Raw genomic sequence first — 564,627 nt, 5'->3', positions numbered from 1 at the left:
AAAACACATCTTTTACAGGCATCAGTGAGCAGATCAGGTGGACTACAGGTCTATAATCTCCTCCTAGAAAGCACAGACGAAGAGCAACCCACATGATGCTTTGAAGACAGCTCCGCAATCACCAAAAACGCCCTATTTCTAACAACACTGTAGCCATTAGTTAATCAGACTAAATTTAGACCCCTACGGAGACAAAAGAGGGGTAACAAGACGACAGGGATAAACCTAAGAATAGGTCAAGGGCACTTATTTAAAAAGCCTCCTTGAACACAGTTGGCACATTCAACAAAAATAACTAGTCCCACTTCCTTTCATCCTCCAAAGCTCGGGCAGATCACAAAAGCCTGGTGGGGGGTGCAACATGGAAACAGAAGGACCTATAGATTTACAGACCAAGCGGGTGTGACCACTCCTGTGGATTAATCCAAATCAAGAATGGCTTTAAAACAACAGCAATTTGATCAACTCTGATCCGGCTTATCGTCAGGCCGCCCGGATTTGTACTCCTGCATAGCGAGCGAGAGCAGCACTTAACTCTTCACTGTGGAGTCTTAATGCAACTTGAGTATGTGACAATACATTATGCGTGCAATAGGTTGATTGCACATTGCGGCTTTGTCGATAACCAATACAGCCATGATAAAGATAATTACCATGGAGCTGCCAAAATGAGGGCCACATACGGCTGAACGCTACACAGCCTTGATATTCAGAATCAATACCGTCTGTCATGTTTAGCATGCTCTTATACAAGTCTATCTGATCCTCCATTTCCCTTACTGACCTCTATCACGTCCATATTCTCACGCACATGCACTTTCCTGGTTGGGACAATGGTCACAGCCTCCTGAGTCCAGTCGTATAGAAAAAGGGGCTCCTGCTCAGGGAGCCTGCACTGCTGACCTTCTGACAGCCAGGGCTGAGGAGAAAGCTACATTCATGAGCAGATCTGGGGGTCAAATCACCGCACAAGCACTCAGAGGAGAGCTGAGTGAAAATTAATTAAAAACGCTCGTGTGCGGTGAATGACAGACCGCTTTTGTTGGTCGTCTGCATTGACGGAGGAGGCAGGACGGTCCCGTGTCCCTGGTGCTGGCGAGCCCCTGGTGGCCTCAGCCATTGTCTCGCTGCCAAGCTCTTGCCTTATCAGCGGCAGCATATCAATGAGGCTGCTGTCTTGTTTGTGCAAATGGTAATTACAACATCCACATTTTTGTGCATTAAAACAATCACATCTTAGTCAAGAGTAAGGAGGCCTGGCGGAGAATGGTGGACATTTAAACAGACCTGTGGGAGACGTGCCGAGGTAAACAAAGAAATCTCATCTTTGTGTTTCCACCCATGCATTCGATAAAATAAATAGACACACGAGCTGGCGACGAGTGTTAACCCACATTTCATCCAAACACACAGTTCAAATGACAATCCAACAATCTCATGGATAAATCTTCTCCGGTCTGCGCTCTTCCGACAGTGAAAAGATTTAGAGTCTAAAAGCATTTAAGCAGGATGAAGCTCAGAGTTTAATGTGGTCCATCAATCCCATTCGCACAGGGTTGCAGCCTCTACATGTGTCCTGCGAGACCATCAGAGTAGTTTAGTGGCATGTTGCAGTTTAAAGGTGCAACAGAAGAGTCAGGTAACAAGGGACAAAATAGTCTCGCCAACTCTCAGTTTTAACTACCCAGGTTCCCTTTGGCCCACACTCATTAAATGCAGAATGCATTTGTCCTTGTAGCTTTTCACACACGCACACACACACACACACACACACACATACGAACGCTGTTGTTCACAACTCACCACATTCAAAGGCAACGGCCATTAGGTGTAAATGGATGGTGTTCTGCCCAAGTCTCAGCTGAGCCCATGTTTCAGGAGAAAAGCAAATGCAAAGGCCAACAGATCCATTAAACCCCATCCAATAACACAAGGCTCCGTCTGCACCACAAAGACACTACTTAGGCTAAAATAACACAGAAAGGAGGTTCAGTCAAAATATCTCAACAGAAGAAGCTAAAAATGATTGTTACAGATTATTCCGGTGATTACGAACAGAAGAAGATAATATTTATGGTGTATAGACTGTAATCAAAGCAGATTTTTAGCTGTCTCTGGTCGTTTGTTCGCTGGTTACACAAAAACTATCAAACACATTTCCATGAACCTTGAATGGAGGATGAGTCTCGGGCCAGAAAAGTACCCATATAACTATTGCTGCTGATCCGGATAAAGGGACAGATCCAGGAATGTTATTTCACTTTCTTTAACATCGCAAATGACAGCACTTTTCAACATTTCTCGTATTTTTTTTAAGGAATTTTTCGAACAAAAATGCCCGAGTGTGGTTCCAGCCTCTCCAGTGCAAGTATTTGCTGCTTTTCTTTGCTTTATGTCGTTGAAAATTGAATGTCTTTGGGTTTTAGACTGTTGGTTGGAGAAAACAGGACCTAAGAGGACAACATGGCGGCAACATTTGTTGTATAAAGAACTATTTTACCGTGAGACCAGTGTGTTTTGGCTTTTGGCCTCCATCAGGGTCATCGGTCTCACAATACAGTTTTATGTAGTTTAAAAAAATAATAATACAATTGTTGCTGGAATTTTTTCACCTTGCCTCGTTCCTTGAAAGTACAGTAGGTGAAGCTGTGCCAGTAATCTCTTTATTATTAGAGGAAAATATAGGCACATTATTTGAGAATGAAAATAATCATCGCTTACTAAACCGATTTTTAAAGTTTACAATTTTTGGTAGTACAGTATATGCAACTGAACAATGGTGAACTTCTCTACATTTTCCCTGCAACCAACACCCCAAACTGCACACTGCACTCAAACTGTCAACACTGGGCAGTGCTGATAAACTATATACAAATAATATGTTACTACACTGCTTATTTCTCACCTGTTGGGCTGCAATAGAGAAAGATTGTGAACTGGAGGTGGCGGACATATTTTTCTCGTATTGTGAAAACAGAGGCTCAAAAAACTTAGATCAAACTGTGCTGAACAAATATGAACCACAATCCTGTTTATTGTCCATTCCTCACCTAAAATGTTTTCATAAATATATTTCAGTGTAATTTTCAGCTGCAATACGATAAGGTTTGTTACCAGGTGTTACCTCACTGTTTCCCATTTCAAAGCAGACGATGGGCCAAAACCAAGCACCAGCCAGCTCGCAGTACGTCACACATCATTGCGGTAGTCTTATCTCAATCTTTCTACTGCATGGACAGCCCAGTTTTATGCAAGCATGTGATGAACTTCTGTGCATCCTATATTTCTATTGACGAGACAGATAAGGTAATAGGGGAACAACAGAACTGGACTGATTAATAATTCATCCAGACACTTAATAGGGCGATCAGGCCGCAGTGCCAAAGGGAACATTAATACATTAAGATGTACAAACAGAGCTGATTTAGACATATTGCGGCGCATGTGCAAGATTTCCACACCTGTGTAGTCACACAAACTTGCAGCACTTGCAGCAAAACAAATGGGTATCACTTTGCAGATCTACGGACCTAAGAACTGTGCCAAAAGGACTAGCGAACAAGAGATGACTGTTTTCTGGATGGCACAATAAAAACAGGGGCAGGAGAGTGCTCTGCTGTCGACTCCAGGGTCAAAAGAGCCGCGGAAAGCTCTATAGGCACAGTCAAGTGACTCAATTACCACATCTGCTCTTTGCGTTGACCCCTCAATTAGTGTGGAACTGTAACAATCTGCCCACCAAATACAGTCATTCATCACCGACTGCCCAAACCACCATCCCGCTTCTCTGAGCCACCTCGCTACAGAAGAGGGCAGGCAGAGGTCAAATTAAAGTCTGGCCTTTGTAACTACCCCCCTTAATATCCTCTGTTCAACAGGATAAGCTCTGGTAGGTCCACAGTCATTACACAAGCGGTGCAACAAGCCACTAGGCATTAGGGTAACACGGAGGAGACACGACTGCATGGCTGTAGGAGCGGCGCTGCATCTCGGAGGTTGGGGATTTAAGATCCTTCACTATCTGTCGGCGATATAAAAGCTCATACAGGTTTAAGGATGTGAAGGTAATCTGCAGGTTAATAACTATATTTGCACCCTCCCCCTCAAAGGTAATGAACAATGTTTAAAAGGAGTGCGGTAAGTAAGGGTAATGTAGGAGTAACTAAGAGAGCGATAGCACAGATATCCAGATAAGGTCTAGGCGGGTGTTAGGTGGGTGGTGGTGTTGCCCCACCAGCTCCTGCCATGCAAGACCATTCAGAGCAGCTCTCAGACTCTTGGTTTCACTGTCATCACTGGCCAGCAGAGCCATGCTCCTCTTACCCCTCTCCCGCTGTGGTTAGGGTTGCAGGCACAGTAAAAGCGAAGCGCTGATGATTTAATTATGATACTGGTTCATTCAGTCACAGAGGTTAGGTTTCCAGTCAAGGGTGAACTGATATGAGCTAAGTTTGGTTTACGTTTACAGAAGCGCATGTTGGATCCAGAGCAGTCAACATTTAATCTCCCTGGAAGGCCAGCCAGAGGGTGTGGGGTCTCCGGGGGGAAATGTCCCAGCCCGACGTCCCGCTCAGCTCTGCGTAGCTCAGCCTGTCGCTCTGCTCTCAGAGGCCTAGTTTATTCATGATATATAACTATCCACTGTCTTGCTACCTGCACCGGTTCATCTCCTGCCTGGCAAAGTGTGTGAGTGACGCACCTCACTCTGGGGGATTCAGTTACTCCGAAAAATGCTTGACAGACTGCTTTGATTAATGGCCGGCGTTCTCACCTCACTGCTAACTATCATAATTGATAATCAACTCATCCCTGACGGCTACAGCGCTTACTTAACCTCTAACTTCATCTTCTGTGAGACACAGCAATGCAGCCGACCGTTTAGTGGCCGCCTCTCTTTTGTTTCTCAGAGCAAATAATCCCTCCTCACACAACTGTTCAGTCTGTTATGACTCCAGGGTCCTCTCTTCACTATTTAGTTTGATGGCTCGCTCTCCCTTTAAACTACAATCAATACCTTTTAAGCAAAAATTGCATTTCTTAATTAAAGCAAGAGCGAGATATCAATCTGGAGCCGTTATGCACCAGGCCTTATGGTGTCTGACATTTAGTTGTGATTACACCAGTGCCTGTATACTGTCATGGAAGTCATTAGACTGCTGTCATCTCAACATGTTTTCCTGGCCTCATTAACACTGCGTTCATATTGCAACGTGACTCTTACCTATAAGATAAAACTTGTTATCTTTCGCTATTAGCATTTTTACTGAGGAGTTTTTAACCCTGCTAGCCATGTAGCTCTGGGGTTGGTCTGTCCAGACTGAGATATCCCAGCAACTGTCGGATGTACTGCGATTAAATTTCAACTCATCGCCCCGAGAATGAATGCTACAGACCTTGGTGATCCCCTGATTTATACTATGTCATCAGGTCAAAATGTCCAATAAGATTTTGAGCCTTTCAGCCTCAGCTGTACTTTGTGTTTAGCGCTAACTAGCAAATACTAACATGCTAAAATGTCATGAAGAACAAACACTACATGCTAAACATCACCATGTTAACATAGCCCAAAGCACCGCTGAGTGTAGCCTCTAATAGCTACTAGCATAGTTGTAGACACTTAACAGGCATTTGGGCTAAACATGTTTATTTTTGCTGTAAAGTAGGACATTTTAAAGGTGGTAAAACAATTTACTAAAATTATTAACAGAATGTGAATAACAGTCCTGCTGCTATGATGTCTATATATTGTGTTGCAGAGATATCTACTGAAGTTAACAGCTCGAAGTCTGGAGCGCTAGCTGCATAACTAACTGAGCAAACTAGCTAACAGCAGATACAGCTAGTAGGTAGTAGTAATTAGTGGCTACTGTAATGATATGCAGCCCCCCCGTTTGTTTTGAATTGGACAGGTGGTCAATTCTTACATACAGCACCTTTAATAAGGGGGTCTAAGGGAATTGACTCGTTTTTGGAGCCAGCCTGAAGTGGCCCTTAGAGGAACTATAGTTTCTGGCACTTCAACGCTGCATCGACATACAGGCTTCATTCAGCAGTATAAGAGGGCTTTATGTTTTCACGCAGGGCCACTGTTAGTTTAAACATGCCTTTTTTTTCCTCTGTGCAGGAGATGTGCAAACAGCAAAGCCACGTGAAACGAAGCTGCAGGGAGCCTGACCCTTGAAACGATGTCCCAGTCACCTGCATCTTATTTACATTCAAGTCTGGGCTGCAGTGAACAACATCAACTATTCATGGTGTTTTCTAAAGCAGCCATCAGATGACAGGTGTGACCCCAGTGAGAACAAGGAGCTGTGTTACAAATACTGACATCCCAGCTCAACGGCATCAAGAACAGAATCCAACTTTTTAGTTTGCTTATGTCACTTTTTTCCTATTTTTCTTTTGGGGAGCCCTCTGAGGCATGCTTTGAAATTTCCAGCTGTAAATAAATAAACCTTGTCTTATATTCCTTTCAACACCACCTACCTAAAAGCTGTAGTGTCACACCTGCGAAAGAGGCAGCAGACAACACACATCAAGAGTCCGACTCTAAGTACTGATATGGTTCCTGAACAATTTAATCTATGTTAACAGAGATAAAATACTCAGCTAGAAACATATTTTAAAATAAAGCAACATATTTCTTTCATCATCTACTCCGCAGCCCGCAACGGTACATATTCTTCTGCAAGCGTTAGTGCTCCCTTAGCTGTTTTGGGTTGTTGTTTTAATTAAAAAGACAGATGGGTGAGTGGAAAAACGGGGTGTATTTGTGTGTATTCAAACTGTTCTCTTTCTCTGTGTAACTGCATGCGATCCCACCTGACAGATACACAGAGAAAAGCCCAATAGACCACATGGCAGAATTATTTTCCGGGAAAGCAATCTAATGTAATATCCCCCATGACCTGCTCCACACAAATAACCCAGGCATAGCGGTCAGCCTGGTTGGGTTTTTACAGGAGTCGCTGCATGTACATGAGGTGGAGCACAAAACAAATTATAAAGCAGGTAAATGGCCACAAGGCTCGGCCTCACACGGTGTCGCACATCGGCTGCACGCGGAGGAAACATCCCACACAACATCTATTCTGTAGAGGCTGAGGGAAGCTAAATGATATCGCTGGCATTAATAATCAATTCTGTGGGATTAGTTAAAAGTGGAGGACAAAACACTAACAAATCAGGTGGCTTCTTCTAAAACAGCACCATAAAGATATAGAGCAGCAGAGCATATAGATTTTCCACGGGGCTCAATTGTGTGAGAAGTTGTTGGGCTTGCATTATTGACTTTCTCAGTATGGTGGAACCGCGGTAGTTAGGTGCCTTTCCTCAGCTCTAATTATGGTGTCATAAACAGGAGAGACCATTAATGAAACCCACTCATGGCTTTAAAACCCGCAGATAGGATTTGGAGAGGCGGAGAGGAGGGGGGCTAAGAGAGGTCTTAGAGTAGTCGCGGTATCAATCACAGCAAACTACTCCTCTGTTGAGTAACGAGCATGAGAGCTGGTCAATAAGTCAGCCAAAGAGCCAACTGACTGTAATAGAGACACAGCTGAGGATGGGAGACAGAGGTATTTGACCTGAGACTGCCTGTCATGTTCACGAGGCCAGAGCCGTGCATCATCAAGAAGAAAAAGTCAGTGTGCCATGTGCTCGTCTGCAAAAATCAATATCATACAATAACACTGCCTGACATGTGTTTCCTACAACATAGGATGAAAACATAGATGGATTTTCTGCTTTTCAGTTTGGTTTTGCCTTACGAAATACTGACCCCATAACTTTTACAGAAAAAGATGCAACAACAAGGAAAATTTGCAAAGGTGTAACGTGATTGAAATGTCAGGGACATATCTCAAAAACTCTAAACAGCAAAGCAGGTCACCTCAAGTTCAGCTCAACCAGAGAGATCAATATAACATTCACTCTACAATAAAACCATAATACCAGAGAGAAGAAGCTGATGGACAATCTACTGACAAATTGTTTGGTTGAGTTGTTGTTGAGTTGAGAACAGAACAGCTCAGAAAAAAATGTTGGCACTCTATCATCATCATATCAACACTTCTGCAATATTTGTCACAGAACGTTTACATTACGGGAGGACGAGGAGATGGTGATGGCGAGACGGCTGCCAAGTGACAGACCAATGTAGCTCAAAACCGCTGGAAATGTTTCACAATTTGTTCCAACAATTTCCAGATGTGTTTGTGGCAACAAAACAGAGCAAGCCAAAACACGGTCTTTTCCTAAACCTAACCAGACCACACAATCTGATATAGTCACGTTGCTGTTGTTCTTGGAGAAATCTAATTAACGTCATCATTTGACTCACCAATCACGTTTTTTGTGATGTCATGGCTTAGCGGAAAAATACGCACATGGAACAAAGTTATCCTTTCCAACACGTGTATATTGTTGTGAAAGGGTTTCCCTTGACCTTAGCAAGTATTTTTGTTGCCTAAACCTAACCAAACAGTGACCGATGCTTGTAGACACGGAAAATAACGAGTGAACTCTTTTATAAAAGTATAAAGAAACATAAAGCTGAGAGAATATTTACACCCTCAATGCGCAGTCAAGCTAACACTATTAGCTTAGCATCTACAGTAAATATTTCATTTTCACAAATGGTGTAAATAACGTTTTTTCAAATCAATTTGGGACTTATTCTTTTCCCCCCCATCTATCTCATTTTTTAGGAGAATGCTGTAACGCTGTTTTGCCGTGAAGCTCAAGAAATGTTTTGTTGACTACCAAACTTCACATGACTTTCCATCAGCATGAAAGCGAGTAGACAATGACTGATTTTTCATTTTTGAGTGAAGTCTTTATGCTTTGTGCTTCGTGATATCCTGCAGAAATAAACTACAATACTGGTAAAGATATTTCCCTATGCACAGGTCATCACACGGCGCTTTAAGTAAAAACTGAACTACGTTTATTTACTGTGTTTACATTTCACCAAAGTATTTCTAGCTTTGCTCATGTGAAGTGTTGAATACCTCCTCCACTGATGGTGTGACACCTGGCACGTCTACGTGCATTTACAATATGATGGCCGCAGTAAAGCCATTTTGATTTTCTAGAGTGAGAGGCAATAAAATGTAATTACAACATGTTTTACTATTGACTTCGAGACAGAGTCGCAACAGCCGAAGCAATTTCATGCTGCCTGTAAAACAGTATACAACGAGAAGAAAAGGCAGAGTCATGGTTGAGTGGCAGAGAAGGGAGTGCGAGGCATTGATAGCCCTCCGTGGGCTAACCATAGACCAGACCAGACACACGCACTGTATACCTAAACTAGACAAATCTATTTCAGACACATATTAGATAAATATTTATATACCATAAACTGTATCAATAAATCCCTTAGGGAGGGGAAGCTATTCCACAACGTGTCAATAACTGATTTCACCAGCAGGTAATCATTTTTCTCTCAATGGCGGGGCTTGATATGACGTCGATACATGCTGTCAGAGTTCATTTCGGCTGGAGCGTTTAGAGAGAGCGTCGCTGAGAGGATATGGCACCCTTCTATTCAGGTCCATTGATTTGGAGGTAGCGTGTTAGTGGGGGGAGAGGAGCTGGCTGTCATGTCTTATGTCTTATGTTGTGTGTGGTATTAAAGCTGGAGGGCTGTGCGGAAGGTCTGCACCTCCATCTGACCACAGTGTTACGGGGGGACACAAGGGAGTCAGGCCTTTTAATTGTCTCATTGAGACTTGGCCGCGTACAAGTAGCCAGGATACATAGGAGGGGGCGAGCTGGAGAGGGTTCATGGGTCTGAAATGGCAATTGCACAACAGTACTCTGATACGATGAACATATACAATCAGTCAGGATAAAGATCTCACCCTTGGCGGCATGAAAAGGGGGAAGTGAGCAGCTCTCAGGAAAAATCAATACGGAACCGCTCATTTTGGAGGGACATGTGTGTCACAGTCAATAGGAGTTAATAGGCTGGGTTGTTCAGTGAAGACAGGCGGCTTGGGAGAGCAGCCCACTCTGACAGCTTAATACATACTGAATGGCAAGCTGGTTGCGTGTAACAGTCACTATGGACACATCAAGTGTGGAATGGAACCTGATGGGCGCAGGCAAAAGTTAATTATAGAATAGAGCTGAAGGTCTTACACACAGAAGTACAGCGTTACCCATCCAGTAATCAGAACAGACACATGCAGCTGACCCACTCTGCAGACACACACACACGCACACGTTTATTCTCCTTTAAAGGGACACTTTACCCCAAAATTAAAGATACATATTGTTCCTCTCAGTGCTGTTTATCCATTAAGATTGTTTTGGTGTGAGATATTAGCCTCCTCTTGAATATAATGAAACTACAGTGAAAAGCACTGGCTCGTGCTGCTCAAACTCAATAGCAATATTGTCTCACTAATTCTTACAATGTCAAAAATTGCAAATCTTTCGAGGTAATTCATTTGATTTTTTGAATTGAAGCAGCTAACATTTAACATGTGGCTGAAGGAATTAGGAAATGTATCGTATCTAGGAAAATCTGGCAACATGTCATTAGTTTGATTGAAAAGTTAAGGTGAATGGTTGATGGTCCAGGGGTTGACTGTTTTACTGTCCAGTAGTTATATTTGAAAGAAGGCAGACATCTCTAAAACTCAGCAACTCACACAAAACAATCTTAATAGTACTACAGATCAGTCCTTCCTCATAAGAAAAAACTACCATAAGTTGATCGCGAAAGCAGCTTGTTACGACCCGTATTCACATTTCTTATTAGGCAGCGACCTCTAGTGGCTTTAGTAATTATTACGGCAGCAAAGGAGGAAGTCTATAAAGGGACGAAGCTGGGATGGAAGGGGCAAACAAGCACAGGACTTTCATCCGGGAGGCCGCTGTATCTGTCCCGTTTGTAAGTGAAGTTGGTGAGTTATTTTAACCAAGCAACGTAGTTAAGTTACCTAATGTCGGTACGTTTGTAACTGAAGTCACAAAAGTAACAATGTAGTCCTAAATGTTTTCCCAAACCGAGTTTTCTTGCTGAAGCTTAATCAAACGCTCCAAGGGTCGTGGTGTCATAACAGTAGTTACTGGCAATCGGCCTATTCAATCGAACGAGGAAGTGCTGTACAGGTAGAGGAAAAATATGTATTTACGATTCTGGGGTGACCTTTCCCTTTAACTGTGCCTTTAATATACACAGTGGAAGACAGTTTGTTTAAAGCTGGTGGTCTGAATACTTTTCAAAACCATGACCGGCACCATACTGGGTGGGTGACAGAGATGACTCTACACGGACAAGTCACTGTGTGGGTCCTTGTGCTTCGCTGCAGGCATTGGGGAACAAAGGCAACAGATAACAGTTAAAACGCGAGGACTCCTCGACAGCATCATGTGTAGATCCCTTCCCTGCTCTAATTAATCAGCGTTGCACCAACAGGCTCATCACAGGTTAATTGGCTCAGAGGATGGGTGAGGGACCTTGTGGCAAAAACAAACAGAAGCACATTTTTCCAGAGTTTTGCTGCAATATTTTTCCTTCGACTGAACAAGATCCTGTCAGCCAAACACAGGGAGATGGCTAATAATAACTTAATTAATTGGGGTCTGCGGGTCACGCTGTTTGGCTCCATAAAGAAGGATTCTCCTCTTAATTAGTACCCATTAAGACCTAATTTAGATTATTATCATCTCTTAATTTTTATCCAGCTAATTAATAATTAATTACAACTTCAGTATACAGCAGAGTTCAAATTGCCTGCTACATTTTTATTTCACGAATGACAGGAAAAACTGCAAGTCATGGATTAATTCAGAGAAACATTAAGAAGCTATCGTCTAAACCATTACTATTCTGATGAGTTCCTGGTAAATAATGTCTGCGAGAACAATCACCAGAAGAATTAATACAGCAATCGATTAAATATTATTTAATATCAAACTCAGGTTTATTCTTTCAGTAATGGTTAGGACTCAGACAGGGAGGGAAAGTCAAGCAGTCGTACTGTACTGAGAAAGAGTGAGAAGAGAAGTAAAAGGGTCTTGGCTCCAATTGACATTTCAATAAGTGGAACAGAGCGTTAGCAATCCATTCCCAACTTTTCTGAAACAATTATTGAGATGGTACCTCCAGGCGATGTGTGTTCCTGCTCCCCAGAGTCCTGCTGGCTGAAACAGTAATTGACTAAATTGTAGAACACATCGGGGCCATTTACAAATTTGCCAAAAATGAATCGTTTAAAATGAAATGAGGGTGACTCTCAAATTAGCAAGGAGTATGATTGAGATGTGGCTCTGGGAATTAAGAAGCATGATTTAGAGCTCTGCAGAAAGGAGCATCTGTGAATAGTCCAGTGTTACTCACCACCACCGCTCTGACTCGTATTTAAATATCACTGTGGTTTAACAGATGTTCACTAAAACACTGCAATTCATATTTAAATGATTGACAATTCATATTTAAATGTTTAATAGTGTGAGATAGATGACTAGATAGATAAATAGATAGATAGACAGAGAGACAGACAGAAGATAGATAGATAGATACTGTAGATAGATAGATAGATAGATAGATAGATAGATAGTTTATTTTTCAAACAATTGAGGTTTTCATAATTTCTCGTTGCAAGTGATTTAAATGGAGAAAAACGTGTATTTGTACTTTTATTCCTGTTTACAATCATTTACATAATGGGTCAAGAAATTCCATTAAAATGCATTATTGGGTGCACCTAAATTATGTGCTGGTGCGCCTAAATGACAAAGTTAGGTGCACCAGTATTTGACGATCGTCATATCATACATGGTTAAACAACAGTAGCATGCTTGTATAGTTACGTAGGTTAAAATGATCAGTAAAGTATTATAAAGGCCTGTGAAGGCTGATGATTTGCTGTCGTACTCAACGTATCCTCCAGTAGTGGAAAATTAAAAAAAATCTGAAAGAAAAAGAAAAGTGAGGCGCACCAGTGCAACCAGGGTGAAAATTAGTCTGGAGCCCTGGAATTGCAATTGCGCTTTTCAGCTACAAAGTTTTTTTTAATCAGAGCTTTGAACCCTCCAGTTTATGTACCGGTATACATAAATAAACTCACAAACACTTTTCATTTCCTCTGAATGTGTTTTATATATTTTACTGTTTCTTGAGCTACCAAAATGTAAACTCATACCATCAAATGCATGACTGACAAGACGTTAAAGTGAAAAACAAAGCAAAACAAATACAGGAACTGCTGAGCTGTAACACTGAGACAAGAAACTGTAAAGAAATGTTAACATTCAACACAGCACATCGTATCGTAAGAGGAAGAGACTTCAGGCCCGAGTGGAGTAATTTGAGCTCATGAAACAGTTTCTTAGCTAAAAATAATAATTTCTCTGAGAGCAGTGTGATAAATCATACCACACAAATCTCATTGGTTTAAAAATATTGTGCTTCAAGGTGTTTGGGGAAGTGATCTTAGCTACATTTTACAAGGTGTACTCATTTCTGAGAAACACCAGCAAATTACTGTGACTGTTTAGGGCCTGACAGCTTTGATTGATTGTTGTGCAGACACTGTGTTGATTGTTGCCTGTTGTGCCGTTCCTGTGGCTCCCAGCAGCCACTGCTTTCATCTCACCCCGGCTAAACTCTTCCAACCAGTGATGAGTAATTACTAAGTTCATTAGCCACGCCAGTGGCCTAGAGATTTAATAAAACAAGATTTGTCATCAAGTCTCTCCACTGCTTTTGAATACCCTGACTGTATTTAGTATTCTCTTTATTATATATATACTTTTTACAGGTGAAATAGCCAAGATAACCAATTTGGGAAGATGGGGAGATAATTGTTAAACTAAAAATACTCAGAGTCCAGTGTTAGAGGCCATTCATGAATAAACTTCTCTGAAATCCGTTGTTTGGACAACTAATCTATAGGTCGTTACGATGAACCTTGAGATGCATCCAAATGTGCTGTGTTGGTCAGCTCAAGGTCTAATATTAACATGGACAGGGCATGTTTAGGGTGGTTTAGGTCATTTTCTCTCCTGCTGTATTTTTATTATCAATCAAGTAGTTGAATTTTCTTTTTTTAAATACATAATTTAGTCTGTGAGAAATTAAGGAAGTGTCTTAAGTCACGGTGAAGTCTACAAATGTCTTGTTTTGCCGAACAAACAGTACAAAAGTCAAAGAGATCTCATTCATAAAACATGTAAAAGCAACAAATCCTTACAATTGAGAAAGTGGAACCAGTGCAAATCTGGCATGTTTATTTATTGATATTTGGTTGTTGCTAAATAATATTTCTATCACTAATCAATTAATCAATTAATAAATTAGTTGTTTCAGCTCTAATAATAACAAAACTGTTATTCATAAAGAGGAAGTTTTCTCACCAGCTGCAGCCTGCTGGACAAGACTTAAGTAAAAAAGTACAACCAGTTACAATATTTGATGATGACACTTTTGTTTTGTCATAAAATAATGTACAGAAAAACAATTCATTTGAATAAATACCAACAGAGATCCAAGTTCAAGTTTCTCTCTCCCATCAGGATCAGTGGTGGGGGTTCAGAGTCCCAGCGTCAGAAAAGAAAATAACACCTCAGTAAAGACAAACCGTCCCTCAACGAGAGACCTTTAATAGCTGGTGTGAAGTGAAAGAGCCACGAGCTATCTTAGCGCAATGTCCAAGTAATTTTTCTTTAATAGGAAAATTGTTACTTATTGATCTGCACTTTGTAAAGCCTTCCAGCAATGCTCCAATCACCACAGCTGTCAAAACCATGGAAATACACTCTGTTCCTTTGCGATTTGATGGCACACTGATTCCCATTACTGGCACATTTCCAACGTTAATTACCTTCAACATAACATCATCTCCCTCAAAAGAGTCTCATGCAGGCCACTCGTGTCCCACCAGAGGACAGCGGGAGGTAAGAGTGATAGGGCGAGTGTGGAGATATCGTGCTTTGCCTGTCTAGAGCTCGTGTTGAATCTGTGCACCACTGAGTCTGGCCATTAGGCAGCATGATGGGCTTTTCTTTTCCAGACCATTTCCCATGGTCAAAATAGCATAAAAACACCATTTTGGTTCAATAGCAAAGACTTCAACTGAATAATCACAAGGGTGAAACTGTAACTATTACAGAAGCACCTCTGGGATAACCATACATAACAGGGGTGTCAAAAACACTGTAGGTTTTCTGGAGGGCAAAGTGTTTAAAGTGTATGCTGTTGGCTCTTGCTCCAACATCTGCTTTTAATTACTCAATTAGCGCAATCATTTAGTCTCCTTGACATTCATCCAAATGGCAAATCATAGCCGGAAGTTGTTCTGTTTAAACAGAGCGTTAAGAAGAGTCATGAAAAATGCATACACGATAATGTATATGGATACTTAACTAATTGAACCAATTAAAGGGAGGGAACTAGTTTGAGTGGGAACAGCGCCGGCGTCGCCCTCCGGGAAGAAGCTTTGACACTTGTGATCTACAGCCTCCCCTCTCCCTATTCACAGACCTGGGCCTGAGGTCATATTTCAGCAGACAAAAGGTTTTTGACTTCAGTCATACAGCAACAATGAAGGAAGAAATTAAAAGCCATGCAGATTGAACACTGTAAGAACGTCAGACAAGCCATTATTGCACAAAGAAGTAGCATATTCAGATTCTTAAGAAAATGTAGTTCAGAACATTTAATCTGTTCTCAGAAACTGGAGGAAAAACATTTGCAGGATTTGTTTATGCATGTACAAATGATGTGTGTCTTCTACAGCCCGACCCGTTGGCCTATCACAGATATGTCGGTATCGGCGTGTGTGTTTCCAATTTGCACCGATAGTAAAACTTTTTTTAAATTTTTTTTATGAAAATGCAAAACGTGCTGATATCTGCCGATGATATATCAATATTGAAAGGTTTTTCTCCCCAGTATGAGTTGGTATAAATTAAAGACTTAATATATATGAACATAGTTTAAAGATGTTAGTTAAAGAGTAATCAGGCTTGGGGTGTAGTGGAATACATGTAACAGGATTATGTAATTAGTAGACAAATACAAACTGTACTCCAGTAAAGTTACAGGAAAGATGTACTTAGATTACAGATACATTCAGGAAAAAAGAGGATTACTAACAGGGTTTGAATTTTAAAATAAAGAATGATATACTGGTCTGTAACCGTGCACATGTGCACACGTGACAACACTTCACGAGTCTCACACAAAATCACTCTAATCTTGAGTCAAACCAAATACGCATGTGTGCATTATTACAGATTACACACTCATTATAGGTTAAATAAAAGTAATCTTATTGATATTTCTTTTCTCTTGTCTTTATTTGCATATGTTTGGGACTGAGGTAATCCATAAGTACTGGAAAGTAATCAAGTTACATTACTTTAATATTGTGATACATGGATTAGGTTACTGATTACATTTTTTAAAAAGGTAATTAGTAAATGTATCAGAAAACATTTTTAAAGTTACCCTTCTGATCCTGAGAGTCATATATATGTACATAAAATAAAGATAATTAGTTAATGAGTTGATATATGTATATAAGAAAGACCAAGAGTACTAGTGTATGTATGGATGTGTATATGTGTGGCTGTAATATATGTATATATATGTGTGTGTATAAGATTATGAGGTAGATGAGACACTAATATTTTTGTATACAGATTATGAGGTAACTAATGATGCAGTGGAGAGAGGGTGGGATTAAATAAGTATATGCTTCTTCCTACTCCTATTCGGTCACGTAAACTGTGTTGTCTTTCTTTCCCTGACTTTGTTGTACTTGTTAACTTTTATTTTCATCTTCATTTTGTTGTTATTGACTTGTTTTTTTTTTCCTCTAAGCTTTAATTTCACAGTTTGTCTGTACCAAACTTGTTTTCTTAAACCTAAAACACAGCATTTGTAGGCCAGGGCATCTCTGCAGCACTCCAGTACACTGTTATTTCCATTAATTGTGCAGCCCTAGCTGTAAGTATCAGTACCAGTAGTGAAACTCCCCTCTCAGACATGAATATATCTCAGCAGAGACATACCAACAGATCAACGTGAGGGTTAAATGCATATCTGCTAGTTTTAAGACGAGCTAGCTCCCAAAGTTAAACCAATGCAATCCCCCCACCACACACAAAAAAAGAATGATTGTACCCCTGCGGTGGTGATTTCCTGCATGCTATGGATGCATAAATAAACATAGGCATAAATACACAGAGGACACTGACTGGGACTAGCTGGCCAAGTGGGGCAGCTGTTATTAAAAGGGCTATTTATCACTGTCACCCCTCTCAGGTTCCATCCCTCTCTGCCCTCCAGCGCTGTCACTAGGCCGCACAGGAACAATGTGGCTCATCCAACCAAACCTACCCCCTCTATCATACATACACAAACACATGCAAACACACATGGTCACAGCTACACGTACACAAAGTAAACAGCTTTATCTGCTTTCATATGTCTTGTGTGCATAAAAGCGGAATCGACTTGTTCGTTTGATGACTTTGCTGAAACAAACACAAAAACGAGAACCTCGCGCCTTTCGATTGCCGTCAAATATCCACAACACACGGCTACACTGCACACGCCGTTCATTTTCCGCTCTGTTACTTTATTGATTGTGGCCACAATTATCCACTTTTCTGAAGCACTGCATTAAGTGAATTCCCCCTTTGTTGGACAATAAGTACAGAAGGTTGGCTAAGTCATGCTATTCCTCAGCCTAAGGGGACAGTCTACTTCTCCTGCACCCTCATCATCATTAGCAAGCCCAGATAAAAACACACCTCAATTAGTCCACCTCTGCTGGGGGAGCTGCATCAAGTGAGGCAGACGCTTCCAACTGACCCGAGACGTAACTTCACTCACAGCAGCTCACGCCACGTCCGCACTGAGGAGCAGAGATTACATTATCGAACAATCACTGAATGCTTAAAGGTGTCAGCATTCAAAGGGAGCCTTTAATTTAATTTAATCCCTAAGTTGTAAGTCTGTGTCTGGCATAGGGCTGCAGATAGTGATTGTTTGCACTGTTGGTTAAACTGTAAATTATTTTCTTGATTAATTGGTTAATTGTTTGGTCTGTAAAATGTCAGAAAATGTCGATCAGTGATTCCCAAAGCCAAAGATGACGGCCTCAAAAGTCTTGTTTTGTCCACAACTCAAAGATCTTCAGTTTGCTGTCACAGAGGAACAAAGAAACCAGGAAATATTCATGTTTAAGAACCTGTAATCTGAGAATTTTAAAATAAACAAAAATTACTCAAAGAAGCCATTAATTGATAATCAAAATAGTTGGTGATTAATTTCATAGAGAGTAACAGTTGCAGCTTTAGTCTTGGTGTCAAATAACACATAACCTGTCAGGACAGTACGTACAGCACACAATCATCACGCAGATATGCAGTCAGCGAGGCTCTCAAGAACTCTCATATGTTTTACTTTTACATTGGCTTTAATACATAAGGTTACACTTTATTTGGTGTTCAACAAATGATATACAAATCAGGGTTGGGACTCAATATGTTGCCAGTGATAACAGTAGTATCACGATGCGGCGATTCTGCGATACATCACAATATCTGTCTGTGAAAAAGGGCATGAATTATGTATTTATTCACAGCATTGTGGTGTCAGTTTCACAGAGTTTGTCACAAACCAAGATGAAATAATATTCAAAAAGTGCACAAGAGTCTTAGCTTAGTGCCTCTTTATCACACACTCTCTCTGTGACTTGTCCACGTTCACGTGTGCCGTCGTTCCAATGTGCCGCATGCTTTAATAAAAATATTGATATTTGGCGCCAGCGAATCGATAATCATATCTCAAGAAATGTATTGCTGTATCGATATGTTGTGCCACCCCAATACAAATATTCAGCAAACAATTAGGAAACCAATCCGTGTGCCCAACTAATGTTCAAAATAATATATACAAATGTTCAACAAACGTTTTACCACGTCTATGCGTCATTTCTTGTACCGATGTCGACCATCTGTAAGCTTTCCCTTGCATGTTGCTACACTGACAAGTTCTTTCATTCATATAATTGTCGTTAAAAATGTTCTCACACGTTGAACCGGTGGAGTTATAAGTTAACCTTCTTTGTATATACAGTATTAAGTTGAACATTAGTTGAGCATACGAAACTCTCTGTAGGTGGACTATCCAAATAAAACGTTACAATAAATAATATGCATATCTAAGTTACGTTAGAAAATGGATACACTCATAACATCTGCAACAACATGTACAGGACATTATATCAGAGCTGCAGCTAACACTTATTAACCTCAATCAATTATTTGGTCTGTGAGATGTGGATAAAATAGACCCGCTTTGTCCAACAGATATTCAGTTGACTGAGGCTGGAGCCTAAGAAACTGCTTCTTTTTCTCACTATTATTGCTTAATGAATGCCTGAAATGATTGATCGCTCATCAGAATACTTGAAGATCATTTCCTGTTGATCTACTAATCGATGAATCCACTAAACGTTACATACTTTATGTAGGATTTCTCGTCTACACCTATTGAGCATGAACCAGCTTTTTAATTCACAACTCCCTCCTTTTCTTTCATCCAAGCACTCCTGCTCTGCACCACCTATAAACCTCTCACACGCAGCAATCCACTCACGATTAATGAAGTGCTTACTTAACCAATTTAAACCCTTAATTCCTATTAATTCAACATAATAGCCAGCCTCTCTGCCAGAATTAACAACACTGGAGCAGAAAGTCTCTGCAGGCCGGAAAGAGTCAACCCAGCAAATTCCATATTCTTTGATAAATATGTAACAGTATGTATATCACTGTTAAAATGCATAACCCTCGTGTAAGACCCCTATCAAGTCTGCTTTACACCTGTATTACATTTCCCCCTCAATCAGCAGCTTTTCTGAGACACCGGCCTCCCACGAGGAGCAGAAACCATTACAAGGGACTGCAGCTCATTTGCAGAGAGATTGGAGATCACGCTGCATCAAAAAGTATGTGAAGCATTTCTGAGAACAAAATTGATTTATTCCATTTCTATGTTTGTATGCAGCAGTGGTATCAGTGTATTTAATGTAAATCCCCAGTCTAGCATTGAGTTGCTGTGTAGGTTGCTGCTTATTGTGCAAGTAAGAAGCAGGGCAATCTGACGACACCAGGGGCCTGTGGTGGTGCAAAATTAAGGCACATGCAGTATTTTTTATATATGATATTTTCTCGTGAACTGAACGATAAAAGATATACGCAACGTGACAAATTACATCAATCAAACAAAAGCATGCATTGTGCCCTTTTTCAGATCCACTGATGCTGCTTGTTTAAGCTACAAAGACATTAGGCTGTTCGTCGGCGAAATAAAAAAGGCATAAGCAAATAAATAAATATTTCTGAATATTTCAATTTTGACTTCGGAAAAACAGATCAAGCAGAGCCCGTGGCTAGAGGAGCCTGACTGCATGCTGGTGGGGGGTAAAAGACAGCCCGGGGGGGTGTGGAGGGCGTCTGTTTTTTAATGAGCTGAAACTTTAAATACTGCATAATATATAATAAAAACGGATAGTTCATTTAACTCTCCCGATAAGTCGTGGAAAAACTATTAAAATTCATTACTCTCTTAATGTCAACAGAGTAAGCATTAAGTATGAATGAAGTGAACATGACACCACATCATCGAAAGGAAAAGAAAAACAAAACAATCATCAAATGAAAGAAAAACAGGATTTGCGCGTAAAGTTAAGTGCACAAGCTTTAGGGCATCGACTAAACACAGCAAAAGCAATGAAAATGATATATTAAACTATAGAAATCCAGATCCACTCAAAGAAATAAAAATAGCATGTTTGTCATAAAGTAGAATATAAAGAATCTTTATAAAATTGTCCAGATTGTATTTACAGTCAGCTGGGAGTGGTCTTAAACCAGAAAAGGCAGCATAGATGACTGACAGACATTTCAGCCACCCACTGACAGTAGCTTTGGCAACACTGATTGGCACAGCAGGCGTGGAGTTTCAATACTTCCCCTTCCCCCTACACACTCACACACATATACAACACGTCATAAAGATAAAGAAGGAAGGGGGGATGTAAAGAAAAGAATTATGGTGCCCCTCGTCATCCCTAGGGTGAAGATATACACCATAATAGATTTTTAATGGCTTCCCCCCCTCCAAAAGAAAAAGAAAAAGTAGTGATTCAAGTGTCGATGACAAGAGGTCAGCGCTTATTAACTACTGAGAAAAATCTGTTAAAGGTGCGCTCCGTAGTTTTTTTGTGAAGAAATCTTAATCAAGAGAAAAATCTTCATTAATTGATTTTCATGCTTAAACAAGCTAAATAACCTTTTCCTCATGACTGAATAAACTGAATAAAGACACTGACCTTAAACACATTTTCATATTATTAAACATTTTTTCTGGGGACCTTATTTTTCTCTGAGTAAGGCTTATTTATTCAGTAAGGGGAAAAAAACATGATAAAAACCACCACAATAAGTTGCTCTTGGTGAATTTTGATTAACTTGATAATTGTGAATATCCTCACATGAATGATATGAAAAAGCTGTCTACCTCTCTGATGTAAAGCCCTATATTGGTTCCCTGATTTATTTTGAATTGCCTAAGATTGAACCATGGCTGAAGGCATGGCTTGCAAATTGTGTCCCCAACAAAAACAGGTTAAATAGGATGTGTGTAGATACTACATACGCCAAACTAAAGAGCAACAGGGAGATGAGGTCACCACCATTTATTTATCCTTGTACTTTATTTGTGCAGGAGGACCTTGTGTTTTATGATCATGTATTTAAAGCTACTACAAGGACTTTTTTAACTGGTTATGAAAGAGTCTCAATTTAATAGTGATGCCTGTATATGACCTACATGAGCAAATGAGACCATCAGTGAGGAGATTAACTATTTCTGTTTTGCTTTTCTTAACGCCGGCCACCAGGTCTGCGTGCAGACTGGAAGAGCCTGTTTTTATATTTTCCCCGGCACACTTACGGTGAGTAGTACGTTTGTCAGTTAAAAAGAAGCAGGAGGAGATTTATATTTCGTGGTTTTGACGGTGGAAACACTACCACTTACCACTTTTGACCAGAGGGGCCTCCAAAGTCAACAAAATATCGAAGTTACTTGTAGAAGCTTTAAGGTTCTTTGTTTGTCACTAAAAAAAAAGATGCGTGTCCTTTCTCTGACACAATAAAAACATTTGTTTCCCAATAAAATGTTAAGAATATTTAGATGCTCTGGATAATATTGTGAATAGAAATAATGTTGGGCAGAATCACAACATGAAATTTTCATATCGTCTCCTGTTGAAATGAACAAAACAGTATTTCTGATATGTCTCACTCTTACTTACTCTGATCAAAATGTGCATATATCTGCAGCTGGAGATAAAAAAAAATAATGAGCTTCATGTTTCAGCCTTCACATTATAATTCAAGAAGTGCCATTTCACGGTGGATATTGTGACAATGTTGGCTGACACCTCTACATTAAGATGTAATTCCAGTTTGATCCTTAAAGTGATCTGAGTGATGGCTCTGGTACCCCGCTGCTCGTGGAGAAAGCTCGGAGACGGTGCTGGTGGCCGATCCAGAGGCTTAATAATGATAACCTCGCCGGTGTTAGCTGCAGGGGTTGTTCGCACAATAATTGTTTCTGCCAAGCCATATATCTATATGACAGAGAAAAAACTGGTGTGACTTTACCTCCTAAATAATTGATTGAAAAATCGGCTGCATCAACTATTTCAAGGAGATGAACGCGGTTTGTACAGGTTTTTTTTTTTGCACTGAGAACTTATTAGCTAATTAGAAGATAATTACAAGTCTCTGCAAGTTGATTAGCAATTTCACTGTTGAACATTGACAATTTACAGCAACACTACACTCAATTTCAGCACTTGTTTTGCTTTACTTACCTAAATTCTAAACAGCACAAGTATTTAAAGATTTCACCTTGACAAAACTTATTACCAGCTTCAGCATGCAATTAAACTTGCCAAACAGGCATTCATTCTTTGTTCATTACCACATTAGAAGTGTGTTGGGGTAATTTAGACTCTTCAATATAGGACAAGACTACCGCACCTATTAAAAGGCATCAATCGTGCAGCAAATGCTGATATATTTTGTTAATTTACAGCGGCTCATTTGCAGTACGGCTACTCGAGACCTGCACTGGCGGTGACAGAGGTGATGTGTAATGCTAAGCCTCTGCCCGAGCTGGACGGGGTGCCCTCCCCTGCAGTTTAGAGTGACTCAAAGGTGAAGCCCTGAAAATGAATACAATGTACTCACACGCTCCACAGTTTAGATTTCACTGACTCGCATCATCCTGTAATAGCCACACACAAAGCTGCAGTCAGTCGCAGCCCCGTGCAATTGTGCACGGCTGTACGGCGGTATCAATGCAGCCCGTGGGTCAAAGGGTCAATGAGTAATTAAGACATGGTTGCCTGAGCATTCCCCATGCACACTTTCAGTCCTGATGAAAGGTTGGGGATGAAAGGAGGGGGATTTAAGTGCAGCCTGATACTATGGATCAGATTTCCATAAGTGTGTCTAAATGTTCCTTGTTCAAGGCAATTAGCATGATTAACAGGCAGTGTGGTGTCAGCACACTGTTTAGGAGGGTTTGGCACGTGGATTCTGCAACAGGTTGAGAACTTTTGCACACGACAAAGGCTACACTTCTTAAATGAAACACATATTGACGACAGTATTACTTTAAATGTGGTTAAAGGGTTGTGTAAATTACTTGTTAAATATCAATTTAATATCTCATAGCATGCTTGCCTCGGTAAAGGCAATTTTCTCTTAATTAAAGCAACAAAGCTGCTGCTAATGTAAGTGCTGTTTGGGTCTACAAAACATTTTTTGATAGTCGTTAATTCCAACTACCCAGTTAAATGTTCTTACATAGGACGAGGCTTTAAAAAACCGGCTGCACATCATGAACAGCATGTCGGCCGATGTCGTGGCCCGCAAGTGCAAAGAAGGTCAAAAGGTGCATTGATTTACATGTACAACAAGAAATTAATCGTTCGCTTTCATTGTTGCCAAAAATGAAGGGGCCAAGGCCAGAAAATTGAGGTCGCTGATAAATGCTATTAGTAGGAGATGCTGAGGGGTGAAGAAATCAATATGGCAGTTTGTCAACCTGCCTCTCAGTGGGAGCAGGACTCTGTAGCCGAGGTAAGTGTGCCCTGTCAGCAAAGCACATTACCAGAAATCAAAGGCCGGAGAGGGCCTGAAGGAATGGATGTAGATGTCTCTATTCAAAGGCCACACTTTGGTAATTAAAACCTATTTTATCAGACCTGTCTTGTCACTGGTTTTTCTCTAACACTATTGACTATCTGTTGCATGGAGAGTGATCACTAATTTACTTTTAAATAAATGAGCCAAGGTTATTTAAATTCCTGCATTTGTCACACGAAATGAAGCAAAAGACATGGTAGCATCACATAAATTATCCCACTTGGTATCAGTTACATGAATTATTTATATTTTCTAATACTTGGGCATTGAAGACAAGGTTGTCTGTCTTATTCACCATCACATCCTTTCAGGAGTTCATCTTAAGGAGCCGGCTGGCCCTGATGAAGCACACAGATGTTAAAGAAGTAAGTCACGGCTGGAAAAATGCTATTGCATAAAACTGGGCTGTCTATGCAGTAGAAAAAGTAAAACCTGACCAATAGACCAAAGACCCATCACATATATATTGGTATTTGTGTATATATTGTAACAGGAGATTAGATGTGTTTTTGAAAACATTTTAGGTGAGAAGTAGACCATGAACAGGACTGTGGTTCATATCTGATCAGCACTGACTTAAGTTTTTTCAGCCTCCGTTTTCACAATGGATCCGGTTACTGAGCTCTCTCTCTTGCAGCTAAACAGTATGCTAAAATATGTTTCTGAAAACATTTTAGGAGAGAAATAGGAAATGTAGTTACAGAATCTCTGTCTAGGTGTCAGCACTGCCGGTTTAATACAGTTAAATCAGATATTGGTGAGACGCCTGACTCAATCTGACTGTACTCTTTGTTGACATCACTGAAACAGTTAACTTCACCGGAAATGTAATAATCATAAATCAACCCAAGTATTGTTTTCTGCACTGTGTCCTTCAAAACCAAAAAGTTTTCATGTCGGTCACGAACGACAACATATACACCAGTCCCGATATATCTGTGACAGGCCAATATCGGCTGATAATATTGTCCAGCCGATATATCAGTTGGGCTCTGTAGATGATACAACAGCCCTTAAATCCAAAAAATGACAAGTTTTGCGTCATTTGAAGGATTTTTGCAGGCAAAAGAGAAGAGGGCACAACAAACAGAAGTTAATCATTGTTCATTTGCATATACTTCTAACATTGTAGCAAAACAAAACTGGTTGAAAATCTGCAAAATTCCTCTTTAAGTCCATGTGGCATGAACACCATATAACCCGTTGCAGTGTGATTTCGTATACTTTAATATTTCTTGCAAAAATATACTTTCACATTGTATTTACTTTGAAGACATATGCACTGGAGGCTGACGCGACGTTCAAAGACACCGCTGTGAAGACATCCAGGAAAAGGCGCAGTGTCAAATAGTCTTTGAGAAATCCAAAACTTTCCATGAAACTTTAATGGAAAGTTAGCTTTCTGAGTAAACACAGTCAGTATTGTGTGTCAGTGTAATAACATGCATAACTGACTCCACCACTGCAACTTTTAAATCTTAAATAATTAAACACAAAGGAACCGTGTGTGTGCAGTCAGACAATAGGAGCACTAATTACACAGGATTGCACTTTTGCCAAGAGGTCCACCTCAGGAGCTGCTGCAAATACAGCAGGGTGACAGCTTAAAAACATTCAAAACAGTGTTTTTGTCATGGTTTAGTACTGTGCGCCTTCGTCTTCTTTGTAGGCGAAATAGACTGTGACGGGTCCAACGCTGGTCTGCACTGTTTCTGCAGCCCCCACCACCATCCAGCAACCGATGCCATAAGCCAAACAAGGGATGCCTGCAATAGGAGGACACAGTGATTATGTGATGTTTGCAGGGTTTAAAAATTATATAGTAATCTGTGTCTGAGAGGAATTATAGAGCATTAAAATGCCTTTACTGACCCAGATTAATAACTTTCAGCATGGAGAAAAACTTGTCCTCAAAGTCCAGGTTCTGTGGAGGAGCTTTGCTGCAGTGATACTTTATGAAGGGGAAGCAGCCTGTTCTCAGTATTTGGTAGTTGGACCCCTGCACCGTCCAGTTAAAGTTGGACAGTCCAAACTGGTCATTGTGGACGGAGCTGTAGCGGACACAGAAGGATGTCCACGGTGGGAGTTGACGCTGCAGCAGGTGGCAGGTCAGCACCTCAGAGGCAGCTGGCCGCGGGGCTGTCCGGCCAAATGTGCTCGGAAACAGGGCGACCTTTACAAAGATGCTGTGTATCTTCCTCAAAAACTCCTTCATGACTTAAGCAAAAAGCAGCTGTTCGTATTTTCTCATCTGGACCGCATGTAAGTCACTCACACAGACAGAGCTCTGCCTGGATGAGACTTAAAACATGCTACACGTCCTTCAAAGCAGAGAAATGCTGCACACAGGACAGTTTACGTGAGGAGCTAACGTCAGCTAATGTTAGCAAACATTACCATAACACTTCCTGTTTATTGAGCTAAAGATATTCGACACACACTCACGTTGAACACACTCATAAAATTAGTCTTAACCAGCTGAGAGACCAGTGAGAAGTGCAGCTCTGTGTGGGCTTACGTGCTGTGGAGTTTGCGCTGACCTGGTGCTCCTGCTAAAGAAGTCCGATCGGAAACGCAGCAGCGCCGCGCCGTGTGTTCCACTTCTACAGAATGAGCGACTACCAGCCTGTCTTCATTTATTTTATATATTCACACTGGACCACCTTGTAAAACAACAGATGTTTTAATCCAAGTTAGCTTCTGTCGTTAATACATTTAGAAATGATTCACAAGTCGCTTCACTGTGTGAATGTAATTACACTAACATTAGTTAATAGGGATATTGTGATATTTTAGTTTCACTTGATTGCTTATTCTGTGACATATCTGAATTTTAATTTTGTGTTTTGTGAACATGTTTGGTCCCCAAAAATAATGCAACACATTTAATTTGACTTTTTTTTTTATAGCATATCCATGCACATGTATATATGCATCTGTATCCTAATATCCCTAACTAATTTTGAGTAGTGTGTGACCTTCTGAAAATATTCCTCTTTTCCATGTTGTTGTTGGAGATTTCCATCTGCTTTTTATATTAGCATATTTATCAAGATAGCTCAGACACCAGAACCCTTGCTACAAATAAACGCTTTGCAACTTTTCCCACCACTGATCTGGTGGTAATAAATGTTTTTGTTTGGTTTGAACACCACCAGCACATCCTACTTTAAGTACAAACCAGATCCACTCAAAAACATTGTAGCATTTGCTGAAACACTGCCAATCAACATTCAGTGGTCTGTTCTAGGCTAGATCAGCACCATGGACAGCAGTCCACAAAAGCCAGGCAAACTTTCCGCCTATATGTTTTGTCAAGCTACTATGCACACACACATTTTCAGATTAACATATATACGCTCTGTATTTAACATATACTCTGTATGTAGAGAAACTCTCTGAAACCAATCCACAGAATAGTAACTCTGCAGCAAATTATGTGTTAATGCAAACATGTTTAAAATGAACAAATCTTAAAAATACAATACAATTGACATCTTTACTGTTCTGCTTTAAGACCCTGGATTAAATAAACCACACAAACACTGCAATCTTGACGTCTGTGGTCTATTAGTCATATGTAAAGCATTGAATCAGAAAAAAAAAATTACAAATCACAATAAAGAATAATTATGAACAGCCAAAAACACTGACGAGTTAGCAACAAAATACTGTTTTTCTGAAAACATTATATTTTGTAATATACCCTATGATAATAGGGTGTGAAATAAATAATATCAACTTACATTAGGAGTCCGTTGACAGTCCATATACTCAGTATACTTCTCAAGATATTATGGAGTTTATGTTACACTAGTAGTTTACTACAAGCAGAAATAATCTGCAGTTTCCAGCACAAAATAAAACTGTTATAGTGAATGCATGCATTATACTGAATGCCTTTAATAGCAGTCGTTTTCCAGTATTTTATTATATTAAAGCAGTTAAAACAGATCCCCAATCATTTCTTATAAAGGTTCATGACACATTCTGAGCATGTTTTGCAGATTATTTTGCTCTCCATGTTTAATCAACAACGATACATCTCCAGGGTTCATGTGCTAATTTGACATCAGAGCTGTCAAAGACATGATAATTCAACTTGCCGTGAATAAGGCAAGTTTATCAGTGAAGCTGCTGTCTAAGCAGCAGGTCTATCCTCCACTGCTCGCATCTTGTTCTGAGCGATCATCTGCAGTACTTCCTCTACCTCCTTGATCAGCTCCTCCAAGGAACAAAAGATAAAAGAAGTGAAATTAAATTACTACTCATTCAGCAAAAAGCATTCCACCTGACCAGGGCTTCATTGAATATACAGGTTTCTTTATATAGATGAGGAGAGATCGTTAAGTCATTATCATGGTACCTTAAAATTGGTTTCTCCTTGCATCTTAGGGGCTGAGACTTCCTGATGAATGACTGACAGATTCCGAGCAAAGGTCACTAGAGCTCCCTGGAGATCTTCGGAGACTGCTCTATTAACGACACCCCAAACAAACGAGTTTACTAATGTTCCCCATGTTGCCAGCTAAGAAACAATCCCCTTGGTCATTTGATGGTGGCGGTTAAATGAAACTTTCAGCAGTCAACATCTTCAGTCTTTAGGGGGATGAGCACAGCTTGATTTAACTGTTACAGCACTGTGTAAGCTCTAGGATTTGAGTGATAAATATGTTAAATAACCCTCTGCTTAAGATTGTAACAACATTTATAAAGCCAGAGGTGGCATCTTAATCCTCTGAAAGAACTGACTTTACTCTCAGTCTGGAGAAGTCTTTCATCCTCCTAATCCTTTACTGTTTTCTCATGTGCTTTTCTATTTTAACACAAAGAGAGAAGTGATGCAAACATAAATGTGCTCAATATTCTTTCACCTGGCAATTAACGCCAAGTTTCATTAACTAACGCTGGGTGTATATGAATTTGACGTGATAAGAATCACTCACATCAATCCAAGACTGCATCGCTCACTGCTGTCGTAAAGAGCAAAAACTGTGCCTTGCTTCCTCTGAAATGTAAAACATACAGTCAAAGGAAGAACTCTATCATCACATAATGTAGATGCACCTGCAACCCATGTACAATTAAAACAACGCAATTGATGCAGCAGCACCAGAGATATCATCCTCTTTGTCAAAACATGGTGCCAACATTACCCACAATGCAATGGAACCGCTGACAGTTTGGTAGGAAATTCACGTGTGTTATGCTTAATTTTCAAATTTGTAGCATTTAACCCCAACGGTTGCTGACTCAAATGACAACAATCAAGGCAATTTATCAGACTTTTTGCCCTGGAAACAGACCTTATGAAACATTTCTCCCCATAGACCTTTAAATCGATCATATCTTAAAGGGGCACTCCACTACATTTACATGTAAGGATCTGTTCACTTGCCTGTGGCTCTGGAGGGAACTGTCTACAGTTTGAGAAAACAATTGTTTGAAATGATTATCTCAGCTTGATGAGCTTGAGCTTGTTTATCAGGCAGAGAAGGTCTATTGAAAGATACTGTTGCATGATGGGAATTGTAGGATCTAGTATTTTTGGAGCCTCACCCAAACTAGGTTGTAAACATCAAAATATCTCTGTTTCTGTTGCACCGATGACCATTAACATTTTTTTTATGCCTTTTCTCCAACTTTACAGAAAAGCTGCCAAAATGAACAAGATGAAAGTGAGTTATAAAGACAAACAAGTGACTTTTGAGTTTTTACCTTCATGTTAAACCCTAAGCCATGAGCCTTGCAAATCTTTAAGAACACATTATGGTATAACATGGAGAGATTGGAGTGAAACAAGCGGCTCCCAAGGACTGCATAGCGATTAACCACAGGAGGCTGTAAATAAACAAAGAAAGCAAGAAGAAGAACGTGTATGATTGTTGGCACAAGTCTTTGTATTATTATAAAACAGGACAAAATCATTCTACGCACTTCAACATTTGGAGCTAAGGCATGGTAGGTGGTGGTGTGTTTAGAACGAGTCGAGTAGAGATGGCTGAACCCCATACACATGTCCTTAGGGTCACTGTTGAGTTTGGGGAGTGTGTGTGATTAGTAAACATGATGAGTGTGGGGCACATGTGGTAAACTGTTGGGCCTTTCTTAATTAACTGCGGGGAGGAACAATTAATGTTTAGAAGACATGCCAAATACAAGACGAGCTTAATTGTACCACGCCAATCAAAGAAACTACAGTTTTGGGACTGAAAATGTTTGCATTCATTTTGAGACAAAAGCGCTACCAAATGCACAAAAGGACCACTCAGCGCATAATACACACAACCATAATAGAGGCGTTCTGAGCATGTGAGTGTCATAAGTAACACTAGAGAGGTTGATTACTTAAAAGTGGCAGGGCTCAAGAGGATAAAAATGCTCCTGGTTCTCAGGCGCCGTTGGGAGACAAAAAGAGGAGGCCTAAGCTCCTGTGAGCTCAGGAGATAGCCCATAACTCGCTTTGATGGCTGTGTGTTTGCAGTTGTCAAACACAGGACCCTCACAAAACAATAAAAGTGTCCAACCGGGATTTAATTGTGTTTGTAATATGCAGCCCCCTAATGATGGCCACTGCTAAAGCCATTAACCACTGCGGTGGCTCAACTGCTGCACTGAAGCGCCAGGCCACCAACTAAATGAATGTTTGATAAAATAATACAAGTCGCAGATTAACAAGCGTAAACTCAGGCATACTGCTAATAAAAGAACTCTATTGTTTAAGGCCTGGCACCAGGTTGATGAGGTGCTCAAGCATGCATACACATGCATAATGAAAATGGTATGAATTATTAATGTGTTGATTATTTAGGCTCATCTATCAAAATGATAATGAATTCAGCACCTAAACACCAATTGAGCTCAGTGCGTAATTACAGTATTTAGTTGTATTTAACAAAAATGAAGAGCAAAACATTGATCTATTTTTGTGATTACTGCAGTGGTGTAATAATATCCTCTAAAGTCTCAGCTTGCCTTGGAACTGGTGGTTCCTTTGTTGTTGAGGGAAATGATTAACAACATAATGTGGAGAGAAATAAACGTAGTATGTAACTTGAAAAATATAGCTTTATAAACTGACCTTCTCCTCAGGAAAATCTAAGATTGCCAAAACTGTTATTCTAAGCAAATATAAAAAGGTACCTTGGCTGCAATCTGGTGTTCACAGCATTTCTCTCTGACTGGCATTGGCACTTCTAAACAGCCTGCGTGCCAATTCAGCGTTCCTCCAGTCATCATCAGAAGCATCTGGGTCATGGCCAGCTGGTCACTGTATGTGAGGTCCAGATCAATAGCCCACACCTGCAAACAAGACATGCATGAACCCTATGTCAGAGCAGAGAAAAACACACACTATAAACTTTAAAAATTCCAATTTAATCACAAAAATGGAACATCAAAGTATTTCACCCAACAATCCTTATAAAGAGACGGGTCAGTACCTTTTAATCTTTACAATGTTATCCATGTTGAGAGGCAGGGGGAAAGGAAAAACACGGTTAATGGTGTGTGCTCGACAGATTGAGGTAATTCAGTTGTGGACTGACACGTGCACAAAGTAGATCCTTCCCTGCGTGTTCGGAGTCAGTCTGCCCTGGGCTAGTTTGTTTGGCTCAGGTCTGATGAGAGGCTAAGTTCAGATATGTATGGTAAATGGCGTCATTATAAGTATATTAAGGGGTCAGGTATGGTCATAGCCTTCTGCTTAAACAGGGCTAATTTTCCCAATAATATCCTAATAGCTATGCCCTCTCTTCAAAAGTGGCAAATAAATCACCAGTGAAGGAGTTGTTAATAACTAAGTAGCAGTTGGCTGCCTCCTTTAGCTGTTCCTATTTGTCAAAGTAAACGCTCCTGCCAGTGAATGCAAATCGCTGCCTGTCTGAACCCCTGCAGTCTGAGTAACCTGAGCACTTTATCTCCACTAAAACATTTCTTGTAGGCCACATTTCATTTTTAATAAATTCAAATATATAGTGAAACAAAGGTCATCATCTCAGGCTGCAATAATTATCTTCACTATCAATTAATCTGACAATTACTTTCTCCATTATTACATTTTTTAATTAAATGTCCAAAAAAAAAAGAAGGTGAAAAAAATGTCGATCTCATTTTCAGAGGTGACGTCTTCAAATGTCTTATGTCCATCGAGGAAAATATTCAGTCTACAACTCAAGTGGCACTCAGTAGAGCATGTGCCTCCGCACTTCGACAGTCCCCTTTAATTCAATTAATCCTTATTCAATATCAAACAATATAACATATTTTAATCTGAATTTATATTTGGATCCGCACCAAACTGAACTCTGATTTTTTTCTATTCTAGGCCAGGACCAATCCTCCATCAGTTTCTTAAAAATCCACTCCAATCTTGCTGACAAACCAACCAAACAACAAATGAGCAAAACAGAACCTCTTTTGCTGAAAAGACAAAGAAAATTGGCAAATCTTCACATGTTAGAAGCTGTACTCAGAGAAAGGTTTTGTTTTAAAGATTATCAAAACAATTAATGAATTATCAAAATTGTTGGGGATCATTTTTTCTAACATGTTTAAAATACAATTTATTAATTTTATAGGGGCTGTCATACAAAACTTCACACCTCCTCCAATTAACTACTTGAAGAAATAACCCCAAAAAAGTATTAAAATATTACAGAGACAAAAATGTTGTTTTGTGAATAATTTTAGGCAAAATGTGATCTGATATGTTAACCAGCATTTATATATTGAACTGCAGTGTTGTAGTTGTTAATCTAGAACAATAATTGGATTTGCATTTGCAGTACATTTTGTTATTTAAACATTCTGACTGAGCTTTAAGTGTTATAATATTGTTACAGGTGAAAACAATCTAAACAGTTGCAACTTGTGTATGTGTTTAGCAACAGTTCAGTAATATGTCCTGCACTCAGCCACCTTTATTGCCAGTAGCTACCACTGGGCTTGTCTCGTTGCATCAGGTTGGTACCTGGGCCCGGGTGATGGACACACTCCACCGCGCCATTCACAGGACTCACTAAAAATCATACTCCAATGTCTCATTGTCGCTCTTAACAAAGCCGTGGGAAATGTAAGCCTGGATTGTACCTGTTTTCTATTGCCTTGCATTTTCATTAAAAACCCTGATGCTGCAGCTGGGGCCCCCTCCGTTCCACAATGTGAGGAAAGACTGCAAGGGCAAACATATGTGACCCACTTCTTCCCATCAAATAAAGTAGGCAGCTTTTAGCAACAGGTTTGAATCTAAATTGATGTTTAAATCCAGACAGGTTTGCCCATGTGGCTCTGCTCTGTCTGAGCTCTGTGTGTGTGGGGAGATGGTTAAGAATCTGTCTTTAATGTTCCTGCTTCTATTCAAGCACATGCTGTTTAAAGTCGTCTCTTAATTATGCTGTCAGTGAATCCCATTCAATTTTGGGTCAACATTGAAAGTGAAAATTAATTCTAAGGCTGTCATTATATCATTCTAAACAGTGAAAGGGAAAGGGCTGCTCCCCATGATGAATTTGAGAAATAGCACATTCTCTGATTTGAGTGTCATTAAATTACAATTTAGTTTGACTAAATGAAACAATGAAATGTAAGAATTTAATGAAATGAATGTAGTGTTTTTACCTTAAAATGAATACAATGCGCTAAAATTCACAGTCTGCTGACAAAAAAATATTAGTGTATTTCAAGGAACCGAGAATACTCATGCAATAAATTCAAATTCACTTAAACATAGAAAAACATATCTAAAATATTATATTTAAAGTTTTCAGACACAAGCAGCATTGTCTAAAGAGTGCTTTGCTCACACTGTGGTAACATCTAATCCATAACATACTACCCTCTAGTGGCAGCCATGCCCTGAGCTCATGTCTACTCTAAGAACCCATTGTGAATGCAAGGATAAATACAGCTTCATCTTTTGCAGTTTGATGGATTTTTACTGGACAAAAAAAATAAGAAAAAAAATCCATCTAAACCCATTCTGTGTCCTTTTGTAAAACTGTAAACTAGCTCTTGTGCTTTTTCCACCGTTTTGCTGGTTTGGTATTTTATAGACCATATTATAAACAGAGCATTTCATTTTACAGCACTGGATCAATAACCAGTCAATGTAGCCACATGTTAGGAGCAGAGGTTAAACCATCATAAACCAGTCCATTTCCAATATCATAAATCAAGAAGGTTTCAACAAAACCTAATCCAGACAAATGAGATGAGGCTTCGATGACTCCTCGCTTTAATAGCATGAGAAATTTCAGCAGACCGGTGCAGGTAACCGTCTTGGGGTTAAACACTGACAGGGTATCCCCGTGAAGCTGCCAAATCACTTTAGAATGACCTATTGTCTGAAAGATAGGAGCCTCTGAATTTCTCGGCAGTGTAAGGTTAAAGGGCAAGGCTTAAATGGTGGAATCAGTGTATCGACACAATAAGACCTGACAGTTTATTAGATGGCCTTGTGACACATTTGGTCCCTGCGCCCACTGTTTGCCTTGCCTGTTTCCCTAATCCCAGGGGAGCAGTAAGGGAGTCACCTATCTGCTCATATGGATCCCTGATCCAGCCTAAAAATTGATCTCTTTCACCAATATGGTGAAATAAAAAGCTTTGACACCATGTGTTGCAACAGCTCTGGCCATAATTATCATGGTCACATGAGCTTCTCTTGCCCTGCATGTCTCACCTTCTGCTCCATGGTGTTGTGGTCCAGAAAGGTAGCCAGGTCCACGGAGACATAACCTACGATAAGGCGCTGTAGACAGGCCTGTCCCACACGCATGCAGATGGAGCGCAAGGTCTCTGGGTTAACGGAGGTCTGAGGAACAGTGGAGCCTATAGTTTCCAGATGACAGGAGCCGTGAAGCTGGTCTCCACAGGACAACATGGTCACCTCACCCCCGGGCTCCAGCAGCAGATCTACTGTCAGACAGGTGACACTGTCTGAAGGCGGGTAGGCTTCCACCACGCCACCTGGACACACAGAAAGAGCAGAGGAAGGACTACAGTGCAGACAACCAAAATGTACCACTGACACATCATCTGAAACTGTCCTTGCAGCTGTTTAAGAGTAACATAAAAAATATTTAATTTGTCACTTCACATAGGCAACATCTGAGAGCTAGGACAGACATAGAAAATGTCTGTATTTGCAGGTGAATAGCATTCAGCACTTGACAAAAGGAATCTGACCTTGCCTGAGGAAGGTCTTCAGGAAGCAGGCCCAGTTGGGATAGCAGGAGGGTTTAGCAGGCTGGGCGTAACGGGTGAGCCACTCGGGAATCTCATCTAAATATCTGAGCAGTACAGACTCCTGCAGACAGAAAGTCAAGGTGCATACAATAGGGATCTGAGGACATTATGTATGTTTGTTAATTCAAACACAAGTCAATAACAAGTCCTGGCTACTTTATTTTGTCCCATTATCAAAGCCTTCTAGGTGTCGACTACATTATTGGAAATGCCCTTGTGTTATCCGGATGACTCCAGTGACTGCTTGTTATCCTTGAGACCTTTGGTGGCTGCTTCAATTTCTGTGCGAGTGTCTGATGGGTACTGCAGGAGGGTCTGTCTGTGAGTGACAGCCTATTATCAGAAGGCCTCAGGAGTCTAATGGCCTTAACTCACAGCCACAGAGACAGCACCTGCCCTCAATAACAACTCTCTCCGCTGGGCAGCTGATGAATGCCTAAGCTGGCCCCATCTATCTGGGGATCAATCAGGGCTTGACTGGGATCGATATCACTCTTGTTTCTGTAACTAGGAAACGCCATAATGGTTTCACCACTTAATTATGCTGTTAATTTCTAACTTTTGTTTTAGGTGTCTTGTAAACAGTTTAGCAACTCGTGTACACTGTGTCCTCTGCTGTGATATAGTTAAAGTAACAACAATGACACATTTTATACCAAATAAATGATGTTATAAAACCACGACTGAATGCTTATGTTGACTACATGAAGAGTCCAAGTGCTTCTTTTAAATACAGGGTTCTGTGTGTGATAATGTCTACGACCATTAGACAGGGATTTAAATTGCTCATACACAATAAAAAATGAGAAACCTGTCTGAAAGATGTGTAAATTCTGAATGGGAATAATGTCTTTGTTCTCTCATCGTTCTATCCAGAGCGTTACTTTGTTGTGAGTGTATGCTGTCTGGCTTCACTGGAGACAGGACTGGAGATTATGCTGTTGATATTCCAGTCATGTAACAGCCATCATCATATTCAAGTACTGTAAGAGGCGAGGTCAAATGCTACACAGTGATTCCCCCTATACAAACCATAAAGCACACAATGGTGCGGCAAAAAGTGTAAAGGAACGGTTGTCATTTTCAACGGAAGAGCAAGCTCACCCCAGGACTTTGCCTATGCAGTTCACAGAAACAGCAGGACAGCGGGGAAAGAAAGAGAGGTATTTTGCAATAAATTATTTGGACTTAAACTGCGTACAGTACCCTGTGATAGGATTCGAGCTTTGCTTGGTGTCCACATAAAGCCAAGCAATCTGGTCATAAATAAAATAGATGTGGCCCTGCCTCTTTGATTGCCATTTCATCTCTCCATTACATAGTGAAACGACTGAGAAGCTACAGTACGTCTGGGGAATAGGAGGGTGTAATCGGACTAGTCACAGATTTTGTATGAATGTTCATTTTCTGTCCCACCAAAGCTTCAACCTCAATCTACCGCAGCCCATGACTAATTTCTTGTGTAATATCAAATTAAACATCGCTACTCACATTACGCTATTCTCATCCCTGGTGGAATTTAACATTAATACACTGACGGCAACATTTCCTTAAAGATTGCACGAAAAAGCACTCGTGACCTTCAGTGAAGCCAAAGAAAACACAAAACAAACTCTAATCAAATGTGAGCCACAGAAAACCTTTAAATGTCCTGTTATACTAATGAAGGTTAATTATTGTATATTTAAACCCCCTAATGCAACCACAGACTGCACAATATTTAGACAGAAAACATCTGTATAAAATGTCCCTGTACCTCTTCAGTGGTGGTGATTATCAAATGACCCATTTCGTTGACAAACTTAACCTAAATAAGGTGTTGCTCAAGATCTGTTTGTACACAGCGTGACGAAAAGAAATACTCCATCTGTTGACGCTATTAGGTGTAATTTTTACCCTCTTGTGCCTAATGATCCATATGCAAGCTGTGTGAGCGCTTAAGTGTGTGTGTGGCCCCCTTCAGGCATTGCATGGGTGCAGATCTACATGTCTTTAACCTCTCTCTGTGTAAATGCTAAAATATGCCTGGGGGGCTTTTCTGAAGGCTGAAACATTGTGCCGGAGGCTGTGGGCCTCACAATATTCAGAGAAACACACTATCTCCTACGCCTCTGTGGAAGCTCCTCTAGCGCTGACTTGATCCCTCCTCCTTCATTTTGTACCCTTTCCTCTGCATAGCCAGAAGGGATCTGATTGTTGGTATTATTCTGAAAGACCACATGGCATTCTTGTGAGTCAGGCTTCTTCACGCTGAGCCCCTTAGAACAAGCAATAATTAAAAAAATATGCACACAGTCTGTGTAAACTAAGGCCAAGTATACTATCTAACCCCCTCTCTACTTTTACGGTGATTATAAAGAGACATTCCGCTGATTTTTAAAACACATTTGTATAATATACACTTCAATCATCACTTATGTTCTATTTTTTGGTAAACAACACTGTATGGATATTAATATTTAAAATGCTTCGTTTGATAATTTGTGCTTCATAAATAATTAACTAAGTTGCGACTATTTTCATAAACAAAGCTTTAAACATATATTGCTTAAATGCTTGCAAATATCCAGCAATGTGAGTATATATCCTATTCACCAGCTGTCATTGCAGTTGCAATTAGGTCTACTTCTTCTCAGCAAAGTGCTACGTTAATGAGTGTTATATCTCAAAATATACTGCCATGTTTGAACATCCATCTACAGTTTCTGCTGTGAGGAGAGGAAAAAGCGAGGAGATGTGCTAATATAAAATATTCATATGTTTCTATCTAATCAACAACCTTGTTCTCTAATCTTTCAGCATGTAGAGCCAAATTGCTATCTTCAATATAAACAACTACAACAGCATAAGGACGATGTAATACATTCTGGGGGCGAATACATTTTAGGGGGAAACAATGTCATAACAAAAAAAAACATGCAATGAGGAGCGCAGGATGTGGGCTTTGCTTTGATTAAAAGAGCAAGGTGTAGAATAAAGGCCAGTTAAAGTGTTGTGTCCATATGGCCCAGAAGCCCCGAGGCTGTCGGCCTACACTGGGGGCCTCGGCACTCTTCCCTCTCCATGGGACCCCAGCTGGTGAAACAAACCCCATTTACTTTCCTGCGCTGCCTCAGCCACCATAATGGACCTTGGCTGTGGCTCAGCCATTCTCTGCCATAATTAACAGCACCAATGCCACAACAATTACAGCCCCGCACTGCACATACACTATGAATCAAAGAACGAGCTAATAGGAACAAAACAGAGTGAGCCGTAAGAAGCTTGAGATGACTGCTGTTCTTTCGAATGGAATAAAAAGTAAAATCGTTGTGCTCCAAGCCCACAATCATTAGCCAGTAATTAGTTTACACAAAGCTCCCAGTTAAATGGCAAAATACGGTAATTAACACATGACAGAAAATCAAAGGCTACTTTGTAAGCATATGAGAAATAAGAGCCAGGGGCTCAGAAGCTGTGTACAGATTGCATCTGCACTAAATGAATGGTTTACCATTGATTAAGTACACTATGTTTGTCCTAAATAGGTCTGAGACAAAATCTGAATTTATTTAATGTTTATATGCAAAATAATAACAGTGTCACTCTTTTTACCCTACACAAGGCTATTTGCACTAAAATGTTCTCTTTACAAATGGCTCAGACCTCATACAACGAGTGACATTGACAGAAACAGACAGAAAACTCAATGTTGCAATGCTTGAGCAGCAGATCCGAGAATCAACATCAGCTGCAATTAGAGATTAAAGTGTTAAGTGTCATTTGTAGTTGTATTTACTTTCAAAACACTTGATACAAACTGAATACCAGAATACTGTCTGTATCACGATTTAACTGTCGCTGTCAGGTGAGTTAGGACATTACGACCATTAGACACACCGGCGCTAGTTGATGTGTGCGCCTCAGAGAATAGGTAATGGCTGTGTGTATAAACAGATCTCTTATGTATTGATTCAATGTTCTGTGGCTCTGGGGACGATGCTCAAAATACTGTACTACTGGGACAAGCACTGTGACTGTTATGTTACGACACTCTTCTCTAGGCTTAATGATGGCATGCCTCTGACCCCACTGTGACCTCGGCTTCTGTTCCATCAGTGACAGAAGTGAATCTAACCCTTTTTGTAGCTGTCTCATCTCAACAAGGAGCCCAATCTCCGTTCTAATATCTAGCTGTTACTGTAATGTTATCTGTTAAGTATCTAGTTGTTACCATGTTAACTTTAAATGGCCGATTCCTCATTGGTATGAGTGTAATAATAATAGCAATAAACTTCACTTGCATCGCACTTTTCTAAAACCAGTGCTTTGCAGGGAGCCATAAAGACAAGACATAATAGTAAAAAAACATCAATTTAGGGAGAAGTAATAAGGGAAAGAAATAAAAAAATAAAAGTACAAACCTAAAATTCGAGCAAATTCAATAAAACATTGCATTAAAGTAAGTGTAGGAAAAGTGCTTTAAGAAGTGGTCCTATGGTTTATGACAAGGAGGGGATGACGTAACCCTTTAAGTCACATCTTTACCTGAATCCATTCGGTTTTCCATAGCTCAGGACCATAACGATGGTACTCCTGCAGGGCCCAGTTATAGCAGCTAAGATGGCATAAATCACAGTATGCTGTGCCACGGCCACCGTGATCAGAGTCCATCTTGAAGAGCCAGCGCTGCACATCCATGTTTTGGGTCATGAGCTCAGCCAGTGCTTCATGAAGCTGAACCAAGAGTGAGACATGCGACTTACAAGCTGAACATTAAAATGCATTGCAAGTTGAAGTTGTGTTTTTGATCTCTGACCTGGTTCAGAGAATAGATGTCTCCTTGACCAGGAGATACATCAACCTCTGCCCCCACGAAGATCCTCCTCCCTCCAGACTTGGTGCTGTAGAGCTGTGCAACAGCCGGTTCTGGACCCAGGATTGGCACTCCGAGCTCATCAGCCACTGCCAGGTCATCAACATGGGCCACTCCACCCACAATATAGGCCCGCTTCCCCTGGATCAGGTGCCTGATGCGCTTCAGGGCGCGTGGACTGTACTTCAGCAGCGTGGACAGGCACATGTTGTGGGTCTGGAAGACAAGAGGGGATAAAGATTATTGCTGGAGCTTGGAGTTCTAAGTGTGTCTTCCAAGGGTTGCTCCTTGACCTGATTTATCACTGTGTACACACAACAGATCTATTATTGTAATAGCCAGCAGGGTTTTGACCTCTTCTGTATTCCAGCAGGTTGAATTGATAAAAGCTGCCTGTGGGAGGCCTCCCCTATCCTTCACATCTTTAATGTGTGCTAGCAATGAGCTCCTTGGGAATATAACTAATTACTTCACATCTGTATTTATTTGATCCACATGGAATTATCCCTTCTGTCACTGGCAGAATGCGCTGCCAGCCACGGGTAGCAGTGATTCATCTCAGCAACACGTCTGGCACAGTTTAACAACAAAACAGCAGGAAAATCAATAGAAAGAAATGAAGAAGGCCATGTCATGTTACACATTCAATCTAGTGCAAAAGGATGTAAAAAGATGGATAGAATGGCGGGATGTAAAAAGACAATATAAAAACACCTTTACTTTATTGTGCTGAGGTAATCAAAACAATCCAGAATTACTGAAAGTGCTGCAGTTAGACAGAATGAACAGATAATTAAAGCAACTAATATGGAATTGAATTATTCACTGAACACCAGCTAGAGACCAGCTATTTTAATTAAGTATAACTTGCTGTAGCTTTAGTGTGTTTACTTCGGAATAACACAGATGTTTAATTTCAAAAGTAGTAAAAAGGGAATGAAAAATAATATAACAAACAGAGATTAGCTCTCACAAGGCATTGTAACAATCTCCTCTAGCACCCTCTAGAGGAGATTACATAAACCACAGATGCTTGGAGCAACTCTGCAGAACAATACAATCAATTTCTCAACAGTAAATTCTAAGATTCTGCAGGAAAAAAAACATGCACTGTCAAGTTTAAAGCAATTAAAGTAAATTTATTAAATAAATGTGATTGACCTTACCGGGAAATAGTCTACAGCCTCGGGTGTGAGGATGACAAAGCGTCGAATGCAGGATGAGGCCTGAGTTGTTCTGGTATCAGCCCCGTCTGTGGCTCCATCACACTTCAGGAGGTTGGTGTAATAGTGCAAGATGTCGTCCCCCAGATGCCGCGGACACACATAGATCACTTCCACATTATGATCTAAAAATATACAAAGCAGACTTCACAAATTACTTGTTGACAATAAAGCATACAGAGAAAGTTAATGTGTGTGTGTGTATATATGGTGATATACCTCTTATATCACATAGTCTGCTTATTTGGGTGTTCTGTAGAGTGTCAAATCCCCTCAAGCTCAGTCGCTGGCTCTGAGAGTATCCTGTCAAAACAAGGTCACAAATATTGAAGAGATTCACATCTTCTCTAATTGGCTTGATTCAAAATCTGTAGCTTTGTTCAACTTCCATCAGCTATACTAGACCTGGGGGTGGGGTCGTTCAGTCTAATCACACAGCAGTGCATTCTGATGATTAATTTAGCTTAATAATTAGCAGGTGCAGTGTCTGTCGTGTGCTGGGAGCCCTGTTGCCACCATGTCCAGCCACCACTGAGCTACATCCAGTGGTACCTCCAGGATTTTACTCAATGTCTGTCTGGATTTCTGCCTGAGAGAGAATCCTCAACTGAATCAAGGTAATTAAATGATTGGATTCATGCTAATTAACAACAATGGGGTTCAACTTTCTAATTATCCTTGCTCACACAGCACTCTCTGTAGCCACCCCAAGTGCAAATAAAGCATTCCATCTGCTAGTAATTAGGCTTAATAATTTTAGACAATCGCTCAATGATTTACAATGCACATGCCTGATTACAGTCTAAATGTGAGTGCCACGGTGAAATTAGAGCAAGAACGGATCATAGCTCGCTCTCTGTGTCGAGTGCAAAAACACAGCAGCTTCTTTCTCTTTTGAGTGTTTTTTTTTTTTTTTCTTCACAGCAATAAAATAAGACCTTTGTGCCTCTTGCAAATATTCAACATAATGGCTTTTCATTTGCTTAATCTGCAAATTAAATGGCGATTGAGACTAAATTGTTCAGTTCCCTGGCATGGGGACTGTCATCATCCTGTGAGTGCTTTCCTGCAGAGAGTCATTTGAACGAGACAGAGTGCCTCCACCAGGGCCTCAGACTGGGGCAGCAGAGTGGTGAGACAGGGGATGACTGCTGCTAGATCAGATGTGTGTGTGTGTGTGTGTGTGTGTGTGTGTGTGTGTGTGTGCAGCAGGCAGAGAAAGCTACCTAATGAAGGGATGTGGATAATGGTCCTCTTGGAGGACTGGATGTGTTTCCAGTTGGCTGCCAGATGCTGGGGATGGAGAAAAGGGAGTGATCAGAGAGGGGACCGCTTGAGCGTGTACACACACACACACACACACACCGTACACACACACACAAATCATCACTTCAGTGCATAGCTAAAACACATCAAGGCAATATCTCTCTGGGCTAACAGAAGCAAACCAAGCATAAAATACCACCTTAATTAAATTAAGCGTTTACTTTAGAAACATCTTCTCACAATTAATTCAATCAGCAAGGTACATGACGCTACTGCCAGGGGAAGATTAGCAGGCTTAATTAACAGGGTATGAATGTTTAAAGAGTGAGAACATACATTTTGTGCATGTATACACACACAGCGCTGTTAAAACTAAATGAACTTGTAGCCACTAATTAATATTGTGTCAGCGCTTCTAAAGATGTTCAGCCCAGATGACAGCACAGACATGACATCTACGCTGAATGGGGAAAAAAAGGGAACAGAACTCTGCGCATCAAGGAAAATTGTGCTGTCACAAGAGCTAAATAGAAGCACATTTTCTTTTTTTTTTATTAAACTTAAGATTGTAAGGAGCCTGCTACGGCAAAAAGAAAATATTTGCAGGTATCGAGCACAAAAACTGTGACACCCAAGAAAACCAGTAATATAGAAAATTGGTCTTCGCAACCTCACAAAGTATAAACCCACAGGAAATCTAGAAGTGATTTATCCAGACAATTTAAACTGCGCCAAATTAAATTAGTTTTGGCACATTTATATTTTGTTAATTCCCCACTCAAACCAATAGACCCAAAACCAATATAGCTAAAATCACCAGAGCACATTTTCATATTTATTAAATATTTACCAATCTATAATATTTATAGCATGTCATTATATTTTTAGCTTCTGTTACATGTACTGTAATTGAGCATCAGACTGGATGCGGTACCTTCTTAATCTCTCTTTCTCCCTTCATCTTCTCCTGCTATCAGTGTGGCTGCAGTTTTATTTTGTTCATCCGTCTCACTCTGACTCTTTCTTTCTGCTGCTCCCCTCTGTTCATCTAATTCTTCCGACGTTTTATGTGTTTCTTGCCTCTTTCTGCTGTTCTACTATGTCTCACTGCTCCCCTCTGCTGTTCTGTTAATCTCAAACTAGAAATACTAAAGCAGCACTATTTGGTTATAGTTGCGTAAAATTATTGATGACCCCGTGTTATTATTGGCATGGCAGTGCCCCATTTCTGTCCTTGGTTTTAAAGTCATTTACTCTTGGCACCTGTGAAAGGATCTCGCTCGAGCACAGATTTGACTGGCCCTTTCCTTTCCTGAGTCTTTATGGCTTTAAATTTTAAAACATACAAGCAGAGATTAACATTTAAAGATGAAGCAGATAATTTAATTTTGATAATACAAAACACAGACTGAACCATCCAAATTTTGGATTTGCTTTAATTGATTTAATTTAATAAATAACTAGAACTCTAATTTTGAGAAATTAGGGAAAAAAGAGAAACAAAGGCAATCTTTGAAAAGGTCTGTCACCTATCAAGTAATAGCAATATCAAGTAAGAGAGAGGGAGAAAGAGAGAGAAAGCACATGCTGGATATAAGTAACATCACCTGGGCCCTGCTGCGGTAATTCTCCAGTTGTCTGAAACGCCGTGCCTGCAGGGCCTTCCTGACACGAGGCATCTGAGTGTGCATCAACCATGAGATGGCGATGGTCCCTGCCGCCCACTTGCGCCGACAATGGCGCAGGTAGGCTGTCCGGGCTAAGTAGCGTCTCCAGCAGGACTGGATGCAGATGGCAGCCACATTGATGCCTCCCTCTCCCTTGTAGCGCTGACCTGGGCGTAAGACCACACTCAGTGCCTCCTCCCAGTTTTCAGGCACTGAGAGGAGGCTGATCCCTGGAGTAGCCTTTTTCCAACCATTATCCCAAACATGTCCAAAGTCCACTAGCCGTTCCCCACTCACTTTGGCTAGCGGCACAGCAAAGTCCCTGAGCAGCTTTTCCAGAGCCTCCAGAGCATTGACCACACTGCTCCAGCACAAGATGAAGCTCTGCTTGAAATGACAGAAATCTGTCGCCATTGGGTTGATCCGTCCCTTTATGATGGTAAAGGGATATCTGCTGATGTTTTCAGGAACAGGTAGATTCTACAGAACAAATGGAAACAAGTGAGAGGCACCCAACCAAGACTTTAACAATGCACTTCAAGGAATTGAAATATTGTTTTCGATGACCTTATCTTGATTTAATTCAACGTGTATTTAACACTATCACAATCATCTTACCTGAGGGCTTTTAGGGATAAGACTGTTGGTGCTTTGCATCACACTCCTGTCGTCCATATTCTTAGAGGTTGTAGAGGGAGGAGGTGTGTGGGTGGTCCAGCGCGGTGAGCATTCTCTGCTTGTTCTTTCACAGGTGGATCCCGGTTCTGTTTCCCATTTTAGCTGCTTTTGTTTCCTGGACTTCGAACCTAACTGACCTAAAGTCACAAACAGACAGACTCAACTATACTCTTTCCGTTATTAATCAAGTGGCTGCTGTCTCTGCTACAACAGTTACTCAGGGGTTTAAACCAAAAGACAATTTAAAAAATGGCAGAGAAATGGCAAGAGAGCAAAACAGAAAATAGACTTTTGTTGTCAGGTTTTAGTATTTCCAGAACTTTTCTTTGTGCATATGGACCAGTCATCTATATCATCATATTTTTTCCATTTGAGACACATTAAAATATTTATATTAATACTTTGTTTAGTGAAATCAAAACACATAATGTCGTCATCTGTTTTAGGTTTATTGTCAGTTTTTGTTTTGCTCTTTGAAGGGCTGTCATGATATACCAATACTGATGATAGTCAGTGATAATAAATCTTCTCCAGTAAATCTTCACTGACCTATTTTAGAAGAATCCTCTCTCAGGTGAAGACAAGCAACCTTGTGCTGGATCGACACATGAAGCAAACTTTTATCTGGCACCGACGAACAAAAAAAACCAACAATAATAGGGAGAAAAATGGAAAGTTAATATAAAGAATCTGCATAACTTAATGTAGCAATGCACATTACAGTTAGTAGTTGACAGAAGAATCACTGGAGTATAACAACAGTGAGGTGTTGGTGAAGAGGTGGTGAACTGTCTGTTTACCTGTCCCCATCTCTTCTTCAGGGACTGCCAGACTATGACGGCCCTTTGGTTCAGTGGCCTGAAGACTCACCACAGGGCCAACGGTCTTTCTGGGATGTTTTGCCTGAACAGAACATGTTTATAAGATCAGAGGTTGAACATCCAATATAAATAAAGTCAAAGCAGCGTTTCTGGATCCTGGTCAGACCATAGTTAAACAAGCCAGCCCGAGCTCCATCAAACAAAATGCAACAATTACAGTTTGAGTGCTTGAGCATTTTTTCTAGAGAGAGAGAGAGAGAAAGTAGAAGTAAGTATAAGAGGTTACCAACCATCAGTAAAACTCTTGGTCTCACTTGATGATGACAAACAATACATGTTCTGTATTCATTAAGAATTCAGGAGAGCCATGAAACTGCCATTGCCAAAGTAGTACACTGTCCTGTCATCTGTCTCCTGCAGCAATGTAATACTTCAAGAGCAATTGTGTTCTGCTAAACTTTTTGAATATGCACAACTGAATCGTAATACACTTAAAAGTAGATTTAATGGCCTAGTTTAATATAAACATATTCAAACTTCTCATTACTCAGAAAACATAAAGTTTGTGCTGCTGATCCTCCAGACGTGTCACCTGATGTCCTCTCCTTCGTTCTCCTCAGACCACTGAGCTCTCTGACAGACCACAGGTAGCAGCCAGGTGCTGGGAGATTCTCCCCTCAAAGGCACACATCTGTTTCAGGTGAGGTTGGGGAAAAGGTGGCACCTTTCTGTAAAATTGCTAAAATGCAAAAGCTCATTGCCTGGCATGGGTACGGAGTGGAGAAGAGCTGGCCTGAGTTTCAGGAGGAGGCAGCAGGCAGAGAGCCAGTGGTTAGCAGTTGGGGAAGCTACGGCTGTCTTATTGGCATGCTGGACCAGGTACCCACTTCTGTCCTGAGACAGCTGTAAACCAGTAGCCCATAGCACAGCAATCAGGCGCCTGTTTCTTTAGAAGAATGCTGATGTGCTGCAATCTGCTGCTTTCCGCTTTCTGCAGCCAGCACTTCCATCTCTCCTATATCAGAGTGACAGTCTTGGCCGCTATTTCTCATGTCAGGTATAGATTCCCAAAAACATATTGGAAATGAAAGTGAGTAAAATATATCTAAAACTAATACCGACCTTTGCGAAGATTAATTTGTTTTGCTGTGATAAGTGCTGGCTGTCAACACTAAGCCAAGTGACCTTTATGTCACTGTCTCTCCGAGCATGAGACTTGAAGTTTCTATTAATGCAGGCCTGAACCATCACTCTTCACTCCAGCATAAAGTGTCTATTCTGGGGATTAAGGGAGTAAGCATCAGGGAAAGAAACAATGATATCCAATTCATCTTAGTTGTAGCAGAAACTCTTGCAATGCTTCCTGATCAAATCTTTCCCGGGGCATGTGCTGTATGTTACAATTATTATCAACAAAGACTCGAGACATGGGAATCAATTTCTCACTGCATGAAGCAAACAACTGGAAGACATGACATTATTCTGATTATAGTTTATTATTATAGTTGATTATAGTCTTTTCCAGCAGTAAGAATAAAGTGTGGTGAGAAAATCTGCTACATAACTAAGAAAGCCAAAATACCAGATGCAGCCTGATTTCTGCAAGATCTCCTGGGTGTTCAGTTTTACAAAGCCACAACTAAATTAACTGTCATCCTCTCCATGACTGTAGACTTCTCAATCTGACAACAAATTGCAGTATGTAATTATGTTATAAAAATCAACAATCATCTCAATTCCATAAAGAGCCTGAGAGGCTCCAGGGCTGACCTGAGTCAAGTAGCATTTTTGAGTTCATAGTGTTTACTTACTCCCGCCTGGAGTACACAGCACATCACAATGAGGTTCTGTGTTTGTCACAGATGTGTGATATAAATAAGAATATACTTTTATCATTATTTCCAACATTAATACATTTAACAATACTTATCATGATTCTGATGGACTAAAAACCAAACTGTATTTTTAACATACTTAATCAAACCTCTCTGTAAAGTGCAATTTTTTATTTACAAAATGCATGATATAAAAATGTAATACCAAAGTCAAATAATTTTTTTAAGATTACTTACTGCATTTATGCTCCTTTTGTGGACATCAGGGAGTGATATCCCAAATTTCTCGTGCATAACGGCTCTGTTGTTTGGGTGCGTGGGATTACACAGCAAGCGCATGGTTAACACTGACTTGTGCTGAATGAGACACAGAAGAAAAGTTTCAAGTATTTATTTTCAAAACTAATACAATAGTAGTAGTAGAATTGATTTTGTAGCTTGCACCCTACAATACTATTACTCAATAAAAAATGTGTATCTGTCTATCTGAATAATAATCTACCTTTTCTCCAGGTGACGCCCCTAGAAGGTCTCCTCTTTGTGGACGCACATCTGGGATACTCTCCAGAGCAGGTTTCCTGTATAATGTGTCACTTTTGTTCTCACAATACCATAATCAGAATTTGTGTAATTTCCAAACATATTTATTATTACAGTAAGATAATGAAGTGTACTTACTCTAGACAGTTTTCTAGTAACAACACATGTGACCTCCTGCTTACTTACCATTTGGGAATCTGCATTTTCTTTTTTTGGAAGTCTTCAATGCTTGGAAGAACCAGAAGCTGCTTATTCACTGTCTTATGATAATCCTCTGCATGTTTCTATTTTCAATTAAAGAACATAGAAGCTGTCTGTTTGTTATTCAGCCACATTTGTCTGATTTATATTTCATATTTTTGTTAATAATCTGCATGAGGCATCCTCACCCTGATGCTACTCTCCGTCTGACGAATGGCATCGTCCAAGGCTTGAACATCCAGTGTTGCTCCTCTCTCATTGATGGTGATTTTCTCAAGACTACACCTGAGTTGTGTCAGATCATCTTGAACCTGTAATATACAGTTATGTGATGAACATAGCCTACTATAATTGGCCTAAATACAAAAGTTATTTTTCAGCCTGTTGTCAGCCGGCAGTTTGCATCTTCTAATCAATAAAGCCTACTCAATTTTCTGTTTCAACCATTACTCTTAAAGGCATAACCTTTTAACAAACACACTTTTTGGGAGGAAAAAAATGTTTCAATGTACAGTATGTTGCACAAGCTGCAGTTATCAGTTAAAGGGTAACGCCACCAAATTTTTTTTTTTTTTTAAGTGTGTTTACAGGTCTCGGGGAGTACTACTGCAAACGTGAAAAAAAGTTGTATAAAGCCTTTTGTGGCTGTAGTTGAAAGCTGCATGTACAGTAATCTGACAAATTTCCTCCAGTGATGTCATTCAGCAGCTATGTTGCATTGTGGATAATGTAGGCGGCAGGTTTTGAAAAGTAGCCCACTAGTCTAGCATTGCAATCCAAAAACACTATTGGAAAGCGATCACAAATCTCAAAAACTAGTTCGCTCTTTTGCTAAAACCAGATAGATTAACTAACTAGGTTAACTAGTTGGCTTAAGCTTTTATCATTCTCTAGCAAAGCGAGTAATCAGTTTTAACTTTGCGAAGCTAAGGTAGCCAGACAGCATTACCTGAATTAAGACTTTTCCCAATTTATCTTCACTTTTGAGCGTGTCAGACATTTTTCTGAGTATCAGTATAATAATATAAGTAGAAAATATGACAGGTCATAATACCAGACCCATTAGCTTGCTAGCTAGCTAACTAGTTATCGATGACAATTCTTCAGACTGTATAGGTAACCACGACAACGAGACGACACCCAGACGCCGATGTATGGGGGTTTTATTGCCCCGAGTACGCACTGTCAGACAGTTTCTCAAAACACACAGGGCAACTGTTGTTACAATTGGCAGATAATAAAATCCAAATATAACTCTACATTAAGCTTACTATTAACGTAATCATACATTATGAATGTATTGGGGGAGATTGTGGAGGTGGCGCTTTGCCTGAAAGGCAAATTCAGGGCATTAAAAGCTATCCCTCAAGACGCTTCAGTACAGGACGTTTCCATACAGGAAGTGCATTCAACGTAAACAAAAAATACCTTTTTTTAGTACTTTTCTTATTTAAATAAACAGTGTAATTGTAACGCACATCAGTGTATCGTTAGGTGTTATTAAAATTACGTTCGCCCCGTTTCTTTGAGATAATGTTGCACCGGAAGTGACCGTTCAGTCAGAGTTGAAAGGTTACTAAAGTTGGTTAACGGCAGGTTAAGCTAGCAGCTGCACAACAAGCCTCTCACAGATATTATAAAAAATGTCAGAAGAAAACGTAGAGATTACCATTCCATGTGTGGTTGTCACTAGCTGTGATAGTGGTTTTAAAGAAGAAGAGCTGATAAAACGTAAGTTTCGCATAGCTTAACGTGCATGACTTGGCTAACAGGCTAACGCTAAACAAAGCTAACTTACTCTTAGCCCATTATGTAGCACCTGTATGATGCTAATACGGGTTGATAATCCGTTTGTCTCAGGTTGTCAATCCAGTTAAGTGTTATATTAAGGGGTAGATTTTGTGGGGCTGTCATAAAAACAGAAATGTAGTAGTAGTAGTAGCAGCAGTAGTAATAGTTTCATACGTCTCATTTCTGCAAATCGACAGCTGTCACAATGAAAGGAAGCTGAGCAACGTAGCCTAACATAATGTGTTTGGTTCTTTTTGCCTCAGAGATCATCAGCTCGAGCACTTTGCCTGAGCCGACTAAGAGAGAAGAATCAGTGGCCTGGTATCCATGGACCATCAACAACAAATATTATACAGCAGATGTCAGGCTATGTGTTGTACCAAGCACTTTTCAAATGTCATCGGAGATTGCCCAGTCCATGCAGGCTTTCATCGCTTATTTTGACAGTTCAGTGGTACGTAATTTAACTATGAGTCTGAAAATCTCAACTGTATACACTGTCATGCATGTGTAACGTTCATCGTGTGTGCATGCTGTTTGCAGAAGGATGGTCTGGAAAAGCTACATCCTTGGATATCAGTGGTGGAAGATCTTGCTCCAGAGGTTCTCATTCTGGTGTGTGACAGAGTCTGTGAAAATGGTAAGTCCTCCACCTCTGTGTGAAAGCAGAAAGCACTGGTGTACAAATGTTCAGGGTACTGTACATCATCTGAAATGTACTTTGTATTCTAGGGGTCACCAGGCATGAAGCACAACAGTGGTGTTTGTCTCATGCCTTTGAGCTGGTGGAGCTCAATCCACAGGATTTACCAGATGAGGATGGTGAGTTTTACATACAGCAGGAATATTAATGGCACTGTACACTAATATATTTCTATTGCTCATATTTTGCTGGGTTTCTCTAATCTCACTCACTGTCCTTGATCAGATGACTTTCCAGAATCCACAGGAGTAAAGAGAATTGTCCAGGCTCTCAATGCCAATGTGTGGACCAGTGTGGAGATGAAAGATGGTGAGATGACAGCCATTCAATTACCTATCACAATTCCCCCTGATGATCTATTTTATCTCTGTGCATGTATGTGACTGTTTATATTTCTGTTTGATAGGGCACAATCAGGGATTTGGTCTGATGAGCAGTTTGGTGGCCTCTAGACACAACAACCCACACTCACACAGCCGTCAAGATCCTCCGGTCAGTGGCAATTTTGTGTAACCATTTTCATTATGATATTTGCAAATGTCCTTCAATGTGTTCATCTTAATGTGAGGTTCAGTCTGTTAGTTTTGGAAGAGGCTTGCTAACACTAGCTCCTTTTCTGTTGCAGTCTGCCAGCCTGCCAGTAGAGGGCTCACCTGTTAGTGAGGAGGAGGCTGTGCTTACAGAAAGTAGCACGAACACAGCCACACAGGGAGAGACAGTAGTTGGTAAGTGAACCACTCCTGATGAAATCTATTTTTGCTCATAATGGTCATCCTACTGGCACATTTCATCAACAGGCTCACCCAAAACATGGATTAATTGGTGACTGAAGATGATATGGGGCATTACATGTGAAGTTATTAATGCTCACTTGTGTTGATTCTGTCAGATGCAATGACTGATTTGGACATTCAGGAACTTGCTAATCTCACGGCTGGAGATGCAGATGTGGATAACTTTGAACGCCTCTTTACCAAATTAAAAGAGATGAAAGGTAATTGAGAAATGAAAAGCAAACGCACAACTTTGTCTGCAAAAACACAACTTTTGTTGGCAATTTTTAAACTTGTACCGAGCCTTGCTCTCTTTTTTGGTTTGGAGTTGATATATTTGGACTACTGATGTCACTTATGTTTTGCTTTTCTCTGATTTACAACCTGCAGACAAAGCTTCTTCAATGCCTCATGAGCAGAGAAAAGTTCATGCAGAGAAGGTAAGCATCTGTATGTTGATGTTGATGAAGGCTCTCTGTATTCACCCCTGGTTACAAGACTAGGACTAGTTCATGCTCATAGTCTGTGTATCCTGGATTTGTAAAAGATTAATAATCTATCATTAAATTGTTTCGACAAGTGTATCACAAACTGGTAGCATCTTCACAATCTCACACTATTGTCAGACTAGTCAGTCCACTCCTAGTTTTTGTTTAAATCACATTTTTAGGACATATTTCAGTAGATATGTTTCAGTGTGAATCCTCAATTGGCTCAAATACATTTAGGTAAACATGTTTATGTAAGCTCCATATCAAGCATTTTACGCTAAATCTGTTTTCCAGGTAGCAAAAGCATTTTGGATGGCTATCGGTGGCGATGATGATGAGATAGACGGGTTGTCATCGGGCGAAGAAAGCTAAAAGAAGCTCCCTGCGACTCTTTCTCCTGATCCTTCTCCTTTCCTGGAGCTCCCACAAGATCCAGCGCCCTTTGACTTGTTTTTTGCACCTGGAAGGTGGAGATGGCTTACAGATGGTACTGTAAGCAAAGTCATGTGTAGAAACTTTTGATTCTTAAAATGAAATGATTGCAATACTGATGTATAGTGAGAAACAGTTGATTTTCTTGGTTAGGGAGAGAAGAGAGCCAATGGACGGACCTGACCCCCCAGTCTTCTCCCCTGGGTCCCTCGCTATGCTTAAAGCCCTGTGTGAACCTCATTATATAATGTTGTTACAGGTGAAATATCAAAATTAAATCATGTGGGCTTTGATTTATCTATACGTCCTTTAGGTACAGTTGTCACATATATTTGCAAGTGACATAATGTGCCTTATCCTTAGTAAAGTTGTAAGACATTTAATGCACATTCTGTTGAATCAACATAAAGACTTGTGATTTTAAATGTTCTGGTCTTTGTGTTGTGAGTGTGGTGTACTTATTGTGAACAGTGTTGCACTACATGGTTACATTCATTGCTCCTTCATTTTTACTGAAGGGTGTTTTTTCTTTGTATGCGCCACTTCCAACAAAAAACCACCAGAAACTACAACGTCCGAAGTTGCCCCAGGGTGAAATCGTCCCCTCTGGATTAATTACAGGGCGGTAATATTGGAGTGCATTCATGAATAGGGGTTTCTATATTTCTAGTGTGTATTAACAAGCCATGAAAAAACATTCAGAATTCTTTTTACTCAGTTGCAATTTATTAAATTTCACAGATAACAAAACAATGGTCATTTGAGAACAAATATTACGTTACATGAAAAAACATGTACATAAGACTTGGAACAGAAAACCACCAACTAAGAATATCAAGGAACACAAGTACTGATACAGATCTACAAACTACCTAATGCACTGTAGTACATAGGACTTCAGTTTAGCTCCATGTAACTGTTTTAAATGTTACATGGTGTTAGACTTATGTACTGTAAGTAAGTGCATGATAAACATGGTGGCTCCATAGAAAATGACCAAAGACAGCAAGCATATAACACATGCTTTATATTGTAGCAATGTACATGTGATATACAGTATTTACTGGACAGGCAAACTACCACTAGAACTAAAGCTTTACACTGATCAACACAGTAGGTTGTAAGTGCATCATCTACCCACGAGGAGCATAGTGTACTATTGGCTAACAGTTGGTAATATGTGAAAAGACCTGCATTTCTATTTTCACTCTACATGCCATCGATGGTCACACGGTGCCTAAATTCAACCAGTCCACTGCTCATACGGTATTTGATACTCAATGTTCCTATGATGAACTAACAGTAATAGCTGGTACAGTAATCCTAAGTGTCACACTTAAGAACCAGTTGACCTGGATTTGAAAAGCCCACCAAGTTTTGGGTCATTAAAGCGAAGTCCTTCTTTGAATCTACTCATGCCGGAGGTCAGTCAGGTCCATGGTTTCAAGCAATACATGACTACAAGAAATCACAAGCTATAAATATTTATGTACAATCATATTGAGGCATTTAAAAAAAATATATTCCCATGCAGGACAGTATGCAAAAATAACTTATAAAATGTCTCTTTCACTGAGCAAAATAGTTTTCATACAAGGGTTCTTTTCAAGAAACAATGGTGCTAATGTCTATATTTTGTTTAAAATAGATAAAATACCAATCACATGATCAATCAGATAATTGACACTTTCATTGATGCAGATAAATCAATATGGGCAAAGTACCTTGTACTTAAAATATTCATTAAATATATTCTATTAAATCACTACTCAGATTTACATTTTTCAAGTTAATTAATGATTCAATTGATAAATTATGACTCAATTCAGCGATTACAAAGAGTGGTACCAGGACACTGAAACTCCAGTGATGATAGCGTATTCATACCTTTAGCTAATTCATAGAATCAAAAATGTTTTGAAACATGTAAAAGGTGACAAAGCTGAAAGTGTACCACAACTTCAACTTGGGAGACACATTTCAATCTCCTTAATAAAAACAATTACAACACTAAGCATAGACATGGTGTCTGAATGAATAATGAACAAAATGTGGTAAGTCTCTTGAAACCTGTTGCAAATACCCTGTGGCTGCCCATTGAACACATGAAAACAAAACATGTCCTAAAAGTCCTTAAATAACCATCAAATGGAGACACTAAATGGTACTGAGGAAAGTGCTATAGATGTGAGGTGAAATGTTAGAGACAGCGAGGGAGGAGAGTGATTTGTTGATTTGCTGAATGGCATCTCTTCCCTCATCATCACTGAGAGACACTTGAGTTTTCCTATGTGGTTTGTGTATAAGTGTTGGGATGGGAAAGAGGGTTTCTGAAAGCATGTGCTACTCCTATGACACACTGGAGCAGTGGATGCTGGGAGAGCCCATCTGTGTGAGGACCTTGTCCAGCCACTGCAAAGGGCCGTTGAGATGCAGCTCTATCCAGCAGGGGGTGCTGGTCACTGTCTGACGTCTGCAGGGTACAGAGAAGATGAGGGGAAAAAACAGTTAGTCATTACTGATAGTTTTCATACCACATCATAGTACCATACATTAAAATCACTGACATGTCAATGTTGATGTAACTTCATTATAGTCAATGCAAAGAGACAGTCTGTTCAGTGTTTCTTAAATTAGCTCCAACACTGAAGCCAACTGTACAGGCTATTTCTGAAGTCATTCAGCTTTTTATCAGAGATGTTTTTCTCCGAGGTGTTTGGTGCCAGAAATCTAACACGCGTCACTCAAAGTCCAGTGGGAATCCCCCTCGCCAAGGGTGTCTGAAATGGGTTCACCTCCCACTCCATGTCCTCTACATTCTTCATCCGTTACTCAACCCTCTCTTGCCGACCCAAAGCTGCACCCTCCCCCATTGCCCTGTTTTTCCTTTCCAAGTCTGCTACCGTCTGTGCACGGCACTTCTTGATCTGAAAACTGAATTTGATTATCCCGACCATAAACATCAAGGATTTCCTTTTAAGTTTGGGGCTTAATGAAACATTTGTGTGAGTTATGAACCCTAAAACAGAGTGAATACATTTAGAACTTAATGTTTACTGATAACTTTGACAAAGACAACAACATATGGCCTGTGTTAAAGCAGGTACTTCAGTCCACCTCAGAAAGCCGATAAGGAACAGCAGATTCAGAGAGAAAAGGTCCTATATGTGTCCAGTGTGGGTTGTAAACGACTTTATGTGCCGTTGTGTCTGCAGAATGATGTCTTCTACCAAAAGAGGGGCCGTGAGGGCAGGGCAGGTTCACAGAGGGCCCACTTCAGACCCCCTTAATTTTCCATTTTCTGCCCCCACACTCTGGGGATTACTCAGACCTGACAGCCTCCCTCAACATCCACTCTGTCTATACAAGTACAAAACTCTGGGTGAGAGAAGAAAGGATGTGACAGAAAGAGGCTGTAGTTCACTTGCCAAGTCAGTTAAATATTACTTTAAGTCTTGAATCTGCTGATCAATTCTCTATGTTGGCACTTTGGTATTTAAAACTTAGAAATACTTTTATCTGAATTAAGAAAAGTTGCTGCCTTTTATTACACTAGAAATGACCTCACTGGAAAATGCCTTTTAATTCTATTGCTCTTGTGAAAAAGTTTTATTTTATTTTATTTTATTTTTACCTGTACTCAGCTCCCCAGCCCTTGACAAAACTCATGCGAATGGTACACATCCTGGTGAGTTGGTAGACGGCCTCAAAGCCCTGGTTGACTGACTGGGCGAGCAGAGCAGCAAACTCCTGGTTGTTAAAGATCTTCAAGTTGCAGCCTGCAAAATAAAGAATTATTATTAGGATTACTTGCACTGAGAACAGAAAGACGTCAGTGTCATTTCACATTTATTCTCCGGTCATTCAGCCTCTAATGGCTTCATGTGTTCTTGTGCATCCTCTCATGCTAACCTGGTGGTATTTTACAGACAGTGGCAGGATGCCAGCCATAGCGCTGGTTGCAGTTGGGACTCTGGACAAAGATGGCACTGTCACTGAGACACTCTGCAAACACCTCTCCCCCAATGTAGTACAACCTCACACCCCGTCCTGGAAACAGAAGAGAGAAGATTTTCGCTCAGCCTGCTGATTATGTCGAGCCCAAATATAAAAGGAAAATTAGATCAAAGCTTATGTGGTCGCTTTGAAATAAAATGAGTACCTATGTGTCTGCGTGTTAGCTCTACCGCCGAGTTGCGGTTGACGTTGGACAGCAAGCCCAGACAGAAGCGTTCAGAGTTGGAGGGGTCTGTGAAGCCATCGACTGTGAGCGAGGGCTGGGAGGCGTGGAAGGTCTCTCCTACACGTTGGTTCAGCTCATAGTAGGAGATGGAGCACCAGAAGGCAGACTCACAGTACGTCACAGGTTGTAAGTCTGTGTGAGTGGAGGGTAGGGGTTAGATGGAGACATTAACAGAAATGCGCACTCCAGTTAGGTCCATGAAAAACAATTATGATATTTATGAGAACAGGTAAACTGCTTTGTGGTCACACAAGCATCTGATTGTGAACAACGATAAAGTTTCCCTTTGATTTCCTTTCAAGGGCTCTTTCCCACGACCCTAATGGCACCAGCCAGGAATGGCCAAGACATGACTAACTTATTTATTTATTTTTACAATGACCTCCTCGTGGCTTCCACATAGATAGAATAACCTGGCAACCGGATATTATTATTATTGCATTACCTCGAGCTTTCGGTCGCTGGCTTTTCCACTGATGAGGACAGACCATAGACAAAGACTCCATTCATACCATACTTACTCTGTTACTGCCCCGAGGCCGTGCCTCCCAGACATAGTCCACCTTCCTGTATATTGCTCATCTGTCTCTCTCTCTGAGATACTCTAATCCGATAGTCTGTGGACTTCATACGAACAGCACCATCACTAAAACAGCTGCTATTTTTGGTTTACTGGCTTGTTTTAACTTGTTCTGACTATGGTAGTCATCAGGTCATCGGGTGCAGTCAGGTCGGGATGGGTCCATTGTTGCAGGATGATTCAGACTAAAAGCTGTCTTGGGCTGGTGCTACATGTATGATATTACTGTCTTCAGCATACATGGTGTGCACTATGTGTTTAGCCAGCCTCAACATTCATTCTAGTTTATGCCGTCACAGAGTTCGCAACTGTGACTGGTAGGCGTCTATCTATCTCCAGTAACAGAACTATTTTAGTTGTTAATATAACTAGTGACCTTTTTCTTTGACATTTTAAACAATTAACCTGTATTTAACCATAAGTGATGACAGTAACCATTTGGGCTTCAGAGGTTTTGCTAAAGAACTTGAAGTTTTTGTTGTTTGTTTGTGTAACCAATACAAGATTATGTAGATAGCCTAAGGAGTGCTGTCCACATTAATCTCAAATACTCAAATACACTTATACTCAAAACACATTAATGTCCAAAACAACAAATGGCAAAAAGGGAAGAACTTTAAAAATACCATAATCTCAGTTTCGTTTTACGACCCTAGTGTAAAATGACAAATAAATGAACCTCTAACCCTTATTGTGAAGCCCGTAGCCTCCTGGTTTGGGTGCTTGAAGGAAAGAGAGCAGAGCTATTCTGTGTGTTTGAGAGTGCGAGATGATTGCGAGGCTACATAGCCTGTAATATATGTGCCGGGAAGATTAATATTTCCACTATCCTCCATGTGTAGAGTTTGAATGTGCTCATGATTTGACAGCGAGCAGTGAAACCACTTTTATCCTTAATTAACTCAAAGCGTGTAGAAGTATAACAACCCGCAAAAATCCCACAATGGGACAAAGAAAAATAAGACGAGTGACCGTGGAATGTACAATAATTTCTACTAACAATCCCACAATACAATGTGCTGCAATTTATAGTTGGGGAAAATTACAGTTGCACAACTCGATGACTGTCAGCGATGCTGGACTCTCAATTCACTGCTCAACATTTAGTTTGCAACCAACCAGATAAGTGCACATAACAAATGATACGCTCTGTAAGTAGAGATGAACCCTTTGGTTTTGCTTACCAAGATTACTGTTTGCGGGTGACACAGGATTGGGCGACAGGCTGGGTGAACCTAAAATAGAGCAGTAATAGAGGACTGGTTCATGATGCTGATAAGGCATAATTAGAACAGTATGTGCTTGAATTGTGTGTACCGTCACGTCACTCACCTGTGTCCATGCTGTGGTTGAGCTGGTGATCATTTGTCTCACCATCCTCACTCAGATACCCCGGTGGGGGAGTTTCTGTAACATACAAAAACAGATTAAGCACACACTGCCAATCTCAGCAAACCAAAGGTTTGATTGATTTCAATTGCTAAAATATGTTTGTGTGACTTCATGAATGCTTTATGGCTTTTTGTTTTTGTAAATTTTAGGTCAATATTGGACAATAGAGGCCAAAAATATCAATGTACCCGTCATTTACCAAGCTTGCAGTCTGCTTACAATAAAGTTCCTGTTTGTTTCCCCAAGTGTCTACGTTAACCGGTCTCAATAAACACTACATTCTGGGATACAACTATTTTTTCAGTCTTCTCCAAATCAAGCACACACTGAATAATTAATAATGAGATTAAGAGTTCAGAGACTTTCAAGTTCCTAGCACAGAAATAATGGCATTGTTTTTCTCACCAGGAATATAGTTACTCTGGGGCTCAATGCCAGCAGGGAAGTTGGTGTTCTCGGGGATGGATGGGCTGTAGTCGTCCAACGGCGGAAACTCTGCAGGGATATCTGTATGTCGTGGCACTAGGACAGGAGGCAAAACTGGAGACACGGAGATACGTTCATCACGGACCCGTGCAGTTCGTTTTATCGTATGGCAAAAAGCATTACCTCAAATACAGTAATTTAGATCATGTAGCAATTAACTGCTCTCACTTGGAGTCTCCACCCTCTGATAGTGGTAGGGGTTGACGCAGACTTCATCCTTCTTGGTGTGGAAGGCAAATTCACAGTGGTCGACAGCCCTCAGCTCATGGTGAGACTGCAGGTCTGGCCAACGCCACAAGCGACAGTAGATGACGTGAGGAAGACCTTTTCTGTGGGAGACCTGAAGACGCCCATCCAAAGATCTGAAAGACGCCACAGAAAAGACTGTAGTGGAGCGTGCATATTAAATGTAACTGGACGTAACAGTTTTTAAATCATAAGTTACAACCTCTCATATATTTCATAGTTCTGAACACATTAACTGATGTCAGACCAGGTCAAACCTCATTTATTCATTCCCAATACTGCTTTATACGACGTTTGTTTTTTCATTTAGTACATTAAAATACTGAAAGTAGGAAAGAGAGTATTTTATGCCAACCATTTCCTCAGCCTTTCCCACACAGCAGCACCGGTAAGGGGAACATCAGTTGTCTGAACAGCCTTAAAATGCAGGATCGCTACAAAATAGAGCTGCAACAACAACTATTTTGACAACCAACTAATTGTTTTAGTCATTTTTCATGCAAAAATGTCAAACATTTGCTGGCTCCACCTTCTTAAATGTAAGATTTGCTGTTTTTCTTTGTCATTTATGACAGTAAGTTAAGACTCTTTGGGTTTTGCACTGTTGGTTGGAAGAAAAGCAATTTGTAGACGTTACTTTTGGCGCTGGGAAATTGTGTTTCTCACGTTACTTTTTTTACATTTCATTGACTAAAGGATCAATCGGTCAGTCGTGAAAATAATAGGTAGATGTATTGATAATGAAGAATCCTCATTAGTTGCAGCCCTACCATGACGTCAGTATCAATTCTAATCAATTTTATTAATGTAGCCCAAAATCACATTACCTAAGTGAGCTTTATAATCTGTTCAGTGGGCAACATCCTCTGTCCTTAGACCCTCGATTCAGGTGGGGAATAACTTGCCATGTTGAAAAAAACCTTTTGTAGTTGATGAAAGTTATGTTCAAATGCAACAGTATGACACAGTCCAACTATGAAGTAGCTAAGATTAAAGTGACTGTATAGAAAGACAGCTGATTGACACATGAACAAAAAGTGATTAAAAAAAAAAAAAAATTATATACCTGTGAAGAGTAGGATCGTATATATGTTCGTGAAATGAATATTATAACTAAAAAAATGAAAAGTGAGGACTCTGACAGATCCTGGGTCTCTCCCCTCACACAGTGAGAGTCCAGTGTGGTGATGGCTCTTTTCCAGCTGAACTCAACAACAGTTCAGCTCATTGTTGAGCTGTCAGACAAGAAACATGTGGTTTTCATTCTAACAAGACTCGGCCTCCTGCAAAGTATGTCACAGAGGACTTCGGCTTTAAAACAAACAAGTTAAAGCTAGTTTGGGGGTGGTAGCTTAAAGGTGACTGCCAAAGTAACCCAAATATTATAACTCCTGTTACTTTACACTCGAATGATGATGATAAAATCTAGAAAAGTCAAGGGATCATTAGGATAAACCTTATTATTTACTATTTTAGTCTCAAAAGCAATGAGATGCACGGTGATTCAAATTACAGCTCTAGTGCAGATATCTGTCATGTTAATTTGGCATGATGGAAAGTAGAAGAGGAAGAAGAAATGGCCTAAAGGGCTGCAACTACATTTGTTTTTTTATGTTGCTGCTATTCAAACAAGTCAGTTAAAGCTTGCAGACCACATCGGTGACCACAACAAAAGACATCAGCTCAGACTCATCTTCCAGCACTGACAACAATTTGTTGGGTCAGCTGAGGTCAGCATCCCCATGCCTCTGCTTGAGATTGGCCTGGACTCTGTCCTCCCGTCTCCCTGATTTGCCACTCTGATACGATGACCGCTCTGACACCCAGCCGGACTGAAGGGAAACCTCTTTGTCCACCAGCCAGGGACTCACAGGTAGTCCTGTGACAGTCCTGAGTGGTAGACATGCCACTTCCAGTTAAAGCGTGTGCTTCCAGAGCTAACATCAACCAGCTGTTTTAATGATGTTACACAGTAAAACATTTAATTTGATTTTAAATCAATATTTTGCCATCAAGAGTGAACACAGGCGGCTTGAAGCAAAAACGTGCATGTGTGCCTTTTCACCCAACAGGTCAGCACAGCATTAGTGTAATAAATCTCTCACACACACATACTGTATGAGACAAAGACAACTGGTCTGCTCTCAATCAACACAATGCAGATGTTTTAGTAGGCCTACATCACTTTCTGTTGGTTGAGTCTACTCTAGTTGCACCTCAGGCCTGCGTTTGACTCCTTTAAATGCTGACAACCCCTTTCTCCCTAAGCCCCCTCTTACAGGAGGCGATGAAAGTACAGCACAAAGTGGACCTACTGTCAAACAGACTCTCTATCTCTATATAGCGAGACAGCTGTTATTCTGTAAACCTACAGTCACTCAGACACAATCCAAACAGTGGCCCACGCCCTCGCTAGAGCCCGGAGCACATTCCCAAGAACTGAGAAGAAGTTTTTAAATGTAGGTTGACACCCACGCTCACGCTCACTTTTATTAGCAATTAGGCTTACAAGGAGCCCGATTAAATATTCCTTGGAAAAAATGACTTTGAAGGATTCCTTACAATTAAACAAGTCAGCGGCGAGTTTATTCTAGCTCCCTTTATTGCCTGTTACTAGCAGGGCTGAAATGTGTACCTGCCTTATTTATTTAACTAGCATAGAAAGGGTAGAGATGAGGGTTGCAGTGATTTTCCGTTTTCAAGGTATACGGCGGTATAGTGCTCGACGATTATCATACAGCGTACAATTGCTTAAATACGGTGTTAAAATCTTCTGCAGCATCCTCTCACACATTGTCCTGCCTACAAGACTATCTAATTAGTAACAGGTCACGAGTATAAAGTAGCAGAAAATCGAAGTACTCAAGTGAAGTACTTGAAAATGTTACTTAAGAACAGTACTTGAGTAAACTGAACATGTTGAAGGGTTTTTTTGAAGGTTTATTCACTGACAGAGCAGAGCAGAGATACAAAAATGTAGGAGAGCAAGAGATCACATCAATGAACTCATGCACTATTTGCAGTACATTGTTTTATCTCTTTATGTCTTCCTGATCAAGTCATTGTCGTCTTCGGTGACAAATTTAATTTTATTTAAGATTGGATTTCCTCATCTGGCCAGGACAACAGAGGGGAATTAGTATACAAGGCGGACACTGTCTGATTTACAGAGTTGCTGCTGACTGACAACAATGTCCAACTAGTAAACAAACACATCCAACATCCAACCAAGTAACAAATCAACAAATCTGATTTCTCAATCTAATTCATTCCACTGAGATTACAACTGTGTGCACGCACAGTCCTGTATCAAACATCTACCTCACGTCAGTCCACTGAGTTACTGGTCTTTTTCAGACAGATGGGTATCCCATATGGGGAAATCCTAAAACGAGCCCTTATTCCAACTTTCCCAGAGCACACACACTCCAGTCTAAACATCCTCAGTGAGTCAGAGCTCAGCCTGCCACAACACCCCTTCTCCTGGTCTCCACACGTGTGAACTGGGCTCTTGTTTATGTGTGGATCACAGCTACCATGTCAGCTGGTGGGACTTGCTCGACCTTTCTGTAAAAGATTGCTCAAGCTTTTGAGAAACACTAACTACTACTGTAATACACATTCCTACCATTTTTTGGAGTAATGCTACTACATGCAAAATATGCTCCTTAGTGTACTGGTCTTGCTGGTTGTGCAAACAAGCTAACGATGGATAGAAAATGACATAACAGACTTAAATGTATGGGTTGACGGATGGAGATTAACCAAGTCTTTTTACAGTAATGTTAACTGAAGTTCATAACAGTTAACGGTGCATCGGTTAAACCGATAAAATGGCAATTGGCTGTCACCCGTGTACACAAGAAAATACTAAATAAGCTGAAAGGCAGCAGGCTAAGTTTGCATTGATCAGCTAATGCTAGCTCTATTTAGTACTCACAATGGCAGCTAACTATCAATGCTATCAAAACGCTTTGCATAACACTGAACTTTTTTATCTCCTCGTCAATACATATGGCAACCGACCTGTCAAAATTAACGTAAATACGCTAACAAAGAAAAACGCTTCACTAACAAAACACTGTGCTTCTAATATTAGCTCAAGCTAACTAGCAAGCTACTTGGCTAACGTTAGCTAGCTGTCATCAGCCCTAGCTGGCCAGCTACGAGGCAGCTGGTTAGCGGCGTTTGAGTCGTTACCTGGGTATGGTTATGCATTTCGTGTTGACATTCTGTGTAGTGATGGCTTTTTCCAACTCGTCCAACTGTCCCGTCTTTTTCAACTTCTTCACCAGACTTTTGACAGCCTTTTCGCACCATTTCTCCTCCTGCCCATTCTGCTCTCCCTTCTTCCAGCCGAGGAGCCTCTTCACGATCGGAGGAGTGAACGGTAATATAGACATTTTTTTTTTTTTTTTAAATCGCAACTTAAACAATATATGACAGTACTCGGATTTAATTCTGCCGCCCAGAGCTGCTAACAGCACCGCTGTCGCTCCTGTAATAACGACTAAGCTAAGCCAGCTACTTAGCTCAGCTAGCTAAACTCCCAGTGGCTGGTCCCCGGCAGCGGGCTGCGTCGCGGGTTCACTCCGCTCAAGTTGTCTGTCTGTCGGAGTGGAGCAGCTCTTCAGCCAGCCTGTCCGCCCCTCCTCCTGCTGCTCCGTCAGCTGGTCTGCCCTCCACCTGTACCAAGCAAGTGTGTTGGACAAATGCAATTTAACTCTGTGTTTCTATACATCACAGTAACACCAGCACATTAAACATTGCCACATAAGAAAAACACATGCAACAGCTAATTTTCTACACAAAAATGCACTTTGACTGCAAGTTCCCATTCAGTGTGTCCTCTTTTTATTTATGCTGGGTTATCAGTGTCATGGGTCAAAACCTAAGAGGCAAGAAATGAAAAAAATGTTGTAATCAGAGATATGTCGACACTGAAAAGTGATCCAACTTTTTTGCATTTACTGTGTCCACGAATAGAAGACCCTGAGGAGTAATCTCTTTGATCCCCTCATAAAAGTGATGTAATTTCACCTCAGATGCATCTTTCCAGAAATGGACGAGGGCAGGCGGACTGTTCATTCACTGGTATTTGGTGCTTTATGGTGTTATTGATGAGTGCACCGCTGACTGCCGCCTCCAGTAAACAGCAGTGTGCCTGTGCTATAAATATCAGTGTCCGGGACCAGCCCCCTTCCCTTATCTCTATTTATAACCTCCATCAATGACTGCTGTCTATTTTTAAGCAAGTATTTGGCAGAGCTCCTCACTTCCGTCTTCTTAAATAAATATTATAGCTATCTTGGCACTTGCACCTGAAAAATAATATTAAAGGACACTTCATTGCTCTCTGCACAGCAGGCACCGCGTGTCTAAGAGTACGCCCTGCTCACAGTTATCATAAACACTGAGGGTCCTATGAAGGCTGCAACTGGCAATATTTAATTAATCAGGCAATTGTTTTACAGAATAATCAATGAAACAATGTATCAGTTTAATGAATGAAATCAGTTGCAGACCCAGTTTTTAAAGGGCAAGTGATGGATTCAAAAACAACAATCAGACTTTATGAATTATTCTGTTTTATTGCAGGTGGCGACCGGCGTTACGATATTAATATTTTATTTTGAAATATCACGGTTATCATCATTATCGTATATCGTGGTACCCATCGTTGCATCTCTATCTCAGTTTTATTCAGCTGAATGTGCTTTATCCAGATCAAACTGTCATAAACAAAAGGAGTGAGGATAAGAAGTTTGTCTACACGTTCACGTTCAAATAATATTTACTCTGAAACTTTCTCACACAACACAAACACAAACACAACAATGTTTCAGATGTCATTGGTGGAGGAAACCGGCTGGAGAGCGGTGAGCACCTCTTTCCTTGTGTACTCTGACGGTCTGCTTCAGGGCCGGTCAGCACCTTTTTACTGCCACGAGCTGGACAGCTGGCGTGGAGAGTTTTTGCGTGTCAGTGCATGTGTGTGTGTGTGTGAGAGAGAGAGAAATGGGGGGGGGGTTGTGTAGTATGCGTCAGACAGGGGGGCAGATGGGCCGCAGCAGGCAGGAGAAGGTCTTAGGGACGGAGTGAAGGATGATTTTGGACAAAAGGCACGGCGGCTGGCTGAATGAGTAATGACGGGAGACAATCTGATAGATAACAATGGCATTGTGATGGACCACTCAGGGGTTACGTGGGAAACAAGCAGGATGTGTTGCAGGGGCCCGATCAGCTGGGCTGCTGTCACAATAATACTTAGACGAGGATGGAGTAGCAATTAGAGTAAATATGCCCTTTGTGTGTCCATATGGGAACACTGCAGTGACATCTGAGGTGCCACAGAGACCACTGGATTCTTATATAGCCTATGCATCTTAAAGCGACCAATGATTCAGTCGTGATCAAAGCGCTGCTTTAAATACACATTCTGTAGGATGAATGATAGCTTCCAGCATATCGTATGATAATCAGAGTACTTCACATTTACCCTCCGCAAACCTGTAATTGGCTCAACGGCTAATTGCAGTGTGTTCAAATCAGACGTGGCTGTTCAGCACGGCCTCAAACGGGTGGGGTCCGCTTCTCCATACAATCTCTGCCTTTTTTTTTAATCTCCCTTCACACCGCAAGCTGTTATCTGTTGCTTGCAGCCATCAATCTCTCTCCAGACACTGGCACCTCCAAATCTGGGGCAGTAGTGACCTCCCTCTTTCCTCCCTCCCTCTGTCCTGGACCAAAGGACCCTCAGATCCTCCTCAGAGGTGAGACTCAACACACTCTCCTCTCCTCTCTGCCTGCCTCCTCTCTTGTGTTTGTGTCAAGTTCATGGCTGCAATGTTTTATCTATCACTTATATGACCAGTAGTAAGAACATCTCCTGGGTTGCCAGGTTTGGGAATAACGCCGGTGTCCAATGGACTGTTATCATCTGGGAAATGTTAACAGACCATCTGGACCAAAAGCCATTTACTTACATCTACATCTACATATGTCGACAGCTTATCAGAAGGCGAGAGTACATTTATTATTGAGGACTGATTTTCACAACCAAGCAATCCCAAACTTTTTCTTCCTAGTGGCTTCTAAAGGATCTATAAAGGGTCAGTAAATGTTTTTATCAACCATAAAAATGCCATTCAGTGTTGAGTTTAATTCACCAACACTTATCTGAAGAACGTGAGCTACATCCCAATGAAGTCATGTTGTCTGAAATATTATCTTGATATTTTTTCCAACGTTGCAAGAAAGTCTGTTGCATATAGGTTTGATTTGTCACATCAATCCACTGCATTCACAGGCTGCTACACTGTAAACACAAGTCTATATAATATAGCAGATAACACAGCACCACCTAGTGGCTTTAAGCTGTTACTACAGCATTTAATGTTGACGTCTACATTCATACACCAACACAACAAACTTATTTCTGTAGACTCCAGGAAAATATTTCCCTCCCTATCTACATGCTAACCTAATGTAAACATTTTTAAAGATTATCTTGCAAAAATCCAACTCAGGGCCACTAAAAGGCTAAAATCTAATAATATAGGTTTGTATTAAAATGACAAATTACTTGTGTTTTAATTAAATACATTGTCTTATATCAGTATATCTTGTATTTATTTTTACATATTTGATAAGCAGGTATTTGTAATTTGTAACAAGATACTTTGATACTTTTTTCTGCCTTTCTGATTGTTAGTTAATGCAATTTTTAATCGGTTTAGCAATTAATTGCACAAACAACAGCACTCCAACAAACACGAGGAAAAGCACTGCTGTAATTAATAAAAAAATTAGAAATTAATGAAGGTTAAATTCCATTTAGCTGCTTGTGAATACGCCTCGTCACACCAAGAGTAGCAACACCACAGTGAAGTAAAAGTCCTGCACTCAAATTCAAAAGTAAAATTACAAAAGCACTCATTATGAAACATTAATTAATAATTTTGTATTAACAGATTAGAATTAGTGATGATGTCATTAAGGGTGCATCAGTTCACCATTGCAGCTGTTAAAGGTCGGCCTGAATTATTTGAATTATTTCACATATTGCTGGGACGCTTGTGAATTTTCCCCCACAGGATCAAAAAAGTTTAACTATACTATAATAACAAATCATATTTTATTTGTTGTTTACATTTTGTATTATTTATACGAATCTGCCACTAAACGAGTAACTATAGTCGAGTTAAAAGAAAAATATTGGCTGCCCAGAGAACTTTTTTTTTACTACTGTATGACAGGTGAAAATGTGTAAACGTCTTATCATACCACGGAAATAAAGTTTATTTCCTTAGTTTGGATCTATGTACAACATTCTTTGTGTGTGTATGAGTTGTTGTTTTTTTTCCCCCCTATGTGCCTCAAGTACGGTCTGGCGTCACTGTGATTATAATTTATTTGTGAATCAGTGCCAGTGATTTATATGCTATTCCATAAACACAATTTACATGTTTATTGTGAACAATGGCCCATAACAGCATTAAGTTGATTCAGAGGCTTTGCAAAATATCTCCTCGTCTTACATATGGATGGGATGCAGCACTTGGCTATGATTCATTAATTTCACCTCCAGGCTAAAATGGCTTTTTGCAGGGCCTCCACCTCCAGTACTTGGCCTTGTGTTTACAAAGGATCTCCCCCTATGTGACTCCATTTTATGGATGGATACTGATATCATCAGCGATAGACAATAGATTATAATCATTATTAATAATTATTAATTAGTCTTTTTTTTTTGTATTTGGGATTAAAAGTCTCGAAGCAGATTTTCTTCGACTGACATCGACACAGTTTCTCTTGAAAAGCCTCACAAAGATGAGACCAGACGCAGACGCACTTCTCTACAACTTCCTAACGAAGCTTGTGGAACTTGTCATTTTCTGAGATCTGGTAAATACACTCCGTCACTCACACCACCGCCAAAACTAATGATTGTGAAATTAGTTTCAGAGCAATCAGGAGCTCCCCCGCTAAGACCCACTGTATCCATATGCATGAAATTGCTTGTGTTAATACATGCTATGAATCGTGGGTAATGCAGTGAATAATTCTGACTGCATGCAATAATGCTATCTTCTATTAGATTGGGGACTGTTGTGAAGCTGGAGCCCTGTGGCAATATGCTTGTAAATGGCCATGTATGGATAATTAAGCATTACACTTGAACATTAAAACTTGCTTATTTCAGAGAGCTGCAGGCAGTGGAGGGCTCTTATTGGACACTTCACTATTTTTGGTGTTTCCCCATAATGCGTTCTCATTAGCATTAGTATGCGAGCAATTGTAAACTTTTTGATCTCTGTTACTGTATTCAGAAAATGGGTTTTCATTAGTGTGAGTATATTAACAATTGTAATCGCTGCAGCACATTTTTAAACATACATTTCTCACGTGTATAGTAAGGCCTATCAGTATTAGTGCATTCAACTTTTTATTGTGTTCTGGTCTAGATTTTTTAGATTTTTTAAGAAAGACGTAGACATATTTATCCAAACATTTTATAAGGAAATGAATGTATTATTTTGTACATATTTGTAAAAAAGATATTTAATAAGATACTGTAATATAATATTTGTTCTGTATTTTACTGCGTTGTGTGCGCATGATATTATCATCTGGTCGCCTGTTGCTGTAATTTCCCGCTAAACACCAGATAATACGTCAGAGAGTGAGGAAGGAAGTCAGTGAATGAGAGTAAAAATACAAGTAAAAGTAAATTATTCATATGTTTACATATATATATGTAGATTATATTATGGCTGTTGACCAATTACTAGATCCGTTATTAAACATGTCTGTGAGGGTTTTTCTGCTAATTTTCCAGTAGAATGAATTTAATAAAAAATTTGCTGCTTCGGCTCTGATGCAGCATGTAATCTGCTAAGTAACTAGTAACTAAAGTTATCAACTAGAGTACAATGTTTGCCTCTAAAATGTGGTGGAGTGGAAGTATATAGTAGCAGAAAATGGAAATACTCAAGTAAAGTACAGTACTGTACAGTAAACCTGAGTCAGATTAGATAGATTTTCATCGACAGTGATGATTATTTATCAATGACGACAACAATTCCCACGATCACATCATTGGGACGCACCAATAGCAGAAATGACATACTTTGCATTTAATAGCAGTGTTGCAGAGATGCATTTTCAACATCCAACCTATTTACCTGTTTTTGTCACGAAGCACTTCCGACTAGCTGGTGGCCGACCTTCAGGGAGTCATTTCTGAGCTGAATGACCTGCTTTAGCTACAGGAGGCCTTGTTGCCATGTTTCAGGGAGGTAAACAAACACATTCCTCAGGACTTGGCGATGACAGGAGAGACCAGCTCTGTCCCTCAGCTGTTGTTTTTAAGGTAAACCTTGTTTGCATTGTCTGTGTCCTTTGCTGCAGCCGTCCACATTTTGTCTTCCCGGCCCCCTCCGGTCCACAGGGGGTGAACAATGTAAGAACGTGGCAGCGTACCTGCAGGCCTGGACCTTTGGGAGTTGATGAGCGTGATGAAGCAAGGACCGAGACAGTCACGGTGTCTATAATGGATAGTGTCTTCATGAATGGAGGGGCCAGCAGCAGCATTAGAAATAACAGTAGATTGTGATGCGTATGTGCTTTCGCTGTAGTTGAAGGACTTAGTAAAATTCTCTTACATAAATACGACGGTAAGGTTTGGATAAAACCCTGCAGCTGAGGCAGTGTGTAACTGTTTATCTACTTCTCGAGTCAAATGTGTCTTCAAAGTGTTTCTTAGACTCAAAAGCGGATGCACACTGAGAGCCGCAGATGTGGGGGATAAAAAAGGATTAAGTCTGAAGGGGGGGGGCGACCAGATTAGGACCTTAAACTGCCTTAATTATGTGTCACATAAAATAGTGTCTTGAAGAAACTCCCACACACAACCACATCACCTCTGTTGTTTTTATTCAGTGGTTGAAGTGAAGAATGTCCGTGACACTGAGGGGCAGCAGTAAAAAGTTTAATTAAACAAAAACAGCAGTTAAGCCACTTGATCTTGATCAAGATGTTTTATGAGCACATCCTTCCTCTGTTTGGGTAAACAATTAAGTTTAAGACATTCCCAGGCCATCATCAAGTTACTGTGAATTTTTTACAACGGATGTTAATTAGTATATGATAATTGCAATCTTTATTTGTGGGTTTCTTATATTATATTATAACCATAAATCACAAACGTTACAGCACTTTACCTAAAAATCAGGTTTGATGGCCATTTTAAAGGCATGTTGTACAGTTTTAAACTTTTTTACGGCTCCAGGCAGCCATCGCTTTCCAGTAAATTCTGTACGATATAAAAAACTGCATTATCATTGCCTGCTAATGCAGTTTAAGTGCAGATTCTTATGATAAATACAGTGACACATTTAATTACCGCTGCCGAGGAGGTTATGTTTTGTTGGTTGGTTGGTTTGTCAGCAGGATTACACAAAAACTATTGAACTGATTTCCAAAAAACTTGGGTGGATGATGGGTCTCTGGCCAGAATAGACCCTGTTAACTTTTGCTGCATTCCCCCAAAAGGGATGGATCCAGGATTTCTTTAACATTGCGAGATGGGGCGTCGTCATTTTTGTTGATTTCCCAGGGAATAATGCACGACCTTCATGAAAAATATCAGCTGTTTTTAGGTGGCTGGTGTCTGTGACTGTTCGATGGGGATAAAGTAGGCTGTTGGGCCTTGGCGGAGGTATGCATTCTATTTCAGACTTAAATGGACTTGATGGTCACTGTGATCATTTGTCAGAGACATAACGCATGGATGCTGTACAGAAAGACAGATTTTCTTTTTTTCTCTTGGTTTGCTGTATTTTATATCTAGATGGTGATCTATAATTATGGGTTTTGTCTTCTTCCAGGTAATACTACCACTAATTAAGATTAAAAGCGTATTATCTTTGTAATGGGAATGGAGTTTCAATGTGTTTCTTCAGGAGAAGAAAGCAATCAGGCTTGCAGTAATCTACAGCCATCATCTACATTTCTCTATTATGCATTTTCACATAGCCTCTGGTCAGTTCATACTTTGCTAAGGTTAAGAAGCAGTTCAGCCACAGAGACATAAAATGGATCTCAAATGATTTGTTTTCCTGCTGGTCGCCTCAGAAAATGGAGATGTTGTTGTTCTAAGTGAGATACAGTCTATTTGTTGACTAAGGAACATTTTGAAGTGCCGACAAAGCACGGCGATGCTTTACCTTGATACAAGCCTCTTGAAAGTGTTTTACCATTCTGTAATATTAACTAACTTTTTGCAGCAAATGAATGCGTGTGAAAGTTTTTACAAAAGATAAAACAGGAGCGAGTGTGAAAGAGGAGTGGTATGGCAGCAGCAGTAGAGGGAGACATGTGCGCTGGGATTACTTTGCTTCATTAAATACACAACATAGCTGTGATGCCTGTGCTCTTTCAAATCCATATGTAAACCATTTCCTCCCGCCTCCTCCTCCTCCTCCTCCGCTCCCTCCCTTAAAACCTCCGGCTCATTAGTGTTGCCTTTATGACATGGCTTTACCTAAATGCCGTGGATTTTTCCATTCCCTCTCTGGCCCATTCTCAGGCGGCTCAGGCTCTGCTCTGTAGCTGAAAGAGAGAGCGGGAAGACATTTTCTTGTTTCAGCAGCATTCCTCTGCAGCCGTCGCCTCTTGATAAACAGAAAGACTCGCAAGTCAAGATTCGTAACGCACGGACAGGACCTGATGAATTTACACCACATAGACTAGAGGTGATGGAGTGATATGGTTATGGCGGGTGTCACAGACCTTTGACCTTTGTCTCTTCTGATGCTCACTGATTGTGTTGCAACGTAACTAAATCTCAAGTATACTCATGCTTTACTTAAAGTGGCAACAGACAAGTTTTCTTCTTTAATGAAGGAAATGTTGACTGCACTTTGTAATGGCTATAGAATAAAAACCATCAGCGAAAACCAACTATAAACGTTGCTTTCACTACACAATGTTTTTCTGCCACCCGGCAAGAAATCTCCAGCAATAATGAGGGTTAACTGGTGATCCAGTCAGGTCGGCAGCCTGGCATCCTTTCTGTCTGCTTTCCCATTTCTATTATAAACTAAATGATTGAATAAACTCACGTTTTGTCCTGTGCTGTTATTATGTGACCTCGAAGAAAAGGGAAACCATCCAGTTCTCTTTGGCAGAGCGGCGCCAACAATAAAACAACTTGGAAAGGCTACTTTTTCTATACTTAATACTGCACTGTTTACGCCATATCTGATTAAAAGTGGCTCCCAACTTTTTTTGTCTTTTGACTCCTCACAAAAATGTAATGTAGTCTGGGCCCCTTGTCATGTTTCCATCAAATGAGTGATCCTCCTCTAATCTAATGATGACTTCATTTAGGTAACCGTCCAAGGCTCGAAGACATAAAATGATACAATATTTCACAATAAATGAATTATTACAATAAAGTCCAAAGACAGTAAATATAAATTTGAGTGACCAAACTTTGTTTAATGTGTATTCCTCCGCCAATAATCATCTCTTAACTCCTCAGTTTTGTGACCCACTGGAAGGGACCCACAAGGACTCACTGGACTAAACTTTGAATATTATAAAGTAGATAAACTATCTCAACAGTAAAATACTGACACATTGATGCATCAGTATTTACAATCTGCAGAACAAGCGTTTTCACTTTGAAGTACATTTTGCATTTTACAGTATTTCACATCGTTGTGCTGGCAGTTATACTGAAGTAGACGATCTGTCTGAGTACTTGTTTCTTGTTCCACCGCTGCACATTTTGGGCCGAGTAAAGAAAACACACAAAGACAAAGACACAACACAGGCGTTTAAAGTTTTCTTGTTTTGAAAACATGAAAACTAAAATCTTATGTTTCTGCCTCCCAGGACTATACAGTTGGAGTCCACCAGGTGGCAGTGTAACACGTGTTTGCATGAGCTCTCAGAAAGTGAATTAAAGGTGCATTTTCATTCAGCGGCTGCCTCGACTATTGCCACATATCGACTTTGTTGTGATGAGACATTCACAATAAGCTGACTGTTAAATCTATGAGGACGTCATAATCATGTTGTATCATTTAATAGCGTGTTTTAGTGTCATCACCTCTGATCACATATGATAGTCTGAAGACCCAACATGTCATGTCTCTGATGTGATAACCAGTCAGACACAAACAGGGTCACACAGAGGAGCAGGAGAAACACAGGATAAAAAGCCTGAGCGGTGATGACTGACGGCAGAGCGGAGACGGGGGTTGACTGATCCAGTTTTCCAACTGGCTCCTGTATTTTACAGAGAGCGGTTTAGGGTGAGAAGTTTTTTCCTGTTTATCCATTCAGTGGAAAATAATATCCTGTAAAAAGCCAATAAGTTTCTGTCTTTGAACTCGCTGAGAGTTTTTCTTCCCCACTGGCTTTGGCTCTTTGGGAGAAAATGATTGTGAGCCGCTTGACGAAGGACTTCCCATCAGCCGCCTCCAACCCTCCACACATGTTTCTGATAGACCTCCACAAGCCCCAGTAATCCGAGGGCAGCTCATTCAGAGAGAGAGGGAGTGATAAAAAACAGGGGTGGGTGAAGAAGGAAGAGAAGGAGATATAGGAGGGAAGGATGGACTAGAAAGCAGAGTGGGAGCAGGCCAAAGGGGAGGGAGGATGAAAGGAAACATTTTAGAGCATGTTATTTGCTCCTCTAGAGACTGACGGTGCTGGAGACCTCTCAATTTAAAATGGCAGAGTTGTTTGTTCCTCCTCTGCCAAATCCTTTGTCTCCAGTCCACACAGTATATATTTTATACACTATACATTATCATAACCCTGCATTTTTCGTTGGGTTGCCACAGCTTTTTTTGTTGCTCTGAGATGCAAGTTCTCATGATAGATTGAGAGAAAAATGGTTAAAGGATTGGAAGCCAAAAAGTGCAAGAGAGAGGAAAATGCAAGTCTGACAGATGCAAAGATACCCATAAAACATCCTCCTCTAAGGCTGCAACTAACGATTAGAATCACTGTCGATTAATGAGTCGATTATTCTCTCGATTCATTGATTTCGTTGTTTGGTAAATGTCAGAAAATGCTGAAAAAAGGGGGAAGGTGACGCCGTTAAATGTTTTGTTTTCTCCACAACCCAAATATATTCAGTTCACTTTGAAAGCGGTGAAAAGAAACCAGAAAATATTCACAATCAAGACGCTGGAATCTGAGAATTTTGACTTTTTTCCCCCTCAAAATACACATTTTTAAAAATAATCGATTAATGGCTGCAGCTCAATCCTCCTCATTATTAGTGTCACCCAAACATCTTGGGCTCAGTGTGCTTCAGTTCCTTTTATGTTTTCAGTAAATGATCTACAATCTGTCTGTCAGGACTCACGTTTGCAGGCCAGCAGCCGCTTAGACAGAACACACACCCTGCAGGTCTTGACGGTGTCTTAAACACAATGTAATCCGTCATGCTTAATTTCCTCTCGTCCCTCATAAATCACCCTGAAACCTGTGCGGACAGACAAGCGAGTGTAAACACCTGTTGTGGTTCGTGTCTCTATTTTAACATGTGAGAGGAGATGTGAGTGTCAGTGTGTGAGTAGTATAGGGGTGGTAATGGAGGGAGGTTGGTGGTGGTTGAGGGGGGGGAGTCCATTCTGAGATGCTGGCTGAGAGAGAGGAGGGGGATGGACTGTGAAATCACAAACAGCTGCAGCAGGCTACAAAGAAGCCTCAGCTGGAATAACTCACTCACAAAAGTTACTCTGCTCTCCTGAGTGCAGGCAGATTGGCGCATCCCGAAACACAGGAGAGCAGATCCATCCTGCAGCACTCTTCTCCTCTCTCATCCATCCCCTCAGACACAAAGGAGCATCCTCCTGCTATAAAACACAGTCGCGGCAAACTTGCTTTTCTTACAGGAGAGGATAGAGGGTTAGTCAGTCAGAACATGCTGTGCAGAAAAACATTTCTCCTAAGCATATCTCAAAATGTTTACGCAGGCAGGCAGAATATTGGGGGAAATGTGCAGAAAAAAATAAAAATATGTGTGATACTGTCAGACAGTGAGAAAAAAAACATGTTCTGAAATAACAGTTTTATGATCATTCAGAGATTTTTGCCACACGGTTAATATAGTGGCCAAAATCATACTTGAGTAAGAGAAAAGATATGATGTTAAAATATTACTTTGATAAATGTGAAAGTCACCCCAACAATAGGACTTAAGTAAAGGTATAAAAGTATCTGATATTAAATGTACTTAAGTAGCAAAAGTCATTTTCTGGCAATACATTGTAAGTATCAAAATAGTAGACTTAAGTAAACTAGAGTTAAGTCAAATTAAATTATACATATATGTATACCATACAGTGGAAAGGGTTAGGATGGGTTGACTGATTATCGGTCTGGCCAATCATCAGATCCAATATACAGCATTTGTGATACTTTGAGTAACACTAAAATAAAGTAAAAGTACCTCAAAATTGTTCTTAAGTATAGTACTTGAGTAAATGTACCTAGTTACATTCCATCTGTTGTGGTAGCTGTCTCTTTAACCTGAACAGTCAACAATGGCAGCGTCAGATGTTTTATATGGTTTTTGCATCAGTGTGATAAAGACCTTTATGCTGCATTACAGTGTAAGCAGCATGTTTATGTTATAGCAGGTGGCAAGCTAAAGCTAATGTAATGGAACAACTATAATTATAGTAACTATAGCTGTCAAATAAATCTAGTCGAGTAAAAAGTACACATCTCCCTCTGAAATGTGCTGTATGAAATAAAAATACTGTTTTATTAATTTCCCCGCAGAATGAATTTGATAAAAAAAATTGCGCTGCTTTGGCTCTGATGCAGCATGTAATCTGCAGAGTAACTAGTAAGTAAAGTCAGTAAATATATTAGAGTAGAAAGTACAATGTTTGCCTCCAAAATGTAGTGGAGTGGAAGTATAAAGTAGCAGAAAATGGAAATACTCAAGTAAAGTACAAGTACTTGAGCAAATTTACTTACAAACTTTGCATTACTGGATTGTGTTATATATGATATTATATATGTGTTGTAAATATTTCCACATGTGTCAATAAGGTGGATTAAAATATTGGACACATCCACCTGTTCTTGTCCTCAGCTGGCTGAATGAACACAAACAACTCGATCTACAGGACGCCACATCGTGTGATATCAGTTACTGCAGCTCAGTCTGACAGTTGCTGCTGTGTTATATGCATAATAACGTACAGCGATGCTCTAATTAAAATGCTACGGCATGCAAAGTATGTCGATGTTGGCACAGCGAGCAGGTCAAACGGCGGCCTCTGAGTTAGAGAAGGAGAGCGAGGTCATTGACTGCAGCGCGGAGTGACACTGCAAACACAGACGCAGACAACACAAACAAGAGGCTGACACTGTTGGCTAAGGTGGGAAATAAAGTAAGTTATCTCGAGTGTGTTCAGATGTGCACGAGGTGTGTACGAGGAGGGAAGAGTGCGTGTGCACATGGCTGTGTTTGGGGCCTCGAGGCTTGTTTAGCTGACCTCAGTGAAAGCAAACCTCATGACAGAAGGTCTGGCATTGTCTGTGTGCCCGGGCTGCTCTGGAGCCAGACGGTCTGCCGGCCGCCAGCTTTGCTTGCTTATAACGGCTGAGAACATCCGATCCCCTTGGGGAGGACAGGAGGGGAGGGAGGGAGGGGGTCTACTGCACCGCTCGCCACTTTCCTCTCTGTCTTTATCTCTGCTCTTTAGACAAGGAACAAGCATTAGTCAGGTCATCAGCTAGAATGTTTATTATGTATGTGCGTGAGTGCGAGTGTGTGTGTGTGTGTGTGTGAGAGGGAAGAGAACAACGAGGAGGCGGGATGAGAAGAGGACAAGTTTGGATACAAGGAAACACAAATGGAAAATTTTGTCCATGAGAACACAAACACAAACACACGCACACACACGCATACACACAAACACACACACACAGGGAAGAAAAACACGACTGAAGAGATTTTATCTTAAATTTGAATCCCGCCGATCGTAGAAAAACATCCCAGCGCAGGTAATCACCGATCGTCTCAGTGTCAAAGCATTTCATTGATGAGCGTGCCCCCTTTTATCCCCTTATCCAGTTCACTTCCACTAATTCATCTATCACGCAGAGAGAAGGCTGAAGCTTTGTGCTCTGACAGAAACAAATGGTCTCTAATCACCACCAGACGCCCATGTTCAACCATGACAGAACACTTCCACTCCCTCCCCGAGCTGTGTTTTCGCTGTGCCCGTCCAACAAACCCTTCATGGGCTCCACACGTGGCCCTCGAGCGGCCATTCTTGAAAAGCCCATGAAAGAAATATGGAACATTTTTTATGTTTTTCAGATTGCATAACTTCTGGGTGGAGAATTTTCCCCCCTTCGAGTGTCTGAAAATAGTAAGACTTCATTCTCTGTGCGTGGTGTAAGATGGAAAGCAAACAAGTTGGTGGGAAGGTAGACGAGCATTACCTCCGCTGCTTCGACTCTCTGTTCACAAGTCGGTGTGGGAAAAGGTAGCCAAGTCCATGACTGCATGGAAACAGGGAAGCGAGAGGAGGACAAACTCTCCGAGAGGACGGATTCACGTGCTGGGAGACGGAAAGGGAAAACCTGAAAATAGTGAAGAGGTGCTACATGGAAGAGTGTAATAGTCACAATATTAAAGCTTAACACCCGCAATCAGGTTTATAGCCACTTTATATGATGTCAAAAGATGGAGGAATGAGAAAATTTGAGCTCGATGACAGAGGAAAGAATGTAAGAAAAGTAGGTTTTAATTCGATTTATGATTTCGATCAACCACACCAGGTTAATAGCGAGGTGTATGCGAGTATACCCTCAGATTTACTACTGCAGCTTCCATCCTGTTCCTGTTTTATTGTCTTTCCGCTCATTGTTTTGTTTTTTATGGCCTACGACTTGATTCACTCTCAGCGCTCTCATAGCATTGTTTATGACCACAGAAGGCAGCTGCTTTCACAAAATAAAACACATACTGCAATCACATACTGTGAACGTTGCAGGATGTGCCATGTCATGTCGGGCAAATGAACTTAAACGCGTCACGCTACGACATTTCTGCTGCTTGACACAAAAGGAAAACCTGCATGGTTTTTCATTTTTCCAAGAGAAATCTGTCTGATATAACATAATTAAGTCTGACTGAGTGCTTGGATACATGGGAGTGTGTTGCTTGTGGGTGACGTGCAGGCTCGGCATGCTCTGCAAACATTCATTCATCATTTTTGATCAATTTATCAAACAAAGCTGGGCCGAAATGATCCAACCAACCAATCGTTCTAGAATGATTAATATTTTCCAAATAGAGCCAGGAGTTATCTGGGGAAAATCCTGTATTTTAGATAGAAAACCAAAATATTGTAATCTCCAAAGCTAACCATATCCGACCAGATTATTCTGCTGACAGGAACAATCACGTTCAACATGATATCACCTCACCTAACACTCACAACTGTGAACTAAAATTAACATAAAATCTGACAAATTTCAAAATAAGCGCAGATCATTTACACACATCATCCGATTGTTAGCTGTGTTTTTTTTCCACACACATCTTTCGTTCTCGCTAGCCAAGCATTTCCTTTTGTTCACATTTTCAGGTTATAAATCGTTAATGGCCGACAGTTAATCTTACATGCCAGGAACAGTGAGCCGTCATCTGCAGCCCAGATCCCTCAGTGTGTGTCCGGTAGCCGGCTCTGCACTACACACTTACAACACAGGACATGGCCCAAACAACGCTGCACATCTGGGGCCTCAGCTGGCCACCAGCCACAAGCACTCCCTTCTCCTTCTCCCCCGGTGTACATTACAGCTCGCTGTAAACGTACATTTTCATGCCTACAGCCTGAACCGCAGCTCATAGGGACGCTCTTTGTGGCCAGAGGTCAAACAAAGTTTACACATAGCATGGGAAGAACATCTTGCCTCAGTGCAAATCCTAGTTTGTTTGAAGGTTTCAAGCAAGAATAGCACTGATATCCAGCACATCTCGATTGTCACAGGTACCATGTCGCTAGCATGATCAAACACTTCCAGGAGATTGAGCTCAGTGTGGTCCGGTCTGGTGACATGGCATTAGTGACGTCTGGCAGGTCAGCAATCAGATACGGAGTAGCTTAAAAGAATGCACAAATGCAACGTAGAGTGGGAATTGCTAAGATCAAAAGATCACTCCTGCAGCCGTGACTTCATCCTCGCCCTCTATAACTGTGGGAACAAACTAAATATCAGCCCTTAAATCAGCATGAAGATCTTTGTCAAGCGGCTCATCAAAGCCGGCACGAGGTGGCTCATATCGCAAACAGAAGAATAAAAGTACTGTGGTATGTCACGAGAGCTGAGGGCATTTCATGTTGTTTCCATAGTAAGAGCACGCAATTCATTAGAAGATGTTTTCAAGTTGATTCAGTTGAAAGTTATGATGGTGGTGCCCTTCTGTCTCACCCTTAACTTCAGATGTTAAACAACCCTAGTCAAATTATATTATTATGTTATTATCTAATCGCATTATATTCGATGATTTACTGGTTATCAGTGGTGAAAGAAGACCAACGCTGGCATAAAGTCAACCACTTAGGACTTTTCCAAGTCATGAAATTTATTTAAAAAGATAATGTTAGTTTGTGAAATCTGCGTTGGTTTTAATTAATTTTAAGTAAACAAATAGATGCAGGCAGAAACTAAAGCAAAATACTCCAAGATTATGATTCATTTTTCAATCAAGTCTCAACAACAACTTGCTCTTTGCATTCATTCAGTGCGCTGTCATGCATTCCTGTGGGTTCCTATAGGAACCTTTGGAGCAAATCTGTGTGTTTCCACAGCAGCAAGTTGCAGGGACATTATTTTACTTTGGGGCTTGCAGCGCTGGGTTAAGGTTTCTGATCGGTTGAGTTCTTGCAGCATTTCATTTCAGCCACCATTTAAAAAAATCTTCAGCGGCAAACCGGTTAGTTTTTTGTTGAATCTCCTTCAAAGCATCAGCATGGAGTTACAGAGGAAACAGGTGGACTGGCAACGTAGTATTGTCATCGTTCTTTTGTATTCACGCACAAAAATGACGTGTAAAAACTCAATTCTTCTTAAGACTGAAATGGAAACAGCAATCCAATCACCTCTGTTTCTCCAGCTTCAATTTTCAAGTGTTTTTCATTGCTCTGCTTATGTCTGGTTGGGTTTAAGCACAAAAACAACTCGGTTGGGGTTATGAAAAGATCATATTTTGGATTAAAATAACTGTTTTTGTTGCTATAAATCCAGCTGAAGATGTCCTGAGGTTTCCTTCGCGTGGTGTCACCATTAAAAATGTTGAAATGCAGTCTCGGACTGCAGCCACTGGCTTGGCAGGTTTTGGAGAAATGTTAATATGGTGCATGGCCCATGACACGTACAAATGTGAACTGTCTGTGGTTTGCAGAAAAACGTTAACTGCTAACATTTTATCCTGGCGGGTGGGCTGGAAACAGACAACGCTGGGCTGAAGGAACCGTGCAGTTCCTTGAGAAGTTCCTGGGACTTTTAAGAGGAAACGCGGCTTAACCGGTGCATGGAGATCTCACATAAATCTCACACAGCTCCAACCTGAGTAGATCCAAACATGTTAAATCAAAGTTAACTAGCTGGAGCTGAATGCAGTACAGTGTAACACACAATATTTGCCACACAAAGAAGCATAAAATGGAAATATTCACGTAAACTGCACGTGGTTAGCTGCTTTCCACCGCTGCTGGATATACAGTATAGCCTCAGCATCAGATGACAAGACATTAGTGTAAATAGCAGGCAAACTGATGGAGTATTATATTTTCCCTGGCTGAGGTTTTCATTCTGTTTTCTGGCAAAGTCACATAAGTCTTCCCCCTCTCCCACAGACACAGACAGACAGATTGTGTCCCTATTATATGTGATGATATTAAATATATGGGGAATCTGAAAAATGAATAGTGTTTTCATATCTACAGTATGTCTGCTGCCTAATAAGCTGAAATTAAGTTATTCGGTTTCATACCCGCTGCCAGACACCTAAATAATCTCTTTTGTACGTTGTAGGAGAGCCAATTCTGTCCCGACCCTTTCCCCCGCTCTTCATCTTCCTTTCTAACCGAACAAGGGTTGACAAGTTCTTGTCGTTCCTGGCCGGTTGGAGGGGGACCCAACAAAAGAGCCCTTGTTTGAGACTTACCCCTGTCAGACAGCGCACTTTGATATTAAAAACTCTGCTGAAGGGGGGGTGGAGAGTTAGAGTAGGGAGGGGAGAGGGGCAGCGGCGAGGGAAAGATGAAAAGGATGAAAACAAACTCCTACTGTCTCCTAAGCCCATGTATGTAGGTGTAACCTCATAATGGACTTGCAAATATTTGTCCAGTCAAAACAAAATAAAACAGCTCTTTGACTCCTCGTGTAGTCGGTCTGATCAGCCTCCACCAGTGTGTCTCTAGCTTGTCCTGCTATAACAACCACCTGCCTATTCTCTTGTGTTCTCACACAGTGATCACATTGACACAGGGGGCCTCTATTTAGATGTGAACAGGCCTCTTAGGCTGGACTGGAGCCATCGCCAGAGGGAAGAAATCCCCTGATACTGTACCTCACCGACTGAGGCTGTGCCAAAGACCTGAAATACTAGCAGATGCCTGGTTGTGCCCAAAAACGTGCGCGTGCCAGCAATAATAAACCAACACCGAGGACCAAATTTACCTTGCCCTCAGTTTAAACCTATACCCGAGAGTGAGAGCTTGGCATGAGCGCTCGACGCTGCATCTTGGATTCCTGGAGAAGAACTGAACTTTCACACCACAGCGCCATGGGACATAAAACACATTACAAGAAAAATATGAATTTCACTACATCCCTCACAAACACGTAATTCAGCCCCATTCAGGCCTCCTCCTTCAATTTGCAGCCCATTCTGGGGCGCGGGGAGGAATGAACGGCAGCAACACAGATGAGTCTGTACACTTTCCAAGCAGGAGCGACAAGCTGCAGCATGTCGGCCATTCACGAAGAATGCAGAAGCAAGTGTAATGGGGATTTTCTTTTTCTTTCTGCTTGCAAGGCGCCTGCTATTATCCTGATTTTGAGTAGCCCTGAGGGCAGTTATTACAGCATTTATATTAATTCCCCTGGATTGCTTCATTTCGTTCATACAGGCCAAAGAAAAAAAAAGACTCAAGCAATTAGAGGAATACCAGCAGAGAGAGGAGATGTGCTCAGTGGTGGCACAGAGACCACATTGATGTAAGCTGCTGTATGTCCTCCAAACAACAGTACGATCCCTGGTTGTCTGAAACACCAGAGCCCACTGCACTGAAGCTGACCTGGCTCCTGTAGCCGGGGGCTCATTCCTATTAGCGATTGTTTGCCATGTTAATGGCTGTATGAACATCATCGGGCCCGTCATCCCTGACAGTCTGCCGCCACTCGTACCTGCTGCCACAGGCGAGGGGATGGGTGCTCACATAAATCTGCAGAGGAATCCGTGAGAACCACGGCATCGCATACAGCAACAAGCTGACAACAGACGCAGAGATAACAAAGCAAGCGTACCTGTTTCGCCTACCGCCGCATGCTTTCGAGCCAGAGAGATGGCCTCAGAGAGGGAAGAGTTATCAGAAAATGAACGCATGTCATACACTCAGGTATTTGATCTGTATGATTAATCACCACAGGGGAAGCATAAATATCCATGTAGGGGAGGTGGAGGGGCAGAAGAATGCAGCACTGACTGCAGAGAAAGATGTTTGCAGTGAAACTCGCAGATAGTTTGCGAAGAAATCCTCCTTTCTTTCCTTTGTTCTACAGAAAAAGTACATTTTCAGTTGATATACTTATACTTAACATGTGTATTTCTGTTTTATTCATTACAATACTTCTACTCTGCTACATTTCAGGCAGAAATATTGCATTTTTTCTACGCTACATTCATTAGACCACTATATTGTGAGTAGAGCTGTCACAATATCAGATTATCCCTTCGCTGTAAAATCGGAGAAAGTAAAGCAGACTAATGATCTTAAACTGTTTTTAGCTCGTACAACTCAAATGTAATAGTCTACTTTACTTGGTAATTCTGAGGTAATCGGTTCACTGAAGTCAACTTTTAGAGTTTACAGTGTACACGATTATTGTAGAAAATCAAAGTCACGATAACAATATGATCGTGATATCTATAGAAAATCGGTCTTTAATTTTGTTTACTTTGTGTTTTGTTACTTTTTCGTCCAATAAATTGGGTTGAGAGAGAGTCTGTCACCATGATTGTAACAGAGCGTATAAAAAGATCAATGACAGTAAACAAAAAGTGGAAAGACAACCAGATAAACTGATGTTTATTGTGTGTTTTCCTTAATTCCTGCCACAATAATCATCTTTTGCTTCATTTTGTTCATACAAGCCAAAAAAAAAAGGCTCAAGTATTCGGAGGAATGCCAGCAGAGAGAGGAGATGTGCTCAGTGATGGCACAGAGACCACATTGATGTGAGCGCTGCTGTCCTCCTAACAACAGTACGATCCCCTGTCTGAAACACCAGAGCCCACTGCACTGAAGCTGACCTGGCTCCTGTAGCTGGGGGCTCATTCCAGTTAGCGATTGTTTGCCATGTAAATGGCTGCATGAACATCATCGGGCCCGTCATCCCTGACAGTCTGCCGCCACTCGTACCTGCTGCCACAGGCGAGGGGATGGGTGCTCACATAAATCTGCAGGAGAATCCGTGAGAACCACGGCATCGCATACAGCAACAAGCTGACAACAGACGCAGAGGTAACAAAGCAAGTGTACCTGGCTCCCCTACCGCTTCATGCTTTCGGGCCAAAGAGAGAGTCTGTTACTATAATTGTAATAGAGCGTACCAAAGATCAATGACAGTTCACGAATAGTTTAAAGGCAACAAGATAAACTACAACACGGCCTAACCTCTGCGCTGGATTACTTACACAGTCCTATCACATGTGTATTATCAACATGATTTCAAGGTTATCCGGTATTACTTTGCAGGTTAAGATTTTACACAAAAAAACACACTTGAAAGATTAAACTATCGGTTCCCAACCATTTTGACTTGTGAGCCCATTGAGGTATCTACGAGTTTCACCAGAGAAAAGTCCAAAGAAAGTTGTTTTCATCTCCTGGCCCCTCAGATTTATCTAGAGTCCCTTTGAAGGGACCTGGCCCCTCGGTTGGGAACCATTGGACTAAACTAACTTTACATACAGCACTTAAAATTAGCTACAACAGTAAACACAACGAGTTGATGCATCAGGATTATTAATTTTTCTGCAGAATGAGTACTTTTACTTTCGATACTTATACTACAGTATGTAAGCAGGACTTGTTCTTGTGATGGTGCATGTTTACATTGTTGTACTGGTGCTTTCACTTACTGTAGGTGAAGGATCTGAACACTCCTTCCACCACCTTCTCCACTCTGCTTTTCTAAATCCTCCGTTCCCCTTTATTTCTCCCGTCGGCTCCTCTCCCTCTCTCCACCTCTCCCCTGCTCTCTTACAGCCAGGTGCTGACAGAAGTTAGCATTCACAATCTTTCTGTTAAAGCTTTAACAGGAGCCAGATGAAAGACAGCAGCAGATTAAGATGTTAAACAGCCTCATATGGGATGGCACGGGACGAGGGAAGCAGTTGGGGCTGGAGCGCAGTGGAAACGGAGACAAACAAAAGCCAAGGAATGTCAGATGGAGATCATGTTGCACAGTCCTCGAGGAATAAGACGTGTTATTAACACTGGCTGGAAAGCCCTCAGGAGAAGTTTATGTTCTCAGGGGACCCCACAAAAGCACCGAACACCAGTCCTCTGGGCCCAGTTCTTTTGGTGAATTTGTTGTTTGAACTCAAACTCAGAAATGATTTAAAAACTGAAACACACCACATGAATTTCAGCATATTGTGACCATGAAAGAAGTGGTAAATTACTGGTGGGAGGTATTGTGTTGCTGATCCATAGTATTGAGCACTCGGGCCAACAATTCCTGGCTAGGGGCCTCCTCGTCTTCTGCAACTATATTGGCAAAGAGGTGAGTATTGAATGTAAAGTTACACTGCCTCAGGGCTGCCAAGCCTGACATAAACGTAGTACCGAGATAGCATCATGAATACTGCTTCTAACATCCAAGACGATGTCATAGCCCATAAAACTTTTACACAGGGTTGGACTAATCTGAGTTTTAGAGATTTTTTTTTTGTAGTTTTATTGTTGAAAGAAGCAGCTAAAAGACTCAAGGCGCAGAAGTGATCTGTGCAGCTCTTATGCTAAATCAGTCTTGTAACTATATTTGCAACAGAGAAAGCAACACTTGAATCTAATTAGTGATTTACTTTCCCCTCATGTTACTCACGCGGGCCCAGTTCAAAGACAGTGAAATAAACACTATTGTTAAAATAATGAAAACCATTGTGTGCAGCTGGACTGGTATTCATATCCGGCTTCCCATTAAAATCACAACAAAATGACTGAACAATTACAAAGACAAGTCAGTTTTGTTTAGCAAGGCTTTTACATTGAAATAAAATGCTGCAGCACAGCAGCCCAGTAGGCACCACGAGCAGTTAAAGGCTGCAGCGGTTTCCCCTCGCCGGATTCCTCGGAGTTTCAAGGGCACCAGCGCTGCTCGACTGAGACTAGAAGGAGCCCTGTTTTTTTTTTCCCTCCCTCTCTCTCTCTCTCTCTTTTACTCCCATCCTCCCTCTGAGCTGATTGTGAATGGCGTGCGTGGAGTAATGAGTGCTTGGTTTGACTTGGGGAGCCAACTCCTCTCTACATCTGTGCGTGCATTCCCCCTTATCACACATGAGAGAGAGAGAGAGAGAAAACACGGCTCCCTCTTTGTTGCTTTGATAAGTTTCTGTATGTATGTTTGATGATGTGTAATGGAATGTAATATATTCATTTTGACCCATTAGTTTACATGAAAAACACACACTGCACCGAGAGCATGTGTATGCAAATGCACACACACACCCACACACACACACACACACACACACACACACACACACACACACACACACACACACACACACACACACACATTCCTGGCCCCTCGCCGGCACTCATACACTCAGCAGGTATGTCAGTGTGGAGACAGGCGGTGGTGTGTGTGCCCCAGGAATGCGAAACCTGACCTCTGGGCTGGAATTTGAGCCTCCTCACTCATCTTCACGCTTCTCAGAGATACGCTCTCATAGTTGGGCCTCGCACTGCCCAGCAGAGGACTTAAACAGCTACATAAAGTCATCTCCAACCACTGAGGGTTTGGTTTAAGCTCTGGCACCGGCTAAATGAAGAGCTCACAACACGCTGGGAACAAAATGAGCAGCAAGAGAACACGGCGTTACAGGAAGGAGAATTGAAGAATAAGCATTTCGGGAAACAGTCGTAGTTGCTTTCCTGCTGATTAGAAAATTGCTAACACTCTCCTGTCTGTGCAGTAGTGTTGACAAAAAATGCAGATTTTTCAATACATACACTCATTTTCTGCTTTGTGGATACTTTGATTGTAGCTTTCTTGCTCTCTTCTCTCTCTGATAGAGAAAAAAAAGTGATATTTGATGTTTCCTACAGTCATTGTGCTGTTCTCTGCTATTAGCCTCGTTATATTTTTCCTTTTAATAAGAATCTCGAATGTCGAATATCGATCTTTTTCAAGTTGCTGTATTGAAACTTGAATTTCCAGCATTGTGACAAAACTACTGTGGAGTAAGCATGAAGCTACGGCCAGCAGCCATTAGCTTAGGTTAGCCTAAAGAGTTGGAACAGGGTCATCCCTATGTTCCCACATTTCTAAGAATTTTGGGTTAGAGAAATGGAAGGGGTTAGGTTTAGGGAAGTTTAAGTGGTTAGGGTAGGAACATAGGACTGTGGGAACATAGGGCTGTGGGAACATAGGACTGTGGGAACATGGGCACGTTCCCGTTGAAACGGGGAAACAGCTAGCCTATCCTTCTCCAAAGATAACAAATTCTGCCTACCAGCATCTCTAACGCCAACTAATTAAAATATTATATCTCATCTTCTAAATCCATACAAAAACTGAAGCTCTGGTTTTGCAGGGGGTTATGTGCAGCAAGCTGAAACTTCCTGCATTCGCTGCTGGTTTCTTGGCATTATCGTATGATTGCAAAAATGCGAAACAGAAGATAAAACACGTTGATGAGTTGTGAGATGCTGGGAAGTAGATTTTTTGCCTTAACACAGAGCCAGCCTAGCTGTTTCCATTCTTTATGCTAAGCTAACTGGCTGCTTGGTGTATCTTAACGTTTACCACACAGTCACAGCAGCGGTATCAATCTTCTCGTCTAACTCTTGGCAAGAAAGTGAATAAGCTTATTCCACAAAATGTCAAACTATTTACTTAAGCAATTTTGCATAATAAGCCTGAATGATTCACCTTTGGAGAAAGTTGCAAACAAAGTGTGAGCGGGCCAGAGTGCGAGTCATTAAAGTGCAGTCTACATGAGCAGCGAAACAGAACAAAACAGAACCAGCGACGTGGACATCTCGGCTCCTGAGGAGAGGAGGAAGAAAGCCCACATGGCTGAGCCTAACCACCTCGGCAGCTCCAGCCGCCCAATCAGCCCCAGTCCACAGAACCACCAGCACTGCAGGCCAAACCTCAGACTGGAAGCTTGGAAGGCAAAGCAGTGTGACTGCATTTCCTGAGTCCACCCCATTTAAACTCACAATATGGAACATATTAGGAGCCCTGCAGAAAAAAAGGGGGGGCCGCGTTCCTAGATCTTCTCTTTTACAGCCCCTCGGAAAAAAAAAAAAAAATCAGACTTCTAAAAGGACAAACTGGGCCTGTGGAAAAAAGTTGTTGGGTTCTTGGTGAGATCAATGAGCAAGAAAAACTTTAATATATAGGATTACTTCTCAAAACATGTGAGACTCTGTGAATGTAGTGAATGTATTTTGGATTACTTAGCAGAACCTGATTTGTGATTGGTTCTCACAAAGAGTTACATTTCCTAAAAAAAAAAAAAAAAAACCCACAGGCAGGCACAACCACAGCCATGCAGGCATAAAAATATGTATCTCAGCACCGCTGTAGCTCATGCATTCATGTGCTATTGCCTCACAATTTAAACAGGAGGGATTAGATTATAGCCCATGAAGGAACTCTATTAAAGGCTGGTATAAATTATAGATTCTTGAGAGAATGTACAGAACGCAGCAGTTTTTCTTCTCATCATGCCGACAGAAGAGGAGAAATCTGCCTCTCCGAATAAATGAGATGTTACAGGATGTAATTCGAGCGGTTTCAGCAGTGAATGAAGCCTTGTCTGTTAATTGAACGAGAAATTATGATTTCAAGGGGAGAAAGCTTTCGAGTTGAGGCGAGAGAACCTGAGCGGTTTCAGGCCTGTTTTCAATCGGGTCGAGCGTGTTACAGTGAAGATAAAATGAAACTTCAAACTGCCTTCTGCTCCTAAAAAATGACAATCGACGACAAGATCTACCTCTTGAAGTCGTGTTAATTCGGATATCTTGAACATAACTCGATGCCTTTATGTGATTTGAGTTCGACAAGGGAAGGCAGCAATAAGCTTTTGATAAATGCTGTCAGAATTGAGTCTACGGGTGTGTGCGTCCATGTGCATGTGCTCACACTGTGGCATTCTTTTAACCTCTGTGGAAACTCACTAAAATAAATCCTTTTCGTACGTCAGAGAGGCCCCTGTGCACCCTGTAATTACCGAAGGGAGGGTGGGATCTGCAGAGGAGCATCAGGACCGGGGCTGCTTTTGGCTTCTGAAAAACCACCTAAATGCTTACTCAATGCTCTGTTCCAGGCTCAGCTAGAGAGCTGCAGCACAGTAGCAGAATCATGGTTTGTCATCTGGGGAGACAGAAAACAAAAATGTCCTCTCTGAAGCAAGATTTATCAGCGTGGGGGAAGTATGAAAACCTGCCTGAGACAGACACACCTGTGCATGCGTGCAACCCACACCAAAGCAGAGACACATCAGTCACACCGCTTCTCATCCGCTGTCTTAAATTCAGCCTATTACGGTGGAAAAAACACCCAAAAGGAAAAGTCTCATTTTCTTGGCTTGCCCTGCGTGCCGGCCCATAATCCCCTCTGAGAGCGTGGATCCCCTGTGCGCTGGCAAGTGTCAGCATGCCTCAGTAAGTGGCGAGCATGGCAGCTGCGAGGAGCCGTAATTAACACCCTCAGCCAAGGTGAGAAGACTTCCGTGGGCTGGCGTTCATGAGAGAGAGCGAGCAGGAAGTGTTTCAGGCGCTCTGTGTAATCTCTCTTCATTTCAAAAGGTGCTATTACCTCACTGTGTTTTTACTGGGGCCAGATGTGCAGGACGGGGTCATCAAATGGAGTGAGCTGCGGTAGTTCCACATCTGTCTGGCTCAGACGACACCACTAACTCTTCGATACTTACTTCTGCGACCGTTTTAACTCTCTAATCTCTCATGAGACCAACCGGAGACATCATTACCCTTCATTTTTCATTTACGCTCACACTTAACCGAAGGATGTTTTCGCAGGTGCGCTCACCTTTTGTTAAAAGGGAACAGATGAGTTGAGCTACTTTGATTGCAATTATCAGAGAGACCTCAATCCTTTTGTTGCCAACTGTGAATGCGGAGAAGCAGGCCTTAGGAGAGGCTTACAGACAAGAATCTACAGTCTGAGGAATGTACTGAGGCTTTGGCAGGACAGAAGCCATAATAACAGGGTTTCGAAACTCCAAGCTTTAAAAAGCAGTTGTCCGCACACAGGCTCAGAGGCTCATTTGTGCAGAGGAACACAAATGCAGATATGCTCACATGGAGCGTTTCTGTGTTTGTGTTGTGAAAAGTAGCTACTATGTTGTTTTCTCTCTCACACCCGTTTCTAATCAATGCAGCGCTGCAACTACAGCTCAGTGTATCATAAACAGTGGAACAAAATGGCGGCTGGGTTTTTGGGGCCGAGAGCGACACAGACTCCTCCAGAAAATGATTGAGGGCTGCAGCCTGCTAATCAATACCATTCCTGAGCTCATGGAGCACACAAAGCTGCTTACATGGCTTTTCCTTTCCCTCCTTCATCTTGCCCAGAGTCAAAGTCCTCCTGCCACAACCATTCCAGCTCTGGAGCAGAGCAGGCGCCCTTTGCAGAGATGCAGCTACAGTAGATGTCGCTTGGCCTCTCCCCAGCCCTGTCTAATTAGGCCCCCTCTCATACCCTCTGTGGTGGCTTGTGTAATCTGCCCACTATGTGTCTTAGCTCCTCGCCACCCCATATAATTGTCTGCCAGTTCCTCTCCAGTGGTGATGTGGGCCCTTTTCCCATAACAGAGACACAAAGGAGCAGGATAATGGCCCCCAGTTGTAGGGAAGAGAGCGGAGGCAGAGACAGAGGCGGAGTGGAGCCACTCCTCTCTGCTGTTTGAACTCTACACAGTCTTGGCTCCAGACAGACAGCAGGCCTGGAGGAGGCTGTCTGAGCCTTTATGGAGGAGGGGAAGGACGGAGACGCCGCACTCAGCAGCACACACGATTGTACAGTAGTGTTTTCAACTAAAAATATGACAACCTGTCATAAAATAAAGCACCCCTCTTCACTTTGTCTCCAACAGTTTTGATGTCTGAGAGAGCCCACTTTTAAAAAATCCTTGTAACTGCACAGTTCAGCACTCATTAAACCAGAATCAGAGTGTTAGTGAATGCCTCTATTGCTGAATGTTGGCAGAGACCTCCACACCCCCCCCCACCTCCTCACTACCACCACCACCGCCAATCTGACAACCCAACACCAGCAATTATGAAGGAAGCCAGCTCAACCACATCCACCTTGGCTGTAGTTTTTTAAGATTCCAGTAGGCTTGTAAAACTTCTTGGTTTCTCTGCATACATTCCAGTATCACTGTGGCGGTTTCAGGGTGCCGCATCCCTGGTCAGTTATAACAACATCCATTGTGAGACGAGCTGGCTGTGGAGACTTGAGACCTGCCACCACGGGCCAGCGATGATGTGCAGAAGGAGAAAACACCTCTGGAAGGATCGCCTAACTGCTGAGTTGTTTCATCATTTCCTCCTACACTGTCCTCTGCTACAACATCTCCTCTCGGGCCTCATTACCGGGGCTCCTTAGGACCTCAAGGACATGTGGATCAGTTGAGCTCACTTTTCATGAAGTCTAGTTATAAACTTGATACTGTAGAACCCGCTGATATATAAATATCCTCAATTATCTGCTAAGCTATTTAAAATAACCCACAAAACCAGTGCAGATATCACCCCGCTCTTCACTGTGACCATTCTGAATAAACAGTGAAATGACAGCTCTGCTCATTTTCTACTTGGCAAAGCTGAGAACAAGTTGAACTCTGATCTTTGTATCATCTACTCCCAGGCGGAGTAACCCTTGGCCTAAATGTCAAACGTTGCACAAGGACACACAGCTTTCCAGGATAATTCATGGAGGTACACTGAGATGTGTGACGGTTCAAGTATAAAACACTTGCTAAGATACCACGAAAATAAATCAGAGAGAAAAATTGAAAGAGCTAATGATGCAGACCAAACAAGAAGAATTATTATGCGAATACTTTATTATCAATGTGTGAATGGTGTTAGCTTTTTGTCTGGATATTAATAGTATATGAAAACTATACACCACATCCAGACTCATCCTAATTTTGCTGTATAATTTCTCAAGTTGGTATTGAAAGATTCTTTATATATATTTATATATATAATATATATAAGCCAAAGTGCATTTTCCGTTTTTTTCCTCTTGTCCATATACACATTGCACCATACATAAATAATTACATTGTAAAAATGACTCCGTATTTACAAGTATAATATATATTTCATATAATATATAAAACTTTATATTAAATCTAGGTAGATGATATTTGGGATAGTTTGTGGGGTCCGTCTGTGTTATCTATGGTTGTTGAGGAGGATCTCCAGCCAGCAGGGGCAGGAGGTGATGAACTGTCTTGAGTAACAGGGGCCCCAGCCCTTAGCAAAGCTGATGCGCACACTGTTGGGGTCATAGGGTCCGTCCAGGAGGTCAGCCTCTGTGGTGTGCCTCAGGAGGCACGAACGATCATAGTCAAACACCTTGATGGAGAAGCCCGGCATCACCTTTCGCACCACCAGAGTTCTGCTGTTAGGCACATCCAGGGTCGGGGAGTTGACAAATATGGGGTGCTCACTGCGGTTATACGCCCAAACGCCGTCCGGCTCTTTGCTGAGGAGGATGCCGTAGCCGATTTTGCCTCGTGTGCGCTGAACGGTGCTGCTGCGGTGTTCCAGGTTGAGCTGGCCCAGGCAGAAGCCCGTGCCCTGAGGTAGATCATAGAAGATGCTGACGGAGTGCTCGTACACTGTGTAGAGGCGACCCACACGTGTGCGGTGCTCCCAGTATGCCACGTTACACCAATGGCTCTGCTTGGGGGCATCAGGTGACATACTGGCATCTAGAAGAGACAGAAACAGAGAGACAACCGTTAAACAAAACATAAACAAAAGCAAACAGAGCCAGTAAAAATGAAGCCATAAGTTTTAAGGGATTAACTATCTCTTTTTATTGTTCAGAGCAGATGGCCACACTATAAATACTGAAGGAGGCACTGTATTGAAATCTAAGCCTTGTATAAATACCACTGCATGCACATCCGTCCAACACACACACACACACAGGCTACTATACATATCCTGGGGGTGGAGAGTGTAGTGAGGTCAGTCCAACTGAATACCTGCAGTTTGCTCCCCTGCCTCAAGAGGGCACTGTAATGATTAAACACTGACCACACACCACTGAGGCAGTCGCTGCTGCTCACACATGCACTTTCAAAACATATCATGTTTACTAAAATGAGTAGAGGATTACACTCAATGTTTCCACTGAACATTGGCAAGTAAGTCCCTGCAGTAGTGTGTTGAGGCTGGATTAAAAAAATATACAAAATACTTTTTTTTTTTTTTTTTTTTTTTTTAAGTCTGTGTTTTGCCTGTGCACACTTCAATAAACAGAGCTTAAGACAAAAACACTTTTTTTTTTCTCTTGGCATCTCATTCCTAAACATTTCTGTCCAGTAAATCAGCTTGTTAATTCAGTTTTCATGGCTGCAGTCTGTGAACTCTTTTCAGTGACAGGCCTCAGCACTCCAAAGTGAGTTACTGCTCCCGAGGTAGACTTCTATCTTCGCTGCACTGAACAGACACACAGCTCTGTCGACTGCTTTCAGAGGCTGCTCCAGTCCACACTGTCATACATTTATATCGCCCATAAAGTCTGTGGTACGAGGAGAAAGGAGGAGAGGGGCTGGTGGAGTCTATGATCTCACATCCGTCTCTTCACCCTATACTTCTGAGAATGTGGGTGCCTTTTTCTCTCCTTCCCTCGTCTTCTTCACATTCCACTAGAGTGGGGGTGACGGGAGAGGGCCAGGCAGGGGGTCCCCCTCCCCCTCCACCCAGCTCTTCCCCCTGCTGTGGGCCCAGGGACGGCATTCAGCTCCCTGACAACTTAGCACAAGCCCGTGACCCGCTGACCCCCCAGCCTTCATGCTATCAGCTCCCATTAACTCACACACAGAGTGATGCCATTATTTTGCTTCAGAGAGTCTATTGGCACAGAGGATTTAAAGCCTGGGCCTGTGGCCCCATTCCTTTCAGTCTCTCTGCTCTCAGGGCTTAATGACCGCCCGCCCCATTAACAAACGCCTTTAAGGTGGAGCATCGCAGATCCACACAGCAACAAAATGCCTCGCTCACCTCCCACCCAACTAAACCTTTCTGCTGAGTGACCCACACTAGTAAAGTTTATACAAAGATTAGCAAAAACGTTGACCAGACTTGCACAGACAAAACGCCTGCTGGTTCAAGGCTCTCTGTGTTGTGGAGGGGGAAGAAAAGAGTGAGTGAGTGAGTGGGTAGGGATGTGTGGGGGTGGAGGGAAGCTGCAGACAGGCTCTCTGTGTGTTTGCGCACACACTGATGGCTGAAATGACCCCCTCTCTTCAGGGGCCCCAACATGCATGTGCCATTAGTGAATTCCACACTCCAGCTCCTCCACTCTGAGCTCAGCTTTTACTTCAGCACGGCTCGGCCACACAAAGAACTCAGCCCCAACTTGTTTACGGCCCTCTATTGTCTCAAATCAAATGGAGCCCACACATCAAGGTAAACTCACTTTGAAACTGTGTGCACACAAACACAAAAGACCAAATGGCTACCGTCTCCTCCTTTATAGATGGGAGAAATAAAGCAAAAACAATTTGGTCAATAGTGTCTACTTTTCACACGTAGCCTGGAACTAAGGTAGCCAGTAAGACTGCGAGGACCAGGAAGAGGAATGAGCAGGACAAAGGTTAGAAATGTATCAGATGTGAAGCCTGAGCCTGAGGGAAGACAATGAGCACACCGTGAGCCAGGCTTTTTCCTGTCGCTCTGTTGTGTTTAGCGACTACGTGTGCCTGTGCGCACATGTGTCTGCTCGGATGAGGGAGGAAAATCAGCCGGTGTGTTTGTGTTTTCCTCCTGAACTTGTGTGTTTTGGCTGCGTGCGGGTGCTGAGGTGAGGGCTCTGAGAGAAGAACTCATTAGGATCTCTTTAACAGAGCAGAGCTATCATCAATTGGCAGACTGTTTGGACCAAATCACCACAGAAAGTATGGCCTCCACTCCACAGATCAGGCTGCCTTCTGCACAACGTTCTTCAATTCCTCCGATTTGTAAGGAGGTACTTTTTTTCTGTTTGGATGTTCGGTCAATATGTATCCACCTTTTTCAAAATGATACAAGAGAAGCCAAGTTTACTATATGGCAAGAAAATGATGCTGATATAGGGCATGGCACAGACCAAACTCAAAAGCCATACATGAGGTGTTGAAGGGAGGGTGCGCGTCTTCCTCCCCTCTGACCACAGCAAAGACACCCAACTCTCTTGGACTCCATGTTGGGCTTTCAGAGGGTCTGTTTAGGGCGGAGTTAGGACAGGCTGGGAGCAATTACTGGTGCTCTGCATCCATTTAACCCTGCCACCTTTTAACAGCTCCGTTTACCCATTAGAATAGTAGCGCATGTTATTATTGTTATTTAATTCTCAAAAGCCTCTCCTCTTAGTGTCAGTCTCAGAGTCAGTGGACGCAGCCACAGTATGACCGCTGCACTTCCCGTTCCTGCAGCCAGGGGCAATGATCTGAACACGTGAAGGAGTTAATCAACTTTAACTCCTTAAATAACTGGGCTCAAAGTGCTCGTATCAAAAAAAGTGGAGATCTGCGGAGGCCGTTTGGTCTACAACATTTTCCATGGCTGACAGGAAATACACGGAATAAAGCAGATAGCAGAGCTCTAGCAATATGATAAGGATATTCTGTGTTTGGCTTTCCCTTAAGCGGCAAAAAGTAAGTAAACATTACAACACTCAAAATAAAGAAGCCCACTCACACTTTGCGAGAATTAGGTAGCGAGGGACGCCTGTATCTGCACGTACTGCAAGTCTCAGTACAGTCACACAGTAAACACAGATATGTAATGAACACTACTGCAGCAACACAAAGCATTTGGTGTGCAGAGCTCGATTTCCACAACAAGGCGTGAGCTCCATGGGAACCATGTGAAAATGTTGATTTTTCAGTTTCCCTGTGGTCTGTCTGATTCGAGGAATTCAGAGTATTAAAAGCAGGACATCAAATCTGACAACAAACACAGACTTTTATCAGTTTGCTGGAACTCAGAGAACAAACAGAAAGACACGCTCAAATGTAAGCAAAAGGGACCGAAACATCAGCTGTGAGAGTCAAAATGACTCGACTGACTTCCGCATAGCTTCCGCATTGTGGGGCCCATACAGTGTGTGCACTAGAGACTTCCGCCGACCGAGCCGGCTAACTTCCGGTTTAGCCCCCGGCTAACTTGCATGAGGATAAAATAATACGCTTCATACGCTTCTTTCACCATGTTAGCTTATGGGAAAAAGTATTTATGGGCCCCAGTGCATCACGTGGCGATGTAATTACATGGTTTGGCCACTACGAAAACTGGCTTCAAAGCCTGACGCTCATCCTGGGGGCCTGGACAGGATGCTGATAATGTTTACTTCCTGTGCTGTCACGAACATGAACCTCTTGTCCATGAGTAAATGCACGTATTCTACTATGCGGTGATACATCACAGTTTGGTACAAACTGTTGTTATTAGTACAAACTTTTGAAGATATCGGCTGAGAGTACAGTTGATATCTCCTATGAGAAAAAAAGTAACCCTGCAACACCAAAACAAGCTAGATGGATAAATAACACTTCAGGTAAAAGGAAAAATATGTATTTTCGATTTTTGGGTGAACTGTCCCTTTAAGTTAAGGAATGTAAGTGAAAAAATGGCCCTCGTGAGTGGTATACTATTACTTAATTGGATCACAATGACTGATGCATTCATGTATGTAAGCATCTTTTGACTGAACACAATATAGACTACAGTGGTTGTCATAGACCAAAGAGGCGGCAAACACAGACTGAAACATGATTATAGTTATTAAATAGTTTTTCCAGCAGAAGACCAACATGCCATTAGCACAACCCTTAAATATGCCTATGTTAAACACAACTTGCCCGAGCCCTTTCCACAGGTCTACATATGGAAAAAAGCAGATCGCCCTGCTGTGAGCTCCTTGCACTCGAGGGTGAGTCTGGATAATTACTACTAAGTACACAAAAATCTGGGCTTGAAAGTTTCAATGGCAATCCTTGATGATCATCCAGTAATGCTTTTAAAGACAGCATGAAAAGGAGGGAGGGGGGGGAGAAAGGGCAGAGGGAGAAGCAGAAAAGAGCTGCCCCGGGGTAAACACAGCCCCGCAGCCTTGGAGTGAGATGAATGGGAGGCCGAGTGTCAGGGACAGGCAGACAAACAACAGCTTCCCCTCCGTGCTAACATCTCCCCACCAAGCTCCGGGGACACCTCCATTATACTTCATCTCTCCTAATCCGAAGTGGGGAGCAGAGATTAACTCATTCCTCCAAAACTTTGCTGAGGAGGGGGAAAAAAGAGGAAAACACTGTTGCCAGTCCCTTTAAGCAGCACAGTCGAGGGGAGGAGAGCAGCAAGGAGAGGAGGGGGAGCAGCGGTCTCTCATCCTGTGCCAAGGATTAGATTCCCCTCCAGCTATTAGACTCTACCAATGAACTGATAGGCTGGGGGGCTGGTGGTGGAGTGGGGGGGTGTATGAGGACTGTGTGTGTATGTGCGTGTGTGCCTGTGTGTGTGTACACTGTGGTTATGTGTGAAATTTTAGAACAAATTATTTTTTTTTGTGCATTCTTGCATCCTCTAATTTATTAGATTTAACTTTCTTTTGCAAGTAAAATCAAGTGCAACTAAAGCAAAAGCCTCCCCCTCCTATTAGAGTACGGTATGGCTTTAATTCTGTAGACAATGGTTCCTACAGGCTGACTATAACCCCTGAGCAGGCCACATTTAGGCTGGCGTCTGGGCTATCGCTGCCATCAAAGTCGGCTTTATCAGACAGACACGCTAACTGGAGCTGCTCTTATATGTCTATGGATTTTTCTCCCTGAGGTCTGGCCTTTCTCTGCAGAGAGAGAGAGAGAGAGAGCAAGAGATATAGAGAGAAAGATAGAAAGAGAGGCAGAGAGAGAGCTACGTGCTGGGGGAAAAACGCTGTGGGAGCCGGAGAAACTGAATCCAGCCACCAGGCCTGGCTGGTCACAATGGGAATGCTTTACATTGTCATCCACTTCCTCTCCACTTTCCCTCCGTTTCTGTTTCGGGATGACCCCATGAGGGAGGAAAAGTGCTGAACCCTTGATAGCAGATAACTAACAGAATCCATAAATTGGATCAATAAACAACAGAGGGTGTAAAAAGAACAGGAAGCTAAGGAGGCTAATATGTAGGAGCCGTCTGGGCGCGTGAGTAAGAGACCGCTGGTTTCAAGGAGATGGCCCTTTGGTGGAAATGTTGAGGAAATGAGCAGCACAAAGTTGCAATGTGTCAGAGACTTAGAGCACAAGTGATGGCGTTAAGGCCAAAGAGAGTCCTTCAGGGCACGTAAAAACTGTGGGGGGACATTTGTAAATGTCATATCTACAGGCAGCGTTAAAGACTGGTGAAGTCTGAAAGAGCACAGAAAGCAAAACACTCAGTGGACATCCTGCTGGGTGGCTGTGCCCTTTCACCTCCTCATACAACCTATCTGTATGTGTGTGTGCGCGAGTGTGTGAGTATGTTTGTTTGTGAGTGTGTGAGGGAGGTAAGAGCCAAGAAGGCTGGAGCATTTGAGTAGAGGAGACCCTGCACATTCCTGAACTCCCCCCCTCCTCCCCTCGCTGTGCCTCCTAACTTCCTACTCTGGTTAGGACTGGGGGGGTGGGGGGGTGCAGAGAGAAGGTTGCTTTAATTCTTGTTCTGAAACATTCTCACCAAATCATACATCATGTTTAAGAGGAAACTTTTAAAATGGTCTTTTATGTAATTCAGAGTTTTCTTCAGACTTACAGAACAAAGACCCTACACTGAGGGAGGAAATCGACTTTAGCTTGCCTATATGCTCATGCTATGGTGGAGGCTTGGTTTCAAATGAACAATAACAAGGAACTCTATTATTATGAGTTATATTAGTCTGACTAATTTAAGGCGAAAGGTAGGTATTTGGTTTCCACCCGGCAGGGAGGTGGACCAGCTATGACGGACAGAGTTGCCGTTCAAACAATGGTTTCCTATTGATCGGCCCAGTGGATCAGAGTCTGTGAGGAGAATGTGTTCTGTCAGGATAATGTGGCACCAGAGTTTCTGTTTCAATCACAACACTTGCTGGGGCTGTAACCCACACTGCTCCACCGCGGGCATCCAGACACCAGCTCCCCAAACAAAGACAACCGTTTCCCCCCTCATCTCCGACAAGTCGGCCCGTTCACAACAAGCAAGACGTTCATTAAAAATGCAGGAGTGAACATTTCCAATAATTCACAAAGTCCTTCCCTGTCAACATCTGCAAAAAATCTTGAAGCTAAAGGGAATGGCAGGATTTCATTAAGTAAATTATGTGCTCGCAGTCACAGAGAGGGGAAGAGGGGGAAGCTACAGCCAGACCTCTAATCTAAACCGTACCCTGAAATGCGACAGCCTGACTGCACGTACTGAGACACGCAGCCAAGCCTTCAGAAATGCACACAAATAAAAGATAAGTGAAACCCGCATTACAAAAGCAAATATAACTTTCCCTGCTGAACATAATCAATGAGAGTTTTCACATAAGCATGTTTATGACCTGTAATAACTACTACTTGTGAAAACTTGAACTCAATTTGCCTTGTCAAGTTATGCTTTGTGTAGAACCCGAGGACATACATTCCTGTACGTAAACACACGTTAAAACATTTTAAAATGTTTGGGCCATTTCTCAAAATAAAGATTTTCTCCTCAGATTTAAAAGGCATCATCTTTCGGGAACAAGATCAAAGACTCTAAATGATGTCTTGGCCCCATGTTAGGACAAGAGAGTGGAATGAAGACATAGCTCCAGTAGATCAAGTTCAAGATAAGGAAAGAGGAAAAAAAAGTCCCCCGTCTCCAAGTTTACACATGAACAGTAGAGAAAATTCACAAGATACACTGGGAGTTCACTGTTCACCCATCACCAACGAGCTCTTATCCTTTTCCCTCTGGCTGTAAAAGGCTTGTGTAGAGATGTCGAATGACACGGGCCCCAACAGTTAATCCACACACAGCATTCTGGAGGCTCAAAGAATGCGTCGGCTATTCTGAGTTTTAAAAATACTGACAGCCATAGGTTCAGGCACAACTGTCAATGCTCCTCTGGGGAGGAAGGGGGAAAAAAAAAAATCTTAAATCTATTTTCGCCAGCAATCAGACCACAGGCCTAAATCATAGCCGGCCAAGGCCAGTGTCTGGATTTATAATTGTGGGTAAAATGGTCAGAAAATAAAAACAGCATCCACAACTGGCACCTCCTTCGCTACTGCTTGCCAGGCGTTGCAAGGCTAGCACATTTACAGTGGCTAGCTCGAATGAGAGCATTGTTCCCCCCTCTCAGCCTTGAGAGGAGGCACACTAAAACACTAAACTAACAGTTGGACATTCCTTACATTTTTAATGGCATTGCACACTCTTTATTTGTTGCTGTAACCCTGTGCCCTGAGCTGAATGAATGGCGCTATTGGTGGAGGCTGGTGCTGCGCTGCGGTGTGCTGTGCAGGAAGAGAAGATGGTAACAGCAGCCCTCCCTGAGCACACGACAAGATTAGCTCACTTACTTTGTTTGCTAAGGTAGAATATGGGGCAAAAATTATAGCCTGCCACACCTCCTGTTATTTCTACAGACCCTACTTTCTATCTGTGTGGTGCTACCCAAAATGAAACACAGTCCACCTTATCCGGGCTGAGCACAGTACTTTCTGTAAATCCCAATGACAAGCACAGCACTGTGAGCTGAAACTCATAGTCATGTATGAGGCTTTAGATTTATCTTTATCTGTGAGCCCTTCAGAAGTTAGTTAGTCAAACAGCCAACAGCACTGGCACCACACTGGCTTGCCAAGCGGAGACAGATAAATACTAACCTCAGCAGGCTAGTTTCTGTTGACATGTAAGGGGTTTCAGGCCTCTCCAAGGACTGCTTTAGATTAGCATGGCTTTCACTCTGCACATAGAGGTCAAATTACCTCACCCATCTAGGACCTGTGTTGCCAGTCCTGACTGAAAATCAACTCTTAGAGCAAATTCAGTGTAAAACACATCTCAACACAATGTCAACTACACTCCATTCTCTAAAATAAGTACTTACATTGAACTTATCCCCCCAAAACATCCAATTTGTGTGACTGTTGCAGGCCTGTAATAAACCCATCCAATCGACTCATTCGGCCCATATGAAAAGTTTTCCACAAGGTTTGCGGATGTATTGCTGAGACTATTAGTGAGCTAGATGCACAAGAATGGCAGAGAAAGTGCAACCAAAAAATCAACACACTAGCTTGACAGCAGTGAATGCTAACAATAGCCATGCTTGTAGTTTATGTTCATTATGTTCATGTTAGGTGTTTTCTTACCTCTGAATGAGACATGAGGTAATCGGATATAGTTTGTGAAGACAATGACATCAGTGAGCCGCTGCGACAGAATCAGACTCATTCAGCAGCTAACCCTTTGTGCTAATGTTAGCACAAAGCACATATTACTGCAGTGAGCAGTAACTGCCGGGCCAGGTAGCCTATTCGGACTGTGGTATGTCCATGTAGGCGATATGGCTTGTGTTTATATGATATTGGCTATTTATGTGTATATTAGACTAAAGAAAAATAAGACAGCATGTCGAACGCAGAAAACTAGCTGTTCATACATATCTCCCTGCTGGCCAGTGAGAGCTACGGGGCAGTCGGTGTAGTCTGGCAGAGAGCGTTCATGTGTTTTGGAGGGAGGCCTGAAGAGAGGGGGTGGTAGGATACTTTTCTCTTGCGGATTTCTACGATCTTTACACATTTTTTTTACAAAGCTGGAAACAAAAGTAAAAGATCTTTATCTAATGGCCAGAAGACCTCACTACAATTTGACAGATGGGAAACAAACAGTCACACACATACAAACACACAACACCCTTTTATACACAACAACAAACACATTCAATTAATGAGACAATAGGTCAGAGAACTCTACCGAGGATCCTCAATGTCGTAACCCCTGGGAGAAAAAGTTGAAAGTGCATTTCTGGCACACCACAGTCTAACAATGCTGAGAAAGGGAAAATGAAAAATGGCCTTATCGCTGTTATCAATGGCCCTTTTTCTATGTGTATGTGTGTTACGTAAGGGGAAGCGGAAGCCAGCCTCCCAGGACAGGAACGGATACTTGAGACGAGGACTGTGGGTACAGGCCCTACAGCACTACAGAGAGAATAGAGCACAAGACCCTTCAGGATGTATAGCTGCAACCCTCCGCCCCCAGCTTAAAATGGACTCCGCAAACTGGACATGACAAACGGATGAGGAGAGCCCCCTCATGTCCCCCGAGATGCTGGCCTTCTCTTCAACATTCCTCAGTCTCCCCCCACTGTCAAAGGGGCAATTTACCGCCCTGTGCTGCTACAAAACCCAGGCAGCTTTTTAAAACAGGATGTTTGTCTGAGGCCTCCTTCCCCTCAAATAAACAATCCGCAAAACCTGATTTCGGGAGGCAGGGTGGAAGCACTCGAGTCACATTATTTCCACATCCCGTATCCTGGAGCATTGGGGCTCCTGAGGGAGTGTGGGCGGCCAGGCGCTGGGAAGGCTCAGGGCTGCGGTGGAAACCTGAGGCCATGTGCCAGGCTGCAGGGGGAGATGAGCCCAGGCTGCATCACTCTGGGGTCTGTGGGACGGAGAAGGGGGGAACGTGCCTCGAGGATGGGAGGGGGACATCGCATACATGCTAACATGCTGATGCAGATGTCACTCCATCAGACCACTCCGCTGTCTGAGCCTTGAGAACTGTCAGTGGATTACTGCTACACCAAGAAAGCGGCAAAGAAATACATTATGTACTCAACACGGTACATTATAAACTAAACCACAAAAGGCTCAGGACAACAATTATTAGTATTAAATTGAATGTGATGGTTTCTGAGCTATAAAAATTAATCATTTGGCTGTAGATTTGGGTGTGCTGTAAATGATGTCACCTACATTATGTCACTTAGCATCACCAAAGCTCTGGGGAGAAAAAATAGAGCACAACTTAAAAGAGCCATCCATAAAATACAAGGCCACTGCAATGATCTAATATAGAAAACAGAATGAGACAATTCAGAGCAAATTAGAGTTACCATCTATCCCAAATCATTTCACATGTGTACAGTAGATAAGCCATCTAATTAGTTCCTAGAAGAAGTGGAATCATGTGCTTTCAAAGTCAGATCAACAAGTACTGGTCCAGTCAAGTCTAATCTACTTTAATCAAAGAGAAGCATCACATGCGTTGATTGGACTCTCTAATTATCCAATGCATGTCCACGGTCTCTGACACAGATGGAGGGATAGTTTGGTGCTTAGTGCTGGCCTCTTCCTGACACAGACAGGCAGGCTTTGATTAGTATTGACTGCACAATTTAATTTGCTTTGTTCTTGCATGTGAATGTATGTCAGTATGCATGTAGACTTATGAGAGGACGCCAAGTAAGTATTATGGACTAAAAACGCTTAAACACAAGCTTTGCAGATGTGTTTTCTCACAGTCCAGGCTCCCTGTGTGTTATACTTTATTATTTCCCAGAGCATTATGTCCTCCCCATTTATCTACTAACTGCCTTGTTCTGCCTGGAAGAATAAGTCAATACCAGAGTAGACCTGACACAGTGCCTGTCTGTCGACGAGACATCCAGAGAGACAGCGCTGGCCTTCTCTCCAGAGACAGGCCGGCAGACGGAGGAGAGCACTGTAGGATTACTGTGTGGGAACCCTGACTACCTGCTGATGTGCTCTTCTCTCCAGTGAGCACCACAGCACTCTGTGTAATCCACATTTAACAACTTTCAATCTTTCCGCTCCTCCAGTCCAACTTTCCTACCACTCTCAGGAAGGGGAAGAAAAGAGGAAAATAAAAAAAAAGAGGACAGTGACTCAGGTCACACTGCATGTCCTCTGGTCACCTGACCCAGCAAATGTGAGGGAGCCCCTCCATTCACATGGGTGATCTCAACTCGCACCAACATGAGCGTATACACACGGTGTTATGCTGACAAATTCCACTGGGCTGATTGAGGACACAACCTCTGATGACTGAAGAATGTAGGCAGACTGGAGCCATGATCTTACAACTGTATTGTTAGTATCACTCCACACAGTGACATTTATCTCAATAAAAAAGACCCTATCTTCAATGACTGAAAGTCTTAAGCCATGCCGCGAAAACATCTTGGCATGACTCCTCACACTGAGAGCACAAGCTGTCCAGAGAAGACTTATAATGATGAAGTGACAAACATAAAGAGCCCCCAATGTCGGAGACAATGTGACTGACATAATAAAGTCAATGCGTAGGGTGAAAACACCCCCTCAGACAGTCATACAGGAAGCAATGAGACCTGCTTCAAAGAGTTTCACTCTGATGTCCACACGACGAGGCCCACCGAGTGAGGAAACAGGTGTGCGGGCAGGCTGGGAGGGCAGCACCAGCAAAGGCGCATTCCCTCACACACACAGCACTAAAGGTATACTATGAATGCACAGGCTCGAAAAGCTGGGCCTACTCATGACATAAACAGACATCACAGTGTGCCTGGTTGTGCTGTCTTTATTCCACATTGTGACACAGCCGTGTTTACATAAAATACTGTGAATGGTCCAAACATTAATACAAGAATACGCACATGGGGAAGCTTTTAAAGAATGCATGAGTAGCATGTTTAACAACTGCAAGAATCAGCAAGAGGGATGAGCGAGCTGTATCTGCACTTAAATGTAAGTCTAACATTAACTTAACAGTATGGAGTGTATTGATTTAAAGACATGGCACTAAACAATCTAAAGCAGAACCACTTTCCAAAACCCCATTGAATATATTTTCAATATTGGTCAGTGTGGTAGAACAAGTTAATCTAGACAACTAACCAGTTTTGATCAGTTTCTCCGCCATTGTGTGCAGCAGAAGAATGCTCAGTGGGTATTTCTGTAGCCCTGGGCTGCTAACTGTAGTTGAGTATTTGACTACACCCCACCCATCCACTCAGTGCCCCCCAGACTTGCTTTTAAGAGGTTTACTTGTTCCTGCATGAGGGGTGGAGTCTGGATCCCATACAACTCCGGTTACACAGACACTCTCTCTACCCGAGCTGCAGGGGGATTCACAGGGAGAGTCATCTCCAGGTCAGCAGCACGTTCAACACAGGATAACTTGACAATATGGATTACATGCCTGTATGTTAAAGCAGAACTAAGAATGAGGCCTTCAGGCTATTGGTCTTATGATGGAAAATGCCCAGACTAACGAGGGCATAGACTTGGAGGAGTATCTGTATCACTGACAAGATGCTAATGGTGCGTTTCATTCTTTGGTATCTCAAACCAAAGAACCATCATGCAGTCCAAATGCAACATGATCAGAGACAAACTGGCTGCACAAATTAGCTCACAGCACAGAAAACATCCACCCCGTAGAGCACTGGTCATTCTCTACCCCAAGTCCAAGTATCTGAGTGTGACACAGCCAACGCAGAGTGATCCGGCCGGCCTGTACAAGCAGCAACACAGTTGGAAGAAACCAAAGCCTAGCATGTCTAGATCCTCCCTCCTCACCACAGTCTCTGAGGAATTGTGGTGCGCGCTCTGACAAGCCCCTCATTTGTTGACTCAGGGAGTGTCGCCGGGCCATGCTGAGGTGGTGACAGCATGTGTACTGGGAAGGAGGGGGCCCTTGCTGACTGAATACTTCACTGCCAGGTAGCCATGTCAACTGCTCAGTGTCCAGACCTCTGAGCCATGGCAGACCCTTTAACAGGAAATGCTGTTCCCTGCAAGCCCCAAAATGAGGGCTCTGACTCCCCTTCCACATGATACTGTGCATGCTGGCTGTGGCCCTCGTATGACGGGGGAGGCATGCTTACTCTATGCCACGAGAAAGGAGTGTTTCATTTCAAATCAGAGGACAGGACTGTTTCTACTCGCTTCCTTTGGTGTGGCCCCATTCACAGGAGCAACTCCATTTCCCTGAACCCACCCCTCCCTGCAGCCCACTTACAGCCAGGCTAGATAGAGTTGTACGTGCGAGTGTCTGTGCACATGCATATGCACAACTATGTGTGCTTGTGTGTGTTTCCGAGTGAGCTTGGATCTTATTACAGTTTGATCCCACTCAAATATTTCTGAAAGAAAAACAGAGGAGGGGAGGCCGGCTCTGTGGCCAACGCACACGCCCCGCTGAACCTCTGCACCGCTCACAATGAAACCTTTATCTTTAAAGCTTGGACTGTTCGTAATGACCCTTAATGAGACGGAATAAAGTGCAACATCAAAATGAAATTACCTTCATAAGTTTGCGTATTCATCCAGATACACTAAATAGCTATGCAGAGCAGAGGACTGTTATTAAAGTACACTCTGAAAGAATTATGCCTCCCTTTTCTTTTTTTCAGACTTAATTTAACCATTTCAAAGCCAGAAAACAGCAGGATGCAGCACTGAACAGAGGCATTAAAGCTCGGTTATTTATAACCGTAATAACCCTGTGATTCATGGATGGTATTATTCTGATTTATAGCTACATGCACAGACATGCAAATATTTAAACATGGGGCAAATGTACAAAGAGACTGATGACTACATGCAAACCCATCAGCATGGAGGACACTTGTTTACAAACTAACCTTGTGCAACATGCTTTATTACTCAAACGAACACTTTAAATCATACTTCAGGGAAAAGGCAAAGCCTATAATCGAGGTTAAGATGATCTCCACCACGTGGATCATTTCATCATGAAGATTGGGGTTTAATCAAACAGACTACTCTTTTGTCACACAACACATAAAGTGGAAGCTCTTCTCTGGTTAAGTTGCTATAGCAATACAGTCACTCTTTATTTAAGATAGTTAATGTGTCACTGTACCAGCCCTGCTACTTCAACCAGCTGCACAAAAATGTCCCCAAAGTCAAAAAAGTAAATATTTAGTATCTGATAGATGTGATGAAATGACAAGAAGCCTTTAATGTCAAACCACCCTTTTGCTGCAAACAGCATTTGATCATCTAAAACTATAAAGTGTGTTTAGTGCACCAACCAAATATAAAAGCCCCCGTCTCTTAAAAAAACACAAACGCACAGTAAAGTTGTAAAAGTACGTCCTTGTTTGAGAATGAGATGATAAACCTCTGATAACAGTTAATATGAACTCCTTGTGTGGCGACTGACAGACAGTTGGAGAAACACACGCACCTGAGAATTCCCCTGGTGTGATGTTTGGTGAGCTGGCTGCCTCGGTTTCAGTGTAAGACAATGTGGAGTCTGACAGATCTGTGGGGAATAAGACAGAAATTAGCCCTTCAATCACCAGCTAGTCACAACGGCTACTCTCACTCATCAGTGATTCTTATTTCATATCAAATTCAAAACAAGTAATTCCATGTTGGGCTTCATCCCTTCGCAGACAATCTGGCAACTCCACTAACAGGCTTTACCTGATGACATCTTCCCAAATGCCGCCAGACACTTCAGCTGTACTCAGGCTTGCAGCCCCAGCTAGCAGCCAGGCTCCAGAGTCCCAGCAGCCCACAGTACATACTACCCACACAATGCTACCCACTCTAACTCTGGCTGACATGCTGACATTGTGCCACACGTCTCATCTCAAAGCTACAACGCATTTTGCCAGTAACTATGCCAATTAAAGGCTATTAAAACTCTCCACACTGCCTGTTTTTTCTTGTTTAACCAGAGTCCAAACAAAGATTGAACATGCCCTGTTCAATTTACAGGCTCAAAATACCTGCAATTATAAATATCTGAAAAGATAATATATCAAGAAATGACAGTTTTACAATTACCTGGTTACAAGTCAAAACAGAGTAGCAAACATTAATAGCATAAATCAGATGAACATCAATAGGTAAGGATGAAATAAACAGCATTATATCTGTCACTTACCCAGTGGCTTGTGTTCTTCATTAGGGGAAAGCCTTGAATAAGGAGGTGGGGGTGACTCTGTAACACAAAACAGTCACGTCAATAACATAATAAAGGGAAGAAAGCTAAAACTCAATACCTGCTGTGAAATCACCAAATGTAGGAAAGTCATATCTGCACAATTCAAACTTGAATTAAACTGTTTTGTGGTCTAAGAAGATCTATCTGACATTTATCAAGCAATGTTTAGATGTATGGATAAATATGTTGCCAGAGAATAGTTGTGTTAACAAGCTAAAAGTAACACATATCTTCTAGTCTTATATTTTACACTCTTCTTTGCCCATCTAAGATCCCCGCCTGTTAAGTGGTTCATGTCCTCAAAGGTGACCAAACACTGTTTACAACATCATATTTTGCGACAGCCTTGAGTCATTTAATAAAAGTATAAAGAAACAAGCTGACACAAGCGCTTCAACGAATAAATCAACTATTGAAATATTTTCAGTTCCATTTCAAAGTCAACACCGGACTCCATGTTAACTCTTACAGCTTCGTGTCTGCACAGGAGAATTAAATCATTTTGTTCAATAGCTTATTAAAAAGCTAATAACGCCAACAGAAAACTACACATTCGTTTGTTATAAAAGCTCACATTATTTAGCTGAAACAGTCGTTACAACAACCAGAGACGAACCATAACTTCCGGTTAGTAGTTTATTAAACCAGAATAAATCTCTGCTCTTTAACTTCATAGTGTTCAGAGACGCTGATTCTATCCGATGAAAAAAAGGAGAAATGCAGAGAATAACTTGCACAAGAAGGAAAAGCACAAAGGAAAGAAAACTTTGTGAGCACACTGTGACCTCGCCTACAGGGAAAAGGGGAAGGAGAAAAGCATAATAGCAGCGGGTCCTTTAAGAGTGGCGGCAGTAATTGCTGGGATCTGAACTCAGTCACTCAGATACACAGCTAGTCAGTCTGGCGCCAGTAGTATGCAAACTGTATATTATCACCACTCCTTCACCTAAATAGCATGAGGGGACCTCCTTAGGACAAAAGGGCTTTTAAAGCGCAACTTGAAACTGATCTCATTCGAAAAGTATAATGCCTGGCGAAATAAAAGGAAAAAGTTTTTGTATGCCTCAATCTAAGCTCTCTGCCACACACCACATACTGTTTTATGCTTTAAAAACTCTTAAATGAAAGCTAGAGCAGTCGATTATTTTCACATTAATCTAAAATCTAAAGAAAGTAGACTGAACTACAGTAGAAACAGGCTTTAACAGAACTTGTTTTTTAGGATTAACAAAGGATTAAAATGTAATTCAATTAAAGTCTATTGAAGGTTATTCTCATATAATTCCATATTTCACTCTTCCTAATTTCCAAACATTGCAAAAAAAACAGTGATTAAGGTCTTGATTCAAGCCCCCTCCTTCTTGAATAGCATGAAAGAAATACCAGCTCTATCGGGACACGCATGAGCGCATGTGAGCTATGTCTACTACGAGCCTTAGTCCCAATATGGGGTATGTGCCCCTCTCCCTCTTCTTACAATTCATCTTGCTAGTTTTAGTGGGAAAGAAACTCTAAACGCATAGCCTGACATCCACTACAGCTTCAGCAGGGGGAACAAATTTCCTCCTTGTTCTTTCTGGCACAGTCTATTCAACCCAACAAACATTTTTTATCAGTACACATGGAGTTCTGCAGAATCAGTTCTTATCAAGTTGGACAGTGCGGTGGGACACGAGGGCCAAATCAACATCAGTTTCTCACATTTGCGCGCTATGAATTCTGATATTGTTGGACTTGTGACTTTGAAGTGCTTGTCACAGCCAGCTGGCTCTAGTAAACATGGATGTTATGGAAAATCCACCTCCTGTGCCAGTGAGAAGACAGAAATACTGACGCTTGCATCTTTACAAATGATACCACGCCTTGTCATGGGGTCAGCAGGGTCGAGTGGCCCAGCATTTAAGGTTTGCCAAATCACAAGCTTGTCCCCTGCCAAAACTGAATCTGTTTAATATAGGTCAGGGAGTTTCTGCCATGGATAGCTCATTGATTGTGAAAATAAAGCTCAATCCTCTACAACAACACCGACTACCACTGACCTATGGCACCAGGTCCAAACCTCTCTATACAATCATATACGTCATACGCTGTTGATGGATCGGCCTACCTGGCAATAACCCTGCAAGAAATGGAGGTATGAACCGAAAACAGCTTTATTGACAATCACATTGAAGGCACTGATATATTCACATACACATTTAAGATGTCATGCACTGTGTGCACTTAGGGAATTGATGAAAAACGTAAGAGTTGTCAGGACAGCAGCAGTCCAAACAAACACCCTCCTTCATTGAAAGGCCCAGGTATCACAGCGTGAGCAGTGCTCTTGTGTAGCATCAAACTGCTTTCTAGGGCAACTAAAATCTTCAAAAGTGACAAACATATTATAGTGATTTAATATTTTGCATTCATTTAAGCACTTTCCTAAAATATACTTAGCTATAAAGATTACATCACATTAACAAACTGCCAAAAACATTGGTTTTGTCAAACCTACCTCAGCTCATATCCCTTGCTCAAAGTGATTTCATTATTGTTCACCTTGCCATAAGCATGACTTTTGTAATCATTAACTATTTAATCAAACGGCCAACCTTACTCTATCTCTCTGTATGAAAGTAAGCCAAACAATGCCAGACAAATAAAAGAGGGTGGCAGGGACACATTATCTGAACATATTTCAAGGCCCTTGATGGGTTTCAGAACCTTGAAAAGTTCCTTTCTGCCAAGTGACTATCAATATGAGCTTTTCAGCATTTGCTTTAATCATGTTGCAAAATATGAAATAAAAACGGATGAAAAAAGCCATCTGATGGATTTATTTGTATGTTGGAGGAACATCTTCAGAAGTAGGCTGATGACGGTACCTAAATGAAAAAAATGATTGACTGTGGTTCAAGACAACAAAGTCAGAGAAACCCTATGCAGGTAGAATAAACATTAAAGACCCAGGTGCCTTAAGGTTTATCTGTTAATGGTGACTTCACCCAAAAAGTAGCATCTATGTAGGCTTGTGAGGTGCAACATACAGATAGTATCCTGTGTCCTGATGCCCTTACCTGGCCCACAGAGCCGGCTGTAGTGATAGGGGTTGCAGCATACTGTTGGACTGTCCAGGGCCCCAAAGCTCTTACACTCACAGAGCGGTTTGAGCTGGGCAGGGTGCTGGAGGTCGGGCCAGCGGTACAGTTTACACACAAGCAGCTGTGGGGATGCCACATGGCCGCCCAACCTCAGCTCTGTCCGGGAAATCATAACACAGTCGCTCGGCATCCCTCCTCTGGACTCCACTGCCTCTAGTAAGGTATCCAGCGCCTTTTCCTTTAGCCTTTTTAACAGAGAGTATGTGGCTGATTTCAGTTCTTGCTCCAGCACCGCGCGCGGCATCGCCTCCTGCGCCTCGGGAGAGCCGCTGTCCCGCGGCCCGAGGCTCCTCAGCACGAAGTGACACGACCCTGGATCCCTGGTACCCTGAGCCGTCTCTGGACCCCTAAGCTCGGAGTGGTCCCGGTCTTTAAATAAGCAGCACGTCACTGTCCTGCATTCTCTGTCCTGTATGGAGCGGGGGCTCCCCTGCTCCTGGACGCACACCGCACCCCCATCTTGGTCCGACGTGACCCCCAAGCCGCTGCTCTCCACGGGGCTCCGGCTGCACACACCCCCTATGTCCCCTACAAGAGACCCGCTAGGGGTCATCGGTCCGAGCTCCGTTTTGGGAATTTTCTCTGGGTTGTTTCCGAACAGATCGTCCCTACAGCCCTCACTAGTTTTGCCATTTCCATCTTCCCCTTCTGTATCTGGGATCAAACGGCTTCTCCAGAGTCGCCGCACAAGACCTGAGCGTTTCGTCCTGAACATACGACAACTTGAAAATCTATATGGGGTTTTTTTATTCTTGTACGGATATCCGAATATTACAGATACTTCTCCGGTCGTTGCAAAACATTAATGTCTGTGAAATGCCGTGCAATGCATGCACAGCCGACTGACGAGCATTGGTGGCAAAACCGCAACATTAGAGAGAAAGCGATTTTGTTGCATCTACAACAACAAAATCGCGCAATAAATGCACTGCAGCATTCCGGTCAGGGTGCATTCATTCAGCCGATTACACTGAAAATAATAAAGGGACTTATTATTATCCAGGATCGCTGCGGGATTGATTGTTTATAGTGTTTGTTACGAACGAATAAAAAACTTAGAGTACATACTAACATAACATAATATACTGAGTAACATAATCCAAAGCCAGCAGCCTTCAACCCAAGACGGCAACTCGCAGCCTGAAACAGTTTCGGACTTTTAACAACCTCAAATCTACTTTCTACACCGGCACGTAGAGCATGAGGTACTTCGAGGCGATTTAATTCCAAGAAAATGCACTAGAAGTCAGGATCCTTGTCGTCTTCTTGAGATGTCAGTGCACTTCTTCTTTACAATCCCAACAAAATATCCACGCGAGCTGGAATTACACGAGGATCAATCCGGGGCTGAGTCGCGCTCCTGCTTCTCTACTCAGATCTAAACCAAACTGAAGCCCCGATCCCTTTCTTTCTCCGTTTCTCTCTCTTTTTCTTTTTTTCCCCCCTCTTCCTCACACATGCACACACACACATACACACACACACACGCACACACGGGGCCCCCGAGGAGAGCGGTGGAGCCATTGGCTGACTACCATCATGTGCTAGTCTAGACACTTTGGCGGCTGTGAGCTGCACTGATTGTTGCGCAAACAAGGTTTGGTTTCAAGTTTCTTAACTCTTAAAGGCGAAACACCCACCTCTAATTTTTAAGTTAAAGTTACTAAAACTTATTTACATCTGCGCTGCCGGCAGGATGGGATTATTATAAGCAGAGAAACTTTGATGCAGAAGAGTGCTGCTGTTTTTTTTTTTTATTCCCACAGAAGGAAGTCACACTGCAAAAAATGCCACTTCAAAAATAAGGAAAACAATGAAACTAAGGCGTTTCTTTCTTACAGTAAGTTAAAAAATATTTCAATAGAACAAGTGAACATGGTCTAAAAATAAGTTTACTGTCTCTTATATCAAAAGTGACACTTTAACTAGAAAGTAGATGAATATAGTTGGTAAGATTTTTGAGTTTTTGCAGTGCAGAGTTGATTTTAAACATGGGCATTCATTGGACTTCATTGGACATGGACCCCAATCAAATTAGATTTTGAATTTTTAATGAGGATTATGAAAAGTAGGGATAGCAAAACAAAACATAAAGAATAACAACATCCTGCCAGACATTTACATTATATTACAGAAACAGCAATAGAATGAAAGGCTTGTGCGATCACTGCTTTCAGTTTAGCATTTAAAAGTTACCTGTACTGGAGGAATTTGCAATGGACACAACCTTAACCTCATGAGTGACAATCGAAAGACGAGTACGACAATTAGCACTTCACTGATTCAGCCATTTCAATGCTGTGTAGATAATGAAAAGATAGTTACTCACATGTACAGTAACTGTCCAAACGAGGAATTTAGAATTAGTAAGTGATTCAAATATGTTTAGCAAACATTCAATTTAGACAAAAAAAAAAAATCACAGTTAAACAGGTTATTGCTATTTCTAGACAGTACAGAAATGACTGCAATATCAAAATTTTGTTTAATATTTCGATGAAAAACACTAAGATGTGCGTCTCGATACAATTTCTGTAAACAGGATTTATAAAGCGGGGTTCAAATTCTTGCCCAACACCAGATCTTGGGTTTGAGTCCTGGCTGTTCCAGCTCAGTCACGGATTCAATGAACACAATTAGCCAGGTTTCCTCTGTGAAGCTAACACAAGTTCACATCTGTGTCTCTGTACTAGTGACTCCTACACCTACTGCCTCCTACAGCCTAAGGCCGTGGTCACATGTATGCAAAATTAACATTTGCCTCCAGTTCACCTCCATTCCATGCCCGTGAAGAGGCAAAACATTTTTTGCATCCTGGCTTCGCATTGAGATCAACTTTGGTGAACTTTGAATTGCGAAGTCATAGCCGCAACCGATAGCAAAGGCGTGTGTGGTTGCCTGTATTCATGTATGTGTGACCGTTGAATGACTGAGTAATCCATTAGAGTACTCGGATTACTTTTTTGTTGTCACGAGTGACATAACGCGTTAGTTTGGCAATTGAAGTAATCCGTCTTTCTCTTTTGTCACCACAAAAATAAAATCCCTGAAGCATTTACCCTGTTATGTTTCTGTCCTGGTGGACACGTGCCAGTGGAAGGTAAACCTACAGTTGTGTCAGTGCGAATGCGTAGCTAGCTAATTCAATGTAGCGAGATTGGCAGAGAGGAGAGCTTTCAATACGTGGAAATATTCCCATTATTTTCGGTATATATTTTTGGCCGAAAAGGACAAGAACAACCTCACAGTGAAATGCAAGTTGTGCCTGGAGGATAAGTGCTTGTTGTATTGTTTTCATTGAAACAGCTGTGCCTAATACTGTATGCCTGTGCCCAGTTCACTGTCAGATTGTTAGCAAAATAAAGAGCTGTGTTAGCTTATTATTAGGCTGTGCAGTTACCGATTGTGGGCAATAAAGAAGGCTACAAATGACGGTAGAGTCAATACATTCAAAGGTACATGTACAGTTGGCTACACGCCCTCTGGACAATATAACTGACATGTGCTATGAGTCGCAAAGGGGTTACTTTTCTCAGTAGATAACGCAGCAACGTACCAACTTACATTTTAATGGCAGTAATCTTGTAACGTAATGAGTTACTTTTAAAAGTAACTTTACCCAACACTGGCTGATACTCATTGGCTGGCCTGGGGTCTGGGGGGAAAACCAAAAAAGGGCACCCGTTGCAAAAGGTAGGGAACCAGTGAAAAGAGAGTCATAATGCACTGAGCCACCGTAGAAGGCACTTTTTCCATGTCTTATCTACCACAGGAGCATCCAAGAGGGTACTCTTGCTGCGGTTTTGTTTCTTGTTTTTGAACATAGGGGCACCTGGGAGGGCATCTGGTGATGATTTATTGACTGATATTAAATACATGCATCATATAAACACATTTTAAGGATGTAAGGATCACTTACAGAAATGTGACAGCGATTTTAAAAATAAACTTGTCAGTTATTTTTGGTGGACAAACTAGGTAATGGAAACTCTACTTCGTAATTATCTCAATCTGATCTGCAAAGAGGTATGAGTATTTATGCAGGCATTTACATCCTCCGCAGGTCAGTAAATAGTAAGCAGTCACAAGGACTGGTGTACAGGGAACTAAAAACGGAAAATAAAGGGCAAAATTCAATATTATTATTTTCATGCCATTCAGACACTCAGAGAGAAACATTAATGTCAAACGTTATAGCACCTATTGTAGGAGAAGGGGAAAATTCAGTAGCTTTCATCAGAATCAATGGGTTGCCATTTTTAGACCCCTCATCCATTGTTTCATACATCCATGAGTTCATAAAACCGGGATAGCTTGTCATGCCATTACAATGAAAAACAAGACATAAAAAATATTAAAACTTATTTAATTTTTTAAATCACCAATTTGGATTTTAGTGTCGTGTAACATTAAATTAGCAGAAAGTAGAAAACTTACTTCAGGAGCAGAAGAACGTGTTTTTCTGATGACGTTTTAAAATAACAACACAGTATCAGACAACAGACACATTTCCTAATCAGAAAATAGTCTCAGCTATTATAGCTTTACAACAAAGAAATGACAATTCTGACCTTTCACTGCAGTCTTCATGTTTGTTGGAGACACAACAGGTGAATTCTTGCTCACTGACATTTCTACGAGTCTGTCTCCACTTTATCGCATGTTTCTTGTCCTGTCAGGGGAAGCTGAGGGTAAAAGGGAACTCCTGTTTCTGTTTTGATTCTTCCCACTGACATATTATTGAAGGCACACATAGTAAATAGTTTTAAAAACGGTAAGATTTTTTCAGAGGACAAACAGACGCAATTTCATATTAGTAACACTTTTAAATATCTGTTGTCATTATGGGCACCAAGTTAATTTATTTAAGGCAACAGTTACTGTCGTTTAATTTAATTTGGCCTTGCAAGAGTTAAAATATCCCAGCTCTGAAATCAGCGAGGCAAAGCCACACCCCATGATGTATTAACATGATCCAAGAAGCAGAAGTTCAAGAATGAGCACTGCTGATTGGCTCCAAAACCCTGAGGCCTTGCCCCTCGGTGAAAGAAGTCACGCCCAATATTGAATTTGTTAGTAGTCATGAATGAAATGTAAAAGTATTTAACTGTTGGTAATGTGCCAAAAATATTCCTTCACCTACATAAGACTCTTTACTAATATTACTCAAATGACATATCTGTTTCACGCAAGTAATTCTTTAAATTCTTTGAAGTTATTTTAAAAACACATAACTCATTTGAAACTTAATGAGACTTATATAAAACTTACAAGCATTGTCACTGTCAATGTGAGTTAAGTCATAAGAATAATGTGTTGTTTGTGTCAGGATATTACCAATAAGCTTCGTACTTAAATGATGTTTTAAAACACACTGATACATATATACATATACACATTTAAACACACACATACACACACACACACACACACACACACACACACACAGTCCTCACTAGGACATCTCTGAGCTCTTAGGGTTGCACCAGTGGAGACTGTGAGGGCTGCAGCAGCAGAGTGTGCCAGTGTCTGAACTGGAATCAGGTTTCCCTGGCAGCCTGAGGGCTTTGGGGCAGAGGGAGGTTACTGAGGGTGGACATGGAGGCCCTCATGCCTGCACTGTGTTAGAGGCACCTGTTGCAAATGCATTCCCCTTTGTAACTCAATCACATGTCAGACAAGGAAAAGAAAACTGTTATTACAGAGAACCGCTTCATTTAAATCAGTGTCATGCAATTTTCAATTAAGTCAAAGGAAAACCCAGCTGGCTCATAAGTCACAGAGGCTGTCTGCTCTGCTATCCCTGCTGCTGGAACGGATTCACGTGAGACAAATGTCTGAAAGCATCAGGAGCATGCAGACATATTAGATGCTTTGAATCTGGTGCAGCATAAGTTACATACAGATGATTCGGTGACCCTGAAAGAGGGTCTTGACTCGGTCACTGTTACAGTGAGTTAACTATAGACTGCATGACTATCAAGTTGACAAATAGTCAAAGTTGTTAAAATACAGCCAATGTATGACCTCTAAAACTTTCTCACATACCTTCATTACCTACATACAAATCAGTCTGTTTCCTAGCACTTGTCTCTTTTCGTAGGAACACTATGGCATAAATCTGCTACACACAAGCAATTTGTTAAAATCACAAAGAAATGAGAATTTCAGATCATCTCGACATCTTGAGTGCACAATACGTACAAAATGTTCTGCCCCTAGGGTTCTTCAAATCAATGAAAGCAAAAGATGTAGTTTGACAATGTCGTGAAATAGTGTGGGATCATGGAAGAGTCTATCCGACACGAGATTCACAGTTTTATGTTAGTCATGTTCGCCGACTTCATTCGCCACTCACTGGTGTATCACCTGGCGTTTACCTGGAAGTTATACCAACAGGCAATTAAATGAAAAGCACCATTGCCTTGAACAAAATTCTGCATTTTTCTGGGTTTAAACATTGATAGAATCATTCTGCATAATGCAAGTACACAACTCAGCAAAATGTAGTCTTTTTGAGATATTTTAATGTGGAAATGTCACTTATTACATCTTTTATTTGATGCATCCTGCTTAAGCAGGTATTTGGGTAAGGTGCAGCACAGGGAAAGATTATCCATCAGTGTAAATCAACAGAATATCATACAGGAGGAGTGAGACAATTTTATATCTCCATGTACGGTTAGAGATTGTAGACCGATTGCTCAGTGAAGGCGGTTGTAGGGGCATCTGATGAGGTAAAGACACATTTTACTGCAAATTTGGAGGCATTTACTGTTGCAAAAGTTTAAAGATGAGCATGGTCTGAGCAAGGGGGCTGGAAGTAGGGGGTTCCCTGTGCACACACTTTACGCCTATGGCCCACATTTGAATATATTATCCTGGAGACACCTACTGTAGTGGGAACTACCACAGAGGCAGTTTAGAGTACTTTGCCAGGTGTTTATGTCTGTCTGTCTGTGGACCGATCGCAACCATGAAAGATGCGGTCATGACGTTCCACGTTCCAGGTGTGTAGCTAAGATCAAGGCTGAGTTTTAAAATGGATGTAGCTTGACCCATGAGTACTGTGTTTTCATGTCATAATGTAGTAATGACTAGTAATCATGGGTTGGAACATGATGCGTGTTGCAGGTGGTGTGATCCCATCGCAAGATGCTCTCTAGTTCATTTTGTCGTGATTTTAAGTCTATCAATGTATTTTACAGTACTTTGAAGAAATGTCTGGTCTATTATGTGTGTTCATCAGTAAAAAAAACTCTGGTCAAACGTTAGATGCTTGAAGCTGTTCATTGTTTTGTTTTTTCAAGTATGGTACAGTTGTTGGAGGTGCTCTCTATACTCTGTGGTTGAGAAATACTGATCGGCATGTTACAGCTTGTTGCCCTGATTGACAATGCCAATAAAGTCTGTTCAACACAAAGAAAGCTCATTGGCAGGAGTTGGAGAACACATTTCACAAAATATTTGTAACTGAATCTGAATAAAACATAAGTGGAGTAATAACTGGTGCACTTTTCAAGATTTACAATGGGTGAGTCAAATCAACATCTAGTTTAGTTTCTGCACAACCTTCCACCACAAATATTTGGTTTCAATGTCTTGCTGCTGCCAAAGACATAAACATGTTAAAAAAAGAACAGATTTCAATTTTACTATGTAGTGATCTCATGCGTCCTTATTTTAATTTATTTGAACAGCTATTATGATGATGGTGATGTTGTTTTGTGCTGCAACTCATCCGATCGGTTCTTCAGACAGACTGTGCTCTTCCTCTGATGTTGATGCAGCTTGAAATTCAGCAGGTAAATCAGCTTGAATTATGCAGTTGAAATTACAAAAATAATCACGATAGCTGGCGACACAGGAATGGAAAGATGGACACCATTTAATTCCTGACACTGCGGAGTAATGCAGAATTATTAAAGTATCAAGATGGGCTGTCAGAAGCTCCTACTCATAAGTATTTTGGGGTTATCCGACCAAGCTGATGTCTTTTATGTGATTTCTGTCGTGCATATGAATTTCCCCGTCACATACTTACCAAAGAACCGTCAAGCCAACCATTGCTTAAAATAGGATTGAGGCAATCTCTCTGAAATGTTGCTGTGGCAGCTCAGTATGAATGTACAATCTTTTGTACCACATGATGGCCATGTGCTCCACTGTTACAGTGCAATGAAAACCACTATGGCTTATACATAGAACAATTTGTGGTTCTGCAAAGAACTTCATGGTTTTAAATTGGACAATTACTAGCTATATGGATTCACAATTGGTTCCTGTAGCAGCAAAGAGACAAATTTTCAAGAGGTTCTTGAGACTCTAATGATTCTATAAAGCTCCATTTAAAGAACCTTTGAAGATTCATCATTTTTAAAAGTGCAATTTAAAAAGCCACCAAAACCATCTGGCTCATTTTCAGATTGGGAAATCAAAGTTTAGGCATTTGAACTTTTCATCTTGCAGTCGTATCCGAGCCCTACTCTGCTAATGTGTGCTGCATGTGTGAAAGTGTGTAAGGAAAGACTTCTTCAAAGAGTAAGAGGTAACTGAGTACGCGGATCTAAAACAGGGCACAGCTGTTCACACAGGCCTGTCCCCTGGCCTGCCCCTCTCCCTGTGAAGGTCCAGGCCCATGCACCCCTGGAGACCCCTGGGTAATAATGCAGTGGTCACGCCAGCCCAGCTCCCAACTGACGCTTCAGACATAGTGGGCGGGCAACTCACATTAAACACGGCAGAGACATAGAGTATGAAACTTACAAGCCCAGAAGAAAAAACATTATAAACAATTAAGTGTTTTTTCCCTTCCTATTATAGCCTCTTCTTGTGTAAAACATACTAAGGTCAGACTCAAGAAACCAAAACTAGACAACATCAACATCTTTACCAAACTAGCTCTTTGTAGCAGTTGATTATTCGAGCTTAAACTCATTAGTACAGCGACTTCATGTCTGTGACTAAGCATCCAAATCAGGTTTCTAATCCAAAATAAATCTGTTAATTGAAACATAGCATATCATCTTAATGCCACATGTGTCATTTGGAAGTGTGGTGAGGCTGCAGTCACAATAGAGATACTGGTGTCAAAAAGTCGACAGTTACCTGTGATGGAAGCTGCATATCAAGCCACACAAAGTATCTGTTTAATTTAATTAATTAGGGTAACTGGTTTGGAAGAGAACGTGCTCAGTCCCAGAGCAAATTTGTGGTGATGAAATATGGGCCTAATTAATTTGTCGTTTATTTGAAGGTGATCTCAGCTCTCTGGCTCCCTAATTGATCAACTGTGTTAATGTCCTCTCTGGGGAATACAGTGACGTTAGACTGTCTGACTTGCTGGTCAATGTTAACAACTGAATACTTAGCAAAGGATAAAGCTTGATGTGGCATGTAATTGATATAAATACAATGGTTGATATAATCACCGATGCACAGTTTTTTCTTATTATTTCAAATGTCTCTGTAAAGGTGAATTTGTGCGAGCAGTGTTTCCCACACGTTGACTTCACTTGGCCAGGCTGCCCAGGCATATAATCAAAATTATAGTATAAAGTATATTTGGTGACTCATTCTAGCGTTTTTTAAATTTAATGAAATTTTTTGTCTGTCCAAGAGAACGACGCCATCCACAGCCATTGTGATGCGACCTCTCCTACTGAATGTAGGCCTACTTATGCCTTTGTTTCATACAAGCTTGCAAGTCAACCTGGTTGTTGTGATGTCATTCAGTACCACATTTGTTTCAAGAGTTTTGACAGGATACATAATTGACAACAAGTTTCCTCCACACGGAGCTCACCTGCTGTTGTCAAAACGCAATCAGTGGTGAAAAAAATCCAAAACACAAATTGTGTTTTTTGGGCAACTTCACGAAACATATTACTGGTGAAGAGAGTCAAAAGAGCAGACACATACTGGGAGAGAGAAACAGAAAGGTGAGGCAAGCCAGTGTATGTGCATTAATGTGCACAGTTAAGAAACACTATGTAGGCAAACTTTTAAAACAATCATGAAAAACATACTTGATTTTAGAGTGTCATCCCCAATATTCTCAATAAACTGATGAGCAGAACGTGTGGTTGTAATCAATCCAATTTAGCAAAGGTTTTTACTGATTTCATGGTTGCATTTGTGTGTGGACTAAATGGAATAAATTGTTGACTTAACTTGCAAACTGATCTGGCTTTATAAACAAGTGTTTTAAATAGAAAGCAAAGCAGACTAAATAAAATGGTTCAACAGTGAGGCAAGAGTGAACCCTGACTGACACGGCTCTTGAGGATCAAGGCATTGCAAAGATTGCAACGTGGTTAAAATTTCCACAGTGCTCAAACTGTGGATGAGTGGCAGTTCTAGGAGTTAAGGGCACTTAAGAGAGGTGTGGTTTGGGGAAAGTTAGCTTTCTAGATTCATTATGTATGTAGAAACCTAACATATTTAAGCCCACAACCAAACTACTTGAAGATCATAAGCTTATTCAGATCATTGTATTGCCTGTTTATTGCAGAACAAGGCTACATTTCTCCACCACACATGAAAGAGTCAGATTCTTTGTGCATATAATTATACAAGTTACATAATCATTTCTTTGCACAAAACTCAGGTATAAAACATTTGCATACAAAGTCCATACTCCAATAAGACTTCTGTAAATATTATAAAGCGTTTCAATCGTCTGTTTTTTTACTACAATGATTCAGTGTTATGATTTTGTACCATGAAACTAGAGGGACAGAAAATGGAACAGCCGAGGGGAAAGAAGCATGGTTAAATCTTTAATTGGAGGCAATTTGATTCATTTAGCTGTGTTGGAGACAAGGAGTCCGGGGAGACAGAGCTTGAGGCAGTGTTTTTGTCATCTTCTTTTTGTATCAGTCAGGGTAATTCATGTCCCCAGGGGCCGGCTGTCAGTAGCAAGGCTCCATGAACACATTCCTTCTGATCCAGGCCATTATCGGCCCATTCAGCAGCACTGGAGCCTGCTTACGTGGGCCTCTCTCCGGGCTGACCTCCTGGGCCCTCGCCTGGGCCTGACTCAACACTCCCACTAATCCACACCTCAAAGACTACAAACACAAACTTAGATTAAAGTCTGGGGATGGAGTCACAACCAGCCACATGAGCATAACATGATCAGCACACAATCCCGCCCATAGTCTGCACACAAACACACACACACACGCACTACGAATTAATACAAATAATACCCTTTGCTGTTAACACTAAACATTAACTGCAATGACTAAGCAGAAAGTGCCATGAAAGGGACAGTTTCCCCCAGAATCAAAAACATATTTTTCCTCTTACCTGTAGTGCTATTTAGCCATCAAGATTGTTTTAGTGTGAGTTGCCGAGGTTTGGAGATATCGTCCATAGAGACGTCTGTCGTCTCTTGAATATAATGGAACTAAATGACCCTTGGCTTGTGATGCCAAAAGTGCCAAAAAAAACCCATCTGAGAAACTTGACAGCAATGTCTCTTTCCGGAAATTATGACCTGTTGACTCAAGATAATCCACAGACCTTGTTGTGAGTATCTTAAAATAGGAACCATATTGTTCGGTATCACCACACAGAGGGATGTGTGCATACAGGCCTACTATGGTAACTAGACTAGCTAACGTTACCTAAGCCAACTAACGTTACAACTAAACTGAGGAGAATGACATTGATGTTTACATCCGGCACTGTCACAAGCAGGAGCCTCTTGTCTGTGAGGTTTTCATACATGTTTTTTTGGCACAAGCTGAATACCATTCGAGAGAAGGAAGACATCTCTACGGCTGATATTTCCAAAACTCAGCAACTCACACCAAAACAATCCAGATGGATAAACAGCACTACAGGTATGAGGAAAAATCTTTGTTTTTAATTTTGGGGTGAACTGTCAATTCAAGACTATTTTTCTTTGTAATCATGGATAGTCATTATGTTTTTACATGATGAAAATAAAACCAACACATTCACATTCCCGTTCCATCAGCATTTTTTCATGCGGTGATGGAGACAGACAGCATTTGAGACACTTACAGCACATTTAATTGCATTGTCTCTGTCGTGTGATTTCATCTTAATCACTGTTACATTCCCCATGGCTGCAAATTAGAGGCGTGTCTAAGAGCAAAGGTAACAAGCCCTGTGGTGGGAGCCACACCCTGTCTCAACGCAATACAACCCCCACTCTTCTTATTATTGTTTTGGAACAACTCCATTTGGTTGGATACTTTTATGTCAATATGCAACATAATCACGGGCTGTCATATCCAAGTGGTGCCACAGGTTTTGTTATGTGGGCGCCATCTTGCCCCAGGGGTACAAACTATCCACCAGGGGACTTTCCTGTTGCAATCTGCCTCCATCAAGCCCGCACTTAACAGCACGCTCATTCAAATGTATTAAACCTTAGCTGATGTTATGTATTTTTAATATACTGCTGTAATTTGCCGACAGTAAAGAGAAGCTGACTGCAATTATGAAATTATAACTACCACAGAATTATAATTGGCTGCATATTTGCACTCAATTCATTGGATCTGTCTCAATGTAACTAATGCATTCATAAATTTTGTGTTGGATTGCCTGTGGCGCTCCATACAAGCAGAGTAAAAATGAAGATACTGTTCCAGAAGAGGAGCACTCGAGCCAAAACCAACTGGCAGTAAGCAGATTTTCACACCTCAGGAAGATATCACACACCCACACTGGCATAACATTCACATGCAAATGCTCAGGAAAGTTTGTTTACTCTTCATCCAGATTAGTCATAATTTATTATTTCCACGTTGAAGTTGTTTTGAGAACAACAAACTTCAATCCTGAAAACACTGTTGAATGGTTTGAGTTTATATTCTGTGAGGTTCTCTTGTATATCTGTTTTTACTGCTCTGCATCAACAGTGGCAGTATATTGCATGGAGTCAGGAGGGGGCTGAGGCAACACTACAGAGAGCACGGGCACTTAGTGTGAACCACTGCACTTTTTAATGTTTCCCGAATGCTAGTAAATCTAACCCTCCTAAAATCCACAGTGAAACCTTATGCCAAGTATGACATCACCTCTTCACAGACACATTTTATGATTTTTTAACTTCATTTACAGAGACCAGGGCTGGGCAGGCCACAGAGTCCAGTTTAAAACTCAGTCGCCATACTGAACATCAGAGACTAGTTTTGTGAGTTGAGTCATTTACTCCAGATCGGACTGGCAAACTCAGAGAACCAAGCAGAAGAGTTCAGAAAGATCAGTTGCTGTTTTCTCATCATAGTCTTTTTTGTGCATGTGTAAAACATCTGCTGGAGTTTCAGTTAGTTCAGTTGTGGTGGGTTTTACTATTTTTCCTACTTACCCAGAGTCAGACAAAGTCATGTGTGCCTTTTTATGAGTGTACAGTTTGAAGGTTATTCTGATCATGTTGTTGGTCTTGTTTACAGATGTCTATCGGACCAAGTAGTAGCGTCTATTAGAAATGGAAAATACATTTTCTACAATGCTTAAGTAGACGAAAAATTCTTAAGCTGTATTTTTAGTTTGCAATTATATTTCTACACAACAGATTTATATTTATCCGCTGTGGCTGTAGATGCTTGTAAATGGGGCTGCAATACATCTTTTTGTTTGGATCTGCATCAAACTACTCACTTATAGATACCAGCCACCTAAACATGCCAGATTTCTCCACCATGATCATTATTCCCAAAGAAAATAACAAAAAGGTAAAAAAATAAATAAATAAATAAATTAAATAAAAATAAAAAAATCTAAGTATTGCAGAAAGTGTGAAAAATTCCTAGTTAGCTGGGTCTATTCTGGGTCAAGACCTATCCTCTATCCAAGTGTTGAGGAAAAAGCCGTTGAGTAGTTTTTGTGTAATTCTGCTGACAAATCCACAAACAAACAAGCAAACAAACGGACATAGGAAAAAACATACTGTCCTTGGCAGAGATGGATACATTTGAGAGTACTTGCCACTTGATCTGGAGACATACACAAACTAAGCACAGCTCACAATGTGCAACATACCTTGTGACTACATGCAGAGCTATAAAAAATACAGCTGAGCAATTAAGATATGGCTACTGGATTGTGTGAAGCTAAAGGAATGAAACTGGCTTATATTGTGTTGTAGTTAAAAGATGACACGTTATATGGCTTAATCAAATATAATACTTTATTGGACATTGTGGTGGCTTATTGCGTACCATAGTTTCCGTGCTGGATACCTTTGTTACACTGTTCATTTCCTATCATCTTTCTACTGTCCACAAAATGTATAATTCTTCTACACAGACAACTAAATTAACGCGTTCTCCGATCGTCTTTTTTCAAGGCCACCATATATCTCCGAACTTGAAAAATAAACAGAATTTTCTCTTAAATGATGCATTTTGTGGGGTATTTCCTGTTATGTCAGGACCATGGATAATAGTGTTTTTATTGTGCTCTGTGAGTCCCCCCTCCATTTCCCTGTTCAAGGATGCTCATTAGAAGACCAACCAGCTAATCTGGCGTTGGGGTCCTGATAACTGCTTTGCTTGGCGTCACTCTCGTAAATTGCCGTGACTCCCTGTTAAAAGCCGGCAGTTGATAGCAGTATCAGGAGACAGGCTGCGTTGGGGAGACAGTGTGTCCGGCTCCAAATGACCTCCCAAAATAGACAAGTGCCTCAAGACCAGGGGCCACAGGCACCTCTAGCCGAAGCAAAGGAGCTTAGACAAGGCCAGGAAGAACATGTCATCAGAGTCATTGCTGTTAATGGCATGAAGATATTCAAGGGAGGCAGCAGACGCTGACTGACCCCAACCCTCAGCATTTAGTTCTCCCACTGAGCAGAGCCTTGCCACACCACAGACAGGTCAGACATGGAGCCGCCTATACAGAGTGGGAGCCACTCACTACCACAGAGCTGATAATGATTATGGCCAATTCACTATCACTGACAGTGTAAGGCCTGCTCTGTCTCTCTGGCTGTGGTCAGAGGACAAACACGCTATGTAGCTCCCAGACCTGACTGGCGGGCCTAAGATACAGAGAACTTCTGCAGCCTTCTGCAGACAGATTAATATTTACACTCGATTATCCACATGTAGCTCAAATAGTTTGGTAAGTTTTATTAGCAGATTATGCAAAGAGAGCAGCCATGTCCAAATGAACATGCTGTTTTCATTATATAGCTTGTACTGTCTCTTTACACCAAGCAATGGTGTGATTTAAGCCCTGCTGGTGCAACGGGGTCAGCTCTGTGACCCTGTGTTTCCCCAATGATGATTTAGAGGGCACACTTTCCATTCTGCCCAGGCACTACCCTTGCTTAGGTCCTCCCTGAAGAATCACTTACAAGAGTCACTTTTTTGCGCCTACACAGGAGGGCTAATTACCGTTCTACTGCTGGACCTCATGAAGTAAATCAATAAGAGAGGAGAACAGGAGGCATTGCATCATAGACTGAAAACAAGGCAGCTCCAGTGTATCTTAGCTGGACCTGTGCAGGCCTCAGAGTGAGGCAGAGTGAGAGGAAGTGAGCGAATGATCCCTCTGAGTCCGTTAAGCCTGAGAAGGAACACATTGTTGAGAGCCCCAACAGTAGGTTTGAACATTCCTGACGTACCTGCAGCGAAGTTACACATTACAATAAGTGAAATTCAATGTTCCATGGTAAATTACTCAAAAGTAGATCCACCAAGATTATACTCGGGCCTGATTCCAAAAAAACATAGCAAAAACTGTTAAACACATGGAATTAATTTGTGTTAATGAATTCCTCTACGGAGAGAGAAAAGATACCTAAACTCAAAGTCTTATTTGGTGTACAGCAGCCACACACCAGATCCATGCCACACACTAGCCAGCAGCTTTTTCTTCTTCTTTTTCTGCAGTTGAGAACCAGTTAAGCACATCACCGCCACCTACTATAACAAAGTGAGAACAGAAAGAAACAGAAAGAGGCACTGGATTATTAACACAATATCAATATCTCATTTTTTGAATATCACGGTTATTGTCAATACCGGTCACTGGCAAGACCCCAAGTTACTACTCTCTCAGACTCGGTCGGGTTCGGACAGAAAATTGCGGCATAACAACAATTTACATTTTGTTATGTTCTAGCCTGTAAGATGGTGAAAGAACCACACAACATAAAGACTGATTATAACCCTGATTTGACCATTGCATCTGATTCTGCCTACCAATCCTGTCAAAAATGTTTGATTTTCTTATATCTGTTATTTCCAATCATTTTGATAATTTGAGCATGATCCTGTGGTTTACCTGGTTAGGCGCATATCTGTACAAAGATGACTGCAGTCTGTAAGACATGAAATGTATGATCTTTTCACTCTCAAAGCTTCCGAAGCTCATGTTATACAATGTTCTCATAATGAAATAGTGTCCTCTTGTCCCAGCAGCAGCAGCTTTGTCCTGATCAGCAAGCTGTCATTACAATCTTGTCATTACCGGTGCTTTGGGATATGAATCTCCATGTGTATATTCCCCTGACACTGCCAACGAATTAAAATCAATTGGTTTGTCTCTTGTCTTTATAGCCCTCGGCAGCCTGTGAAAAATGGATCTTCTTAAGAGGTAACACAGTATTCATGTGGGGCATAAGTCCAGAGCATGACTAATGGAGCTCCAGTCTATATGTTAATGCTACATAACACAACACTAATACTGGCTGCATTAAGTTAGCCATGATACCAGGATGATATCATGTTTGCTGAAAGGAGAGCCAGTCGATGAAAAACGGATGATAGCACAAAATACCATCTTCATAATGCTGCACGTCTCAGACGTAGCTGTGTGCTCGGGGAAAGGAGCAGTGCTCATTAGGACCCTTAAAGGGTAACGACTCCTAACTCTGATTTACTTGATCTCATATCTTGGAGGAAACTGTGGATCGCCTGCCAGTCTGGCGCTCACAGACTCCCTGTGTGACCTCAGCTAGTAAGCCTGCTCAGTGCTCACAATAGGTGGCCCACTGTGGCCCATGTCTCTGGTGCTTCAGTAGATGTGGGCCTAGAGAAGGGAAGGAAATCCTGGTAGAGAGCGCAACCGGAAAGAGTGTCGCCTTTTCAGTTTGCAGGTCTATCCTTAGAGGTCAAACAGAGCTTTTTCCCCCAGGGGCCTCCACACTTGTTTTTTGCCCTCCCCCTCCTCCTCAAAGACATTCCTCTGTCTAAACCCTGCCTCTAAAACAGTTCAGATCCATCAACATCTCAATACTTTCCCCATTTTGGGCCTTTCACTCAGTTATTCAAAGTTATCACATAACTAGGGCAGGCATCATAGCCAAGGTTGATGCCAAAAGTGAGACAAACATGAAGTAGGAAACAGTGTTATTATGAGCTCTCTGACGATAGATCTTTCCCCGGGAGGATGTCCTTTCGAGAGAAGCATGAAAATAAATTTGCTATGGTGAAAATATATGATCCCAATCATAGTCAGCCACACTCATGTTTGGTGGAAGTCAAACATGAACAGCCAAGCTGTGTAACCAGAGCAGAGCCCCTGGAAAGATCTTTCAAGACCAAGGGAAAAAAAGGGTACAGGAAAATGACTGATCAGCAGGATATTCAAGAGGGACAAACAGTGTAACACACTTTCGAGGACTAGCTGTAACAAACTGCTCATTGCAATGTTCACCTTGAGGCCAACACTGGAGCCACAAACCAAGGGTTTTCCCAATGTGTCACCCACTCGAGGGGTATTAGTGTTTGTGTTACAGTGTCTCTCTGTCCTATAAACAATGTGTCTCTTGTGGCAGTGAATCAGACACGGCCTGTCGGCTAGCCTCTCCGGCATCAGGCCTGCTTGCCAGAGATTGGTCGGGGGACTGCTGCAGAACCATGCCATTTGTCATGCTGTATATTTACAGGCTGTGTCAGCACAGGGCGGGTGGAGCGAGACGTCTCCGCTCTGCGCCTGACTCCATGGACGCCAGGCCCAGAACCTCCCCTCATTCATCTGTTTACTTTCTAAATAGGCCTCTGTTTGGACTTACATCAGTGGGGAGAGAATATCTAAGAAAACGAGGAAGGAAATCTGTGGAAAACAAAGGAAAGGGAAAGAAACTCTCTGTGATAGAGACTGCCCCTCGCTGTTCCTGATTACGGCAGAGTTGCAGAGTGCTTGGCGCCATCAAAATCGGCCATCCAGGCAGCTGGGCAGGCCAGACAGGGGAGAGGAAGACTGGTAGTGACGCTTGCAAATACCAAGCAGGGGACTGTTAGGGAGCTCTTTCAGTGTTTATGTATTTTAGATGGCTGTTTTTGATTTTGTCAGGCAGGAGAAGAAAGATAGACGCCTTCCACAGTTACCACACTTGTTTTGTGCGCAAATTATGCAATATAATCTGTTTTGATGTACTACATACTGAATGTCTTTTCATCGCCACATGTTTACATAATGTATACAATGTACCTTTACTTTTTGGAATCACATCAAGCCTTACATCTCTGATTGTATCCTGAAAACAACTTCAGCAACTACCTGCTCGATAGTTTTTCGAGGGAACCGGTCATGAAATCTTCTATTGAGTACGGCTTTTATATTTTTACCTGGGATTTCATCATACCGTCATGGATGTCAATCCCAGCTTCATTCATTCAAGTTATTGTGTTCACACTAAACATGATGCAAATTTTGTGGGGCATGATAACATACGGAGTCAATGTAAACTGTGTTTACACAAGTTGAACATGTTCAACTTAAGCAAAAAATGTATGTGCATTGTGGGTCTTTGCAGAGTGTTGCGTGGGGAGGAGCAGGTAGAGTAGGCAGAACTGAGGGGTAAAGCTGCTGCTCAGGTGCTCTGAATTAACTGCTTGTGTCATGCTTCATACAGGTGACCCGGGAAGCTCTGGAGGAGAAAGAGAGAGAAAGAGAGCTTCTGGAAGAATAAACACCTTCAGTCACATTAGATCCTGCTCTTATCTGGAGCAGTTCACTGGCTGGAGGAAAACTTAAGAGTTAATTTTTTTTTTAACTTCTGGGATTAAAAAGTGAATTTATCTTCAGCCTCATTTGTCAGTCTGTCTGCATCTATGGAGCTGCGGCGGTGTCACTGTTGGGTGCAAAGTTCTTTAATTAGTCTAAAGTGAACACCAACTGACACACTCGGTGCCTGCCGTTGCTTGCTATTTTGCGGCTAAGGCACTGTAGCATATTCCTGCTGCTTGGGGTGAATAAACACAAATGAATTGTGCAGTCAAACTCAAAATTTGCTCCAGTTTCTGTGTGAATACTGGCACAATTTGAATTGTATTTCAAAGGTGGAGTGATTCTGGAGAAAGACAGTTGTTTGCTGAGTTTCATTCCTAGGTTGTCAAATACAACAGCTTTGGGTTTATGGTGCATGGCATCAGTGGTCTCTTCCAATTGTTTTTAAACACAGATAATATTTAACCAGAATTTCGCTCATTTGTTCGGGACATTGAAATCTACCAGAACTCATGGACTAACGTCATTTTTTTCTTACACAAAGAGGGGGAAGAATCACTTTCAATCTGAATAGCTTTGTTTCAAAGTGACCGTCAAAATTATTAACCAAACCATCCATTGTACCGACCTACTGCTCTACTTTCTTGTTGATCTTTCATCCGCTCTATATACTGTAGCTATGCAGGTACACGGTTTCAGTTTCATTCACTTTCATTTTCATTGCCAAAGATAACTGTCTGATCCCTCAGGTGCATTTTGAATCACAGACTGTTACAAAGCTGTGTCAAATAAAGTTCCCATCACCCCATAGTTGATTGCTTAATCTGATATTTAAAAAGAAAGGGAATGTTCTAAACTATTAGAACCGGGTTATCAAAAATCCTTTAATTTCAAATGTATTAAGTCTACAACTATTATTTTTGGTGAATCTGTTATGTATATTAAGAATCTTTAGTTTTTAAGTCTTACTAAGCTGTGATAAACACTTCAAATATTCAATTTAAAAGTCCAGTGTGTCCAATTTAGTGGCAAGGTTGCAGATTGCAACCAACTGAATACACCTCGACTTACCCTTTCCTACAGAGGCTGTTAAAAATGAGAAATGTCCTCCCTAGAGTCACTGGTTTTTCCATTCTAGGTTACTGTAGAAACATGGCGGTGCAACACGCAGGACTCCGTGGAAGAAAACTTCTCCTTAAGTAGGTATAAAAGGCTCAACAACAACTCAAATTTTTTTAGTTTTAGGCAGTTCTACAACTACTGACAACATAATTATGAATATCATTTTACTTTTGCCAATAGACCCCCTAAATCTTACACACTGGACCTTTAATCTCATACTTTACATCCACTTATAATATCTCACAGCACAGTCCTGTTGTCCAGTACACTTTTCTTTTCCCATTGTTGAGTCTCATTAAAACAGATAAACATAGTAACATAAACATGTCTTCTAAAACAGGCTTTTATGAAAATCTAATAGTCATTTTGGGGTTAAACATAATTAATACATTGTTTAAAAGCCCTAAAATAAGCTAGTGTTTTATTTCTTAGCACATTTACAAACATTCAAACTAGCTATGTTTCTGTCTCGTGTGTGTCGCCACAGCAACTCTATCTAATCTCCATTGAAAAGAACAAGAACACCAAAAACAACAGGACTGGCTGGGGCTGAGGCAAGAGTGAAGAGAAAATCAGCAGTAAAGATTTGAAACAGGAAGAGTGTGGCGTCAGTACAGGCGGGAGATAAGAGCACTGCGCTCCATACACAAACACAGGGTTTCTGTGGCTGAGTGACTCCCAGCTCTCCGGGCGCCCTCACAGTAGCTGTCCTCTCCCCCTGGCTGGCTCCGGACCACAGCCCGTCACCCAGCCCTGCACACAGCAGATCCAGGGGCCTGATACACCCTCAGTGACTCCAGGGGTTTTAAGGGGATTTGTGCAATTCCAGAGGGCTGACTGGCCCCCTCAAACAGGCAACCCTGGGAAAAAATGAGGGGACTTGTATCCCAAGCTGCGTTTCAACCAGCCCTATTGGTTAAATGTCATTACAGTTCAACTCCAAGGTAACTAATTAACAACAAAGCCTTCTTATTTCTTTTTTCATGTTTCCTACTGTGTCCAGCTGAGAGAGGTATTTTTCAAAATTAAAATTACAAAGAAACAAAGCCCTGAGTGAAACTGACCGATACTCCCAAATGTTGGTCGTCATATGGTCTATTGTTCTTGCAATATAAGAAAAATAATCTTTGTAGCAGCAACAGGAATACAGTTTATAACTGCTGTCACAAACGGCTGCTGTATTTACATACAGAAGCAGGATCACATATTCCTTTCCTTCACCACAAAACCACTATCTGTTGCAAGCATGCTTCAAATCCTATTATCGGAAAATCCTGAGTCAAATATCCTCCCCAGTGAATCTCACAGGGCCGTCATTCAGCAGGCCTGTGTGTGTTATGACAGAGAGGTAAAGAGAGAAAAGACAAACAGCAGAGCAGTCAGTTGAGCTTCTGCATGAGACGGACGCAGCCAAAAGTGTAATAGTACCATCTTGTGCAACAGTCTCATTCTCATTTGCTCTCTTGCTCTCGCTTGTGAAAATAACTTTGCTAATTTTCTCACAACTAGGAGACAGAGGAGAGTCTCCAACACCATCAGCAGCACAACCAAACTGCTATGGGTTACAACATGACAACGTTTTTTACCGGACAGACTGTGTGTGTGTGTGTGTGTGTGTGTGTGGATGAGATGCAAGGAAGCCTTTTGGCACGGGGTTGAAGGCTGGGAATCCTAGCCGGGTTAATAAAAGTAGCCCGTGGGGCACTGTTTTTCCAGGCGCTCTCTGTGATGTTTGAATGTGAACTCAAACAAGCCTTCATTATGTGGCCACAGCCCTGGAGCCCCTGGTGCTGGGAGAGAGGCCCTGCCACTGACAGCCATGGCCTGCTGGCGGGTGCAGACGCCTTCCCCTCCGCTACGTCTCTTTCTCTCTTTTCAATCCCCCCGCCTGTGATCCCTTTCTCCACACTGCTCTTAGCCTCTAATCCTGCATTCCCCCTCTCTTTCCTCTCTAGTGCAATCCTTCCACCTCGATCACTTTACCTCTCTCTCTGCTCGACTCTTATTCCTCCTTCACCGCTGCCTTTCCACACATTTTTCCAATCATCCTCCATGAAGGCCCTTGTCGGACCTGGAAGCCTCTAATCCACCATCTTTGTCTGTGGGTTTAGTCTGGTATGAATGTAACTTTTTTACCATACAATGACAGCTGCCAGACTTGCGTGGGTATGTGCTTCTGGAGCTACTTCGTCATGTTTGGTGGTCCACACAATGCTGAGACTGCATGAAATAACAGCAACTGATTTTTCATAACATACACTCGTCGATCATAGTTAAGAGCAGTGCATCATAATCTCAAATTGACACTTGTGAAAACAGACATTATTGCCTAAAGACAACATTATCATTGGCCTGCTGTGCTGCTGCAGATGTTGTTTCATGAGTAGCTTGGAGCTGCACAGTACCCAATATCCACTTTACTTCTTTCTCGGAGTCCATTTCTGCAAGATAATGTGTACAGCAGCACAGAAGTCTCTTTAAAACTGTCACATTTCTCAAAATAAACCACACAACAGCTGACAAAAGAACATATAAGCTTTTTGAGAGGGAGTTGGAAAGAAAGTTCAATAGATAGAATGAAAGAAGAAGAAAGAAAGAGACACACAGGGAGACAGAAAAGGAGAGATCTGTAATTAGAACCAACTTTTCTCCCAGTGATTGTAGCCCAGTGTTTCCCAAACCAGTGGTAAAAATAAGCCCTCCTACTCTTTCTAGCCTGATCCAGAGACACCCGCTGTGTTACTCAGGCCACATCCAGGCAGAAATGATTAAGAGCACTGGTGATATTAAACTTGTGAGAAGTTAAAAAGACCAGAGATACAAATGGGCAAGATTTAGAGAACAGAGCACAGCAAGGTGCTGAAGAAATATCACAAGATTGACACAAAGTTTTGAATTCACTTTGAAAGTAAGAAACGGCAAAATGGGCTGTAGGCTAGTGTGCCTACAGATTGTCAACAATCAGTAATTTTATTCAAGATAAGAAGGAAGTCTGCAAAGCTGACTAAACGTAGCATGAATAATTTTGAACTTGAGAGACGTTATAGCTACTGAAATGACATATTGTGCGTTTAAGCACACAGTATGTTGAGTAATATCAGCCTGATTCAATGAAAGAGGGCCAATATTTATTGAATTGATTGTAAATGGACTGTATTTATATAGTGCTTTTCTAGTCGTACCGACTCAAAGTGCTTTACAAGACATGTCAGCATTCACCAATTCACACACACGTTTTACGCTGCTCATCAGGAGCAATAACCATTCATATGCCCATTTACATACCCATGGAAGTATCTTGCCCAAGGACAATTTGAAATGCAGGGGCCAGGAACCAAACCACCGATTTTCTAAATGGTGGACGTCCGCTCTATTTCTCGAGCCACAGCCAACCTGTTGCATTACATTACATTTATTTAGCTGACGCTTTTACCCAAGGTGACTTACAATAAATGCAGTCAACGATATGGCTATAACAAATAATTTGTAAGAATAAGTACATGAACGTCTTTAAATAAGCTTCTTCAAGTGCTACATTTAATTATTTGAGGTTTGAGGATAAAATAGTCTGTGGATACATTGTGTCAGTGGGATGTGGTTTCTCTGTCTGGGTTGTGAGGCAGCTGTGGTTTGCTTGGTGCCACTGCAGGTAACTAGATAATCAGTATTAATGTTTGTCTCCCTGGTGACTATGCACACCAGCACGCCACATGATCCAGTGTGTTTTGTAGTCAGCTTATGTTGATTAAAATCAGTCAACATGCATAAGCCTTCTAGATGTGTTTAACCCATAGTGAACATTGGCAAAAACACAAATTCTTGAGTATCAATATTAATAATTTCGTACAGTTAATGCATCACTGCAACACGTTTAAACAGGGTCTAGAAGCAGACAAAGTTGCCCATTATAGTTCATAGTTGCTAGCTATTTGCAAACACTAAGACAGTGATAGCGCGGTGCACTGTATGATCTAACAAGGACAAGATGGTTGCAGCACATTAACCAAATGGCCATTTTCCCGATAATATCTTTCAGGCTACATAATAGTGGGTATCTTTTCCACTTGTCAGACAGCTCAGCCATCCTGTCACCAACATGAAACTATGGCCCAAGATGCCATGTCGCCTACACTGTCTGATTGAAGCCTGTGTGTGCATCTATGTGAAGGGCCTCTGTAACATCTAGCCAGAGGCAGGGAACAGGCCCCAGCCTAATACTGCGCATAGCTCTACAACGACAAAATGATTCATTACCATAGAAACCACTAATGTGAGTCATCTTTAGAATAATCATCAATTATTCATGGAGCAAGGCTCTCAGACTGTTTTGTCTGCTTTGTAAACACAAACTAACTAGCTTCCCCCTCATGATTCCCAAAAGTGAAACAAGTGGCTGGTTCTCATCCTGCTTCATGTTTACTAACGGAGGTTGACTGCGCTAAACAAAAATATATGTTGTGCTTTTTACACGGACCCCGGCAAGCCACAACTCTATCATCACTGGGTCTTCTGATAATTTTTATCGTATTCATACTGTACATAAATACACAACTGCAAAACTAGTGGACATGATGTCTCCTTCCTCCATCTTGGCCACAAGGATGAAATTCGGAGGAGTGTTTAATTCGTCACTAAGCTGGAGCTGTGAGAGCTGTGACACCTCCTGCAGTGATGAGACTGACTGACATGGGAACACCAAACACTCTCCAGGAATCCAAAACACGTGTTTCATCAAGTGGTGTTGATAAGTCAGCATATTCTGCCACTGAGGATCCTGGGAGTATCAGTGTCGAAGAACTCTCCCACTGTGTCAGGTCTTGCATCGGGCTATTATGAGGAATCTTGCTGATCTCTCCTGTGGTGACTGCTCCGGACAGGTCAGCTAAAACGGAGGGTGAGAACCACACCAAAGTCCAGGCAATGTTAAGTCAACACCACTAAACAGTTTGTCCTGTTGAGAGGTCAGCCATCCTCACTTCCCTATGACCTCTGACCCGTGACTTTTTGCCTCCAGCACTGTGCTGTCTGCTCTGCTCCGCCTATCTGCCCGTCTCACTCTCAAACAGCACCACGACGTCAACTCTGTCTGTGACTGAGATTCAGATCCTTGCTATGAACAAGAATAGAGAAAGGCTCATCTAATGAAAAGACTGAATGAAATGCAACTGCTTGTGTCATGCTTCATAGAAATATGGCCTGGGACAGAGGCCAAGGCAGCATAAGCCACAACAAAGACATTGTCCTTAGCATGCTCAGAGGAATAAGAGGGATTTGTTCTAATACTTGAAGCCAAAAGCATTTTTATTTTTTCCAACAAGGGCTTATGTGTGAGTAGTCTCAAGCTGCATTAGCCTTTCAAAATATGTTTTTTTTCTTTTTTTTGTTCCAGCTCAGGGCCAGGATGTCTGAAGCAGATTTCATTTCTTCATGAGGAGTGGGTGATTTCCTTGTGTATATAGAGACATGGCCCAGTTAGATAGCACTGTCTGCACAGGCTGGAGTCAGGGTTCCTCGGTCCACAGATAAGAGAGGGACGGTTTTGTGTGTGCATGTGTGTTTGTGTGTGTGAGAAGAGTGAGAGAGTGCTTACAGATCCAGCATATCTGAGCAGCCCTCTGTGCAGTTGTGAGACTAATGGTTACTGAAAATAAGGATGTCGGCAGAGTGCATCTAACTTGCTGCAGTGAACTTTGTTCATCTGTTGACCACGGCGGGTGCATGGTCAGCTACAAGACAATACCTAGGCTACTGGTAGACTGGTAGATGTTTTATTTGCGGTATGGTTAATATCTTTTATACCAGAGATACATCGTTGGTATCTAGGTTATTAATTCTACTACAAATACAGCTACCAGGATTAGTCAATTAATTGATTGAAAGAAAATTAATCACCAACTGTTTTGATAATCAATTAATTGTTCCAGTCATTTAGTCAAGTAAGAATCTGCTACTTTTCTTTGTCATTTATGATCATAAATGAAGTGTCTTTGAGATTTGTACTGTTGGTTGGACAAAAGACGCAATCTGGACACATCACTTTGGGCTCAGGGTACACTTTATAGACTAGACAATTTATTGTGATAATTATCGGCAGAATAATCCACAATTAAAATAATCATAAATTGGAGCCCTGAGCACAAATCATAAAAAGAAATGATGGGCATTCAATATGGTTCTATATAACAGGTGATGAATGTAAAGAATGTTCTTTATTTTAGGACGTTACACTTTTTCAAAGAAAACTACATTGCTTGAAAATTGTACACTATAAATATGACAACCCTTAGGGTCAACTTCAATAAATTCTGATTTATGGCTGTAACATAATCCGCTCTGCTCTGGATCAATTGTCTGATGGCCATGTCAATTCAGCATTTAGCTGAACAAGTCAGCAGAAATTAATCAGAGACATTCATTTTGATTAAAGGGAAATCCAGATAATTTTTAAGCAATACACCACCAGATAAAAGTGCATCAGAATCTCTAATTCGATGCTGTACGTGGATATGAGAGTTGGGGGAGGCTGGGGTTGTCGGGTCTGCAGTGTCGGACTGAGCTGGGACACTGTCGCCTATTGATCTGCACCCCTGGCACCTCTATGCAGACTGTTGTTGAGAGCAGGTCTGTCGGCCCTTTCTTTGCAGAGCCGGGCAGATTTGAGTGGTGCCGCAGCCCAGCAGCTGGGATGTGCAGTGAATACAGTCTGCACAGATAAACAGTGCCTTGTTTAGCCGTTTCTTTGCCGCTGCTGAGCCAGCTGATAACAGCGGCGGGAGGGCAGGCGGCCCTTGGCGGCAGTGGACAAGGCCTGAGGAGGCAGACACTCTGGCAGCAGCAAGCTCCCTTCCCACATCCCTCACTCCCCCCCAGCCTGGCTAATCTCGCCTCTTTTCTTTTCTGTCTCTTTTCACAGAGGAGGACTGTGCCAGTTAATTACCAAGTGAGAGTGAAAAACTAATAGTCAGCATAGTGAGCAGAAAATACAGAGAGATGGATATCTAGCAGACAATGAGTGCTGGAGCAGTTATATATACCGATACATGCACGACATTTCACCCAACAAAAACCTTTGCTCATTAATCGAAAAAACATTTCAATGTCAGGCAAGATTTTATTGGGTTATGATGTTTAGAGACCAACTGATGTGAATACCAGATGGAATTACATTCATTTTGGACACAGCAGTTTAGAGGTCCAAGAGACAAGGTTTCGGTGTAGATAGGTCTACTGCTGGCCGACAGCACACAGAGGAGAGATGGGAGTTGAACTGCTCTCTCCCTCAACACCACAAGCTGTCATCTCATTGTCTTGGCCCGGCACCAGGCGCTGGAGTAATTGCAGCAGTGTGGCATTGTGGGGAATACTTTGCATTCCTACTTTCACAAGGAAGTTTTTCTTCTTTCCCTGCCTCACACTGCAACCTGCCACAGATAAAACACGTCTCAAACAATGTTGTTTCCACTGTCACTTGGAGACAATGTGGGTGTGTGCGTCTGTGTCAGGGGGCAGATGAGTAACAGAACATCCTCCTACAATTACAGATTCCATTCTACAGAACAGTAAAAGGTGGAGGAGGCGACGAGCGTGTGTGGCTTTGGTTGGCAAAAGTACTGGTGGGATTATCAGTAGTCACCAGCGATTAATAAAAAAAATTAAGTGGTAGGGTTTGGCATATTAAATGTCTGTTAATAGCCTTGGCATACACTTTAATAGAGCTAGTTTAATATCAAATGCTATAAAAAAGTAGGACGTTAAAAACAAGCAGGATGAACTTTTAACTTCCCGTATCTTGTCATGAACTGAACTCAAAGGCTCTCCTCTGCCCACCCACCCCCCTACCATTTCAATTTATCATCTTAGCACTCAGAACCCTGCTGATAGCCCAAACATACCAGAGGATCAGCAATCAATAATGGGGGAATGTTTTGCCCAGAACCCCCCCATATTTTTGACTTAAGAGGCCACATCTGTTTTTAATATCCTTGCCTCCGTGCTGCAGAGTTACACAATCATGATCAAGTGTGCTTTCTGAAAGGCAGAAACACTCACAAATACAGACAAGGACCCATGCCAATACCAACACAAACATACACCCTTTTATGGCACACCAAAGGAATGAAGAACAAGTTGTCACTGTGATTACTTGGCTCGGTGGACATGTTTAATAACATGTAGCTGGAATACATGCAAATGCCTGGGGGACATTGTGAAATCAATAATCATGTTGAGAGAAAATGTTGTATACAGAAATGTGCCGACAGTTGAAAAAAATGTGATGGCACTACTGGATTACATTAACCACTGTTTTAACCCTGGATATCCAGGATCTGATGTTTCTCTTTCTTTTCTTCTCTTTGTGGCAAAAATGGTTGTAAAGAAAAACAAAAGACAATAATTCCTGTAACGATAAAATCTACCATAGCTACATATGTTAGCATTATGAACTACATTCTAGTGGCTTAAAGGTCCTATGTAAGGACTTTTAAGAAAAGTTTTTTTTTGCATCTTGTTCCAAATATTGATGAAACACTAATAGATTATTTGTCAAACTATTAAATTATTCAGCAACTGTTTTAATAATGAAGTAATCAGTAATTCAACAAAAGTTTTTTTAAAAGATTATCTGTCATTTTCTCTTCTACGTTAATAGAATATCTTTCGATCATGGACAAAACAAGACATTTGAGGACGTCATCTATGGCTTTGGGAAACACTGATTGGCATTTTTCATAATTTTCTGACATTTTATTGACCAAAAAACGTATTGATTTGTCAAGAAAATAATCAACACATTAATAGACAATGAAAACAATTGTTAGTTGCAGACCTATTTTAATGAAACTTTTGTGAATAATGTGGCTTAATACTCTGTTCCGTTCTATAACTCGTCAGACTGGCCTAACACCTGTTTATCTTTTTTAATCCTGTCTTCGAAATGCTCAACACCATAGTGACTAGGACGACTCAGTGATATGATTTTCACAAAAAATATAAGGGAACAATGACTTATTTGGTGAGTTTAGCTGAACCCACATTGTTTGCCTCATGTATTCTTGTCTCTACTTTATCTTGTTGTTTGCCACAGGGACCACATTTTGAGCAAGCTACACTGGAATGAATCTCCTACTGAGAATTCACCGATATGTTACTAAACTGGAAGGATGCCATTGGCTGGTTGGTCCCAGCTTTAAGCTCCTCGTGCAGAGTATGACAGCCGTTACGACTCCAGATCACCTTACACTGCACTTCCCAAGTGGCTCCGGGATTCCTGCAGTTACACTTAGATGTCAAGTTATGAGCTCCACAGAGTGACAGTGGAATTTATCAAGAACTTGTGTAACTCACTGGGGGGTGGTGGTATGCTTTTGATTACCCCAACAGTAAAATTGTGGATGTCTGAAGTCACTTACTTATTTTACAGTACAACAGTTTATTGTGGAAGCTCAAGTAAAGAGCAACATCCTCAAGTTTCCTGATGTCTTTGTAAGTTAGCTAAAAGCATACACCAAAACAAGCCATATGCTGAAACCAGTCACAAATTAAATGTCTATACAGACAACCACAACAGGTACTACCCCAAAACAAAACAAAAATGATTGAAACCACCCTTTTCGCTGTCTTTGCCATCTCTCCTGACAAAACATGGCGGCGACCACGTTTTTGCGAGTTTTCCTTGCTTCCATTGTGTTCCCATGCTGGCATTCCTTTGGCTCTTTTTACGACTATGCCAGCTCAGACTGGCTCCGCTCTGCCAAGCACCAACACGGCACTGTTGGTTTACAGCGTTCTGTACAGCAAGCCCTCCATTATAATTATCAGTGCAATAAGCTGATTCACAGCATTTTAACACTATGCCTGAACATACTCAGACATCTCATCAGTCACAGTTAAAAGCCCTCTGTCTCAGTGGAAAGCTATTTAGCTTGCTTGTGAATGTTCTCTTCTCTGCTTGGCAGTTGCTGCAAAACAATGTCACAATCTCGTAACTCAAATTCATAAATTACACTGACTGTTGGAATGCATCACACCTTTCAATAATACTGCATGTCTCATTTGAGTGTGTATGTTGTGACAGGCACATGCAGGAAGTGACTAGGTAGTCAGCTTTGATCTGACTGACTGATGAAGGAAGAGATTGGGACAATGTTTGACTTTTGACGAAGTTTGACAGTTTGTTCGACAAATATGACTTTTTGTCATTGGGGTACTTCTGAGAAAGCCAGCCGTCCAAGGGCATGTCACTGCACCTCCTCAACACCTTGTCCCCGCCCTATTATGCAACAGCCAACTATAATTACATGCTAAAGGTTTGAAGTTTTTTATTAAATATAAGATATTACTGACAATTATATATGAATGACTAATCTTATCATCCTCGGCACTGGCAGACGTTTAATGAAATACATGCCAAATGGACTGGTTCTAAAAAAAAAAAGAGAAAGATATTAGGTCACCTCTTAACTACCTTTCTCGTAAATAAATGTTTTGCCTGTGGTCTGACACTGATAAACGCCATAAGCTTCATACTCCACCCAAACCTGCTTGTCCACCACCAACAAGTAGGGGCGCTGGCCGTGACTCAGCCCGACAAAGCAAACAATGACCTGACCTTGATGATGGAGATAGAGTTAGCATGTCACCAGAGGCTGGGTGATAACATTTGTGACCTATGCCTCTGGCCAGCTTTGTGCCTGGCTGGCGCTCTGCTGGTGCCATTCTGTCTTCTGCACACAACCGATTGAATGTTTCTTGTCTGTTTCTCACAGCAGATTGCAAACTGTCTAGGCATCCTTGAATACCCCCCGCACCCTCAACTCCACCCATATCGCCATGCTCGACTGCACACTGCAAAGCAGTGAACGCTCCCAGTGTTATCTGCTTCATCAGACCCTGATGATAGTGTGGAGACTGGCGTCTGAGCTGGCCGATAGCCGTCGGGCACTCTGTTCAGAAATAGAGATGTGCAAGAATGGAAAAATATCACAAACCCAGCCATTATTTCCTCCCCTTTAATGCTATTGTTGCATCATCAGCGCTTGTGTGAGAACATCCCGGTGTGACTCAGAGATAATTTTTGGTTTCTTGCTAGAAAATATAACTTTATATTTCCAGCCTGCTGGACTTTATCTCTCTTTAAATGTTGAGTTCTATAAAAAACATAGTGTGCACAGGAGAACGTGCCTCGCTACGTGTCTCCCTCTTCCTGAGTTTTCTCCTCAGTTGAAAGGTGAGGTGATTGCGGTTCAGAGGTTGAGTACTGTTATGCTGTGCATGTGTGCTGCTACTTCCTGTCGACTGTAAGTCTACTGGTAGTCTGGCGATGGGGTCACCACACAGGACTTTGTATTCAAAGAGGAGAACAAACAACGGACCCTCGAGACCCTCCCCCACTCCCCAATCACTTTCCAAATATCAGCATCGAAAGACTCAGTGACAAAGCTCATGTTCACATCAGCGATGTGTGTGGGCACTAACTGGAGAGAGGTTCTCACTATATTCCCAAGTTAAGCTTGAAGATCAAAAGTTTGAGAGAATTATCCCTCATTTATTTTTTTTCATCAGCTCGTGAGAACAGACACAACATAACATGAGTTAGTTTTGAAATAAATCCATGAGGCGGTGAATCCTCAGCCTTTCAAGCTGACTGGCTTCTCCGACTGTAGCCGTGCTAAGCAGGGTCAGTGGAGACTCCCAGTAAATGGCCATGTCGCCAGTATTCTCTGCTGCTGAGTCGACTGACGAAATAATGAACCGCACAGCCCTGTTTGATTTCCTCTGGAGACAGCTGAGCGGGAGTCTGATCCACATACAGCCCTGGCTCCCACTAACCCAATCTGCTTCACCCCGCTCTTTCTCTCCGTCTCTGACAGAGAGACGGCGTCTACACGGGCGTTTTTAGGGTACATCTCTTCACTATGATTTATCGCAAATTAAAAAGCTGGGAGCTCAGTTGCACAGCTAAAATGCCCTCTCTGACTGCCTGGCCACGCTCCACACTGTCTGAGCTAGATTCCATTTCCTCTCATGTCCATTTCGTTGCTATTGTAGCAGACCAATAATTCACATGAAATTGTGTGTTTCCAAGGAAAGGCTCATTTAGCCCTGCAGTTTGTGGTGCATACTGATCATGCTAAAATTAGACAGCTGCTGCATATGAATATTTTATGCACCACAATATTATGTAGCTGTACATATAGACACTGCTGTCAGGTGCAAAAGAGTGAAAACAGTGATTTTGTATGGGCTGTAAAGCACTATGGCAGTAATATAATTATGGGTCCATGATATTACAGTGCAAAAGTCAGAAAGATGGTAAAGGCACAGTCATGAAGGAGCACACTGAATCCAGTATTTTTCTGGGAAACAAGAAGATTGGCTAGCATGCAGGCAGTCAGTGGTGATGTGTCTTGGCAGGCACAGATAGGGGCAGTGCAGTCATGGACCCAGTCATCATCATCTGGCCACACATTCCTACCCTATCTGTGCAGTAAACTGGATCTCCTTCTCCTTCTTATCAGCTGTCAGGAATTTTCTATCAGAGGGCCTCTTTCTCTCTCTCTCCTTCACTATCTCTTTTGCTCTCTTGTTCTGACTCCCTTGCTCTTTTTTTCTCTCTTCCTGTCCCTTCCTCGAAGCGGCAGAGCTGACGCAGAGCAGAAACGGTTAATGGTCATTAAGATAAGGAAGCAAGGAGACGTCAGGCGGCTCCTAGGACAGGCTGGAACCCAAACAGCTCTGGTGCCTACTGCGTCACCACAGTGGGAGGCCCTCTGCCCCCGGGAAGCACCATTGACATGTGGTGCACACATAAAACAAACTGACCCATTTAATAAATAAGATTACATCGTAACACGCTTTCGCCAATTTCTCTAGATTTTACAGTTTTTACTTAGTAGAAATTTTTTGAACAAAAAGCCAGATTTTCTTAGAAATACTTTTAATTTTAGAAATAAAATAACATTATGGTTGGTCTACTTTTGTGGTATTCTTATAGTAATAAATTCATGTTTATTTCATCATAGCTATTCTATTTGTGGATTAGTGGCTTTTCATGAAAACAATAAACCTGAATTGAAGCTTTTTTCTTTTCAAGTAGTTTTGTAACTGAATTATTGTTTTATGTTTTCTTCTATATATAGTTAATTGGATTTATCAATTTGATTATTTAAATCTTATTTACAGAAAGATACTAAATGAGGATCTGCTGCAAATATCAATAACATTCAGCATCGCATCTAAATATTAAAATCATTGTAAACAACATCATCTTAAGATGCTAAAATAGGTTCAAAAAGTGTCAAAATGTTTATTTCAACAATAGGAATCCCTTCAACTATCAAATTTCTATAATGGGAATTTTATGAGGCCATCTCTGTTAAGTCAAACTAGAATGGCACTCTGTAGAGCACATACTTCCAGCAAGGCCAACAGACCCCTTTAATTCAATCAAGCCCAATCCAATATTAAATAAAACATATTGAAATCCATCTTATCCTTTATTCGTATCTGCATCAAATCATACTCACTGTTACTGTAGATACCGGCAACCTAAATAAGCCTGATTTTTTCCATCAATATCCATGCATTATTCCCTGAAAAAAATTACATAAATGTTGGAAAATGCCCAAATGGCAACGTTAAAGAAAGTGAGGAAACATTCCTTTATCCGGATCTGCACCAAAAGTTAATGGGGTCTATTCTGAGCCGAGAACCATCCCTCATCCAAGTTTTGTGGAAATCCAACAAATAGGAACGGGCGAAAACATAACCTCTGTGCTGTAGGCAATAAACTCGGTGGAGGTAATAAACACAATCTGAAACCAATCTGTCAAAAGACGTAGTACCAGCACACTACTGTTTTTCAGAGAACACACCTCAGGAGAAGATGACAAAGTTTGGCAGTGTCACTCTTTCCAACGAACAACACCTTGACAATTATTTGCTTTTGCAGTGGATACAAGTATTTTTTGTACTGATTTCCAGTACCACCAGGGTACCTTTAACGACCCGTCTTCCATTTTTGCTCGAGGTCTCAACATGCACAGAGAACCTGCAAATTCAAATATGAAAATATGGTATTTCCCTTTAGGACGTCTATGGTGTAGTTTGGGCTCACCACTAAGAAAAGCATTATGACTTAAAAATGTAAGATTCAAAAAATGTCCTGTCCTGCCTGTCATCTCTAAACATCTGGTCTCCACACAGCTAAAATATGGCTGCAATTCATGCCACTGAGCACATAATCCTGCAGTATCAAAGTACAGGCAGAGGAGTCTCTCTTTCCTCCCTCTCCCTCCCGTTCACCCCCGTGTGATGACAGACCCCTGAGAGGAGCCCTTTGTTGGTAATTGAGCTTACCTCATTTTCAAAATACCAGGAGCCCTGCTGGATAATAAAAATGTGCCTATACTGGGGTACATATTTCTGGCAGAACCCAAACACTGCTATGCACAGAAAACAGAGCTGTGCTTGTTGAATTAGACCAGAAAGAGGGTTTGTTTTTTTTAATGCCCTGATTTTTCTTTGGTTAAGATTTTTTTCCCCCTGCTGCCTTAACTACAGTGAGAGAGTGGCCTTGCGTGGAGTCTGGATCGCTGGGACCTTAGTAATATCCACCAGGGAGCCTGTAATTACTCAGACAGCACTGCTGCCATCAGACCACGCCTCCAGCACTCTGAAGGCTTGGCGGCCTGTAAACGTGTCAGTGGCAGGATGTCTCTCCTCTCTCTTATACACTTTCTTACACACAAGAGGAAGGTCGAATACACTCTTTCAAAGGATACAAATTGCAGAAGCGACCTTCAGTGTCTACCTATTTGCACTGGATGATGGTAAATGAGCTGATGATGCTCTTGGCCTTTAAACTGTTAGTATGACTCCTGAATGAAAACAAAATGTCACTTTTCTCCAAGTAGTGTAATAATTTGTAGCTACAAGGCAAGGTGGCAACAGGGTTGTGTAAGCTTTTCATTAACCAGGACATCATTTTAACCGAGAGCCTCCACTGGCCATCACCAACAATACTGGTAATCACGAGAAACTGCTCGAGTTTATTTGTCTCCTACTATTTCAAGAGAAAAGGCAGGAAGAACTTTGATAACAATGCTATGTGCACAATATCTTCAATACCACTGGTGCTGCGAGTGACACAGGGCTGCCTGTGACCAAACACAGGCACACAGGAATGCTTTTCTCCTCCAAACCTGCACACAATTTTGAGCACTAACCATTGCCTATCTTACCATTAGTGTGGAGGCTGGCAGACACAAGTCTTTGAAATGTGATCCTTGTCCCAGCCAAGTCCTGCCTCCATCACCCTAATTGGATGATTATAGCCAGAACAACATTATTTTAACTTGGAGTGAGACGGGGGAGTCCTTTAATGCTTGGTAAATTCCTCTTGACTTGCTATTTGTACCTGTGGTAAAGAGTTACCATCTTCATACTGTCAGGACTGGGAACAGAGCTGGGCTTGGCTTTGTCAGTGTTTTGGCTATTTCAGTGGTCATCCGTGTATCAAAAAATCCTAAAAACAGACAAAGCCTCTTGAATATTTGCTTAAACTTTCAATTCTCCATAATCATGCCAGTAATGACATTGTGTTTGTTTTGTCCAAACACCAGGGGGTTTTGTTCTAAACACATAGAAACACACAAATACACAGAGGCATATACACACAGAGCGCAGCAACAGTGATGGATGTGAAAAAATTACAGTCCAAGGGCTCTCAGTCTCCTAGTCATTTAAATACAAAAGGTACATAAACATAGGAGGACTACTCTAAAATCAGATTCAATTTATATTGAAACAAACTATTAGTAAAATCATAATGTTCATAACATGGGAAGCCAGTTGTTGGCAGGGATGATATTCAGGTTGAATCACTCTAAGTCAACCAGACTCTAAAGCTAAAGCAGAATAACACAGTCATTTTATCCTTATTAGTGCTGGATATTACATGTATTATGTTTTCCCTACAAGTCATCAAATGACTTTATGCAAGCGTTTAGTATTCTTAGTAATGAGAAACACCCGTACGTTATACGGTCCAGGGACGTACTCCTGAGTGATTTTGTTGGGAGCTTGAAGCTTGAATAAAAATAAGTTTAAATATCAAAGGCTTTGGTTTAAAAAACAACATCTAGCCGGAGGGGAAAATTGTACAATTACCTACAATGTGCCAGGCTGCTTTCCAGTTAAAAAAACAGGTCATGGAAAATGTACATATCCAGTACAGAGAAAAGGCAAAACCACAAAGTTACATAAGGAGTCCACTAGCATTGTCATTCTTCATTTAAAAAAATAATCTTTTCTTTGTTTACAATACCGAGAAATTCTGCAGGCAGTGTGTGTTTTACGTTTGTGTGTGCAGGCATATAAAAGCAAGCTTCAATTCATGCACAGTCATTTCCTCACTGTTGACCGAAGTGAGTCAGAATAAATTACAGTTACAAAAACACATACACTAAATTAAATCCCGATGTATGCATCACCACCATCACCTCTGGCCTTTTACACTGCATTAACAGCCTAAAGTGTGCCAAAGCATTACTACTAACGGCAGCAGTCTGAAAGTATGCTATAACATGGTTTCTAAATAGAGAGCATCCTGTCACGACACTGAGTGAGTATGAGTGAGAAAATGGGAACGTGTTTCCTGAATGCTCCACAGAAGGAATTAGCATTAGCCTTGTCATGAGGTCAGGGTTCACATCAGGGGGAATGGTGGCATGAGAGAAGTCACATGACCACCTTACATGCGAGTGACGTTTGTGGTAACTGGCTGTCAGGCCTTCTGCAGGTGAACACTTTACTCTTTATTCTGAACAACATGCAGCAGCTTCTTGGGAGCTGATGCTGTCATCCCCTGGCATAGTGATGCTGCTCTCAGAGTAGTCTCATTAAGATTTCTATCCCTGGCCCCATGCAACATCCTAAAATGCAAATTCTACAATTTGTTAGCAAGATCACATTAAAGTGCTGCTACTATTAGCCCTTGTCTGTGACCGTCAAGCATAATCATTCTATTTTTGAGTTAGTGCTAAGTACCTGTTTTATGAAAATCAAATATTCAACAACCTTTCTAGACCCTGACGGTTGTTTAACAACACTTAGCTTATTACCAGAATACTTAAAGACTCTTCTAACCAGGTGGATGAAAGCAGTTTGCTCCAAAAAAACAAGCAAAACAAAAAACAAACAAAAAAATTAACACATTTCCCAAGTTGTTGATGAAGGTTCTCAGTCATCCAGGCTTCTTCAATTCTAACTCCACTCCAGTTAGTTAGAGCTGAAAGCAAGCGAAAGAAGGTTTTGATTTGGATGTGGAAAGCTTAATTTAATTATTCTATATTTTCATGCAAAATAATGATTTTAGACCCTATAGACCCTACTTAACAAGCAAGGAGATATGTCAATTACATTTACTGAATAGGAAATGCAGTAGAATTATGAAAATATAATTCTGTAGCTAACAGAATATTTTTGCATTCATATGGTTATTGTAGCCTCTGAGGATTCTGAAAATGCATAAAAAACAACACTTACAGTTGTTTTCAAGAGATATCCAAACCTTCAGGTTTCCTAGGATCATGTGATATTTCTTTCTGGACATACAGATGCTTAGCTGTGATTTGAATGTAATGGTATTCCATGAGAAGCAGACCAGGGAGGCATTTCATCAGAATGCTGCAGACAAAAGCTAACTAATAAAACTCATGAAATCATAAGTGAAGGTGTATACGGACTAAAGAAAGTATTTGTCATCCAGGGCCTCATTTGTTTGTGCTCCTACCCAGGCTGCTCAGATTCATTAACACGTAGCCCTTGGCAGCACCCAGTTTGGCACAGGTTTTAGCTGGAGGAGGACCATCCCTGTGCAGCCTCCGCACACTAGGAGATGAGGACATGTCTTCTCCACCCACCCACACCCTGCACAGCACCCTCCTCTGGCACAATCAATTCCCTCCACCCTTGCTCCAATGTCATCTGGCTCATTTAGAGGTGAAATGTATTGAATATAATGCTTTGGTTCAACAGACGCAATATAGAGTAAAGCTTCAGAAAAGTCATCAGATTTTAGATTAAAGAAACAATGAGCCGAGTGGATGCGTGGTGGAGAGGACGGGTGAGAGTAGAAAGCCATTTAGAGACCGAGGAGGCAGTCCTAAGATGTTGTGTTTCCAGTCATTACCGCCTTGCTATGTTTAAACCCCCTCAGCTGGCCAGGTACTCCCCCTCCACTCCTCCTAACCCTCACTCTCACCCACAATGCACCTGGAGCAAGGCCAGGGCTGCTGTTAATTTGGCCTCATTATTAAGTTAAATGCAGCGCGGGCGGTGGTGCTAGAGCTAATGAGCAGTGCAGAGCTGGCTGTGCTGCTCTCAGCCTCCTGTCCCAGCCATTAGAAAAATTAGAGAGTGGAAAATGAGTCAAGGGTTGTGGAGGCCTTAATTGAAGTCTTGAATGAAGCTGTCTCTGATCTGAGTAAACCCTGCTCCGATTGGGAAGGTCTCAAACCTCACTTAGAAACAGAATAGCTCCTGTTGGGGCCAGAAAGTGCATTTAGGTCAGCAAAATCATTAATGTGTAAGACAAGGTGTCTCTGGTAGGAACTGAAACAAAGATAAACAATGTGTCTACAATGTCTTCCAGACATTTATATGTAAATATGTCTGTTAAAAACTCCTTTTGGTGTTGTTTATGCAAAAGATGGTATCTGAGCTGTGTGGGTGGCAGGGTCTCTGCTCAGGGGGAGCTGTGGCTTTAGAGGAGCAGCTCAGAGCGGGGGCACTACGAAAATACACATGTGAGAGAGAAGCAGGGCACTCAGCATATCAAAAGACAAAGTTACACTAAAGGCTCAGGCTTGAGTGGAAAAAAACTACTGATTTGTATGGCACAAACTGTTCAAAGCTGTCAACTACTCTAGTAGGGAATAGTATCCCTCTTAAGTTATCTCAGAGGCCGTCTACCAACTAGCCACTCAGTCAGGACCGTGAGAGACTGGGAGGTTTAGGAGTCTCTATGTTTAGATGACTTTGAGGGTTTTTCCTTTGCAGCCTTGCTAAATTGTCCAAACACGACCACACTGGCATTCATTTGCACTCCATCCCAACACAGCTTATCCTGACCACACATTGACAATGTTTTTCTGGGAGATACTGGGGAGATAGCTGGCCAAATCTTTGAAACCAAATCAGCAGCTTACAGAGATCAGCAAGAGGCTCTATTTCGATATTAAAAGAGAGAGAAAGATCAGTTCTCTGTTTAGGTTTGGCTGAACTCTAGGAGGAGATAATAGCCTGAGGTTGGAGGAACATGGGAGGCCGATGATGACGATGCTTGTGTGTGTAGTTTGTGGGTGTTTCCTAGAATCTGACAGACATCTCTGCTTAGATTTGTCTCAAGGGGTGGAGGTTGTAGTAACTGAGCTGTGTTGGAGCTGAGATGTGCCTCATCCAGGCTCTTGTCTACCTTTTGCTCCAATGTGTGACAGTGTACAGAAAATTCCTGTCACAGTATTGTCCTCCTGCAAGCCCGCTTCTGATGGAGAGCACTTAGCCATGTTTATAGCTGTACAGGTTCAAAGAGAGGCCAGCAGCACAATAGAGCAGGGCAAGTTGGCTGCAGCACCACTGTGTGGGAAACACCATCACACACCGAGGAATCAAAACAAAGACACAGAAAGGGAAAAAACTTTGCAAGGATTAAGGAAATTGCAATTTTTCCCTATTCTATTCTGCCACGATGGATTCTACAGAAAACATTTCCTCAACACAACAGTGACATTAGCCAAAAGCTCCTGTGGAATAATAATGGACCTTTCCGCAAACTGACAACAGACATTAAGGTCATTGGTGCAGCAGTCAAAAACATTTTGTATGCAGTCAAAAATATTTTTCAGGCAATGAAACACTAAAAAAGCAGGCCTTTGATTGGAGAATGCTTCTCTCTCAGTAAGCCATTGGCTGGGTGAATGGGTGTGGCCATAAGGCCATCTATAGGGCAGTGTTGTCAAAATTATTACATCAACGTGCATGACACTGCTGACTGGTAGTAACAGCTCTTACTTTATGTTGACTTCCCGTCATAAGAGCATAAATCCATGCATACTTGGCGTCAGTGTAGGTGAGGGGCAGACACAAACGCCACATTAAAGGGATAAAACTGGAGTTTTGGTTTTGAGTAAATGTTTGTCTAACTCAGCTTCATCACATGTCTGGCATTTAACTAAATAGTGTGCTGACATTGACCATCACATACAATAAAGGCAGCCAGTCTTCTCGTGGTGGCCTTCTCACCCCAACCAGCCCCTGTGACCTGTCCTTCAGACCCACCCCGCCACCCCCCCAATGCTTTAATCCAGCTAACCTTGTCAAAACCACCAGACCTCATTCAGAACAAGCAGATGACTCTCTGCACGCCAGTGGCCTCTATAAATAGAAATTTCATTGAGGAGCAGCAGGCTGAATGGGAGGTATTGTAAACAGCGGGCCAGCCTAAAGCCTTACACAGGGCTAACCTGGGAAAGTGATGGAAAGTGACATGCTGCAGCCATGAGGCATGCAGTACAATAACAAACTGACACCACTGCACCACTGTCCACTGTCCTTCACTTCACATGTTAAGGTTTTACCTCACACAGTTACATGCCAAAAAGCTACTTGCAAAAAGCAAACTAAGAACATTCTTTGGGTTAAGCAACAAAACATTATGGTTTATGTTTATTTCTAGAGTAAGAACACTGTCTCTGAAAGATTTCAACTCTTCAAACTTTCCCGCGGCCCTTTAAACAATACAAACGATGGGATTTTTGTGGGAAGACAAAAGTGGACTACTCAGCATGCGACCCTTAACTGACCATGAAGCAGACACATTTCCTTTAAAGTATATACTTGTACAGTACATAGTTTGCCTGATTCTTCTCCACAGATAATAAGTATACAGTTTTTTTTAGCCACAGACACAGACTCTCTTTGAGCTGCGTGATCCACTGATCATTAATTCAGTTTACTTACCCCGGTTTATACACAAGCCAGTGTAGGAAGTCCATTCTGGCACAGGTTAAAAGGTTTGGCATGGGAATTATGTCTTCCTCAGGAGGGAAAAAATATGTCTGATAAATCAAAGGATTATTTTGTGAACGAAACAGTGCCATTCAGTGACGTAAAAAACTGGCTGACATCTCATTCAGCTATTTGTAGAGTGATGGATGTATTCGATGTAGTCTCATAGGCGAGACAATTTGATCAGTGAGGCTCGGGACACACATCTAGTCTGTCAGTATGAGCATTGCTGTTGGTGCAGCAGGGGTCCAACTTTGACTCATGTCTGTGGGAGGAAGGGAGTTTTTGAAAATTGAGGAGGCATTTCTAGATTATAGCTGCTTCTATCCACCTCTGGCTAATTTTCTTCTCAAAATCTTTAACACATGGGCATGGATAAAGGAGCCTAGACAGTCACCTACCAAACCACACGAAGAGAGAAAGAGTGAGTGAGAGAGGGTGAGAGCGAGCGAGAGAGAGGCTGAACCATTTTTAAGCCACTCATTTGATTCACAATTCACACACAGATCCCAGCCAGGGGGCAGGGATTTTGAGGAAGAGAGATCAGTAGCCAGGCTTAACTTAAAATGTCAAATGCTTTACTTTGACTTCATGGAAAAAAGACAGTTCAGAGGACCTGGCAGACCACATGCTACAAGGCATTTTTCCCTCCTTACTTGAAAAAATCTCAGAAGCAACAGGTACAGACTGGCTCTTTCACTGAGCTGAAGTAAAACAACGAGGTGCTTCAGCCCTGAAGGCCAGTGATACCTGATCATCAAACTGCCACCAATTAGAGCATTAGGAGAAGTCATTTATTTTGCCTATGTTAAAGAAGGTGCTAAACTCCATGAACCATTCCCTCATACCCTTACTGAAATTTCATCCAGAGCAGCCCTGGCCCCACAGAGAGAAAGAGGGATATTGAGGGGCTAAGTGAGACAAGGGCTCTGGGGACCAGGCTCACCAGAGTAGACCCTGCCAGTCCAGGGTCAGGCAGAAAACACCAGCCCCCCCTCTCATCAGTCCTCCCCTCCTCTCGTCAAAGCCTAGCTTGGTACTACAAATTCATCGTTCACGACAGAAAACTCAGAACGATCAGTCGTGGAGGGGCTACCAGAGCGCAGGGGGTTGGAGGTGGTGACTGACACCCTCCCCCTTTTTCAGCCTATGACCTAATGCAGGTAAAGGGTGAGGCTCAGTGCAAGACTGCTCTCCTCTCTTCAGCCCCACACCCAAATCTCCCCATTTAGGTATTTGTTGAACCTCCTGTGCTGAAACCGCTGCCTGTACAGGAACAGATTGAGTGTTGGGCAGCACACAAGTTTCCATGCTTGGCAGGCAATGAAAGGAGAGAGAGAAAAGAGACACAATCCCACAACTATACCTGACAAGTGTCTTAAAACACAGCAAGAAAAAGCAGTCTTCAGGTTATCAGAGATACAATTCTTAACTCTCAACATCAAAGTGGAAAAAATACAAAAGATATCTAGTGTTTTATTAATAAATCAACCATTAGAAATGGAAATGGCCATCAGTGAACAGCATGAAGAAGAAGACATGATGGAAAGATGAACTCTGGAGCACACACAGGGTAGGAAGTAGTGTGTTTGCATGGTGTCTCATCTGATAGGTGTTTCCAGGTGCTGCTCAAGTGGTTTATCTGATTTAGGCCCCTGAGGATTGTCAGCTAACACCTGAGCTGTCATGGTTTTACCTAGCTCAAATTAATACATCACCCATCAAAGCAAACATCTCACACACCAGCGTGAAGATAGTGCAGTGGTGGAAGAAGTATTTAGATCTTTTACTTCAGTAAAAGTAACAATTACAAACTGCACAAATACTCATTCAAAATTTTATTTAAACTGGCAATAGACAAGTGGTCTACTTCAACGTATTATTATAAAGTAAATGTTTGCACAATGTAATGGCTATAGAATAATGAAACCATCGGTGTTGGCTGCCAATAAATCTTGCTATCACTGTACAGTTTAGTTTGCCACCAAGCACACAGTCACCCGGGAAAAGGAAGGTTTACTGGTCATCCAATTCTATTATAGACAAAATGATAGAATAAACTCACACATTGTCCTGTGTTGCTGTTATCTGCACTTCTTAGGAAAACGTAAATTATCCAGTTGTCTTTGCAACAGCGGCAATAATAGCAACAACCATACCATTCTGGAACACTAGAGGGGAAAAGTTGTCTGTTGCCCCTTTAAAAGTACAAAACTATTAGAATCAAATTATACTCATAAAACAAAAAGTAGAGGTACTCATAAAGCAGAATGGCCCATTTTAGGATAATGCATGGAATAATAATTATCAATGTATTAGTACATTTTTAATGTTGCAGCTGGTAAAGATGGAGCTACAGTATTTTTCTTTTACCATACATAGTACTGGATAGCTTGTGAAATTTATCCTGGTGATCATCTTACCTTATCCATTCTATTACATCATAATGTATTTGTTAAATATTTTGTATCATTAATCTGATTCTGAAAAGTAACTTAAATCAAGTGTGAATTTTGTGAAAAGTTCAATAAATGCCTCTGAAATGTAGTGAAGTAGAAGTAGAATGTAGCAGAAAATGGAAATACTCTTGAGTGAGCAAATGTACTTAGTTACTTTCCAACATTGGACAGATGCATCCTGATTTCTCAAAAACGTACAGAGTGAAATCCAATATTGAGGAAGAAACACTGTAAGTGGTGGTTTTAAACTGACATACAACTGTACCTGCAAATTCCTTTTGGAGGTTAAAAGTCCCAAAATCAAATCTTTCGATCATTAAAATTTCAACACATCCTTGTTCTGTCTATCTATGCAGTCATCTTTACAAACATGATACAAAGGGTTCACCCATTCTGATGAACAGCACCCTCTGCTGCTCATACTCTGAACTATCCAGCCATCCACTTCTACAGCCTGAACTGTTCAGGATCAAGGGGGTGAAACCTATCCCAGCATGCACTGGGTGAGAACACTGGGTGCCAGCTCACAGTGTTAAAAGAATAGAAAGAACAAGAAATTCCTAATTGAACTGATACCCATTAACTGAACTGGCTTTGGTAAATCATGTGTCCATTGCAACAGAATCATCATAATAATCATATAATAGCATTTCCATTGTGAAGATACAAACTAAATGAACACATGAAATGCTTTTAAGCAAACAAACAATAAAACAGTTCACATTTTGTCCTCCAGTGAACACCATTAAAAATATTTCTTGGAAAAATACAGAAAAAACACCAAGAAAATACAGTCACTCTGTTCTTTTAGTGTTGGTCAAAAAGTCCTATAAAGTACTCAGTGAGTCATATAGAGTGCAATACTGTATCATTATGAACACATCTTATTAATAGCAAAATCCAAGTCCAAGAGCAGAAAACTAACCACTGGAAATCTTAATGACAGCCAACGTTTCTCTCCTCACAAGCCAGAAAAGACAAATTACAGACACCGTATGATGTATGGATGAAAAATTAAATGTAACGGTAAATGTATTCAATAATGGCACGGATGACCTCTTCCCTTACATCTGTCATTTTAGTGTAAATCAGTCTGTATTACAGTCTATATTTTTTTTGTCTGATTTGCTCAAGATGGATGATGAGGTATAATTCCCTCCAATCATGAGTGGCGGTCTTGTATCAAGAGTCAATCCCAAACTGGGGAAGAGGATATTTCATCCAGCGGCTCTGCACAGGGCTCCAACAATAACACCTCTCCACTGAAAGGAAATTCCTCCGCCTCCTCTGCTCTCGGCTGGAACACACAGCTCTCTTAATCCGGCACTGGTAATGAGGTCATTTCACAAAATAATTTTTTACCTTCTTTTTTTCATCCTAACAAATTAGTATGCCAGTTACAGGGAAAAAATGTTTTGATTGATCTCTATCTTTAATAAGATAATTTCCTTACTAAACTATACATGATTTAATGTATCTTATGAAAGAGTGTATTTCATATAAGAATTTTTGATCCTCTAGATGCTCAGCAGTGTTTCTGCAGTTAAGATCAGAGGCCTTCAGTGAAGCGGGAGTGGAGGGAGAGGAAATGGTAAGGCAGTAATGAAACAGACAGAGATGTTGTTGAGAGCTATGCCCTGCCAAAACCAACTCTGATCACTGCTCTAAAACCATCTAATCGCAGGAGCAGCCAGTCTGGCCTTAAGTGGAGGTGACAGTGTGTCTAGGAGACACGTTACAAGTCAGAGGAAATTGGAGATAAACAGATAAAAGAATGCAATCTCTGCTGGAAGTAGCGAGGCACAGGGGGCAGGAAATAAACCTGTATTTAAGCTGATTACCCGAGCAGAGTCCCAGCCCCTTTCAGCAGCTCTGTACAGCCCGGCCTCACCACTACCAATGTTGTTAATTAGAGATTTGCTAAGGGGAAAAAAGGCAGCCTTGTCAGACTTGCAGGAGTGTTAGTGATGGCTGGCTGGAGGGGGACATGCAGGGCTCTTAATTGGGTCTGTATGCTGTATCGGTGGCTGGCTGGAGCGCTGGTGATGATTGCTGTGAGCAGGTGGCCGTGGTGGCAGCTCCATGCAGGCCGTCCCAGGCCAGCCTGTCTGTTCTTGTCAGGACCTGGAACACTGAGCAGACAGCTCCTGAGCCCCGCGCTCATTACGCCAAGTTGCCCACCCTGTTGCCTAGCAACGCCCTCACAGCCCCTCCACAACACTTCCTCCATGGTCCCACAATGTAACCCGCAGTCGTGGAGGACTACTTCCATACTATTCAGCCCTGGGAAAAATGATGAATACCTTGCGACCTCTCAGTGTCCCCTTTAAATACATGAAGGATAATAAGCCAGCTGTAATGCATCATCTTTTCCTATTGCAACCATGTTGTATTATGTCAGTGGCAATCAATGAAAGCTGCAAAACTACCCTGATTCATCATCATCATCCCAAAATTGTTTTATATGAAACCATATTTCCTTTATTACGTCAGCTGGTGCAACTGAAAAATGACACTGAGGACTCAGAGATTCAGTATCCACCTCTCTTCATTCAAGGTGTGTGTCTGGATTTTAATCAGGCAATGTCTCGGCACGCAACAGCTGATCATACATGACATTTGTGATTATAATCTGCCTACAACAGTACTTCAAAAACTTGAGCACACAAATGTAGACGTGCAAGCTTTCACACACGCACACGAGTAGTTAAGATCTTGGAAGCATTCTTGCTAAATATGCTGCTGACTTTTTCTGGCAGTAATATCAATTTGCACCAGAGTGTAGCAAAAGTAGGAGTGGGGAGGGGGCAACTTCATGCAAATACTGCATGTGACTTCAAGTGCAATCAACAAGTGGACCAGCAACTATACATAGACAATGCAGCAGTCTAGAAATCAGTGTTCACAGGCCTACAGTATATTCTTCTTCCAAACAGTCTTGTGAGACTTAATGGCAAAACGAAAAGCTTATACATTTTTGAGCGATACAACAGCCTGAAGGAAACTTTATAAGAACTCTTTGCATGGGGGCAGATCATTTTTGATGCAGTATTTTTTTCTCTTTTTATTTCCAAATGTCATCAGTTGTTGGGGAAATCTATGTCCCAAGAGGACCTTAGCGTTTCTTTTGCTGCGGTTAGATTACTTTGGACAGTAGTCAGCCAAAGTTTCATGACTCAATGGAATTTTGATGAACGCTACAAATGAAGTGTAAAGGAATCAATCATGTCAGGGTTTGACTGGACGGACTTTGGAGAAGGGCATGTGGAACAGTGCCTGAGCTGGAAAATGACAGGAAACAGTAGAATGACATCAGTTATGGCACAGTGCAAGACCTGTTTAATGAAATGGAGAAATCAATGGGCTTCTATAACGCCTTTCAAAACATGAAGCACACCTCGAGACTCCAGTTGTGAATTAAAAGAGGACATATTTCATGCGACCACAGAAGAAATTGGAGCAAAGTTGGAATTCAATCAAAACCAACATCACCCCCTAATATGCAGTGACTAATCTGGCAGTAAAAGATGTTATTTTCACTTCTCTCTTTCAAGCGTTATGGCTTGAAACTAAAACGAAACCAACTTCTTTTGTGCTGTGCCTAGGATGTGTATTTTTCAGGTTGATTTAATCCAGTCATCAGTCCACTTAATGACACAGAGTCCCCACATCCCTGTCAGTGTTCTGAGTGCAGGCTGTCCAGTGTTGAAAAAGGTCAATATTAAATCATAGCCCCACCCTGAAGGCTCTCTCTAACATAACAATTCACACCAGGACTTGTCCGCATTCTGTGGTGCCGCTCCAGTTACTGAAGCTGTAGAGAGGGGAAAACTCTGAGCCCGAGACCCACTACACCGTGCCAAGAAGCCCACAGCATGCAAAAGCTGAAAACCCAAAAGGCCGATCATTTGTCACGGGCAGTTCACACGTCTGGAATGTCTCAGTTTGTGCACTCAGTATATCAGACAAGATGGGTGGTGGTCCTGGAGATCAGGGCCGCTCTCATGTCGGGCGATCAAAGTGAGCAGGACTGGCGCTACAACGTTCACACGCAGCTGTGTCTTCCCTGGGGTTGCACTTGGGCTGCGGGTGCTAGACCTCGCTGTGAAAGTGCCTGTAAATAAATGGTTTTGTCACTGTGTTCACACATTCCTCCTACCAACGGGCCTGCTCTGCCTTACGCTTTAGCATCGCCTGCCACCCTCACAGCTGACTGCTGACATCATCTCATTACATAAACATGGACTTCAGAGAGAATAAAATGATGCTCACAACATAACACCATGGTTTGGGTAACACAAAATGGTCTCCAGTTATCTACTCAAGTACACATTTCACAACCTTTAAAATCCTTTTAAAGGAACAGTTTGACACTTTGAAAAAGACCCTCATTTTCTTTCTTACTGAGAGTTAGATGTGAAGATTGATACCATTTTCTATGTCTCATCTGCCAGTAAATAAGAAGCTACAGCTACAAAGTCTTTGTTTCAGGTCAAGAACAGTCCAGCCCGTAAGCCCTCATAAAACGACATTGCCATATTTACACTTCAGTTATTGTACTGATTGAACAAAAAAGAAATAACATGTTAGTGTTAGTGAGTGAGCTTTAGATTAATTGTGTTACCTTTTAACAGAGACTGGCTATACTATTTTACCCAATTTTCAGTCTATATGCTAAACAAAGCTAATTGTGTTTTTGTTGATATCAATTATCTTCTGACTCTTGGAGAGAAAGAGAATCGGCGTATTTCCTAAAATATCAGTTTCTTTAAACATCACTATAGCCATGGGAATGTGTTCAGGCTGCTGTACGCCTTTGTCTGAGGTGGTAAAATAGAAGCAGAGGGCTTGGTTAATGAGACTGAGGAAAGGCAGGAGTACAGTACCTGTGCTATGGTAGTTCCATGAGGAATGCAAGGAACGCTCAAACCCTCTGTAGTCAATATTTGCTTTAGATGAAATGATAAGAACAGCTCAGTGTCTCACCAACTACAACTGGGATGCCAGCCAAAAATACTCGCCTGCAAATTTGCCAAATGTTTGGATTGTATTACCTTAAGAGTATGACGCATAGTCCCACAAGGACAATCATTAGCCCTTGTTACGCAGAGATCCCACTATAGTGCCACAACGAAGACTCGTCATTACACCAGCTTTATTTTTTACACTAGACCAAACAATACCACCAGAACAGCATGGCAGTTTGTGATTTGAGATAGCAACAGACGCATGACTTGAAACACAACAGCATGTGTAACAGTGTGAGACCCATCTTGCCTTCTCACCCTTTTGCACTGATGTCGATCTGGATCTGTCACTACCTCTGCTGCTGGCTAAAAAGCTGTTTGTAACTTTTATACAGAACAGCGAAGCAGGATAATGGCACAACATTCCCGCCTTGAACAGGCTGTGTCAGATGAGCTATTGATTACACTGTTACCTAGCCAGTGCTATGTCATGATCACAGAACCAGTCCTATGAGAGTAATCTGACCTCGTGCTGTCATTTGACCTTCGTCCTTGGCACCAGCACCTCAGACTCCCCCTTGCCCAGTGTTATACTCAGCATTATTTTACAACCCTGTCATTTTTTACTCTTTGGGTTGTGGTGAATGGGGTCAAAAGGATTTGTTTATTTTCACCTTTCTCTAAAACATCTTTCACCACATTGTGTGGCCAGGCAGTTGGATATTTGAGATTAAAAAGGCTTACTAAAAGAGAAAAATGAGCCTAATAATGAATCATTCTGAAAAGAAAAAACGACAGCACAAAAAGGAAAACATAGTGGATTTCCTTCTGGCCGGTCTGACATTACAGGGATGTTTAACTAAGGGTACCAAGGGAGGTGAACTACACACACCAATACACCCGGCTCATGAGAGCGAGAGAGCAAGCAACAAAGAAAGAGAGAGAGAGAGGAAAAAGGAAAATGTAATTAATCACACTACAGTCAGTGTGCCTGGTCTGGTGGAGGTGTTCTTGAGTTCAGGGTTTGTTTGTCGGTCTTGAGAGAAAGCCCAGTGGAACAGGAATGCTGTGTATGGGTGGTCAATTAGTTTACAAATTTCAGCTGTGACAGAGGCATTCTCCTCAGCCCCAGCCCCAAACTCCCTCCTGCCATCTCTGACCAAACCACATCATATCAGGCCCAAACCTCATGCCATGATCTGAGGCATTCCTTGGGCTGCAACATAAAGAAGCTCACTCGATTTATTCCGACCTAAATCAACAGTCTTTTACTGTGGTTAAACTGGATTGCTTTACATCCAGGGCCTGCCAGCGCATTTAGCCCCTTTTCTGTTTTCCATGCGTCTGACGTACTTCTGGGAACCAGACCTTCACCACTCTGTCACTCTGCTTTTTCACTTCCTTGGGATCACAACATGTTGTACATCCTTTCCAATTTGACTGGATGTGCTTATATCTCTCTGGACAGATCAGTTTAACAATAAAAGTCAAATAAAAGCCACACAAGCAGACTGAAATCAAATCTAAAGATGAGATAAATATGCTTTCCTGAACTTGTCATGAATAGGGCACAGAACCAAGAGTGTCTCCTGGTACGTGAGCACTTCAGATAATAAAACGCTGACGGCAACAAAGATCAGGTTTTCCTGTTGGACAGCAGAGTAACACTTGGCTTTTACTACACTCGCTTGACCAATGAGGAAAGCATCATAACTGCAGTGGGCACGTAGCTCTACACTTACACACACACACACACACACACACACACACACACACACAGATGCAAGTGTTGATAGATAAAAACCACATGGTGGATCATACCACACTGCTGTGGTTAATCTGGTGATTAACACTATTATCAATCATCTTCTGTGATGCAGTGACAGCGTGCCCACTGGGATTAAGCAGATGACTGATTTAGCGTGAAAGGTTTCAATGTGTGAGGAATTAAGCAAACTGGACCATTATTCTCCATCTTCACCTACATGTAGATGATATCTACTCACTGTTATGATGACATATACACATATATATCCATCTCCTGGCACTGTCTACTGCATGCAAATAGTGTAAGTGGCTATAGGCATATTTTCAATCACATAACATGATGTATCACCACACAAAAGGTCAAAATTCTCTGATTACAGCTCCTTAATGTGAATATTTTTTGGTTTCTTATAAAATTAAATTCAATATATATAGCTTTATGAAACAATGATCAACATTTTTCACCATTTTATAGATCAAACAACAAATTGATTAATCGGGAAAATAATCAACAGATTAATCTTCAATGAAAATAATCAGTAGTTGCAGCCCTACTTAGACATGCACCTATTCACCACGTATACATCCATACCCCTCTGGCTCTGTGTACGTGCAGAAGATTGCGCTGATTACACTGAATGAACTCTAATACATTTGTCCCACTGTGTGTGCGTGCCAATATGCATGAAAATGTGTGTGTGGGAGTTCAGGACAGGAAATGTAAAGGTTGAGGTAGTTCCTTGGAAACAAAGGCTCCTCCACATCTCCACATCTCAGCATGAGTCCTTTCCTTTCATAGGCGCCTGAGGCTTCTGTCACTGTAACGCTTAAGAGGAAACATCCTGGAGCTGCAACCCCCTCCTTTCCCTTCACCTTCTATAGATGTCTTGACCTATAGAGCATCACAGCCATGTAAAACATAAGTTGATAATGTTGAACTTAGTTACACACAAGTAAAATTTCACAGTAGAGCTTTGTAAGACTGGGTGCCTTATTCCTGAACCAGAGACAAATAACAAGCAATGCTGGCTATGATCTGGTTTTCCTCAGCTGTATTTTCAAGAGATCCTGTGACTCACAGACCCCATCGACTTCACAGACCCTTCACCGCTGTTTTACAATCTTATCTCTCTTGGCCTCACCTTATCATCTGTATCATCATCATCCCTCCCACTCTCCCTCTTCATCTTTCAGCCCTTCTCTATTTCCACGCTCTTACATTCAGTTTTACTGCTACAATTGAAAACTGAGTCATAACTTCCCGACAGCACTGTTCAAAGGTCATCCCCCCTCTTCTCTCTCTTTCTCCTCCTTGCCCCCCTTTCCCCCCTCTACCTTTTGGGAGGCCCCTCATCCAACACGCCCAGCACTGCATTCCACAGGCGGTGGGAGCACCTTCAAACGCTGCACAAGCATAGCAGACCACCACTTGCAGCAGCACGCGGGGTCGACTGAGCCCCGGCCTCAGCTGCCACCAGGCCTCAGCACTGGGCTCGAGCCCTGCCAAGGAGAGCTTTGATTGGGGAGAAATTGCAATGTAGCAGCAACAGAGTCTGTGTGATGACAAGGAAAAGCAACTGTGGCTCTCAAGAAGCAGAGTGATAACTGTACAGTATTAGCCACCTTCAAGCTGCTGAAACCAGCTCCAAGTAATACCCTCATGCCACAGTGGGGCCTCTCATGTCTGTGCCGGGAGGTTGGCAGCTGCGATAGCGGGGTGCAGGCCACAAAGCACCTTTTCGTCTGACCCCCAAATCCTTAAGGTCTCTCGTACACCAGCGCATAGCTCCAGTTTCAGCCTCCCAAGGCTACCTATGTGCTTGGCTCTCAGAACAATAATGTTCTTGTACATGGTAAAAAACCACAACACAGCAATTGCACAGTGCTGTAATGAACAACCAATTAATCCATCAGTTGACACAACACAACACAACACAACACAACACAAATGTAACACATTCCAATCTCAGCTTTTTCACTCATGTCACCCTCAGTGGGAGCACAAGAGCAGAAGCAGAGACAACAGAAACATCACTGTTTTACTTAGTCCATTGAAAATACCATGACTATTTGTATTTTAAAAGAACCCACTGGGTATTGTGCTGAAAATAAGCGAGAACATTTACAACACAATATTGTCAATAGACAATATATTTGAACAGTCTTCATGAAAAGGAACAGAACCCATTTCTTACAACAACTTTTAAATGTATTATTGTGATATAAGTTTGTCTTGTAAGTAACTAATGTATTCAATGTTTTAATTACATTTAAATTGAAATTGAAATAATTCAGACATGGCATGACAAGTATAGTGCAATGATTTTGGCAAAATGAACTGTAGTATAAGATCTCTATGTTTTGTCTTCTTGCCTGCTTGCAGCGTATCTCGACAAAGCGCAGTTCAGAGCAGTTTTGAGAAGAACACTTGATAACAAACCTGTACCAGAGACTGGTGGACCCTCTGTTGTTAGCTCCCATCACCTGCGCTGCTGTGGTATCTCGGAGTGCTCCTGGGTATTCAGCAGCTACACTGCACTGGACTCAACCGCTGCTGCGTCTCACCTGAAGCACATACAACAGACAGTATTTTCACAAAGTTAAAGTATAGACAGAGATAAAGATAGCAGCGATGTTCACAGCTAATCTAAAAACAGGACTGTTCTTCAATAATAACAAGGGTGATGTTTTGTGCATGCAAAGAAGCATGCTGATTCACAGGCAGAAATGCCATGAGGGTAAGTGAACTACATCCTATCCCGATAAAACACAAAATGGGACATAACTACACCGTAAACAATTCATTCGATATTTATGAAGAGTCTTTTGTTTACAGGGTATTTAGAATAAGGCAATTCTATAATCAGTGATGTGGGTGTGAACAATATCTTGACAAAATTTTACAAATCTGTTGTTTGAAGGATAAGATGCATTATCACATTTTCAAGGATCCTGCATTTCATGTCACCCCACGGTAATAACCCGTGCTGTTGAAATTATTGTCTAGCACACCGACAGAATGCATCTGGTTTGGGAAATCTGAGGTACCTACATTCTATAGCAGTTCTGTTTTCATGTGTGTGAACAGAGTCAGGTATGTCTCTCCTTTTGGCTCGGCTCCATTGTTAGTCTCCAGTCGTGCCTGCGTGCTGTGATTATCAATGCACACATCTGGATGGACTTACTCAAGGAATCCTATAAAGAACCTAATGGGCTCTTCTAACATTTTTTGAAGACTGATTAAGAGCCGTTTCAGATCTTGTTCCCATCAATGAGTTCCATCTGTGATCTGTTTAAGTTTTCACTGAATTCGTTATCTGCGTTACTTGCTCCCTTTTTAGTGTGATGGGGGTTTGGGGGAGACTTGAATGCCTTGTAGGTAATGTGCAAGACTGCTGCATATTTGCTTATGGGGCAGTTCAGACACTTAAATAAACATGGGGGACTGCTCCATTGTTGTCAAACTGAGCATAAATTGAAATCCTAGGTATTTCTGTACTATATAAACCACCCAAGTTTCCTTAACATACCTGCAAATGCTTAAAAACATTCATAGTTACTGTCATAAACCTGCTTTCTTAATAAACCATTCTCAAAGCAATTTTTGCAGACTTTTTGCTGAAAGTGTCACGTACTTTTAGTCATGCTAATCATGAAGTAAAACCTCCTTGGAGTCACACCAGCATGAAAAGCAGATTTGCACCTTGCATATTAGCACAGTTGCACCCAACATGCTGTCTGGTGAAGTAGCTAGCAAGCCTCGCTTTTAAGGCCTATTTGCCTTCCAATAGTGTGACCCTTATGTTTTATGGGGGAGACTAACACCATGAACTACATTTGTTACAAATTAGGCTTCCTGGTGCTGTAAAGTTGACACCTGCCACTTCAAAACTTTCTTCGGAAAAGAGGACGGCCATTGATAACCGACGAGAAAGAAATAGCTGCATTAATACGCCTTAATTAGCTGGGCTAGCTAACTCATATCCACCTGTTCAAACTGACCACAGGCAAAACAAAGAAAAACTTGTTGAATAATTGCTGTGTTTGTTAACACAATTGAATGTAGATACTTATTTAAGGTACATTAGAAAAAGTTTTCTTACCGTCCAAATACCATATTTTCTTCAAATAATTATCACACAATCTAATTTTAACCCCAATGGGAAAGGCAGCCATTTCCGCCGTTGGAACACAAGATGGCGCCAGACTCAAGGTTCCGCCACTTATAATGCCGTCTTCAGGTGCTTCCCGTAAATTTGGCATTTTGGTTTATATGAATTGTGGATTCTGTCGATAAATAAACTGCATTTAATTGACACAATGAACAACGCAACAAAAGTATGATAAATAGCCGAATTTTCAATCAATGCAATGTAAAAATGCCATTTTCTCCTATAACTTTTCTTAAAAACAGGTCTATGGATATTTTAACAGATAATTAATTTCACTGTCAGACATTCTCAGTAATGACTTACACATGCTGCACCATGTGTAACAGTATTTGCTCTGATTACAAATATATACAGTGTGTCTGTGTGATCTGACTTTCCTATTTGACACATCGGTCGTTCCCGAGACAAGAATGTGAGATTCCCTACAGCAAGTAAATACACCATAAGCCCGGATATGACCGCATAACCACAGGACCCAAACTTTAGCTAGTAGCAGTGAACTGTAGCACAACAGCTAATCTATCAATATCAAAATAAAAGCTGTAGCAAGCACGTTATCTTGTGTATCACCGTTTTCGACGTCGATATGGAGCTGTAGGCAGGCTATATAAACAGAGGTAATAGTCTTAACCTTGGTTTCACTCTTTCATGTGCGGAAATAAACTGTCAATATGGGTTAGCGCTACTTAGCCAAATTGTTTTTTTCCGTAGCTAGCAGTAACAATACAATCTATTTAACTCTTTATTTATTATAATCTGTGAAGAATGATGTGTGATAGAAGCACTACTATATTGCACCATTAGATACTTAAGTTTAGCGGACTACAGAGATGATGAATTGTTATTATTGTCAAATTAAATCTACATTGGTGTGACAGGGTGAAATTGCAAAATTTCCCCGTCATATTTGACATAGTTGGGACTAGCATACTTGTAAGACTTCACAATGAGTTTAGTGAAGATACTTGCTGTCCAACATAAGAGAAAAGGAACAAACATTTCGATATTTTGGTTGAAAACGTTGCCACCCTCATTGCCTTTGTAATCAACATAAAGTCAGACATGATGTTGATGATGATGATGATGATGAGATGTGCAGATCTCTTCTCTCTCAGTGTTGAGGAATGGTCTGACTGCAGCAGTACCAGTAAAGATGCACAGCCGTCTGCAGGAGTTGAAGAAGGAAGAGGAGACTCTCCTCAAAATCAAAGTCATGTTACAAGACCAGCTGAACAGGCTGAAGGTGAGAGAGAGTTCACAATATTGAGTGTATTGGCATTTGTGTCTACATTTAAGGTACCTGTGCTTTATATATTATGTGTTTACTCTGTGTTTCAGTTTGAAGAAGGGGCCTTGAAATCTATTATTAATGCCCAAACAGAAGAAGGAGCATCTCAGTGCTTTTCCCCAGAAACTGAGGTAAATCACTTCTTAAATTCTCAGAGGTCACAATGTGTCACATGAAGATAATCTCAATAATGTTATTGTTTGTGTTTGTTGATTAATGCATTCTTTAGTTGGTTTGTTGACATTGAGGATCAGACAGATCAACTGTCTGGCTGGAGATGTCACAGATTGCAGGTCTGCATTACCTCACTGATTAAATCCACACTAAAACCAGCTTATGCTGAGTAACAGAGTGAAAACAAGAAATTGGTTAACATATTTATACTTTACAACCCCAGTTTATATACCATGCAACTGAGATAGATAGATAGATAACTATGAGATATACAGTATATAGCTAAGTAATCAATTATGTTTCTCTAAAAGTTTACAGTGCACATGAAGGCACTGACTCAAACATTGTTGTTGTTTTAATGACTTTATTTTAATTTCCAAAACACGCACAAACACACACACACATAGTATATAGCCTTTTTAGGGAGGCTCGTTTTTGTCATCCAGGGGTTCAGAGAAAAAAAAAGTGTAAATAATAGAATATATACTTTGTTTACTTCACTGAACATCTTTTGCTTTCTTTGGGAATGTTATAAATGGTTTACTTTGTCTTGTCTTGACAATCTGATTTAGAAACAACCCTTCTTCCTGCTGCCAATGTACTATACAAGTCCACTAACATTTCATTAAACATGAACCAAGAGACATGATCATGATTAGACTGAGACAGTTTTTTACTAAGTTTGCTTCAGATTACTTATAAGGCACAACCAGGTTTGCCTATCAAAAGTTAGAACTACAAGAGCAATATAGGTGCTTATTTAAAGAAAAGAAATCAGACATGATACTGCAGGGACAAACCAAATACATAATTTAAGATGGCTTTAGGCCATTTTTCCAGCATGACTTCATTATTCCAAAACTGAAGTTACATTTAAAAAATGCATTTCCACAAACTTTGTAAAGAGGTCACTGTGTGAGTTCCAGCCAGTCGTTCACTTCCACTCAAACTTGGGCTTTTTTTGTATCTTCTTCACTGTAATGAAAATAGAACTCCCCAGACTTTAAAAGGAGTCAACAGGTATATTATTATTGTGTGTCTTAATTGTTACAGGTACATATTAACCTTGATGATGAGAGTGAGATCAATCGAACCAAACTGCTACTGAATGCTGCTGTAGATTGCGATATGGAGGAGGAGGAGGAAGATGAGGAGGAGGAAGACGAAGAGGAGGAGGATGATGATGAAGAAGAAGATGATAATGAGCTGGAGTTTGTGCCTGAGGAGGATGAGGACAATGAGGATTACTGAGGTTCTCAGTGTTTCATGGGGCTGCAACATTTGCACCAATGAGAAGAACCACATGTAAACGGACGTCTGTTGATTTGTTCACCTGTTTTGTACTATCACTTAGGAGGTTTAATTTATTTGGATGGAGTGAGTAACAGTTACAGTGTAATGATGTGTGGTGCTAACAGTATCCTCTCCTTTGCCTGATTTAAGGCAAGTCATCCAGATTTCATGTTAGAATTGAATTCCTGTGTCAAATTTTGTGAGAAATGTCTCACTGAAATGCAGTAAGACAGTGTTATTAGGTGCTTTTAGCTTATTACAAATATTGTGCATTTTGAGGATTAGCATTAAAATGTATGGCTGGGCCATATAAGAGGAAAGTGTGTATGCATATGTAAGAAATGATAAACGTAAGCACAAAATAAAATGTTTTGCATAGGGTTCACTTGACTGATTTTTACTATGTACACTTCTAGTTTTACCCATGCACTACACATGTAACAAAGGTTTACTTATGAGCAATAAGAAGATAAATCCTTTTTTTAGTTTTCTTAATACCTATGTAAAAGTGTCCTAACCTGACCCAGGCAAATGGGTAATGCAGTGCAAACACTTTCCACTCGCAAACCATTCAGCATTTTCTAAACAGCTAAAACAATACAGTGCGCCTCACAATAAGGCCAGCTTTCACACTGACAGCCGGGACAGCTCTGGAGAAGGGTGGTGCTACAACAGGCGTACAATAGAGACTGCACCAATAGATATATACGGCTTTCTACATGGTCCGCTGTTCCAGGAGGGCTCCTGTTCAGAGGCTTCAGCACACACACCTGATGCAAATGAATTCTTCATAAGGTACACAGGTAATTAGACATCTTATTCGGTACATTTGCTTTGTGAATTAAATTTTATCTAGCGATGGTTATGGATTTTGCACTAGTGAGTTAATTATTTGCAGGAGGAATACTAAAACAAAATTGCTTAAGGGAGAAAATCATACATCTGAGGGAAAACAAAGGTAAATAATAAGCGTTAACACTTGCAGGAAAATTAAAATTTTTAGGCTCTTTGTCCAAACTTTCATCATATTTCTGATTTAAGATCATCATAGTGCAATGCCTTCACTTTTGCATTAAATGATAAATCTATATCCAACTGATTGCAGGCTTGTTAGATCATAGCACTGAAATGTGTCACGATGCTCCTGAACAGCTGGAATTGAAATTATTTACAAAGATTATTTATTTCTTAGAAATGTGACCAATCAAATGTGGACATGAACCATGAACATTTAACAAACAGTTCTCTTTTCCTCCTAAATATCAAATGAGGTTGTGAAAGTTGCCATATACACATTTATTCTATGTGTGTGCACCCACTGTCATGTGATTGTGCACAGTAAATATATCAACCTCTCTAACATTAACTTTGCTTACAGAGGTAAAACCACAGTTTGTATGGGATGTGTCTGCCTCAGCAAGATGAGCTCACACTCCATTGAGTTTGAAAAGGGGGTATTTGGCTCTGCATTAGGGATGCGGGACCTCCCGTAGTCCATCGCATTGGATGCTTTCAAACTGTTAAATGATAGTTTATTGTGATTATATCAAAACTTTGTTACTAATATTTTCAGAAAAGACAGTTGTAAACGTGTGTGTGTATGTATGTGTGTGTGTGTGATTAAGTATTGAGCTGTTATTGTGATTAAGTTGTGATGCTGATTGGTTCTCATCTGTGTGCAACCATCAGTAAGGGACTGGAGTAGAACCAGACAGTGACTGTGCTGCAGGCTCAGGAGTACCATGCTGCCCCGCTGTGCATTCAGTGTGTGCCATGTGCTTGTGTTGGTGCTGTGTCTGTCTTCGGCTGAGGACTTCGACTGGACAAAGAACGACCACGGCTCCTTCTATTATGGCACTTTTCCAGCTGGTAAATACATGATGTTGCAGTTTAGTAATTGGTGGTATCCTTCCTCAAAAACTGGTCAACTACTTCAGAGCTGAATGGTTGTGTCTTTGCTAGGATTTTCGTGGGGTGCCGGCAGTTCAGCCTATCAGACCGAAGGAGCCTGGGACAAAGATGGAAAAGGACTGAGCATCTGGGACGTGTTCAGTCACAAGAAAGGAAAAATCCAACAAAATGACACCGGGGATTCCTCTTGTGAGGGCTACCACAAAGTCAAGGTGAGGTGAACCGCTGTGGTGTGTTTGAGAGATAAGGAGAAAACAGAAAGGGGTGAAAGGGGATCAAAATATTTCACTCCATTGTCTGTCTGCATGTGTGTTGTACAGGATGATGTTTCTTTGATGAAGGAGCTGAAGCTTAATCACTATCGCTTCTCCATATCCTGGCCAAGAATCATCCCCACCGGCATAAAGTGTGAGTAACTGCTATTAAATGAAGCCTTTTGAACCTGAAGTGACATGTATGATTGAATTAATTGCTAAAGCTGAGGAGTCATGTGCACTTTGATACCATTTGCAGCTGACCATATAAATGAAAAAGGATTACAGTACTATGACGAACTCATCAACCACCTGCTGGAGAGCAAGATCACTCCTATTGTTACTCTGTATCACTGGGACCTTCCACAGGTTGGTGTACAAAATACCGGTAATCCTTTACCTCAGCCTTTACTATTCTTCTTACTCGGTGACTGTATTCTTTGCTTTTCCAGGTCTTACAAGAGAAATATGGTGGATGGCAGAATATAAGCATGGTCAATCATTTCAATGAATTTGCCAACCTGTGCTTTGAAAGATTTGGCAACCGAGTCAAGTACTGGATCACTTTCAACAATCCATGGGTAGGTTTTACATTCACGCATGCTACATATACATCTTTGGATAAACACGTATTTACCTGTTACTGAAAGTTGTATTATTACACTCCATAATCTGCCTCAGTCTGTCGCAGTTGAAGGATATGAGACAGGTGAGCATGCTCCTGGACTGCGGCTGAGAGGCACAGGGGCCTACAGAGCTGCCCATCACATAATCAAGGTAAGAGATAAAATCTATATTTAGCCATTAAAAACACTTCGCAATTAATGTTCCACTTTGAACTGAAATAATATTCATAACATCTTTTTTTTAATAGGCCCACTCTAAAGTTTGGCACAGCTATGATACACAGTGGAGGGCAAAACAAAAAGGTAACCAAGGTCAAACCCTTGAAAGTAACATATTGACTTATTGCCTATCTTAGTGCTGAGAGGTGCTGTTTTACATCTGCAGGTCTTGTTGGCATTTCTCTGTCTGGAGACTGGGGAGAGCCGGTGGATCTCACCAACCAGAAAGACATCGAAGCAGCTGAGAGATACGTCCAGTTCTACCTGGGCTGGTTTGCTACACCCATCTTTCATGGAGACTACCCTCAAGTGATGAAAGACTTCATTGGTAAGATACATTGTTAACAGTTCATCCTGAAGAAATATTTGGGAGTTAACTGATCACTCGCTTGTAACTATGTGTACAGGAAGGAAGAGTGTACAACAGGGCCTCGGGACGTCTCGCCTGCCAACATTTTCCCCCCAAGAGAAAAGCTACATCAAGGGGACCTGTGATTTCCTCGGCATCGGCCATTTCACCACCCGCTACATCACCCAAAAGAGCAACCCATCTGGTCGCAGCAGCGGCAGCTACTTCACTGACCGTGACCTGGCTGAGCTGGTAGACCCGCGATGGCCTGATCCTGGGTCTGAGTGGCTCTACTCTGTGCCATGGGGTTTCAGACGTCTACTTAACTTTGTCAAGGTGACCAAACAGACTTGTTGACATCTGTGATTTACCTCAAATGATCTCACCACACTTCAACCGCATTTAAATTACATTAAGAGAACTTGTTGCACATCATATTGTTTCTCCCAATCCAGGCTCAGTATGGGAACCCCATGATTTATGTGACCGAGAATGGAGTCTCTGAGAAGATGTTGTGCACAGAGCTGTGTGATGACTGGCGGATACAGTATTATAAAGACTACATCAATGAGATGCTCAAAGGTGAGCAGTGGTGGTATTATCAGCAAAATTTACATGTATTAATCACTTTATTTTTGTCCATTTGTAAGCAGATTGTAATGTGACATGAAAAATGAGACCTTCCCTGTCTCTCTCAGTTGCCTGTACAAGCCTGTGGATGATTTTTTGAAGTTGTTTAATGCCGTTGGACTGTGGATTACTTTGTGAAGGACTCGGATCAAATTAGGCTTCATACACGTTCTCGAGTGCCTCGCCTCATTGCCTCTTCACTCCGCTAACAGAGAGAAACAGTCGGTAACGTTAGTTTGGAAATGGAGTCCGCCGTCCATAAACTAATCGACCAACACAGCACAGTTCATGTTCAAGCACAACACAGAAGTTCCACAGAGCCCCTTTAAAGTATCCGAAGTTAAAGTTCTCGTCATGCAGAATGGCTCATTCAAGAGTGTTGTTATTATATAATATTACATCATTATGTTTTTATCACTAACAAACACAACTAAGAGGATTTTAATGTTGTAGTTTATCAATGTGGAGCCAATTTTAGATGCTTTGCATACTACTGGGTCGATAAGCAATATAGGACTGCGTCACATCATTTTAGCCAGCCAGTAACTATAAGTGTAAAATAAATTTAGTGGAGTTTAGTATACAGTGTTCACCTCTGAAATGAAGCGCAGTAGTTACTCAGCAGCTTAGTTGCATTGTGGGTAATGTAGTCGATAGGATTAAAAAAGGAGTCCGTGGAATTATAAAGGTGATATCTCTGCTTCTGCGGTATCAGTTTTGATAATATGGTTTTAAACTGTCCCTTATAAGTCTAACAGTGTTAAAAGAGTGCAATGCTAGACCAGTGGACTGTTTTTCAAAAACTGGTGCCCACATTACCCACAATGCAATTTAGCCACAGAGTGCCAATTCATCAGATTACATGCAGCTTCCTCTGGAGCCTCAAAAGGCTATATAATAAAGTTTATATTACTTTTTTCACATATGCAGTAGTACTACCTTAGACCTGTGAACACACTTTAATGTGTATTTAATGTATAAAATTGGTGGTTACCCTTTTAGTACAGTATTTCAGTGAATGTACTTACTTTTCACAACTGAAGGTGAATGAACTCATAAGCACCTGTGCATTTCTAATGTTTGGTAAGTGGGAGAAAAGAAGTTTAATCTGACTCTACTCTCTGTGGTGTCACTCAGCTATCAAAGATGGAGCTAATGTGAAGGGCTACACTGCGTGGTCCCTGCTGGACAAGTTTGAGTGGGATGAAGGCTACTCCGAGAGGTTCGGCTTGTACTATGTGGACTTCAGGAACAAAAACAAGCCTCGCTATCCCAAAGCTTCTGTTCAGTTTTACAAGCGCATCATCAGCTCCAATGGATTTCCCAATCAGAGAGAGGTACAAAGCCCTGCTTCTGCTCCTCCCCAGACAGATATTTCAGATACTGAATGAAAACATTAAGATTAATTAGTTAATGCTTAAAATAATTTCAGTGATGACTTGTGATTGCACTGTAAACCCCCACAGGTTGAGAACTGGAGGAGGAAGGCTGTTGAGACCTGCTCTTCTAGTAACCAGCTCCTCGCTGCAGGTCAGTTTGTCAAAACCATCCCTGACCATGTTTATCAGTGATCAGATGTGAACAACTAGCTGGGGTAAACAAATGAAGATTCTGACCTAAATAACAAAAAACATACCTATAGTTTTTAAATGCCAATAAATCCAGAATTATAATTTGACTTTATTGTATGTTGCTGTTCTTAAAACACCTCAGAAAACACATGAGCAAATTATTAGTTTAACAAGAATGATGGAAATATAAAACTCTGAAGAAAATCTCTAACAGAATATCTGAGATATCTTCTTTGTTTGCCCCTCCAGCTAGAAGAAAATCCAAGGAACATGCAGAAATGCCAAAGGTTTGGCCAGTGCATGATGAAGTTTAGAACTTGAGGGTATATGTCTTCCATTAATGTCATTTTTGTTGTGGTTGCTTTGTGGTTGTGTGGTTTTAAATCTAACAGAATTAAGCCTCTGCCGTTTAACACAAAAATGTGTGCAACTGCGTCTTCATTTATCTGGTGTGCTTAAATCTAATTTGCGACCAAGAACAGCCCTTTTGATTTCACAGCACAGCAGCTTTGATAAAAACTCAGTAAGCATAAGGCTTATCTGTGGACTTGTGCCCACGGGGTATTTCACAAAGCAGGATTATAAAACCAGATAACATGAAACCAGTGAAACTGTCCGTGAGAGATCTGAATTAAATGTAGAAAACTTCAAAACAAGGTTTAAGAACACGATTCACTGGATTTTTAAGTTATCTGGCTATGCTGCAAGAGCTGCTTTCTGAAATATTCCCCAGTAGCTGCATGCAGTTCTCAAAGGGTTAAAGTGCCGTTAATCAACTCTGAGTACTTTCTCTCTTTTTATTAGAGGAACAGCGGAGTACTGCTGCCAATATTCTAAGACTTATACATGGTAAGGAATCACTCATGCTCACTATAAATCAGACAGAGGATGATTTAATAAGAGGGAAAATGATTAACCCTTTGAGTGCTGTGCTTGAGCATCATTACTCGCTTCATAAGCAGTGTCTGAGCTACATAATGATGCTAGCGAGTTGTTAATGTGTGTGTATGTATGTGTGCTTTGCAGACCCTCTGACCAGCCACATGGAGATGGTAACTGAGATCGTTGTTCCCACTGTGTGCACGCTCTCTATTTTGCTCAGTGCCATCTTCCTCATGTTCCTGCTGCGGAGGCGGAACTAGAAAGGAGCTCTCACTGTGTGCATGTTTACAATCACAAGCACCAACACACAATCACATACAATCTGTAGGTGCATCCTTTCTTTATTGGATCACGTGTGAACATAAATACATTATTTGAACTGAATTTCAAGAGAATTACTGACTTTGTTTAGCCTACAATGATGAACTTAGTACAAGACACTCAAACAGTGTGGATAGCCCTGCAACATTTTTGGATTTTACAATATTGCTGTGGAATATTACCATTGCAAACAGCCCTTGTGGTCTACTGTACTTTGTGTTTTCATTTGGTTACAACTGGGAGCTGTTTGGCAAAATAACTCTTCAAAATCTATTTCGACCTCTATATTGAACAGACGTAAATGCAGCAATTGTGATAAAGACAGCATTATAGAAAATACATACAAAGGCCTGATGTTGTTCTTTTAAAACGTTAGACAAAAATACAGTATATTAACAGCACATCTTATGGTTGTCTGCTATCTGGCTAGTTCTGCCTCAATTAAAACATGTTAACTGCTGATGAAAGCATCAAAAATGACAATAAACACATCCTTTGTTGTTCAGTTGTGCTCTGTGTAAGTTCATGGAAAGTTGGCGAGACTGCAGCACACCATGGTGGAGAAAAAGGCAGGATCCTCGCTGTCCCCATTCACTGTTTCATTTGGGTAATCTGAAGTCAGAAAAATGACAGAAGAAAATGTTACCTCTACTCTATACTGGGATAGAGGCTACTTGTAACTATATGGCTATACTACTATTTATTTGGAGTGGTGCATAACGATCACCTGTGTCAAAGATGACGTGATCAACCAGCGGTCTGTCACTCAGCTGTAAGGATGTCCTGACCTCACGAGCACCGTGGCCACTGGACACCTCGACCCCCCACACTACTGGTTGCTCTCTGTTGAATGCACACAAACATGAGGGATGAGACAAACTGTTCAGGGTTCAACTAATGAATACTTTCATATTAATTAATCTGCTGCTTATTTTCATGATTAATTGTTTTAAAATATCAAACAAACAAACAAACAAAAAAGCTTTCAACATGCAGAGCCAAAATGACGCTATCAGATTGCTTCTTTTTACCCAACTGACAGTCCAAACCCCAAAGACCCTTCATTTACTTCAAAAGCAGCAAATCCTTACATTTAAGAAGCTGGAACCAACAAATGTTTGACACTTTTGCTTGAAAACTGATGGAAATTATCAGATTATTAAAATATGTGCAATTAATATTTTGGGTAATTGTTGCAGCTCAACTGCCGTTCATTACGGACATCGTACCTTCTGTTTCACCTTTTTGACACTAGCTGAAGCCAATTACTAGCTTGCGCTAAAACATGAATTAAAAGACAAACATTTTGATTTTATTTACAGTTTTCTTTGATTTTAATGAAGCAGTTAGTGGGTGAGCTGCATAGGGTCCTTACTTCTGGTAGAAATGACTGATGAGCGCAGGTTTGATTTGCAGTTTGAATTTGTGCTTCTCATCATATGGGGACGTCTTGTAGTGCTGCAAACATGATCTATGAGAAACACATTTTTTTTTTTACTTTACTGTCATCTTCAGGAAAGCACATTTTTGCACATCACACATCACTGGAAAATGCAAAACTGATTTACTGTGTGAGAAGGAAGAGTCGGTCGTAGGGCAAACCCAGGAAAGTGCTGCAGGTCAGGATTATTTCCAGCAGATGGTGCAGTTTCCTGAGTCGGATCACTTGCTCCTGCAGATCAACGTCCGTGCTCAGGTAATAACACTACGGACGGAAAAAAATATCCAAACTCAGAATACTCTAGTTTGATACTCTAATCATTTGAGAGTAGCTGTCATGAAAATAATAAAAAAATATGCTTACCAAGTGGTTTAGAGTAGTCAGTTCTTCACCTGAGAAAAAAAACAGGTGCAAACAGTTGAATATCAAAGCAGTTTGTGTTTGTGCATATGCAGTAAGGTTAAATATTACTGCAAAGCTTGGAATCATTAAATAGAAATAGAGTTATACAGATATTTATTCAGAGGCATAAAAAGGAGGTTACTGATGAGGTAGTTGATGTAATCCTTTCTCATCTTGTCTAGACCCATCTCTAGCAGCATGTGGACAGGGGTGACACCTGTGAGAGACACATGACCGATCTGCTCGTGGTAGGACTGCAGGATGAGCTTGCTGAGGGAGCTGCTGCTGTCTCTGTGGATCTGGAGGAAGTGAAACAAAACAGAACTTAACACACAACAAAACTCAATATTTTCTCAGTGATGAAAACTTGACTGAAACATCTTTTTATACCCAGGGTTTGATGTCACCGTATCTTAGAGCTTCAGTGACCAGTTTCAGGCAGTCTCCGATGTCTTGATATGAGATCACACCTATGATGAAAAGCAAAATGGAGGAAAACTATTGCTGCTTTCTCTTTGTAAAGATTCAAATTAATCAATCAAATTAACCCTAGTTTCCAGAATAGAGGAATCAACTCACTCTTTCTCATCCGAACCCAAAGCTGCTCCACAAAATCCAAATCGCCTCGTTCCAAGAGAGAGTTAAAAATCGGATTGTCCTTCTCAGACTTCAGCTTTGTGGTCTTTAACAAAAGATGAAGAGGCAAGACAGCTACAACATTTATTCTGAAATGAATTAATCTGTGAAGAGACCCTTGATTTTAACACCATCATACCTCAGCTGGTTTTGCAGCCTGGTCCTGTGGTGTCTTTGCAGTGTTCTGAAGCTCTGAAAAAAGAGTTTGAAGGAAAGTCATCTTCTTATCTACCTGTTTGCAATAAATCAAGATGCAGTGATTTTAATCAAGCAGGTACCTTCGAGGAGGGCCTTGGTCAGATTTACAGCTGATGTGCTTTCCAAAGGTTCCAGCCATTCAGTCTCACCAGTTCTCAAACCATCAGCGAGAGTCTAAAATATCATGAAATCTGATAAATGTAGATGTTTATCTGTGTATTGATACTCATGGTCATTCATCTCAGATTACTGTGGGACACAAACCTGAAGAAACTCTAGCTCCCTGTACATCTCCAACATTGGGCTCCTCATTTCCCCACAGGTAACTTTGATATTCTTCATGTGAACAAGAACAAAAAAAAATGACTTGATTTTGTATTTTAAAATTCAACTTTCTATATATAAATAGTAAGCATTTATGGATGGAGTATGTTTTGAGTGCTTACCAGTGTTGCTGTAGAAGACAGGGGTGGGGTCTCAAGGATACTCTCCACATGGCTCCATTTGAAGTCCACCGTCACACTACTCTGTGACTTAATCAGGGTGTTTTCAACAACAGTGGAGCCAAACAAGATGAACCGGGCACTGCCTTTAATCGCCATCTGGAAGCACTGACAGCTGTAAGGGAATGACCAACCATTCACACTGACTTACAAGAGAAGATGCACACTCACTTACCGAGGATGGATGACACCTTCTCTTGTGCTCTTGTTTTAGCTCATCCAAGGTTATGAGAGATTTTCTGTTGACAGTTGAGCCTAGGAAATTTAAGTTGGAATGAAACAAAATGACGGAAACATGGACATGACAGGAGCATCAGTTATAAACAAATATTACTACACTGAAAATGTTTCACGTGTGGGTTATTCAAAGAGGTGTAAAAAAATTTGAGCTATACCTTTGCAGGTAACAGAGTACAATTTGACACCAGACACTTTATTGCTCATGCAAACTGTTTCAGCTCCGAACCAGGTTGTTCCAGCTGGATCAGACATGTCACACCGCACCCACAGAGGGTGTAAGGCAGGGTTGTTCTCCACAGCTGAAACATTAACATTTTGAGATAATGTGTACCAAGACAGCAACTGCCTGTAAAAAGAGAAAGAAAAAACTACATTTTGATTGTCAGATTAGATACAGTACATGCGTTGTACAAGCCTGCTAGCACTTGCTTCATTTGGATGAAGCGTTATACTTATTAGCATTGATCACCTTGCTTTCATGATTGTGAGCGGCTCTGGTCCCAATTCTGTCTGGAGAGCACTGGTATCATCAACAGCAGCAGCATAATCATCATCATCATCAGTGCAGTTTGATGTTTCCGTCATTTGTTGATCATCAGGTTCATTTATTTTTGGAACCTTGTGAATTCAAGAAATAAAAAACATCCTCCAATGGTGAGTTTTACTGGGAGGTTCTTCATGAGATTGAAGGACATAAATGTATCCACAGGTATCTCGAGTTAGAGTACATCCCTTGCTTTTACAATGGTGCAAGTTGAAATTCAAGGCAAGCGGGGTATACAGATTCCTATTTCAGATAGTAAACTGAATGTGCACCATCCCATAGCAACATTAGTATGTCAAAAAAGGCATAAGCAATTGGTGATGTATCAGAAGAACCATGCACCAAGAAACTTCCTACACTTCTCATTTATTCAATGTACACATCACACAGTAATACTTAATACTTATTAATGAGTGGCAGCATTAACATTACTCACAGCTTTTTCACAGATGAAGACTGGCTGGTTGCCACAGTACATATTCAGCACAGGGATTCTGTCTCCATAAATCTTCAACATTTGGATATCCTCCTGAAACCCAACAGATAACTTATCAACATCACTGCTTTGCTATAACATAGATAGGCAAGATACATCAAATTGCGACATATTTGTAGTTTAGCTTCAATGAAATTACCTCAAATCTACACGGATCATTGCGTTCCTCATCTTGAAGAGACCTTCGGCCAAACGAGACAGCAACAATTACACAACAGAAATGAACATTACTTCGACAAGATCGGCATCAAGTGGTTATTGAAGTAATCAAACAGTGAACATAAGCTAACAGGCTGATAACGCACCCACTGCCTGAAGTTAACTTGATGTTAGCCAAGAAAAGCTACAAATTAGTAACGTAAAGCATCCAAAAGCAAACTCACCGCAGAACATCATAAAACTCCTTCGCTCTAGATATCACCTTAGAGCCCATTGCAGGACAATATTGAACAAATGTCCTGTCACAGAGCGGACAATGAAGAGAAAATACAGAAGTTAACAGTTTTTTTTACGTCCCGGTGAAGTTTTGGCTGCTACTGTTGATATTTTGACAGTCGCGCGCTCACTCAGGCAGTGACGTCACGAGGTCACAGGTCATCGCTTTATCGTTATAAAATTAAATATTAGAAATTCATAAACTGAGTCAGGAAAGTGTGTTAATAATACCACCACAAATAAAGTACAAAATGTAAACAAATTAAATGGTATTTTAAAGAAAAAAATGTTACTAAGAAAATAGTTCGGCCGTTACGTTCATCCTGCGCCAAGATGGCGTAAAGAAATAGTCCCAGGAGTATCAACAAACTTTACAGTTATTTTGTCAGACATCGAGAATTTGATTGAAATGATAAAGAAAGTGTTTGCTTCATTAATATGAATTTTATCGTGTGTGTTTCTTCTCGGTAAACAAAACAATGATGGGAAAAAATCTGTCGGCGGAAGTGATAGTCGGCGAGGCGGAGGCATAAACCAGCCAGGGTCATTCACCAACTTCCTTTTCACTGTGGCCGCCATACCAGGTGGAGTGTGTTCTCCGGCGAGCCGAAAATAAAATAACGAAAATGGTGAGAAAATGCACTCATATCGTGGTTAACATGCTGTATTATGCACGGGGCTTATGTCGTTGTTTGTTCTTTACAAATAGGCCGGTACTTTCTGTCTCTGAGACGCGTATTTTTCACATTTAATTGAGCAGTGAGTTGTAATGCTCCCGGCTAGCAAAGCTAACACGAGGAGCCATTTTGGACGAATAGCTTCAATGGTTCAACCAGGGTACACGTGTTGAAAGTTCAGTAGTAGATCGCTAGCAAGTTGGTAGCAGATACCGCTTATTTAGATGACATCGATGTTTTGCTCGTGGTAGAAAGTACTCGTGGCGTTAAAGTGTGTTAATACTCTTGACAGCGTTAGCGCAACTTACAATGATCGGACAAGGTAAGGTTTAAAAACCGGCTTGCTAAGTCGCGTTAGCAGAACAGAGCTAAGCTAAGGCTAATAGCCGCAGATGTGTCAGTGAATTTTCTTAATTCTTGGCGTAACTATGCTGACACTGCTGCGTTTTATACGGTCAAACTTAATTTGACATAACAGTTGCCACGAGTTGCATCAGACTGGCTTTGACGTTATCAGTGTGATTACACACGTTGGAAGAAATAAGTTGTTTAAGTCATGTAATCTTACAGTATTCACATTCATTATAAAGGTCCACTGATATTGGAGAGTGTGCTTTCACCATCTCAAATTCAACATTGTATGTCAGAAACTCAGTATTTCTCATTTTGCTTCCTAGGCCTGTGCCCGACCATTGATCTCGGTGTACTCCGAGAAAGGAGAAACTGCAGGCAAGAATGTTGTCATGCCTGCTGTGTTCAAGGCTCCAATTCGCCCTGATGTTGTGAATTTTGTTCACACCAACATGCGCAAGAACAGCCGCCAGCCTTATGCAGTCAGTGAACTTGCAGGTGGGTGTATACGTCTGTCCCCAACTCACATGTTTTAAGGTTTGCCATCATAGTTGAACAGTCTTTAAAGTGGTGATTGACCTCATGTAATCAAAAATCTGGCTTCCTTTGTCAATTGTAGTTTATGTGTATTTTTGCTTATTTCAGGTCACCAGACCAGTGCAGAGTCCTGGGGTACAGGAAGAGCTGTGGCCCGTATCCCTCGTGTGAGGGGTGGTGGTACGCACCGCTCTGGCCAGGGTGCTTTTGGAAATGTATCCTTTTAAACAGAAATTAGGCTGTACATGTTTTCTTTCTACTGATAAGACTATGTGCCGAGGCAAACCAACGAAATCAGAAGACTTGCAGTGATGGTGTAATTTGCGTCTGACTCTGTGACCAGTGACAGAATGCCTACTGTCATATGCTGGCTCAGATGGTTGACGAACAATAGAGTCTGAGCAGGTATTGGGTACATCAGTACTTGTGTTACTTAAGGATTTGTCAGACGTCCTTGACTTTGATCTAGATGTGTCGTGGAGGTCGCATGTTTGCCCCCACCAAAACCTGGCGCCGCTGGCACCGCAGGATCAACACGACCCAGAAGCGCTATGCCATCTGCTCTGCTGTGGCTGCCTCTGCCATTCCCGCCCTTGTGATGTCCAAAGGTACATTTCAGAAACAACTCCTCGAACATAATGTTATTCTGGAAATATATTTGTATAATGAAATATAACATTTAAAAAGTGCAGCAATAACATTTGACTTGCCATGATGGTGTAATTTGCGTCTGATCCGGTGAACAGTGACGGTTGCCTGCTGTCATTAAGCTGTCACAGGAAATTGATGTGTGATAAATTCTGAGCAAGCTCTGGTAGCACTGTAGACTCACATTCACAAGAAGTTTGTGTGTATGGACATCTCTGGTTGACACAATGGATCTTGTCTTTTAGGACACCGCATTGAGGAAATCCCCGAGGTCCCACTGGTGGTTGAAGACAAAGTTGAGGGATACAAGAAGACCAAGGAGGCAGTGCTGCTGCTGAAAAAGCTCAAGGCCTGGAATGACATCAAGAAGGTAATCTAACACACTGTAATCCATGAATTATGTTATACACAATGAATACAAAGGTAAAGTGGTTGTTTCAGCTTAAAATGTATATATGGTCTTGATATTCATATTGTATGAAGACAGCAGGAATCACATTTTTTCACCCCTCTTTTATGAGAATCCCTTGAACATGTTTTACTCGATGTAAAGATGGTGTGCAAAGTCAAAGCAAGATGACTGCAGCACCTGCTGAGTAAAGCATGACTCGGAGTGCAGCATTTAAACTAAACTTACTCTGTAGGATTAATTGAGAACGGGTCATCTGCCTGTGGTAGAGCATAAGTTTAAGAGGCTTATTTAATTCCATATTAAAATTAAACCTTCTATTCTCAGGTCTACGCATCTCAGCGCATGCGCGCTGGTAAGGGTAAGATGAGGAATCGCAGGCGCATCCAACGCAGAGGACCATGCATCATCTACAACCAAGACGCTGGTGTCACTAAGGCCTTCAGAAATATCCCAGGTGGGTCATTTGGTCAAATGTGATTCATTAATGTGTTGAGTATATGGATATGAGAACATATCTTAAATCTTTAGTCAGACAATGTAGTGACATAGGCAGAAGCTCTGCTTTTCTATAGATGGCATAGTTGTCTATGCAAGTGTATGACTCAATTTTGCATGTTTCAATTTTGAGTTTAATTGTTGTACTATACTTTGAAGGCATCACTCTGCAGAACGTGAACAAACTGAACCTTCTGAGGCTTGCCCCTGGTGGTCACGTTGGACGCTTCTGCATCTGGACAGAGAGTGCTTTCCGCAAGCTGGATGAGCTGTACGGCACCTGGCGTAAACCTGCTTCCCTGAAGAAGGGCTACAAGTGAGTGTTTACGGAGCAGTCGCAGCGTAGTACAAGTAAAAACCAGTGTTGACCACATCACAGTGATGAGCTTCTACTTCATGGTCCGTGTTTTTGAAATTCTGTGATATTTAACGAAGTTCTGAGTTTGAGCCAGAAAATACTTTATTTCCTTAATTTCCAGCATGAGGAACTGAATTCTTAATGTCTTCTTTATTCCAGCCTGCCCATGCACAAGATGACCAACACAGACCTGAGCAGGATCCTAAAGAGCGAGGAGATCCAGAAAGCACTTCATGCACCTAAGTAAGCACCACTAAGCTTTTAAAATTTGTTTTAGCTTGTCAACTATGATGAGTTTCCACTTCAGGTCCGTGTTTCTGAACCCTGATTATTAGGAAGTCCTGAGCGACACAAAAAATAAAACTTGTAATACAGTGGAAGTTCACATTGGTAAGAGTGGATTATATTGTCATTACAGCAAGAAGATCAACCGCAGAGTACTGAAGAAGAATCCTCTGAAGAACTTGAGGATAATGCTCAAACTGAACCCCTATGCCAAGACAGCAAGACGTCACGCCATCCTCCAGCATGACCCTGCAGTAAGTACCTGAACTATTCCAGCTGGAAGTAAAAATTAAATATTGTAATTGTTGACTGACTTTTAAACACCGTGTCTGTTCTCTCCATAGATCAAGGCCAAGATGCTGAAACCCAAGAGAAAGCCTGGAAAGAAGGGAGCACCTGCTAAACCCAAGGCATAAAAAAACTATCAATCTTTTACAGACTGGAGTTCAGTGATAAATAAATCAGTTGATTCAAAAGAATGAGTCGACCGGTCATTCCAAATTTGGATTCACAAGACTTTATTTCACATAGGCTAACAAAGGTTGTAATCTGTCGCCACTATGAGGACTCAAGGTATAAAGCATTATCCAGAATTTCCTTTTTTAATGTAATGGAAATTGAAATTACCATATTTTTGAAAGTGGCATTAATTTAGGTCTCAAATGTTTTTGGGAAAATGTGTCTATGCGATACAAAAAACTACAAAACAAAACCAACATGGAACCAGTGACGACTAATCTATCAGTGTGTCGCGATGTAGGAAACATCCTAAAACTGCTATCGTTACTTTCATCATCTTAATACTCAAACATGTTGTGCTTGGTTGCAGCCTGTTGAAAATGCCCAAATTAGGAAGTTTGGTTATAAAGGCATTAGAGTGGAAGGATGTCAAGAAAAAAACGGCTGCCATTTAAAAAGAATCTACTAAACTCCGTCATGCAATATTCTGTATTCACACTCGGAGCGTCTTCGAAGTCCAGCCCTAGTGCAACCCATTCAGCACCAACTACTTGGAAGCGATCTCCAGACAGCAGGTTGGAGTTTCGGTATGAAAATGAAATGGTCTAAAATTGCAGTCATCGTGGCCCTTTTTAAGGTCTTAAGATTAACTTGTAACATGCAGAAACGTCATGATTACGTCATTTGATCATTAGGGAAAAGATGGCTTTTGAGGCTGGGATACAATGCAGGCTAGAGAGTAGTTTGATACAAAATTAATTTCACTTTATGTAGAAGTTTGCACTAAATCTACCACCGAGTATAAACCACTCTGAGCACTTGTTACATTTTGCCCATAATGCGAGTGCAGTATTTGGAGGACCTGGGGGATGAGGGGTGTGTTGTAGATGGTATGCGTGTTTACAAAGGCAGGTCGAGTTATGGTGCTGGTACTCATCAGAAATTTAAAACGGTGTACGATACCCATTTTTTGGAGGAGTGTAGGCCTCAAACTCTTCCTACACAGTCCCCCTCAAATCCGGGGGAATCCCATGAGTCTGATACTCGCCTGAAGTAATAAAGCCCAAACAAAGATGGCTGCAACACAAGGTGAGCATTGCATTAATGGAAAAGGTGCTCATATGGGTAAGATAAGGAATCACAGATGGATTCAACAGAGGACCCTGGGTTATCTACAAGCAAGATGTTGGTGCCACCAAAGCCTTCAGAAATATCCCAGGTGTGTTGTTCAAATGTATAATTTAAGAACGCTAACACTCAACCTGGTGATTGTTTAATTGTGCTGTTTTTTTTTTTTTTAAGGCATCACTGCAGAATGTGAACAACAGTACCTCCTGAGGTGCACCCCATCTGGCACTGGCATAAACCTGCTTCTCCGAAATTCAAGTGAGTACCTAAGGAGCAATCATGCTGTTAAATTAGTGTAAACATTACGGTGATGAGCTTCCACTTCATGGTCCGTGTTTTTGAAATTCTGTGATATTCAACGAAGTTCTGAGTTTGTGCCACAAGTCGTCCTTTTCCTATTTTCACGAGTTCCTATATGATTTTAATCTTAAATGTCTTATTTATTCCAGCCTGACCATGCACAAGATGACAGACACAGACCAGAACAGGATCCTGAAGAGTGAGGAGATCCAGAAAGCACTTCATACACCTAGGTAAGCGCCGCTCAGCTCTTGAAATCAATTTTAGCTTGTCAACTATGATGATGTTCCACTTCAGGTCCGTGTTTCTGAACCCTGATTATTAGGAAGTCCTGAGCGACACTTAAAAAAAAAAAAAAAAAAAATAATGCAGGAAATACAATGGAAGATCACATTGGTAAAAGTGGATTATATTTTCATTACAGCAAGAAGATAAACTGCAGAGTGCTGAAGAAGACTCCTGAAGAACTTTAGGATAATGCTCAAATTGAACCCCTATGCCAAGACGGCACGCCATCCTCAAGCATGACCCATCAGTAAGTACCTGAACTATTCCAGCTAGAAGCAAAAATTAAATGGCTCTTGAAATCAATTCTAGCTTGTCAACTATGATGATGTTCCACTTCAGGTCCGTGTTTCTGAACCCTGATTATTAGGAAGTCCTGAGCGACACATTTCTTAAAAACTTACAGTTCAGCAAGTTCATGTTCAAGTTGTTAAACCTGAATTATATTGTCATTACAGCATGAAGATCAACGGCAGAGGACTGAAGAATCCTCTGAAGGACATGAGGATAATGCTCAAACTCAAACCTTTCACCAAGAAGGCAAGAAGCATGACAAAGGGAACACCTGCCAAACCAAAGGCATTAATTTATCAATCTTTTACAGACTTGAGTTCAATGACGAATAAATTGGTTGGTTGAAATGAACGAGTCAGCCCTGTCAAAGTTTTTGATTCACAAGACTTATTTATTTCACATAAGCTTACAAAGATTGAAATCTGTCTGCGCTGTAAGGACACAAGGTAAAGGGGAATATCAAGCACACAGGTTGAGCAGCATTTGCAATTATATGATCATTAGAAAAGATGGCTTTTCAGGCAGGCCTTCAACGTAGCCTTAAGAATTCAGTACATAGTTAATTTCACTTGGCATGTAGGTGTGTACACTAAATATACAACTATTGATTGCACAACTTTAAAACTCAGTTAGTACTCAGTATAAACACACATTTAACCCATAATACAACTCCACTCATTGGAGGATCTTGGGATATGATGTGGGCAGTACAGGCCTCACATTGCTGTCCCGTGGGTGGGTGTCCCAGGCTGATTGAGTCCAATGGTGCTGCACAACCAGCCAGCAAAGTCGACCTGTGCTGCCTCAGACTGTTTGATAAAGGGATGCACCTGAAGAAAAGGAAAGGTGTGTGAGATAGTCAAGAGATGCAAAAACGGTTTTAGACAATGTAAATACTAAGTATGCTCACTCACCATCAACTGTTTCAGGTCTGCTCTCTCTGCAGGATTCTTTATCAAACTAAGAGAGAAAGAAAACTCAAGAGTGTAGTGCATTTTAACACCACTAGGTGGCATAATGTCTTATTTTCAGATGTTTATTTTCATTTGTAGTTGATGCCAGTAAATATTGGTACTGAGAAGATATTTCAAAGATTTCTCCTACATACCATTTATTCACGAAGTCTTGAAATTCGGGGCCAAATATCCCAGGGAGCTTTGGTGGAGGCTGAAAATCAAAAGGTTCAGTCAGCACTGAATGGATCGAATTGCAGGCAAATGCATAACCACAATGTACTATCAGGTATGTTCATCATGCAGGGTTCGAAGAAAGTCTTGAAAGTTTGGACACGGTTAATTTAACTGTTAAATTTTAATGGTTGTGAATAAGCTTGAATTTAAATATACTCCTTGAAAAACATGATTTTCACGTTAATCTGGGGTTTCAGCTACTCAATCACTCATGTAAACCAAAAGTCTTTAAAAGGCTGTTTCAGATCAAAACATACAAGTTAATATAAACTGTTGGTAAAATAAAGTAACAAAATAACATCTAAAAATAAATCTTAAAACTTTATTTTATGCAATCGATAGTAACAGTTTAGATGTGATGACAAAGACTTTGAGAGTGAAAAGTTTTGGTTAAGGTACCATGAAAGTGCTTGGGGGGGAAAACAAAGCCGTATGAACCCTGATCATGTCAGTATGTGGTCGTACAGTAGGCATACTCACCTCATTGACTATGTAGTCAAGCAGCTCGAATATAGCCATCGGTGGTCTGCTGTCAGGTCCGTATGCTAGGAGGTAAAAGAAAAGAAAGATATCAGCCTCTGCCATCATTCACTGTGTTCTCAGCACTTATCACTCAAGGCCACCAATAGATGTCACTTCATGACAATGCTTCATTGAAAGGTTTCCTATCGGTGCTTCCATGGAAACGCATGAATATTAATGTGATGTTTTGAAGGTCTGAATAGTGTTTGGCTTTTGGATGAAGTGCTTCAAGCAAACAGACAGACATGTGACACACAATTTTTATAGGTTTGTATGTGTATAATTCACCACTGTTGTACGGTGCTAAAAAACATTGGAAAAGGTGTAAATACCCTGCTTTGATTTCTTGTGATAAAAAGCACTTACAGACCTTTTGAACTAATTTCAGTCACAGCTGCAGGAATTTAAAAAAGGCCACTGCAGAATCACAAAATGAACCAGTGTCCTGTCAGACTTACAGCTGCCTGGTCGCCCAGGAGGCCGTGGCTTTGGGGAGGACTCACTGGCGGCTGCCTCCCCTTCGACTGGGAATCCAAAAATCTGTTCCAGTTCCTTAGCATCAGGCGGCGGGATGGGGAAGCGTCCAATAGCCATTTCAACCAGGGACAGACCCATACTCCAGATGTCCGACTGAACAGAGTAATGGGTGCCCTGTAAACGCTCTGGCTGCACGACACACATGAAATCAGATCATTACTATAAGCAATCCTGACAACAAAAACAAACTATACACTTACATGAACATGCATGCATCTAAATCGATAAAGGGACTTTTTTGTACACAGCAACGAGACGGTGAAATCCTCAGGCTTCAGGCAGGGAAATGATGCTTGCATGCTAAAACAAATTAACATGATTTGAAAGACATTTAAGAAATGTCATTAGTTTTTAATCAGGCAAAACAAATCTAGAACTATAAATCATCTAATTAGTGCTGAATTGTATATACATTTCTACTCAAGATGAGGCCTTTCCCCGTATAAAGCCAGGCCAAGATGATTTGTTTGCCATCAAAATTATGAATAGAGTCTGAACTGAAGACTCTTATTGCCCTAAAACTATAAATCCTACTCGTTACTGGAATCCTTAATAATGTCCTAACAATAACGTGTGAATGAGAGCAGCAGGAAAGGAGGCGCGTGCCCTTTTTAACTCACAGACATGTAAGAGCGGGTGCCCACAAAAGAGTTGGCCATGGAGTCTATGAGCTGTCCGCTCACTCCAAAGTCACACAGCTTGATCTCACAGCGGGAATTCACTAGGATGTTCGAGGGCTTCACATCTGAAAGAGGGACATGCAGTATATAAGGGAACACGATGGGCAAGTGTTCAACAGGGAACAGTAAGCAACACAGAACAAACTGCTGCAAAGACTCGACGCCTGCTGTGCTTCCTTTCATCATCCCTGTGTACGACACTGCATCTTAAAACTCTGCCTCAGGATATTTAAAGCAAACACTGTTATCCATGTGTCTTGTAACCTTTAAAAACCTGATTGTATTCATAACATCGCTCAGTTAACGAAAAAATTAATGACCTCTGTGCATGATCTTGTGTTTCTCCCTCAGGTAGGAGAGCCCTTTAATGACCTGGAAAGACAAATAATGCATATCAGTCGAGCAGGGGTTCTGATTATTTGATAATGCAGAAGAAATAATGTACAAATGCATATGCATCAGTGATACAAAAACAAACAAATATAGCTGTAGTGTGAGGACCAGAGCAGAAAACTCGTAGGAGAGGTGTCGGAGCTACCCACAGCGATGCTGACTTTGCCAAGGATCTGCTCTGGGATCTTGCCTGCCTTCTTCAGCGACTGGTCCAGGGAGCCGCCGTCCTACAGCCGGCAGGGAAGGGAAATATGGAGAGCATAAAAATAATCATTTGTGACATTCAACCAACAAGCTTGGTCTGTGTGAATAAAAGCGAGGTTGTACATGGAAGGAAACCCACTTGAAGCACTCAAAGTGAATGTTGTGCTAACACACTGGCAGCCATTACAAATTAAAAAGATTAAGTACCATATGCTCCATGCAGATGCTGATTTCTCCGTCGCTGTAGAAAGCTCCATAGAAGCCCACAATGTAGGGGGAGTTACACTCGTGTAGCACCTGCAGCTCCCTAATGATCTGATTCCTGATGGCTGGTTTGATTTCCAGATGGATCAGCTGGAAAACAGGAAGCATCAGGTTTTATTTATGTTCTCATGTCACACAGAACATCAATACAAGGGAATTAATCTTGCTTTTGCGTTTGTGTGCACACAAACACACATATAAGAACACTGGATACCATACATGTTATTATAATGAGAAAAAGCTGTTGATATGGACCCATGTGTTGGTTAGTAATTCACACTTTTCAGCCAATATGGATAGATGCCTGTAAAAACCAATGCCTGTCTGATATACCGAAGAAAACTTGAAAGTCGTCCCTATATCCAGCCCTCGGCTTACCTTCCTCGCCATAATCAGACCAGAGGGTCTGTGGGAGACCTTGAAGACCACCCCTCCGTTGCCTGCGCCCAGCTCGCAGATCTTCTCGAAGTCATCGTCCTTCAGCTCACCCACCTTCTGCTTCTGTGTCAGAAAGGCCTCCAGGCGTTTCCGCTGCTGCTCATCCAACTCGAGCTCCTCTAGTTTCTTCTGCAGCGCCTCCAAGTTCGTTCTGAGAAAGACGATGAAGAAAGACAGAGAAATAGATGTGTGATGCATGTATCATCAATGAATTCTTCCCTAAATAAAAGGGCCTTGAGCCCATTTGCAGATGTTCTTCCCCCAAATGAGGCGATGCACCGTGCACACAGACCTTCTGTATCTCTTATATTCATGAAATCTTGGAGGAAAGACTCGGTGTGTGATGATGACTACTCCTGCACGAGTCTCTAGGAACAATGGCCACCCCCCAAAGAGCTCGAGGTTCTTCTGAGCGCTGATGTCGCTCTCCCCGATGCTGTTGTCATGGCGATGTATCACCTTGAGAAATCAATTGTGGAGTCAACTGTTCTGACCTCTCCTCTCGAAACACTGCGTCACAAAGCCAGCCTAAGCTTTCATCGCAAACTTGATAAGAAGGTCCTTCAAAGATTGAGTGGTCATGTCACAGATGTGGTCTGTCAAGTGAATTTTCTGTTATTAAATACTCCAAAAGGTGTATTTGTCTGTTCATGTAAATTAATGGAAACAAGCTCACGTTAGCATTTTGGAGTATTTTTCAGTAACTGTTTGTCAAAAGCTAAAAGCAAGTGTACAAGCTCCTGTCAAGGTGTTTGTCTTCAGCCTCTTACAAAGTTTAGTTTAAGCACCAGTTTTTTTTCCTGTTTTCCAATTTTCTTCAAGCTCAGTGGTAATTATGCTTTTTCAAAATCTTCGTATTTAAAAACGACTCAGTTGAGAGCAGCTAGAGCAGGGCAGTATGCTCTTCTCTCCACTGCTCAAACACACAGCAAAGAGAGGGTTAAGTGGTTTTATTTTTGACAGCAGACCCTGCATATCCATGGAGACGAGGTGCTGAGTTTGAGTCGGCTGTGGGTAGCGTGGGCGTTTTGTCGACAAGAGCTGGGGGCGGAGGAGGCCGGAGATACTGAGAAGAAGAGCGGCCTGAAACACACTCCACACAATACGCAGGTGGGAGGGACTACAGTAGCTGCACACCGCAGCCCCCCCTGCCTCTGGGTGCAGGAAGAAGTGAGCACGATGCTGGCCTTTTGTGCTCCATCCACATAATGTCCAAGGACATCCAATAAAAACTTGAACGCAAAAGAATGAATGTTTCTGCAGCTGGTCATGACGTGCTGGAAAGAAAATGGCACTGCTGTTATAAGAAAAATATACATGTGATTGTGAGCCACACATACATGGTTTTGCCTTGTGACACCGGTTTCTTTAACTTCTAACTGTATTTCTTACACTATATAATGTTTACCAATTAAGGTTAGCTAGAATATGATGTTGCAGTACTGTAAAACAGAAATTCTATGAAATTTTAAGTTATTAAATTAAGATAAATGAATCCACTTAAGAGGCTGCAGCTGTGAGGCCTACACACTATTTCCGCTTTAAGACTGCTGTCAAACCTTAAACATGGATTAGAGTGGACTGAAAGGTGCTCGATAGGTTCAGTGGTTCCACTGGTGATGGTCACAAGCGTCAGTTATTACAGGACAAGTTCTTCCAACTTTCCATCAGCATGGGAGTAGATAATGACTGGATTTTCATTTTTGGGTCAACCTATCTTTCAAGGATCCAAGTAAAAAAGATCATCATAACTTCTTCGCTTTTTTAACATTTAGATTTTGCACTCTGAAATGCACACACATAAGTATAGTTTGATGAATCACAAGGAAGGCCTGATCTTTTTTTGAGTCTGCAACAAAACAGCAGAGTTTAAAGTGAAGGGGAATTAATGCTTTTGCAATCAAGCGTGCCTATTTCTAAGTGCAACAAACAAGAAACGGTTCCTCTGTGGTAACACAGGAAACGTACGTGGTATCTAATGAATGAAGAATCAGCAGCACAAACTGTTGGTGCTGCATGGGTTTTTGATCATTGACTTCCTTTTCACACATTCACACTTGCTTTATTCCTGTTCACCTGAAAAGCAACACCTCTCTGAATAATGAAACTATACATATTCACAGCCATATTGTGTAAGTTTGGATGTATGTGATAGTAGGCTCTTATCCAAGATCTGAGCGAAAAGCAAACTGCCAGAGCCGGTCTACACCAGAACAGGTTGTTTTTATTTGTTCTCAGATCTCCTCTGATAATATTACATGCTTGGCTGGCATTATGTGGGCCACTCAGTACACTTCCCCCATGGCTGCCAGCCATTTCACGCTGAGAAAGCATTTGGCGGGCAGTAATGGCAATTCCTTTTCACCAGAGTGGAATGGTCTGGTTTCAATGAGAGGCTCATCGATCGCATTGAGCTCATCTGCGCACAATATGCAACACCTGTGCTGCTAGCGTGAGAGTTGAATCCTCCTGTGTGCTGGTCCAAGTTACAAAAATAATGTGCTCATTTGTAAGTGTGTGTTCTGAAACACGATAATTTTCTCCCCACTATATAAACACTGGAGGGTTTACCTGAGATATTCTATCATATCATTATGTTCTATCATCCTTACATCCATGGGACATTACAAAATGAATGGTGGCTGGATTGCATTTGAGGGCTCTAGTTTCCAGGTCCTGTTAATGTGCGTGCCGGCTCGCTGTCACACTGTCATGACTGACTGGGACGTCTGAATAGTACAGAGCCATCGTTAATGTCATTAGTAACACCTGTGTTTCTTCTGCTATGACAAGCCGAGACATCTGCTGTGCAGAAGGCCTGATGGGTGGAGCTTTGCTGAGAATTACATGAGGACGTCAAACTCAGCACACCGATAAGAATAATAGAGGTCTGAGAGAGGAGGTTTTATCAGCCAAAATAGGAAACACCCGCGGGCATGAACGACAGCTGGGTAATATATCGAAATGATACCATCGTCATGGTACGAGACGATATTGTCCTGTCTTTTGTGACATTATTTCATCTATACATATTTAGTTATAGCATAACAAGATCCTGGACCGAGTCCTGACAAACTGTAAACTTGTCTACATCTGTTGATTTTATTACTATTCAAAGTCTAACTTGACACTTGGAACAGTGGAAAGGGCTCCCAGAAAAAGATCCCGCTGTGTTTTTTATCACAGTCATTTATACAGTAGAAAAATAGTTCATAGAAAAATTACTGATGTTATATTTGGTTTGCTTGGAATAAGCAGTGCAAATGCTTCATTTCAGCATGCCTAATTAGTACCAATTAAGACTGCGGTCTGCCCTGACGTCTTACTGGTTAAAAGGTCAAACATGCCTCCTCTGCTTATTAGATAATACTGTATAGTTGAAGCTATGGAGCCTTGAGAGCGCACTAGTGTTCGACCATGCTTCATATGCTTAGCATACCATTTTTCCTGTGCTGATCATACTTGTGTAGTCTGTTTAAAGTATTTTGTTATAATTCTTTATCCTGTAGGCTTTTTGAAAAAGAAATGTTTCAGTACGACAAACAATGGAGTCAAAGCTGAGGCATGCGTCAACATTAAGCTTAAGGGTACTTTCAAACCAGGGACCTGGGCCTGGATCAGAGTACACTCGACCCCAAAGTACGGTTCACGTGTACTCAGGTATGGTTCGCATCAAGTGTGAAAGCTACTGTACCAAAACAAGGAAGTGGACTGCTATGATTGTTATGCTATGTGTTGATGAGGCAAGTGCAAACCATCTAGGTGCAGTATCAGAATCAGTCAGAAATACTTAGTACTTAATTTATCCCTGAAGGGGAGATTGTGTACCTACTGTATCGGACTGTGTACATACAGAAAGACATTACTAATGTGAAAGCTGACTAGCTGGCAGGGGGGGGGGCAATCAGACGCTGGCAAGGTGCCAAACAATTATACCCAATGTGAAGACACCGTAAGTGGCCATTTTTAGGAAAAACACAGAGCACTCACACCCTGGCTAACATCCATAAAGATGTTTTCCTCAAGCACACACTTCCATCCTACTACACCACTGTGGAATACAGTTGCCTGGATCTTTATATTCAGTCCTCCTCTTCACTCGTCTCTGAATGTTTCGCAGAGCTCCAGCTCTGCACAAAGCATCTTTTGGTTTCTTAAGTCCCTTGCAGAACCATTGTATAATGTATAATGGATCGGCTCACTTCTCCATCATTCGAGCAAGATAAGATGTGCATTGGTCAGTGTTGCAACGAATGACAGGACCGGAGATCTCTCCATAGAGTGATCCAATGTTCTGAGCGCATCACTAGAACTGCATTGACCTGCCTTCAGGACATTTACACCAGGCGGTGCAGGTCCAGAGTGACCAGGATCATGATGGACATTCACCACCCCAACCATGACCTGTTTGTGAAGCTGCCTTCTGGCAGCTTCACCTTCTACGCAGTGTCATGGCCAGGACTGAGCGTCTGAGGAGGAGCTTCTTCCCTCAGGCCATTCAGACAATAAACTCTCAAAAACCAACATAACACACATTCAGCACACACCGTATACCACACACATGCATACACACCCTGCTACTTTGCACGTGGTTCTTTCTGTAAATACTTTTGTCTTTTTGTTTATAATATGTATATATATATAATTTATTTTATTTTTTCCTATTTAAATTTAAGTCTTTTATTTTATTCTCTATTTAAGTTTTATTTTCTTATTTAAATTTTATTTTCTGGTTGCTGTACTTATACAATTGCATGTGACGAATAAATCCGTGAATCTTGAATCTTGAATCAAAAACTCATTTCAATGGACTATCAAAGCCTGATGGGTCCAGAGTCTAGGTACTAACTTCTTGCCTGATAATGTACTGTGTTATGTGTAATAGGTCTGGCTACAGCTTTCTTCTCATCAGACATACAATGGTTCATTATTAGATAATTCAAATTTAACTCGAAATGCTGTAACTGTGTAACAATAGCAATTGTTATCCCCTGTTCCTTTTTCGTGTGGGTGTGCTGGAGTTTTGCTTTATGCAGTGTTAAGGAACGAAATGTGTGAGGGACATCTGTGTGCCTGCGGAGCAGTCATCCACCATCACTGGTCTGAAACATGATTTGTTTTCCCACAGAGCCTCAGACAGCTGAGAGTTTAGACCCAGATAAAACTGTCTTTTTATGGAAAAGAGGTCTGAGTAAAACCAGGCCGAACGGCTTGCTGTCAGCAGCCTGTCAGGCTGAGTGTCACAGTGCACGATATTGCAGTGTTACTGGACACACACATTGTGAGCTCCTGCTGTGCTGGGAAGAGGGATCCCTCCACGACAAAGACCGCCAAATCTCTGATTTCCTGCTTGTTTCTGCATCGTGACATGTTGCTCCTCGGCCTCAGCAGCAGGAATGTGTGCAGCTCTGGCCAAACATTATGTCATCATCAACAACTTCTACTGAGCAACGCCAAGGCACAACTCCCCTGTTAAACATTATTAACACGCTGATCCTCCAATATACTATCTATTTAGATATATAGTGTCTTTAACATCCACTAATATCATACAGAAAAGTGTATAGAGAAATGTATATATTGGACTTAATACATTACTTTTATGGAAGCTCTCTTCAATTTCTAATTCCATTTGATCGTTCCTACTTAAATGTGAGAATTTGCTGCGTTTCTTTGTCTTAAATAATAACAACCTGCATGTACTTGTGTTAAACACTGTTGGTCAGACAAAAAATAACAGGTTGATTAAAAAAAAAAAAAAAAAAAAGAAAATTGTTAGATTCATTCTTGGTTGCAGCTCTGTGAATTCATTCTAAAATGCTGAGTTGTAGAAAGTCACCTAAATGTTTAATGCGTCATTATACTGAGATTTAAGATTTTGGTCTGTTGCTTATTGAGTTATTTATCGCAAAAGACCCAGATGGCCTTCAGAAGTATGATGTAATGATGAAACAATGAAATATTCCTCCTCTTCAACACGTTAGAAAGCCAGCCATCACGAGGGATGACATGTTATGTAATTCTCATCTCGACTGATCCAGCTTGTTGCCGGACTGACTGGGCTTTTTCTCCGTGAACTGAGATCTGTGCGAGCATGGTGTCACAACAGTTTAATGTCTCCATTACTGTGTTTTGTCAAACAGTGGTGGGAACAGAGCGGCACAAAACTTCTAAAACGCGCAGAAATATTATTCTACACGCTGCCTCTCTGCAAAGGTCAATCTCTGACTAATCACGATGCCTCAGTTCCATCAAGTGTATCAGCGTACACAATACCAGGACCTCGGAACGAAATGTAAATGGGATGCGGTCGCATATAATGTTATTACTCACACCTGTGCTTTTCTTGCTACGACAAGCTGTGAAAAAGGTCCATTAACAATGATATTTAGACTTTCTCTGTAACAGAACTGATGCATGAAACCAGGTAGTAAAATATGAAAAGTAAAAATATAAATTGGAAGGCAGCCGTAATATTTAGTTTAAGCTACTGCATGACACAATTAGTTGATCAAGCGTAATGTGATAATCAATTAACCCTTTGGAGGAAGATTTACTGGTGCCAGCTTCTAAGATCTGAGGATTTGCTGGCTAGAGGTAAAACAACTTGATTGAATCAGCAGAAAATGTATCAGCATCTATTATGGTGATTGCTGAATCATTTAAAGGATAATTACGCCTGAAAATGAAAATTCAGTCATTACTCGCTCTGATGCCGATGGAGAGCCAGGTGAAGTTTCATAGTCCACAAAACATTTCTGGACAGCAAAACATCATTGCAGCATTCTCCTCAACAACTGAAGTGGATGGGGATTTGATTTTACTTTGACATAAATGGCTCCATACAGGCCGTCCGGCATAATCCAAAACTCTAATAGACCTGAGATCCTGACTTGATTTGAAAAGATCTTATTTACACAATTGATCAAGCTAGACGAACTAGTGCACGCACTTCATACCAGGTGTGCGCTAATGCTTTTAGCTCAGCAGCTACAGTGAAGATATATTTTTAGCATACGAAAATGAAGATTTTTTTTGGGTGAACTCGTCCTTTAAGCTGTTCATCAAGCATAAATGCAATTTGCTGGCTCCACCGTCTCAAATATGAGGATGTGCAATTTTTCCCCGTTTCGATATTATTGAATCTTTGTGTTTTGGACAATGAGCCTGTTGGGAAATGCTGTTTAAAGAAGTCAGCTTGGTTCTCTGGGGTATTTTCTTACATTTTCTAGTCTAAATGGTTAAATGAAAAAAAAAAAAGAGACTTAATGATATGAACTTATTAATATTAACCACAGTCTGTACATCTCTCCTCTTCTTAGACACAAGTCATTTGAAGAATTCAGCCTGGGCTCTGGGAACTTGATCAATTATTCAATCAATAATTAATACATGTTAATCGATACGAATGGAGACAATCATTAGTTGCAGCCCAAGAGCAACCCTTAGTGAGCTTACACACACACACACACACACACACACACACACACACTAGAGACCTAAAAAGGAAGTTTACACACACTGTAAAGGGAATATACTGTTATCTGTGTGTTACTGCGCCTGTCACTATTATTATTACTGCATATTGAACATGAACATGACATAAATGATCAATCAGATGGTCGTTATCAATATCTCTCATTGAGCAGTCTGACTGTCAGAAGCAGATGAATATCGACACTCACTCTGTGGCTCCAGTGCCGTTGATAGTGTTCCCATCGGGGATGGGGTTGAGCTGGATCGGCTCTGGCTTCCTTCTCTTCTGCATGTTGCACACAAGGAAGCAGCTGGTGCACAAACACACGGGCGATGGATGGAGCCGTGCAGAGAAGGAGCACTGCTGACACACACTCACACACACTCACACACTCACACTCAGGTTAGTGGACAGGGTCTGACAGGAGGAGGAGACACACGGCGGTGCGGTCATGAGCTGGAGGGACTGATATTCTTCTTAATGGGTGGATGTGAATGATCCGGGAGATGAAACGTCACAAAAATATTTACATTCGTCTTCCGGACGGCGTGGCTGTGCTTGGGACAGCGCCCCCTCTGCTGGTGCTGGGTGGTATTACGGTTTCCATGCTGCAACCAAAACAAGAGGTGGGAGCAGGACTCAGGGTTATTGTTATATTTTATATGGTTGCTATTTTTGACGACAGCTTTTTTGACTACAATTTAAAACCAGTGGGCTGCATGATATGTATTTTATGGTCTGACTCTACTAAATCTTTCATTTTATTTCATTTGTATTTTCTTTTATATCATTTTGTGGCCTTAAATGAGTCCAGTTTGAATAAATAGTAGTCCAATTTGTGTGTGTATATATTAAATCATCATTTAATTCATTTAATTTGAATATAATTGGACTTTTTTCTATTTGAGATCTTTGATCCCACTCTTATATATTCCCTTAAATGTTTAAATATCCAATATCCAGAACTACAGTGATGCACTCCCAAAATGTAATTGGAATTAACTAATGATACTGTTTCAGATGATTCATTGTCTGGATGTGAGCAGACAATATAAAATCAAGAGCCAGAAGGAATTTAATTGAACAATCAAGAGCGAATGGAATAAAAATGGGAGTTTACTTTTTTGCAGGCTGTATGTAATTATTATGCAAATGGGGAATTATGGGAAACTCATGTAAACCATTTAAAAGCCACTTCATGAGACTCATTTCATGCCATTGATTTCCTATTAGGATGGAATAATTCATCTTGTATCAACGTATGTCAAATCTAAGAACCTTATTCAGGAACATTTAATATTGTAGCTATTCTCAATTTTGTCTTCCTCCCTTCCTCCACACTTCCAGCATGTTCCCCTCTTGCTGTTTACTAACCTCGGCTCTCATTTCAAGACAGGCCTTTCATCATTTCTCTGTCCCTCTGCTTCCAGTTTATCATCAGCCTCCAACAAATCCAGTGAAATTATCTGTACTTACTTGCTGCTTCTGTTATTTTCATCCAAAATCACAGAGGATTCACGGTCTGATTTCATCCACAGCAATACTCTCCCCTCTTTAATACTTCCCTTTAAACATTTGGTATCTTTTTATTATTGTTGACAGACTCTCTGTGGCTGGTGAGAGGGTTGTTGATGAGAGGCTGGTGTCGATGATCCTTTTCATATCGCACAAGCGCTCCAACCTTTACACTTATGCCAACTTTCTTTTTCCATCAATGCCTTGCCCATACCTTTTATAGACTTACAAAAATAATCAAATCTCCAATGGCTTTTGCATATAACAAAGCTATTTTAACAATTTTACCATCTCGTAGCTCTACAATCTGAACTTTAAATTGAGTACTTATTCATCTATTAAACTTTCTGATAGATAGATCATAAGATGGAAAAACTTTTTGATCATCCTTTAATTTGGGGCACAGATTGTATCAGGCAGACGGTTTGACCTCTGCGGGAACAATTAATCAGAACTTGGAATTGAATGGTTCCCCCTGTGAGACAGCAGCGGATCACCTTCCCTTGTGAATGATGTGTCAGCTGTCAGCCTGACCGTACCATGTAGATTAGATATCAAGCAGAACCTGAAACTGGCTGCCATTTTTACAATCTGCTCTGAAGTCTCGACACATTGTCCTGACAGACACAAGGCCACTGATGAGCCGTGCCTGGTTTACCAAAAGCACCTTGCTGCCAAAATCATATTTTTCTCTATAAACCAGGACTGACAGAAAGGAGGAGAGTGGTCGTGTATAATCTGGAGCCCGTGGACAGGAGCCATGTGAATTCTAACTTGGTTTTGACAAATTGGGTTGCAGCAACTCGAGCATAACCGACCTGAGTACAATCCTGGTTTCCCACATGGACCATAAAACTTCTACAGCATTGGTTTTCCTCCAGGGCCCCAGCAACTTGCTGCAAGATGATTATTAGGACTGAAGCTAAATAAAATTCTGCTTTACGAGATTACATTTAATCTTTGCTTTTGTTCTTATCTGCACTGAACTGCTCACAGTGTATAAACAGGTAGATAAGGTTGGAAACCACTGACCTACACTCTCAAAAAGAAACTTCAACCAAAGCCCCAAGAGCCAAGTGGGAAAAGGAGTTTAAGAAACAGAGAAAAATTATCAAACAGACAAAACATGTTTTCACCTGATCTTAAAGGTGCTAATTGTAAGAAAAGTTGATTTTTGAGTCTCGTTCCCAACTTTTATAATACTGACGTCCTACAATCCCAAAGCGTCGTATATGACGAGTTGGGAATGACACTCAAAAATCAACTTTTCTTAAAATTAGCACCTATAAACGACATCAGAATCAGAATCAGAAATACTTTATTGATCCCTGTGGGAGATCTCAGCTAATATCAGGTCCAGTTTTGAGTCTGATTCCTAACTCGTCATATACCGACGTTTTGAGATTGTAGGTCGAGTCAGCCATCCCAAAGTGTCAGTATTTGATGTGTTAGGAATGAGACTCAAAAATTAACTTTCTTACAAACTGGACCTGTATGCAATTTCGCTCATGGGGATCAATAAATAAATAAAGTATTTCTAAATCAGGAGTCGTAAAAACAGGAGAGAAAACAGTTTAGCTCAGGTAAAGAAAATTGATTTGCAAGAATTGGTTTTGTGGCATTTTTGGCTTCCGTATCGCACCATTTTTCATCTTATCACTTAAATACAATAGGTGCTTTCTGTTGGCCGCCATAAAGTTCCAGGAGGCTTTGAAAAAGGAGATGTCACCTATAACTGTGTACCTATTCCTCCAAATGGAAAAACCTAAACAAAGTTTATAAAAGAAGAATACTGTTTTGACTACATCTGACTCGTGGGAATAGATGGAGTCTAAAAGGGAAAAGAAATATGCATGCAGCATTTCCAACACAATCTCTGTAGTGCATCATCTATCAGAATATCAAATAATGATGACAATATACAGAGATGACTACATAACAACAGCAACAACAAGTTTGTTCAGCTTTGGATCTGTATTATATTGTGTAAACAGCCAGCTGGCCAACACTGGCACATTTACAGAAATGTTGATTAATGTTCGTTGTCCTCATGAATAAATAAATGTAAATTAAATGACAACACCTCGCTTCTCTTCGCTCCCCCACCCATCCAGCTGTCCCTCCAGCCAACCCAGAGGTGGGTAAATGTAAAACGTTAACAAATCTTGACATGTTAAATGTAGTTCCAGACTTTTAGAGTGATTATGAAAATAAAAATTTGGATTTTAAATGACATTACTTGTTGGGAGCAGGGTAAAAGGGTCTAATAAAGAAATGATTATGTTTGATAGAATGATGATGTTCCATAATTTCTAATTTTTCTCTTCCGGTAATCATGCAGGTAGTTGGGATTAATTTACCCACATGGTGCTCTAACTTAACTTGTGGTGCTCTAATCATTAGGAAAATTAGACCTAAAGTCACTTTCCCATGAAAAATAAGTCTAGATCATTATTACCACAGTTGGAGCTCCACCCAACGTCAACCTGACCTTGTCTAATCAGACCGACCCAATCACCGGGATAAATGTTGGCAATGTTAATTTCTGCAAACCGTGGATATGTTAAAACTTTATGTTCGATATGTTGAAACTTTATGTTTATGTTCAATTTTATGCTGTGCCAATGTTGTGTTTATGGTCTGGTTAGGGCTAGGCACAAAAACCAGGATGGTTAAGGTTAGGGAAAGATCATGGTTTTGGCGTAAATGGTTTTGTTGCCACAACAGGGCTGAATATTGTCGAGACGCCTCCTGAAAAGCACTCGGTTTTTGGCTTCAAATTGTCCCAATGTCTCATCAAAAATATGCTGGAAAATGTGACGTCTTGTTCAAAATACCCAATGGTTTCATGCTTAAAAATGTTGAACGCCCTTCTTGAACAGCTGTTTCTTGCTCGGTTGCTGTCTCACTTGTATCGCCTCATCCTCCTGACATTGAAGTCAGCTAATACACATGTAATGTGACTTGAAATGGCACATATTGTAGAAATGTAAATATGATATGTACGAAATGTACACATTTGAAAGAATGACTAGGCTGCAAAATATGTAATTTCTTATCGTCACTTACTTGGATGTTCGAGTTTCTCTGGATAGAGCGACGTTTGTACACAGTTTGACACGAGAAGTCTGTTTTCTAATTAATTTTCTGAAGAGGGAAAGTGTCTGCTCTGCTTCCAATCTGAATTTGTGACATTGTTTGGAAGTCAATCATAGTCTAATATGCAAATTGACAGCAGGTGAGAAGTGGAAACTTCAAACCTCTAGTGTACACAAACTTACACATGTCGAGCAGGATAACCTTCAACATGAATCATTTGGTTCTGGAGAACGGGTAGGTATAATTTTAAGATCTTCCTGCAAATTTATTCAAGTTTTAGTGGAAAACTCAATCATACCCAAATTACTTTTCATAGCAGAATATTTTTCATATATCTCAACATGTCTGGAGGGGATCTTTAAAAAATTCAGCAGCAACATTTCTTTCCAGACTCAGTGTCTGTGGTATATTGTGGATAATCCACAGACCTCACTGTCAACAGTTTTTATGAGGGCTATTTCTTTGTTCAAAAGCAGTGACAATGAAAACTGTTGACTGTGAGGTCCTTTGGATTATCCAGAGAAACAGAGACGGTTGATGTTGCTCTCAATGTGTTGCTTCTCCTGAATGTCATTTTTAAAAACTGTGAAAACCCAAAAAAAAAAGGAGAAAGAAATTACATTTCAATCTCTATTTTAATGCAGCAGAAATTTCAGAGACAGATATCACGGGCAGATGAAAACAGAAATATATTTATTCTTTCCACTCATTTGACTTCAATCGAAATCTCTGTGAGGCAATCATCTGGTTCGTGTCAAACTTGAAGTAAACAAATACCACAGAGTTTTATGCAGTGTTGGTTTTGGTTTTCTGCTCTTCATTTTTTATATTTTAATATCTCAATTTTCTTCTCTGCCTCTCTCTATGTGGTTCTTGTTTTTTAGCATCTGTATTATGCTGCAAACATAACTTTGTACAGTTGAGTAGTTTATGCTTACCTGTGTGTGTTAGTGCATGACATACTTTACCAACTTAACTGGTGACAGTATACATAATACGTATGTATATTTCAGCTGCTGATTGGATGTTTGAAAGTCATATAAGCTTTAAATCTTAAAAAAAAAACAGCTGATTAAATAAAACCTTTTTTCAGCTTTTTCCAGTTGCTATTACAACATCCAGAAGATTCACCTCCAATACATACTAATAGATGAATAGATACCAATAGATGTCTAAATTCCCTTTTCCTGCTCCTGTTGTGCACACAATATGAAATAAATCTATTTCTTATAAAGCCCATCTGTCACATCTCCTGTTTTTAATAATGTGTCTTTTTAAATTTGTGTGGACTGACCCTTTAAGTGTCAGAAAAGGAGAGGCAAAATGGTCAAATATTACTGCAGAGCAAACACACGTCAGGGAAAATGGTAACTGAAAGTTAGAGCAGCCGTCACATAGGCCACCATGAACCTACAGCTCCAGACTTTGAGTCCAACACTGTTTATCCGGCAGACAGAGCTGTGCCACGAGGAGACAGCAGATGAGACATGAAAGGAACAGGCTGAGATGCACTGATCGAGGACGAGCTGCAGTGCTGGAAAACAAGAATACGCTATGTCTTGTTTGATGCTGTGGATTTGTTGCCTCATCCACCACTACTTTGTTTGGGGAGTTGGGGATTTGTGGTCAGGGATTACAGCGGGCCACAAAGGCAGCTTCTGAAGCAGCCGATAACGGCAGACAGTTGCTCCGGCTGAGAAGAGAGGCCAACAGTTGGGGCCCCAAACATGCAAATCTGTCCAGTGACGAGGACATAAATTCAGCCACAGGATGGGACGGCCATGGGAGGACAAATGAATACTGGAGCACTGCTTTCAGTTCTTGAAATAACCATTTGTAGGTTACAAAAATAAATAATTTGCCTTTCATCTGGTGGTTGAATCTCATTTGAAGTGTTTGAGATTCACTCCACATTCAACAGAATCACCAGCAACACAAATCAAATGTAATTGTTGGTCCATTTTTAGTCAATTAAATTCACATAATTGTTTCCTTCACCTTGAGTGTCCTCCCCCTGGGCACGATGAAGTCTGCAGGTGCAGATTAAAGCAGACTTTTCTCCAACTTCTGTGCTATTTAAATGTTAAGTAACATCTTTTTTTTCTTGACTGATGGCCAGCATAGATGGAGGCAATTTTTAAAAAAAGATTACAGTAATGAACCATGCATGAAAAGGATCAAAAGGAAACAAAAGAGAAAAAAAAAATTTCTTCAGGAGAGGATTTTACCCCGAAAAAGAATTTGTTTACAGATTCTTGAGTGGTGTAATGGATTTTTAAGTGTTTCACACAGAACATAATGTCCCTTAGCCAGTGGCGACATGAAGGTGGTGCTGTGCCCTTCTGTTTGGGTAAGATAACTCTGCAAGCTAATTCAGAGGCAAAGGCAACTGTGTCTTCTTTTACTTTTGGGCAGATGTAGTTCATCTGGAGCCGGGCCAAAGACGGCACACAGAGGACTGCATGCGCCGAATGCGACTGCAAACACATTTCTGATAAACTAAACAAAAGTCCGACACTCGGTTGAACCGAGGCAGAACAAGTACTTTGAAACAGGAACACAGACACAATTGGGGCACACCGCTGGGATTACTGCAGGTTTGGTATGGGCGGATGTCGAGCTGAGGGCAAATCATATGTAGTGGTGTAAAGACACTAAATGTATATGCTCAACACACTTAGCTTAACTTAAGTACTTCAATTTAAGCTTTACACATCAAGAGAGGAGACTGGAGCCGGCCTGAGACTGGAGGCTGCACCGGAAGCGACCCCAAACTGGAGGTCTGCAGCCAGACCCCTCTCTTACACATGGACGGCTCATAACAGATGATGCATTGGAGAGATGAAACTACTCAACACTATGTACAATTAGCTGAAACAATCAGGTGTTTAATGGATTAACTGGATTTTACCAAAAATGAATCAACAACTACCGTGATGAATGATTGTTTTGGTCATTTTTCATTTTTCATTCAGAAACATTTCATGGCTCCAGCTTCTCAAATGTGAGGGTTCGCTGCTTTTACTTGACTGAAATCACAGAAAACTGAATCATTTGTCAGTTTCAGACAAGACAACAACTTTGAACATGACATCTTGATCTGTGGGGATGTGTGTTGCATATTTCTCCCTATTTTCTGACATTTCACAACATTAAACAATGTTTTATATTGTGTTATTATTTTGTTGAGATATTTGATGCGGTTTGGACACTTGTTGGCAATCATTAGATGCACAGGGCTGTATAAGGGGCAGAGGTGACAGGAAATGGGCAACACAGGTAGGGGGACCTAAAAGAGAAGGAAAGGTCATTATGTCACTGAATCTCGCTTTGGTGCCAGACTGTGGTGAGAGCTGTATTGTAGTCTATGGGAGATGCATGGCGAAACAAACCTAACGTATCTACATCGTATGACTTTTGATGAAGAAAAAAAAACCTCCAGAAAATGAAAGAACACACCTCAGAGAGCAGGTTTACCACTGTTTTTTTTTATTCCAAATGATTGACAAGGCTCATAATATCTTTACCAAACGGGGCCGGTCCAACTAGATATCATTGAGACTTCAATTACACTGTGAAAAGAAACCTTTCCTAAATGAAATCCATGGATGAACAACCTGCCGATAAAAAAACACGTACACAATTAATTGATAATTGAAAATAATCACCGCCAATAATTAAAATAATCATTAGTTAAGAGCTATATACAAAACAGTTAGCTCCACCTCAACCACAGTTAAATATTGCTTGCACATGAATGCATTAGAAAGAATAATCTTAACATATTATGCAAAGTATAGCACTCGCAGGGCCCTTTTTTTTACATACATACAGATGGCTGACAAAGGAAAAATCAACATAGTGCCACCAGAACAGCGTCATTGTACTACCTGAGGGATGTATTGCTGTCTTACACGTAGGTTCAGTTTCTTCTACAGGTATTCAGATTGAGATTTGGTGGCTGCGAAGGCCAATACATATGAATCATGTTCTTACTCATCAAACCATTCAGTGAGTCCTTGTGTCGTATGAATGGGGCATTGCCATCCAGATCACCAGCACAGAAATCCTTCATCGCAAGATAAACGTACAGAATCTGCATTAGTTGTATTCTCAACTCATTTTTTCAGGTTTTTCCTTTAATTTTACACCAGTCTTTACTTCATTCACATACACAAAATATTTCTACATTGGGGTTTCGTTACTTCCTGCACTGCCGTCTTCGTGTACCAGGTCATGTTCCACGTTCTAATTGCAATTAAATGGAGATAGTTAGTCGACTCTGGGAGGTTTAGATAATTACTTGAATACCAGATGCTGACCCTTTAAATTTTTCCTCCATACAGCATAGTTTGTTCAGTTTTTTAGTTGTTATTTCAGTGATTTTGACATTCCTCATAAGCCCTGAAAAAACATCTGAGCGCTAGAGCTCGGAAACTAATAGGTTGTCAACACTTTTTAAAAGCATATTTTGATAGCTGAGTGGCCCAGCAGTTTCAGCAGAGTTTTGTTGAGGCCAATAACGAGATGTGAGTGGCTGCAGATGTGTTGATTGGTACCGTTGATAACTACAGATCTGTTCAGTGCTGAGAGTCATACTGAACATGTTGTTTTTCTGGTTGCTGCATTTATATATTAAGTCGCGGACAATAATTGTTCGTTCCCCGATTATGTCTTGCTTTACTTCTCAGTCCTCTTTTTTTATGTTTCCAGTAACATGTCCTTACCCTGTTCTGCATTGACACCTGAAGGGTATCTAAGGTATCGCCAAATCGCCAACGTTACTTATCAATGTAGATGAAATGTCGTGAGTTCAGTACAAACTCGATCCCTTTACTCGCCAAGAGCTGTCTCCAGAAAGCAACGTCAATGTTATCTCCTGTTTTTATTCAATTTTTATTCCATTATTTCTCCGTCTCCAAACGTGGTTTCTTGCCTGGAAATACGCCCTCTTGAGGCACAAAGCGGTATTACGAGACAGGACCGGTCGAGGCTAGCTGGTCAGCATGCTAACTTCAGTAGATATCTCTTCAACACGACACACAGACTTTAAAAATGCTACTTTATTTAAATTCTGTTGATGATTTTTGTGATTTTTCTAATGTTTTGAACTAAAATTCTTACATATAGCTCCTTTAATTTAAAGACTGGTGTTGGACTATATGTTTTTTTCTCTCTTCATCGATAAAGCCCATGAAAACAGCAAAGTAGGAAGTCAGTGTCATTCATTCCGCAGTAAATGATGCATTTATTGGGGACTATTGTTGCTATTGTGTTAATTCAGGCGTGAATTAACACAACTCTGGTGCAGACAGAGGACAAGTATGTGGGATTGACTCATAACTAACTGAAGTTCCCCTGTTCATTGTATTGAAGCAGCAACAGTGCTGCTCATGGATGTGTTTTCAATAGTTTTTAGACAATAGTGGAGCTCGTCATGCTTTGGATGCACAGACAATGCTTGTTACCAAGATCGGTTTGTTGTTGCTTTTGTTTATTTCAGTGGCTTTGTTCACAATAAGAAAAATATAGAACAACACCAGACTTATCCTTTAAAAAGAAGGAACATTTACCTGTCCACCACACTCACCAGCCTCTGACCTCCCACTCAGAAACATGCCTCTGTTAAATGTCAGCGTAAGAAACTAAATTCAACGCTAGGTTTCCGAATCTCCCATGTGGAAAATCAAATGGCGTAATCTTGTCAGCCCTGGGGAACATCAGCACGGCGAAGCATGAGGCTGCTGATGCCTGGAACATGCTCAGATAGATACACAAATGCGAAGACTCTCCAAACTGGAGCATAAATCCGTCACAGGGGGATGAGGATATCATGTCAGCAAGCAGCTACAGGTGGATCCTCAACAACAATCTGAACACTGAAGGACGACCTCACTGGACTTGATCAGACCTGATTTTATTCCTGGTTCAGAGGAGAACTGAAGTGTTCACCCTTGCAGAAGTATATAGGAGCTGATTATGATAATTATGTCTTTCCGGGCAATTTAATTTACATTTTCACCTCATATAATTTTGTATGTGGCAGCTGTGTATGGCAAGCAGACAAGACACTCCAAGGGAAAGAGTGTCTGTCTTGGGATTTTTTTTGTCACCCTTAACAGGTTGCATACCTGTTCAAGGTGTCTTGACAAGTTGTTATTGGAGATGGGATAATGTTTAAGGAGAAGACCTTGTGTGTGTTTGTGTGTGTGTGTGTGGGGGGGGGATTGATGGTGATGGGGAAGAGGTATGTGTGTGTGTGTGTGTGTGTGTGTGTGTGAGGGGTTGCAGCATCAGCATCAGCGCCCATGACGTCACCAGAGTTTAAAGTGGGCCGCGCTTCACCCAGTGAAGTAGAGGAGAGAGGAGAGAGGGAGGAAGCAGCGGCGGGCTCCTCTCACTACACCTGACTCCTGCGCGTCGCTCTGTGTTGAAGCGTGAACTCCACAAAACTACCTGCTCCAAACACCTGACTGTTTTCCCTTTTTTCTTCTTTCTTTTTCTTTTTTTTTTTTTAGTTTTCTCACGCTGATATCAAAGATGGAAGACCGCGGTGGACCCGCTGAATTGTGCTTTTGCTGAGGGGCGCTAACTTTACGTCTCAAGTCCTTCCTGGCGGGTGAGTTCAGAGGCATTTTCGCGTCAAGAGACAGAAGGGGGCTTGATTTAATCGCCGCTAACGATGCGGCGCGTGTGAACAACCATCGACTGTGATTGTGGTGATTAAACAGCTTTGCAGATGTTTGTCAGAGGAGATAAACATATTTTTGTTCGCCTGTGTGTGTGTGTGTGTGTGTGTGTGTGTGTGTTTGTGTTGTAACTTGGGGGCGCAGTCTTCTGGCGTTTGGAAAGCTGCTGCTGTTGGCTGCTTGATGTGACAAATTGTGCTTTCTATTTAATTAGGCTATTGGCGAGTCTATCCCGTGGAAATGTGCGTGCTGTGCCAAAGAAAAGGGCTGTATCATCCCGCAGACTGCAGACATGTATTGTTTTGTTTTTTTTGTTTTTTCTTTTATTCCTCATGCCTCGCAGCTGCCAGGAAAACTGTTAGTTTGAAGGCACAGGGATGTAAAAAGGCTTTTGTAATGCAGCGAATGCTAATAAGTGTGTGAGAGGACGCGTGAGCAGCCGGTTTGAAGTTTCCATTGGTGACTGAGCTGATCATCTTTTTATTTTCTTGGTGGATTCATTGATTTAAGTGACGCGCCAGAGCAAAGTCCCCCTCAGCTCGAGATTTAATTTCTCAACGAGGATTTAAGATGATTTAGCGTCCTTCAAAGTCAAGGCTGAGGAGTGAATCCAACAGCTGTGATGAGCATTTGTGATTCAGTCCAGGTTGAGCATCAACACGCAGTGTGTCGTGTCCCCTTTTGAGCCACTAGATGGCAACAGAGTGCAAGCTAAAGCAGCTGATTAAACTTGCATTAGTCTATTAGTCAATGAGCAGATCTGCACCATGGTTTAATAATGAAATCATTACTGCTGCTGATTTCCTTTGTGGAGAAATAAACAGACCGAGAAGGCTTTTGTTAAATCAATGATTCCTATCAAGTCAATGGCAGGTGCGTGTACATGCACACGCACGCACACACACACAAAGAGACACACACTGGAGCAGATCCTGTTGTTTTGCCCTGCTGGAGCTGCATACATTGTATCCCACGCTCTGCATGGGTTCCCCGCATTAGAGCAATTTGTCATAAAGTCATTTATCATAAATGTACCTTGACACTACAGCAGTGCAGGTTCTGCTCTGACCCTGAATCTGACACAATTGCAAAAATTTCGATTTGCTTCTTCATTATTCTCCCTGATGGCCTTAATTGTTTTTTTGTTTTTTTTTGGAGGGGGGAACTGATGTCATGGCTGCACATTCACAGTCTTTAATCACTTCACAACCGTAACATCCTTCATTCTTTCCCCCCTCATAACTGCACAAACACAGCGTGCACAAATAAATAATTCACGTCATGCAAACTCATTTTTAACTTACACTTCCTGTTTGCCTTTGCATTAAGAAGTTAGATGATCAGTTTTCGCAGTCAAAACTCATTTTAAATCCACTCGGCGGCAAACAAAGCCAGTTGTGATTACGGGCCATCATGGCAGCAATAGCAGAAAATGTGGGCATTTCGTTTCTGTCGTTTGTGACTCCCATGTTGCTGTAATTCAGGCTGTCAAACAAACAGACTGAATCCACACATTCGTCTTCTTTATTTTGTCACTGTCCTGTGAAAACTACTGTATGTGTCTGAAATGTCAACCCTCACTGAGCATAAATTACCGCCTTTTTTCTGCTGTGTGACAATTAATTCTTCATGTTTTTAAATTATTTATATAACCTAAGAAGAAGGATACAATTTTCTTAGACCTTTAGTTTATCTGACAAATTCAAAATCAGCATAATTGATGGTCTTTTCACTAAACATGGTCGTCTTTGAGTGGCATTTATCAGGTTAACGTGTTTAGGAAGTAATTTCCTGTTATTATGCAAATTTTATAGATAGCTATATAATTTTATTAAACATGTATCTGCATGTGCAGAACATCTGTGTGTTCAAATGTTTTTTATTGGACACACATGCAGCAGTGTCAGTCTGTGGATATCATGCACTCACTGTCACTAACACATCCATTGAGCTTCAGAGTTAATTTTTCCGCTCTAATCAAGTGGCCATTCATCAAAACTTGTGATCTGTATGTTGTTGTTGTAGCTATACCATCTGGTGGTCCTCCAGCGCTGGTGTTGTCTCAATCTGTGATTTCATACAACTTTTCTTTTCCAGCGACGAGAGGTCATGCTGCCAGAAAAACAAATTGATACTCAGTTCAGCTTCAGCGGCTTCAGCTCTCAGAAGAGCCAAGGACGACATTTGCCACAGAGACGCCATGAATTCTGACGTTATTTAATGAGAAGTGAGCAGACACATTTTCGTCTCATTTTCTGAGCTCTCCCAAAGCGGCGGCCCCCCTCAAGGGCACATAAGTGGCTTGTGAATTTGGTAGTTTTCCTTTTTTTGTGCACTTTACAGCCTAGTAAACCCTTTCAACTGGAATTCCCGATGTTTGGCTCAATCAATACGTTTAATTAGTGCTGATTAATGAAAGAGTGTGGCTGTGGAAGGCTGACAGCTCTCTCCCTTTGCAAGGACACGTTCTATTGGCAAACAGGGACAAATTGCTTTTCACTGCAGGAATTTGATTTTACATATAAATTGTAATTCACAATGCAGATTAGACATAATGAACAAATATATTAGATTAGTCTGTAAGTAAAATTCACATTCTTGTTTGATTTAGAGGACGCTAATTCATTCTTTAATTATTCAATAAATGCAATTAACACTTGATCAGCAGCTGGTTTGGACACATTGCAAACTCAATAATCTCTTAATCACAAGTGAATTAAAAGGTTTGGAAACATTCACCAGGACATATGCTTTGAAATGGTTTCCCCCTCAGGCCAGATGTGATGTTGGCAGTGCAAACAGCGTCATATCAGGATGTGCAGTACATACGGTTCAGCACTGTAGCATAATGAGTGTGTTGGATGTAGTTCACAGGGGTCAGCTCAGCGTTCTAGACTTGACAACAACATGTGACCGCCTCAGTGTACGGTAATATTTCAAGGCAGAGTTTCCTCTGGAGTTTGTTGTTTTTGAACACTGTTCTCTGTCAAGGCCCCTCAAAAGTAACAGCTCCAATGACCTTTATTCTGCAAATTAAGCTGTTTTTGCTGTGCGCTGACTGATAGATCTTATTATTTCAGCAAAAGTGCAATGAGCATTGAGCAAATACCCTGGAGCCATGGCAACTACATTAACAAAAGTTAATGAAATATATGGAGGCAGGACCTAGACTTTACTTGTGAAAGCTGTGGCATTTACATTTTGCACGTCTTGTGGGAGGGAATGAAAACACAACATGATACGGCAAACCTGCCTATTGTGTTTTATTTCAGTGTAAAGCAAAAACACAGGCTCGTGGCAAGTCATCCGTTTCCTTTTGTTGTGAGTCTGGACTCTAAAGAAAAGTCATGGACGTGCGTGCCTGTTTTGCATCACAACAAAGTTAAATAAGTGCAAAGTGATGCTACATTTTTAAGGCCACAGGATTTTGTTCCTAAAAACAGCGTAGCTAGCTGGCATTGAAAAAATAAGAAGAAATCTGCAATTTAGATTCAGCTTCAATTCCATGTTAGCTGTCCCAAAGGTCTCACCATGTCTGCATCTGATTATGCTTGCATGCATTTAATTAATAATTCGACAATGCACGGCATTGATGTCGGTCAGCCAACGCTCTGCAGGGGAATAGATTTCCTGAGCCTGATATCCAGCCACAGCCTCTTAGAGGGGAGCAGAAACGATGAGCTCAGGCAGATTTCAGATACAGGAGCTCCGGTGTGGAGCTGCGATAATCCCCCCTCCCTCAGGTGCAACCGCTCCTGGGGAGGAACACCACGGACTACAGCTCACCGTCGATGCTCGGCCGCGCTCTGATTAATGCACTCATCAGTTCTTTTCTTGTTTGTTTTAATGACAAGCATGTCCCTTGTGGGAATCTTGTGACTTTTTGCAAATACTGCTGATGCATCTGCTTACACCTGCCACTTTTTTTCTTTTCTTGTCTCGTGCAAGGACCGCTGCCATAAAGCCCGAGTCTTTTGACATGACTAGGCTGTCAGTTACAGTGACGGCAACCACGCGACACGTTTTCCACCGGAGATACAGGAAATACATGAGCCGAGGAAATGAACAGTGATAAGATCCCAGCGTGTTGGGATGTGTTGTGCTTTGTTGATAAGGCTATTATTCATCATTATGCTTCAGACAGCAAAATCCGTCCTCCATCTCAGGCATATGCTCGTGACGCATGGTTTACTCACCGCTTTACATTTGCAGTTGAGTTGTACTCGCTTTGGAGTTTTAAAAATGATTTCATCAGTTATGTAGACTGTAGAGAAAGCAAAGATATTCAGTGAGCATCTCACATTTTGGCTCTTCTTCTCTTTTGAAATCTTAGGTTGTTGAACAGAAGCTGAGAATTTGAATATGGTCCTCTCAGAAACATGCTGAAATTTAATAATTAATGTTAATTTGACAGCATCAAAAAGGTACTGAGAGGCACTAAGAGTGTTTTAAAATGTGGAGAATATCAGTCAAAATGGATATGATTCATTTTTATAAAAGTAGGAAAAAAAAGGTTATGTAGAAGATGACTGCTGGCTCTGATGAAAGAGCGGGGCCATTTTGAATACACAGAAACACATCACATCTCCCTGCATCCCAGGGTGTGAACTTTGTATTGGTAATAGAAAGGTGTTTGAAAAATCCGGCGCGTGATATTTGAAATTGAAGCGCCCGAGTTCAGTAGTGATCTTGAGAAAATATGTCATTAGCATGAAACGCTGACCTGAACGTGAACTCCTGAGGCCGCGTGATGTTACGTGGGAGTTTCAAAGTACCACAGTCAGTCCTGTATATGTCTCTGTAGGCTGGGGTAGCTGACATGGTAATTATTATGCACGTTTCATATTACACAGTAATTCGGCAACGTGATCGATGATGGATGATCATCGCCCTGACAAATGCAGACAGGGGAAGAGTTGTGGTCATGCCACATTTGGCTTCCTATATGTGATTGATGATTAAAGAGGACAAATGATTCACTGTGCTCAACTGTCCATTAACAGTGTGATGCCTATTAGAGTGTGATGCCTTGCCTGTGGCACCTTCCAGAGAGGGACATCATCATAGTATTTCCTCTGTCTGTCTGTTTCTGTGTGTGCATGTGTGTGCGTGTACTTCTGGTTGTACAATCTCAGGGCAGCTGGTTTCTGTGGAAGTGAAATTTGATTCGGCAACAGAGATGCTCACACTCAGCGTACACTCAGCTCCACTGATACACTTGACATTTAACATATTACTGCCACATCTGAGCCACATGCTGCGCTACTCCTGTTTAATAAATGTTATAGATGCATCCCCTCTCAGCCTGTCCGATCAGTTCCAGCGAGCAAACTCTGGCCCATTTCCAGAGTCTGGTGATGGATCTTTGTTCTATCAGTGAGGCGCTTTGAGCCCTGTAACATAAAGCCCCTGCGCTTATTCAGCAGCACCCGCGCACCTTGCTTGTGATCAATGGCCAGCAGTCAGGACAGTGAATGGAGCACAGATTGAACCACATCTGGGATTTGGTTGCTGAATAACTGCCCACTCAACAGCGGCGACTCATGAATAATGCACACGGCCGTCCGAGTGTCCCATCTCCTCTAGCCCCTCACAGCCGATGCTTTCGCACTCAGACCTGTCCAGAGAGCAGGAGGTCAGGGCACAAATACTTGGCACCCCCGGCTCCAGCATCAGGCAGTCCCACCTGAAAGAGTAATGGAATAGAGAGGCTGAAATGGAAGCGAGTGATGTTGTGAGGGTGTCGAGGAAATGCAGCAAAATGTAAAGCTATGAGCATTGCAGTTGGGTTTCTGTAGTTTTTTTAGGAGTATTTTTACATACAGCACAAGGATGTGTAGGTTGAGATGGCGGAGAGAACTGCAATCAAAAACACTTTTCATTTTTCTGCCCTCTCTAAGCTATAAATAGAAAGCAGAGCAGACCTGTCTGACAAGATATCATCCGTTTCAAACAGGTTTATAGCATATAATGATATATACTGTATGATGGTATTGTTTGTACTGTGTGCTAATATTTTTCTGCAAGTTTGAGTTTGCAAAATTTTGGATCACTTAGGATTAATTGATTAATTGATCTATTAGTTTAATCTAATCTTTTTTTACCTTAAAATAGCAGCTTCAAAATCATTTTGATGGTACAGTGTTTTGTAACAGGGTGAATGGTGTCTCTGTCTTAGCCACTCGGCACCCTGATCACTTGTTTAGGCTCTATGTAACTTCAGTGAGAGGGTAGGATCACAGCGGTACATACATGTTTACTTCAACAAACAAGTTTTCAACACGTAACATTGTTATGACGTGATGAGTTTTGTTTGTAGTCAGCTCCTACATTGCGTCTGACAAATGGGATTTGTGTTTACGACAGTGGTGTTGCAATTCTCTGATTCCAGCCACTTAAATGTGAATATTTTCTGGTTTCTTTATTCCCGTATGCCACTAAACTGAATAGCTTCAGACTGTGGACAAAAACACTGATTGACATTTTTCACCATTTTCTGATGTTTTATAGATGAAACAAATAATTGTCAATTGCAGCCCGCTCGATATTTAAGCTGTTTTGATTGTACAACACAAATAAATGCTACACTGTAAAATCTGACAAAGTGAACCAATTACTACTTCACTCGATAATTCTAATATACTTTTTTAAGTAAAGTCAACTTTTAAAATCTACAGTGTAGATTTAAAGAGAGGAATAGACATGCAGGATGAGTTTTAACTTGAATCTCTAATCAAGCAGAGGATTTATATTGAATACATCTCAGTGCATTGTTTCCTCAGCCTGGTGGTTATATTCAGCATCCTAATGATCGTACAAGCAAATTCCTATTGCCTTTCGCCGAATTCATGTCTATTTTGGGTCGTCGCCATCAGTTACACTGCGGCCTCATTTAAGTCTGTCACTGATGAAAATGGACATCGTCTTCGGGCATTCATCACGCAGGCTGAACAGAGACACAAGCCCTCCTCTCTTTTGTTCATTTTTTTTAATGCATTCAGACCAAGTAGGCGTATTTCGCTCAAGTGGATTCAAGGACATTTAAAAGGTCGTGGTGGCAAAAATTGGGCATACATCTTTAATGCAAATCCGGCTGATAGAGCTCTCATTTCACCAAATTGAGATCACCTGGTTGCACGATGGCCGGGCTTAACGTGCTGCAGAAGCATATTTTCAGATTTAATAATCATGATGGTAAGTCATTCCTCTTTCAGTCATTGACTAGTGATCCAGAAGGTTAATGTGCTACACCAGCAGTGGGAGTAAACCATTGATCTAGAGAGGGTTGTTGGGAGATGTATGTAGCTTTTAGCTGAAAATGAAAAGTTAATATTTCCTTCTAATTGGTTATTATTAGAAAAGAAATCCCATTTAAATATATAAAGGTTCTTATGTGATATATTTCAGTGAATTAGCAGTAGAGTTTGGTCTGCATTTGACTGATTTTTAATATATTAAAACTACAGTACATCAGCAGTTGAAAGTAATTCAGTAAATTTACTTAAGTATTGTATGTAGCTGTAGTAGTTTACTGTTTATATTATATTTCGTAAATACACATTGTACTTTCTGCTGCACTAGATTTATCTGACAGCTGCTTTTACTTGTTGCTTCAGACTAAGATTTTACATAAAACAACTGTGACACGCTCAAAAAACACGACACATCTTTAAATATTAAACCGGCTGTTCCAACATTTCTGACTGGTGACCCCCATATAAAATAAAAACAGTCTGCGTCTGTCTGTGAATCCTCGTCATGTTTTAAATTTCTATGAGCTGTTGGCAGCTCCATCAAAGATACATTTCCCCACTACACCTCTCATACGTTTCACAAACCAAGTTGTCCAAAATGTCACAATAAATCAAAGATTAGAAAAAGAAAATAAAAATGAAAAGGCATTTTTGGACACCACGAAATGGAAATACCACGTAAGTAACTACACAGTATAGTGGTTATATGGATGGAACAGTCTAATAATGTCATATGCAAGAATATATCACTCACGGGGGCAATTTTAAAGCAGAACCAGTACTTTTATTTTGATACTTTGACTAAATTGAGCTGATAATACTTATGTACTTTCACTTGGAATATCTCCAATATGTCTAAACATATTGTTGTGTACTTACATTGTCCCAAATCTTGCCAACAATGTTCAAATCCATCCATAATCCATAATTTTATTTAAAGGGCAACCCCACCAATTTTACAAACTAAGTGTGTTTATAGGTCTTGGGCAGCACTACCATTCTTGCCACAATAAAGACAACGACTCCCATGATCCCACGCTGCTCATTTCCTTTATTTGTTTTCATTGAGAGACCTTCAGCAGCAGAAATTACATACCTAAGTGTCGGTTCAAGTGTACTTGATATAATACTTTACCTTAAAGTAAGAAAATGTTCTGAGTGCTCTTCCTACACTGCAGTATAGTGTGATCAGTATACTATCATATTTGGTTTCTTACTGTAGGTGTGAGACTAATGTAAACTTCAGTCCCCCCCAAAAAAATCGACCCTCCTATGAGATCTCAGAAGGCTGCCTGCACAGAAAGCAAGGTGCACCCAGGCGCAGTGGCTTTTCTCTTCCTCGCTCCCCCCCCCACCCCACCCCTGTCTGCTTCACACACCGCTTACCCTGCGACATTTGGGACGAGTTTCTCACTGCTTGGCTTCTCACATCTTGGACACTGACACAAAATAAATGAAGACACAAAGAAGACACAAGGTTCAGAGTTGGAAGGGGTTGGTGGCTGAGGTGTGAAACTATTGGGGTGTAAAATTGCCCTGGCAGTCGTGCTGTTGTTTCAGCACTTCATGGCGAGCTGCTCAGCTAGCGTCACTACTTTGCCTGCTCAGTGCCTTCTTCCCTTCACCTTTTTTCATTTGTTTTTCTGTGCACGCCATACCTCTGCTTGAGTTTGGCCCTCTCTCTGCAGAGACTGTAAACTTTATAAAAATACAGCAATGACCATCTCGGCTGATTAGCATGCATGGCCGTGCTTCCTTGACCAGAGCTGCAGAGTAATAAGAGTACTTCGTTCTCTTGGTGGGAGAGAGCAGAAGGTTCACCGGGCTAATATTCACACATTAATTTGTCTCAAGATGTCCAACTGTTCTCCAGCAGCTCTCATTACTCGCAATCAGTCACAGCGTGGCTAATTGTCTGCGTGGGAAAGGAGAGCCTTACTGGTGCAAGGAGGATCCTGACTGGTGCTTCCTCCCGGAGGCGGCAGGAGGCCAGAGCCAGGCCATAGAGAGAGGACAGACGTAGCGCAGAGGGCATTGCAGCACATTTGGCTGTCATTGTGATGCCTGGGGTTTGTTATTAGAAGCATGGAGTGAAACATAGTGACTATTCTAAGCAGCAGGCAGAGCTATGTGATATCAAGAACATTGTTGTTATGGTTCATTAAATGGTGTTGTTTCACTAATTAGTTTTCTTATGGAAAATGTAGGCCTAAAGCTGTTAATTGGTGACATGTTCATGACTGTAGATTCTGTGAGTGTTAATTGGATTTTAACCCAAAACCAATTAGTTACAAGAAAACGTGATAATTTCTGACAGTTGAAAATCACTATGTAAAATGGGGGCAAAGTTGCTGTATGCTCTATTTTATTATCTATATTTGATGATCATGTTTACTCGCATTAGTGTAAGATTTTTCTGCTCTTTCTTTGAACCGCTTCTGAACAGATGGCTCGACCAGCTCCGCTGCTCTTCTCCCCTGTGTGTCTGATTCTACATTCATAAAGCTAACGTTAGACTAGATTAGTTCCTCTGATGTCCATGAAGCAATTTCTCATTATTGCCTGTGGTTGGGAGTGGGCAGACTCCTGCCTGGAAGCGCACAGGACAGTGTTTGTCTGCTCTGACAGGCTGCAGAAAAGTCTTTGTGCCCAGACGGAAAGAAGGAATAAAAGTACGAGGGGAGCCTTCCTCCAATGGGCTGTGTCTAGTGTTGGCCTGCCCTGCGGTAAGGCAAGGTTATTCAGATGAAAGATGGTGTTGAGATTAGTGAGCCCTGCCTGAGCGCGTGGACGTCCAGCATGCCGCACTGCGTGATTTATGAGAGTCGTGATATCAGCGGTCGCCACATGAATAAACCATGTGGCCAGAATTAAGCTCCTGTTAAACGACGCACAGCATTTTCCCAGGTGCCTCAACCTCCGAGTGGAATTCGCCATCATAAAAGTTGTGTTGTTGATGCTGTTGCATTGTGGCACTTTCTTGTTGATCTCCCAGCGCAGCAGCTGAAGAACCACAAGGTTGAGATCCTCTCTAATCGCTGACTTTACCAGTGCTGTCAGCTGAGGGTTGGATGGTGACAAGCTCATTAATGGTTGGAGAGTGACATGAGAAGTTGAGAAGATCTGAAGGCTTAACACAAGAAAATGTAACTCCACTAAATAATTTCCGTCCCATAATTTATTCAAATGCCACTAAAACTTGTTAAATTCAAATCTGGTATTTCTAAGGTTTCTTTTCAGAACATACTCAAGCTGCAACTAATTATTATTTTCACTTGTAACTAAGTTGCTGGTTATCCTCTCAATTAATCAATTAATCATTATGTCAAGAATTGTCTGACAATAGTGAAAAATGATCAAGATGAGCTTCAGGTTGCCCGTTTTGTCCAGCAAACAATATTTTGGTAAAGGTGCAACAGGCAACTTTTTTAAATGCCTATAAACAGACAGAGCTCTTGATAGTTTCAGATGTACTTTGAAGCCGTATATTCATAATGTTGTATTAACATTAGAGCAAAACAGGCTTGTATTTAGTTATGGTGGGGTGAGAACAAAAAGATCATAAAAGGCCTACAGTTCATGAATGTAGGTTACTAAAAAAGTGACATAGTGCACCTTTAACATTGATGCAAAACATAGAAAAGGATTTGACCAGTGACCGATAGCTGAAAAAATGACTTGAACAATTGATTGATTACCAAAATATTTGCCAGATAATTATCTGATGATTGATTTATCGTAAAATGTAAAGTATTGCTTTGTGATATTGATGAAAGTGGCTCTATTTCATGATCAGCATCTGATCAGCAAGAAAAATCAGCCAAGAGTCATTTAAAGATATAAATCACATTGACTGATTATGTGAATGTGCAAAGACTTCTGTCCTTCCTTTACGTCCTCACTCTCTGCTCTGAAAATCATATTCAAAAGCCCAGAGCTAAACCTGGGTGCAATTTTCCCCCTGTCTTATATATAATAATGTGAACTCACTATGTGCTCCGTCCTCAAAACTGAGTTCAGCTACTCCTGTCCAGAACCATAACTAAGCAGTATTATAGTCATAGTGTCCACTCTGAGATTGAGAGATTGTGAAGTTAATCCTGAGCTGGATCATGTCAAGCTGGCATTCCTAATCAGTCAAGTGTAATAAAAAGTAAAGTACCTAGGAGAGCATTTTTACTGAGATCAGGTATAAGACATTGCTGCCTTGGCTGCACTTCATGCTGTCAGCATTACTGAAATTCCCATAAATGCAGCTACAAACACCCTCCCGGGCTTTGTGGCGTCAATACACTTGATGCCAATTCACATGTTCGGTCTGTTTAAAGTGTTAAGAGGGTAATAAAATGAGGAATCAAGAGAAACCGAGAAAAGTCAATGTATAGATTCCTCAGCACCGACCAACTTAATGTTGCGTTGAAAATTTTTACTGAGTGGAAGAACTGTTTACTATAGATCCTACAATTACAAAAAAGTAAATAACACTGTTACAAGTCTGTTGAGAAATGTATTCCAGTAAAAGTACAGAAGACCACCAGCAAAATGTACTTAAAGCATTAAAAGTTAAAGTACTCCTTCTGCAGAATGGTCCTAATCTGAGTGTTTACTATAGAACTGTCATTACAAACTATATTATCTGATTATAGAGCTCCAACGAACAATTGCACAATAAATGGTTTATAAGCATTTCATTGTCCGTCAACAGTGATATAACTATTAACTATATTAATGATATTAATAAACTATGCATTTACCGTTTGTTAGGATGGTTACTATAGTGTCAGTGTATACAAGTGTTACCAATTGGTTCGTCGATCAAAAAAGAAAATTACCTGCCAAGTTTTTTGATAATTAATCAATAATTTCAGTCATTTTTCAGGTAAAAATGTCAAATGTTTGCTAGTTCCAGCTTCTTGGTGTAAGTATTTGCTGCTTTTGAATGAAGACTCATTGAGTCTTAGACTGTTGGTTGGACAAAAGAAGCATTTTTGAAGACTCTGTGAACTTGTGATGATCTTTTTCACAATAGAAGCACTCAAGAAAGGTACCTATACCTGTAAATTGTACTTCAGTACTTTCCACCACTCCGTACACTTGGTACGTGACCCTAAAATACCTTCCGAGGCTTTTTTAAATAGCAGTTTTTGCAGTCAGTAGCAGCAGGATTCAGTTTTGTGCTGTTTTGTTGCTCCGTTTGTCAGGAACCAGCAGGTCCCCTGACATGTCACTGTCCTCTCCTCCTGGCCTCTAACACATCAGACACTCCAGTATGTGGCTGAAGCTTGGGGAAGCAGTGTCTATGATGCGCCACACCATGGCCTCTCTAATGAGGCCTGACTCTTAATGACTCACAGCTCTCAGCAGCAGACACCGATGGCCAGCGGTGGGGCTTATCTCATTGGCACTCTGTGCTGCTGGTTACACCTGTAACCTTTAGATCACTCCAAATTAGGTTGCTCCGGGAATCCTTCAGTAGTGATTACAAAACAGATTGAGTAGCCAGAAGAATTCTCATAAAAATTGCATATGAGCCCTCTGCCTGAATTTAGAGGAGGGATAATAGGCTGATTGTGCAAAGACATGTTCCACACAGAAGCCCACAACTGATCAGGCATTCTCTCTGCTGCTGCAGACAAGATTGCAATACCAAGCAATGTTTCCGTTGACTGGTTTCCATTATGTAGATGTAAATTAACTTAAGCAAGTCTTGATAAATGAGCATATAGGGCAGTAAGATGTGCCTAAGAAGCGGCTGGGATCTATAGATGGGAGGTGAGCTTCTTACTTGTGCCAGTCCGTCATGCCTGCTGAGCATCATTCATGGAAGAGTGCAGGTGCTGGTCAGCCAGGGGACAGGGTGCTTAATTGCATTGCACTTTAATAAGTCACACACTGAAGACACATGGTTTTAATCATGCAGACGTCTCTGCTGATAGGCAGCGCAGAGGACATAGGTGTCTGTGGCTCATTAATGTCGATGTTTCTGTTGGACACCTGAGATTCAGACTTATTCATTCAAGATACAGAAGTCCTTATCCTCAGATACACCATAACACTATCCCCTACCTCTTGTATTTTGTACTTGTGTCTCAATCAATAGCTTAAAAGATGTTCTGATGCTATTTCAGCGGTTTGTCAGCAGGATAAGATGCAGCAGCGCAGCGATTGAGAGGCTTGCACATAGTCTCAGTAATCAAAGTGGTGAGGAACAGGAGGGAGATTCATTTAGGGAGAATAAGGTCTCTGGAGAACATTTTGTTTGGTGTAAAGTGAACACGTTTGATGTCAAATCAGAAGCAAACTGTTTTTGTGGATGTCGGTAGAAACAGGGAGGAGGCAGACAGGAGAGCCCCAAATGATAAGCGTCGTATTGATCCGACTTGTCTGTCTTATGCGGTGCTTTTTTGTTGACACTCACTGCATGCAGAATCGACAATGAACACAAGTGCCCTTATACCCGGTGTACCGTTATTTAAAGTGGATTAGATTTTGTCTTTTTCTTTTTAGACATTCAAATGTTAAAATTCACTCTGAAGGACAAGGCGAGGAGTTTTTCAGGCTTGAGAAAATATAAGGGAGTTTTTTGTCCTTGACATTCAGATTTTTAACATCAGCAGCCTGTTCTTCTGCCACATGCTGTGCTGCACACAAATACCTCAGCGGAGGTAGATTGTGACCAGATACAACAGGGTAAGATTTGGCTTCGAATCTCTGTGTGATAACGTGGTGCAACAGTGACAACATGGACAGAGAATTAGAGTCCAGATCAGAATTTGCAGCTGCAGTCTTTTTGATGTTGTTGGACAATAAACCTGTGTGCTGCCTGCATGGTGCTCATGGAGGAAGGGAGATTGAAACATCGGTGCGGCATCCAAAATAATTCTTGTTCACTACTACAATTAGTTCATTAATTGATTAGTTGATCAAAAGATCAGATAATTAATCTAATTCAGTCATTTGTTCAAGCAAAAATGCAAAACATCCGCTGGTTCCAGCTACTTAAATGTGAGGATTTGTTGCTTTTCTTCATTTATGATAGTAAATGAGGAATCTTTGACCGGAGGTACCGCAACACAGAGAGAGTGCTGCTCCGGTGGGTCAAGGGGAGAGAAAAAAGCCACAGAGCACATCAAAAATCCTCAGTGCCTGGAGCACATTGGGCAACATGTGGGTGCTTGCTTTTTAACCAAACAAAACTAAAGCTGTCATCACAAATAAGATCATATTTAAAACATTATTTATATTTATAAGTAAGTGGCATGTTCTGTCTGTCCATCTGTCTGCTCCGTTTCAGTACTGTGGACAGCGTGCAACTACACCTACACACTTACAGTATTAACCATTTCACTGCATAAACGTAATCAAATGCCACAATGTTTAGACACTAAGAAGTTTTTAACCACGTGCCAGCAGTGCTTGTGTGACATGCACAAACTCACACGCTGCAGACGTCACTCACCTGACTTCCTTTTCTTTCTATCTTTTAAATCTGATTTAAAATGCATTCAAAACAGGCAAACAAGTGATTTTAGTAGATTAGATGGATAGATTTATTATTATTGAATATTAAATCTTCAATGGGAAATAAAGGAAGGAGGTGCTTGATCGAATCAAATGTGTGGCGGTCCCGGTCTGGGAGGTCCCTCATCCTGTTCCGGCAGGACCTGGCAGAAATGAAGCCCTGGTCTTTGGGTTTTGTTGAATCTTTTAGGAGTTGATTAGAAAACTGGTAAAACATATATTGGAACGTGTGTCACCAAAATTAAGCTCTAGTGAAAAGCAAACATTTTTTATCATGGTTTGTGTTGAGTGAAAGTGAAATTAAGTTGTTTTTTTCTTCTAAATGTGATGCGGTAATCCAAATGTTGATGCTATTATAAGTGTGTCCTTGTTGTCGTAAAGGTGTGTGTATTTGTCTGCCAGCTGTACAACAGGTTAATTTAAATTCAGTTCTGACTACCAGACAGAGCTGTCTAAATGATTTTATTTGTGAGAGAAATAGACTTAATGAGTCTGCTTAAAACAATTCTTCAGTCTTGGTCTCAATGTCCACCCGGCTGAGCCTTGGCAACAGTTTACATAGAAAATAAAAATGTTGAATTATTTATATAGCCGAGGACAAAAACATCCCTATTGTTTTGTTGCGCTTTGTGTTTACAACTTAATTCAGAACTCACAGCAAATGAAGGCCAGAAGAAACTCAAACCCGCCCTCTGACCTCCGGGAGGAATCATTAAGAGCAGTGTAGTGAGAGAGGTGACGTACACATCAATGTTCTGTTCACGCCCGCATTATCATCGCAATAACCCCTGTGTAGGCTTTGTTAATGAGTACAGATAACGTGATCTTGTCGCATTGTGGACAAGCCACTTGTGGTGTTTGAAGTGTGAACACAGTTCATTGTATCAGGCCCTCTTGAGTTAATGTAGGCTTTTATTCATGCGGGTAACTCAGTTTGTCTGTGGACACCAGGTAGGAGGGACACTGGAAAATGGAATGAAAACTGTGTGGTCGGATGTGGAGGCTGTGCTGAGTGAATTGGCCTTTCAAGAGCCGCTTTTTGTGAACCATACCCCTGTTGAGATTCTTGATCCCATAAGAAATTTATGAGTTTTTCGTGCGCGCATGTGTGAGAGCGTGAGCAAGCAAGCAAGCATGTGTCTTCTGTGTGTCATCATAAGCTCATTATTTTTCTTCTCTCCCACAGATCTTCGACCTGTCATCACCTCTCCCAGCGAGTGTGTGTGTCTGGGCACAGCGGCACTTCTGTCACTTTGTGCTTCCAGAGTCCCCTCAGCATCCACTAAAAACACCCAGGGACCACAGGCCGTAAGATTAGGTGAGCTTAAGGTCACGTGGCTCTGCTTGCTCTGGCTATCTTGCCAGAATTCATTCAGGATAATCCTAATTTTCTCACCTCCCAGCCTCCCCACCGCAGGCTTGCAACTGAGAACTTTTGAGGTTTGACAGATGTGACATGACAAGTTATGAGGCATTTCACTTTAGCAGAGCCATTCAGAGAAATGACTGAGGGTGTCAGTCTAATCACAGGAGCAATAAAAGCTTTCTAGTCAATCAAGCAGGGTCCCTGTCGAATTTAACAGGATTGTTTCAGAGAAGGGCCTGGATATGAAAGCAGCTGTAGCCCTTTAACATGTGTGTATCTTGATTAATCATCCTGTTAAGGAAATGAACATGACTTTAACCTCTGCCTGTTCAGATGAACTGCTACTTAGAGGAAGTGGAGGTCTGATTGATTTTCTTTCACATGTGAGTGAACTACATGCAGCTATCAATGCAGAAGATTAGCTGAACATGTAAATGCCTGTGTTATTGGATACAGTCACTCAGAAATATTGAGCTCATGCCCTATAACACACTGGAACACATGCAGGTCTAATGTATTCGTGCAAACCACATCACATATGATTGCAACACTTTTAGCCATACAAAGATACACTGTCAGCCTGCTTGTATTTATTGTCATGGGATTTTTGTTTATAATCCAACAATCCGGTAGTTTTCTATCCACAAGAGGCCACATAGTGTTCAGAGTCGACACATAGATCACCATACATAATATGAAGTCATGTTGCCTCTAATGGCATTCAGGCATTAACCTAAAGTATGAGATATATGCGTGTCAGTCATGCATGTGTCATCGGTACATCCTTTATCTTCTGAAGCGATTTGCTAAGGTAAGACCTGCACATGTGGCAAATCCATCACTGTCATGTCCTTTGATCATATGCGCACTTCCTCTGCCTATACATCTAATGAAATAACCTGCTGGTCTAAACAAATCAGCATCTCTGTCACTGTCACAGGGAGGTTTCATCTCTGCAGCCGCTCACTGAGCGCAGCACATGTGGCTTTTTGAAGGTCTTACTGAAGGAGAAAAGCATAAAGGAAGATGTTAAAGGAGCACCAGCATGTGACTTTTCAATTCTAGTTTGAGAATCAAAGGAATAGTTTGACAATCTGGGAAATGCACTTGTTTGGTATCTTGGCAAGAGTTAGACGAGAAGACTGACGCCACTTTCTGGATAAATATAGCGCCAGTGCCAGGAGACAGTTTAGCTTAGCATCAAGATTGTAAATGGGGGGAAACAGCTAGCCTGGCTCTGTCCAGATGGAACAAAATCCACAAACAGAATTAATGGAATTTACACCTTGCATCTTTTAGAAATTATGCCAAGTTTTACAGGTGCAGACATGAGTGTGGTATCAACCTTTTTATCCTTGGCGAGATGTCAAAACATACACGTGCATGTACATTGATCATCCTATCTCAAAATGACTTAAACTAAAAGATGATTGAATTACTGGAGATAACATTCAGTACTCGGTAGGCCTGTATGAGAACTGATCCAAGCAACAGCCAAACCACCTATTTTTCTTCTCTGTCCTTCTCTCAGAGTGAAGAATGGGGTCATCTGTTGCCCTGCTGGCTGTGCTGCTTGTTCTGGGCTTGACCACTGGTGTATGGTGTCTGAACCCGGATGACCCCAATGTCTGCAGTCACTGGGAGAGGTGAGCATCATCTTCTTGTGTTTACCACAGCACATTGAATTTTAGTTTTTAAAGAGAATCTGCTGCACCAGCTCACAGCATCGTCGATCCTGCAGCTTTTTTCAGTGTACCTGCTGCTACACATGCTCCTGACCAAAGTTCCAGATCTATTCTCAGAGTCCATACAGCAGTATCGATCTCGCACGGCTCGAGTCGCCAAGCTCTGAGAGATGGGAGGAGTTGCAGCTTCAAATGAAATACGCAGGCAAATTGATCAGTGTACTCTCATCCCAATCAATCACGACAGCCATAGAACCTGAATAATTATTAGTTGTGCCGGGCTGTGTCACTTATGAGAAATAAGCAGGAATAATTTCTGTCCTCAATGCAAAGGGGAGGAAAGAAAGCTGTGAAGATATATTATCTGGATTATTGCCTGACCAAGGTGAGGGTACTTAGGGATTGTGGTTCCACCTTGTTGGCATCGAAATGAATTCCTTAAGTGAGCTGCGTTCATGGCTTTGAGGTCCTCCAATATCCTCAGACTGCCTCTGGCTGCATATATCACTAACATGAATCACCTAAAAGCTCCTTTCAAGTCCTTTCTTTGCATATCAAAGTTATTATATTACTTTCATTTGGGACTGTATCCGTTGACACAAGCTGTGTTTCCCTCACACATCTCCCACAAGCATGACAATTTAAATTCCCAGCAGAGTCTGTGGCTGATGAAAGTATTAAGACCGTTTAGTTAAGTAAAAGTCGCAGCACAACAATGTAAACAATAATAGTCTTGCATTAAAATTGCTACTTAAGTAAAACTACAAAGCATGGCTGGGCATATGTCGACATTATATCGTTATTGTGATAGGATCAGTCGTCATACAGTTGTGTTCCAGGTCTTACAAATGTTGCAAATTTGAAAATTCATTAGCATTTCACTACTTTGTGATTGATAAGCAAGACCATGGATAGTTTTATCTGGAGGGACAGAGGACCGTATTTCAAGATAAAACATGAAGTTTGACCACCGACAACAGCTAACAACAGCTAACTTTAGCATTCAACCAGTCTTAGCTAACGGTACTGTTTGATACAATACGATTAGCAAAGGAGTATATTACTTCAGAAATATCGACACACATCTTGAGGACATTTGTCTAAACCTGGAGGTGAAACACACAAGATGTAATCACGTCAGCTGAGTTATCAGATATGTTGTATCTTAAAATATGGCAGAATGTCCATCACCTTTTCAGTTGCTGATCAACTGGGAAACTGTAAAATGACAACGATTTGTAAGATTACCTAAGTTTTAAGTTGCAACCTAAAATACTATAACCTATATTACATTATCCCACCAATTCAATCCATTCAATTTTCCCACCGTGGATGAAAAAGGCCACTTTGTGAATAAGGTCTATACAGTTTAGGAGTTAAGTTCAATGGATCCAAAACTATTGGTTTCTGGACTTTTCTTCTGTCCTTCTAATTTAAGAGAAACCAATTAAGGAGAAATGTCTCTTTGGTTTAACAGCTTACAGCTTATATCTAAAACGTTTCAATGGGCCCCATCTAACAGCAGCTTTTTGTAAGAGGTCACAAGCCAAAAAGTTTAGAAAATCTTTATCTGAAATGTTATTAGTTACTATAAATGTCAGATAAATGTGGTGAAGTAAAAAGTACAATAAAATGGTCAAGTGAAGTAAAACTACTTTTAAATTGGGCTACAGCACAGCGCTTCTTTCCACCAGTAGTGTCTTTACATCTCTGTGTTTCAGCTACGCCGTGACTGTCCAGGAGTCCTACGCTCATCCGTTTGACCAGATCTATTACACCAGATGCACGGACATCCTCAACTGGTTTAAATGCACAAGGCACAGGTATGTTTGGAGGAGTTTCCTTATTTGTTCCTTTATTTGTTTCATCAGTGACTCGCCCTTTACTGTCCCCAAATTCAGAGCCAAGTCCACGAAGGCCACAGTAAATTTCCTTGTTAATGTGGCAGTGAAGTGGTCAGAGCCGGGATGACTCTGACTGTAATCATCTTACAGTAAATGTTTTAATTACTCCATTAAGGTTTATTGTGGGCATCCAACTACATAAGTGAGCAGAGTTGTCTCCGAAAAACTGATTTTTATGTAATACTCAAACTTCACTCGATTTTGATTCTTAGTCCTAAAAGCCTAGAAAATCATGGTTTTACCTTCTATATGTTTTCTTGCCCTTCAGAAAGGGTAACTCTTTACCTCACGTAGCTGTCTCGGCATGTCTGTTTTTTCCAGGATCAGCTATAAGACGGCTTACCGGCGGGGAGTAAGGACCATGTATAGGCGCCGCTCACAGTGTTGCCCTGGTTACTTTGAGAGCGGAGACTTGTGTGTTCGTGAGTATCCTTTATTGAACTCCTTTGTCCTCAGTGATGGCATTCAGGTTATGTCTGCTGGAAATTCTGTGAAAAGGAGGAAATATTAGGATTGATCGTCACCGTGGGTGGCCTGCAGCCGCCCGGCCATGCCTCTGTCGCTCCCTCTCCGGTCTGAACTCCCAATCACACACACACCACCCCTGTTAACATGCCACCATCCATGTGAATTTACTCAGTTTCTATTGAGCATGATTTAACAGGAAGGCGCAGTATTTTACAGCCCTACTGCTCTCTGCTTTGCTCTTCCAGCAAGAGTAATTTAATTGAAGTTGTATAACAATGAGAAAAATTAACGAGCCAAGAGGGTCGCGGTTAGAGACTTAGTAGGTATTGCACCCCCCATAAAACCACACTGGAGTTCAATAACATAAAAAGAGCAGAAGCCGTTAAAGCTGAAGTGTAGCAATATGCTGATAACAATCCTTTACTGTAATTTTTTTTTTTTGTTTCATTAATGGTCATTGATTTCTATTTTTATTCACACACATCAAACTGAATATTTTTGCATGTTGGCCAAATAAAGACAGAACATAGCTTCTGAGAGTTAAGTTTTTTTGATACTCTCGCCTTACCTAATGTTTTATTCCCTTTAAATAAGACGAGAATCACACTTTAATATTTTCCTAGATCTTTCACAACGCCAGGGACTCGCTGATACAGTGACTGCAGCCATGTGGGTACGCTCTTTGACCACAGCCGAGCTTGTCCTTGTCTAGGCTCGACTAGCCTCAGGGCAGCAGAGCACCGGGAAGCCAGCCAGCAAAGAATAAGAGCCGGTGTGATTATCTCGGGCTTCTTGAAGAGGGAGGCACAGATTGATCAATAATGTATTCATTTGACTGACAATGGAGCTATTTGTTCATTAACAGTCCTCCCAGGGTGTTAACCAGGTGATTCTGCAAATTGTGGAGGTGCATCTAAAATCTACCCTTCACTTTGTACGAACAATAGGTTTTTGTTTTGATACAGCGTCTGTCTGAGAGCGAGATCAGCCGGCCTCCCCTTTGACCTTCTTTCAGGTGAAGTGGGGAGGCTGAGTTGATCGGGGCCGAGAGGGCAGTTTTTCTTTCTGCTGCCTTTGCAAGCTGTTCCACCCCTTTTAATCCTCACACTCTCACTACCAGGATTAAGAGATTTGTACTCCCCGAGCTGTTTTGCATGCAGTGACAAAAGGGGGGCCGTATGGAGTAAATCGACCCGAAATTAACTCAAGTTGTCTATTTCAGGACACTTTGTTGTATTGTTAGTTTACTGTGGGTTCCTCCGTGAAGTCTGTGTCATTAAAAGTCAAAAGATGCTTCCAGAGTGTTTGCCTTTTAATCCTGCCTGTGTGTGTGGGTGTGTGTGTGTGTGTATTTGCACATAAACACTCACATTAGCTCCGATGAGAGGCGGCTAAATGAATCTGGGGATGTGAAGACCTTGAATAAACTAAAAATTATCACACAAACGCACAAAAGGAGAATACTTCTAACACCAAATCAACAACATTATCTTTAAGGGATGCGTTTTATTTGTTTGTTCTCTTGTTTCATCGTGTCTTTCGGAGACGATTGTTTCATTTTCTCAAAGCACTCCACGATAAGTTGAACTTTGATCTGTTCCACTTTAATTAGCGCTTGAAGTTTCCGACTAGAGGTCTTTATTAATTCTGTGACCTTTGATCTGTCATAAGTCATTACCTTAATCTGTAACTAGCCCATGTAGAGGATGTGAAGAACTCATTTCCCCCCTAATAAGCATGATTATTACAGTTGTGCACGAGCAAGTGAGGGGAACACGCTAATGACAACAGCTCCTAATATCTTCAGAGGCTGACAGGCACTGCAGGGCGATGAGTCCCTCTTTTTTTTTTTTTTTTTTTTGCACAGCATTTAGGCCGGATGACTCCTGCATGACTCTCGTCTGTCCACTGGTGCAGTGTAATTCTAAAAATGACTTTGGCGGCTGAAATTAGTTGGGTCTTGATAAAGTTTCAGGCAGAAATACGCTAGCACATTTCACATTTGGGTTTTGATGATCAGGAAGATGATGAGATTTTTCTCCAGAAAGGAATTCGGTGCCTTTGATTTCATTTTGGCTTTGTTGCATTTTTTAATGCTTCAAAGCCACAGTTTTAAAATAAAATCATCGCTGTGCTCGACAGAGGCATGTGGAAGAAGCTTTGGAGGGAGTTGTTTGATGTGTTCTGTGGGCATACTGTATCTCTTAGATTGATTTATCACCACGTTCCACGTTTTTTGTTTTTTTTCTCACTTTACTTTCACTACAAGTGTTCTGCAAAACACTACTATTATTAAAATCATAAACAAACAGAATTATGGTGGTAGTCTTTTTTGTTCCTGACTGCAGCCGCGTGCTCCAAAAGCAGGGAGGAAAACAGTTAGAGACTGTACAGATGTATTTTATCAGACGTTTTTAAAGATTGTAGTTCGACTGGGCAAGAATATTAAATTTATTAACACTGCATGACAATCACCAATTAGCTCCATTGTTCCCTGTTCTGATAACACCTCTGCATAATGAGTTAGATTGGCCTTTTATCTAGATGAAAGACTCAATTTTCCAACAGATTCCTTAGACATGAGTTAAGCAGAGTGATTCATGAATTTCAATTAAAATGAAAGACCTACCTCCTACTTTATTATGCCATCCCTTCAGTACACCGGTTCAGATCTCAGGAGAAGGGAGCGCTTTATCCTTTCTCCCATATTCAAAACTTCATTTCCATATTTCTTTTTTTTTTTCTTTTCCTCTAAAGGATGTGACACATTTGCATTTCCCTGTTCTCGCTGATCAGAATTTGCTGATTGAAAGTAAACGAAATCAACTCATCGTGGTGACATTGAATTCGTCTCCTCTCCTGTTTGAATACTCTGCATACGGTGGACTCATTGATTACATGTAGTCAATCTCACGCCTTCGTCAGCACAAATGTTCAAGCCCCCTTTTCTTTTCCGCTGGCTTACTGTAATTAGGCGTTTTTTCCTGCCAGAACACCGATTCTCAGAAATCTTCCCTAAATTATCTTTCAATCTCTAGGTTTACCATTTTTGCCTTTGGAGCATTTCTGCGATTAGCACCGGCTTGTGGGTGTTTGGGATTCACTCCTCTTTCTCCTCTCCCGCTGCACCTCTCCCGCAGGCAGCGGATCCTAATCGAAGCCTGATTGAGTGATAATCTATAGTAGCACTGTTCAGGCTCGCATCCAGCTCTCTGCTGACCTCTCTGCCTGCAGGATGAGCTCCGTAGTGCTGCACACTGAGCAGCAAAATCGCTCCAGGGCTGTTGTTGTTTAAAAACCCCAACGGATGCTGTCCTGCTGCCCTTTTTGCACTTTTGATCATAACCCAAGACAAAAATAAAGAACAAAAAAGAAGGAGCACTCGGATGAAATGTTGGATCAGTTCAGGCGATGGTCTGTCTGCCTGCTCTGCTGTCCTTGGACTATGTATCATCCCTCCACAGGCCGTGATAGTCTACTGCTGATTCCCATCAGGCAGGGTTTCTCTCTCTTCATTTTGGCCTGACTTTCTCATTCCTCAGATAAGAGCCTGCCTGTCTTAACCCTGCTGGCCAGATGACCTTGGCTGCCACAGATTTATTCATGCTAAGTGCTTATTTTTGTCGTACTTTTCTTTCTTGGCTTCACACAAAAAAAAAAAAAAACTGGCACTGTGGCAGAAAAAACCCCCCTCCACGTAGGTCACTTTATTATCCGGCTGAACCAAACCTCCAACTCTTGTGAACACGCTCCCAGGCATACTGATGCCGACCCAATCAATCGGGTGCCGTGTTGCTCAATATGAATGATCAAGAAAACTGCACACTTAGTAAACACTGCGGTGCCTGGACCTGCTACATTAAAGCACCACTGTATGACAAAGCACTGGCTGATCAAATTAGAAGGGATTTACAGCTTGTTCCTTCATGGCTCAGCCTGCTGATAACAGCTCATTGTGAGGAGTTAAGCTATGTGATAAACAGAGATGTTGACCAAAGACTCAATCTCCTAAAAAATCATTTAGCCAAGTGTCAAGTAGTGGAGATGGATGTTGAATATGAGTGCCATGGCTAAGATTTAGTCCCTTGATGGTATTAGGGAGATATTGAGTGTTCAATTTTATGGCCCATTTTCTTTCAGCTGTTATCTTGGTGCTTTTCATTATGCTGTTTATTGGTGGTTTAATGATGTTTTACACTGTGTGTGTGTGTGCGTGTTAACTCAATTATATACTACACTGATGAGGGATTGTCTCTCTGTGTCTCAGCTCTCTGTACAGAGGAGTGTGTCCATGGCCGCTGTGTGTCTCCGGATACATGCCAGTGCGAGCCCGGATGGGGTGGACTGGACTGCTCCAGTGGTGAGTGAGCTTTACTCCTTTAAACCAGCATTCAGGCACTTAGACTCATTTATTCCTAAACGGCTTTCACAGCCTGTTAGTCTGTAAGAATTTACTCTGAATCCTACAACTGTTTTGCCTCGATGTGCGTCTATCTCAAAGCTGCTCAGCTTTGTATCCTCTCTTCTTAGCACACAAAGCCAATGGAACAGGTAAGTCACAATGAATTCATTTTCATTTGCTGGAAGTGGAAGTGATTTGCTTGATGAATATAGCGGATGGATGGATGGTTGCATCCCCCCCTGTGTCTACTGAGCTCCCTGTTATGGTCTTAATCATGATTAGACTGGTGCCTATGACTTGTTCAGTGAAGAGGTGAATCAATGCCAGGCTGACACAAACCATTGTGCTGGCCTTTCTGTTTACTGGGGTTTCCTCGCAGCTCCCAGAGCTGGACTCCAGGAGGGATGGGAGGGTGGAGTTAGGCATATCCATCCTGCAATCAGCTGAAAGCTGGAGCGTCACTGAGGCCACGCCGGAGGAAAGAATCTATTTACTCCTCTGTGATATTTATGTCTGGAGAGAAATAGTGAGCGTGCAGTGACCCAGTCACCGTTTCCTGCGTCAACATTTCTGACCCCAAATTCTTCAACTGTCTGCCCCCTGTAGCATTTAACTGTTACTCCCTATTGCATATTTAAGAATGAGTAATGGGAGCTAAAATCATATCAGCAGTGTTATTGTATAGATCTATGAGTTTTCATTAGCAAGAGAGCCATTCCCTGATTAGCAACTGTGTGTAAATCAGCTGCTCTCGCTGCACCGCCGGCCCATTGCTGGTGGATTCATGGGCATAAATGACAAGCCTGAGCTGTTTGCCGCTGCTCACTCCTACAGACTGGTGAGGGTCCAACAGGGAGGATGTGAAGTTCAGGGGCCCTGGGGGACTCTTGTCCCACTCTTGGTTGGTTAGGAGTGCAGCCGTGCGTGCCTTTCAGCCTGCAGGTGCTGGGCTAATCCACCTTATTAAAACAGACTTGATGATTGAGACAGAGGCATTATTCATAACTTTTAGATTTCCATACCAGGCATGATTCCAGGCTTTTTCATTTACGAGCTTTCATCTGTAGAAATGAGGAATGCGTGCCAATTTTTAAATTAAATCTGCCCTCTTTTTCCTCCATGTAAATGGTTCAGCATGTTTTTTTTTTTTGTCTTGCACTGTAAATTTTAGTTTCACCCAGCTCAGATAGGTGACGTGAGCTTCAGCGGTTGTCTTGTAAGTGGATAGAGCCATCACGGCGGGCTGAAAAACACACATTAACATCTATTCAGTTCCAACACAATCAATGTCATGGTTTATTTGCTGTTTATTTTACCGGCTTTGTGTTTGAGTTGAGGTATTTGTGCTCTGATAAAAGCCAATTCCCCAACACAGTAGCTGGTGAGAGGGAAGAATGAGCTGGTCACATGATGAAGGATGTGTGAATGTGATAAAAAGTGTGTCGCCCAGGCTTGGAGATGAAGAGCTGCCGTGGGATGCTGAGCAGCCTAAAGCTGAAGTGACAGCCTTTCAGCCAGCGATCTGGAGCTGGATCAAAGGCTTGGACCTCGTTTCTGGAGCAGCACCCACCAGGAAGCAGTTTTGTATATGGGTCAGGTGGTGAAAATAAAGAGTCGGACTGTTTGTGGCCAGAACAGAGAAGGCGATAAGGTGGGAGAGATTCAGTGAGTTGTGTTAGGAGCCGTGGTGAAAGCTGAAGTAAAATACCGCCTGTTTTTTCACCTGCTGGTGTCCACCTGCTGTAGCCAGAAAACATTTCATCCTCTTCCCCTGGCCTGAGGCAACAGTCCCACTGAGACCAGACCCTCTTTGTGACCTGCCTGGAGTCCTGGTGTGTCTTTAGACTTATCTCAAGGACGCACTGGTGGATGTGGACCACAGATAGAACAGCAAAACAGGATGTTTGCTGTTTACCGTTGTTTGCAAATGTTGTCTCGTTCTACATCTCTCACATGTGGATTTGGAGCATTCTGAGTTGAGGTTGTGTTTTCCCAACAGAGTGATGAATGATTAATGGTTGTTGTTGGTTGGTGTGATTGCTCTAATGCCTGTGTGTTGTGTTTGTGGAACGTGGCCTTGAACATGTTTCTCTGATCACATGTCATGAAATGAGTTTTTTCATTTACCAGCTCGGGGCATTAAAACAATGTGGTGACATGTACCTGTTAATGTTTGTTTTTGTCACTTTTTCTCTGTTGTGCTTGTGTTTTTTTCCTCTGTTGCTTTGCCTTCCTCTCTTTTTATATTGAAATGTACCATGTTCGCCTTCCCTGTGCCTTCGTGTTTACATTTGTTCTGTCAGTAGGGTTTGTCTTGAAAAACAACATTTTTTTCCTCCGTAGGATTTCCACCATGTAAATAAAAGAAACTGGATGAAAAAATATTAGACTCAATAAAACAGAGACAGCGGCAATTTTTGCAAAGGCAAGTCAGATAGATGGAGCTCCACTTATGGGACTGAACAGTATGTCTTTAGTCATTTTACTCTACTAAAGTATAATACTGGGTTTCGCCAAAGAAGTGATATTATTGGCTGTAGTTTGCAACAAATATAGTATATGCTGCGGTAAAAAGAACAGCACAGTATGAGATGAAGTGGTAAATCAAATCTTTGCAGAATATTATAAGTTTATTGAATGAAAACTATATCAAGTTTTTTTCAGAATCTTATGAGTTTCTTGTGTTTGCAAGTGGACTTTCTACTTCTAAAGTCTCAGAGAAACGACCCCGTCACTTTGCCTCTGTTGCTGTGTACTTTTCAGCCCTCGTGATTTAATCCCTTTTGATGAGACTGTCACACAGGGTCACCACATATGTACTTTAGTAATAACAGCTTTCAAATGAAGAGAATGATAAAGATAGATGTTGCGTGTACAAGGTATATTTAGCTATGACTGCCATCGCTTGTAAAATATTAGGTGCAATGAAGCGCTGTCATTGATCTCGTATGCTTCAGCCAGATAATGACATGATCCCAGTGCTCGGGGAGAAGAAATGTGCATAAATCTGGAGCTTTTAGTGTCTGCCCCTCTTGGAGCTCTTGTGGTGGAGACGTTCACCCACTTGTGCAGATTATTCTAAAAATCAATGCTACCAAGATAAGTATCTGGAAAGTCCGAGGAGTAGTTTAGCTTTGTTAACCACAAAGCATCCTTTGCGTTCTGAGAAGAAATCTATCACACTTAATAGCCAAATCTAATGTGGTTGGTCAGCCGTGGTCCATGAGGTAACATATTCCTCCCTAATGTATTCAAATGGGAAGGCAGCCACTGCTGCGGGTGCTACACACATGGTTAATTGATGAATGTGGCCTATGAACACTTGTTTATGGGATGTTGCACCAGGCACGGCCACTACATGCTACTTATTTTAAAGTTAATTGTCAACTAAATCAGTCAGATTATTCATTATTAAGGTTTTAACTCAGTGATTGGTTTTATTAGATATTCAATTCATTTCCTTGAAGTGAGAAGTGGGGCTGGGTCAAGAGGAGATAATATCCTTTAGCTTCATTAGCTTATTTCATTATAGATGACATTGCTCCAGACACAATATGAGGAAGCAACTAGACCAAAACCCTGCCGTTAAACTTCACTTTGGCTTGAAAAACACCCTTGTGAGGAGTCCCTCTGGCACCCGTTGACAGTATTTACACATTATCCTCAGAAGTACGCACTTCTGAGAGTTATGTGTAAATACTGTGCCAGATGGTTCCTCTCCAATCCCACAGCAGCAGGACATTGACATGCATCGCTGTCAAAGACCAAGAGACTGTGAATTACACTGAACGGGACAGAGCTGCACACACAGATTCACCACACATCACTCCACATGTCTCCACACTTTACTCTCAGAACTTTCCCTCTTCGTTAATCTTACAGATAGAGAATTTAAGATTTGTGCGTGTCTGTTTGTGTGTCTGTGTGTGTGTGTGTGCCTTTTCAATGTCAGTGTAAAAAAGCAACAAGTCCTGTTTCTTTGAGATGATGGCCCCAAAAAACTGGAAGAGTGCGATTTGATCTCCACACCACCTTTTAAAAAGAAGTCTAAATCGATTGAATTCCTCATTATGCAACCGTGTAGAAGAGACATTTTCGGAGAACTATGAATATTCTAACTGTTTCGCTCTGAAAGGGGTTCCTTGCTGCTTGTAACAGTCGATGCCGATTGCCTCATTCGTTTTGGCTGATCAAAGCACACAGGCAATGATATTTCTCGAGGGGACAGGAGATGGACCAATCTATAGTGTCTCATGTAACTTTCTCACTAGTCTGTATGCGCATGTTTGTGTATTTTCTGTGTATCCATGAAGCCGTCCTGCGTTTACAGAGCTTTGTTTTTGTATATTACACTGAGCTCCCGGGGAGTGTTGCAGTCAGTTTATGTATTGCCAAGTATGTGACAGTTTTATTTATTTTCTCCACAGCGCAGAGTTCATGCTCATTGAGATACCATTTTCTATTGAACTTAAACGTATCATGTCATCACATGTTCATCAGTGTAGATTTCTTTTGCATTCAGACAGAAAAAAACAGCCCTGCATCATCTCAACATTAAGGGGCTGTGTTGTTTAAGATACAGTAAGACAATCAAATACGATCCAGGAGTAGCAAATCAATTACTTTAAATGCTTATCAGTCATCAAAACCCTGCACAGCGGTTTATGTTAGTCCATGACAGGATTTTACAACATTGCTGCAGCGCCAGACAGGTCTCATTGAAATGAATGAGGAGGTTGAGCTGAACCAAACCTCACGCATGACAAATTAAAAATGAGTTGACAAAAATTAATTCTTACATAGTGATTAGTTACTGTTAAATATTTATATAATAAGTAAGTACAACATGCAATCATTACATAACTGTCAGAGCTTACATTAGCTTGTTAATCTATGAACTGGATGCTGAGTCAAAGGTATTTTAATGAAATATGGTTGACCTATCTGTCAGGACACTGTTTAATAAACATGTACATGTACATAGATGTTTGAATTGCAACGCTCAAAAAACACATTATAGCCAAAATGTTATGCAAATAGATTAAAAAGACCAAATAACGATGAGGTTTGTTCAGGTCTATCACTCTAAACTGTATAAATACTACTATGACACACATATTTCTCCATGTTTGCATACATATATACATATACATTTATTTATTTATTTATTTATTTATTTTTTTTGTCTTCACTAGCTGAAGTATTTTGAAGTTTTAAAGGTGCAATAGGTTATGAATATGATACAAAATAACTCAAATTATCAACAGAAGGTGAGGAAATACCAGTTTTGACATTATGGCGTCTATATATTGCTAACCAGCTTGCCCCTGCTTGTCTCGGTCTAAGGCTAATGTGCTAGTGGTGTAAACACCAAAACTCTCCCAGAGCCCGGAGTTCCCAGTGTGGATCACTAGCTGCATGGCTAACTGAGCTAACTAGCTAATTGTAGCTACACTTAGCAGCAGTTAGCTATCATTCAGGTGATATGCTGCCCCCTATTTGTTTTGAGTATCATTTCGACAAGTCACTTATTCTTATATATTGCACCTTTAATGGTGCGACGGGATTTACTAAATCACCTCTTTGATCGTAGTCAGTCATAGTCGCTAAGAATTTACAGACTTTACAGACAAACTGTTGGTTTGAGTTCAGCACTGGTGTTGGCTGTTAAGCAGAACAGATTGAACTGTGTGGATGACACTGCCGAGGCTCTGACAGAGATTTCTCAAGATGTGGCAGCATGCCTCTCAGATCTTTCCCTGCATGTCTCTTAGTGACTCATGTGACTTATGTGGGGTGTAAATCACTGTACCGAGACTTCAACGGACTGATAGTGAGTCCATGGAATGAATTGTGGCACACGCACCGCAGCTGACTGTAGCCTTCTATACTGCTGACGACACATACACACACACAGATGTGTGTCGATCGTGAATTGAATATTATTCAGATATTCTGACTGAAAAACGATCTTTTGAAGAGGTTTTGCATTAATATTAAGCGCCCCACGCAGACACACGCATTCACGTACATACATGTCTTTATAACTTTTTCTGTACATATAAGCCTCATTGGCTCGGTATGCAGATTGACTTTGCCGGCTCTGAAGATTTTTGTACCATCCCATTAACCAGGATTTATTGTTCCCCAAGAGCTCACTGCTCCATTACCTTTGGGAGACTGCCTAAAATGTGTGGCTGTCTGTGTGTGTGTGTGTGAATTTGAGTGCTTTCTTTCTTCCCATGCATATAACCTCAGCAGAAAAAGCAGGTGAATATCATGACATATTGTGGTGACGGTTTGGATGATACAATAATTTAAACAGTGCAGTTACAACATCCAGTCCCACTGGTCATTATCACTGTGATGCTTATTAGTCAGTATGAGAGGAAGAGTTAAGGGCTCCTGGAACACACTACCCAGCTCTGAGAGTCTGTATAGATGGCTTGATTTAATAAGGACATTAAAAAGCCTTATCTTCTGTCCTTAAGAGAAGGTCAGTGTGTCTAAAATAGCTGAAATGCTATGATAACAGTTTAGAGAGATAAGATATCTCCTGAATACTAATGTAGAACAAAGCTGTTTTAGGCTCATTTCACAGTCTATAAGTCACACTTGATTTTGTGGTCCGTCGCCGTGTTTATGAAGTTTGTTTCCACAGATTCAATTGATTTTTATTGATCATTGCTTTTGATGACCTTTCTACGCTTCAGTGTGTGGCATAATTCCACACAGCAGCTTTAGACGGCCGCGGTGCTAAAACGCTGCTCGGTTTCGACTGGTGAAGTCAGTCCAGCAGTGCCAAATCTTTTCCTCTCAGTCTTTAATGACATATTTTTCTATTTTGGCCAGTGGCACATCCTTTTTGACTCATGAGTCTTCAAAGCGAAGCAATGTCTTCTTGTGAAACCTTTTGAGAAGCCTGAAGAGTTAATGGAAAGAGAGTGAAAAAGACAGTCATAATTTTTGGGAGATTTTTTTCTCACAGTTCCTTAGATTTGGTTGAGTCTCGACCCCCAGCTTGAAAACCACTGATCTAGACCAGTGGCCCCCAGCTTTCTGGCTTGTGACCCCTTAAAGGAGACATATTATACTCATTTTCAGGTTCATGATTTTATTTTGGGATACTACTAGAATAAATTTACATGCTTTCAAGTGTTCAGAAAATACATCAGTTTTCTCATAACGTCCAGTGCTGCAGCTCTGTATTCCCCCTCTGTCTGAAACGCTCTGTCTTAGCTCCTGTCTCTTTAAGGCCCCTCCTCCCGAATACCCAATCTGCTCTGATTGGTCAGCTTGCACATGCTCAAGCCAGCACCGCTAACAACAGCAGAGAAACTGTGCTAATTCCATTATAACCTGCCAAACTAGCCGCTAGGCATAAATTATTTGACATGGTGACGTAGCTTTAAGTCACAAAGTCACAGAATTTAAAGGCCGGAATACTAACGAGGCCTTTCAGGAGCAGTGTTTTCTGTGGGAGAGAGGAGCTTCTGTCTGTTCGGGCGTTGACCTTATTGACTTTCAAGATCTTTTACAAGCACAAGAACATTAAAGGGAAGGACAAAAATAAAATAGGTTTCCTTTAAAACAAATCACTGTCTATTTGTGACCCCCAAAAATTAGTTGCACATAGAATGCTGAGTTCAACCAAAGTGCTTTCCCTTTTTTTTTTTTTTTTTTCCAAGGCTAGAAACACCTTCACATACTGTAAATCACAAGGAAAATGCAAATATTAGATGAAAAAAAATGTGGTTTTCTACTTTCATATGCCGTTAATCATTTCATTGTCAGACTGAACATACAGTATAACCTCTTGCAGGAGCCCTGATCAAGGCTTCATGCATGCAAAGTCTCATGTACTATTTCATTTGCAAAACATTAGTTATTGACACCGGTATCACCTCTCAGGACCTTGGTTTCATGATAATCTAAAAATCAGAATAACAGCTTGAGATGTAATTTTGTTCTTCAGGATCATCACAGTCCTTTGGGTGCTGTGTTGCAGTGTCCTTGGTTTGCTTGGGGAGTGGGGAGCATATTAGCAGTCTTTCTCAGATCCTCTGGTGCACCTGCAATCTCCTGATGTTTAACCCTGGACTTCATTGGAGTGTTGCAGTGATTACAGGCCGTCCTCAGGGACATCGATTGTCCTGCTCCTCCTAGGCAAGCCCCACACAATGCTGACGAATGAACTCGTGGCCCTGCCAAGTCCAATTAACTGTCAGTGCCGCATCGACGAGCTCCTCCGTTTGTTGAGAGTGAAGAAAAACAAACTTTTAATCAAATTTGCCTCCAGGCCCCAGGGTATTTGGGGTTGTATTTTGCATTCCACTGTGTTCTGCCTCGCCTGCAGTCGTGCCACCCTCTCAGAAGGTTATATTGCATGTTGTTTGTGTGAGATAGTAGTATGCCTGCATCCTACTTTAGTGGCAGCCCTATCTTTCCACTGTCTGTGACTGATGAATCATCCAGCGCTAGCATCTTAATATTATACAGTCACAAAACAGAGCAAGACTTGGAAGCTAGGTCAACTCATATAAAATGTATTAGTCAACACTGGCATTGTTTTATGTAAAAGGCAGCGCTTTGGTCTGTGAATCACTGTGGAGTGTTGTGTATCTTTGGTGTGAGTTTACAACATTTTGTCACCAGACCATGCTTTCCCCCTGACGCCTGAGTGCACGTCAATCTGGAATGTGTGTAAGCACCTTTAACTAGCTGATCAATAGAAGCCCAGGTTACGATCTTGCAGAATTGTTTGTGCTTTCTTTTCAAAGCATTCACATCTCTACAAATACCCTCTGCTAATTCTACCAAGGTCGAGATAAACAACTCTGCTCTCCTTTGCTCTGATTAGACTAAAGCAGACATTAAAAGCCCAGAAATTCAATTAAATTGGTGGCTTTTGCCATAGAGGAAAAAGGAAAAGGACAAAACGCAAAGAGACGCTATCGCATGGCTCGAGCTCACTAAGTGGAAGAAAGAGATGTAGCTTGGGATCTAAACATCGACAAAAGGGCATCTGAATGATAAGGATCAAAGGAAATTTTAGAGGAAATGTAATAACTTCTGGACACAAGGATGCATACATGAGGGTACCGATCTGTGTTGTGCAGAAACCGATCATAAATTAGTTGTAACACTGAAAAAAGAAATACAACAAAAACAAGGTCAATGCTGCAGAAATTGTCTTTTTTGCACGGAGCAGCTGAACACGTGTCGTCGGCCAATACAATGTTAAGTCTGAGCCGAGAAGCAGACCTATAGGAGTTCATCGTGTCCTGTAGCGCGCACTTCATTAAGACCTTTCAATTGAGTTTAGATGGATAAAAGACAGAAAATGCTGACTTACTGGTTCAGGCACCGGCATCCTCAAAGTGATGAATCCCCCCTGAGAAATTAGATTTGCAAAGAAACTTGACACCATGTGATTCTGTCAGCATCGCACTTTAAACATTGGCTCGTATTATGATTCTGGGACATGTTCCTGGGACTAACTTCCATTCCAGGCGTAGGCATACTGTAGTATGAATGACAAAATCGCCCTCCGCAATGGAACAAAAAGAGGGTTAAGGTCCACGGATCAATATCGCTGGTCCTTGCTTTGACTCTGAAATAAGGTTTTTGATGGATTTTTTTTTCTCTTGTGTCTTCCTTTTGTCCTCAAACTAGACAACTTCACTTTAATCAAAAGTGACCAGTGATTAAATCTAACGCTGTGCTTGTTTTAAAAATTTTAAACGCTGTCCTGTCAGTCATAGTAAACGTCATGTGGACTGAGATTCAGGAATTTATACCCCATGCTGGAGCCTCCTGCTCTTCCCAGATGGCTCGATTCATTTCTTAGCTGCCTCTTTAATTTAACTACAGTACCTCTCTCCCTCCCTCTCTCTCTTTCTGTCTCTTTTTGTCACTCTCACACACTCCTTCTCTCTCTCTCTCTCTCTCTCTCTCTCTCTCTCTCTCTCTCTCTCTCTCTCTCTCTCTCTCTATCTCACACACACACACACAATACTCCCTAAGTTGCTGTTGTATACTTTTCTCTTTACTTTGACTTTGAGAATCGGGGAGAATAATTCATGGGCCTAGCGAGTTTCAGAGACTGAAAGAACAACAGTGCTTTCAGAGCCAGCAGTTCATTTGAGATGAACTCCAGGATTTCCTTTTTTTTTTTCCTTTTCGGGAGACGTCTCCAAACGGTCCATATTATCCTGGAGAAATGATGGTATAAAGGGAAAAAAAAACCCCTTAATCTACAGTTTTTCTGTGTTAATCAAAGGCTGGAGATGTTTTTCCTCTTTCTGGTCTTTCATATTGTAGCGGCCATATATCCGTTCAGTGCTGCTGCGCTTCATATCTAATTGAGCATTACGTTCTGCTGTGGTTTTTCATACTTCTGTTTTTCAGATACGTAAAATATTTCACAGGATCCCATGCTAATTTGGTAGGTTATTAAACAAACTACTGTACCACATTTTGTCTGTTTTTAGATAAATATCAATGAGCCAGCAGGAGTTTTGTAAGAGACGAAATTAAACATTTCTGGTATAGTTTGGCTTGTTTTTTGACAGTTCTTCAGTCCTTTAATTGCAGGTTTAAGGTATATAATTGCACATATACGTAACTGGAGGCTAATAAAAGTATTTTTCTGCTCAGTCTGTTGGCATTACTGTTGGCCAGGCAGGTATAAACTCCTCCAAAGATTAATGACTTCATGATGAGCATTTGCATAATGTGAGATCATTAAAAAGCAATTATCCTTGTGTTTGTGTGTGCGTATGTGTTTCTGTATTGTTGGGATTAATTTCGTAGGTGGATAGGCACTCTGATTGTCCGTCTTTAAACAAAATCATGTTTGTGTATACAGTGAGGGACAGATCCATATGCTGCGACATGTCAGACACATAAACTCATTGGTTTGAGTAAACAACTGACAAAGTGCTGTTTGCTTAAGAAACACAGCATGGAGAGAAATAAAGACGTACAAACAGAAAAAAAATCATTTTTGCATTCATACACCTCTCTGTGTTGGTCAATTTGAATGCTCCTTGACTCCAATTATAATACTTTATTACTAAAAGCAACGGTACAACTTAAGATAACTCAAATGATCAAATTGAGAGAAACACTTACAGTATACATCAAATTATTGTATCTTAATGGCTGGTCTGCTTGTAGACATTCGTAGCATGAAGACATGAATATGTAATGACATAAGTAAGCTTCTCTCTTAATTTGGTGAATTTGCAGTTTTTCAGCTTTTTTCTGGAATTTACTAGTTTTGGTTCAATTTCTAGTTTTGTTTGAATTTCAAAGTTATGTTTTGGCTAAAGATGAATGTTACTGCACTGTAATGTGAATAAGTACTGTTAGTGTACTTGATGTACTTTAGGCCCTGGACCACATTACTGATATTTGACTGCAAACAAACAATAATACAAAGTCTGTGAATTGTTTAATGTGTTAACCTTTACAAGACAGCAGTTTTGTTGACTCTCTGTTAACTACTGTATGTAAGATTGACAAAAGATATTAAAGGAGACATATTATGCTCATTTTCAGGTTCATGATTTTATTTTGGGTTACTATTAGAATAGAATAAATTATGAAATTGTGTGACATGGTGACGTAGTGTGATGTCACAAAGTCGAGGAGTTAAAGGCGGGACTACTGACAAGACCTTTTACATGCGCAAGAACTGCGCTGTCATACATGAGCACAAACACAGTTTTCTGGCAGAGTTGGAACAAGCTTTTGGTTATTTCACATGTCAGTTTTGTTTTTTTGGTAGTGCTCTTAATGATTTGAAGTGGGCAGTGCTCAACATCTACAAGAGTTGGAGGGCTGTTGATGTTGTTACTTGAATTGTTGCAAAGTCATCAGTGTCGAGTGATTATACGGAAATAAGATAATAGGGTTCAGAACCAAGTTTTAACTTGGATGCAGCCCCCATCAATTAAAGCTTACAATAATCTAACAAAGAACGGCAATAAAGTTACCCTCCTCCCAAAAATCTTCCTTCATCATACTGTATCTTTGCCCTATCCTAACCTTATCGCTCACTCCCTCACAGAGAACAGTGGATGTGCTGTTTAGCTGTTTCAGATTCGTCTGTTGAAAAAAGATTTAAGTTTTCACTTTGGGGTGAACAAAACAAACATCTCAATCATCTCCTGCAGCACAACCAACTATTGACTGTATTCTAAGTCTGTTCAAAGACAAAATATAGTTAAATCCTCTGGTTTCTTGTTTAGTTGCATTTGTAGTTATGAGAACAAACAAAAATATTCAATAGAAGCTGCTCACCACACGACCTAAAAATGGTAGAAATATGAGTTGAATTGTGCTGCAGGAGTGAGAAACAGAACAATGTAACTGCCCCTGACCGCTGTTCTCAGTGAAGCATTAAAGTGACACGTTCTAACACCCACGTTTCAAGCATAAAGAGGGTCGGACATTTGGTAATAAGAAGACTTTAGGTGATTAATACTGAGGTTTATTTTCAGATAAAGAAAGTCGTGGCACATACTGTAACTGGAGTCATCTACATTGGACTGTCTCAGCTCCTCAGCTCCTGCTATTTTGATGATCAAAGATCACATATGACCCATTAGGGAAAAAATGTAGATCTAGATACTGTATCTTTTAAAAATGATTCATACACTGGACACTGGATGATGTTTTTCTGTCATGTGATACTGAAAGTACTTTGCAGAGAGCTACTCTGGAGTTCAGCCTGACAGCTGCAGGATGTGATATTGCCTGTACACATGCTGCACTGGTGTTAATATTTGTGGCTTTGTTTGGTTATGCACCAAAACAAAACCTGCTTTTAAAACCTACTATTTTCAGTACAGCAGTCTGCCACATACATAGATAATTGATGTCATGTTGATGCTAAAACAAACTGGTTTAAAAAATCTGTTTCAAGCTCGCACCCCCTCGTAGCAAGTCCTAGATTCACCTATGGCTGCCTTTGTCTGGAGAGAAACAAACATGTTTATTCGGTGTCACATGAAACACTCAAGTACAGTGAAATAGCATAAATCGTGATCTCTTAATGAACTGGACTGAATTATCCATCTCTGTTATTGGATAACAACAGAAGTCTTACTGTGCCAGACAGTTTTCTAATTAAAGTACCCGAGTCACAACAATAGCCCCTTAGAGTTGAGTTCATAATGAAAGGTGTTATATGCAACTGTACCAGAGCACAGCAGGGGCCATCAAGCGAAGTCATAGTTTGTTCTGTAACACTTTCTATGAAGTCAATGTATATAATGCATTATAACGCATTATGAACATTCACAACACGTTGTAGTGTGCCTGTAGCCCTGTGTTATCATAGTTATAAGCATGAGTTATAACAATTATCCTAATTCATTATGACGCTGATGTCTGTAATGCATCATAAACATACTTGTAATGCATAACAGTGTGACTATAGTTGTAAGCGATCATAAATGTGTGCTGTATTACAATAATTATTACACATTATAAAACATTTTATCAATACTTCATAATAGCTAGTCACTCACAATTTCTGATTTATGACTCTTTGAAGATAGATAAGAGATAAATGATAATGTGCAAGTGTATTAAAATCTTCATTGTTGTTATACATTTTAAACACATCATAATCATTATTATAATGCATTATAATAATGATTATAAGTTACTGTAATCCTGAAAACCCTGTGTTATAAGCAGGGGTAAGGGCTGGTTATAAATCACAATAATCGGTCAGTGTTTGCTTTAAGTAAAGTGAAAAAAGTCAATGCAAGAGCAACACACAAAACAATGTATATAATTTATCCGATTTTACACAACTTTGTTATATGTTATACTAATAAAACTATGGCAGTCCTTCACTTGGCGGTGTAAGGTCACACCTGCATTGTCTTTCATTCTGAGTTCAACTCTGAGGGAGTATTGTTCTGCTTCAGGTGCCTTAATTAGAGAATTGTGTCTGGTGCAGTACGACTTCTGTAGTTATCCAATAACAGAGATGATAATTCAGCCCAGTTCATTAAGACATCATGATTTATTGGACTTAACTGTACTTGAGTGTTTCATGTGACACTGAACATACACGTTGGTTTTCTCTTCAGGCAGAGGAGACAGTGTCTTCTTCTCATCTTGATTTGATGTTTATTTTCTGTTTCATCAAGCAATCTTGGGAATCTGTAATGTAATTTATTTCATCCTTTTGCATTTAAAAGACTGTTATCATTAAATGGAACACCTTTTTCAAGGTTAAGTTATTTGTTTTGTAATTTTTTACCATATCAAGTGTAAATATGAACAAATAATACATCAGCTCAGGCTTTCTTGGGTATTCAGATCATTTACTTGGGTAAAAGTAGAAATAACTGACAGGTAGAATTCCCCATTACAAGTAATAGGCCTCCGTTCATGGACTAATTTAACCAAAAGTACATAAGTATTGGCAAAAAAAACCTCATTATGCAGAATGCCCCTGCCAGTGTTAGATATCATAGGCGCATAATTATTTCTTCATTAATATGTAAGTAGTACTTTAATGTAGTGGGTCAAGTTGAGGACTATTTCAACTCCTTTATATACAGTTTGGTAGTTCTTTAAATGACAGTGCATCTTATTTTATTAACTGAGTAAGTGTTTGTGATGTTAAAGAGGCTCTATGTAGCAATTTACATCTATTAGTTTTATTGGCCATATGTGAGCAGATTGTAACATGACATGAACAATTAGTCCGTCCTCGTCTCTCTCAAGAGACAATTTGTTGTTTGATTAAGTTGTTTAATGCTGCTGGACTGTGGATTTCCTTGTGAAGGACTCCATTCAGATTTTTCCGTGACAGTCCAAAGGATGTGACTTCTCAAGTGCTCGTTCTCGAGTGCCTTGTCTAAGTGTCTCTCTCAGCTCTGCTAACAGAGAGCAGGAGTAGCGAACGTTAGTTCAGATATGGAGTCTGCTAACAGAAACAAACGACTGGCTTCAAGCGCAACACAGATGTTCCTCAGTGCAGCTTTGAAGTACAATCTCCGCCTCAGCCTATATGTAGAATTATAAAGTAGCGCTGAATGCAAATACTCAGGTGAAGGATTAGTATGTCAAAATTGGACTTAAATATGGTACTTGAGTAAACGCCCTTCTTCAGTTGCTTCCTCTCTGCTGTCTACAAAATGTCTGTGCACATTTGAATTTTTAACACACACAGCTGCATCAACATTCATGAAATATTGCCCTGAGGATTCTTTGACTTTCTCATGAGGCTGATGGGGGTGCCCCTATTGGCATTACATGAATGTGCATCAGTCTCCGCTCTGTGACCGCACCCCTTCACATCGACAGCTGTTGCCCCATGGCACATTCTACTTCATCCTAATTAGAATTAATAATTGAAAATAGGAAATCAATGTGTGCAAATTAGCTGTGGTAACAGTTTTTTTTATCGGGTTGACACTGTTTTTTGAGTGGCTGTGTTGTTTGCCTGTGACTGATCTACTTTTCTGTGTTATGTCTGTGATGCAGTGCAGTTGTGGCTTTATTTATACTCCGGTCACTGTGTATCGGTGTGTACTGTAGATAAATGTCCACTTTTGCTCTGATTGCTTTTTTGTTGTTGTCCTGTGGGCGAGAGCGCAAAGGGTTTGTTTTCTCCAGGACAGGGCGAAGGGTAAATTATTAATTGGAAGGAGCAGTGGGCTGTGTAACAATTTGCTGATCCCGAAGCTTTCATGAGCCGTGTCAGGTTCTGTTGAACAAGTGACTGGTTTACTGCGCTGAGGCGAGAGCATCGCTCGCAGCCTGCACGCGTTACTGCTCAACACAGCCTGTTTTATTGGAAAGAGAGAGCCGCTCCTTTAAGCTGCATCACTCTTAAGTGCTTGTTTAGAATAAAGCGTGAGGTGACCTGACCTTGTCTGTCTTGGTCTACCACCAGCCCCGTTAACCCTGTTAGGGAAGCGCTGCGGAGGAGCCGGCTGGCACCTGCGGGGCTCGTATTGATCCAGGTTCACATCCTGAATAGAACTTGGACAAACGATCAGATCCTCTGCACGATAAACAACCAGGCCAGTCGTTTTAATCAGTAATGCATAGCCCTTAAAGAATTAAGTTATTCACTCATTAGTTTTGTGGTTCCAAATAGGCAACAGTCAGATCTTGTTACTTGTTATCCAACTGAAGGTGGTATCAGGAGGGAGCATATGGTGCATTATCGTGAACCGTCTGAACAGCAAACTCTGGTCAGAGAGTCTCTGTGCCGTGTTGTGGACTAGCTCTCTCCCCCAGGGGACTGTGAACACACAAGGGCTCGGCTAAGATGAATTAGGGCAGGACAAATGACACGCCCAACAGCAGAGGCTGCAGCACGCTGTTATTCCAATTCAGCAGAACTGCCCCCATGACTATTGGCAGTTTCTTCTGTATATTTAGAAATTCATTTGTCAAGCTCTCAGGGATGTACCTAAACGGTTCACGTGTCGTGCCTGGGCTTTCTGAGGACTAATAAATAACAGTGTAATGGGTGTCAGCAGAACATGAAGGGGACAGTGGGGCCTGTCTTGTAGGTTATTGGCAGCTTTTACAGCCACAAGTTTAACAAAGCTGAGAGGCATTTATCACTCAGTGCAAATTTACCCCCTTTACACAACAATCATCACTTTCCCTCCAGACCCCTGGTACCAGTCCTGTCTGCTTTTCACTCTATTAGTCTGCGTCATTGAGTCAAGGAGGGAGCTGTGATGAATAGCTGAATGTTGAGTCGGGCTTTTATTGAATAACTCCGATTACAAATAGCTCATATTGACTGAAGAGCTGAATATAACGTATTCTTGTGTCAGCTAAATTGTAGGCAATTGTTTCATTGTTCCTTAAAAACGATTATTTTAGCATTTAAAATCCGTAAAGAAAGCCCGTCTTTTCATTTTGAAATAGTGACTTGCCACTATTAATTCTGGTCATGGAGTGTAATTTAAAAATTCAGATCTGTCAAGGAGAGAAAAAAAAAAGAAAAACGGAACAAAGCTAGCGGTACAAAGCCTGAATCAGACAATATGAAACTCAGAGGTGCACTCTTCTCATGAGGCGATGCGGGAGCCTCGTCAAGACAATGAGTCACGCTGCTTTGCTTTGCCACAAGCCCAGCTAAAGAGTGAGCGAGGAGTGAAAGGCTCTCAGGAGCCAGAGCGTTTTGCCGTCTAATGTCGTGTACGAGTTAAGTTATTCCTCAAGTGTCAACAGTGTGTGTTAATAAAAGTGATGTGACAGTGAGTGACTCTGGCAGCGAGGAGTGAAGTTTGGCTGTGTGCCAAATATTCCAATAGCAATAATGTGCTTTTCTCAGCTGGAGTTGGCAAGGAAGCAAGCGAGTGTCTGCACCCACCACCTCAAGTGGCCAGCATTTTTACCAGTCCAACCGTGATTCAAATTGAAGTCTGCTCTTGCCCTGCGTCCAGCTGAGTAGTTTTTTTTTGTAATAACTGGAGATACGTGATAGATATGTTGGTGTTTTTTTTAGAACAAAGTGGCTACACAGTTCTAAGTGAAAGCCACATGTGAGATCCCACAAGCACTTTTATTTAAAACAAACTGTGACAAAAATCAAATCCAAAGACAAGGTTTCCTTCCCTGCTGCACAATATATCAACATGCACAATACATATCGATTAGAGATAGACTAATTATCAGCATTTTAATGATTGCTGATATACTAAATTATTTTAAAAATACCGACTGATGCAGCATTCTTTCTCTGTCAGTAATCGACACTCTTGTGATGGTACTGTGAAGTACCTTAATTATACTTAAGTGTTGTACTTGATTATAAATCCACCACTTAACACAGAGAAGAAATGCAGCTTGCAATACGTGTTCCACAATCGTTCCAGGAAGAGAGAAAAAGTCACGTTTTAACACAACAAATCTAATTAGAGCTATGGAATATTAAATCATCCATCGTTGCTCACTATATCTCAACCTTTCGTAACCTCAGTGTGCATTAACCACAGTTAAGGAACTTGTTTTTAAAATACAAAAATGTGAAACTAAAGGTTATGGGTCATGAGAAGCAGGTAATTATCAATTAGCAGGTAAATTATCTCCAATAAACTGAAAATGATATTAAAAATAGATATTTTAGAATGATATTAAAGCATCAATATGTAACTGTTTGACCCTACAATAACATCGTCAACATCATTTTGATGGTACAGCGTCTTGTAATAGGGTGAATGGCCTTTCTGTCTCAACCACTCCGGCCCCCACTTGTTGCATACAACTTTTCAACACATAACATTGTTATGACGTGGTGAGTTGTGTTTGTAGTTCATTACATCATCATCTACCTTCATTACATCCGACATGTGATCTGTATTTACAACATAGGTGTTGTACACTCAGAAACATGCTGGGGGGCGCCACATCACACAAAATGCCAATTTCAACCTAATGTTGCTTTAAATAAAACGAGGCATATCTCTGACAATGCTCCTTCAGTTGTTTTGAACAGCTATCTAGCCCAAAATCACAATCACATTGCCTCAGTGGCCTTTACAGTCCGTACCGAGAGCGACATCCTCTGTCCTTAGACCCTCTGTTTGAGTGAGGGAAAACTTGCCAAAATAAAGGACAATTATCTGCGGGTTTTACTCTGATATTTTTAAATCCGAATCAGCTGCAGCGCATGCACTGCAACCCTCCACTAATCTAGTAATTAAACAAACTTCACCTGCCAGCTCACAGTCTGGACCAGCACTGTGTCTCCCTTTATGAGCGATGCAAGCACTGGCACAGCTTTATGGAAGGTATTTTAACGCAACATCAGACTATATCGATATGAATGGTATTGTCTCCTCCTATATCTCATTCGAAAATATTTTTGATAATCCTTAAACGTCATTATATTTGCTCAATCCTACGTAAAACTCTGATGCTGTTTGAATGGCGGAGAGATGCTGTGCTGTTTAAAGAGCTTGACTCAGGCCCTCATTCTGAATTTGGCTGTGAGAAGCATTCCTTGGCACAGACTCCCCCTCGTAGAGAACAAACATTTTGCTGAAGAGGCCAAGTTCAGGAGAACTTCTGAATGAAGCCCGCTGCTGAAAGCTGCTGGGTTTTAATCCGGTTGCAGCCAGCCCCTGATCATGCAGACTCTTGAGCACACTTCAAAGCTCAGCACCACCACGATGGCTCTCTCAGCCCATTCTTTGGACATCACCTTCAGAAGTTTACTATCTGCCGGTACCCTTCAACGTGATCTGTTTTGTTCCAGCCGAGGGGATTATACCCAGCACCTTGGGATTGGACCTTTCCTCATGTGTGAGGTTATCCACATTCCAACTGTTATGCATGATGAGCTCTGAGAGTCCGGGCTGCCTAGTGTATGTGTCCTTTAGTTAGGCACACTGACCCAGGCCAGGCCAGTTAATGGGCTGGATTGCAGCTTCTCTAGTTTCAGATTTGTGTGGGATTCACTGCCTACACACCACAACCCACAGGGGGTCCTCATCACCTCAGACAATTTAGCTACAGTCTCTAGAAGCTGAGGCCTTCATGCTACATGCTTCTGTCTTCTGCTTTTCTCTCTGTTTTTGCCCACAGCTCATCATGAACTCTGACTCCTTAATCACAGTTAAATGCTGTCAGAGCCGGGAAGTGGGAGACTACTGGGTAAAGTTTGAGAACCTCTGTGTAGGAGAGAGACAGCGAGATAATGGGCTTTGCTCTCAATGTGCTGAGGCCTCTAACTGCAAGCTAAAGAAGGTTTAAAACTTCAAATGGTAACATTTGTGGAGCTCTTAAGCACCAGAAAACTCTGCAAATTAAGCGCTGGATAGATTTTGGTTTATTTCTGTTTTTCTCTGCCGCTCTAGGTATTTTTTACTGACATCATATTTTGAGTTATACATGTAGGCATATAAAATGCACTCTCTATTAAAATGGTCAAGGTTTGGAGCTGAAGGTGATGATTCCTCCGGTTATATAGGCAGTGCCTGTTTTTGTACTGTGCTGAGGGAGCACTGTTGAGCTAAGGGAGCTCTGATGAGTGCTTATAGAGTGCTAAACCAAGTTGCAGCCGAACTGCTCATCCATTACCCCTGCCGCCCGCACACATCTCAGATTTAATGTGCCAGGGTCGTTTGCGTGGCAGCAGCTCAACCTTCAGGGAACTCATTCATGCCAGACTGGAGGCCAGGAGCAGATTAGATCAAATCAATGTGAGCCCTGTAATGTGGCCTCTAGTCTGTCTGACCGCAGAAGTAATACTGCACTCGCCCAGTGTTTCAAGACCCCCTTCAGGGCAGACCTGTCTGTATCAGGGACGGGCTGATCATCTTCCTGCTGTGTACCTGGAAAAACAGGTTTCAGTGCCGACCACGAAGCAGGGTTCATTAGGCTCCCACTCTGGCTGATCACAGCTCTGGCAAAGTGAGCATACAGGGAGAGGGCGTAGTGTCTTTACATTTACAACTAAGTCTGCAATGATGTGAGAATCAATAGTGGAATATTCACCGTCCTGGCTGCAGCACTGGCCGGGGTCTCAAGCTGGGCTTTTATGTGAGGCAGTACAGCAGCTGCTGCAGGAGAGACATAAGGCCGTACCGATCACTTAAATTACCACTAGATCCCCAAAAGAACAATTTCCCTGGTGAAGCTGAGGACTGCGTACTACCCCAGCTCAGTGCTGATTGTTCTTCACATTAAAGCTGGTTGTTAATTCAACCTTGAAGATTAGCTATTTGTTTGCTGTTTATGGGACGTATTGAGTTTTTCTAAACAGACCCATCCCCCGAGGCATGTGGGAATGGCTTGTTTACATCATTCCCTCAGGTATCACTTAGCAATGTCATTGAGCTATTTACATTAACCCATGTAAAGCGGGTAGGTTATTTAACTCAACAAATTTTCCTGAGTGCCAATTTTACAAAGCAGCTGGCAAGACACATTTTGCTGTTCGTCGTTTAGGGATGACACCTCTGGGGTGTCTGTGTGAGTCGTCACAGAGGATGAGCATTGTCTCATTGTGTTATTTCCATCAAATTGAACCTTTCTGCACTATTACCCCAAGTTCTGTACTATTAGTCAGATGAAAGTACATTTAGAAAAGTTTAAAAAGTGAGAATTTGTCACCAGAGTTAAAGCAGTTTGATAGTTTCACTGCCTCCAGCACCTTAACATTTTTTCCCCACCAGCCATTTTGACAGCTAATTCCTGAAGTTGCACCTGAAAAAGGTGTTAAAAAACATTCAAGTAACAAACTGTTATATTCTGAAAAATCACTCGCGTTCTTAATCTTTGCATCCTCTTTTGCTCTTCTCTCCAGTCGCTGAGAGGTGTGAACAGCTTGCTTCCGTTTTTGCAGATTAATTTCAGGGCGCTTTTTAAGACCTTTCTCGTTGATGGCTGTGGTAAGTCAACATCACATACAGGCTACTCAGTCTGGCACAGTATAAATCTCCACCAATTTCTTAGTGACAAAACTATATCTTGCACCTGTTTTATCATTTCATGTTACTTGGCGGTGATACAGAATTTCCACATCCTACGATAACCTGGTTATCAGTTAAAAGACATTGAACTTGCTAAAATCCCTCAGACTACACCCAACTGCACAGAACCTTTTAGCCTGTTTTAGCACATTGTTTTGCTTAGATTTTATTAAATGGCTGATCAATCGACACAAAATCAATCAGCAATTCCTGAGCAAATCAGTGAGATAAACTATTGTGGTCATTTTTTTTTTTTTACTAATTTCTGAATTTTTTTGACCAAATAAGAAATCAGTTAATTGAGGAAATAATCTACATTTTAACTAATGATGAAACAGTTGATGAATAGTCAGTTGCAGCCCTATCCCAGCAACCTCCAGACAGCCTTTTTCTCAGCAAACAAGCTTGGCTGAACCATTGTTTGCTAGGCTAAATGCCTAGCACCACATCAGGGGCATAAGTTAGCTAAGGTTAGCTGGTAAATGTACAGAAAATTAGTTCCCTAAAGACCGTTTCAGCTAGTTGCTACTAGTCCTAAAGATACAGGAGCTAAAACAAGGTGTTTCAGAGAGAAGGGTAATACAGAGCTGCAGCACTGAGCAGTATGAAAAAACTGCTGTTTTTTTCTTTCTTTCTAGTATCCACCCAAAATAAAATGAACCTGAAAATTAGCATAATATGTCTCCTTAAAGGGCTAACCTTCAATCTTTCATGAAGGACAACTTTCTCATTAGAAAACAAGGCAGTCAAAGGCTTAATTTTTGTCTTATTTTGAGAAATATCAAACAAATTGTGTATCACAATTTAATGATACACTTACAATCATGTGTCTTGAGGGAATACACAGGCCCTTATACACTACCACATCGTTTAGTTCAAGTCAGACAGTTAAAAGAATTCAACAGGTTTATCACTGTTTTTTACTTTGTTGGTATAAACCTGTCCAGTACATTTAACGACAAATGGTTTTTCAATAGTAAACTTGATTATCCAAACTGTCTGTGAAGCATCTGTGATGTTTATCAGCTCTCTGTGCTGTGTTTCAGCCAGAAGCTTTCCTGAGTCGCTTGGGTTACAGTTTGATGAATGTTTCGAGAAGCTCATATTGACAAGAGATATGAATTTTGTGCTGCTGTGTTATAAACACAGTATATCTCACAGAAGCTTTGTATTGCTGTGAAACAGAGGCTCAGTGGTCACACACACAGTCTGGGATTGATTTCTGGCTCATGTCCTTCCTGTGTGGAGTTTGCATGTTCTTCCTGTGTTTGTGTCCATCTCTCTGAATGTGAATGTGACATGGTTACCTCTGTGATAGATAACAAACTGTGGAGGTTGTTCTGTAGAAGGGACTGAAGACAGTGGCTGAATTTAAAAGATAGGGCTGGTGATTGTATTCTAGATATTTTTTATTATTGTGAAAAATCTCATTAAAAGACCAAGAGCAACGTCTTGTTTATTCTAGTCTATAGCGTTGGACTTCTTTACCGCTGTGACTTTCAGCCAATTTACTCCTACTGAAGATATATACTGTATAAGGTCATACATACATGCTTTCTTTTCATTTGTTTTTTTTTACCCAGCTAAATCAGTTAACACAGCTGAAACAGCAGGGCACTGTAGTTTCTTCCAGATAGGGGATTTGAGTGTTTTTAGCTACAACAGCACAGTGCTGTGCTGCATGTGAGACTGACTCAAAATAAACTTCACTGCCCACGTTCTTGGTAATGAAGAAACATGTGGCCAAGTGCAACAGTGTGGCTCACTGATGTGTTTTTAATCGTTTTTGGACGACAACAGAGTGCCGTGGCACTGTTGAAAGAGATATATTAGGCCTTGGCTTCACAGATTTGGAGGATGAGTTGTGTTGAGAGTTATTGGCGTTGATCTTTTTAAGGTATTTGTTGACAGTAAAAAAAAGTAATATCACAAGACTCATTCTTTAAGCTAAATATCACATTTTTATTGAATTGATAGCAGATAAAGCCGAAGATGAGTGTCAAGATTATCGAGCTTATGAATCACTGCAGCAAAGTTTTCATGGTGGTCAGTAATTAGTTGTGTGGAGTAATTTCCAGGAACATTCACTATCTGTGATGAACTATTACATGTATTACAGGAATCAATTTGATTACCAAGTTTTATTACGCTTGCATTTATTTGACAGATGATTTCAGTTATTTTCAAGGATAAATCCTGGTGCATATTCTCTTTTGTTTCCCTCTGTCTGATGCCACTTCTCTGTGTGCCTGCAGGCTGTGAGAGTGACTACTGGGGACCTCATTGCAGTAATCGGTGTCAGTGCCAGAATGGGGCCAAGTGTAACCCCATCACAGGTGCCTGTGTCTGCACTGATGGGTACCAGGGATGGCGTTGTGAGGAGACCTGTGAGCGCGGTTACTATGGCAAGGCGTGCCAACTACCCTGCCAGTGTCTCAATGGTGCCACCTGCAACCCCGAGACTGGAGAGTGCATCTGTGCACCGGGTTACTCGGGGGCTTTGTGAGTAGCAGAATCATATTTAATCTTTCGCAGCTTTCTCTTTGGTGTTTGTCTGAGCGTTCTTTGTTAATTCAAAGACCTGCAGGTGAACACAAGTTATGTGTCTGAGAGTTTGACTCTTGACTTGTGTGTGGTGACAGCTGTGGAGAACGCTGCCCCTCCGGCAGTCATGGGCCTCACTGTGAGCAGCGCTGCCCCTGTCAGAATGGAGGAACATGCCACCACATCACAGGAGATTGTTCCTGCCCTTCCGGGTGGACGGTAAGTCATTCAAGTAAAGGTGGGAAGGCATTGAGGATGAAAAGGGGTGAATATCGTTGGTGTTCAGGAAAAAAAACGTTTCTAATGTAGTCTCTACAGCAGAGACTGACATGTTAAGACTCTGATCAATATGCTGTGTTCAATTATAAATGAGAATGTGGGATTCTCTACTCCCTGCAGGGGAAAAAAAGGTTGTGCAAGCTTTCTCAAACCACTGTTCTCAAAGTAGTGTCAAGTGAGCATGACCCCCCACAGCCAACAATATGGCGTGGTACTTCAGGGACGCCGCCGTGTCCGAGTGCTTTAGGGCCACATTACATTTGATTACAGCTCCACCTTTGTTGCATGTCCTCTTCCTTGCACTCTCCCCACATGTCTGTCTCTGCTGTCAAACTTCTGAATAAGGACATGAAGGCAAAAGAAAAATCCCTTTTTTTAAAGGATTGAATTATTGTAGAAGAACCCTTTGATTTTTGCCATTCCTTTAAATTGGGTTTGGGTGATTTGGATGAAGTCTTTTTTTTATATACCATGATATAAAATCTCTTCTGGATATTCAGTTTGGAAACTGATCGCATATGACATAACCAGATATGCAGTGTTGTGAAAAATACCCAAATGGTATACTTAGTAAAAGTAAAGATATTTTGTTTTAAGAAATTAAAATTTTATTAGTTTATTTATTAGTTTAGTTGAAAGTTTATTTATAAAAATCCAATATTCAATATTTTTAAGCAGGAAGCCCAAACTCTTTCCCTTGTACGCCAAAAATGAAATGTATTGGTGGACCATGGGCCAAAAGCAAACACCTATTGCATTGTGTTGTTAGGATTGCAAAATGGTAATTCATAATTAAGGATCCTACATAATTAACAAGCATCTTTGATTCCAATGAAATAAAACAAAATATTTTTTTAAATTTTAAATTCTTAAATTAAACCTTACGGTGGGCCAACTGTGGTCCACAGGACCCTCTTTGGAAAGCCCTGCTTTAAAGGGACAGTTACCACAATATAAACAGCATGATGAACTCTCTGAGGCAAGTTAATATTTACTCATGGAGATCAGTAATCAGTCTAAGTTTAGGTTATTCCTTGACTGTAATTCTTTCTTTTATGCTCTAATTAGGAGGAAGTAAGGCACAGAAACAGATGAATCATAAAGAGTCGGCCCAAATTGTTCAAACAGAGTTATGTCTTGGGTATTTTAGTCCTGGTGAGGTGAGGTCATGATCGATGTATCTCATATGGTTCATTGCTGGCTGTTTTTCAAAGGGTTCAGTCTGCGCCCAGCCATGCCCTCTTGGCAAGTACGGCATCAACTGCAGCAAGGACTGTTCCTGTCGAAACGGCGGGCTGTGCGACCACGTCACGGGGCAGTGCCAGTGCACAGCTGGCTTCAGCGGACGCAGGTATGCAGCAGACACCTCCGGCAGACAGACTGGCTCAGTAATTATGTGCAAAATCCTTTTGTGACGAACTCTGTGCAAACTTTTGTAATCCTGCTACTTTGAAAATAGGTCAGACAATGGCATGATTTATTGATATTAGCATCTAATGCAAAGGGATTAAACATTCACTCATTGACCTATTCTCTTTGTTGACATCCAAATGAGGCACAAACCTGGCTGTTCTTTTAAAGGAGAAAGGAAATGTAAGAATAATCCCATGCTCAGGAGGAATAAGCATTTATAAATGCCCATTAGTCTATTTGAAGGTGGATTGGAAGCTTTTAATACGGGTGTTTATGTTTAATTAATCTTGCGTTCCATGCTGGCCAGCAAGGTTTCATGTCTTCAGCCTTCATCCTCCTCCACTCCCAGCCTGTCCATTGATCTCACCATGGGCTACATGCTGTTTGGATTCTGCTCATTAATTATAAGTAATGGGCTTATATTAAGGTCTCATTGAAATCCACAGATCTTTTTAGTTCCCCATGCCTGCCAGAGCAGCCCAGAGCAGCCTGGGTTTATTAGTTCAGCTAAAGCAATTGTCTCTTGGATGGAAACACTTCCTCGACAAGACCTTTCCTTTACTTTATTATTTTGCAAAATTGCCCTCATTCATTTTGTCAGTGGCAGGTGAATTAACCTGCCAGGAATAATCTCAGATTGTGTTAGCCCCCACCCTCTGCTGTCTAGTATAATAATACCATTGTCCCCTGATAAAACTAAAGCCGGGGTAATTTAAACATGAAACATAACTCGCCCATTTTATAATGTAATTGAGCTATTTGTTATAGCTTTGTTAGACTCTTGAGATTGATACTCCACCAGGATTGTATAGTTAAGTCAGTATATTTAAGTGAAAAAAAAATCCATTTTCTGATCTACTTCAGTGCTTCATGTGGAGGAGCTACTTACCAATTCTAATATCTGTGGTTGATGACAATTAAGTCCTGTCCAGCCCCTGCAGAGATCCTGAGGTCCAGTCTGCAGACTGCAGGGGGTCTGATGGCTGCTTTGAGGGTTTCCCTGTCATGTACTCAATAAAATTTCACCATGTCAGACTTAGATTTATGACAATATCTTCAAATTAAATATTCATTATCTCAATGATGAAATATTAACTGGACTAGACCAGATGATTAATAAGATAATCGAGATTATTAACATTTTTAGTGCATCACAGTAGAAAGAGTTTCACTCAAAAATGAAATAAACACTTTTTAGAAATACTTGCACAAAATCAAGGTTGTCAAGATCCTAAGTGCTGGGGTGAGTTAGAACAGTACTTGACTGAGAACAGTTACTGAAAACATGAGAGTTTCAGCTACCACAATATATCCAAAATGGATATTTAGTATTTTCAGTTTGAGTGGTAATAATATGCAAGCAGTAAAGAGCCGTCCACACCAGGAACAATAACTGTAACTCACACTATAACTGTAATGACAACGACAGTGGGGGAAGGAGATCGTTGGGATCACATTCAGAGCGATTTGATGACTGATAAAAACACTGACTGCCAATCAAAATCAATTTACTTGATGACCTTTTGTTACAGAGAAATGTTTCAGCAGTGCTTAATACTGGTTTCCAACTATAGCCGTCCTCTCTTATGTAGGCTAATTCAAGGCAATAGGAAGCACTTTTTAAGACGGTCTACTCTCAAAACTCAGTCTTGGTTGTTTATACAACTAATTAAATGTGTATATAACATAATATTATTCTGTAAATTACAGGAAAAAAATGTAATTTTACCTGAGACATACTGCCATACAGTCTGTGGCGCTTCTGAAGGTTTGTTTTGTCTTCGCTGCTGTCCTCTCGGCTGATTGCCAGGATAACAGATGTTGACACATACAAAAGCATGAATAACATTTGTCTTCAAAAGACGACAACTCTACTTCTCTCACCTTTGAAAAATGGCGTCTTCTTCATCATCTTCTGGTTTTCTTTCTGTTTCTCTGTGTAGGGTACAGAAGTAACAGGTCATTAATATCCATTTTTCTGAGCCGTCGACAAGGCTGGAGTGCACAGCTCGTGTTTGGCGCTACTGTTTACAGACCTTTGTCGTCATCAGTGTGGACGCTCACATTGTTATCTTTATTCTTATAGCTACTGTTCTGTGGAAATAACTCATGTACAATACAATTATCATTAGTCCTCCATAATTTACGTTAATAATATTGAATGTGCACCTTTTTGTAGTCTTCCGATTAGTGATTGTTCATTATCTGTAAGTTATTTTATTGATTCATTGTTTAGTGTGTAAGATATTCAGACAGTCCAAGTTGATGACCAACAGTTTAAAAACCAAATATATTAAATTACATTTATGACAGTATGAGTAAAGCTTCACATTTGAGAAACACACTTAAGAGATATTAACATTTTTGCTCAGTCTGTTATCTACTTTGCTGTCGATTATTTTCCTGTCGATCAACTAATTGATGACAGTTCTCTTTTCAGTCGAGCTGCTTTGACCTTTTTAATATTTAAATATCGTACTTCCATTCTTCACTCTAGTTTGTCTCAATGTACTTGACATTTTTCAAGCACCACTTTGAAAGAAGGTGTAATCTGTCCTGCAGGTGTCAGGAAGACTGTCCTGTGGGCAGCTTTGGTCCGCAGTGTAACCAGAGGTGTGAGTGTCAGAATGGAGCCAAGTGTCACCATATCAATGGAGCCTGCCTGTGTGAAACGGGCTTTAAAGGCCCTAATTGCCAAGAGAGATTCTGTCCCCCGGGCCTCTACGGTCTTATCTGTGACAAGTACTGCCCTTGTAATACCACCAACACCGTGAGGTAAGTGAGACATCAGTGCAACGCCACGCATTGCTTCACTCTGACCAAGCCCTAAAGCAAAGCGCCCTTCAGCTCCATATGAATGAAGACTTCGCCAACCCAATTTTGTTTCATCTCAGTTCTAAGCCAGCCCTCATTCTGAAGTCTGGACACCTCTTTGCCATGTCATCCAGTTAGCTTTTAATCGCGACCTTTGCTTCATTCATAATTTCTCAGCAGCATTCATAGTTAATGCAATGTTAATGCTCTGATTCCGGCTGGAGTTGGGCGCCGACCATAGAAGTCATTACAGAACGAAGGAGAAAAGGGACACCTCATCTATCTGAAACAAGCACGTAGACACATAGATGGATGAATTGCTGTTGGCGCAGACTTCACACTTTGACCCTGCTCACGAATGAAATGTTGATACTCTCAGAGCTGAAACTTCGCCTTTCTCTTTTTTTCCCCTGTTGTTGTCCCATCTTTCTTTCTCATTATGCTGTAGCTGCCATCCGCTCTCTGGTGAATGCACCTGCTCCGCGGGATGGACAGGGCTTTACTGTAATGAGACCTGCCCGCCTGGATACTATGGAGAGGGATGCATGCTGCTTTGCAGCTGCACCAATGGAGCAGACTGCCATCCTGTCTCAGGCGCCTGTATATGTGCCCCAGGGTTCACGGTGAGTACCCTCACTGCTGTTTGATTGTATATAAGTCAGTGGCTGCCGTTGTGTTTTATTGTTATTTGAGACGTCGTGTTTTTTTGTTATTTATTTTATTCTTATCTGACCTTTACTTGAGATGTATATCTTATTTTGGAGAGAGCCAACATGCCCAACACCAGCACAATTATGTTACACAAGCCAACAGAGAGACAACATTCACTCACTGACAGAAGGAAAAGAAAAAGAGGAACAATCATAAAACACTTTTAAAAAAACACATTAAAATGTCTGATTTTTTTGTTTTGAATCATTAACATGTCGCCACTTTGCTCTCTGTTTTAATTTAATCACTACCATAATTACAGCATGTCAGCTTGTAATTATGCCATTGGTTACATAAATTGTTCACAAAAAGATTAATTGTCATCGTAACCTTGTTATCTTTGTTATACTTGCGAAAATCTGTAGCGTCATTAAATAATAATGACAAAAAGGAGAACTGTGCAAGGGCGTCTGCATTGTGTCTTAAGTATAACTCACACCACATGCTGTGAAACAGTTCATCCTTCCAGCATTTACTTGTGAAGGTTGTTGCTTTGATTTATATTTCATGTTATTTGTGGCCGTAGTAAAAATGTTTACGTCAGTGTGGTCGTAATGTTCTGGAAGTGGTCCCAGTATTACTTTAGAAGCTTTTTGTACACAGGCAGGCAGAAGCAAGGTGAGGCATTTTATTATTGCCTTATAATGGATGTGCTCTATTGCACCACAAGAAATTCCTTGCTAAATGATTCATTCTCCGGCCTTTGTAGACATTAATAATCAGTCGTGTGCATTTTACAAATACGCTTGATTTGCTGTAACTTGAAACGTCAGAGAGAGAAGTCGAGAGCAAGCTTAGATCTCTGTTCCGAGACCAATTGGGAGATGATTGAATCTCTGACCTACCTATATACTTTTCCATTTTTGTAGTTTTTGTGCGACCATATTGTCCCTTTTACAACTGTCAAATTAGTCGGGCAAGTTCAATCAGTTTTCCCATTGTATTTCTTGTCTTGCAATTTGAAGTTACAGAGCAACACAGACCGAGAGGGTACATTTCTGCCAACATTACATTTCAGTGGAAATTGCCTGTGTCTTACAGCGGGCCACTGTGGTGAATTGAGCTACCGAGCGGGGCCGCAGACTGTGTCTTAATTTGCTCCACCTGTTCTCTTTGGCGGCTGCTGGGAAGGGCTGCCAGATCCATTAAACAGACCTAGAGGGCAGGAGCTGGATAGAAAAGGAGGCAGTCAGATGGGAACAGACACAGCTCATATGGAGGATTGGTGTGTTTGTGTGTGTGTGTGTGTGTGTGTGTGTGTGTGTGTGCGTGTGTGTGTTGAAGAGAGAAGGGAGGGGGGATGAGTATTCGTGGTGTTTTCTCTGATACTATTAACAAAGCGGCTGCTGTTCAAACAGAGAGAGGTGATCGTGGCGCTCACCTGTGAGTGTGTAACTTTTGGTCACATGCATTGCACATCATCGTTATCGCACAGTGGGACTTTCAAAATGAGGTTTATGACGGTGTTGATTGCTGGTGAAGTCACTTCCCCAGGGGACAGCTGATAGGACTAAGCCTCCCTGCTGCATCTTTGTTCTGGAGTCCCATCGGGGGGCAAACCAAGCAAAGTGTTGGAGCAGACTGAGCTCCTGCACGCTTGATTTAGCTCTAGTAATTGGACATGCTCTTTTTGACTGGGACAAAGTGATTACATGTTACCTATTCAGGCATTGTCCCTCACAATCGGCAGCTTGTACTCACAGCAACATTTCTCCCCAGATTGTACAGATTCTGTTGACACTGTCGCATCAGAAATATGAATGTCTTAAATATGGATTCCAGTCTGCCTTTGTAGGTGGTGAAAACAAATCATTTTCCTTTCTCTCAGGGTTTTCTAGCCTCATCAAAAGGTTCAGAGGTTCATTTTCTGTCTTGCTGCATGAATTTTAAACTGCAGTCACTCATCCAGCAGTTAGATGAACTGTTAAGGAGTGAGACTGATTGGTAATTAGTGGTGCCATTTGCATCTAGTCTCAATGGGTTCTCGGCTGATCAATGTTGTGTCAGCAAGAGGCTTTCTGGAAAAAATGCTCTCCAATTACATTAAGATACTAATAGGTATGAATTTAGTGCCTTGGCCAAGGACGACCTGGCTGCCTCTCAGCGGCGCAGGTCTAGTCTCTGCCTCTGGCTGTGTAGTTATGTAAGGTCCTGCTGCTCTCGTGCTATGGACTGACAGCCCGTGTATTAATAATGATTCTCCACATACAGACTTCTATCCTTCGCAGCTCAGAAGGAATATGAATCAGTCAACTAATGAGAGAGCTGCCTTTCCCCTCTTGAGAGCAGACCAACCACCGGTCTCTGCGCCACAAGGGTGAAACCGAGTGGAATCCGACGCAGCCATGGATGCAGCAAAATCCATGTGGTCATTTGTGGCTGCATGACGTTTTATCCATGAGTCCAGTCACCAGTAAATTGCCTGTGCTCTGAAGACAGGCTGAGGCTCCCCACCCCTCCAGCCCCCCTCTGACTGGTCGAACTTCTCCCCGCTCTTAACAACTGTAACTGAACTGCTATTGTTAGCAGTTTGGAAGCTGTCATTTCCAGTAGAACAAAGGTTATTGCAGCCGATTGATAAAAATTTCATTCACAGACAGCCTCTTTTATGTGGTGCACGGGGAGGAGAGATGTTTTAAGATGTGTGTTCTGCCCCTGGCGTCCACTGGCACATCTCCTCATGCCTCCTGTTTAAACTGAGTTCAAAATGATAATGAGAGCAGTGAGCAGCCAGCAGTCCCCTAGTCCTCTGGTGAGCGAAGCAAGAGCCACTCAGGACTCCTCTGGGCCACTAATTGGAACTCTAAATCATTGTGTCACCTGTCACTCAAGGCAGGGTTTGGGAAGGAGGGTGTGTGAATCCGTAGACTGGCTGTGATCTCTAGCTTAGGGAGGGACAAGACTAGTAGAGGTGGGTTGTGCTCAGCTTTTAAAGCAGAGAAATTCTAATGACAGCTAGCTGCAGAGGACAGGGAAGGAGTACTCCATGTCCTTTATCAGATAGTTCGCTCTGATGCGATGGTAAGGAGCTTAAAGCCTGTGCCAGCATGGCTGCCGATCTCCCATTGGTGTGCTCATTAATAGCAGGGAATAAACTGAGTGTCTGCAGCAGTCTGTCAGGGATGCCTCTGGGATGCTGACGTTTCTCTGTGCACCCAGTTCACCAAGACGTTAATTTGTTTGGGTTTTGCATTAACCGCCTCTTCTCCCCTGTTTGGTTTTGTCTTTGTATTGTCATTCTCAGTGCCGCTAACTCCCACTGTTGGCCTGAGGAGGGTGTAGATAGCCATGTGCTTCCTCCTGATTCACACGGTGTCACCAGCTGCTTCAGCAAAGAACTTCACCTGGAGGTTTACAATATTCTCCTCAGATCTCAACTAACAAACGCTGATTTGGGGACAAGGACAAGATCCTCAAACACTGCATGCTTTTCATTACGCTAACTATGGAAATTGTTCCCCCTCCACCATTACCGAAGATCTTCCAATCCTTTAAATGCACCTCGAGGAGTAAGGAGATAGGAGCCTTCTGGAGTGAGTCCTTGCTTCGCTCACTTGTGTCTCTTCCTTGCATCTCTCTCTCACATCCTTGCTGGGAAGAGTTAAGATGCGAAGAAGAGACCTGAGTGAGGATGGTTAGGGGACAAGCTCGCATAATGAAAAGCACCCACTGTCAGTTGTGTCCTTTGGGAAGCAGGGACAAAATGGAGTAACGCTGGCCTTCGTGGTGGTGGGCAGAACTTTTGAGCACTGCATCACTGCACCCTGGAATTGAATCGCCCCTGGTGGTCCCACTCACTAGTCCCTGCATCACCTCGCAGTCTGCAGCTTCGTATGAACATATGAACTAAAACTAGTTGAACAGAAGGGCAGATTTTGGTAGTATCTTGATTGGAAACGGATGGGGGGAGAGCATCTGACTTGGAGTCCTGCCAGCCTCTCCTCTGATGAAAGTGAAGACCCCCCATGAGACGAACCTAAAGGGAGAGAGAGATGGAGAGATGGGGTGGAGCAGGGTTGCGAAAAGCGAAGCGTGGCTGGGAGTACGCACTGTCAGAATATATAGAGTGCATAATTGGAACTGGGAGGCAAAAGCTTGGAGGGATCAAGTGTGGTCCTTCCTCTTGAACTTCAGTTACCATCATGAATCCATTCAATTTTACAGTTACTTTGCTCCTCATTCTATACACAGATACAGTCCGACAGGTCTGAATAAACAGTTCAGTAAGCTGAGGAGAAGTGCAGTGAACGTTCACTGTCTTTCTCTATATTATTCCTTTTTTTGGTCCGCCAGAGTCAGCATTTATTGCCATGCTGATTCTTGCCTCATGACTTTGCATTATTTCTCCCTCAGGGTGAGGACTGTGCTACAGTGTGTCCTCCTGGTCTATACGGGCCGGGCTGCATGTCCACCTGCTCCTGCCATAATCACGCATCCTGCTCTCCAGTCGACGGCTCCTGCATCTGCAGGGAAGGTACTGTAAATCATATAATAATATAACTGGCTCGTTGTTAGGTTCAGAGCAGTTCTTATAAAGATATGCTTCACTGACTCTACTGTGCACTTTATGATGTGACAAGTCAGATTCTTACATGGACCCTTGAACATGTACAAACTGTACTTATGGTTTAAATCCACTTGCAGTCTGTGTTTGAGAAAGAGAGACTGAAAACCTAAAGTAGGTAGTTTTTCATATAAAATACTGCATTAAACACACTGTCAGATGAGCTCTGCCCTCTATTTATTCTCTGCTTGCCATGAAAAATATTAACTATTCTTGATTGGTGCCACGAAGGTTTCAGATGTCTCCATGGTAACCATAAATTATCCTTCAGCAGCTAAAGGGACTAAAGTGACTCTGTCGAACGACACTCATCAAAAGTGTCGATCACACTACCATAAATCAGACTTAAGAGTCTTCAGTCGTGCCAGCAACTCTGTTTGTGCGAGGAGCTTAATGCTAACACACACACAATAGTTTAGTGTGTAAGCATGCTAAAATAAGCTAATAAAGGGCTGTGGTAATGAGATCTGAAACCTGGAAATGAGTAGCAGTTTTGCACTTCCATTGTCTGAAAGTCATCGGATGCCTGAAATAAAGTTAAAGATATTTGCATATCTACAAAATAAAATACATCATTAAATGTCTCACAATTGAATTATAAAGCGCTAGTGTCTTAAAAAAGGGTGGCTGCTAACAACCGGCTAAATGAGACTACAGTAGTTGTCAGGGACATTAAACGTCATCACGCCAAACACAAAGTCTACTTTACTCACCAGTCTGTCTATACATGGTGGTGCAGTCGTTAGGACTGTTGCCTCACAGCAAGGAGGTCCTGGTTCCGAATCCAGTTGGCCCTTTTTTGGCTCAGATCTGGAATTGGTCCAGTACCACTTTCACTATGTTGTACATTGTATGATATGTGATCATATAGAGATTCTTTCTTCTCCTTCTTCTTCCTCTACAGGCTGATCTTAGTTGCAAACTATTCTAACTCTAACTTTACAACTTGTACATTGATCAGTTTATATCTTGCCCCAGGCTGGCAGGGTGTGGATTGCTCCATCCTCTGCTCCAGCGGAACGTGGGGTCTGGGCTGTAATCAGACATGTTTATGTGCCAACGGAGCCGCGTGTGACCCTGTAGACGGCATCTGCACATGTTCTCCTGGGTGGAGGGGAGAGCACTGCGACGAGTCCTGCCCTGTAAGTCTTAGAAAAGAAAGGTGCTGCAAAGAACGCTGCAAACGTATCGTGTCTCCTTGTGTCCATAACAGCGTGTTTTTATCATTGTCAGGATGGCACCTATGGGTTGGAGTGTCGTGAGCGCTGTGACTGCGGCCATGCTGATGGCTGTGATCCAGTGAGCGGCTACTGTCGCTGCTACCCCGGCTGGACAGGTCAGTACTGCTTTAATAATCAGAGCAGGCTGAAATAACCTCTGAGATCTAAATTGTATATTTATCCTCATCTGCTGAAAATAAAAGACATCAGATGCTAGGCTGACATACTTATTTCCCAAAAACAAGTAAATATGCTGGGGCGTTCGTGTTTGTGTTTTACAGTATGTTTACAGCATGTCTAAGCAGTGTTTTGTAAATTAAACATTCAATTTGTTTTGCCACTGAGTCGGCGGGGTATGTGAATGAGAAATTGTGTGTGTAAATTAAATCTCTTGGCTGACACACTGCGTGCTGGTATGCACTCATGCTTACATTTCACCCATTATTGGTTATAAGCAATGTCTAACGGGACTCATGAGATAAATATTTGTAGACAGAATCAAATCACTGGCCCAGAGCACTCTCTACTATTATATATTGTTTTGGTTCTGTGAATAATTTAAGTCCCAGGTTGCTGTGAAACCTGACCTACGGTACTACCATATTTTTCCATCGGAGGATTCGCTACTCGTTATAGGGTGTATGTTTGAACTCTGATCCCCTCTTGAACCCAGTTCTTAGTTGTACGTGAACACGTTGTTTCTTGTCATTTCAGACATTTGCTTACAGGGAAAGAGGTGGAGGTAGGGAAGTGTGAATGTCACAGCAAGGGTGAGGATCATTATGCTCAGAAATGAAGCGCCGCATCTGAATGTCAAATACAGGGGGCTAGCCGAGGACCTGGTCTCTGAGCCTGGGTGGAGAGGTGCAGTCGGGGAGGGAATAGATTCAGCAGGAAAGGTCAAGCCTGTGAGCTCTCAGCAGCCCACTCCATTCAGCCTCCTGAGCTTAGGGCATTTATTCTGGGAAACAATGTGGGTTTTATTATCTGCAAGAACGGAGGCGGCAAAACGGGTCTCTCATGCTCTGAATCCTGTACGGGTTGGGACCATCTGTCAGGCTTAATTGAGTCACCGGGGTGCAGAGCTGGGGGCAACGGGCAGCCCAGTGGGCCGGACAAACACACATACATACATACATACTTGAATCGTAGAGGCTTTTCAATGGGCTCTCTGAAGGAAGGAGCTCCCAGAGAGAGGAGGCTGTGGGATTCGTCACAGGACTAAGTCAGAGATGGAATAAAATGGCTATTTACAGAAACACTCGAGCTATTTTTTGCCGCAAACACTGTCATATCACCCTGCATGCTAGCTCCAGAATTGATATAGCATCCTACTTTGCTGTCAACTTGCTGTTTGTTTTATTGTGGGTTTTTGCGCAATCTGTCAAGCCGCTTGACTCTCGGAGTGGGCGCGTGTAAGTAGCTAAGTTGTCTATGGCCCACACTGCTGTTGCTGAACTGTCGTAAGCCTGACATCAGCCAACAAAGAGAGTCGCGACTAGATACTTGATGCCGAGGCTTCATGCTAGCCCATGTTAAATAGGACTTCACCTTTTATTTCTGAAGAGACTGTGTGTCGTAGAGCAGGTAGTGTCAGCGTGTGTGTACATGCACTGAAAGAGAGACGTTTGCTTTGCTTTGCTCGCTCTGTACAAATTGGATAGTGGGACCTCTGGCACTTCTCAGCGAAAAGCCTCCTTTGAAGAGACTTCAGTTCTGGCTTCTCTCACTCTTTCTTCTTCTCCCTCACTAGGCATCTAAAGCCCCTCTGTTTGCCACCATTAGACTGAAAAGTGTGATGCTCTGCCCGCATTCATTTTCTGACAGTAAAGGCAGTCACAGTTTTTTCTGCCTGGCCTAGCAGAACCTCAAACACACTTGCACAAGCCTTGCCCTCCTTTTGATGTCCATGGCTGGGCTTCTGACTAAATCACTGCTACCATGCCCCCTCCTCATCAGCACTAACATTTCCTCTCCTTTACTCCTCCATTGCAGCCCTAAGGCGCCCTGGTTACTGTATAACATTAGTCCCCAGAGTTTAGTCCAGGTTTAATTCAAAGGTACTGCACTAATGCTACTTTAATGGCCACACCATTCTCAGATATTCTCACTCAAAGGAAATTTCAAATGAGGCTTCGAACTAAGGGCTGGCACTTGAAAGGTTGCAGAGTTTGTGCGCATGAGTATGCGACTCTAACTGTGTGTATGCTCCTGCGTCTTTCCAGCCACGTAGCTTATTATATGAGGCCGGTGTATGTTCAGTTAATGTGCTTTTGCCCCTTCGTTTTTTGAAGGCATCGCCAAGAGAAAACATGCAGCTTCGCCGGATGTGCTAATGCATTCATGTGCACACTGAGAGCCCTGTATGTATGGTTGCAGTGTTTTGCGTTTGTTGTTTGGAGCCGTGCCAAACACACAGCGACACTTCCAGACTGTGCACTTGTAGCCTGACTTCTTCCCTTCGGCTCTGTGCTCTACCGCGGCTCTGCTGAAAGAGAATGGGAGACAAGCTCGGCCTCTCTTGAGACCCAACCCTGTTAATCAACACAGTGCACTGGCAGGGAGCCCCAGTCAGATCAAAAATAAAAAACATTTGGAAAAGAGAAACAGAGTCTAGAAGGAAGGGGCTGAGCTGAAAAAAACAAAACAACACACACCAAACAGCGTTTTCTTCATTTACAACTTAAATCAATCGAGGATCCATGCTGGGTGAATAACCCTCCACAGATCCACTGTGATCAGCCATTGTGAATGATGTCCTTTGATGATGATGTTTTTACAGATGGCAGGTTGCTTAGAATATTTCAGCATACCAGTCTTTGCCTTCTTAGTGTGCATTCGCTGAATATTTGTCATTATAATGTGCCTGCAGGAATCCACTGTGATAATGTGTGCCCACAAGGCTTCTGGGGACCCAACTGTTCAGTCAGCTGCTCCTGTCAGAACGGAGGATCCTGCTCTCCAGAGGACGGCACATGTGTGTGTGCACCTGGATACCGAGGGACCTCCTGCAAAAGAAGTGAGCCTCCTTCCTTCTTTCTTTGCAAGCATACCCCCTTTATCTAAACCTCAAAAAACATAACGTCACAAGACGGAAAGCAATCACAGCACTGACCTTGGTTTGATCTTTGAGGAATTGTTGAAGGGTGAGCCAGCTGGGGAGAAGCTCTTAGTTGTCAGTCGCAACTACTTGAGGGTAAACCCCTTCATCACTGCTATCACTTAATCACAGTGTCTGTACCCCGACAGTGCACACACACACACACACGCACACATGCACACACACTCCTCACCCCCCTACCCTGTCCTCAACAACCAGCTCGCAGTGGGAGATTCACAGTCCTCGCCCAAGGCTCATCAGAGGGCGTGCTCACTGGGAGTGCGAGCTCTGGTTTCTGAAAGGGGGTCTGTCTGAGGCTGCTCTCAAGTGATGAGCTCACTGATTGGGAGTGAAATTCACAGTCACAAACCTGTAAACATCAATTTGAGCGAGTGAGTCGAGAGATTAAACAAGCGGCGCGTGTGTGTGAGTGTGTGTGTGAGTGTGTGGATTACTCCACCAAATGCAATGTTTACACAGTTAATGTTCTCATCAGGTGGAAACCTCGTAACTGCAGTTTTCCTGTTTACCTTAATTGGAGGACAACCTGCCTCTCCAGAGGCGAATTAAGGTGGAACACACCTGGTGCTTTAAATTAAATCAAAACCTTTGGGATAGACATAACATTAAATGCTAACCAGGGGTGTTTTGGTTGGATCCTGAAAGGTTTCTTATTCGGGAAAATACCTGATTGCCTCCTGACAGCATCGATATTGGAGCAGGAATCTTCCCAAATCACCAGCTATTAAATTCAGAACAAAGCATGGATTTTTAAGGCTCTCGCTGTCCTGAAATGAAAATATGTTTTTGATATAAACTGCAGTCTCTACAGTGCTCTTTGTATAAAATGTTAATATAATTACCTTTATTTCACCTTTTGAATATCTCTTAATGGCCCACATTCTTTCAATAAAATCTGCATTATTAACGCACACTTGTGTGTTTCTTGACATTTATAGATCATTAAGCTGCTCTCAAGACTTTACATAAAATAGACTTTCACGATTCTCCTAACTATTTTACTATTCTATCTCTGGCAGCAGATGAAGTGGGAGTGATTACAATAAAGTCTGACTTTTCTGCTTTCTCCCTCCCTCCGCTGTCTCACCCTGTCTTTTCTGCTTTAATTCTTCCGGCCTTGATTTTTCTGTACTCCCTTGATCACTCTTGTCATGCCCTGTTTCATTATTATATACCTCTTGTTCCATCTAACATTGTCGACTGATTCCCTCTCCCTCCCCTGCCACGCTCCGCCGGCTGCAGTCTGCTCTCCGGGCTTCTACGGGCACCGCTGCAGCCAGTCGTGTCCGCAGTGTGTGCACAGCACCGGGCCGTGTCATCATGTCACTGGCCACTGTGAGTGCCTGTCCGGCTTCTCTGGCTCTCTGTGCAACCAAGGCAAGTAGCCTTCTGTGTCCCTCTGACCTTTACCTACTGTTTCAGTTACTGTCAGCTCATTCACTGTGAAGTTTTAGTCACTGCTACTGGAAAATGGTAAGTATGGTTTATATCTGAAAATGTCCTGGCATTTGGTCGTGACAGGAAATACAAAAGTCTGTGTTTAAAGGGTCAGGAAACAGCATTATAAAAAAGTAAGGAAAAAATGTACAATAGTTATTTCTTGCTAATATCTACAATATTTTGTAACACTTTCAAGATAATTTATATGTCAAATAAACTATCACCGTCACAGCACAGGACATGCTGGAGGACATCAGGACATTTTTCCTGAAGTCCTCCGTGGCTCTAATAAGATCAGCAGATGACCTGCTACCTCAACTTTGAATAATGGCCATTATCAGTGCACCCCAGACCAAAAAGAACAAAAAATTAACCTTCAACAGCGTCCCGAATATTGCTGAGACCCACTTTTCGGGACACAGAAAACATCAAGTAAATGTTGCTGTCCCTCTGCCTTATTTGGCTGCATATAAATTGCCTTTCACGAATAGACAAAGAAACAACATGTGCGCGCTTGTTTGTCTTGTTAAATTTAATTTGAGGGGAAGCAGGCAAACTTTTTCTTTGTGTCTCGCCTCGAAGATGCGGGGGAAAAAGTTTGCAGCCTTTGTCTTACTACCATACAGTTTGTTATCTTAGTATGAATAACTTTAGCACATCTTTGTCTTTGTGAACCAATGTACATTTTAAATATAAGCTATGTTGACGGTTAAGTGTTAGAATAATTATAGATGACATATAATGTGTTAATGATATAAATGTGAAATACGATTTTTACGATGATGTTGTCAATAGTTTTGTTGTATGTCTGGTGTATTGAAGCCACACACATTTTAAAGGAAACTTATAAAGATATTGTTTCAGTTAAAATTCAGGGTAGGTGTTTGTCTACTCACACTCCATCTATCCAGTATTGACTGATGTGTGTGACAGTTTATTTGTCCAAAGGTATTTGTCTTGTCAGCGGTTCCTCACTGGCTATAAAGTGAAGAAGAAATCAACTCTCCATCACTCTCACGAGAGAAGACACCTACATGCAAACATACTGTAGATTTTACCTCTAATAGTTTACTTTTTTTTCATGAATTACAGAAAGGCAATGAAATGAATTCTCTTTCATGGCTATGAGCAATGTCTTATAAATAAAAGTTTAATAGGGTAACTAAAGGGAAGGGGAGAAAGGGGAAAAAAACACAAACTCGTCCTCATTTGTCGGACTGTAATTACTGGTGAGCAGGCGTTAGGCCGCGAGGGACTAAGGTGGCCAACAACACGCCTCGTGTCGAGCTCTGTTGGCGTCCTCACTCGTCCTTTGTCTGGCACACAAAGTCCCAGCCTAATGAAGCTCTCCTGGTGTGTTGAAGCTTGAATCCTCAGAAGCAGCAATATGGGGGAGCCAACCTCATGGCCTAATGACAACCTGCTTGAAGAAGCTTGAAAGAGCTCTCAAGAAGAGGGGAAAGCCAGCTGAAATGTAATCATTAAAATCACCCTACATGAAAATGAGTCAGACCCATCTCTTTCACAGCAGCCACCTTATCTGAAATTTCTGACGCTGGGCTATTCTCTTTATATGAGAGCTTTGATGTATGTGCAGCTTCCTGGTCCTGATTGTTAGATACACCTTGGTTCAATTTGTGTCACGGCCCAACAAGAAAACACAATGGAGGTTTCATTGGAAATGACATCTTTTATTGAAGAGCGCCGGAGAGCATTGAAATATTAATTTCATAAAAAATGTATACAGTGGTCTGTGTACATGGTCTATTTTAATTCTGTGGCACATCACTCATTCCACTCTTGTGAGTGGAAATGGGGCAGTGGTGCCACTGGAGGCAGTGATTGACTCCTCCTTTTGTTTAAACAGATCACTTCACTTCATGTCCACTCAGAAAGAACAATATCATCCATTAGAGGAATATGTCAACACAACCTTTCGCACAATGAGTTTGTTTGTATAATCGTGCTCACAGTAATGTGTCCAAGTTTGGTGTCATAATGTTAATGGATTTTACTAGTTTTTGCATGTCAGTAATTCAGATCAGAATTGTTTTGTGAAATTATGTTTTTTTTTTCTCTCTTTGTGCAGTCTGTCCAAGCGGCAGGTATGGGAGGGCCTGCGGTGAGATCTGCCTCTGTACCAACAACGGCACATGCAACCCCATCGATGGCTCCTGCCAGTGCTTCCCTGGTTGGATAGGAGAGGATTGCTCTCAGGGTATCATCTTTATTTTCTCTGTTTCACCCGTTTATTGTCTGTCTTCCATTCTCACATTTACCTCCATACACATGAATCATTTTCATGACCCTCCATACACCAAGAGCTACCCTCATCTCCAGCTTATGTAGAACAGATATCTTTCCTAAACGATTGTTGTAATACATTATGCTCTTTGATTTACAGCACTGGAGGCCAAAGATCATTAGCAGAGCTTTGAGCCGTGATGCCAAGGGAAATTGTTGTGTGATTTTTTTTTTTTTATTGCTTTGACTACTTAAAGTAAAAATAACTTCTTTCAGATTGCTGTTACTTTGGCTTGTTCAATCTGACACATATGCCCACTCATATATCACAAATTATGGGCTTGAGGAGGGAGAGATCACACTGAACTTTCCGCAATGTGTGGTGAATATTTAGGCCTTTCTTCAACATGTGTGTTGTATGCTTCATGTTCGCATGCATAGGACACAGAGTATGTGTGGGAGTGTGTGTGACCATGAGCCTGTCTGTGTCTCTGGCATCTGCAGCCTGTCCCTCTGGGCACTGGGGCCCTGATTGTCTCAACTCGTGTAACTGTCACAACGGAGCCCAGTGCAGTGCCTACGATGGGGAGTGCAGGTGCAGCCCTGGATGGACCGGACTCTACTGCACACAGCGTGAGTCTCTCCCGTCCAGTTAGTAGACACACAGTGTCATCTACTGGCAGTCCAGCAGAACTGCAGCAGATGACAAGAAATGAGAAACAATTTTTAGAGGCAACTGGATGATATTAGTTTTTCATTTACAGGTTTTTTTTTTAGAGAGAGAGAGCAGCATCAAAATAACACTAATGCTCACTTTATTTTCCTGCTAATTATACATTCCAGTCATTCACCCAGGGAGAGCGCAGATCATCATCAGTCTGCTAATTTGAATTCCATTATCTTTCACCCCAAGGGTTATATTTAGTCTTTTTTTTTGTGGTGTCATGCTCCTTCTCTTTTGCATGAAAATGGCATTTGTTTTAACTTTATTAACTACCTTTTTTTTTTATCTTGCAACGCCCAGTTGTCTTGTTCTTTATCTCCACCTCTGTTAAGCTGACACTATAACCAGATTTTCTGCTGAAGCAGGAAGTGTTTCATTTCCATTCATTCACATTGTCCCTTATTGAGTATGCTGCGGAGACATTGAACGGTATTGATCCTCTCATTCTCCTGCGATATGACCTTGACTCTTTACGTTGTCTTCCCCTCTCTTTGTTGTCTCCCCCCCCCTCCCACCCCAATATTTTATACATCTCTGTCCCAGGCTGTCCTTCAGGGTTCTACGGCAGGGACTGCTCCGAAGTCTGTCGCTGCCAAAACGGCGCAGACTGCGACCACATCACCGGCCAGTGTGCCTGCCGAACGGGCTTCATTGGGACGAGCTGTGAGCAGAGTTGAGTAGGACCAGCACATTTTAGCTCTGAGCAAAATGACACTGTGGATGAGTGTGTGTATGTGTGGTTTATAAACACTTTGGCTCCCACTCTCTAAGTGCTTTAATTTTGATGGGTCTAGTAATGCACCTCTCTCCCATGCAGAGTGTCCTGCCGGTACATTTGGATATGGTTGCCAGCAGCTGTGTGAGTGCCTGAACAATGCTACCTGTGACTATGTGACTGGAACATGCTACTGCAGCCCCGGATATAAAGGCATCCGTTGTGATCAAGGTGAGAGGTGATCGGGATGATCGAGGCTCTCCACTGTATCATCACTCAGGCACAGATGTGTACACCGTGTTTAGACAACCCACTTTCTGTGCTTTCTCTTTAGCAGCTCTGATGATGGAGGAGCTCAACCCGTACACAAAGATTAGTCCAGCACGGGGCTCGGAGCGCCAGTCAGCAGGGGCTGTCATGGGCATCATCTTTCTTCTGCTCATCATCATGGCCATGCTCAGTCTGTTTGTGTGGTACAGACAGAGGCAGAGGGACAAAGGACATGAGATCCAGCCCAGTGTGTCCTACTCACAGGCGATGCACATCACTAACACTGACTATTCCCTGTCAGGTAAGATACTTTAGAGACCACTCAAAATTGTTGCTCACTATGGACAAATGCTAAATACTATAATTACCAATTATGGAGCAGCAGTTATTTCTGAAGCAAAAGCACCAAGTAGTTTCTAGTTCCAGCTTCTCAAATACGATACAATACGTACGATACAATACGATGCAATACAATATGTTACGGTAAGGTACGGTGTGGTGCGATACGATACAGTAAGAAACAATACGATAGAAAACAGAATATATTTGTGTTTTGGATTATTGGTTGGTCAAAACAAGTACTTTGAAGACATCACTTTAGAAGTACTTTGAAGACATCACTTTAGGGGTCTGGGAAATTGTGAGGGTTTTTTTTCACTATTTTTTGATTGACACTATTCTTTTTTTTATAGACTAAATGATTAACATCAGAAGATTTGTTAGTTACAGCCCTAATACTACGCTTTCGTCCATCAATTTGAAATGTATTCTGATTAAACTTGATTTATTGTGGACAAAAACCGACATACATATATTAAATAGAACATATTATATAAGATACTCACACTCAAATACTTCAATATCAGTTTTCAAACCTCTCAACCTGCTGTTTAAACCCTCAGAGTGTGGCAGCACCGTAGCGATGAGGACCAGTGCCGCTGAGGTCAATCAGATCCAGAGCGGCAGCGGCAGCGGCAGCAGCAGCGGCCAGTGCTTCTCTAACCCCAGTTACCACACTGTGGCCCAGTGTAACGTCGTCTCAACCATTTCAAGCAACCTGGACGGCACTCTGACCCTCAAAGTACGGCCACCCTCCATGTGTATTCACATCAAATTGATTTTCCGATAAAAGACTCGAGTATGAAAGCAACACTTAACGATGCTCTTCCTTTCACAGTCAAGCACCCTGAAAAGCAGAAATGGCTCAGAATGGAGAGCCTACTGCAACCTCAATGACATAGGTCAGTTTTCATCTCTCTTGCCTCACACATTCACATCCTGAGTTTTTGGACTTTGTAGGATCGTCGCTTCAAGGTTAGAGACGCATGTGTCTTCAGTAGAGACCTCATATAGGCACCAGCCTGGACACAGATACCCTGCTGTGAATGAAGATGAACCAGGGGTTTCTTGTTAGACATAACCTTTGCTCTGATTTTGATAAGATATGCGGGTGGGACAGAAAAAGCAGTGGTGCGAAGGTGAAAAGGGGTCACTGCGAGCTCATTAGTCTGCTTTCTCTTTTCCCCAGTGGCACATTTCTTCATGATAGCTTACACTGGGTCAAATTCTGCACTCTTGGGCTGTGAATTATAGAAAATTAGGTGTGACTCAATAGTATCTTAAATCTGTGGGTCAAAGCCCACCCTATTAGCATTTATAAGGAGCAAAGAAACACTTCATGAATGGTTTATAATGTGTTTGTGAGCAGAAACATGTTGTTATTAATACAGCTCCTACAAATCCTCCTGAGGGCACCCATACGTTCGGATTGGAGTTTAAACAGAAAAACAATTACTGTATAACAAGAGCAATTTTGGGGATCCTTGACTCTCTTGCATTTAATGTGTTTTTCATACCTTATTCTAGCAGTCAGCATCAAGTGTCGTACATCATTTGATTCAGGAGAACTTTAACTTTCAGTCTGGCTCATTTAAAGTCCCAATTTGACATTTGCTTTGTCATAGAATGGATTAATTTAACAGAACTTTTTTTTTAAAAGGGCGGTTAAAATGTTTTGTTTTTTTCCCCTTGATAAGAGACTGAACCTCAGAAAGTCAAGTTGTTTTTTTTATTTAGAAAGATGTACTTTGCGACTTCCATATGAGTTTTTGTCTACATCTGACCTTCGCTAAGCAGGTTATAGCTATTTATTGTCATATTTTTCAGTGAAAAAACAGGTGCAATCCTATGTAGATGTAAATGGAAGGTTATTTAATTATAACAGAGCACTCCTGAGCGAAGAGAAACATCCATTGAACATGAGTAACAAAAGCAACTTGGCTACAACCGTTGTTCGTTGGCCCAGAGGAAGGAACTATCAATGCTGCAGAACATGATGGCATAATTACGTTCACTACGGAGCCGCTGGACGAAAAAAAAGACTCCACTTTACATGAGTTTCTAAAGTAAATGGAAAGGATTAATGGTTCAGAAGTTATTAAACAGTTTAGGACAATACGATATTTTAGCCTCTGGTGACTGTCTATGTCTTAAGGGGTTTTACCACACTTAGAACTACATTATTATGTGTTTTAAATACTCCGTTCCCGGCACAAGAACTGTGCTTGTGTACTGATTACAGCCCTCATCACCGCAACAATCAAAACTCTCATATATGGTTCATTCTTTGTCATGCTTGACTTGAAAGTCAGCTATCTCGATCTGCACAGTTTTCTGTTTAAGCACACAGCAGATCAATCATAATGACAAGTCGCTCTCACACAAGAGATGTCCATCCTGGTGTAAGTAAGAGGCTGACATAGCATTAAACAGGCTTGTCTTCTCTTCAAGATGTGTTGCTGTTTGGCAAATATCCCATTATGACCACAGCTGATTATGTAAGCTTGAGAGCCTTGGGGGGGGAGGGGGGAATGGGATGGCAAGCATGTGAAACATTTAGTAACTCCTCACATTCCTCAAACAAAAAGATATCATACCTGACATGACATCGTACCTTAATGAGATATTTCCTGTCAGCCTTCACTCGCTGGGGGGGGGGATTCTCATGTGATGTTTGACTTTCATGTTTTGACATTCGTTACAGATGTTCAACAGGGGGAGGCACAGACACAGAGAGGCTCCAGAAAAGGTAAATAATTAATTGTAGTAGCAGTGTGTGTTAGCTGCGTGTGTGCGTGTATATGTGGAATCCTGTTCAGCTTCACCAGCGCCAATATTACAAAATCCTTTTATGCTCAACAGCCCACGTATCAATTTCCCCATTTGGTTTCTATTCACCTCTGAGACAGCTATTTCTCTGACCCAAAATCCCATATCCTTATATTCTCCGTGATTTATGTGAAAACTCTCCACACTTTGGACCAGATCATGGTGGGCTGAGGTTTTGTTCCAATGGTAATTGCTCTCTGTGGCTCAGTGCCCGATACGTCATTTTGTCTCCCACTCTGTGCAGTCTGTGGTGAGTGTGAGAGACCCAGGGGTGTGGAGAGTGGTCTGAAGGAGCTTTGCTGCGGTCTCTAATGAGCCCTCTTATCAGACTGATGAGACTGTTATGGATGAGACGAGGCTTCCACTCTCTCCCCTTTGTACTCTGATTACTATATCCCGCCATTAGTCACCTGTCGGAGACAAAAGAACTTCTTCAGAATGGCAACGATTTCATTGCCATTCTCCCGGCTCTGATGTCTATTTAAATTTAGTGGTAATATCAGAGTCGAGCATTAATACCTCAGTGACGATCTTATTATATTTGCTGATGCTGAATATGTCCTTGTCTCGCGGCCACTCCAGATTACATCAAGAGCTCCATGTGCAGCAACAGCTCCTGCTCCCTCAATAGTGAGAATCCATACGCCACCATTAGAGACCCTCCAGGGCTGGCTTGCAAGCACACAGAGAGCAGCTATGTGGAGATGAAGTCCCCCTCCCACCGTGAAGTGCCCTTTGGAGGCACTGCCACCCTCCTGGGCAGTGCGAGCAGGAATGTCTATGATGTTGGTGAGTGCGTTGTTGCTCTGGTGTGTGGAGCTCAGCAGGGTCCTGCAGCTTACGGCCTCTCTGGTCGTGTCCCCCGGTGTGAGCCTGTGCAGACTTTGTAAGCCTTGATGAGAGGAAATGTGAGCTGCCTTTCTATTGCATGCACCTCTCCTTTACTCCTCTTTCCTCAGCCTGTGCCTGCCAGTCTCCAGCCTTGATGTTTCTCACATACCTCTCCTACTTTTTTCCTTCCTCCTTTCCCAAACCATCACAGAGCCAACGGTGAGCGTTCTGCAGGGACCAAATGGAATGGCCACCGGCTTCTCCCAGAGCCCCTATGACCTTCCCCGCAGCAGCCACATCCCCAGCCACTATGATATACTTCCCATGCGTCACAGCCCCACGCACACCCCACCGCCACCCCCAGAAAGCCCCAGCTCCCTTCTCTAGAGGGCACCCCCTCCACCTGGCTCGGACAGCGTGCCGGCAATCCAGGCAACGTTCAGCCAGCTTTCAACCAACGGCCCTCCCTCTGTCTCCGTGTGTGTTCGATTAGACACTGAGATGTTGAGATGGAGGGATAGCCACAGCTCTCCTGGACCCAGTTCTCTTTGGCTCCCTTACTCACACTCTTTCTTTGGCCCTGAATTGAAGAGGAGGGGATGAAAGAGTGTCCCACACACCAGCGACCATTCACCCATTTTATTTTCTTACAGAACTGATCACTCAAACTGCTGCCCGGCCTCTTTATGGACCTCCTGGAGTGGAACATAATGGTTCCAAACAGCGCACAGGGCAGCACACAGGGATTGGGTGGACAGATTATTTACAGGGAGAGACCTATCCTCATGCTCATTTTTAGCCCGTGATATAGGTTTACTATTCAAGGGCGGCCAAGTGTTTATAATGTCCCCTAAACAGAAGTGATTTTCTCCACAGGAGGAAAGATATGGCAACCTTGATTATCTCAATGCAGGCAAAGATTTACTACGTAGAGACATCAGAGTTAATGAATTGTCACCGTGTGCAGCAGCCGTAGATCACAGCACAGCTGACATGAGGTGATTGTGATCATCTAGGTGAAGAAAAGTGAAATAGTTGAGAACTCATCTAAATGTTGAACTGGCCGAGAGTGAACCAAGTCTGATAAAGCATGGTTAAATAGTAAAATATTGTAATGGTCCTTTATTCACTGTTAATGATCACAGAGTTAATACTGAGGTGATCACCTGTCTGTAATTCAAGAGCTTCTTTTAAGTTGCAGTGTAAACGAGGCCCTGTGTATGTGGAGGTGCATCATGTCACCAGTGTTCATGCATTACTGCATTACTGAGAGGTATACACACACACACACACACACACACACACACACACACACACACACACAATAGGTCTCAAGTCTGGTTTTTGTCCCCACACTGATGAAGTGATCAGATCATGTGTTGTTTTCTCTGTGAGATCATTTTTCTTGCAAACTGTCTTAGTTTACATTTTTGAAGTACTGGGTGTTAAGAAGGGATTGCTTTGACCTTTTCTGTTACATATTTATAAAGCTAATTGCTTTATTTAATAATTTATATTAGTGATGGTGAATTTTTATCAATGTGACACTAGGATTTAAAAAAAAAAAAAAAGATGAGCATGATCAGATAATGGATACCCACCGATGTAGATAACACACAATTTATCTTCTTGTGAGATGATCAGTGTCATTTTGTGAAGCGTTTTTGAAGTTACTTAAATTGTTCTTTCTCTCTCTCTCTGTCTCTCTCTCTCCCTCTCTCTCTCTTTCTCCCTCTCTCTCCCTCTCTCTCTCGCTGTCAGATTGTAAATTGAAATTAAGGTTTCATCTGACCGACTCAACACCCACAAATAACCTGTGCAGTATTTGCAAAGGGAACCATATGTAAAAAGTCTAATTCTAAAATATTTTATGTTTGTATCAGGCTAATTATCTTATTTATATATTGAACTGAATTTATTCATTCACTATGTGAATTCCATCTCACCCTCTGTAGAAGCAATAACATGTTGACAATCGATGCCCAGACAGCGTCTCATTAGTGCTGGACATTACGCCATCATTGACCAGTGTGGTGACAGTGGATCATATATTTTATGTGACTGTTTTTCCTCTGAGGAAGGTTTTTCCAGTTGCTGTCATATCAATGCTGCTTGTTGTTTTGGTACTTAAGTTTTAAATTAAAAGCCTATTCTGCCATCAGAAACCAGTGTCAGTAAGGTTAATACCCTGCTCATGTAGAGAATGAAACTCTCTCTCTTCATCTGTAGCTCTGAGTATTGAAATGCCATGACAATGAATGTTGACAAGACTGTTTGATACTGATGAATGACGGATTCCACTCTTACAAATAAGAAAGTCTGTAAATGGGTGCTTACAATTTCTGAACTATTTCTGCTCACATTACAAAGTGTTGAGATGTTGTCTAGAGTCTGTGGCCACACATTATTCTTGTTGAACATTCTCCACATTCATGACTGAGGTCCTTTTGTCAAAGTGATAAATAGTCTTTCAAAGAGGCAATTAAGAGATTTAGATTTACACGTCATAGTTCTGTATGATTTGTGATTTGAAGTGTATTTTATTCTTCTATAAAGTCAGAAATAGTATATTTCTTGTCCATTTTCTGTGCAGATTATTAAATGATAAACATTGTGTACTGCTTCATACACAACCACAAAAGTGTATATTTATTAGTTATAATGATCTATTGACTAACTGCAACATTAAAAAGCTGTTTCCACGATGTATCATCAATCCAATTCAATTCACATAAAAACATGACAGGAGCTATTAGTTCTCTAAAATAGTACTTTTTAGACTTCAGCACATTTTGCTGATAATACTTCTACTTGAACAAGGAACTGGTTATGAAATAGTATTAATGTAGTACTGATGACTATGAGCTACATAAGCAACCATCAGAGAGAAAACAGACTATTTCTATGTAGTTATTACAGTATATATGTTTCTGATGCCTGTCAACAGTTCAGATTCTGATCTATCCTGGTCAGACAAGTCATAAAATGAAAACTATTATCTGTGGAGTGCTGAGGATAAATTGAGGAGTGTCACAGCCTCAGGAAATAACCTGCTCTGTAGTCTGGTGGTACGGTACGTCACCATTGTCATATTACAGTTTGTAATATTACATAGTCACAAGTAGAAACATAATGTCATTGCCCTGCATACTGTAAACAGCTGTGTTTAAAAAATAGAAATTATTTTTAACATGTGTTGCGTGTTTATTTCACTTGCTATCAAAACAAATGCTAGCCAGATTAAGCTCGTTACCACAGGAAGCGGTGCTGCTTTTGTCCACAGGGGCCGCCAGAATCAACTGAAATGTAAGCTCCTCGTGGCTGCTTTAAAATTTTGAACGCAAAGCTTTTACTTGTAATGCAGAATTTCTACTTAATAAACTTAGTGTTGCCAGTGTGTGGGGATTTAACACTGTCTTATGCATAATTTAAAGAGTAACCTAACACCAAGCTGACAAGCAGTAGTTAAGTGCTATTACCATAATCAGCATTGTCAGGAATGTTTATTGTTGCACCTGTAACCACACAGTAGTGATGACACAGGGTGATGCCACATGTACATCACTGCAACAAAAACCCAGTGAGCACTTCTCAGTTGAGAAGACGTTCAAAAGTGGTTCAGAAGTGTTTCACCAACTATTTGAAGATTTTCACTGGGATTTGTAATGCTAGCTTTCAAAGGATAAACTTGACATATGACTACAGGGGTCAATAATTTTACCCTCAATTTCCCAGCTGAAGGACAACAACCCCAATTTCTGTTCTGCCACAGTCATATCAGAAGCGTGAAGCATCATATTTATCTCCTCAGCCTGTGCACTATGCTCCACAAGTCCTGGTTCTGAGCAGTCGAGGCTCTGATGCTTACTGATGCGCTTTACAGCAGTGGGGGAAATGTCTTATTTCACATTAATGTATAAAATTGCTCCCATTATGTCTTGCTGGCAGCTCACAGCCTACATTGTTCCATATTAATGACATTTTAAATGAAACGTCAAAAGAAATAACATCTTCATGTAGGCCGCCTCTCGCCTACAATACCTGTACGATATGACTCCTGAGAAATACCTTCACACTCATCACTGTCGTCTCACTTTCATCCTACAAATGAACAAATTACTAAAATGATTACATACATTTGCCTTTTGTGACATGGTCATGTTGTAACCACATTTTAGCTGGTCAAAAAGATGGCGACGCCAAACAGAGCCCTGGAGAAGTTAAACCACTGGAGGTCAGCAGAGACAAGAATTTCAGGGGGTGTTAAGTTCCTCTTTAATTTCCTGACGCACCTGCCTAGATCAGGCAATAGAAATAATGAGTTTTCAGTGTGATGTTGATCATGAAATATGTCACACAAGTGGAATAATGGTTTATTATTAAAAAAGTTGTTTTAAACTGAAATGGGATGACTGCCATATTATGGGAACTGGCAGAAGTTGCAGTGAACCAGCTTACCACAGCAAAGGAGTTCTGGTTGTTCCTCATCAGTGAGAAGCAGGTTTCTCGGGCTTCACAGATGATGGACATGCTGCCCTGCTGACAGCCAACAAGGCCTGAGCGATGCCCCGCTGAAAGGAACCGCAGCCAGTAAGTCAAGAAGCTAATGGACCGAATACAACCGAGCAGTTCAGAGAGAGAAGCATGACAAGATGAAGCCACGCTGCAGCGAGGTGAGCACTCAACAGAGATTTTGGTTTTGCAGCTTGTTGAATATCCTCTCAACACAGAAATAATTCATGGGAATCTCTACAGCTCAGAGGCGGCAGAGTTAAAGATAGCTCCCAAACAGAGTTTTTATTTAACTGGTTTTAAATGGTTGCAGATAGTGAAAGGTGAAAAGTTCGAACAGTGTTAAAACCAAAAGCCTTCCAGCATGACATCCTCACTAAAAGACTCAAATCCATGTATGATTACTGCTGCTGGGAGCTGCTGCTGCTACCTTTTAGCTGAGTGACAGCAAAAGGGAACATTTTTTCATGTCTTTTTAAAAAGTATAGTAGCCAATAAAAGTAAACCATGCAGGACTTTCCAGAATAAACAATATAGGCCTAATCTACGGACTATTTTGTCTGTGTTTGTGGCATTTCTGGGCATCAGCGATTCTGGAGAAGGATTGTTGATGACTGAATCTCATTCCCAGGTTGGTGGCTGCTGTCTGATGACCTTTGAATGAGCCCCAGTAACCAGTTATGTTTCACTTATGAACTGTGTGTTTACAATCAGCAAATGAAAATCCTGCATACTGTGCCTTTAAATATGCAATAACTTGTATTTCCCTCCTCTGCTCCAAAGATAACTAGATTCTCACTGACACAGCAACATCTGTCCACACCTGCACTCCATCATTTGTAGCTCAGCTGCATTACCTGCTTCACAGAGAGTCATTTGTTTTGCTTTCTCACACATTTTCATTTTGACAGTAGAAACAGAGCACTTTATTTCTCCCCTGCTCATACTCCAGTTTCAGTGTGATGTGTTGAATCCATATGGAGTTTGCTGCATATTTTATCTTAATTAATTCACTATTTAAAACTCGTTAAAATTCTATGCAAATGCAAAGTTTCCTGGTGTACAATGAAATATGTAAGACTTGTTTGAACCCAAAGACTGGTGAAGAGGCACTTTTCTTTATATAGCACATTTCATAAAGTAAACATATTGAGGTGTATATGAAAATATTCACAAAGCAGCAAGTATCACATACAGAAGAATAAATAAAATCAAACATAATTCAACACATGACAAAGAAGAAGACATACAGGAAAAAAAAACCATCCACTTAAAGGTGCAATGTGTTAGAATTGACCATCTGTTGAAGAGGGGGCAGCATTTCACCAGAGAAACCACTAACTGACGCTAACTGTTGTTGCAGTTAGCTAAGGCTAGCTGGTTAGCATGCTAACTTGAGTAAATGTCCCTGCAACACAATGCATAGACATTTTTGAAGCAATTAGTTTCATTTTTTAAATTATTTTTAACTAAACTTCTAACATATTACACCTTTAAAGAGAGTCAGCCCCACACACATCACATGAACACAAACCAGCACAAACAGTAGTGTCTGCATGCATGTATAATAGCAGGTAGAAAGTGCGAAATGATAAGTGTTAAATTACCACACAAGTATAATTTGAATGCAAATTCACAGACTGAGAGAAATTCATATGCATGGGAACTATACTTTAAAGGTCCAATGCGTAATAATGTTGACTCAAAATAAATAAACTATCTAACAAATTGGACCTTTAAGTTGTGAAGTCTGAAATCCATGCCAATATAAACGTCTATTGAAATATGATAATATTCAATTGCAGAACAATGACCAACATTAACCAAAAGAGTACAAGTTTGTTTGTTTGGATTCAGTATTTTCTAAACAGCACCAAACAGACTTTACTTCCGTGGGTTCATATAGGTGCAGCATATTGAATAAAAAAGTCTGGGAAATGTAATAATTCACAGTTGGACTGTCTCTAGGCTGGTTATTAAAATGTTGTAAAATATTGCAGAGGCAAAGAAGAACTGCAGGGACTTTCCCTAACTAATGCAGGCCTCTGGCATAATCCTTTCTGCTGCAGTCAGCCTGTCAGCTATATCTTTCAGCCGGAGCTGTTTTTCACAGAAGCTGCCACTGGTGAGAGGCAATACCTCTAAATGCTCTGACAGAGCTGCACCTTTGGTTTATTCCTCAAGAGGCTGCACCTGGATGCTGACCACAATGCTGCTCGGTAACCTGTCACTTTCATTTCAGTCTGACATCCAGAGCCAGGCTCGTAGCTGTATGTGTTGTGAGGAAATACAAGGTGAACATAGAACAGTTTTTAAATTAAAAGCACATGACTACCTCTGTTTAAGTTTGTAATGTCACTGCGATCAGGAAATTCAATCAGTGCTCGGAGTAATAGAGCTTTTATTTAAACATGAGCCGTTTGACTGCAGGCTCTGCTGTGGGTAAGTCCACAGCTCAGCTGCAGATCTTTATTGTGGTCACGTCCTGCAACAGGAACTGTGAGGATCCATCAGACCAGAGCTGGATCGTTACTTAGCCATTCTTAATGCATAATCAGTATTCATCTTAGTCAGGGCGATCATTCTCACTTCTTCTGTGTCTATTACAGCTCCCAAATTCTGATGAAAATGAACTTTGACACACATAACTCCACACTAATAAGACCCTTAACAAAGTGAGTGTGTAACAGTTGCTATGTGGACAAAATGATTATTTGAATCGGTCTAATAAGCACTTTATGAGAGCCCTCAGTACAGTTGCTTGATAACAGCTGCTATGCTGAGACATCCTTGTTAAATGTATCAATGTTTAAACTTTAATCAGAAAATAGTCATAACAGGGACCATCTGAAGGGTTATTTGTCATTTCAAGGTCTCTCTCGAATAAGACTTTTTATCTCAAGTGACTGCCTGGTTAGATAAAGGTTATATAACAATAAATGAAGAAAGAAAGAAAGAAAGAAAGAAAGCTTATTTTTCTTGTCATCATTGAGTTTGAATTGTTCAACCACTTAGACTCAATCAATTTGCTATTATCAGGTCAGGCTTGCTTGTACAGTCTGCAGTCCTTAATTACAGTTCAATTAAACATTATGAAGCTCATCATTAAAGTGAGTCGTCCTCAGTCCCTCTGTGGCGACAAGAAGTGAAACAAAAGAGGAAGGAAAAAATGTAAAGATAAACACTGCTGTACCCTCTGTTGGCCACCAGGGGGCAGAAAGTGTGGGAGCACGTGTCAGGTCAGAGTGGGTAAAGAAATGAAACCAACGACAAGTGAGTAGATCAATATTGTTTCCTCGTGGGTGCCGCTGTGCTGGATTATTAAAACCATAAAATATTTAAGATAAACCGAGAAAAACTTTACAAGGTCTGAATGTGTGTCGGCGAGACGGGTTGGACAGGTGGTTCTATGGTGTAATGGTTAGCACTCTGGACTCTGAATCCAGCGATCCGAGTTCAAATCTCGGTAGGACCTAACTTTTCACACCTGCAATGTTGAAATACTACACTTCTTAGAGATTAAAAATACTCCTGTAGGCAAACAGTTTAACTCGTGGTCACCAGGGAATCTTGAACCAGGGAATTTAATTTCATGAATCTTGGGTATAGGTCACAACCCACTTTCAAAACCAACACACTCCTGAAAAAATATTTAAACCATATTAGTGCAGCTTGTATGACCAGATGATGGTCCCTTGTCATTATCGTGCTACCATCAGCATTGTTTTAAGCTTTTTGCATTTTCTGATATACCCTCAGCTCAACTCAACTTTATTTATACAGCACTTTACACACAACACAGTTAATTCAAAGTGCTTTAGCACACTGAGGAAAACAAAGGAAAAAATCAAGCAAACAGTAGACAAACAGAAGGGCAAAAGGAAATTAGAGTAACAGTTATATATGCAGTTATGCAGTTATATATACAGTATTTTCTACATCAGGATGTCTACCCGGCTTAATAACAAAAACATCAAGGCCAATAAATGTTCTTCCAGCCAAGTTCACAGAAAGGTTAAATTTTCATTTTTTATTCTCTTGTTACCAATTGGTTAGGGTTCGGAAAAGATCATGTTTTTTCCAAGGTCGTCAATTTGTTTTGTGTGTTAGGGACATAAGGGCTCAGATGAAGCAAAGCCTCGACAGAGTTGACAATATTAACAACATTAACAGTTATCCATATTCATCACATCCACAGCTGCAGCACCATGACACACAAACAATGCCAACATCACAGTAGGTATGACACATTTTGCAGAAAAGCAAAATGATGGTACACAGCCTATTGTAAAAATGTGAATGTATCAGGGGCTTGCAGAAATGTTAACTGCCAACATTTTATCCTGACAGCTGGGCAGATTGAGCGTCTGTGTTCTTGTATATTACCATCAACAATACATTCAGACAATCAAAAGACTAATCCCTATCATAACGTACTTTCATCTAGTTTTTTCAGTAGAGATATGGACTATAATAGAATTCCTCATAGTGTCATTATTAATCATAAGTAATGCCACGCTGCCTTGCACCTTATATATTGTATTTACATAAGAAAGACCAAAGTAGAGGCGTCACAATGTTGTTTTCAAAGCACAAAGTACTCTCGACACAGCTGTTTCTTATTTTGTCAACAACGTCCCCAGTGAATACCCTGAGTGAGAGCAGAAGATGCTGTTCTTTCAAAAACTCCTCCGTCTGCTGTCTGTCACGTTAAAGAGGGAGACTCATGTTACTCTCAGTTCTGCCCAAATGCTGTAAAAAAAAATAAAAATGTATCACTCGCTTTCCTATGCGTTGGATTAAATTTAGTGCCTTTTCTCTTTACAGTTTGTAGTATACTGATTCAAAATGTCTTAAAGATGTACAGGCTGTTACCATGGATGCTCTGTTCCCCTCTTTTGACAGCTGAAGTATTGTAGTTATTGACAAGCCTTCATCACAGGCTTCATCTTTTCTTCGCTCCTTGTTATTTGATGGAGTGCAACGCCTACGGACGCTGACTGTTTTGTTTTTTGATCTGTAGCTCACAATCTCGTACTGACTGCGCTATACAGTACGCTGAGATCAAAACATGTCACGTCATGCCAGGTCAGTGACAGGTTTTCATGTTTCTGCAGAGGCAATGACTTCATTTTCTGCTGCCAGGAGCCAGTGCAGATGGGTTGGAGTCATGTGTGTTACGTTTTGTGGTAAAAAAAGGTGAGGACCCAATGCAAATGACCCAGGAGGCAGGCAGGATCGAGAAATGAAAGGCGAGCTTTATTAACAAAAGCTGAAATAATTCAAAAACCACAAATCAAAAAAAAAAAAAAGCAAGAAGTGCAAAATGCCAAAATCACGAAACTAAAACAAAGTACTAACTTGGTAAAAATACGAGGGACAAAAACCCAGAGCATAACATGGGGAGACGCTGGAGGACACTGGAACAAGCTTGGGTGAAACACGGGAGAAGAAACAGTGAACATGAAAAAAAGGGCGGGAAGTCACACAATAAGAGGAAATTAAAAGCAACATACGACAACAAGACAAACAGGAACATGACAATGTGCTGCTGCTCACTGACCAATAAATGTTACTATGATCAACACTGATCACATTTTGTAGCTGACTTCTAGTGCAAATTAAACGTGAACCTATATCTGCTGCCGATTTGTGCTCATTTCCTTCCCTCCACAGTAAGATTTAAAGGATGGATTCAAATTTTTTTCTTTTTTGTATTGAAGCACAAGACATGAAGAGATCCCTCGTTAGCCTGCTTTTGATGTAGGTGAAGGGGGATTCACAGTATTCAAGCCTTTACCTGAATCTAATATAAGCGTTCAGCAGTTTAAGTTAGACAAACCAAGAGACTGTTCCAAAGTTAGTCTTTTTCAGTAAAAAAAAAAAAAAAAAGTTCTATCTTTGTGCTGCTATCCCCCCTCAGCAAAGAGGAACTGTCTGGGGAAAGACAAAGAGGGAAAAAGACAAAGACTCAGCTAAAATTTTGAATGTATTTTGGCACAGCAGGAGGGCTGTGGATTTTTTCACATCACTTACATTGAAAGCACTTCAGGAAGGTACATTTTACTTGCCAGCACGAATAAAAGGATTCAATTGAGCAAGCAAAACTTGTTCAAATGTACACACGAGTGCCTGAATATTGTTTTAAAACAATCTGAAAACTTGTCAAAGAAAGTCGTCCTAAAAACAGATCAATGCTGAATGTGATTTTGTGTTACATTTGTTATGTTTGGTCAGAAAATAACATAATAACATAATTATTTAGTGATCTTGACTGAATGGAATAGAATAAACCTTCATTTAAATTCATGACTGATAGATGAAACAGACCTTTTTGACTTTATTCATGCATTTATTCATCTGGACGCCAACATCATGGTAGATTTGTTTGTAGTTTAGTCAAAATTGATACTGTCGCACATCCCAAGACCCCCAGTGTGTTCATATGGAGACCAAACATGTAACGTTGCAGGTTGGACCCAAAAGATAAAGTGTTTAAAATGAGGAACATCACAATTTTAGCGTTTTTGCAATAGTGAAACCATGAAAGATGAAGACATCCAAAAGGGGAACTTGAACCTTTGAAGTTGCAGAGGTTTCCAATCTCAGAATCTCAGTGTGATTCGCTGTCTATTGCTGCAGACCTTGACAGCAGTTTGGACTTGGAGTGCTCAAAATGTTATTCAAACTCTCCTTCTATTCGAATTTTACCTTTTCAAAAAACTAAATGTAACTACTTGAGTCAAATGGGAAAACGTTAACCATCCAAAGTACAATGGATTATTCACAGATTCATTCTAGCTCTCATCTATTGTAATCTCTCTCTCTCTCCAAACTTTTACATCCCTGTAAAAGTGACAACATGTTTTACATTTTTGAATTCAGTACCACAGGGGTATAAGCATGTATATTAAAGGATATGTCTATTCAAAAATGAAAATTCAGTCATTACTTACCCCCAAACCTTAAGCTTAGCTGCTACAGTGAGGATTTTCGCATAAAAAAGGGTGTCAACAATTTCTCCTCTAATCAATTTGGGATCTCGGGGCTTCCGGAGACTTGGGATCATGTAGGATGAGCTGTATTGAGCTTTTCGGTTGTTTTTGTTAACATCCCCATCTACTTCAGTTGAAATTTTTATTTTTGGGTGAACTTATCCTTTAAAAAGATTATTACAACAGCAAAGATGACACAGCAGAAAGTCTGAAAAGTGAGCACAGCTAAGCCGAGAGACCTTCCGGAGCTCAAATATGGTCATTTGTAAGTTTGAACAAAACTGTATGTCTCGGTAATCACCACACAAGGGCAGTAGAGGGCAATAAGCCCAGCTGTCTGTGGCTGCACTGCCACTTGTCTGCACACACTCTGTCTTTCCAGCCGTGAGACAGGCTGAATGTTTGTTTTGACGGATGTTACCATCCATCCATGAATCAGTCCAAGTCTAGGTCAAATACAGTTGTTGGTTGCACTCAGTTCAGTTTGACAAAAAATAAATGTGTCTTTTAGAAATAGAAACAACACACATTATTGTAACTGCTGCACATATACATGTTTAATCACAATAAATCATGTACATGTAATTGTTCTGGATTGTGGAAGGTATTATATCAGATCACTGAGTATGAAAAATTTTGAGATTTTTAGTTTTGGTAAAAAATAAACAATTTACATTGAAAAAAAATATATATATATTATATGTATTAAACATCTTATTGATAACACTGGTGTTGTGTCATCTCTATTTTGTGGGAAGTTTTTAGTAATGCGAGTTTGTTCACATTCTACAATTAAAAAATAACATAGCCTGCAGTTTTATTTAAACATTTATAATAGACTGGCTAAAGTATTATTCAGGCTCAGTATAGTCAATTTAACTATGTCTATGCTACCATGCGGCTGTAAAATAAAACTTTAATGCTGAATCGTTTAGTCAGTTCACAGTAAACTGATCTGCATTTTGATGACTGAGTTATTTTTCATTCTTTTCAGCAAAAACACCAAACATGTGCTGAGTCCATCTTTTTAAATGTGAAGATTTGATATTTGTCTTTGTCATAAGTGAGTATGTGATATAAACTGAACATCTTTGGACTTTGGTCAGACAAAGCAAGACACTTCCAACCTTTGGCCAATTATAGAAGGTAACTAAGAACATTTTTTCATTCTCTGCCACTTTATACTTCCACTCACCTACATTTTGGAGGCAAAAATTGTACATTTCACTTTATTTATTGCATTCATTTATGTCATATCTTGAGTTACTAGTTACAGAAGCACATGTTCAAATAATTTTGTGAGAACAAAATAAAAAGACACTGATTCTGATAATCAGAAAAATGCTAAAAATCTGATCCAATAATCAGTCGACTCGTAATACACAACATATGCACATGTAAATATATGTATAATTTACATTTACATGAACATTTATTGACAGAAAATTATTGTTATGTTTATGCATATTTAATATGAGATACTTTGACTTACTTTAAATTACAGCAGGCATTTTTACACTATTTACTGACAAACTTATTGACAAAACAATAATTGATCATATTTTTTCGCAAATGAATATTCTAGCAGACCTGCTGTGAGGTTTTACACGTTTGTGCTCAAAGAAAAAATATAGTTCAACAGGTAGTTGAATGAATTGAATATGAAAATGTGGATGATGTTTGTTTTTATCAGGATGTCACTGCTGGTGTCTTCCCTTTGTGTGACCACGGACATTTACAGTAAATCAAGAGTGAAAGCTGGAAGTTTACTGTAACATCGTTACACACTGTCTGACTTTTGTCGGTTTCCTCTTGTGTGTGTGTGGTTTATGTCAGATGCGTTCATGTAAACTCAAAGGTGTCCTCACAGCTACAGACGTTTGTTGTCTGTCACAGCTGCCAGCAGTGTCATCAGTGACGTCAGCGGGGTTTGTAATCAGTCACGTGAGCCGCGCAGGTCTGGATAAAGCGCTGCTCGGGACTACACGGTCTGTTCGGGTTCACCCAGCCCCATTGTGAATTATTATTTTTTCATGAAAACAAATTTAGACGCACAGAGAGTGAAAAAAAAAATATAGACGGAGAAATAATCACTCTCGTCCAAACACATCTGGGGTTTTCTACTTCGACGCTGCTTCATATTCGGCAGATCATCTTCATATCGTCGTGATTCTGAGATGTGAGTACAATCTTCTTTTATTGAGAATAAATACACATGACGCTCGCACACCCAGTCTCTTTAATTGAGGTGTTGCTCATGTTTATTTAGTTTTTTCCCCCATTATTTTAAGACCTTGGTATTATTTGTGATGGTGGCTGTTGGCGTTACAAACCAGATCCTTTGAATTTGTCTTTGAATGTTTCATCAGGATAATTAACCGACACGATAAATAGCTTGTTTTATTGTCGTGCATTGCAAGAATAATATACTGCTTTATAGGGGGCATCCTGTGTGTAATATTGACAGAGCGCCCATTGGTTACATTGAGGTCATATGGAGGTTTATTTCATTGCACCCAGTGTAGATGCTCCATAAGATGGCTCCTTGTGATGTGGGCATAAGAGAAAACCCCTCTGAAGCACTGTGGTCGCTCTGGTCAGATGTGCTTTGCTAAACCATTTTTCTGGCTTTTGTGGTACACCAGATATTGCCAGAGCACAAGATGCAATGCTTTGTTCATTCCTATTTCTTTCTGTTTTGCCGCCCCACCTCAGGGTGTTTTGTCCTTCATCTTTCTGCTCTATTTATCTTTTGGGTGTGTGTGGTTTCCTCATCAGACAGCCAGGGTCCCCCCCCACCCCACCCCTGTCAAACATAAGGAATGCAAATGGCTGGTGAGGGTGAGGGTTGTCTTCGCAGCTAAGAGGGAACAGATGCTGAGTGAAATGTTGTGGTGGTTCCCTCCCCAGATCAGGCTGCCCATCCTGGCTGCCCCTCCTGCTGTTAATACAGCCCTCTCTAATCCCTGCACAGCCTGGGACTGTCTGTCCAGCAGCTCCTGCCACTGTCTCTGGGGCCGTCATTACGGCAGCACTGTGATGCTCAAAGCACAAAAAGCTTTTATTTCACATCAGAGAGAGTGGGTCAATTATTTTTTTTAAAGGTTTACGGTTGAAAATCCTGCGTGAGTGTCGCTTGCATGAAATATCAAAAGGCGTGAGATATGAATAACCAATATTATTTCAAATAAAAAGTCCCTGTTTTAACTTTTAACCCACATGTTTTCATTAATCTGATTTTATTTTAGATTTTAGTGAAGAGTTAGAGTTTAGTTTTGTCTAGATACCAAGAAAATTGGCTTGAAGTGAAAAACAAGACGTCAATATCTTTAAATAAAAGACATGTTGCAGTGTTTTAAATGACGCACTGGGGCTATAGCAGATGCAGAGTTTGACCTGTGATGTTCTCAGACCGTGTGGGGGGAAAAAAGAAGTTTGCGGTTCCTTGAGTGTGAAATTAAAATCTTGGGAACATTAGTGGTGAAGAAATCACTGATAATTTGTCATCTCTGCAAAGCTGACGGTTAGAGGTGACTCACAAAAACAATAGTGAACGCGAATAGGGAAGTCAAGAAGAGGAAATCCGCTGTGTCCTTTTTTGTGCTGCTTTTATGAAGAAAAGCTGTGGTGAATGAAAAGATTGCAGTTTTCTGGAGTGAGTCACTCACTTCCAGTTTTGAGCGAGCAGAGGGTTGCCTTCAAAAGTCATATAGTGAGAAGGTGGCATGTGGAAAATGAAATTTCAAGTCAAGTCAGGTTTATTTACCGGCTTTTGTCACTGAAGCAGATCTCTAAGAATTTTTGAACAGACGCCGTTCTATATTTGATGGAGTAAGCGATCTAAGAGATGCAATACTGTGTACAAACAAAGGAAAAACAGAGCACAAGACACATCTTCGCCAGTATATACTGCTGCTACTAATGATTATTTTCATTGTTGCTTAATCTGGTCATTTTCGTCTTGATTAAAAGATTCGTGTTTGGTCCATAAAATGTCAGAAAATGGTGAAAAATGTTAATTAATGTGCAAGATGACGTCCTCATATGTCTTACATTGACCACAACCCAAAGATATTCAGTTTGCTGTCATAGAGGAGTAAAGAAACCAGAAAATATTCACATTTATTTGTCAAAATATTACTTAAACCGATTTGTCAATTATCAGAAGAGTTGGCAATTAATTTGATAGTTGACAGCTAACCCATTAAATGATAAAGCTATCAGTTCTATAAAGGTAGAAACCTTTCTAATGTAGTAAAACAGCACAAGACACTAATGGAAAACAAAGTAAAACATTGCTGAACAAAAGGGAAAAACTCACTGAGAGGTGTGATGAGTCTGTAAGAACTCATGAGATAAACTATTAAAACTACAGTTGTAGCGGTTGATTTTTCATATTCAGGGTATAGTGTATCTCTGAATACTAAATTGTAAAGACGTCATTCTTTGGCTGACTTTCACAGAATAGATCTTTGATAGTGACACAGCCCATTAGCCGACTTGTATTTAACAAGAACAATGTTCCGGCTCGTTTCAGCATCAGAGCGAGAAATGTTCAGTCTCCAGTTCAGTCTTCAGTTTTAATGTTGTTGCTATGGTGAGGATTAGATATAATTTTAGGCCTCTGCTTCCTGTTGAGAGGGAGGAATAGACGCAGCAGTGGATGTAGTGGTAGTTGGAGCTGGAGATTACATCTATATTTAATCCCGAACCTTCCGAGTATTACACGACACATCTGCCGTGCCATCAGCTGTATATTTAGCAACATTCTGTACCGCTGAGAGCAGGTACTCTGCAGATTGGCAGAAGAAGAGGTGTCAGGGGCTTTTAACTTTCTTTTGCTTTTAAGTCAGATTGAAAACAGGCAATATAATGGAAATATGTCTCTTTTATGTACGCCTCTTTAGCCAAACTGCTGTGTTTAATAGTATGTTGATCAAGAACAGCCTGGTGGAGGCTTTTACAGGGACGATGGGAAGTTTGTGAACCCTCTAACAAACTATGTCAGGAGGATACTACCTCAAAATGACACTTGACCACTGAATTCTACATACAGGGAATTCGTTTCAGCAGTCTGAGATGTTTGCAGACATTATCTGCTTGAAAAAGACCAAAAAAATCGAATAATTTAATCCATCTAATGAGGAAAAAAGAAGATTTTATGTCTTCCTTTACAGCCAAATCAGTTGAGAAATTGTATAAATACAGAAGTTCCACCTTCTACATGGAATTGGGACTAGTTAAAGGACAAGTTCACCCAAAAATTAGATTTCATTATCTACTCATCCCCGTTTCGATGAAAAGTCGGTTGAAGTTTCGTAGTCCACGAAACATTTCTGGAGCTTTACAGCAAAACTGCATTGAAGCATTTTCCTAAACAACTGAAGCAGATGTGGACTTGCTTTGAATTGTAAAAAATCATCAGAAAACATAAACATAAAATAGCTTGACCGCACGTCGAGGTCAATCAAGTCCCCATCTACGCTGCAATGCTGTTTTGCTGTGACGCTCCAGAAATGTTTTGTGGACTATGAAACATCACCTGACTCCTTCGGCGTGAGGGTTAGGCTGAATTTTAATTTTTGAGAGAACTTATCCTGTGAGCAACAACTTTAAATATGCATTACTTGTGACAATGTGACATATAAGAGCCAGAATATGGACATCTTGTTTTTAAGAAATCAATTGTACACCTCAAAAATCTGGATGAACAAAGAAAAACAAGTTTCACAAGTGCTTCTGTAATGTACAGTATATGTATATTTTTGTCATTTAGTAAAAACCCAGTATTGAAGGAGATATAAATAAACCGGAAAACTTTTTGATGTCTGGCACGTTGAGTCATCGGGTATACCCACAAGGCTTAACACTGCAGAGCATAAACATCCGCCATCAAAACAGCCCTCAGCTAATCAGGGAGCATCGGACATAAATAGTCATAAACAGATTTCGGCTAAAACACTGCGAGACAAGGATTGTCCTTGTGATGATGAGTCATAATGATAAACATCTCTCTACCTGATGTGCAGAGCAAACAGGTTCATGAAACAGGAAATATATCTGACTGAGTTTTGGATCGAAAATTAGCTGAATAACTGGATCGAGGTGTTCTCTAACTGTCTGGCTGAATCATTCTCGTCCCTCAGCATGACTGTGGTAATGCTGCAGTTTGCTTGCTGCTATAGATTATCTCCCTCTTTTTCCATGTTCTCATGTTAGCGGTCAGTTTCACGCCCTAAGCCTGTAAGCAGTGCTTAGCTTTATGTCCCCTCGCTCGGCCACGCGGGGCAACGGCACACACGGACCCATTAGCTTTAAAGCCAAAGTCCTAAGTGGGCGAGATATGGTCACAGCCTCTTGTGTGCCATGGTTCCTACCAGTGACACATCCAACGCACAGGAGGGAGATATCTTTATGCTAACTCCTTCATATCCCAGTGGGAGAAATAATGGGCGGCTGTTTATCAGTTTGCTAGTGAGTGTGGAGGAACTGCAGAGAGAGATAAAGCAGGCTCTTCAGCTCGAGCACAATAAACTGGCCCAGCGCTGTGAGGGTTTCCAGGGCTCCATGCTTTGTGATAAAGCTATAACAAGCTGACTCACAGGCGCTCCCTCTATTCCTTTCTATTTCTCGACATTGTTGAGCGCAGAATATCACCTCGCTAAAAGCTCACAAAAAGCTTTTTGCTGCGCTACACCGCGCCCTCTCTATCCCAGTGCTCACTTATTGTTCTGGTACTTTTCCTTTCCGCACATTTCCATCTTTTTTCCTACAAAGGCATGCGTTTTATCTTACATAATCGGTCATGGCATATAGCAAGGTCATCGGTCGTAAGCCCTCCCATATTTCTTGTTGAAATATGGTGTTTTTGCAGACAGGAATGCGTGCAAAATGCTTCCAGATGTTCTCCTTATATTCTGTTGTTTGTTCAGTATGGTATGCATTTGTAATGTAGGTAATTTCTTTTTGACATGCCGCATGGTTTAATGCAACAGTTGGAGCAGCAAGACAATTAATACAGGGTGCTCAGAGAGTGATTTTAAAGTCTGCTCAGCCTGGTTATTTCCTGATGAAGGAGGCCTATTTTCCTCTCTTTTTTTAAGCTGGGTTACATACAGCAATATGATTAAAATGCATAATGGAAACCCTCCCCCTCTCTCCCCTTCTCTACTTTTCAGCCCACAGTGTGGGAATGGGAAATGATGGAGGATAAAGGGCCTCGTGTAGCCGACTACTTTGTGGTTGCTGGCCTCACCGACTCGTCCAAGCCCCTGGAGGAGGAGCTCCACTTTGATGACGCCGGTCCCAAGTCTGTGAAACCCAAAGCCCCCATTACCGATGTAGCTGTTGTGATCCGCTCCCTGGGTGAGGAGGTACCCCCAGGCTTCACCTGTGTGGAAAGCACCCCCTCAGGCCTCTCCGCGGAGCTCAATGGAGCCAGCCTCCGGGGCCCGCAGATCTTCTTGTGCTTCAAGCGAGGTAGAGATAAGCCTCCACTGACAGATCTTGGGTAAGCAGTAATCCTCAGTCTCTGACCCTTTACTCACCCAGCACCACTAATCACTTCTCTGCCTTGGGTCACTATAATCTGCTCTTAAACACATCCTCTGCCTTGACATCTCCTCAATGAATATATTATCAAAGCTCTCCAGTAATAATTTTTAACTCCGGGATCATATAAGAAGTCTCGCACTGCCTCGTATTTCAGGATTCTGTATGAGTGGAAAGAAAAGCTGAAGCCTGGATGTCACATCGTCCAGACCACGCCCTCAGGTCGCCCTGCCAACATCAGCAGCTCCTCGTCCCAACGCATCTACATCACCTACCGCCGCGCTCCCAAGAGCCAGCCCCACACGTCACTGGCTGTTACTGATGTGTGCATCATCATCCCTGGCAAGGGCGAGACGCCCCCTCACACCTTCTGCAAGGTGGACAAGAACCTCAACAGCAGCATGGTGAGACAAAGCTCTGAGATGAGTTTGATCTCTGAAGTGTCCTTGCGACCTGAAAATGCAGGTTGTAATTGATCTGTGATTTCTTTTCCCGTATTCCAGTGGGGATCTTCGGTGTACCTTTGTTACAAGAAGTCTCTGGCTAAAGCGAACACAATCGCATACAAAGCAGGTAAAGTAGCAGAATGTGTCTCATGAGCTAAATCTAATCAGATTTCTCAAGTAATCTGATTGTGGAAATGTCAGTTTTATTCCTGCCTGTAAATTAACTTAATGGCGTTATGACGACTGTGTTTGACGTTGTGGTGTGTATTTGCGTCCAGGTCTGCTGTGCAGGTACCCTGAGGAGGACTACGAGTCCTTCCCACTGCCTGAGTCAGTGCCTATGTTCTGCCTGCCCATGGGGGCTACGATCGAGTGCTGGCCAGCACACACCAAACACTCCCTGCCTGTGTTTTCCACATTTGTACTGACGGGAGCCTCTGGAGAAAAGGTTAAAAAAAGCAAAAAGCGCCTACATACATTAGCAATTACCCACAACCATGTTCCTTTTTTATAATCTTCTTGTTAAGTGGAATTTATGTGTTCCTCTTTTTGCGCTCATGAAAAACCCACAGAAACCTACAAACATGCATACTCATTTTGCCAAGGAAACCAGCATTCCTGTCAGAGTCCTGCTAAGTGTCATTTACGTCATCATTAATTACGCAGTTCCCCCAAAGTCAGCATCAGTTTTCTGGCTCTTTAGACACAAATTCTCCATTGATTGCTCCATTTTAGCCAGCCTCTCCATCTTTATCTCCCCCCTCTCTCTCTGAGCGTTAGTGTCCCTTATGGATTGGTTTGTTGATGAACTGCAGTAGTATTTCTAAGAATACCAGACAACCTTAATCAACTTCTAAGCTCTGACGGGAATCAAAAATGGTCTAAAGGCTGCGTTTGGAATACTAAAACGTTGTTGGTCTTTGAAAGCAATGCAGCATAAAAGATTTTCTCAGCTCTTTTGAATAATGGATAGGTCATGCACCACTTGGGCTGGTGCATAAGTTTTAAACGCCTCAGTACTCACTCCTCCTTCCCCTGCAACCTCTGGTTTGCAGACTCGTCTCCAGGCACTTCATGCCTGGAATGATTTGTTTATTTATTTGGGTGGAACAACTTCAAAGCACTGAGCATTATTTAGCTGATTTATTATGATGATAATTCTCCAGCAGAGCTGCGACAACATCTCACCTGAATAACTTCTTTCAAAGTACCTCTGACTACTGTGCCTGTGCTTGTTTGTGTCTTTGTAAAGTTTGCGTCAGGATGTTAACAAGTTTTTGTGTGTGTGTGCGTACTCGTACGTGCATTAGATGAATTTATGCTGATCATCACCGTCCTATTGTGATGCAGGTGTATGGAGCAGCCATTCAGTTCTATGAGCCTTACTCAGAGGAGAACCTGTCGGAGCGTCAGCGCTCACAGCTCGGCCTGCCAAGCTCTGATCTCGGACCCGACGGGACCAGGAATGTTTACAGCAACAAGAGCATCTGTCTGCTCTCCCACTGGCCCTTCTTCCAGTCCTTCAGGAGCTTTCTCACTTTCCTCTACCGATACTCCATCTCTGGACCACATGCCCTGCCTATTGAAAAGTTAGTTTAACAGCTTCATTCACTTTGTTGAAGTCGCTCTGTCGCTCTTCAAAGACTCATGTGTATTTTTAGTCTTGCAGACAGGTTTTTGGTGCTCTTACGACTTTTCTGAGTGGTTATGTTTTTTCACTCACAGGCACATCTCTCACTTCATGCAAACTGTGCCATTCCCCTCCACTCAGAGACCGCGCATCCTCGTGCAGGTGAGCTTGAAATGTGAAATTTTGACGAGTGCAGTCACGACTTCAGTTTTGTATGCTCGCTTTATTTGAATTGACGTGAATATCTTTCAACACACTGAGCTAAATCCTCCCACCGTTGCTCCTGTGTGTCTTCCACAGCTGTCTCCACATGACAGCCTGATGCTGAGCCAGCCTGTGTCCTCTCCACTGCCTCTCAGGTAGGGAAGCATTAGTAAAATCCTTAATTATGCGACATACTCTATTTGCTGCTGTGATCTGGAACTATTTGATTTATTTGTCTTGCAGTGGTGGAAGCCTCTCTACATTATTACTGAATCTGGGCCCAAAGAACGCAGCCACTCTGCTGGTGCTGGCTGTCACAGAGCACAAGATCCTGGTTCATTCCCTGCGTCCGGCTGTGCTCACCAGTGTTACAGAGGCCCTTGTGTCTGTGAGTCTTTCCTCCTTTTCTTTCCACTTTCCCTGACAATGACACTAAAGAGTGTGGTCTTTAGTGTGATTAAAGGTACAATGGAGGGTGAGCTAAGAGGCGGAGCTGCCCGTAATCACATCAGAGAAGACCCTCTGGTTTTATATATGTTTTACCTCTGAGAAGCGTTCTTTCAAGAAATGTGCGTATGAAATTGCATCCTCCCTTTCAGATGATCTTCCCGTTCCACTGGCCGTGCCCCTACATCCCCCTGTGTCCGCTGGCCTTGGCCGACGTGCTCAGTGCACCGTGCCCTTTCATCGTTGGCGTGGACTCCCGGTACTTTGACCTTTACGTGCCCCCAGCTGACATTAGCTGCGTGGATTTGGACACCAACACAATCTCCCAGTAAGTGACCTCTAACCACAACCGCTCCGTGATAGATGGCCGCCTTCAACTGTACGACATCCAGCCAAAAATCATCTTCTTATGGTTTAGGCTTTTATAGGTCCAATGATGCAAGTTCTTCGCAAGTTTATCGTTTATCTGTCAAGAGAGCCTCTTAGGAGCCTCGATAGGAGCTGGAATGTGAAATATTCTGACTGTACAAAAAAGCACATTTGGGTAACGCTGGTCTTCCACATCAATTCAAAAGCTATTTTGCGGAGAGATTAAATTGTCAGCGCTGATGTCAGTGAATCCATCGCTATCTATTTGCAATGTTTCACGACTGTCCTCCCGTGTAATGAAAACCATATGGTGCGCTTTCAGAAAGGACGACAAGAAGGCTTTGACGTGGAAAATCTTGCCCAGGAGAGCCTGCAAACATCTTCTGAATACCTTGAACAAACTCCATCAGCAGCTCACTGAGGGTGAGTCCGGTCTGTTGTATCATTTTATGTGTGGTTATTTATGAATAATTTAGTTGTCTACTTGAGTCTGTTGAGTCAGCCTGAACAGTCCATTTTACAGGAAAACTCATTAGATGCTTGCGCTGTTATATAAAACCAATGTACAATAGCCTATTTAGTGCATCCCAGGAGATGTTGTGGATGAAGTGTAATTTAGTCTTTATGGTGTACCCACCCCTGCTCAACCTGCCTCATCCACATTTACACTCATTTACTGTGATTCCCAGAACTGCTTTTTCTCTTTTAGTCAAATAACAGCTTGAACGCATGAGGCAGTAGAAAAATATCTGTCCTTCTAGCATGGATTTCTTTCTTTGTGGCGGTTAAACATCGATTCCAAATAAATCCCAGCCCAGAGAGAAGCAACTTGACTGTGACAGAATTAGATTTACCTTTAATGTTGCCTGGTATCACACACATTTTTATAATATTTAATATCTACTTCTGGCCAACGCCACCTTAACATACAATTTACACAGAAATGAATTGCCTGATTAAAAAAAACAGTTAAACAATGCTAGTGGTGTCCATATGGCATTGTCAGTTGTCCATTATGGTCCATAATCCTTTGTTTTATGACTGAATACATGCATTGACAGCTCATTATCCTTGGCTACACTTTGGGTCCAGTGCTCATTACCAAGATCGGTATGTGAAAACTCTAAACCAGTGGTTTTCAAAGTGTCAACTTTATTGTCCCCGAGGGGCAATTGATTTTGCAGCATAGAGTACAAAATAAAAATGTATGTAATGTATGGCCAGCATAACACTCAGTTTTAAATACATAAACAAAATCGACAAATTGTCCAGTGACAATCAGAATCAGCAAAAACAAGCACAAAGTACGACCTGCATAGTTTTACAATCGAAACTAATAAAGTGTAGAAGGTATATGTAAAAATGTTGGTTGGATTTCTCATTCTTCCTCCAGTTGTGTGTGAGTTTTTAATAAGCAATTCTTCGTTGCCAAGTTGTTTATATGCTTATTCTACATGCTAATCTACCATGTGTGCTCTCAGGTGGTCAGCTGAACCGTGAAGATGTGCAGATGGAGCACACGGTAACTGACAGCGAGCTCAACGGTGGGAAGAGCCTCCACACTCTGGAGCTGGAGATCCAGGAGGCCTTCCTGCGCTTCATGGCGGCCATCTTACGAGGCTACCGCTCCTACCTGCTGCCCATCACCCAAGCTCCCTCTGAGAAGACCACCGACGCCAGCTCCCTCTTCGACCACCAAGGTACACGTCAGTCTCATTGTTGCCACGTCTGTATGTTTCAGTGCTGCAGTAGGTCAGGGGGTTAAAATCTTGAGTGCTGCTGCATCAAAGTTTGGCCTAAATCATGGCTGTAATGACTCTGGTGATTTAGCTTAAGCCTCGGTGGAAATTAGGCTTGGATGACAAGTTAGAGAAACCACCATGATTAATAGCACAATGTCCCCTGCACATCTGCGTGCTGTTATGTAATCGGAGCAGTGGAGAACAACTTATCAAACCACAGTATTCATTTCCTCTAAATGTCGGTGAAGTCTGCATGTTGACCCCATAAATGTTCTAAAACGGCTTGAATAAGTGTATATTGAGTTCTATAATCTGCTATTAATGCCCGCATGTCCTGTTTATCATTACATAATGTATTTTATTTCACAGGCTTCCTGAAAAGCCGCGATCGCTCCCATCAGAGGTTTTACTCCCTCATGACCAAGACTCAAATGTTCAGCCGCTTCATCGAGGAGTGCTCGTTTGTCAGCGATAAAGACGCCAGTCTGGCTTTCTTCGATGAGTGTGTTGATAAGGTGAGGTTTGCAGCTAATCTTTATTATAGATTTCCTGTGTCAGAGACAATCCATCATAAGAGCTGCATCGTCCTTCTGCGATAACAACACTGAGTCTAGTCTCCGCCCGTTTGCACAAGAAGAGTAAAGCTGAGGCATTTAGAGGAAGATTAATCACATGCTGTCCTCTCAATTAAGACGTCTTATTAAGGTCTTGGTTTTATTTGAAGGAGCTAATAAGCAAATAACGGGAACTAATAGAAGTAAACAAAGGGTAATTAACACCTCAACATCTCTCTTGAGCCTCTTAACATCAGCACAACGCTTTTCTTAGCGCTAATGTCCCCTGTTCTTTCAGTTATTTTAAAAGTGCTCTTCTTCTTCGCTGATTTTCTGCCCTTTCTTTTTTCTGCTGCTCTGCTCGTCATCATGGCCCCTGTCTGGTAGCTATTCACCACTGGAGGCAAGGTAAGCTACCAGAACTTCCCCTTTTTCGCACAGGGTATGAACCAATCAAAGTGTTTTCTGACGTTCCTCGAGCCTGACTGACCTCAGGGTGTTTTGTTTGTATGTGTGAGCTGACTAAATCAAAGTGACGAACAAAGGGAGTTGAGCTCCCTTGTGCACGCAAGGTCTCGAGCGCGAGGATGTGCATTAGCTGTCAGTCTTTGTCAGCAATTTGCATTATTGAACCAGGTGCCATTAGAATGAGCCGCACGGGGAGACTCTGCAGAACTGCTCGAGACTCTGAGGTGACGAGGAGACTCTGAGAGACAGTGAGATTAATTATTTGTGCCTGCCATTCGTTGAGATGACTGTGCACTATCCTAACTCCAAAGGCCTCTCTGCAATATAATATAGAAGAATGACAGACACTATGTAGTTTAAAGGAAGAAATTATACTGAGGAAAGAAAAATCTTCATTGACTGATTTTTTTAAATGCTTTAATAGATTAAATAAACGGATCTAAAAGGACAACACAATATCATACTGTTTTATTTTGTTTATATTTGGCGGACCCTGCCACCTTTCTAGCTTCAAACAGTGGTCTGGGGACCTTATTTTCCTCTGAGAACAACTTGTTCATTCAGTTATGGAGAAAATTAATATTTCTGAGCTGGTATTATTACCTCATTGATATTGTAAATATTAAAATTCTGAGTTTTAATTTCTCGCCAAATCTTCGTAGTGCTCCTTTAATTGTCAAAAAGTTTTGACGCGATTCCCATCATTGTCTGTCAGAGCGTCAATCATTTGGGGAGTTTACAGCTTTTATTAACGCAACCTGCCTACACATGTTTTGTAACAAGCACAAAAAAAGACAAAACATCCTCCCCCCCCTCCAAAAAAACTCCCTTTGCTTGCACACTTGTGCAATCCGGAAGCCACATTTACATCCTGCATGCTCCTCTATGAGTGGTCATTGTGGTTATTATTGAGAAGTGGAAGCATTGATTCACTTTGCTGCTGAAGCTGACAACAAATGCGTGATTGAGAAAGGCCTCTCGGGTGTAAGAGGAAGGGCAACTAGTTTAGAGACACTGAGCAAAACCGAAGCGGGGGCAAATAGGTCAGTTAGCGTCAGTCGACTGAATCATTCACTCGACTGACTGGAACAAAGCCTGTAATGCAGAAGCGCTGAGGAGCTCTTCAGCCGTAATATTAAACATTTTTTGTGAAGCTCATGTCTGAGATAAGCTGTTAATCAATTCAGATAAGCCAAGTGACTGCACATCAGCATTGTAGGCTTTTAATGATCTCTCAGACAGCTATTCAGTCCTGGTTTTTCTCTTTATAAAAGAAAATGTGGGCTGTGCAACACCAAAGGGTGCTGCTGTTGTAGGAAGGCAGAGGAGCTTTGTACTATATACTCTCCTCCATACAACAGATCAGACTGAGCTGAGGGAAATGTGGCAGTTTAGTTCAAGGACTGCTGCCAATGCTGTACAGTTTAATGGTTTCATGTCCCTAGAGCAACATGGCATCAATTTTGTCCAGGTCACTGCAGCCGGGATTCATTTAGTCTTGGAGGATTCATAGGATCAAGCCTGTGCCTTGGCAGCACCCTTTAGATAAATGGCGACACGAGCCATATTTCTGATGTAGAACGACTCATTAGCGGCATCTGTCCGCCGTGACCCTCGTATCTGATCTCAGGGCTCGTACAGTACCAGACAACCATGAGCCTCCAAGCAGCATTAGCGCCTATGGATTTGTGTTGAGCTAAAAGGAAAGATGAAGAACAGAGGGAAGATCAATGATGAATGTGTGTTGAGCTAAAAGGAAAGATGAAGAACAGAGGGAAGATCAATGATGAATGTGTGTCTCTCTTGAAACCCAGATTGACAGTGAAAGGCCCGAGGAAACCAGACTGATCGAACTGGATGAATCCCACCGCAGTGAGCACACGGTCTACGTCAACCCTCCAGAGCTGCCGCCACTGCCAGAGGGAGAAGAGCATCCTCTGTGCTATAGGTACTGCAGTGCAGATCAATCTCTGAACGACAGATACAAGACAGACTGTTTCTCTCTTTTACTCTAAAAGAGCACGTCTCATTGACACAATGCAGTCCAGAAGGAGACACTTAGCACAAATTGCTCTATTGTTAAACAGTATGCCACTGCTGTAGGTCTTTGTGATTATCTTGAAGCAGGACATAACTCTTTTGGATTCTGTGCTCCAGCTTCCAGGGTGTCGGAGCCAAACAATCGTGCATGTCACTTGGCTTGCCAGTGTTTACGTGTCTATTTCAGTTGGTGTCAGGGTATCAAAGTGAGTGTATGTCTTCCTGCAGCTACTCCGGGTTCCCTGTTCTCAATGCTGAGCTTCTGGAGCCGCTGGAGGGACCAAGCCCTCCATCAGCAGGCATGGCCTCACGCCACAGCAGCCCAGCAAGCCCCACGGCCATCTTTAGGCGCTCCAAACAGGTCAGTCGTACGAGTAGTGAGGTTTTCTTGAAAATAGACTAGTAAATATTATATCTTACCAAGTCGTAGAGCTAAATAATGATTTACTACTCTAAAAAAAACATAACTTTGCTGATTTCTACATGTTTTTGTACTCTTTCTCTTGTGAAACCATATAATTATTATTGTTGTGAGATTTGGTGCCTATCTGTTTCTTTTTATATTTGCAATTTAAGAATTTAAGCTCATTTTACTGCTGCACTCATTCAACATAATGATGAATAAGGACGTAAATATGAATGTAAAATGCAAATGTGGTTGCTAGGACGATGAATCATCTCTACATGTGGTCTTTTTTATCTCAGGAGATCAAATCAGCTCAAAGGATGGCCAAAACCTATTCATCTATGCCTCAGATGTGGTCCAAGTGTCTGCTGCGGCACTGCTATGGCCTGTGGTTCATCTGCCTGCCAGGGTTTGTCGGCACCTGCCACTCAAAGGTGCGGGCGCTGCGTACGGCTTACGATGTGCTGAGGAAGATGCAGGACAAGAAGTTGCAGGCTCCAGACGAGGTGGGAAAAGTACAAGACAACCAGTAGTGTCGATTTTGCTAAAATGAGATACAGTGTGCATTCTTAATTTTTAAATGCTGATGTTTTTTCTCCAAGGTGTGTTATCGTGTGTTGCTGCAGCTGTGTGGCCAGTACAGCCAGCCAGTCCTGGCTGTCAGGGTGTTGTTTGAGATGAAGAAAGCTGGAGTTCAACCGAATGCCATCACCTACGGGTACTACAACAAGGTGTGTGCTATTTGTATATACTGCACAAAAATTAAGCAGTTTAGTTTAAAGTCTCCCTCCAGTCAGAAATGTGTTGACGCTGTTTTTGCATTAATTACTGAAAATATGACATTAAGAGGCCGGGGCTCCGATCATGATTCACACATGGCTTGGAAGCCAATCCTGGTCCAATATTCAGCATACATAAATATGATTCATACACTTGAAGCCTTCAGTGCACATACACTGAGCATGGACTTTACGTTGAAGTAGGAGACATCTTGTGTCAAGCAAAATCTTGTGAAATGGAAAATATTTGCATATTCATATATTCTGGGTTTTTGATCAAATATCTGAATGTGGTAATTACACACATTAGATAATTTCTTTGTATTCCTGAGGCTACTGCATGTGTGGAGAGGTTCTCTAAGTCTAAAAAATGTATAACCACACGTACTGTTCATGTCTGTTGCTGTAGGCGGTGTTGGAGAGCACGTGGCCCTCCACTACCAGAGGAGGCTACTTTTTGTGGGGAAAGCTGAGGAACGTAGTCCTCGGTGTGCTCCAGTTTAAGCGGGCGGGGAGAAAACAGCAGACTCTGCACAGAGATCCCCAGCTGTCAGGTAAGAAAACTTTCTTAACTCAGTTTTTATTGATATCTGATTTCGGGTATTCCTACGTTAAGTTTGGCTGATTGCCACACTGATATTTTTTCAAACTAGTATCTGGTCAAGACAGTAAATCCTTAAAAGTTTCTCTGCACAAACCAAGTTAAATATGACATTAGTTTTAAGAAATGTGCAAAAAGTTAGATTTATTATTTCCATTTATTTGTTTATCATGCACTCCCACACTGATTGCATACAAACTAAAAGACCCCAGTAATCATTGTTTTGTGGCCCAGACTAATCAGGTCTTAGGTTGAGATTGCATTAGGTTCAGCAGTAATTAAATTCAGTAAATTAATGACCGAATGTAGAGGAGTTTTCTTACTTCCTGTAGTTCTGAATGAATCAAAAATGTAAATGAGTGTGATCCTGTGGGAGCAGTCGTTTCTTCAAGGCTTCTCTCCTGGTGTCCTAACAAGGTTTATCCCAACTCCAGCACATATTGTTCCCAACCCGCATTTCTTTAATGACACTAATTAAACAGAGTGAAGAGGTTTTCCTCCCCAGCAGTTGCTGCACACAGGTTACTCTTGATATTAGTCCCTAATTCCCACAACAGCCCGGTGAGGCTCCCATTTCCATAATGATATGTGTTGTGTGAGGGTCTCTAATGAAAACAGAAATATGTGCAAAAGTCCAAGAGTAATGGAAAAAGGTGATCATGTTCAGAAGCAAGATCCTTTTCAGGAAATAATTATTTACAATTTGTTTAATGAAAATTTGCAATTTAATGATTAATTCAACCTTATTTTGCTCTCGAGTTTAAAATTTAACAGAAAAGGGAAACTTTGATGTTCTTTTTGTACTCGGTCATCCTTTTATGTTAAGTTATGCAGTCATGATGACAGATACTTGGGATTCAAAGCATTCCTATTCCTATTATCTTTACAGTGGATGATACTGATTAAAGCACTAATCATTGAGTGTTTATACAGACCTCTTAGACCGGCCGGCCAGGCTCTAATCTTATGATCCTGTTGGTTCTCTGTCATTTGTTTTTCACTATTCCCCTCTCTGTTATCTCCCTTCAGACGGCAGCGATCTTGACACAGTCAGCCATGGCAGTTTGGACAGCGCTAATGACTCCGCTGAGCGCACCTCCATCGACACTGACTTCACTAAAATGGACTCCAGTGATGATGGATTCAGTACAGGTAGGAAGCCACAGCTCTGCTTCTTTCTTCTTCGAACAATTTCATCTTTTAATTGTGTCACTGCTGCTCCTCGTGCCTCAGCTTCTCTCTTGGAAAAATCTAATTCTTAATGTGATTTAATTTATCATCTGAAAAGTGTCCAAACCACATGATTCATAATCCTTCTTTTTTTTTTTATTTCTCTGCTTTAAATGTCACTGTGCTGAATAAATTGTTTTGACATCATTGCACTCTGCACATTCTGCTTTCTGTCAATCACCTGACACCCACGGAACGAAATGTCAGTCTCCAGAAAAAGAAATGCTTTCAAACCATGTAGCCATGTAACTCTTGAGTCCAGAAAGTGACAAATAATACAGCAGCTCATCTAAAAAGAATAAATGAATGCATAAATATACATAGGGTTGGGTACCATTCACATTTGTAATGATACCTGAAATTTGGCTGTGGTACCCAATGGTAACTTTTTTCGTTCCCTCAGTAAAAACATAAAATGTAGGGGCGTGCTGGTGGCTCAGATGGTAGAGCGTGCTCCCCGGGTGCACAGGCTGTGGCCTTTCACTACATGTCATTCAATTATTAAAAAAACAAAGCTGAACAAAAAGTCATTTTAATGTTGCAGGGGCACTTGGACGTGTTGCCCTGGCCGGCTTTGCTTTGTGCATTGAATATATATAAAGCAAGTGTTGTCAGTGTCCAGTTTTTGAAAGTGTAAGTGTGAACGCTTTGGGCTCACCGTTGTTCTGAATCAGTGTAAGTTGTGGGGATGACAAAGTCTTGCTCTCTCTTTCTCAGAGACTTGCTAATCCCTGTGTGATTTGGTCTGTACCCTTAAAAGAGTTCACCCAACACTACATAAATAATATATTATCCCATTTTAAATCGATTAAAAAGCAAATTATATTACATTTAAAAGTGATTGCTCATGGCAAAACATGTAAACCGCATTTTGACAACAACACTTACATCCTGACAAATGCAGTGTAGAGACAGCAGGGTGTGCAGTGGTCTATCAGCAGGCTGCAGCTCTCACGCTAACAATCTACGGTTTGGAGTCTGGCTCCGTCTGATCTTTCTCCACCCTCAGTGAGAAACAGTTCAATAAAGCAGAAATTCTATGAGAATAAAATGAATCACAGCAGAGGAGGTTTGTACATTTCCCTGCAGTTTGACCTTGTGAATATGATGCAAGTTTTCAAAGGATCTGCTCCTCTCCTGCTGCTCCTGCTTTTCTATTCTGGGAGTGTTGTGCGCTGTAAGCTGTAGGGAATGTCACCACGCTCTGTTGAAGAGAAACTCTCAGATCAGTTGTCTGTTACAAAGCATCCACAGAGATTTAATAGCTGGCTTCTGATTTACTCAGCTCTTTCTGAAATGGGAAACCGAGCAGGGTGGAAATAAAGCAAAATGTCTCACTGTTTTTCAGAAGAGTTGAAGCTTTCTTATCTCATTCAGGTGGACAGTCGGATCAAGGCTACGATTCATTGTCCAAAGAGGAGGAGAGGATGTGCAGCAGAGAGAGTGACAGCGCGACACCGGTGGAGGACAAAGCACCGAGGCAGTCGAGTGAGTTATAGATCGGCCTCTATCTCTGATCTCTGACACTTGGTTACCATCGCTGCAGGAGTAAATCACCGCTTACTGGAAGCAAAGTGAACCCTCTCGCTTTAAAAGCTGGGCTATCATATCACAGTGTGGGTGTAATGTATCCTCCGCCCGTCCATTTGCTGTTATATTTAGATGTTTTTGAGAAACAGATTCTGTTGATGGATGAACCTGTTATGCAACCAGGTGACTGTTTGAATGACAGGATTACTCTTGAATTTTGTTGCAAATAACAACAGGCTGTGTCTGATGCAATCTCTGCGCCAGCTTTCCTGATCAATACTCCTCACTAATTAGTGTGATGTTTCATCAGAGGCTTAATTGTCTACTTTATTTTTTTGGGGGGGGGTGTAATACAAGACGGACACATTTCAAGATTAACAGCTGTCCCTTAAGGAACGACTTGGCTGCCAGTTTTCCTGTTCTCCACCCTAACGCAATCGTTTTCTGCTGGCAGAAACAGCGATCTCTAAGTATTTATTGATGTAATAAAATGAATCCTTTGCAAAATATGTGATTCGCAATACACTTAGAGATTTTGATAAAGTGGCCAAATGCACAGAGATTTATCTTTTAACAATCTGGCATCATTTAAATCTCCAGCACCTGAAATCGAGGCTCCAATCAACAGAATCTCTCCTCCTGCTAGAAGCTGCAAATCATCAGATGTCAGTGCAGGTAAGTTTTATTCATTAAAAAAAATCAAGACAGCATTATGATTGTGTATAAAAGCCACAACTCTCAGTCCTATAGTATAGGGGATTAATTTATTGCAACATGTGTTTTTATCACAGGTGACAGGCTTGTCTCCAGTCCATCCAGCGAACACATTCTTTGTGGTGTCCTTCCAAAGACAGAGAGGCCAAAATCTCTGGACTTGTCTGGCGGGCAAGGAAGTCTGAGGCTCGCCGTCCCTCACCTCGGCTCGACAAAGCAGCATCAGCTAGCCACTGACAGACTGCACGGGGTAGAAGAAGAGGAGACAGAGACTGATCAACCGAAACCTCAGGTGGAGAGAAGTGTCAGCTGCAGTACTGGGACTGTGAGGAGAACAGGTATAGAGACAGGGTTTGATCCCCTGTCGCTGCTGACGACAGATACGGTACAAGAGTGTGATCAGGAGAACAGCAGCACGTCCACGGCCCGCCGCGACCTCGCCGAAGAGATCGAGATGTACATGAATAACGCCAGCAGCCCTCTGAGCAGCCGCGCACCCAGTATGGACCTGCAGAACCCCTCTAGCCCTTTGTTCCGCTCTGCTTCGTCTCCTCACACCTCCCCACGACCCTCTGCCCTGCCCCGCTCCAACACACACCTCCCGCTGCCTGTCAAACCCAAGGAGAGGCTGAGGTCGTCACCGTCTCTGCCTCTGGGTGTCTGTAACAAAGACAGGGAGAGGCCTTCCTCCTTGGTGTCACCCTCATCACCTACTCCCTCCACCTCGTCGTTCTCCATGGACTCGCTGTTCACTCCAACTCTGGACATCTTCAAGAGCAGCGTCATATCGGCTGGGAAGGGTGTGGCCGAGAAGGCAAGCCGCTTCTACTCTCGTCTGTCCTCTCAGACTTCGTTAACACAGGTTGGTAGTGCAGCATTTTCACCTTACTGATATTCCCAATCAATCTTCCTCCACAATGAGTGTTTTCGTCTTCCTCGCCTGCAGGATGCAAACTGTGACAGGATTAGTGTATCCTCACTGACCTCCGGGGAGGCAGACTGCTCCTCGCTGCTCGATAATGACTCCTGCCTGGACCCAGATGGCTTTACCTCCCCGCAGCATGGCAACGTGACTAGACTCAGGAGGAGCCCAGTTGTGGGGCATACCAACCTGGGCAGCCCCAGCACCCCCAACAGAGTGTTCAGACACAACTCCTTCTCTGGTTTGTTGACCGTCATTTGATCAGTCTGCATAAACACTATTGTTAAAATAAATCTGCTAGTTTTGTTTTTTATCTCCACACGTGAAATCTTGAAATGTTTGCTTGCAATGAACAGCATAAATCCACATTTATTTAAAGTGGTTTGCAGTCTCCATGAAAGCATCTCTGGTGTGAAAAAGTCATGACTTGCAGCCATGCTCGTTAAATCGCTGTTTGAACTGGAGCATTGTATTGGTTCCCAGCACAGCGCTTCTTGACTATCTAAATTTAGAGTAAGAGTAGGACTCGGTAATGGAGAGAGTCGGTGTTGTTCTCTGTGAAACTAGGCCAGCAGGCATGAGGGCTGATGCAGTGTGTAGGCTTCTCTGGACACAGCCAGAGGCCCAGTGCTATACATGGACACGTGAACATGCACACGTGAATGCACACTCACATGCACACTCCCAGACACACCAGTGTGAATCATAGATTTGCTAAAGTTGCACTTTGATCGTGCTTTATTTAATTAGAGCTCAGATAGCGGATAATTCTTGGCTTTTACTTGCGTGTCTAATTGTATAATCTTCCATCGTATCCAGGTGGCTTGGCACTTCCCTCCAAAACTCCGCACACGCCAGATTCCTCCCCCGACACCAGCCGCTTCCAACCCACTCCCAATTACACCATAGAGGTGAGTTTCTCACATAGAAAATGACTGAGTATCACGATCGAGTGTTGCACTTTGTCCACAATTCCTCCATGTCCTGCTCCTTTTTGTTACAGGTGCTGATGTCCAGCTGTTCGCTCTGTAAGACCTGTGACTGTCTGGTGTACGATGAGGAGATCATGGCTGGATGGACAGCAAACGACTCCAACCTCAACAGCACTTGTCCATTCTGCGGCACGGCCTTCTTGCCTTTCCTCAACGTGGAAATCAAAGACCTGAGACCACAGAGCAGGTACATGCTCCTTCTACACAGTATGCACACACTACAGTATATACTCACATAAAGTACACAAACTACTTTGATCATTTCACGCTGAATTCAGTAAAAATATGAGGTTTAATGTCTTTGATCTCTCATGTTAGCTTGTCTATTTTTATAGTGTCTTGCTGGCTGCCTGGCACTCTTTCCACACACACACACACACACTCAGACAAAGCTTTATCCCTGTGGCCTCTTTAAACAGATCCACTCTGTGTCACCCCCTCAGGTCCGCTAAGGAAAGTAATCCTGTTACAGAGGAGGACACGTCGGCGTCACTCAATCCCGAGGCCAAAATGTCTGCTGCAGACTTTGCAGCTCAGTCATCTGCAGCCTCCCCGCAGAAGCAGGAGAGCAGCAGGAGCGCCCCGGCCTCCTCCTCAGCTCCGGTGACGGTGCCCTACCTGAGCCCTCTGGTTCTGTGGAAGGAGCTGGAGAGCCTGCTGGTGAACGAGGGGGACCAGGCCCTCTCCTCCCCGAGTGTTGTCGACCAACACCCCATCGTCTTCTGGAACCTGGTGTGGTACTTCAGAAGACTGGAGCTGCCGAGCAACCTGCCGGCTCTTATCCTGGCCTCCCAGCACTGTAGCCATGGAGACCAGGTAAACATGCAGGTGGTTATCAAGCTCACCCACATTCAGTTGTTGTAGTCTGACCCTTTAACCATAAAGCTGTCATTATATCACCTCTGTTTTTGGTGAATAGTTCAACTAATCTAACATCATAGCAAGAAAAATCCCAAAATGTCAGAAGCTATCACCATCAGCTAGCTTAGCATAAAGTCTGGAAACAGAGAGAAAGTGGTAGCAGATTATTTAATAGTTTTTTTATTTGTACAAAAAATAAAGTGTAAAAAAGACGTATTGTGGTATGATGGGGTTATTATGAGCCAGATTATTTTTTAGCCGGGCTAAGAGGGTGGTATTGATCTCCTCATCTAACTCTCAGCAAGAAAGCAAATAAGAATATTTCCCAAAATGTCCCTGACTTTGGTGACTCCTAGTGGTACTTAAAAAAAGAAGACAATGTCAAAACAGAACAATGCATAAAAGCAGCACAAAGATAATAACAATTTTCACGGGAACATCTCTTTTTTTAACAAATGAAAACTAAATACTTTATAGATATAACAACATCAAAATTCTTCTCATGAGGGCTGTCACATACAGAGTAAGGCATTAATCTTCTCCTCGCTCTACCTCCTGCAGACTCCTCAGAGCGTTTCATCTGAGGACAGTAAGCAGGTGCTTGTGAGGATTATGTGGGACAACCTGAAGTTGCACCAAGACAAAGTTCAACCCTGCTACGTCCTGTGGAACACACACTGTAAGTTACTGAATTACTTTAATAGACTGAGATGTAAGGTATAAATTACCTTCATAAAATTATTCTGCAAGTTTAACCAAGGTCAAATATTTACATGTAAATTAAATAATGCATATGAAGTAACTAGAAAAATCATGCATAATTCAGTTCAGGACTCCTATTAGTTATGCCTTCCTTATCAGTGCGGTACTTTCAGAGTTGATTCTGAGCAATGGAGATGAATGAGCCTTTGATCGGGGTGACTTTTATCTCCTGTTCTCTGCAGGTGCAAACTCCCTGGTTCGCTCGGGGCTGTGTGAGGAAGGCCAGCTCTTCACAGTGGAGCTACTGCAGGGTTTTGTGAGGAGCATTAAGAAGAGTGATGTCTATCAGCCCATGAGCCAGATCATCCAGCTGCTGGGGCCAGAGCTGGGCTTTAGAAGGCAGAGGTGAGGAGATAAAGATGTTACTGTGAAGGACCGAGTAAAGAATGATATGAATGAAAAGTCTAATTGTTTTCTTCTTCTTCTTCTTTTCTCAAATAGGAGCCTGTACAGAGATTTATTGTTCCTCGCTCTGGTGGCTTTGGGCAAGAACAACATTAATATCAGTAAGTTCAAATGGATGATGTCCTGTTTTTAGACGTGCAAGCTTTGGTTCAGACTGAAATATCTCAACAACAATTGCATAGATTGTAATAAAATGTGATAGACATATCCATGATGCCCAGAGGATGAATCCTATGGACTTTGGTGATCATCTGAACTTTCTTTTAGCGCCACCAGCAGGACAAAGTTTACTTAACCTGTGAAGTATTTCTATATTTACCAGATGGATTTGCACATGATTTGGTCGAGACATTTATGTTCCACTCAGGGTGAATTGTGATCACGTTTGTGATCCACTGATTTTTCATTTAGCGCCATCATAAGGCCAACATTTTTTTTTTGTCTCGATTTAAGAATAAATACCTGCAAAACAAATAACGTTCCCATCGACCTCCCCTGTAATTTGTGTTTAGTACTAATTGCAATGATTGACTGCAATGATTCATTAATGATTAGTTGACCAAAATAAATGAATCGCCAAGTATTTTTGTCATTGAGGAATCGAATATAATTTAAGAAGCTGCTTTTTCTTTGTGTCTTTGTTGTTTCATTTATTATTGCAAATGAATATTGTTCAGGTTTTGGACTGTTGGTTGGACAAATGAGGATTTTCATGAACATTTTTTAAAAATGTTTTAAATAAAGGAAAATAATCTGCGTTAGCATGTAACTCACTACTGTGCCTAAGTGCAGCCTCACACAGCCACTTGCATGGCTGTTCGGTGGTCGTCTTTATACAGATGCTGGATCTGTTGTTCTCTTGATTTATCCAATGCATGCTACATACAACACCTTTCGTATGAAGCAGATGTGCTGGATGTGACACATTACGTTTTCTCTCTTGCAGATGCTTTTGACCGGGAGTACAAGTTGGCATATGATCGCCTCACCCCCAACCAGGTTAAACTGACACACAACTGTGACCGGCCCCCCGGAGCAGGGGTCATGGAGTGCAGGAAAACTTTTGGGGAGCCCAGTCTGTGAACTACATCTGGTCCTCTATCCCACCATGTTTTTCCTTCAGCCACAGTCACTGCTGCTGTTTTATTTTGTTTGTTTGTTTGTTTGTTTTGGACTGCTCCTCAGACTCAGGACCAGCTCACCTGACTGGAGCACCGAGCTCTTTTAAGCACAACGAGAAAATGACACTTAATGTAAAGCAACTGCCATGAGTTTCTTGTATACTGTTAGAGCTGAGAGGCACGGAGTGACAGGCCTTGTGTTTGTAAATATTTAAAAAGTCCAATGTATTTTCAGTATAACTATAGTAAAACGTTTGTACAGTTATTATACAGTCTATTTTATGACTCTGTTTCTGTTGAAGCTGTGACTAAGTGTGTAAAAGTAAGTATATGATCACATCGTCGAAATTCCTAAGTGGTCCTGGTGACCTTGTTAAGACTGTTGTTGAGTGTGTGTATAATAAGTAATTGCTTTTGGACATTCATGTTTTTACAAAGCACTTTGGCAAGATGAGCTCTGACCATTCGTCCTCATTTGCGTAACGCTGTGACCCGGCAGCCCACGCTTAAGTGACTTTTTATTTGACGGCTGCAGGACTTACTGTACTGTCTAATATTTCCATTACATGCAGTTAACAAGCGAAGAAGTTCATCCTTATTTGCACCCTGTACACCCAGCGGGGCACTGCTCATATGCCTGAATACACTAAAGTAGATGCTTACATCAAAAACATTTACAAAACATGATATTATTGTGAGTCAAGAAGGGAGTAGTCATTAATGTATATGCACACTGTTTATTCATTTTGTAAAAATGTACCAAAATAACCCAAAAGGGAATTCTGTTTATTTACAGTTTTTTTTTTAAGCAATACCTTTTTTAAAGTGATGATTGAATAATTGATGTGTTATATGGGACCACCAAGGATAGACGTCCTTAAAAACAGTACAATCAAACTGATAGTAGAGGAATTAAAACTGAAATTAAATGTTTTTTGTTGGTTTAATTAAAACATTTTTTATTTTATGTGTTGAAACCATAAGGGATCTATAAAAATGTACAGAGTATTTGATGCTAGTATTTTGTATATTTCCTTTTGGTCTTCACTGTATAGTGTAGATGTCAGTTTCAGACATTTGGACAACAGTGCACTGCTTAATGTGACATATAGATCATTTTCAATCTCTTTGAAACAGAGGGCAGTGCGAGTTTCTTTGCACTGAGCATACTAAATGTAAAACAACACTTCTGACTTTTCCTAATTCTAAATCACTTCAAAAATGAGTGTGATGGTTCACTGTGTCGATATCGTTTTTCACTCCTAACTGACAAAAAAAAACTGCCTAGATGTGATGCAGCTCCACAGCTTATTACTGGACACCTCAGTAATTTATGATATGATGATATGATGCTGGATTAGATGAGGCTGTGTGCTTGGGAAAAAAACACCAGTCTCACAGTGTGTACAGTTACCTTTTAATCACCTTGTAAGTTGTGACAAAAAAAAAAAAAGCAAACACTGATGACCAAAACATCATTTGATGTCTACATGTTGTTTACACGATTTGTCAATTAAAACAATGTTTATGAAGTATTATTTATCATTTGTAACACAGATACTAATTTGTATGATTTTTATATAAAAAAAGAAATCAAATTTTTTCCCTGGCTGGATCTATAGTTTGCTTTCATTTATGAATAAACACGTTTATTCTATGGATGTCAAGTTTGATTTTTGCTTTTCCTATGCCTGACCTTTTTATATTAAAAACTGATGTGCGTCAAAGTGAGTGTGCAGAAGCTCAGGCTCTCTCTAATGGATGTTATAAAACAGTTGTAGGCGCATGTGTATACTTACATATTATACAAAATTCACATTTAGAAAACTCATAAAGTTACCAAAATGTGCACATATTCTAGACAGCTAATTCCATTCTGTAGATGATCTTTTGTAAACAGTGAAAAAATGTTAATATCCCTGTTAGTGTTCATTGTTTTGCACGCACAACCTACGCTATAATAGACAGTAGTTCTGCATCTCCTGGTGTAATCATAAAAATGAATGTAAAAGCTGCCATCACTGCTAACAGTGATTATGTAACATGTTCTAGAAAATGTTGTATAATGTGTAGTGCTGCTGACATACCAGACTTTTTTTTTTTCTCTGGCGGCATTGCAGAGCAACTACAGTAGCTTTCTGCACAGTGTCTACAGATATCCACACCCATCTGCACATATATGGGTTAACAGTTCTGCCCGAGGTCAGAAGTGGAGAGATCGCCTGCTGTAGAGAGGGCCTCTGTTCACACGTTCAGATAGAAACAGGGCAGGTAATGAGTCGATCCTCCAGCATCACGCTAAGCACCAGGAAGATAAAATAGAGCAGGAACATGGTGAAACCCAGCGCCTTGTTCATCTTCCACTTACAGGACGCGATGGAGATGATGACAAAAAGAAGCATGATGAAGAGCAGTACGATGGCACAGAAGAGCCCATTGCTGCTGACGGCCACTGGAGCCATACCGTGGAGGGATGAGTACATGAGCCACGGGACTGGAAGACTTTCAGACAAAGTGACATAGTGAGAAACAGAAAAATGTGAGAGAAAGAAATTAATCTGCAACTGAGACACATCAGGCTATCGTGCTCACCCCACAGTGATGTCAAAGATGTTGCTGCCCACAGAGCTGGACACAGCCATGTCCCCCAGGCCTTTACGGGCCACGATCACACTGGTAATGAGGTCAGGGATGGACGTCCCCGCAGCCAGGATAGTCAGGCCCATGATCTCCTCTGAGATGCCGATTGTCTCACCCACCTACATGTGAAAATCAGAGTTCAGAGTGGATAGAAGCTACAGAAATGGAAAATTAATTCAATGTTTTTCTCAGCATGACCGATTCGTGACACGATCTTGATCTTACTTTCAGAAATATCCAGTGGTTTAGGGAGATTAAGATTAAGATGGAAATTTGCAATAGCTGCAACCAGGTGCCTGGTATTCACATGCACACTTGACTTAAATTGAAAATCTCAACCTCAAAGATAGATAGTTGCATTTGCTATAAGTTTTGTTTTGTTTTTTCCTGTATTATTTTGGTAGATACATGTTTTACTTCCCACTTCCTGTCTTTGTTTTTCCCACCTTTTCTGATTGCCTACTGGTTTCACCTGTCTCTTCTTAGTCTTCCCTCCCCTCTTTTGTTTATTTAAGTCAGTGTCGTTCCCTCTATCTTTATCAAGTTCGCCTGTTTTGTTCCTGGTGTCACCGTGTTGCCAAATTTTATGCCGCCCAAGGTAAAAAAATTGTGGCCGCCAAATAGTGGGGAAATTTTTGGGAATCGACCGACCAACAGAGCAACTTAAACAGTGGCTGGTTACAGCTAAAAGATCTTTTGATTCATGTGAACTCAGCCTCCAGTTAACACAAATCTTTGTGAGAGCTTCTCTATGTCCATGTGCACAATTAGGAAATGTTCCATCAGTAACTGACCTGATGGGCCCACCACACCATGAGGTAGGAGAAGATAGCAATCCACATTATAGAGCCCAGGAAGGTGAGCGCAAAGAATCTTCTGGATTTCTGCAGGACAAAGTAGGTGGTATAAAAGCCAAACACTGTTGAGGCATTAGCGATACTTCAGCTGATCTCAGAAATGTGTCTGGATCTTTACCTGGTTGCGGACATCTGGAACTGTGAGCCACAGAGGGACGATTATGGGCAGCAGGAAGAGGTAGGTGGCTTGTTTACGTTGCGTGTCAGGCCACTCTAAAGACAGAGGTTCATCTTCAGTCTCCTCGTCGTTCTCCTCCTCAGATTCATCCTCATCATCATCCTCTTCACTTGACTCATCGCTGTCCTCATCGCTGTCATCTTCATCACTGTCAGAGTCCTCTGACCCTCCTGACCCATCCTCTCCTGCAGGCACATCCTCCTGAAGTGTCGGAGAAGGACATCATTAAGGCAGCAGTAGAAGCAAAAGAGAAACAAAAGCAAATACCAAAGAAGCCTCAAGAGGCTGTTTGCCTCAAATTGTAGCTCTGCACATTGACTCTTACATAGACAGGTATCAAAGATTGACTTCTGGGCTTTTTGATAACCACCAGGACAGGATTGAAGAGTACCTTCTTGTCCTCTGGCTGATCCTTCTTCTCTGTTTCTGTTGCTGGGGCAGCCTCTGGCTCTTTGGTTGGCTCAGGTTTTCCCCCACCACCTGTGAAAGGAATCCCAGAAATCTTGAATGTTTTGCCTCTTACTCATTCAGCTATCTAAAGAAACCCCCAATTAGTTTTTTAAGGCTTTTGGCCTGGTGGTGGAGAAATGCAATGAATGTGCTGTTAAAACTTACCTCATATATGAGGTCATCCTTGTAGAGACAGGACTGAATTCATTTAATGTCTTTACAGGTTTATGCATTTGGATTTTATTACATTCATACATTTTTTCTAGTCTTCAGTAGGGTTGGGTACCTAGTCAATACCGACACTACAATACCGGTATTGGTTTCCCCTCGGTATCGGTACGGTTCATATCACTGCGTTGGTGTCGTTCCTACAACAGCATAGCAAGTCCCGGTGGTTGAATGGGTATGATTTTAATGTGAGACAGATCTTTGCAGCCCAGATGAAGAGCAGTTTTAAGACTCTGTTCATGAGTCTGAAAGCTTAATGAAGGATGACCATCGCATCCTTCCATGTTACCTTGACTTTTGTCTGGAGTTTTGCTCTCTGCTGTCCTTCTCGCCACATTATTCAGAGTCTCAGCCTTATCCTTAAACTTCCCTACAAACAATCAGACAGGCACAACATTCGCAATCAGGCGATACAATAATTTCACAGTTTAACAGTCGTATGAAGGACAAATAAGCAGCCACAGTAATACTGGCAGTTTGACATCAAAAACAAACAACAGCGTCATAATCCTTCCTGCAGCAAAGAGCAATGTCATGAAAGGAAAAATTAGCTTATCAAAGGAAGTGCACAGCAGGCACGGGGCAGAACAAGACAGGATCTTACTTTTGCTCTCCATTTAAAACACAACATAAGCAGCGATTTCTTTCAAGTTGGCATAAATATATATATTTTTTTGAAATGCAAGGATTTGCTGTTACCTTTTGATCCAATGTCTCACATTAAATACACCCACCTCAGGCATGCATAATCACAGGCAAAGGTCGATATAAACAACCAGGCATTACACAGCTTTATATAGCAAAAGCAAACATCCAGTTTGATATGAAATTCAAAGCATCTGATGAACAAAAATTAGTTTGGCAGCACATCATAATTAGATCAGTTAAGTAAGTAACAGATATTTAAAATGTTGCTTTGATGCACCTCTCTGTCATCAGTGATCTCCAAGAACACAGATAATGTGTTAATGTGTGTTGATACAGGGGCTGCTCTCTGTGATCTAGATCTTATATAGGCTCTTTCAAAAGCTGATTATTGTGCTTCTGTATCGTGGAGTGTTTGCTGCCTCGAGGCATGAGAGACGAGCAAACCAGGAGCCGGGGTTACAGGTAGATACATTGGGACACGCTGTGCCGTGATCTTGCCTCAGGCAGTCATAGAACAAGAAATTGTGAACATTGCTGTGAGAGTATTAAAACCACAGCACCAAAAAGTTACAGCAATCTTAAAGGGAAAAAAACACTTGGTAAACTGCACAGGACCACATCTTAGTTGACAGATAAGTTTAATTTGTTGTTATCTTAACAATTTAAAGAGTCATTCCACCAATTTTGCAAATGTGTTTACAGGTCTTGAGGGGCACTACTGCATATGTGAAAATAGTAGTATGAAGTATTTTGTGGCTCCAGAGGAAGCTGCATGTAATCTTATAATTTGCCTCCAGTGATGTCACCCAGTGGCTAAGTTGCATTGTGGGTAATGTTCGGAAGACGAATGCGTGGAATAAAAGGGTGATAATTCTAGTTCTACTCTTTCGATTTTGACCATTTGGTTTTAAATTGTCCATAATGAGTCCGACAGTGTTCTGGGTGTGTGATGCAGACCAGTGGACTGCTTTTCAAAACCTGGCGCCAACATTATTACAACTGGGTGACATCGCTGGAGGCAGTTTATCAGATTACAAAAGGCTTTATACTACTTTTTTCACGTGCAGTAGAACTTCCTATGACCTGTAAACACACTTGATTGTGTAAAATTGGTGGAGTTACCCTTTAATAGAAATAACCAACGCTTTTGGTATGCCTCTCACATAATAGACATTGTTTAATAAACATTCACATTTCATATTTCACTGTGGCCCTACATATGGATCCCTCTATAGACTGTGGTAGGTATTTATCTGCTTAACATCAATCTGGACTTAGTGCTGCCTTCATTTGGGACACTTTGTTAATCCATTTTACTATCACAAGGACGTAGTATACAGACACTCATAGCGAGAGCTGTTTTAAAGGCAGGAAATGATCAGTCATCGTGGGCAACATGTACTCACCCTCGCCGAGAGGGTCTAATGTGTGGATCATAAGCTGGAAGATGGTGTTTCTCATGGTGCTGTTGTGTAGAGAAGCTGAACTTCCCCCTCGCTGAAGGGACGGCTTCAACTGGGGAAAGAGATGGCTGAAGTCACGACAGCTACTCACAGTAATAGACAGTGACACACTAGTGTTAGACAATCATATCATACTTGAAGGGAGGTGTGTTGATTGGGAGGACTGCAGAGAGGTCAATAAGATGTATAATATGTTGATAAATGAACATTGTGAGTGTCAAGGGTATGAGGATGTTGTGTTTTGTGTGTGTTTCTGTCTGCAGTTGATTGGTTGCTTGTTGGTTGATTGTTTGATTTTTACCTTTAACCGATTCTTGTCCTCTGGAGCAGGAGGGGCATTATCTTCATCGTCCCCATTAGTCTGCGTGCAGCAATGTTTTTTCAGTGATAATCATTCATGGACCAAAGTTATTTCATTTTTGTGGAGCTTCAATATCAGTATATACAGTATACTATAAGCTTATACACTGCTATTTCACACATTGCATATTCTCAGGGGTGTTGTGAGTTTGACAAAATAAAAGATGCAGCTACGTGTCATGTATCAGTCTATTAATTTGTAGCTAACCTCATTTAAACAAAAAAGAACACTATAGCGCTATTTCATATGATGTGAAATAGCATCAACAGCCAGCTCTAGCAGTATATCCAGCTCAACAAATATCCTGAGTGTGCACAAATACTGTAGCTTTGCTTTGTGTAAATTAAGCCTCAATCACACTTACCAGGGTAAAACACCGTATATGTTGAGGCTACAGAGCCGCAGCTCCTCAAAGGATTAGTTTGCTTAGGCTGATCAGCTTTGGACCCCCAAGGCCTTCGCTAGGATCATTTCACTCTTTTGACATGATTTACATATACTGAGGGATGAGTAATGTGACTTTCTGTGTTAGTAATAAACCAAACTGCGCGTCAGTATGAGTACAGAGACAAAATCAAGCATGAGTGAAATGACTGGTTTCACTTTGGAGTGCCATATTATGTGACAGTGTTACTTTAGTGTTAAAGGTGCAATATGTAAGAATTTTAGTTTAATTTTAGCCCCGATCAGGCGCCCGCTCGCCCAGCTCTGCTTCTGGTGCCAATTTTGTTGCCACATTCTCTACTAGATGCCCTCCACCCCTGGCCTGAAAGTCCAAAGTCATTTAAGACCGCTGGCTGCACTGCTAACTGAGCTAACTAGCTAACAGCAGCTACAGCTAGGAGTAGTTAGCGGTTAACCTTGTGATAGCTGCTCCCTATTTATTTGGAGTATGAATGTTACAAGTGGCAAATTCTTACATATTGCACCTTTGACAACAAAAAATAAACTCAAGAGGTACACATATGTCTTCAGTAGGTGTTAATATTGTTCTTTAAAGCCCCATAGATTTGTTCTCAATTATATACCACTAATGTAACAAATAAGTATGCTTATATTCTTAAAAGTATAAAGGCAGCTTTGAGCAAATGCCTGCAAACTGAGTTAGTAACTCTTCTGGGTTTCAGTAATGTAAAAACATAATAACAGACTCATGAATGTGTCCATGGAGGACATGAAACGTCAGATTTGAGTACATTTGTCACACGAGTGCTTACCTGTTCAGGTTCCTCCACAGTAATAACTCTGACAATGTTCTTGTGTTTGTAAAGTTGCGTCTTGAAGGCGTGCTCTATTTGCACATTGAACTTCATGAAAATCACATAGACAGTGTAAGAGGTCACCAGCATCATGCTCTCCCACCACATTATGACATTATCCAGGAAGAAAATGATGAGTAAGATGAGGTCAAGTATGTAGAAGGATACATCTCTGAAAAGTGGCCACCAGGTCAGACGAAGAACCTCCCGTGAAAACAGAGCACACATTCCGATCACAAACAAAATGTTGAAGACTGCTGAACCAACGATCGTGCCAATTCCCACATTGCTGTGGGCGATGAAGACTCCTATCAATGAAGTGAAAAGCTCAGGAGCAGAACCTCCAGCAGCCATGAAGGTGGCTCCTGCCACATCATCAGAGATGGCCAACTTGTCTATGATTACGCCCAGCGCAGGAACAAAGAACTCATCACACACAATTGCAAGTGAGATGAACATGTACATCATCCCAAAAATGTGGAGGATCACCCAGCCTCGTCTGCGGTCTTCCACAGAAAAGTAATCTTCAGGGTATTCACCTTTAATATGTGGAGCTTCTCCAGGAGAAGCTGGAGTCGTGGTGGTTACAGGGGGAGGAGGAGCTGGAGCTGGTGTGGGTGTCTCCGGTGGAGGATCAGGGGACACATAGATGCAATGCACAATAGTCCGGTTTGTAGCTGGTGATGGTGGAGATTCAGCGGGGGTGGATGCTTTAAAAGCTGTTGTTGTATCCGTATGATGAACCACATGCATCTCTGGTGTTGTTTGATCTGTGGGCTCTAATTCATGTGTTGCAGTGAGAGGCTCCTCCAGCCCCTGAGTCTCTTCTGTGGCCTCCTCGGCCCCCTCTGACGAGCCTTCTCCAAATCCCTCTCCAATCTGAGCCATCGACAAAGGCTCGTACAGTCTGGCACTGATGGTCAGCTGGTAGAGGGTGCAGAGGAAAACCCCAGAGAGGAGAAACAGGACCCGGCTCAGCTGCAGTCGCTTCCTTCTTGTACAATACATTTTCCTCCCGAGCGGTGATGCTACTGGCTATGGAGAATTAAGCTGCATAAATGGAAAAGTCCAGCTCCCTCCCCAGCAGAACATGGGGTGACAAAATCCAAAACTTCAGCAGGGTGACTCATGTCATATCCTCAACTCCTTGGAAAATAAAAGCCTATTGTAAATGACAGGAAGCATCAGAGGTAGTATGACATTTAGACAGAAAATATTTGTCTACCATAGCACTTTTGATGAGTACATCAAGAAGCTGTCACGACTACTTTCTTTGCACATTTGTGGTGTCTGAGAAACAGCTTGAAATGAGTGAGAGCTGAACAGAATAGACAAATACAGTAAATACACAAGCAAAGGCAAAACACCAATGCACAAAGACTGAATAACACCAGGTGGAGACTTACCTTGCGGAGTCAGGGGTGCAAAAATCTCCAAAAGCAGATTTCCACAGCTGGGTATTGTGGCACAAGCTATAGTCCAAACTGCTGCCAACGGCCACAGGGTTATGTAGGACACAGGACAAGTCTTCACAATGGATCAGCATAATACCTAATACCTGAGGTCTTCTAAGAGGATTATGTGCATTGTCTCACTCTCACTTGAACATGAGCCTGCCATCGTAATATTTAATTTAATGCAAAATAAAAGGGGTGCTTTAGTCTAATGCTATTATGTTGCATAACTTTAGAATAGAAATCCTTTTAAGAAAGATTTAAATAATACTTTGATTATTTGATGACAAATAAGAATTTGAACTGGCGACTAACTTTAAACTTTAGTCCAAAATGTATCATGTGCATAAGGCAATAACATTATTGATGAAATTATGGTGCCTCTGAAATTTTTGGGCTGACCTCGGCACAGTAAAGTCATATTTCAAATTCAAGGTAAGTTATGTAATACCTAGGAACTATTTATTCCATGATACACTGTTCCCACCCAGACCAAAATAGTGGTGCACATTACAATACAATGATGCTAATACGATTGATAATACTGTACTACTGCACTGTCGACAATGTAAGATGTCTTTAATATAAGAAAAGGTAACTGTACTCTCCAACTTCTCCTCATATATTGTCCTGTATGGAGCCCCAGAAGTGACAAAGTGTTGGAAAAAGTTAAAAGAAAAAAATAAAGAATATTTTAATAATAATAATAATAATAATATTCAATAATATTGTAAGGTAAATAGAGTCAGACAATAGAAATAGGAGTATAAAGTTTTCTCACTGGTATTTTAGCAACTTGTGCATGTTGTGGCATAGGTTATGTTTATGTACCTCTCCTTTTCAACCTGCAGGTGGTGCTGGCAAGTTTTTTTCTCCAACTCTATTCACACACATGCCATTCAGAACAAAGGCGTTCATTTTGTTATTATTATATTAAGAAATATTCAAATAAATTATGCTTATATTACACATTAAATAAATTAAGCCCAATAAAGAAATAAAACGAGACAAAATACGAATTGTAAAATAAGAGTGAATTAAAAATTAATTGAACAAATTGCAAAACGTGGTTATCTTACTTAGTTACTTATCTTAATAATAACCCTAACAGACATTCCAAATTTATAATACATAAATAAATTCAATTATCAAAATTCAATATTCAAAATATGGGAGAGATGACATAATGGATATGAAATTGACCAAATAGAACTGGTAATTAACAGTTTGTTGTATTTTCTGGTTCTTGTTTTCAGAGCTTTCACTGTGAAGAGCTCCCCACATCGTGCCTCTGCTGTGGCAACTTTCATTTTAGAGATAGAGAGAGAGAGAGAGAGAGAGAGACTGCTACAGACGCAGTTTGTAAACATGAAGTTTTTGTATCTATTTATTAATATTTACAACATTCAACCTCTGTCTGCAAAAATAGCATCTTCTATATAAAATATGAATGAGACATTTACAAAAATGCATAAAAGAGACTTCTGTTTGTTCACTTGTACAGGAATGTGATATTACAAATTACTGTAACTAGATTGAGCAAGTGAGTTTGTAGGTATTTCTTCTAAAGAATGATTTTTGAAGCTAAAAGAAAGAAATCACTGGATGAATATAACATTATGTGATGATTATGATTAGCTTTACTTTTGGTGAGAAAGGTATTTTAAAGGAAAAGAGAAATGTTTTATTCCTCCTCGGTAACATCATAAAAAGCAGTTGAGTGAAAATAATCAAATCAAATGTTGGAAATTAAATTGTTATACTTTGGTCCATGAATGTGCACAAATGCAGCAACATACAGTAATTTTAGGCCCTTTAAACCACACTAACAGGGCAGACAATGATGCCATATTGCAGCATCACGCTAAGCACCACGAAGATAAGGTAGAGCAGAATCATGGTCAAGCCTAGCACCTTGTTAATCTTCCACTTACAGGATGCAATGGAGGTGATGAAAAAGAGGAGCACGATGAAGAGCAGTGTAGTGGCACAGAGGAGCCCATCACTGCTGACGGCCACTGAAGCCAAACCGTGGATGACTGAGTACAGAAGCCACGGGAGTGGAAGACTTTTATAAAGAAAGAGAGGAAGAGAGACAAAAAAAAAACAGCTGGATGTTAATCAGCATTTCTTTTTCAATCATTAAACATCAGGCTAATCAGAGCTCACCACACAGTGATGTCAAAGATGTTTTTGCCCACAGAGCTGGACACAGCCATGTCCCCCAGGTCTTTACGAGCCACAATCACACTGGTAATGAGGTCGGGGATGGACGTCCCCGCAGCCAGGATAGTCAGGCCCATGATCTCCTCTGAGATGCCGATTGTCTCACCCACCTACATGTGAAAATCAGAGTTCAGAGTGGATAGAAGCTACAGAAATGGAAAATTACTTAAATGTTTTTCTCAGCATGACCGATTCAAGACACGATCTTGATCTTACTTTCAGAAATATCCAGTGGTTTAGGGAGATTAACATGGAATTAAACAAGTGTACATTTGCAATTGCTGCAACCGGGTGCCTGGTATTCACATGAACACTTGACTTCAATGGAAAATCTCAACCTCAAAGATAGATAGTTGCATTTGCTAAAGGTTTTGTTTTGTTTTTTCTCTGCAGCCATAATGGTCACAATCCTCTCTGAGATGCCGGCTGTCTCACCCACCTAAACGTTTAAACCAACGTGCTCAAACTGAATAGAAGATACAGAATCACTCTCATGTCTTTTTGTATTTAAGCGCTGTTGCATATCAATGGTTGTCTGCACACTCAGACAACAAAGCAACACATCTCAAATTCTGTCTCTAAATGTTACAACAGTAACTGACCTGATGGGCCCACCACACCATGAAGTAGGAAAAGACAGCAATCCACATTATAGAGCCCAGGAAGGTGACCACAAAGAATTTTCTGGATTTCTGCCAGACAGAAGCAAAAAACACACAGTTGTGGCATTAAAGATACCAGACCTGATCTCAGAAATGTGTCTGGGTCTTTACCTGGTTGCGGACATCTGGAACTGTGAGCCACAGAGGGAAGATTATGGGCAGCAGGAAGAGGTAGGTGGCTTGTTTACGTGGTGTGTTGGGCCACTTTAGAGACAGAGGCTTTATATTTTTCTGTTCTTCATCCACTTTCTCTTCAGTCTCAACACCGTCATCACTGTCTTTATCGATGTCATCTTCCTCACTTTCAACATCGTCAGAGCTCCCTCCTGACCCATCCTCGCCTGCAGGTATGTCCTCCTAGGGAACAGGCATTTGGAGCGTTGATCACATTGGGCAACGGTTAAAGCAGTATAGAAAAAGAAGCCTGAAGAGGCCATTTCCCTACAGTTGTAACTCTGTGCACTAGCTCTTACGTATACACATTTTCAGATTGACTTCTAAGGATACCAAAGATATGATCAGACAGTATCTTCTTGTCCTTTAGCGACTCCTTTTTATCCTTTGATGCTACGGTTTGCACAGTGATGTAGCTTTTCAAAGCACTAGTTTGGCTGGTTAGCTTTCATTCCCCAACGCCTTTGCAAGTAACATTTCACCCTGTGATGAGCCCACAGTAGGTGGGAGTAGAGATGTCGTGAGGGATGAGTAACGTGGGTTTCTGACTGTTTCATGGACATTTTTCAGAGGCTTTCTGTGATGATTGCATGATGCGTGAGTGAACAAGCAATTTTCTTTGCAGGACCTCGTACAGCTTCTGTTTTGCATTTTCACCATCACATTATGTGATGTGTTACTTAAATTCATGACTTTTAAGAAAGATTTTCTTAATATTACACATAATTTGTGCTTTTTCATGATATTTCTATTGAAAGATTAGAAACAATTTTCAACTTTGTGACATAAAATTACAGCAGACGTTGCCCTTAAAAGCTATAGATATACTCTCCATGCAAGTAAGGTATATTGAGTCAAAGTCAGTCAAATGCCTGCAAACTGTTCAGTTGTAAGAAACAAAATTTAATGATATTGTAGACAGGACAAATTATACAATCCATTTGATTTGAGTACATTTGTCACACGAGTGCTTACCTGTTCGGGTTCCACCACAGCAATACCTCTGACAATGTTCTTGTGTTTGTGCAGTTGGGTCTTGAAGGCGTGCTCTATTTGCACATTGAACTTCATGAAAATCACATAGACAAGTGTAAGCGGTCACCAGCATCATGCTCTCCCACCACATTATGACATTATCCAGGAAGAAAATGATGAGTAAGATGAGGTCGAGTATGTAGAAGGATACGTCTCTGAAAAGTGGCCACCAGGTCAGACGAAGAACCTCCCGTGAAAACAGAGCACACAGTCCGATCACAAACAGAATGTTGAAGACTGCTGAACCAACGATTGTGCCAATTCCCACATTGCTGTGGCCGATGAAGGCTCCAATGAGGAGGGCAAAAAGTTTAGGGACGGATCTTCCAGCAGCCATGAAGGTGGCTCCTGTTACATCGTCAGAGATGGCAAGCTTGTCTGTGATCACACTCAGCGCAGGAACAAAGAACTCATCACACACAATTGCAAGTGAGATGAACATGTACATCATCCCAAAAATGTGGAGGATCACCCAGCCTCGTCTGCGGTCTTCCACAGAGAATAAATCAGCAGGGTATTTGCTCCTAATATGTGGAGGTTCACCAGGAGAAGCTGGAGCTGGTGTGGGTGTCTCCTGTGAAGGCTCAGGGGCCACAAAAGTCTGATTTGCCGTTGATGATGGTGGAGATTTAGTGGGGGTGGATGCTTTAAAATATGTAGTTGTATCCGTATGATGAACCACATGCATCTCTGATGTTGTTTGATCTGTGGGCTCTAATTCGTGTGTTGCAGTGAGAGGCTCCTCCAGCCCCTGAGCCTTCTCAACCCCTTTTGTTTCACCTTCTCCAAAATCCTCTCCAATCTGAGTCACTGGCAGAGGCTCATGCAGTCTGGCACTGATGGGCAGCTGGTAGCGTGTCCAGAGGAAAGCCCCAGAGAGGAAAATCAGAAGCCAGCACAGCTTCTTTTTGGCACTATTCATGTTTCCCCAAAGGAGCTGTCGTGCTGGTTGCAAAAAAAACAAGCTGCATAAATGGCAAGTCCAGCTTTCTTATTAGCAATGGAGGGAGACTTCAGCAGTGTACTTCATGTAACATCCTCGGCCCCTTAATAACAGATAACATTAATGTGCAGCAAAAAGTATTTCAGTGGGAATCATCGACGGTCAGGAGAAAGCATCTGTAATATCTGTAAGATTTCCTTTTAAATGTCTGAATCTAATCTGAATAAATTAAAACACATACAGTCAGCCAAGTCTAATCTATGCATTTAATCCAGCCCTGTTTACTGTATATATACCAGTGATGAAATGTAACTAAGTACATATACTCAAATACTGTACTTAAGCACATTTTTTTAGGTACTTCACTTAGGTATTTCCATTTTCTGGTACTTTATACTTCCACTCCACTACATTTTGGGGGCAAATATTGTACTTTTTACTCCACTACATTAATCTGATAATTTACATTACTAGTTACTTTTCAGATTACATGCTGCATCAGAGCCAAATGAGTACATTTAAATTAACTTATTTTATCGACAATCAAATACCAATAATGAGAAAAATGGCACACATGTAAATATATGTATAATTTACTTTTACTTGAACTTCTGATACTTAAATACTTTGAAAATCAGATACTTTGAGATTTTTACCCTAGTACTATTCATGTGGGTGACTTTCACTTTTACCAAAGTAATATTTTAACACGATATCAGTGTGTGAGCAGTCTTACCTTATAAAAGGGCGGCTCCTTCTCACCAGTTGCTATGCAAAACTATCAACAATATAAAATCAGTGCTCTGACAGTACCCTATATGGCAAAAGGTAACTGCAGTCTCTGGACTGAGATTCTCGTCTGAGAACATCGAGCATTTGCAAGCATTACTTTTACAATCCGTCCAGTTTTTTGCATAAAAACAACTTCTCAGGATTACACTCATCCGTTTTCTTCTTCCTCCGCCAGCGCGCCGATCTCACATCGAAATTTTAACTGGAAAAGCTAAATTGAAAAAACACTTAAATGTATAATGTTCATGAGCAGATCGAATTAATGCAGAATTGGGAGAATTTCCTGTTTATTTCTGTGTTGTTTTCCCTGAACACGTAGGAACTGTTTATTCAAAGGGCACCGTTGTCACCCGGTCGGAAGTAGCGGTGCACCGTACAACACAAACACTGGTGGATGGCGAGCGAAGCGTTGAATGGCACGTATAGATTTAGTTTTTGCCCTGTTAATTATTCACTAAATATTTTAAGAAATGGATAGTTATCTTCTGACATTTATTAAATATTAACCTGGACTTTTCTCCCGGTAGTTTATTGACGTTATGCTGCAAATTGCTAGCGTTAGTTAGCCGAACAACTAGCCAACATTAGCTAACAGTGCCTTCCTGTGACAGGCTGTTTCCCTTTTAGACTTTAACTTCGTTAATGACCAAGTTTGATTGTCTTAATAGCTTCATTATGATACTAGTGGCGAAAATAGTGACATTGACATAAACACTTAAGCGTAATAAGCCGCATAATTGCTGAATGATCTTGTTGGCTAACTTCTTCTTTTGTGTTGTTGTCCTCACACATTATTTTTTTCTTTCTCTTCCTTCAGTGGCAGCACGTAGGAGGGTACTTTAAAACCACTGTTGTATTGGGAATTCATATAATCTGCTAGCCATGCCTACCGTGGTCTTAATGGACGTGTCTCTGTCCATGACACGACCAGTGGCGGTGGATGGCAGCGAGGAGTTTCAGAGGAAGAACCTGGCTGTCCACGGACTGAATATGTTGTTTGAACACATGGCCTCAAATTACCGCTTGGAGTTCACATCACTGATGGCATTTTCTTCTCTCTGGGACCTTTTGGTGCCTTTCACCAGGGATTACAATACTCTACAGGTAAAGTATGTCTGATATGAGAAGTCAGACTGAACAATCAGCAAGTTTTCCTCACTGCTTGACCTCAGAGGAGGAGTATGACCTCTTATTATTGTCTTTCTGTGCAGGAGGCTCTGAGCAACCTGGAAGACTATGACAAGACCTGTGTTGAATCAGCTCTTCAAGGAGTCAGCAACGTGGTGCAGCAGGAGTGGGGCAGTGCCTGTCCTTGTCAGGTACTTGGGGTCCTCTACACAACATCATCCCACTTGAATTCACTATTGTTTAAATAAAACTGGTGTATGGACAAAACATATTTCCAGTGATTTCAGCTACCTGTGCCCATCTATTGTTCCAGAGCGTGTTTATGTACCATCTTTCTTTGTCCTGTAGGTGGTGCTGGTTACTGATGGATCTCTTGGTATTGGAAAGGGTTCCCTACGTCACTCCCTGCAAACACTGAAGCATCGTGGGGATGACAAAAAGTTCCCACTCCCTTTCCCTTTCCCTACCAAAATGTACATCATGTGTGTAGCAAACGCAGAGGAGGTACTGGGTTATACTTTTTGCTTGCTGCTCAACAGTTAATTTCTATTTACTTGCACCTTGACTTGTGTAAAATTGTGGAGGAAACTTGACCAAAAATGAGAAACTAAAAATGCTACTAAACTAAACAGCAGATTGACAGTATGTTGAAGAAATCTGAGGATAAGAGAATGGCAGTTCAAGAAGACACATAGTGATTCATATTCATGACTATGTCAATGAAATGTCAATGACTGTTATATTACAGTGACTCTGTAGCTTAACCTTAGGAGAAAATGTGTACATTATTTTGGTCATTTGTGTCATGTAGCAACAGTTTTCTGTCATGTTTCCAGAAGCATCCTGTAAAGTTTAAGCTTACAGCAAGTCAGGATTTTCAGTAGATTTCCTAGCTGAAACTAAAGTTGTCACAATACCAGAACTTTGAACGTTCGTACGGTACTAGTATATAAAACAGTACGTGATACCTCTTTTGATACCACGACAAAAAGAAAAAAGTCCAAGGCACACAAAATCAGATTTTTTTTAATTTATGTTTTTTTTTTTAATTAACAGCCTGCAAACAGTGCTGGTACTGAAAAAGTCATGAAACAAATACCCACACATTTGTAAAGCCTTGGGTTGAAAATCTGATTGTTGAATCGAGTTGAATGCAGATATTGTATTGTTCTAATCGCATGGTTTCGAAACATTATCAAAGTATCAATACTTGGGTAACCTTAGCTATAACAAATGCAACCCCGTCTTGTGTAATTGCAGTTACAGATGACTGATGCCATGGACAACTTGGAGGAGCTCCTTCGTCTCAGCGGAGGTGATGGACAGATCTTCACTATGGAGGGACCACTTTGCATGAAGAGTGTACAGGCCATGTTTGGGTATGACTCCTACTGGGGGAATAATCCAAAAAGAAACATACTTTTTCCATGTTTGATATAATTACTAAGAAGCCTTTGGCCATTTTTATGTCTTCAGGAGGCTGATTGATTACGCGTACTCTCCCTTCCATGCTGTCCTGCACTGTGGGAACCTGTCCTCAGATGTTCAGGTGTTCCCTCGACCTGAGCCCGTTGTGATAGATGAAGAGGTGGAGCCCATGCCCCGATCAGTCAGCACAGGTACCCAGCTAACTTCATATTCCACAATTTAGAATTAAATTTAAACAATTTTCTTATATAAACAATCTGTTCTATTATCTATATTTCAGATTTGGAAATTATTGGCTTCATTGAAATTGGTGACATTTCCAGTCCTCCAGTTATATCGAGACATTTGGTACTTCCTATTGCTGTGAACAAAGGTTAGTGTTAAACATTTGTTGTGGTGTTTTTAAAGAAAACGAATGCCTAGAGATCATTGCTTTGGTGTAATATCCAGATTTTCTCAAACGAAACTGATCACTTTAAACTGATTCTCACATGAATTGTATTGCACACCTAAAAAGTTGTTGCTGCTTCAAGAACACAACAAAATGTATGGTCAAGCATGTTTTTACTGTATTCAACCATGACTGCTCAGATTTTACTTACAGTTAAAAAAATTAAAGAGAACAATGGGGAGAAAATGCAAACACGTTGCTGATTATACACCCGAGAAGTCAGAGCAAATATAAAACAATAAATTGTTCAAATACAAAGTGTTTGTGATGCAAATAATATTCTTAAAATCCCATTTGACACACATTATTTCCACCTTACACATTCTAACACATATTTTAATTAAAGAGAAAAATCAGATCTGTGATTCCTGGGAATGTTATGTGTCAGATTTTGGTATTATTAATGTATTTAATTTGTACTTCATTTCAGAGGTGGATGAAGTTGGCACAGGAGCCACAGATGAGCTTGAGGAGGAACCTTCTGCTAGTCAGATGGCAGGCAAAAGTCCAAACTTTTGTGTACTTTTACATGGCAGTCTTAAAGTTGAGGGCATGGTGGCACTGGTTCAACTGGGGTGAGATGCAACAGAGCTGTTTACGTTTAACTTATTTTAATTCTGGTATGTTCAGAATTTACCACAATATTAAAAGACCTGCAGAGTAGAACAAGTTAATGCATTTTATGAAGAAATGGCCTAAATTGAGTTTGCTTTCTCTCAGGCCAGAGTGGTACGGGATGCTGTATTCTCAAGCAGACAGCAAGAAGAAATCGAACCTGATGTTGTCTGTGTTTGATCCTGGTGCAGAGCCTCTGCCGTGGCTGGGCAAGATCTCACATTTGGGACCAATATCAGGTAAATCAATCACCCCTTCCCTGTGTATAGTTCCTCTGCAGACACTTCAAACAAGCAATCAGCAAGTTTTCTACAAATGTACATCAAACTACTGCTTATAAAGTCTTTGCTAGTTCTTTATTACTGGAGGCATATTTTTTTGGGTTGACACAATACCCCATGTACAGGTAAATGACTGTTTATTCTTGAAGAGCAAAGGCCTCTCTATGTGTACATAATCAAGCAGTTAATAATTAAACATTTTATTACAAAGTTGGTTTTCTTTGATCGTTATACTGACTTTTTACTTTGATGTTTTATGACCTTTCTGGTATTTCAGAGGCTGCTGAAAATCCCTACGGAGAGGATGACAATAAAAGTCCTTTCCCCGTGCAGCCACAGGTCAAACGAAGCTATGCCCAGAACGTCACTGTGTGGATTAAGGCCAGTGGATTACAGGTGCAGTAAAATCACTGTATAAAGGAAAGTTGTTTGTGGCAGTCCCCAAGTGCACATGCCATGTTACTTCAGAGAAACTGCGGGGACTGTTCCTCCTTAATGTATTGTAGCTAGGACCTATCACAATTAATAGTAATCACAGTTTCAATAAGGGGGGTGGTTTGGATTTGACTAACTTGCTAACAAATGCATGAACATACTTTGATACTGTATTATTATTATATACTATAACAATGACATTTTATATATTACTGTTAGTATTAGGGCTAGGACCATACGCTGAGCTCCCAATATGATACTATCACAATACTTAAACTTAATACTAAAACAATGTACCATCTCTACCATCCATCCTGTGTGGCATTATTGACTCAGCTATTTATGATATCATTCTACAGACTGATGTGCAGAAGATCCTGAGGAATGCAAGAAAACTACCAGATAAAACTCAAACCTTCTATAAGGTAATTTCTTCTAAAAATGACTCTAAACTGACTATAAACAATTATATTCATGATTTATTTAAATCGCTGTTTTGTATGTGAATCTGTCAGGAGCTGAACCGTCTTCGGAAAGCTGCCTTGGCTTTCGGTTTCTGGGAGCTCCTGAAGGGAGTTGCTGATCTGCTGGAGAGAGAGTGCACCCTGCTCCCAGACTCGGCTCATCCCGACGCAGCTTTCCAGCTCTCCCATGCTGCACAGCAACTCAAACTGGCTAGCACTGGTGACTCCCAGTACGCTGCTTTTGATCACAACATTGCTCCCATGCACACCGACTTCTCAAGCTGAGCCACGTCTGAATTAGTAAAAAAAACAGACTAATTTATAGCAGCCTCTACCTGTGTGGACCAAGCTGGAGAGAGCACCTGTTTGTGCTGAACGTTGTTTGAAGAACTCATTGAAGGGTCTGCTTCAAGAACTTATATGTGGATGTTGATAACTTACACTCCTTTGGCACTGCCTAAACATGGCAACACGTACATAATAAGGTGTTTGTAAGATGTTCATGTGTCCATATTTTTTTTACATGTTCTTTTGTAGGATCTTTTTCTCAGATTGATCAGATTTCAATTTCATTTTTATTCATTGTCAAATAACTCACATTTACAGGAAATGACTGTTAATGTTGGCATTTAAAATTCAGGTGACTGAATAAATAATGAAAAAGCAGAACAAGCGATATAAATATAAATTCTTCATAGCTGGTTGTTATTTAGCATGAGTGAAAATGCTGTCTGCACACAGTCTACAGTATGATTTCCCCTGAGGTCTGTGGGACGGTTCAAAAATCTGTAATAACAAATAGAATTTTTGTTGAGAATTCATTTGCCTTCTCATTCATAACAAACTGCTAATCAATCAAGAATAAAACGAAAAAACACTTTATCACACAGGATATTAAGGCTTACTACAGCTCTTCACTAAACTACAAAATACTGACTGATGTCCGAGAGAACTTAATCACCAATAATGGCACTGCCAATGCAATGACGAAATATATCATCCGAACTGAAGGATGTTGGTGTTGACTATGAATTAAATTATTTTAGTGAGAGCAAACACGTTTCTGGGAAAAGAGAAATAACTGACTGGAGCTTTTTTTATGAGTGTCATATCTAAAAAAAGAGATAAGCAGGCAGCAAAGGTGTTTGAGGACTGTCGTCGGTGCTGAATCTCAATTTGCTTTCCTCTTCTTGGTACGGAAACGCCTCTTCCTCTGCTTGTAAAGATGGCGGAAGTTGATAAAAAGTCCTAAAGCGGGGAGGTGACCAAAAGGTTGATATTGGAACCACAAATGCTGACATTGTTGCAACATTTGTTCAAAGATCTACGTGATTAATGTTTTATCTGGATACTTACCAAGAAACATGAGAACTAGATAGATGTGCAGGAAGTAAGAGAAGCTGATAGAGGTACCGATGGCTTTTGGCAGAGGAATGCTGAAGAGTTTGGTCTCGTCAAAGATAGGAATGGATTGTATGACAGCAACAGCTACGTGAGATTGGAAGACAAGATTAATTTTAACTTGTGTGTGTAGATTAATTATTATTTATGAGAAAAGTAAACAACTCACCTTCAGCGATAACACCTAACGGGTACAGTGGTATCCAGATGGTGTACCGCAGCCATGTGAGAGTTTTCCACTCTGTATTGAAACAGCCTAGCATGTAAAATGGATACCTAAAAATTGGAACTACATGTTAGTTTCAGGGAGGAAATCCAAGGTGTGTTGCTCTTCTTCCACTGACACAGGTTGCAACAACAACAGTATATCCTTCTGACAGTGTAGCCTAAATGACCTGCTGTTGTTCTTGTCACACCAATTACTGCACCCACCTTTGACCTCAAACTTTGGTCTGTCAGGTTGAGTCTGCAGTTACTCTTGAAGTGTCTTTTTTGTGTCAAAGGTTAATGCCACAGACCCCATACTGCAAGAGTTTTACCATTTGTTGCAGGGCAGCAACTAACAATTATTTTCAATGTCAAAGAATCTGCTGATTATTCTCTTGATCAGAGGTGGCAAAAGTACACACATTCTTTACTCAAGTAGAAGTTCAGATCAGAAACATAAAAAAAGGACTGGTAAAAGCCAAAGTACCGATGCAACATCTTTGCTCAAGTAAAGTAAGAAAGTACAGGCCAAAAAATGTACTCAAAGGATAAAACTAAATAGTCCATAATCCATCTGGAGGACATTTCTACTGGCCATTTCTGTGCAAAGCTAACTGAACCTCACGTCATATTAATATGATTCAAAGACCATCAAACTTAAAACTTAAAAGAGCTGTTCACAAACGCACCAGGAGGATAGCTGATTGTTGAGTCGCATTCAGTGAAGCAAAATGAAAGTATTCGTTAAATCCCTTCAAATGCATTAAAAGTAACGAGCCTTCTCATACATTTTAAGAATCTTTTAAATTGTGTCAACACAATTCAGCAGAAGTTTATTTCCAGGTGGAGAACTTCTGCCATGATTTGAAAAAATATTAGCTGTATACAGATGATTGCGCTGAGACTATAAATGGAAAGTGCTTAACTTAGTCAATTTACATGACTGTTCACCATTAACAACACTAAGCTAGAGGGGTACTTACCTAAAAATCTCAATGGCGCTCCAAAGATAGAAAACGAAGAACACAACTGGCCGGTTGTGCATTTCCTCCAAACTACCAAAAATGATGAAGAGGACAAAATTTCGTCCAACCACCTAGGAGAAAAGCAAAACCAGCAATGGCACTTAATAATGAAAAATTAATACTATATCTGTTGCACACATTTTTCATAGCGAAAAGCAGGTATCACTGCACATCATGAAATTCAAACTCAGGCAAATGAGCATCTCATACCTGTATAAGAGTTGGAATAACACCTGTTCGGACTACACCAAAGGCAGCGTTGAGGACCTCTACTGCTGCCAGGATCTGGCAGAAGAACATCACGTCCGATATGGTGTGAAATGTGTCGTACAGAGAATCTGAAGTGAAAGTAGTGTTATAAATGATAGAAAATGATACAAGAAGAAACATTTCGCAACTTTAAGCCACAACAGTCTCATAATTGCTCACCTTGGCCAAAGATAAAGAGCCGCACTGTCATGTTGACAAAGATCCATGAAAAACCAAGAAACTGGACCAGGTTGTACACAAACAAAAATCCAGTTTTCAGGCTGACAAAACCTGAAACATTTTTTTTAAAAAAGAAAAGAAGATGATGATGAAATCATTGAGTTATCGGATACAAACAACGTGCTTGAACAGATTTTTACTCACCTTCCTCTTTGTGCCTTGAAGCCCTCAACCTGTTCTTTTTCTCCTCCTTTCAAAGTAAAAGAAAATTACAAAATCAATATTTGCCTTTGGTAACAATAATACATTCTTAGTTCTGATATTTTTCAACACTGATGTTAGGAGTATGTTTAATAGAGTTTTAAACTTAAATCTCACCTTTTCCCGGATCTCCATCTCAGCGTCTGACTCGTCCAGCCAGCGGTCAAAGTCAGGAGCCAGGAAGACAGGTTTGCGCTCCTGTGCGGTCAGTCTCTCCCACCAGCCCCGCTGCTCTTTCCGCACAATAATATTCACCAGCCGCTGTGTGGACTTGTGGCTCACCTGTGTGCCCACACAGGTTCATTTAATGTGAACAGTCAGGAAGGCATATGAAAAAAAAAAAAGAAACAATAGATATCTAGGACTGATTTTCCAATGGATACATACCTCTGGCTTTACTGGTGACAGAAACTCCAAGTTGAACTCGTATTCATTTTGTCCTTTTGCACCATGGCCCTGGGCTACACACAAAATATTATGTCACAAATCATGAACTTATACATTTCATTTTCATTTTGACTATAAAATACTTTAAGTTACCTCTAAACTGAAGCACTTTTTCGTGTACATGGACATCAATATTCTGTAAAAAGAACGGAGAAGCAGATGGTGAGTTTACTTCCTCCAGCTGATTAAAAATTCAGGCATCCTATTACTCCCTGTGCACGATAACGCTGACCAGACAAAAATAAAACACTTAAAAGACTTCAAACAATTAAGCTAAGGTTAGGTTAACAATCTATATTCCATCTACAATAGTAACATTTAATCACCTTACAGATTATTTCCTTGTTTGAAGGAACTCAAACAAGGAAATGAAACGTTTCACACAAACTCCACCCTGAATCAGCTCTTGTTCATGTTAAACATACAGTGCAGCCTTATCAGTGCTATAAAACTAACTATGCATGGGGTAAATACATAAACTTAGGGGGAATAAGAGCGGGCTGAGGATGACTCACTCCTGCAGCCTGATATTGGGGCAAAGTAACACCTTTGGGTAACACAACACCTGTCCCTCACCTTTGTTACTTGAAGGAAGAGGTGATAAGGTTTCACTCCGCCCCTGCAGGTTGTGGTAGTGCTTGTGGTTTTTTATTACGGTTTTAGTCACCCTTGTGACTGACTATACCACACACATTTCCTTCCTCTATACTAATTCTGCGCATTACTGGACAGGTTTGTTTTGATCAAACCTGATAGATAACGACAGACCTGAAAGGGGGCTTGAACTGTCGTCTAAAAGGATCTTTGTGTTGGTCATCCAGTATGCAAAGTGAACGGCTGCCCAGCGGCGGGGCATTTCCCCAAAAACCTGCACCTATTTTGCATAATTTCAGATCCTATCCAAGAGGCTGACAAAAGTGCACAAGCCGCTCAGAAAGTACCCTAAAGCGACTCACTGGTGAAAAGTGAGTCCTGTCCTGTACACTTGTTAGCTCACCTGCGCGTCTGTCAGCTCCACTCGCAGGTAAATGTCTTCATGGCGTTGAGCCCAGTAAACGAGAGGTGTGAGCGTCATTGTTCCGTTTTTAGAGCTGTTTTTCAAACAAATATCAGGCTTGTCGCACAATGAATGAAGCCTCCTGTCTTCATGCTAGCTGCCTGTCATGGCAGGCGACAGCAAAATGCCCAGAATATTCTGTGAACCCGCGCGCTCGCCGTCTGTCAGCGTAGCGACGTGCCCGCGCACGTTGGCTGTTCTCCCCTCCGATTGGCTGGCGGCTAATATTTACGGAAGTAGTTACGTGGAGGGGTTCCGGAGGAGCGCCGCGGCTCCTTGTCGAAGTCTTCTTGGTGATATGCGAATATGCAGATGAACGGTCGTGTTTCTTGTCTCAAGACTGATTTGTTGAAGTCCAGCGGGACATGTCGTGTACTTGTTGGCGTGACTGGAAGTGTTGCAGCCTTGAAACTGCCCCTGTTAGTATCCCAGCTGCTTCAGCTCCCTGGGGTGAGCTGCTTCTTATTTTTATTTTTTTTTAAATCTTTATTTAGTCAAAGCCTGCTTTCAATCACTGTTTCTTCTGTTTATCTCTTCTAATTAGACGACAAATGTACGCCCATACACCAACACATAGTCTTACTTCACTACCTGGCAGAGCGCACATAAACTCACCTTAACCGCAAGATGGAGATGTAGCAGCTGTATAGAAACCACAGCAACAACAAGACACGTTTGTTCATATAGCACCATTCAGACACAAGGCAATTCAAAGTGCTGTACAGAGACATGGACATGCATTAAAATAAGACATTAAAACATTAAGAAAATGTTAAAATTGCATTTAAAGGACGATGAAAACAAAAAGCAAAAATAAATAGTCTGATAAAAAATGCATTTAAAAGGCAACATAAAACAAAAGCATGAAAATAAAACGTTTCAGATTAAGGTATGAATCTAATTTATTGGAGAGCCACAGTAAACAGTAATGTTTTAAGCACCGATTTAAATAAGCTGACCTTAGCAAACCTCAGATATTAAGGAAGCTTCACATAGAAACTAAAAGTTGCTTCACATTGCTTGGTTTTGATCCTGGGAACACTGAGTGAACTGAACAACACGGCAGTAAAATCTTGTTGTATTCCTTTTACTCAGGTAACATTATATTACTGTTATTTTACTTTGAGATGCGGTTGTTTTCAGTATAGTAGCAAAACAGAGGTTTCAGTCTACTTGGCAGACAGGGAATCTAAAAAGAGAAGTGAAAAAGAAAGACAGCCTTTTGACAGGTTTGAGGGGTATTTACAACTGTAACCACACGAATATTTGCAAGTAACATTTTAAATAGAGAAAATCCAAACTGTGGTAATTGCACAATCAATGAATGTGTCTGAGTATGATAATAGAGATGTAATGTAATGACTATAAAGGTGTATCAAGAAAATTACTGGTGAGATACAGTTTATATGGTCATGAGAGAGAGGTCCAGAGACATGCAGAGCTCCTGACAAATGCAGTCAAAGCTACATTTCATGCTAATATGCTAATCTGACTATCTAAAGTCAGGTTGTACAAAAGTGTAAGACCATAAATGGTCTCTAATTCAAGATCAGTTTCTTGACATTTCAAGGTGACTCTCCTTAGTCATCCGCTTCTCCAGTACTATGGCAATACTAAAAAGTGATTGAAAAAAATCAGTTTGACTGTTACTGTCTTATTTAATGCTTTAGGTGGATGTAAGAGTGGTCACCACAGAGCATGCCAAGCACTTCTATGATCCTGCAGAAGTTTCAGTAAAGATCTACAGTGACAAGGATGAGTGGGAGGTAATAATGAACTTCAAACATGTCTTATTATAGCCATTAGAGAGTTAGAGAGTTCCTCAAACACGGTGCCACTGATGAAGAGACTGGATTTTGGAAGATTTCTAAAATTTATATTTTTAATAACAGCTGTATTTTTTTAATAACAAGTAAAATAGCTATTGCAAAGTCAACTTGAGTGAATCAAAGTGTGGCATAAGTTGGCAAGTAGTTACTTGTCAGCTTTCCAGTTGCTGAGTTCATCAGAAATTTTAGACACGAAACATGGTCCTGAGCCAGCAAAAGATTGAGAAACTGTTACACTAAAGTAGTAACCAGAAATAAAGTGAGGAAGTATCTCATTATTTGCTTGACAAACAGTATGTCTCTGTTGTAGCTGTGGACTGAGAGATCAGACCCTGTGCTACACATTGAGCTAAGGCGCTGGGCAGATCTACTTGTCATTGCCCCCCTTGATGCCAACACTCTTGGGAAGATCGCTAATGGCATTTGTGACAATCTGCTGGTGAGAACATGGAATCACTACAAAATGTTAGGGAAAATAATAATTCATTACATGATTTTGCTTATTAAGAATAATTAAGCTGATTAATCTCTGTCATTGGCAGACATGTGTGGTGAGAGCATGGGATACCAGTCGTCCTCTCTTCTTCTGCCCTGCAATGAATACAGCTATGTGGCATCATCCCATTACTGCCCAGCAGGTATCCAGGCTGACAGAGTTTGGATATGTGGAAATTCCCTGCATTGCTAAGAAGCTAGTGTGTGGGGACGAAGGTATGAAATGTCTACCATTATTTACTTTCACCTTATGAAACCTCAGAATGCAGTACCCTGTTGTTTTGACCAAAACAGTAGAAATACATAGGAAAGTTAAAAATGACATGGCCAATTCTAACTTTCATTCTATAGATTCTAACTGCATTATGGGCTTTTCATCTTAAAGGGGCACTGTGTTGTTTTGGAGAAGAATTTTAAACTTTATGAAATATTATTTTTTCCATAGCTGAATAAACAAACTGTTCTCAGAGGAAAATAACGTCGCCAGAACAGTATTTGAAGCTAGAAAGGTGGCAGGGTCCGCCAATTGTAAACAAAGTAAAACAGTATGAAATTGTGTTGTCCTTTAAGGTCAGTTTGTTTATTTAGTATATTCAGTCATGAAAACGAAGAGAGTTTGTTTATTTAGTTTGTTTAGGCATAAAAAAACCAATGAAGATCTTTCTCTTCAGATTAAAATTTCTTCCCCAAAACTACACAGTGCACCTGTAACAGTTTTTAAGTGTGCAGGTCAATGAAGAACTAATTCTTAAATAAATGGCATATAATTAATCTTCAAGGACAGTAATTGTAAAGATAGAGAGTTCAATTTAAGACATAACAGATGCAGACAGATGAAGGCATTGTGCTGAACATGAGTTGACAAGTAGTGTAGAAGCAGTTTCTTTGCCTTCCTCAAAAGTACCCATATATGTAAGTTGACTGTTGCTGTAGATTTAAAAAGCAATTTAACACTAACAACCCTCCTCCCCCACTGGTTAAACTTCACACATTTCTGTAGAAATGAAGAAGTACGCTTCATGATATGCACACTCTGTTAGGTGTGGTTAGAGAAACAACAGAGCACACTCTTGACCACATTTTGGTGGTTTGAGCCGACCAGACATATTGAGGAGGGAGAACCTGGGGTAGGCCAAGAGTTGTTTGACAGGACTATATTTGCCTTCTGACTCGGGGTCAACGAAGGGTCCCCAGGGAAGGCAGGGAGCTAGGCAGAAGGATGTCTGGGCCCTTGCCAGGTCTGTTGTCTCCTGGGCATGAACAAGTTGCAGAAAATGGGTGGTATCATCTTTAGAGACTAGACAGTGTACGACAGCTGACCCCAGTGAGCTATATGTAAGAGAGCTAAAGGAAATGCTGAAACCTAATGATAATCAGTTTGTGAGAAACTTGAGAGAATACTTAAAGAACTGAATTGAATAAGTAGAGCGCCTTCCCATATCTAGTTGTGGTAAGGGTCAGAATGACTCATATGTTTCCTCCCAGGATTAATGTTGAGGAGAGTGGTGCACAGTTGAGATAGTCACTATCAGAGTCAACAGGGACAAGTTATAGCATTGGCGAAACAGCTAAACAATAAAACAGCTGATGTCATTAAATTCCCTCATATGATATCAGAAGAGCTGACTTGGGGTTAGAGCCATTGACTTTAAAAATAGTGGACAGAGCAACGGTGACATCACCCAGAGGTTGTCAAAGAGCCAGCACGAAGCTCAAAGGGGTTGTGCTGGCCGTCATCATCTTGGCAGTACCGGACTCTGCTTAACTCCCGGCTAATCAAAATTGGGCAAAGAGGTAGAGTGTATTTGAAACTGAAGCTGGAGTGAGCCGAGTTAGCTAAACAAGCCCACCTAGCTGGTAGCTACCAAGCTATCTAAGGCTAACAAGCTTTCTGTGTTCACACATAAAGAGAAGTCAATTTCGGCTGAGTTTGTGTAAGATCGATCGCAGGATCATTTGTGCTTATTAAAGTTACTCGAGTGAGTTTGCCCACGGTTTATTCCCCAACTAACAGACAAAATACCTTACTGTACATTAGCTGCAAGGCACCAAGGCTATGTGTCTGTCATTGTGTTCAATTTTGTACCTGACCAAAGTGAGCACTGTAAGGGAAAGTTTGAGAGTTGCATTATTCTCTGAAGAATTGTAGACTCAGTGTGATGAATCAGATCTCTCAAATACATGCAGCATGGAGAGGAGACACAAGTTCTCTCCTCACATTGTGTTGACTTATGCTGTCAGGGAACAACAGATGCAGACCTCATGACGGTGTTTATTGTGCTTTCCCCAGAGCAATGACCCTATGATGTTTGGTATTGATTATGCCTTTCCCGGGGCAATGACCCTTTGACGCTTTGAAGACAATGACTGTCAGCTAATATTACTCCTAACAACACCTTAGGTGAAGAGAACCGCCCCTCCTCTGAATTCCTGAGATGTTCTTATCTATACATTGATGTCTGAATCGTAAAGATGTTTATTTACATAGCACTCACCAGAAACTTTGTTTCTTTCTGTTGTCCTGCAGAGTGTTTCCTTTTTTCCATCTCTTCTCTGTACGTATATGGAGTAAAGCACATTTCCCCTCCATTCAGCAGTCAAATAAGAAAGAATTACAGGAAATTACATTAGATTTCGGCATCTCTGCGGCTCCTTCCTGCAGACAGGTTCAGAAGCGAGAGTGACGATAAATCCACATTTTTATCTCAAAAGTTTAAAAAACAAACTCTGCGCTCTACTTGGCTCTCGGTGTTAATTCTTCTGGAAGCTCCAGGCTCTGCCCACAACTGTCTCCTCCAGAACTTACCAGCTCCAGCAGCTTAGCCCTGAAGGTTGCTGCTTGGTTTGAACTTTGGTTGGAATGCAGAAAATGATCTGTATTCTGAAGCTGTCTTTCCGGTTCTTAGCATGCTTGGCTGTCTACACTGTTATTGTAGATAACAATTTGTAAAATTTGTACTCACTCAGTGTGGTGCCATTTCACTTTGTCGTCCTCTCCACAACTTCGTTTATATTATTTCTTTGATTTAAGAACCACAGTATGTTCTACGTTGCTATTTGGCATACCAATAGCTTTAACATACCTTCAGCTTAATACACTTTGGCATTAGTTGATTTTTAGACACCTTGATATACAGTATCTGCCCAACCTTGTTACCTTATGGTTGATTAAACTACTTAACATTTTAGTTTGTCATCTATCATGCGCATTTGATTCGAATATGGTACAAATTCAAGAGTAACTTTTGATTGCCAGATATGCAATCCAATAAAAACATTTATTCCAGAGGGAGTGTCAGCCCGAAGAATTTGTCTCGACAGTTTGGGCCAAGGCCGAATGGGTAGGTCAGGGGGCTTTTTTCCAGATGACATCCATGAAATGGATATCCAAGACTGAAAGCATTATTAAAGTGTGTTTGTCAGTATGGATACTGTGCAGAAGTGCATTTTTGTAACTTTGCTGTTCTTTGCTTTGTTGCAGGCAAAGGGGCCATGGCAGAGGTGTCGACTATTGTCAGTGTCGTCCAACAGCATCTTCCGAAGCAAGATGAGTCATCTCAGACAACATGCACGTCAACATCATAGTGTAGATACCTCTGGCACCAAAGATGAATAGAAAACAAACATGTTGACTTGTCTTCAAAATGAGTTTGTGTCAAAACCCTCGAGGCTAGACACATCCATAATAAACAGGGTTGCTTTCAGCGTTTTTATCTGATAAGTCTTCTTGCTTGGATTGTGTGGATGTGTACAGACTGTCATTGACTGTCATCACCCACATTCTTCTGGTAGTTTTGTTGCACCTGTATTTATGGAGCAAATGCCATGACACAGTCTTTGTATGCTTACTTGGCTGATAAAACTGATACTGACTCTGATGGTATTAGGTGGCCTAATGTAATTCATAGCATAACTCGACCCAAGTGCAGCCTCTGCAGCCTAAACAGCCAGAATAACCAGCAGCTATGAGGGCTAAATAACACGTTACATGTAGATGTATATGTATGTATGTATCATCTATTCATCTTGAAATCATACTGACATGATTGTTGGCTCGTTTGCAAGAGAATACCAATCAGCTGACCAATCTGCCGTGAAGTATGATTCCCAAAATCTCATTGAAATGACTGACAGTAGATTTTTGTTGCTTACAAAGCAGCATTTCATTAGTGACATGTCACTGAGCTTATGTGGATATGTTGAAAAAATACAGTTCATACACTGACATTCTTCTGTCTAGACCTGTTTTCTTAACCTCTGCCGTCCGAGGTTGAATGGACAACGCTTTGACAAATCTGTTTATTTATGGGCTCTATTTGGCTTTTCAAGGGAAAAAAAAACTTTGTTCTTCTGAATTTTCCTGTAAATGTTAACATTGTGATTAAGACAGCAGAATAACACAGATTGTATGGGTAATGATATATATGTAAGGCATGGACTTTGCTTTGTCCACTTTCTGTATACAGTAAGTAAAACATAGCAAATCAACTGAAAGTCAAATACTCTACTTCCTTAAAAAAAAGGTGTTGGTAACTCCTAGGCTGTCAGCACTAACACTTAAATTGTTTGTGCCCGCATCACAACAGAACTTGTGAAATACTGTAAGTGTCAAAGGTTAAAGGTGAAAAGAAACTTGGATTAAAAACACGACTTGCAAGTTAGAGTTTCAGCTGTTTGTGAATGTTCGATTTTTGTTTTCTTAATCACAAAACTCTTTGCAAAATCACGACAAAAATGTGGTTCTGCATAAAATTTTGAGTTTAGGTTTCATCGGAAATAAGTGGCAAAATTTGGTGAATTTCAAACATTATGTAGTTTGGTGAGAAAACAAACGACCAGCGTGTCACTTCAAACAATGGAGGTGTATTGCAGCACAGTGGTCATTATGTGGGAAAGGACAACATTCTTCTCATTTGAGTCTGTCACTATCGAGGTTCCTGTGGGGTTAATGATGTGACACAAAGCTGCGGAAACTTCCCACAAGGAATTTTGACGGACTGGCTTTACTGCAGGACGCAGAAAATAAACCTGTCAGCTGACGGATGGATCTCCCAGACTCCGTGACTAGTGGGCACTAGTAGAGTCTTTTAAACATACACAAACAGACTTATTTTATTTGTGCCGACAATATTTATGTTTATTGGTGTGGCTTAGATGATGTACAAAGGAGAGGCAGATGTATTTTAAAAAGCACTAAAAGTAAGAAGTGATGAAAGACATGGATCAGAGAATACACACAGTGTTCGACATGTTTATCTTTGTGAAAACCCTCCATCTCCTAACAAAGTGGAATGTCCCAGTCTGGATTGTGTCAAGAAGAGACCAGACGAAATGAGATGAGATGAAAGAATGTCAAAGCAGACAATGGCTTGTTTATGTTAGTGAGTGGAAACAGACGCTAACAGCTGTCTTATCTGGAGTAAACTGGAAGTCACTGAACCATCTAGGTAGTAATCTTGGAGGTATATCTCGTCTGGATGAGCAGTGCTACACAACACTTTAGACGACTTGCCTCATAAGAGGACAAGATATAAACACTCATAAGAGAAAAAAAAAAAGACAAGTAAGGAACAGTGAGTCATAACAGTTGCGAAACAGATTTCCTTCTTACAGTAATACATTTTATTGTTTTACAACACTCTTGGAAATAGTCTTCTAGGTCACGTGCATCACCTGTGAATCATTAATTGTATTTTTTTATCAGCAAACTGTAAACATGCACTTATTTCCAAAGAATGACATTTTCTCTTCCCTGGGAGAGTGAGCGCTCTTTTATAGTCAACATGTAGACATCTGTGCTGCTTTTGTTTGTTTTTCTTTCTACGTACTACAGATAATTATGTTTTATCTTGGTTTATCTATGTTCCCACCAAATCCAAGGGAGGCGGGGGGACATTTGGTTTGCAAATAACCAGGGGCATTGATAATGTTGAGCTGTCGAGTTTGCAGCACATGGAGCGATGTGAATGGCTGTAAATAAAACACATCTTTCCCTGAGCCATAACCTGTCCTGCTGCTATTGGCTGCTGCGTGATTCTGTTAATGATGCCTGAGCAACGTTACATCAGCCACGCCGACAAGGGGAGTGTCATCGGGGCCTTGACAGCTCTGTGGAGGAGTGTGCAGCCTGCAGGTGCACCTAATGGGAATAAACAGAATGTTCTCACAGCTAGGGACAAATCTGCACAACTTCAGATAGGCTGTAGTCAGGTGCAGTGTGACACAATCAACTTTACCATTTCAAGACTAAACATAAAATGTTTACTTCAAGAAGTTAGTGTACAGTCTTCCGAAAATATTATTACACCCTCACCTCTTTCAAAGCCTCTTTATTTTGAGATATGCAAAAATATGCAGGATAAAACTGAATCCAATACGTTATAAATACCAAGGCTGCTTATGGGGGGAAATCATACTACCATTATTTTGACAGATATTATGATTTATTTACGATTCACGATTTGTGGAATTGATAATTTTTGCGTCACACTTTTTGTTTTCCCTGAAAGACCAATTAAAATCATGACTGTCAAAACACTTTCTCAAATCTGGAGAACAAGATTTGCAAGCCAGGGCATCTACGCAGCACCACAGTCGAATATTTCAATTAATTATGCAGCCCCAATAAATATTGTTGTATGGGAAGGCTTATGTGAGTAAACATAGAAATGAAAGTCATTCTGTGCAAATATATTCTCCTCACCAATTGACAAATAGGTTTTGCTTTTATTGCTCACTCATCTGTAACTAACTGTCATCATGTTGAAAGTGATTCTCGGTCATCCAGGACATGGTAATCCTAAGTGCTGTATCGTAGACAACTGGACGTGTTTCAGTTTCTCGAAGACGTTTCACCTCTCATCCAAGAGGCTTCTTCAGTTCTAACTAGCTGGAGGGGTGTTGCAGGTTTTAAACTCTGTGTGGGTCAAACATTTTAATCTTTCTCTCTTAATATTTTGTTGATTTCAACTGGAAGAGTTGTTCTTCTGTTCCTTTACCCCTCAACCTTATGACCTTTAAAAGTAAAACAACCACACAGCATACACAAATTACCTTAGTGACACAATAAAATTACTAAAATCAATAGCAGGAGGCAAAATAAACATGAAAACTTAAAGATGGTTGGTTGGAGTGAAGGAATCTGGCTTGAGGGTCATTCCATTCAAAGGTGCATTGTTTATTAAGGTAAAGTAATTAATGAAATTTACCTCAGGCTACTTACAAGGTTTGAATTGAGGTATAATACTGAGCATGCAGCCCCAGCTTTTAAACAGGTGTTCAGTGCATTTATTTGAACACAACCCCAATTTAATACAAAATGGGACGGCGTTTGTTAGAGTGAATTTGAGAAGTTATTCTCTATTTGTTTTCTGTAATGAATCAGAATACATACAGAAACGGCATAATTTAACAAAATAATGTTTAAGTAACTTCACTTGAGTGTGCTGTATGTTAACTTGCTGTATGTTAAATTAAATATGTCCTTTATTTAAACAATGAACTGTATACCAGTGGATCTGTCATTTGCATAAAAAAGATAAACAAGAGTGAATGAGAATCAAATTACATGAACATACATTATCCTGAACAGCGAGGGATTAAAAAAGAAAATCACACAATGCATATCCCTAACCCTATAGACATGGGACGGCGATATGACATCTTATTCTCTGTGTCAATACGTGCAGGTGCAAATGGGTCTTGTGTGTCTGTCTCTAGGCTCAACGTGTAGTGTCAGGCCTCTGGGAATTCAACTGTGTTTCATCAGAAACTGCATCCTGAGAGATCACCTGCTCTGCTCCCTGTGTCACCACAACTTACCTTATTGAGTCTCAGACGTTTAAAAGTGGTAAACACCTCATTAATTCACCCAGGACCGTGCTACATATTATTTATACATATTGTACTGCACGTTGCAATCAAAAGCCATTACAAATTTACGTTTGTGCCATCAAAAATATAAATAATTTATGGTGAACTAGCTAATAAAAGTCCTGTGAGAGTATTTTTGAGTAACCGCTGCTTGTAAAAAAAAAGGTCAATCAACATGGAAAAAAATAAAGTGGCAAACCGCTGGAGTTATTTGTTGCTTTCTTTGTTTGCTTTACCATGACTCCTCTAACTCCCTCATTCTATCCAGGATATGAACCCTTGAACGGAAAATATGACCCCACTGTTTATAGCCCAAGGAAAGAAAAACCTGTCCTTGAGATCATTTGTTTACCTTAAAAAAAACCTCAAAATGATTTGCTATGGATTATTGTGTGTTTATGCAGATTAGATTTTTAACTGAAGTCTCACATTGAGAAATAACCATGAAATACACTACTGCCTACTGTTTTCCCAGTAAATGTTTTTCAGAGTATCAGGAAGTATGAGGCAGCAGATCTCTTTCGAAGAAAAGGAAATTAGATCGTCTCTTCATTCTGTATAATCATTGACTAGCGAAAAGAAACGTAGCCACATAGACAATTTTAGGAATTTCTGACCCTTTTTTTATGTAAAGTCTCTATGTATATTTGCCTCACCAATCTAGAAAACAGTACAATATGTATGTTTATGTCTTTAATGCATCACTTTTTCCTTCTGTGTTTGAAGATTTGTGTTGCTGTACCCATATGGCACACTGTTAGCCCCTTGATGCTTTATGTTGGTTAGCCTTAAGCTGTAATGCCATGGTAACTGGAAATGGGGGAGATGTGAAAACTCTCCGCGGGGAAAAGTCCCTGCCTCCTCTCCTCAGTCAAACCCCCTGATGAGTGTCTCTTTACCTGCGAGGCCACGGGGATTGATGGAAGCCACCAACTTGTCTAGACTAAATTGTGGTAGTCCCACCGGACGCACAAATTAGACTCCGACTCACAGGTGACGAGGGACCTGTATGATGCAAGTGCAGCAACAAGTGAACTCATCCAGAGGGTAGATCAAGCAAGTGGAAGAATTTAGGTTTATAATAACGTCGGATTGCTTGTATCTCACTATAATGATCTCTTTTAAAGGGGCACTGTGTAGTTTTGGAGGAGAAATTCAAACACAGAATTTTAATATTTACAATATTAATGAGAAACAAATTTATTTTTTTCCATAACTGAATAAACAAGCTGTTCTCAGAGGAAAATAAGGTCCCCAGAACACTGTTTGAAGCTGGAAAGGCGGCAGGGTCCGCCAAAAATAAACAAAGTCAAACAGTATGAAATTGTGTTGTGTTGTCCTTTAAGGTCGGTTTGTTTATTCAGTCATGACAACAAAGAGAGTTTGTTTACTTAGTTTGTTTAGGCATAAAAAAAAAAGTCAGTCAAGTGAGATCTTTCTCCTCTGATTAAAATCTCTTCCCCAAAACTACATAGTTCACCTTCAGAGCACCGGGCACGCTGCTAAAATCGCACTTTCCTATCACTTTTATACAACTTGTAAACAAGAGACAGGAGGTTAAACCCTGGCTGAGGGAATGGCTGACCTCATTTTAACTTTGGTCAACTGAAGTCAACCATTAACTACATTAAGATGAGGTCAACACATGGTGATTCTACGCCAGAGCCTCCCGCCACGGCAGCGTTTTGTCTTTACAAGTTATACTCAAATTTTGAAGTCAATACTTCAACCTTAACACTTCTGCTTTGTGTTTCATGAGAGGATTTACTTTTCTGGGGAGGCTACATGCACCCATGACTGTATGGATACAGCACTGTACCTGTGCAGCCTTACAAAGCGCCTCACCATTCACTGCTGCCACCAGAAAAATCATTAACTTTTCTTTCCTGTTGTCATCATCATCGAGGTGTATTCCTGTATGTTGGCTCCTCTGGGATGGATTAAATGCAGGGAGCCAGTTACACTACATTGTATGATTGTTCTTCCTTTTTCTCCTTTCAAATCCTCAATTTTCATCTCCTCAACAGCCAAACAGGGAAGCTAGTGTCGTTCACTTTGCTATAATAAGCAACAAAACCAAGAAAATAGATTTAATAGAAATAGGAAGATCATTTCTTATTTGAGAACCTCCTGAAGGGCTCAGACCTAAAGTCTGCTTTGGAAAAGGAGCTAAAGAAATTAGTAACACACACACACACACGCACGCACACACATCTGTGTTATCAGCCTTTACATGAATAAAAACATGACTCTGACTCATTTAAGGTGGTATTCAGCCAGTTGTCTGCCGGTCATTAGGTTGCAGCCAATAAAAGTGAGAAAGAAGGCAGCGGGAAAACATTTGGCTCCATGGGTAGAACACAAGCCGTGGATATGAGGAGGGTGTGACTCCGCCTATTGATCAGAGACCATCCTCCTCCCTTTTGTCTTTTCTTCAGTTTGTTAACTTCTCTAAAAGCCGCGTGGACTTCGGGCGAGCCCTTTGGCCGGCTTGCGCTTCACTTGGTGGGATTTTTTTGTTGTTGTTGCGCATCCGGGCTGACTGAGTCCACTCACGAGCGGAGAAGAGGACTTTCCCCCTCTTTTTTCCCCTCATTTCTCCTCAGAAGTTGTGTTTCATGGAGTCGTTGCGGGAAACATTGATTGTCACCACAGCAGCGAGGTAAGAAGAACATTTACCGCTCTGTCTTAACATGCGCAAAGATTGTGACACAGATCACGAGTGAAAACAATCTTGGCTAAACGCAGGAGTGGGTCTTTCGCGACAGCATGACAGATAATGAAACCATGTCACAGCCAAAGCAGTGTGTGCCTAAAGTGCATGAAACCGTGCTGTTTGCCCACAGTGTGGTTTTACTTTGACCGTGGTTTTGCGTCGCTTTCTCAGCCTGTATGGAAATGAGTGGCACTGATCGAGCTCCTGCGCGTATCTGATTTTCATATTATTTGCGTCCTATTAATTTAGGCAGGCTGTCAATGAAAGCGGGACGAAAAAAAGGTGATACACCTTCACGGAGGTGATTCTCTTGATACGCAAATACATGCTCCTCATAGGCTCCGACTTGCCTGCTCGTGAAAAGGAGCTGCGAAGACGCTTTCTCACACAGTTCCGTTTTTATGAGCGTGTGTCATTTTTATTGGTTCCTTTTTACAGCAATTTTCCGGAAAGAAAAGATTTGTTTTTTATTTATTTATTTACTTATTTTATCTCCGTGTCATGTGAACGTCCCTTGACCCGATGGACTCGTTAGATAGGCCGTCAGCTAAATGATTTATGACTTGATTGGAGTGAAGTGCATTCTTGCCTTCTCACTCAAACCCCACGTGGTTTGAGGTTCAGTCCGTCCGTTTGGACGGTTTGCTTTCGGAAGTCGCTCTCCATCAGATCTGGGAGTGCGTGGACACACAACCCCCAACGCGCAGTCACACATACACGCACTTGAGAGTGCGCTTGTCAGTCCGTTGAAGGCGCCCCTGCGCAGTTTCCTCCATGCACCCAAACCACAGTTTCTCCTCCTCGCTTCATGCAGACAAGCCATCGCTTTGTACTTAGCTGAAAGGTGTCAACAGGATGAAGTGATAACATCTGCCAGGGTCTGCATGCTGCACGAGTCTGGATTTAGGCACATGTGTCACCACTGATATTATCAACACGTCATTTTGAGTTCTTCTCAGCTCTCTTGATCTCATCGAGACAGTTTGCTGGATGTGTCAAAGGCTAAATGTCCTTTTATTGGATCCGATACAGGTGTTTCAACAGGCTGGCAGATGTTATGCTCTAATGTTGGCTGTCAGGGATGTTTTGTATTGTGATCTGTTATTAAGAAAATTATTTCCTACTAGTGGGAGGACAATAATACAGGTTAGGGCACCTATACAGACCAGTTCAGGCAGATGTTTGTGTGGCACAGTCATGAATTCATCATGTGATGAGATCATCTCTCCATTATGTCAGTCTTGCTCATCCAACCACAACCAGTTTCAGTGTCAGAGTCTGTTGTGCACAAGCCTCCACAAGACAAGACAGAGTTGGGAGTTGAGCAATGAGCATGCATAATTATTATGATCGGGGGAGAAATTTCAATTAGTCATCGCAATTATTTTTCTTTTTTCCACTGAAAAAATGTTTACAATCATGATGATGTGATATTTTTTTGCAGTCTGTACCAAACAAACATGTTTTCTTACATCTGGAGAACAAGATTTGTAGGCCAGGGCATCTCTGCAGCACTACAGCGTTTCACATAACACTACTTCTTACAATGCTGTTTTGTCGTACATACCTTCATCCAAAAACTTCAGCTTCTGCCATTTCGATATGAACCTGGACTGCAATTAGGAAAAATATTCAGTTAACTGTGTAGCCCTAATTTTCACTGATGTCGAAGTTGCCATCATGTGCCTGGATATTGTAAATTATGTTACAAATTAAATCTGAAATAACTTGTTGTTTTCATTTCGATAAACCTCTAACATGAAATGCCAAACTTTCAGTGGGTCGACCTCTCGAGTATTGATGGCTTTTCTGCCTCTTGTATGATAATAAACTGAATATCTCTGATTTATTGTCAGACAAAAAATATACTTTATGATGGCACTGTAAAATGGTGATTGGCTTTTTAATTTTATTGTGTGCATTGTAAAACAGAAATGGAGTAGGGGATGAAGTAGGCCTTGTTTGTGGATTGGTAGCGATGGGTCAGTATCTCTCAAACACCTGCCAGTATCCCACTTTTCTACATTTTTACTCTGGCTGAGTGTATAGACTGGGTAGCCTATGTAAATTGGTGGTCACCCAGTCTTCTTGAGGGCACTGAGTGTCCGAATGTACTCTGTCTTCTACAAATAATTTAATAGACCATAACGTTGCCAGTAAATGCAATCACACATGCTGCCACATGTGACACAGAGCAGAGCAGGGGAGGAGGCCTCAGGTGAAAGGCAACACAGGGAATGTATTCACTTTTGTATCTTAGCTCAGAAAATGTGCATTTCTTTCTTTATCTTTTCTTATTTTTATGCTTAGTCCATTTATGGATGAAAATCATCATAAATTATAATAAACTGAATATTTTAGTCCTTTAGATGGCTGGTTTGTAAGTTGATTTACCATTACCAATAATCAGCAGATTGATTTGAAAAGGAAAATAGTAGTTAGTTGCTGTATGAATAAGGGAACCATGGTTTGACTGAGGGTTTGTGATAATAAAATGCAGAATAGAAACATGCAGTCCACTAAAGTTTTGGCGATCAGGACATGAACACAAGATGAACAGTGCATGTCAGATCAGGGTGATAAGTTCTAGTTTGATAAAAGCAAGACTGAAGGTCTTCGATGTGGCAGGTGACGCATTCTGACAACTGAAATGAGCCGTAGTAAGACCATAACACAACATGACTCAAATACAGAATTAAAGTCATTTAGTCCTATTGTTGTTTTCATATTTGCAGACATGGCCTTGAAATGAAGACTGCTTTCAGTCACACTTGGATGTGACACCACAAATGTAATGCTGGAGGCTGCAGCATGAAAGTTGTTTATTGCAGCACGATGCAGCATTCACATTGGCTGTCCCTTGCATAAGTGTTGATGTGAATCCTCCTCACAAATCTCTAAGATTATAACTTCTGTGTCATTTGTTGGATTTGGCTTCCGTTGGCTGATAAGGGTGTATATGACATACATGTGATGAGCCACAAGATTCGTCAAGTTTAGAAAGTGCCTCAGGCTTGTTTTTGTCTTACATTGACTCCATTATGTGAGCAAAGTGTTTTTTTCCTGGATCCTGCTGTCCCAGCTGATGTTTGAGGTGGGAGTTTATTCAAGCTAATTAACTTGAACCATCTAGCATAGATATTAAATTGTTGTTTTTATATTCCCAGGTCTGGAGCCAAATCATTGCACCATCATAACAAAGTTACCACATGATGAGCAGCCACTCGATGCAGACCCTCATTAACCCAGTGCTTCAATGCAAGATGCCATTATTCGACGGGACCGTAGCACCCACAAGACTGTCAAAACCACAAAATATGTCTGATTTCCTGGGTAAGCAGACACTGCAGTACGGCGGGGCCTACTTTGCTTTTGACCCCAGAGGAAAAGACGGAGCGCGATTCACTCCACCTTGGAGCAACTCAAAGACCTCGATGCTGGATGGGAGAAATCCTGTGAGTCACCTCTCTGGCATGGAGGGACAAAACCGCATAATTTACAGGCAAGACAGCAATTCTTCAGAGGAAGGCCACTCTCATTCTTCCTCTCTGCATCACGCGTCAGTGAAACCAGGCTTTACATTATACACTAAAAGTCCTGGGATCAGCAGTCCTACAGCTGCTTCACCAGTGGCTGTTAGAAAACAAAAAAGTGGAGGTGACAATTCATCTCCCTTGTCTGAAAACTCTGTTTACTTAGCCATTCCTAAGCCAGTTTATGGACATAACCCCTGCTGTAATGAACTGGGTTGTGTGATGGGGCAACAATACAGCAGGGAACATGGCTCTCCGAGGATACCAAACACAGTGTATGAACATGATTGGATGCAAACTGATGCTCACTACGCTGACAGACTGCCCATCCAGAGGAAAGCACAAGAAGCACTGCTGCAACAGAGAGGTCTACAGTTTGAGCCCAGTGCTGAACCACTGAAGAGGATGCCTGTGGAGACATACAGCCCAGGTAGAGCAAGGACTTTGCCTGGTATGATTGAGCCGCACTACAGCAGTTACCCCTGTAACCTCACTCGCACACTGTTTGGCTCTTTAAGTGAGCAGAGCCAGCGTTTACAGACTTCCCCCAGAGGCTTCCCTAGCTTATACCCCTCCCATCCCACATATGAGCATATGACCTCAGAGGTTTATCAGGAACATTCTCCCATGTCCAAATATGGCCAGCTAACACGGCACCCGATGTTTTACTACCCACAGGCAAATGTGGAGGTAGAGAGCAGGACACAGTGTAAAGATATTGTCAGTAAACAGAGAGAAGATGTCCCTGTTATTCTGAAACACACAATCACAAACCCCCAGGAGCATTACATAGTGCCTCAGTCGCTGCATGGTGACATTGCTATGCCTTTGGCGAGCACCGACACATTGTCAAATCATTCTTTAGTGAGGGGTTTTGACTATCCTTGTTATGCAGTTCCCAGATTTCATTTAAATGCAAGCCAAATCAGAACCCCCCTAAGGAGGCAACATGCATCACCTAGTTTGCACTCTAATCGCATAAATGTTTCCCCATCCAGCCAATACATTGACCACCCCATGGCCTCAGCCAACCTACACAAGGAAAAAGCCAGGCTCCAGTCCCACACCAACTCACCATTCCTACCTGTGGATCAAACCAGTCCTACCAGATGTACAAGCCAATCTGGCATCTCACCGTCTAGCATACAAAAAAACAGATTTTTTCCCACACCTGCCAGCCTGCACGTGGACCGACATGTCCCTCCACCAAAAGGCTTGAACATGGACAGACTCTTGAACCATTCCTCCTGTGAACCTCAGGTCAGGTGTTCGAAACAGCCAAACAGCCAGACATCCCATCACAGGTCAGATCGCATGCACACAGCTGAACCTTACAATGCAAATGTCAGAAAAATTATTCATTCCCCTGCTGTTGCACCAGGAAATAAACACAATGGCCCTGAGTACACTTCAGCCGCTCCTATTCTTAAAAGGTGCCTGAAGAGAAGTATATCTCACTCATGTTCACCCATCAAAATAAAACAAGAGGACAGGGATTTATGTGTGGTGGAACTCATAAAAAAACGTCAAAAGGTAGAAACGGAGAATGAACGAGTAGGAACTAAAACCGACTCTCCTCCTATGCCAGTAATTGACACCGTCTTCAGTCTGGCACCTTACCAGGCATACCTGCAGGCCTCGGGAGTGTTATTTCCAGGCAGAGTACCCCAGAGACCCGTCCAGTCTTCTGAGCACTGTGAAGTCAAAAAGAGGCATGACTTTAAAGAGAAAAGTCAAGATCAGAATGAACAGCGACCGGTTATCTGTCGAGTTCCCAGAGAAATCCGTGCAAAAACTCCAACAGAGAAGCCTGTTGTAGAAATCTTGGAACCCAGATATATCAAAGTTGAAAAGGTCGATCCATCAGACACCGACAAGTCAGTGGACACCCCTGTTAGCCAGAGGGACTGCAGCAAAGTAACAATCAAAAGAGAGCCTGAAGAGACTGCTCCATCCAACAGTGTGCACATGTTGGTGATAAAGAAATGTGAACCTGATGAGCTTGAAAGTAAACCCCTCGCACATAAAAATGAGGCTTCAGATGAGTCCGAATCTGTTGAAGTGACTGCACAGATGAACTCGTCTCCTCAGGGTGATAAATGCTCACCCCCCGAGCAGGTGGTCACCCCTCAACCCAAAGCGATTACTCCACCTCAGGTACCTGAGCGCAAAATACATTTCAAAAACATTCCTCCTCACTGTCTGAAACTTTCTACCTACAAGATCGTCCTACGTGATCCGATGCATTCCAGCCCTGTTCCGCCCCCGGAGAAGCCACCTGCACAGCCGACAACTGAATGTACACCAAATACAGAGCTCCAAATGCCAGTTCGGAAGCACTTCCTTGAGTTGCACCAGTCCCTCTACAAGCTAGTATCCAAATATGTGTCAGCCTCTTCAGAGAAGGAGCTCAGAGCCTGGTTGTCTCAGTTGGATCTGATTGAACCGTCATCTCCTTCAACAAAAGTCCAGAAAGTGTCCTGTTTATTGGGAGCAAAAGCCAGAGAGTTGTGGCTCAACGAGGAGATAAAGTCAGCACTCCAGAAGCTCCTCGAGAGGCTGAAAGAGTACACGGCCCAGGAACACTGTCCTTTTCCACACGTCATGCGGACAGGGGCAGTGTTCCTGCCCATGCTGGTGGTGAAGGAGCTGCTGTTTCCAACCGTCCAGGGCAGCTTCATCGACCAGGTCCTGCATGAGCACAAAGTGGAGCTGCGGCCCACGACGCTCTCCGAAGAAAAGATCCTCATCCAGCTTCATAAACGAGCGTGTTCCTCCAGGCTCAGGAGGCTGATGTCTCTCAAACACCTGCCTGATGTCTACGCTGACGTGGTCAACCTTTTGTACTACACCTGTGTCTGCAAACATTTGGGTAAGTGCATGTTCACTTCAGAGTTAACTAAAGTAATGTTATGTTAATTCGTAGTTTAAAAGGTGATGCTTTTTGGTAAAGAAAGGAAGGAAAAGTGTATTGCAGTGATGTAATGTTGGTTACAAACATCTGATTTTAGTCTTTTAAAAGCATTTACATTTGTTTTCCAAATGTATGTTGCTCTGGGATGGTACTGTATTTTGTATTCGACCAACACTGAAGTAAACAAATGCTCTTGAAGGAGACAGGAAGTGAATGAATAATGGCTCTTTTATTAGGAGTGTGCATACATAAACTGGATGAAAATCTAACACTGGGGATTTTTCCAGTAACTACAGGAGTTCATCAGCACAAAGACTGCAATTCATTTTGTCAGTTTGTAGAGTTAATTTGGTCAGGCAGCTCTAAAAATTAAACTTTTCAACTCAGTCAGGAGTGAAAAGTATGAAACTGCTTGCAAACAGTAAGGTTTAGGTGTCAGTCGTTCCTATTTATGATAGATGGCAGGATTTGCTAGAAAGACAGTACTGTATAATAATACTGTTTCAGATAGAAGTTCAGCAGAATTTTGATCCCACACACTGTAGTTCACTAAAACGACCATGTGGTATGCACAACATGACTGCCAAAGCAACACTACTTCCTGCCTTTCCTCGCAGATATCTGGAAATCCCCCATGTGTGGAGGGTGTGATTTACTGATTCTTCTGGATTTTGTTATCTTTGTTATCATCAAGTATCATATTTTGACTGTTAACTCTATCAAGGTTCTCCTTCAAGCAGTCCTTTAGTAATCCTACTTTCTGCATTATTGGCCCATTTGTAAAGAACAAATCACAATAAGCAACAAATTTTCAATATAAAATCCATTTATTTTTTACAGAATCAACCTCTCCTGACGTCCAAAAGAGAGTCCAGGTATATTTGTTTTTTATGTTGTCCCTCAATCTCACCACTCTTTGCTTTTTCTGACTAGAAATCAGAAAACTTCTGCTCACTTTCAGTAACTAATCACAAGAAGTTGCATGATTGCATTATACTTCCTACACTCATACTTCTGGGTGGGTGGAGGGAAGGGTGCTGAACTGGGCTGTGGTAAAATTTAACTCTCCTTCATTATTCTGTTCGATAGTATTAGTGGACCTTAAGTACTGTGAGGCAGGCTGTGGGATCACATTACCAGAGGAAGGAAGTGACACACGGGGGATTAACTATGGCACATTCTGACCCATCTGGGTTGGAGGGGAAATTCATTTTTTCAGAAGATTAATTATCTTCAACATACATTAGAGCTGCAATGATTAGTTAAAGGATACCTATTTTGCATTTACATTTTTTGTTCTCTGTGTTTTATATATGTTCTTGTGCATGTAAAAGTTAAAAATGTCAAAATATGCACAGGATCTCCTCTCTCCCACAGAAAACACTGCTCTTCAAACACCTCATCAGTAGTCTCACCTCGATTCTGTGACTCTGTGACATCACACTATGTCACCATGTCACACAGCTTAACTAATGCTTCGCAGATAGTTTGGCATCTAAGAACCGATTTAGCACAGCTGCTCTGTCGTTGTTGATGTTAGTGGTGCTGGGTCAGGCATGTGTGAGCTGACTAATCAGAGGAGACTGGGTATTCAGGAAGTGGGGGGGGCTTAAAGAGACAGGAGCTAAAACAGGAATACTGTGCTGCAACAATGGACAGAATGAGAAAACTGATTTTTGAACATTAAAGCATGTAAACCTATTCTAGTAGTAACGCAAAATAAAATTATAAACCTGAAAATGAGCATAATATAATGACTGAATTTATTATCTAAGCAGTTGCCAATTAAGAGACATGTTCAGTCATTTTTAGAGAGGCAGCGAGATCCTCCCAGTGGCATTGGCAGGTAGTGGCACGGCAGTGGCAATCTATGGCCTGTCCGTGGCATTTCGTGGCACCGCTCGGCAGTTCAGAAACGCCTCCCTTGGCTCGCTGCCAATAAGGGCGGGGCCACATTTCCTGGTAAAACCCACTGGTCCGTGTTGTTTTTTTTGTTTTTTTTACACATTTTAATGTACAATGTTTTGCACAGTATGTCTGCCACAGTCTGCCACAACATGCCACAGTGTGCCCCAGTGTGCCACAGCGTGCCACAGCGTGCCACAACATGCCAGTCTGCCACAGTCTGTCACAACATGCCACAGTCTGCCACAGTCTGTCACAACATGCCACAGTCTGCCACAACCTGCCAGACTCTTTTTTTTTGTCCCCCCCCCCCAAAATCTATTGGAAATAAGATTTTATTTTAACTACAGTTAGGTTCTGTTCACTGATATTTGTTTATAAATGTTGTCAATGAAATGCAGCTGTTGAGACTTAAGCTGCAACAGAGGGACAGTTTGTGGCACTTTTTATGACTGTGGCATGCTGTGGCAAACTGTGGCATGCTGTGGCACACTGTGGCACACTGGCATGTTGTGGCAGACTGTGGCATGCTGTGGCAGACTGTGGCACACTGGCATGCTGTGGCAGACTGTGGCATGCTGTGGCACACTGTGGCACACTGGCATGCTGTGGCATGCTGTGGCAGACTGTGGCATGCTGTGGCAGACTGTGGCACAGCATGCCACAGTCAGTCATGCAGTGCCATGCTGTGATATTAAGATATTTTTACAATTGTATTTCATATTAGATATTGTAATATAGCCTGTGTTAATGGTACCCGTTTTGCTCTTGTTACATTCTGTCAGTCCAGCTGTTGCAAAGACACCCTGCTGCTTAAGATAAGATTTCCTTTAATAGTCCCACAACGGGAAATATAGAACATAAGAATAATATAAACACAGGGATATATTAAATATAAGAATAAGAATAGTACAATATGTACAATATTTTAAATTCACATTTACACTATGGAACAGATATTAATATATATTTAGATAATATTTAGAAGTGGAAAAACAAAGAGAAATTGTGCAAAACATTGTACATTAAAATGTGTAAACAAGTAGCTGATTTTTCCCTTATATTTTTATTTTGTATTCATCATGACTCCGTTAAGTAAACAGAAATGGCACTAAAAAGTTGAACATACTGCTAAACAATCACCTGAAAGTAGAGTGACTGTTGTAAAAACAACACGGACCAGTGGGTTTTACAGGAAATGTGGCCCCGCCCTTATTGGCAGCGAGCCAAGGGAGGCGTTTCTGAACTGCCGAGCAGTGCCACGAAATGCCACGGACAGGCCACAGATTGCCACTCAGTGCCACAGATTGCCACTGCCGTGCCACTACCTGCCAATGCCACTGGGAGGATCTCAGCGCTGCTGCATTTTTAGGCAAAAATGTGAAACGTTTGCTTATTTCAGCTTCTAAAAATTAAGGATTTCCTGCTTTCTCTGTCATTTATGATAGTATAAAGAGAGTCTTTGAGTTTTAGACTGCTGGTTAAGCAAAAGAAGCAAATTTGAAGATTACTTCTTCTTTTTTCTTGCATTAAATAGACTAATTGGTTAGTCAACAATGAAAAATAAAAGTTAATTGCAGCCTGTTGCATGCATCTGTGCTGTTAAGTCATAGAGGGAAGTGGGACTGAATGTAGGTGGTGTTAATCCATGTGGGTTTTAAAGTATATAAAGTGGGGTCCAAAAGTCTGAGAGCACATTGATAATAATATTGACGCATAAACCTGGAAATAATCAGAAGATTCAAGGATTTAGAAAATAATTGAAAGTGTAAGAAATCAAATTGTTGTTCTAAGCGGAGAGCTATTCTCTGCTTCTAATCATGGCTAGTCTAAAGGTTTCTGAGGGGGCAGTGCATGTAACTCTAAAACATGATCAGGCGGACCTAAAATGACCAACCCATCAGAAGATCAATACATCAAGTTTAGTTCCCTCAGAGATGGAAAAGCAACATCATCACATACTTTGCTGAAAGGACGCAGGACTCCAATCAGTAAAAGTCCAGTCAAAAAACTGTCTGGTAGTGGTCAAAGAGTCCTGACTGTCGTGGGCATTGCTTCACCGTCACCTGATCACAATCCCATTGAACATTTACGGGGTCACTTGAAGACTGAGAAAGCCAAGCATGCTGAGAAGCTTTTTGGAACATTGTCAGATCATGCTGGGATAACATGAGTCACCAGGTTTTGCACAAACTTGTGGAGTCAATGGCAGCTGAAGTGCATGTTGTGAGTATTTGGTATGCCCTCATTGTGCTTCACTAAGATTAAGAAATTCATGGAAATTTTCCGTTCGAAACAAATGCAAAATAGGTGGTCTCAGACTGGACCCCCAGGTTGCTTCTCTATGAAGCATGTGGGGTTGAAATTAAACTTCAGGTGCCCAAGTTCATCATAATAAGTAATAAAAGTAGTGTGTCACCCACTGCAGTGGTGTGGCTCATATGTGCGTTTTTAAATAGTTTTAATACAACAACAGAGATCTATGGCAGAGAGGAAAAGGTAATATTCGGCTTTGGGATTCAACCCTTACCCTCAGTAACAAAAACATAGAATATGACCAGACTTGTTAAATCACCATTTTACTTTGTGCGCTTCAACAGCTATTATTTTATTTGGCACACGCATTTTCTAACTGAATTAGACTTAATCAAATTTTCATTCACTGCTGACATTATTAACCGTTCACATGGTTTGAGAGCACTTGACTTTGGTATCTGAACATTACTCTTGCCCAACTGCTGTTTTATCCCGGACTGATAGCATCCCTTTGTAGCAGCTGACTTTTTTTTTTTCCCAGCCTTCCTTTAATCCCGAGGCCTTTTATTCTGTTTCTGCGGAAAGAGTGTTTCACAGTGGAGGATCATTCTATTGATATTAATAGAATAGTTTCTCATTCGTTCTTGTGTGCTGAGTAAGCACTATGGGATTCCTGATTTCTCAACCTGTATGGAGGTGTGGTTACTGTCTTGCTTCATGAATCACCCGTTGGGAAAGAAAGTGAATTTATTTATTTAGTTTTGAGTCAGAAGTCCTAAATTCCCAATGGCATGTAAATATTTCCCTGATCACTAAATAAATTCTATTACTCTTACCTTCCCATTTTGGTAGTAACCCCATTTTATACCTGGCTTTTTTTTCTTTTCTTTTTTTTTGACCTCTCAATTCCTGTATTCCCTGTGTTGCAGGATTAGGTATGGATGATCCTGCCACAAGAGAAAAAGATGAAGGCTGTGAGGACACCATCAGCTGCACGACTCCTACATTCAATGACATCACTGCCTCCCCAGCATCACCCACAGAGTCGCATCTGCAGAGACATCTGACAGACAGGGACACAAAATCTAATATGACCAGGCACAGAATAAAGAGTAGGGTAAAGCGCAGTTCTAGGCGCATGTTTCTAGACAATAGTTTGTCAGAAGAGGAAGAGGCAGATGACACGGACAAGACCGGAAGTGGAGGTGTGCTGAATGCATTTAGCAATGAAAACTGGAGTGGCCATCAGTCTGACGGGACTGACAATGGAGGAAATGACCAAAAGGATGCAGAGGAGGATTCTTCACTCATTCCACCAAGCACAACTTCTGAGAATTCATGGACGTGCCCTTTAACCTTGGACGAGCTTTCTCCATCTCCCAGTGACTCGGAAACTGAGGTATCCTCCAGTCTGCAGCCTCTTAGTCAGTCCTCAGCAGCAGCCAAGTCTCCAGTTGGATCAAACAACTGTTCAGGCGTGATTCTGAAACTGAGGAGGATGTTCAGTGAAGGTGTACACCGAAAAAAGGCCAGCTACCAAGCAATCTCAGACTCAGGGACATTTGCTGATCCTTCCCTCTCACAGACTGATGACAGGGAGGGAGAAGTGAGCAGCGAGATGGACCTTCACAGGAGGACGCCCAAAGTAACCCACAGGTGGCAGAGAACTGGAGGGTTCTCTCCCGCCTTGAGACCCCTTAGCAGCTCTTCTAAAAGAAAACACAGATCGCTCTTAAAGATTAAATACTGTCCCTACTTGTCCACCTGCCACAGTGCTGAGCACAGGAGGCGCTGGGTCCTGCGTTCGGCTGTGCAGAGGGCTCAGACGGCCATGAGGTTCTACTACCCAGACCTGGTGGGGAAGAGGATTCGCCATCTGTATGAAGAAGATGACAAATCAGAGGTGTGGTACCGAGGAGAAGTGCTGCGTATCCACGAGGCCAACACCAACCCTCTAAAGACTATATTTGAAGTCAGGTATGACAGCGAGCCAGAGTGGAAGTACTACCTGGAGCTGCTGATAGACTATAAAAAAGGCTGGCTCAAGATTGAAGACTAGTGTCCCCACACAATTGTCAGTTTTGTTTTTGGTCATTTCACTGAGTGCAATGACAATGATGATGAATCTGTTCCTTTTGTACATGCAAACGACACACTGATGACCCCTTTATATCTCTCTGGCCTCCTCAGGTATGAAGTCAGACAGGATATTTTTTGTAATGAAGTCAGGTAACCATTTTTGTAATTTGAGAGCTACAGGTTGCATTCTTTAGAAACTGACTATAGCCGATGTGCAGCATCCTGTAGTACGATTTAGCTCTTTTCTGTCACATCTTTTAACATTTTGACTGGTTTTACTCACAAATTAGACTGTGGTCATGTGAAAGTAATGCCATGTTGTTGCCTGATTTAAAAAAAAAAATGTTTTAAAGTTATCCTCAGGTTGTTGTTTTTTTTTAACTGTAATTGCAACTCTGAAGTTAGGTCAGTAATTTTCATGATAATTGTAATACAAAATGTCATTGAGTGAAATTTGTGACTGGTAAATCGTGACGCAAGTAAGCATTAGGAAACCAGCAAATGACATAAAACATTGTTTAAAGGGTTTTACTGTCGAACAGTCCAAGCCATATGTGTAAATAAGTTTACAGTAACACAGTGCCAGTTGTGCATGCCATTTATAGAGTGATTTTTACCGTGATGATTGTGGTTGGTGTTTTTATTGTGTGCAAGTGAAGCTGGACAGGCATCAATATAGTTCTGTACTAAGCTGCTCAAGAGGTCTTTTAAAAAGACACAGTCTGAGATGTTCCCATGTGACTGGTAACTAAGACTTTCACCTCATGTTGTATTTTGTACGAATTTTGAATAATTTCCTTATAACGATTCAATCTGCAGAGGTCTAACATTATTCTCAGTTGTCTTAAATGTTTGTAATGATTTCATGTTTTTTTTCCCTCTTGAAAATACATGATTTTTGACTGACATTTTATAGGTTTTTTTCTTCGTTTTAATCATATACTGGAGTTTCATGGGATTTTTTTTTAAGTCACAGCTTTCACATATTGCTAGTTTTTTAACAGCTACACCGTTTCGATGTAGATGACAATCAATTTTAAAAAGGTGAACCGTGCAGTCTCTTAAAAATGAACTGGTAAACATTGACTTTGGAAGATAACAGCACCTGGAATATTAAACTTCAAATTCAAATTGGTGTCTTTGTCCCCATCCTGTGGCAGACTCTTTAGTTGCAGGCTCCCTTAGACTGCCTGAAAGTTTGAGCATCGAGTCGGAAACTGCTTCCAGTGATGGGTTTCTCTTGTACAGCTATGCGAGTACACTGGTAGTCTTCTTAAGGACAGTTCAAAAAACACATCATCAGAAGGTTTGGTTTTTAAAAAAATAAAAATGGCTTCTGCCACAGCAAAAACATCGTGTCCATTATTAAACAACCACCCATGCCAGAACAATGTTTGCAACATTTTGCACTTTAATATTTTCTCCAAAACAGACAACTAATTTTTCCCACATTTTTACACTAATAGGAAATAAAACACCTTTGATAGCATAAAGAAAAGATATGTAGAAAAGTATTAAAAGTTTTTTGGATGTCTCAATTTAATGTAAGTAGCTGCTTCTGTTACTTCAAACGTTAACTTGAAATGTTCATGAACTACTAGCAGACACAATGAAAACAGAGTGAGCCCTGGAGAGCATATTAGCCTAATGATCACAGCAATAGCTGGTGTTACCTGCAAGACAACTGAGAAAGTAGCCCATCTTTTGTTACTATCCATTCAACTTGTGTCATCATTGGTTTGTGACTCGAAAGACAAAATGAATTCAAAAGTGACATACAAACAACCACCTGATCTTCTCATACAATCTGCAAGTAAAAGTGGTAAATAAAAGCTAACATTTTGCCTAAAATCAAAAATATTCAATGAAAGTTACCAAATTAACTCCAAGCAATTCTGGAAGACACAGCTCTGCAAAGGTCTGTAGTACACTACATTGCAAAATACACAGCGCAAATGCATCATGGATGTTTGGGTAATTAATATGATTGAGACCAAACCTACTCTAATGACTCACACAGTACTCCCAAAAATGAGATTTCTCATGACATTTATTCAAATAAACAATACAGTTTATAATTTGCTAGGATAAAATAATAAGTTTGAACACATAAGAAGCATGTGGGAGAGAATTCCCCAAAGATCTGGAACTGGATTAAAGGATGTGTTTTAATGAAAGCTGACACTTTGGTGTCATCTTCTGACTTGCATCAGTGCCTGTTTTATGTCCCCTCCAGTCAATCTTCTGAAGACTGCCATATTGCAGAGACATTAACGAGCATTTACAAGCAGAAAGCTTGACAACCAGAGCAACCACCACATTGAACAATGCAAAACCTGGAGGGGCGCTGACATTTCCTCCTCAACCCATGTGCGAAAAATACAGTCTTTAATGCAAAAGCATAACAGCGTTATAAAACAGTCCTACAACCTTTAGAGGTTTGCCCTATATTCATCATCTGCCTAAGGATCACGCAAGTCCATCTGTGTAGCTTGGTTCAAAGCAATGTTCAGTCTCACTGCAAGGTAAGAGATCTCTTCAAAGAGGCACGGCCACTATCAGCCCCATGCCATCCAAGTATTCCCTGCAAGAGTGATGCAAATGCCTGACGCTGTTTGACAGTGATCCAGCCCAATTAGCAGCAACAAAGCTGTGCTGTCAGTACATTCTCTTACCCTCATTCAATCCCCAAGGTGCAAGATGAGCCTTAAGAGGGCTACCTCAAGCCACGTTGGGAAAGAGAAAAAAAAAAAGAAAAAAGAGTGAATGTCACTCAGTTTGGCTCTTGCAAATTATTAGTAATGTTCTTAAATGTTAAACACCTCTAAAAACAACTAAGAGGGTACGGCAAAAGGTTAGAATAGGAGGACACAGGGCCGGAGCATTCTACCTTACCTTTTAACTGTAAATCTTCTGCTCTTGGTTTTCTAACTTGGCTGTGAACTTTCACTGAGTCCTTTATCTGATCGCTTGGCAACTACGAGAAATTCTTTCTATCAGTCCCCATTTAGAGTTACTGATAAGGCGTAACTTGTGCACTGCTCTGAAGAGACTGGGGATGATAGGGCGAATGCCTTATTGCCAAAGACCTCTGAGCTCCCACACACTATGGAAGGGGAGAAAAGACTCAACCTAGATGGCAAAAGTACAACCTTCTTCAATATTGGTAAAGAATAAATATTTCAAAATTTCAAAATTATGCAAACACGTGCCACTCTTGCTCTTTAACTTCCATGCATATGGACTATTTACAAATTGAAAAATACAGACTCGCTATTTTGTTCTTTTGATGTTTTTTTTCTTCTTCCCCCCTGAAATGTCTTTGCCCCTTTTCAATCGGCCTATCAACATTCAGGCACCCAGACAAGGATCTCACCACATATTGCAGACATGGCCAGGACAATTAAAGCTGTGTTGAAAACATTTTCACACTAATGGGAAAACAAAAGTCAAAATCAAAACAGAAAAGATTCACAAGCAAAAAACATAGGAAAATAAGATAGTTCAGGGGAGGTGTTACAATACGAGCCAAAAGGATGTATTTGTTTAAGATGGATTTTCTGCTTTCTCAAGACTCCACTCTGTTGCTAACAATACTGTAGTACACTTTCTTTTATTACTCTACCTTTTATTTAAATATAATTTACTTTGAAGATTTTGTTAAACAAATCCAGGAAAAATGATGCAAAAGTGGTTGGTTTGCCAAAGGAGAGGCGGCAGAAGGCCCGTGCTGCCCTGTTAAATTGCATCAGCGCTCTAGTTTGTCAAGATACTCAAGAGTCTGTTGCATTGGGACGTGTCCTCAATCCTCAATATACTCCCACAGGTCCTTCTCATAGCCTTCATGCACGTGCTGTAGCAGCACTCTTCGCCTGCTCTCACAGTATCTGTAAAGACACAAATATTTTTTAGAGTCCAAGAACACAAATAGTGGCAGCCAGTGATAATTATTCTTCCTTCACTGACCTGTACTTATCTTGTACTTTCTGCTTGATGTCCTGCAAGGAATCCTGGGAGATATCCCGCTCTAGGTAGCCAGAGAGCACCTCAGTGGCATTTTCCAGGTCTGCCTGGTTGTTCTGATAATCCCAAAAAAAATAGCGATATTATTATATGCCACAGCTGCAACAGATTAAAAGACAGAAATGTAGCCTAAACTTTGGAGCGTCCCAGGCCAAGGCCCAGCTCCGGCTACAGGAAGTCTGATTTCCTCCCATTCGCCCCTCCCAACAATTAGGTGCCTAATCTGGTCTTGAGCCTTTGTCAGTGAACTACTTCTGCTGCCAGCGAGAGGAATGATGAATGGAAATGTGGCCAGAAATTCATGGTATAATCCGTTTTCCATGGATAGCCCTAACTGTACAGACAAAAAGAAGAGTTGGGAGTAAGTCATTCCAGTCAAGAGAGAGAAGTGGGTGAATGAGAGAAAACGTGTCAAAAAAGAGACAGCTAAAGGTGTTATAAAGCTCCCACTGGCCAGATAATCTAACATTATGTACAAAGACACTTCCATTTCCAATTTCTTGTTTGGCAAATTTGTCTGTGTGATGGGATCTGTTTCTGTATTTGTTAAACATCTTAAAAGCTCTAATCTCAAGCTGACCTAAAGTTTTATGGTTGGAAAGTTTTTTTGACAAAACTTTAAATACTCCAAGATCAAAAAAGATATTGTTATATACCATGTCCATGATTATATTATGAAAATTAAACACAAAAAATAAAAAATATTGAATATTTTACTCCCAGCTAATAATAATAAATCTGTACGTCTTTAAAAATGTGCCATTTTTGTGTATGAAACTTTTTCGCACACCTTTAAAAACAGAGTTTACAAAGTGCTTTGACAATCAAGCAAAAGCAGGAACCTCAGGAAAACAATATTACAGAATAAATACTCAACAGTCAAGCCAAACACAAGGAAGCTTTGCCTAAGGTGAGTTAAATGCCCCAATATACTACCGATTAATTGAGTATTTTGTGCCACGATAACCAAATGGTGAAAGTCTGATATGATAACCCTAGTTGAAAGTCATTTGGAAAAGGTATGACAGGAAGGCTGAAGTTTCTTACAATTAGTTTTAGCCCAATGATCAACCCACACGATCTTTTTCACTGTCATCATTCATTTAGAAATTTAGTTCAGGGGATTTTCCAACTATATTTTTATTACTGCAGTGGTACCTTCATGTGGTCTACTGTTAAGATCAACACTTAAAAACACTGTTTTGCAAATTTATAAATATAATACAAATATGAAAATAGCTCTGGTTATTTATGTCATTCACCATCTGTTCACATTTATGATATTTGCGCCAACACATTCCCTTTTATCATACCTCAAAAATAATGGACTGGTTGTTCTTCTTGAGGTAGAAGGCAAAGACGTAAGTGAACATGAGTGTGGAGCGGCACTGGCACAGCACATCCACGGCCTTCTTCAGAAACTGCACCTCGATCCATGACATGTTGTGCTGCTGCATCTCCTCCATCTTCTGCTTGACCTGAGCATAGAGCTTGTGCTCAAAGCGCAGACTCTGCATGTGGTTCATGTAGCGGTTGCAGTAGAACAGGTACCTCTGCAAGGCGGCCCTGGAGCGCTGCACACACAGAATGGCACTGGATTTATCTCACTAACCTTGACTTGTACAAACCTATAAAACTTCCAATGCACTGGGTATTGAATCTTCTGCAACATATGTTGGGATGTCTAAATTATATTCTGCAGGCGTTTCAGAAAAAGATGCCATTCTTCAGTATACGACAATCAACCCCGTTTGTCAGGCTGACATTGCAGCCCTCAATGTAGTACTTCAAACTCACTAACTCCGGTTGTTGGATAAACTTCTTAAAGTGTACAGCAGGGTTACATGTGGAACTGTAAATGTTTTGATCAGTTGGGGTGGATTACATTCTAATGAAATTGTTCTGGCATCCATCAAATTATCTTTTTCAGAATTTCTTGTCTGAATGTTGTGTGTCACCTAGTGCAAAAATAGAGAAAAATACTTGTCATGCAAAGGCTTTAAAATGTATCAATACGACTATAATTTATTACCTCCTGAGCATCTCTGGCTGCCTTGGCATCATCTTCATTGTAGCGATTGCAGTTGTACCTGAAAAGTCACAGTCGAAAAGAAAAATAAGAACAAAAAGATGCAGATGTTGGCAATGTATTTTTTGCAACCGATAGATCAAATAAAATCTATACAGCCCAAAATCACGTTGCCTTCATGGGCTTTACAATCTGTACAGTGAATGACATCCTATGTCCTTAGATCCTTGATTCTAACATTCCTGAAAAGAAAAACCTCAGCAAGATAGATAATCGAATGCATTAACTAGTGGTTTGAGATATAGTCAAACATGCCAGTAGAAGTGACACAATAAACATAAGCCATTAGTTCTTACCAGGCTGAGCCATGGGGTTCCCATGGACCCAGGCAGACCCAGCAGAACTCAGCTTTGCAGTTTTGGTTCCGACAAACCATGTGGTTGCAGCCACCATCTTTTTCAATGGTGACATGGCATTTTGGACACTCCTGTCCAAAGAAGAGAGCAATGACTTTTCTAAGTTTCCGTAAAACATTCTTAATAGTCTGTAAATGTATGGACTGAAGATGCCATTTAAAAAAAAACATATATGTTTTGGGGAGGCTTTTTACAAGTCTAAGCCTGGGTTTAAAACAGTAACGATGGACAGACGACTTGGCTTAGCCGGCAAACAAATGAGCCGTTTCAATTGGGCCAACCCTGGTCACACCTGAAATGGGTGCGCACTTCTCACTACTTTCCAGCAAACAAATGTGTTCAGAAAAATAGGTACATCATTTGTTTTAAACAATCTTACTGTGCAATATTTCCACTACTACATTTTTAAATTGTGGTATCCACATTAATTCCTCCCAACATGAACCAGGCAAAAAAGGGCAAAACGAAGACCATCTGGTTCCATACCTTCGTATTTGCTGCAATCCAGTTAGAGGTTTCGCTGTCATCATCACATTTCTTAATCCATTTTCTCAGCCACTACAAACACATTTAAATAAGAGCAATACATAATTAAGTTGACAATTAATGGTATTCAGAATCAGAATTGTTCTAATAATAATTAGATATTTCTGTATTTCCCGACTGGCTTACCTTACACTTGACAGGATCATGCCAGTTCTCTCCACAGTTGAAGCTGCACCAACAGGGGGCATCATAAGTTAAATTTACGTAATAATTACTATTTTACTTAAAGAGTAAACTTTTCAGTACTGTCACTGTTAGTTCACAAGTCTATTAAACTGTTTTCAAATATGCTCTCTTACCAGAACTGACGGCCACACTTGCACCTCACTGGCTTGGCATCTGGATATTGGACCTTGACAACATGATGGCAGTCTGGTGCAGGGCACCACTTTAACAGTCGATTGCACTTGAAGGAGTAATGAGAGATAGAATATCAGCTCATTGTTTCATAGAAACTTTTCCGAGACAGCTCAACATCATAAATCAACACACTGTTAAGGAGAAAAAAAATTCAAAGCTTACCTCTACAAAACTATTCGTAATTAAATGCTGGTACTTCAACTTCACTTTTGAATCTGTTATGAGGCGCCTATAAGAGAAGTCAAATAATTTATTAGCCTTCATTACATAAGATCAGTGACTTGCGTAAAAACCTGATCCTTAATATTCAGTGCATACCTTCCAGGCAACAATGCAGGGAACAGAACATGTCCACACAATTACACATGTTCCTGAGTAGCTCAGTGAAATAAAATAAGTTGACATTACAAGGACAATCATAATTTGTCTGCTGACATCAACTTTTTTTTACCAACAACACATTTCATAATGACAAAACTAAGAGTTTTAATCCAGGCTTCAAACTAACCCACTATCTGGTACAAAAGAACATCATAAAATTAAATATGGACATGGGGAGCATGTTTCTGCATGTGTTACACCCTAAAGTGATCAGGGTTAGGTTCCTTGCTCGCTGGTCAGATCAGAATGTAGGTTAAGACAATTACTGTCAGCTTAACAGCTGGTGCGAGAGATTAGTTTCCATGCTTTCAGTATGGAGGTATATTTCATTGCACAACAGGCTGGACGTTAACATTGTAAAGTAGAAAAGTAGTGGTGTAATTAGATAGCCCTGCACTAGGAATGTTCCTTTAGAGGACAAAATGTTCTTCCCATTTATAGTTTTTTATTCCTGTTAAATGCACTTAAAAGCTATGGTATTAAAAAGAAAGCATGTCTGATTTTAGTGGAATGATATCCATTTCATTTGATTTATTTGGGTTTAATAATTAGATTAGATGAACTTTGGTAAGTATGTTTTTTTTTTACATTTTAGCAACAACTGCAAAGTTTAAAAGATTTTTTTGCAGATCTAACAATACTGTGAGAAAAATATCTTTCTCAAGTAGTTTGTTAGTGAACTGCGCCCATCTCTGTATGCTTTACAAGCCACAAAAAATCAAGAAATCATTTTTGTTTTCTACGCGTTTCATTACTAAAATCTCTGTATTGTGATCACTGCTGGTCAACGACAAACCAAAACAAATCAGATACTCACATGACTGTGTTGTCATCAACCAGAATGTCACAACTATGAGCAGGACAAGAAATTGTCTGAGAAGAGGAACACAGAAGGCAAATCATTAGTTAGACAGCTATATAGAGGCTAACAGTGAACAATGACTTGTTCCCTGAATCAAATATTATTGGGTACCTGTCCCATTCCTTCCTCTATGATTTTGGTGGTCAGGTAATCTCCCCAGCATTGCATGCAGAACTTGTGTCCACACTCCAGGCCAGTAAAATACTGAAAGAGAGAAGCATTGAGTAAATAAGACAAACAAGACATCATATGACTGTGAGCCATGTGTGCTTCTAGTAACCAGGCAAATCAAAGTCTTCACAGTGAAGAACTGAAAAAATAATCCAGATTTGCCGAAAACAATTTTGTTTCAGCAAACTGATGAAAATAATAGATGGATAATTGTGTGTGCTGTAACCCCCACACAGAAATATCAAGCAAAAACAATAAAACATAAACTTAAGTGGTGTAAACAACTATCTTATCTACGACCTGCTCCATAATGTCATTGTGCGGTGTATTGGAAATACTGTTGAATATAATGAATATAAATAAATCTTTAACCCAATCACTTGCCTTTCCATAGTACATCAATATCATGTAATTGGTTTGTCATGAAGAAAGACAGTGTTTTTGGTGTGTTAAAGAAAGAATAAGTGACCTAAGACAGCTTTTCCCCTTGGTTCTTTGTACTAAAAATCTTGACTTAAAATTGGAACAATTTACTGTTTTAAACATTTTATACCTATTATGCCCTCATATTCTCTTATCCTAACCCCAACTGGCAATGCCAAAAGCTGATAGAAAATGTCTGATAACATGGCACAAAGTTTCATCTGTTCTCCCAACATTAATATCATGGCAGGTGGGTAACTCATACAACCTTCAAATCACTTTTAGCCTGCTAAGTAAAACTGTCTAGAAGTCTTACAGTTACATTCACAGAATTATTTCTACAATTATAGAAGGTTAATATGATCACATTTCGTGATGTAAAGTCTGTCCTCTTCTCCCACTATTGTGTTAGCCAAGGCAGTAAACTGGGTCTGAAAAAAGAATTTGGAAAAGCATAAAAATGTCACGTCTGTAGGTTGGTAGGTAGTTAGGGGTCGCCGTATGCAAGTTAAATGTGTCTTATTTCTCCATTGCGGTGTTAAGCCAAGACAAAGCGTTGGCGTCTAACAATTTTCAACAAAATCCCTGTTCGAACACCACACCTAAGACCTGAACACACATTCTGCAAGTTCAACACAATGCCAGTGTCCGTATGTGACTCACAGAGTTGGGGAAGTTCAGATAGCAGATCTGACAAGGCATGTCCTGTGCCGATGATCTAGTGTTGATTGGAGGACGGATCCGAGGCTTCTTACTGGGGTTAATGACATGACACTCAGAGAAAAGCTTGTCAAGGTTTCCATCAAAATACCTGCATTGATTTATACAAAAAAGGAGAAAAAAAATCAGTGTTAAAATGCAGGATAGTAAAGCCTCAGCAGACATTCTTGTTAGCAGCCCAATAAAGAATGTACTTGATTCTTACCTTTCCATAAGCTTTTCTTTATCCCAGTTGAAGTGACTGAGAAGGATGCGTGTTATTGTAGCAGGGTTCTAGAGGAACAAGAAATGCTTGGTCAGAAATAAGCCTGAATCTTACAATTAAGTAATGTAAGAATTACATTTAACTACTGGCAACATATAACAACCTATAATTAGAGGAAATTTGACATAAAAGGCCCATTTATTTGCATTTCCACAGTTCTACCCATATATTTTCTATCCCAATAAAATACCACCACAAACTGCAGCCATAGTAATCAACTCATCTCCTGCACTGTCTGAAAAATCTGTTGAAAAATGATTCACACTGTAGTTACTGCAGACCTCCTCTACTGAGTTGCATTACATAGAGGGGGAGTTTCAACGTTTCTGTTCACATTGGTTGCTTAAGAGTAGGTCACTAGGGCCGATGGTACATTCAAAATGAAATATTTTTATTTTTGCTGTGTATGTAGACATAGCAAGCAAATGGCTGCCGTTTATGACACTATAAACAACAACACTAGAGATTTGGTTTGAAGGAAGAAAAACCGCCCCCCAAAAAACCACATACACATCCCAGTGCATTATTGCCAGTGACCGAAACCAAACGCAGTGCTTAACTTTTATTCACTTTACTGGTACAAACATCAAACTCAGTGTTTAAATCAATAAGGCCGATGTTACACTTGAATGTAGTCTGCCAAACCTGAATTTTGATTGAGAGGGCAACAAAATCAAAGCCCATCAAAACCTATCCCCAACATGGATCTAGTGTTTATATAATAAGACAGCTCTATGCACTAGCATTGCGCTAGATATGGTGAATGCAGATATGCGACAGTCATTGCACTGTATGAAGGTTTTCTCAGCACAAGTCATTTTCCACATTACTAATGCATACTTGTTTTGATATCCTTCCCAACTACCCTAAACAGAAACAACCAAATATCATGATGTAAAATATATCATTTGCATGCTGCTCCAACCTAGTAGTATTTCTTATTGCCGAGTCACCACTGGGTACATTCACAGTCAGCTTAGATCAAGATGAGAGTAAAGTCACTAATGAAGATAGTATATATCTATAGCTGGAGTTAGCTTATGTCACCAACTAATTTTAGCTAGCCATTGCCACATTTGAAAGTAAACTTGGTTGATTAGCAAGGTGCTGGACCACCAAAGGCCACCTGAATAGCTTCACCTTGACCAGTCCACACAGTAACACACAGAGATATCTGTCATATATTGCTCTACCCGTTTTGTGCTCTAGGAGCAACACATAAGTACTGCATTACTTAAACGTGTGTAGCTGCTGCTTTCAATAAGGATTGTTGAGCAACTCCAGGTATTCCTTTTGCTGCCTCTCATTTGTTCTCTGCTCATGCTGACAGAAAACCAGCTCCAGTCCACATTTTGCTATCTTTGATGCTGCCATGCAGTTATCTTATACAATGTGCAGCAGACTATAAAGGTAACATAAAAAGTCAATGGAGAGATGCAAACAATGCAGATTAGTTGAAAATGTTTTCTCACAAGGAACATTTGTGTTCAACCTGAACTGAACTATATCATTCAATTTCTTAATGTACAGAGATTAAGAAGGAACAGGTCTGGAGAGGAAAAAACATCAGTCTGCGTCTGCACCCCTTAAGACACCTATTCATGTACAACCCTCTAATATGTCTGTGTCTGTTGCAGTGTTACAGAAACACTCCAACACACCATATTAGCAAAGGATAACATCCTTTTGTCAGTTTGTAGCCCACAGACTCAAAACCACATTTCAGCAGTCAAAATCCCTTGTAAACCATAGCACCAAAAAATGGTTTGCATTGTGTTTGAACCCAGCTTGCTAGTGGGACCAGTACAGTAGACTACAAAAGAACAATGATGCCCCCAACTTAAAAAAAAAAAGAAAAGTTCACACCACAAGCAGGAATAACAAATCTACTCCCCTTCTGACTCCGCAACAGCTTACAAACTAACCCTAAATTACTGCTAGTAATGGCTTATCAAATGTCTACACATTTTACTGTTAACAGTAAATTATCATAAGAAACACTTATGAACACACTGAAGTCAACACAGTGATGTCACCCGGGATGCCCCTGCAATGGGTAAATGATGATGACACTGTTTCCATTACTTAGAATTTGCTGATTTTGTTAATAACCAGGAAAATCTGTTGAAGTCCAAACTGTTTAAATCTGTCCTGCCATGTCTGGGGGAAAAAAATCATTCCACGTAAGCACAATTTGAATGTATTAAAAATAGATTCAAGTTCAATTCCAAAATATCCTTCTCTCTAAAAAAAATACATTTCCTTTAGTTTTATGAATGTGTTGGCTAAAATTTAGACTATGTGTTGAATGAAACAACCATTACATGTGTTTAATTGTTGCTTCTGTTAAAGCCAACGTTAAACCTGAATGCTGTATAAAGTGCATGCTTGGATTGATAGCCATGGCCAACCTAAACACCATAATGGTAAACTGCGACGAGCGAGAGAGATCAGACATGGCCAAATAATCCAACTTTATTTGTATTTTCTGAAGCCAGGACACGTCGACTGGCACAAATGTTATCGGTACAGACACTAAAGAGAAATAGTAAAAACATATTTTATTGCATGCTGAAATTACATGTGAACTGGGGATTACTCTCAGAAATTACAAGATCAGATAAGTGAACTGTCTGGATGTACATCTTCATATACACAATGTTTATTTGATTCCTTCCTGCTATAATTCACAGGGAGTGTATCACAATACAAGAGAATCTGTAATGTGAAGAGATCATATTGTTTGGGTGATTGAAGGGGAAAACAGTTCTCTAAGAACGATCATTTCTTGTAATAGCAGTTATCAATTAAATACTACTTATTCAAAGCATTACGTGTGACTTTTAGTTTTGCCGATATTTGTGAGAGATAGCTACAGCCACATGTACACTCGTGCTATCACCCAACAGGCACAAGGGATAGACTGATACAAAGCATAATAGTTCCTGGATAAAAACATCTGCAATTAAAGTTTGATACACCCAGAGAGAACACAGTGATACCAATGTATCCATAACGCATCACAAGACAAAGTCTGACAATATAGTCTGTTGCCTGTTTATTAGGTCCACCTTGCTGAAGCTAAGGCAATTTAATACAACAGCAGAGCAATAAATTCTACCTTCATGAAGGTTAAAAATGGTATAGTTTTGCTGATAACGTTTAAGAGAAGTGTTGATTCAATTTCATACTCGTTTAAGAGGCAGCAGTTTGTGATTATGTTGAACTGTGTTGATTTATTAAGGGGTTTTTCTGGGGAGGGGGCGGCATCTGGGAAAGGGCAAAATATTAGAAATACCTATCTGTATATTCCTAGACCAGGTTTTGCCTGTTGCAGTATGTCTTTCTGAAGTTTGCAGTGCAATCTTTGGACGTGTTAGTCTTTACAGATGACAAAAAGCACTGGTATTATACCCCTAGAGCGTGTTCAGAGGCCAGACAAAACTGGTTAATCTTGACAAATGAAGGCACAGTCTCTAGAGACATTTACAAGAAGGGTTGCATATTACCTATCAACTGTCACATTCTCCACATTGAAAAGTTAAAGCCAGATACCTAATGCAACTATTTACTTTGGAAAAATAATTGTTGGTATTGCAAAAATCTGAAAATTGAGTATAGTTAGACAGACCTACATACTATTTTTAGAAAAATCACCATGTCAGTTGTCTCTTCTGTGGAAAAAACTGCCATGTGGCTTTCTGTATCCACAGTTGTGATATTTTACCCATGTTTGCTTTAAGGGTCGTTTATAGTAAAATCATGACACTAAAAACCACTTCCTTGCATAAAATGCATCGCTATTTCATAAAGACGTAAAGGGTGACAGGTCTATGAAGACCACTATCCATTTTATTCTGTACCCAACTGTAACGTTAGTCAAGTGAAAGGAAATGGAGGCCCAAGTTGACGATAAGCCGAAGGGCTCGTCTGAGTTTCCCCTGATATTTAATTTAAACTACAGCTCTTTCGTTTTTAAGATTCGTTCGTGTGATCCATCCGAACGGTTTTGGGAGTCATGATGAGATGGCTTGTTAACGTTAACGTAAATTGCCTAGCATGTAACTTGCTAACCAACTCGATGACCAAGCCTTTCGTCCAACATTAAAATAACGTCAACGCTAATGCTATTTTTATGCATTTTGTAACGTTATGATTTAAATGTTTAGTTAACGCACTCCGGTTGTCGTCTAGTAGAAGTTGGCAGTTATCTATTTCTATGAATGCAGACGTTATGGTTATGCTATTTCCCGGTAAAGTCCTGGGTTAACAGTTACAGTTGGCTAGTTAGCAAGCTAGCTATCTTGCAAGCTAACATTAGCTTAGCAACGTTGCTGCCAACTTCTCAATAGGGATTAGACTACTTCCTGGGATAAAATTCGTACGAAAATTGTTACTTTAATTCATACATTTAACGTTGTCTACATCTTCATTTTAAAAACTACGCAAAGTTAAGAAAGCTTAAATGACAGAATTATTGGTAAATCTAAGCACTGTTGTGAAACTGCCAACTTCCAGCAAGTAAACTACTCCTACAAGGCTAACGGCTAAGCTAACGTCCAAGGCCTGTTTACGCTTCCCCCTAGCCTGGACCCCGGTCTTTCCTGACGCTGACATACCAAAATACCTACCTGGATGACCTCGTTGACCTCCCTGATACACTCCACCATATGCTGGAGGATCTGCTCGGCAGTCAAAACCTCGAAGCGGTAGTCCTCCTCCTCTTCCTCGCCGGGCCCGTGGCCACCTCCACCAGTATCGCCGCACTCATCTCGCTCTCCACCGGCCACCACGGGATCGACCAACTCCACCTCTCCGAGCTCCAGGGTGTCGTCCTCGGGCTCCTCTTCGGCGCTGTCCTCGCTACATTCCTCCTCTTCGTCGTCGTATTCATAGTTATAACCCTCGTCTGAGTCCATTCCTAGGGTGGTTATCAACTTGTGACAAGCACACCTAAAGGTCTACAGTGTGTGAAATGTTGGTTGCGGAACAATACGTTAAGCAAAATTATCCGAGCCTGTTTTTCAGCTGCAGCGAAAATAACAACAAAACGTCGCCGCTGCTAAGCCAACAAAGAGACACAGCGTCACCAACTGACGACGTCCTTACGTCAGATGGGCTGTCCAAAAAAATATCAAAAAATAATTTTATTTATATGACACACTTTTGTTTTCGCGTTAATATCTTTACGAAACGACTTTAGCAATGCACAAAATAATTATCACGTGTCAGATTTAAACACTTGCAGCTTAAGTTACCAGGCAGTTCTCAAAAAACACCGCCCTCCTACAATGTAGGCATGGCTAACAGTTTTTTTCCCCCCCCTTTTTTTCTTTTTTCTTTTTAAGATAACAGTTTTTATAAGACTCGTTTCATTTCAGGCCATATCCGGATCCAAGCAATTCTTACTTTTCCAGCCCTTTTTTTTTTTTAGTCTTACACAGTTTTCACATAATTATGTAACTGCAAAACTATGAATAATACAAAAAAGTATATAACCCCCCAGAATATGTCTCTTAAATATGTATATATAAAACGTAATAACTGTATAGACTGCTACACAAAATAGGAAGAAAAAAAAAACACACCCACACCTTGTGGCCTCAGTCACATGACTGCATGCCCAGAGGCACCTGACTGGTACGGTCTGACAGTGCTGTGCCATCGGATCCAGTGTTATGGACGTCATGTTTATGGTTACTCCTGGACGACACACTCGTTCAAATCTGTATTTGCTATTACTAATTATCGCCCAGTGTGGCCGACACGCAGTGGAGGGAGTATGGCCATTACCACAGGCTTTCATCTCCTCACCGGAGCGATACCCAGTGAACTCAAAGGATTTCTACTTTGTTTACGGAAGACAATCAGCTGCACAGCAGGGCTGCTCTGTTCTGGATACTGCTTTTAAGAGATACTTTTCTCTTATCTTTCCAGATTACCATTCTGGTAGGTGATAAAGTAAAGTGGAATTAAAAGTGTGGAGAACTATGGTAATATGAAAGTAAGATTTTAAACCTTGCTGGAGATACAAGGTCCAGTCATACCAAGAAATAATGTTAGTAGGCTTCTCACAAAGGTACTGAGAGTTAAACTTCTTGTTGTTGTAGTTTGTAACAGAACTATAGGACTGTGTCATAATTTATATGGGATCAGAATTTGCTATGCTACCATTATAAAATGTAAAACCTGGCTATATGTATAGGCCTAACAAATATGTAAAAAGTGGCTTATGGCTGGTGATTCACACATGTAAGACTGCTTTATGAATGGATACAAATATAGAGCAAAGGGCTCACTGTTTTGTTGTGAATGTTCTGTCAGTCACGTTGGCTTTCAAAGTAGATCAATGGGCTTTGTAAAGACAGCAATTCATCACCCAGGTAGTGTAGGCCTATCTACTCTAAAACCCCACAATAACAGTAGACCAGAGAGTAGCACAGCATCATGTCTGTGTTTTTAAAAAAATACCATAGGTTAGAGAATTAAGGCAGTCAGGCTGTAAGATGGTCAATATAGAAGTGCAACACAGCAACTAGTGAGTGTAATAATTTCACTTGTTTGACCTACAGCAGATGGTGTTCTGGGATTCAGGAAGCATAAACCGTTCATTGTGGAGATCAGCGTTGACCATGGTGATTGTGAGAGTTACCCGAATGAGGACTCTTCTGAGAGATGTAAGTATTAATCAGCACATGTATCTGAGCCACAGCACCACACATAATGGTCGCAATGGCAGCACAGCAGATAGCTGGATTATCTAACTGGTTCCTATTTGTGTTCCAGACAATCTGAGTGTCTCTGCAGGAAAAGCATCTCTTAATGCGGAAACCGTTTGGGGAGCTGTAAGAGGTGATTACAGCTGATATACTTTTGAAGAATATGCATAAATAAAATAGAACCTGTGTACAATGAGCACCAAGAAAAGGGTTAGTTTTCTTATATTGTACTCTGAATATTGTTGCAATCTTGGGATTAATAAAGGTCTATCTTGTCTTATCTTCTGATTAAGCACAGGTCTGGAAACTTTCAGTCAGCTGGTGTATCAAGATGATTTTGGCTCAGTAAGTCAGATTTTTCTAAAACTCAAAAGGCCATTACTTCTTGAATACACAATCTCATCATGTTGCTTGATTGGTCAGTTAAATCGAACAATTTTTTTCTTGTTGTTTCTCCTTTTAGTATTTTGTGAACAAGACAGAAATTCAGGACTTCCCCAGGTTTCAATTCAGGGGGATATTGTTGGACACCTCACGCCACTTCTTACCTGTGCAGGCCATTTTAAAAACTCTGGTAATGATCTGCTAACATAACATGAACATCAGCCTTCTGCTCACACACGTCATCAGTGGAATTAACCTATATCTTTCTTGTTAGGATGCAATGGCCTACAATAAGTTCAATGTGTTTCATTGGCACATTGTTGATGACCCCTCCTTCCCTTACCAGAGCAGCACATTCCCAGACCTTTCCAGTAAGGTATGTGTGGAGAATAAAGAGGGCTGTTATGTCATGCCTCAAGTCATGAGCATCGTGACCCTTCAAATTCACTGTAATTTGTCATGTGAACATTTCGGGAAAGGATATTTTATTTTATCTTAGATTTTTAACTAGGCAAACTACATGCAAGAGGTAGGAAAATGCTGAAAAGTTGCATCCACCCTGAACAAAGGATTCTGGCTCTGATTCAGGGGGCTTTCCACCCGATGACTCACATCTACACACAGTCAGATGTGAGAAGGGTGATCTCATATGCCAGGCTGTGGGGAATAAGGGTCCTGCCTGAGTTTGATTCACCCGGCCACACCAAATCTTGGGGAAAAGGTAAAATTAAATCACCAAATGAGACACATTTCATCAAAAACAACTGTTTTATCCAAATCATGTCAGCTCCTTGATCTTCAACATATGAAGTATTTGGCATTCTGCCCGATTTGGTTCGACAGGAATTCTGTCCGCTAAACCTGCAAGCCAGACCTATAAATGGAAATGTACTGAATCTCGAGTTTGACTCACTTCTTATCTGGAGGACTCTTTGCTACATCAGTTGCAGTAACACACAAGACAATTCAAGAAATATATTTAAATACAATGCTGAAATACAATGAACTAAATCTGACTGACTACCATTTAACCCTAGGGCAGCCTGACCTGTTAACTCCCTGCTACAGAGGGGGCACCCCTTCAGGTACGTTTGGTCCTGTTAATCCAGCGTTACCCTCCACGTACCGGTTCATGGCGAGACTATTTAAAGAAGTGTCTTCAGTGTTTCCTGATTCCTATATCCACTTAGGAGGGGATGAGGTTGACTTTTACTGCTGGTAAGCTGAAATGTGACTGATCATTTAAATGCCTGCTGACTGTTAATGATTTCATCCTGGGCACTGTTCTTTGTACGCGGATAACTTAATTATCAAGATTACATTTTAGACAATTTGACATCAGTCTGGTTTTTTTTGGCTCTTCAAAGCTGGCTTAAAATTAATCTGGACTAATCTGTTGTCATAGCAGAAAGTGGTCCCTAAAAGTAGAAGCTTATAGTCAGTTAGCTAGATCATCACCGATATGTTTGAGAGTGAATTCCATACCTGAATTAATTTTAAGATACCATTTTTTAATGAATGAGTGTTGATATAAGTATGATTTTAGACAAAAACATACAGGTTATTAAAAAATCATTATGATCTCCTCATAATGAGGAGTCACCTTTAACCATGTGTGATAAAATACACAACAAAATTAAAGTTTGTCCACATAAAAAGAACCAAACCAATTGTAGTTTAAGAAACAGTGTGCTTAAAGACATACACTCAATGTAAAGTAATTGATAAAAGACTAATAGTTTCAGAAAATATGGCACTTAATTTGATGTTAAAATGGGAATCTGTCATTTGAGCACTAACACTTATGAAAGATATAATATGTAACAATTCTGCATTTAAATGTCGAAAAGCAACCAGACTTTTGTTCTGAATTTTCTATATTTCTTTTATTTTATATTATCCCAGAAGTTAAAATTCAATGAAATCCATTATTTTACTCAAGGTGATGGTGCATTATATTTGGTCGCCTGTCGCTATAACCTGAGTTAGGAAAAAGTCAGCGAATGTGATGAACCATGACGTCAATAAAACTTTATAACGACTCTTTTCAAGAACATTTTTGCCTGAGACATGTAGATAGAATTTCATTAGCAATTGAGTTTGTTTAACAATGAAGACTGCAACTCCCATGATCCCCGCCACTTATTTAATCTATCTATCTATCTATCTATCTATATATATATATATATATATATATATATATATATATATGTATATACATATAAAATTAAGAAAACAAACAAATGTATATCTTGTCTCAGGTAGTGCATTTAGGTACATGTACTTAAAATTATGAAAAAGAAAAAAAACCTAAAATGTGCTTTAAAATCAGCAATGGACAGTGGGACTCATTTATGTACATGCAATTATACATAAATGAGTCCCACTGTCCATTTCCTTAGGCGATCCAACCCTGATGTCCGAGTGTTCATGCAGAAGATGGGATTTGGAGAAGACTTCACCAAACTGGAGGCATTCTACATAGAGAGGTAGGTTGTAAAGGGGAAAATGCAATGTAGAAAACTCGGGGAAACACACCAACCAACACATTAATGTCACGTCATGTTTGTCTCTATGTCCACCAGCATTGTGAATATCACTTCAGCTCTCAACAAAACCTCTGTCGTGTGGCAGGATGTGTTTGACTACCATGAACGAGTAAGTACACCCCAACAAATCACACCGTGCGAACATATTATACTACCAGTTCATCTAAGTCTGATAGTCTAAAGCATTTGTGTTGCAGCGTACCTCTCTGTCAGTGGTGCAGGTATGGAGAGACGGCTGTTACCTGTGCGAAGTGCGCAGGGTGGTCAAAGCAGGGCTCAGGGTGATTTTGGCCTCTCCATGGTATCTGGACCAGCCAGGACCCACACACAACTGGGCACGCTACTACACTGTGTGGCCCCTTGCATTCAAGGGTCAGAAACCTGTGTGCTGCGAGTGGTTGAGATGGTGCTGTCTGCTGTGGTTTTTGTCTCTTATAAGTTTTAGAGGTAAAACTGGACTTCCTGTAAAATATAGGATTTATGTGGCCAATGCTTTTTACTTTTAGAGCAACAGTATGTTTTACTTGTAGCCATACTACTAGGTCGTGATGAGGTGGTCCATGCATCAATTTTGCAGATATACTCTGTGTACCGAATCCCTATTGTATATTGATTGTATACAAAATGTACTGTATACAAATGTATATATATATATATATTGTATATTCGTACATATTTTTTAAATCACTTTTATAGGTGTGAATACTCAAATCAACTTAGAATTATTATGCAGTATGGAATTGGGACACAGCTACAGAGAGGTGTGTTTGCTGTGCTATAAGCTCACAATGCTGTTTGATGTCCAGCCCCATGGCTAAATGCTCACTTGTCTCCTAAACACTGACTTTGATGATTTCAGTGAGGATAAAATTGTGCCGTACAAACGTAAAATCACAGATCACAGACAGATATGAAAAATGTACTGCATGGAAATGAATAGGTTTTAAAAGCATTTTTTTCTGTAGAAAATATAGATTTATACAATTCAGTTTGCCTTGTACTCTCCTTGGTTAGTTCCAAGATGATGACATTTTTGAGAAAGGATATTCAGACAAGGCCTTTAGTTTATTAACAGCCTACTTTTAAGGAAGATTATGCTTTTGCTGAATAAGAACCAATTTCAGTTCAGATACTTTGCCTCAGAAGACAGGTACAAATTCTATAAACTGTCTCTAGGTAAGAGCTTGCCGTTGCTATGAGAGCTCATTAAGGATTTTTTAAATAGGTCTATTCTCAGATATAAAACACAGAATGTAAACAGATTAATCAGTTTTAAAATACTGGGTCAGCAGCAATATAGCACAGAGGAACGAGACAGTATGTCATTTGTCACCCTGCTCAGATTCCTAAGGACACAATGCTGCACATCTGGAAGGGCGTCCCAGTTGAATATAAGGCAGAGCTCAGCAGGATTACAAAAGCTGGCATGAGGGTCCTGCTGGCTGCTCCATGGTACATCAACCACATTTCATATGGCCAGGACTGGCGCAACTTCTACACCGTGCAGCCACAGAACTTTTCTGGTGTGTGCATGACCAAGTTAAATCACATACAATTATAAACTGGTTCAGGGTTGTACTGGTGATGATACTTGTCTTGTGATGGGAGCTGCCAATGGGAATTGTCCATTATAGAGTGTAATTTTAACATTGACGTGCTGAGTTTTGACTTGAAGTGGTGTGAAAAAATTTGAGGTCAGTACTTGTGTTTGGTAATAAACTCATTAACAGCCTAATAGCCATTAATTAAAACCCATCATGTGATTAAACCATTTTTTTTAACTGTCCCTTTACAGGTAGTGAGGAGCAGAAAAAGCTGGTGATAGGGGGTGAGGTCTGTGTGTGGGGAGAATATGTTGATGCCACCAATCTCACTCCACACCTTTGGTATGAGTCTAAAATCACCAAACTACACAACCTAGTATAGTAAGTGCAGCAACAGTTGCATGAAATCATTTAAAATAACAACTGGTTGCACCCAAAATCACAGGCCAAGGGCGAGTGCTGTAGCAGAGAGACTGTGGAGTGATGAGACGCAGACCTCCAGTGTGGACAAAGCATTTCCTCGTTTGCAAGACTTTCGCTGCCAGCTCCTGAGGTACTTTAACCTTTTCTATCCAAGCCCTTTAAAGAACTTAGGTTGATGGTATAAGCAAAGAGACAAGATACTCAGTGCTTTCTCATAACGTCTGCTTTATTACATTCTGATGTTTCTGCTTCCATATCTCTTCAAGACGTGGCATCCAAGCAGAGCCTCTGTATGTTGGATACTGCAAACACGAGTACCAAGGTACTTGAAGGTGCTGGATGGATTCATATTGCAAGATTTTTCAGGAGGATGTTTGAACTAAAAAAAGTTCCTACAGTATTTGGTTTCTTAGCTGACTCTGGAAATAAATCTTGTGTGGGACCTTTAAATTTGTGTGAAATCTTTAATAAAGATTTTGTTTTTTCAGTCTTAATTAATGAATTGGAGGTTTTAGGTCAGTTGCTATACGTACACACTGAAAGGTTTCTCAGGGAGTTATCTCATTACCAATGTTTTACCCAGGTACTTCAGTAAACATGTTTTTATTTTAGACTTTATATATTGAGCAGTTACAGTAACGTTAACAAAGACCTTCCTTGAAAACCAAAGTGCGGCACTGTAATGCCTTAGTTTGTAGTCTTGCATTGAAATGTAATAAAATAATGTTGGTGTGCAGACATTGTTTCTGTTTTTTCCTTCTTAACAGCTGTTACTGTAACACTTGGAAATGTGGGAATTTCTTACATAAAAGAAATTACCTTTACATGTTGTCCCAACACATACTTTGACTGGAAAGGCTGGATTAACAATGGATTACAAACACATTGATCCTTTTTCAAACATATTGGCATTTTAACTTTTCCAGGTTGTTTATTTCTTTATGGAGGTACCCAAGCATTTCAAGTCAAGTTAATTTTATTCAAATGTGTACAAAATACAAGTTTGTTTTCAGAGAACTCTTAGTTTATTATCATGTGCCAAAAATTTGGTCCAAATGAGGAAGTCCACATAAAAACCCTTTAACGGGAAAAAAAATTGTGAAACCTCAGGGATTAGCTCTCCATATGTGCCATGCTGTATGTTCAAACTTCAATTGCAGCGGTCGAATTGCAATGGAGAACTAATAATAGAAACAATAAATGCACTGTTCTGAGTAAATGTAAAAAGTTATATTTTAACGAAAATAAAATAAGTGGAAGACGCAGAGCAACTTCCAGTTTCCACAAGAGCTGATAGGACCTCAACCACCAAACTTCCTTTGTAGACCTGGAAAGAAGATAGACAACACAGTCACACTCGAGGCAAAACTCAGACACCATTCATACAAAGATAATATGAATCAAAGATAACATAATGCAAGAAAAAACTCTAAGATTGGACATAACATATACCCAGAACATTTACACTTTACATAGAAAAGCAAGTTGAGAACTTACAAAATATCAGCAAGTGGAAGACAGAGAGAACTCTCTAGATGCCACTGGAGCTCACAGGACCTCGGCCATAAAACCTCCCTGGTAGACCTGGAAAGGAGACAGACTACACCTTCATACTACAAGTATGAAGGTGTAGTCTGTCAGATGGTATCTCCGTGTCCAAATACCATTCACACAAAAGCACATAACAGAAGAGGTGTTAGGATTTTGCAATCAATTACAGAAAACAATGCAAAAAAACTATGGGGGCAGAAGACCTGGAAAAGAGATTTTTGGATGGGGCATTAAAGACTTGCAGACATTGTGACATTACAACAGCAGAACAGAGAAAAAAATAGACAGATTGGGACACCAGTCTCCCGTGAGCAAAGATCAGCTTCCAACACCTGCATTGATGAGGAAAAGGTTGTGCAGACCTGTTAAAGAATTGCGCTGTAAAATTAGAGTGCCGAACTAATTAAAAACATATCGAGAACGGTGCGGTGGTGTCTTGACAGTCACAAACGTATAAAGTATGACAATAAAAAAACGGAAACTATGTATCACGACACCGCCCTCGAGTGGGCAAGGCTAAACCTCTGGAAAAACCATTTGTGTGGTAAAATTGGAGGGATGCTTGGGAAGAAACACACAAGAGGGACCCTCTTCCAAGGCGTGCAGACATCGTGATATCAAAAATAAAAGAAATTACAACAGCAGAACAGGAAAACAATTGGGAAACTGCGACACCACTCTCCAGTGAGCAAAGACCAGCTTCCAAATTTAAGACGTATCGCAAACAGCGACCCGAGATGGACGATAAATACACGTGGCAGTGGTCAAATTTATACACAGAGGAGTCACAAACGAGACATTCACAAGAAGCCAAAAGGCGGAAGAAACCAGTGAACCGAGACGGACGTTCAAAGAAAGATGATCGATGTGGCATGCAGTAAAGTTGGAGCCGACCTGTTAAAGAATTGCACTGTAAAATTAGAGTGCCGAGCAAATTAAAAACATATCGAAAACGGTGCGGTGGTGTTTTGACAGTCACAAACGCAGAAAGTATGACACAAAAAAAATGGAAACTATGTATCACGACACCCCCCTCGAGTAGGCAAGGCTAAACCTCCGGAAAAACCATTCGTGTGGTAAAATTGGAGGGATGCTTGGGAAGAAACACACAAGAGGGACCCTCTTCCAAGGCCTGCAGACATCGTGATATCAAAAATGAAAGAAATTACAACAGCAGAAAAGTAAAAAAAAATAGGCAGACTGTGACACCACTCTCCAGTGAGCAAAGACCAGCTTCCAAATATCGCAAACAGCGACCCGAGATGGACGATAAATACACGTGGCAGTGGTCAAATTTATACACAGAGGAGTCACAAACAAGACATTCACAAGAAGTCAAAAGGCGGAAGAAACCAGTGAACCGAGACGGACGTTCAAAGAAAGATGATCGATGTGGCATGCAGTAAAGTTGGAGCAGACCTGTTAAAGAATTGCACTGTAAAATTAGAGTGCCGAGCAAATTAAAAACATATCGAAAACAGTGCGGTGGTGTTTTGACAATCACAAACGCAGAAAGTATGACAATAAAAAAACTACACAAAAACTTAGTAATATTCCTTCATACTGCTCGTGTCAATTGGGAGACTGTGACACCACTCTCCAGTGAGCAAAGACCAGCTTCCAAATTTAAGACGTATCGCAAACAGCGACCCCAAATGGATGATAAACACACGTGGCAGTGGTCAAATTTATACACAGAGGAGTCACAAACGAGACATTCACAAGAAGTCAAAAGGCGGAAGAAACCAGTGAACCGAGACGGACATTAAATGAAATACGATCGATGTGGCATGCAGTAAAGTTGGAGCCGACCTGTAAAAGAATTGCACTGTAAAATTAGAGTGCCGAGCAAATAAAAAACATATCGAAAATGGTGCGGTGGTGTTTTGACAGTCACAAACGTATAAAGTATGACAATAAAAAAACGGAAACTATGTATCACGACACCCCCCTCGAGTAGGCAAGGCTAAACCTCCGGAAAAACCATTTGTGTGGTAAAATTGGAGGGATGCTTGGGAAGAAACACACAAGAGGGACCCTCTTCCAAGGCGTGCAGACATCGTGATATCAAAAATGAAAGAAATTACAACAGCAGAAAAGTAAAAAAAATAGGCAGACTGTGACAGCACTCGCCAGTGAGCAAAGATCATCTTCCAACTGCATCAGTCAGGCAAAGCTTGAAAGCTGCTTTGGGCTGCCAGTTCATCACAGGGCTGACATATAGGGACAAACAACCGTTAACGCTTACAATAACACCTACGGGCAAGTTAGTGCGACCGAATAACCTAACTTGCATGTCTTTGGATTGTGGGAGGAAGCTGGAGTACCCGGGGAGAACCCACGCAGACACAGGGAGAACATGCAAAGTCCACACAGAGAGGCCAGGCCGAGTCTCGACCCAGGACCTCCTTGCTGTGAGGCAACAGTGCTAACCACTGCGCCACCGTGCTGCCCCCTTTGAAAGAATTCTGCATCAAAATAAGAGTGCCGAAAAAGTTTAAGACTTATGGACACCAGCGAAGCGAATTGGACATTATATACATGTGGCGGTGGGAAAGCTCACACACAGGGCAGTCAAATATGGGACCATCACAAAAAATCCAAAGGCGAATGAAACCAGTGAACCGAGACGGACATTAAATGAAATACGATCGATGTGGCATGCCGTAAAGTTGGATCAGACCTGTAAAAGAATTGCACTGTAAAATTAGAGTGCCGAGCGAATTAAAAACATATTGAAAACAGTGCGGTGGTGTTTTGACAGTCACAAACGCATAAAGTATGACAATACAAAAACGGAAACTATGTATCACGACACCCCCCTCAAGTAGGCAAGGCTAAACCTCCTGAAAAACCATTCGTGTGGTAAAATTGGAGGGATGCTTGGGAAGAAACACACAAGAGGGACCCTCTTCCAAGGCGTGCAGACATCGCGATATCAAAAATAAAAGAAATTACAACAGCAGAACAGGAAAACAATTGGGAGACTGTGACACCACTCTCCAGTGAGCAAAGACCAGCTTCCAAATTTAAGACGTATCGCAAACAGCGACCCGAGATGGACGATAGATACACGTGGCAGTGGTCAAATTTATACACAGAGGAGTCACAAACGAGACATTCACAAGAAGTCAAAAGGCGGAAGAAACCAGTGAACCGAAACGGACATTAAATGAAATACGATCGATGTGGCATGCAGTAAAGTTGGAGCCGACCTGTAAAAGAATTGCACTGTAAAATTAGAGTGCCGAGCAAATAAAAAACATATCGAAACCGGTGTAGTGGTGTCCTGGCAGTCACAAACGTATAAACGATGACAATACAAAAACGGAAACTATGTATCACGACACCGCCCTCGAGTAGGCAAGGCTAAACCTCCGGAAAAACCATTTGTGTGGTAAAATTGGAGGGATGCTTGGGAAGAAACACACAAGAGGGACCCTCTTCCAAGGCGTGCAGACATCGTGATATCAAAAATGAAAGAAATTACAACAGCAGAAAAGTAAAAAAAAATAGGCAGACTGTGACAGCACTCGCCAGTGAGCAAAGATCATCTTCCAACTGCATCAGTCAGGCAAAGCTTGAAAGCTGCTTTGGGCTGCCAGCTCATCACAGGGCTGACATATAGGGACAAACAACCGTTAACGCTTACCATAACACCTACGGGCAAGTTAGTGCGACCGAATAACCTAACTTGCATGTCTTTGGATTGTGGGAGGAAGCTGGAGTACCCGGGGAGAACCCACGCAGACACAGGGAAACATGCAAACTCCACACAGAGAGGCCAGGCCGAGTCTCGACCCGGGACCTCCTTGCTGTGAGGCAACAGTGCTAACCACTGCGCCACCGTGCTGCCCCCTTTGAAAGAATTCTGCATCAAAATAAGAGTGCCGAAAAAGTTTAAGACTTATGGACACCAGCGAAGCGAATTGGACATTATATACATGTGGCGGTGGGAAAGCTCACACACAGGGCAGTCAAATATGGGACCATCACAAAAAATCCAAAGGCGAATGAAACCAATGAACCGAGACGGACATTAAATGAAATACGATCGATGTGGCATGCATTAAAGTTGGAGCCGACCTGTTAAAAAATTGCACTGTAAAATTAGTTTGCAGAGCAACTTAAAAACATATCGAAAACAGTGCGGTGGTGTCTTGACAGTCACAAACGCAGAAAGTATGACAATAAAAAAACGGAAACTATGTATCACGACACCGCCCTCGAGTAGGCAAGGCTAAACCTCCGGAAAAACCATCTGGTGGTAAAATTGGAGGGATGCTTGGGAAGAAACACACAAGAGGGACCCTCTTCCAAGGCCTGCAGACATCGTGATATCAAAAATAAAAGAAATTACAACAGCAGAACAGGAAAACAATTGGGAGACTGTGACACCACTCTCCAGTGAGCAAAGACCAGCTTCCAAATTTAAGACGTATCGCAAACAGCGACCCGAGATGGACGATAAATACACGTGGCAGTGGTCAAATTTATAAACAGAGGAGTCACAAACGAGACATTCACAAGAAGTCAAAAGGCGGAAGAAACCAGTGAACCGAGACGGACATTAAATGAAATACGATCGATGTGGCATGCAGTAAAGTTGGAGCCGACCTGTAAAAGAATTGCACTGTAAAATTAGAGTGCCGAGCAAATAAAAAACATATCGAAACCGGTGCAGTGGTGTCTTGACAGTCACAAACGTATAAACGATGACAATACAAAAACGGAAACTATGTATCACGACACCGCCCTCGAGTAGGCAAGGCTAAACCTCCGGAAAAACCATTTGTGTGGTAAAATTGGAGGGATGCTTGGGAAGAAACACACAAGAGGGACCCTCTTCCAAGGCGTGCAGACATCGTGATATCAAAAATGAAAGAAATTACAACAGCAGAAAAGTAAAAAAAAATAGGCAGACTGTGACAGCACTCGCCAGTGAGCAAAGATCATCTTCCAACTGCATCAGTCAGGCAAAGCTTGAAAGCTGCTTTGGGCTGCCAGCTCATCACAGGGCTGACATATAGGGACAAACAACCGTTAACGCTTACCATAACACCTACGGGCAAGTTAGTGCGACCGAATAACCTAACTTGCATGTCTTTGGATTGTGGGAGGAAGCCGGAGTACCCGGAGAGAACCCACGCAGACACAGGGAGAACATGCAAACTCCACACAGAGAGGCCAGGCCGAGTCTCGGCCCAGGACCTCCTTGCTGTGAGGCAACAGTGCTAACCACTGCGCCACCGTGCTGCCCCCTTTGAAAGAATTCTGCATCAAAATTATGGTGCCTTCATGTGCTATGGTATTTATGGTAAATACCAAAAGACGACATGAAAAGTGCACATGAACACCCTCTCATGTGGTATTTTCCACTGGGCAACTCGTAGAATTTTTTGATGCCCGAGTTGCCGAGATGAGATAACCTTTCACCTTTTCAACATGGCGGCGAGCAACGGAAGATTCGTGAATGGTAAGCAATGTACACTACTAAACGTGTTTTGCTGCTGTTAGTGGATAGTTTTTGTAGCCTATAAAGTGTTGCTCCATTGACAATTGTAATATGATGCGTTAACACTCGGTGTCAGTTTTTAAAATACCATTATGGTTTGGTTTTACCTCCCCAGAGCAGATGCTAACAAGCCTGAATCTGTGTGTCCACCATCTTTATTTTCTCTGTACAACAACAAAAACACATGAACACAACGCACTGGTAAATACCAGATCACAAGTGGAAAATACCATCTGTACCATAGCACATGAAGGCAGCATTAGAGTGCCGAAAAAGTTTAAGACTTATGGACACCAGCGAAGCGAATTGGACATTATATACATGTGGCGGTGGGAAAGCTCACACACAGAGCAGTCAAATATGAGACCATCACAAAAAATCCAAAGGCGAATGAAACCAGTGAACCGAGACGGACATTAAATGAATTGTTCACTCTAGAACGAAATTCACTCATTATCGACTAACCCTCATGCTGGTGAGAAGTCCGGTGTTGTTTCTTATTCCTCAAAGTGCAGCTGGAGACCTGCCGGGGTACCCTCCGGCAGGAACAATCCATATAACAAGCGTCAATTGTGCCCGAGAGGAAAAGGTCCATAAAACTACACAAAAACTTAGTAATATTCCTTCATGCTGCTCGTCCGCTGCAATCCAAGTGTCCTGAAGTGGCGACATCCAGAGTTTACTCGAAACAACGTCATTTAGTACATTTTTATAGCCTAAACAGTCACTATGCTATATCTGCCTGGAGGCACGCTCCGCATTCACGGGAGTCTCCCCTCACCGCCGATTGCACTACGGAAGCCGAGCCAGACAAGATGAAGGAGACTCGCGATAGATACCCGCCGGTATTTACATCCTGCTGTGAGTGTCAAAGTTTCAAATCACTAGTGCAAGCAGATCCCTCTTGTGTTTGTGTGTCGCTCGGTCGCTCACAGCTGGATGTAAATACCGGAGTGTATCTATTGCGAGTCTCGTTCATCTTGTTCGGCGCAGCTTCCCTAGTGCAAACGCTGTGAGGGAGACTCGCGTGAACGCGGAGCGGGCCTCCAGGCAGCTATAGTATAGTGACTGTTTAGGCTAAAAAATTTTACTAAATGACGACGTTTCGAGTAAACTCTGGATGTCGCCACTTCAGGACACTTTGATTACAGCGGACGAGCAGTTTGGAGGAATATTACAAAGTTTTTGTGTAGTTTTATGGACCTTTTCGTCTCGGTCACCACTTATGCTCGTTATATGAACTATTGTTGCCGGAGGGAAGCCCTGCGGGTCTCCAGCTGCACTTTGAGGAATAAGAAACTACACCGGACTTCTCACCAGCATGAGGGTGAGTCGATAATGACTGAATTTTGTTTTGGAGTGAACTATTCCTTTAAATGAAATACGATCGATGTGGCATGCAGTAAAGTTGGAGCCGACCTGTTAAAGAATTGCACTGTAAAATTAGTTTGCCGAGCAAATTAAAAACATATCGAGAACAGTGCGGTGGTGTTTTGACAGTCACAAACGCAGAAAGTATGACAATAAAAAAACGGAAACTATGTATCACGACACCCCCCTTGAGTAGGCAAGGCTAAACCTCCGGAAAAACCATTCGTGTGGTAAAATTGGAGGGATGCTTGGGAAGAAACACACAAGAGGGACCCTCTTCCAAGGCCTGCAGACATCGTGATATCAAAAATGAAAGAAATTACAACAGCAGAAAAGTAAAAAAAAAAATAGGCAGACTGTGACAGCACTCGCCAGTGAGCAAAGATCATCTTCCAACTGCATCAGTCAGGCAAAGCTTGAAAGCTGCTTTGGGCTGCCAGTTCATCACAGGGCTGACATATAGGGACAAACAACCGTTAACGCTTACAATAACACCTACGGGCAAGTTAGTGCGACCGAATAACCTAACTTGCATGTCTTTGGATTGTGGGAGGAAGCCGGAGTACCCGGGGAGAACCCACGCAGACACAGGGAGAACATGCAAACTCCACACAGAGAGGCCAGGCCGAGTCTCGACCCAGGACCTCCTTGCTGTGAGGCAACAGTGCTAACCACTGCGCCACCGTGCTGCCCCCTTTGAAAGAATTCTGCATCAAAATTAGAGTGCCGAAAAAGTTTAAGACTTATGGACACCAGCGAAGCGAATTGGACATTATATACATGTGGTGGTGGGAAAGCTCACACACAGGGCAGTCAAATATGGGACCATCACAAAAAATCCAAAGGCGAATGAAACCAGTGAACTGAGATGGACATTAAATGAAATACGATCGATGTGGCATGCAGTAAAGTTGGAGCAGACCTGTAAAAGAATTGCACTGTAAAATTAGAGTGCCGAGCGAATTAAAAACAAATTGAAAACAGTGCGGTGGTGTTTTGACAGTCACAAACGCATAAAGTATGACAATGCAAAAACGGAAACGATGTATCACGACACCCCCCTCGAGTAGGCAAGGCTAAACCTCCGGAAAAACCATTCGTGTGGTAAAATTGGAGGGATGCTTGGGAAGAAACACACAAGAGGGACCCTCTTCCAAGGCCTGCAGACATCGCGATCTCAAAAATAAAAGAAATTACAACAGCAGAACAGGAAAACAATTGGGAGACTGTGACACAACTCTCCAGTGAGCAAAGACCAGCTTCCAAATTTAAGACGTATCGCAAACAGCGACCCGAGATGGACGATAAATACACGTGGCAGTGGTCAAATTTATACACAGAGGAGTCACAAACGAGACATTCACAAGAAGTCAAAAGGCGGAAGAAACCAGTGAACCGAGACGGACATTAAATGAAATACGATCGATGTGGCATGCAGTAAAGTTGGAGCCGACCTGTAAAAGAATTGCACTGTAAAATTAGAGTGCCGAACTAATTAAAAACATATCGAAAACGGTGCGGTGGTGTCTTGACAGTCACAAACTTATAAACTATGACAATACAAAAACGGAAACTATGTATCACGACACCCCTCTCGAGTAGGCAAGGCTAAACCTCCGGAAAAACCATTTGTGTGGTAAAATTGGAGGGATGCTTGGGAAGAAACACACAAGAGGGACCCTCTTCCAAGGCCTGCAGACATCGTGATATCAAAAATGAAAGAAATTACAACAGCAGAAAAGTAAAAAAAAAATAGGCAGACTGTGACAGCACTCGCCAGTGAGCAAAGATCATCTTCCAACTGCATCAGTCAGGCAAAGCTTGAAAGCTGCTTTGGGCTGCCAGTTCATCACAGGGCTGACATATAGGGACAAACAACCGTTAACGCTTACAATAACACCTACGGGCAAGTTAGTGCGACCGAATAACCTAACTTGCATGTCTTTGGATTGTGGGAGGAAGCCGGAGTACCCGGAGAGAACCCACGCAGACACAGGGAGAACATGCAAACTCCACACAGAGAGGCCAGGCCGAGTCTCGACCCAGGACCTCCTTGCTGTGAGGCAACAGTGCTAACCACTGCGCCACTGTGCTGCCGCCTTTGAAAGAATTCTGCATCAAAATTAGAGTGCCGAAAAAGTTTAAGACTTATGGACACCAGCGAAGCGAATTGGACATTATATACATGTGGAGGTGGGAAAGCTCACACACAGAGCAGTCAAATATGAGACCATCACAAAAAATCCAAAGGCAAATGAAACCAGTGAACCGAGACGGACATTAAATGAAATACGATCGATGTGGCATGCATTAAAGTTGGAGCCGACCTGTTAAAAAATTGCACTGTAAAATTAGTTTGCCGAGCAACTTAAAAACATATCGAAAACAGTGCGGTGGTGTCTTGACAGTCACAAACGCAGAAAGTATGACAATAAAAGAACGGAAACTATGTATCACGACACCGCCCTCGAGTAGGCAAGGCTAAACCTCCGGAAAAACCATTCGTGTGGTAAAATTGGAGGGATGCTTGGGAAGAAACACACAAGAGGGACCCTCTTCCAAGGCCTGCAGACATCGTGATATCAAAAATGAAAGAAATTACAACAGCAGAAAAGTAAAAAAAATAGGCAGACTGTGACACCACTCGCCAGTGAGCAAAGACCAGCTTCCAAATTGAAGACATATCGCAAACAGCGACCCGAGATGGACGATAAATACATGTGGCAGTGGTCAAATTTATACACAGACGAGTCACAAACGAGACATTCACAAGAAGTCAAAAGGCGGAAGAAACCAGTGAACCGAGACGGACGAAGATGATCGATGTGGCATGCAGTAAAGTTGGAGCCGACCTGTAAAAGAATCGGTAGGACACTCACACAGCCCTCTTCCACGGCACTACGGTGCCATCCATTAAAAAGGACAACGAGGAAGTGTCAAGTTAGCAGAAAATGGAAATACTTAAGTAAAGCACAAGACCTCAAAGTTGTTCTTGGGTGCAGTACTTGAGCAAAAGTACAACATTTAGAGTTAAAGTGTGAGAGAGACGAGTGTACAGACAGAAAAAGAGGAAAATCAGGAGAAATGTACTGTGTGTATGTGTGTTGGATTTGAGAGAGAGTAAAGAGGAAAGCAGAGAAAGCAGCAATTTTTGAAAAACATACACTACTCAAAATGAGTCAGGGATAGTGGGATATTTTAGTGTTTCACACACTGAATTTTTGTTTGTTTTGTGAATATTAATCCCCAAAATTAAAGCCACACATTAAATTTGACAAAGAACATGCATATATGAACCCATATCCCTGATTTTGAGTAGTGTAGTTTATATTCAGCACGTAGATCCCTACTTTTAAGACGTCTTGTTCCGGATTTCACAGCAAACAGGTGTTTCCTCCTGCTTCCACTCCTTCCCGTCCACTCGGCGATCACATTTTGTATAGCCTAATCAAGACAAGACAAGACAAGACAAGATGATGAGAAGTCAAACACTGTTTGCTTGACGCAAGATCTGAACATTTCCTAGATTGAAACCACAAGAATCTTACCGCGAAACATGTGTCTGCGTCCCTTTCCACAAGCGATGGACGTTTCCCCGCGTGTCTCTGAAGAGATGAAGTTGAGAAAACTCTTCAGCGACGAGCAGAAAACTGATAAACTTGTTTTCCAATCCGGACTGATCCAGTAGTGTGACTGCTCAGCTGTGTTTCCAGGGTATCTATGGTTCCGATCAGAGATCAAAGCAGCAGAGTGTCACGAGCGGATTCGAACAGAAACAAAGCAACACACGACCCCCCCCCCAGCAACCGAACACACACACACGCACGCACTATACACATACGTATAATGTAATATCATTACCAAGGCCCAAATATCCCCCCAAAAATTGATTTCGTGTGTCGCATTAATATCTGCGGATTTATAATAAACAGTGTTGTCCATCCACTCAAACATTCAGCAGCTACAATATCGTTGGACTAAATATTCATGTGAAATATGTAAATCAAACTTATTGTTGCTAAATGCAGTGAAATACACGTCATTTAGAGAAACTCCTCATACTCAGAAGAGATCTTCAGTGACTGAAAATGGAAATACTCAAGTAAAGCACAACAACTACCTCAAAGTTGTTCTTAAATGCAGTACTTGAGCTGAATTTTTAGTTTGTTTTGTGAATATTAATCCCCAAAATGAAAGCCACACATTAAAAAGTCTTACCGCGAAACATCTGCGTCCCTTTCCCCAAGCGATGGACGTTTCCCCGCGTGACTCTGAAGAGATGAAGTTGAGAAAACTCTTCAGCGACGAGCAGAAAACTGATAAACTTGCTTTCCAATCCAGACAGATCCAGTAGTGTGACTGCTCAGCTGTGTTTCCAGGGTATCTATGGTTCCGATCAGAGATCAAAGCAGCAGAGTGTCACGAGCGGATTCGAACAGAAACAAAACAACACACGAACCCCCCCCAGCAACCGAACACGCACGCACGCACGCATGCACTCGCGCGCATACACATACCTATAATGTAATATTAGTACAAAGGCCCGAATATTTAGTAGTTTTGGAGAAAAAATTCAAACTCAGAATTTTAATATTTACAATATTATAGAGCCAACAATACAAACTCTGAAATGTTTATTTTTTTCATAACTGAATAAACAGGCTGTTCTCAGAGGAAAATAATGTCCCCAGACCACTGTTTGAAGCTAGAAAGGTGGCCGGGTCCGCCACATATAAACAAAGTAAAGCAGTGTGAAATTGTGTTGCAGTCCCAAAACTGCATAATACACCTTTCATTTTCAGGATATATCTTATCAATAATTAAAATTGTAATTAACACATTTGTAAATGGCCTCCATCTACTGCACCTCTATTATTTAGTGCCCTCTTGTTGTCTGATGTCTAGTTCACCCCAAAATGAAAATTCAGTCATTATCTACTCGCCCTGATGTCGATTAAAAGTCAAGTGAAGTTTGGTAGTCCACAAAGTATTTCTGGAGCTTAATAGCAAAACAGTGTTGCACATTGAATTGTTTTAAACTTAAAAAAAAAAAAAAAAAATGAAAAACCCCCCACAAAATAGCTCCATAAGCTCTCCCTGCGAAGCCCCAAGATCCCACATTGATTTAAAAACAATTACTACAAACAACAGCGACAAAATTAATTTAATTAATTACTATGTTAATACATCTACTGCACCTCTAAAATTTGGTTTCCCCTTGTCGTATTTCTATGGCACGGAGTTTAAAGTTTCTACTCACGTTACTTCAGATGTTGCCATACCTGTTTTCACCCCTTATCAAGTAAAAGTACAACTACAAATATTGAACAGATGTCCCTCTGGTATCTCACTGTATTGCACTTTCCACTTCACCTCATGCCATGGTTAAACTTTTCCATCCTGATTGACTTTCAGTTTGATTTTATCAGTGTAAATGAGAAATAAAAAACAAAATTAGTGAAAAGTAACAATGCGGTGTTCACTCGTTGCAATAAAGGAGGCACAGGCCTCAGACACTGGTTTTCATGATGGAGAGCAAATCCTACATCATTTTCAGGACACGTTTGAGTTTTTGGATTGCTCAAAACAGTGTGCAATCTTAAATATTCTGTCTGAGTCTGACAGCTTTTCTTGGATACATAAAGCGAAATATTAAACCATGTTTATTTTTTAACAAATACTAGACTTGCTGCTACTATCACGTTGCACGTACTGTCACTTTTGACTTTTTAATCTGGCTTTTAATTGCTAATGTTTATTTTTTACTTATTTTATTATCCTTATTTTATTATTTTCTCTTTTTATCTGTAATTTTTTTTCTGTCCTACAACCAAACTTCCCATCAGGGCCTCAATAAGGGCTTATCACATCATATATCATATCATATCTCATCTTATTTTTTCTCAGACGCTGATTTGAGCAGAAGAAAAAAACAAACTGGGTCAAATTTAATGATGGATGTGACCCAGACAATCTTATTACTGTAACTGTACTGTAATATGTAAGCCTATAAATGTTCCAGTCTCACACACATCATCTCTGACTCATCAGCTGTAGGTTTGCTCAGCTCTGATCAGCTACATCCCTGTGACCACACGTTTATACACAGTCAAATGGCTTCTGTCTCCCTCTAGAGGCCAACCTTTGATCTACAATGTTGATCGGGCTGTAATGCTGAAAAAGTGACTGAAGATTTCAGCATGACCTGTGCAATTACAGGTGAGACAAGACTCACTATCCAGGGGCTCCTGACAAATACAGAAAAAAACATTGTCAAACCTGAAGCTGAAGTTCAAGGTGATTTATTTATTATTTTAACACAGGGTTGCACAATGAAAACAAAGTTTGTAACAAAGAACATACTGTATATACAGTTACTTAGGCTATAAACATGATATATAAACAGGCATACACTCAGGAAATAGTTCTGTGCATTTTAAATTTGCATCAAGGTGAATGTTAAATAGCAGTAACAAGATGGTGATGATCATGTGTTCAGCAGCTCCTCATTTAAAGTTTGACATCAGGTAAACAATGTCACTGTCCATCAACTTTGAGTACGTGTGAGCAACAAGCATCAAAAACTGCTAACTTTAAAAAAAAAAAAAATTCAAATTTCAATAGATATTGATAGAATAATGTGAATTTGTCCATCCATGATAATCTTGTAGTGAAAATCTGGTATGGTGACAACCCTAACAGAGAGTACACCCTTGAATATGATACATTATCTTTAAATTTAAATTCTGCTGCACAAGATATTTAGATCATGCTTAGCTCTCATTTTGATATTCAGAATATCATAAGACAACACAAAATAACAAGGCGGGTGGATAAATGTCTGACAAAATGTACATTTGGCTGTCAGAAAAGTAAATGATTTGAGTCTGAAACAATGCACTGACGTCACTGTCCATTTAAAATGAAGTTTCTGGCAATTTATTTGTAATCTTATCCAGCCAAAGAATCTGAGCTTTTATTCACAGGACATAACCAAATGAGCTTCCCTGTTCCCTTGTCAGCGATTACATGGATTTTACAGTCTCACTGACTGGTTAATGTACCTGTTGAATTGAGTGGAGATGACTCTGATATGGACTGAGACAACTGATTTTCTCATTGTGTGGATTACAGCAGTGGCAACAGATGGCAAGGCGGGGCAATCCCCGGAGCCATAGTGCTGACACCTCAATCCTTCTACTTCATCTGACTAGGGGGGAACCCTGAACCGGGCCTAATGATGCAGGCTTGGTTAACTATTCCCTGCAGACACTTGGAGCCAGGTAGACATGCTGAGTGCAGTGCAACAGAAGATTATGATGTTATAACAGGGCACACATAAGATTATCTTACTTGGACATTTTAATGTTCAAGTAAGTGGACGTCTTTATTCATTTGAAATCGTAAACTTTACATTTAAGGTCTTTACAGTTTTGTACAGTTTTGTACAGGCTTGTACAGTTTTTGTTTTCAGAGTTTGTTTTATGAGAGTTGCTTTGTTATTTCTTTTTTTTAATGCCAGTTGCAAGTTGTCTAACCAATACATCGTTTTGTTATATAACTAGAACATTGCATAAGGTTTATGATTTAAAAGCTTACAATAAAAAATACAAATACATTATGACACACTTTACATCTTATACATTTGAGGCAGCTGCCCCCTATGCATAAAGAGGACAGCAACAACTTTAAAAGTTAATCTCACTCTTTGACAATAGCTGACATTCAAGGAGATTATATCAAAAAGCTGCTTAAACCCATACAAAGATTTGTGAACTAGCATTCAAGGGCATCCTCTGAAGGACAATAAAATAATACCTTGCACATTTGTGTCTGCTGCAGTTCATGTGCCTCAAGTCAGTGTGTTTGAAAATATGCAGAAAGGTAACAACACTTTTAAACTAATGAACAGCTGATCTGTCTGATCTGCCGAGCGACTGATCCAGGGGTTTTACTAGTGACGTGTGTCCAATCACCTGCAGGGCCCTGTCATCATAAATGTTTCCACTAATTACATAATCATCCAGCTGGCTCATGGCGGCGAGCTGCTAAAGATTAGCTGTGCATCTGCACAACAATCACAGGGCTGAAGGGTGAAGAAACGTGACAGTTATCCCCGACAGGCAAGACCTCAAAGCAGCACTTTGCTGATGGCAGCAGCATCTTACCCGTGCTGACAACTGGACAGTCAGGCACCCAAAAAACAAAAACAAAAAGGACTATATCATGTTTCACTGCGATGTAAATCTTTAAAGTTAGGCTTTGCTTATATTCGTAACTCATTTAGACAATACATAATATCAGTGTAAAGGTATTACCATCGATCACAAACATTAAAATTTTAAATGATCTGAAACTTCCAACTAATTATTTTCCTCCAAGATGACCTTTTAAAATTCACCATACATGTAAATTTCCTGCCAAATAATGTGAAGAACAAGATAAGCAGCTCACCCCTGACATGTGAGTAACACCTGTGTTATGTAATCTGATATGAGACTCCAGATTACCATACTCAGTACTGCTTAGGTCAGTAGAAATGTGTATTTTAGGCTTATCCACGGAGTAGATTTAGGTAGGTGTAGGTGTTTTCAGTGCAAATTTATACCGCAGCCGAACATGTGGTGTAGTGCGAATGCAAATGGCCACCAATTTTTTTGATTGTTGACAAAATTAGTTGGGAAGTGGATTGTGATCTCAAGTAGTTATTGAAGGTTCATTTAAGATATTCTGATGCCAGGTTTGAACTATTTTAACTAATTTTGACTGATATAATGGTTTTGAATCCAGTCTGGATACAAAGTATTGAAGGTCCGTTGGCCTCGGAGGGTTTATAATGAACATATTCGTATAAATTCAGTTTCATTTGCTTTGGGCATGTGTGATAGTCAAATTGTTGTCTGTTGTACACAAGGCAAAGCTGGACAAGTTTCTATAGCACCTTCAAAACACGGTGATTTACATACTGTACATTTTATGTAAAGCGAAGTGCAAAGTGCTTTACATAAACAACAACAGCTTTAGACAGAATGTACAAACTCAATGAGGAGATAAAAATTAATTATAGTTGAACAAATTGAAATTAAATAATTTATTAAAGCAAATAAAAGTGCAGTGCAGGCATTTAATCAATCAAAGGCACAGGAAAACAGGAAAATAAAATGATGTAAGATCATCAGGAGGTTGGAAATGCAGCTTCACTGAGTTCTGACTTGAGGTAATATTAACAAAACTCAAACAAATCAGAAACATACTTTTTTCTTCTTTTTTTTTAGATCCAATTTCTGAATTACGTTGTCCCGTTTCAGGATTATAAAACTGATTCGGACAACAGGTCTCTGTGTGTGTGTCTGCCCGCATGCGTGTAGACAATGCTCGTAGACAGGACCTAATTTGTAATCCTTTTATACACCAGTTTAGGCAAACAGAAAGAGCTCTGTTTTCAGTACTTTGTTGTTTTCCTAAAATCAAGAGTGACTTAATAAGGATTACAGACAGAAAGCATTCTGTGGACACGAGACATCACTATCTTTAGTGTCTTTGCTACTTTTGATCTGATTAAAGAGCTGAACTGGATTTTATTAACCATATGGAATAATGACTGCGGCTCCCAATCTAGTGTGTTTAGTGGGGTTGTGCACTTCGGGTCGCTAATTAGGTGGACAGAGCAGTCACCATATGGCAGAAGAATGGAATTAAGGGTCAACTTGTGTCTGCTCTTTCAATCTCTGCACTAATTGTTTTTCTTCTCATCACCCCCTTTCGTGAGGAGGGCACATTTCATGGAAGGTTAAGCCACTTTGTTGATTTGGGGTGGCTGTATTCATCCTGAGGCCATTAGTGTCAGTGACAGGACCAATATGGCACAGAGGGAACGTCTTAACTACCCCGTTAACCCCACAACCCTGTTGACAGGAGAGCGAGGAACATATGTTTACTCGGAGTCGGACAAATAATCCATACTGCAATGTTCTGTGATTGACATTCTTGTTGATTTATTTTCGTCTTGAATTTGACTGCTACTCAAAGTTCACTACTAGCCAACAAGCGAACTCACTCGTGAGTGAACTTCTAAAATGTGGACAGTAGTTGACGACTCATGGATGATTTGAGCCAGCATCAACCAGATTTAAAACAAGGTCGATAACATGAAGCATTTTGCTTGTACATGTCTGTCTGTAGCTTTTCCTGTAACATCTAGTAAAAACAAGATATATATTTTACGCACCTAAAGAGACATCTACACAATGATACACAACACTACAAACTACCACTTAAACACTTTATTGGTAACAACAAGTCAGTCAGCCAGTGACAACACATTAACTAGTCAATGACCATCAAGCAGAATTTTGTGACTAGTTTAAAGTAGTTATAATAATAATTTGCTGTAAGTCATGATTATAAATACAGTAAAAAAATGTTGCATTTATGCTACATATAGCACAACAAGTATTTATTTTTTGATTATTTTTTTATTTTTTTATCTGTGATGACATTAGATTAGAGTTTGGATGGGACATCTCTGGATGTGCCTGTGAAAACAAATCTTCCTCTGGGATGACAAAATCTAAATCTAAATTACTGCATTAGGCAGATCTACTAAAACGGGTACAAAATATCTTAAAGCAATAATAAAATGGTAAATGAGAGATGATTAAACACTGGCCTTTTGACTGGCATAAGTGAGGACACGCTACATAAAACACAATTATTCATCTGATCTTGGAAAGGCATGATGAGAAATGACTGAACAGGGAACAATCTAAACAGTGACAATTACAGTAACAATCCAGAGACACTTGTGCAGCTGTGGAAGTCATCCAAGAGCGGAGTGGGTTTCCTTTTTTCAGTGTTCACCGTTGTTTGAGACAGTCCTCCCTGTAAGTGGTGTGACTGATTGATTTACCCTTATAGACAGTAAAGATTAAGAGGATGACAAATCAGCATTTGCTTACACAGCGCCTGGCGCTAATCTCCTTGTCTTCCTCCAGAAAGCCCCCAGACGACTCAGGCTCGCGCACTCATTCTGGCAGAGAGAAGGAAAGAAGAAGACAAGAACTCTATTGACCCCTCCATTACATCGGAAACGGTCAGAGAAAGGACAACAGCGCTGGATCAATATCATTGAGCACACCTGGAGTAATTCACTTCAACTCTAGTTCAGTGGAAAGAGAACTACAAATTCTACATCTTTTGAGTTTTGGGAGCGTTGCCATGTGTCAGCACTTCACATGAAAAATGCTTTGATCCAGCAGGAGACAGAAGAGGAGATACTTCTGGAAGTAATCTTATATTTGTTTAAAACCTGTTCATTAAGTGAAGCTCACTCATTAGAACACCTGTCAAAATGGAGGACCACATGACCAATATGAGCACATTTTCTTCTGAAAACTCCAACGACTTCACAAATGGAACAGAAGCAGGTGAGCCATTAATCGTTGTAATATGAAACACCTACAGAAATGTGCCAACCAATGACAAGATCATTAAAAAAACACAGCATATGTTTTCTGTATAACACATTATATTGTCAGAGTATAGAAACAAAGAAAATAGAAGAAATTATTAAATGTATTCATAAAATTAAAAAAACATCAGTACAATTAAGTCTTCTGTTGATCCTTAAAGGAGTGTGAAATCATTTTAAGTATTTTTCTGTCCCTACAGATAACAGTTCAGTCCCTGGTAAAGCGCTTGGCCACGGGCTGCTTTGTAAAGTGTGTTCTGATTCAAGCAGCGGTAAACACTACGGCATCTACGCCTGCAACGGCTGCAGTGGCTTCTTCAAGCGCAGTGTCAGACGAAGGCTTATCTACAGGTGAGCAAAATTGGATTTTATAGAGGAATCAGAATTAGCATGTAGATAATGGAGAAATACGACGAGTGTAACAAGTAATTCTTTGTATTTTAACATAGTACTTCCTGCTGATTTTTTTTTTGTCGTTGTAATATTCAGGTGTCAGGCTGGAACAGGCAGGTGCCCTGTTGACAAGGCTCATCGGAACCAGTGTCAAGCTTGTCGACTAAAGAAGTGTCTCCAGGCTGGCATGAACAAAGATGGTGAGAAAGCACTAAATGAACTGATTGTGTAGAGTGTCTGTGCATATATACTTTCTGTCAAAATGGTCTAAACCCTTTTCTTTACTGTTTCCTTTGGCAGCTGTGCAGAATGAGCGACAGCCTCGAAGCACAGCGCATGTCAGTCTCGACTCTATCTGTGTGGATACTAAGAAGGAGCACCTTGCCACTACACGGGACCTCACCTCCTCTGCCCCCTACTCATCGGTCATCTGCAGACCTCTGGTCACCTCCTCTGTCACCACCTCGGCCGCCACCCAGCCCTGCAGCAACCCCAGTAACAACCACCGCTTTATGGTCAGCCTGCTGACTGCAGAGACCTGTGCAAAACTGGAGCCTGAGGATGGTGAGATCATGTTACAGAAGTTAAATTAAGGTGGACATTAAGGTGGGGTTTGGCTTTAAGGATGATGTAAATTTCAACATAAATTTAGAGTGGTCATGTCTGAATTGAAAAAATATTGTACTGCCAGTAGCTTACACATCTGAATAACTTTTTTTTCTGTTGCACAGTGGAGGAGAATATTGATGTGACAACCAATGATTCAGATAGAGACCGGACTCCCTCCGACTGTCGTATGTCCCCATACACCTCCAGCTGTTCAGAGAGTATATATGAGACATCGGCACGGCTCCTCTTCATGTCTGTCAAGTGGGCAAAGAATTTGCCTGTTTTCGCTCACTTGCCATTCCGAGACCAGGTGAGGCCGACTTGTATATCGACCTAATCCGTTTTATCATACATGAAATCGTGTGTGAGACTGATGACATGTATTTTTTTGTGACGTCCTCAGGTGATTCTCCTTGAAGAAGCTTGGAGCGAGATGTTCCTCTTGTGTGCCATCCAGTGGTCCCTGCCCATGGACAGCTGTCCTCTTCTGACTCTGCCAGATCTTTCTCCCACACAGCAGGCCAAGATCTGCCTCCCCACAGCCGACCTGCGCATCCTGGAGGAGGTTTTCCATCGCTTCAAGGCCCTGGCTGTTGATCCTACTGAGTTTGCCTGCCTGAAAGCCATTGTACTGTTCAAGCCAGGTGAGTAGTTATTCCTTCAGTAATATGTATATGTTATTAAATAGACAATGTAACTAATGTCTGCTGTTTGACTTGCAGAGACACGCAGCCTCAAAGACCCAGAGCAGGTGGAGAATCTTCAGGACCAGTCACAGGTGTTGCTTGGTCAGCACATCCATTCAGTTTATCCCAGCCAAAGTGCCAGGTAAGCCTGCTGCAACTCTCTGACACACAGCAAAGATCTTCAAACATAAAAACATCTGGAGCATTTGAAATTAATCAAATAAAAGCCTGAACATAAACATGAACTTCTTCTTCTCTTTGTTGTTGTTCATAAAGGTTTGGGAGACTTCTACTTCTGCTGCCGTCCCTCCACTTTGTGAGCTCTGAGAAAATAGAGCAGCTGTTCTTTCACAGGACCATCGGCAGCACACCCATGGAGAAGCTGCTGTGTGACATGTTCAAAAACTAACCAAGCATCGAGGGAAGCCGAGGGACACCCGCTAAGAAAACACATTAAACCAGCTCTAAAGCAACATGATATGTGGTTGTATATTTCACAATTATGGCATGATAATTAATTAAGCGCACAGTGATTCAGTGATTTTTGGACCATGTCTTTGTAAATATTACGATTTTGTTATTAAGAACCAGACATACCGAATTTGTTTGTGTTGATACTTAGTTGCAGGGAAAAGTGTTTTTTATTACAGTATATGAAAATGAGGATGTGTTTTAAATGTCAGTATTTATCTTCAATAAATATGGAAATTTTGCATTTAATGTTCATCTCCAGTCATTTTATACATTCTTTATTTGGTTTTACAGAAACACAAGAGAGCATGACATATAAAATGCTCCAAAGAGAAGACAATATTCATATATATTATATATATATATATATATGTATATATATATATATATAAGACATTGCATTAGGCCTACAGATATGAGAAAATATGCTGAGGTTATTTAAAAACCATGCACCTCTGGCACGTTTATTTTTCAATCTTAACTGTCGCACTCTGTACATATCTTGGTCACACATCTTTAATAGACACATTTTGTTGTAATTCTCACCAAAAACCTACTTGCTATGTGGAGTAGTAACAGGTCATAATTAGGGTTAGACCAAGTATGGACCCTGGCTGATTATCGGGACCAATATTCAGCATTTTCCAATCATTGGTATCCTTGATTTTTCTGTCAGATTGTCGATAAAATAAAATTTTAAAATGTGCTATTTCGGCTCTGATGCAACATCCTCTCACACAATGTCCCACCTCCTACAAAATGAATACAACAATCAAATAAATGTAGTGGAGAGGAAGTGTAAAGTGGCAGAAAATGGAAATGCTCGAATGAGTACCTCAAAATTGTACTTAAGAACAGTACTTGAGTAAATTGTACTTACATTTTCCATCAGTGGTTGTTTGAAATTTTGACACAAAAAGATTAATTTTTTTACTGCAAATTAATATTGGTCCATAAATATCAGTTTTCAGTCTCCTTGATTTCTTATAACTGGTATCAGCCATGAAAAAGCCGTATCGGTCGAGCCCTATTTATCATTTTTTAAAACTCTTGCCTTCAAAAATCCAACATTGGTCTGGATCTAATATGACCTGTGTAAGCTACAGGACAGTAGGATTCATCATGGATAAAGAGCTTACGGAAAGACAAGATCAGCAGTTTTCTTTCCAAACACAGTTCCTGGATACTGTCGGGCATCCTTTGGGGAAAAAGTGCTTGATATTCTTGACAAAAGAAATAAAGTTATTTGACTGTGGCAGCCAGCTCAGTCAGTTTTGATTACATCTGACCACAAAAATACCTGAAAAAGGAGACCATAAAAAGATAAAGGCTTATCAACTCGGGGCTTTGTCCTGGAATTAAAACTCCTGTTTTCACCACAGTAACACTAGGGGGCGGTAACGAGCACATTATGAGCACGAGCTGTTAGTAAACACCGAGAAGAAGAAGAAGAAGAAGAAGAAGAGCCGGAGCAAAACACGGAAGAGCCTCATGCTAGCTTGTTAGCATACATAGCTAAAGCGTCCGGTATTGTAGCAGTGAGCATAACTGTAAATATACTGTGCGTACATCGACCAGGCGAGGTTGGTTGACATCTACAGCGGATACTGACAGCTGACATGAACTTGCTTTAGATAAGAAAGTAGGAAATAACAGTTTCCTTACGATGTTTAGCAAGTCGTATCAGCTGCTCCCCCAGAGGGACTCCTCGGGTCTGCCGAGGACTCCTGGCTTGTTTGTGGACACAGATGGCTTCACACAGTCCAGCTACCATAAAGGACTTTCCTTTGACAACATGCCTAATGTTTCTAATAACGACTTCACTGGTAGGTAGCTAATGCAACTACGCCAACATAAGCTATGGTAGCTAAGTTTTTTGGACGCGGTTTAAGAGTGCTATTATAATAGTGAACAAACAAACCTCTAATAAACAAATAAAATAAAAATAATATTTCCCTTTGACTATGACCCTCTGACTATTGTCCAAATATGAGTGGTTTACATTTTTTATTAAGCACTAAATGTTGTCAAAGTGTTGCTGCCTTGGCCATCATGTTAAACTCCATTGCTTCCTAGGGAAATGTATCTTGCAGCCAAATAAAATAAATAAAACATGCAAGAAAAATATATACAGCAAATGCCAAAACTCACCACACTGTATATTATTGCACATAATAAAAAAGCTAGAGGACTTGCATGAGGCAGATTTAAACAAAACAAAACACAAGGGTCAAAATTGCTGAGGAGATTCCTGAATTTTCAAACCTTGAATAGGTCAAGCTCCAGAAACACTGGATCCTACACTTCCCATAATGCATTCAGTTTTATGTTCCTGAGGTCCTTTCTGCCTCGCAAAACCATATTTCAAGGCAAGCTTATTTGTATAGCACAATTCAGACACAAGGCAACTCAAAGTGCTTTACTGGGCCATAAGATTACATTAAAAGACATTAAAAATTGCATTTAAAATACATTAAAAACAAGTAGGAAGACATCAAGAAACAAAACATTAAAACAAGTTAAATACGAAAATAAGATAAAATATAATAGGTTTAAAAGAGACATGGGTGAATAAAAGACGAGACAAGATGTCCACTACCAAATCAAGATCTCTCAAGTAATGTCACTTAGAAAGCTCCTCTTAAAGCCACACACGTCATCATACAACTGTTTTTACAGGCTGAGCTGATCTCCTCATATCTGGTTTCAGAGACTGAGGCATTTTGTTTGTTTCTTCGCTTTAAGATACCTCTCAAGGGTGGCTGTCCTGGATCTGCCACCTGATCGTCATCTTCCTTGTCTACATCTGCACCTTTCTAACATTTCCTATATCAGGATGGTTCGTGCTGAAGGTTAGCTAAAATGATCTCTCATCATTTACTCCCACAGCATGTCAACTCATTTGCTGAGAATTCAAACAACCAACTGTGACTCATTTTGTCCCTAGACCGTGCCTAACTACCAGAGGATAGTAGTGTTTCGTCTGGGTCGAGTGTGTCCTCCAAAGGGCCCTGGAATTGTCCTTGTGCTGCCCCTCATTGACCAGTGGCAGAGAGTAGACCTGCGCACCCGTGCTTTTAACATCCCTCCTTGCCAGGTAAACCACTATACTCTGTTAGCTATTGTGATGGACAACTTGTTCAAGTCCTGAAACACTGAAAATTTCATAGAAAAACAGAGGCTGAACATGGTTTCCCTAAAATTCTCCTACAGTTTCAACATTGCCTTTGTCCAGCAGGTGGCACTCTCTTCACTCTGTGAAACCAGAGAAAGTAAACTGACACTGGGGGAACACTGTGTGCTGAATGTTTTGTCTTTTGTCTTCTCTGTCATCTCATGCTAAAATTAAACAAATAAATTATAAATCTATACTAGGTGGTCAGCATTTGCCAACTGTATATTCAGCCATACACAATTAATATTTCTTGTTCAGTACCAGTTTTAAGAATGAAGAAGAGATCTCTAAATGTGCTCTATATTGTGATAATGTTGACCAGTGTGAGGCCAGTGAAATATAATTCTGTCTCTGTAGGTGTCTACTCAGGATGGTGGTGTGTTAGCAGTGGGAGCAGACATCCAGTTCAGGATCTGGAACCCCGTCAAGTCAGTAATATCAGTCCAGGACCTGAACGCCTCGACCAGGATGACGGCACAGAATGCTCTGACCCACAGCCTGGCCAAGAAGACTGTCAGGGAGATCCAAACAGAGAGAGTTAAACTGGGAGAATATCTAGGGGTGAGACCACACTGGAGCTAGTCCCTGCTGGCATTTCACTGTATCATAACGTCAGACTTACATCGTCTCTTGCTCTGTACAGATGGACATAAATGAGTTGACGCGTCACTGGGGGCTGGAGGTGGACAGGGTAGAGCTGACCCTGGGGTCTCTTGTAAAAGCCCCAGATGATGGCCCCTCTGGACCCCTTATCATGCCTCCTTCTGTGCCTGGACTGGAAGGCCTCACTGGCCCCATTCAGCAGTTGGCCATGCACTTTCTGGGCAACAGTGGCAGTTTACAGCATAAACAGGGTACACACACACACACACAACTGTTTTTGTTCAAGATGTGCCATTTATGATAATGTTTTGTAATACATCTGTGGCTTTTACTCCTCAGAGGACTGCTTAACCTTTACGGATGAGCTCAGCAGCGCCCCTCAGACAGTTGTGGCCACACCAGCGTCTGTTGAAGAGCTGCTCGACGCGGTCAAGCTCCTGCTCTCTGAAACTTTGGTCCGCCAGGTTGGGGCCTGCTTCCAGTTCAACATAAGCTCCGAGGATGGGCAGCGTCACAGTTACTATGTGGATTTGAGCCAAGGTTCATATATTATTCTGAATATGCCACAATAAAAATAACATCTTCATTCAGATAAAGTCAGCAACTGAATACAAGTTGTGCTAAATCTGACTAATGAAGCTCAAATGTTTGTGAAAACAAAAGTATAGTCTGGATATATATCCAATATCTCCATTGCTCTGTGTGTGTGTTCTGCAGGTAGCGGTGCAGCTGGAGCAGGGTCCTTGCTCACAGAGCCAGATGTGACACTGAGTATGAGTGACAGCGACCTTCTGGCCATGTTCTGTGGCGAGCTAGGACCATTTGCTGCTTACACCAGTAGCAGACTCCAAATCCAGGGAGACATTAAGACTGCCATGAAGCTGGAGGAGCTCATAAAACTACTCAAGAAGTAGCAATCACAGTAACATTTGTAAAGTAATTTATTGAACGCTTAATTTTAAATGTAAAGTAAAAGTTTTTAATGTATGCACTGATAATATTTGTTATAAACTACATTTCTCTCATGGCCTTGTGTTTCTTCACAAATCAAAGCAAATGCTTGTTTACAAAGACAACAAACCTTCTAATGGTCTTAAGGTCTAATTTTAGTTGACAGTTTTAATAGTTTTAGGCACATTTTTTGCAGGTAGATTATGACAGGATGCTTGGATACAAGCTAAAATATTCAGTAAGTAACGAAGCCCAACATACACAGCCAAACTTTGCTGTGGTGCATCATTTGAAGTTCAACTGGAGAGCCTTGATCAGCACAGCAAGGGGGGGTGACTATTTAGTCCAGCCTCCTTGTTTTGCACCAGATGTCCCTGGGTGAGCCAGAGTGGCTGCTGAAGGTAGAGCAGAGTGAGCATTTTTGTTGTCGGGATGGCCAGGTGGAGTGCGTGGCGCAGCCCTGTGACACTTCCCTTGTCCTGGGTAGAAGCGCTGACAACTACAGGTGTGCGCTTCAGCAGCAGTATGCCGGTGGTCAGACAGGCGTATGCAGAGAGCGGCAGCATCGTCAGGCCTTTCAGTGAGATTCCTGGACTGTGGAAGAATGGGGTTGCCAACTTGTACAATTTTTGGAAACTGGACGGCTTCAGGAACCTTCACCGCATCATGGTGCAGAACTTCAACACGTTTGGACCAATTTACAGGTACAGGCAAGGCTGCATATATCTTGAGGAAAACCATTAAACAACTGCTTGACACTAGTCTACTGCCTATCTTAAATAGACTAAATAACGCAAGTAGACAAAACAGATCACTTGAATTATGTAACTGGTTTGAAACTTGTCCAGTCCAAGCATTAACTCATTTGTTGATGAAATACATCTGTGACGTACAATCCACAAGGACATGTTTTTTAAAAATAAGAGGCTTACATGTTTTTCTCGCCCCTTTTCCCTCTGACTCCATGTCAGGGAAAAAATAGGCTATTATGAAAGTGTAAATATCATCAATCCTGAGGATGCAGCTATCCTCTTCAAAGCAGAGGGCCATCATCCGAAAAGGCTGAAAGTCGAAGCCTGGACATCATACAGAGACTACAGGAACCGCAAATATGGAGTTTTACTGAAGTATGTGCTATTATCATCCCCTTGTAACTATACATTCTGTTGTGACACTTTTGTGCCTACAAGTTGCTTTGCTTTGTTAACATCTGTAAAGGATAATGTAATACCTAATAGATGTGTTGTTATTTTATCTTGATATTGTCTTTGTGTACCTTGATTTAGTGCCTGCCTTTCTGTATAGGCTCTCTGTTGAGACAGACATCCATTTTTCCACAGGAATGGAGAAGACTGGAGATCAAACCGTGTGATCCTCAACAAGGAGGTGATTTCCCCGAAGGTGCTGGAAAACTTCGTACCTTTGCTGGATGAAGTGGGCGAGGATTTTGTGGCCAGAGTTCACAAAAAGATACAACGAAGCGGCCAGAACAAATGGACCACTGATCTCTCTCAAGAACTCTTTAAATATGCACTAGAGTGTAAGACTTACATTTGTATTATTTATTTAACTCACCGTGTCGGCCGGTGCCCTTTTACTTTCTCACATATTGCTTGTCTTTGTCTCATGTTTACTCTGTCTTACACAGCGGTGAGCTCAGTGCTGTATGGGGAGCGTTTGGGTTTGATGCTGGACTACATCGACCCCGAAGCTCAACATTTCATTGACTGCATCACCCGCATGTTCAAGACTACCTCACCCATGCTGTACATACCTCCCAGGCTGTTGAGGCACATTGGAGCAAAGGTTTGGCGGGACCATGTGGAGGCTTGGGATGGGATCTTCAATCAAGGTCAGCCTTAGAGGACCAGAATGAGCATTTATATATTGTTTTGATTGTCCTCAATGTACTGTGTTTGGTGCAGTTTCTAATTCTTTTATATTCTTTTGGTGCCTCAGCCGACCGCTGCATCCAAAACATCTACAGGAAGTTGCGTCAGGACACTGACTCTCCAAAGAAGTACCCAGGAGTCTTGGCTAGCCTGCTCATGCTGGACAAGCTGTCCATTGAAGATATCAAGGCCAGCGTGACTGAGCTAATGGCTGGAGGAGTAGATACAGTGAGAAAAACATTACAAAATTATTTATTTCCAGAAAGTGATTAATTTTTTCAGCTTTCTTAGACTGCTGAAGGGAATACACTAGAGGTAAATAGAGTTAATAGTTCCCAAGTTAATTACTTTTTCAATAATGTTTTCTGAAATTTTATGGATACAAACATTCTGTTATCTTATTTGTTGTCATATAAGAATAGGAGGTGTTTACTTAAAAAAAATAAAAATAAAAAAATCTCTTTTTATCACACCGTAAGACAGGAAATACTGTCAAGAATAGTATATGAAAAAAATATGTTTTCAATCTGTAAAGTCTTCTTTTAATTCTGTTTGTGTTTTTCAGACGTCTATAACGCTGCTGTGGACATTGTATGAACTAGCTCGGCACCCCAACCTCCAGGAGGAGCTGAGGGCGGAGGTGGCTGCAGCTCGGGCTGAGAGTCAGGGAGACATGATGGAGATGTTGAAGCGGATTCCGTTGGTCAAAGGAGCTTTGAAGGAAACGCTGAGGTGAAAAAATGGCTATACCAGATATTAATGCTATTAATGATACAGTAGAGATGCCAGACGGTAACTTATTATAGATTGTTTTTTATTTTCTTCCCACACATTCTATAGTAGAAAATTGTGTTGTGTGAAATATGCTATAATTGTTTAGTAAATAGCATCTTTCAGATTTGTAGTAATGCTTTTTCCACTTACATATACTGTAGTTGTTCTAAAAATGTTTTCTTTTCTTTTCTTTCTTAAAGCTATGGTCTACGATTTGAAAGATTTGTTGTTATTATTAACATCATTTATATGGTGGTTATGACCCAGTAGTACCACCCACACAATGTGGAGAGTAAAAGGAACCAAAAAAATCCATTCTCTCTAGTGTCTGTAAAACTGAAAAGAAATGGACCAATAGGAACCATCCGGCCCGGATGGCTCCTATTGGATCAATTTTCCGATCCAATCCTCGCTCACTCTCCTGCTCACGTCTGGTCCCGACCCACTTCCGCATTTGAAACTACAAGCGGACGAGAGGTTTGTTTTGCTCTGAGCAGTTCAGCTGCCTCTGCTTGCTCCACTGACAAAGAGTCAAAGAAAGAAAGTCTGTCACTGAAAAGACACAAAGCGAGATGTGAAACAAAGAGGGCTCAAACCGAATAAACATCGGGTCATCGTTTGAACGGTGGCGAAAGGTCCGTGAAGATATGGACCCGGTGCTGATACAGCGGCGTTTCTGTTGAGCAGGTAACCTTCGTCTTTATTGTGGATGTTGTGACACAGATAACTTTCATGCTGATGCTGCTGATGACTGTGAGAGCTGCCCTTAGTTTGTTTCTGTTATTAGACGGTGTCTGTCGCTGCAGTATTGTCAACAATTGTTTACTTGTTCGACGGAGATGTTAGCCTCTATGCTAGCATTGTAAGCTAACAACAAGTCTGAGTAGCACCGAACAGCAGCTGGGACACACACAGGTTTGTTTTTCAGCCACAATGTGGAAGCGATCGTTGTGATGAAAGCTGACGGCAGCATCTGTTAGTCTCTTGGCCCTCAGTAACTTTTAGAAGTGGCTAACTTAGCTGTTGTAACTTATTACGTAGCTGTAAGGTAACGTAGCTGTAGCATGCTAATGACATTACGCTAGCTTGGCTGTGGAGCTTAGCTGTGGACATTGTAATGACTTACAAGATTTACGTTAGTTTCAACGTGCATTGTAATAACTTTATCTGTGAATCCGACATCGTTACTCCGCATTCAAAGCTGGGCTGTATTTGGTTTCTGCCGGCTCGTTGCTCTTGGTGCTTGTTGCGGGACGTATAAAGTTCGTTGTTGGGAAAAAAAAAAAAGCTTGTAGCCGGAGGAGGTGTGTCGCGGGACTCCGAGGGGAGAGCGATACAAGCTCGGAGGGGAGGGGTTAAGGAGCACAGAGGGGAGGGGGGTGTGTGTGGGGGGGATGCTTTTTTCAAACCTTTCTCAGATCGTAGACCAGAGCTTTAATTTTCCTAATTCTGCCATCTACCACAACTAACTTAATTTTTAATGAAGACTTTTCACTTTGGTCCCTCAGGTTACACCCGGTTGCAGTCAGCTTGCAAAGATACATAGCAGAAGATATCATCATTCAAAACTACCACATCCCAGCTGGGGTACGCCAAAACTATAAATACGTTTCTGTATTTGAGCACTGATGTAGAAAGTGAGCAGTCAGTTTAGCACAGTGTTGGGGCACTGCTCACCTTTTCTGTGTTTGTGTTTAGACTCTGGTCCAGTTAGGCCTGTATGCGATGGGCAGAGACCCCAAAGTGTTTTTTCGTCCGGAGCAGTACCAGCCCTCCCGCTGGCTGAGGACAGAGACGCACTACTTCAGGAGCCTGAGCTTCGGCTTCGGCCCCCGTCAGTGTCTAGGACGCAGGATAGCTGAGGCAGAGATGCAAATCTTCCTTATCCATGTGAGACATACAGAGAATAAAGAGTACTTCCACAATACTCTGTCTCATTTGCACAGTATATTAACTGTGTGCATTATCTTCTGTGTTTGCAGATGCTTGAGAACTTCAGAGTGGAGAAACAACGCCATGTGGAGGCGCAGAGTACCTTTGAGCTCATTCTCCTACCAGACAAGCCTATACTATTGACTCTGAAGCCTCTGGATACTGGTCGGTAACACCAAGTTTGAGAGAGAATTGTGGTGCATGATAATGTGATTGCAGAGCACCACTAAATAAAATCTGATCAGATGTTGATGTAGAGCAAAATAAACACGAGGAAAGAAATGGCTAAAAATGTGCATGAAGAAATTACCTCAGTCTTTCCAGAACTAGTAAATAAAGTAATTATTTGTACTGTTCATTACTTAGTGAGTTATAATAGAGATGTTTAGCCTGTGTGTGTTCAATATGTTGGAAAAAACTGGAATGTAAAATACCTATCTGTATAAACCAGTGATAAATAAAACAATACAACTGGTTTGAAATATCAAATCAAATCAACTTTATTTATATGGCACTTTTCATACTGTACTGTAACACAAAGTGCCTCACAGAGGTTAAAAACAAAGCAGAACAAAACAATACAAAACACAGTGAAGACCACAAACCTCCCACCCCCACAAACATACACACAGATACACATTTACATACACACTCACACACATACACAGACATACGGACAGACATACACACCCACACACAAACATACACACACCCACACACATACACTAGCTGTTGCTAAGGAGACATGGCTGGGCACCGAAATCACATGTCTTGCAATGTTTAATTGTATTACATATTTTAACATCTGAATATTTTTAATAGATGGAAACATCTTATTTTGAACATTAAAGGGGTTCTATGTAGTGATTTGTAGCATCTTACATGTATGACTCACTTTTTTATTGGCCACATGTGAGCTGATTGTAAAGTGACGTGAAAAATTAGACCTTCACCGTCTTTAAGCTCTTTAATTCTGCTGGACTGTGGGTTTCTTTTTGAAGGACTTGATTTGACTTGAAGGATTTTCCACGAAAGTCCAAAAGATGTGACTTTATGCACCTTCGAGTGCCTCGTCTCATTGCCTCTCTTCTCTCCACTAGAAATCAGAGAAAACGACGTTCTTTTTTTGGGTCAACAGTTCAGCAGTTCATTTGCAGATCATTTTGTGGCCTTCTGCTTCCTCTGTCTGCTTTTCTGATACAATGATTCTGGTACAGACCTCTGTTAGAAGCAGAAATCACGCCATGTCAAATACTTCATAACAGCATTACACATAGCAGTTTGTGTCATGTAAAACAAAAGCTAACTGCACTCAACTGACCGAAGGAACATTATGAAGGATTGCGGTGGAGGTCCGGACAAAGCCATGCCTGTGCTCACTCAGTTTTGTCAGCATTTCCTGCTTCTGTCTCCCCCATAATTTTGAGTTCTCCTCCAGCTGCAATACATGCAAACAAAGCATCCACTTAAGTAAAGTAAAACTGATCACTGAACACATACAGTACAAGAGTTTTTCATTTTCATTTTTTTGTATTTTCACTTGAGCCTCCAGAGTTTGGACTTTTGCCTCAGCATTCTCCTGTTTGTTCAGTAAACTCAGCCTCTGCTTGAACAGCAGTGCGTCTTTTGTCTGAGGGGGACATAATACACAACCATTTGAGATTTTAACCTGCTAGACAATGATACAATAAATCAGCTTTTTCCTCTGAGTTCTTGTCGGTACCTGTGCTGACTGCTGTATAATGACGGGGGCCGGCTGCTGTCGAATCCTGTCCAGCTCTGCTCTGAGACGAGCGTTTTCTGCTGCCAGGGCCGACTCGACCTCCTCCTTCCTGTGGTCAGTCTCACCTACGCAGCATGAAGAGATGTTCTGGCTTCTGTGAATATTATTATATTATTCGCTCAATCACTGATTCCACCTACCTCTTTGCTTTTTCACCGCCAGCCTTTTGTCATCACTCCGTTTATTATTTTCTCTGAGTTTGTCGTCTAATGCTCTCTCCATCTTCTCAATCACCTGAAAAATTAGAATGGAAGTGTAAGGATATCATCCTAACACACGTTTCAGTACAGTCAGTAGGTGATTTGTTAACTTTAAAACACAGGGGTGGCCCTAACCCTATAGTAAAAACTATATTTGTAGTCATGGCTCCCCAAAAACATGAAGGGGTGGCTTGGACTGGGGTTTTTTCTTTGGCAGCAAAGATGCAACTGAGTGATCATAGGATTATTAAAGGAATACTACGGGCAGCAGTGTGTCTCTATGGTCATCTCTATGATGTTGCCACTTGTCACTTTGATCGTGAAGCAAAGTTAGGCTTGTGATATTTCAGAGCCATGGTCGGGGCCTTAGATTCTGTCTTGCACAAACATCAGTCAGATGAAGGATCAATGATTCATGCAGATGTACTATGCTACGAGGTAGGGAGAGGAGGGATGACAGGTTAACAAGGGGGATGGCATCACTCCTCACAGAATCAGTAAGTGCAGAGGGACCTTAAAGCTAATTGCTCACCTTTTCCTGCTGTTTCACTGTGGCCTCCAAAGTTGCCATCTTTGCCAAGCGACTCTGGTGTTGCTGCCGATCCTTCTGCTGCTGCTGATGAACTCTCTGGAGTTTTAGGAGCTCCTTCTCACTGTCATTCTTCTGCACAACATAGGAGTGAACACTGCATATACACTTGTGAGTTTTATTGGTAACACTAATACTGATGAATTGTGATTTGAGTTGCTAGAGAACAGACTGGAAGATAGTGATTTAATACACTTATAGGTGAGAGTTAGTTAGAAAATATCTATGAATTGACCACTTTGACCACAACTCATTAATCACTAATTACTTAATCATTAGTTCCTCTTTTTGTGCCCCCCTCAGGTAAAGTGATCATATCGAGTTCACAGCTCCTTGTCATAATCATGACGTTTTGCTGTTTTGTTTGTGTAACGTGTATTTTCTAACCTTAATCAGGTCATTTTGCAGCTGCTGGATTCTTTCCCTTTGAGACACAGCCTTACTGGTTTCACTGGCAAGCTTGAATTTCAGCGAGGCTTCAAAAAAACAAAAACAAATCATACACAGCAGGATAAATCTGGGTCATACACATGTGTCTGTTGTCTTTGCATTTCTGCAGAGGGACTGTGCTGTTTTCTGGCTACATTCATATGTTAAATCAGAAAATGACAGCTAAGTTTAACTAAGATGAGAGTTAGAATTTGATCTGTAATTTATGAAACTTCATGGTGATGTCAGTTTTAGGGCTGGGACATTTGAACAAAAATGATCTTAACACCCGTCAATAAAGCTTTTGAAATCGAATGGATGGGAAATAAATCTAGTCCCTTTACTTTGATGCCAGCAGAGAGACCTTCAGGAACATCCCTTCACTGAGGGTCGCAAACTGTCCTTCAGGAGATAAGGGATGCACTACCCACAGAGCTTATCAGGGTCTGTGGCCTAAATGAGCTGCCTTATCATAGAATGGCACAGTCTGCTTGGGAGTAGACACTCGCAAGGCTTAGCAAGCACAAAGTGAGCCACCTTCTACATCCCCGCTTCATCTGCAAATGAAATGCCCCGTAAAACCATAACAACATGGACTGAAGGTTCAGCAGCTGCTGGCTGGAGAGTAAACTTTCTGACATTTTTCTACATTTGATCTAAACTTTTGGTGAGCGTAAAGAATATCACTTATTGCTTTTGCATGGTGTTTGTTCAGACTCAATTTCAGACAGGCCACTAATGAATATGTAATGAGTAACTGACCACAGAGCTCTGTTGTGGCTTACCTATACGGTCGGCAATCTCAGCCTTGGTCATGACGTCGATGTCTGTGTCATCCAGCAGGTCTCGGCCAAGGTCCTGGTGCAGAGACAGATTGATGCGGAGCTGGCTGTTTTCTGCCTCCAACGTCACCACCTGCGTCCTCAGTGCTATGATGTCCTCTGCCATCTTACTCATTGCTGAACGATAGTTTTCCACCTCCTGATGGAGAGATGTGGATGGTCAGTTTCTTACGGGAGCCCTAAAGGGCCATGCGTTCCTACATTTTATTCCCTCCGTTTTCCCGTGATAATGAGTTAATTTCATTTGTTTTCTCGCGATCTCGAGTTATTATCTCGAAATTGCTACACTGAATGATGTTTCCTGCAATGATTTAATAGACTACACTATCGATTTGTTTTCTGTGTTTTTTTTGTTGTTTTTTTTGAGTCTTTGTCTCATTTACATCTTTTCCCAGCTCCCTTCACATCTTTTCCCAGCTCCCTTCACATTTCAAGAGCAAACATGCCACATAATATTCCCAGAATCCTGTTCTTTGAGTTGTTCTGTGTGATCACCACCACTAGATGTCTCTTCAACTCCATCTGGAGGAGTTGTTGACCCCAGTGATGTAGTCAGCAAGACATGTCTGTATACCAGGAGAATTAAAAAACATCCCAACAGCAAATACATATTGCATGTACAGTAAGCCATTAGTTTCAATGAATAATTGATTTCTCTTGGTTTTGGGTAAGAGCATAACATGAGAAACGGGACATAACTGGCAGAGAGAGACAATATTACGCCCTAAAGTGTGATGTTTCTGTAATCAATTGTCTAAGGTTTGGGTACGATGAATTCATGACTCCGGCTCCTCAAATCCAAAGGGACAGTAACACCCTATCCTGTTTGTCATGGGAGCTTTGACCAGGGATTTTGGATAAATCTTAGTCATGCATTCACAAAATCTCCCTCTTGTGAAAGCACGTTTGCTGAACTGTGGAGTCAAAACTCATGCCAAATTCATGAGAGTGTCTCAGAAAGACGGACTAAAAAACAACCCTGGCTTTCACAAAAATCTTGCACATTTTCTCCTTTATTTTCACATTCTTGTTGACCCTTTTCCCTTTTGAAAAGATGCAGAATTCCTCACCGACTTCCAGGAATCATCCTCTTATCAAGACATTTCTCTGTGCAGGGCATGTGTGCGTTGTCTAGCAGCTTGTACGCGCTCATTGTTCCCTGCTCTGTCACATTCAATAGTCAGAGCTGAATGGAGACCGTGAGCAGGGTCCAGCTGCATGTACGAGGAGGGGGCGACGATTAGGGGATTCCAATCTCCGATGGTGTGGTTGTGACTCCCGTGGGATGCGAGGGTGAAATTGAGCATCTAATTGAAAGGGCAGGGACAAGGTGACAATCATGACTGTAGATGAGATGGTGTCTCTGCTGGGGGGCCCACTGGCATGATGGGGAAGACGGCTCCCCATGATGAGTCTGGAGAGTCCCATCATGTGTCAGAAATAAAAGGGGAGTCTCTGTCTCGGCCTGTGAATACTGAGGGCTCCCTCCCCTCTCGATGATTTGAAGACATTAAAGTGGCCATGCTGTCATGGATGCTGTCACTTTGGGACAATTGTATCACGGACAGAAGGCAGCTGGATTGGAGTGCGAGGATGTGATATTTAATTAGGCTTTTACAAACCATTATCATTATGATTATGTATACAGAAGTATTATGTGTCCAATTATTATCCAGATCCGTCTCTCAAAATCAACACAAATCAACATGGATGTAATTTCCGTCAATCTAGTTCGTCCAGTTCCAGTTCTTAGCAATGAATTTTAATAAGATTGAATTATGAAGAAAAATCTCTGAGCAACAAAGGAAAAATGTCAAGATATGCATAAATAACACCCAGGGACCTTTGCACAAGTTTCAACCTAATCAGCTAGATCCTGCTCGAGCGCAATCAGTCTAATAAAATGTTAATCTATTCTACTATCTGCTGTCTCTCAACTGTGTGTGTGACTGCGTCTGCACACGATACTGTCCTGTCTCACTAGCCCTGCCCATGTCACTGTTCACTAACCAAACGTCACAGTGGAGACCACTTCACTGATTGATTCAAGAGTTCAGGTATCGATTGTATGTAATCACCTTATTTTGGAGGTGGGTGATCTCTGCCATGTTGGGATCATCCTCAAAGTCATGCAGAGGGGGTCTAAGGCAGGAACACATTTAATAATAATGAACTCATCAGTCAAATGAATCCAAAAAATGTTGTATGTAGTAAAGTGGCGTGGCTCACCGTTTATGTGGATGATGCACTTGATATGTGTGATTTATGTCGGGTTTGTTGGCCTGTGTGGCCTCCGGCCTCTCAGCTGGTCTCTCCTGTTCTTGTCGGGCTGCCCTGTGGAGCTCAGGCTTTGCTGCCTTGGAAAGCTGGTGGTCATTTGGGAGGATCTGTGCCAGGGCATCATGGGATGGGAGGTCGTATCCATTCTTCTGAAGCTGCAGAGGAAATATTGTTTTCCCATTTAACATTGACAATCAGCCAAAATGAGTTGTATAAGAAAATATCTGCACATCAGATATCAGAAAAAAACCACACAGAGCAGTGGGATGTGTCGGACCTCAAACTACAAGGAGGAAAAACCAATTTCAACAACACACAAAGGTTGAATACACAACAGAAACAACACACAAGGAGCATTCATTATGGAAATTGTTTGCTGTTAGTTCTACAAGCAATTGCTTGACAGTCTCCTATAGCAACAGTGTGGGAGGACAACAAAATGGTAAATGATATCAGCAGCAGGGACCTTCAATCTACTGTGTTGTTACAGAAAATGAAAGCTTTTATCCAAAAAACTTTGTAGCTGTGACCTCTCAGTACTCACCCTGCTTGTGTGTGGCCTGTTCTGCCTCTTCATCTCCTGAATATAAAGGCTGTTACATCACTATGCATACAGTACCCACTTTATAACAAGAGAGCTCTTAGTCAACAGCCCTAAAGTCCTTCAAGTACAAGCGCTGCATATATAATGTACACCGTCAATGATCGCAGTTGCCAGGTAGCACACATTCAAAGAAACGACATGAAGTCATTATCTATTATCTTCCTACAGACTCTCCCTCCGACACAAATGCCTCCACACTGTCAGAGCCTACCTTTGTAGCTGCAGGGTTGCTGAGTGATTTTGTCTTTTTCGAGGCCTTCATCCAACAGAAAATGTCAGAGTACTTTTCAGAAGAGTGAACGCGTAACTGATGGTGGATGTGGAAGTTGAAGCTGTCATCAAGAACAATCAACCTGTAACCACAACACAAACCTTAGCAACTTTCAGGGCCAGTGAGAGGGACTCCTGCAACTAGTGTCACTAGGTACTGTACATTGCAGATTCAGATAGACATAATATATGAATGTATAGTTATTGTCTTTTACTTTAACAATATAAGTCACTCTTCAAAACAGACTGCAAAAAAAACATATATCCAAATTTGTATAAAAAGTATGAGTATTTTTACCCAAGAGTAAAATAAGTACTGATTGCTGCAAAGTAACAGCTAATAGTAACAATACAAATAGTCTTCTGCTATTAAGCTACCAAGCAATATTTGAAGATGTTGTTCAAAGCATCAAAGTGATGCTTACACATTAATGCTTAAGGAGTTGTAGTCCAATAATTTATGCAGATTCGAAAAATGAAATGGATCCTTTGAGATTATTTTCACGCTAAAACGTGTGTACTTGAGTACTTGTGCCATCATTGTGCTATTGTATCTTAGTGTTGTGCAAAACAAATCTTTGCCTGCCAGCAGCGTGTATCAATCAATGGAATCAAAGGGAGGTTCCTGCTCAGTAAATACCAGCCCCCACATGAATTCTGTCTCAGCCTGGATAAGCAGATTGATGGCGACTGACTAATGATTTGTCGGTGACATGCTGCGCTGCACCTGTGGCTCCCCCTGAGCATTTATTCCCTGCTTCACTCATATAATCTGATGTCAAACCACTGACACTGTGCAGAAGAAATATTTCGTTTCAGAAAGTGGGGTTGATTTTAAACGTGAAATGATTGTTTTGGGGTAAACAACAACAAAATATAAACAAATTTCCCCCCAAAATTGGAGCCTTTCAGAAATGTGTGAAAAATTCAGTGCTCATTTATGTTTGAGGGATTTCTCCTACTTAAGCAAAACTATAGTTTTTAGGTAAATCGACTATGAAATGTTCTTCAGTACAGTTATTAAAGTTTAACTTGCCTAAAGGGTGTGTGTTCATTTGCTTGTATGCAAATATATGTGGAACCTTCGATAGCACGGATCAATAACTGTCCGGCTTGGGCAGCTCATTAGCAGTGAAGGCTGGACTGGACGATCATTGATGGCACAAGATCTGATTCAGACTAAATGATAATGTGGGGGCAGGGAGGAAGAGTCATCAATGATCTAGAAGACCGTGCCTGGCACTCACTTCACAACCATGTTCATATTCTGTTGAACACATGTGAGAGGTAAAGAGTGAACTTCTTAAAGTTGACAGTAATGCAGCACTTTATGCAAACTGTCCTGCACTTTGACATGTGTTTTATACAGGCAGTAGATTGTGATGGACACAAATCAATGAAATCAAATGAAATAGAAAAGAAAAGAAAAATGCAGTGCAAATAGCCTCTTAAAATTGGCAGATAATTCAATTCAATTCAATACTAACAACCATGTGCATGAATATCTCAGTTACAGCCTCACATTAAAACCACACTCTGTTCAGTTTTTAGATAAATATTTTCATAACTGGCTGCTTTAATTCATGATAAATAATTCACTGGATGCTTGCAGCTATGTGCTCTGCTAGAAGACATAATCTCTTCTAATCCAACAAGGGAAAACCTGTACAAGTGAAAACACTTCCCGCAGAGTAATATCACATTATCATGCATGAGATTGCCCGACAAATTTACAAAATCCTCCCGACCAAATAATTCATATTCACATGTTGTGCTTTGCAGTCGCTGCTCGTGTTGAGAATGCCTCTGACCCTGTTACATGTAGTCTGTGGAGAGCTGGGGAGGGGAATGGGATGCATGTCCCAATGCTGGAGAGACAGAGGGGGGGGTGTCTCAGTGTCACAGAGTCGATCGGTGGTCTGGGCTTTTTGTAGCATCATCAGGATTCAGCACACAGCCTGCAAACTGCAGCAAAGGGGCTCTTCATTGGAGTGACAGCTCTCGGTCTGCTGCCACACAGAGCTTCAATTAGGCTGCCAGAGTCAGGCGGCTCCCAGGAGCTTTCTCCACATCCACATATTCCACCTTTCCTGTCCACCACCTTTTATTTTTTCCCTTCAATCCTTCACATGACCCACTCTCTTTTTCACTTTTTCCACATCTGACCTCAGCCTGCCCGTCCTTCTTTCCTGTAAAAGCACCATCGTCCTCAACCCTCCCATGTTGCTGTCCACCCGTGATAAGCCAAGCGGAAATACTTGAAACGTGCTAATGGACCCAGAGGTACGAGGGGTGTTGGGAAACTGAAGGCAATCGAAGCAGAAATGAGACCTGAGAAAAGAGGATGTGGTGGTTTACACAGTTGGTATTTCTTCACAACAGGAATTGAGGGCTGTCCGGTTCCTTTTTTATGAATTGTTGTGAAACTGAAAATCATAAAAAAAAGAGCAATCATCAGCGTTACACTAATATGACCCCCTCCTTACCTTCTTACACCATCATTCAGAAGTTTATTACTGCCAGACAAGATAAGGAAAAAACAGATCAGTAACATGTTATAAAGGGAAAAGTTTATTGTTCAATATTCTATTTATTTTGTTGTAACATGAAACATTTCACATTATTACTTGATTACTTGAACTTCATCGTAATGTGAAACACGTGTTTGAATGAGAAAACGGTGTGTTCAGGTGGATCAGTTGAGGAATTTGGCTCATTTAGACACTTTGATTAAGTTGTACTTCATGCTCGAGGTGAGACAAGGAAAATAATGTTTCTTGTTATAGAAATATAATGTTATGCTATAACATGAATCATTTTATGTTTTAATGATAAGTCGCACCACATTATAATGTAAAACCTTTATCTTTAACAAGATAATTAGTATATTGTGTAACTAGAAAAGTTTCTTGTTATAATGTGATAAGTTTGTATGCCATAATAGCCTGAAAAATATCTTGTAATAACAATAAAATGAAATTGAACTGTTAAATTTTTGTCATATAACCTGATCTGCATAATTCTGTTGTACAATTCTCAAACAATAAACACCTTCATTAATTGTAGCACTGTATTAAATCTGGTAATATATAACCCTTTACAATTCTAATTCAGGAAATTGGTAATAATGTATCTGCATTTAGGCTTTACATGCAGTAACACTGAATTATGCAAAATTGGATTTAAACTAATTGTTGTTTCAACCTGCTGTGACTAAAATGTGTTTTGCAGCACAAAAAAAATGTAATTACAGAGCTCCCCTGAGAAAATGACATTTTGCTCCGTATGTAATCATATCTGTGCCCTGTCAGCAAAATAAAATAAAATCTGCAGTGAGCCGTTCTCTGGCTAAAGGTTTTTAAAATAAAGAGAGGAAAGGACACAGAGTGAGAGGACGGATGCAGAGAAAGAGGTGTGAGTCAAGGGCAACATGCAGCTTTGACTCAAGGACGCGTGAGGCTCACAGCCAATGCCGCTCCTCATGAGGTCCAATGTGAAAGCAAAGCCAAGGATTATCAGTAAATCAACGTCTGTCAATTACGGTTATGCTGCCGTGAAACCACATCGCTCCATAAACAAACAGGGCACCCACGTAAAAGCAGGGTTGGCCCTGAGCGTAATGAATAGAGCGGGTGAGTGAGTGCATTCAAACGCAGCTCAGTAACGACAACAAGTGAGGTGGAGGAAAAAAAGCTGAAACATGACCACACATACATTCAATCCTTAATATTGAGTTAATCTGGATTGTTTGATCATATTTCTGATATTCACTCTATTTATACTTCTCAACCACAGCCAAATAGAGCTGAGGTAGCCCCTTATGCAATTGGTGAATTGAACAGACTTTTGCTCCTGGCTGGAAGGATTTCAAGAGACTGAATATGAAGGAAATGAGTAGAGCATGTTCCTCCCTTTGTTTAGCTCCTAATATCTTCAAAAGATTATGTCATTGCTGGCAGGGACGCTGAGTGTATTGCTCGTGCCCAGGACAGAAGGATCTCCAAAGGCCCGTCAGCAGATTATTTTAAGTGTTAGAGGGATGTTTTGAGCCCTCTTCGGCCCCCGTATGACCCAGGGCCCGGGACAACTGACCTGGTGTTCCCCCCCATCGATTACCTTGATTGCTAGAGGTTTCAGTGTGAATTAAAGAGCAGGGGTTCCTCATCTATAACCCTCCAATCAAACCCATGACTCTAGCAAATTATATGGATCCCTTAAAGGACTAAAGTTCTGCAGCGTAAATTTGGATTCATTCATACGTCTAATATTTTCTGTTGGTGAAATGTTGGATCATTTGACCTATTTAGGGCTCATTTGGGGCTCATTTGGATGATTTGTGAGGCATCACAAGTCAAAAAGTTCGGGGTCATCTGCTTTATCTTAATCGGGTTACTGCAGCTGTCAAGTAAAAAGTATAATATTTACCTATGAAATGTAAAAAGTAGAAGTATAATGTAGAATAAAATGGAAATACTCAATGAAGTACAAGTATGTTAAATTTGAAATTAAGTGTAATACTTGAGTAAATGTATTTGAGGTAGTTACACTCCACTGCAAGAAATTAAGATAGAGATCAGAGGAATTTTTTTTGTACTGACAATTAAAACAAGTTTTTATACACATTACAGTTTTTGAGGAAAACTGAACATGCAATCAAAATAGTCTATAACATATGGAGGCCACTGAATTTCTGATGTTGACTGTATTAACTCCTGTGAATCCCCTGATCCCAATCAAACATGTATAGGAAGTATGACTGAGCCTCCGGGGACAGTGAAGCAATCTAAATCAGCCCTAAAGCCCTGCCGACAGCAGGCTGGTATCCATGTCACATTCAGCCACAGCACAGTGAGTATCAGTGACTGCTTTTCCCCGCCGGCTCGACATGACCTTTCCAAAATGCTATACAACTGAAGCTTAATGACTAACACACCAGTTGACATTTACCGAAGCCAGCCTGCTGTTGAATAGTTCAGAGAGACATCAAAACGCTAATGTTGCTTGTACCCAAAAGGGACCCCCAAGAGTGAAAGGTACGGAGACTACAACAGCATCTGAAACAAAACAAACTTTTCAGAAGGTTTTTGCAAAAATGATTCAATGCGAAAATAGCCATAAAGCCATAAAAACAAATGTCTGGTAAAAACAAACAAATCCTAATGAATTAAACATCTTAGATTAAAATTAAAAGCACACCACTTTGTGTCTGAGGCTGTGAAAAGGGCATGAAGATTGATGAGGGAGTGGTAGGCGTGCCTCTTGTGTGATTCATCATCCTGATTTTGGCAGGGCCGTCACTGGGATTGGATTTACATCAGAAGTGATGCAATGATGTCAACACCCAGCCACACACCTCTTCCCGAAAACACGGGTCTGAGGTCAGACAAGATGTGATTACAAAGCTTTGAGAGAAACACCAACTTCCACCCCAGATCCTGTCAGGAGATGGATATCTCAGCAGCACTTTGTGTCTGAAACCCAATGGCCTGCATCTTGATTATTCCAGGATGGGGGAACAGGTCAGTAGAGCAACTGCCATCACAGAAAGGGTCAATGGACCCAAATGATGACCACATAAATTGTCCCCATTCCAGCATGTACATTACTGTGGGGAGGATGGCTATTTAGAGTGCTGTTTGGTGTGTATGCATCAGTCATAGCTTCTATGCAGCCTTGGAAAAGACCATTTGTCATGTGTAGAAAGGAATTAATGGCATTAGGCAGGGGTCCATCAGAGGGTTAAAGACTTACATTAGCTCTATATCGACCGAGGAGAGCAAAGGCACGGGGGGCTGACGGGATATTGTGCATTCGGGGGACATCATTTACATTTCTAAAATCAGATAAGAGCGCAGAATAGAGAAGTTAATCCTTCAACCCTTTTGTGCAGGACAATGCTCTGGTCTTTAATGACTCGCCTGGGCTATTCAGCAGGGTTTCAGGAAGGCAAGATGGACAGATGATGGGCCGAGCCTGATACAAGACAAGCCTGACAATAGCCGACACTGCTGGAACAGCTTCATTGTGAGGCAACGGCAGCAGCAGCACATCTGTATTCAGAGTCGATTGTGAGGTTACACATTTAGCTGAGGTGGGAATAACAGAATAGCGTTCAATCTGTTCTACACGGTCTGCTCCAGCTGCAGTGTATAGATACAGGCTGCTGCACGGCACTTCAAACAGAGCAGCCCCGCACAACCTGCACACCAGACAGGAGCCAAGGAGCTCCCAGCATCCCCACTCCGCCCTTATCAGAGAACAACAGGAGAATGAAGTAAACAACTGAGGAATTAGCAGGAAATAACCCCGGTAAGAGCCGTCTAATCGACTCTAATGTGTAGAATCATGAATGCCTGCGAGGTAAGTCAAACTGGAAATGTAAGTGATGGCTCTTTCTTGTATTTTGGTGCCACAATATACAATAGAAACACTGATTAAAATGTTTCTAGCTCACTTTAAGTGTTAATAATAAACATGTGCTTGGGGCTCTTCCAAACAGTATAACAGCCATCACAACCTTGACTCATGATGACCCTCGGTGTTCAAGGTCTCTAAAGCTCTCAGCTCTTGTGTTTAGACTCAGACTGAACCGCCCACATTCGCGATCCCTCCTCCCACACACGCCTGGTTTGCTACGCAGTCTTTCTTTCTTGCTTTTGTCTGTCAAGGCCAGCCTTTATCACATTGGTTCTGCCTGCATGCCAGTCCAACACTCATGTATACTGGCCAGCACCCAATGCCTGTTGGCCTTGTTGATTTCATTATCCTCAGAATGATTTCACTGTCCGGGACAAATGAACTAATGGGAAAAACGCAGAGATGAGAAACCGTAACAGCGTGGAAGAAAGACATTAATGAGAAAAGAGAGAAGCCAGACATTCAAGGTTATGGAGTCATAATAAGAAAAACCCACATAAGAAAAGCTTTTTGGAAATCTGTTCCTCATCAGACTCTTTTTTTCTTCACTGGAAAACATAATTTCACCCTGAAATGTATTTGTAATCATCAGAGTAGTCAAAACAAAACAAGATAATCGCAATCCAAACCTCACAGTGACAACACAAAGCCACTAGATGTCACTGTGGCCCCATTTCATCCCCCGTCAGCTGATCCACCAACACTAACCTCTGTGTGTAAACTGCCTCCGTAAGGGGATGCATGCTCACTCTGCTGTGCCTAAAACTGCACAGCTGCAATGTGTGGAAAGTGTCTGTACAGCTATTACTATTCAGGACCAGTTCCACACTTCCCGTCCCCTCATGTCTGTCTGCAATACTCGCAAACCACAACAGTGCCCGGCGGCGGGGGGCTCGGAAATGACTGTACTGCTGCAGCTCTGCCTGCATACATTATGCTGCATCTGAACCAGGGGTCCTGCCTGCAGGGAGTAGCACAGCACTGCCAATAAAAAATACATAAGGGATTTTCACATTCTTACTGTTATTGTTGTAACAATTGCAGTGGTGGTGATGCTCAGAAATTAGATTGACAAAACGCATGAAAATGATACAATTCTGACATCATGTAAAAGGTTTTTATTTAATTTTAGCCAGCAACAGATGGAGCAATAGATGATTAAAAGCAGAAAAACAATCCTATTCCTCTTTCCTCTCCTTCTGTTTATTCCTATCTTTCAGTCATACATCACAAAAAGGCAAAGTGGAAGTATTAATGCCCCGGCAGATCTACCTGCTTGCTGCTATCCAGCTTCTGTTTGTTCTGACTGATGGGGGGAAAAAGTAATCAGATTCTTTTCAGGGCAGCCATTGCACAAAATCAATACTATATAAAGAGGCCTGATGAATTTGAAATTTGTACTCCGAGTGGATATTGATCAGCCTCAGTCAAAAGACTTTTGAAAGCCCATGTAGATTTACAGTCGATATGTAGTTTAAAACACATAACTCTGCTAATATAAAAACTAACACGAGCATAGAAAATGCATGCGAGTAACATTAATGTAATTATTTTTAAGATAACTTACATTGATCATAGAGTTATGTTGTATTTAATAAGCAGAGGTGCTGTAACTTTCATGTTCATCAGATGAAATTTAGACAACACATGGGACTGATGCTCCAGCAGCAGGACTTACAGAGAGCCTGGCAGGGCGTGGTGTTCTTGTCTGGGAGGGACCATACGAGTGAAGGACCCCTCCTCCTGGTTTGCCTCAAGCGAGAAAGATGGTCCAGTCACTAGGAGATTGTGTGGAGCAGTAATTACAGTTTCTGTATATTTAATACCAAACTCACAGACGTCAAGAGCTATCAGCAGTTTCAACACTGATGTTATACATATAAACAATTCTAACATGGTTTAAAAGATAATCCTATAATAGCTACCGTGGTTATGTAACCTTGATACGCTTGAAATAAAACCCAATGCCTGACTCAACATGGCGGTCCTGCAGACAGAGCCTGCCTGTATCATCATGTGTGATTGAAACCATCCATGTTCAGTCTTCCTGTGGCTCATCAAAATGAGAGCCGTGTGCTGGAAGGTATTCTCCAGACTCCTATCTAATATCATTAGGAGCGGATATACATCGCCTGGACTAATCCAGCTGTTCCCCACAATTACATTTTAGCCTCTTAGACACATCTGACCCAAGTTCATTGCAGTAGTGCTTTCCGGGCACGATTTAATTATTGAGTTACTGGGTGGAGAGGAAGACTAGTAAAAATGCTTATGAGTCTTTTTCATATGTAATTCAGTTTTACAAATTGTTTAAGTTTAATTAAAGAATTACTTTAATTTTGTTAATGGATGCTACGAATGTATGCTCCAGTCTGTGCCTGCCTGTTTTAATTACCAATCAAGTCATTAAAGTCATATAAGAAACAGCTCATAAAGTGCTTCACATCCTTAGTTGTTCGTAGCTCCATCACACAAGATATAGTGCTGCACAAGAGTTAAGATTTGTGGTGACAAAAATAACATTTATTTTAAAATTCAAACCAAATGTAGAAAATACTATTAGAATGCCCTTTGAAGGTAGTCAGATCAAAGTCTAAAAACTGGAGCACAAGAAACATGTTTATGTAAATAAACATACAATATGACATTTATAGAAATCAGCCCGGCCAGCAGGACGAGGCTGCGTACGTCTCAGTGACAGACTCCAGCCAGACTCTGCTCTGTATCTTTGCAATTTGAATGTTGGCTCACAAATGGATTCATTCATTAACCTGGCATCTGGAGGCCATCTAATAAGCAGACTTTTCCTTGAAGCACAACTCCAATCTGTCTCTCTGAAATGAGGGTGCTGAACTGCGATGAGCACCAAGGACATGCAGTCTGTGTCTGGGCATTTTTGAGGAAGAGGAGAGGGAGTCGCTGAGGAAATACAAGGCACTAAGCTATGCGTAGTCACACAGTCCTATCTCTGTCTTCTTAAGATGTGTTTGTTCGTCTCGTCTGAGCCACCTGCCCACTGACACATGAATTATACTGTGTGGATTTTCCTCTGTGTTCTATCAAACACAGATTAAACGGGCTATTGAACATTTTGATCTTTCTGGTTGGGTCGCGCTCCCTCCATCCAAAGCTGGATAGTTATTTATGGTGTTGAAGAGTCTAACACACCAATCTCCTGCCTCAACACAGGAGTTTAGTGAGACCAGCTGCAGATGGCGACTGTCAGAGTGCTGCAGCGATGATGTGCCTCTCCATCCAGCAGCAGGCAACCAGTTGCAGCAATGGCCCCCCCCTCCAGCGCTGTCCATGGTGCTGAAGAGAACAAAAGCATCAAAGCCAGAGCTCTCCTCCTCGCTCCTCTCGAACGGGGAGGGGCCGAGCTGTGAAGGGGGAGGCACCATGTGTACTTGATTCAATTAGGCAGTCTGTGAGGCCTCCCCTGGGAGCAGGCTGCAAAGAAGGGGGCTGCAGGCCTGTCTAACAAAGACGTTCAACCCAACCCTTTGCCCTTACTGAATCCACCTCATTAGTCAGCCGAGTAAGTGTTGATCATCTAAAACAGTGTCCTCACTGCACAACAGAACGAGGAGGAGCAGATCTTCTTCTGACACTCTGAGAGGGACGAAGAGAGGCAGCATCACAGATAGTATAATGTACCCTTGTTAGGAGCCACTGGTGAGTATTTGCACTGCAGAGAGAATTGAACAGAAGAGGACACAACCCCTATTTTGAGCATTTTGTGTACACCATGGATCCAATGTGTATTCGTTTGCTGTGTGTTCATATGCTACAGCTGGCTAGAATGACTTTTCTGTAGAAGTTATTATATGTTTCTGTCTGTCCATAGTTGAGCCACTGCAGCACAAACAGAAATTGACACAGGGATGAGAAAATAAGCCAGTAGTGGAAATATGTCTGTCAGTCCAAGCTGTGTGTGAGCATCAATCGAAGCCATATCTCTTGGCAAACATCTGTCATATCCACTATCTGACTCACACTGCTGAAAGTCCTGCGTGTTTCAAAGTTTCCTCTGTATCACAGGGAATAAGCAGAGCATTTAGCTCGTTTGAATGTCAGACGGATACATACGACACAGCGACATTAGTATTCATTATCCGTTCTGCCGCTCCTTTGAAACACGGCAGATGTCTGTGTTTCTGCATTTGCACGTTGTCAGAGTTGCTCAGAAGCAACGGTGGAAAAAAAGAGGGAAAAAATGGAAACATCTGCTTGGTTTGCTTTAATCGGTGCCACACCGTATCTGTCAACGCCAATCTGTTCAAAACTATTTTCAGGATCATTATACAGAGCTGAAAAACATGTTAATGCTTTCATTAAAGGTGCAGGAGTGGATTGAGGTTGACAGGACAAGATTGTGATATATGGTGTTTGATCCCTCGGGAGACTTCTGATTTTCATGGCTGTGTTAGCCATCATGCAATAAATCAAACTCAATCTATTTTCTTTTAATCAAATTCTTTTGATTTGCACAAATAATTACCAGTGAGCCATTGTTAAAAAAAAAAAAACACAAAACAAATCCAGGCTCTGGTCTGTTCTGTCATGGCCAGCCCGACTGCTCGTGTGCACTCAGATCCACGTCCAGGCCCACCAACCTGCAGCCTGACAGTCACACCTGCTGTGCTCTGGGACCACTTGGCTGTTTTAGCAGTGATTGCCATCATAGGAACCGAAGATAATTACACAGCTTCCACCCACCAGGCTGGCCTGCTTCGCTAAAACCGTATTGCTCCAGTGCAGCAATAACACTTGTCTAAATGAATGCACGGCACTTTACTGCACGACTGACAGCGCCCATTTATTCACCCGTCCAACTGGAAAGAAAAAACAAATTAATTTGGCACTTAAGGCCCCCACCCCTGTGAATAATGTATCACCGTTCCCTCAAACTCCAACCACCCCCCCACCCCCAAATCACCGCCATTATTCAATCTCTTTTTATGATTCCCAGTTTCAGGTAACACAACTGCTAAAGAGTCTTCCATCAAAGCCTTTTAGATTTTACAGAAAAATGAATCACCTGTAATTGATCACAATCTGTTCTCATAGGCATCACCATTTATCTTGAATAATAATTATTTTTCTCTAGAATAAACCCCATTAAACACAGTGGAAACGTCCATCTGTCAAACTAAAAAAAAAAATGAGCAAATTATCAGAGCACCCTACAGATTTTCTAAGGAGAACTGAGTGCCTCATGTTCCCATTGAGTCAGCATCAAGTTCATGGTGCATTTATATGCTAGCCACCGTCTCTTTGTTCACTTCACACCATCTAGTTTATGGTCTGGGCGTCAGAATAACAGCTCTCGAACAATTATCACTTGTGCACCCAGATCCCAGTAACACCTCTCCTCCTCCCCTAGGGGAGGACAGACGTTGGGCTCTACACTCTCTTGTGCCCCATTATATTTATGCAAATGAGACTAAAATCAGGGGAAATCAGGGGGCATCCTTTCCTGTTAGCGCTAATTAGCAATGAATGCTATATTGTATACATTATGCATGAATTCCTCCTCTGCGCAGCTTTACGTTGTGACCTTGAGCACAAGGCCAAGTTTGATTGTCTTGATTTTCTATCATCTACTCAACCAGATAGTGACAAATTCTGTACAGATCCGCCGTCCTTTACAATATAAAGTTTAAGTGACAGTCAGGGGAACACCTTTTTGAGAATCATTGTCCAGGACCATAATACTTACGATCATAACACACAAGAGAGCAATCCTGGCTACAAAGACATCTATTAATATCATATAGCTTCAGCTTGCCAATGAATCAGGCCCATAAAGGAGCCAAACAGCAGGAGAGAGACAGACCGGGTACAGAGGTGCTGAGACACATCACATTCAAGATTGCCACTCTGCTCCCGAGAGCTAGTAAATGGTATTTTCTCAGATCCCATAAAAGGGGCTGCATTAAGATAAAAATGTTGAGAAGCAATTATTAAAGAGCAATAAAGTATGTTTAGTACCCTCTCCAGGCAAGTGGTGAGCATATTTTTTTAGTAACTGAGCTGAGAAGTGTGGCCTGTGGCCCCGAGCCTATCTTGGGGGCTCCATGTGAGAAGAAATTAAAGGAAAATTGACTTATGATAAAATAGAGATGATTATGTGCTTTGTTATTGTCGAATCTTTGAGAAAACAAATCATGTTTTTTGAAAGGACTCAAGGTTAGGGATGGCGCTTCGAGGCGCTGTTGTTTGTAACATACAAGCTTCTACTGAAAACATATGAGCCCCTATAAGTCGGCCGATATGGAGTGTAAAATTGAATGTATGGAGGGAAATAGGGGGCTTAAACCTAGTGTTAATCAGTGAATGTTTTGATTTAGTAAAAAACAAAGCGATTAGTTCAGGAGTGCAGTGTTTAGTTACACTCAGAGGCCACTTTATTAGATACTCCTGTGCACACTCCAGGCATCATGAAAACAGACATAATGGCAGAACTGTAGGTGTACCTAATGAAGTGCCAGCTGACAGAACAAAATATCATTAACGTGTTTTGATTGGTTGTGACAGCACTCAGCTCCGTCTAAATTAGACACAGTGCCGACAGCTTAGTGCAACAAAAAACACAAAGAATGGCTGTTGTCATGAAGATACATTTCAGCCTTGATTTAACGCTCCTAGGTAATGAAATTAAAACTGGGACAAATAAAGTATTGCATAGTGAAGCATAAGCAATTAACCCCCACTAACCCTGAAGGGGAGCTTCTCAACCTTCATCCCCTTCTGCCCTGTTTTTAACAACAGCTTCCTGTACAGCTCCTGGTGGAGGAGCCTTGTGGATGAATAAGTTATCTGCATACATCACAACACTGTAAAAACACTCGGCCCTGCTGGGAGGATTCAGGGCACATTGAAAACTGTTCTGATTTTGCAACAGTTTAGTTTTTCTCCCTGTACGTGTTTGACTTCAGTCTCCATGTAACGAGTGGTTCTGGAGTTGTACCCATGTAAACATGGTAGCACGGTCTCCTTCCTGAAAAAGAAAGCTGTGCTTCCACACAGGCTGCGTCTCGAGGGAAACGACCTGGGAGACCTGCAGCAAACACAGAGGAGGATCACAGCAACTCACAACAAAGACTCAAAGTGGCTGCAGGAAATTATCTGCATTCATCAAAAATTCAAAAGATACTCTGCATCCATCTTTAGTCTGCTGTAAATCTATAATAAGCACAGCTTGTCCCTGGGTTAATAATGAGTCTCTGGGCGGGGATGGGAGGACACGATAATCAACAGTTGGCACAGCGAGGCTGATCCCAGCAGGCAGTGCTGTTGTGGCATAGCTGGGGTGAGAACGTGCCCGGCACCTGGCTGGTGGCCTGAGGGGAGCTGGCAGATGGTATTGACGCTAGGGTGTGCATCCTCATATACTGAGTACCACTAAGCCTTACTCCCTGGGAGAGAACGCAAAGAAGGATGGCACCTGCAGGTGTGGAAAATAAGCACTGCCAAAGAGAGGGTGGGTCGGACAGAGAGACGCCAACAGACTGGGCTGGATAGGGGTAAGAAGGGTCACAATATGCCCTGGGCAGACAGATGTTTCAGCTCATTAGGGCTTATGAAGCAGGTCTGCATACTTTGGCCAACAACTTAATTATTAATACCTGCAATGTCTGCATCTTTCCATAACCCGTCTCTCACCTTTTCTTAGTATTTTCTCGCTCCATGCTTCTATCTATAGGTGCAGCTCACGCTGAACTAACACTGCAGGCTGCTTCGGTGCATCTATATGTTCTGCCAGGCTGAGCACTGTTTAGAAACACACAGAGACTGCCAAGAGTGTCATTTACACATTGCCTGATGAGTGCTTATCCATGGGGACCTTTGAGTTTGAAATGTCATTGGCCCAGGCTCCTCTGAGCGCACACAAAGGTCACCAGTGACACCGGCTCCAGAGATCCTTATTGATTCCCAATCTACCATCATTATTCCCGACAATTACAGACGGGACTGAAATCCTAATCATGGAAATGCATTCAGAGTGAGGATGTATCTGGAATCGTAATACAGTGCCAATACATGTATAATTCAATCTAAGGTCAGGAGTTCCTCTTTGTGTTAGTGAACATATGACCTTCTCCACTGGTACATCAACATGTGCCATTTAATTCATTTAAATTTACTGATAATAATAACACATTTAATGTTACTATTACACATTATTGTCACAGTAATTTAAGTTTAATTCAAAATCTTGTAATAGGAGGAATGGTGTCTCTGTCTCAGCCACTCCGACCCCCTATCACTTGTTTCTGCACTGTGTAACACAGTGTTACATACATGTTTACTTCAAGATACAAGTAATAGCAAAGTTTAAAATCAACAACATGTGTAGTATCGGTGCAATATGAGTGTTTTAAATTATGGTGCATATAAAATAAAAACGTTATAGTGTAAGAAGACAGAAGGTAACAGGATGCATGTAGCTAAAATTAGTATGGCTGCAATTCTTTATTGTTTTCTATTCATTGTTTTCCACCCTCTGGAGCACCAGGAAGCACCTTCCTGATGAAAAAAGGCTGAGCACATAGTCGCTCTGACAGCAGACAGAAGCTGAGCACAAGCTTTGATGAAAGCAGAGGTGAACTGCCAACATTAATTGCGGTTCAAATTTTCAAATGCTTTGATACCACAATGTAATTAAACGCATGTCGGCATGAGACGGGCTTTCCCTTCACAATCGTAATTACATACATATTTGTTATCCAGTACTGAAGACATTCTCATATTTTAAAGAAGCAAAAAACAAACAAACAAAAACACACACAGAGACGGAGCTGTGTGGCTGTATGGAGAGGGTAAGTGTGTTTGAAGTGGCCTGTCGCCTGCCTGAGCACAGATGGTGGCAGAGCAGGATGTACCGACCTGTACTTTTGCCCACATGCGCGTGCACACAAACACACATACACACACACACATACATACAGAGTAATCACATATGCATGGATGCATATGTAGATACTGCCCTCATACATACACACCCACACATGGGAGCTGATCAGCCAAGTTAAGAGCTCATTCTATGGCACAGGAAGTGACTGCAGATAGACAGATTGGTCATTTAAGAGGGTGTCGCACTCGTTTTACAAAGATCAGGAGTCAAAAACCCGACATTCTCAAAACAGCTTCTTTGCCTTTTTTTAACGTTAACAACAAGATATCAAGACATGTCGATCAAAGGCTGACTGCGGTTCACAGAGACATCCAAGGCCAAGCAGGATAATTAGTGCACTGGAACGATCAATACTCCTCGCGTGGGGGTTGAATGCAGAGGGGAAAAAAGCAATCTAAGGAAGAGATGGAAGAGAACTGCAAGGGAAAGCAAAATGCAAACATGCAGCGTACATTACAGAGTGAGAGATTTAAACATCAGCAGGAGGGATTCCACTCACTGTATGTAATGAGTACATGCCGAGTGCAGGATGTGCAGCTTTCTGTATCCATCGTAACAACCACTAATATTCATTATTTATACTCTAAACAGAGGAGGTACACAACATATTGATTACAAATAAGAGCTACCGGGTATGTCCTCAATGAGCATACAGACGAGCAGTAAAGACTGGAGACAAATGGCAAGGCGCTAAGACAGGAAGACAGATAGATAGGTAGATGACTGAATGCGAGGGTTCAGCAGATCGATCGGCAGAGGAAGAGTGGAGGTCCCTCGGGTGGAGTGGGGCCTTTTTAGCACCGTGTGAAGAGAGAAGGATGACATGTTTCCCTTTTGAGGTGCTGAGTATGTGAGGGAGGGTTATGCCATCATGGCCAGGATGGAAAGATGCATGAGAGGGAGAGAGTGTGGCCACGGCGCTCTGTGGCGTGACAGACGGTGATAGCGAGTGACAAACAGGGCTCTCTGAGAGAGGAGAGGAAGACATACTGGTTCTCCAGACTCCAGCTCCCCGCCATGACTCTGGGACGGGAGCCATGCACTGCCCATCCTCGCTCAGTTACAGCCATCGCCTTCAAGAGGAACACCGAGCTCTTGATTTGATCTGGAGGCTTTTTGATACATCGTCCCGTCGTCATTCTGGATGAACTTCAGGGGGAAACCCAATTAAAATGGGCCAAAAAGAGCAGGACAAGCATACCTGAAGTCAGCCCTGTGCAGTGAGGTGTGGAGGGGGGAATAAAGAGGGTGGAAATATATTGTGACCACAGCCAGTCCTGCTGCTCGAGGAGTGGAAAGCACCATGACAACCTTTAAAAACAAATGACACATGAAAAAAACACAAAAAACTTTTAACTACAACATCAGTGTTATTTTTTTAATATAATTATACCACCCCAAAAAATACAAATAGAATAAAATATAAAAAAGAAAACATTCAGCTGTCACTATATGTCCAAACAAACATGTCATTTACATTAAATTGAGTGATGGAAACATGGCTTCTGCAGAAATAGAGAATTGCTCCCCGATTTCCGGAATAATACGAATCTGTAATGGCTACCCCCACTCGCAAAAGGCATAAATGAAAACATGATGTGGGTGTCGTCCGCCATCCCTGCTACAGATTAAGGTTCTGACACTCAACTAGGAAATCCATTTGAGCAAACAAAATAAATAAAACATTGAGTTGCACCGTTTGCACCTTGGCAACAGCTTTACTATTATTAGAAGACCGGTAGGTGCAGTAGAGAGACAGAGACGGGAAAGCTCCAACAGTGTGCAGACAGGCCAGACTCGCACACATAACCCAGTCTCAAAATGATATTGTGACGCCAAAGGCACTAGGCAGGACTCCACACTCACACTTCATTCACTGTTATTATCTTACATCAGAAGAGTGATACAAAACCAAGGTGTTCATGTGAAATAATAAGAAAAAGAAATATTATACAGCATTTTATTAAGGTAGTCAATTAAAAAAAATCTGGTTTTGTTCGAGATGACTTTGTGAGATGGACAGTATGACCCTTAAAAAAATAGACATTTAAATGCTTTTCTTTCTTGCTGAGTTAGACAGGAAGATTGATACCTTTATCATATGTGTGCATTTTATGTGAAGCTACAGCTGGCAGTTATTTATCCTTGCCTAGTATAAAGACTATCAAAATATCAAAATCTGCCTATTGAATAATATGTAATATCTTAGTTTTTGTACAGAATAAACAAACAAGTGTATAAATCATAAAAGTAATGGATTACGTGGTGTTACTGGCCAGACTATTTATTAGCCAGGAGCAGTGACTTCCCAGAGTTTTATTGTCATCTTGAGATCGCCAGGAAACAAGCCTCCAGTGAGTCACTGCGCCTGGCCAAGAAAAGGTTTGGCACATGTTTTCTGTTCTGCATGCTAAGCTAAAGGCTGCTCGATGTAGCTTCATATTTAGCATAGACATGTATGCTAAAACATGTAAACTCATATTCAGCTAACAGATATGCTTAATATGAGTCTATCAATCCTAATGTATTGGTTAAAAAAAGTAGTATTTTCCAAAATGTCCAACTATTCCCATGAAAACATGTGACCTTTGTGACTAATCAGTAATGGTGGCCCCCTTTCCCCACATCAACACGCCCACATTTGCTTCACACATTCAGTCTTTTTAGCCTGCAATGCACAGGACAGTTATCCATTGTCTCTCTTAATTGAAGTCAGAGCCCTGAGGTGCATTAGTGCGTTACAGGATGTGCCCATGCTGGTGTGCATTTGCCCTCTCTGTAAGAAGCACCGGGTCTCGCACACCAGCTGCGCAATTCAGGCAGAGCATATTGATTATACTGCTCATGGAGGCAGAATAAAAGCAGGGGGGGAGATTTCTTCTGACTGACCTGCTTACTTGGGGACAATATTGGCCTTGGTGGGCAGAAGACCGACTGTAGCTGGTTCTTCATTTGGCTTTTCCATAGCCTGTAGGAGTGCCTAAAAGCAAGACTGATTTATTGAGCAGGAGAGAAAAGAGGGGGAAATTGAGAGCATGCACACCACAAATCCCTCACACTGTCCAATCTGCAAACATGGCACATCTCAATTGGTCAGTTTAAGTTATGCAGCCTCACATGCAGGCATTTAAAGTCATGCTATTCAATACCACCTGCTGGGCAGAAGATCAATGGACAGATTCAGTTAATATCAAATTCTCACTTTCCTTGATTAAGTTAGCATCTTTTTCATCTCGCTGGCGCGGAGCTGTGAAAATTGAGATTGGGTATCTTATCAGATATTCTAAGATCTAATTACAGCAAAATGATTTGTCGACATTATAATTGCTTGAATCCAAAGCCTGTAAACCATTCCTCACGTCTCACTGGATATCCATCACCTCCAGAGGAATTAATCCATTTATCAGCCAAATGGAGGGTATGTGGGTATGACAATAAATATATAAACTAGCTCATGTTGGTTGGAGAAAAGTGTGCTCACCTCAAACCCAGTGAAGGAAAAGAGAGGCTGCTGAGGAAAGTCTTTCCTGAGACATCAGCTGAAATAGAGTGGAAGGAAACAGGCACAATGTGGCACAGCAAAATTACTGCCACAGTGGGGCAGTAGTCCATTAAGCTATAATCCAATACTGTAGTATGAAATGTCCTCAGCAGCAGCCTTCACTGCATAATTCACCTGGCAAGAAATAGTGTTGATGGTTTGTAAGGCTAGCATCTGTCGTTGGGGAATTACAAAAAATAAAACCAGAACCACATGGACTTCACAAACAGTGATTACGGCTCAGAGCTCTCAAGAGGGTCCTCCATTATCAACGCTGCACAAATCAATGTTTATGACCATCATAAAAAAACTGCAAACTAGAAAGCCCCCAAAGCCCGATTCATCCATAAAGTCTGTTCTTTACACATCGTATTCAGCCGGCTTCAAGCTGATTTAACCTGAAACCAGTCAGCTATAGTCCATCATCTCACTGCTGTAACTGATGCTGCAGTTCAGTCTCAAAAACCATAATGAGGTGTTGATGTTGTTGCCTCAGTGATACTGACATTTATTTAGCAATGTATAATTAGCATCAGTAAGATATTCACACCTACTATTGTTTGGAGCAAGTGCAGAGGAGGCCGAACCTGCGTGTAAAGCTGCATACAGGATGATTTCTGTTGCTTTACTATTTTGATAATCAAATAATCGGTTTGAGCATAAAGTACAAATTCTCTGATTCCAGCTTCTGAAATGTGAATATTTCTTGGTTTCTTTACTCCTCTATGATGATTCAATGAACATCTTTGGTTGGAGGACAAAACAAGACATTTAAATATAAACAAAGTAAAAGAGTATGAAATTGTGTTGTCCTTTAAGGTCAGTTTGTTTATTCAGTTTATTCAGTCATGAACACAAAGAGAGTTTGTTTAATTTGTTTCAGCATTAAAAAAAAAATCAAAGGTCTTTCTCTTCAGATTAAAATTCCTTCCCCAAAACTACATAGGTCACGTTTGACTAACTGAGAAAATAATCAACAGATTAGCTGAAAATGAAAATAATCATTAGTAGCAGCCCGACTGGCGATGAGATGCACTAAAAATAGTATATGGAGTTATTATAGCACAAAGTACAAAAAATCACTAGGGCAGTTTGTGAATCATAATAATAATGTTTTCCAGGAATAAATTATCAAAAGTAGAAAAAAAATAATAAAGACTAACCTCAGGGGCATTAAACTCACAATACATGTGATTGCAGTCCTTTACCCTAGGAGATTGTTCACCTTGACTTACTTTTTCTTTCAGTAGCAGCACAGTGAGAATAATAATTTGATTTAACCTCGTGTAGAACCATATTTGCTATCCTGAGTCAAGTAAATATGGTAAGAAAAAGACATTTGTAAGCAGTTTTAGTTTAAAAATGGGGGGTTTAGTCCTGCTATTTTTGATGGAAATTTCTAGTCTCATTCTGGCAGGTAAGCGCTTTGGTTTTGACATGCTATATATCATAAAATCCTTTAACAGATCTCAGTGACATCTTGATCTCAGTAAGACCATAAATTAAGGATTAACTAATATATCAGACAGTCTATACAACATATCTGCTTTGTTTCTTTCAGTAATATGCTTTTAAGGCCATAATAAGTCCTAGATATCCTTAAATCATTACTGAATCTAAAAAAAATGTTTAATACAAATACAGCAGTCGGATGTTTGAAGAAAAGGCAACGGAGAATGTAATGGGATACGCATAGTAACACAGGAAAGGGTAAAGAAAGCATGGATTATTCATGGCTATTCCCACAGTGCAAACAGCTTCTTTTTGATGGATTGTGCCCGGGGCGCTCCTCCCTGCTCAATACCAACAGTCCCAGGCAGCTCAGCCTCATGCTGCTGCACACAGCTCGGATGATGAGCTCTTCCAGAATCACAGACAGGGCCAGCGGCTCTCATCTCCCCTTTATACGCAGACATAATAATGGTGTGTGGTCTGAGGTGAACCTAAATTTAAACTGGAGTATCAGGAGGAGGGTAGTAGGGCAGAGAGGTAGCAGGAGACAAGTGCTGACAGCGTTTCACTGTGCTTGTTTTAGTTCAACTGATGGAGAGGAAATAACACGCTGTCCTACCAATCAGATGACAGGTGGAGGTGCAGGGAGGTGGTGAAAGGTAGGCAAAAAACAATGTCACCTTCAGTCCAGCGCAGTAACATGAACTTAACATATTTCTCTGCACCAGTTTGTTATCCAGACAGAGACTTTGGAGTGTGTGTCTTTGTTTGGATGTGTGAGCTCACCTGGACGGGCTCCAAGTTGTAACAGAGGAAAGGCTGCAGGGGTGTTAACGCAGGAAGGTGGTGATGCTACAATAAGTACACTTACTGCAGATGAATAGATAGAAACATGTTCATTCTAATTAATGGCATATTCCAGCCTAGTATCACAACAATTTGTGAAATGGTCACAACATTTAACCGATATGATTCATGTACATGTGCACAAATCTTCCTTTTATTTTCATGACCTTCAGCATGACTGTCAAATGGAAAATTTCCATCCATGAACACACATCCTGCTTCTAATGTCACAATCCTGCACTGCGTAGTCCCGTCATCCAACCCAACCACCTTCCTGCGCCTCCAGCGCCGTTCACAAATGCCGTATTTTGTTAACTCAAAGAAATGTGCTGCAGGAATGAATACATTATTCTGAAATGGACAAATTATAAATACTTACGGCCACTTCAGGTGGGAGCATGCAAGCAAGTAGCGAGCTTAGCATAATAACTAACCAAGATAGGCTCACAAAACATCAAAAAATTCTTACACCTATTATCCTCACTAAACTGAAAATACATCCATACGCCATTTGAATTAAAGTTTTTCTCTTTTAAGTAACTAAGACGAGCTTAAATGCCTTGTTAACGCATCATAAAAAATAAAACTTGTTAGACAGGAAAATATTCTGACTCTCCATTCTGTTTTTCACTTGCAGCTGATGTGCGCCCGTCTCTCTCACCTCTCTTGTCCCCACCTGCCGTGTCTTCTGAGTCAGAGTCCTGGTAAAGCCCCTGTAAATCACCTCTGTATCCACATACTGACATCTGACAATCAGTTACTTGAGACCACCTGCAGTCAGCTAATAGGGCCACTTAGCTGCACGGCTGACTGAGCTAACTGGCTAACAGCAGCTAGTAAAGCCAAATATAGCTACAACAAAGGGTGCAGAAAGCAGCAGTCAGCAGTTATGCTGCCCCTTTCTGAAAAGTTACAACGTCAAAGTTTTACTGTCATGAAATGACAATTCATGTCCATGTACACAAAACTGCTGTGAAATTGCATATTTTATATATTTTGTATATTATCTTGTAACTAATTGTTTTTACTGCCTACGTAGACAGAACACTCTCTCCCACTTACATGAAAAAGATTTAAAAGCTAAGTTAGGCTCTCTTGGTGGACTAAAGGTTGATGAACTAAAAATAAAATAGAAAACATGGATACAACACAAACTAATCTGCAGTAAGATGTCCAATACATCAGAGATACTTTATAATGCCATACAAGTAAGGAGATTAAAAAGAGAAACTGAAGAAATTGAGAAAGGTAAAAATAAAAAATCCTTTTAATATCCCAGAATTACAGTAATTAAGACAGAATCAACAGACAGCTCCTCTGACTCCTGCATTCAATGATGTGCTCAGTCTGCAGCACTGAAATAGCTTTCCCTCTACATGAGCTCTGAACTGATGGTGAACCTGAGCTTTTTTTCTTCTTCTATTTAAGAGGCCTATCTGTCGACGGCAGGAGTCCTTGCCAAAGACTCTTGGCAGCGAATTTAAAAAGACGTTCAATATAAGGAAATCCAGCACGATGCAGGTCAAATCTCAACAACAAATGTTGCCTGAAGCCATCAACAACCCCAGACAGCAAGTGATGGTGTAGACTGCCTGGCCAACTGATGAGAAACTGAGTAATCCTGAGATTTCACACTTTCAACACATTCCATGCCATCGCCTAGCATTCGGCAGGTGAAAATGGACAGCAAATGAACCAGTCTAATGGTCAACTAACCATTCAAAATACCTTAGCAACAGTTATAATCCTTCACGCTGCAGACCTGAGCGCCAACCCATGACTTTGCTGTCTTCCAATGAGCTCGCTTCGCCGCAAAGGGGAGGAGGCAGCCTTAGGCAAATAAAGCAGGGACTTGAACAAAGGGAGGAGGCTTCAGAAACACTGGACTGTTGGACGATCAGTATTCCCTCCACATCCACCGCCATCACTCCCCACACTCATTGAGAGCACCATTTAGCGTTGTGTGTAATTATTCTGTCACTTAACAGGCAGACACCATGCTCCACGAATGAGCAGACCCATGCTCCACAATTATCATCAACATTGAAGTCTTTTCCTGGACCGGCGAGCGGATCAGGCGAAAGCTATTTTACACAGATACACATTTTGCTGCCAATATTTCCTATAAACCACAGAGGGAAATATGTTATGTTCACATTCAGAGAGGGGGCAGTCAAGTGCAACACTTTCTCAGAAGCATACAATGTTAAACCTCCAAATTTTCATCCTCCAGCCTTTCCTCAGAGATCTATATTTTTTCCTTCTCTTGATGTTGGAAGTTCAGTCAGCAGTTGAACGGTTAGCTGTATTGATGATTGTACGAAGAAACCCACATAACATGAAAACTGAGAATTATCTGAAGACAAATTTGCATCTTTACAGAGGAACAAAACTCTGTGTTTCTCTTTGAGTCAGATAGTGTGCATGAAAATGAGAAATAACTCATGAGCATGAGCTTGCATAATGTTGGCCAGAGCTCTACAAACATCTTCATAATCTTACAACCGAGTGCCTGCACAGCAGCCAGGATCTCAATCAACAGCGAAAATTAAATATCAGTTATAGTTCTGCTGTATTCTGTGCTGGTAACTCATATTAGAGTACAGCATGAACAACTAACAGCTCCAGAGCTCCAGACTTTAATCAATCTTTTACTATAAATACTAAAAAACTCCTCCTCCCTACCACATTCAGTGAGAGAATTAAAAGATCAATTTATACTAATCTACTACCAATTTATATTCAAAAGGGATTCGTCAAAAAGCAACATAACAAAGTAAACTCCAACAAGTTCGTAAAACTTGACCCAGACAGATCACGTTCTGTGTTCTTAGCTCTTTGTACTCTAATGTACAATCTGAAGCGGAGCCCACACAGCATCACCCAATAACTTCGTCCCATTTGGTGGTGTTGTACTCTTTGGCTGCTCACCCTCCCTGTAGGCCTGCAGCTCCTGGAGCTCAATGGAGAGTCTCTCCTCCTGGTGTGTGGGCTGGTGGGTGCAACAGCTCACCTCCTGACTCCTCCGCCCACAGGACTCATCCACTCCACTCTGCCTGCGAATGCAGAGATGCAAACATATGCAATACGGAGGAGATAACAGTCACACTCACAGGAATTTCTTTGTTTGAACAAAGCCAGTCAGGTTTTTTTCTGAGGAGCGTTTTTTCCAATAAACTGCGTGTTACACAACAGGGATTCATGTCGCCATAGTGCTTTCTAACTGCACAATACGCTATAGGTTAGCACGCATTAACATATCTCATTTAATATGTAACCTGATTGTAATCTGTACAGAAAAATACCTTGGAAAACAGTTGAAGTTAAAATATCACTATAAGTCGATTCCCCGGTTTGTACAAAAAATGACAAAAAACTCGCAAATATACTGTTAAAGGAGCAACATGTAAGATCTTAGTTAGCATGCCAACCAGCTAGCTCCAGCGGTCTGAGGCTCCTGTGCTAGTGGTGTGAGTTGACAGTGCAGGAATATTTGAGTCATCTAATAGGACCCATAGCTACACGGCTCACTGAACTAACTAGGTAATGACAGCTAGAAATAGCAGCAGTTATTATTATTTAGTAAGTTAGTTAGTTAGTATTTGGAGATGCCTTCATATCATGGTCATTTCTTACAAATGACACCTTTAAGCAAATTAAATCAATAACTGACTCTTCAGCATGTTTAATGTCTTTATACCGTGTGCACTCGTGCAGCAGAGTCTGACCAGCTTTCTCACATTCCTGAGGAGGCAGAGAACCATGCAGCCCTTTCCACTAAAATAACACTGTTGTCTTTCACAAGATCTTATAAAACTCACTTCCACAGCTCAAAATGCCTGGCTAATCACATGAACAGCCCTCCATCCTCCAAAACCTTTGAACGGCCTAATCAAATATGCTCCCTCTCCCTTCAGAGGCCTAATCCCTCTTAGCGAGGATGTAAGAAACGTGCCACCTGCTTCCAGTCATACAGCTCGAGGCCTGACTGCCCTTGTGACACCACGCTGCACCTTAATCTCATGAACAAATGCATAGCTTCATCCAGATACCACTGCTGGACTTGGACTCCCCACAGAATACATTCATATTCCTTCCATCGCTCAACAAAATCACAATCTTTTCAAATGGCTGGCAGGCTGGGATTAATGGACTTTGGCCCAGAATTAGAAATTAATAAGCACATGAGCGTTTTTCTTACGCAGGCCAAAGACTTTGAAGGGACGTAACACCTCACATTTATTAGGCAATCTTATCCTGTGAGAGAAGAAAAGGTTCACGATTTTTCAAGTCGAGTCTAATGAAAAAAATAGCCATAGTGGCCTTTAGTAGATCTGTTCCCATTGTGCCTCCATTGTGAAGGGGGACAACACACTTTCAAAATGCGAAGCTATTTTACATATTGAATGAAATCAAACTGCCTTGAGTCATCTGCACCAGTCAGCAGTGAGAAAGCTATAATTAATAAAATGCAATATCTCCAGAGAGATGTGGCAAGACTGACAATTGACTGTCAGTAGAAAGTTTATTCCAGTAGTCAGAAATAACTGTTGGAGTAGAGATGGAAACATTCATCACTGAACTCAGTCTCAGACGACCAAAAGAGGTAAAACTAAAATTAGAGAATCAGAATGCATGAAAAACTGACTAATGTAGTGTAGTGTAGTAAAGATGTGTTTGGAAAGATCAAATAAACCAAAAGTGGTTCAGACCCAGACAGACTTATGGGAGAGCGACTGTTGGCCAACATGACTTGCTACGATGTGGATTTGAAGATAACTCATCTGAGGCTCCTGTTCCTACTCAAGAGGACCGCTGCATTACTGGTAAGTTCAGTCTTTACAGCTAACGTTAACGTCACAACATTAGCTAAAGTTAGCTCAATAGACATGAACGTGAAAAGTGTATTGACAGATGGTGCAAGTGAATGAATAAACTGAATATTCTCAATACAGTTGGGAAAGAAAAACTGCCTCTTCTGTTATTTTTCTGGCAGATCAGATGCTTCACAGCGGGCGAAAACCACTTTGTGCATGTCAAACAGTTATGTTCTGATTAAATGCTTGGAGCGTGTTAAAGCACATTGTTATCGGATCACTTTTTTTAGCGTCCATGTAAACAGTTGGAGTGATTTCAGCCATATTGAAGAAATATTATGTATTATGTAAACGCAGCTAATAAAAGCAAAGTAAGCAAGTAAATAGAAAACAGAATAAATGAATGATGTCATTGTATTAATTGTCATTGGAAATGTGGAAAGTAAGATTATTTTACTTAGGAACAGAGCAAAAAACAGATTTTTTTAATTAATTGTTTATTTCAAGTTCAATATTTATTTACGTTGATCAATAGGCCTATATTATCACGCTTACTTCTGATGTCATTAACCTTTTAGGAGTATGCATGCGATGATGTGTACGTTTCTCAGAAAATCCACGGAGCCCGTGTCACCACTCCCGGCTGAGAGGATGACACAATATATCTGATATGTATGAGAATAAATTTTGCATGAAGCATCAAACTGCACTGAATTGCACTTGACGTGTTAAATTCTCTGCAGTATCAAAACGCTGCATACATGAAAACACAATTTAACGAGTTAAAATCAATCTTGTATGTTGTGTTAAAAGGAGCACAGTGCTGTCATCTTCCAAAAACTGCCTACACAATGTTTTCAGGATCAAGTCCGACCTGGCTGCGATCCGAGTGCACTGAGAAAGTAGAGCAGTAGTGCTCAGATGGATCTTTGTATGAGAGTTGCCTTTAATTTGCTGTTGCAGTAGCCCATTCAAGATAACAGGGGTTGTTTAAACAAGGATGGAGATGTCAGGCTGCATTAGCATCCGGGCAGACTCTGCACCCAGAGGATTCAGCAGTACCGGGAAAATCAGTCATTAAATTTGCAGGCGCTCCGCATAGCTCCGATGTCTGCTTATGGGATGAGGGACGGCGTTTTATGGCCAGGATGCATTTACCACTGCACTGGTTCATATTTCTGATTTCACCTCACAGATAAAGAGTTGCCAGGAACGTATGACACAAAGGCCCAGGATGGTTTTGATGAAGTTAAGTTGTGCAGAGAGGGGTAATATTTTCTTATTTCTGAATTTTGAAAGGGATAGAGTGCCATCTATGAACAGTGGGGTCCTGAAAGTGCCCATTCAATATTTACAGAATACTAATGAGACACCGGCTACCAGGGGCCGTTCTAAAAATACACATCTGGTTGTGGTTCATTCCTAGTTCATCTTTGTATATTTGTTTTATAGCAGTGAATAAGGGTTACGTTGTTCAAATTGTTACGAAAATAATGACAAAATAAAAGTTTTGATGCCACGTCAAAGACGTCTGTGAACTGTGATGCAGAGATGTCTACTGACGTTTGCGTGCTAACCAGCTAGCCCCAGCACATCCTTTCTCATAATACCAGTCCAGATCGCTAGCTGCACAGCTAACAGAGCTAACTAGCTAACTGCAGTGAACAGTAGCAGCAGTTAGCACTTACTCTGGTGATATGCTGCCCCCTATCTGTTTGGAGTATGAATTCGAGAGGCGGCCACTTCTTACATATTGTACAATTAAGAACTCTTCACATGAAGGATGCATTTCAAAATAAAAGCTCAGTGCCATTATAAGGTCATTTTTTACTGACTCAATTAATTTCTGTGTGAAAGTCAGAAGACACTTAGCTGTGCACTCAACAGTAATAGAATACAACTAATTTATGATGCCTCTAATAAGTTTTTCCTATTGTACTGGGCCCCATTATACTGAAAGGTGCTTCTAATACTCTGCCCCATTATATTTCATTAGATTGTACAGGTGTACGTAATAAAGTGTGTATATGATTAACATTATTAATAATAAAAGTGCCTCAGAGCAAAAGCTGCTCATTGTTCTATAAACACAATTGAAAAGAGGACTGCAAAACAAACTGCAACTTGCAATTGATGAATCTATTCATGTTTGTTGTTGTGGCAGCCATTATTACAGTATTCACAGTTGTTGCTCTGCCATTATGTTTTTGATTGCTGCCGTGATATTTGCCACTCTGCCGGCAGTTTTTTCAGCTGCAGGCAGCGAAAGCGTTGACTTTATTTACAGCCTCTTTGTTCATCTATTGTAAACAAAAGATTTTTGTTGTTTCTCATTTTGAGTGCCCTTCCCCCGTCTACCTTTTGTCTCTGAGAGCCCTGGTTTGTTGTTAGAAGCCTTCAATTGGAGCCTGGCTGGCCTGCCCCCTCTCTCTTGCCTCAAAGCCGGCTGCAGATGAAAAATTTATGACTGTATGCCTTGAAAACCTCAGATTCCATTTGAAGTGCTGCTGTTCCTCTGATGCTGCCCCCACTGATGGCGACTGCGTCTGACGCCTTCATTCGACCGGCGCTTTTCCTCACAGTGGGAGTGCAAATCAGGGAGAGAGGGTGGGACGGTGTCCATGGCTTTACACTCCTTCACTGGTATTCACTAATCAAGGGCCGATTTTTCTTGGCTTTGTGCAATGAGGAGACATTGATTAGGTGCTTTTAAAAGCCACTCACTGTAAAAATCGCCCCCACACGGCTCTCTCACAATACAGCAAGGTGTCTGCTTTATTTTCTAGCTTTTTGTCTTATGTTTGGATAAAATCATTTATGCCCAGTTAAATGTGCCAGCATGTTCAAGACCCTCTTTGTAATTCACTGGCATTTTAATAAAATCACATTTTACACTCAGTATACATCATATTAAAAGCCAAACATTACATGAATAAGATATTTTTTCCATATGTGTGACAATTAATAATAGCAGGATTCGTAATACAGATTGCCTCTACTTTTTAAAAGCAACATAAAAAATTTAAAACAGAGATTTTTTTGGTGCAAGTTTTCCTCTCAAAAATGGCCGAGTCGCTTAAGGAAAAAGTAACATTTTAGTGCATTTTCCAAAAGAAATGTCAAAAGGAAAAGGTAAAAAATGGGGTCAACCTAAACATTGCAATACCCATTAATAATTCTGAGAATATTCATACATTTTTAAAATTTCAGACACTCAAGCTAAAGCTTTTAAAAACCTGCTGAGAAACAAATAAAACTCGGTTCACCGGAAGAGGAGCAACATGATGGGACAGATGTTGTGCATTATTTGGATTTTATAATCTTCATTCATGCATTTCGTGTAGCGCTTCAGATATGATAATCACACTATTTCAAATAGCTGTAAACCACATCTCTCATGTGGCAATTTAATCAGCGTAGTGACAATGACAACCCCTGCTCAGGGGCCGAGCACGTGGGCGTTGTTTCCCAACGCCTCTGCATCTGTCAGTAACCTGAAAAAGATGTTTTCACACCTCCTTTTGTGGAAAACGCTTATAGAGGAAACAGTATGCTAAGGAGGGAATGAGTAACACAATATATGTTGATTACGGTATTATCATTCACAACCATGTTCATATTAGCAAAATAAGAGATTTATCGAACTCCTCGGCAGGATGGGAGGAGGACAAAAAAGGTAGTTTGCTTTTAAATTTGAGCCACGTAGTACCATTTACAGTATATAGAAAAATATCAGTCATTTACATTTGACTTAACACTAAAGTATACAAGGATTCTTGTGTTCAAAGACCTTGGCAAGTCCAGCTCTCATGCATCGAGTCACATTGGTTCCTAAGCAACAGGTAATTTCACAACACACAACGCCGTACGTGCAGCAGAAGCTTTTCATAGCGGGGTTTCAAGCCAATCTAAAGTCACATCAGAAGGCAACCTTGAGCCTCTCAATACTGTTCAAACCTCTGTTCAGAGCCGGGGTGGGGGCTGATGTCACACTTGTCACTGGAATAATTAGTTCAGGACAATGAAGCACAATGAAGCAGCATTCATCTTCAGCAGCGAGGTCTTCTCCAGCGCCACATGAATCGACATTCCCCTGCACAACCTGCGGTCTCCAGGCACGGGCTCAGGTTGCCCAGTTTAAACGGTTATGATGAAAACCGACCTGTCACAGGATCTGCATCAGCTTTTTAAAGTTATCAAAATATCCAGGCAAAACCTCAATGATTCAGCAAGAGTGTGCGGTAACATCATACTGTGAGTGGAGTCTATTCAAAGGTAGCTGGATGTGATAAAATGAAGTTAGTCTGGGTATTACAGTTCGTTGTCCTGCTGAAAATACAAAAAATTGTAGTCACAACAGATAGAAAACTGCAGCGCCCACTTCATTTAAGAAAGGACTGATCTTTTTTAAATAAATCAATATATTCAAGACACATTATGACAAGCTCATTTGTCCTCAGTAGGGACTTTGCTTTGGGGCAATTAATGGGAAGATGTAAACACTGAACACTGAATATCAACAGATTTGTCCCTTATGTGTGTGTTTTTTCATACTAGTATGTGTCATGTTAGGCAGATAGTGTGCTGTAATTCTTAGTATCTTATCAGCTGAACATACTGATAATTTTAAAAATCTGTTTCCTGCGATGGATTGACCTTAGAAGGTGCACATTTTGACACACAAACAAGCCAATCAATAAATTACAAGAATAAGATAAAACAAATGACCTAATTTAGACCTTTTCCAGGTAAGACTGATAGTGTTAATACACATATGATAATGTCCATGTTGTTTATGAGTTCATCTACCTTTTAACTAAGTGAGTAGTTGATATTAATTGTTCTTGTTCTTAATGTTTTTTACAGTATGGTTACTGACTCTCTCGTACTTCAAATGCCCCAAAAAAAGAGACAAAAAACACAGTAATAAAAGTTAAAGAGAGATTTGATAGCAAGCATTTAAAAAAAAAAAAAAAAAAAAAGTCTACAGATAATATCATTATTGTGAATTTGTTTTTGTTTTTGTGAAAATCTGATATCGTGACAGCTCACCAGAGCAGCACTGTAGCGCCTGAGTGGACTGCGGCCATCGTTGATGTTATTAGTTACAGCTTGCACTGCGTCTATTATGATTACAGTTTGAGTTAAAGGTCAAATTTGAGGATAAAGTTACGTGTATATATAAAGTAAAGCATCTAATAACATTTAATGGCACTTTGTATGCAGGAATATAGCAGCCAGCAATCTAAAGCAATTCAATTAATATGGATTTATTCATACACTATATCCTCCTGCCAGTACAGAATGTAGCCGTTATTAGATGGCGGGAAGTGAAATGGTCTCCTTACCCTTACCTGAGACTCTGAACATGATAAATCTGACCATGTCTTCTTTTCAGTTTGGGGATTCAACAAAAAAAGCTCTGTGCTGCTGCTGATGGACAACAACACACCACTAGCTCAGTCTCACGGGACTCAGGACTAGTCAATAATTCAGAGCAGGGCGAGAAATTTTATAAGGAGGCAGAAAGATAGTGGACAGTAAAGCAGGGAGTAGATGTGGGGGAGTATGAAGGCTAACTCCGGGTTGCCTGTTTCTGACCCAGAGCAATAACATGTCAGCAGAGGATTTCAGGGATTCTCGCTGTCAATCAACAAAACACTCAGTGGAGGGTGAGCGGTCAGTATGGAGTGCAGGATAATAACATTTTTTTCTTCCATTTTCTCAGAAAAACACATGTTACATGAGAGAACATGTGAAAGAATCCATTTGCTACAGGAGACAATAGACAGTGGAGCACTGATCTGCGTCAGCAGCGTAAATGCAAATTACTGCAGTGAATATTTGCATGAGTTGCTGTTAGCAGCTTAATAACAGTGTGAGTGATGATCGGAGATATTAAACTGGCCAGCAGCATGTGTACAACTGACAACCAGCCTGACAAATGACAGAGATAATGATCTACAAAAAAATTGATTCAGCACAGCGGAAAAATACAAACGGACAATTAGAAACTTGAAGTGTTGTACAAGAACAAAGTCCTTGCTCTTACTCGGAGAAAAGATACGGATTCTGATAAGTAAAGGATAAAAACATGTTTAATTATAATTACTACAGGCAGTAAAGGAGAGTTTATTGAACCACAGGTGAAAACAAGAAACCTGGTCAATAAATCACTCTACTGTAGCTGCTTTTTCTGTTGGTTTTCAAAAGCTCACATATAATGAGAAATACTCTGCACTATTATGTTTTCAATATCAATGATCCAGCATTCGATGTGCACACATTTCACGACACAGTCCAATAATTTACAAAATCACAGCCTGATACCACAGAATAGATGTTCTGTCAATGTAAGAACAAAGCAAACAGCCACAGGCGTGTAACGTCTTAAAGCTGCTGCCTGCTGAATGAAAGGAGGAGTCTCGCGGTGCCTGCACAGCCCTGCTCTCCAGAGGAACAAATTCCCAGCAGGTATGAGGAGGATCTTTTGTCAGGATCAGGGTACACTTTGAAAAATAATAACGCTTTGTAGAGTTTCCTTATCTGTTGTGCATATCAAACGCCTACAAACAGCAGAGTGATGTTGAAACTCAAAGACTATTTCTCCATCTTCAAAATACACAAAGTATTTGTGATGCTTTGATGATTTTTTTTGTAAATTGCCACACAAATAATCGTTTAACTGCACCTGTGCATCACAAACAAATTTAATTGTAATGGAAATTAGGCACAAGAAATGTATCCGCTCTTATAATCAGCTACAATAACAACACTTCTGAATTGACGGCACCTTTGGGGTCTGTTAAGCAAACTGGCCCTGAAGTGCCACTATCCTTCCCCCATATGCACGCCACCTCCCATCTACTCACCGGGGCACGAACATGCAAATGACAATCTGCTACCGTACTAATTAAGGTCTAGGTCACGTGAAAGAGAGCTGCGTGACTCCTCCAGCTCGAGGAGGCGTTTTTATAATCCAATCACACAGCGAGTAGCCTGTCGAGGAAGGTAAGGACCATGATGATCTGAAAAGTCTTTGAAGCAGCATTCTCGAACCTTGGAATAAAAAAAAACAAGAGGAACATGATACCATATTCTGCCCTGCCCAAACTACGCCCACAGGGGTTTTCTCCCTGGTTTATCATCAAACCTCTCCGGGAAACATGACTCAGTTCTCCATGGACGTCATCTGGGGAATCGATAGCATGATGTCACTGTGACAGCAGGTGGATATCAAAACCAATACTGATAATACATCAGGGAAACTATGACCGCAAACGCTGTAACGTGATACTGGGCGGATATTCCCAAAAAGAGGACAGAAACAATCTCGCTAAATGATTTCAATGTTTCTTTCTCCTATGTGGAGGATTCATTAGCGCGCTCTGCAGAAATAACATCACATATTGTCGACAAATTACAGAGCAGGTTTCCTGAGCAGGAGGTGACACAAATGTTGCTTTGACAATCATCTCCTGTCTTTAGGAATCACCACTCTCTTTTATCATCTGATCCTCACTCTGAAACACATCAGTTCGGATTATCTGAAACTTCCATTTCGTCACCGACCTGTTTCAAGTCGAACACTTAAGTCGAGCACGACAGCAAATACTCGAGTTTAAGCATCACACGACGTTGCTTTTTATAAATTACGCAAGCCTTTTCTTGTGTCAGACAGTGTTTACCAAAACCTTATTTATGGCTGCCAACATTCCTCCTTTAGTGTCGGATGAATACATGCGTCTTTGTTCAGGCGGTGACATGTGGAGAGCAGCCTTTTGCTAATGGAGTCTGGCGTGAGTGATCTTTGCAGGAGACCTGCGTGGTCTGACGGCACTACGGTCTCACTGGGATTTACCGTCAGCTTCAGAGAACATCAGGATTCCCGCGCGTCTGGCCATTTGTGCCAAAGTGACTTTTACAAATCATCACGCTGACCACATCCCTGTGTTCAAAGCAATCACTGCGATCCATTAACAGTGACAGGGGTGATTGGTAACCCCAAACCAAACCAGACTCTGCACTATGCAAATCAATGTATTATCTACACCTTTATGTGTTACATAGCCATCATAGCTATTTACAACTTATGTAAGGTAATAAACATACATGTAAAAATATTACCTGTTGTTATATCAAACTATGATAACACATCAGCCGCGTAACATTTCCTTATCTTTTTTCTGCCATAACTTGTCCGACATGTTCAGAAGTTACTGAGTTTATCTCAGACAACAGCAGCTTCAGTAACACACCTCAAAATAAGAACGTTTTATGACTGCGGGTCAAAATCCTTCTGCTGACAGGAGACCAGGTAGAAACTGATACCTGTGTTGATAAGAGACCATCTTTCCTATGCTGCAATAATTTGCTTTATTAAAGTAAAACAGATCAGATTGCGTTTTATCCCAGTGGAAGCAATGTGATCCTTAATATTGATCCAGTTCAGCAGCTCCCACTCAGTAGTCTCAAACTCTGGGATGATTGCTACCCTTCTCTCTAAAACTGCATCAAAACATACTGGAATCACTTTAACCTTAAATTTTGTTAGGAAATGAATATTTTCATTGCATTACAGATAGGACACATGTCTTTTTTTTGCGAAAAACAATCAAAGAATCATCACTCATGAGTTCTTCCTGCACAAATAAAGGGTGAATAAATGTTGGTAACCTCATCTCCCTGTAGTATTTACACACGTCAGGTTGAACTTGTTTTTGTGCAAGCCATTCCTTCAGCCTGACAGGCTTAGTTCATTCAAAATAAATCAGGAAACCAATATTGGACTGTACGTCAGTGAGCTAGAAAGCCTTTCAAGTCATTCGTTTGAGGATATTCACGATTATCCCGATGATGAAAATCCACCATGATATTTTTTTGTGTGTTTTTTAATGTGATCCAAGATAAAAATCTTTCATCGTCCCATCTCTAGCTGACACCCAACGATATGCAGTATATACTATACTATATATGTATTTAGACCGGAAAATCCATTAAAAGCTGTTATTGATAACATTCAGCCGCTAAACTTGGTGCACCATCTCCCCGCTTCCTTTGCCTTCATGTCACACGGCTGTCGTTCAAATCCTCTGTCCCCTTAAGTGGTTGCCAGTTTGTTGTAGCACATTGCTAGCACTAACCAGCTCACACCAACGCCAGCAAACGCTAACATCTATAATAACGTTAACTTTGCTAACACTAGCCAGCTTAAGACCGTACATGCTGGGCGCATGCTGTCAGCTATTTTTACTATTTTTCCCCCACAAACTTGCAACGACAAAGACTGTTGATCGATGTTATTAAGGAAAATAGATTCTGCACCTTTCCCCAAACTCCATAGATGTATTATTTAAAAAAAAAAATTTGTCTACATAAAAGTTATCAATATGACCTTTAACTCCCACAACAACACAAAATACAGCCTAAAACTTGAGTTAATTCAACATTTCTCTGACACAGCTCATCAATATTGAAAGATTGCAAGCTTCAAAAAGGTAGTATACATGGCAGACTAGTGTATTTTATGGCACTGTATTATAATAATATCCCGCAATTTTATTGTACTTGCCATTTAAATGCAAATTCATGCCATCCACTATAATTATGACCGAAAGGAAAGATAAAAAACCTATGTAAATCAGCCAGAGTTCCACTTGTGTGGCCAATGAGTGGGTGGTCATACCATCACCTTTATAACGCCTCCTAATGTAGCCTGAGAAACATCCCAACATCACAGAAATGTTCTCTCCGTGTCTTTTTGTGCATGGCAGGATATTCCCCACAGCTGCTGATAACCGAGACAAGCTCTTGATTCAGCCTCATTCCAGCAGAGATGTGTGAAAGTCAAGCATCTCTGAACACACAGAGAGACGCGTCTGCAGCTTCAGACGATGAATACATTATTCATCAGAAAAAAATCTAACGCTCGCAGACCGGGAGGCATCGCCTCTTATGAGAACTGGTCAAACTCAGGCCCAGTGGCACAAATGATGCTCTGCTGAAAGGCATGCAAAATAACCAGATATTGGATTTACAAACCCCATGGAGGAGTCATTTAAGGTTTGATTCTGGCAATGGAAAACACACATTACTTTGGATTTTTATTCCAATATCATATTAAACGTTTCCTCTTTTTAACACAGCAAATATGATGCTCAAATAAAGGTTGGACACTTTAAAAAAAAACTACATACATGACACAAAATCTTTTGTGCTGAAAGAAAGAAACCTGAAACACTGAACAGCATTTCTTTGCTCTCAATTAAGGCTTTTGGGACAATTTGACAAATCTCTCATTTTGATAGCAATTATGTTAGGCATGCTGGGGTGAGATTTCATTTCATAATTAAAAGCTCTGAGATGTGAGAAATGCAAATCCTCCATCAGACTGAGACAGGACATGTTGCTTTGACTGGCAAATACATATTCATAGCATGTATTCTGGGATAAATTATGTGTGTGTGGAGCTTTTTGGCAGAAAAAAGAGAGACGACATTACCTTTAATTTTGAGACATTTGTTGTTTTCCCTGATTTAAAAGCCAGATTTAAACGCTACATTTAGCTCATTGACTTTTCCTGCAACCTGAGCAATGAAATATGGTTCTCAAAGAGCAAAGCACAAAAAAAGCAAAAAGCAAATCGTGCTCCTGATTCCAGGAAAAACCATTAAAGGTCATGGAAACATATCAATATGACTGAACTTTCAACCCTCCAGTTTTGTAGGTAATGAGATAAGACTGCAACATCCGAAATTCAACAACAAACCAATAATCCCCCACACGCATGACACCACATTTCCAAAGCCTTTAAATTCATGCTCACACAGACCACCCAAACACACACACACACACACACACACACACACACACACACACACACACACACACACACACACACACACACACACACACACACACACACACACACACACACACACACACACACACACACACACACACACACACACACACACACACACACACACACACAATGACAGAATAGAGGCCAAGGCAAGGACATCATCTATCACGCTGACACCTGCAACACCCCAACTAAAACAGACATCAACGCACACACACAAAAAACACATATACCATCTCAAAGAGCAATAAACACCTCACATTAATAACAGAGAATCTTTCCCCTGCATGCTTTACAAACTGTGTTTCATGCTCTTTATCTCACCCGGTCAGCGCACTACAACACAACATACAGTTATATACAACAAGCTTTTGTTAGTGGGTATTATACCACCTGAACAACAGCCCTGCGATAAATCCTTCCTTTGTGGAGCTTTGAATGATGGAAAATATTGATCAATAAATAATTTACTTGCAGTGTATATTATTATAAAGGTGATATTTTGTTCACCCCCATCTAAGCGCATGAAGGGGACATTAGTTTACAAGGTGTACCTAATAAACTGGTAAGCTAGTTTAAGTGGATATATGATCTCTAAAGTATTTCCTTAGTAATCAAGTTTAAACTCTCATTTTAAGATATTTTAACAGATCATGAAAATCAAATCAAATTCTTGAGTGCGTGTGGTGTGTTTGCCAAGGTGTTCTCCAAATGGTTATATAAAGAGGATTATTACACAGCAACTCAGACTGTGTGCGACCCTGTCTCCCTGCCATAAATTCAAGCCGCTTGTCAAGCAATCGCAGCAGGAACGTGACAGACTGAGCGCTGCACACCGGTGTGTCTGCAGCAAAGTGATCATGACCACTTTAATAACTATCAGGAAGATTTGTACTTGTCACCGGCTCCTTACATATAACGTCCTGTTCCCTGCGCTCATAAGCAGGGAAATAAATCTTTCACTCCCGGGCTAACACAATAACAGTGATATATCAAAACAGAAACGACCCGCAGGACTGAAATTGATTTTTTTTTTCTTCTAGAGGCCATTTAGGTTCAATCAGCTTTAGATGTCAGAATGCAATATGGAAGCTCATCTACCATTAAAGTAGATTATTAAAATCTGTTACAGAAACAGAGAGTGATCTGCATCAGCTTTACAGATTTAATCACACTAATCACCTGTACGGTTTGAGCACTCTGTATGTTAGTTACACGGCTGTGATCAGAATCACAGGTTAACATACAGACGCTGAGGTTAAAACATCTACCCACTGCTGTGAGTTTCAGCAGCCTGGTTATTTGCCATCACGACAACAGACAAGAACCACTGCTAACATCAACGTGCTAGGCTAAGCTAGTTAAGTTGCTCTTTTCCAACTTTTTGAATGGAATGGAAAACTTCACAGCCAATGTGATCTCATGGTAGGGCTTTTCACATGTCGTCTAATGCTGTCCACATTTTATGACATTTGAGCATGCAGAAAAAGGTGGATGGTAACCATTGTCCGGTGACCTTTGTGGTCATAGTCAAGAGACCTTAGTCACCATGGTATCACCAGGTTAAGGCACCAGAACTACTTGGTTAGGTTTGGGCAAAGATCATGGCCTGGATTAAAATACGTTTGTTAAGTTAAACTAGACTGGCCCTCAGTAGAATGCATACCTCCACCAATGCCAAGGCCCAATAGTCCCCCCTTTAATTCAATCAGGCCTAAAATATCCTAAATGGGGTCAACTCTGGGTCAATTAACCATCACTGTCATTATCTATGGTAATAGGATGCTCATCCTCTTTCTTAGAGCGATTGGTATGGCATATCATTCTTTCATGAAGACTCAGGTAAGCGACTTTATCGAGTGACAAACACTGTTATCATTGCTTATCCCAACTCTTCTAAAGACTTGAAAGTGACAGTTTCCCCCAGTAAACTCCCAAGTGGCCCTCCCAAGAAAGTCGTGGATACTACGTCACCTGACATTTTTATTTTCTAAAGTCACATAAAAAGCTTAATGTGGACTTAATGACACACCAAGAGAAAAACAAGGGTTGCTTAACACAAAAGTGTTGACTTAACGTATCATTAATATGCCATTTGGTGACTGTTGTCAAGGGCTTGTTGTGTTAAAACTATAACAGGAAAAACAGGATGAAAATGCAATGCAAATGCAGTGCAGTGTTCATGGGCTGCATATAGCTATGACGTGTTTCACTCTAGCTACGCCGGCCCTCAGATCACAGTCAGCTGCTGTTATGGAAACGCCTACCCAAAGGTTTGAAGCACAGACACCGTATCTACAGATTTGTCCAAATACAGAAAAATGAAAAACTAAGCACGATTGCTGTGCTGACAATAAGTGAGGAGAGTTAAAATGTCTGTCGCCAGTGCCACAACAATGTGAACAATACGTACGCTGTCATTATATTTAGACTTGGGCTGTGTGCCAAAGTCTAAATTGATGATTAAACATTATAATCTCAATCCAAGCTGTTTTTAACCAGACCAAATGTGAAGCATCGGGTGCAGAGTGAAGGTGCTGGAACGTGCTTACACTGACTGAATTTTTCTGAAATTCACAATTGGCCGACCCAATTGAACTTCATTACAGCTGTCAACAGAGATAAGCAGTTCTTTCATGTCCGCTCAAATGTACATGTTTTTCCACCTCGAACACACACAAATCCAATTACGTTCTAATTGAGTGTTACAAGGCTCATTGACTATGACAGAGGCAGTGCAGCAGACTGAGCCGGGGAAAAATATCCCCAGTAATTAGCCCCCTCCGCACCCAGGAGGTATGATTTAATATCGAGGCAATATTTCTCAGTATTACTCAATTTGAATCGACTGTGCCAACAATTACATTTTAAAGTTCATGGAGCACAAAATAAAGATTAAAAGAATGACAGATTGAGATTTTCAAGGCAGATACAATTACATTTGTTTTATTCATCTGAGGAATCTCAGATAAAAGGAGAAGGAGAAAAACTTATCTCTAAACTCCTATGACTTCAGTTTAATTTGGATGATGTCAGTTACAGAACTCATTCTCTGTGTGAGGACAGCTGTGATAGCAGATTGCTCACTCAGTTGCATGTTTTTCAAAAGAAAAACTCGAGTCAGCTAGTTAATAATTATGACGGTGTGCTTTGCCTCATGGTATTATTGCTTTGCTTCCTCAAGAGTGACTCGGAGTTCAATTTGACCAAAATAGACTGTGTTACTAGAAAACAGCAGTCTGAAGAGGCTGTATACACACTTGCTTTCATGGAGAGGTCATAAGAAGGTCATCTTTGCTGGTGTGTGGAGGAACAAGTCTGGACTCTTTTTTGATGCATAAAAAGCTCTCTTGAGATTTCCACTTCACTGTCAGTAGCAGGAAGCCAGACAGGAGAAGAATAACAAACGGCTTTTGAATTCAAATGAATGGTCATGTACTGTGTGTAATGTAGCTGTGTGAGCCCTAAAGATAAAATCCCAAACTACAAAATGTGTTGCTCCCATGAAGATGATCAAGTCTTTATAAAAGTCCAGAATCTAATTGCGGAGGCCAACAGAGACAATCTTTGTCTCTCGAGACTGGCAAATCAGTGACAGAAAAAGGAGTCTGGCTATAAATGGATCTGTGAAGGGCATCTTTGTTCTCCTGATATAAGGGCTCCAAAATCACAAGAAGCTAATCTCAGTAGTGACATTTTGTATGATAAGCACTGCAGTAATATGTGGGACTGGATTTCAGATGTTCTCCTCTGGGTTTTGGAAAACTCCAGAGAAATAAGATACAACTCCCTTAGGAGTAACATATGGTCACCTCCCACTGCTCAATCAGTAAAAGAGAAAAGACATTTCCTGGTATCCCTGCCCACTTTATCAAATCAGGACAGAGAACTCTATAAAGAGGCGGTCCTGTCGGCTCGTGAATGCACCGAGAGCAGGATCCTCCTGTTTGCTGCTATGTCCGGCGATTACTGCTCCCAGTCGTGTGGTGACGTACAGAGGAAGGAGGGGACTGCTTACTGCAAAGTGGACAGGAAGTGAGCTAAAACAACAACAATGCTTACAGAGCAACACAGAGAGACTAATACACGCTTTTATAACTAGCAGGCTAGACGACTGTGAAGCTTCTGGTCTACCAAAGAACACAATAAATCAGCTGCAATTAATTCAAAATTCTGCTGCAAGGGTGCTGACTAAGACCAGACGGAGAGTGCACATTACGCCAATTTTAAAGTCTTCACACTGGTTGCCTGTTAATTTTCGTATTGATTTTAAAATCATTTTATTAGTTTATAAGGCGCTACATGGCCTTGCACCGGACTACATCACTAAAATGCTTTTAATTTATGAGCCAGGAAGGCTCCTCTGGCTCTTCTCTTTTACTGATACTTTTAAACGTAAACTAAAAACCTATCTAGTCAGTCTGGCTTTTATGTAATGTCTTATCATTTTTATAATTTCTTATGATTTTTATGGTTTTAATGTACTTAATTTATTTTGTTTTTATCATAGCTCTACATTCTTTTTACTATATTTTATATAATTGTATTGACATTTTAATGTTGTTCTTATTATTCTTATCGTTGTTATATTTTATAAACTTTTTAAATCAAAGTTTAAATGCAATATTTTATTTCTATATTTTTTTTCAATCACTTGTAAAGCACTTTGATTTGCATTTTGATCTGTTTGAAAGGTGCTGTATAAATCATGTTTGCTGTTTGATTAATTGATTATGTAAAATTATGTCATTTCATCAAGGGATCACCTACATGCTTCTTTGCCTCATGGCAACCATTTTTAATATTTGTGGCAAATATGGAAGCTAAAAACTTGTAGTGAAGGACACTATGCTCCCCTATATGCATGTTTCTTCTTTTATTGTTGTCTTTTATTTTTCTCTCTCTCTTTGGTTTCTTTTTCACTGGTTTGGTCTTCCTTGTTTGTTCTTACGTTGACAGGTGGGCGGGTTTGTTTTTACTGGATCTGTGTTTGTTTATTAGCACTGTGTGTGATTTGACAAATTCATAATTATGGCAAAGACTTATTCACCAGCTTTTGTGACGGTGCAAAGCTTACCAAAACTGATCTGCACAAGGGTCATCGGTGTATCCAGAATTGTTCTGAAGGAATCACCTTCACCACCAGGCTGCAGGGTGAGACACAGGGAATTGATGTCCTTGTTAGTTAGTTGAATTTCAGCATTCAACCTTCTTCACTTCCACTTTTATGGGATTTCACTGAATTGTGACAATGATACTGTAAAATTGGAAATATGTATCGTAATATGCAGTAACTATAATGTTGATGCAATGGTCAGGAACAATCTTCTGAAATGTCAAAAGAGCAAAAAACCCAGCATAATGTCACAAAGGTCATTGAACTTGTATACATAACATAAAGACACACATAAAACAGAAACTAGCACCTGGAGTCAAAAGCCTAAAAACGCCCAAAATCTACAAGGCCTTTCCATTGTTTGCTTATAATTTAATCAATATATTACAAAATGTCAGCATTCCTCAGTCTTGACTTGAACTTGACCACATTAGTCACCTCCATAGGTTTCACAACAACAGTTTGCATGGAGCAGCACTTTTATGATGTTCTCACCACAACAAGATAGAGACAGGTCAAAGTCCCACACTCTGCATGTGAGGTGTCCAGGAAAAATGAAAAGTTGCTCTTGAGATTGTTGTTTTGTATTTGTTTAATTATTGAGCTTCTGGGAGGTGGGTGTGTGGTGGAAGGGGATGAAAACCAGTCATTAGAGGCTCTCCAACACCAAAAGACAACCAGACAGCCAGCAGAAGATCAACACAAGGTAAGATCCAACTTCTTACACTATATGGTGCAATTTGTAGACTAGGCTGCAGTGTGGAGACATTAAAGTACCAAGTATGAGCGCCTTAAAACCTTAAAAGCATCTAAGCCCGAAATGTATGGATTTATGGTGCTTTACAAAATGAGCTGTTGGTGTCAGCAGTCCTGCTCTGACATTCATCGACCTTCCACGCCTACCTGGAGCTGCAGCACACCTGCAGGCGGTCGGTAAGTAGCCTCGCATCTCCAAACTAATAAAACTGATTAGCCAGAGTAGATTATATTAAGTATGTCGCGAAATTAGCAGGTCATTGATTCAAGTTTTGCCTTGACGGGCGCACATGGGTCGATAAATGACGCACCACAGCTCATCTAATTCCTCATATGAGCGACAGGGGTCCCGTACATGAGGACACAGGTGACTCTGTTACCTGTTGCGGCGCTCGGGCTGAAAGTCTCTTTGTTGTCAGCAGATCCAGCTCAGCTTCAAAGCATGAAATGTGTCCATGATGCCTGTGTGAAACCGAACCCAGGAGCGGGCTGCAGCTGCAGCTCCGCACAAATCAAGACGAGCATGCTCAGCTGTGGGAAGCAGGGCAGCAGTGATCGTCAGTGTTGATTTACGGTGGTGCGAAATAAAATTAAAATAAATTGACTGTTAATTCGATCACGCAACGGATGAATGCCTGCATGTGTAACACGGGAAATTAACTCCTCCTGAACTGTTGAGTCAGGTTGATGGGTGCAGCTTGGGGACGTTTGGGTTCCTCAGGGTCCCACAGTGGTGATATTACAGGTGACATGTAACGAGCAGCATCTCCCCTGAATGGACAGTGGACTTTAAAAGCATTATTTTTGTGTCTGGTGGATGGTTGTTAACTCTTTCATGTCCCATCATCAGTTTATGAATGCTTCACTTGTCGCCCCTGATTTTAGCGTTTGAGATAGTTAAAAAAGGATTAGTGAATCAGTCATTCAATCATGTTTGTTTTCACAAGGCTCATGCTTAATATGTTTCCTACCAAGAGGCTTCTGAGCCGGCTTCCTAAACCTGAAAGTGTCTGGCCCAATCAAACCACCTCTCTGTGATGTAATTATAACTGTTCAAAGCATTCTTTGTTCAGTGACCCCTTTATTCCCTTTATTTGCTGGGCTGCTTTTTCTTCGGGAGCACATTTGATTTGGTGGATTTGGTGGAAACCGTGTTTTCTCAGGAGTGTTAGGAGGGAAATTTTGTTGCTTTTTAAAGCGGTGTGACTGTAATCCCGGCATAATGAGTGTATGCTGACATGGAGGCAGTGTTGCAAAACTGACTTAGTCTCAACCAGCTGCAGCTGAATGAATGAATGAGAGCAGACGTGTTGCACAAGATATATTCAGCGTTATAGCAATAGCGGTGCACATGAGCGCATTCGCTGTTGCTTTATTAAACCTGTTGCAGATGAGAAATAATTGCAGCCAGGGTGTTGGCATGACCCTTGACCTTAGCCTGTCTCTGTAGCACTCACATGCTTGTGCTTTTCCTACGTTGGAGGCCTTTTGTGATCATTTCCCAGTCATGCTGCTGTCGTGAATTCTCTTGAATTTAATAAGAAAAACCTGCTGCAAAAATCAGGTGTTTTGTCTCCTTGGACGTAAGTTATAGTCCTGTTTTGGGATCTGCTGAATCTGTTCAGGAAACATAAGAACCAACAGTAGTGATCACTGAGAAGAGAAGGAGAGGAGAAGCAAGATACAAAATGGAGAAAAACACGGCATAGTCAAAACGGTGATGTGGAGGGAATGAACTTAAAAATCTGGTGTGAAAAATGTGTTTGTGAACCACCTGTGCTGCTGATAGGATTTAATATGTAACAGAGTTTGTCATGACTCAGGAGTCAAGATCCAGCCTGGTGTGATGAGATGAGCCACACTGTTTGTGAGGTCTAAGACAGAACTCATATAATGTTCTTTAGTTTTGCAGCCAACAGTTACTGTGGTTATCGATCAATCTGTAGATTTTTTTTAATTAATTGATCATTCAGCAGAAATTGGTATGCCCGTTGCACTTTCTCACAGCTCAATGTGACATCTTAGAAAGAAAGATGTCGCATAAAAATATATTCTCTTCATGGTTGGTGCTGAACATAAAAATTCCTCACGTTTGACAAGCTTGGTAAATTACTTATTTATAACGATTTATCAAAATTGTCCGTGATTAATTTTCTGTTGCTCGACTAACCATTTTGGCTGTAACGCTGCCTTCAGGTGCTCCTCGAATGGTCCCATTTTCCGAATTGAGACGTCGGTCTTCCGACTTCAGTGTGTTCATGTGCGTTAAGTCGAAATGTGGGAGCAACACGGTTGCCAAAAAGAAGTTGTTTTGCATTTTATCGCTCAGAGCAATTAAACAACACGTCAACAGCTGCTTCCAGTATTTCAGTGACTGGAGAGAGCAAAGTAAACGATACAGTAACTGTTCAATACATGACTTTGATAAAAGTTTCTCACCATCAACCCAAAGTTTGCTTTTGCCCGCCATGTTTCAGTGTCATATGACGTCAACTTGGCGACGTTGTTTGTTCCGACTTGAGAGGCAAAAATATGTTTTCTGATGATCCTGACAGCACGTGAACGCACAGTGAGATAAACATAAGTGGTCTGTAACAAAAAAAAATGTTCATCTATTACAATACAAAAAGATTCTGCTGTGATGCTTTTTGCTTTCACTGAGACAGGTTGAGTTGAAGTTGAATCAAAGTCAAGGTGAATTTATTTTCTGAGGTCTACTCACCTTTCTAAGTCCAGACAATGGAGAGCTGTCCACGATTGTTGGATGTTATTCATGAGCTGGCAGTAGACTAGTAAACTTTCCTTCCCTTGGGGCTGTATGACTGTACCTATTGTTAAATCCATTTCATTCACATATCATGTACCTGTATCATGTTGGAAACCAAGATTTATCCTCACCTCATTATATTTATATGATCTTTATCAGTAGGTCACTGGATGACGTTCTTTACTATTCAGAAATTACCTGTTGTTACATTTCAGATAAACAAGGTGTTTCTTTTAACAAACATTAAAATACCAGTGTGGCGAACTGGAGATGTAGGTCTCTAGAAAATATGCCCTTTAACATCTTTATCTTAAATTACCTGCTGAAGATAAAGTACCGAGTTGAATGAACCTTTCCTTGATCCTTATCAAGCTGATGGTGCAGTTATGTGGAGAGGTGTGTATTGTAATCTGATTGTCCTGAAAACACGCAGTTTCTTCCATCCTGCTCTGTCTGGTTCCATGTTGTCATGCTGGTGATTCCCCGTGGATTCAGTTTTGGTAACCCTTCCTGAATGTAATTGAGCGATGACCAAAGGGAACAACCTGAGAGTTTCCCTGTTATCTACGTGACACTCCACTCTGATAGGGGAAGGCTCATCGCTCCCAGCTACCCACACAGTCCCAGCTGGAGTTTTATAACTCTGCACACCTGACCCCTTCACCAGCAACAGGTCCAATAACACAACCCCAAAAGTAGATGTAATCCCAGTAAGCTGCAGGTGGCCTTCCAGATTGGCTGCCCAGATCTCCACATTTTTCCCTCCTTTCACACACTGCCCCCTTCTCACTCTCTCCCCAGGCTCCCAGTGTGGTGGTGGTTACCCTCAGTTGAAACAGGGCCTTTGCTGGGTGGAGGCAGCACGCTGCAGCCAGGACCTGTCACATTACTCTCAGCTCCAGAGTGGGACGAGGGCACCTGAATACAGGCTGCGAGGGAGGGTAAGAGAGTGTGAGTGAGACTAAACCAAACACAGGGAGAGAAGGAGAAGCCTCTGCAGCAGCAACAGAGTCCAAGTTGGGACTTTCTGGGAGACACTTTTTCCTCTCGAGTCAAGGGGATCGCAGCTGTGTGTCTCCAGAGATTGTTAGTTCAAGGTGCTCCAGCTGTAAAACTTTGGATCTGTTTGGAAAAGAGGCAGAATGGATAAGGATGCTCTGTACGACTATGAGTACCCGGACCTGGATCCCTTGCCAACAAAAAGGGAAGCAGAGTAAGTACACCCGTTTTTCTGAAGACTTTAGTTGTTTAAAGCTTAAATGTCATCCACCTAGTTTAGTTTACTATGCTTTTATTGTTTGTCTTTAAATCAGTCTGTCCATTGTTTACTGTGTATTTGTAGTTTCTTTTAAGTCTGAATAATTTTGCAGTGAGATCCTGCTCTCATTGAGATATTAGGTGACACTTGGCACTATTCTATATAGCCAGTGTCGGTGTGTGGTCTTGTTTCTATTCAGTTCACTTGTCACGTTACAGTCAGAGCCATCTCATTTTCATGCCTCGAGGATGCAGTTTGTGTGGAAAACTAGAACATATTGCCAGAGAACTTTTAGAAAAAGTAAGAAAGTATGAACAAAATGAAGTGTGTTCAACCTAAAACAACTCATAGTTTAATGTTTTGTTGTACTTCAGTCCGACTCAAGATCCAAAGTTTTACTGACTTGCCTGGTAGCATCAATCTTTGCTCCTGGCCCTCCCACAATGCAACAGGGTAGATGAAGCATTTTCAGTCATTACTTTTCCGTGTAAAAATGCCGTGAATGTGTTGGCACAGGTTAATAGAGAAATATTGGTATTCAACAATGGCTTCAGATTAACAATATGACAGAAATACAATGGAACAAGTGTCATTTTTCACCAACCGCCATTTTTTCTTTAATGAACTGCCAGGCTGTCGTGTGAATTAATGGAGAGTGTCGAGTTGTGGTCTGTAGAGCATTTTTGTGGCCACAGCCGTAGCTCCTATCAGTTTTAGCTTTGTAAACACTTCAACGTCCAGCTCCTCCTTCGCCAGCTCTGACTCTGAAATTTTGACATTACCTTAAATTTACAAATGCTCTGTTCTCTGACTGCCAAGTTACAAATTCACACATTGTTTGGACAGGTAAGAGACTGTTGTGAAACATGTCCGAACATCCATTCTGGAAGCTGACATCTCTCTGCTCACAGACCATAAAATACTGTATTTTCCTAAATAAGTCTCTTAAAGTATGTTTGAGTTGTAATGACTACCCCATGACCAGGCATTCCTGTTTTTCCATCGTACATGAGTGTGAACATAGGCATTTGTTGTTGTTCCTGTGTCACGCTGATACCAATCCGTTTAAATGCAAATCTCTGCTGCAGGATTTCAGCTGCAAAGTTTCCAGCCACAAATGGCCCTGACAGTGACGTGTGAAGGGTTTAGGGGGGCGTCGATCTGTTCGGTGACTCAAATCCTTGATTGTTTTGCTCATGTGTGAATGTTTTGTTCCTTTTTTTAGAATAATCCCTCCATGTGACCCCACTGCTGACGACAGGCTCTACCATATATGCATCACTGCGATATCTGTAAGTTCACTTTTCCGTTGGATTAAAGTAACACAGCATTGCACTGTCCCGTCATTCACAGGATGGGTGTATGATATCACACCTTGTTGTCAGACATACAGCTTGTTTTATGATGTGCCTTATGCAAGGTTTAGCTGTCAAAGTCGGCCAAAAGCTTTCACTCCTCACTGTTTGTTTGACTAATAAAGTTGGTGAAACACTGACCCATGGTTTAAAGAAGGAAATATGGGATTTTGATGCAAATCCAGGCGTGGATGCAGGAAGGATTACAGGAACCATTCACTTACAAACTAGAGCATTTTTTAATGTTTTTGCTTCTCATTAAAGGTGCAATATGTAAGAATTAGATATCAGAGGCCTGAGCTATATTATCGGGCTATTGCCTCCTCAAGGTACAAAGTGGTATTACAGGGCTAGCTGGTTAGCATGCTACTTCAATAAGTTAGATATCTCTGCAACACAGTATATGAAAGTCTTTGACATAACATCAAAACTGTTAATTCTTCACAAGTTGTCTTTTGTTTTGAATGTTTTAAACTAAAATTCGTACATGATGCACCTTTAAATACTGCACTTGCTTGAATAGTTTAAAAAGTAGCCCATGTTATAACAATCATGTCTTAAAAAGATCATCCATCCAAATTGTTATTAAAGGTTATTCCCTCTCCAAGTGATTTCCAGTTACAAACAAACAAAGCAAGCAATAACTAAGTTAAAATGTTAAAATAAAGATATATTGGTGCAGAATTTTGGATTCAATATTCGGAAATCTTGTCACTCAACCAGTACAAGATCCAGTTCACTAGCCTTAACATTTCTGTAATTATTGCACATATTATTTGTGTGGTCTCCTGCCATGTATACATAATGAAGTTACTTTCTCTTCTTTTGATGATTCAAACTGGTCCAATTCTTTCCAGCTGTGTCTTTCCTAAATGTGTCACAGGTCATGACAGGTCACTGAACGCTCACTGGTCAGTGATCCTGACTGATGACAATTCATTCAGACCACATCCATGGGGAGCACTAATGAGACACCAGGGTTTGCCCTTTGGTGGCATCACCTCATTTTTTAGTCTGGGGGATCCACAGCTGCAGATAAGGCTGACTGACGTTTCTTCTCCTCCTAGCTTGTTGTCATGCTGATCCTAGCGATCTTAGCCAGGCGCACGAAGGTGGGCGACAGACAGAAAGGTCTTCCAGGTTTACTCAGGTGAGGCTGCATTTTATATCTTTTATCTTATTGTTTCTTGAATGACGTAAACACCTGTTCAATGTGAAATAAAACAGCCGCTTGCTTTGATACGACCATTCTAGTAGTTTTGCATGTGAAGTCCACTGAACTGTATATATTTCATATCACTATTGATCACTCTCTTGACAACAGCATATAGCTAGGGGTGGGAGATCTGATCATTTTAGATTGTACTCAATCTTCAAGGCATCCCAGTCTACTTTTCAGGCAGATCACATAGTCAATGTACACTTACTTCTGTTTCCAAACTCCACAGAGCCTCACTGATTCGCGTATACATGAACAAACCAATAAAGTCATCAACTAGATGGCTATGCCGACTGGAAAAATTACTTAGAGTGGCTCTTCCATGAGGGACATATTTTAAATAATGCAACTTGATTTATATCTAGTGGTATGGTGGGTGAGGAGCTTGTGCCAAAAGAAAACTTTGATGCAATTTTGTGTTTTAATGGAGCAAATGTAGAAATTCATAGGCTATTCAGATCTTGGATCGTGATTGTGATTAAATAGCTTGTGATTTTTTGGGGCATATCACCCACCCCTACATACAGCAGATTTATAGATTGATTTTCTATAATTGTTATTGACTCCCATTCATTTCAGTACAGTATGCATTGATTGAGATTCATCACAGTGAGCATGCAGCATAAGAGATTAATAGTGATGATAAGGACTGTGTAAGTGTGATAATTTCTCATTTTATGAAGATAAGTTTAATCTATTTCTTAAGTCAAGAATGTTTCCGAAGAGCACCAGAACAGAGCAGTACCTACTTGCGACTTAATAACGACTGCCTTTTTGCACGCAAAAGGTAGATGATGAAGTATTTTTTACTCTATAAAACACAAATGTCAAGGGCATCAATTTAATCTTTTGACTTGCTGATGTACCCTTGAGTAATCAACCACCAAATCTGCTTCAGTGGAGCTGCTCAGTGGCAAACTTTGGGTCACTGCTAGGTCTGAGTGGGTGTGTGGTTGGCAATGGGCACTGATTAGAGCTTTCATGCTCAGTGAACCGTCCCTGGATTAATAGAGTTTGAAAACGGATGGATTTTCCTATTTCCAAGCAAGTTTCAATGCTCATAGCTGTACTGACGTGACTAGAAGCCAAGGGCAGCCTAAAAGGTTGTAAATCACACTTAAAAACAGTCTGATGTCCTTTAGTTTGTGGGCTAAAACTTAAAAAATGCTTATATGGTAGTTTGAAGTGCATCATTCCCGCTCAATAACTGTTTCGTCCAGATGTGAGGCTGGTAACATGTGGGCTCTAAATACCTGCTGCTTGATTTCACAGTCCGGTCAACTTCCTGGACCATACGCAGCACAAGGGCCTTGCAGTGGCTGTGTTTGGAGTTCTCTTGTGCAAACTGTGGGGCCTGATCATATCGCCAAACCCCCTCCCCTTCACGACAGACACGGAGAATAAACGTGAGGATATCACCTTCGCTCCTCCTGCACTAGCATCAGCATTCACTTTTAACACAGACTGTAAACCTTCCAAAACTGTTTTAATGTTTATTTGAGTTGTTAAAATGTGTCACTGCTCCTCTTTTGAACAAGTAGGTAAGCACTGTTTAGGGAAAAGGTGTATTATGTGTAGAATTGAAGCAGAATTAGTTGTCAGAGTTATAATCTTGTGTGGCATGGTTAGTAAGGGACAAATCAGTGTATTTTCTTTGGTCTTCACACACTTTCGTTGTATTTGCAGAGAACTGGGTGATTCTGGGAGTCTTCTACTACCCCGCACTATACTACCCTCTCCTGGCATGTGGTACTTTACATAATAAAGTCGGCTATGTCCTCGGTAGCCTCTTGTCGTGGACGCACTTTGGTGTTCTGGTCTGGCAGAAAATTGACTGTCCCAAATCACCTCTGGTAAGCAAAGATGACTTCCAACATCACTATGAGTTCCAGTGCATCCACGGGAAAGCAATAGATCTCTGAGGAATAGAGTGTCTGCATTGTCACTGGATTAATTGTCACTTTTCATGTGTCATCTGTCTGAGTTTTAGGGATTAAAAACAAAGCTGATTGGTTCTGGTCCTATTGATTACCAAACAAAGTCTGCAGTGTGTCTGTTTGAGACGTGTGATTTGAAAAGAGGAAGAACTTAATACTTGGACACATGGTTGGAGCTTTCAAAACTTTTGTGCCACATCCACGTTGTGTGAGCTTTCTGCGCCATGAATGGCCAAAACTCAAGACAATTAGTTCCACTGTCTGTTGGTCTTAATCAAGAGGCTTTGTCACACTTAATCAGTTTAGTGTGTGAGAGAGACATCCAGACTTTGGATGTTCTTTTAATAGTGGCGATGCCTGTCTTTTTATCCCACCGTGAGTTGGCACTCACCAAATGCTGCTGGGAGCTTAATCGCATAAAGAATTGAATTGATAAGTGCTATATTTAGTTTTGTATTTCTTTTTCATGTAAATAAGTATAAATCACACTATTACATACCAGCATTTGGTGTATAACTAGCAGAGAGATTGAAAATATGTTAGCACTTTATCTCAGATTTTTGTCTTGTGGTGAGGATTTGGCCAAACGTGCAGACATCCACTACCACACACAAAGCCATTTGTGTCATGTTTGTCATGTATTCCTCCTCTGTCACTTCAAAACTCTCCGCAGAAGTTGCCAGGTGATTTAAAGTCTTCTTTTTATATCTCTTTGCAGATACACAAACACTACTCCCTTTTCTCCAGCCTGCCCCAGATAGCTTGCTTGGCATTCCTTAGTTTCCAGTACCCGCTTCTTCTGTTCAAGGGCTTGAAGGGTACTGAAAAGAACAATGCCACCGAGGTAAGTTTAGCATGTCTGCTTCAGCCCTCACAGCACTAATTGTTGGGCACGATGACATAACAAACTAGATACGAGTGTCTATGTTGATTAGTCGTCCACGCTCACGTAAGCCTGAACTATAAAAAAAGAAAAGTCTCACTAAGACGCACATTTCTTCTGAATCTGTGCATGTGAGGAACCTGTATAAGCCGCCTGCTAAATCAAGGAGCTTATCGTGCTCATACAGTCTAGGCCGAGGGGAAAATGTGGGGTCCAACGCAGCGTGCCAGTTGCCTAATCATTTTAAGTAGATTTGACGTAATTGGTTTACGTTATGTTCTTGATCAGATTATGAAAAGGTTGCCTTGTTTTTTCACTGAGGAGACACAATGCTGTGTTTATTTGATGCTAATCTCAACGTGGGTGTGACAAAGCTGGGGTGAGGCGATTGCCCCAGGTTTGACTAGCCCCCCCTCCTTCCCACAGGAACGTACACGACACCATAAACCTGCACAGATGCAGAAACTTTTCATAAAGAGGCTTAGTTTGTGAGCAATGCTTTTAATAATTACACAATAATTTCTAAATTTAAACGGCAGCTAATGCCACATACTTACAGAGGAGTTTAGGAATATGAAGGCCCAGCTAAACCATTTGTAACCCCCGAAAAACTATTTCATTGAGCACTGCCACACCACCCCAGCCTGTTTAATGTACTATCATCATTGGTTTTTTAACATTAACACTGTCCATATTCTCATTAGGATCTCGGCAGCAGCTACTATAAAGATTATGTGAAGAAAATGCTCAAGAACAAGCCCAGCAAACTCAGGTAACAATCAGGATTTATTACATGTTATGTTTTTCTTTTGATGCTACAAATGACAAACAACTTTTGATGGATGTTTTACTTTTTTAAGGACTTTGGGGGATTTTTATGTCCTTAATTATAAACATCAGAGAGACAACAGGGAAACAAGGCAGAGAAAGATACAACAACGCTGTGGTTCACGGTCAGCTCCTTTAGCAACGAAGGCCCTGTTTAACTGTGAACTCTAACTCGCAAGAAGAAAGTCTTCATAAAATCACATCAGTGACTGTAGGAGTTTTGCTTTGGCCATTATTTACCCTGGCAATCAAAGCAGTCTCCATGAGTTTAAGCCACTCTGTACACTCTGTGTGCTTTATGCATGCTCTTCCAGTAATGTGAAATAAGCTTTACTGCTTCAAATAGCCCTGGTGGCATGAGAGATTTATTTCAGGGTTTTCTTTTAGCACCTATTACCAAGAAATATCTAAAAATGTGCCTTGCTGCATTTCCTGCATTTATTATTTTAATTTAATTTGAAACAGTTTGAGGGGTGTAAAATCATACAGTTTTATCATGGATGAACTTTCTCGCACCTCTTACAGCCCGTTCTACATTTGAGATCATGTGGTTCTTCCTGTATCGTTTTATTCCAGGTGAAGAGAAAATAAATACCGGTGATAGAACAGGGAGACTAGAGGAAATGCTTTGCTGCCCTGTTGAAGAATCGTGCATTGCCCCAATTATATATTCAAATATTTCCTCATACAGTCCATGCAAATAGCCAACATGTCATGCAGAGGTTGCACCAGGAAATAATCTTTTTTCCAATTTGTAGGGAATATTTGACTCTGTGTAGATGTAGATGGCTCATTCATTCACAAATGCTCTAATCCTAATCTCGTAAATTCATTGAAGTGTGGGTGTAAAATGCAGCGTTTTAAATTTACACCTCTGTTCAACCTTTACCTCAGCACAACGAGCACAGAGACGCCCAAGCTCCCTCAAAGAATCCTTGACGCCGTGAAGTCGTACATTTATACACCAGAGGAAGGTAAATATGTCGTCTTGGTCATGTGTTGTGTCTGATCATGATTTGAAGTGGCTTCATCGGTTAAATTTTTTATTATACTTTCCCTTTTTTTTTCTCCAAACAGCTTTCCGTTTTCCCCTGAAGTTGGCTATATCTGGTGTAGTGTCATTTATAACCCTGTATCAGGTAACTAGTATATTTACTATTCGACTTTACAATGAAATCATAATATAATACATAAGGACAAATAGATAATTGCATAGGTGAGTATGATATGTCAACATCCTGCTTTAGATAAAAACGTCCTGTCCAGTATTGAAACTCAAACATCAGGTCTTTACTGACTACGACCAATCCTTACTCAGACCTCAGCCTAATAACTGCACTACAGACTCTGAATATCAACAGAATACATTTCATCACCGGGAACTCATTAGACTTTGTTGTGTGTTATGTTATTATCAGCAATCGATCGTCCAAATGCAGTGCCAGTGCCAGCCGGTTTTTCATTTCCACATCTGTAAAAGCCACACTAGGGTTATAGTTTTTCCTGTCATGAATAAATGTCCTGTTTTTTGTTAGGTGGCTCTTCTCCTGATTTCCACGGTGGTGCCTCCTCTCCAGCTTGCCCGTTCGGGAGTCGATGAAGACATCGCCAACGTTTTGGCTGGTTTCAAGATCATGCTGTCTCCGGACAAACATGAAGTGGTCAGGATAGTGGTTTATTACATGTGGTGTGTAGAAGGTGAGTGAAAACCAGAGAGCAGAATATGCATGTTTTGATTTAGTTCCATCTTATGCTTGTTGCACATATTGTTTTCAAATCTACAGAAATATGACATGTTAATTGTCAGTGAATCCTCTCAGTCAACAGACTGAATGTCATGTGCTCTTCGTCCTGCAGTGTGCTATATCTCATCAATGACCCTGTCCGCCTTGGTCAACCTGGCTATGCTCATGCGCTCCATGGTTCTGCATCGGTAGGTGTGAGAAAAGAAAAGCTTAATAGCTTTTTTTTTCAGTCTGTTTCTTCTTTTTCTATTCCCTCCACAAAGTTTCCAAGAATTGCGAGCGTGCTTCGAATTCTGTTGCCTTCATTAAAATGCGATGGTTCACAAAGGAGTTATTATAACATAATGGAGTACTAATCATCCAGTAGGACAGAAAGGCATTCACTCTGCCTTAACTGCTGCTAGAATTGAAAATGGCTATTAAGATAAGAAATGAAATACTGGGCCATTGCTATAAATTGCATCATATTAAAAGAAAAGGTTTTCATTGCCGAGTATTGAATTGCATGCCGGTCGAATCCGGGGGCTAAATTACCTCTTCAATTAGCCATGTAATTTGTACATTTACTGATGATTCAGTTTATGTATTGCATACTGCTGCATTGTCTTGATTGTGTTTTTGCTTCTGTAGGTCAAACCTGAAGGGGCTGTACAGAGGAGACATCTATAATGTTTATAACTGCCAAAGAAGCATCAGGGCTTCGCGGCCAGCGCTGGTCTGCTGGATGGGGTACACCAGCTTCACAGCTGCTCACATCTGCATCGGTATGTCTACATAATGAATACTAAAGAAGAGGAATATAGATTATCCTGATTGTTTCATTTTCAAACCATAATTTATACCAGTATGCTTAATTTTGGGGGATATCTTTTGTTTTTCTTTTTGTTTCATCACTTCAGGAATGCTACTAAACCTGAAATATTATGGAGCATTAGGGTCACTGGGAGGTTCAGCGGCAAAACAGTAATGCCCGAGCAAAAAAAGGATCCCCACTAGCCTCATCTAGCCATTACATTCACCATTTCATGCCATATTAATAGTACTCTGTCTGTTCACACTTCTTTTACGGCTCTAAATGCATCTTTCTAGCATCTGAAGATTTTTCATGATTTTACATGCTTCTCTTGAAAGACTGATTTAAATTGTGGTTTTGAGATTTCCAAGAGAAAAATGACTTCTCTACCCTCCCTCCTCTGTGAAATGAGAGGAGTGGGTGTGCAGTGCAGATCTGTTGGATGCTGGACGTGGTTTAAGGCTGTGAGGGCCCTGACGCTCTGATCTCTCCCCTGCAGGCATGATCATCCAGACCATGGTGTTCTTCCTCTGCCTCCTGGTCGCCATCTTCCTCATTATCATGCCCATCCTGCACGGACAGAATCTGATCCTCTTTCACATCCTCTTGAGCATGTGGTGAGCGTCATCGCAGATCTTACTCATTAAAGATCTCCGTCCACAGGCTGCATGGCTAAGGGACAAGTCCCAGCTGTTATGTTGCTGACATGTCATGAAGACTTTCAGCTTTTCAGATTCTTTTAATGTTTTGCTTTCAGCTGTTATTATGAAATAACTGTTGATTGCACAATGTTATGGCTATAAAGTAACACAGCTGGCGTTTGGACTACTTCCCTATAAACATTGACTCTGCTATTTTTTCTTCCTCCGGTCTCAAAATCTCTCACGAAAATGAAGTCTGGCTCGTGATCAGTCAGACTGGAAGCCTGCCACCATTTCGATCTTATTTCAATTCTCCATTATGGTTTTAATAAATGAGTAGATTCACATTTTGTGTTGCATGGTTGGTAGTTGCTGTTCTGAGGTAAACAAGCAGCAATCCTGTCGTCTTTGCAAGAGCAACACCCACGATAATACCACTTGGAAGCACTTTAAGGGGAAATTGTCTTGTGTCCATTGCCTGTATTCTTTAAATAACTGAAAACTGGACAACTGGAACAGTTTTTAATCTACAGCAAACTGCTCCATGTATGTTGTACAGTAATGGATAAGCCTATTTTACTGTTCATTTACTGTTCTTTCTTCATTTCTTTCTTATTTTCTTTCTTTCTTGTATCACAGCAGATGTTTGATTGTTGTGTTTGTCCTTTCAGGCCCTTCTGGCTGATGATCATCTTGGCTGTGTTGATCCAACATATCACCGGCAGGTTTTGCTTCATCAAAAAAACAGCAGGCACACGAGACCTAGACAACAGGTGATTCCCCCACTGATAAATCGGTTGGCCAATATCATCGGCTGATATTATCCTATCTCAGATATATCGGCGTATATGTTGTCGCATATGCATCAGTATGAAAACTTATATCAGTATCAGCATTTGCTCCAAAAATCCAGTATCGTTCGGGCTCTGTTTTAATGACAGATAACTTCAGCATACCTGTGCATCTGATGCATCCTGTCCTCTCTCACAGGGGTAATCTGTTCCTGCTGACCTACCTGCTGTTTCCAGTCAATGTTCTGATCGGGGTGCTCCTGGCAGTGTGGCGCTTGATCATCACAGCCCTGTTCAACATTGTCCACATGGGGCGGTTGGATATCAGTCTTCTTAACCGCAACGTGGAGGCGTTTGACCCAGGTGAGATTCACACAGCCATAACGTCTCTGTCTGGTGTTCTGACCAGGCCAAAGCATCAAGGTCAAGTTCAATGTCATCTGCTTTATACGAGATATATTCATATAATGGATAGCTTTGGCTGTCTCATCTACGAATTAGTTCCGGGTACATTAGCAATGCATTCAAATAAAAAAACAACAACAAGGCATTGTGGGGGAATTCAATGCCTTTGACTTCATGCTCATTATATTTCACATTTTCCTGCAGTGTTTTTTTCTCTTTAGTCTCAGACACACAATGTTAACATATTCATTGGTATTAACATCATGCTTTTACCTTTGTAGATGCCACTGGGTTTTTTTTTTCCACTCTCACTGTGAAGGCTTAAAGAGAAGCAATTTTCTATGAGCAAATGCACTTTTACTGATCCCACTTAGAGGCCAGAAATGGCGTATCCTCTCCACTTTACTCTGCCTGCAGCTCACTGCAGCTCACATGATATCTGTATTCTGTTCAGTGCACGGGACGGTAATTGCACTCCGGTCTCTGAAATGGCTGCAGATTTAAGACATCTGTTGTCAGGAAAAGCAGGTGGTTTAAAAAAAAAAAAAAAGAAGTGTGATTGTATGGCCATTATGTGTGATTGCCTCAAAGCCAACATGGGGTGTTGTCCTATGTGTTTATTGCTTTTGCCCAGTCAGAATGATCCCCCACCCCCTTCCCTGTGTCTCTCTACAGCCTACCGCTGCTATGCTCATTATCTGAAGATTGAGGTGAGCCAGTCTCACCCTGTGATGAAGGCCTTCTGCGGGATGCTGCTGCAGTCCGTGGGCCAGGAGAGCAACGCTGCACAGAGGGCACGGGACGCTGAAGAGGGTCAGTAGCACAAAACTCACATCATCATCTACACACATTTCCCAAGTGCTAATGACTCAGTTCACACTGACTTGGTATAAATACACTGTAGGTTCTCATTATTTTAGTATTTATACATATAAAGAATAAGGCTTGTGTTTCTGTAGAGAATAGGCACATTGCATAACTCCATAACAGAACATAAACACACTTGAATATGTAAAATCGATGGAGTTACCCTTTAATAGTTTCTGGACAACAATGGAGATCTATTGGACAGATATACTGTATAAGCTGTATCAGGCTTTGAGTACACAGGCAATACTTTGTTGGTTTTGGTCTTATCAAGAAAATCAGTAAAACACAGAATATCTCCAGCCTCATCCTTCAAAGATAAACAGTATCTTCATAGCTTCATTAAATCCAGTGTGACTTTCTTTAATTTCTCCTGGGAGGTTCAGAATCCAGCAGCAGGTCACTGTGACTGTCACTATCTCGCACGCGCCGAAAGAAATGAAACCTTAGCAGTTCTGATTTAATATGTCAAGAGCAAATTGAGTCTTGCGGTGGAATAATTTACAGTCCAGCTGCTGGTCTCGATCAAATCTGTCATAAACTAATCAGCTGTCCTCATGGCGTGCCCACACTCGCCTCAGCCAACGGCCTCTGTCACCAGGACACAGTGTCGTCCTGTAGGTTGTTATTATGCATGTCATTTAACTAATACGAGAGAAGCCAATGTATCGTTTACCCAAAAGATGAGGAGTTATTTTAAGGCTGGTTGGTAGGCTGGTGGTATTGACTCAAACAGGAGATGATTGACGGTCGCCCACGCATGTTGTGACAAGAGGACGTACATTATAGTGAGAAATTAGCAGGGAAATGCATCAGGCTTCAGCTGTTGTTGTGGAATCTGACTCTGTCTGGTATCTAGTCACAGCTGAGTCTAATTATAAGCATGTAGGGGAGATGTTGCTTGTTTGCTTCTAGAGAACAATGCATTATCAGGAATAATCTATTGTATTGAAAAGATTAGTAGCGTAACTGGTTACACAGATGAGCTACGCTAATTGCCTGTTTCATATTCATGTAGCCCAGGGGGCTTAAGCTTTCAGTGTGTTAATGGCAGGCCCAATATGCTCCTACCATGCTTAGAGGATTAGAATAAAATTGCTTTCTATTATTACTCTTTCTGTAGTGTCTAGCTGGTCCTGGGTGGCCCTCAATAGAGTGTTTTCCCCATTCCATTTAAGATTATTAAAAAAAAGGTGATCTATTCTCGCGTATGTGTGTATATGACATACCATCGGTGCTATCATGATGTCTGAATGTCCTCAGGGATCCAGCTGGTCCAGCAGGAGAAGAAACAGCACAAAATATCCAGTGCCAAGAGGGCCCGCAGGCACTGGCAGCTCCTCTACACCCTGGTCAACAACCCCTCCCTGGTGGGCACCAGGAAGCACTTCCAGCGTCAGACCGCAGAGAGCTTTCTGAATGGAAGCCTCAACCGCAGCGCCAAGGAGGGGAGCAAGAAGGAGGCGGCAACCAAGGAGGAGGAGGCCGCAGCCAGCAACTGAGGGTGAATGTGACCACGGTTAAAGGATCGGCTGCAAAGTCCCCTCCTTTTGGTTTTGGGAAAATTCTACAGTCATATTATTTTGTTCACACCTGCTGTAGATGTGTCTAATAAGTGCACTTACAGTTCAGTGCCACATGTAGAGATATTCACCAAACCCTTCCTGTCTGGAGACGGTGCGTCCGATTCATGCTCTTCATGTTCCCCTGGTTGTTTATATGTGAGGGCCACGGTCTCCAGTCAGGTGGGAAAGCTTGCGTGTGGCACTGACATCCCATCCAAACACACTCATTATGTGTCATTTTCAACACGTTGATGTGCTTATTTTGGGATAGCACTCGTCTGCTTAATGTTTCGACCTGTAGGTTAATCACATGTTCTCCGGTATCATCATATAGTGCAGATAATGCAGATTTGTAGTCACCCAGACTGAACACATGGATGTACGATCCACTGAAGCATCCTTTTAAAAGAGGGTATTATTAATATGTAGAGCATTTCACTATTTATGAATATACAGAATGAGGTGTTTTCATAGACTGGATGATAATTGTTGTTTTTTTTTTTCAATTGTACACATTTTGTGTAATTAACAATAACCTGTGGAATAGGAAAGGCAAATGAAGCTGTTTATTTTCTGTTTTATTTGTAGATCTTTAAGTCCAAAACCACTTGCTGCTACCAGCGTTTTCTTATTGTTGTCCAAACCCTTTTTTTTTTTTTTTTGGTTTCTGATATTCACAAACATTTCATTGTTTGTTCCTGCATTTACATTTAAAATGCCGACTTTTAAGTGAAAATATGAACACTCGAATTTTCCTTCTGATTACTGTGAAAATAAAAGTGAAAGAAAAGTTTTCTCCTTTTTTTCCCCCCCACAATCATTTATAATATTATGAAATATGTTCTCTTCTTTGAGTATGTGAATCTGGGATAAATGCATCATTCAGTGTGAAGCTGCTCTGATGTGTTGGGAGAACTGAACTGGACCAAAATGAAAATGAAGACAAAGAGCTTTGTGTCGATCAGCGCCTTCAAACGCACCACTTTCCTTTTTTTTTTCTGAACCTTCTGCAGAAGCAATCTCCAAAGTCCCAGAGCCCATTTAAATTTGTTTTCTTTTTGAAGAAAATATGCTGCTATGCTCTAATAATAAAAACGCATAGAAAATAAAATACGCAGATGTTTTTAAAATTCTCGTCAGAACCGATTTCAAACATTAAACTGATGAAATAAAAATCTTTGATTAAAATTTGTTAAATTATTTCGATAATTTTCTAGAAAATAATCTGATTCTATGTTTTTCGCTTGAAACATCCCAAATCCGCACTGACAAATGAAAAAAAAAATAGTCTGTATAGTTTCATATGTTTTATTAATTCCACTTACATAAAATTATATCAAAAAATATACAAAGATCAAGGGGTTTTTTTTCGTTTCGTTTTACAACAGTTCACAAAAACTCACTATAGGCATCAAATTACAAGACAGTGAAGCCGCCGGACACACATGCGTCCTTTTTGTTGAGGCTTCATAGAAACTTCATTTTAAAAAAAAGAGAATAATTTCATTTCACATGGCTTTACATCACAGGTTGACAGTAACATCTAAAGTCCCCTAGACTACACTAATAAAAACCACACAAGGAACTACGTGTGACATGCCATGGACACGTTCATTGTAAAAAGCGAGAGTAAAGCAAGCACCCGTTGATCGAGAGGTTAAGAGTCGCACATTTTTTTCTTTAAAGCCATTAACATTACGTCAAACAACATGTTGTTGGGAAATAACCTGATGATTCCCGTCAAGCACAACACAGCTGGGAGAGAAAAAAAAGTGACACTTCCCTTTTTTTTTGCCTTTTTCGGACTCACAGCGGGCAGGTCAGGCGCAATTAAACACCGACATCAAATATGTGCACGTAGTTTGATTTAATCAAATATCACATTTTAAATCCGCGACCACTGTTGTGTGTGTATGTGTGTGTGTGTGTGTGTGTGTGTGTGTGGGAGCCGACACCTGAGAGGATGAAAACTGGTCGAGGCTCATCCACATTTTTGCACCGAGACGCAGACAGTTTATAAAGAACAATTGGTCCCTGATGTCAGTTTATTTAAAATGGCTTTAAAACATTTGGCACTTTTGATATATTGTGCCAAAGACGGTGATTTTATCTCCTTTTTTTCTCCTTATGCACAATTTGCGCCCCGTGCCCATCGCTGTGCGAGGGAACATTTTCTTTTTGCTGCTTTTCCTGTCAGTTTTTGAGGTCTTACAAAACTGTAGAAAGCTGTGCTTGCACTGTAAACGTCATGTTGCTTATTTTAACCTTACAGTAGAGACTACATATGTCACATGAATCAAGTCACAATCTCAGGTGATTGACGGAGTACTGTCTGAGGTAAAAATAAAAAAATAAAAAAAGATCCACCTTTTGTTTTAAAATCAGAAACCATCAGGTATAGTAATGGCGGGTGGGTTACCTGCTTGTATGTAGGCTACTTAAAGTAAAATATTTTACATTACACTCGCAGACGGAGCTCAGCGGCTCGGCTGCTTGTAGTTGCCGTTGATCTCCTCCGAGATGTTGACTGCCTCCGCTCCCAGCGGTAACCTGTCACTGTACTCCGAGCCCATCTCGAACTCCTCCTGGTTGGTTTTGGACGACGATCCGGGGATGGACTCCGTCACCACGCTCCCCTCGGCCTCTCCCTCTCCGTCGTCTCCCTCCTCGCCCTCGGGCTCTCCCTCCCCCTCGCCCAGCTCGCTGGGGTTGAAGGTTTTCTCGGACTCCACAAAAGACTCCCTGCGATCAAATTCTCCGGCCATTTGTTTCTCCATCTGATCCGGGTTCTGAGCCCTCATGATCAGCTTGTAGGTCTTCCCTTGGTACTTGTATAACAAATGGCAGCAGGTGGCCCCCAGTAGGGGCACAGTGGCCAGACCCAGAAGGAAAATGCTGACAACCACGATGATCAGCAGGGAGGGGATCTTCTTCCTAGTTGTGAAGACTACTTGCACTTGGCAGTCCTGCCCCCCATAGGTGAGACAAAGTGTGTAGTTGGTGCCAGGCTTTAAGTCATGGAAGCGGTAGGCATTAACCCCCTCCTCGATGTTGGACCACTGGACCATAGAGTGTCCGTTACCTGTATTTACGCAGAGGTAGAGCATGTCTAGGGTGGTTTTACTGGATGAGGACTGGAACAGACCCAAAGGCTCTTTATTCACCGTTTCCTGGTTTTCAGTCTGACTGAGATGAAGGTTCGACTTGCTGCTGGGAAGCTGCAGCGGATTCAGCTGCACTTTGGCCTCCGTCTCTGACACCTCCAGAGCAATAACACCAAAATCAAAAGTGTACTGCTTCAGGTCGTCCAAGCTCAGGTTGAAGGCGTGATTGGAGATGTATTCACTGCTGTCTCTCACGCCACACTTGTTTGCAAAGCCGGGGCCCTTCTGAACGCCATCCGCCGTCCCGGTGCCATCGATTTTGTCCGTCCCACCTTCAGGACTGACCTTTGGGGTTTTAAAACCCTTAGTCCTGTCGACCACATTGTTGTTATTGGGCTCTGCAGGATTTTTAGTAGATGGACGGATCTTGTCCACTGTAGAATCGGGCTTTGAGTCGCTGGCATGTTTTTGGGTGGCTGCCATAACCACTTTAACACGGCTCTCCACTTTACCTAAATCATTCACCGCAGAGCAGCTGTAGTTTCCATCTTCCTTTTTACTCATCCGAGGGATGATGAGAGAGCCGTTTCTAAAGATGAGGAATCGATTGTTGGTTGCTTTATCATTAATTGGCAAGTCATTCATCTCTCCAGCAGAGGGCAAGGGGAAGAGATAGTTTTGATTTCCGGCGATCACCTCCCAGCTGACCTGCGGTTCGGGGCTCCCAGTCGTCTCACAATTTAAGATAACCATGAGCCCCTCGAAGAGCTCTGCGTTCTCAATGTCGGGCTCGTATGTTATTTTGACAGTAGGGGCCTTACAGTTCAGTTTGGGAATGTTTGTAACCAGTGCTCCCTTCAGGTGTTCAGGGGCCTCGCATAAAATCGAATTGGGCTCGGGGACAGAAATCTTAGTAATCGAGATCCAGTCCCTGAGCCACTCCAGGCTGCAGGAGCAGGTGAAGGGGTTGTTGAAAATCTGAAGGTGTGACATGGAGGAGAGAGCACTGAAGGTACCCTGCACAATGGTGGTGAACTTGTTGTTGTTGATGCGCAGCGACCTCAGGTCTTTGAGGGTGGAGAAGGCATCCTTTGGAAGGTTGATCATCTCGTTGTTGTTCATTTTCAGCAGCTGCAGGGCCGTGAGGTTTTGAAGATCCCCCCATGGAAAGTTCACTATTTTGTTGTGGCTGATGTCCAGGTTACGGAGCTGGATCAGGGGGGCCAAGGTGTTTGTCTCTATGGTAACTATCTCATTGTGGGCCAGCCAGAGAGAGGTGACCTGCGTGATGTCGACGAAGCTTTTACTTTTCAGTAACCTGATCTTGTTGGCAGAAAGGCTCACGGTGGTAACGTTGGAGGGGAGACCCACAGGTACCACCAGCAGGTCTTTGTAAGCACAGTCAGCAAACTGGTGGGCAAATTTATCCTGGCAGCTGCAGAGCTCTGGACAGCACTGAGCAATGCCAATCAGAGTAGTCCACAAGGCGATGAGCTGCAGGAGGCGTCTCGCCATTTTCTGCACCTGCAAGTATGAATAAGCAGATGTTAGCCGAAGGTAACATTTCTATTAGTCACATTGCATCCATTATGTCCATTACAGAGGCGGAAGTGTACTGTGGAAGCTTTTACATCTAATATCAATTGAAATGTTTCTCACTGAGTGGGTTGTGCTTGTCAAAGGGGCATTAAAGCTCCTTCACACAAGTCAAAATTACATTAGAAACTCGTAAAAACAAAGAAAGTGGAGACAAAAACAATTAGGCTGAAGACTGCAACTGCAACTGCTGCTGCTGCTGCTGTTACACAATCTGAGAGCATCACATGCAAAGTTTCCTTTTGTTTCGCAAGGCACCAATGCACTGCACGAAAATAGAAGTGTGCATTTATTTTTTAAAAGAGTTTGGGACGTCCGTGCACTTTATGAAAACGTACATGCTGCGTGTCATATTTGCAGCAATTTGCGGGTCAGTCGGTGCCTCCTGCTCTGTGCGCGTTTCCACAATCCGGTGCGGACAAACAGGCGCTGTCTACAGTGATGAACGCTTTGATTTCAGCAGTCAGTCAGACACATTTGACTTTCAGCAAGAGTTAAAATGCGTAATTTCCATGATCAGTTTACATAGAGGTTGAGCTTTTTGCATGAACAGCGTGCCCTTGTGATTCATCGCAGTTGTAACTGACCCACAGGGCGATGTTTTCCCACCTCAGCCTCTATTTAGATTCTGTTCAAACTCCCTTTTTTTCATCTTTTACCTTCATTAACAGCCTCATTGACTACTGAATCCTCTTACCTGTCCAATGTTAACTTCAATTCTTCTTATTAATCACTCTCGGAGTTTAAAATCCTCTGAAACAAGTTTAATGGTGGAAAAAACTCGGGTCCTCGTTTGTTGCGGATCCTTTTACATGACTTCTGCAGGCATCGACGGCGGTGATGAAGGGCGGCGGAGGGGTCATTTTTCCCGGTGAGTCGCTGTTGCAGTCCGTCGGCGCTTTTTTCCTCTCCAGCGAGTGTGGGAGCCTGTGCGCGTTCACGCCGCAGCGGAGCGAGAAAGGGAGCCGTGAACGCGCAGCCTCTCCCATCTGTCTCCTCACTATTAAAGATACAGAAGCTCCGGGTCCTCCACCCTCCTCAAACAAAATTCATAATTTAACAACCCATGTTTAATTTATCAGCACGACCCAAGCGTAATCTTTGACCTCATTCGGTTTGGCTGCAGCCTATTGTCTTTTAATTTAAGGCCCAGAGTTTCCAGACGCACTGACAGATTTTAAGTTTAGCTGTGCGTTTAAAGATGCCATTTCCTGACCTGCTGCATTATATATATATTAAAGAAATGGCACTTAATAATTTAAAAGAAACAGCACAAAAGAAACAAACACAAAGACTCACACCAGTGGAGAGAAAAGAGCCCACATCTTGAGCCACGTTACAGGTCATTTGATGGCATTTCAGTGAAACAGTGACGTGTGAACTGATTTGTAAGCTTTAATGAATGTGTTATAACCGGAAGTGGCACATAAAGCTAATTTAAGGTCAATCATAAACGTGTTATTCTTCATCCTCTCTGAATTTTCCTCAAATGTGCACATGTAGGCTGTACAGGCTTATTTGTAGACGAAGTAATCCCCTGGTTTGTTTTGAATGTATGTGGCTGCCTATGATTTTAATCCAATTATTATTATTTTTTTAATCAACATTATTGGTCATTGTTGTTCCTTAATCATTTGAGTCATATGGCTCAGTGAGGAGGCTTGTTTCTTGCTCAGATACTGCCATCGTCTGGTGAACATGCAGTATGAACTCTGTGTCTCTGGCAGTTCAAACAACAGACCACTGGGCCATGTGTAACAAATGTGCAGCACACCCCATCAATAGTGAGAGAGTAGTTTATGAATGGTTTTCATCCTTGATTTTCATATTTGACTGGAAATCAAAGTTGTATTCCCACCGTCCCAGTGTGTTTGACTCCCTCTGGCGTGTTCAGAGTTTAACACCATGGCAATGAGGAAAGTTTTGCCTTGCTTCACTTTGGGCTGGACCTTCAGAGGGCGGATTGGGTGCTTGACTCACTCAGACTGCTAAGGCCTCATGGGGACTGGGGACTGCCCCCACCCACAGCTCACATTGGAAGCATGTCAGGAATGGATTTCTTTAAGGTCCAGTGTGCAGGATTCAGTGGCATCTAGCGGTGAGGTTGCAGATTGCAAGCATGAAGGAGAATCCACAGTGGCCACTTAAAACACAGAACATTTGAAATGCCGTCTCTAGAGCCATGGTTGGGTTTGCATGTCTTGGACCACTGTGGTAACATGGCGGTGCTACGTGGCAGACTCCCTGGAAGAGGACCCGCTCCTTCTGTGGATATGAAAGTCTGATTCCAAGTTAAAAGAAATAAAAGACACAACAATTCTTATTTTCAGGTGATTGTACACTAACAAGAAACATAATTATGAATATTATATTCCACATATGATCCCTCTTGTGCTACACACTGGACCTTTAATAGCAGTATGAATATGAAGAGGTGTCACTGCAAAGAAAAAACTGTTTTAATGTATAATGGGCATGTTGGTATTGTTTTAAGACAGACTTGAAGAAATGTGAGCCTAATCTCTGGTTTTAGGGTTAAGGTTAAAACTTAAGTTTAGGCTCAGTTTAAGGGAAAGACTGGTGTTGTGATTATCCCACTCATGTGATACCACACTGACCTCTGCTGTCATAAAACTGTAATTACAGACAGAAGCTTTTATGATTCTTGTACTCACAAACCTGCAGTGGATCTCTGTTATGTTGAACATAGTATCACTATTTCTTAGGTTTTCAGTTTGGTTGTTTGTTTGTTTATTCACAGGGTTGGGCTCCAGCCAGGAACCATGACTTTGGTTTCCTTAGTTAGGAAAAGGAATGATTTGTGTTTGATTTGTGTTTGTTTTTCTGTACTCTACTCTCTTCCTGGAGACTTTCCTGTTATAGGCACATGACAGGAAAACATGGCGTGTATGTGTGGTCCAAGTCCTCTGGGGATCAAGGTCCACTTGCGGTCATATTAGAGTACAGCACGGCTCATGGTCACCATATCACACAGTTAAGAATGTACTGCGGCACCATCCGGATGAAGAGCTGCTGTTAAAGGGTAACTCTGTCGATTTTACACTTTACAGTGTGTTTACAGGTCTTGGAGAGTACTGCATATGTGTAAAAAGTCTAAAGCCTTTTGTGGCTCCAGATGAAGTTGCGTGTAATCTGATCAAATGCCTGCATGTCACTCAGTGGCTAAGATGCATTGTGGGTAATGTAGGCACCAGAATCTTGTGAGGAATGAAAGGCAGTATCTCTGATGCTGCTGTATTGATTATGACCTATAGCGTAATATGACTGCTTTTCAAAACCTGGTGCCTACATTACCCACAATGCATCTCAGCCATTGATGGAGGCATTTAATTAGATTTACATGCAGCTTCCTCTAGAGCCACAAAAGGCTTCATACTACTTTTTCCACATATGAAGCAGTATGCCCCAAGACCTGTAAACACACTTTAATGTGTTAAATTGGTGGAGTTACCCTTTAAGAGATAGGGATACTAAAAGTACAGAAAGTCATGTCACTGATGTGTAGTTATGCAAGCCAAATACAAGGTTGCTAAGAGACCATTTGACACATTTTTGTTTTTATCTTACTGCTTGGATGGAGTGTGTCTAGATTTAATTAAACAGGGGGGTTCATGCAATGACTCATACAGACAGACTAATTATGTAACCACATATCCATCCATCTATCCATTATCTGTAACCGCTCAACCTTTCCAGGGTCGCGGGTGGGCTGGAGCTGTTCCCAGCTGGGCTGAGCTGTTCCCAGCTGACATTGGGTGAGCAGCAGGGTACACCCTGGAATATATTACATATTTGACATCTCCTCCTGAACTATGAGCAACCTTCTCTGCAGCAAACAGTCTACAAGCTACATCAACACTTAACCACAGGAGCCACTTAACTACCAGGTCAGGTGCCGTGTCAGCTCCGGCTTAAGCCAAAGACTCTGTGATCTTCATTAAAGTGACCTGACAGCCAGACACCTGAACAGACGTTTAAAACAACGGTTTTAAACTCAACTGTCAAAAGTCTGTGGTGTAACCTCGGATGAAAACAATGACACAATTTGTGGTATTCCACGTCATTGTACCGTGTTATGTCACTGCTGTGTTGAAAGGTTATACATCCCTAAATTGTGGATGACGATCCAAGCGGCGACAGCAGGGTTTGTTCACAAACAAACACATAGATCTGTAATCTGCTCGTTCATCTTGGATCTAATGATCGTCATTAAGCTGCTGACTGACGAGAATTCAGGATTTCCAGCAGAGTTGTTTTGAGAGATGGCTGGATAAACTTCTGTACTGTTTTGATTTCCCCTCCTTGGGTAAACAAGATGTACTCACTTGGTCATCACTAGCAGTGCTGAGACTTTGAGATCCAGGAATAAGACAGATTAAACTAAAGATCCTTACAGTGTCGTCTGCACTCTGATCAGACTGCACGTGGGTCACCGAGTGCCACGTCTGATGAAGGCGTGATCCTAACGCTAACCCACTAACGACAAACAACATTCTTGAAACCACTCAAGACTTGGTTCTTTGTGAAAAATTTTATTGCAAAAGAAGAAATTAGTAGTTAGCAAATCTAACAATTGACATTTCTCAGGCAGCATTTTCAGGCAATTATGAAAAAATATAAGATTTTTCAAATAATTACACATACTGCTTGTACATATAAAAAATTCCAGTGTCAAACAAAGAGGAATACATACAATATAAGTTAAGACTGTACCAAAATACAATTTAAATAATAAATATATTTAGCTTAGTAGTTTTTGACTGTTATTGTGTAACCTCTGGAAGAAGAAATTAATTGAATTCATTAGGAATCAAGAACATAACTGCTCAATTCAACACAGTCAAGATTTGCTGCTACGCCCTTACTTGGTCTGATATTGGCTGCTAACTGTAAGTGAACTTCAGCCAGATATGCGTCTATTACGGACTATGGCGCATGGCATTAACAACCTTCGACAACCATCTCAGATCTGTTCTACCTCAAGTGCAATGGAATATTAAAACTGCAGCTAACATCGAACACAATTTCTGTGTGTAAATGTTACATTCAAAGAAAAATGTGCAGTTTTCCAAAAATCGATGTGAAAACAAGGTGCTTATTATTTCAGGAGTTACACTGTCTGTTATGCAGCAAAACGTTTCTCATGGTTATCTCATGAGAGTTGAGAAACGTTGAACGACAGAGGGTCCCTGGCCGTCTCCACCCTTCCCTAAACAATTGTGTAATCTGTTATCAGTACACTGGAGGGGACACAGAGGAAGTCCACACAGGAAATTTACATTGTCCTGACCTCTAAATGTGTGCCAAGCAGCTGGACTCAATATGTGCCCACCATACTACTACACCACACCTACTTACTGCCGACGGCTCTGTCTGTGGCTCTCTGACCAGAAGCTTTTGCACAACAACTTAATGCTATGCTTTGGTGTTAGTGTTACAGTAATACACAGTCTGAGCCATTCTTACTGTAAAAGGAATTCCTTCAGATTACCTCTGACATCGTCATCAGCTGATCCAGACAAACACCATAATGGCTTTTCAGGCGATCCAACTGACCAGTTGTTCCGCTTCCTCCCATCCCACCAACCTTTTCCCCTCTTGTGACTTCTCTTTCATCCAGAAACTTGGCCACATCTTGTTCCTGCGGACTTGAAACGAAACCTTTCTGCCAAACATAGCTGTGTGACCACTCACACAAATACTGTTTTAGACTCATTTTGGGAGAGTTCCTGCTTGAGCTGTTAAGTGGCAATCTACACTGGTGTTTGGGTGGATTTCCTTTAGTAAAGCCTGCATCCTGGCCTGATTAGCAAACACAAGGACAAAGGGCCCTGGAAATGTTGATGGTAAATTGTAATTTGGGCATTTCCTATCTGAGAATCGAAAGTGCTACAGCCAGTCCGAGATTCATCCATATCTGCGACACAACAGCTGATGCATCATTTATTGTGTCAGGGGTATTGCTTCTGTCACCCATATCTGGGATCCTTTGCTCTGCAAGCTGATAATTCTTCACCTCTTTGGTGTATTCTTTCTCTTTAGAAACACACCTGTATCTGCCATAGTTCTCTTGAGCCATGCTAGGGATGAGGTGCAGGCAGTTAGACTGCATTTGCAGACAAGGGCTGTGCTCGTCTCCGTGCTCCCAGGTGTAGATTGCGTGGTAAGAGTCTATAGGACAGGACAGATAGAAAGGGACACCCAGGGGGACTGAGTGAACTGTCAGTTCCACTGGTGATGGTGAAACAGTCTCCCGTTTGGTCCGGTGTGTTTGGTTTTGTTCTAAAAGAAAAGAAGATAAGATAGAGATGTGACCAAAATGTGTTTAGCCTTTAGCAAGTGTGCATTATGAATAACAGTCTCATTATTAGTTACCTTTGCACACACTTATTTCCCCATTCATGACATCTTGAACACCTCCACTGTGAAAAAAGACAATACACACATGTTCCATGAAGTGCATTTTTTGTAAGGGATGAGTTACTTTGACGCTGCCGCGATGATCTTTTTAATTTAGGAAAAAAGAAAAAAAGACTGCTGTCCAGACTTACGGGACAGTCGGGGTGCATCCAAACTTTGTCCAGGCGCAGTATGGGTCCCGGGCCAGCACACAATCTTCACATGAGACGTTGTAATCCTGACACCTCTGGAGGTCCACGGTAGAAATTTTCTCTGAGAAACCCACCACTAACTTTTTCTAAGCAAAGGGAGATCGAAAGATAGATTTACTATTAATTTAAACCTGCAATAAAAGATTTTTATGGCCACAAGAGTGCAGCGCAACAAGCTGCAAGAATAATATTGAAACACTAAAGACTATCAATTATTAATCTGGCTCCGTTTTGGTGTCCTCCAACTAAAGAGGAAAATTCCTCTGCTCTTCTGCAGCAGCCGAATGCTTCACTAGTTGTTAACTTTGTCTGTCTGCTGTTGGGTGCCTGGAAGGTAGGCGTATAATTGTTTTTTAGAGCTGAAATTAGCGGGGGTGAAGTTGATGACAGCCCGAAGGCTGAACCAAAACAAGCAGTAGGTCATCTTTCCAAGCAGCTTATTACGATCCATATTTACATTTATTCTGAGGCAGCGACCACTTGTGGGCGTAGTAATAATGATGGGAGCAAAGGAGGAAATCAGGTGACATTACTTATATTAATCCAAACCTTGATCTTTTCCTGAACCTCAACAAGTACTTCTTGTTCTTTAACCTAACCAAGTAGTATTTCTGTCTAGACCTATTCAAACTGCGACCGTTTTAAGATGTTAACCATGAGACGATGAATGTCTGGTCCTGGTCACTGGTACTCTCCAACAGTCATACGTCATTGTCTTTGTGTCATGGAAATGGTCATATGTCACACTGCATTGTCATTTGATCCATCTGATGTAAAAAATATTGAGATACACTACTGCTTAAAAATATTCAATTATGAGAAATCAAATTTAACTAATATAAAAAACGTTTTCTCACCGAAGACACAACACAGCAATGCATGAGTTATAGCATTCAAAATGGCAGTGTACCTTTTTGGAGTCAAGTTTCATTGATTGTATGTTTGACTGGCTGGAGAGTTGTGTTTCAGAGATGATGAAAGGTTTGGACCCAGCCTCTAACACTTTATGGATTTTCCCAGAATCTGTTGGAACAGCACACAGACAGCAGGTTGAGACAGTCTCAGGAGAGCGTATAGACAATATAGGATTACAAGCCAGGTCAACAGGGAAAACCACAGGGTATCAATACCAAAATAATGTATTATATCTATTTGTTGAGCAGTGTACGTTTTTCAAATGTGGACATACCAGTGGACAAAAGCAGGACGTTATACATCTGGTCCGCTGCCTGGACTCGATCCACAGCTATTTTGGTGTAGTTGTTGCTGCTTATGTAAAATGGAGCTTTAGAGTGCGTGGAGTGAACCCAGTCAGTCATTTCTGGGTAATCCTTCACCATATTGACAGTGGCCAGAGGCAGGTGTCTGCTGTTTTTTACACACTGAAACATACATGGACACAAAGTTTTGTATACTTACAGTCACATTTAAAGTGGTTTGGAGTATGCATGCTATTTGGAGGATGTTTAAGCAGTTCTAACATGTACACAAAACTGAATATATCCAAAGTTGTCTTTAAATAAGAAACATTTTCCTCAAGCTGTAAGCTGTATATATGCAAGACTGGTGTGTGGGTGGATTTCTTTACAAGACACCACCACAGAAAATGGAAAAACAGTCATTACTCATTAAGTCAGTGTATGGTTTACTGCAAAGCACATCTATGTTGGAGGGGCCCCTTTACTTCCCTAACTACAGGCCTGAACTTGAATAGACTTTACATAAAAAACAATTGTAATCCACAGATGGAAACACGGAACCACCCTTGATGGGTGTAAGTAATACAGACATTTTTTCCACGTTTCCACCCATTTATGTAACATGTTTTTGTAAACTTTCCTACAGTCCAACTCTGGGACATGCGATATACAATAATAGATTAACCACAATGAACGTGATTGAGTGCGCAAGAGCGGGAAGGGTGGGAAGCAAAAATAAAACCCTCAGAGGAAGTATTTTGTCTCTGCACATCAACATGGAAACAAAACACATTCTTACCGTTCCTGGCCTTGGTGTGGGGATGTCTTTGCTGTAGCCCTTGAAGGTTGAGTTCTCAAATATTTCTTCAATCATCCCCACTGAGTAGACGCAGACTGCTGTCGAGTTCCTAGGAGAGAAGTAAGATAGCTGAAGTCCGAATAAAAATAATAGTTTTTATCTTTTTATTAATTATTTCCTTAACCATGGTTGCGGTTAGGGTTATCATCGTGTCCCGTTTCCTCGTTCTGTTTGTAAAATGATGGTTGATTCCAAAACTTTTTTGGCACAACTGAGTATATGAATGTACTCCATTGCATGCCACAAGTAGATATTTTAGAGTCGGTATTTCCGACTTCCAAATCTAAAAGCGTCCCAGTGCATCTGCTCGGAAAAACTCTGCAAATGGGTGTTTGAATGGCACAAGCAACTACAGCGGCTGATTTAACAGCTAAGGGCACTTAAAAGATGAGTAGGCGCCTAACATATCTTCTCAAAGACTTCTATTGAGCACAGATCAACTGAATGAAAGTGACAACTACAACTTGAAAGTTATATTTACTACACTAAATGAAGTAAAAAGTGATGAAGGGGTAAAAAGTCATTGTTGCCGCCATACTGCTGTAATGTCATGTAACATAATGTAATGTGTGTTTATGTTGAGGAGGTCAGGCTTGAGTTTCAGACTTGGAAATTCCATTGCACTTTTTCGTGTTGGAGGTCGTTTTTTTCCGAGGTATGTGCACAACGAAATGAAGCATAATTAAAAACAAGAACAGGAACTTTGCAGGTGGGGTGATCATTTCAGACTGGTTGAGTACCAGTAGGAGTCATCTGCAAACCAGTTTGTTTTTTGTTCACTGTGCATCGACAGACCAACACAGAGTTACAGAAAGAAAGCATACGACAGATGGAGCGACCTTTAATGTGGTAGAATAGTCACGTGCCTGCAGTAACTTACTCAGACATCATCGGCCGATTTGGCTAATCTTTGCAGGTTTTTGGACTTGTATCAAACACAGGCAGAAACAAGAGAACCTTTAAGTACCTTTAAAAATGGTTTCCGGACCCAGACACAAGAAGGCAGAAATAAGAAATAAAATGACCTCAGGAGCAGATTTGAAGCTGATTTTTTATCTATCAAGATTGGTAACGTGGACAACCTTGTTGTTATTAAAACATCCTCTGCAACACAGTGATCAGGTTCAGGGTTAGTTTTGTCTCCATAGGCTAAAAAAAAACATTCAAAATGCTGAGCTTTCAATCTGAAGTGACATTCTGTGTCACCCCGTCAGCGTGTCGCTAATTTTGTTGCTTAGTAGACAAAATAAAAAAAGGAAGAGAAAGTATCTCACCAGCTACTCGTGAAAAGTGCGTAGACTTTTGTGTCATGCCAGTCATCGGCGTGCATCACATAGACGTCTTGGAGACGGTTGAAATAGAGTGACTCGTCTGGGAACCCACAGACAAGCCGGGCCTTGAGGAAAGACGTCCACATGTTCTGGAAGAATCTTTTTGATCCGCCTTCATCTACCTGCAAAATGATACCAACAGATTACACCAGGAAGATGCTCTTGTTTTTCCCCTTAACTGAAATTCAAACCTCCTTGGGTTACTTGATAGGACGCTCATTACATGAACCATGAGATCTGGAACACAACACCTAACCGCTGCATTGGCAGGTCTTGTTTTATACAGATGTCAAATAACAAGCTTGACTGCATTTCCCCACAATGACCGTATGAAGCCTGATTCGTTGGTACAGGAGGTGGAAACGAGACCACCCTGCAGCAGATGGTTGCATTACTACATAAATCTTGTTGGACACATTTATTATGCCTCAGTCACAGCCTGGCATTGTATTCGCAGAACCACAGGTTATCATTCTACCTACTACATTTTTTATCCCCTGTTGTTTTTTAAGCACCAGGCAGGTAAATAATTAATCTCCCAACCTATCACATCATCCATGACGACAGCCTTTTCCATCAATATCAATGACCTTCTCTATTGAAAAATGGTAAATAGTGGCCGACCTTCATCATTGTTCCACAACAAAGATGACAGTCAACATCAAAAGAAACTGGTTGAACAGATGTTGGCGTTTCATTTGCTTTGTCTGGCAAATTCAGGAGGGGTTACTGTGGGTGACACAGCAGAAATTCCCACTGAATGTGATAAGAATCAACTCTGTGAGGTGTAACTTTCTTCAGTTTCTGTTTATTCAAATGAAAAGTAGAAGAAGAAAGTACATGTGTGGCAGAATATCATACAAAATCTACTGCATGTATGTAATGTGATCTAAGGAAAGCGAGCGAATACCGTTTGTATTCATGTGTGAAGTTAACGTAAATAATCTCACTTTAAGGTACATTAAGTAGGTCTTCTGGTGCTTTTAATCATATAATATGACCTTTGTCAGCAGATGAAAATTACAACATCTACTCCTGATGAAGATCATGGGATATGATTGACAGCCCCAGAACAGCTGCTGACTGGATTTTTGAGGTAAAATTTACTTTTTTTAAACTGGTATACTGTTTATTCAGCGCCCCCCCAAAAGTCATGCTGGGTCTATCATCCAACCATACCAAAGCATGTTGAACTAAATGGGTGGATCAATACCCAAAATTGACATTATACTCATTATTTCATATTGTGATTCTGGTCCTGGTTTTACTTTATATGGCATCATATCCAAATAGGGTGGTATAACCCACCCTTAGTCTACCCACCCTGCATGAGTCATTGTCTGACTCATGCAGTATAGTCATACTCACGGCTACACCCTATCACAAGCTATAACTATTACAATAAAGCAATAAAACCTTTCCTAACCAAGCTACCATCTGTTCATATAATTAAGAGTCAATATAAGTGGCATCCACCTTTCATGTTACTTTAACAAGATTTGGATGGCTATTACCTTGATTGCTAAAGCTGATCTGAAGAGGTTGTGGGGAGTTTACTGTTGCAGTCTAGTAAGATTAGACCTTCACTGACGTATGTGTCCTCAGGTGTGGAGCGTACCTTACAAACTCTGGCAACCCTCGATATCCAGGGGTCAGCCTCCGGGTTTTGATCAGAGTTCTTTTCTCGGAAAAAGATGTAGATTTTCTCGTTATCAGGGTCCTCCTTCCGCTTCACCCAGGACGCAGAGATGAACGTGGGCTCTGTGAAAGGAGGACATGTTTGCTTAGTGCTTCAGTGTTTATAGTACAATGTGGTGCCAGCAGAGCATATGTGATGGAAAAAGCTTGGCATGCAAGAGCAAAACAAAGATACAGAGGAGTGGACCGAACGATATGAGTCAGGGTTTCAGGACCGAGTGATACTAAACAGGTGCATACTTTCAATGTCAGATAAGGTAAATGAATAATCCCTGCTGAATTTCCCTTTAAAATTGCGTCTTTTTTTGTATTTAATTTGGTGTGTTGTCACATGACAATACCATTGGGACAGTGAAGTAGTCATCATGCATTATGAATCACCTTCTGTCATCTACCCACCTGAGACCCAGCTGTCATACATCCAGACATGAGTTCTGCTGCCAGCTTTCCGTCTGAACTGTAATGAGCTTCCATCAGTATCTAAAGGTGCTGCAGAATATAGATCCCCCTCTAAAAATACCAGAGAGAGAGACACACCGCATGAAAAAATGAGCAAAGCTGTTTTATTATTTAATATATTTATGTGAAAATGCACTGGCTTGCCAACTCTGCTGCCACACATGACTTGATGCGGTTACGTAAGCCTGCAGCCCCCAGAGTCACATTTTTAAACCTTCAAAAACAGTCGTTGGCTGCGCAGGAGGCTGTGATTAACATACCTACTGTGAGAGATATGGAGTTCTGTGTGTACACGAACGGAGAGATGCCCGTTCCTTCGTAACTCTTCGTTATTTCAAGCGACTGATTGTTCACCGAAGAAAACTGCAGAAGAACAGAAGGTCGGCAGAACATTATGATAATTAGTTCTAGGCAGCTGCGGTGGAAAAAGAACAAACAGCCATCTGAAATTACAGACGGGGAGCTTCTTAAAGGGTAATCAGAGCCGCCAGACAGCGGCACACTTTAATCAGCTTTGCCCTTCCGGTGACAGTAGAATTACCTCACCGCAACACTTGCAGTATGTCACACAGATGTGACATTAAGTGCAACGCATATTCAGTGACGTATGCAAACACTCACAAGCTTCCAACACTGTGGTTTGTGTCCGTTTGTGCCGCAGACAAACAGGCTGTCCTGAAACTTCTCAATGACAGTGATGACATTTTCACAGGGACCCTGCAACACAGAGCCTGTCATTACACACACTGCTTGAATACATTTCATTTAAATGTGTTGAGAAGCTATTGGTTATCACATGATTCATCCATAGCTAGTTACTAACCTCTTTGCACTGTTGCTGCCCGGTTGCTTTCAGAGGAAATGTCTGCAGGGGACATAAAAATTAACATAATTAACGTTCCATTTTTTAAATAAGACATGAATGGAAAACAGGCATTTCAAACAGACCTTATCGCTCACTGACAAATAAAGAATGTTGCACTTAAAGCTACGCCCAAAAACCTGTTGTTTTTGTTGGTTTCCCAATGTTTGTTAAATGTTTGGAATAGCTGGATGAGAGGTAAACATGATAAATCTGAGAGCCGTTTCTTCTTTTTTTTTCTTTTTCTCTCTTCGGTGAACCCTACTTCACTCATGATGAAGGCTTCTGCTCAAGTGGCTTCAGCTGCTCCTATCCATTAGTGGAATGAAGATCTACGTCTGTCTTATGGTCGAGACTGAGGCCACACTGACTCTACTTTCTTGGAAAATGACCAAGAATCATCAGCATCACCCATCCCTTCTTGAGATTGAATACATTTTCTGCACTGGATCATTTTAGAAAGTTTAATTTGTCATCAGGGTAGTTCAGGCACTGCAGTTTATCAGCAGCACCCCCTCACTTGAAGCTGCATATCAGCCCCTTAAAAGGCCAGGTTTGAGTGCTGCCAGACACTCGTTGTGCGATAAAAGGGTCTGTCGCAGCCATCTGCTATACAGTACAGCATCTGATTATGACCCCAGCTGCAAACTCTTCTGTCACCCTGCATCAAGCTGGGAGCCCATGAATAAACCATTAAACAACTCCATGAAGGGGTGAGTGGGTGGAGTAACAAAATAAAAAAATAAGTAAAAAATGAAAACGTCCAGAAACACCCACCTCTATAACATGATAGTCATCCACATCAAGTTTTAACACAAAATCAGTCCCTCCGACATACATCTCCTCAGAGTCTTCATGGTAGAAGAAGACGCTGTGGTTCTGGTGGACTTGGTATTCAAAGCCATCGTTGATGATATCTGAGGGGGAAAGATGAATCACATTATCATATTTTAATCCTGGGAGGATGTAAATGAGGTGAACCCTGTCAATGTCTGCATTGTGCTCTGACATGACAACACTGAAGTTAGAACTGAACTAGATATTAGGGGGCTTAAAAAAGGATTGGAAGGCAGGATTAACTCTCAGAGTGATCACTCGAAACGCCTGCGCTGATTGCAGACATTGAATGCATCGCGAACGTTAGACAATAATTTGAACTTGGTCATAAAAGGTGAAGGAGTGGCACGTGAACGTTACCTTTGCTGAGAACCCTGGGGTTGTCTTTGGATCCGAGAGTCGGCGTGTCCTTCAGTCCAACACTGAGAACTAGTAGAAAATCCCCAGCCAGCCAAATATTAATTAACACAAACCGCATCATTTTGCGCCTTTTTTTAGTTTGTCAACATGTTTGATGAATCTGTATGTGTGAGGTCCTCCTCAGTCCAACTCTCCCCGCAGTGTGACAGTGATCGAGCCGGAGCCAGCGTCTTATATAGACTCCTCCTCTGTCGCTCCCTATATATATATATACAGAGAGAGAGAGAGAAGATACAGAATAAAATATCCCACTAAACATACTTCAAAAAATTATCTTTAATGATCTCAAACAGTTGTTTTTTTTTATTTTGTTTGTTTGTTTGTTTGTTTTTAAAAACGTAATCAAGCTGCTCGTTTATCTACCTGTGGCGTTGACGCAGACGCTCCAGGGCTTATAATTTACGCACAGCTCACGCCCACTTCTCATTCTGTCAGCGTTCATATTGTCCCATGTGTGTATTTTTCGGAAGATCTCGGCAGGCATGTTTTCAGTCACCTACAGCTCCACACCTGCAGGGTTTCTTTTAATACACAGTGCTCACTGCAGACCCGCTCTGCGCGCTCTGCTGACCAGCCAGAGGCAGAAATGCGCCACAGATTCTGCTTTGGTTGAACCTGCAAGATCGTCAGTGATGAGGTTGATAGGTGATGTTAACAGAAATGCCCGTGTAGATGCATGCAGCCCACTAAAAAGAGGGAACAGACTTACACATAGGCTGATTTTAAACAGTTAAAATGGGTATTAAAAGAAAAGTAATGAAATATTGTGTAAATGTATACAGATACAGTGAGTTCTGGGACTAATATTAAGTGGTTATGCACCACTGGACAGGAGTGTGTTTATTTTAGATATCCTGCAGTAGTAATTTGGGGGAAAAGTGAATGTTGCAGGCTGTATGGTAGGAGAAACTACAGCAAGAAACTTGGAAGGAAGGAAACCATTTTTAAGAGGCGCTTGTGCTTTTGTATCTTTGTGATTTTAACTTACTTTAAGAGAGATCTGTGCTGCTTTTTTGTTTCTGACATTCTGGTGTTCATCGTCCAATAGATTTGAAACCCTTTGAGACCAGTGATCCAATGACAACTGCACACCTGAGCCACTCATGTTTTCCTCATGTCTTTGTCCACTTTGAATGACTAAACGTGTGTTTGCACTGTTAAAGGTTTTGAATTTATCAGGGTGGTATAACCCACTCTTAGGGACATAATGAGTCACTGTCTGTTCTGTCACCCTCACGGCTACACCCTTAGCCCCCCTTTTTTTCCTGTGAAACCATTTTACCAATTAAATGCAAATTTACAACTACACATACGTCTTGATGAGACTCGTTAATATGAGTGAAATCATATCTGCTCCCTTGACATTAAGATGAGACATGGTACAGTCGCAGTCAGTACAATCAGGCTCTTCCCGTTCGATCCAACCCACAGAAGAAAGCATTAGCTCTGATGTAAACAGACAGCAGCTCTACTTAAAGTTCTCACGTTTTAATGTCCGAATGGCTCTGTGACTTGGAGGCCAGAATCTGTTTACTGGACCAACTGAGTCATCTGAGACATTTCCAACCTGACGAATATATTTCCTTTTCCATTTTCCTCTTCCATTTTTGAAATAGATATATATTGGCACAAAGTTGCAAGTGTTACGTGCTCTTTTGTTTCCAGCTTTTAAGCGAAAGTGGTTCAAGGACAAATTGGTTTAGTTCCAGCATATATAAACTCCCATTGCACATTACAAAGAATCTTGTATTGTGTTGACATTGGATTTACTTTCTCTTTGCTTGGGGTCCCACACACCTTGTTTAATTGAAATAATGTAGCAATAATAACTGAAAAATCAACTTTTGTTCCTTCAAAAAGGTGTTTTTCTTCTGAACTTCTTCTGAAGAGCAGTGAAGTGGTAACTCTTTGCTATACCACACATTTTTGATGAAGGTGAGAAATTACCATGAAGCTTAATTATTACACAAGATAAGAAAATATTTCTAGTTTTAGATTATACGGCTACACATAAGCAATTTAATCCTTTTGTTTGCCAAAAAAGGTCATTACAGACAAATACATGTATTTCATCTAACATATTGTCTAACTTTACTTGTGTTTGGGGTCAAATAAGGCTCGAGAGGTCTATCTCTATGTTAGTCCACCAGTGAACAAATTGTGATAAAACTCTGTGAGACCTAGGAGTGATAATGTTGGACTGTCACCAATCACGGATGGAGTGATGTGGAAAAACATGCATCGAGTCAATAAGCTTTACTAGTTATCCCCAGCACATTAACAATCACACATAATCACACCATTGGGGAGGAGGCAAAACAGTGTCGGGAACTCTCTCGCTCAATGCCATTTCTCATTCACTATAATCGGGGGAGTCAGGAAGCTCTACAAGGTCTGCATCTTATCTCGACCTCTGAACAGCCAAGGCCTTTTCACATAAAGCATCCTAAGCGTGGGGGACTCTCAAAGGGCCTCTCAGATTCATTTCAATGCATGAATTAAACATTGTGTCCAACACATTTCTACCACACAGAGCTTATGGAAATATTAAGTGTTTAACCATAATTGCTGGAATATCTGTTGCCCCAGATGGAAGCAACGTATCACTGGCAACAATCTGTCCTCGAGTGTGGGTGCCTCATAAAATGTTTTAAATAAGCAGCCCAAGGGAATTATTGTTGAATTAGACTTGCCTTGTGACTAGCATGCTGCCCTATTTTGCCCAAAAGAGACACATGGTGAAGATCAGATGACTTTTTTTCCTTCAGCAGATGTGGAAAGGACATCTGTGTCTTATTTCCTCCAGGTCTGACCAGTGCAACACACTTCATTAAAGTATCAGCAGGTGAAGCATCCAAAGACGTCAAATTATTCAAACGCTGCTGTAGGGCTTTTTACTTGTTCTAAAATAAGCCACCACATCTCACGAATCCTTGCAGCCCTTCACTGGGTACCTGAAAACGAATTGATTTTAAGATTTTATTGCTTGTTTCTAAAGCCTTGAATGGTCAGGCCCCTGCCTATATCTTCGATCTGCTAACTCCCAATGAGTCTGATTGCTTTTTGAGAGCCTCTTCAAGGGCCCTACTAATGCAAAGTCTACAACAAAACTTTGTTAGGCAGCAGTTCTTATCATAGCAGCATCATATATAGAAATAACATGTAAAAGATATGCAGCCTATATAATAAATCGTCCATAATAAATAAATAGTCCCTTAATGATAAAGTGCTAAAAACGTTAAAACTTATTGTGTAGTAGTTTTAAATATCATCTTTAGACTCATTCTCATTTCATGGCTTTTGCTGAACTGATTGTATTTGTTGCAACTATTTAAATAAGTATATCCTGTTTTATATGTTATGTTTTGAAGTTTTTATTATCTCTTTTTATTTAAAAAAGAGATCAGTATCATGGTGCTAAAGCAATACAAATATATAGTATATCAAACTATACACTTTTCTTAAAATCAGTTAGGGAACTCAGGATATTTCAGTGTTTCACTTGATTGTTTATTCTGTGACATATCTGAATTCTTATTCTGTGTTTTGTGAATATCTTTGGTCCCCAAAAATAATGAGACACATACCATCTGACTTTTATTGCACATCCATGCACACGCAAATATGCACCCATATCCCTGACTAATTTTGAGTAGGGTACATTAAACCATATATAAATATGGTGTAAACAGCAGTTATTGATGATGCGGTGCAACATCAGGACCATCACACAGCCTGAGGAGACACGCCCCGCCCCGCGTGTCCGTTGTCCAATCAGGAAGCAGCAAGGAAGCCGCTTCCTGTTTGGCTTTTCTGTGTGACTGCTCAGCTGACAGTCAGCCATGGTAAACACTTTTAATAAACGCATTGTTTAACACTATTTTGCTCATTGAGAAGCTAGTTTATTTAAAGAACAATTCAGTCGCTTGATTTATAAATACCTTACGTAACTGTTTAGCTCAGCATTAGCGGTGTTTAGCTCGGCTTTTAGGTAGCTAGCAGGCTAAGCTAGCTAGTAGCTTGTAATGATGGATTGCTAACACAAATGTTAGCCTTACACTGTCAAAGGACTGACTCGTGCTATAGCATAGTAAACAACACGTATGTGATGTCTTGTTTTTTCTGTAGCGGTTCCGTTTCTGTGGAGATTTGGACTGCCCAGACTGGGTACTTGCCGAAATCAGCACATTAGCGAAGATTGTGAGTATTTATACAGGTCCAACACTTCAACAATACATGTCAGTTTACAGTTTTCATACTAACGTGTGATGTCTTCTGCCTCACTTATGTAACAGTCGAGTGTTAAAATGAAACTCCTCTGTGCTCAAGTGCTGAAGGACCTGCTTGGAGAAGGCATTGATGTAAGTTTAACATATTTAAACACATAACATGCTTCTTTATATCCACAGCTCTGTAACACTGGTGCTGTCTTCTCCTTTATTTTTAGTATGACAAGGTTGCAAAGCTCACTGCAGATGCAAAGTTTGGTAAGTGTTCCTCATACCTCAGCACCACAGTAAAAACATACTCCATAACAAATAAAGAAAAATATTTGTTTGGTAAATGAGTATTCGTAGAACATGTACTTAAAAGTGAGAGTACTAGTTGTTTAGAAAGATTGCTACTGTGAGTGTCATAATGATTGTTATTGCAAAATCTTTTATTTATTTCAGGTACATTTTTATGATAGTAGTCGGGGGAATTGACTTTGAATACTGTTTGAGTAGTTATAGCTTCAACGATGCATCATGTTTTCTAAAGTCATATGTTTTGGGAGTAATATCCCAAACTGCAGAGTAACTAGTAACTGTAGCTGTCACATTCAAGATTCAAGGTGTTTATTGGCACTTTGGTTGTACAACTGCACTCGTGTGAAATTCTTTTGCTCAGACTCCGCTACAGAAATGGTGATAGTAATTAGAAATTAAAATGTATATAAGAAATACTACTACTACCCCTACTCCTTCTCTTGCTCCTACTACTACTACTGCTAATAATAATAATAATACAATAATAAATAAGGAAAAACGAAAACAGTATGCAGAATAAAGATAAAGGACAGCTGGGATAAAGTGCATGTATATATATCTATTTATACATGTATGTACATGAGACACAAATATAATTACAGGATGTAAAGGCAACAAGGGTGTATTGTTTGTGCAAAGACAATAAGTGTAAACATAATACAAATAGCAATCAAGCAAAATGTATAAAAACAGCAATAAAAGTCATCAAAGTTTACTAATTGATTGAGTGATTGAAGGTGCAGCAGCGATGGTGGTAGTAAGATATATGATATAGATATATACATACATAAATGTACTGGGGGGAAAAAATGCAGAGTTTGCCTGTGAAAGGTTGTGATGGAGTAGTGTAAGGGAGCATAGAAACCCAATTCAAAGTACATTAAGTACCTCAAACTCGTTCTTAAGTAGGTTTCAAGCAGGTCCCAAGTCTTGGGCAAGTCAAGTCCTTAGTCAAGTCACAGACAAGTCACAAGTCTTTAACTTCCTAGTCCACATTGGGTCTCAAGTTATTTATTTTCCATCAAGTCTTTTCAAGCCATCAAAACAGTGACTCGAGTCAGCTCAAGTTGCAATGACTCGATTCCACATAACTGCCTTTAACATTTTCATACTTGCATTGATTTTTTTGTCATATAAAATGCATTCATGCCATTACTCCATCTTGCAGAGAGTGGAGACATCAAAGCTAGTGTGGCAGTGCTCAGCTTCATTTTCTCCAGCGCAGCAAAGCACGATGTTGACAGTGAGTCTCTGTCCAGTGAGCTGCAGCAACTCGGTCTGCCCAAAGGTTAGTCCACTGTTTGGTCTAAAAATGATGATCCTGTTGCCTAATCCACTGTCACAGACTGCTTTCAATACTTGTGCCAAGAGCAAGGACAGCCCATTGTTGTTATTGAAGGACAACAAGGTGGAAAAAACATGATCTGATTCTAAGTATCTGCATTGAATAGAGTTTGTGAGTTAAGGATCATGACACAAACAATAGCCTCATTCCCAGAAACATACGGGTGCCAAATCCCAGCCTGTTGTATTTTTAATGGAGCTTACTGCATTGTGTCATTGTCCATTGTGTAAATAAAGTACATGAAAAAAACACATCCCTCAGCTGGCACATTGAAGGGACACAATGCGTACATTATGTAGAGCCGGAAGAATGGTGATTGGTGGGGTGGGTGGTGTGCTGCAGTGTGACTCGTGCATTAGTGTAAAACAGTCGCAGTCGGCTCTCTGCCAGCTGAAGACGTCATTGTGTTTTTCAATGTCGTGAAGATACCCATTTTATTTGATAGATGTAAACGATTCCATTACTCTGCGGGTAGCACTTTTTCCACATATTGATTGGTATTTGCTGCATTAATGTCTCACTTCTGCTAACAGTGTGTTAAAACACTTTTATGTGATTATGCACTTAAAATGAATCTTGGCTAACTCTTAATTACACACACCACTCTTGTAGAACACACAACGGGGCTCTGCAAATCATATGAAGACAAGCACTCTGCGCTGCAGGACAGACTGAGAGAGAAGAGCCTGAGACGTAAGTATTTGATGATGAGAGCTGTCTTCTGTGAGGCTGCTGACTGAGTGCTGACTGACCGACGGGTGCCATCAATTCTGCTCTGCAATCAATTTCAGTCGGACGACTGGACGCTGTGTCCTGGCGGGTCGACTACACTCTGAGCTCCAGTGAACTGAGGGAGGTCAATGAACCGATGATTCAGCTTAAACTGCAGGCGCAAGGAGCAGCGCCAGGCTCCACAGAGACGACTGTTGTGTCTGTTTCTGCTGACAAGTTTAGAGTCTTGCTTGCAGGTTAGCTCTTTTCCCATGTTTTTTTTATTTCATACAGTTTTATCATCCAGAGTTATATTGTGATAATTCTTTACTTCTGTGTGTTTCTGCAGAGCTCAAACAGGCCCAGACTATGATGAATGCACTGCAGTGAAGAATCGACTAGGAAGTCAGACCTCGATTTCTGATCAAGAGCTGGACACAAATGACACTGATAGGCTGCCAAAAGTGCCATACTTGCATCTTGTACAGTTTAACCTTTTGTAAGGTCATGTGAATGGCTTGTTCTTTATTTGGATTGACTGATACTTTGTATTTTTCTACCACATTAGCTACAATTGGTGGAAATGATGCCAAACTGGGTGATTTGTCACTGAAACAACAACACTGAATGGACCACTTTTGTAAAATATTGTATATTAATTCACAAATTCAGAATCATGTTGATAATTTGGTGTTTTACCTTCATATGCTCATAAAAAACAATAAAATGTGAGACGCTGAGGTATTTGTGTCCTTGCCGGCTGTTTCCGCCACGCCCACATATCCCAGCATGCATTGGGGTGGACTGTTTATTCATGTTGTGTTGTCTATAATGCGTAAACCACAAAAGTTCCGTTGTTTTTTTAAGATGTTATCGATGAATAATTAGAGGTCGTGACAAAAACATCCGCTTAGATCAGAGATTAAAATGTTGAAATCGTGGCAAGCCTGGAGATCTCGCGATAGTTTCGTATGAATGAACGTTACACAACATGTTTGGTAACATGCACGTTGTGAAAGCCTTGTGGTTCATCTCTTACCTGCTCACTGCTGCAGCCCTGCAGAGAGCAGAGGAGCCCGACATACTCCGAAGGTTATGTATTTTTAGTTCAAGTCTAAACGTGACGAGTTTACCACCGGTGAGGTCTACTTCCTGGAGTTGGTAAGCTTTTTGCACCTCTGCAACTCTATGAAAGCGCCAGCTTTGACCCTTTCAGTGTCCAGAGTGTAGTCAGTGTTGTTTTCTTTGTTTTGAACTTTGCAGCGCAGAAAAACAAAGTTATATTCAGACGGGGGGAAACAAAATACACTCCAGACAAGAATGATGTGTGCAGATGTTGTCATATTCTGCATTCTGCGGCAGGATGTGTGTAATGTTTGGAGTCTGCTAGTAAATTGTGTAGTGTAGGAATGGCTTTGATGTAATGCTCTGGGTGTGAGTGTGTGTTAGGTGTGGGAGGATGTGCATGCTTTGTTCTGTGTCTGAAGCTTTGCAGTGGTGCTTGATGTTTTAAGGACCCAAACCAGGATATTAGAAACGTCTGAGGTTACGCAGCCCACCTCTCTTTGAAAAACATGAACATAAATCCAGGTCTTTGGTGTTTTTTCTAGTTACTCAGTTCACTGGTCAGTGACACTTACAGTAAATGTTATCTCCCAACATGAAGGCCGTCTCCACATTCCCAGGAAAGGAGATAACTTACCACTTTGATGGACTAAGAGTAGTTTGGAAACTAAACATCTGGAGTGTACAAATACATGTATACTCCTTTTATATCCACTATGTGCAAATATTACATTTTAGAGTGTAGACTCTCACCAGGTTGCTCTAAGTTCCCTCACTCCTCGTCTTTTTAAAAGGGCAATATGTTATAATTTTAGTCCTCTTTCCAGGGGTCTGGTGCTCCTGTGCTAGTGGTATAAACACCAACACTTCCCTGGTACCTTCAGTCTTGGCAGACCTGAGTAAGCCAAAAGGACTGCTAGCTGAACTGCTAAATGAGCTAACCAGCTAACAGCAGCTAGTTAGTGGTTATCTGGCAATATGCAGCCCCCTATTTGTTTGGAGTTTGAAATTGAGGAGGAGGCGGCCAATTCTTGCATAGTGCACCTTTTAAAGTTAGCCATCTCCAGCCCTGGATGTTGTGTTTTGTTGTATTATGTAATGTTTCCTCAGACTGATTGTTCTCTGTATTTGCAGCACAGCTTCCTCTGTTCCAACAAAATGCCCGAGGGACCAGAGCTCCACCTGGCCAGCCTTTATGTGAACAAAATGTGCAATGGAGTGGTGTTCACTGGACCGGTCAGAAAATCTGAAGTCAGCAAGAGTCCTGATGTGCCCTTCACCTGCGAGGCCTATCGCGTCACGGCCACTTCCAGAGGGAAGGAAGTGAAGCTCACGCTCACGCCCATGAAGAGTGATGATCCAAAACACAGAGCAAAGAAGGGACAGGCAGACCAGCCCATGGACGTAGTCTTTCGCTTCGGGATGTCGGGTTATTTCCGCTTCACCACGGAGGATGAGCTGCCCAAACATGCCCACCTGCGTTTTTATTCCACAGAGAAGCCCTGCAGAGTGCTGAGCTTTGTGGATGCACGCAGGTTCGGCAGCTGGCAGCACAGTGGGACATGGCAGCCGAGCAGAGGGCCCTGCATCATGTTTGAGTACAAAAGCTTCAGGTTTGTAATGAAGCAAGTAAGAGTGTCACTTGTGTCATCTGTTGAACTACATCATTGTCTCACTGACTCCCCAATTAATCATCTTGCAGAGAGAACGTCGTGTCCCACCTGTCTGACCGAGCCTTCGACAGGCCCATCTGTGAAGTTCTGCTCAATCAGAAGTACTTCAATGGTATCGGGAACTACCTGAGGGCTGAAATCCTTTTCAGGTGATAAACGTGCAAACATCCACATAATACATGAGTGCTGTTCACTTATACTGACCTTATCAGTGGATGCCATGGCACTGGCATGATCATCCACTTCAAATATAGGGCTGTAGCTAACAATTATTGTAATTCTGATGATTTAGAAAAATAGAAAATAGAAAAATACTGCATAGGAATTCATGCTTCATTGGTCTGACCAACAGTATAAAACAGGGGTGGGAATCACCTGCAAACACAAACTCACAATACATTACCCACAATTCTGCTTGAGACATTACAAGACATCAGGATGTCTGTGTAACTGAAGACGAAAAAAACTACCCATAAAAAGTCAAAGAGCCAGAATTGTTTGTACTTCCCTGGAAGTCGATAAACTTCAGTTTACTTTTCCCTCATTTATTCGGAGCACCACCATAAGGAGTCATAAAATCCTGACTTGGTGAGTCAAATTGGCAGAGGAATCTGTTCAGAGCCCCCGCACATGCACAAATAACAACATTTGGGGCCAGTGTATCAATAACGAATAGATATTTTGTCCCAGCCCTCGCATTAAACCCCCCAAAATATTCAGCATACAATCGAACAAGACATAGAAAACAGCAAATCCTCAGAGCCATCTTTCTGTAGACGTTCTTATACGCCTCGCTTACATCTGTAGTGCCTAGATGTAACCAGTGAATCAAGAACAGAAAGTGAAAGAATACAGCTATGCACATACGATGGCCATAGAGCCTGTTGCTGACAGACCATGATGAACAAAAACAAGATTTGTGTGTGAACCGAGGTCAGACCAGAAAGACTTCATAAAACTCTCCGATATCTCTGTAAAGATTTATTTCCTCCTGGCAGAAAATCAGATGGCGTGTTGAAATGCACAACAAAAACATAGTTCTCATGTGTCTCACTCCCTGTTTCCTCCTAGATATAAAATGAATGACGTTCTTTCATTCCCGTCTCGGTTTGTTACTGCCCATGGGGAGGCGTAATGATTCAGAAACTCACAACAAAAGAGTTTTGTTTTGCAGGAGAAGTAAGTTGTGTGTCTTTTTTTAGGTTGAACATCCCACCCTTTGTGCCCGCCAGGACCGTCCTGGAAGGCCTTGAGTCAGAAGACTTCTGTGAGAATGAGAAGCCTGTAAAAAATGAGATTGCTGACACGAAGGTGAAAGAACCCACAAACTAGGGATATTTTACGTCTCATCAGATACTCAACCCCCACTGCTTTGCATTTTCTAACAGTGCCGTTCTCTATTTAGACCTCAGACGGAGCCAAACAGAAGAGGGTGAAAGAAGAGACAGGTGACCTGCTCAGACTGTGTCATACAGTTCCCCTGGAGGTGGTGAGCCTTGGTGTGTTTACCGTCTATTATGAAGCTCAACACTCACATTCTTCTAGCTTTTGAGTGAAAGGCTTCACTGTTAATGTTTCTGACACATTAGGTGGAAAGGGCTATGATCCCGAAAAGGCAGACTACTCCGATTTTCAGGCATGGCTGCAATGTTACTACGTGGATGGGATGAACTCAATCCGGGACCACAATGGCAGAACTATGTGGTTCAAGGTGAGGTCAGGGAAATTCCTGTATTTGAATCTTTTTATACAGGATTTTATAAATCACATGTACTCATACCTTCTGTTCTAATTTCAGGGAGATCCAGGCCCCATGGCGCCTAAAGGTACGTATCACTTTGATACATGAAATTGAGAACTTTGGGTGAATTGTCAAGAATAAGCGATGCATCAGACGAAACTGAACTGATCTCTCTCTCACAATAGACTCAAAGTCGCCCAAGGCAAAAAAGAGGATAAAGAAAGAAGACGATCATGATTACACAGACAAGAAAAAGGTATGAACAGACCATTTCTACGCTTGACGAATGATGAACTCTACAGACGTAACACTAACACCAGTCTGACTTAATTAGGTGGCCAGGGGTCGCTCAGCAAGCTCCACAAAGAAGAAGGCAGTCAAACAGGAAGCTGTGACCAAAACACCAAAGAAACAAAAGGACGCACGTCCGAAGGAAGCCAAATCCAAGAGAGGAAAGACCGCCAAACCCCTGGAAGTAAACACACCTCAGCATGAAAAGAGACCAGCAGCTCGCAGGAGGAGAAGCAGCAATGCAGAGCCAACAGCTGCAGGTGAGCTCCCGATACAATGTCAAAACAAAACATGTTTTTCTACCGGGGGGTGAGAGAATTTTAATCTCATTGTCATCCTTGTTGTAGGTCAACCGAGGCGAAGCGGGAGGGTGACCAGACAGAACAGCAAATAAAGAAAAACAAAAAGGGAGAAACCACTGTACAAGGCTGCTTTTATACTTTTATAGCTTTTTTTTGTAAATAAAACATGTTTTTACAAAAATTCTGCAACTATTTATTTATTCAATGCAAAGTTATCATCACTCTGAGTAGCTCAATAAAGATGCTAATAAACTGTCAATAGAACAGCACCAGATACATTTAATACCGTCTAACTAGGTTCTACCCTCAGCGCCAAAGTTATCCCGGTAAAATGCCTTTTGTATTACAAGATGAGGAGAAGTGACACGATTTGAAAGGGGCTGAAGGTCAGAGTGATTCCCTCTGACGTAATGTGTGCTGGCTGGGTGGGGTCATGTCTCTCCAAGAGATCGCAACTGAAAGGAGACAAAAAAGTTTTGTTCTTAGAAGACAATACAACATAAACCATGCCAGACAGCAGTAAACTATATAAATAGAAATACTCACTGCCAGGCTTCCCTGACAGGAAGGGTAGTGCAGAGAGTTGCTGTCACGCTGCTCCCGTGCGACTCGTAGAGTCGGACTACAAGTGCCCGCTTCCTGTCCTCAGCCTGTAATGGTAAATAGAGTAAATAGCCATTAACGGGCTGAGAGGATTAAGTCAAGCTAGGTCAAGCTTGGCATTTAATGGGATACCTGTTTAATGGTCTCAAGGATGACTGCGGCACTGCTGACGGAAAAGGCACTCCAGGGGACGGTGTCGGGCGAGCACTGGATTGACCTCAAAGGGAAGTTGAGGTTGTATGCATTCTGGATGACTGAGGCATCTTGGAATGATCCTGTAGTACGCCACAGAAAATATATTTCAAGTTCAACAGTCAAGAGTTTGAAGGTTTAATGAGAACAAACACAGTTAAATCCTACCTGCGTGTGGCATGATTGCATAGGTGAAATGATGAGTCCCCATGTCAGCGTTGGCATCTGGGGCCTTTGGTGCTCTCAGTCTAGAACAAAGACATCATCTGTTAGATGTAAGGATTGTTTAAATGTAGTTTTACTGAACTGTTCTGTTTATTTTACTGTTGCATTTGGACAATGGGGAACCTCACAGGGACAGTGTCATGGTGTTCTCGTGGACTGAATAACCGTATTTGCAGTCATTCAGCAGTGCAACTCCGAAGTTGTGCTCCGACAAATCGGCCCATTTGTGACCCCAAACCTGACAAAGACACGATGATGAAAAACAATCAAAACATTTCAACAGCATTACTTTTGTTTCACAGCAGAACTGACATCGGTTGTACTACAATTTAGGTGTGTAGGGCCACAACATGGTCCTGGGCGAGGTGTCCAAATACCTGTGGAGAGTAGTTTACATTAAAGGTCCAGTGTGTAAGATTTAGTGGCCTCTAGTGTTGAGGTGGCAGATGCAACCAACTAAACACCCCTCGTTTCACCCTTGCTTATGGTGAAGTGTAACGCCCTCTCTAGAGCCACTGTTTGGTTTGCTTAGTTTCAGATGCTTATACACTACAAATTATGAATATCATATTCCATTTCTGCTAATAGATCCTCCTAAATCCTACACACTGGACCTTTAAGAAGAATATTATTTAATTTCGCTGTGTTGTACCTCAAATCTGGCCCAGTCCCATGAGGTGTTCCTGTGTGTGGGTCTCTGCAGATGACCAAACTGGATCTCATATGTAGCATTGGGGCTGCGTACTCGCACAGGGAATTCCACCTTGAGGAACTTGTGAGACTCCGCCCACACTACCTGAAATCAGAGGATGCACATCGTTTATTTTTTGAGTAGTGAAGAAGTTGTCAACTGTTGGGTCAGGGTTGGGCTCGTACCTCTGTGTTGAACTTGATGTAAGGACACATGGCGTCCACGACAATCTCCTGTTTGATCGTGCTCTTATCACTGATCCTAAGGGTGAAGCTGACACTGCCGCGAAGCCCACCTGAGGACACCACATGAATAGGCTGCACCACCTCCAGCACCGGCTTCCTGTGGGGTCAACTTTGCAGTCAGGCTTTTGATATTCACATCTACAACACCTGCAAATAGTGTGATGAGTATCAAGGTGTCACAAGACAGATGCGGCAGTAACGACTGAGACCTTGTCTGCAGATGGTAGTCCATTACATCCCAAGCATCCCAGTACAGAGGGACATCATCGAACATGACAAACTGGTTCCCATGACAGCCGTCAGAGATGGCTTCTCTGAAACAAAAAGACAGACGTTGATTCATCAACATGTGGCAGTAATAGAAAATACACAGTTGGTCTCATGTAGTCTGACAGTACCTGTTTGCATTGATCAAATGAAGTGATGCCAAAGTGCCATCTTTGTTTATGATAATCTTTAAAATCCCGTTCTCCATGAGGACAGAGCCGTCAGCCTGAAATCATACACAAAGTCACAGTTAGGCAAATGATATTGCAATAAAGTTAAATAAATGCTCTGTATATATAGTACAGGACTGTTTGTTTATTTTCTAATATTGGTGCAAAGGAAAAGTATATCAACACGGACCCAGGTAGAGACTTAAAATGTGTAGAAATAGATTGAGGAAAACAACATACTGCATGAAGTGCACATTCACACAAAAGACAAAAACAAACAAAGAATAAAAAAAATAGATAAAACAATAATAATATGCAATTGCTCCTGCATGTCTATGAATGTGTGTATTATCAACTGATAGAGAAAAGACAGGCAAGAGGAAGACTGAACTCTGCTTTGAGCCACGCCCTTTCCAGAGCCTGCCCCCGGGAATGAATCGGCTCTGACCTCCGTCTTTGCCCTTTCCTGTAACCCCCGACGAAACCACTGCAGCTTTCCACGGGAAGCCACAGCTGAGGGGGTGTGTCATCGTGATCAAGTGAAACCATAACTAGACAAGGGCGGTAATGATTATATAGCACATACTTGTTGAGTGACTGAGACTGGGGTCACAGGCTGTGTGTCTTCAACAGGAGACAAGCCGATGCTGGGAACTCTCACCAGAGCTGCAGAACAAATAATACCACAGAGCATCAGATGTGCAGTTGTAGTTTGGAAAGCAACAACATAAATACTGAGATTGTTATATATATATATATATATATTTATATCATGACATACCCACAGCAGGTTTTCCAGCGGCATCTTGAATCTGGATGACTTCTTGGCGCTCCCATGGCAGAGAGTTGAACACACCAGCAGCATTGCCCTTTGACCCCAAAGCTCCACAGGCCTCTTTCAGCAGTGTAGCACCATCACTACGGATATCTACAACACAGTGATTTACTTTTTAATTTGGAAAACAACCATTAAATATGGTTCTCATTATCATGGACCGCTACTGAAAACCGTACCTTCATAATACCTGAGTGCATCCTCCACAACCATCTCTATACAGCTGCCGGGAATCACGTCATGGAACTGGTTTAAAAGAAGCAGCCTGAAAGGGAAACATTACATTTTCATACTGTAACAAGCGGGACAATGTATTTATTCATTCTCATTATCAAACTGTAATATGTGTGTCTGGACCTCCAGAGCTTCTGCAGCTTTTCCGCAGGATACTGAAAGGTCCCGTCCTGGCACAGAGCCAGGCTGCCGGCTATCTCGATGTCATGAAGCAACGTCTCACACTGGCGGTTCCCTCGTTTAATCTGGAAACAACAAAGCAAGTGTTCAAATAACTGCACCTTATCAAACAGTAACAGCATTTTTATGTGACTGTTTTAACACATTATTGCTATCGTAGTTTTATACTTCACGTTTATCTATTTTCTACACAAGTCTGGCACTTCCCTCTAACTCAAATACATTTACTAAAGGACTAGTTCAGCCAAAGATTAACATAAAATGGCTCCATACAGTTTTTCCGATGTAATCCAAGTCTCTGCAGGGCCCAAGATCCCAAACTGATTTGAAAAGACATTATCTACACCCTGAATGTGCGGTTGAGCTTGTGCGCCGACTTCAGGCGGCATGTGTGCTAATGCTTTTAGCTTAGCAGCTACGGTGAAGACTTTGCCCTAAAGAAGGTTATAAATATCGACTTTTCAAATCAATTTGGCGTCTGGGAGTTTTCAATTCCTCTCATAATGCGATTTTTATTCTACCTGTGCCTGTGTGGTGTAGGTGCCGTTGTGCAGCTCAAGGAAGAGCTCTCCGGTCCAAGTACAGAGCAGAGCTGAGTCAGCCCGAAGCTGAGAGAAAAGCTCATCCGGAGTGGATGCCCGGACCCTGGGGAACAAACAATTGGAGATGGGAGTGACCAATGACACTGCTGGTTACACCTCTGTTATTCATTCTGACTCAAATGAAATTGTATTTACTAGTACTGTGAACCAGCACTATAATGACATCAGTAGACATCACTCATATCCTTTTGCTTTTATAAATCTGCTGCCTACGTGCTGACACCCCATTACAAACTTTACTACATAAATCCCACAGCGTCAGAGCAGGGAATATAAAACCTCATGACTCATTTTTTTTGTTTTGTGGGAAGTGCTTCCGTTTCAGTTTTCTGCTTGGTCATAGCCACTGAGTGCCCAGTTATACTGTGGGACAGGAACTTACTTGGGAAGTCCATCTGTGTCTTGAACCCTCTCCAGTCTGTCTAGCATTAGCTGTGTGGGCCCACCGCCGCCATCGCCAAAACCAAACAGCACTGCACTGTGGTTGGCTCTGCCTTTATCCTTGTTATTCTTCACAGTCTTCACCAGCTGTGGGCAGAGGAAACATAAATACATGTAAGTTTTGAGAAGTTTGCACATTTTCTCTTCACAGACTCAACATTCACCTTGTTATGTGCAAAAGCAAACTCACGTCTTCAACCTTGCCCTTCATCTCGTAGGAATTTCCAGGTGGGAAGTGAGTTAAAACCTTGGAGCCATCCAGACCTTCCCAGAAAAATGTGTTGTGCTTTGAGAAAGAGAAATCAAAACTGAAAACTTTATTCTTGGGGAAAGTTTTGTTTAACTTTGTGCCAGGGTATTTTACTTACAGGAAAGGTGTTGACCAGGTTCCAGCTGAGCTTCTGTGTCAAGAAATTAGAGACGCCGCTGCCCTGCATTATTTGAGGAAGTTGGGCTGAGTAGCCGAACGTATCTGGAAGCCAGAACTAAAGAAAACAGAGAAGTGATTCTTAGATTATGCTTTGGTGACGGAAAAGTGGCTTTACACACAGAGGTCAACTCGTGTTATGCAGACATTAGGCCTGTCACGATAATTACATTACCGACTTATCATATATATCTAATTATACATATCTTATCATACGTCTTAACTTATCGTACTGTCAGAGGTGGCAAAAGTACACACATTCTTTACTCAAGTAGAAGTACAGACACAGACTCTGGTAAAAGTACTGATTCAACTTCTTTACTCAAGTAAAAGTGAGAAACTACAGATCTAATATGTACTCAGAGTGTAAAAGGAAAACGTAACCCTATGAAGGACATTCACCGGACATTTTAGTGCAAAGCTAAACAAAGTTTACATCATCCATGTCGCTGCCGACAGACGCCTTTTCTCCCCATCCGATTTTCCCTCTCTTCGTTTGTTTCGGTATTTATGTTTCATCTCGCTTCATCTGCCGAGCATGAAATGCACTGATAGGCTGAAATCAGCCTTGTGACTGTAAAACTTAAGTATCGTGTCCGTTTTGAAAACGTGAGAAGCCCAAAGTACAGATATTTGTGTTAAAATGTAGGGCGCAAAGAGTTGTCAGAAAAATAAATACTCAAGTAAAGTACAGATACCTGAATATAGTATAGTAACCAGGTATTTATACTTTTGTCTGTACTTGTCCTCGGCCATCTTTGATGACCTAAATACTGCCAGTTGTGTTTTGACGTGCTTGTTATTTTACATAAGAATGTCGCCAACATGATGCCAAAATACCTAGCAGGGTTTTCTCTTACCGTTACAAGACTTGGGTGCAGTAAGGATCATTTTATTTTTTTATTTATTTGTTTTATTTTAGTTATGTTTAATATACTTTAGGATATTTTTTTTTTTTCACATTCCAATTCTAATAAATGAATATTACAAATTTAAAGTTCATTGCTCTTTTAAAGTGTTTACTTGGGTTGTTATGCTATTACATTGTCATTATATCAGTGGCATCAAATGGCTTAAAATGACAATAATAATGTTTATTGCGATATATCATCTAACATAAAGTAGTAATAGCGACAGGCCTGGTAGACATTTTATCTCTACCTCTTTGCAAATGATCCCAAACTCGTGGTTGAAGAAGCGCTGACCTTCCAGGAACTGCCGGACCATGGACTCCCCTGAGGGCAGGTTGCCATCCTGACAGGTAAACATATATATACATCTTCATAAAACTGGTTGAAAGGGAGCAGCCCCAATAATACAATGAAATGTGATTGATTTGCAAGATCAGGGTTACCATTTCCACCCACGTTCCTCCAACTGGAATGAACTGGCCTTTCTTGACGTAATCCTGAATCTGGGAGAAGAGCCCCGGGTACCAGCTCTGCACCCACTGGAACTGCTGGGCCTGGACGAAAAGCAACACGAGGTCAAAACTGAAGAGGACTGCTCAGAGTTGTAGAAGCTTTATAGCTAATACAAAACTGGATTAGTGGACAAATCACCTGAGAGCAGGTAAAAACAAACTCTGGGTTCTTCTCCATTAAACGGATCACTGTCACCCAGCTTCGGCCACATTTGCGAATGGTCTCTTCGTAGGGCCACAGCCAGGCTGCAGGTACAGAGTGATAAATAGCTGAGTTACAGTGCTAATACCATGAGCATGTCCATACTTCAGTTTCAGTTCAGTTCAGTTTTTGATTCTCAGTCAGACATTTTGGTTGGAAACAAAAAGAGACCTGAGTCTATGTGGCAGTGACCCATCGCATGCGCTGTGTGTTGGCTTTCCCCGTTGCGCTGGCTGAAGAAGTTGTGAGCCAGACTGCGTGCTTTGGAGAAGGTGCTGGGATCAGAGGGATCACACAGGTTCACCATCTCATTGACAGTGAAGAGTGCCTGGTAGCCTCGTTGCTCTCCCTCTCCAAGCTCCTGCGAGGGAAGAAAAGAAACAGCTGAACTTAACTTTTGCTTTCATTAGATTTTAATTGAAGTAAAACTATGTTTTATGTGATTGTACCTTCACGATGTCAACCAGCATCTCAAAATCAGTCAGCAGCTCCTGTACGTCCCGGTTAAATACCACCAGCTCGGCCTTCTGTACTGAAAACTTCCTGTTTGGATCTGGGGCTGCAATCATGGATCCTTGACCGGCTCCAAAAAGCCCATTACAGGCCACCTCAACATAAAGGGTGATACTAAAGAGCAAGAGAAATTGAGAAAGCAGTAAGTAAGCAAAGTTGGTTACAGAAGCAGCAATGAAGTCATGTTTTAGTTCACGGACCTGTGCGGCTCCTCATCTTTCAGACAGTCAGACAGGATGTAACTCGTCTTTTCACCCTCTTTAGTCAGGCCCTACAAACCCAAATGTAACATGATGACCCAATGAAATCCAGTTAAGCAAACATTTTGGCACTTTAATGTAGTCTGGCCTTAAAGATAACTGCTGCTACATTACCTGAACTGGCTGTCCGTCTCTCCAAACCATCGCCTCTCCATCGCTTTCCCACAGAAGATGAACCTCTTTCCCTCTCCAGGACTCGGGGATTTTCAGGCTCACTTTAAACCAGCAAGTCCACCACCTTCACCGACAGATGCACCGCATTTAAGATTTTTATATTTTCTATGCACTTCATCCTATCTTTTGATGCATACTGTTGTATGTGCTGGAGGGGACAACAAAGCACTTCACTGCACAATATAACTTGAACATTAAGCTTGGTTTATTGACCACATCTGAGGATGCAAAGGCAATCAAAGCTGACTGTATTACTCACGTCGGTCCAAAGGTATCGCCCACTTTATGAGGTGCAAAGTTCTGCTTGGAAGCTTCCGTGAATTGGATCCGTTTAGAGGACAAGAAGGAGGCGAGCGACTCCAGCGGGCAAGAGTCTCCATAGAGCCTGCAGAGATAATTAAAGAGTCAACTTGCAGTTATTCACATGGGTCAATAAACCAGATTCAGATGAGGAAGAACACAAAAAACCCATTAACATTGTCTGTGATGCTCTGAACAGACAGCATGTGCAGTTTGTGGTTACATACACATTACTGTAAGTGGACAGATGTGGAAAGGTTTTTTTTTATTTTTAAAAAAAGCAGTATATTGTGTAAGTTATCTATTGTGTCAGAGTGGACACACAACTCAAAAGTATGCACAAGTATGAGGCAGTCAGTTTCATAAAGACAGCTTTACTCTGTAGCCGAGACAGTGATTGACTGTTGTGTTTATCATTAACACTGTCCAGCAGGAACATGCTGTGCTTCAGCAGTCAGTACAGTACAGTGGAGTGAGTGCAGCTGTGTGAATGGAGGCTTACCGTCCTCTCAGGTTGCAGTCTGTGAAGTAAATATCAGAGATAAACTTCTCTGCTCTCTCGAGGAGAGTCCTCCTGTTCTTCAGCACAGGCTGCCGATACATCACGGAAACAGCATGAAAACACCTGCAGCAGGGCTTCACCGCAGCGAACACGTCAGAGCCAGGGGCTTATTGTTACAAAGCAGGGAAGATGAACTCAGACCCACAGGGGACCCGGAAGTAAAACGTGTTGGTGTAGTTGCAGTGTGCTGCCACTAGATGGCGGTGCTGCTCAACAACAGCAACGATGCAGGGACTGCTTCTCCATGAGGTGTCAGGAAGAGGAAGAGGAAGAGCAGGTGAGCTGTGTGAAGTGTCAGCAGTGGCTATATTTTTGCTTATAACAGGTAAAATTGTTGAAATGATGTGAAACAGTCCTGATTAGTATTTTTATTTGTGCATTCAGGGTCAAAATAGGTCTTACAGGTAGAAATGTGTGACAGACAGGGTTGGGTCAGATTACCTTCAAATGTAGTCGACTGCTGAATATATATTACCCAGTTTTCTATAATAAGAGAAGTAATCGAGTGGATTACAACAAAGTAATTTGATCTGAATACCTTTTAATTACATTTACTGTGGAAAAAAAAACACATTAAAAATATTGCATCTTATACTAAAAATGGATGCAGGCACAAAAATCTTTATTCTTTAAACATCTCAAAACATGTTCAATGCATGAAATGCATTTTGTATATTCAGCATCTACAGTAGGTAAAATTAACCTCACAAAAACAGTAGAGCTGCACTGATTAATCAATTAGTTGTCAACTATTAAATTAAACGGCAACTAGATTGTTAACTGATTAATCAGCTGTGGTAATTTTTGAAGAAAATAAAAGTTGATATTTTCTGATTCCAGCTTCTTAAATGTGAATATCTTCGGGTTTCTTTATGCCTCTATGACAGTAGACTGAATATCTTTGGGTTGTGGACAAAACAAGACATTTGAGGACGTCATCTCAAGCTTCAGCAAACACTGATCGACATTTTTCACCATTATGTTACATTTTATAGGCCAAGAAACTCGTCGATTAATGGAGAAAATAGGCAACAAAATAATCAATAATCAATACTGGCTGAAACTACAGGTGACCTGTGTGTTCTTTACAACATGTGGGAGTCTTTGTTGCTGCAGTTTTTCAATCAAATGCCACATGGAGGACTTTGCTCCTGGAGGAGAGGACTTCTTACTCAAAATGTTCATCTTCCATTGACGTAAATAAGAAGGAATATAAAAAACTCCATTACCCATAATTCATCACTTAAAACAAAATCAAATCCACCAGGTCAACCACAAAGTGGAGGTCTTATCTCGGACAGACTGTGCGTCAGACACACTTTTCATGCGTTAATAGAGCATTGGTTATCATTCATTTTCCTCAGTTACATGTAATCCATTACTGCCCAACCCTGCTGATAGCCTGGTGTGATCCTGTGAGTCTCTGGGACTTGTCATTGAGTAAAAATGCAACAAATAATAAATGAGATTCTTTAAAAACACATAAATATTTTTATTTCTATTCTGACACAGCAGTTATTTACACTTATTATACATAAAGCTACAACTGAAAAAAAAACACTAGGGCACAAACAAAATGTACAAAACAACTACAGTTTAACAACACACGGAGCGGCACATTGGGATATCTGCAGTGCAATGAGGCCACAAGCAGCGATGAATAGGCAAAGTAATGGAGGACGGTGTGTACTGCCATAACTCTTTATGATGCAGAAACAGTCACCCTGTGTTTGTCGTCACATATAATGCTATTTCCTCATTTTAACAGATAGTCTAGAGCATCTAAAGTCTGGTTTTGCAGTAAATGTGTCACCTTCTATTTCATAAGCATGCAAATACTGTACTGTACACTGGACACGAACTCGGGAGCAGCTAAAACGATCCGATATACTGAAGCCAGAGGAGGTGATACAATGACCAAGGGAAGCCCTGTGAGGACAGCATGATGATGTAATAACTCTCCAGCGGACTTGTGGCTAATGCTACAGGCTGCAGTCTGACTGAGAGGCTCTCAGGAGTGCAGGGGAGTTAGTCTTGTGATCAGACCAGTGGACCGGGGTTAGGGGTCAGCCCACATGTAGCTGGATAACACAAAAGCCTTTTTTCCTCCTCAACATTATTCACAGGGAAGGGACTGTGTGTTTCTGTGTTTGTACAAAGCTAAGCGCCCTTTTATTATAAAATCCATAGAGCAGCTCTAAGTACAGGCTTGGTGGAAATGTGGTGCAGCCCATCCCTCCCAGGCCACGCTACCATCAGGGATGTCTGTCGACTCCGATCCCCCTATTGTTTGGACTGTGGTTGGGCTCTCCTCCACGCCAGGACTTCCCGAGGGAACGGGTGCCATGGTCGGACTTGACCTGAGACTCTTCCCAGTTCAGCTCCACTGTGGAGCTCTGCTTAAGAAGCTCACCACATCATGTCGGACAAATAAAGGGGGATAAGAGAGGACAGCTGCTCCTCTACGGAAGTAGTCATACAGCATTTAAAACACTCCAGCACGGAGGCCTACCATGTTCTGCCTGCCACAACACAGCAAAGGACGTCCAGACTGTGGCTTGTGCTTCCCAAAACCCCAGAGCTGCACGCAAACATTATCATGTGACCTACTTAAACCTCTCATGCTCCCACAAAAGGTTCAGACTGACCCACAGGACGATTTCACAAATACAGGAAGAATGATGCAAAAAGGACAACGGTCTCGTGGTCTTCTTGAAGTTTCGTCGAGCTCCTTTGAAGTGAGATGAGCTATACTCGCGAGCCGTATTCGTCTGTCTCTCCAATGTTGTATCCAACACCTTTGCTTTTGTCCTGTTGAGCACCAGCTCTGAAAAAAATAAACAACCACAATACATTCAGAATTTGATCCATAAATACATGTCATTTACATTGTTAAATGATCCCATTTCATAGCCATCAAGTCATTCTTGGTGAGGCTTATTTTGCCATCAAGATAAAATTTGTTATTAAGCTCCACGATATGAGCAAGATGTCGAAGTTTTGCCAGGAATTACTGCTGTGAGGACAAAATCGCCAGAATAAATGTTGGCAATGTATGTTTCTGCAAACCACAAATGTAATTAAACTTTTCTTTTCATTAGTTCAGTTTTCCATTTCATCTTGTGAAAATGCTTTACTCTGGTTAGCTTTGGGCACAAAAACCACATAGTTAGAGTTACGACGGGCTCATGTTTTGGCTTAATATAGGCTACCTGTTTTGGTCAACACAAACAGCTGGCGGTGTCCTGACCTCCCGTTAAAAATATCTATTTTTTGTTGCCACAAACACAGCTGGAAATTGTCCCTGGGGTCTCCTTAAAAACATCCTGTGGTTTTCATACTTAGAAATGTTGAAACGCAGACTTGAACTGTGGTCACTGGCTTGGAAGCCTTCTCGACTGTGAACTTGTCATAAACACGTAATCATGTGATACTTTTGTAGAAATGTCAATATGGTACGCAGCCTGTAGTCTATAGAAATGTGAGCAGAAACTTAACTGCCAACATTTTATCCTGGCGACAGTCGGATAAAGGACATGTGAAGACAGGAGGAACATGTGACACTGTTTAATGCACAAAGCCTGACACCAGCCCATCTGTAACAAGTCTGTCACTTAGCCCAGCACCTCCAAAAGCGGATCGGGCGTCATTAGCATAAAGAAATGAAAGAGGGGAAGTGACATCCCAGATGAGGAGGCAGCTTCAGAGCACATTTTACTTCTGGAGTGCCTCTTGTTGACATGTGTTATCTCACATTTTCCTCAGATTTATTTTTGAAAGCAGAAGAAGTTGTTAAAATTAGTGATTTATGATATTGTCATACTCTTATTGATGTATTTAACACAATGCAGTATGCATGAGAGTTGATCATCATTAAAGTTGCAACAACAAATGTTAATTCTCTACAATTGCTTTAATTCCACATTTACAGCAGCAGTGAAGTCACTGAAACTTTACATTATATATCTAAGTACGTATATATTCATCCGGTCCACACTTGTTTCCCCTTGAATGAAGAAGTTATTAAATGGTATGACAGAGCACAAAGACAGCAGGTTCCTCCATCGATTCAGTTCCTCGCATACTAAACCTGAACAGATCACATCATATAATCCTGCTCGTCCGGTTGTTAAAAACTCTTGGAAAAAGCACACATTGTTTGCTGCTATAAACAGCTTTTCAACAACAATCCCTCCCTCTGGGTTACTGTAACCATTCTTCCAGAGCTAGTTTTTTCTCAACTTTGAAAAAAAAAAAGTGAATTCTCAAATGAATTCTCAACCACGTACCACAAAAAAAAAAAAAAAAAAATCTCTGCAAGACACACAGTAATGCAAAGCCAAGAAAATATTCTCTAGGGTACGAGGGAATATAGCTTTTTATAGAAAACCACAATTATACAAAATGGGCTCATAATTTATGCAACCTCACACTGTCATGGGTGAATTACAGTGGCACAAGTGAGTGTGCGTTCCCAGAAAATCCAAACTAATGAGGACACAACCCTTGTAAAGTCTTTGATTCTGTTTGAAAAAGTCTGACCCCAGCTGTTAGGGTCAATTAAGGTTGACCAAAAAATGTCCACTTTATATATATCGCCAACTAAAATAAATCATGGACAGCTTTGAATTTGAAGTATTAGTACAGACCTTTAAAATTTTCTTTTTTGGGAGATTTAGGCAAACAGATGTCTTCTAACAGTGTGATATACACCAGATTTGCTCCGACTAACAAAAAATTCTCAAACTTTTATCATCATCATGACTTCAACAAGCATCATTGTGGTCTTGTTGTGATGTTTTTGCCCTTTGCTTACCTTTTATGCCTTATTAGACAGCACAGTAAAGAGACAATGAGAACAAGTCCCAGTGCAGAGCTCACCAGTATGGGAACCAGTAAACCTGCAGAGCATGGCAGAAGCAGAAAGGGTCATGTGATGGTTACGGTCTTCTTCTCCATGTTTTCATTCAGCATGTGGGCTAGTATGTATAAAAGGCATACACAGTATACATATTCATTCTGGTATTTAGGTTTAGTTTGGCCATCTATCGTTGTCTTACAAAGGGAGGATTAATGCTGCGTATGAATTTGAAAATGACGAACAATGAGAGGGAAAAATATGCAAAAAGCTACATACCAGTGTTTATCCAAGACAGGTCTGCTGAGTAACAGAGAAGAAGAGAGAAAAGAAGGTGAAAATGAAATTCACAGAGGAGGAGACACCTCAGATACGGTACCAACAAAGAAAAAAGAGTTGAAGTGTTCAGAGGGTTTTATGAGAGATAAAATAAATTGTAGCTTTAATGTCTAAACAGGTCTTTTCATGACACAAGCTGACGGTATTAACAGACATGATGCCCTTGCAGACAGGTTTCAACCTCATTTAATCTCAGAGCTCTGCTCTTGGCCAATCTATCCTGTCAGTCAACTGTTTTGGGTTCATTACATAGACCTGCGTTCATTACCTGAAGACTTACCACATAACCATTACCTGCCTCACCCTGATCCTCACCCCCCACCTTAACCTAACTTTAAACCAAGTCCTCACCCTGAAATTTAACGATTTACGTGATGGAGACGTTGGGTCCCCATATGGAAGGCGAGTCTCGCAAAGTGACTGTGTCAACATATTTATGTCCCCACAGCGTGAGTAATACAAATCCACACACACACTCCTTGTCTCTTGAGCAGTTGAACACCAGTCTTCTAACTTGAAGGATGACTTCACCGTCTTTTAAGTCTTTAATGGATACAGTTCAAACTGTAGCACAAAATCATGTTATACATCAAACTAATGTAAGTACCTGCATGTGATAAAGGAGGCTTTACATGGATAAAACCCTAAACTTTGAAAAAACATTGAAGGCATTTATGCCATATGGAGAATTTCAAACAGGAGATTAGGTGTCTCCAACATTGTCTATTGCACTTGCTCAGTTTACTCCTTAAAATGTTTAAGTTTTTTCTTCAAAACCATTTAAGCTCCACCAGCGTCCTGTACCTGCCTGGTCAGCTAAAATATAAGAAAAACATATATAATAATATATATGTGTCTGCAAACCACATGTATGTTAAAACTCTACATTTCTTTATGTTGGTTTCCATTGGATCAATTTTCTATTTTTATCTTGCTCTGGTTTGGTGTAGCACTAAAACTACCCGTTTAAGGTGAGGAAACAGCATGTTTTGCCTTCAAATACTCGTTTGGGTCGCCACAATCACTGCTGGAGATAAACCGAGGTCTCCTCAAAAATATCCAGTGGTGTCACAAATACAAATGTTAAAACCCGGTCTTGAGCTGCGGTCACTAGCGTGGCAGCCCTCTCGCCACTACCATCACCTCCGACTCACAATGTGAAAGTTAGGTCATACACGTAACAGGAAAGACACATTGATGCATGACACATTTTGTAGTAATGTCAAAATAGTATTACACATACACATTTGAATAGTTCAGTGGTTTGTCGAAATCTTCTCACTATTTTTGCTAGCAACACAGAACTGAATGTTAACTGTACTTCAGTTGTTTATAGCAAATACAAACCCTTCTCTAATTCCTGCTTATTGCACAGCTTTGAATCTTATGTCTTCACAGATATTACTGAATGTGTAAAAACACTGTACAAGGATGATGTTTTAAAAGGAGACCTATTATGCTTTTTCATTTTTTTTCCTTTCCTTCAGTGCTTTATATTGGCTTTATGTGCATGTAAAAGATCTTGAAAGTTAAACAGTCAGAGTCCGCACAAACAGAAGCTCCTCTCTCCCACAAAAAACCCTGCTCCTGAAACGCCTCGTCAGTAGTGCCACCTTTAATTATGTCATCATGTCACACGTGCATAATTTATGCCTAGCAGCTAATTTGGCATGTGAGAATTGATTTAGCACAGCTGCTCTGTTGTTGTTAGCGGTGCTGGGTCAGGCATGTGTGAGCTGACCAATCAGAGGAGGGGAGACAGAAGTGTTTCAGACAAAGTGGGAATATAGTGCTGCACAACTAAACCGTGTGAGAAAACAGATGTGTTTTCTGAGCATTAAAACATGTAATATATCTCTAATAATATATATATATATATATATATATATATATGTATATAAAACTAATTCTAGTAGTCACCCAAAATAAAACCATAAACCTGAAAATGAGCTTAATATGTCTCCTAGACAGAGTATAGTTTTGCCCAATGTGTGCTGGCAGAGCCCCATGTGTTGCTGAAAAGTAATGTTTGCAAATGAAGTCGGGAAGAAATTTTGCCATATATGCTTCATGTAAAATGCTTTTATTGAAAACAGTTCCCTATGTACAGTAACTGACTCCTTACTTATTGTAAATGGAGATTTTGAAAAGAAGAAGACATTGTCAGACAAGACAGGAATGTGACGTAGAGCGCATAATCTCCTGCAAATGCCTTTGGTTTCTTGCATTTCTATATTGTGCACAAATTACTAGTATACGTCTACAATTACCACAGTATAGAACCGAACTTGGCATACATTAAGACACTATAAATATTTTTTTTTTCCAGACATTTTGTGTACTACATATAGCTTGATGCATATAGATTTCAAAGCATGAAATATGTGCTTTCGAAGTGAAGCGTTATGTGAGTTAAGGCAAAAGTGATGCAGACAGACCTACAGCAAAAGAGATCTTTCTCAGTTTTTGCAGATTTTCATGACAAATATGTACATATTGAGATCTTCTTACAGTACTGAGCGCAGTCACTGGTGCTGAGTGGTTATACATAGGCGTATTTTTGCAACGTTTGCAAAAAAAATACAGTAAACGACCTCATACTACAGTCTTTATCTAGATAGAAACTGCATTATTATGTGCACATACTTGAAAAGAATAATTTATCATTAAATACATTTGTGAGAAAGACTGGTCAAAGGAGTTCAGGGCATGGCTTGAAAATTAGTCTTTCATTCTGCTACAGAAAGTGACATAATGTGAGTCTCAACTATGTCAGGAATCTCTCTAGTCTTCCCACTCCATCGGCAAAAGCCAAGGATGTGGATAACCCTGGCTGTGTGGTTTCCTGGGAACAGTAGCAGGGGTGAGACCGCCATAATTTGTCACTGGCACACTTTGCTTGATTGTTGTGGAAGTCTTCCTCTGATTCTTCAAGGCTCTTGTCAGAGAGCGATCTAACTCCAGCGCCTCATCTGTTGATGGCCTTCCACGGAGAATGTGTCTGATGGCGGGGAGGGCTAAGTCTGACTTACAGTCCAGGTAGCTCTTGAGGTTGAGCTCAGGGAAAACTGCATCTCTGAGAGCCTGAACCATCTGCGTCTCGGCGTGAGACAGTTTAAGCTGTTGGAAAACTTTGTGCTCCAGTGATACGTAGCACAGTGCTTCTTCAGCCAGCCCTAACTTTCCCACGGAGCGGTTGGTCTGGCTCTTCTTCAACAGCGTTTGTTGTTTGGATTTGGCCAGAGTCTCAGTCTGTTGGTTCTTGTGGTACTTCTTCTTGCCAGCATAGAGCTTCTCTGTGCCACTTGGTAGGAGCTGATAGAGCCCTTCATCAGCCAGGTCTGCTAAGTCACCAACCAGCAGCTGCTGAACGATTTGCTTCCTCTTGAGTGGAGATGTGACTGTGAGAATGCCGTGCAGTCCTCTGCCTGCATCGGACACACAGCCAATCATAACTTGTTAAACATCCCAGCCTGTGGGATATTGCTTGGAACGACTACGGGCCTTCACACCCAGCATGCAACAGCACTGCCTGTAGTGATAAACTAAAAGCACAAGCCATCGCCTGATAAATGCCGCTCATGAAAGCAGAGGAATCCACGCTGCCATGTGAAAACGTGTGCCATTAGAGAAGCATAGCTCTGAGAGGGAAGCTTTGAAAATGAAGAAAACATGCACATTCATACCACACTATATGGACCTAAATACCATACAGTGTGGTAAACCAGTCGACCACATAAAAGTAAGCCTTTAAAGACCAAATTTAAGGGCTGCAGACTCTCAGTATGTCAGAGGGACGGTTAATTTGTTGTGTCTTAAAAGATGGCCTACTTTCCAACAAGCTCATCAAAGTCAATCAACAAAGATGATTAAGAAGAACATCAACATGAAAGCTCGACCGCAAGCAGGTGACACCATACAAAGTGTGACAGCCCTGTGCCTCGCAGAAGAAAAACAAGCCCATACATCATTCAAACGTGTCTGTTTGCCATTTTAAAGCAGCGCGGTGGCCATGTCATTCATGTGACCTTTGCACTCATGCTCCAGCAATAAAGCAAGCTCATTTTGAAGACCATACTTACCCTCCTTAAAAGATACTAGCACAACTCGGCTGTCGGCGAGCTGCGGTTTCCTGTAGTTGCCATTCAGAGACACAGGGGCTGAGTCCTGGGCATGGGAGGAGTAGAGGGCTGTTGCCAAGCTCACAAACTAAGAAGACACAACAAAACAAAAGAATGTTACGCACAGACGAGCTTTTTCCACACGATTAAGGTTAAATACAGGGGGCACGCCATATAAAAACGTCTGAACATTTGATTTAACGACTGCTTGAAAATCAAACGCTGACGGAGCACCTGTTTGCGAGATATTGTGACATGATTCCTGAACACTGTCCACAGGACGCTGGGATAGCACGGAGGAGTCGTCAGTGAGCCGTCGTAGCGATAATACTCATCCAAACGTGCAGGCAGCAGCGCTCTGATGTTGAAACCGGGAACCTGCACTCTCTGATCTGCCCGTTGAAAATAACAACAGAACAGATTTGTAAGTGATGAAGAGTTTCTGACCTCAAACCCATAAAAAAAACAACCAAATCTCTTATTGCTACATGTGTTAAATGACTGTGTATCACCAAGATAACTTGTATTGTGCACTAATAATTGTTAAGGATAATCATAACTTCAGACTCACCCCTGTATTTGATGCCATTGATGAACTTCAGAAACTGTTCAAAGGCCGGATTGAACTCTCCAACCTGCATGACAACACAGAGATCATTCTGCTGCTCCACAGAGATTCACACATCACTGTCCCCACCATCCACAAGGCCTCACCTCAATCAGGACTCCCAGCACGGCCAGGCCGTCAGACTTGTCCACAGCCGTGGACATGTTGGGATACTTGTCCGAGTTGTAGTGCACTACGTGCATCTGTGGGAGAAAAGAGAAATGAGTCAAGACCCTTGTGAGCAAAGCAAGCAAAAAAGGTTTGTTGTTGCAAGTCGTCAAAATCTCGAGCTGATTGGCTGAAAAGTTTGCTAAGTTTCTTCATTATGTCCAAGGTGAAGCACAGGATGTAATATAGATTTCAGATATGTTATGGAAAGTATAAAAACAACAAAGCCTGACCAATATATTGGTCCAATATCAGCGATGAGTATGGTTGAAAAATAGTCAGAACCTTATTTCTAAATAGGATGGCCCTGTTTTAAGCTTAGGCAAAACCTCAGTCAGGAAGACGCATGCTCAGGCCTTTAGTTTATTTCTCATACCACTCTGTCATTCAGTCGTCACATGTCTGCTCACTCATTATCTGTCAATTGAGATATCAGCTTTTCACATCTGCCTGTCACATCTATCCAATACCACAGCAAGACAGCCAGCCTGTCATCTTGTTCCTGTCTTTTAACATACGTTCTCTCTCTAGCTTTAGTGTTTTTATGCTGCTGTCTTCAAACATGCATCATTTCATCAGCCTATCAATCTCAGCAGAGTCATCAGTCACTACCACCACCACCACCACCACCACCTCCTCCACTGGGGGTTTATCTAACTGTTGCTCAGAGCAGACGCTCTATTGATCACAGAATCTCCCTGTCGAGTCTAAGCGCCAAAGATTTTCTGACAAGACTCAATTGTCACACATCATCTGCGGTAATAAACATTTTCTTCACCTCATTCACTTGTCTGTTCTGATTGAAGTAAAGACTTTTCTTCTGTGCAGTGACGCCTCAGGAAGCATTCAGAATAGACTACGTATTTATACCATCTCACCTCACCTGTTCCATGAACGGTAGGCGTTAATTGGACTGGAAATAGCTGGTGTTGTTCAGAGGATGTAATACTGGTGGAAAACTAAAGATGTATTGCAGTAGGTGATCTATTACAGCACACAAATAAACACCAGACAGCTGTCGGCTGTTTTGGTGACGGTATTGTGTTTTATATTTGGCGCGAGCCATGTTAGTCATTCTGTCCCAATATGACGTAACTGTATTTACCGGCTTTGTTCTGTCTTGGATATCTAGGTGGACGCTTGCACTATTTCTGGGAAATGTTCAATTTCCCATCATTCCATCCCTCTGAAGCAACATGTCATCAAGGAACTGTGGTTCTGCAGTCTGGAGGGACTTGAAAAGATGCACGCTCTCAACGTGTCCACTCTGAAACCCAGGTCAAACCACAGCACCTTAAATGTGGCCGTGCTGCAGCTGGGGCATGCTCACATAAAAGCTCACAGGTTGTAACCATTTCAGCTTCTAGCCACTATAATTCAAATGATACCAAATTAAATAAAATAAAGTCTCCTATTTTTGTTCCTATCATATAAAACAGTCTCTTACTTTATACTTTACTGTCTGCTGTACCTCAAGTACCAAAGCCAATAGAGTAAACTAGTGTGTGAAAAGTGCTTACAGCGCTTGACACATTAAATAGCATAGACAGCCACTCCTTTTCCAGAGGTGGTTTAAAACCAAAGCACATAATAGTCTGGTACTCTAATCCCCTTAAACCCTTCAGAAACAAGACACGCTGTCATACTTTACATACCGAGGCTGACTGAAATGATCTCTTTGCCTCCTTGTATGTGCAATTCTCTTTGATAAAATGTAAAAAATTGTAGTTTGATTGGTAAAGGGATTTATATTGAAAGAAAAACTGTGACCTTAACTGTCCTCTCTTTATAAGCTCAGTGGTCGAGATTTTAAAGGCTCACAACTTGTGTATTGTTAAAAAAACGTCCAAGTCTCTTTAATTATATGCATTTTATAGAAGCATTTAATTGTTCTTTACAGCCAGTTCCACAAATAAAGTGGAAGATGCACAATAAGCTTTTTCTGAAACTGTCTGACTGGTGAGCAGCTGTCAACCGATTGTCTGCCGCAGTGTCAAGACACTGGAAGAGTAATATGCAGATGCAGAGTTTCTTCAGCTCGAGCAGCGTCTGAAAGCCTCGGAGGGCGTCAGCGGCTCTGATTCCTTTGCCAGTCAAATGTCACACGTTTAAGTCGTAGAGCATTAAATCATTTGTCTGGTGTCAGAGTTGCTGTTGCCTGAGGCCGCAGATAAGTTAAAGACCCATTTGAATGAATGGACTGAGCTAAGTATATAATACTAAGGTATGAAAATACTCATAATACACGTAAATGTCCTGCATTCATACACTAGTAATTAAAGTATTCTCAGCAAAATGTACTTAAAGTATCAAGTGTTATATGTTATAGCTATGTTATTACTGATAAATAATTGTATAATAATAGTTAATTGAAAACATTTTAAAATTAAATAAAATTATCAACATAATGTGAACAAAAAGCAGTTTTGACATTATGACATCTATGTATCGTGTTGCTGAGATATCTATTAAAGTTATCATGCCAACCAGCTAGCTACAGCCTGGCCAGGTCATAAGAAGTGCTTTGTTTACCTCTGCTGCATACTGCCTGCCGTTGACCATGTGTTCAGAGCCTGATGGTCTGCCGGAGGAGCCCCAGTGGAAATGAAGCTGAGCAGCAGTGTAACGGTGAGGCAGGCTGGAGATGTACATCTTAGAGGGCAGTGATATTTGTACTGTGGATCACAAGAGGTTACTTCAGTCACAGGATCAAGAAACATCAACTCGATCTCACTTGAGGAAGTCGGCGTGTCACACTCTGCGCTGCCAAAGTCCTTTCCCAAGAAGCAGAAGATACTTTATGTTGGAGTGACAGAGGGGGGCTTGACACATGTCCGCCAGCGTATGATGAATGTTTACAAAGTGAAAAAAAACCTCTGTCAGCCTATTTCGGACACACGTCACGCTAATGATGCCACTCAGCTTGTGGCGTTGAGGCCCATCAGGCATGCACACATAAGCATTTGTCTGGTCTTTGCACTCTGTCAGTGGCTACAAGTTTACTTATATCATTATTACAGCAATCCGAATCGTGACCTCCACAGGGCAGACATTACATGCATGTTTGACTTAACAGAGTTTGTCACTGACATTGTCTAAAATGAGTACTGATGCAAAGTGCCACAGTTAACCTCAGTTTCCTCTGACTGAAAGGGCTTCTTATCTCCAAACAAAGCAGCAGAATCATTCGACAAACTGTCATTTTGTGGGATAATCACAATCTCCTGCGTAAGTCAGCAAAATGTTTGATTATGTGGCACATGTTGTTTACACTCTGATTGCTATACTTAGCAATCAAATTCAAGACTGTGTTGAAAATTGATATCTGACATTAAACTAAAGCGGGTTTCTTTTGTTGCATCAGAGACGGGGCAGCAGATGACTAATCTCTGCTCATATTTTCCCAGACTAAACGTGGAGCTCTTTCTCTTTCGGTGGAAGGACAGCTGAGATAATAAGAGAGTGATTATGGAAAATTGCTGTGTCAGAAGATCCACGTATCATTTTCTTTAGGTTGACACAGAAATTAGGCTTCCTCAGCAGGAACAGACTCCCCCAAGTTTACGTGTAACCTTTCCTAATGAATGCATTTACTCCTGTGATGATATGAGCTTAAAATAAACATTTAATTGTAAGCACTGCACCATATTATGTGTTATTATGATGTTTTATACTCACCTGAATGTCCATTATTTCCAAGAGTGAGCTGCTCATCGGGCGACAGGTTGTAGTTATGAACCTCGATTGGACGCAAAGTCGGGTCGAACCTCAGCAGCTCTGACTTGATGTTTATTGGAGACTGGAAAGCTCCACCACAGTATGGATAATGCTTGGCCCAGCTGTGCTCTCCTTCTGGCCCTGCAACGGCATCAGTGTAAATTATTAGAAATTATTATTACCTTAATGTTGCCCAAATGTAATTTTCACTATTTTAATATGCGGTGCAGACATCCGAAAAATGTGTTTCACCTCAGAACAATAGCAGGGAAACATTGCATGTCTTTTCAGATGTTAGGCTGATCCATTTTAAAGGACAAAAGAGAAAAGCGTGCCCCATTGTGAAGTAGAAAAGGAGATGGCTCCAAAAAGGGCCAGGGCATGTCCTGGCCTACTGAGCATTTTATCTGTAATCAAGAGTTAAGTATTATTATCTATGCAACAAGGCGGCATGGGAGAGGCATGTGGCTTTGCTCTGTGCCCAGCAAGAGTGAGAACCAGGCTGTTGTTTGCGGCGAGAGCCAGTGAGAACGCTGTCTCTCTCCAAATGAGAGGTTTCTATAAAGCACAGGACACTGAAAATGGCCACATTTGCAGAGCGAGTCATGCAGTTTACAAAGTGACCTCAGCTACACGAGGGTGTCTCTCAATAAGCGTGTCGGCAGAGGCAACAGGGCACTGTGGTCTCAGAAAAAATACAAAAGAGAACAAAATGTTAATGAAAACTGATGCAGAAGAGAAGGAACATCTCCGATAGTTGCATTCAGTGCATTTATTGAAGTGTAAGGATCCATAGTGAGCTTTTCAAACATGGTGCACAGTACGACGTGAACGGATCCTATCAAATCTGAAGTGACATCATTGACGCCAATGAATGAACCAGTGCTCTCAGCACTCGTGCGTACTTGCCACTAATTCATTATCCGTCTAAAAGTCCACCATTCACCATATGCCAGATGATTAAATATGAATGATGTAGCCCCAAACCCCACTGTCAGTTCCCAGACAAATGTGGATTGATTGTACAAGACATGCCAAAAGGCATCCAGTGAAGCTTCGAAATCACTGAATACTTGTTTGAAGCAAAACTCAAAGTTCAATCTAGGCAAAGTCTCCCTATCATAAAAAAGAAAATTTACTCTTATGGCTATAATTACTCTGTGTCCACTTCATTTACTGTTTTAATGAGACCCAGTCTGCCCTTTAATAAAGGCCTTCAGTGGCCTTTGGTGGCCCCTTGGCAGTCCTTGGTAGAACACACATGACTGCGGGTCATTTTTTAAAAACATCGGGGCGTTCATGTCTTAAAGGGGTGTTAAATAAGATGATTTATATAAGAAATCATGTAGAGAAAACTGTTCAACAACACATCAATATTCAGAGTGAAAAAAAAATAGTGCCAGGGTGAGAAAACAACACTACACAACATCATTTATTTGACTCCCATGTGACGGTTCAGTGTTGTGTCCTCTGCCAGAGGGTGGAGTGTTGAGGTGAAGATAAATCGTATGACTCAGCGGTGCCCCCATCAACAGAAAGTGCGACCAGCCCTCCAGTCTACTGACTGCTATGACAAGGCCTCTTGAGGGTTTGACTGTAACTGAGGATGAAATCCACCACGCTGCACACAGGAGGCCAGAGGCTTTTCTGTTATATATATATATACTGTATACATCTTTCGTCAGCAGTCATCACAAACATGTCCACTCTGACTCCTTGTTAATTGTGTTATCAGCAAAATTGCACGGGTTTCTGCTTGTTTTATTGTTTTGTTTATTATTTACTTCATAATCAGTGTTTACATGTATCTAACACCTGCACATGACTTTGGCCAAGTGCAGCAAAGGCTGAATATTTGTTTCTTTTGCCACATTGCTACTGGCACATTCATTAGAAATGTTCCTAATCTAATCTTGTGTGTTTAGGTGTTTGATTTTTTACAAATGTTCACACGTGGGAGACAAACAGCTGTCTAGAAAGACTCCACAAAGGGCAAATTTGCTCACATAAATGCCAAGTCAATGCTGTGATTATGACAGAGATCAGAAGCCAAATCAAGCAAGTTTGATTTCATCATCTATAATTATTCGACCATAAATTACTGAGCGGAGAAGCCGCTCTTTTCTTATCCATCTGTGTGAAATAATTTGCACTCTTCAAAGTTATCTTTAGAAGAGGGCAGTAAGTTTGACCAACGATTCTCATGTAGTCAAAACTGTAAGTTTAGTTTTAAAAAATAAGTGTCAGTTGCTCCACCTGCTACTTATCGCTTCTAACATTTAGCCCCTGAACGCATCAGACTTTTGAGACGCAGTGACACAATGACAAGAGGTCGCGCTCCGAGCAGAGTTTATGTAAGAGATAGTCATGGTTCAAGAAGTCGCTGCACGCAGTCCTTAAGGCATGAGACAAAAGCAGTCAGCCACTTATGAATTGTTGTAATTGCAGAGAGTGCAGTGGGCTCTGCAATTACATTACACGAGGTGACGGAGGGGATGTCAGCAAGGGTTGCCCTTGGAGGTCAAAGGCGGGTCAGGGAAGGATTTTTCCTCTTGATCTATCTTGTCTTGAGGGGGACAACGACAACAACATCTTCTCTGACTAGGCTATTTTTCTGTCAGAGAGCTGCATCATATTGCGCTCTAACACTGTGATGAAGACATACTTCAGTGCACTTGGAGTGGGAGTGCAGGTGAAAACTGGATGCAAAGATAAATATGCACCCCTGTTATGATTGACACAGACAAACTGTGAGATAAATATGATCAAACTTACCAGTGTATGTCCATTTGGCACCTGAAACAGAAAGACAACAATGTTATTATTATTATTATTATTATTATTATTATTATAGTATTTTATTAATAACAATATTAATAATTTGTATGTCACTTTTTTATAATAATCTAACACACACATTTCACTAATAAAACAAAAACAAGAGTCCAAAACATATTTCACATCAGCCTGACTCCACGTGCAGTTGGATGGACACACCTGTCATGAAGCATCATTTCTGCATAACTTGCATGTGCTAAATGCTCCACATATCCTCCTGTAGCACAAATATTGTCTTCTACTTCTTCATGAATCTGAGAGTATCCAAACTATCTCATCCTGACAGAATACTTCTGGCACTCATCAAAGATCTTACCATGCAGCACAGCGAGGAAAGTCAGCTGTAGAAGCACGATGGGGGTGAAGCTCAGAAAGTGCATCTTGATCCCCTCAGCCCTCCCTCGGCGCGGTGAGCCTGAAGTTAACCCGGAGTAGAGAAGAAGACGAAGAAGAAGAAGGAGAAGAAGAAGCTTTGGCGCACCGGAGCGCCAGCCTTCAAACCGGCTTTTATATCCATGTTGTCAGCTTCATTGTAGCTCGCACTGACGTCAGAGCAACAACAAAACCAGCCTCCAGAGTCATCTGGTCACCGGAGAGTGACAGCTCAACAGCGGAGACCGCATCAGAGCGCACTCACTCATTTCAGGGCGGGCGAAGGATGCGGGAAATGCTGAGCGCCGCGCACGTGTTGGACCCTTCAGGTTGTGTGACGCTGAAGGACCAGGAGGCAGAAAGGCTGAGCAAGTACTCACAGGTGAATGTGAGGACTGTGGAAACTCTGGAGGCAACATTTGGTAAATGGGGTTTCCATTTGTCCCACCTGTGTACAGGTGAATGGTTGCGTCATTGCTCTGGTGGCTACTGGCCACATCAAAGTTCAGATTATGGGACAAAAAGATAAAGAAAATATTTTTTTAAAATCCCATCACAGCAGTGTACACTCCATGTATGAAAAGTTTAATATTAATTAAGGCAACTCTTAACCTTGTAGTCTATGTAGAGTTTCTTTTAAAGGTACACTATGTAGTTTTGGGTAAGACGTTTCAAGAGAGAAAATTGTTCCCACTGTTCTTAGAGGAAAACATTATTTCTTATGGTTTTACTTCCTTTTTTATTTGCAGGACCCTTGTAAGTAGCCAGCTATACATTTCTAGCGTCAACCTTTGTTCCGGAGACCAGATTTCCCTTGAGGATGACTTGTTTATTCAGTTACTAATGTGTTTGAAGTGTTACCTTATTAATGTTGTGTTAATGTTGTAAATGTTTCTTTTCCAGAGCTACATTGTGCACCTTTAAAGCCCACCTCCACTCTAAGGTCTGCTCCGCTCAACAGTGACTTGATTTGGATGTTTGAGCTTCACTGTCACAGAATGACATAGAAAAAAAATACGCAGGATAACATTGAATACAGAATACATAAATAAGTGTTAATTGGTGTTTCTTGCTGCAATAGGTTAAAAAAACTTCCAATCTAACAAGTAAAAATCGTCAAAAATGCCCCAAAAGTCCCATTTATCTACTGAAATCCTACCTTCTAGGTGATGTCTTACATTAAAGGTTCAATATGTAGGACTTTTTTTTTGTTAAAATCATTTGAAAATAATCAACACAATGTGTAGAAATAATGTAGTAATGCAGTCGTTAGCATGTTAACCAGCCAGCCAAGCTTTTTATTGTCACCTGATACACTTTGCACCTCAAGACAGGATGGTCCGGTAGTACAGCTCAGGCCTCTGGAGGTGGGCTAGCTCAGCTAGCTGCACGGCTAACTGAGCTAACTAGTTCACAGCAGTTTAATTAGTAAATAAACCAAACCAAGAAGTGTAATGAGATATTTTTGACCAGAGGTACAGTTGGTAAGATTTTTTGCACTGATGTATGTGCAAGTGTTTGACATTCAACAGCTGAAGGAGTAAACGAACAACACAAATCAGACACAAATTAATATCACTTTATCTATCTTCATACTCTTTGAGGACATAACAAAATGACAAACTGTCTATGGAGTCTGTTTTTCCTTTCACCTGGGCTCATGAAGAGGATTAGACTATCACACACTAAAGATGAAAGTTTGAGAAGAGCTGATGTGAGCATTTCAGCCAGAATGACAAAATAAGATCGAGTAACTCTCAGGTTAAGTTGCTGACAGAGGGATCTGAACTCACTAAAATAGCTCTCTAATCAAGCCCTCTCTAAAGGGCTGGGCTGCGTCCACAGTCATTGCTTCAGGTAATATCAGTTTTTATGCATAAGCTGTCAACGTGGAGCATAAAACGACAAAAATAACCAATATGAAGTGTAACTGACCCACGCCTCAGTCTACATGGAGCCTGAATGTTCCCTGAATGAAAACTAACACACAAATATGGAGGTGTTGCATATATTACACCCAATACTGTCACACACTGTTACATGTAGGTCGCTGTGTTTGGAGCTAGTTGCAACTGTGGTGACGCCCTAATATAAAAACTGATGACCTGTTACATAAAATACAAGTAGTATAAAGAGGCAGATAACTATGACTTCCGCTAACTTTTGTTTCGATCGAAGCTGTCGCCATTAGGTTAATCTCGGTCCAAAGGTCAGTGTGATGACAACCCACTCCCACTGTAGTTTACAACCGTCACTCAGTCCGGTGAAGACGGCACAAAGACAAGCAGCAAGATGAAGCACCTGTTGTTTCTGGGGATTGCTTTTGTCGCGTTCCACGTCAGCCAGTCATTCATTCCAGGTATATCAAACTGTTTTCTGTTTTTTTTTATCGCTGTTAATTTAAAACCGTAACACGAGTTCAGGTTTACTTTTCGGAAAAGGCCCGGCTTTTAGCATACGGGCTCATCTTTGGTGAATGACTATGAAGTGCTCGCCTTGTTAATTGTTTTCCAAGCTGCAGAAATAGTGCTTTAATGTTACGTACATGTGTTGTATTTGACCGCCAGTCTTTTCCACTCAAATGTAATGTTTCATTTTTTGCTGAACGTTTTACCTTTGGTTCGTTTCAAAGCAATATGGCGGTTGCATGGCGGGACTTGATAAACTGCAGGCTGACTCAGATACAGTTCAAGAGTGACGTCTGCGTATTTTCTTGCATTAAGGGGAGAAAAAAAATAATTCATTTCAATCAGAAATCAAAAGGAAAAAAAATGTGAAAGAAAGTTTCAGTTCATTATACAAGCTGCGAGTCTCAGCAGGATTAAATTGTAATTTACCTTTTCACTAACTTCATGTTCATGCTGTGACTTGAAACTAAAGCCAACAATAATTGTCTTTAGCCGTGACCAAAAGGAAAAGACAGTCTTTAGCCTACTATACGTTTAATCTCCTGGAAATGTTATTTACATACTGTTAACGACGTGCTAAGCTGACTGGACATTTCCTTCCTCTATAATTCCAAACATTTAAACACTGAGATCATTTCTGTCTGAGCCTGAGCGAGATAAACTGAAACTATGTCAACTGGTGACCTCATCTCACCTGGCACCTGTGCAAATGATTGAGGAGAGCCACAATTTGAGCATCTATTGAGCAAGTTGGTTGGTTTCCCTCCAAAATCAAGTGCATTTTGTGAGAAAAGTCTGATCTTTAAAGAACCTTTGAAACCGCTTCCCTTCTGTGAAATCTATGAAGGGCGGGAGGACTGAAAATGTACCATAAATGATACTTTTTATTGCTGTCATAAAAACAGGGAGTGGGTCTCTGGTGATGAGGTTAGTTAAACATTAAATGTGTAGTCACAGGTTGATGATTTCTACTGAAACACCTTCCATACAGTTACTGTGCCATCTTGCCATTGTGCTCCATAGCCAGTAGTGCCTCTGACGAAAACACTGTGTAACTGCTTGAAAAACAGAGTTAACTTTTGCTAATAAAACTAATAAAACTGACTCTTTTTTTTTAATCATCCAACAGAATTCTGCAACTTGCCCCCAGATGAAGGTCCAGGCTCCACGTTTATATTTGCCCTGTATTACGATGCCAAACTAGATCAGTGCCAACCATTCTTATACAAAGGCGAAGGAGGAAATGCCAACCGTTTTGAAAATGAAAGAGAGTGCATAAGAAACTGCTCTGCCAAAGCAGAACAAATCTACCCCATGGATGGTAAGATGATGTTATGGATTTATAGTGACAGGGGATTAATGCAATCAGTCATTTGTTTGAAACTGTTTGAAATGTGCAAAATGTCTTCAAAGACCACCTAAATGTAGATGAACCCAGTCTTTGAAAAAACGATCCTTCCTCCTGTCTGTTTGTTGAGGACTTTGGAACATGAACTGGCTAACGAGGTAGAGTTTTATGGCCTAAAGGACAATGAAAGGGAACCGGCAAATCATCACAAAGCCGTCTGTAACTGAGAGAGAGCGAGAGGGGCCTTCTTGAGATCTGTCTCAATCTGACTTTTAAGCAGGGATCCCTCCATTACATGACCACAAAATGTAGCTGTTATCAATGCCGCTGTGTTATGCTATTGTGTGTCAATAGCATAACCCAAATAACATGAGTTTTACTTTTTCTTTTTTCACATGCTGTAAGAAAGACGTGTGAGCATTGAGTATTAGCAATACGCCACCAAGTGGTGAAAGAGCAGCACTACCCATGACAGACAGAAGTGTGAAAAAATACAGCCTTATTATGTTTTATCATCTAATACTCTGCTGTATCAATAGCTGAGCAGTTTGTATGAAACAGCAACTTTTTAGTATCATTAATAAAATGCAAAAACTGCCATGACTACCTTTAATGATGATGACGATGATGATGATGATTTTTTCCCTTCACAGCCAGTGAAGCTTGCCACTACAAAAAGGCCGAAGGTGTATGTGGTGGCAAGTACTTGAGATACTACTACGATTCAGTTCATAAGAAATGCAAGAAATTCCTTTGGACTGGATGCATTGGAAACGGGAACAGGTTTCTCAACTCTCAAATCTGCAACAACACCTGTGATGGCATCCAAGGTGAGCACACATTTCTCCCTTATGTACACAGTTGCTGTTAATTATATATGTTAATATATCAAAATCTGAATGCATGTTCTTAAATTAATCAGAGTCAGTAATGATGCATTAAATATGGTATTAATGGTCATTGTTTTGGTTGTAAGATGATCCTGTGGGCGATGAAATCGAGGAGGACGAGCCAGACACTCCTATTGGTCAGTAAAGACACAATGAACTCAAACAGTCTTTATTATACAATATATACTGTTTTTTATTTTAAAAGTGACATTATAAACAGAACAGATTCCTGTTTTGGTTGAGTTTGTTTGAGAGCAAACTAGATTTCACACATTATACATTGTCTGCATACAATTCTTTGAGCGTTTAATCGATTTACATGAATCCTACTCATCTGTAACACTTCTGTCATTTTACACAGCAATCATCTGCGGAGTTCTGCTGGCTGCCATCGTTGTCGCCATCTTCACAACTGTGATTGTCTTGACCGTTAAGTCAAAGTAAGAGATTTATTTCTTTTTCTTTTTTTTTTCATCTTTAGTTTACATCAAGAGTGATGACTGACAACAATGAAAATAAACAATTAACATTACTTACAGTTAATGATTACTCTTCTTAAATTGTTTTAATATGCTTTCTACTTGTTCAGGAAAAAGAAGTCCAAGAAGTCTGGAGGGAAATCTAAAGAGCCTGATACAGCTCTCCAGGAGCAGAGGCTCGAAATGTCATAGAAAATCATGTCACTTCCAGCCCAAATGTGGAGTCTTTTCCAGCTTGGTTTTGTATTATAACTCTACTAGTCTTGATACCAAACATATCGACTGATTCTAACATTTAAGTTGACTTTGATCTTTTACTGACATATGTAATAGGCATTACAATTCTGCTCAGTTTTCTATTTTGTCTCACCTCTACAATATGTGCAAGTTGGTGATGTTTTTTAAGTTGTTTTTTCCTGCAAGCTTTATCCTTTACTTTGAATCACTAATCCAAAATAAATCTCATTAGTTTAAGAGTTATCAAAAGAAACCAGAGCTTAAACAATGTCAATTAATTGATTAGTAGTTGATTGATGGAAAATTCATCAGCAACCATTTTGATGATTGATTAATTGTTCAAAGTATTTTTTCTAGGGAAAATAACAAAAATTCCCTTTGTTCCAGATTTTCAGTTGTGAGATTTCCTGCTTTTCTTTGTATTATGTGTGAATATACAAAATAAATTTGGGCTTTGGACTGTTTGCCTGACAAAACAGGCAATTTGGGTCCCTTTTCTCAAAAAATGTAAAGTCACATGAATTATTAATGGTGATTATTGTTAATTACAGCCCTAAAAGAAACATCCAGAAAGCTTTTTACACAACTTTCCATCAGATCAAGACAGTGTTCAGTATTCAAACATGAACACGAGCAGAACAGCGTCATTACAATTAAGTGAATCGCTTTAAACAGTGTGCTCTCATGGTCATTTCAGTGTTTCCAAAATATAACTGCGTCATCACCTGGCTCAAAAATTTGCTGAAAAATGTCTGAAGTCTTCTAAAGGCACGTGCCAATTCAAAACCCAACACATATATTTAGAGCTGTTTCTCGTACAGTGATGACCACTGCACACTCTGTGTTATTATGTTTTTCTGCTCAGCATCTTTGAATCTTTTGTTTTAGGCTGTTAAGATCTCAACAAAAAGTGTGACAAACAACCTTTCACATTTTCTACAATTTATTCTGAAATGTATGACTGTAGTATGATTAAATGCTTATGCTCCGTATTTGTGATATAAAATAACACATTACATTGTCTGATTTCATGGAAAATGTTTCGGTGGGGTTCGATTTCTTTTATTCACTGTAATTGATGTAAATATCCATGAAAGATTCTGATTATCATGTAGGCTAATGTGTTTTAGAGCTGAAAATGTTCTTGAACAGTGTTGTTTAACAAAATACACAGCAGATACTTATTTTCAGGGTGCTTTTGTACTGTTTAAAAATGAAAGAAGGTTTTAACAGGATTTTTCCAAGTTAGGTTGTTTGATTATTTTAATGGAATATGCTGTTTGCATTCATTTTGATGTTAAGTTTACCACCATTATTGATGAAATGTAATTATTTGTGCAACCTATTAAGCCATGTCCCCATTTTTTAATTGTGTGTGAGCCTGAATTGTATATTCCTTTAACAATAAACATTTGGAAAACAATATTCATTTGACACGTAGGCCTATTGCGGTTACAGTGAACTGATTTGCTGTGAGTATCCAGGAACTCTGTAAAAGTTGTGCTCTCATTAGCCCAAATAAAAAGCTGATTTTCTTACCCCTGAGGTCAAGAGTCTCTGTTTAAGAAGGGGTTGAATGTAGCGATGGGCCTATTGGACACTGTCTCAAATGAATAGCTTAGCCTATATGAGATCATGAACAATCATTGTATCAGCTGCTGCACTGCCTTCATCATATGTGAAGAAAACAAATGGCTTATCATATTTAAAAGGGATTTCCCTGCTTTTCCAATGGCTCATATTGCTGTCAGATTCATTGATCAACATACTGACTGATAAGCCAACATGCAAAATATTAAAGCCAACTATCATAACCTGTAAATAAATAATTAGGCTAATTAATATTAGAAGTCTGGCTGTCAGATTTAAGCAGTAAAGTTTCTCATCTGAGCGACCAGTCACTGGTCCAAACACATATGCTAAAGTTATAGCCTATGGTAAATTAGCCATTAGCTAACTTATGAAAGGAAAATGATATTTTGTTGATAGTGGGCCAACTAGCTTACTTTAATCTAATTCTAATAATGCAATTTGTGGCATTTTGCAGGTGCAGGAAGTGTTTTCCTGTTCCGTCTAAATGTATACACCCAACACGGGTATGATGTAACTTGACGGTAAAACAATTTCACCATTTTAACAAAACTCACATACGTTGTCGGAAGCGAGGCAGAGGCACGCTACCGCGCATGCGTGCCACGCTGACACAAGTTGAGTCCTGCACCGTTGCTGAAATAGGTTAAACACCACCGTGTTTAATGTCAGTAGGTATAATTACATTAGGGAAACACTGCCGACCCAAATATGAGGCACCTACAGAATCTATAAGCGGCCCGGGGACTGTAAGCGAAGCAGGAAGTAGTCGGCACCTCCTCCCAGAAGCTTTCTCATCTTTGTTTTGTAGTTGGCAAACGGCCGAGCCGGCAGACACGACGTCACTTCCTCAAGTTATTTCCATTTGTTTGTGGCAAACGCCAGCAGTTATCTTCTACCCTATACACCAAAGATAACGATACTAATGTAATTTCCAGTATGTCAGGGTGGAAACAGCAGTGCCTTTCATTCCTGCGTGCTGCTGTACTCTGAAATTACGCAAAAAAAATACAGTGGCTATCAAACGTGTTAGCGTTAGCAAAAGACAGGAAAACGTGCGCTCGCGAACAGAAGTAACGCTAGTTGGTCAGCTAACCTTAGCTAGCTAGTTTAGGTTAATTGGCTAACTATTGTTAGCTGCCTGGTTCCTGGTACCGTCTGTGCTGTGGTGTTGGCTAACATTAGCTGACTTACTCACGATTGTACACTGATGGAGTGCCCTCATCTGAACTCAAATGTGAGCTGCTCTATCGATTCCTCCAGGTTCCCTAACGGTACTCCGTCCTCCTGGTGCTGCAACGGTAAGAAAAGTGCTCCTCACCATCGCTGTCATCCAACGTTACTACATTAATGGAAACGTAAATTAGCGCCAGTCGGCACCGATACTGCTGTGTTTGGGTTGTTGTCAGCCAGACAGTGTAGCTACAAGTCAACAGCTATCACAGATGGAGATCACAATTCACCAGATACACTGCATATCCCTGTGACACATAAAATAATCACCCTTTCAACTGCAATACAATGTCTTATTTCGCTGTGTGCTTCTCAGTCAAGACAGCTTCTTGTATCTTCAGTTTGCAGGTCCAATAAAAGCCCATGGATTTGCCTTACCTGTCAGGTGGTCCACTGTGGAAGGTAAGTTAGTGTTGGTTTGTTGGCAACTAAAACTCTGGTGTGTGTGCCAGTCCTTTTTCTTTCGTTGAACATTTTCACTTGGTGTGCAACAAGTCAATTATAAAGCCATGTAAGAGCTGCTATACATGAATTTAGGTTTGCTGTCTACAGAACTTAGTGGTCACTGGGATGGCTGTGTGTAAATATAGTCCTCAAAAACAACGGGGTTAACAAAATGCATGTTAAGTATCGGGCAAAATCATTCTCCCAGTGCTGCGATTGTGTTTGGATGGGTCTATGTAGCCCCTGTTTACTGTGTGTCATACTTGCGTTCAAGTCACATCGCTAAGCATCTGGTTTTTCTCAGACAATTCTTAAAAAAAACACTTGCCATATTTCCAAAATCCTCAGAGACTCATCTAACCATGTGGATGTAAATATTCTGTTTGCTGTATAAAATTAGATTTTTAATCCGTTTCCCAAGTTTGAACTCTACTTTCTAAGACAGTCTACGGAAATGACATGTATTCACTTGCTTTGTACAACAAAGGAAAACTGTAAATGTGTTAATGTCAAATACAACTATAACTAATATATTGAATTTCAAATTTTGGTACATGTCCTACAAAGTAAGCAAGAAGATATTTTTATTTGGACATTGTGTAGTAGTATTCTGAGCTTAGCAAATCTTTTTTGTCGTGCTGCAGACAGATTGTTTTTGAACAGATGGTTAGAAGAGTCTTTGTCTTATTTGGAAATACTCTCAAAACATGAGCAAGTAGTGTTTGTTTTTATATTTTTGAGGGGGAGCAGATTCTTTGATGGTATTTGTGAGCATAACATAGGCCAATAACTGTTATGGTTTATATTTGTCATTTTCAGATAGTGCCAGATGTCGTGTGTTTATAAAGCAATCTCTTCCTCTATAGATACGTCAATGGACATGCAAAGAAACACTTTGAAGAGAGCCAAGTCGTTAGTGTTAGTCAAAAGAAGGGTGAGAAACAGGAGAAAGAGAAATCCCATCATTCTGTCTGCATGGACTGCAGCAACCACAGTGTATTCTGGTGAGTGTCCTTCATGACCAACCTGTCCGATCTCTCACTCAGTGTGAGACCCTGCAAAAGTACAGTCATAAACGTTTTAACATAAAAGGATTATGATGTTGTATGTAAATGATGTTTCTTTTTCATCATGAATTTATTTAATAAATAAATAATAATAAATGATCAGTTAATTTGCTAATAATCCCATGTTCTCCTGGTTACATGCTACAAATGATCACATGTTAATTACAGCTATATTCAAACTTGTATGATGAAATTATATGCAGTGTATTTATGATTACCGTTTTTCTTATGCAAAGTTTTAATCTCAAAAACATGACTGTGTTTTCGAATAATTATATGATTTGTCTAATGTGGATTTACAGTTACAGATGTGATGACTTTGTCGTCAATGACACCAAACTCGGGCAGGTGCAGAAGGTGAGGGAGCATCTTCAGAGTTTAGAAAAGTAAGTACGAAGTCTTTAAGTAGGCTATTTTGTTTGTGTCTCATTGTTTTACTCTAGCATCATTACACTTGCCAAATTATGTAAATAAAAGTAATTACATTTTGTATTAGTTTTGGTAGTCTGACAGCGTTTGACATAAATAGTCAAGGTAAGAAATATCTCCCAAGAAAATCAGCCTAATCGGGAAGATACACTCATAAAATATGATTCACAACGTGCTCCATACAAGATCATCAGATAAAGTGTTTTACCCTCTTACAGCGCAGCACTGATGGGGGACAGACCGAGGAAAAGGAAATTTCAGGAAAGCCTAGCTCCAGACAGCAAGTTGGTAAAAGACAATGTAAGTGCCTTAAGATTTTCTGATTGTTTTCTTCTCTTAGAAAAGGCAAAAATTGTAGCTGCTTCACAATTACGTGCTTGCACAAAAGACTCTACTACCACTCACACTTTGCTCACATTTTCCTTTTACACTGTGGGACAGGCCTCCAATTAAATGAGTCACAGCAGCCTTTTAAAGAGCTCGACACTAAGTGACTCTCAAGATATCTTTTAATGTTAGCTTAGAACTTGCTTTTGGTCACGATTCTTCCTAAGGCTCTTCAAAAATATATTTTAGGTACATATATACACGTCTCTCTCTGTCTCTCTTGTCTCTGTCAGGATGGGGTGGCGTTAGGTGCTACAGGCCTGCGAAACTTGGGCAACACGTGCTTCATGAACGCCATTCTGCAGTCCCTCAGGTAAGGCATGCACTGAAGATGAGGTATGTGGGTGGTAAACTGGGTTTGCAGCATGGTTCAGCAGCTGCCCCTGTAGACCCAGGGCCTCACGACCAGTCATCCTTTATTAATACAGTCTGGGGCACAGGCAGGGGAATTACACAGGCAGCTTGGAAACAAGACACAGTCAAAGGCCAGATTTCACATATTTTGCCTGGAACATGAAGGATTATACTGGCATGTTTCCAGAGTTAGTTTATATCACGTACATGTTATCTTACTTACCAAAGCATGCCATAGATTTTTGATAGAAATCTGTTTTCCTAATATCCAAGCAGCCATTAGTTTCCATTTGTTTCAGTATAGTGATGAAATCAATTTGCAGAAACTTGAAATGTGCTTCATGAAGTTAAGTTATTGCTGTTAATTTCTAGTTGTATGTTTATGTATGTAGTCTGACCTTTTATGGGCAACATCTGTTTCCCCCTTAAAGTCAATAAATAATGCAAATCATCAGTATTTAATTGTAGTTTTACTGTGTCATTGCAAAAAAATGCAGCTTCAAAGTTTAAGCAGGCTACAATTTCCTTTTTTAACTTTTACAAAACTACTCTCATCTCAAAAGTCTTAAGTTTGGATGCGCATCCTGTGAAAGCGAAATGAAAACCTTGTAAGAAAGTAGAACAGGTACACAAGCTTGTCAAATACACTGTGTGGTGAAACGGGTCTATCACTCATTAGGTGGTGGTCATGCATAATAACTAGACAATATGCAAATAAAGCCTCAAAAATTAGTCGGTGTTTAAACAAACATGGATACATTTTGCAGGAACTTGTAGCACACAAATAAGACACAGATGAATGGAAACTGAAATACTAATACCTAATAGTTTTAAATGCAGCACTGTTAGTTGGTGAGTGTGCAGCAGAAAAAATGGCTCTGTAGTCAGAAAATCAAATCTAAAGGACGGGTCTCTTAACAGACAGACATAACTTCTCTAGCGTCTGCATTGAAAAGATCGCTGTTTGTCAAATTAATCTGCACCTTCAACTTCATAACCACATAACTATAAAGTAATGGTACCAAATGTTTGTCTAAAAGGCTGGAAAACAGCAGTAATGTAACATACTTTTATTTGCTAATAAAGTGGATAGAACAAGCATCTTAAAGTGTTTTTTTGTTTGTTTTTTTTAAATAAGGTGTGTTTCCTTCTAACAAGGTGCTCAGACAGCTCTCATTGTTGATAATGGGTGTGCCTGTTCAGGTTTGAAACATATTTTCACAAAACGTGTGTCTCTTTTTGACAGCAACATCGAGCAGTTCAGCTGTTATTTCAAAGAGCTGCCTGCAGTGGCTCTGCGCAGTGGTAAGACGGCAGGAAGAAGGATGTACCACACCCGCAGCCAAGGGGACAACAGTGTGTAAGGTCCTCTTCTGGAGGAGGGGGGATCTATGGGCTGAGTGCTTTTATCTGAAATACATTTCAGCATCGCACACTCTTAGTGTTATACAATGAGTCATGTCTTTTGCTGAAGAGTATTAGACGGGCTTTAGATGTTGGTAGTCCCAGGTTGTGCAGCTTGGTAAACGGGTTTCTTTATGTTGAACAGGTCCTTGGTGGAGGAGTTCAGGAAAACCCTTTGTTCCCTGTGGCAGGGCAACCAGACCGCCTTCAGTCCAGACTCCTTATTTTATGCTATATGGAAAATCATGCCAAGTTTCAGGTATGTCAACACTGTACAAAGAATTTACCAGAATTAAGCTAAGCAGGAAACCGTTAACTTTTCTTTCAATGTGTTTGGGTATAGCACATTATATTAGAGATTTGGTCAAAGATGCAACATGCCTAACAGACTGGAACAATTCATTGTGAGTTGTAACATTATTTAAACCTGTGTTTGTTTATCCAGGGGCTATCAGCAGCAGGATGCCCATGAGTTCATGCGTTACCTGCTGGACCACCTACACCGGGAGCTCCAGTACAGTCGCAACGGGGCGTCTCACCCAGTCTCACCTCAGGATGGGGTCAGACTCTCCACCGCAGAGGGCAAATGCTGCATGTAAGCCCTACTGATGAGACTGTTTTTGTATGAACGTTACGTGTGCATGTGTTTTTCTGGTCCAGTTTGATTACACATTCAACAATATAGATATGTTTATCCCATTTTACTAAACTGAGTTTAGTTTTCCTGCTCGTTTTCATATTTAAGCAGTCAGTTTTTAAGTTTGTACTCTTGGCCTTCAGTAATGAGCACATCAAGCAATGAGTTACTTGAAGACAATCGATTGAAGGCAACACACACCACTTGTTTTATCTCTTTTTTTGTAGTGCAGGGAATCGATTCTAATTCTAATGGAAAAAGAATAAATCCAGCACAAGATTCAAATGTGCATTTATTAGTGAAAACGTTAATCATACATTCATGACAAAGGTTTATGTTAACCGTTTGATTCTTTACAGAAATGGGAGTGCCAGTGTTGTCACATCCAATTTTGGTGGGATACTTCAGAATGAAGTCAACTGCCTGATCTGTGGGACAGAATCTCGGAAGTTTGATCCATTTCTTGGTAAGCAGGTTGAAGACAGACTCAGCATGTTTTCTCATTTTCAGCACTTTTGTGATCTAGCAAAGCCGTTTCCCCTGTAGTCTTTCTGAAAGAATGTAAAGACATTTACTTGGTCTTATATAATACAATCCTTTAATGCCTTTTCCCCCCTCCCTTTTTTACTCAGATCTGTCTTTGGACATTCCCAGCCAGTTCAGACAAAAGAGAAGCAAGGACCAGGAGCCGGGGCCAACATGCACCTTACGTGGTAGGTTTCCCACTGTCAGAGGTAATGACTCATTAGACATTTTTGGCAGTATAAGCACTTTATATTTGTTTTGCTTTGTTTTAGACTGCTTGCATAGCTTCACTGACCTGGAAGAACTTGATGAAACAGAGCTGTACTATTGCCACAAGTGTAAGAAGCGACAGAAATCCACAAAGAAGTTCTGGATCCAGAAGCTGCCAAAGGTTAGGAGAACCACTGTCTCAATTGTTTTATAACAGTTTACTAATTTGACTCTTTATTTTTATGACAGTAAAGAAGTGGGGAAAATGATGTGTTTTGGTATAATTGGAGGTTTTATGTCCAATTGTAGGTTTTGTGTCTGCACCTAAAAAGGTTCCACTGGACAGCCTTTCTGAGAAACAAGGTGGACACCTACGTGGAATTTCCACTGAAAGGCCTGGACATGAGGGGCTACTTACTTGAGGTGAGCTCAGAACAGAATAAATGCTCATCATTTTAAATTGATACGTTCCAGAAAAGGCACATCAGGAAATGGTTTAAATCGAGAAATAATACTTTTATGAAAATGGAAGTTCTGCATTTTGGTCAGCGTGGCTCATTAACCACACTAGTGCCACAATAAAAAAAACCTAACAGGTCAGTTCTCTGTGAAAATTAACTGTGGTTTTGTGTACCGAAAAACAGCGGCTGTACCCATAACACAATATGCAAAGTAAATGAACCACCCAACAACTACCCACATCCCCTTTTTCTCTCTGTTTACTGTTATGGAAGATTCCAAGTGCAAAACAAGTTTGCTAAAGTTGTCTTTGTGGAAATTTTATTGGTATTACTTAGTCATACTTGTAGGAAACATCACAATACCGCAGTGACTTGGTGTACTTGTGCCAAATGTGAACCTTTGTAATGAAGGGTTATGGTTTAGTAACTTAAAAAACAAAGAGTCAAAACATGAGCGTTTTGCTTATGATCTTTCCATGATGTGACTACACATCTGACCTTGTCAAGCATGTGAATTATGATAGTGAACAGCTGCATTGTACATTAGTCACAAACCAAGAGCCGCAGACAGCATGAAGAACAGGCAATTTAAAATGTGGATGCAGGAGGTCTTTTTATTTACAAAAATTACAATAGCTTCTTTGCCAGATTGGTGATGTAGTCTAACTGAACAGTCAGCTGATGATTGATTTACATCCACAACCAAAAGACACAGATCATTGTCGGCCTCTGCTGGCTGACCAGACAAACAGAGTGAGAAAAATGATGGAAATTATCTTAAATTACATTGCACACACTAATAGAGTCGTAACATTTAGTCAATTAGTTGATCAACATAAAATGTATTCAGTAACTTGTTAATTATTAGTTTATGTCATCTTTTTGTATAAAAATGCTTAGAAATCAGCCTCTCAAATGTGAGGATTTGCTAGTTTAAGTTCTCTATGGTAATGGGCTGTAATTATTTTTTTGACATCATGTAAAAAAAAAAATGATGGTTGGCATATTTCACATCTTCCAACATTTTACAGACTAAATAATTAATGTTTAGTGTGTTTGGTCTACAGAAAGAAAGAAATCTGAATGTTGAGGATGAGCCGTGATGAGCAATTAACTTTGTTGTTGCAGTTCCATCTGTAGTGCATTGATTAATTATTTGGATCGCTGGGTGATACCTGCGGTGCTTCTGTTATCTGACAAACCTGGACTACCAGCATAAACTGTTTCACTTAAAATAACTCCTTGTATCATTTCAGAGTTGGCAAAGCTTGTTCTTCTTTAAAAGTCTGTGCTGGGGGGATTTTAAAAAGTCACTTTCCACGATCTTTCAAATAAATATAGTACTGAAAGAAATGCAGACATTGTTCTAAATATCTTTACTTGGTTATTATTATTCTACATGAGAGTGAGAGTGAGAGAGAGCCTTGACCGTCCTATATTCGTCTCATGTAGGAAATGTTTGTATCATCCCTGCTTTACATTTTTATGAACACATCTCTCACCAGCATCCAGGCGGCATCTTACTGTCACACACTAGACTACTGCTACCAAGTAGAATAGCAATGCGCTTTGATTCACCTCACACGCTAACAAGCACATAAAGCCTCACCTCACTCAAACAAACGGCTCTGTCTCACACACACGCAATGCAGGCCTACGTGAGGCCTATGTCACACTTCAAACTAATTAACAGACTGATTAAAATGGAGTGTTGCAGGAGAACTTGTATGTGATTTTTGGTGTGAAATAAAACTGGCATCGATTTACAGAAGAAACGGGTTATGTAGTGAAACGTCAAACTATATCAATATAAACATGTTGGCTCAAAATGTATCTTGTTTGAATATATATCTCGTTATACCGCCCAGCCCTTTTTCATGTGAAACTTTTGTGTGTCTACTTGCCTGAAAGTGAGATCTGGGTGGTCTATCTCCTTTAAGTTGTAAATCTTTGAGTCGTGATGTTGTGGGTGGAATCGAGAACCTTATCTTGCCCTTTTTCTTTGTGTTTACAGCCTGAGAATTCATTACCAGAAAGCTGCCTGTATGACCTTGTTGCTGTCGTGGTGCATCATGGATCTGGGTGAGTAAATTGAAGCATCACAGTTTAAACACACAAATGGGGAAGTTGAAATTGATATTCATTAAAGTTTCATCTGTTTAATTATACTTGTTTTAATGAGCACACACAGCATCCAGAGTGCTGCAGCATCTTGCATATATCAGACTTGCTGGGGTCAATATCTTTTTTTCCCTCCGGCTGTGTTTGGATGCATGTGATTTTGTAACCATGGTAGCAAAACGAACAGCTGGATCCCTCCATCATAAATCTATACATTATCATCTGCCGACTAGCTCTGCCCGCCTGAGTTGGCCGTCAGTCATCCAGTTGCTGTATAAACAATTCAAATCCAATTTAGCTGAAAAGCCTTGTGGACAGCTGCAGTTTAAAAATTCATGAAGCCACTACATGTTGAAAGGCATTAGGTTGAAAGTCCTTGAAAATGTGTTTAGATATGCCAAGAACAGTTTGCCAGAGTCCTGCAGATTTACCTCTGGCCTCTAAGTGGTGCTGATGCACCACTGCTGTGTTGTCGAGCTGAACGTGTCCCTCTCACTTCAGCAGCAGTAAATGAAGTCCTGCGAGAAGCCAGACAGCAGAACGTGATATATGTGTCTGTGTTCACAGGGTTGGATCAGGGCATTATACAGCATATGGCAGCCACGAGAGCCGCTGGTACCACTTCAATGACAGCACAGTGACTCTGACCAATGAAGACGCAGTGAGGAAGGCCAAGGCCTACATCCTCTTCTACGTGGAGAGGACTGAGCAGGGGGCATCAGACAAGAGTGCCACAGACAGCACAGCCACTAACAAGCCTGCTGTGGACTCAGCAGCCGTGGACAGTGTTTCTTCAGAAGTAGTTGCTCAGGACACGGTTGCCACAGACATGGTTTTGCTGGACGTGGCAGCATCACACATGAATACCCGCGACGTGGCAGCCCCAGATAATGCTGCGTTGGGAAATGAGAGTGAAGACATGGCTGAACTGCATAACGCTGACACAGCTTCCATGGAAGCTTCACCAGATAGGGATACCTCAGAAAAGGCTGCGACCGAGGAAGCCAGCCAAGCTATACAAGCCGTTGCACAATGACTCTGTTAGACTGCCTCAGACCAGCTGGTCACTCCAGTTTGGCTTCACCTCAATCACATTTCTCACAGTGCTTGATTTTAAATAGTTAATTTTCACGTTTTAATGTATGTGCAACTATTTTGTTTTTTATGACCTGCATGACGGCATCATGTATAATTTGCTGCTTGAGTTTTGTTTAGTATGACTCTTTTCATTTGTTTCCTTGATGTTGTATTCCTCAGTCGAGGTAGACTTCTCCATATGTAATAGATTCCAAAGGTGATTGTTTAAAACGATGAAGTAAAGCTGTAGCCTTGGAAAACCTCAGTTGGTCCAATGTTTAGCGTAGACTGATGAGATTGATTGTGTCAAGACACTGTCATTGTAACAATATTTGGTTTTTCTATTGTTTTTAAAGTTTCTAATTTTGTAATTTCCACCTCTTCTTGAGAACCTCGTAGTTCTGTTTTCCAGGTGTTAGGGAAGATTTTAGCGAATAGAATGCAATGCATTTATTGACTGACAAGTGCTCGTTAGGGCTTGTGAAAGTTGTTTTAACTTCGTGACCAGAACCAATGTGAAAGAAATGACCATTCTCAAATTGTTTTGTTGTCTGTGTTGACGTTAGCGTATAATTTAACATTTGGTGTTGATCTGAAATGGGCTTGGAAACGGGCCCTGATGAAATGCTCTTTTAAAACATGTATCAGTGATAAAATACAACGAAGAATCCTTTTTCAAATGTTTGATGTTTTTTTCTTTATCTCTGGAAAAAATTTCACCCTTTTCTGAACCCCCGACGCAGCAAATCCATTACCACAGCCAGACAACATAGAGCCTTTAAAACTAGACATGAAGAGGGTTTTTTTGTTTTTGTTTCTACCATTACTCTTTCAAGCTTTTAAACCCTTTTCATCCACTAGATGCTAATGTGTTCTTTCGGTAATCTTTTGTTAGAAGCTCCCATTATTATGCAATTACTTTAGTCAGAATTATAAAAGCCTAAAGTCATGCAGCCACGTAGCCAACCCTAGATTTACAAAATCCAAGTGGATTCAGTTTGTTGTTAAGAACTTTTTTAACTTGAACTATAGCTGAATCATATAATGGCATCTTAGAAAATGTTCTTTATATGATTTAGTCATGTTTAACGATGTTTGTAAAAGGGAAGATGAGTAAATGTAGAGCTGAAGCGCTTAATCACCTAACCAGTTAATCTGCACCTATTTTGATAATCAACTAATCTTTGAAGTTGTTTTTCAAGCAAAATTGCAAAGTATTTGATGGGTATCACTCGTAAATGTGTAAATTATCTATTATCTTTGGGTTTTAGATGTTTCTTAAGACGAATGACACAACATTTGTAGACTTTCTTTGGCTCAAGAGTACAATTTTTACACTATTTCTTC

At 41.2% G+C, this 564,627-nt stretch overlaps 32 protein-coding genes, 5 long non-coding RNA genes and 1 pseudogene across 59 annotated transcripts; 20 read left to right on the top strand and 18 right to left on the bottom strand.

Moving 5' to 3' along the window:
• Positions 1 to 25,469: 25,469 nt before the first annotated feature.
• Positions 25,470 to 26,844, bottom strand: cUnh15orf61 (chromosome Un C15orf61 homolog). The gene is made up of 2 exons (XM_084363977.1): positions 26,131 to 26,844; positions 25,470 to 26,024 (listed from the first exon to the last, which is right to left on the bottom strand). Exons 1-2 carry the CDS (start codon positions 26,471 to 26,473, stop codon positions 25,897 to 25,899), a joined length of 471 nt encoding a protein of 156 aa, XP_084220103.1. The 5' UTR covers positions 26,474 to 26,844; the 3' UTR covers positions 25,470 to 25,896.
• A 1,326-nt stretch (positions 26,845 to 28,170) lies between these two features.
• On the bottom strand, positions 28,171 to 49,709 carry iqch (IQ motif containing H). Of its 6 annotated transcripts, none has more exons than XM_084364359.1 (21): positions 49,541 to 49,709; positions 48,780 to 48,902; positions 48,577 to 48,674; positions 48,353 to 48,428; positions 48,088 to 48,207; positions 45,995 to 46,097; positions 45,744 to 45,818; positions 45,135 to 45,331; positions 44,457 to 44,996; positions 42,810 to 42,876; positions 41,803 to 41,886; positions 41,527 to 41,708; positions 40,304 to 40,576; positions 40,033 to 40,221; positions 35,446 to 35,566; positions 34,940 to 35,226; positions 31,402 to 31,560; positions 29,977 to 30,099; positions 29,205 to 29,266; positions 28,625 to 28,733; positions 28,171 to 28,483 (listed from the first exon to the last, which is right to left on the bottom strand). In XM_084364359.1, exons 1-21 carry the CDS (start codon positions 49,589 to 49,591, stop codon positions 28,400 to 28,402), a joined length of 3,123 nt encoding a protein of 1,040 aa, XP_084220485.1. In that variant the 5' UTR covers positions 49,592 to 49,709; the 3' UTR covers positions 28,171 to 28,399. The 6 variants fall into 6 exon arrangements, with proteins under 6 accessions (XP_084220485.1, XP_084220486.1, XP_084220487.1 ...); XM_084364360.1 differs by having other exon boundaries at positions 28,171 to 28,480; XM_084364361.1 differs by having other exon boundaries at positions 28,171 to 28,471.
• Positions 42,082 to 48,570, top strand: LOC311263952. 2 transcript variants are annotated; one of them, XR_014623422.1, is made up of 3 exons: positions 42,082 to 42,200; positions 46,636 to 46,715; positions 48,364 to 48,570. It is a non-coding gene; the product is annotated as an uncharacterized lncRNA (long non-coding RNA). The 2 variants fall into 2 exon arrangements; XR_014623423.1 differs by lacking the exon at positions 42,082 to 42,200 and adding an exon at positions 46,105 to 46,283.
• Positions 49,710 to 50,093: 384 nt separating the features above from the next.
• On the top strand, positions 50,094 to 53,206 carry aagab (alpha and gamma adaptin binding protein). Its single transcript, XM_084364366.1, has 10 exons — positions 50,094 to 50,322; positions 50,646 to 50,836; positions 50,926 to 51,022; positions 51,115 to 51,204; positions 51,311 to 51,394; positions 51,492 to 51,577; positions 51,711 to 51,810; positions 51,975 to 52,079; positions 52,249 to 52,298; positions 52,644 to 53,206. The coding sequence occupies exons 1-10, from the start codon at positions 50,235 to 50,237 to the stop codon at positions 52,719 to 52,721; spliced, it is 969 nt and encodes a 322-aa protein (XP_084220492.1). The 5' UTR covers positions 50,094 to 50,234; the 3' UTR covers positions 52,722 to 53,206.
• A 279-nt stretch (positions 53,207 to 53,485) lies between these two features.
• smad3b (SMAD family member 3b) lies at positions 53,486 to 64,345 on the bottom strand. The gene is made up of 9 exons (XM_084364365.1): positions 63,929 to 64,345; positions 59,651 to 59,844; positions 59,402 to 59,536; positions 58,937 to 59,011; positions 58,789 to 58,839; positions 56,944 to 57,156; positions 56,694 to 56,831; positions 56,416 to 56,560; positions 53,486 to 55,254 (listed from the first exon to the last, which is right to left on the bottom strand). Exons 1-9 carry the CDS (start codon positions 64,129 to 64,131, stop codon positions 55,131 to 55,133), a joined length of 1,278 nt encoding a protein of 425 aa, XP_084220491.1. The 5' UTR covers positions 64,132 to 64,345; the 3' UTR covers positions 53,486 to 55,130.
• A 27,985-nt stretch (positions 64,346 to 92,330) lies between these two features.
• smad6b (SMAD family member 6b) lies at positions 92,331 to 113,151 on the bottom strand. Its single transcript, XM_084363255.1, has 4 exons — positions 111,525 to 113,151; positions 108,406 to 108,462; positions 107,698 to 107,775; positions 92,331 to 93,227 (listed from the first exon to the last, which is right to left on the bottom strand). Exons 1-4 carry the CDS (start codon positions 112,321 to 112,323, stop codon positions 92,686 to 92,688), a joined length of 1,476 nt encoding a protein of 491 aa, XP_084219381.1. The 5' UTR covers positions 112,324 to 113,151; the 3' UTR covers positions 92,331 to 92,685.
• A 25,440-nt stretch (positions 113,152 to 138,591) lies between these two features.
• Positions 138,592 to 166,137, bottom strand: LOC311263294. Its single transcript, XR_014623334.1, has 3 exons — positions 166,038 to 166,137; positions 164,375 to 164,499; positions 138,592 to 139,093 (listed from the first exon to the last, which is right to left on the bottom strand). It is a non-coding gene; the product is annotated as an uncharacterized lncRNA (long non-coding RNA).
• Positions 166,138 to 166,571: 434 nt separating this feature from the next.
• On the top strand, positions 166,572 to 169,242 carry snapc5 (small nuclear RNA activating complex, polypeptide 5). Of its 2 annotated transcripts, none has more exons than XM_084363281.1 (4): positions 166,572 to 166,723; positions 167,222 to 167,349; positions 167,445 to 167,525; positions 168,622 to 169,242. In XM_084363281.1, exons 2-4 carry the CDS (start codon positions 167,260 to 167,262, stop codon positions 168,817 to 168,819), a joined length of 369 nt encoding a protein of 122 aa, XP_084219407.1. In that variant the 5' UTR covers positions 166,572 to 166,723; positions 167,222 to 167,259; the 3' UTR covers positions 168,820 to 169,242. The 2 variants fall into 2 exon arrangements, with proteins under 2 accessions (XP_084219407.1, XP_084219408.1); XM_084363282.1 differs by having other exon boundaries at positions 167,206 to 167,349.
• Positions 169,243 to 170,601: 1,359 nt separating this feature from the next.
• Positions 170,602 to 175,563, top strand: lctlb (lactase-like b; the record flags this gene model as incomplete). The annotated part of the gene is made up of 13 exons (XM_084365012.1): positions 170,602 to 170,730; positions 170,824 to 170,984; positions 171,093 to 171,180; positions 171,286 to 171,395; positions 171,479 to 171,607; positions 171,708 to 171,803; positions 171,901 to 171,955; positions 172,038 to 172,199; positions 172,279 to 172,556; positions 172,676 to 172,802; positions 173,988 to 174,187; positions 174,317 to 174,380; positions 175,448 to 175,563. The coding sequence occupies exons 1-13, from the start codon at positions 170,604 to 170,606 to the stop codon at positions 175,561 to 175,563; spliced, it is 1,713 nt and encodes a 570-aa protein (XP_084221138.1). The 5' UTR covers positions 170,602 to 170,603.
• Positions 175,564 to 175,626: 63 nt separating this feature from the next.
• zwilch (zwilch kinetochore protein) lies at positions 175,627 to 180,636 on the bottom strand. Its single transcript, XM_084365011.1, has 18 exons — positions 180,468 to 180,636; positions 180,224 to 180,266; positions 180,025 to 180,117; positions 179,514 to 179,662; positions 179,200 to 179,390; positions 178,980 to 179,059; positions 178,748 to 178,903; positions 178,566 to 178,637; positions 178,382 to 178,475; positions 178,243 to 178,295; positions 178,047 to 178,149; positions 177,858 to 177,937; positions 177,610 to 177,766; positions 177,429 to 177,457; positions 177,193 to 177,329; positions 177,000 to 177,095; positions 176,352 to 176,467; positions 175,627 to 176,236 (listed from the first exon to the last, which is right to left on the bottom strand). Exons 1-18 carry the CDS (start codon positions 180,515 to 180,517, stop codon positions 176,148 to 176,150), a joined length of 1,788 nt encoding a protein of 595 aa, XP_084221137.1. The 5' UTR covers positions 180,518 to 180,636; the 3' UTR covers positions 175,627 to 176,147.
• A 403-nt stretch (positions 180,637 to 181,039) lies between these two features.
• rpl4 (ribosomal protein L4) lies at positions 181,040 to 184,761 on the top strand. Its single transcript, XM_084365071.1, has 10 exons — positions 181,040 to 181,148; positions 181,874 to 182,045; positions 182,193 to 182,299; positions 182,554 to 182,692; positions 182,978 to 183,102; positions 183,469 to 183,598; positions 183,799 to 183,955; positions 184,157 to 184,240; positions 184,416 to 184,536; positions 184,627 to 184,761. Exons 1-10 carry the CDS (start codon positions 181,146 to 181,148, stop codon positions 184,696 to 184,698), a joined length of 1,110 nt encoding a protein of 369 aa, XP_084221197.1. The 5' UTR covers positions 181,040 to 181,145; the 3' UTR covers positions 184,699 to 184,761.
• Positions 184,762 to 186,416: 1,655 nt separating this feature from the next.
• Positions 186,417 to 187,099, top strand: LOC311264308. The gene is made up of 2 exons (XR_014623445.1): positions 186,417 to 186,704; positions 186,913 to 187,099. It is a non-coding gene; the product is annotated as an uncharacterized lncRNA (long non-coding RNA).
• A 13-nt stretch (positions 187,100 to 187,112) lies between these two features.
• Positions 187,113 to 198,943, bottom strand: map2k1 (mitogen-activated protein kinase kinase 1). Its single transcript, XM_084365070.1, has 11 exons — positions 198,662 to 198,943; positions 190,917 to 191,127; positions 190,482 to 190,628; positions 190,220 to 190,297; positions 189,998 to 190,049; positions 189,618 to 189,742; positions 188,919 to 189,126; positions 188,419 to 188,483; positions 187,857 to 187,915; positions 187,663 to 187,708; positions 187,113 to 187,578 (listed from the first exon to the last, which is right to left on the bottom strand). Exons 1-11 carry the CDS (start codon positions 198,742 to 198,744, stop codon positions 187,465 to 187,467), a joined length of 1,188 nt encoding a protein of 395 aa, XP_084221196.1. The 5' UTR covers positions 198,745 to 198,943; the 3' UTR covers positions 187,113 to 187,464.
• Positions 198,944 to 209,445: 10,502 nt separating this feature from the next.
• megf11 (multiple EGF-like-domains 11) lies at positions 209,446 to 285,099 on the top strand. 5 transcript variants are annotated; one of them, XM_084364889.1, is made up of 27 exons: positions 209,446 to 209,686; positions 225,717 to 225,848; positions 227,428 to 227,542; positions 229,303 to 229,404; positions 229,807 to 229,907; positions 234,221 to 234,313; positions 234,484 to 234,504; positions 258,090 to 258,336; positions 258,477 to 258,597; positions 259,872 to 260,008; positions 262,633 to 262,845; positions 263,333 to 263,507; positions 267,949 to 268,069; positions 269,138 to 269,301; positions 269,393 to 269,495; positions 272,252 to 272,398; positions 273,743 to 273,877; positions 276,030 to 276,158; positions 276,689 to 276,817; positions 277,452 to 277,580; positions 277,726 to 277,854; positions 277,958 to 278,194; positions 278,796 to 278,974; positions 279,071 to 279,134; positions 280,937 to 280,981; positions 281,644 to 281,850; positions 282,104 to 285,099. In XM_084364889.1, the coding sequence occupies exons 3-27, from the start codon at positions 227,436 to 227,438 to the stop codon at positions 282,277 to 282,279; spliced, it is 3,411 nt and encodes a 1,136-aa protein (XP_084221015.1). In that variant the 5' UTR covers positions 209,446 to 209,686; positions 225,717 to 225,848; positions 227,428 to 227,435; the 3' UTR covers positions 282,280 to 285,099. The 5 variants fall into 5 exon arrangements, with proteins under 5 accessions (XP_084221015.1, XP_084221014.1, XP_084221013.1 ...); XM_084364888.1 differs by having other exon boundaries at positions 234,463 to 234,504; positions 277,961 to 278,194; XM_084364887.1 differs by having other exon boundaries at positions 234,463 to 234,504.
• Positions 285,100 to 295,362: 10,263 nt separating this feature from the next.
• Positions 295,363 to 320,834, top strand: dennd4a (DENN/MADD domain containing 4A). The gene is made up of 31 exons (XM_084364992.1): positions 295,363 to 295,578; positions 300,578 to 300,909; positions 301,108 to 301,354; positions 301,454 to 301,523; positions 301,675 to 301,844; positions 302,747 to 302,985; positions 303,122 to 303,188; positions 303,327 to 303,385; positions 303,474 to 303,618; positions 303,830 to 304,005; positions 304,369 to 304,469; positions 305,528 to 305,746; positions 306,158 to 306,303; positions 306,730 to 306,750; positions 308,625 to 308,758; positions 309,079 to 309,211; positions 309,556 to 309,762; positions 309,859 to 309,987; positions 310,445 to 310,589; positions 311,666 to 311,788; positions 313,244 to 313,354; positions 313,997 to 314,071; positions 314,188 to 314,972; positions 315,057 to 315,273; positions 315,852 to 315,943; positions 316,036 to 316,211; positions 316,468 to 316,840; positions 317,447 to 317,564; positions 317,830 to 317,992; positions 318,089 to 318,153; positions 318,999 to 320,834. The coding sequence occupies exons 2-31, from the start codon at positions 300,599 to 300,601 to the stop codon at positions 319,133 to 319,135; spliced, it is 5,154 nt and encodes a 1,717-aa protein (XP_084221118.1). The 5' UTR covers positions 295,363 to 295,578; positions 300,578 to 300,598; the 3' UTR covers positions 319,136 to 320,834.
• Positions 320,835 to 320,919: 85 nt separating this feature from the next.
• LOC311264264 (sodium/potassium/calcium exchanger 1-like) lies at positions 320,920 to 328,265 on the bottom strand (the record flags this gene model as incomplete). Of its 2 annotated transcripts, XM_084364997.1 has the most annotated exons (9): positions 320,920 to 321,675; positions 321,766 to 321,932; positions 322,608 to 322,697; positions 322,789 to 323,049; positions 323,240 to 323,328; positions 323,816 to 323,896; positions 325,581 to 325,689; positions 325,939 to 325,998; positions 327,216 to 328,265. In XM_084364997.1, the coding sequence occupies 9 exons, from the start codon at positions 328,263 to 328,265 to the stop codon at positions 321,426 to 321,428; spliced, it is 2,157 nt and encodes a 718-aa protein (XP_084221123.1). In that variant the 3' UTR covers positions 320,920 to 321,425. The 2 variants fall into 2 exon arrangements, with proteins under 2 accessions (XP_084221123.1, XP_084221124.1); XM_084364998.1 differs by lacking the exon at positions 323,816 to 323,896.
• A 1,852-nt stretch (positions 328,266 to 330,117) lies between these two features.
• Positions 330,118 to 334,915, bottom strand: LOC311264022 (sodium/potassium/calcium exchanger 2-like; annotated as a pseudogene). Its single transcript, XR_014624901.1, has 6 exons — positions 334,488 to 334,915; positions 332,749 to 333,753; positions 331,711 to 331,956; positions 331,540 to 331,629; positions 330,881 to 331,047; positions 330,118 to 330,779 (listed from the first exon to the last, which is right to left on the bottom strand). The product of XR_014624901.1 is annotated as a sodium/potassium/calcium exchanger 2-like (transcript).
• On the top strand, positions 334,902 to 340,594 carry ints14 (integrator complex subunit 14). The gene is made up of 12 exons (XM_084364537.1): positions 334,902 to 334,959; positions 335,361 to 335,647; positions 335,755 to 335,862; positions 336,020 to 336,175; positions 336,932 to 337,050; positions 337,148 to 337,290; positions 337,380 to 337,472; positions 337,981 to 338,125; positions 338,271 to 338,404; positions 338,724 to 338,842; positions 339,241 to 339,306; positions 339,397 to 340,594. The coding sequence occupies exons 2-12, from the start codon at positions 335,426 to 335,428 to the stop codon at positions 339,628 to 339,630; spliced, it is 1,539 nt and encodes a 512-aa protein (XP_084220663.1). The 5' UTR covers positions 334,902 to 334,959; positions 335,361 to 335,425; the 3' UTR covers positions 339,631 to 340,594.
• Positions 339,902 to 344,298, bottom strand: hacd3 (3-hydroxyacyl-CoA dehydratase 3). The gene is made up of 11 exons (XM_084364538.1): positions 344,113 to 344,298; positions 343,209 to 343,251; positions 343,056 to 343,129; positions 342,786 to 342,950; positions 342,612 to 342,657; positions 342,408 to 342,518; positions 342,189 to 342,316; positions 341,937 to 342,049; positions 340,916 to 341,022; positions 340,702 to 340,833; positions 339,902 to 340,593 (listed from the first exon to the last, which is right to left on the bottom strand). Exons 1-11 carry the CDS (start codon positions 344,188 to 344,190, stop codon positions 340,517 to 340,519), a joined length of 1,074 nt encoding a protein of 357 aa, XP_084220664.1. The 5' UTR covers positions 344,191 to 344,298; the 3' UTR covers positions 339,902 to 340,516.
• A 106-nt stretch (positions 344,299 to 344,404) lies between these two features.
• Positions 344,405 to 350,723, top strand: ppcdc (phosphopantothenoylcysteine decarboxylase). Its single transcript, XM_084363259.1, has 5 exons — positions 344,405 to 344,622; positions 345,843 to 345,938; positions 346,312 to 346,440; positions 346,544 to 346,712; positions 349,978 to 350,723. Exons 1-5 carry the CDS (start codon positions 344,479 to 344,481, stop codon positions 350,079 to 350,081), a joined length of 642 nt encoding a protein of 213 aa, XP_084219385.1. The 5' UTR covers positions 344,405 to 344,478; the 3' UTR covers positions 350,082 to 350,723.
• Positions 350,724 to 356,764: 6,041 nt separating this feature from the next.
• On the top strand, positions 356,765 to 370,907 carry cUnh15orf39 (chromosome Un C15orf39 homolog). Its single transcript, XM_084365220.1, has 3 exons — positions 356,765 to 357,030; positions 360,252 to 363,489; positions 368,622 to 370,907. Exons 2-3 carry the CDS (start codon positions 360,294 to 360,296, stop codon positions 369,749 to 369,751), a joined length of 4,326 nt encoding a protein of 1,441 aa, XP_084221346.1. The 5' UTR covers positions 356,765 to 357,030; positions 360,252 to 360,293; the 3' UTR covers positions 369,752 to 370,907.
• An 896-nt stretch (positions 370,908 to 371,803) lies between these two features.
• Positions 371,804 to 385,052, bottom strand: arih1 (ariadne ubiquitin-conjugating enzyme E2 binding protein homolog 1). Its single transcript, XM_084364536.1, has 14 exons — positions 384,599 to 385,052; positions 379,908 to 379,975; positions 379,646 to 379,793; positions 378,500 to 378,592; positions 378,344 to 378,399; positions 377,308 to 377,374; positions 377,085 to 377,191; positions 376,912 to 376,954; positions 376,726 to 376,797; positions 376,180 to 376,310; positions 375,827 to 375,884; positions 375,108 to 375,368; positions 373,738 to 373,850; positions 371,804 to 373,658 (listed from the first exon to the last, which is right to left on the bottom strand). The coding sequence occupies exons 1-14, from the start codon at positions 384,884 to 384,886 to the stop codon at positions 373,574 to 373,576; spliced, it is 1,590 nt and encodes a 529-aa protein (XP_084220662.1). The 5' UTR covers positions 384,887 to 385,052; the 3' UTR covers positions 371,804 to 373,573.
• A 482-nt stretch (positions 385,053 to 385,534) lies between these two features.
• Positions 385,535 to 394,079, top strand: hexa (hexosaminidase A (alpha polypeptide)). Of its 6 annotated transcripts, none has more exons than XM_084363876.1 (14): positions 385,535 to 385,916; positions 386,543 to 386,644; positions 386,754 to 386,819; positions 386,985 to 387,031; positions 387,150 to 387,260; positions 387,345 to 387,446; positions 387,659 to 387,791; positions 388,108 to 388,288; positions 389,473 to 389,559; positions 389,656 to 389,728; positions 390,962 to 391,142; positions 391,415 to 391,505; positions 391,609 to 391,716; positions 391,853 to 394,079. In XM_084363876.1, the coding sequence occupies exons 1-14, from the start codon at positions 385,646 to 385,648 to the stop codon at positions 391,914 to 391,916; spliced, it is 1,617 nt and encodes a 538-aa protein (XP_084220002.1). In that variant the 5' UTR covers positions 385,535 to 385,645; the 3' UTR covers positions 391,917 to 394,079. The 6 variants fall into 6 exon arrangements, with proteins under 6 accessions (XP_084220002.1, XP_084220001.1, XP_084220005.1 ...); XM_084363875.1 differs by having other exon boundaries at positions 386,540 to 386,644; XM_084363879.1 differs by lacking the exons at positions 391,415 to 391,505; positions 391,609 to 391,716; positions 391,853 to 394,079 and adding an exon at positions 389,796 to 389,991 and having other exon boundaries at positions 386,540 to 386,644; positions 390,962 to 391,100.
• On the bottom strand, positions 392,802 to 398,419 carry LOC311263658. Its single transcript, XR_014623377.1, has 2 exons — positions 393,084 to 398,419; positions 392,802 to 392,913 (listed from the first exon to the last, which is right to left on the bottom strand). It is a non-coding gene; the product is annotated as an uncharacterized lncRNA (long non-coding RNA).
• Positions 398,420 to 400,000: 1,581 nt separating this feature from the next.
• On the bottom strand, positions 400,001 to 404,513 carry LOC311263657. The gene is made up of 3 exons (XR_014623376.1): positions 404,242 to 404,513; positions 403,572 to 403,741; positions 400,001 to 403,467 (listed from the first exon to the last, which is right to left on the bottom strand). It is a non-coding gene; the product is annotated as an uncharacterized lncRNA (long non-coding RNA).
• A 6,735-nt stretch (positions 404,514 to 411,248) lies between these two features.
• On the top strand, positions 411,249 to 413,905 carry nr2e3 (nuclear receptor subfamily 2, group E, member 3). Its single transcript, XM_084365050.1, has 8 exons — positions 411,249 to 411,449; positions 411,694 to 411,844; positions 411,983 to 412,086; positions 412,187 to 412,450; positions 412,618 to 412,805; positions 412,899 to 413,139; positions 413,218 to 413,323; positions 413,458 to 413,905. The coding sequence occupies exons 1-8, from the start codon at positions 411,374 to 411,376 to the stop codon at positions 413,588 to 413,590; spliced, it is 1,263 nt and encodes a 420-aa protein (XP_084221176.1). The 5' UTR covers positions 411,249 to 411,373; the 3' UTR covers positions 413,591 to 413,905.
• Positions 413,906 to 415,110: 1,205 nt separating this feature from the next.
• stoml1 (stomatin (EPB72)-like 1) lies at positions 415,111 to 418,455 on the top strand. The gene is made up of 7 exons (XM_084365051.1): positions 415,111 to 415,478; positions 416,398 to 416,504; positions 416,600 to 416,749; positions 417,185 to 417,388; positions 417,471 to 417,681; positions 417,770 to 417,970; positions 418,148 to 418,455. Exons 1-7 carry the CDS (start codon positions 415,319 to 415,321, stop codon positions 418,342 to 418,344), a joined length of 1,230 nt encoding a protein of 409 aa, XP_084221177.1. The 5' UTR covers positions 415,111 to 415,318; the 3' UTR covers positions 418,345 to 418,455.
• Positions 418,456 to 418,745: 290 nt separating this feature from the next.
• LOC311264297 (cholesterol side-chain cleavage enzyme, mitochondrial-like) lies at positions 418,746 to 423,450 on the top strand. The gene is made up of 9 exons (XM_084365049.1): positions 418,746 to 419,085; positions 419,353 to 419,508; positions 419,722 to 419,921; positions 420,030 to 420,233; positions 420,341 to 420,501; positions 420,839 to 421,005; positions 422,556 to 422,634; positions 422,746 to 422,937; positions 423,030 to 423,450. The coding sequence occupies exons 1-9, from the start codon at positions 418,814 to 418,816 to the stop codon at positions 423,150 to 423,152; spliced, it is 1,554 nt and encodes a 517-aa protein (XP_084221175.1). The 5' UTR covers positions 418,746 to 418,813; the 3' UTR covers positions 423,153 to 423,450.
• Positions 423,451 to 423,745: 295 nt separating this feature from the next.
• On the bottom strand, positions 423,746 to 461,059 carry ccdc33 (coiled-coil domain containing 33; the record flags this gene model as incomplete). The annotated part of the gene is made up of 14 exons (XM_084363129.1): positions 423,746 to 424,200; positions 424,301 to 424,417; positions 424,520 to 424,609; positions 424,703 to 424,827; positions 424,903 to 424,996; positions 425,495 to 425,626; positions 425,939 to 426,027; positions 426,766 to 426,961; positions 428,901 to 428,964; positions 429,052 to 429,257; positions 429,918 to 430,059; positions 438,072 to 438,171; positions 454,084 to 454,208; positions 461,022 to 461,059. 14 exons carry the CDS (start codon positions 461,057 to 461,059, stop codon positions 424,138 to 424,140), a joined length of 1,581 nt encoding a protein of 526 aa, XP_084219255.1. The 3' UTR covers positions 423,746 to 424,137.
• An 11,525-nt stretch (positions 461,060 to 472,584) lies between these two features.
• On the top strand, positions 472,585 to 490,554 carry stra6 (signaling receptor and transporter of retinol STRA6). Of its 2 annotated transcripts, none has more exons than XM_084365048.1 (18): positions 472,585 to 472,655; positions 476,274 to 476,685; positions 477,956 to 478,022; positions 479,153 to 479,235; positions 480,577 to 480,710; positions 480,991 to 481,157; positions 481,960 to 482,085; positions 482,829 to 482,896; positions 483,847 to 483,926; positions 484,030 to 484,091; positions 484,488 to 484,650; positions 484,810 to 484,885; positions 485,328 to 485,461; positions 485,990 to 486,107; positions 486,803 to 486,904; positions 487,122 to 487,285; positions 488,003 to 488,140; positions 489,458 to 490,554. In XM_084365048.1, the coding sequence occupies exons 2-18, from the start codon at positions 476,615 to 476,617 to the stop codon at positions 489,694 to 489,696; spliced, it is 1,992 nt and encodes a 663-aa protein (XP_084221174.1). In that variant the 5' UTR covers positions 472,585 to 472,655; positions 476,274 to 476,614; the 3' UTR covers positions 489,697 to 490,554. The 2 variants fall into 2 exon arrangements, with proteins under 2 accessions (XP_084221174.1, XP_084221173.1); XM_084365047.1 differs by lacking the exon at positions 472,585 to 472,655 and adding an exon at positions 472,825 to 472,882.
• A 499-nt stretch (positions 490,555 to 491,053) lies between these two features.
• islr2 (immunoglobulin superfamily containing leucine-rich repeat 2) lies at positions 491,054 to 495,405 on the bottom strand. The gene is made up of 2 exons (XM_084364499.1): positions 495,157 to 495,405; positions 491,054 to 494,387 (listed from the first exon to the last, which is right to left on the bottom strand). Exon 2 carries the CDS (start codon positions 494,376 to 494,378, stop codon positions 492,237 to 492,239), a length of 2,142 nt encoding a protein of 713 aa, XP_084220625.1. The 5' UTR covers positions 494,379 to 494,387; positions 495,157 to 495,405; the 3' UTR covers positions 491,054 to 492,236.
• Positions 495,406 to 498,989: 3,584 nt separating this feature from the next.
• On the bottom strand, positions 498,990 to 508,909 carry sema7a (semaphorin 7A (JohnMiltonHagen blood group)). Its single transcript, XM_084364114.1, has 14 exons — positions 508,697 to 508,909; positions 508,277 to 508,416; positions 507,461 to 507,502; positions 507,259 to 507,354; positions 506,898 to 507,000; positions 506,578 to 506,688; positions 506,099 to 506,241; positions 504,424 to 504,602; positions 503,090 to 503,198; positions 502,281 to 502,473; positions 502,002 to 502,114; positions 501,032 to 501,177; positions 500,856 to 500,902; positions 498,990 to 500,762 (listed from the first exon to the last, which is right to left on the bottom strand). Exons 1-14 carry the CDS (start codon positions 508,815 to 508,817, stop codon positions 500,350 to 500,352), a joined length of 1,956 nt encoding a protein of 651 aa, XP_084220240.1. The 5' UTR covers positions 508,818 to 508,909; the 3' UTR covers positions 498,990 to 500,349.
• Positions 508,910 to 512,512: 3,603 nt separating this feature from the next.
• On the top strand, positions 512,513 to 516,081 carry commd4 (COMM domain containing 4). Its single transcript, XM_084365423.1, has 8 exons — positions 512,513 to 512,601; positions 512,885 to 512,956; positions 513,052 to 513,117; positions 513,204 to 513,243; positions 514,454 to 514,573; positions 515,243 to 515,323; positions 515,422 to 515,598; positions 515,691 to 516,081. The coding sequence occupies exons 1-8, from the start codon at positions 512,599 to 512,601 to the stop codon at positions 515,729 to 515,731; spliced, it is 600 nt and encodes a 199-aa protein (XP_084221549.1). The 5' UTR covers positions 512,513 to 512,598; the 3' UTR covers positions 515,732 to 516,081.
• An 85-nt stretch (positions 516,082 to 516,166) lies between these two features.
• Positions 516,167 to 520,610, top strand: neil1 (nei-like DNA glycosylase 1). The gene is made up of 10 exons (XM_084365420.1): positions 516,167 to 516,502; positions 517,541 to 518,019; positions 518,109 to 518,228; positions 519,282 to 519,390; positions 519,485 to 519,578; positions 519,669 to 519,790; positions 519,878 to 519,905; positions 520,006 to 520,076; positions 520,155 to 520,371; positions 520,459 to 520,610. The coding sequence occupies exons 2-10, from the start codon at positions 517,565 to 517,567 to the stop codon at positions 520,503 to 520,505; spliced, it is 1,263 nt and encodes a 420-aa protein (XP_084221546.1). The 5' UTR covers positions 516,167 to 516,502; positions 517,541 to 517,564; the 3' UTR covers positions 520,506 to 520,610.
• man2c1 (mannosidase, alpha, class 2C, member 1) lies at positions 520,528 to 529,089 on the bottom strand. Its single transcript, XM_084365419.1, has 26 exons — positions 528,900 to 529,089; positions 528,357 to 528,482; positions 528,038 to 528,161; positions 527,864 to 527,934; positions 527,600 to 527,777; positions 527,322 to 527,511; positions 527,088 to 527,194; positions 526,880 to 526,990; positions 526,687 to 526,779; positions 525,467 to 525,583; positions 525,289 to 525,384; positions 525,040 to 525,185; positions 524,577 to 524,700; positions 523,999 to 524,120; positions 523,821 to 523,906; positions 523,588 to 523,734; positions 523,393 to 523,472; positions 522,768 to 522,862; positions 522,579 to 522,683; positions 522,310 to 522,466; positions 522,086 to 522,229; positions 521,562 to 521,671; positions 521,377 to 521,456; positions 521,149 to 521,291; positions 520,960 to 521,063; positions 520,528 to 520,868 (listed from the first exon to the last, which is right to left on the bottom strand). Exons 1-26 carry the CDS (start codon positions 528,998 to 529,000, stop codon positions 520,757 to 520,759), a joined length of 3,069 nt encoding a protein of 1,022 aa, XP_084221545.1. The 5' UTR covers positions 529,001 to 529,089; the 3' UTR covers positions 520,528 to 520,756.
• A 1,347-nt stretch (positions 529,090 to 530,436) lies between these two features.
• ca12 (carbonic anhydrase XII) lies at positions 530,437 to 546,171 on the bottom strand. 4 transcript variants are annotated; one of them, XM_084364153.1, is made up of 11 exons: positions 545,924 to 546,171; positions 545,545 to 545,565; positions 542,731 to 542,910; positions 541,585 to 541,727; positions 538,992 to 539,087; positions 538,849 to 538,912; positions 538,512 to 538,669; positions 538,239 to 538,365; positions 534,097 to 534,120; positions 533,776 to 533,860; positions 531,619 to 531,786 (listed from the first exon to the last, which is right to left on the bottom strand). In XM_084364153.1, exons 1-11 carry the CDS (start codon positions 545,985 to 545,987, stop codon positions 531,708 to 531,710), a joined length of 1,041 nt encoding a protein of 346 aa, XP_084220279.1. In that variant the 5' UTR covers positions 545,988 to 546,171; the 3' UTR covers positions 531,619 to 531,707. The 4 variants fall into 4 exon arrangements, with proteins under 4 accessions (XP_084220278.1, XP_084220279.1, XP_084220280.1 ...); XM_084364154.1 differs by having other exon boundaries at positions 534,097 to 534,117; XM_084364152.1 differs by lacking the exons at positions 533,776 to 533,860; positions 534,097 to 534,120 and having other exon boundaries at positions 530,437 to 531,786.
• A 111-nt stretch (positions 546,172 to 546,282) lies between these two features.
• LOC311263382 (kunitz-type serine protease inhibitor bitisilin-3) lies at positions 546,283 to 552,850 on the top strand. The gene is made up of 7 exons (XM_084363407.1): positions 546,283 to 546,361; positions 548,158 to 548,338; positions 549,517 to 549,708; positions 550,389 to 550,565; positions 550,712 to 550,762; positions 550,987 to 551,065; positions 551,215 to 552,850. Exons 2-7 carry the CDS (start codon positions 548,272 to 548,274, stop codon positions 551,294 to 551,296), a joined length of 648 nt encoding a protein of 215 aa, XP_084219533.1. The 5' UTR covers positions 546,283 to 546,361; positions 548,158 to 548,271; the 3' UTR covers positions 551,297 to 552,850.
• Positions 552,851 to 553,740: 890 nt separating this feature from the next.
• usp3 (ubiquitin specific peptidase 3) lies at positions 553,741 to 563,960 on the top strand. Its single transcript, XM_084364115.1, has 15 exons — positions 553,741 to 554,232; positions 554,506 to 554,566; positions 555,475 to 555,612; positions 555,978 to 556,061; positions 556,323 to 556,404; positions 556,725 to 556,804; positions 558,092 to 558,205; positions 558,395 to 558,508; positions 558,695 to 558,844; positions 559,246 to 559,352; positions 559,519 to 559,599; positions 559,684 to 559,802; positions 559,931 to 560,044; positions 562,097 to 562,164; positions 562,771 to 563,960. The coding sequence occupies exons 1-15, from the start codon at positions 554,142 to 554,144 to the stop codon at positions 563,237 to 563,239; spliced, it is 1,872 nt and encodes a 623-aa protein (XP_084220241.1). The 5' UTR covers positions 553,741 to 554,141; the 3' UTR covers positions 563,240 to 563,960.
• Positions 563,961 to 564,627: the final 667 nt, after the last annotated feature.

This window comes from Pagrus pagrus (genome assembly GCF_965226575.1).
Source record: "Pagrus pagrus genome assembly, chromosome: 10".
NCBI lineage: Eukaryota > Metazoa > Chordata > Actinopteri > Spariformes > Sparidae > Pagrus > Pagrus pagrus.
The sequence above is the reverse complement of the archived record's forward strand: the minus strand, read 5'-3'. Positions and strand labels throughout refer to the sequence as shown.

Bases quoted from the DNA above. Each gene is read 5' to 3' on its own strand.
- stoml1 (XM_084365051.1), top strand. From the start codon at position 415,319: ATGTTTAGCAAGTCGTATCAGCTGCTCCCCCAGAGGGACTCCTCGGGT. The intron at 415,479-416,397 runs GTAGGTAGCTAA...CTTCGCTTTAAG, and splicing joins TTCTAATAACGACTTCACTG to ATACCTCTCAAGGGTGGCTG. The intron at 417,682-417,769 runs GTACACACACAC...TTTACTCCTCAG, and splicing joins CAGTTTACAGCATAAACAGG to AGGACTGCTTAACCTTTACG.
- LOC311263382 (XM_084363407.1), top strand. From the start codon at position 548,272: ATGAAGCACCTGTTGTTTCTGGGGATTGCTTTTGTCGCGTTCCACGTC. The intron at 548,339-549,516 runs GTATATCAAACT...ATCATCCAACAG, and splicing joins CAGCCAGTCATTCATTCCAG to AATTCTGCAACTTGCCCCCA. The intron at 551,066-551,214 runs GTAAGAGATTTA...CTACTTGTTCAG, and splicing joins GTCTTGACCGTTAAGTCAAA to GAAAAAGAAGTCCAAGAAGT.
- dennd4a (XM_084364992.1), top strand. From the start codon at position 300,599: ATGATGGAGGATAAAGGGCCTCGTGTAGCCGACTACTTTGTGGTTGCT. The intron at 304,006-304,368 runs GTAAGTGACCTC...GTGCGCTTTCAG, and splicing joins GACACCAACACAATCTCCCA to AAAGGACGACAAGAAGGCTT. The intron at 309,988-310,444 runs GTGTGTGCTATT...CTGTTGCTGTAG, and splicing joins CCTACGGGTACTACAACAAG to GCGGTGTTGGAGAGCACGTG.
- arih1 (XM_084364536.1), bottom strand. From the start codon at position 384,886: ATGGACTCAGACGAGGGTTATAACTATGAATACGACGACGAAGAGGAG. The intron at 378,400-378,499 runs GTACCCAATAAT...TCCTCTTCTCAG, and splicing joins TAGAGGAAGGAATGGGACAG to ACAATTTCTTGTCCTGCTCA. The intron at 376,955-377,084 runs GTAAGAGAGCAT...CTGTTGGTGCAG, and splicing joins AAGTGTGGCCGTCAGTTCTG to CTTCAACTGTGGAGAGAACT.
- cUnh15orf61 (XM_084363977.1), bottom strand. From the start codon at position 26,473: ATGAAGGAGTTTTTGAGGAAGATACACAGCATCTTTGTAAAGGTCGCC. The intron at 26,025-26,130 runs GTCAGTAAAGGC...CTCCTATTGCAG, and splicing joins GCTGAAAGTTATTAATCTGG to GCATCCCTTGTTTGGCTTAT.
- hacd3 (XM_084364538.1), bottom strand. From the start codon at position 344,190: ATGACGCTCACACCTCTCGTTTACTGGGCTCAACGCCATGAAGACATT. The intron at 342,050-342,188 runs GTATGAGATGCT...CTTTTCTCCTAG, and splicing joins TTATTCCAACTCTTATACAG to GTGGTTGGACGAAATTTTGT. The intron at 340,594-340,701 runs GTAAGTATCCAG...TCCCCGCTTTAG, and splicing joins TCTAGTTCTCATGTTTCTTG to GACTTTTTATCAACTTCCGC.
- commd4 (XM_084365423.1), top strand. The intron at 512,957-513,051 runs GTGAGTATTTAT...CTTATGTAACAG, and splicing joins TCAGCACATTAGCGAAGATT to TCGAGTGTTAAAATGAAACT. The intron at 513,118-513,203 runs GTAAGTTTAACA...CTTTATTTTTAG, and splicing joins TGCTTGGAGAAGGCATTGAT to TATGACAAGGTTGCAAAGCT.
- hexa (XM_084363875.1), top strand. From the start codon at position 385,646: ATGGACGTCATGTTTATGGTTACTCCTGGACGACACACTCGTTCAAAT. The intron at 387,261-387,344 runs GTAATGATCTGC...CTTTCTTGTTAG, and splicing joins AGGCCATTTTAAAAACTCTG to GATGCAATGGCCTACAATAA. The intron at 387,792-388,107 runs GTAAAATTAAAT...ATTTAACCCTAG, and splicing joins CACCAAATCTTGGGGAAAAG to GGCAGCCTGACCTGTTAACT.
- cUnh15orf39 (XM_084365220.1), top strand. From the start codon at position 360,294: ATGATGAGCAGCCACTCGATGCAGACCCTCATTAACCCAGTGCTTCAA. The intron at 363,490-368,621 runs GTAAGTGCATGT...CCTGTGTTGCAG, and splicing joins CTGTGTCTGCAAACATTTGG to GATTAGGTATGGATGATCCT.
- LOC311264297 (XM_084365049.1), top strand. From the start codon at position 418,814: ATGGCCAGGTGGAGTGCGTGGCGCAGCCCTGTGACACTTCCCTTGTCC. The intron at 419,922-420,029 runs GTAAGACTTACA...TGTCTTACACAG, and splicing joins CTTTAAATATGCACTAGAGT to CGGTGAGCTCAGTGCTGTAT. The intron at 420,234-420,340 runs GTCAGCCTTAGA...TTGGTGCCTCAG, and splicing joins GGATGGGATCTTCAATCAAG to CCGACCGCTGCATCCAAAAC.
- snapc5 (XM_084363281.1), top strand. From the start codon at position 167,260: ATGCACAGCCGTCTGCAGGAGTTGAAGAAGGAAGAGGAGACTCTCCTC. The intron at 167,350-167,444 runs GTGAGAGAGAGT...TCTGTGTTTCAG, and splicing joins ACCAGCTGAACAGGCTGAAG to TTTGAAGAAGGGGCCTTGAA. The intron at 167,526-168,621 runs GTAAATCACTTC...TAATTGTTACAG, and splicing joins GCTTTTCCCCAGAAACTGAG to GTACATATTAACCTTGATGA.
- ca12 (XM_084364151.1), bottom strand. From the start codon at position 545,987: ATGCACTTTCTGAGCTTCACCCCCATCGTGCTTCTACAGCTGACTTTC. The intron at 542,911-545,544 runs GTAAGTTTGATC...ATGCCGTTGCAG, and splicing joins TGCCAAATGGACATACACTG to GGCCAGAAGGAGAGCACAGC. The intron at 539,088-541,584 runs GTAAACAAAGCA...TTTCTCCCACAG, and splicing joins GCAGGCAGTATGCAGCAGAG to ATGCACGTAGTGCACTACAA.
- ints14 (XM_084364537.1), top strand. From the start codon at position 335,426: ATGCCTACCGTGGTCTTAATGGACGTGTCTCTGTCCATGACACGACCA. The intron at 335,863-336,019 runs GTACTTGGGGTC...TTTGTCCTGTAG, and splicing joins GCAGTGCCTGTCCTTGTCAG to GTGGTGCTGGTTACTGATGG. The intron at 338,126-338,270 runs GTGAGATGCAAC...GCTTTCTCTCAG, and splicing joins GTGGCACTGGTTCAACTGGG to GCCAGAGTGGTACGGGATGC.
- iqch (XM_084364359.1), bottom strand. From the start codon at position 49,591: ATGTCTGACACGCTCAAAAGTGAAGATAAATTGGGAAAAGTCTTAATT. The intron at 48,208-48,352 runs GTAGATTATTAT...TGTCTCATTCAG, and splicing joins GGGCGTCACCTGGAGAAAAG to CACAAGTCAGTGTTAACCAT. The intron at 31,561-34,939 runs GTGAGACATGCA...TCTTGTTTGCAG, and splicing joins ACAACACCATGGAGCAGAAG to GTGTGGGCTATTGATCTGGA.
- islr2 (XM_084364499.1), bottom strand. From the start codon at position 494,378: ATGGCGAGACGCCTCCTGCAGCTCATCGCCTTGTGGACTACTCTGATT.
- sema7a (XM_084364114.1), bottom strand. From the start codon at position 508,817: ATGATGCGGTTTGTGTTAATTAATATTTGGCTGGCTGGGGATTTTCTA. The intron at 502,115-502,280 runs GTATGTCCACAT...CTGTTCCAACAG, and splicing joins CGTCCTGCTTTTGTCCACTG to ATTCTGGGAAAATCCATAAA. The intron at 501,178-502,001 runs GTACACTGCCAT...CCCTTTGCTTAG, and splicing joins TGAAACTTGACTCCAAAAAG to AAAAAGTTAGTGGTGGGTTT.
- aagab (XM_084364366.1), top strand. From the start codon at position 50,235: ATGTCAGAAGAAAACGTAGAGATTACCATTCCATGTGTGGTTGTCACT. The intron at 51,395-51,491 runs GTGAGATGACAG...TCTGTTTGATAG, and splicing joins CAGTGTGGAGATGAAAGATG to GGCACAATCAGGGATTTGGT. The intron at 52,080-52,248 runs GTAATTGAGAAA...TACAACCTGCAG, and splicing joins CAAATTAAAAGAGATGAAAG to ACAAAGCTTCTTCAATGCCT.
- man2c1 (XM_084365419.1), bottom strand. From the start codon at position 529,000: ATGTATCGGCAGCCTGTGCTGAAGAACAGGAGGACTCTCCTCGAGAGA. The intron at 522,863-523,392 runs GTATGTGCTATA...GTATGATTTCAG, and splicing joins CAGTCTCAGTCACTCAACAA to GCTGACGGCTCTGTCCTCAT. The intron at 522,230-522,309 runs GTACGAGCCCAA...CTCTGATTTCAG, and splicing joins ACATCAAGTTCAACACAGAG to GTAGTGTGGGCGGAGTCTCA.
- rpl4 (XM_084365071.1), top strand. The intron at 183,103-183,468 runs GTAATCTAACAC...TTCTATTCTCAG, and splicing joins CCTGGAATGACATCAAGAAG to GTCTACGCATCTCAGCGCAT. The intron at 184,537-184,626 runs GTAAGTACCTGA...TTCTCTCCATAG, and splicing joins TCCTCCAGCATGACCCTGCA to ATCAAGGCCAAGATGCTGAA.
- smad6b (XM_084363255.1), bottom strand. From the start codon at position 112,323: ATGTTCAGGACGAAACGCTCAGGTCTTGTGCGGCGACTCTGGAGAAGC. The intron at 107,776-108,405 runs GTAAGTGACAGA...TATTCCCCACAG, and splicing joins TGAAGAACACAAGCCACTGG to ATCTGTCAGACTCCACATTG. The intron at 93,228-107,697 runs GTGCGTGTGTTT...TGTCTCTTCTAG, and splicing joins CACACCAGGGGAATTCTCAG to ATGCCAGTATGTCACCTGAT.
- stra6 (XM_084365048.1), top strand. From the start codon at position 476,615: ATGGATAAGGATGCTCTGTACGACTATGAGTACCCGGACCTGGATCCC. The intron at 484,651-484,809 runs GTGAGTGAAAAC...TTCGTCCTGCAG, and splicing joins TTACATGTGGTGTGTAGAAG to TGTGCTATATCTCATCAATG. The intron at 484,886-485,327 runs GTAGGTGTGAGA...TTGCTTCTGTAG, and splicing joins CGCTCCATGGTTCTGCATCG to GTCAAACCTGAAGGGGCTGT.
- smad3b (XM_084364365.1), bottom strand. From the start codon at position 64,131: ATGTCTATATTACCGTTCACTCCTCCGATCGTGAAGAGGCTCCTCGGC. The intron at 59,845-63,928 runs GTAACGACTCAA...GGCGTCTTTCAG, and splicing joins AAATGCATAACCATACCCAG to ATCTTTGGATGGGCGTCTTC. The intron at 58,840-58,936 runs GTGAGTGACGTG...GCTCTATTTTAG, and splicing joins CAACCACAGCATGGACACAG to GTTCACCCAGCCTGTCGCCC.
- map2k1 (XM_084365070.1), bottom strand. From the start codon at position 198,744: ATGCAGAAGAGAAGGAAGCCAGAGCCGATCCAGCTCAACCCCATCCCC. The intron at 190,629-190,916 runs GTAAGCCGAGGG...CCTGTTTTCCAG, and splicing joins GTCTGATTATGGCGAGGAAG to CTGATCCATCTGGAAATCAA. The intron at 188,484-188,918 runs GTAAGTCTGACA...TTTACCTCCTAG, and splicing joins TCCTGGGCGACCAGGCAGCT to CATACGGACCTGACAGCAGA.
- ppcdc (XM_084363259.1), top strand. From the start codon at position 344,479: ATGCAGATGAACGGTCGTGTTTCTTGTCTCAAGACTGATTTGTTGAAG. The intron at 344,623-345,842 runs GTGAGCTGCTTC...TTAATGCTTTAG, and splicing joins AGCTGCTTCAGCTCCCTGGG to GTGGATGTAAGAGTGGTCAC. The intron at 346,441-346,543 runs GTGAGAACATGG...TGTCATTGGCAG, and splicing joins GCATTTGTGACAATCTGCTG to ACATGTGTGGTGAGAGCATG.
- neil1 (XM_084365420.1), top strand. From the start codon at position 517,565: ATGCCCGAGGGACCAGAGCTCCACCTGGCCAGCCTTTATGTGAACAAA. The intron at 518,020-518,108 runs GTTTGTAATGAA...ATCATCTTGCAG, and splicing joins TTTGAGTACAAAAGCTTCAG to AGAGAACGTCGTGTCCCACC. The intron at 519,579-519,668 runs GTGTGTTTACCG...CTGACACATTAG, and splicing joins CCTGGAGGTGGTGAGCCTTG to GTGGAAAGGGCTATGATCCC.
- nr2e3 (XM_084365050.1), top strand. From the start codon at position 411,374: ATGGAGGACCACATGACCAATATGAGCACATTTTCTTCTGAAAACTCC. The intron at 413,140-413,217 runs GTGAGTAGTTAT...TTTGACTTGCAG, and splicing joins CATTGTACTGTTCAAGCCAG to AGACACGCAGCCTCAAAGAC. The intron at 413,324-413,457 runs GTAAGCCTGCTG...TTGTTCATAAAG, and splicing joins TATCCCAGCCAAAGTGCCAG to GTTTGGGAGACTTCTACTTC.
- megf11 (XM_084364887.1), top strand. From the start codon at position 227,436: ATGGGGTCATCTGTTGCCCTGCTGGCTGTGCTGCTTGTTCTGGGCTTG. The intron at 227,543-229,302 runs GTGAGCATCATC...TCTGTGTTTCAG, and splicing joins GTCTGCAGTCACTGGGAGAG to CTACGCCGTGACTGTCCAGG. The intron at 269,496-272,251 runs GTCAGTACTGCT...ATGTGCCTGCAG, and splicing joins CTGCTACCCCGGCTGGACAG to GAATCCACTGTGATAATGTG.
- usp3 (XM_084364115.1), top strand. From the start codon at position 554,142: ATGGAGTGCCCTCATCTGAACTCAAATGTGAGCTGCTCTATCGATTCC. The intron at 556,405-556,724 runs GTAAGTGCCTTA...TGTCTCTGTCAG, and splicing joins GCAAGTTGGTAAAAGACAAT to GATGGGGTGGCGTTAGGTGC. The intron at 556,805-558,091 runs GTAAGGCATGCA...TCTTTTTGACAG, and splicing joins GCCATTCTGCAGTCCCTCAG to CAACATCGAGCAGTTCAGCT.
- zwilch (XM_084365011.1), bottom strand. From the start codon at position 180,517: ATGGGCTCTAAGGTGATATCTAGAGCGAAGGAGTTTTATGATGTTCTG. The intron at 178,476-178,565 runs GTTTGTGTCCCA...ATGATATTTTAG, and splicing joins GGGAGCTAGAGTTTCTTCAG to ACTCTCGCTGATGGTTTGAG. The intron at 177,767-177,857 runs GTATAAAAAGAT...CACTTCCTCCAG, and splicing joins ACGGTGACATCAAACCCTGG to ATCCACAGAGACAGCAGCAG.